The sequence below is a fragment of the Bombyx mori genome, chromosome 22 (genome assembly GCF_030269925.1).
Source record: "Bombyx mori chromosome 22, ASM3026992v2".
In the NCBI taxonomy this organism is placed as follows: Eukaryota; Metazoa; Arthropoda; class Insecta; order Lepidoptera; family Bombycidae; genus Bombyx; species Bombyx mori.
Window position 1 is genome coordinate 8346349 of NC_085128.1, and position 478985 is coordinate 8825333.

Here is a 478985-nt window from a genome sequence, read left to right on the forward strand (position 1 = left end):
AAGACTAAAAAATAGAACTTAAAGCTTATGAAATTTAATAAAAAAAAATTATACGACAAAAATAAGTGAAAAAGAGATGACTTTAACAATTTTAGAATTTGATTTTAAGAAGCATTTGTTTCTTATAAAGAAAACACTGATCGTGTTAATTAATCAAAATGTTTGCTAATAAATTAAGCTGTATGGCAATAAAACTTATTACGGACCATGCTTACGTTGACCTTATCGTTCATATTGGGAATCGCGTCACATTTTGCCATTTATGAAATCATCACTAAGAAATACAGTTTACTGATTCTTTTCAAAGTACATTCGAGTTTGAAATATATTAATTTAAATGGAAAATACCATCAAATATTCATAAACACGTTCTTTATTAATTTATTGGCACGTACAAAAAGATACAAGTTTTAAATTTAAGATTATATGATGATTTACAAAAGGATATGACCTGGCTCGAACCGCCCCGTGAATATCAAAATCCATAGGTAAATAACATTAAAACGGTCGACCGAAAAGTAACTGTAAATACCAGTTTAGTCATAATATTATATTGTTACAAGTTTGTGACAGCTATATGTGTAGCGCTAGATTTTTTTGGGCAATGATCAAAATCTTTACTACAGCTATTGTCTCTAATTCTGTCCTCCACTTTTGAAAATCTATTAAAGATTGCAAATTTAGTGTGTGTTTTACTGTGCTTAATATATTTAGGTAATGACACGGCATGGTGACTGCTCGTTGAAATCACTGCTTTACATGACACCGAAACTTTTGTGTCGCCGCATTATGCTCTCTATTGTCTTTACAGAAATGGCAAAATATGATTATAATATTTAGTATGGCTGCGAAACATACTTCATAATTGCAAGTTATTGCATGAACAGTATAATTCCTTTTCAACACATAGAACGTAAAACTAAACATTTTACGAAGGTACTAAGTAATAAAGTTTATGTTTTAGCATATATTTGGATTTTCGACAAAATATTTACTATTATTAAATCTTATTTTGCCTACAAATACAACTCTGATTTCAAAAGGATACTTGACAAGTAAACATTAAATTCTGCACGCCTTATCTGGTTTTAAAACTGTCATGAAGAAAACAAATCTAAAAATTGATTTTAGATTTGCCTGGGGGCAAAAAACTCATTAAGTTCGTTTCTCTAAATGGTCAAAATCCTTTAAATGAGACGAAAAATATGCTCCGAAACGGGTTAATAAAATATGTAGACGATTCAGCAGATTTGTGTGTATGGTATGTAAGACGTGGAATTCCTTTACTTAAGAAATATTCTTTTTGAAATTTAAACGCAGTTGAGACTTCGATCTCATGTGTTAAAGGGCACTGCAGAATTCTTGGTATAGCTATATACAACCATGATTTGATTAAAGTAACACACAAATGTCATTGTGTGTAGCTTGATTAAGAAAAAACGTTGAATACGGCACACCTAACTTGGATTCTTTAGTATTCCAAAACAAATAAAAAATATCTGATAATATCTTAGGGTCGGCAATAAAGAGGACATTGGCTCGCAAATGATGCCCAAACATGGGTTTTTAATTGACTAAATATGTTGAGATCTGGTAGGTTGTTGTTCTACTAGTATAAATCATCTAGGGAGTGTTCGAGACCGTTGTCTCTTATCGATGTTAACGGTTTTGTCTGGAAAAAAAGAATTTGTGTTGGCGTAAAGTTAATTTTCACAAGATATGATATAATATAAGATATGAGATATATAGATATAAGAAATTTTGTTATTTATTTCAATGAGTAAGAAATTAAAAAAATGTTGTAAAACAACTCAAATAATTTTAAAACTATCTAATTGATTAATCAGATTTAATACAAAACGCAACATGAGGTTACTCTCTTGCTTGATCAAGTCAATTATGTAGTGACTCATAAACATTACGCATGTCTATTGCACGTAATTTCAATTATAATTTATAAATCTCGTACCCCGGAACCGAGGTAGAATCATCATCATCTTCCACATGAATTATCTTTTCAACGTTTTCGTTAAAGGTTACTACAGATTTTCTTCTGTTCTTTTTATTTTCGCCAAATTCATCGTCATCAGATTCATCCGTTGCATCTTTAAGTTTATCTATTGATTGAATTACTATGGGCAAGCTGGGTTCCATTACAGGTATATCTATTATTGATTCTGTTGGAGGCTCACTCAGTTTTTCTGTCGATGTCGAGGCTTTAACTTCCTCAAGAGGAGGAGCATCTAATATTTCCTGAAGTTTTCGTTCACTTTTTCTTAAATCTTCTATATAAAGTCTCGGCTTTTGTTCTGCTTCCGTTTTCGGTAGCTGACCCAGTGAGTTAGTTCGTGACGCTATGCTATTTTTGTCACTGAATTGTGAATAATGCGGACTTTTTCTTCTGTAACATTAGTTAGAAATGTAGCTTAATATAAATAGTACATAAAACGACCACATTTTTTTATCCACACGTGCTTACCTTTTAAGTATGGACCAGACAACAGCTACAACTATTATTATGAAGAGCAGGATACTAAGGAGTATGCACGCGATCAACAAGCCGGTATCACGTTCCGCAATGACGCATATCTCTCGACCTTCTAGATGATCTTCAAGAGATATGGCATTCGCCACGATGTCCACGATAATTGCAATGTTATTTATGTCACTGAAACCAGTAAAATATTTGATTGTTACCATTGGCAAGAATGAAAGAGGAATTAAGCATTAACGTTGTGTTAATCTCACGTTATTAGTCTTTTCACTGAAACCGGTTGCCGTTCGTTTAATCCATAAATATAGAGCTGCATGGTAGTTCCAGCCACACCCGCATCACGTTCCTTCCTTGTGTCGTCGCTAGGTTGGGCGGCATCTGATATTATATCGGACCTCAGTGCTTTAACTTCGTATCCAACACCGGTGCTTAGTTGTGAAATAATTTTTATTTCATCATCTAGGAATGAATTCTGAACTGTAACAACCGCTATGTTGTTCACATTCAGTAATTTCACCTGCAATTACATTTTCAACTATGAACTTGAAATGAATTTGTGTAAATGCATGTTAAGATAAATAAATACTGTTATCCAAATATCTATGGTTCGTATTATTGACAAATTAATACGCGAAAGAAACGTGATTCGGTAATGAAGGTTAAAGTAATTGATTAACATGCCTTAAGCTGTTGTTGTAGATGATTGTAAATATCTTTTAATTAAGTTTAAATTGTTCACTGATTTTTGAGAGGCCAGAACAAATCTTTATATTAGCAGGAAATAATCCCGTCCGGCATTATTGATTTCATCTTGTTCAATTCTAATTAATGCAATCTAATCCAATTAAATCTGAGTCTTGTTTCAAAATTCTAATTACATCCTGAGCAAACATGAATGCAAAAAATTTCCTTTTCCTATACAAATATTGGGTACCCACTTTATTTATTTATTTGAGGTCATTTATTTCGAATCTAAACGGGCGTCCACGTTTACTGCTAAAGGAAATCATAAATATTACCTATCATTTGATTCAGTGTGTTAGTTTCGGTTCAATGTTCTAATTAATTCAAACATTGCGATGCTAACTGCTGCAAATTACAGGAAATATAAAAAAAGGAACCCGGTCTTGTTTTTAAGGAAAAAACTATATAGCGACAACTCAAATGACTTCATATTGTGTGGGTTTAAAAGACACTTTACGCCAAAAAACATTGTGTACCTGAATGAAATCTTTTTTTATTTAACAACGAACTTGGGAGGATTGATTTGAAAACATACAATGACGTTATCTACGAGTATTTAATGAATAATATCATTCTCAATTTAAATACACACTTGATACGAAATACGTGGTTATGGTTTTTTATACATTGCGGCGTGTTATATTCGGAGTAATATTTTTAGGTTTTTATTTTAAACTTTAATTTAGTGTTATTTTGAACTCTTTTTTCTTTCTTTTGAAAGTCGTATTAAAGTATTTACGTAAATAATTATCATAACGTAAAGCGAATTAATTTCATTTGGGTTGCGTAGCGTTTTCGGGTACCTACTCATTGTTCGAAAACTAATAAATGAACTAATAAACTAATAAACAGAACTTTTTTTTTATTGCTTGCATGGTTGGACGAGCTCACAGCCCACTTGGTGTTAAGTGGTTACTGGAGCCCATAGACATCTATAACGTAAATGCGCCACCCACCTTGAGATATAAGTTCTAAGGTCTCAGTATAGTTACAACGGCTGCCCCACCCTTCAAACCAAAACGCAATACTGCTTCACGGCAGAAATAGGCAGGGTCGTGGTACCTACCCATGCGGACTCACAAGACGTCCTACCACTAGTAATTACACAAATTATAATTTTGCGGGTTTGATTTTTATTACACGATGTTATTCCGTCACCGTGGAAGTCAATCAAGTACATATTTCGTTAGAAAAATTGATAACCGCCTGCGGGATTCGAACACCGTTGCATCGCTAGATACGAATGCACCGAACGTCTTATCCTTTAGGCCACGATAACTATCGGCCTAAACGATAACCTATAAATAATGGTCTAAAGACCTGACTTATAATTTCAATCGCCTTATGATTTTCATCTCGGGAATCAACAGCTCGTTTCACTTACAGGAACGATTCCAATAGGTAATATAATATACGAGTGCATCTCGTTTTTCTTTCCTACCTATGCTGATAGCCTTGAGAAGCTATTTTAGCTTTACCCTGGCGTGTGGTGAGCTCTCGGGGCTCAAGCTGGAGGTATTGCTAACACTGGCCTTAGCAAGAGCAGTGCTTCCCAGAATCTATATAATCGGATCGGAAACGCGACCCACTGAGAAGATCCGGCGAGAAACTCAGTGGGTAATATCTGGTATTTATGCGTCTATACGTACAAGTAGTTTTATATGTCCGGTGAGTCCTTCTCCGTTTCTGTCTGTAGCGTGCACTGTAAACTCTTTGTTATCATGTAGGCGAGCTCCGGAGCGTACGTGAACGAATCCTGTTGTAGGAGAAACCACCACCGCGGGTTCATGGCTCCAGTAACGAAGGACTGCATTCTCGCCTATATCTGCGTCCGAGGCCTAGAAATTAAAGAGCATTTTTTACAGGTCCCCTATTATAGCTACGCTTGAGCTGTAACAAAAGTTTTTTCGAGAGCAATTTTGCAAAAATAATGCACACAATTACAAGAGCTTCTTAAAGAAAATAAACAGTTTGACCGATAATTTTTTTCTTTTCTATATAACAAATGCAAAACACATTCCTTAGCATTCGATATGATAATTTTAGTTCTGAGATTGATTCACGGATAAGATATGATTAATATTATCTTTGTTATTAATTAAGATTAGGTACTGATATGTATCACAGTTAAAATGTTATTAAATATTTGTATGAAATCTATCCGAAAAGTTGTACAGTGGTTTTTTACAAAAAAACTATTAAAACACGCCTCTGAATGATACGAATTATAAATATATATTCACATCACGCATGTCTAAATAGTTCTTTGATAGGAATGAGTCAACATTTACTTTTTTAGCTTCATGTAATATATTCACATGACATAAACTAGAAATGTGCAAAAGTGTGGTTTTATGTGAAATTAATGAATGTCCGAAATCGTCAGTCAATTCATCATTGTGAAATATTAGCACTTAAAAATGGAATTTATTAATATAATATGTAGTTTAATAACTCAAAAAATACACCGAAATAATTGAATCAGATATTATAATAATATAATAAACCTAAATAGCAATTAAATCCATCTTTTTTTAAACTTATTAATACTGGTCAGGACACTATAGCGAAGTAACAAAATAATTGTAGTGTTATCAATCGTTGATGCGTGTGGAAAATTTCAAGTTATTCGTCTTGAACTCAATGAAAATGATGTTCAAAAATTCTGTTATAGACAAACAAGCACACATACATATCAAGTTAATAAAGCCCTGTTAAAAAGGAAGCGCAATCTGCCTAGGACTACTCCCCTAACTACATTTGCCGCGAATCCTTCAAGCTGTTTGAGTGGTAAAATGCCACCAAGCACCTTACGAAAAAGTTCTAAACTCTAAGTTATAACAAGTACAGTGGTTGCGCTATTCTTCAAACCGAAACGCAACTGCTTTATGGCAGAAATAGGCAGGGTCTTGGTACTTACAAGACGTTCTACCACCAGTAATTACGCAAAACGTACTTTTGCGCGTTTAATTTTTATTACACGATGTTATTCATCCGCCGTGGAAGTCGTAAACATTTGTCAAGTACGTAATTCATTAGACAAATCGGTACCTATCTGCCTGCCGGATTCAAACCGGTTGTATCGCTTGATACGAATGCACCGGGCGTCTTATCCTTTAGGCCACGACGATCTCAAACTTTTTTGTTGCCCTTGTAGGCAGACGAGCATACCCACCTAATGGTGAGTGGTAACCGACGCCCATGGACTTCAGCAATGCCAAGGACCGAGTCAAGCCCTGCCTACCGTTAAGGGTATTAGAGTAAATTATTAAAATTAAATTAAATTTAAATTATAGCATGCCTAATTATACAAATTCTAATTGGCACAGACGGGAAGTATTGGGAGGATTTAACGAATATGCCGTTCAATCGGATTAACCAAAATAATTCAAATTAAAACAAAGTTTTTGGGTATCACCTACATATGTATGTTAGTTTGTAATATTGTGATTTAAAATAATATTGCAAAATGTCGAAAATCCCTCTTATACATATTTAGTGTTTTCGTGTGAAAGAGAAAAATATAAAATATATAGGGGGGATTAACAACATTACCTTTAACTCGGCCAAAGAGCGTGGTAGCAAGACTTCTTCTAAATCGGAGATCGGGTAGCCCACAGCGATCGGTTCATTTTCCTTTCCAACAAACACGGGTGCGTTGTCATTTATATCATTCACGATCAAATTCACAAAACTACGCCTAGAGTTGTATAGGATCGAATCTGTTAGTATCCAATGCTTAGACCCATAATCGGCAATTGAATTTGTCTTTTGGTCAATAGATCGCTTCGATCGGACCTTATCGTTCGCGCAATGAAGGATAAGTTCAACTTGTACTTGTGATACTTTCATGAACGCTATAGATTCATGTTCTCTGTCGATGGCTCTTGTGTGTAGTCCTGTATCATCAACATATAGCCAAGTTTGGTCGACCGGCCACCGGTTTGTTAAGGTGTAACGACATCCTTCGTGTTTCTCTGGGTTTAAAGCAACTAAATCGCGGTGAGGTGATTCTTCATCTCTGTCTATAACTAAAAGAGGCGGCATAACAAGATCATCACCGCATATCGTTGCTGCATCAACTGTCAAATGTACCTGAAAGTAATTTCGCGTAATGTATTACCTTTAATGACATCTTATACATATATTAGGGATTTTTTTTCCCTGTCTAAGCTGATAGTCTTGAGAGGCTATTTCAGCGTAACCTTAACTAGTAGGTGAGCTCACGGGGTTCAAACCTGACGAAGTTGCTAACACGAACCCTAGCAAGAGCCGTGCTTCGCAGAATCTACAACCGGATCGGAAACGCGACCCACTAAGAAGATCCGGCGAAAAACTCAGTGGGCTGTGTCTGTGGGTTAATTTACTCGTTAAGCCCTTCGTCGCAAGCGACAGGTTCGACGAGAACGATGACCGGTTAGGGAATACTGATATTTAATTAGATTCTTTTTCTTTTAGACTTTTGTTGATTGTAACTTGTATATGTTTCTTAAATGTTGCACACATCTGTAGTCGTCGTGGCCTAAAGTATAAGACGTCCGGTGTATTCGTATCTAGCGATGCATCGGTGTTCGAATCCCGCTAGCAAGTACTAATATTTCTAATGAAATACGTACTTAACTAATGCTCACGATTAACTTCCATGGTAAAGGAATCGCATCGAATAGTAAAAATCAAACCCGAATTATAATTTGCATAATTACTGGTGGTTGGACCTCTTGTCAGTCCGCACGGGTAGGTACCACTACTCTACCTATTTCTACCGTGAAGCAGTAAAGCGTTTCTATTTGAAGGGTGGGGCAGCCGTTGTAACTAATATTGAGACCTTAGAACTTATATCTCAAGGTAGGAGGCCGCATTTACGTTGTAGATGTCTATGGCCTCCGGTTACTACTTAACACCAGGTAGGCCGTGTGCTCATCCACCCATCTAAGTTTAAAAAATAACCACACATTTATTACACAAAAACATTTTGTAGAAAGGTAATGGGATATCGATTGTTTAATAAAAGTAATAAATTACTATAGCAAGAGCTGAAGCCCGTGTGAAGACTGTAGTAGCGACGACTTCGAAAGTGTAAACCCCGGAGCTAGCGGGTGCGGACAGATGCAATTCACCGTCGTTGTTCACTGACAAACGATCCACCAAGTGAACTGTGAAAAAAAAACGTACAAACAAACTAAGAAACTAATTAACCGAATATTGTTATTTAAAATACTGTCAACAAACAATAAATTCATACATTTTTGACGTGATAACGTTGTTTAAATCGATAGACACCGGCTGCACGCACGAAAAAGTGTCACGTTCCGTCTGAGCTTTAGCGTGCAAGTGAGAGCGCAGAACGAGCAATAGAGAGGCACGATCGGCCCAAGCGTTGGCTTGTGAAACATTTATCTCTACTCGCGTGACGTCAGAACTAGCAGTTCGAATAGTTCTGCTAGTGACGTTATCACGTAAAACTATTTACTTTACAGACAACCAATTTTTTTGTACACGTTAATCTAGTGAAACATAAAAGAAATTAATACTCATACATACAAATTTTGTAATAAATATTGAATGAATGAATTCTCGCTCATCACTAACTTTTCTCAGGTTCAGTGAGCAAACCGACGCGACGTTTGACAAATGAAGTTCATATCTATTCGTTGTTTCAACATACTCACATGTACAAAATATTATTGTTTATCATATTATTATACTCTACGTATCTCGTTAATAAATAACTTTTCTCTTATGACCTTCGATTGTTTTCATAGAACACTATTTCATTGGTCGCTATAACGAATAAAGGAAAGTAATAACAAACAGTCGTTTTGATTTTCACGATGATGTCGAAATCAACAAAACAATAAAACAATTATTGTCGTTCATCTATTTTAGGCGAAGGGTAGGCGTATCGGTCATATTCATTCCGACCTAATAATTAATTTGAGCAACAACATCAATACTATCAAAAATATGAAATTGCTAATACTAAAAGTTCAGGCGTTCCGAGTCTTCATTCTCAACTCAACAATAACTTATGAACAAATCATGTAGTACATATAATTGTATAATTATATTTTCTTTTTTTTTTTTAAGGGATTTTATGACCTGGTTACTGAGACCTTTAAGTCATGCCTTATTTTAATTTATATTCATATTTCTATGAAAAATTATTATTATGAAGTGAAATGAAATGATGATTAATTTGAGACATTAATCAACTGGGATGAAATTAAATGAGATGAAATGGGATGAAATATAATCTCAGTAAAATGGTAGTCATTTACTAAGATTTTTTCAATGGACTTTTTGGAGGGTCCCGAGAAGTTACGTCCAGCGGCATTGTTTTATTTTCCCACATTTGTGCACTTTCACACATATTAAACAGTTAAGAAATCACCATTATTATACATTTAAACCCGAAGAAACACTAAATAGACAAAATAAAACAAATCACACAATTGCACTCCTCGCGTTCCCGCCAAAAAGTCCATTATATTTTCTTAATAGTTTTCAGTAAAATACCCTCTAAAAAGTATTGTAACAGCTTAGTTCTAAATACGGCTTTTTCTTCTTTGTTTTAGTAGATCCTTGAGAGGAATTACAGTGCAAATTCACGTATTTACAGTATTAAGAAACTTTTTAATTAAGAGAGAAAAAAAGAGAAGTTCCAGTAAACAGTTAGTGTTAGTGCTTAGCGAGTCTGAAATTTATTAATACCTAAGTATAATAACCGAATTCGTGTGTAATTATTTAATTATAATTAAGGAAGCCAGCGTGCGACGAAATTATAATAAATTGCGATAAACGTCTAAATTTAAGCTGAAAGGGTTCTTAATTTATTCGTAAGCTTCACAAATTACCTAATTTAGTCGTATCCCTATACCTACAGGGTTATATTATTTGTATTATATTATACCCTGTGCCTATGCTAGCGCCATTCTGGAGGATTTTTGAACTGTTATTTAGTGCTGAAAGTGGGATACTTTTTCAAGCTTCTCCCATATGAGACGGTTTTCCTTATCTCTACCCTCCATAGACTAAAGTCAAAAGAAACATTTCGGCAATATCAAGAAGATTTTGATTTTTTGAAACCTTATATAATATATTTATAATTTAAATAACTAAAATAATAATAAATCATTTGTACGTAAATTGGCCTTAAATGCTTTTTTCGGTAATCAATAGGTCAATGTCGTTATTAAGAGAACCTACAGCACTTTCCTACAGAGTATTGGTTTTATTCTAATAATTTTGTATGCTGCCTTATTACATTACACTCTATACCAGTGATTCTCAACCTTTTATTTGTTGCGGCAAATATTTAACGTTTTCAAAATTTGGCGGCACACAAAAAAAAAAGATAAAAATAATTATTTACTTATTACAACACATTGCATAAATAGTTTATCAAAAAAATTTAATATACGAAATAAACTAAAATATACTATAATTTTTTTTTGTGGATTTAAATATATATTCATGTTAAAATATTTTTCTTTTAAAATTATATTATTTAATAATATTAACGTTATTATATATTCGCAAAATTTGGCGGCACACTTTTGAAATTTGGCGGCACACAAAAGTGCCGCGGAACAGCGGTTGAGAATCACTACTCTATACCTACTTGGTACGATTTAAACTAATACCATCGTTTCGATCTTGTGTACCCATACTGAGATTATTCCTTCTCTGAGTGACGTTAACGGTAATCCCGATTATCCTAAATTAAATAGGTTATGAATTAACGCTCTCTTAACATTTATATGCCGAAACAGAGTTTAATTCGTTAAGTGTATATTATGTAGGCTTTCGTTTTGTATTCTGAAAAACCAATATTTTTTTAGTCATTGGCGTAGTTAGACAGCAACATAGATGCCTCATCTTGAGATAAAAGAATTTTACTGGTGGTAAGACCTCTTGTGAGTCCGCGCAGGTACGTATCACCATCCTGCCGTGAAGGAGTAATGCGTTTCGGTTTGAAAGGCGGGGCAGCCGTTGTAACTATACTTGAGACCTTAGAACTTATATCTCAAAGTGGGTGGCGCATTTATGTCGTAGATGTTTATGGGCTCCAGTAACCACTTAACACCAGGTGGGCTGTGAGCCCGTCCACATTTCTAAGCAATAAAAAAAAAATTAGCCCGCAATTTAGCACGGTGACAGCTATCTACAAACTGTCAGCTGTCATCACCTTCTGCATCCTGTTGAGATTGTTATAAGGCGGGGTATATAACACAAAACAAAAATAATAGTTTAAAAAAACTAAAAAAAATACGCTTTTATAGAAAATCCAACTAAAAAATAGAAAATAAATTTTAATAAATTTGAATTAAAAATAGTGTAAAAAAAAGATTTTATTGTAAAAAAACTTAAAATATTGTATTGTTGTCGGTTCTTAATAAGTTTGGCAAATTTCAAGTTAATCCGATGTTTTGAAGGGGGTCAAAATCATGTTCAGAGATTCCGTTACATACTAACATACATACGTATGAAGCTAATAAAAACGTATTAAAAGAGCACTGACTACATTAGTAGTGTAGAGGTTATCTGAATATCCTCGGGTTTCGGGAACGACTGCAATACAGGATGTGGGTAATAGTCATTTTAAGTTTAAGGTTTAAGTTAAGTACAATACTTACCGTTTTCAGTTCGGAGCGAATAGGTGACCGCTTCTCCATTATCGGCGCTTGCGTGAACACGACCGATGAGACCGGTCCGTGTAATTTCGACGCGCAGAGCATAGGACGACGACCCGAAAACAACCAGAGGCGGATTCGGGTTTTCTGATGAATTTATATGAAAGTTTTAACACGAGATTCCGTTTAGTATGAATGCACGTCCGGATTTTTAAAACGCAATTGAGATAAGAAATGATAACTTTTAATTTAATCCGAAAAAAAAACAGTTGGATTTAATGATACTTAATATGCTTTAGATAATAATGTCGTTAAATTTCATCGGAAAGTTAGTTCGGTAATAATTTGAAATTATTTATGAAGATAGCGACTTCTGTATCTACGAGTAAATATCAACTACAAATACTTTCATCGATACAAATTATTCGTGGTTAGTATTTTTATTAAACTAGAGATATTTGAATGTTGAAAATAACTAGTGATTCCATATTCTTTATGTTCAAAATTTGATAGATAGCTTGGAAATTAAATTAAATTTACTTGACATATAAATGCAAATTATGTAATTATTTAAAAAAATTGGTGTTCTCTTTTTTTTAAACGAGATGTTCACAATAAACGAGGGAACCGCTGATCATATTTTCATACGATATTTTACAGTAATACCGTTTGATAATGTTCAAAACGGCGTATTAATCATTTTAAAATTAGAATAGTGCGCCAATCCTGGACGAGTAAGGCACTTCTTTTGTCATTTTTTATAGTTCATCTTAACGTACAGTATTAGTATAGACAGTTTTTGATGGCCGCAGTATGTACATATACAGACGCTTACATTGAGACATGAGTTGGAAACATAGAAATACTTGATTATTGATACTGTGATTGGAACATTCAAATGCATTTGAATTGTCGCTATTACGTAAACTAAAAACCGGAACCCATTATTATTTCACCATAGAAATAGTACCCGCCCTTGCCTGCCCAACCACCAATAATCGCCAGGACTATTTCTTATTCTATCGCATTAAGTATTTCTTTAATGTTCATAATTGCGTATTTCACCTGTAGATTCCACTGTGAGTAGTAGCACTGATCTTGCGCGTAAGGCATGTAGTTCTAGAGCTATGAGTGTAACGTCAGTCGGCACTGGTATCGATCCGGATAACTGAATAGTGATGACACCATTGTTAACGTTCGCGCCGAACAGACTTGCATACTCTGTATAAGGTGAAATAAGATTTACGAATTACCAATCGTCGTCGTCATATTCAGCCAAAATTCCACTAACCATAAGAGGCATATTGTTATCGGTATCATAGACATCATATTGCTATCGGCTTTTTATTATTATTTTTTTGAGGCGAATAGTAACATTAGCATCGACACTCCTAAACTAAAACAAGCAGCCGGCGCGGCGTGTTAGTTCAATTGATACTTTAAATTTAACAAATCTTTGTTTATTTCATTGTTATTAATAGCTTCACAGCTCTCGTTTTAGTGTTAAGCACATTCGTTCATATCATTATCATCATTCTCCTGCCCTTCTCCCAGTCACCTGGGGTCGGGGCAACATGTTTTCTCCTTCCATACTCCTCCATCATAAACCATTTCTTCGCTCACTCCCTTCTTACACATATCGTTTTACACTCTATTTATCCATGCCTGACCAAAGCCAACACAACTAGGCTCAAGGTCAACAAAAGCATTCCCAAGGAGAGTTGAGGTCAGACAACCTCCCGATCCTGTGGACAGAATGGAAAGCAGTCGACGTCGCCCAAAACACGTCATCTCGGATTCTCCCGATCCACTAACGATGCTTTTAGGTACTTCAAGCACCGGTCACCGTTCTCGTCGAACCCGTCGCTTGCGACGAAGGGCTCGACGAGTAAATTAACTCCCAGACACAGCCCACTGAGTTTCTCGCCGGATCTTCTCAGTGGGTCGCGTTTCCGATCCGGTGGTAGATTCTGCGAAGCACGGCTCTCGCTAGGGTTCGTGTTAGCAACGTCATCAGGTTTGAGCCCCGTGAGCTCACGTACAAACGTTAGGGTTACGCTGAAATAGCCTCTCAAGGCTCTCAGCTTAGGTAGGAAAAAAAAAAGGCGGCTCGTCATAAAAAAATTGCCAAAACATAGAGCAATATTCGTTCATAATCAGGCACAAAACATTACGCAAATACTGATTTAATTAATATGTTACTAAGAATTTCTTCGTTTATTTATGACCTCCGCAAAGATATTAGTTTGTATTTTGAGTTGAAGAACTGTTACTAACCTCCAATCAATCGAATGTTCTCTCCGAGAAACCCAAAAAGATTTATCTGCTCGTGCCGCACAATATTTCCCTGAATCAGACCCTCATAAAGAACTTTATCGAAATATTCATTTGATGGTACCTCTTCACCTGAAATATTTCGTACATCATAAAAATCGATTTATATATAGAAACTACCCAAGCCCTAGTACGAAACCGAAAACCACAGTCATTATTAGAAAGAAAAAAAACCCTGAAAAAAAACAATATTATTTAAAAAACAGGTCTGTACAATACAAAAGCTGTAAGTATATAAAACGCTATCTAAGAATTTACTGAAGATAATATCGTTGCATAAGAATCTCAACTGTCGCGATAATTTGGATATGAATATGAAGTGCATGTTATTTTGAGAAGCGTTCCATTTTTATTAATTTCATGACCTCACAATTCCTTTATTGAACATTTTATTGAATTTAGTTTTTATAAAGCGTGTAGTATTTTTATATTTAACATAGCATTACACTTTGTTTATAAATTTGCGAGTTACAAGTGATTTATTTACATTCAGAGGTAGATTTAATAAAAGCATTATGTATTTTTGATCATTAGTTTTCAAATCAAACAACACGTCTTCAACTAAATTCACTGAAAAATATGTAAATTGTTGAGAAGAAACAGATTCATTTACCCTCTAATAATAAAATGATGATTGTGGCCCTCGCGGTGACACTGCCAGGTCTTTGTGCTGCGATATTAAAAATTAGTTTTCGGTTGTTTGCGAGGACCGTTGAGGGTATCGGTATCGCTAATGTTAGGGAAATAATATTCTCTTTTTTTACCAGGTTGAACCATTGCGTATTATCTGAAATTAAACACATTTATTATACTGAAAACCGAATGAACTAAATTACATAAATTCGTTTTTGTTGTTCATACCTCCTTCCAAATAAAAAATAACCATTTCATCATAACCCCGAGATAAAGAGATTGGCGTATCAAACACTAAGCCGTTTATTTCGGTATATGATCCAGTATAATGTGGTGAATCAAAAACAAGATCGTTGACTGGAGCTGTCGAATCCTCATCCCTAGCGATTGTAAGAACGATAGTAGTGTAAGCTGACACGGCTTGTGGGGCTGAAGCTCGGAGCTCTAGGACAATAACTCGGTTAGTAGGAATCAAATCTTCTGGGATGGTCCTATGTAGCCCGATTGTTACAGTCGAACCAGACGCCGTCACGGTGAAGAAATCGACGAGTTCTGAAAGTTTAAGGTAGCTTAGAGTGTCATACAAAATGGTAATTAATGTACCTACATATTGTTGGACACATTACCGCCAAACAAAGTAAAGGAAACGCTGGTTGAGAAGCCTTCCGTCAAAGCTATTGAACCCAGAGCTACAGTGTTATCTTCTATGGATCCCACGTATGTGACCCTCTCGAATCCGAGGAGACTCATTCCATCACTGGGTTCTGAAATATGAAATTTAAATCTTTAAGAAGCTGAACATTCCATTTCCCCATATTAAAAATGTGGTCTGAATAAAATTAAGAGAGTATTGGTTTGTTGAAAGTAAACAAATACTTTTTTACTTACCGTCGATCAGGGAAATGATGATTGTGGTTCTTATCGTGATACTGCCAGGTCTTTGTGCAGCGATAGAGAAAATGAGTTTACGGTTGTTAGCAATAACTGCTGTCGGTATTGGAGTCCTTAATGTCAACGAAACTGAATTTTGATTTTGGATTAGGCTAAACCATTGCGCATTATCTGGAATCAAAAGAATTAGCCATGAGTGGAGGCAAAAAGCTCAACCCATCTTAGTTTATATGATTCTTACCTCCTTCTAATGAAAATTGAACTGCGGTATCGTATCCCTGAGACAAAGAGATGGGAGTTTCGAATACCAAACCACTCATTTCGCTATACGATCCAGTATAATGTGGTGAATCAAAAACAAGATCTTTGACTGGAGCTGCCGAATCCTCATCCCTAGCGGTTGTAAGAACGATAGTAGTGTAAGCTGACACGGCTTGTGGGGCTGAAGCTCGGAGCTCTAGGACAATAACTCGGTTAGTAGGGATCAAATCTTCTGGGATGGTCCTATGGAGCTCGATTGTTACAGTCGAACCAGACGCCGTCACGGTGAAGAAATCGACGAGTTCTGAAAATTTAACGTAGTTTAGAGTGTCATACAAAATGGTAATTAATGTACCTACATATTGATGGACACATTACCGCCAAACAAAGTAAAGGAAACGCTGGTTGAGAAGCCTTCCGTCAAAGCTATTGAGTCCAGAGCTACAGTGTTGTCTTCTATGGATCCCACGTATGTGACCCTCTCAAATCCGAGGAGACTCATTCCATCACTGGGTTCTGAAATATGAAATTTAAATCTTTAAGAAGCTGAACATTCAATTTCACCATATTAAAAATGTGGTCTGAATAAAATTAAGAGAGTATTGATTTGTTTATAGTAAACAAATACTTTTTTACTTACCGTCGATCAGGGAAATGATGATTGTAGTTCTTATCGTGATACTGCCAGGTCTTTGTGCAGCGACAGAGAAAATTAGTTTACGGTTGTTAGCAATAACTGCTGTCGGTATTGGAGTCCTTAATGTCAACGAAACTGAATTTTGATTTTGGATCAGGTTAAACCATTGCGCATTATCTGGAATCAAAAGAATTAGCCATGAGTGGAGGCAAAAAGCTCAACATTATCTTGGTTTATATGATTCTTACCTCCTTCTAATGAAAATTGAACTGCGGTATCGTATCCCTGAGACAAAGAGATGGGAGTTTCGAATACCAAACCACTCATTTCGCTATACGATCCAGTATAATGTGGTGAAGCAAAAACAAGATCGTTGACTGGAGCTGCCGAATCCTCATCCCTAGCGATTGTAAGAACGATAGTAGTGTAAGCTGACACAGCTTGTGGGGCTGAAGCTCGGAGCTCTAGGACAATAACTCGGTTAGCGGGGATCAAATCTTTTGGGATGGTCCTATGGAGCCCGATTGTTAGAGTCGAACCAGACGCCGTCACGGTGAAGAAATCGACGAGTTCTGAAAGTTTAACGTAGCTTAGAGTGTCATACAAAATGGTAATTAATGTACCTACATATTGTTGGACACATTACCGCCAAACAAAGTAAAGGAAACGCTGGTTGAGAAGCCTTCCGTCAAAGCTATTGAGTCCAGAGCTACAGTGTTGTCTTCTATGGATCCCACGTATGTGACCCTCTCAAATCCGAGGAGACTCATTCCATCACTGGGTTCTGAAATATGAAATTTAAATCTTTAAGAAGCTGAACATTCAATTTCACCATATTAAAAATGTGGTCTGAATAAAATTAAGAGAGTATTGATTTGTTTAAAGTAAACAAATACTTTTTTACTTACCGTCGATCAGGGAAATGATGATTGTGGTTCTTATCGTGATACTGCCAGGTCTTTGTGCAGCGACAGAGAAAATGAGTTTACGGTTGTTAGCAATAACTGCTGTCGGTATTGGAGTCCTTAATGTCAACGAAACTGAATTTTGATTTTGGATTAGGCTAAACCATTGCGCATTATCTGGAATCAAAAGAATTAGCCATGAGTGGAGGCAAAAAGCTCAACCCATCTTAGTTTATATGATTCTTACCTCCTTCTAATGAAAATTGAACTGCGGTATCGTATCCCTGAGACAAAGAGATGGGAGTTTCGAATACCAAACCACTCATTTCGCTATACGATCCAGTATAATGTGGTGAAGCAAAAACAAGATCGTTGACTGGAGCTGCCGAATCCTCATCCCTAGCGATTGTAAGAACGATAGTAGTGTAAGCTGACACAGCTTGTGGGGCTGAAGCTCGGAGCTCTAGGACAATAACTCGGTTAGCGGGGATCAAATCTTCTGGGATGGTCCTATGGAGCCCAACTGTTACAGTCGAACCAGACGCCGTCACGGTGAAGAAATCGACGAGTTCTGAAAGTTTAACGTAGCTTAGAGTGTCATACAAAATGGTAATTAATGTACATACATATTGATGGACGCATTACCGCCAAACAAAGTAAAGGAAACGCTGGTTGAGAACCCTTCCGTCAAAGCTATTGAGCCCAGAGCTACAGTGTTATCTTCTATGGATCCCACGTATGTGACCCTCTCAAATCCGAGGAGACTCATTCCATCACTGGGTTCTGAAATATGAAATTTAAATCTTTAAGAAGCTGAACATTCCATTCCCCCATATTAAAAACGATTTTTAAAGTTCTGAGAACTTTTATAAATAAATAAAAAATTTTTTTTAAATCTGTAGACGTCATATAAATTTTGTTATATTATTATTATAAAATTCTAAAATTTATCTTTAAAAACTGGTAGCGATAATATCATTTATTTAGAAAATGTATGCTTAATTTTCTTAATAAAATTAACTTTGTTATCACGTATACTATCAATACAATCCTAAAATAAATACATAAAAACAAAACTTTATAAATCAATTATCTTTCTTTAAAAATATACATGACGTCTTCTAATAACATAAATATAGAAAAACTTATCGAAATTTAATCAGTAGATAAATTGATTCATAATACAACATGATTAAATACAGTAATAAAAATAATGAAAGGTAAATTACCTTCAGGAAGATTGATTACAATCGCTGCATTCGCTCCAACAGTTCTTGGTTTAGTTGCTTCTAATGAGAGAATTAAATTCGATCGGCTATGTATTTCTACTGGCAACGCTGAAGAAGTAATCTTTATGATAGCACCGTCTCTTTCTACTTCAAACAGTTCAGAGGAATCTACAATAAATGAATATAATATGAATATTTAATCAAATTATTTGTACGAAGCACTGGTGGTAGGACCTCTTGTGAGTCCTCACGGGTAGGTACCACCACCCTGCCTATTCCTGCCGTGATGCACTAATGTGTTTCGGTTTGAAGGGTGGGGCAGCCGTCGTAACTATACTGAGACCTTAGAACTTATATCTCAAAGTGGGTGGCGCATTTACGTCGTAGATGTCTATGGGCTCCAGTAACCACTTAACACCAGGTGGGCTGTGAGCTCGTCCACCCACCTAAGCAATAAAAAATTAAAAAAACAAAACGTGTAGTTTTCGTAATGTACATATGAACAAAATATATTATTATTATTATAGATATATGAATATTTTTTCTAAATTGCGAAGTTGTTGTTTACTATTTTCAAACTATGATTTCAAAATTACCTCCATCTAATTTTAAGGATACTGAATCATCATATCCTTGGACGAAATATATAGGCTCTATGTTTAGTCCATTGACGACGTCATAATTTCCCGTGTAAATTTTACTACTAAAAACTGGTGTTGTATTATCATCCTTAATAATTTCTAATGTAACAACTGCAGAGCCTAAGCCACGCTCTGCGGAAACTATGACTTCTAAATAAATAAAGTTGTTGTCTCGAATAATATTTTCTGTTAGAGGGGCCATTGTTATTGTCACAGAATTTCCTTGTACTGTAACGCTAAAGTATGATGCGTGTTCTGTAAAATGAAAGAAAAGAAAAAATTGATATAAAGTAAAGGATGAATTAGCATGAATTCTCAGCTATTCTATTAGATATAGTTAATTTATATGAATAAGCGTAATTTTTATAATGCGATCATTATAATATTTTTTGTTAGGAAATTATTAATTTTTATATTCGATGCATGATTAGAAATCCGCAAAATTCAAATGTCGAATATTGATGTGTTTACTTAACTCACCGCCAATAATTCGAGCGGAAATTGACCCTTCAAAGCCTTGTATTAGTGTCAGCTGTGACAGCCGTAAGATGTTGTTCTCGATCTGTCCACTATAGTGAGCCCTTTCAAATTCCAAATTCACTTCTGTAAAGTATTAATGATGTAACTTTTCATATTTCTTCGAGTAAATTTAACAGTTAACCAGTAAAGCATTGTTAAAAGTTTCGGTAAAACTTTAAGTGACAGAAGTGTAAGGTATTATCTGTGGTTTCCACGATTCGTAGCTATCATTTGGGAAAACAATTCGGGGCCGCATTTATGACGTTTAGAATGCTTTAGAACTTAAATTTTTCTAACATCCGTGATCACAAAGAAGATTTAAATTGTAAAGCACTAGGTACTCATTTAGTTTGTACAATAAACATTTAAATATCTGAAATAAAAACGTAAAGTAAAGACGCGTAAAAGTAATGACTAGAAATTAAATTAAAAATGGCATATACATCGTGATCTATAATTACCTATTTCATATAGTGTTTTCCAATTACAATCTGACTGCAGGCTTATCGATAACATTTGTTTTTTTTTTTGTTTGAGCTATCCATTACATTTTCATTAAAATTATGTATTTATATATTTCAAAACAATGATGTATATTTTATATTTATAGTTTCCACTCATTATATCTTTTAATTTATATAATTTTTTCTTTGTTTGTAAATTATAATTCAGTAGCAAAAACTAGTTCGAGACGAACCCAACGGTTAGTTTCCTGAGTTTTGTCAGCTTATTGAAAGATTCCTTTTTAATATTATTAATGAATTAAAACTGAAATCTTAATAAATTCTTAGGATTTGATTTTATTAAAACCAAATAAAAATAATGTTTCACACTCATTCTTTTGAGAGTTGATATTATAATTTATGCTCGGCGCGTTCATTTCGAAAATTGTCATTTCTGCCTCTCTTATTGCCTTTTTGAAGACGTTCATACCAATTAAATACTAAGATGATGTTCAAAATAGTTATTTTTTGTGGTGCTAACGAGCTCCACTCGCCAATAATTGTACCAGATGGGTCTTAAAATCGCTTGTCTAGAACCGTGATCAAAATGTATTTATTATAAGAATATACTACTAACCATATCTTTACGTATTGATGTTATCTTTGTTAATATGATAGATATTGAAAAGAGAGGCTTCCTAGTATTTTACGATTCACACGTTTAGCCAATAAGTATGTAATTCAATACTCCAAAATAGTATTCATATTAGTATTCATATTTAATACAAGATTTTCAAAAGTGAAATAGAAAAAAAGGGGTAAAATATTATCATTTAACAGTTAATATTATAAAATAAATATTATTTTACCTTCAGGTAATTGCACTATGACCGTGGCTGATGCTCCGCTCGTATATTCCCTTTCGGCTTTGACAATCAGTAAAATTTGACTCACGTCTATATTAGATAGTGGTGTTCTAACAGTTAAAGTTATTTGGTTACCGTTTTGGTTCAATTGGAAATTAGTTGCGTAATCTAAAAAATAAGGAGCAAAGATACGAATAATTTTATTTTAATCATTAGAAAATAATAATAGTAATAATAAATAAATATTTACTAACAATCACGCCACGTTAACTGGTCCCGTGATAAGTTCGTAAAGAACTTGTGTTACAGGTACCAGATAACGGATATAAATGTAAGATTTTTATTATACACATACATATATTTAATATACATCCATAACCCTGGAAAATACATTTATATTTATCATACAAATATCTTCCCTTGGCGAGATTCGAACCCGCGACCCCCTTGTGTAGTGACCATGTCACTTACCACTACACCAGACGGCTGTTTAAAAATACATAGTACGTTCCAAAAATATATATTAAAAAAAAAGAAATGAAAATGTACATTATGTCAACTTGAACATGCCCACGACTTTCATGTAATTTGGTTTGCAAGAACTAAATTAAGGCAGTTCGAATAAATCTCTCAACACATACTTTGCGTTAAGTAGAAAAATGAACTCATTCCACAGAAAGAACATTTTCCTCGCTGAAAAGGTCAAAAATATGTGTCCAAAGTAAGTTTAATTTTAACTTGCCTTGTGTTTTGATAAAGATTATATGCTTTGGGGTAACCAAAATAGATTCTCGAGGTGGATTTTGTGGCCCAGCTTCTACTATGTATGTATCATAAACATGAAAGCTTGTGAGGATGGATGGAATATCTTTTACTGATTAGCGAAAAACAGATTTAGATGGAATTACGCATTAAGATAGTTTATGACTTGGATAGATCCATAGAATACTTTAACACCGTAAATGATATGATCCGGACAGCGAGGGTAAATCTGCTATACGACGGCGCGTTCACTTGTTCGCGATTTTAGTACCAAAAGAATCCACAAACAGACTAGTGGTTTATGGACCATAAAGTGACGCAAACAACTCTTTATTCCGAGAAAATGCGAGGTGGTTTTTTTCATACATTCTTCGTCTAGTTTGAAATAGAGCGTTAATTCAATTTAAACTCACCACCGTCTAGGGAAAACTGGACTTGGTCATCGAAACCTTGTCTCAAAGATATAGCATCATGTGTAATTTTCCCTTCATCGTAATTCGCCAAATAAAATGCTCGAGAGAATACCGGTTCCTCAGGGAATTCGAATTCTGGATCACTCTTGATATGCACCGTGGCGTATGTTGTTCTGGGAGGGTCTCCAGTCAAATCTACGTCCTGTGAATTATTTAAATAACATTTTATTTGCCATACTCTGGCTATTTATAGATTGGGCGCTGCGAGCAGATAGCTCATGTTTTTTATTTATTTTTTATTGCTTATATGGATGGACGAGCTCACAGCCCACCTGGTTGTTAAGTGGTTACTGGAGCCCATAGACATCTACTGCGTAAATGCGCCACCCACCTTGAGATATTAGTTCTAAAGGCTCAGTATAGTTACAACGGCAGCCCCACCCTTCAAACCGAAACGCATTACTGCTTCACGGCAGAAATAGGCAGGGTGGTGGTACCTACCCGTGCGGAATCACAAGAGGTCCTACCACCAGTAAAGCTCACACGAGCTCGTGTGAGCTCACAGTTTTTGGCCTCTCTAAGTAAGTAAATAATCTGTTATTGTGAATGCATCTACGACACTTTCTGTACATATGTCTTTCCTTTATAAAAAAATTATAAAACGATACAGGCAATGTCTCATTTGTCTACTTGCAATAAAAAATGAAGCCTTATTTATTGGCCGTTTCGGTCAAATGGTTTCCTAGTAAGATATATTATTATTAAAACATATTACGAGAACTGAATTCGAATCCCGGTCGGTTTCAGTCCCTTTACGAAAGATATTCCATGAAATCGATAAAAGGTATTTGGGGTTTTGTTTCTTTTCTTCATAATAAAGAAGACGGGTAGACGTTCTAATCTTTTCACTATTGCTAATCTTTTAAACATTAAGATTTTATTTAAATTCCATAATATTAGAAATGTATTCAAAACAAGTCAAATAAACTTTGATTGACATAGTTGTTATCCAATTCGTTTGTGTTCAAAAATCCGTAGACCCATTATTACGAAGATTACATAAATTATTACGGGATAGTATATTTCTTGGTCAATGTCACGACTATGATTGAACGTTGATGAATATTTAAACAGATCAGGATAACATTTCTTTTCTTTTGTAGCAAGGTAAGTAATAGTTTCGTTACTACGAACAATAGGAAATTTTAATATAGTTTAAGGGGAATGTGTTTCTTTTAACAACCTTCCCACAAAGTTTTCTTTGATGATTTTTTGATAGGCTATCCGTTTTTTCGTGTTTGAAATACTTCCGAGAAATACCTCTGAATACCTCTGTTAAGTGTTCAATAAAGCCCGAAAATTGAAAAAAAAACACTTGTTATTGTTTTTGTTCTACTTTCGGCTTAATAAAAAAAGACAAAATCTTAAATCTAGTTTTTGCTTTTAGTTGAAAATTGGCTTTTAAAAAAATATAAATAGAACACTCACCGTTGCGCTAATTTTAAGTGTGAGAAGTTCAGGTATCGTTCTAATGAAGGTTTTAGTTCTTAGAACGGCCTTAAATTCTTTTGGTGTTGTGGAAAGCGAGGAATCATATGCGATGTCAATATATGGATTTTCTTCGATTCCGAAATCTATTCTTTGCGTTGTAAGGTCTATGTCTCTGACGACAATGTTATTGAAGCAGCCCGTTACAAGGAAGCCGGGAGCGAGAGGTGTCGTTATAACGTATTCAAATATGTCATTTGGCCTGAACTGTGGTGCATTGTTATTAGTATCGATCACGTTTATCAAAAACACCTGTAAATGGATTATCGTCAATAAGTTTTACGAGGGTCGATAATACTAATAATAATTACAAGTGTTTTATGTAGATTCAATCGATATTTTACATATGTACTATAATACAGACATATCGGTTTTAATTAAACTATACCCTATATATAGGGTCGTGAGGTCTTTCAATTATTTTTTAAAGGAATTTAAATTTTAAATACCTACAGTAAAAGCTCATTATTCGCGCCTCCTCCAGTCATGTTTTCACTATTCACGGTTTTTGTATTCGCAACATATAAGGAACATAATATATACCCAGCGAATAAAGAGCTTTTACTGTATTCAAACGTCGCGTTTGTTGTCGTTTGATTTCATTGAATTTGACGCATTGGTCATTCAAGACCACTAAAACTGTAAAATATCCGAAAGCTCGGAAGTAATATAATGAAAATTAAAAAAACCACGTGACTATGTTTCGTGAAAACCGTAAATCTTTATTATTGCCTAGATTGATGGAAGAGCTCATCAACAACGTAACTTTCACCACCCACTTCGTGACGTGAGTTTTTAAGCCTCCGTTTTTATAGTACAGCGGCTGCCAGACTCTTCAATACGAAGCCCATTACTGTTTCCCAGAAGAAATATTCAGGGTAGTGGTACCTACCCGTGCGGGCTCACAAGAAGCCCAATACAATATAGATAATAATAATTTATTTATCCAAATTATAATTACGAACCAGAGTATTGGTTGTGCCTCCGGTACATCTGAATGTCACGGTCATTGACATTGACTGGGCGACTTCGTTCTCCTCGTAGTTTCTATAAGCATCGTTAACCCACATTTGGAATCGGTTCTGAGCGTGGGAAACTTCTAAGTAGGGTCCAGCGTTTAAGCCCTCGCCGTACCTTATTGTGGTGATGTCTTGAACAAAATTGCGTCGTAAAACATTGAGACAATAAATAAACAGTTTCATATTACGTGCTTAATTAAAACATTGTTGCTGTCGGTAGCGTTTATTAGTAGTTCGCATCGCAAGTGTCATCCTCCTGTCTATTTTTCCCGCAGACTAGGCCTACATATCGATTTGAAGGCTAGGATAGTCGTTGTAGAAATTAATACATGTTTTTAGGTCGGTTTCTGATGTCTATGGGTCTCGACAGCCTTTTATACCAGAAGGGCTATAACCACCAAGCCAGTAACACAAAAAGGTTAGGACATGCTGTGAGTCCGTACACGTTGTTACTATTGGAATAGTCGTTTCTACAGTAAAATGATCACATTCTAAGGAGAAGCAAAAGGGACTTCGATTTCAAATTTTATAGTAGGCACTGGTTTTCGACTAGCCATAAAATTATTTAACAATTTATTGAAATTATAAAAAAAAATATTACTCGATAAATTTAATTTTAAAATTTAAAGTATTCCTTTGGTGATTTTCTTCAACTTCATTCTGTTAATTTTGTGTCACGGTGCGCGCGCATCGTAAAATTTCACTCTCATCAATTTTTCATAGCGCGCCTAAAGAAGTATAACTTCAAAAAACTAAACGATACTCAATAAAATCTGGTGACCAATCAAAGTGAATTTAGTAGGACCTGACACAAATTAAAATGAACTTACATTATCGTTAGTTATTTACCTTCGATGTCAGTTGTGCCTCTGTCGAGCACGTATCCAGTGTGTGTATCTAAGATACTTTCAGACACTGGAATCGGCCACATAATAACTCCATCCATTTGACATCCTAAAATTGAAATAATTTTAAACTAATGTAATAACTAGCACTGACTCTATGTGAAATTGATTAAACATTTGTAAAACCTAAAGAGTATGATACTTTATTTATAAATTTCTAATCGCTCTTTGAGATTTCTGAGACCTTATTGTATTTGTTTCAATAATATCACAAAATATTTTTAATATTACCACTTAAATGGAACAACGTACATATATGCTGTAATTTTTCAAGCCACACACAAACCAGAGATAAAAATTTCGGCTTTACGTGTATTGTAGGTTTTTTGAACGGGCAATTTCTACGAAAATATTGCATAAACCTATTTCTTCCGTGCATATTGTTTAAAAAGTAGTACACCGTAAGAAAATATTTTACTGCTTTACGCGTGTATCAAATTTGTTAAAAAAAAAAACAAATGTTAACTTTTTTATTTTATTTTTGTTGCTTAGATGGGTGGATGAGCTCACAGCCCACCTGGTGTTAAGTAGTTACTGGAGCCCATAGACATTCACAATGTAAATTGGCCACCCACTTTGAGATATAAGTTTTAAGGTCTCAGTATAGTTACAACGGCTACCCCACCCTTCGAACCGAAACGCATTCTATTGCACGGCAGAACTATATAGGCAAGGGTGGTGGCACCTACTCGCGCGGACTCACAAGAGGTCCTACCACCAGTTCGCATGTATCCAGTTTGTTTAAAAAAAACAAATGCTAACTTGTAAAAGAAAGTAAATGCTTAAAGTATTATCCTCATTATCTGTTTTAGTGCACTAAACTACATTACCGTTCAATTATCAAAGCCATTCATAGTTGATAACAATGAATTTATCTAACATTCGCTTATCAGATGATTGCTCGTCCTTTCTCTTATAAAACTGAACAGAAATTGTGTTTTGACGAGTTTTACATTCTATTAATATGTCTGCGAAAAGTTTTACTTCTCTTAATTTAAAATAAAATACCTATAATTTAGGTATTAACACATTCTTTGAAATTCGAAATTGAATTGTTTAGATATAAGCTTATTCTTTAATACTAATGCAAAAGGCCGTGGAAATTATAATCGAAATATATTCTAAAATGTTCAAGCAATTGGATGTGATGCAAAACTAAATAACTACATATGAATTGACTGTCTCTTGGGCTAAGTACTGTATCCGGGCTTAACTGATATAGTATTAGGTATAGTTGGTTGTCTGGTTCGTGTTTCTTGTAAAAAATAAAATAAAAAAAAACCCACAACGCAGGAAACAATCTTAGCGCGGGGCCTTTAAATTTAAAACGTTTTTATGCTATTACTAGCTGACCCGGCAGACTTCGTAGTGCCTCAATCGATAAATAAAAGACCTAAACTTTTGTATAAAATAAGCTTAAAACAAACAAAAGGAATCCGGCCGACGGGGGACACATCAAAGGAAAAACAAAACTGTTATTTTTATTGAATTCCGAGTATTTTCATATTTATCTACCTTTTAAACCTTCTCTGGACTTCCACAAATAATTCAAGACCAAAATAAGCCAAATCGGTCCAGCCATTCTCGAGTTTTAGCGAGACTAACGAGCAGCAATTCATTTTTAATAATAGTATGTATATATAATACTATTATTAAATTAATAAACATAATAAATCCGGATATACATACAAAACCGAAGTCATGAGCTCATTACAATGACGTAGTGTGTGATAATAGCGCTTATCAAAAATATTTAGGTAATATTTTTTCAATAACTGCTTCACAGGAAGTATCGCTTCCTTGTTTTCCTATCGTTTCACTGAGATTAAATTAGTTTGAAAATTCCTTCAATTAAATAGTAAGACTTTATGAAGAAAAAAAACCTCAATTTCAAAACAATTTCAAACTTCAGTTTCGAATATTAAAAAATAGGTTCAAATAAACATTAGTTGGTCTTACCATGGGTTGTTTTAATTGATGAAGCAATTGTCAATACAAAGAGAAAGTACATCCACCAAATATATTCACTCGTTTTTCGAACCATTGTTTCGTATTCACATCCCTAAAATGCAACGAAGCAATGAATTTCGATTTGTATGTCGTATATTGATATCACATTCCAATGAACTTACCTACAACAATTACAGTTTAACCAAAACATATAATTCGAACTAAAATATTTATAATACAATCCTAATGCCGAATTAAGCTTAACAATTAAAAAAAATGGATTGAAATTCGACAAAACACGTCGAATTCAAAAAAATACGTACACAAAACTGTGAATATCGCCGAAATTCGTAAAGATTAACATACACATATCTATCGATTGATATCTTTGCGAGGAAATATTGTGATACTATTATCTTATAACTGATAAAATTTCAGACGTTGCTCAAAATAATAATATATATTTCCGCTAAGCATGATTAATTTGGAAAAGTCCTTTACGAGGTTCCGTTCTATGTTTGAACTATAGTAGTACTTGACTATGAATATTGAGCTAACTTCTAAACATCAAAGTTTATGAGACACGTGGGCTTAATGTTATATCAACAGTGTTAAGTACACGTCTGGCTTGCGTCAACTTCACCAAACTTCTCTTGTGTTTCATTAATTTTCGCTATGGAATTAATTTGCTGAAATTATTGAAAAGGTATTCAGAAATAGAACTTAATATTAATTCTAATTGAATAATAAACTAATTAATTTTTAAGATGCGACTTCCTATTTTTTAAACATTCAGTTTCGTTATTTTTTTACTTAAGCCTCATGTTTCAGAGTCATTCACGATGTGTGTTTATAGACTTCAGAAACCGCTTAAAACCACATGTGCTCTGAGTTCGTTTACCCATCTACGCAATAAATAAACAAAAAATAGCTATCCGGCCACTTTGGTTGTAAACAATATTGACAGAAAGTGAATAAAAGTGAAAATGTAAAAGTAGTAAAAGTGAAGAAACCCTTTTTTTATGTGATACATCTATAGCCGCACGTAAAACCGATTTCTGGCGTGGCGACGCATGCCGTGGCTACGCGTCGCCATGTGCAATCGACTGTGCGATTCTCCCCCACTCGATCCGGCGTTAAGCCATCTCTCTCGCTACACTGAGCTCGGATACCTATAGTGTATACTCCGTAGTGTATACAGTGCTGTTTACTACAGTACACATAACCTGTGTTTTACTTGAAAACAAATTATTTTTTCGTAATATTTTATTTTATCATTATGACATATTTAGTTCCTATCACAATCTGTTCTTTTCTGCATATTACTTTTACAAAATAATGTCGATGTTTCACATCTGCCAGGCGTCCCGTGACGGCTCACGTTTTTTTGTTTTTTGAATTGTTTCCAAATTTTGAAATAGCCTAATCGCGAATTCGAATCTTCTGTAAATTTTCCTAGATATCATTACAAATTCTAGGCCTCCTCACATGAACTGGGAAACTCGAAGAAGTAAGAATTTTCAGGATTTTCAATTCAATTTACAAAATTTTTCTATTAAATATTCAAAAAGCATGAACTTGCAACTATTAAGAAATTTAAAAACACAAACTTTTCGAGTATTTTACTCTTCTTCATGTGCCTATCGATGTATTATTGTCTACAGTTATTATTACATCGATTATTCAGAGCCAAGTGTTTTAGGGACTTTTTGTTTCGTTTATGACCTAATTTAATGATAAATGAAGAAATTATTGACTTAAAAGAGATAATAACAAGATCCCTCCCTGTGCGTCAGATTAGAATTTTAAGTACTTTGGATTCGTGCAATCGGAATGTTGCGAGAAAAATTTTAGGTAGGACGTTCGGGGGTTGTATAAACTATTTAATGTTTAATTCATTTTGGAATAGAATAAACAAAATAGAGTTATAGAAAAAGGATATTCTTGTTGAAAAAGTGAAAGGACGTATGTTTTTTTTTTAATTTAAAAATAGTGTATTTTTTACTTAAAACGCAGCTACGCTTGTATCCCGAAGCTACTGCGTGTTATATTGTGGTCCAAAAACAAACCATTGATCAACTAATTTTTTGGGATTCTTAAAAAGGTTTATCGGAGTCATTCCAAGTGATAGCAGTATTTTCGAATTCAAATGTATCAAAGCTAATGCCAGTTTCGGTGATGGTTCGTAATAGTTCGAACAATGTTATTACTTCACAAAATCGTAAGCACAAGTTCACGATTAATTACTCGTAAGTTTAATTTTTTTTTTCCGTTCTATTTCGAGGTAGTCTATTCATTAGAAAATTATCATGATTCGGTCTGGTCGTTTCAATTAGAAAAGTTGAAGGAGTAAAATTCAATTCTGAAATAAGTTCATCTTTTGAATTACAATTTTTTTGTTTACGCAAAGTTATGGAACAAATTTTCCCTTTCAAAATGTATTTTTCTTTTTCGGAACGGAAGAACCACAAAAACGGGTATTCGATTAAATGAACGAGGGCTACAAAATGAAACAAAACCACTATGTAATGCGTGTAAACTTAGTTTTTGTTTATTGTATTAATGTTTTTTCTTTTTTAGTTTATTGGCTTAATGCCAGGTATCGACGGTTGTATAATCATGATTCTGCTCCATACTGTCTTGAGGCTTACGATTTACTGATACGTTTAAAGCCAGAAGCTGTTGTATAGGAAGGCGTGGCGAAAGGTTCACCATACTGGCCCACTGCCCGGCGCAAAGTTCTGGAAATTTTAACTTTTTCAGGAAATGCCCTTCCAAATACCAGGGCGATACACACGTTGGGGAGTAATCCCAGATCTTCATTTCATTCAAACGAACCCACCTGCAACGAGAACAAATGAGCTTCGTTAGGATGACAAAGATTATGGCTAGATTAATCAAACGATTGTGATGAACGTTTTATTTGGACTCGCAAAATTATAATTTGCGTAATCACTGGTGGTAGGACCTCTTGTGAGTCCGCACGGGTAGAACTTATATCTCAAGGTGGGTGGCGTATTTACGTTGTAGATGTCTATGGGCTCCAGTAACCACTTAGCACCAGGTGGGCTGTGAGCTCGTCCACCCATCTAAGCAATAAAAAAAAAGGTTCGTTTTCTTTGAATCGAAAGGTAAACTAAAGCCTACTAAATATATGAAAATTACAAAAAGATATGTATTCATGTTCATAACGCAATTTCATTATGCGTTTGTTGAGGTTGAGACTATTTGATAATTTTTTACATGACATTAGAGGCAGTATGTTTTTTTTGTTATTTGCTCCTTTAAAAATTCCTTTACAATATAATAAGTTAAATAATGTTCGAACGAAAATGAGGAACAATTGATTACGTCTGAAACAGCGACTTAAATTCTAGGCCAAAGTAAATGTCCGTCCTATTTACTTTGAGGATAATAAAAGGTGACAAGTTGTACTTTTAATATCCTCAAAGTAGCTGCTTCTTTACGCGCTTACTATGGAAATTGTTTAAGGGCAAGTATCAATCAAACAGCAAACGGATACAATTGCGTAATAAAATAATTAAAGTATTGAAACATATTTCGATTTACGTCTTGTCAATATATCTTAGGTATATATGTATATCCCACAATTAGTTAAAATTTCGTAATTTAATTACTTGCCAAATAAATTCACAAAGAAATATTTTCTGTGAACGGGTATTTTATAATTTTTCTATTATCGAATTTAGGTCTAAGTTTCTGTATATCAGTGTTATTTGAAGAGAAACCTACGCTGAAATATAGAGAGCATGGCAGTCGCAGTGCCAAGGATTTCCAGATAATTTTACGATCGTAAGCTTCGGCATGTAATCCAGGGTGCGAGATGGCAGCGAAGGAAACATATTACCATCCAAGTATCTAAAATGTAAAAAGAAACATTATTGGCATTATTACATTTTCGTTTCAATGTATTAGCTAAATAAATAACAATTCTTGATAGCTTCACGGCTGAAGTATCTAGTAATTATTTGATTGAGATTTAAAGTCTTAGTATCTATTCAAATTTTATTCTGATATCTTAACGCCATGATTACATCTGACGTCATAGCTCGTTTATGAAGCCGTTAAAAATAGGTAAGGTTTTGGCATCTCTAAAATAAAATAAATGTTTGACTAACTCACAATGTTGTCAGATTCTTCAGCATAGAAAACGCTTTGAAATGTACTTCATATAATTTGTTTTCGGATAAAAGTAGCGTAGTAAGATTTTCTAGACCGTAAAAAGCAGTTATATTTATAAAGCGTAGTTTATTTTTAGATAAATCAAGTTTCTCCAAGTTGAAACAGTCAGAAAATGTGTTGTCAGGTATTTGGCTTAGAGCGTTTTCCTTCAAATCTAAATTACGTAATAATTTCAGGCTTTCAAATTCAACCCCAGCCAACTGAAATGTATAAAACAAGACGTGAATATTAATGAGACTTACAATAATAATGATTTTACTATTCACACTTACACTCATCAAATTATTATTGGACAGATCTAGGAAAATCAAACATTTCAGATTATTAAATAATTGTGTCGGAATATTCTTTAATTTATTCCGATCTAATAATAAAGTTTCCAAGGACAATAAGTTCTCAAAGGCGTTGTCACTAATGTTGTTTATCTTATTGTCCGACAGTTTCAAGATCTGGAGGTTCTTCAGCGAAAACGTTCCGTTTTGGATATTTTGTATTTTGTTTTTCGATAAATCGAGTATTTGTAGAGAATACAATCCTAAGAAACTATCTGATGGAACGTATACAACACGGTTATTTGAGATATCGATGGTTTCAAGAAATGTATTGTTGGCAAATAGCTTTTCTGGTAGTGTATACAAATAATTGTTGGACAAATCCACGTGGAAAAGTTTTTTTGTTGACGTAAACGCTTCGCTATCAATTTCTTCTAAATAATTCCTCTGTAGACGCCTAAAAAAAATAAATGGGAATTTTATTTACTGACAAAACATTCTGTTTATCACTATCTTTAACTTATATTGAAACTCAATGTATTTTTGACACTTACAGGGTTTTCAAGTTCACAAGAGATTCGAATATTCCTCCCGGCAAATATTCGACGTGATTGTCGAACATATCTAGTTCAGTTAGCGCACGCATTCCTTTAAATGTGGTCTTGTGTAGGGTGCGTAGCTTATTTGACCCCAAATCTCTGAAATGTTTTAATACTGCCAATGCTAACCAAAATACTTGTGTTGGTTATATTCAAATTTTCATAAGAATACACATTATAATAGATAGCTTTCGTATGAGATAATAAAAACCAAGGAAATTGAGATTACTCTTGTCTGTCCAACAAAAAAAATATTTCGGAGGTCACGAAAATATTTGTTTTGGCAAATCGTTGTAAGAGCATTAATTATAATGGAAGTTAGCCAACCACGTACAATTTCGACTTAGCACTAAAAGTAACAAAACAAAGAGATCGTAAAATATCAAACAATATAGTATAAACGTGGTGAATTTCAAGATCAAAATTTAATGCGTTCAGTTGGGGTGGTGTAAGATAAATACATATTTTATTACTCAATGAAAACCAAAGAGTAATCTGCAAACCGATTTTTGCGGTTTCGTGAATGAGAATATTAAAATTGAATATCCTATAGAATTACTCAACAAAATAAAAACACACACACACACAACAACTCTAGCATTACGATTCGTCTTAAAATCTTAAGCCCAGACCTAGATGTTTCGGCATGGCATTCGATTATCTAAATAACTTGAAAATAGAACGTAAACATTGTAATAAAAACTAATGACATGCAAATTTAATAGAATGATGTTGAAACTGACATGGTGAGAAGATCAGCGGGCGCGGTCAAGTCCCCAGTGAGTGCAGTCAGGCCGGCCCTCCAACAGTTGAGTGACCGTCGGGCCGCGTCGCATCTACACATACTTTTAGCGCATTGGCGCCATCGTGACTGTCCGAAACTCACTGTCCATGCTGTAAAGTTTGTTAAGAAGTTTTATTAAGTTATAAAGATTATTATTTACCAATGGAGCTGTACGGTTACCGGGAGCAGAGACGTCATAGAAGGTGAGCACTGTCCACAATATTTCCATCAAATAGACGATTGAAACCGGACCGCGTTCACGGGTCCTACTACAAAATTTATAGCATCCATTTATTTTAATAAACCTCCACCTCCACGCCATTTTTCGTATGTCGATGGTAATACGTATAAGCAAAATTTTCCTCGATGGACCCACAATAATAATTTTGAAGTTTCAACTCAATTGGATATATGATATGCCAGCGTGTATATAACAAACAAACCCACAAATATTTTTATATTTCAGACTAGATAACAAATAATTTGATTGCATAGACAAGGCATTAGAATATTTGAGTCGTCTATTATCAAAGGTGGCAATCTGTACATTTGGACAAAAAATTTTTATTGATATGTCAATACAGATTTATTTGAATATAATCGTCTCCTTCAAAGAATACGGTTCAAAACCTGCATTAAATAAAGGTTAATAGTTAACCTGTTATTTATCTAAGATGTCGTTCCGAAGAGTTTTGTTACTGCCAATGGAATACAAAGTCAATAATTCGTTTTTCTGATTTACCAATCATTGTCTAAAAGTCAGATTGCCGCCTTTGATAATAGTCGACTCATTTATCAGCGCGATAAATCTTACGTCATTACATATCGTAATGAACAAACAATATAACTAGATTTAGATTTTCGTCGAATTTTTTTAACATCCAGTAGCTATTTCGAATACCAATGTAATCAGTTATTCTAAGAGCTCAATTAAAGTGTTTATGGCACAATAAAGAAAGAAATGTTTACTATACAGTCGTTGATGTCGGTATTTTAATGTTTCTCCTGCTAAAAATGTTGTAGCAAAACATTCTTCTTTACTTTATAAATAAAACAAGAGATTGTTTGCTTGTAGCTTTTTTACTTTTGTTGCAACACTACAGGATCTACATACATGTAGGAACAGTATTATAAATATCTTTTGTAAATTTACTGAACTAGTTTTCTATAAGAAATTAAGAGAGGTCATCGGTTAAAAAAAATTCGTCTTGAAGTTGGTGAAAACTACTTTAAAAGATTGTGTTATCTGAAATATCTTTGTAGACACCGGTTAAGCTTCTAAATGCGTGTTAAAAATGTTATATTAGTACGTAGAAAGTGCATAAAAAAATACATTTTCGCAATTTAATCTACTGTAGTAAAATACTTTTCCGCTTACTTGATTGTTCAATGGCGCGGAGTCGTCTATCTAGTTGTCGCCAGTGAATGTCAGTAGTGCATCCCGGTACGTGCGGCTCATTACCGGCTTGACGCCCGTGTGTCAAAATATCGAAAATCTCACATGCATTCAATGAGCATTGGTCATCCGTTGTTGAAATACCTGCAAAATACTAAATATGAGTAGAATTGCGAATAAGCTATTGTAGGTAGTAGGTAGTGGAAGTAGTGGTAGATCTGCAGTCGAGTTTAAACGCCCAAACGGTTTGAAAAAGTTACCGGTTCCTATAAATACCACGAAACGTATAGGTACGCGCTAATTGAGATAGATAGTAAAAGTTCTTTGTTTAATTATGCATTGATGTTATTAGTAAGTTAGATGCAAATGTAGAGAAGTCACTAGACACGATGAGAAGAGGTATAATTACTAAAAAACAAAGGAAAGGTAGGAATTAGCACCTTATTAAAAGTCAGATATTCCAACTTACTTAAACATTCCAAATTCACGACCTACAAACTAAAACTAACCTTGTATTATTGGTATATTAAGCTATCAAACTATACTAATATATATGCTCTAACAAAAAATATAATTACACAACGCAATACATATTTTGGAACGAAGTTCCTTACGGGACGATGCGGAGGGGTACCCTAACCGGGAAAAAACGTCCGTAACGTAAGATTTTTATTAATAATGCACACAGTGTATGACTTAGCTTTGTAATAACGTACAAAAAATAACATATTTTTATTATATATATTTATAAATCATTGTGAATAAAATAAAGTTGATAACTTTGTAAAGTAGTTTTTTTTATCAATAAAAAATCATAATAAAAAATGTATACCAGAATAATTATATTCTTTATACCTCGAATAGAACCACCACACATTTTTTATTTTAAAAAATGACTCGTCGGTAAACAACATGATTAATTCAACATAAAAATTATGTTTATTTCCCTGAAAACATAATTGTTTTTAAGGAATTTTTTTTTAGCTTTACCGATATTTATTGAGCACTAGCTGACCCGGCAGACTTCGTAGTGCCTTAATCGATAAAGGAAAGACCAATTTTTGTATAAAATAAACTAAAAAACACAAAAGGAATCCGTCCGACGGGGGACACATCAAAGGGAAAACAAAATTGTTATTTTTATTTAATTCCGAGCATTTTCATATTTATTTACCTTTTAAAACTTCTCTGGACTTCCACTAATCATTCAAGACCAAAATTAGCCAAATCGATCCAGCCGTTCTCGAACTTTAGCGAGACTAACGAACAGCAATTCATTTTTATATAAATAGATTGCGTGATTATGATGCACACACACTGACTTTGCTGTTCATATTCTTGGCTTGGCAGTTTTTACTGGGACTTATTTCCGTTTCGAATGATCTATCAGAAAAGTAATTTATCATTTTCACTGTATTCCCCCGGAAAACATTTCTCTAAATACAGTCGCTTCATCCTGACGGCTGGAGTAAACGGCCATGCTGCATATTGTGCGAACAATTTGCCACAAATCTCGCTCCAACTTCGACGATTAAGTTAGAATAAAGCGATTTATTTCGGACCAGCTTTATTTATCACAAGTACAGGCCTCAAAGTATGCGTCTCTCGTGAATTAGAAATAATTTCATTTCTAGGGTATACTTAAATGTTTTGTGCTTTAATTAATACTAGAGGTCCCGCAGTAGTCGAAATTCGACTATAATTAATTGGAATTGTAAGTTTATACACTATTATGATTGTATTTTATACTTCTATAATCACGAATTTCGCCAAGGCTAGACTATAAAAAATATTAATAAAGACAAACAAAAGTTTGACAATAAATAGTATGCATGCGTGTGTGCGTCAAATACATGGTATGTAGTGTGTGTAATGTTTTCTTTATTGATTTAATGTATCTTTTATGCATTATTTTAAAAAATATTAGCCTTGTGCACTTCTTCTCTATATTCTCTATAAGTGTAGGAAATTTCAACTCCTCCGTCCGCGCAATTTTCGTAAAAAGGGATACAAAGTTTTTGCTTCACCTATTAATATATAGATTTATAACAACAGCGTAAAATTCTGATTTATACTAATTCAACTAATATAGAAACCAAACCAAGATTAATGATTTAACACAGGATATCAAATTCTCATCCAGTACCACTCTGGGTATTTCACTTAGTAATAACTCAATATATATTCTTCATTATGAAGCCAAATGATCCCCAGTCGACAATGAAGCCATCCTTGCTTGGGTCCGTAATTAGCACTATCATGCTGAAATTGCGGACGAGAATAGATGACGTCGAAAGATACTATAGCTATATATAGTATAGCTATGGTATATGGTTAGCATCTGTTTACTACTTGAATACAATGAACTCGAAGGATAAACTGCTTCTAGCTGATATAATCTAATCATACTAGTACTCTTAAATAACATAATTTGAATAGTATAGGTCTAAATTCATATGGACAAAGCCCTAACCGGATGGATGATCCAGTGATGGTATTTCATCTTCTTGACATTTCTGGCCCACATCTATCTATATAGGTATATATAAAAATGAATTGCTGTTCGTTAGTCTCGCTAAAACTCGAGAACGGCTGGACGGATTTGGCTAATTTTGTTCTTAAATTATTTGTGGAAGTCTAGAGAAGGTTTAAAAGGTAGATAAATATAAAAATTCTCGCAATTAAATAAAAATAACAATTTTGTTTTTCCTTTATGTGTCCTCCGTCGGACGGATTCCTTTTGTTTGTTTTAAGTTTATTTTATGCAAAAGATAAGGTCTTTTATTTATCGATTGAGGCACTACGAAGTCTACCGGGTCAGTTAGTGTTTGTATAAAATATTATTTATTTTTAAGTTAGTTACATAATTGTTCTCCCTCCAATCCGCCTGAATGCTCATGAAAAATAAACACGTATAAAAGTTTTCCGAGGCTTTATTAAGAAATCAGCCCTAAAAATCAGTTCAGCGCTCTCAAATTCCAATTCTACAATCTGATCCGGCGAATTTAAACGCACGATTGCTTCGAAGCACAAGTAAACTAACTAGACGGTGGTATAAACGTTCGTTTATTGATTTGTTCCGTTTATAATTACTGCTCCCTCTAGGTATACACTTTGAATACGGACATCAAAAGGCTCACATAAATAATTTAAGCTACAAACAATTTTTATTTCCTAATAAACAACGAAAAATCATACACGGATGTATCATATGTGTACTTTGTGAGCTCATCCACCCATCTAAGCAATAAAAAATAAAAAGATCCACTTGCAGAGCTCCTCAGGGATTCCGAAAGATGGTATTTTCAACAGAAGTGCCTTATGCCATCTGACGAATCCTTAAAAGATATATTTATGTCTTTTAAAATGTTAATATACGGGTTTAAATTACGATGCATATTGTTAATGTTAGGACCAAACTCAGACTTGCGGTACCTACTCTATCTGTGCCGTCCCACAATCCACCGGTAGGAAAAAAAAATAAAGTGTCACCCATAGGATACCGTATTTTTATTTTGTGCAATATTTTAGTAACTCCATTAACCGTGTACGCCGGATATTGAATTTCCGTGGCAGTTTTATACGTAAGAGCTCTAATGTACAGAGGGTATTTCTAACGTTTTCAAAAACGAAGAGAAACTGTAGAATTCGTGATAAAGAGCAGTAAAGTAAAGACATTACCTGCGCAATTTTACATTTCATATATATATATATATATATTTTTTATTGCTTAGATGTGTGGACGAGCTCACAGCCTACCTGGTGTTAAGTGGTTACTGGAGCCCATAGACGTATACAACGTAAATGCGCCACACACCTTGAGATATAAGTTCTAAGTCTCAGTATAGTTACAACGGCTGCCCCACCCTTCAAACCGAACGCATTACTGCTTCACGGCAGAAATAGACGGGGCGGTGGTACCTACCCGTGCGGACTCAGAAGAGGTCCTACCACCAGTAATTACGCAAATTATAATTTTGCGGGTTTGATTTTTATTACACGATGTTATTCCTTCACCGTGGAAGTCAATCGTGAACATTTGTTAAGTACATATTTCATTAGAAAAATTGGTACCCGCCTGCGGGATTCGAACACCGGTGCATCGCTAGATACGAATGCACCGGACGTCTTATCCTTTAGGCCACGATGACTTCAAAATATTATGTTGTTGGACTATACTTAATGCACTATCGATTAAAAAATGCATGGTTCTTACGTCCATTTAAAGGCGGGCTCATTAAATATTACGATATTTGAAAAAAGTATTTAAGCGTTGTTTACGTAATTCCAGTATTCCATTTTATACTAGTAATTTAAGGGGTTCAGCTTCGGGAATTATGTTTCAACACCCTGTATGTTACAGGTAAAGTAGATATGTATTTTTGGGATAAAAATATAGTAAAAAAACGTTAGTTCATTGAGCATTTATGTAATACTAGTGGTCCTCCGGTAGTCGAAATTCGATTATAATTAATTGAAATTATAAGTTTGTACACTATCATGATTCTCTTGTCAGAGACTACTTCTATAATCACAGATTTCGCCAAGACTATACTTCAGACAAATATTAATAAAGACAAATATTATTATATAGATACTATAATGAGAACCACAAAATTTTCAATTAGAATTCTCCGCACTAATTGTACTGTTATTTACTTACTCAGGTGTAGTTCAAACATATATTTTTTATACAATATGAAATTGTCGCTTCATCACGCAAAATTTACCAACTTATTGAAAAGACTTATAAGGCAAAAGGTGTTCAATCTCATTGCATTTTTGAAACTAGACTTTGTTGCTTTATTTAATTAACATCTCCTATTTTATTTACGAACTAGCTAACCCGGCAGACTTCGTAGTGCCTCAATCGATAAATAAAAGACCGACCGGGGACACATCAAAGGAAAAACAAAATTGTTATTTTTATTTAATTCCGAGCATTTTCTTATCTACCTTTTAAACCTTTTCTGGACTTCCACAAGTAATTCAAGACCAAAATTAGCCAAATCGGTCCAGCCGTTCTCGAGTTTTAGCGAGACTAACGAACAGCAATTCATTTTAAATATTATATATAGATTATTACGTACTGTACCCAACTTCGACTACAACAACTACTACGTCTGCAAAGCGGAAATCTGCTTATTTTCGGCTATATTATATTATGGCAATAATACAGAAAATTTTTAGTATACATAGTACTGTGGATTTTCAACAACTATGTGTTTATATAAATAAATAATAAAACGTTATTTAAAATTACAGACATTCATTTGTACTATATAACATTTTTGTGGACGGACTTAACTTCGTTTTCATTTCGTTAATAAGTTTAGCCCGCATTTCTAATCCAGTGGTAATCTATTTATTGGTTTAAATTAATTTGGTTTTACTCCGATCTCACAAAGCTTATCGGAATGAGCTGGAAATTTGAGAGGTCTAGAAATATTAGTTTTTTCGAATGAACACAAACCTTTTCCTTCCAGATGAATGACCTTTAGCAATATTTACTTTCAACAAACAATGTAGGCGTATTTTTTTCACGTCTTTATGGACTTTATTTTTCTTTTATTTTTCTATCTATATATTTTTCGAAAACGCTATTTAATAACTCAACAACGAGTCCCTTAAATTCCTCAACATTTATTGAAACCCATATTAAATGTTGAGGATTGCGTCGCGGGAACTCGTTTCGAATTATTCAATAATTTGATTCAGAGTTTAGTTTAATATAGAAAAAAACACGTTATAACAAATTGAAAACAATTACTATATTTCAAATTATTGATAAAGACGTTATGGTCAAAGCTTCTATTAAAGTTAAGTCAAAACATCGCACCTTTAGAATTATAAAGACCCAACTCAAAAAATGTGTTTTTTGGAAAACATAGATTAAAGTTCTCAAACCGAAGAAACGTAGAGGAAGGGGACGGAGTGAAAGAGACCGATATATAGCTTTGTCCCTTTATAAGCTACTTATGGTCATATGATTACTAAAAGTCGCTGAAAAGGATCGTTTTAGGTACATTTTTTAATTAAAGACGAAATCCAAATATTTCAAAAAGAGTCTATATCATTTTAAAGGCGCGACATGTGCATTGTGTGACATTTAAATTGGAATAGTTTGCTGGACGAAGACGAAATGAAATAACATTAACTTGAAGCGAATCAGGTTTTATTGGATGAATTGAATAATATTGCACTTACCTTTAATTTGATAGAATGAAAAAACGAGAAGCTGAATAATTTTCATGATAAGATAACTTAGAACAACTGCTTTGTCCGTACGCTACGTACTTTCTGAAAGTCTTTGTTTTATTAACAACAGTTTCGCAGCGGAGCGATGTTGTAAACCATAAAACACAATTCAATTTTAAGATTTAAAATACTATGAATCTCCTATACTTTTATATAATAAGAATTTTGTGTAGACCTTCAATCGGCAACAGGGGCAACATATATTAAAAAATAATAGACATTTCCCTATAAAATTGCCGATTTACAATACTGGCCATTTGAAACATAATTTATATATTGCCGTAAACACTTAACACCAGATGGGGCGTCAGCTCGTCCTTCTACCCAGTAGGTTTGGCCTCACAATAGAGTAAACTCTTTAGCCCAGCAAAAAAGCAAAAAAAAAGAACACGGTACAAACACAATTAGAACACAAAAGAGACCTTGTTATTTACTAAAACCGAGCTCTTCCAAACAACCATTAAAAGAAACCAGAATATAAATATTTAGACACAAGAAAAAACTATGTAGATTGTAATGTATCTAGAGACTAATTTTGAACACTCACTAGATTGTAATGTGTCTAGAGACTAATTTTGAACACTCTACTAGTACTTGTACTTGGGACATATTTACATATTTTAGTACAATAGTACATTGTGCACCAAGGGAGAAAAGTTGGACATTTCCTACAAACACGCGGGAGGAAATGAGATGTCTTACTTTTTTCCCGCGGTGCACATACTTTTTTTTCCTACCAGGCCGAAAGTTCGACATTGTAAACAACTTAGCACCCGTGGAGTACCGAGCCGGGGTCCAGGGGCGAAGCCCTGGCCGGTGGTAGGGGGGCGGAGCTCCGCCCCCCACTAAACATAAAAAAACAATTTAACTGTTTTTTTATTTTTAAATAAGCTACTACTAATTGAATAAGAACTGTCTGATGAACTCATCTTTGTTTAATACTTCACTATTAAATTTTATTGCCTTTTATTTATTTCACTTTTATACTAAACACAATATTGCAAATTATCCGAACACAACAATGGCGGAGAATTTTAGGTGCGTGAGAGCAGACGTAGATACTAACGCGCATGCGCACTTGTCAGTACTCAGGTAGGAAAAGTTAGATTTTCTTCCCTGTACAGCGGGAGGAAACTTTCGGCGTAGGTAGGAGAAAAAAGCATTTGTAAATGGTATCCTTTCCAGGGTCTAATAAATTGCTTTTTAAAAACTGAACACATGTTGTATTATTTGACCTACTGCTTTCCTATTGTCATACAATTAACCGTTTAACTAAATTGATTACGTCCGTTACGAACTGCCTGTACGTTGTTGGACTTTTAAATACGACTAGTTGGATCAAAACTAACATATGAATTAAATTTTCCCCTTTATTTTATTTATGAAAATTAGCCGGTAGTTGCACTTCTGATATTACATCATAACGTTCATATTGCAGCCTTCGTACTGACCCGTACGGCTTACAACCCGCCAAAGACAACACGGAGGAGAGTTGGGTTGTTAAATATATTTATTTGGTGATTCTTGCGGATAATTATGGAAGTAGTTGTGTCAACTGGATAAACTGCGACACTAGAAAACGGCAGTTACATTTGCAAACATTCTTAAAAACCATTGTCTTTAGAATCTGAAAGGAAACAAAGCTAGTGCCAATTACTAGTAGTAAAAAGTAGATAGATTCGGCTTAAAAGTTATGGGGCATATAGGAAAAGTTTCTGAGAAATTGAATATTTCTATTAGGGGAAAATTAAAGGCGCGCAGACGATAGTAATGTAATCTCAAATAATCCTGTCATTTACTTAATAATATTATAATACAATCACATCTCAATGGGGCGCTGTTGTCTATGTAATATATAGCTTAGGAGACCGACGACCGCTTACGAAAGAATGAAAAATTGACATAATATTATTTCGAAATACATTAATCATGTTCAAAGCTACTGAGATCCAGAGGATTATTCCTTCTTTTTGTATTGTTACAGCGAATCATAATTTGTGACGTGAAGTTGTGACGAAAGACGTAAAAATGAGTCGGCGAAGTCATTTCGCTTTTAAATTTTGTGGGCTTGATTTTACTTACAATACGGACATAATGTTTGATCTGACTGTGTATCTACAACACCGCTGGTGGCCAAGCCCGGTCTTTGACATTCAAAATAAATATTTTATTTATAGGGGCGTAAACACATTTGGTGTGTGTTTCAAATCAAACAAATCGATGTTAAACAGCTTCCGTTACATGTTTTGGCTGGTTACTGTAAATAGGTTAAATTGATTTAGCGTTTTCTTCCTGATTCGTGTCTCTCGTGTTTTAAAAATTCATGTCTTTGAAAAAAAAAACCGTCGAGCAAGATAAAACTTTTATGAGCATATAAATAAATTTTAGAAATACCATTAAATAATAAATAAGAGTACACATTTTATGAAAATTATATTTCGTTTAAAAGGTTTATAGTTGTTGTTAACATGTTTATAGATGTTAAATATATTTAATATGAAATAATGAGCAATTTAGTTATTTTAAAATGATGATATTTCACTACAATATGATAAAGAACATTCTCCTTTACTTAGGTAATTTCATTGATACTATGTATATTTATCTAAAAACTAGACGTACCCCGCGGCTTAACTCGCGATTAATTTTTAACAAATGAAACACGTTGCATTTTCCCGGGATAAAGAGAGTAGTTTGTCACATTCCGGTTTATAAACTGCCGTCAGCTTGCGGATTCATTGGTGCGTATAATAACGAAAGAAATACTGAGCACTCTGCCGTATTTATTGTAGCAGATATACGCGGCGTTTCCTGGATCAAATGTTATTTACCATAATGAAAAATATATTTTTTAATTTAATCAATAAACGACCAAAAATAAACAAAATTTTTAGTAGAAGTTCATAAAAAGGCAGCCGTTTCAAGTTTCCTCTTCTGTTATTGATGATGTTCGTAAGCTACAGCAACCACTAACCATCAGATGGGCCTTATGCTCGTTGGGCTACAAAAGTATTAAAAATAAAGTTTTATGCATATAAAAATAAGAATTTCTTTTTAATGTATGTAGGTAGATATTATTTTAGATTTTCATTAGATTATGTTAGCTTTTCACTACTTTACTTTGAAAAATATTGAAATTCAATAGTAGTATTAATTAAATAGGCTATTTTTGTTATAAATCCAGCAGATCCAACTTATTAATCAATTGGTGCTTAGAGACCTGAGACTATAAATATCACAACACAAATAAGCCCGAACTAGAGACGAAAACTTTTGAAATGTAGTAACTTTGCTATTATGTGACGGCCCGCGTGCCCTCTGTGAATGATAATTAATAAGTTTATAGTGAAAAGTCGACAAATAATATCACAAGGACTGCTAGTAGCGCTGTAGACAGGGGTTGTAGAGCGTCGAGAGTCAACTACAGCCATTCGACTCCGACAACGCGACGCGGCGAACCGCTTCCGCGCGTTCTGCGCCTGAAAACTTTCCTCCGTGAATTCACCGACAAAGCCAGAATACTGCGAACATAAACAATTATTAATTCAAGTAATATGTGTTTAAAAATAATACATATTTCTCTAAAATACGATAAAAGTAATTTTAAAATTCGTCATTGTAAAGTTATTTAAAATTTAGAATAATAGTCTGTGTAGAAATTCACGTAAAATATTTACGGATAGTTAAAGTTATTTAGTGAAAGTAAATTATATATTTGTCTAGAATTTAAATTATTCTGAAACAACATCGCGTGAATTGTGAATGTGCAGAGAATACGAAAATAAATAATAATTGTGTTCTGCGAGTACAAATATGTCGCTCAAAGTGAAGTGATACAACAAAATATCAGCTGAAGTTTACTGTAGTCATTTCTATACGAAGGTTAAACATCAGTAAGTGCGCAATGTCAACTTTGGAAGCGGAGACAAGCTTGCTAATCGTTCTGCAAACAAGCTGCAAAGAGGCGGCGAGCTGTGTATGCTCTTGTGTGGCGTATGAGTTAGCATACTGAGCTAAGGAGGTCTGTGTGAATACAGAAGAACAAAGACAAATAGGTAGTTTTTATAAAACTTCATCATTCTGCTCCAATACGCAACCTCCGCTTTCTTCAACATGGATGGAAGGCAAGTGTTTATTTTACAACATATTTTAACTACCTTATATGTTTATTTACCATAATTTCCTTCTCCTTATTTTTATAAAAAGTAAATAAAAATTAGCGACTTTTGAGTTGCTACAAGTCGAACGAAGAGTAAATATTTATCAATAAGTGCCAATTATAAATTAGATTTATTAAGTAAGACTTACTTAGAAATCGTTTCCGGGTAAAGTTAATGTGCTGGAAATTTATAGTATTTTGTAGACCAGTAAAGTTTCCGTCCGATAAAGGAAACGTGGTGTTTTAAAATCGTAGTATAACTAATATAAGTGCTCTGAAAGTGGTGGTCTTCTTCAACTTCCATGGTAGGTTAAATGCAATAACTATTGAATAGAACAAGACCCGAGTACGGCCTTACCAAATAGATTTTCGTAAGTTTACATATTTTCTATAAAATACGAAATAGGAATTTAACCTCCTTTTACAAATTTAGAAAACAATGAATTTTCATGTAGCTACCTGAACAATAAAGTAATAGATGTCATGAAATATATTCCAAAGTCGGTACAGTTTTATTTTAATGTCTCTTGTAATCAGTTGAAAATACTAAAAAAATATATAATCTAAAACCAAATATTGCGAATATGATGAAAATGCATTAATTAGTTTAAGTAAAATTAAATTTAACTAAAAATTTAGTAATTTTTTCCAGACAACCACTAATTCTAATTTTAAGATTAACAACAGGAAAGTGGTTGCTTAAAAAATGATTTTAACCACTACTAATATTTATATACAAAGATTTTCTTCGCGCAGATTTTAAAAATTAAAAATTAAGCGATTTACAGAGACTGAGAGTAAAATATCTATCAATAAATGTTAATTATAAAGATATACATATATAGATATACATATATTTATTGCAAAACAAAATCACCTACATTTACAGTTACACTCAGAAATCGTTTTCTTTTTAAATTAATTAATTAAGTAAAATTTGTTATAAATGAAAGCTAAATAAACTTTTCAAGAAATTCCTAACAATGATTCTAAAATTAAGAATGCATTGTTTAACATCACTAGCTAGGGTTACTTAGTTAATTAGTGCCATTACGAAATTATTTTCAAAGTAAATGTTAGAGAAACAATTTCGCTAAGCTATTTGGTCCAGCAGACGAGTTCATGACCCATGTGATATTCGCTGAATATCGCAACTCATAGACACTATATATTTAATACGATATTAAGATACAATGAATTGGGTAAACGAATTAAAGCAGTGAAATAATTGAAGAAATAAAAGTAAAAACGTTGATGAATCAGTAATAAAAAAAATCTTGACCTCCAACCTTTGCGAATGGAAACTTTATGATATCTACAAAGCATTTCGTATATTGATTTAATACGTAACGTGTGTAGTTTCCTTATTTCCTTGAGATCTCGATCTTTTGATTTAAAGAAAAAATATCTTTAGTGTGTTTAATATACTAGTGGAATCTAATCACGCTCCACTGTATCGCTAATTGTATGGAGAGCATCGATTTCGTCCAATTATTCACACGCTACATATCTTACATTGATGGTACTATTATATAACAGAAGCCTTCCCAAAGAATACCGAATATAACATACCAGGTTTTCCGGCAATTAGATGAATGGCTTAGGAAAGCGTGTTGGACAAATATTCGTGTTTTATTTAGATCTGTTGGAGCCAATTATGATTTGAGAAGTTGATCTAGAAAAATTGAAATTATGAATATCAGTGGCGACTTTATTTCTTAAGTGTCAAGACATGTATGCATTAAAGCAGCAACAGTAAATTTGTTAAGAATTTTAAATTCTATAGAATACGTCTTTTAAACAACTACTACCTACATACTCGTACATAATACATGTACGAGGGAACCTCAATAATGTTTTGTACAATCAATATGCTTCTATCGAATTCGAATTGAAGAAAAAACTTGTATGAATTTGCGAAATATATAGAATAATATTTTTCTTCGGTTCTTACCCTTTTCACTGTTTATTAAATAAAGCCTTTCTCCAGCAGAAGATAAAATAAAACGAGCGCAAAGCGATTTTAAATCCTCAAATTCCAGTCTTAAGAAATAGACATTTTTCGTTGAAAGAAAAGATAAGTGACGTCAGAAATGACTGAGTATTTCAGGAATAATTTCATTTCGCTTTTGTACTCTGTCGTTTTAGTAAATCTATATATATAAAAATGAATTGCTGTTCGTTAGTCTCGCTAAAACTCGAGAACGGCCGGACCGATTTGGCTAATTTTGGTTTTGAATTACTTGTGGAAGTCCAGAGAAGGTTTAAAAGGCAGATAAATATGAAAATGCTCGGAATGAAATAAAAATAACAATTTTGTTTTTCATTTGATGTGTCCCCCATCGGACGGATTCCTTTTGTTTGTTTTAAGTTTATTTTACACAAAAGTTTAAGTCTTTTATTTACCGATTGAGGCACTACGAAGTCTGCCGGGTCAGCTAGTTGCTAATAAAATTTGTGTTTCCTTTTCTTAAAATAAAATTCCTTGTAAAATTGTTTGATCAGTATTATTATTTATGTTGGACGAACCGCAATTCCTGAGAGGTTCTTACAATTTTCGACGTAGCTATTTGGATTTGACTTTCATGTTTGCAATTAGGATATGGTAAAAAGCTTCATTTCGTTAATAATAGATTTATATGAAAATGAAACATGTTTGATGTTACGGGCTACCAAAAGTAATTTCTTCGGCAATTTAGTGTAATAGTTACTACTCATTGTATTTATAAAGTTTAAGTGGCTATGTAAGTTTTTCAAAAAAATTGATAAGTTTAATAGAATAAAAAATACAAGATTAGGTTGATTTAAGATTGAGTAGGTATACAATTGAGATTTCCGCTTCATTTCTTAAGATGGTGACGGTGGTGATAGATAGGTGGTGACATTCACATATATAATTTCCGTCAACCACTGACCATAAGTAAGGATAGGTCATTAAAATAAGAAAAAAATGTTGTCCCTGTACGAATAACGCACGACAGGTGGCTCTCGAGTAGTTTTAGCTAATGAGTGTATTTCACAAGATTAGCGTAATGCAGTACGCTATGAAACTCAGTAGTGCCCTACAAAATGTGTTTTTGTGACTTTTATGCTTTTTTATCTGCCCATAGTCTTTTTTTTTTTTTTTTTGAGTGACCTTTGAGGATTATTTTCGGACTGTATAAATTCTGTACTTTTAGCGATAGTGACAACGAACCGTCATTGAGACATAAGGTTGGAATCTCAATTACATAGGAAAACATCAAAGCGATACGCACGATTCTCTGGAGACAGATACAAACAGTATACTACTTTCTTTCCTTACGAGTCCTCAGCACGCCCTGTCAATAAGACACAAAATAAGGTTTAGAAATCTGTTACTACTACTGACAGACGATAGATAATTGATTGTAAGATACATGTAAGTCCAAACGTTTTAAATTAACTATAATTATGTTTAATTACATATTTGTTAATCAATTTAGTCTATGTTTATTTATTTGGGAATTTCAATATTTTTTATTCATTTTATCACGTCATTACTTTGTCCATGATTAAAGTAAATCGACACTGTTAGTATAGTATGGTTAAGGTATTTATTTTATTTGTTTATTCCATTTAGTGATCTTATGGTATTCTGAAAGAGATGGGTTTCGCACAGTTTGTTCCTAGTTTTTTTGTGACAGTCATCTAAGTCTGTCTAAGTCTGTCTGTCTAAGTTTTTAAGTCGTCGTAGCCTAAAGGATGAGACGTGCATTCGTGTTGAGTGATGCACCGGTGTTCGAATCCCAGGCGGGTACCAATTTTTCTAATGAAATACCTAATCAACAAATGTTCACGATTGACTTCCACGGTAAAGGAATAACATCATGTAATAAAAATCAAACTTGCAAAATTATAATTTGCGTAATTACAGGTGGTACGACCTCTTGTGAGTCCGTGCGGGTAGGTACCACCACCCTGCCTATTTCCGCCGTGAAGCAGTAATGCGTTTTGATTTGAAGGGTGGGGCAGCCATTGTAACTATATAAGTACTTGAGACCTTAGAACTTATATCTCAAGGTGGGTGGCGCATTTACGTTGTATATGTCTATGGGCACCAGTAACCACTTAACACCAGGTGAGCTGTGAGCTCATCCACCCAACTAAGCAAAAAATAAAATAAAATTAATTCTCCTTACCCTATTCGTTTTTGGGATGTCCTTTTTTAAACGAAATTAAACAAAACCTGTTGGGCTGGTAATCCAGGCGTCAACGATGTCCATGAGTTTCACACACCATCAAGGTGGCCGTATGTTCATATCTAACCATATTGTATCGTCTATTTTAGATCTTTAATATATAATGTATAAATATAATAATGTATATTATATTTTTTAGATAATGTAGATTGTATTTTTATATATGGCCTAAAATATACATTACGTACGAGTACATGCTACAGAAAGACTTCATTCATTTACACATCAATAGTAATGATGGATAACGAAGCTCCCAAATCTTAAAAGTTTCTAAATAGTTTTTCTCGCGAAAATCATAATCCTACAGAGAATTTAGAAAAACATAATATGATAAGTACTTTATTATGTTCCAAACGTTCTATTACTGTTTTTGTGAAGGCGGTATTTTTCTGGAACATTTATAGTGTTTATTACGAGAACTACAAAGAGTGAATTAATAATAAATTGTGATATATCACAGCACATGATTCGTGGTAGAGCGTGATGAAAAAAAAGTAGAAATAGTAGAATAATTAAATCATCCTTTTTAAATTTTTAAAGTTAATAGAATACGTGAAATAAAAGTAATGACAAAACAATGCATTTGCCGTTATCAACACGGTGGTTCAATGTTTTTCGTGTAACCATGCGATAACCACTGCAAACAGACAGACTGCCCATCTGATCCTAATTTAAATACGACTGTACTTGGTGCTATGTTTATTTAATACTAGCGATCCGCCCTCGCTTCGCTTCGGAAACATTAAAACACACATGAAACCAAAAAATAAAATAAAAAAGTAGCCTATGTTCATCAGGGACAATGTCGGCTTCTAATGGCAAAAGAATTTTTCAAATCGGTCCAGTAGTTTCGGAGCCTATTCGAAACAAACAAACAAACAAATCTATCCTCTTTATAATATTAGTATAGATGTGCCGGTAGTTTTTCAGTATGCAAGGCTATTACCGTGTAAAAAAATACAAATGTTGACAATAAAATTGGATACTCACGAGCCGGTAAATTTATGGTGAACTCTTTGTGCTGTAACGCATTTTACACGATTAACATGAGATTTCAATTCAACTGGGTGTCCTAAACAAATGTAGATGTTAAGTATTACAATAAAATACAACTCTACGCAGACAATATATTTCAAATTCTTAGTTTTTTTTCTTCATTGTTCTCTTATAAATTTCATCACAACATACCAAGTAATAATAGATAATAGAACACCGTTCACTGTAACGCTTAATAGTCCTTTAGTAATCGTGCTACACCAATGCAGTCAGCTGGTTTGTAGCGAAGTGTAATTATCTAAATTGAAACAATTTTTGGTATCTGAAAAATACAAATAAGGTGATAAATACGTGTTAGACAAAGATAAATATAAAATTTTATCTGGAACAATGCACGTATGTCATTCACAAAATGTGACGCCATTCAACATTTGAAAATACTTTTTTTTTTATTTATTGCTTAGATGGATGGACGAGCTCACAGTCCACCTGATGTTAAGTGGTTACTGGAGCCCATAGACATCTACAACGTAAATGCGCCACCCACCTCGAGATATAAGTTCTAAGGTCTCAGTATAGTTACACACTATTGATTTCTCATTTTAGAATAGCACTGTTCAGCTGTAGAAAACTTGGTTTTATATCCTCTCACTGAGTTCCAAACTAAACAACAATATAAAGATCTTTTCAAGAGTAACGAGCGGAATGTTTAAACAAATAAATGAATAAATGGTTTATGAACGTTTTAGTTTACATGCGAAACTATCTCGTTTACTTAAAAATAAAATCAACAACACAATTTGATTAATGATTTGGATCTGAATATTGCTCTTTCAATTATTTTTGGAATCGTAATTACTTTTATAAATACCATCAAAGTTTTTTTTATTTTTATTGTTGAACACATTAACGTTGTTCGACCCGTAAACCTATTTAAATTTCGTTTATGTAGTGAAATACAATCTTTGTCATTAAAAAGTAATAAAAACGAAGATAAGACTTAAGTTGGAAAATGTTTCAACGGGGAAAATGAGAAATGTTCACACTTAACAGTCTTGTTAATCCGGAAAGTCATCAATTTTGGTTTTACGAAGATTTATTGAGAGTAGAATTGCTTGTTTGTTTTTTTAATTTTTATTACAACCTGTGCTGAGATTTAAAAAATATTTTTTTATCTAAATTCTGTGGCTTTGGAAATTGTGAAATTTCAGTACCAGCACTATTAAATCTGACATTTAATTTACAATGAGTCTGTGAAGTTTCCCTGGGCAAATTTAATTAAAACACTAACTTTTATGAGCGGTCTACTTATTTTGTATTAAATATATTGAGTACTAAATTTCACGGTTCACTTAGTTAAATATAAGTATATATTTAACTTTTTCATTTTGCTTTTGAGTGATATAAAAAAGTCCTCATGGCCTAAACCATGTTTACTACGACTATTAAAATGTCCTACCACTAGCCAATAAATTGATAGAGGTGAGTTGATTCCTCAGCAAATTCTTCTTAAACATTAAATGTACAATTTTAAGTTTTTAATTGGGCACTTTGGTAGGTCCTAATTTGCACACTTAATAAACCCATTATCACTTAGTCACAATTCATTACCATCAAATATATTGTTTTTTTTTCTGAGACGATTACATCATCTATTTATTTATACTTATGTATTTATATAAATGTTTATATGTATGTATGTTCTCTACAAATTTCGATACGATTTCATTCGATTTCGATGGCATTTTCACGAAGTTTTCATATTGGCCCAGCGTGTGATCTAGTAGAGTATGGTAACGATGTAATTTTAGTGAAATCAAAGATCGCCCGGTAGAGAGGCCCGTATTTTACTAGTACTTTGTGAACAATAATAGATGCTTCTAGATTTCTTAATTTCATATAACGTTGCCACGAATTATATCTTCAAGTCGAAACACGTGTTTCATGTGTCAGGTGTTTAGTGAAACAGTGGGCGGTACTGGCGTTGTGCGTGAAATATGTAATTGTTTTGAAGTACATATCAGCTAGTTCTATTTTTTGTGATATGTGGGTGCTTAACGCTTCGAGTAAGAGAATAATTAATTAATTTGACGCAGAATAAGTTCAGCGAAATCTATCAAACTCCTAGACTAACATAGAACAAAAATAAAAGTTCTGAAAATTAAATTCTATTTTCTTCAAGGTAGTTAATAATTTACATTTATTTTCTATTTCAATATTACCTTACGTAGTTTTATAGTTGACATATAATTAAAACACAGTGCAGTAAAGCAATATCTGATATTCACAACTAAAACATGCGGCCACCTCATTGCTAGTAACGTTTTATTGCAAGTTTTGTTAAGATAGAAAAGATTATTGCAGTACAGTACCCGGCGATAAATATTGCGCATCGACCATGGGAAAGAGACGGTTGATTTTTGCATCGTAGAGCATTATATCTGTCGCACATTACCTAATTAACATTCAGTCTCCATAGATACCGGATCGTTAGCGTTTCATCGCACACATGTAACGCTCTACAACAAAAACAAAATTAGAGGACTGTCTCTTTCTAAATATCGATATGCAATATTTATTGCCTGGTACTGTAGAATATCTATATATTAATGCGTGAAGCAAAAACTTTGTATCCCTTTTTACGAAAATTGCGCGGACGGAGGAGTATGAAATTTCCCACACTTATAGAGAATATAGAGAAGAAGTGCACAATGCTAATATAATTTTTTATTAATGCATAAACGATACATTAAATCAATAAAGAGAACATTACACACACTACATACCATGTATTTGACGCACACACGCATGCATACTATTTATTGTCAAACTTTTGTTCTTGACGTCTGTGGTCAAATTGAGAATAGATTAAATATTGTTTGTCTTTATTAATATTTTTCTATAGTGTAGTCTTGGCGTTGAAAATACAATCATATAGTGTACAAACTTACAATTCCAATTATAGTCGAATTTCGACTACTGCGGGACCTTTAGTTGAATGTAATTAGGGTAAGTAAGGGTTGTTAGCTTTTAAACATAAAACGATACATATCTTACAACAACGAGCATATTAATTTGACTGATCCAAACAAATGATTATATGTTTATGAAATACTAGCGACCCGCCCTCGCTTCGCTTCGGAAACATTAAAACACACAAGAAACAAAAAAAAAAATAAAAAAAAAGTAGCCTATGTTCATCAGGGACAATGTCGGCTTCTAATGGAAAAAGAATTTTTCAAATCGGTCCAGTAGTTTTGGAGCCTATTCGAAACAAACAAACAAACAAATCTTTCCTCTTTATAATATTATAGTATAGATGTTTGTATGATATTATTGCAATAATATTCAACAAACATACTATAATTATTTTGTTTTGATTAGTAGTAAAGTAATGTTTTCGGTTTAAGATTTTTTTTGTTATTTTTAACTTATGTGGATGAACGAACTCATGGCCTACCTAGTGTTAAGTGATAACTGGAGTACATAGAGAGTATTATTGCCACCCATATTGAGTGATGAAGCAAAACTACCATCTTTGAAACCGAAATGCATGGCTGCTTCACGGCGAATGGTGGTACCTACAAGCTGATAATATGCGTATACCTACCAGTAAAGCTGGTAATTTATTCTTGTTTCGGCTTCACCAACGTTATTTTTGTAATACAATCTGTATTAATTGTAGTCTACGATTATTTATGGTCTAAACTGTAAGACCTGTTTACTGGGGTAGGACCTCTTTTGAGTCCGCACGGGTAGGTACCACCACCCTGACTATTTCTGCCGTGAAGCAGTGATGCGTCTCGGTTTGAAGGGTGGGGCAGCCGTTGTAACTATACTGAGACCTTAGAACTCATATCTCATGTTGAGTGGCGGCATTTACGTTGTAGATGTCTATGGGCTCCGGTAACCACTTAACACCAGGTGGGCTGTGAGCCCGTACACCCATCTATGCAATAAAAAATTAAAAAAAAGAGACTTTTTGGTTCAAAAACAAAACTGTCACTGAATTTATTTCAGTTGGAATAAATCTGTGTCGATTTTTCCTTTCGAAATATGCGCAATATACAATTCCCATAGACACAGCCCACTGAGTTTCTCGCCGAATCTTCTCAGTGGGTCGCGTTTCCGATCCGGCGGTAGATTCTGCGAAGCACTGCTCTTGCTAGGGACAATGCTAGCAACGCCTCCTGGTTTGAACCCTGAGAGCTCACCTACACCTTAGGGTTACGCTGACATAGCCTCTCTAGGCTATCAGCTTGGGTAGAAAAAAAAAACAATCTAATTATTTTAGCAGTTCCTTAAAATAGCAAGTTATAATAATGATACTGAACAATGATTACTTATGGTAAATATACAAGCGACTAAAGAGCTTAGTTTTGATACCTTCCAGATAGGTGATCGAACGATTTTTAATGCGAGAACATGTGCGGATGTGCGTAATAATGTTTAGTATCCGTCTATAAATAACTGATACTTTTGATATTACTCTAGTGGGTGTACAAGCTCACGGACCATCTGCTGATAAGTGGTTACTGGAGCCTATCTTCGTCGTTCCCTGAGGATCGCGACCACATGTATGTAAGTCTCTGTCATGTCGTCATGAAAATCGGTCAGCTATGAAGCGGACCGCGTGTTGCATGTTGCCTTCAACTGACCTCTTTGTAGTATCCGATTTTGTTGGTGTCCTTCACAAAAAGCATGCTTCCATGAGGTCAAAGTCTCATTAGTATTTAAATCTTTTTGTAGCTTGGATTCACCGTCCACCTAGTGTTTAATGTCATAGGCCCTATACATCACAACGATCATACCACAACCTTGAAACAACAGGTCGTAGCTTAGATTGTAAATATTGCACTACGACTGTTCCTTTAGATTGGATACATGATTGGTTCACAATGCAAGTTTGTTAGTTTTCGGTTTTTTATTTTCACACCATAACCCTGGTTCATTGTGGCAGCTGTTGATGATAATATGTTAAGAGTTTAGCACTTAAAAAAAGTACATATACTTGCTAACGATTAGATCATTGTTATTGGTTATTGTCAGGTTACTCCATACGAGAACATGGTATAATAAATAAGTTATCAAGGATGAAAACTTACTTATGCTCTTATTGTATTACGCGGTTTCAATCTTAGATTTACGTGTAAACATAATTAGCTCATGTGAAACGATCCGGTCGATCGGATCTGACACGTGGAAGGAAATTTCCTTGTTTCTTGGTTGTAGATAACATAAATATAGCTTTAAATTAATTCGGTCGGTTCGCTGAAGTTACAAGATATGCTTAAGTTGTTATTCCACAGAATATGATGAACTTACAAGCAGCTAATACGATAATAAGATTTTTAAAAAGATGTTTAAAAAATCATGAAGATGTACTTCAACGTATAGCAAAGAAGATAAGTATACTCGAAGTAGAAGTGTAACCACCTGTCCTGGTAAGACTGGAAAGGCCGTCGAGCCACCAATAGTATGTCCTTTCTTATTTTACTGCCCTTGTGGGCGGTAGCGCATACGGCCTTATGATGGTAAATGTTTATCGTCGCCCATGGACTTCAGTAATAAAAGGGCCAGAGACAAGCCGCTGTCTATCGTTTCTAAAAAAATAAAATAAAAGCAGAAGTGTAACCTTCCGAAGAATATGTTCGTCTCTTTTTAGTGCTCTGTGGCATTTTTTAAACACATTAGCAACGTAAATGCCTCCATCCGTCTTGGGACACGATTCCTAAGTCTATAGTAGTCTATATAGTGTTTTAAAATACAATTACTGCCTACCCTTCAAACTGAAAGGCATTACTGCTTCACATCAGAAATAGGAAATGTATCGGTGCTTGTAGGCGCTGGTTCGCAAAATTAACTTCCACCTGTATCAATCGTAAAATTAGAATAGCACTACACAACCACAGTGGTATACAAGAAGTTTTCACTTCAAAAAATAAGTATGGCTTGATTTTAATAATAAAATTGTAATCTAGGAATAATTACAACGCATTTATTTAATAACATGCGCTACGATAAGGAAAATATGTAGGTAGTATACCCTCATCACGGTCTATGTATTATTAATTTAAAAAACAAAGGTTTCAATGAAAACACCATTAAGAAAATCTTAAAACGTTTATCGTAAAATTCTCCTGAACAGCACTCAATGTTTTTGACGTTAACAAAATAAGAATAAAGATTTGATAAAAAATATTTTGTTAAGCATTTAGCTTGACGTTTTTTAATGTCTTCATTTATTTTTGTTTTAGCGCGAACACATCACAGGACGATGAAGCCGACTGGCCAGGGAATTCAACGCTGGACGAATACATCGCGCAAAACAGTACTAGCGATGTATACGGTATGTTATTTGGGTAATTAGCGCGTCGTAAAACGTAGATTAATGTAATAAAAATAACAACAGGGTGTGACTGTTTAATTGATGGAGGTTTTTGTATTGTGAATATGTATTAAGATTGATGATGAAGTACATCCCGTGGATGGAAGGTACCAATTTTCAAATTTTAGTTTCAGAAACATAATGATTTAGAGAAAAAATCAATGCCTTTCATATTTTATATATATTTTTTATCAGATGGATCTATGAGTTTACGATCAAATGTTATGTGATTACGAGAGTTTTTTTTTATTGCTTAGATGGGTGGACGAGCGGACGAGCTCACAGCCCACCCGGTGCCAAGTGGTTACTGGAGCCCATAGACATCTACGACGTAAATACGCCACCCACCTTGAGATACCAGTTCTAAAGTCTCAGTATAGTTACAACGACTGCCCCGCCCTTCAAACCGAAACGCATTACTGCTTCACGGCAGAAATAAGCAGGGCGGTGGTACCTACCCGCGCGGACTCACGAGAGGTCCTACCACCAGGCACTACAATAGGCACCACAATGTAAATGCTGTTCATCTTGATAGATAAATTCGAAGTTCTAAATATATTAAAAGAAATCATGGTGTTAGTTCTGATCGGCACAGGCTCACAACACAGCCTAAAGTCAATTTGGCATTATTTTTATCACACGATGCAACTCCTTAACTGTAGCAGTCTTGAATGAAATACCTATGCTTTAAACATCGATAAACATCTTTATCTTTGGGATCTTATCTCTTATTCAGTTTGTTGTGAAACACATAAAAGGGACTCCAAAACTTAGGGGAAAAGTACTTTTTTTTTTTGTTTCAGATACTTTATATGATGTCCCAACGGGTGTAATAGTACTGCTGTCTTTCTTGTACGGCTCCATATCAGTGCTGGCAGTCGTCGGTAACTTCCTTGTGATGTGGGTTGTCGCCACGTCGCGTCGAATGCAAAGTGTCACAAACTGCTATATAGCTAACTTAGCACTAGCTGACATCGTAATAGGATTATTTGCCATACCATTCCAAGTAAGTGCCCATAAATACTTATCTCGTTAACGTAAAAGGCGATACGTTTAAGGGAACTGCGAACTGTATAAGTTTTCGGTCGGCCGACTTCTTATCAACATTTCTCTTATCACCTTACCCCAGGCACAGAACGAATTTCTTTAACACCCGATTTCGTGTGTTTGTTTTTGTTTCGTTTTATTACAATAAACGCTGAGCTAGTCGTAAATCAGCGGATGAAATTTGTATAAGCCCTAATTCACATTCTCAAATAATTCACGTTGAAATTCTTGTGTTATACATAAATCACTCTACTCCGTTTTACGCATGAACTCTAAGCCATTTTATGCTACATTGAAAAAAACATCGTATGATCTCCAGTTCGCCGGATCGGAAATCCGATCGACTGTTATATGTGAAGTTGGTTTTTAAATTGCTTTTCACCTCCAGTTTTAGGAACATAAATTTAGTTTCAGACATTTTTACGTGGGCGTCTGAATAAACGTTAGCTTTTAAAAGCTCACGAACATCTTATTAAATTAACGATATTAAAGTATTAAACGAACTTCAAAATTAATTAAAGATTATAAACTTTTTGTCCCGGTAAATATATTTAAGTTAGAGTTAAAACGATCGATCTGGAATTTTAAAAATGATTGTGCAAATCTGAGAGATCTATATTAGTTTTTAGTGTAAACCATCAGAATTATTCTTTGAAATCAAAGTGATCAAGTTAGTCAAACTGCTCAGTAAGCGACTGTATTACAAACATGGGATATTCAAACATCGTTTCGTCCAAATATATTTTAGACCGATAAGTCGGTCATCAATTGTGATTCTTATCTGCGTAAATTATTTGTCCTAAACATTACTATTGCCATTCTCGATATTACTTCGGTTTTAGCGTAATAACGTTTATATAATTTGTCAACATGGTTAAATGTGATTTTATTGTGGTCTTTATGTTAAACGTTATAGTGACTATAACAACATATACTTTTGAATTTGCACAAACTATTCGGGCACGGTAAACGAGAATGAGAAATTCACAGAATCACCTCGTGATCACAACTTTTGCGTATTTTGTTTTATGACTTTCAATAAAGTTTAATATGAAGCATTACATAGATAATAGGAAACATGAAATTTATTACTTTTTAATCAATTTGAATATTTTAATCTAAATTGTATAGAGTTTTCAATAGGGACGCTCGATGTTTTACAGCTCATAGCGGCCATCTTGGTAAAGCGATAGCTGTCAAATTTGGCATGAACACATATTTAGTCGTGACATTTCACCATGAAACGCTACACGCTTGTCCGGCGTTATATCGGCCATTATTTCTTCGAAAACGCGGAAGCATCCGCTTTTTTTTTCCTACCTCTGCTGATAGGCTTGAGAGGCTATTTCAGCGTAACCTTAGCTAGTAGGTGAGCTCACGGGGCTCAAACCGGAAGTGTTGCTAACACTGGCCCTAGCAAGAGCAGTGCTTCGCAGAATCTACCACCGGATCGGAAATGCGACCCGTTGAGAAGATCCGGCAAGAAACTCAGTGGGCTGTGTCTGTGGGCTAATTCGCTCGTGGAGCCCTTCGTCGCGAGCGGCGGGTTCGACGAGGACGGTGACCGGTGCTTGTGGTACCTAAAAGTACCGTTAATGGATCGGAAGGATCCATAATGACGTGTTTTGGGTGACTTCGACTATTTACCATTCAGTCTACAGGTTCGGGTATGTAATTTCCAGCGGCCACAACAAAAGGGTTCTCATGTCGTGCCTTGTCAAAATGGCGCAAAAGATTCGCGCTCACCGTCAGTGGCGACCGATATCGAAAGATGATAACAAACTTTTTGTGGCCTAGGATAGATGGTATGGATCTCACAAACTTGTGGTTCTAACAAAAAGGCCCCACTTGCCATACATCATGGGAAACATTAAATTTATTGGATGAGAGATGATAAGAAGAGATGAGGATGATGAGAGAGATGGTTCAGCAGGATCCCAACTAAAGCGAAGTCGCGGCGGCCATTTGGCTGAAATTATATTCTATACATAATGTCTATTACTAAAATCGTGAACTTACGAAAAAAGTAGTATTGTTTTCTTTTTCGAAAACAGAAAACAATTTGAAATCAATGAATAATGAATAATTCTTACTAAAACTTCTAAGAGTAAGCCGCCTTTTTAGCTTTTAAAAGGTCGTTTAACTCCATTATATGTATAACGAGTATTTAAGTAATATTATTTCTTTTTAATTTGTTCGTATTAGGGCCGGACAAAACTTTGAATGAACTTATGAAAAAAACTCCTTGTAAAAGTTCTAGGTGTACAGTTTTTCAGTATTGTACGACGATTTAAAAATTTCGTCTTCACATGTTTCGGTTTTAAAACAGTCGTCATATAATTTTATGACACCTAGGAGCCTTTGTTTGATTCTACTATGAGAATGATTTTGAGCAAAACGATTAATCACTGACGCACGTTAATGTTAGTATAAGTTGAAAAACAAACTCAGGACGGCGGTAACGATGACTTTATAATAATCTCAAAATGTTCTTCCATGTTTGAGAAACAAACATAATACTGTTGTTATATAGCTGATATACTGATGCGATAGTGTATTCATGTAAAATTTGTGCTAAAGTTTTTTTTTACCAACTTTCGCGTTACTATGTATTCATAAATTTTTCAAATGATCCCGCATTAGAATAAAAATGTATAAAGTGTATGAAATATATACGGAGACAACACATATTAATTAAATGTTACTACAGATAGTAACTTTCAAGTTTCATAGAATCTAAAATAGATTAAATATAAAATATTGAGGTTTTCACGTTATGCTGATATTTCGGTAGACTCATTTAGTAACTTATCTTAATCTTTTGCTGTCTACCTCGACCTGTATATGTCTATATATAAATATTTAACGTAATTTTCATCAACTTCAAGGCGTGCGATCAGATTTATTTGCATACGTAGCAACGATCGATCACAATACAATAAAATTGTTAATTCGCCCTAATAATCAGGAAATCCACGAAAAGTAAGTTTTTTATTTATTGTAATTAATGCAATTGTTTATAATATTTTTTTAGTAATATTAAATATTATAATGACTTAATGAATTTATTATAGTATAATAGAATATAGTATAATAGAAGACAATCTAGAGGTCGGAGCCGAAAAATATGAAGTAACCCAGTGTCCGAGCATCTGGACGCGAGACTGAGCCACGCATTTCACTGTGCCACTGACCGACATAACTGGCTACAAATAACAACTTTTCACTGGTGGTAGGACCACTTATGAGTCCGCGCGGGCAGGTACCATCACCCCACCTATTTCTGTCGTAAAGCAGTAATGCGTTTCGGTTTGAAGGGTGAGGCAGTCGTTGTAACTATACTTGAGACCTTAGAACTTATATCTCAAGGTGGGTGGCGCATTTACGTTGTAGATGTCTATGGGCTCCAGTAATCATTTAACACCAGATGGACTGTGAGCTCGTTCACCGATCTAAGTAATAAAAAAAAACTTTGATTTTTTTAAGTTGAAACATTTTTTGTGATCATGAATGAACGAGTGGCTCTATGAGCTCCTGTAATCATTTAGCATCATGTGATCTCACAAGAGGTCTTACCGCCAGTAATTACGCAAATTATAATTTTACGGGTTTGATTTTTATTACACGATGCTATTCCTTCACCGTGGAAGTCAATCGTGAACATTTGTTGAGTACGTATTTCATTAGAAAAATTGGTACCCGCTTGGGATTCGAACATCGGTGCATCGCTCAACACGAATGCACCGGACGTCTTATCCTTTAGGCCACGACGACTTCAAATCATATTATTAGTATATATTAGTGTAGATTACATATTGACTTTTGTTCACAGTTTCAAGCGGCTTTGCTGCAGCGATGGATGCTTCCACACTTTATGTGTGCGTTCTGTCCGTTCGTCCAAGCACTAAGCGTGAATGTCAGCGTATTTACGCTAACGGCAATAGCTGTTGACAGACACCGGGCTATTATCACGCCTCTCAGGTAATTCAATATTATTGTATTGTACGAGGTTGACCAGACACGAATACCAAAAATTTCTAAGCAAAATAAACCTTTTTTTTTTAATTAATCAGAGATTTTGTCATTAAACCAACATCAAAGAAACGTGTTTTAATTACAAGTGAACAACATCAAATGACTTTCTGTAAAACAAGGTACTCGTATATAAAATATTAAGCTGATATAAGTGTTTATCAGACTGTCAAAATGAACGAAACAAGCACGAGAAACGATATCTCTAAAATATTGAGGGATCCAAGCATTTTAATTAAGGTTGATATTAAAGATAAAATCATTCTCAGAATATTAAAAAATTCATTATGTTTTTGTTCAAATAATAAGTTAAAAAGGTTTTATCGTACTATGTAGTTGAAAAAAGATTTTAGTTGACTTATTTTTCAATTTTGGAATACGTTGATACTGATATATAGCTATGTAGTTTATTTTGTAGTGACAGTATTTAAATAAATTTATGTGTTTAAATAATTTATTCAGCCTACAAGAGTTGAAGAGATTTTTTTTCTTAGAAAAAATATGTAAATACAAATTTGAAACTTTGCAAATTATTTCGTTACTACTGGACGGATAAAGATAAATGCCAGTAGTTCAAAATGATATATCTATAAAATATATAAGTCATACATATCAAATCACGTGTTGAGCTTAAAAACCAAGACATCGTTATTTGTACATGCATGTCATTTACGATGTAAATATGGCCTTAAATATATATAGATATATTAAATAGCATTCGTGAGTGCTCACGCCACATGAGTATTCTTAAGTAACAATAATGACTTCCAGAACAGAGGAAATGCCGTGGAATATGCCTAGTTTATACCTTAGCAGCATGTACATGTGAAATTTCTAGGCAACGAGTGAATTAAATACCTTATAAACATTACAATAATAAGATACTTAAAGTGTCTGCGTGAAGTACGGTAATATTTTAACGAAGCTGTGAAATAGCTTCTGAGAGCGTTCAGCGCTAAGCTTGTTTTGTCGAAGCTTATCGTCGAAATGTAAATTGTGTTTATATTTAGGACCACGAGAAACATGGATATACCTAAATGTAATTCATTTCTTAATTTTTTAACGTTGTTTTTAATAAGGGTTCATCAACACACAGAAACGTCAGTAGGTATGTGGAATATGCTTAAAAGTAAGCAAAAATATTTATTGTTAGCTTTTATTAAAACTAAATGTTATTAGTGATTGTGCGGATTTTAACAAATGTACTTAATTTTTTTTTTCATAAAATAATTATCTTAATATGCAAAACAACACAAAGACATGACACTAAAAAAAAAAATTTAGTAATAATTTCTAGTGTTTAAAGCTCATCGCTTACTCTTACAGCAAGTAACAGAAAAATAAACTCATTATGTATTCAAAATCTTAATTTAAATTTCTGAGAAGGCAGAAATATGCTTTCAAGCCGTCCCAGCAAATGAACAAAGCATTGTCTTATTCCATTGTGTTTCTTGTAAGCCATCAGCCGCTTAAATTTGAAATTCAATAAAGCACCCTATTATGAAATTAATTATAACAAATTGTGCTCGTTATCCAATTTCGTTGAATTTACATGTTACCATTTCTTATAACCGCTTGTAATTGAAACTGTTTGGCTGTTTAAAGCATTAAATACACAATGATCTAAAGCACTCCCTAGCCAAACTATTTTTTAAGCTTGAGTGATTTCGGTTTAAGATTCCTATTCACGCTGTTTTCTGAGCGCGATGACATGTCCTTCTTCATAAGAGTTACACGAAAACAATAAACAGATAGTGGCTCAGGTATGCTCATGTAATTATTGATGTCCAGAAGTATCTATGACCATATACAGTGATCGGTATACTAATTAGCCTTGTTATGCCGACATTATATATTCTACATAATTTATAATGCTTTTACGGTTTAATCTCGCGTGTACCATTTTCAGTTTATCATTTCCTACGTTTACCTAATTTGATGGTGGTGTATACATTTTAAAAATTAAGACGATTAACACTTAGTCGTTTGTGACCAAGAAAACTGTAATGAACTCGATACGTCCGTAATAATAAAAACGAGATTACGCCGTAAATGTACTTTTAATAATGAATACGAATCGCGACAACTGAATAAAATATTATTGTACATGTCTAATTTAGACCTGTACCTAAAAAAATTTTTTAAAAATCTATGGAACTGCTTCGAAAACCAAGTACGTGTGTTTCAGAAGAAATCGGTGGTAATTCATCAATTTACGATATTTTTAATCTATTGTTATAAAATTATCGATGTGCCAATTGGTTCGAAAAGTATTTTATCTTATCTTATACCTTTAAACGAGCAATTCTTGTATATTAATACATATATAATCTGAATCTCGGAAACGGCTACAACGATTTTCATAAAATTTAGTATACAGGGGATTTCGGGGGCGAAAAATCGATCTAGCTACGTTTTATTTTCAGAAAATGTTGTTTTATTCGTGTTTTCAATAATCAACTCTTCCCGACATCTATTGGCTAATAATAATACTATTTTTCTTAATTGAGGGCAACTAACCAAGCTGGCGTTATCAAAAAAAAAAACAGAGCAAAGCTCGGTCATCATCTATTAAAGTAATATTCGTTATGATGATAGGCCTTTTCAAAGCCACGTACATACATGAATTGATTAACTGTTAAAATAATGAATGTTAGTTCAGAATTAGATTACTCGAAGAACGAGAGGGGTTGTTTCAATCAAATGGATTTCCATATTAATACCGACCGGCAACTCAAAGGAGGCTAAGGCCGCTACCATTCGATGTATCATATAGAATGATACCTATAATAATATAAGGATGTAACAATATTTGTTTTGACATCAATTGATAAACTTTTCAAAGTTCATCTAACGATAAACATCAAGACAATACATCTTGTGGCAGTTGAAAAAAATAGTTTTAACACCCCTGAATCAGTCAAGGGTTGATTGAGCGAATAGTATAGGCACGTGGGCTACACTAAAATATCTTCCGGAACTGAGAACCCTAACCTTCGATAATTCCGCGAAGGGCTGTGGGAGAATCTATCGCAATCTTTCGTGGTCCTCCGGGATGTGAGGTTTATTCTTCGGTAAACACGATCGAATGCCTTCCTGACCTTTCCACATATTTTACGTAGTTTAAATGATAAGATATAAAAGATAAATCCACTACTATCACAATACAACAAGACTTTGACCTCATGTGTAAGGTGAATGATACTCTCATTTTTATTTCAAGTAAAAAGTAAACAAGCTTTAGGAAAATTTTAAGCCTTTTCTTAAACAAACCGACAATTTGGAACAACAAACGTGTTTCAAGATCAAGAAACAAGATTAAAACTTAAATTGGCTTTTACTATAATCAATAAATACCGCAGTCTGCGGATTAGGTATGTGTAACTTGATTTTTTATTTTTTTATTGCTTAGATGGGTGGACGAGCTCACAGCCCACCTGGTGTTAAGTGGTTACTGGAGCCCATAGACATCCACAACGTAAATGCGCCACCCACCTTGAGATACAAGTTCTAAGATCTCAAGTATAGTTACAACGGCTGCCCCACCCTTCAAACCGAAACGCATTACTGCTTCACGGCAGAAATAGGCAGGGTGGTGGTACCCACCCGCGCGGACTCACAAGAGGTCCTACCACCAGTAATTACGCAAATTCTAATTTTGCGGGTTTCATTTTTATTACACGATGTTATTCCTTCACCGTGGAAGTCAATCGTGAACATTTGTTGAGTACGTATTTCATTAGAAAAATTGGTACTGCGGGATTCGAACACCGGTGCATCGCTTCAACACGAATGCACCGGACGTCTTATCCGTTAGGCCACGAGGACTTCAAAACTTGACGACTTGATTTCTAAGAATCGTAAATTAAATTTTTTTTCACGCATCAGATTAAAGACATTAATAAATTTTGATAGCAATTACTTTCATATATCAAACACTAATTAATTTGTTTAAGGAGCTGCAAAGGACTTAGCCAAAGTAAGGTGACTATGATTCCACAATAAGATTTATTGTTGATATTTCGGTTGACTAAGAAAATAAGAGCTGTGAATAGTGTGAGCTAGTGAATAATATTTGCGAGCGTCGCGTGTTAGGTGTGATCTAAAAATGTGTACGGTACGCTTAAATGTATTTCATTACATTTACTTGAAATTTCATACATTTTACATAAATAATCAAAAAACCGCCGTGAAACCGCCATAATCAATATATTGTTGATATTTATATATTTATAAATAGACATAGAGAATACTCCAAAATGAATTAAGATTAAAAGACTTATTGCATTTTCTGTAATTTAATAAGAGAAAAACATTTAAGCCCTTAATCTCTTTTTAAACTAATATTTTAAACAGCATTATTATAGGATGCAAAACTGAACTACTCTCTACACTGAATGACGGACAGGTGAGTGATTCTGTCCAAGAAAAATCTTTTTTTTAAACTAAAAAGTCTTATTTATTTTATTTTATTTATTTATTTATGTACACACAGAAAACAAGACACAGTACAGAGTAATAGGAAAATTATGTACAAAGGCACTGCTTATTTCTTTGAGAAATCTCTTCCAGCAGACCTGCGAGAGGATAATGAGAATAATAATAAAAAGTGATAAGTGTGTGTAGAACAAATAACACATAACTAAAATAACAAATACAACATGAGAATTATAGCACATACACATAGCAAATATTATAAGTAACACAGTAACACTCGTATATGCGAAGAGTATAGAACCATGATCATTCGGTTGATGAGAGATAAAATTGTTTGACCTTGTATTTAAAAACAGAAACAGACTTGCAAACTCGAATGTCAGCCGGCAACGATTTCCACAGCCTGACCGCGTGCACAGTAATGGAGTGAGAATAGAAATTGGTTTTGTGGGAAGGGAATAACAAAACAGAACCTTTGTTGGACCTGCAGGGAGCATCAGGAGAACGAATGAAAGAGAATCGCTCACGTAAATATAAGGGAGAAGTGGCTTAATAGTTTTTCTTTACATATATATGTATTACATATATGTTATTGTTTCAATCTATAATTACACCGCGGCAATTTCTCTTCTGAAATGATTCTTGCCCCCCTGATGGCTGTCTGCGATAGATCGCTGTTAGCGATAAGACCACCCATTGTACTTTTGTATTTAATTAAATGCAAAAATTTGTGTTTATTTTGGCGTTTATTAAAGCATACTCTACTCTATTCTACTCTGGCACTCAATTTGAGAGTTAAAGACTTAAACTCAAAGGAATTGAGACCAATAGCTAAAATCTGTCCCGTATTTCAAACTGCGTTCCTAGGCATTTCGTCTTCACGGCAGAAACGGGCAGAGTAGGATGATTAACCATAGCGCGCAAGATGACCTGCCGCCAATATTACATAATTGCAATAGTACAATCTTGAAAATGAAAATTAAGGGGGAAAAAAAACACCGCTATATACAAGTAAATATAGTAAAGTTAGAAACGGTGCCTCACAAACCGACAACAAATTCGCATTAGAGTTGAGAGGGAGTACTATAAAGAGTTGCCTTCTTATTTACGAAGGCAGAAACAAAATATAACCTATCTTGTAAGACAATATCAAACATGACAAGAAGACATTTCAATATTTTGAGGTTTTAATTGCTTCTGTTAAATCGTTAGCTGAAAAAACCGAAATTGGCTTAAGATATACATATATTTTTAGGATTTATCTTGTCAGTAAAGTATCTTGTCGGTAGTTTTCTAAGTGTTTTGTTACCCTGCAGGCCTTTACGCTCTTGCTAGCTTTCGACAGTTTATATATACAGCATGCAGTGTGAACAGAACTATCGAAAATATCTTACATAATTCATGTGTAGCTATTAAATAAAATGAAGTATGTCAAGGGTAAACATTTGCTTCAAGAATGTTATCATAAATTTTCATGTTTAGTTTCGGCAAAGTTTGATTAAAGTCGGCAAGCTCTATTGTTTCTAAAGTGAATCGTCGGACGGCTTAGACTTAGACCAAAATACCAATAATTCGTACAGAGCATGTTTGTGTTGGCCGGACTTAAGTTATTTAATGTACTTACTTAGCCAAAGATAATTTCGAACAGAACGTGGCGTGTTCTAGCTGTGTGCTTACTAAGATTTAGTTGGTTCTTATTAGATTACTAGCCGTACTCGCCCGCTTCGCTGCGCATTTAAAATTAACATTATTTATTATTAATTGTCATTATTATTACAGAGTCAAACACTCATAAATATTAGCCTATCCATTAAGTACATGTATTTTCTACACGGATACCAAGTTTCAAGTCAATCGGATGCACGGTTCAGTAGTTAGTTATAACGGAAAATCCGTAAAAATCACTGTAGATTTATATATTAGTTTTTTTTTTTTTTTATGATTGAAGGATTACTGGTGGCCCGGAGGCCTTTCCAGTTTCACCAGGACAGGTGGGCGAGCAAAGGCTCAGCCAGGAGGGGTGGGATTTGCTAACAGCTACCCGAGCGCCTCCGAAGGAGACCTAACAACTCAAGAGTAGCTGCTTCGCGAATGAATCTACTACCGGATCGGAATCGCGACCCGCTGAGAAGATCCGGCGAGAAACTCAGCGAGCTGATTCATGGGTTAGGTTGCACGGCGAACTCTTTGTCGAGTTCGACGAGTACGGTTACCGAGGTCCCTAAGCCTGCTCCTAGAGCTGAAGGCGTCTAGTGCAAAGGTTATTGGATCTGATGGATCCGTAAGGACGTGTCTAGGGCGTCGACGGTGACTGGCTCCTGCATGATCAGGATTCGGGGAGTAGTCAGCGGCGACAACGATAAGGCGATTATCATGACGCATAGCCTTATCGAAGTATCGTTCCGACGCTGACTTCATGTATTTCCGAATTGATTCGAGGCCCAGGTCGTCGTGTAGGTCAACGTTCCTCACGAACCACGGAGCCCCGACAGCTAACCTGCAAAAGCGGGATTGTAGGGATTGGAGGGTGTCTATGTGTGTGCGGGCCGCGTGAGCGAACACCACACTCGCGTAAGTCATGACGGGCCTTATGCAAGTTTTGTAAAGTGTCACCTTGTTCCGAAGGGACATTTTACTCCGCTTACAGATCATGGGGTAGAGTCTACCGAGAATAAACGCGGCACGGTCACGGACTGATTTTATATGCGGGCGGAATGTCATCGATGCATCCAGGGTAACGCCCAGGTACTTGACCTTCCTGGCCCAGGGTATGGATTGACTAAAGAGAGTAATCGGGGGTGTGAGATTCCTCCTCCTAATACGGGAGGAAATCCGTGTGGAGCTTCCCCTCTGAAATAGCACCGCAGTACTTTTCGCTGGGTTGATGTCTATGCGCCATTTTCGGAACCACTGTCCTAGGGCTAGGGCTGCGCTCTGAAGCTTCTTCGCGATTAGGGACTTGTTTCTACTGGAATAGTAAACAGTCGTGTCGTCGGCGAATAAAGCTAAATGGGTCGGCGGCGACCGGGGAATATCGTTAACGAATAAGCTAAATAGGAGGGGTGAGAGGACAGAGCCTTGCGGGACTCCAGCTGTAAGAGGTCGTGGGGAGGAGCGGGTTCCCTCGACTCGATATCGAAAAGAGCGGTTCGACAAGAAGTCCCGTATGATGAGCACGAGACTATCCGGCACACCCATGTTGAATAGTTTGAAAATCAAACCGTTGTGCCAGACTTTGTCGAACGCTTTTGCGACGTCGAAGAAGAGAGCTCCCGTGTATAACGGTTTTGGTCGATTAAGCCCTACAAGAATGTGCTCCGTGAGGCGGTGCACCTGTTGAACGCATGAGTGATTTGTACGGAATCCGAATTGTTCATCGATGAGAATGCCCTTGGATGAGACGAAGTCTTTGAGGCGTTTGTAGAGCAGACGCTCATACAGTTTGCCTAGAGACATGAGGAGGCTGATCGGGCGGTAGCTCGTCGGATGATTTTTTGGTTTACCGGGTTTATGTATGCCGATAACGTCCGCTTCTTTCCACACCGCGGGAAAGATACAGTTCGCCATAGCGGCATTGAAAATAGATGCCAACATCACGATGAGTTGGACGGGTAGAAGTTTAATAACGCGGTTGGATATACCGTCGGAACCGGGAGCCTTGCGAGGACGTAGGTCTTTGATCAAGTCTTTAACTTCCATCGGGGTGACGGGTGGTAACGCATCCGAGGGTGGCAAGGAGGCTCTGCGTTCTACCTCACTGTCTACTAATTCTACATGAACAGGGTCCACGGATTGAGTGCTGGGCGTACACTGGGTTTGCAATGTATCGGCCAGCAGCTCTGCTTTTTCGTCATCATCGAACGCCGTGAGTCGGCCTGAGGGGCCTACGAGGGGGGGCATAGTTACTACTGTATCCGATTTGAGAGTACGAGCTAAGCGGTAGTAAGACCTTTGGGAGGGCGCGAGTCCTTCTAAGAAATCAGACCATCTAGCATCTCGGACTTCGGCGATGCGAGACTTTACGTCGCGTTGTAGGGCACGCATTCGAATACGATTTTCCGCGGTAGGATACCTGTCGTAGGCGCGTATCGAAGCGTTCTTAGCTCTAAGGAGTTCCCTAATATCGTCGGACAATTTGAAGCGGTGAAGGAAGTCCTCCGCTACAACTTATTTCGATGATCTATCTAATGTCGAGGTGATGTGTGACGTTAAGATGTCTATGGCTTCAGCGGTATCCTGAGGAGACGGGGTAGAGTCCGGGTTAAACGGGAGCGATGGTGGATCAGATTCAGCCAGGCTAATGCCCAGCGTGTGCCAATCAACCACAGTCCTCGTGACGGGAACGGAATCGGGAGCGCGACCGAGCTTCATAACGACGGGACGGTGGTCTGAATCTAACTCTGAAACTACTTCGATCGAGTGTAAGCGCAGAGTTACGTTTTTTAATAACGCTATGTCGAGTATATCCGGGCGATGCGCGATATTTAGCGTGTAGTGAGTCGGTGTTAGCGGAGCGACGATATCGAAGGCGAGATCATCGACTAACGCGTCAAGCCGCCTGCCATTCGGGGTTGTGGTGTGTGAGTTCCACCTGATGTGTTTACAATTTAGGTCGCCCGCCAGAATGAGAGAGCTTCCCATGCCGAGCAGCGCCTCGATATCACTGCTTAGAACGATCTTATCCGGTGGAAGATAAACGGACGCGATAACGATCGGCGCGTGTCCCGTCAGTGAGATTCGGCACACTGATGCTTCGATAATAGCGAGCGCGGGAGGATCGAGCGGGACGCAATGCAGGGCTCTTCTATAGTAAATGACGGTACCACCACCACGAGCAGAGAGCCTGTCGTTCCTGACCATGTTATAGTTCGCGATTTTAGGGTCACGGCGCGCGGGCTTAAGTAGGGTCTCCTGCACTAAAAAGATATCAATTTGATGGTCACGCAAAAAGTCAGAAACCTGATCACGTTGATTTGCGAGACCGTAAGCGTTAAAAAATCCTATCGTTACGGATAGGGGCTTTATTCTACTTATATACGCCATTGATTACCGGCGGAGTGAGGGGAGGACGTACGTATTTATTGACGCGTATACGTCGGCGTATTCTTGCACAACGGCGATAAAGTGTTGTGCAGTGGAGGCAGCGCGAATGGCGTCGCCCAAAGCGTTAACGCGCTCAAAGTTGATCGACTGAAAGAAGTCGATCGCTAAAGCGAGATTGTCGGACGCGGTCGGAGGGCAAGTCGCGGGAGAGGGACGAGTCGCGGGGGCGGGACGAATCGCGGAGGAGGGAGTTGTAGCCGTGTTCGTGTACGGCAGCGGTTTTGCCCAGGCCGAGACACTGGGCACCGCCGCCGGAACGAACGCTGGCTTAGCCTGCGACGCAGAGGGTGCCGAGGCTTTGATGTCTGGGCCGGAAGCTCGGAGGCGGTTTTGGCGGGCGACGCGGCGATTTATTTTAGGGACTCGGGGGCAACCACGGTAATTCGCGGGGTGACCCTGTGTTCGACACAGGACGCAGCTAGGCGGTTCCGCCGCGGTTTTTTGGTCACGAGCGCAGAGGGCCGTGGCGTGATCGCCCAAACACTTAACACATCGGGGGCGCGCGTGACAGTTACGGGAAGAGTGCCCGTACAATTGACAGTTATGGCACTGGCTAGGAGTGCCTTTTTTATGGGGGGCTTCGATGGCGATACCGGAGAGCCTACAGACGGTCTGTGTGTTGAAGATTTTCTTACCCTCGGGGGTAGGCTGGAGGGTGACTAGAACCATATTATATGGCTCCCTACCGCGACCGGTGTGCATACGGTGCACAGAATTCACTGGAAAGCCCTGTTCTAACAGATCGGCCTTGACGAGCTCTACATCTAACTCTTTAGGGATTCCGCGTATTACAACGCGGAGTTCGCGCTCCTCCTGGAGCGTATAAGTATGGAAACTTATACGTTCCTTACGGAGGTAAGAAGAGAGGGCCCTATGGTCGTCGGGTGTTCTAACCTTAATTTGAATGCCGTTCGCGAGGTTACGGGCATTCGTGAAATTGATATTTTTGGCCTTAAGGGCCAGGGAAACTCGTTCCCAAGCTGCCTTCTCTTGAAGGATTACCGGGGGAGGGGTCTGGGTTTTATTTTGTGCCACCGGACGCGGCGACGGAGTGGCACGGGCTGGAGGCGCAACGGGAGTCTGAGGGTGGGGGCGCGACGCGTTCGCGGCTTTGCTAATTTTAGCGGCCGCGGGAGCTCGAGACTCCGCGGCACGCTTCTTACCCTTTTGCACCAGGGTGAATCCATCCGTCGATGAGACGGGGGCAAGGTCGACCTCCATCTCCGAGTCAGAGTCGGAGGACGAGCAGGCGGGCGCAGGTGACCTACGAGTAGGTGTTTTGGAGGGCGCGACGGAGGCCGCGGATGATCGCGCTGCTGGAATGGTGACCACGGCGGACGACGCAGCAGTTTTACTCGCCAGTATAGGCGACGCGGGAACGGCAGGCACGACGGAGGCTGCGGTGCTCGATGCAGAAGCTTTGCACGCAGGTACAGGCGACGCAGGAGCAGCGAGCTCGGCGGAGTCCACGAGAGGGCTCGCGGTGTGATCGGCCTTGAAGGCCTGAAACTCGGAAGTGAGCTTTGGGTAGCGAAGCCGGAGAAATTCCGCAAATACAGCGTCCATGATGTCTACGTGCCCAGGTGGGGCTACCCTGGGTCTTAGAAAACACTCGCCTTGCGGCGAGGCCCCAACTTCTCGGACCTGAGCGGTTCTATTGAACACAGGTGGCGATGCGGCACGATTACTACAGGACAAAGAAAAAACACAACAAAACGGAAATAACAAAAAGAAACAAAACAATTAAGCACTTCCAGGAAGACAGTTTGTCGGCAGATGTACCACGAACACAGAAATAACAAAAGGAAACAAAACAAATAAAAACTTCCAGGAAAAACACTTGGTCGGCAGATGTACCACGAACACTGGCCGCGCGAACAATGGCCGGGCTAACAAAAGCCGGGCGAACAAAGGCCGGGCGATCGAGTGGTCGATGAGCACGTCCGCGCGTGACGGGTGCCTCTATCGAAATGGTTATATATTAGTATAGATAATATTAAGCATGTATAAACGAAGAACATAACTAAACCCAAGTATATGACAAGCGCAGTGTGTCCTACCATACGGAACCACGATCTAGTGAAAATCGCTGGGTCACGTTGGATGCAGGTAACAACGAACCGGTCGCACTGGAGATCAATTGAAGAAACCTATGTTCAGCAGTGGATACCTATAAGCTGAGATGATGATGATGATGAAGATGATGATGACACATTTTGGAATGCTATAGAGAATCAAACTATAAACTCAAATCACAAGCCAAGGGAACTTTTTAAATTGACCATTATGATTCAGGGCATAATCTTAGAATAATACCAATAACTTTGTTGAAGAAAACTGAAAAATCTGACAATAAAATTTTGTCGAATAAATTCTAGTACAGAGGAATATACTATTAATACAACTCAGAAAATAGCGTTGATGTGAAAACTCTTAATTACGCTCGTACAGTTAACATACGAGTTACATGTACATTTAATAGCACACCGTATTTATTCATTTAACCGTGTTGTTAATGATACTAATACATTCTCGTAAACGTCCCCGCAAATCGTTGGCGAAGTTAAACAAGGAAACCGGAAAACAATGTTATTTATTCAATCACATTTCAGTTGAGTAGATCTAGACGAGGAGCTTGATTATTAATTTACTTTAATCAAATATTTCCAAGCTTTGGGAAGAATATAAATAGCTCGTTTCTTATCTACATTTGTTCGTTCATTTGTATGGATTAAATTAATAGTTTCAAAATGGCCTATGCTTTTGAAATAGTGACATTGATCTGTGAAATGTCGTTTAACCCATTATAACATTGATGTGACCTCGTATGCTCGATTCGATCATTAGCGTCATTTGTTTTCATATTAGTATATATACCTATATGTATATAAGAGGCTCTGTTTCCATAATACAGGTAACCCTAGTTTAGGACCGTATGATTTATTTATTGATTAAATATGATTATGAACATTATGATAACATTAACTTTCATTACTTATTGCGTCATTCAGTGTAATTGCTAGCAGGGCCTGTTTTGACCTCACTGTGGGTTTCACCGTCCTGTTTGTGCTGCAAAGTAGTGTTCGCTCTATTTGTATGGCTAGGAATATCATTTAACAATATTGACAAAAGTTCGATCTCATATCTTAAGGTGGATGGCGGTGGTCAAAATCACAATGGCTTCAAACGTTGCCCTCGGTATGCGTTTAACGGTACGATAAAAATACAACCAAAGGCATCACCGTTCGTTCACCAGTGTGCACTTTTATGCTGATCATCGCCACTAAAAGATTTAAGGATCACGTGACGTAGTGTGCCAATAACGAGCACTCAATAAAGTCTGCTTTCCGAAACTTTAGTTAATGTAATAAATCTATCTGTTTTACGAACAGTTTGATGGGTCTATTGCTATTAAATACGTGTGAATAGCTGTGAATTTGAATTATTGAAGCGATTTGTTGGCCATTACATTTCGAATCTTCTATATCTTGATGAATGGGTTTTTGTAGATAAATAGAGCACCATGAAAGAATTTAAGGCCAGAGAATGTATGTCGCGGTGTTGATCCACGAGCTAAGGTCACTACTGTCTCGTATCATTTGTCCATAGAATGTTACCATTATTCTGTCGCAAAGCAATTTTTAGTTCGGGATTGAATGTCGAACAATGGCCGTGATTCCGATAAAAATATAAATAGAATTTCATGTCTGAAGGAGACGGCATTTACGATCACAAAACATAGTATGATGTGAGATAATTTTCACGACAATAGTTGTTTTAATAGCTAGGTATTTTTGCGGTCAATAATTAAACAGAATATAAGCTGCTAGTATGGATTTTTGATTGTTCGCCTTAACTGTAAACTAATTTCATAAAGTATTATAATTAATATGTTTTAATACTTTCAGCAGATTAGGATATAAGACGTTTTGGAAAGGAGGAAATAATTTTACTATAGTATTTTTTTTTCTGTTTGATCAACATACTTGAGACATTTAATACGTTGACTGTCCGACACAAATTCCTCTCATGTGACGATCAGTTGTTTTTTTTATTATTATATTAAAGGTAGTTTTGATCACTCTAAATTAAATAAGTATATAGGTACTTTAAGTGTTACTGTATAAGTATAACAAAATAATAATAAAGTATAACAGAAAATAAAAACATTTTAACTTCAACAGCGGTACACGTAGGTACATGGTTTTCATATTTACTTATCCTACCTAAAAGCCGATTAGATAAAGGGAACCTTTACCATGACACTCATACAAATGGTTTTAATTTGTTTGCGTGGCTCATGTGAACCATTGAATTATGCTGACGAAAATAGCTTAGGATTGATAAGGATACAAATAAAAATTATATATTTTTGTGTTTTTACTATTTCTATAGTGGCTTTCATTGGCATGAAACAACAACAAGTAGTAGGAGATCGAAGTCGTAAAGCGTCTGACGAACCGAAAAGTGATATTCAATACCGTAAAAAAAAAAAAATTTAATGGCTTACCATCATTAGAAAACCATACATATGTTAGGCCTAGACCGTGTCGACGAATTAGCTAATGCCGGAAAAGGAGTAACTAAGTCAAACATAGATATACCTGATTATGAAGTTACCTGAAGGTACCTGAAGTTTAGGCTACATTATGCTTTGTTACCTATTCTAACGTTTCTAGAGTGTTTTATTTTAAATCTACAAACAGGGAAATGGTAGTGACTGAAAGTTTTGTGGAACCTCGTTGATAAGGTGCCCACAATCCTCCCGAAAGAGCTATTTACTTTGTTACATCGGGCGGCCGGTAATGAGTATTGGTTCGGAAAACCAATAGTATCAAGTGGACTGTGAAACTAGCTACCCTACTACGGAAAAACTACACGTACATAAAAGTCAACAGCATCCCTGAAATACTTTGTGTACTATACCTACGAATCAAATATTTTTGACCTATTAAACAAAGGGAATATACTTTTTATATTTATTAATTTCAGTATTTTCTTACAGTGCTCACACGTCGAAACGAGTGGCCAAAGTGATCATTGTATTTATATGGCTTCTAGCCTTCACATTGGCCGCACCAATGGAAATGTCGTGGGAGGTTGTCATGGAAGATGAAATAGACCCAGGTGATTAAGTAGTAACTTATGTGTTTTATTTTAATCTTTTCTTGTTATAGAATTTACATATAAAGCAGGAGAGATAGGAGTAAAATGTACTCCATTCAATATTAAAATTTTGATCATAAACATTAACAAAAAAATATAAATACTCGTATATACGAAAACTCCATACTTAAATATTGTTCTATAAAAATAAAAGAATGGACAACGGCTTTGACATTGTAACGTTTAACGGACTGGGGCACTAGTTAACATTAAATGGATTCCAAGTACGTTGGACAATTTAATCTAAAAATAATTTAAAAAAACACCCTCTTTTGCGTGGTAACCAATATCCAAAGACCAATATCCAATATTCAAAGTAAACCAATATACAAAAACCAGTCACAATGTTTAATTTTTATTATTAAATAAATAAACATGTGAATATTAACAGTCCTGTTAGGCATGCGTACGTCAACTATGATCCACTAAATGTTATCTGGAGAGAGCAAAGTTGGAATTACTTTTGAAACCATTATAAAGACATTCCCGAAGTTATAAAAGTAATGGCGAGTAATATTGCAAATCCTTGTTCCGACTCAGTTTCTCTCTATAAAAACTTTGTTTGCAGGCACTAAGTTGGTTTACAAAAAACCATTTTGCACTGCCAGTGAATTCGGATCCAATTCACTGGCAATATATAGGTTGCTACTGTACATATTTCAGGTGAGTTTTCAATATCATGCTTCAATTAGCGGTAGCTTTTTCTTTGTGGAATTCAAGCAAAGAGAACCGCACTCTATGAATTTAATTTTTAAATATACAAATGCAATATCTATCAAAATCATACAATCTTTCGAACCAATAAATAACACATTCGGTTTTAATCAGCTAAATACTTAATGTTGACTTATGTTCTGTAAACAGTACAGGCTCAGACCGTTTACATTCGTAGTTCGGGGTCAAAGTCAAATGAAATTTGGGTTCCAAAACGCTATATTGTGGGTAGTAACTTTGGGGCCGTTGATTAGTGTTAGTAGAAACACCACAAACTTTTGTGTTTGATTAATTAGTCTCGCAATATCTTTAGGGAGCGTGTTCCATTTGCTAGGGGTACGACCACAAGAATTCTCAGATTGACTGACGTAGACAACGACAACCCTTTTGAAGTGCTTCGTCTATTAAATCGAAAGTCTTAACGTTTATATAATTTCAATCGCTGGATATTCCGATTTATCTAATCGAACATGAATTTATGAAATGTAATATTTTTTCTTTTTTATTGCTTAGATGGGTGGACGAGCTCCAGCTGGTGTTAAGTGGTTACTGGGGCCCATAGACATCTACAACGTAAATGTGCTATCCACCTCGAGATATAAGTTCTAAGGTCTCAGTAAAGTTACAACGGCTGCTCCACCCTTCAAACCGAAACGCATTACTGCTTCACCGCAGAAATAGGCAGGGCGGTGGTACCTATCCGTGCGGACTCACAAGAGGTCCTGCCACTAGTAACAAGACAATTTAAATTTAGGACAATTTTCGAAAATTCCAAATTTTTCTGTTTTTAAGAGTAACTTGTTTGTTTCTCGAAATCAAGCAATTGTTATTATTATTCCGATCGTGTCGCTTCGTCTTCTTTTGAAGATACTGGTAGATGTACATAATTTTATTTCCTGTCTCCCCTTAGTATGTGATTCCTTTGTGCGTGATAACATTCGCCTACGTACACATGGCGATGAAGCTTTGGGGAGCACGTGCGCCGGGTAACGCGCAAGAGACCCGAGATGCAAACCATATGAAGAATAAAAAGAAGGTAAAATATTACATAACTAATGTTTTATCAGAGAATTTTTGGGTGTCAGACATATAAATTACACTGACTAACTTTATTCACACTTCGATTTATTCTACCAATTTTACATTGATGCGTCTTATTCAACTACTGTGCTCAGACCGTCTGCATTCTCTTTTAAATATGTCTCAGCCGGCCATCCCCTCTTGACTGGGCTAACGTGACTAAGCCACGTGACTTTAAAAGTAGTCAATTGAGCAACTAATAAACAATAATATTTAAATGTTTTGCAATACAAACCTCATATTTAATAATAATTCTTAATATCTATAGGACTTTATATAATCATATTAATATAAATAATCATAAACCTTATAGAATAGTATTAAAATTTTAGTAGAATTATACGTGTCTACTGTTTGTTATCACTGACTTTTTTGTAATGAACTGACGACAGACGATTTCAAGTGTTAACTGGAGCCATTGATATCACGACCTGAATACCGTCACCCATTTTGCGACAAAAGATTGAAGTTTCAATTGTTTTATAAAATAGATGTCGTATATTCCGAACTAAAGTCATGAGTACTCTGAGTAATGTTTCAGTGGTTCGAAAAGAATTTCATTTCATGTTTTTATGGTACCTAATTCACATTTTACTACCGTTTTTTTTATGTTTATGATCTCTTGTTTCATACCTATACGGTTTGTCTAACTGATTATACGATTAAAATGCGTTTTCATATTTTAATATGTAATAACTTTAAAAAATTTAAATGCGAAGTATGAAAGCGTGTATTGAGTTAGCAGGTGTGATTATAAAACACGTAGATTTACGATCAAAAGAGTAAAATAAAAGCAAATCGAATAGTCGAGTTACTGATCAATAACAAATATTTCACGCGCTGGTGCTTATACTCCCACTCATAAAAGCTGTTTGTTTAACCTAATGCTAAAATTATTTCGTTATATAGTAAATCATTTTGCTTATTGAGTTTTCAATGACATTTTCTTTTGGCTTTTGGCTTTTCTGATCTTGAACCTATCCAAAATATGAATGTGTTGGTCCGCTTTAAAAAAAAACTTTAGATATCAAACTAGTAAAAAAAAAAAATTATCTGATCTGTGACTAATTATGATTATTGTCTTTGTTTCTGTTCACGCCGCCAAAGGTATCAGAACTCAACGGATACGCAAGCGTAATGCATTTTTAGTTAATGTCCAACATACTGCCGGTGATTATAAAAAACGAGGTCAATAAACTAAGGGATACTATAAGTTGTATTTCATTAATGCTTCCGACATTTAATACTTACGTACAAAAGAGCTTCCTATCAGCTGGCTTTGTTACTATTCAATTAATAATATTAATAAAAATAAAAAGTCTTTTATTTCTTACATTTAAAAAAAGTGACATTACAAAACTTATAAAAATTGTTGATAATACATTAATAATAATAGATACTAATTATGATAGAATTCTTAATATAACGTGTATAATATTAGTCGGATCGCTTAAGTTCATAAAATTATAATAAAAGATATAAAAAAGGTTATATTAATTTAGCGTGCAGGCATGGAAGAACCCCTCTTATGTGAGGGTGAAGGCCTCCTCCAGACTTTTCCATTTGTCTTTATTTTTGGCAATTGCCTTCCAGTTTTTACCAGCGATTTTTATTATATACTATTCAATAAGTATGAACTTAATAGTTTCAGTCAGTGATGATAGTGCGTTTGCTTGCAAATCGGATGATTTGAAGGTTTTATAGCTAAATAGGCTTTTACGTGTTTTATTTACGAGCAAGATTCACCTTCCAAATGAAACTAGCAGAAAGACAGCAATATCTTTTGAGCTAAGCATACAAATTACATGAATTTGCGTTTGAGGGATTTTGTGGTTTCACGTTAGTATTGCGGGCGTCCTAAAAATGCTTGGATGGACTGTATCCAAGAGGATATATGCGAGAGAATGGTGTGAGTGCAGAGATGACGTATTATAATAGGCCGGAATGAAAAAAGTAGACACGCTGCGCCGACCCCACATAGTGTGAGATAACGACTAGAAGAAGAAAAATATCTTAGCATTATTTCATTTTTATAAGTGGACAAAACCACTCCCTTGATACATAAGTTCAAAATTTCCCATGTATTGTATAACATCTGTCACACCCTCGATAACCGCTACATGGCAGAATTGAACTGGTTGACGATAAATTTCGGGAGGACAATAAGGTCTACTAGAACACCAGAACTTTTATCCTAGATCCAGTAGAGGCATGTACATCAGATATTTAAGTAGATACAACCCAGTAATATATAAGTAAGAGTAATAATAATTTTGTCTGAAAGCATTGCGATCTGCACTAGAAATGTGTATTCATGAAATGGGTCGCGCGCTCACTACGGCATGAGCATCTTTTATTCAACATATTTACATAATTTGTTTTTATTTATTGTATATCCGAGTACTAAGAAGCCAACTAACTTGAACTTGTGGCATAGCTTGGGCAAGAATGTTCCAAATTGAAATTGGAATATTGGAGGAACATTCTTTATCAACGATATAAAAAGTTAGTTCCTACCGTGGATACCTTTTCTAAATTTTATATACTTCTGTGTGATGTGAAACTCAATACATTTTGAATTTCTGAAATCGATAGCCCCAACGTAATACAAGGATACTTCGTCATCGAATACAGAAATGAACTAAAGTCAATTTAATTAAATTAACTTAAGCAATTATTGAAGGGCATAAAGTGCCGTTTATTTTCAATAAAAGAACTTGGTGAAAATATAAAAAAAAAAAGTTTTTGTGGAGCAAAGATGCAGAAAATCTGCATTCTCTCGGATTTCAGTCTCATTAAGAGATTTGAGGAGCGCTGCTTTGTAGTTTTAAATATAAACAAGACAAAGGTAGCATTTTAATATTAAAATACATTTTCATTTTAAATAGCGTCTTGCACAATGATTTCATTAAGGATAGAAGGATATAATTACCTTTACCTAAGTTGATTCATCTTCTTAACTACGTACTTTATTCTTTGAATTTAAACAAAATGCTTATCCGTTTGCGTCTTTATTGTTTCGTTTCTACTTGATGCCAACATCTAATAATAACAGATCATCCAATAAGAAGAAAGTATTTTCATTCTGCTTTGAGGTTAATTGCATTGCAAAACAAGCTTTTCGAACAATTCAAACGCAATACACGACAAGTCTCCGACAGAAATAATAGGTATCTGGCGCCAGTAATATAAAAAAAAAATCATATAAATTTCTAAAAAATCGTTTAGCTAAATTTCTAAAGCGTAATATTGAAAGTAATCAACATTTTTGCGTTGTTCCAGTTTCTACGATAATATTTTTACTGCAATTTTTCTGTTCGCAGGTCATAAAAATGCTCGTACTCGTAGTGGCACTCTTCGCACTTTGCTGGCTTCCCCTTCAGAGTTATTTACTACTGCAGTCCTTCTTCCCCTCCATAAATGAGTAAGCAACGTTCTCACGACAAAACAAAATCTAGTATGTATGTATGTGTATAGCGTTATTACGTTTCTACATATTTTATGGTACCTTACTCTCAACGTGCGTATACGTGGCTGTTTCTACGACCTATTTTCGTTTATATTTTGTTTTATATTACAGAATTAAAATATACACTCTTTGCGTTTATTTTCTCAATGGAAGAAGCATTAAATATATAATATTTGACGCTATGCTGTAGCAGTGCATAGTGTACTGAGATCGGACTACACGCGATCGTAAATCGTGAAATAAATTCACACCATCATATTATGCATTTGTGTAGATGAAAAAAAAGGACTTAGTCCACCTGTGTTAAGCGGAGTCCATAGATATAATTACGGGGATGTAACATGATTGTTGTAGTTTGTGAAATAAGTACCACAAGTACTTTCTCAGGTGGAGTCAAAATACGCTTTACCACAAGGACATAATATATAGCGTTGAATTGAGCATAGTAAATTTATATATACATACCGGAGTAAATTTCTGACTTTTCTGTAACAATATATACGGATTTCAGATACATGTTTATGTTTATGTAAACAAGATATTTATACATTTTCGCGAGAATGGATTAACAAAGTTAAAAGTCTGTGTTAAAAGAAGATATACGAGTTTTTCAAAATACTAAACGCATCTTTATTTTTAGGTACAGATACATAAACGTGATCTTCTTCTGTTTCGACTGGCTCGCCATGAGTAATTCCTGCTATAATCCGTTCATCTACGCCATATACAACGTGAGTGAATCGTTTTTATTTATTCAAAACTCTCTTTCAAAACAAAAAACGCTTATTGTTGATACGGTTGAAATTTTATTTCAAATCGTCGTCAGTTGCCTCACTGAAGTTTTAATAATAATAATAAGCCCGTTTTATTTCCAAAAAAAGAAAACACCTTAGCAAGTAAAAATTACAAATATAAAACTTATGTTATTGGAACCCCACTTCGGGTATAGGCCTCCTCCACCTTTCTCCATTCTTAGCTTGGTTTCTCCATTTACTAAAGTATTAAAATAGGTAAATAACAATTTTTATAACTTCGTAATCACAATAATTGGTTTTCGTATTAGCCCTTTCTAAGATAACATCTACGATTACAATATTTACCATTAACGTAGTACCAAATTTAACACCGAATTGTGTAGCTCCATAACTTTCTTGTTTCAATACACGCGATCAAAAACTGCTATTATATAACTATTATTTATGTTTTGACTTTTTTTATTGTTTAGAGGGGTGGACGAGCTCTCAGCTTGTTCCGTGGAACCTTTAACCATTTAAACTGAAATGTAGGACAACTTTGCGGCACACGTAGAATCTTGTGAGTTTCTCGCCGGATCTTCTCAGTGGCTCGCGTTTCCGATCCGGTGGTAGATTCTGCGAAGCACTGCTCTTGCTAAGGCTAGTGTTAGCAAAACTCCGGTTTAAGCCCCGTGAGCTCACCTACACGTCAAGGAGAGGCTAAAATAGCCTCTCAAGGTTATCAGCATAGGTAGGAAAAAAACCAGGTGGGCTCTTCCATCCGTCCAAGCAAAAAAGGAGGATGGTAGCATAAACCCGTGCGGGATTACACAATACGCCCCACCTCTATTATTATACGATCGTGGTATATTTATAAAAGCATAAATGTCAGCTGTCAGACAAACTTTTGCACAGCACGGTCCAAATGCCCAACCATTAAATAACAAGTTGCGTCAGATTTCCCACTTGGGTCACTTTTCTTATAAAAAGCGCTTCTCAGAGGAAAATTCACATACATTCTTTTGATAGCCTCGGACGGGAGGATGGCGGGATGTGCGCACAGAAAAGGACGCTTGAATCTTTTTTGAAGTATCTTCATGCAATTTTAAAAGCGCGCCTCTCTTTGACTTTAGTAATTAAAAGTTTGTTACAGGAAAAATTCAAGAAGGAATTTAAACAACGATTCACCTTTGGGAAAAAACCCAATAGATTCGCCAATGACAGTTATGAGGTATGGATTTTAATGTAATAATTTAAGAGTGATCAAAACACTTTAGTTCCTAATTAGATAAGATCAAATGCTTGTAAAATAAACCATATGTTGTCCATTTAATATATTGTAAGGTTTTTGCAAAGGTCGATGAAGATTATACTTTTTCTAATATAGTGAAATCCGCTTAGAACCGTTTATTTTATTTTCTCTTTGTCCTGCCTATTTCTACCGTCTAGCAATCAACAGTCTCGTTGGAACAGCGGCGAATTGCGTGCAGATCTGTTTTTTGTTTTTTCAACGAGAGCCCCCGGTCCCAATGTTTATACGCCAAACGTTATTGGAGATATGAGAGCAGAAGTACAGAGCCGTTCGCAGGGTGTGGAGTTAGGCGGACTTGTGTCTTGGGGACCCACAGTAAAAAATTCAATTCAATTAGTATTCGAACTCAATATGTCAGGTTGGCTATTTACCGGTAAGCAGCGGCTTGGCTCTACTCCTGGCATTGCTGACGTCCATGAGCGACGGTTACCACTCACCATCAGGTGGGCCGTGTGCTCATCTGCCTACAAGGGCAATAAAATAACAATGAGTATGGGTAGTTACAATTTAGATAACTCATTAAACGAAATTAATATCAAATTTATTTCAGGACGGCCAATCCTATAGGACTCGGATTCTGTCTTTCCGCTCAACCAACGACCGATGTTTATACTCAACAAGAAAATCGATTAACATTACACCCGACGATTCTCTTAGGTTGTCGACACATAGCTCTGTCCAATACACGAACAACCAGAGCCGTGAGAACGGCTGTGAATGTACTAAAACCGAAGAAGCACAAGCCCGCATCACAGCAAGGAGGTACGCCAACATGAGAATGGGATGCCGACACCCAAACGCAAGAAAATGCTTCTCGAAGACCAATGAAACTGACGAGATGCCAATAGGCGACGAGAGAGTTAGCGAACTATAATCTTTCCCAATAGTAACATTGTTGAATTCCGAGACATATCATACGATGACAAAGTGTAAATACGTTAAAATTCCATACTTTATTTAAGATACGTTTAATAAATTTGTGATGTGATAGATAAAATGTGTATAAATAAATTTAAATAAAAATTTTAAGTTCGATTTGAAGTTCTTTTTATCTAATTTCGATTTTCGTAATGGGATTCCTAAATCATATTGACTTTGTTAAAAGCAATTCCGAAAATGTACACTTACAATCCACAAGTAGCCCTTAATCGATGGTCTGAGGGCTTGGAACATTGCCATTAAATCTTATCGTTCCTGATGACGGTTCAGAATTCTGTTTCTCCTTTATTAAAATCACGTAGCTCCGCTATAACATCGTGCCGTTTGCGGAAAAAATATTAAACGTGCAAAGAATGAACACGACTATACGAAAATAAGAGTTTCAATAGCGTTATTTGTAGTTATGTTAGTGTTTTGAAATTTAAGTAATAAAATCGTAAAATTCTCGAAAGTAAGTCAAAAAATCATAATCATACCATTAAACAAACAGTTATTATGAGTTTTTCTATTTCAGCTCCGTGTTTTCAGTCGACCTGTGTAAGAAACAACTGAAAAAATAGTTTTTTTTTATATACTCAAAGGTATAAATGTTTTATAATAGGTATGTTTTTTTTTATTTTTTTTATTGCTTAGATGGATGGACGAGCTCACAGCCCACCTGGTGTTAAGTGGTTACTGGAGCCCATAGACATCTACAACGTAAATGCGCCACCCACCTCGAGATATAAGTTCTAAGATCTCAGTATAGTTACAACGGCTATCCCACCCTTCGAACCGAAACGCATTACTGCTTCACGGCGGAAATAGGCGGGGTGGTGGTACCTACCCGTGCGGACTCCCAAGAGGTCCTACCACCAGTGGTATGTCGACCATTAACGTTGGCGTTGACGGAAAATCATCCTTGTGTTTTAAAACCCAATACCATTTGCATCGTTCTATTTGAAACCAAACAAAACTTCACAGTGAATGTCATTTCACGTAATTAAAAAAGTTCAACAAATTAGCGCACGTATGTTGACATTCATTTAAAAAGCATTTACTTTCATTAAAATGACAGTGAATAGTAAAATAGTTTTTTTTTATTTTCATGTTTATTTTTAGCAAGCTTAAGCCTTGTTTCTTTGAATGAATTTCGTGAAGCGATCACTCATCAAAAATACAAGTTTTGAGCATAATTGATATGATGCGGTACGGGTCTGCGTTAGCTGCGGGTCGCCTATCTTCTAGATAGCCCCGCTTGTCCTCGGAAACTTGCCGAGGTATCCTGACGCAACAACTCCGATTAGCCACACCTGGAACCAGACGTATAAAATTACCCCTAAGTTAACGTAATGAAACTCGGCGTACCTACCCAAGAAATTACCTTCATATTATAAATTAATCGTTTTCACATAGCGTATTTAAGTATTTGCTTAGGCTTTAACTGATTAGCTTTCATTCGACATGATCAAAAGAACTTATTTAATCTCGAGCTTTTGTTGGTGGTCTCGATATCCGACTTTTCATATTATTAACTTACGGCACTAAAATTAAAGAAGACCGTAAAATGGGAAATAATTTACGACGCGAAAACTTAGATACTCGACGACTTTTCACGTCGTTAATCTCATACAAAATTAATGTCGTTCAAAATTATTATTATAACAACTTTTTAAAATACGATATGCTCTCTAATAAAATTTAATATATTCATAAAAATTCAATAAATTTTGTTAAATATCAATAAAACCAGCGGTAAGTTAAAAATTATTATTACCACAAAGCGATAAGGTATTTAGTTTCACAAAAGAATGCGAATATCTGGCGAGCTCGGGATCGCCTCCAACAGTTTTCCAATATGACGTGATTTTTTTCTCTAAAGGACACGAGTGAACAATTTTGTTCGGAACGTCTGAATATGAAATCATATTAAGAGCTCTTTTTTTTTTTTTTTTTTTTTTTTATTGCCTTTGTAGGCAGACGAGCATACGGCCCACCTGATGGTAAGTGGTCACCGTCGCTCATGGACGTCAGCAATGCCAGGGGCAGAGCCAAGCCGCTGCCTACCATAAAGAACTCTCCGCAAGCCTCGTTTGAAGAAGGACATGTCATAGCGCTCGGAAAACACCGTGGAGGGGAGTTCATTCCAGAGGGAGAGCTCGATTGATACCAAAGTATTTTACATAAATGTTGAAAATCGTGTTGGAATTTTATTAAAATTCTAATGGAAAAGAACATTTCGTCTGAAATACTTCAACAGAATGAAAATTTGTTCACTCATTTGGGTCGCTTCTTGCGGATTTGGAGGACTTTGAGGATTTTTCCAACCCAGTAAGGTATTGTACATAAAATTCAATGATATTGTTGTATCATAAAGTAAAAATGCTATATATTAATGTAAAAGTTTCGAACTTTTAAAATGTCTTTTAAAAGACGTTTAAATAATAACTTGTAACACATATAAATTAAATTATATTGCAGAAATACCATAATATTATATATGTATTTCAATATTCTTATATTTTTATGAACTTGTGAACTGTTATTTAATGAGACAGAAATCACTTCCATTATGTTTCATCCACAACTTTTGACTTTTAATTGAATCAATTGTTTTGGAATTGAAAACAATTTGTTTGCTTTTAATAAACTAAGGTTTAAAATTTGTTTTTCCTTTTGGGCGAGTCGAAATAATTTACTTTTTGGAATACAGTACAGTTGAACTGTAGCTTGTTTTTCGTTTTTCGTCTATAGAAATGTCCGTGATACATCAGTCTATGATACATCAGACTATAAATACTCATATGAAATGCGTCGAAACACTACGCATTTTTTAAACAAGCATTTTCTGGGAACAATAAGATCGACGTATCAAAACGATCTTAAAACATTAAAATAATGTCTACAAGGATGAACGAATTGATTTTTTTTCCGTTGATTAGTGGACGTGGTTTTGTAAATACTGACTGGGACTCATAGACATTTCAACGTTAATGTCGCCATCCACGTTGAGGTATAGAGTCAAACTCAATTATATAAGGGCTGTTCCACCCTTGAAACGGGAATGGGTAAGAGCTTCACATCATAGATTAAGCGATGGTACCAATCCGTGCGGACAAACATAATGCCCTACTATGGGCTCCATTAACCATTTAACACAGGATGGACTGCGAAAGAATTTATCTATGGTATAAAGATTAAGTTATGAATAACGATCCGTGCAAAACCGCGGTTCGATGCAATGTAGGGTTAATACGCATACAATATACATCACTCTAGTGATTTGTGACATGCGATACCGCTCCTGTAAAGACAATATTGAAAGCTATCAATTTGTAACGCTCGCACGCTGAAATATAAGTCCTGAATCGATTGGCGCGTACCCTAAGTGAACGTGCATCATGACAAAATACTAACATGCATCATAGGTTTGAGGAATTATATCACTTTATCAATAGTTTGATGCTGTAGAGTTGTTGTTAACTTTAGCATCGTAAACATACCACAGCGAGAATACTGTTACGCGTAGAGACATCGAAACGTAGCATTAAAGTATCAAATTTATTGTAATAACGGCTACTCTATTTGCCCCTTAAGAGAAATAGGCAGTATGGTTGTCCTACCCATACGGGCTCATAGTATGTCCGAACATTATATATAACGCAAATAAAAAATCTGCTGATTTGATTTTTATCATACAATCTTATATTATTACTTGTCCTTTTAATACCTATTGATTTTGAGAGATATTCGTCGTCGTGTTAATAGGTAACTACGTGTTTTTTTTAGAAAAAAATTGGCGAACTCTAGATTTTCACACCGGCAGGGTCATCATCAATGTCTGCACGGAAGGTGTACTTATTACTAGGTATATGAGCAGAGGAGCTCATGACCCTCCAAAGTTAAACATTTTCCCGGCAAAAGCCCACAATCACTCATTATTTTAATTTAATTTGTTACTTTTGGTATTCGTTCCTTTGTACATTTATGTGAAAAATAAGAGGTAATATTATAATAGTATTAGAGATAGACATCTACATTATTTTGTACGTTTTTGCATTTAATTAACATGGTGATTTTTGTTTGTACAGCAAAGACATCTGTGAAACATTTTTTTTACTTATAATTTTATCTAATTCTTAGTTAACAATCACTTTTATTTTTAGGTTTGGTAGTAACGCTTTGTTATTATTTTGTCTATAAATAAATAAAAACAAAACAATGGCGGACGACTATCACGAACATCGCAAGCTTGACGACGCTTCGAATTCCCCGCTTCATTTAAACATAAAAGAAGCAATCAGGTTAATGTAAAAAATATGTCACCTGCAGTGAAATCCCTGATGTGTGGCATTCCATTTTTTCCGACGAGCCTTCGCACGTTGTCAGCCCCATTGTTAGCGTCGTACTCATTGATGTGGGCACCGTGTCGACGCGCCAACTTATCTATAGCCCGCTCGATCACTCTGACGAAAGCCAATAAGTGGCCATTCAAGATATTGCACAATCCCTTCAAACTACATACATCTAGGTACATTTTTCGGACCACCTCTATGAACTTAATAATAATTGGATCTTATTGTTCCTTACTATTGAAACGTATTCCATTTTAATTATAATTTATGACTACTGGTGGTAGGACGTCCTGTGGGTCCAAACGGGTAGGCACCACCACCCTGCCTATTTCTGCCGTGAAGTAGTAATGCGTTTTGTTTTGAAGGTTTTGCGCAGCCGCTATAACTATACTGAGACCTTAGAACTCATATCTCAAGATGGGTGGCGGTATTTACGGTGTAGATGTTACGGGCTCCGGTAACCATTTAACATCAGGTGGGCTGTGAGCTCGTCCACCCACCTAAGCAATAAAAAACAAGTTTGACATTTTGAATTTCATTAATTATAAAACATTAAAGAAACTTAGTATCTTATTGGATTTCACGAGTCGTAGACGTAATTAAAACTGTCGCCGGCCGGTGACTGTGAAAAGTCATCAAAAAGCCAGAAATAATATTATACTATAACAAAAAAATATATATTAATATGAGATTAAATTGTAAAAGAACTTTTAGTGAGAAAAAACTTATTTAAGGTTGATACATTTTCTTCTTACAAATAAACCTTTTGGGTAGTTTAACAATGGATTGATATTGTGATATTTATGGGCTCTAGTAAACATTTAGTACTGTGCGTAAGCCGTGAGTTCATCTTTGTTTTTGTTTTATTGCCCTTGTAGGCACACCGTCATATGGCCCACCTGATGGTGAGTGGTTACCGTCGCCCATGGACTTAAGCAATGCCAGGAAGCCGCTGCCTACAAAATCTGCCCTTCTTGATACCTTTTTCTAAATGGAGTCTATGCATAAACTTGGAGAAAAATAATTAATATTTTACCAATCCAATTGAAAGCCAAAAAACTATAGGTATATTCAAATTATAATACATACTAGTTATTTTACGTACAGTCACCAATCTCACTAATAGCCATATAGTTCAAGTAATTCTTCATAATTTGTCTTACGACTAAAGTATTTACGTCTAAAGGGTAACAAAAGTTCAGGTGAAAGTAAATAATTACAAGTTCGCGTGAATCAACCCACCGGATCCGGGGCTGGGTGGGTCGTCCTGGTCACGTAAAACAATAAATTTCGTTACGTAGCCTATTAAAGCTACCGTAATTGTTCATGAGCTTCGTATTCTTAAATACGTACTTATATGTTTTTCGGTCTGGAGTTAGTTTGTAAGAGACTTCACCCAAGCCCTGACTAACAGAGATCCACACACCAAAATCGCGAAATAAACAACCTCATCGATTACTTGATTTATGTAAAAACTTATTTCGGATTCATTTTAAATAGTTTTATATTATAATATTATACTTCACATATGTCTTAATGTAACTGTATCCTATATTATATATTATTATGTAACTATTATAAGCTGTTTCATACAACTATTGAAGTTAATCAAAACAGTTTTTGCTATTTTATAATTTGTAATTATTATTTAACTGGTTGGGTATCAGCTAAGACTTATCTACTAAGTCTATTTATCACAATACCTTTTTAGTGTATTATTCGTAGGATTAGCGTGAACACTACCATCTAACTGGAGGCACGAAGATCGTCAAGTCACAATTTTATTTAAATTAGAACACATTATCTGCTTTGCGGCAGAAACAGGCAAGACCGTGGTATGTACCAGTCTGAGCTAACATTATCAATTTACTAAGCAATAATTATGAATAAGTTTATCACATTTTTAAGGTGTATAAACAAAGAGCTGTCTTATTTATTCAAAATAATAAATGCGAAAAATAGTTCTCGAGTGATTTGCATTTTTGGTGGGACATTACTTATTTCAACTACAAGGACACAAAAAAATAAACAAGCCATGACTGAGCAGATAGCAAGCCGTACACGTTCGTTTGACAGTTAGATGATTTATGAACGCGCACAGTATTTTGAGCTAGTTCTTTTTTGGCGAGACCCGCTAAGAATCACGAATGAGGAAAAAAATACACGCAAGTGCTCACAATATGCCGTCATCTTCTCTCATGTCCTTGGTGGAAAAGTACACAAAGGTACCGTTTCCCGGCCAATCCGCTGTGGGCTGTGGTTCGAAGGAGGCCACCGTGCCGTACTCCTCGGCGAGTCGTGATAAAATGTACCGAGCCATCCATAAATCATCCGCTCCACGAATACCAGGACTTGGACCGACCTACGGAATTTCCTACATTACAAAATAATGACTTTTTACTTTAGCTTTCGACGAAACTCGCGGCTCACCTAAGTGGAACTTATAGACTTCACGCGCCCGAAAACCGCCATCCATGATACCCAGTCAAAATGGCCCCCCATGAGAGTTTCGCGGCACTAATATGCAGCTTGCTCATGCCAATATGGTGGTAGTAAGCAGTATTCATAATTCGATATTACAACGCATGAAGCGGTTAATTTGTTGAAGGCTATATATGATACCAAAACGCATAATTATCTTTTTACGTAAGCATCAACATGTACGTAAGCAGAATAAGAGCAATTATTTTATTCAGTCCTCAGTGATAGAAATCCGACTTTTTAAAATCGATTGGTACGTAAAATAAATTTGATCACAAATAATTTCGTTAACTTTTACCTGGAAGTTCCACTGGGAGGGCACCGTTCCCGGATTTATTCCATTTAACTGAACTCCAGCGTATAAACAGCACCTTTAATTAAAGACAGTAAATATTTCCAAAGTAACAGCATACAACGTTATTTACTTTTATATAGGTACTTGAGATTGATAGAGAGAGAGAGAGAGAAGAGAGAATACACTTTATTGCACACCAACACAATTTACATTTTAAATAAACAAACAGTCAAAAAGCACATATGTACAATAGGCGGTCTTATCGCTAAAAGCGATCTCTTCCAGACAACCATTTAATTTACAGAAATTCTGTAAAATATAAAAAATATAGCAGGTGCGGTGTACCATATACAATACATTATTATAGAAAATATATACATATAATAAACAAATATATACCGTTTACATAATATAATATATACCAATATACATACTTACATACAATACATACTAATATACTTACACACAAACAATAAATCAACAGTATGGAAATTATAAATGATAATGATGCAACAAACAGCACTAAGCAGATAAGTAGTGTTCCTTCACCATTCTTTTAAAACAGTTAGTATTATACATTGATAGTATTATACATTGTAGGTAGTATTGTACAGTATGCATGTATTTGTGTTTATACGGTATATCCTTCTACTCGCATCGTCTTCCTCATTACTGAGGGTCGTGATTCCCCCGATGAGAGATTAATTTTCTATTTAATGATTCTCCTTTAGCTGTGTCTGTTCTTGGCAACGGAGATCATCATGCAACTTGATATTGAGAATCGAGTGAATTCGATCAAACCATCTGATTGGACTGCGGCCGCTTGGTCTTCGTCTATTGATCTTGCCAGTAACCATCAGCTGCTTGAAGCTCTGTCCGTTTTTGATATTGTTTAAAAAAATCCCGGATCCTTCGGATGCAGATGGTAGGGAATCTTTATTTAACATAATAATATATAGATTTATGTATTTATAGATTACAATATGTGTATAATTTTATGTGTGGATATATGTTAAGTTTATTTACAAAATGCACTTACCACATTTTTATGCATAAATTTTAATTGGCTGGTAGAGAATGGTATTAAAGCCTCCAATATATCAAAAAAAGAAGAAAATGTACTAAATAAATAATACATTCCAAAAACATAATAAAACCTTAGATACCGCTACAAACCTAAACGAAATAAATCGTGTTTGAATACGACCGAATTTATTGAAATATACAGTTCCTGCTGTAAAATAAAGTAAAAAGTTTTGAATTGGAGTTCTAGGGTCGGTGGCGGCAATTCACCCAGAGAAGTTTCGGTTATCCCTTTAACACCAGTTTGACATAAACTAGTAGACGTACATTTTTTTTAAAGTTGTGGAGCAACCAACAAAGTAGCTTCAACACGGCCGTGTAATAAGTACGTTTTTATTTATATAATACGTATAATATATATTATCTAATTTGGTCATTATAAAATTGAGCCTTAAAATAAATACTACAGAAAAGCATAAAAGAATAATTTCTTCAGTTTGACACTTTAGGGAGACAATATCATTCGTAAGGCGATCCTTCAAGTGAAATTACACTTTAAATTTGTGTTTCGATATTGAGTACTGTATTACACGATGAGATTTCGATACAAGTACGATAGTCACGTTCAAACATGTTACATCAGATAATTCACAACGGACAGGTATGTACCGTTCAAAAGACTACTTATTTTTATTTTCACGAAGAATTTTCGTAGCGCCTCAACGTAGCGCTGTCAAACTTAATACTTTATTCTCAACAGCTTCTTTGAAAAACGTAGCATTGAATTATTCGAGATCTGAACGACAAAGCTCTGCGTGGATTTAATCCTTTTCCAATAGTCATGAGCTAACACGAATAGTAATAAAATTTAGCCTCGTTGAAGAATTTCACTAGAAGATGACCGAGCTTTGCTCGGTATTTTTTATTATTATATAATATAAATAAACAATTCATATTCTTGGTCTAACTTTAAACCAAACACTCATTGGCTTCGGGTGGCTCAACAACGCCATCTGCTGAAATAATAATAATCTCATAATAACGCCATTTGGTGTTATTGTGTCTTTAAAGCAGTTAGTTGCTCTCAATTATGAAAAATAGTATTATTATTCGCGAATAGATGTCGGGAAGAGTCATAAAGTTGATAATCGATAAAGTTAATTATTGAAAAAAACGAATAAAACAACAATTTCTGAAAATAAATCGTAGCTAGATCGATTTATCGCCCCCGAAATCCCGTGTATACTAAATTTTATGAAAATCGTTGGAGCCGTTTCCGAGATTCAGCCTATTCATATATATATATATACAAGAATTGCTCGTTTAAAGGTATAAGATAAGATAAGAAAGATAAGATTACGCTTATAGGTGTTTAAATTACTTTAAGCCTATTTGTGAGTAGACCAGAAGGAAGTATGAACAAAAATTTTGGTACAAGGAGCTTCTTTGAATGAGCTGTCCAACTTGATAAGTTAGAAAAAGTTCTTTGGTGCATTAAATAACAAAATCACGCCCGTTAGAAAGTACTGCGATACTTTTTCAAGAGAGACAAACAAAGAGGTAGTCTCAACCAAGGCGAGTTCACTAGAAAACCTACCACCAGTGGTGAAAATCAAAATTAAGGATAGAGGTAAAGGAAATTAGAAAATGAACTTATGATACTACTACTACGGACGGATGATGGGAATCAGTAGCAAAGGCTTGAAAAGTCCTATCTTTTGATTAATAGCCAGACAAACAATTATAATGTGGATGAATATAATGTGTGTGTGAATATAACGTGGAGTGTGGATAATAAAGGATCTCTTTAAAACTATGTTGACGAGAGCTCATTATTGTCAGCGTGCTGGTAATTTGCATTTTTATTTACATTGTTGACAGCGTAGGTGTCGCTTACGCTTAAGCCAGGTGCTCCTTTGAGAGTCTTAACGAAGAATAATAGCAAGAAAAATTGAAGTCACCTGTAAAAGGCTTCCATAAGATCTCTCGCAACTATTTTATCCGACCCTATGGCGCAGTAATAAGGCCCGGGAGGCGCGGGAAATCCACCAACGGGCCAACCTAGGGGACGTCCATCAGACGATGTCAAGATGAATTCTTGATTAAAGCCAAACCAGGGCTCCTCCACTTCACCCTTCTCGCATATTATCGTACAGTTTTTCCGGTGATTTGACGCTGTTGAAAGAAAAGAAAAAAACACCGGTAACATTGTGCTGGCTGAAGTTAGCTTTTCATGCATGTAGTAAGGTTGCAATTTATCGAGCCATTACGAATTAAGACAGTCGCTCATAGCTCGTCAAGTAATACAGTACACTAAATATTGTCTAATAACCTCGTAAATCAGTGCTCAACTAAGTCTACAGTATCTTATATACAAAACATATAGTATTTTATATAAAAAGATAATAACGAAAACCCAAATATGCTAAAATATTTTTAATAACTAGATAATCTTAGATATCACTCATTTATTTTTGGCTCATCGTAAATTCCGTCACCCGCCTTGAGACAAGAAGTCAAATCTTATTCTATTAGAGTTGCTCCATTGTTCAAACCAGCAACACTCAAAACTAGTGAGTAACCAGTGAAAAGCTAGGCTTACCTGTGCAGACTCTCACATCATATTTCTGGCATACATAAATAATTAGATAAACGCTAAATACTGTGAGTAAAATTATGACATATAAACTATATTCTATAGAAAGGTTACTAGCAGATAACGTGTTTTATTATGTGTGTTGCTAATGACATAAAATTGGTTAGTATGTCCCTAGAAGATACGGTGCATCATCATTACCTCGTACTTCGAAAAGTTAATAATACTAATTTTCAAAAAGCACTCTCAAATCTACATCTTTAATTTTTCGCTTTCTTACATTAAATTCTGTCTACCCGTTTGCGAGAGCACACTTATTTTAATGACAGAAAATACAAAACGCGGAGTTCATGAAAAGGGCCATTACAAAATGCGCACAACGAATAAAAAAACGTTACATCGAGGACATCTCAACAGAATTCCTGTTAATTCTAATTTAGCTGGCAATTTCAGTTCGCAGATGTGACTGCCTTTCTTTTGCCCATCTAATAATAGCCGACAATAGTACAATGACGACTTGAAAATTTCAACTTCAACTTATAAGGATTTTGTTACGATTCCATACCGTTGGAGAATTTAAATCGTGGTTTGTCATAGATTATATGCTTCATTTTTCACTAGCTGACCCGGCATACTTCGTAGTGCCTCAATCGATAAATAAAAGACCGACGGGGGACACATCAAAGGAAAAGCAAAATTATTATTTTTATTTAATTCCGAGCATTTCATATTTATCTACCTTTTAAACCTTCTCTGGACTTGCACAAATAATTCAAGACCAAAATTAGCCAAATCGGTTCAGCCGTTCTCGAGTTTTAGCGAGACTAACGAACAGCAATTCATTTTTATGTATCGAGATAATTAAAAATGCTTTTACGGTTTAATCTTTTCTTTTTATTATCATAACAATATATCCAACGTTTTGAATACTTTACAATTATCGTGGTCACGGTGGTCGTCCGTAAAACCGAATTGAACTGAAAAGCAAAATTGTATATGCTTTGTTGCTTTTAATACTAGTCCTCGAGAAGTAATAGTATAGTAATAGTAAGAATACTAGAACGTGTTAGTCAGCACGGGTTGATACTATAATCCTAGCTTTTCCTGTTTTGATAATCGTAAATTTAATTCAATTTAGACTTTACGACGTAAAATGACCCGTGGCATTCACATTCCGAGGACTGTGGACTTGATAGCAAAAAAAAGCTATATTATAGACATAATATACAAAAATAAACAATATGGGAAGCTGTTTTATTAGTCCAGCTGATATTAGCAAATCAAAGGGCTTAAACATGGAAATCATTGAACTACCAACAGAACAGACTGAATTATTTAGTCCGTCAATTCAGTCAGTTAAAGCGCTATTGAAAGTTCGAATCTATCTTCGAGGCATATTCTGGGTGCCACAAACTGTTACTCGAAGTTGTCAAGTCATTTTGCTATTTCAATTAGTGAGTGAAGTGAATGCTATAAAAGTTTTCTTCAAATTTTCTTTTTTATTGTTATAAACACCATCGATGTTGGTATCCCTAGGGTCGACATAAAGAAAAACTGATTTTGGGGCTCGATCTAAAAATCAACCGTCAAGTTTTAATATTAAAATTTTCAAGATACTGTATAAGTTATTTTACGTGTAGGTACCAACCTTTTATAAGAATAATTAATATTTTAGTACGATAGGAAGCATCATTGTTGTACGTTTAAAAATCTCAACAAGCTTCAGTGTTGTTATAGAAATTTTGACAAAACAAATGGACCGGTTGAAAATAAACGAACGCTCAACGAAAATCAGCATCCGAAGAAAAAAATACCAGGTTTATCCCGTTACATTGTGTATTACATTTCAGAAAACAATGTAACGGGATAAACCTGGTATTTTTTTCTTCGGATGCTGATTTTCGTTGAGGTATATTGATAATAAAAAAAACTTAATAAAAATATTAAGTTTTTTTTTATTATCATAGCGACTTAAATGTTCTTCTCAAAAAATTATAAACTAAATACTTACATATTTTTATGTAAATTATATTGATAATTATTCATAACACTTGATATTTACTGAGTTTTACATCTATTTACTTTGTTAAATTTTGATGGAAAAGATGATGTCAAATTTACTCATTTAACCAAATAAATTTTTTATATTGATCGGTAATGTAGCGAGTAGGCCATTACTCGCACACTACTCTACCTAGTTCCACATCGTATGAGGCTTACATTATATCGCCTGATGCTTAAACTAGCCAATGACGACCATTATTATTATTATTTACTAGCCGTACTCGCCCGCTTCGCTGCGCATTTAAAATTAGCATTATTATTTATTGTCATTATTATTAGGGAGTCCAACACTCATATAAATATTAGGCTATTGTATTTTCTACATGGATATCAAGTTTCAAGTCAAGCGGATGCATAGTTCAGTAGTTATAACGGCGCATCCGTAAAAACCACGGTAGATTTATATAATACTATAGACAATAGATTGGTTTCTTGAATATATAATAAGTTTGTGTTGTTGTGTTGTGTTTTCATTATTGCCCTTTGTAAAATTGACCTGATGAATACAAGCAATAAAACACGATATTGTTTATCTTCCGTGCACTATTTCACGTCAGATATGTTTAGAGTATTAAACTCAAAACGGTAAACTGCAAGTGGCTGAAGGCCTAGTACAGCCAGCTACTTCAGTAGGTTTTTATATTAACAGGAAAAACACAAAAAATAGGATTATATATATTTGCTACATCTGTTATATGTTATATTCTATGCCCAAATAGTTTGGAAATCCCTGCTTTAGAGGAACCGGCATGGTCCGTTGACAGTTAAATAGCTATCGGCGCTTATCACATATGAACGGGCGACCCAACTCGAGACATGAAATCGTCTCAATTGTATTCTTTTTTTATTCTTTATTTATTAACATTTATTTATTGGGCTTACAATTCACATCACAAGCTAAAGAGATACATAAAAAACACAAGTAAAAAGAAACAAAATCTAGCTTGCAACATAAGTTATGTGCGCACGACAAAACAAGACATAGTCCTGAATTTGTACAACAACGTTCCTTACAATTATACGACAAAACAACACGATAACGAAAACTAATCTAACTTATAATCATCATTATCCTGCCCTTCGCCCAGTCACCTGGAGTCGGCGTAACATGTTTTCTCCTTCCATACTATTCTACCATATACCATTTCTTCGCTTACTCCCGTCTTTCACGCAATCCGTCCATTTCTTCTTAGGTCTACCTCTTCCTCTATATCCTTCCACATTCATAGTTAACACATTCTTACCAACATCATTTTCATTTCGTCTCATCACATGTACCACATGTACATCACATACCATCCCAAACGCGCACTTCTCAGCTTCTCTGTCACAAGTGCCATTTTCAGACTTCCTCTAACATATTCATTCCGTATTCTATCCATTCTTGTTCGCATTTCTGCTGCATGCAATCGCCTTTCATCCACCATTTTTGTTGTCCAACAAACTGATCCATACAAGATGGCAGGCCTTATTAAGGTCTTTTATATAACTTAAAATGTAAGGAAATAATTTTATTCACAATATACAATTAAACAATTACACTACTAACCTATTACTATTCGGCTGGTTGACCCTTCCTCCGGAATAAATGACTGTTTCTGGACTCTAATAGTTAAGTTAAAATAAAGTTAAATATTTTTCTACGTGCCATAATTACTAATTTCTACTTATTATTGTTTTTTCAGCGACTGCTTAATACAAAAGTTTTAATTAACAAAGCTATTAAAATTCATTGATCATTCAACAAAAATATCCGTTCAGAATACAAATAAAAACCGGGCATTTACGTCCCTACCTAAAACGCTAAAGAGTATAAGTATAGTTGGTATTCTTTCGACGTAAGTAAGAATTTAACGTTTTTTTGTACAACCCTTAACATGTCGCCGTTTCAAAATCGCGAATTTGCCTCATTTGTTGCACAAGCTTGACCGGGACCCTAATACTTGAAATGCACAAATTTCACCAAACAAGCTGCCCCACCCTTCGAACCGAAACGCATTACTGCTTCACGGCGGAAATAGGCGGGGTGGTGGTACCCACCCGTGCGGACTCCCAAGAGGTCCTACCACCAGTGATTACGCAAATTATAATTTTGCGGGTTTCATTTTTATTACACGATGTTATTCCTTCACCGTGGAAGTCAATCGTGAACATTTGTTGAGTACGTATTTCATTAGAAAGCTGACTGTGAAGTGTCAGCTTAAAATAACACCACCACATCCCTTCCCGTTGTTATCGTAAAACGCTAGGGGATTCGCCATGGAATGGGCAGAAACGTTCTCTAAGTATTATTATACCAGCGTACTGTAATTGCCAACCAAGGCTACAAGTTGCAGGCGTATGGTAAGTAAGCATGGGTATGTACTAGACCAACCTGTCTATTACGGACGTGCAACAGTTACACATTCTGGTTTGAAAGACGGGACAGCCAATATAATTGATCCTTCGAGCTCATATCCCAAAGTGGGGGTGGCATTGATGTTGTGATGTTTTTTGTAAAACAACTGACATGCAGAATATGCGGAAGGAAAAGTGGGACATTTCTACAAGCTAGCTTTTGGTAATCGCAACAAGACAAAAGTAGAAATAATAAAAACGACGGCTCCTTGATATTATGTTTGAATACACGGTTATTTACAGATCAATAAAATTCAAAGATATTTTCCAACTATCCACCTTTAACAGTAATGATCAAACAAGACTAATAAGCTCACGGAAGGAAGTAATCACGCGGATGTTTGCCACTTGGATACTGAACATAAATAAAAAATAGGCAATTTCTTAAACAAGATTACATAAAGAATTTTGAATAACTTATTATCTTTTATCGCTCTCATCTTGATCGCCGAAACATTAATAAAAATATTAAACGCTTTTCAACCGTCCTTCACAAAAACCCTTCCTTTCATTCGATTCTTTAGAAAATCTCCGGGAGTACAGCTCATTTGTTTAGCTGAAAAAGTATGAAGCAATATCTTAAACGTACAAGTCGTGATCCGTTTACGTGAGTGAACCTTTTAGGTCCAAATAAAATTGAAAGATACATAAAAATGTAATACCATTTTTACATTACATTACAACGTTGATTAAGAGGAAAATAGGATTCCACTTTATTACAAGAATCATGGATCAAAGAATTTATTGAATCGTTACAATAGACCGGGCATATCGAAATGGATAATTTATATTCAAAAGAAATTCTTATGATTCGATTAATTTTAATAAATATTTTGGCAACAATAAATTTAATTACCGAATTATTTAAACCATTTAAATTTTCATAAAGCTTTCAATGATTAACGAAATTGACAACTAAATTTCATTTCTACGCTACGTTTAATACGAATCACTATCAGTGGAATATTAGTAATAAAAACACAATTAAATCTAGATAAACTCACATGTGGGCTGATAATTGAACTGGTACGTGTCGGCTAACACTAATATGTGGTTTCCACGTCTAAACGGGTCGTGGTAAATCACTTCGGGGAATATAAACGTGTCGGAATTGTCCGGGTTAGCTTGCGCAGTATTGCTGCCATCAAAGTACCAGATCGGTAAATCTACAATACAACAGTCAATAAAACATCAGAATTTATGTTCTGAACAAACGCTCATTTGGTAACAATGTTATTCAATGTTCCAGGGTTATTGGTTTTCTCAAACATCTTTTTTTTAAATACACATTTTCGATGATTATTGTATCCAAAAGTGATATAGTAAACGAAAATATTTTGAATGAAAAGACGAAATTCCGGCAAACATCACAATGGAAAAAAACAGCTTGAAGTTGTTGTGAGAAACGATTCTGAATTTGATATAACTATAGGAATATTTACTTTTATACAACACCTATTAACAAGTAAGGTAGGTAGTTATAATTGCTACAAAACTTCACGATCTATTTATGGCATGTTGGTGTGTGTGTGTAGTTACGTTGCTGAATTATCGGAGCAGGTATTTTGGTAGATAGTGAATGGTCTACGCCCTTGGCATTGTGGGCGTCCATGAGCGAAGATAACCACTCAAAATCGGGTAGGCACTCTGATTCTCGGCCTAGAAAGGCTACAAAATCAGGCTAGTGTACCGATAATTTATCACGAATATTCCTCTATACTTGCTTTCTGCAGAAGCTTCGCTCGCATTTACTAAATTTTCCAATATGATTTTGCCAGTCTTAGCCTCAGAAATAATGTCGTCTTTTTACTTGTTTGTCTTTGAAATGTTTACTAATTTTGTCTCAATACTATATTTTTTATTATGTGGCAGATTGTTGTTCCATAAATTGGAATTACAAAATCTTCATTGCATAAAAACCTTTATGATCCTTAGGTATGAAGTCAAAGGTTCTGTCCTTTGACCGGAGGTTAATTCCAGTACCATCCAACCACACGTAACTTGCCAAAATAGCATCGCAGGGCACCTCCAGATCTTCATATTTGCGCATCGCCGCTTTGTTCAAAGCAATCGGTGTGGAATTCATGGTCAAACCTAATTCAAAGGTAAATTTTTATGATCCTATAAAACATTTACGACTTAATTCCTTTTAATGAGAATACCAATGTGAAACTGTACGGACGGTACGCACGCTTTGATAATTAAAGACTCAACAGTTGATAGTTAAGACGAAATTTGCCATCAACGCGATTTTGGTAACTGACACCTTTTAGTTGTCGTGGCCTAAAGGATAAGACGTCCGGTGCATTCGTATCTAGCGATACATCGGTGTCCGAACCATAAAGTAATAAACATTGTATAATAAAAATCAAACCCTCAGAATTATAATTTGTGTAATTACCAGTGGTAGGACCTCTTTTGAGTCCGCAAGCGTAGGTATCACCGCTTGCCTGTTTTCTGCCGTGAAGCAGTAATATGTTTCGGTTTGAAGGGTGGGGCAGCCGTTGTAACTGTACTGAGACCTTAGAACTCATATCTCAAGATGGGTGGTGGCTTAACACCAGGTGCGCTATGAGCTCGTCCACCCATCTAAGCAATAAAATAAAACTGAAAACTATAATTCATCCATATTATATTTTCTTCCAATTCAAAGAATTTATGTGAGATTCAGGAATTTACCATTCCAGGTATTTCATATTCAAAGTTTGTATGTGTAACAAAATCACGTAATCATTCAACCATAACCACAAAGTAATATTCTTATTTTCTTGGAACAGACGAACTAAAATTTACTCGGGGCTTTTTAATATATTCTATCACTCTATTGAGAAAAATACGTCGTATTAAACTACACGATTTAGCTAGAAGAATATAGAATAGAAATAGAATCACGTACTTAACGCATATTCATAAACGACTTTCACGGTGAATGAATAGTATCGTGGAATGTAATTCAAAGTCACAAAAATCGTAAGGCTTAATTACTGATGGTAGGACGCATATTAAGACCGGATGATTAGGTGTCACCATCTTGCCTATTTACGCCACGCCGCCGTCACGCGTTATGATACGAAGAGTGGGAGTGGACGTTATATTTGAATCTCGAACTTAGGTTTTTTTATTACCTTTGCAGATACACAAGCATACGGCTCACCTGATGGTGAGTGGTTGCCGTCGCCCGTGGACTACAGCAATGACAGGGGCAGAGCCAAGCCGCTAACCATCGGTAGCCACTCACCATCAGATGGGCCGTGTGCTCGTCTGCCTACAAGGGCAATAAAAAAATTTAAAAAAAAAACACGAAATCGAGTTAAGTAATTTATTTAAATACGCCATAACAAGCAAACAGTTACAGGGGCTTCGAAGTTTATTAATATTAGACCAAATTTTTTTTTATGTTTCGTTAAATAAAAATGAAAAACAGGAAAATGTCTTACAGTGAAACTTTTAACAATTTATTTTTCCTGATGATGGCGGCGACTTGAAGGCGGAACGCAGAATGTTTCTTCAACCTAAAATTATAATATTGTTGTAATTGTAACTGAAATTTATTGATTTAATACCAAATTAGGTTAAATGAAAAAAAATATTACATGACTGTCAAATGACCAAAGAGAATATAATGAAATATTGAGGTTTTTTTCATAGAGGTTATATATTATCACTAAGCACAGAGTATACTAATATTCTCTTTAATAACAACGTGAACGTTGCATTAACATTTTTTATTACTGACTGTCGGGTGAACTGTGAAATGCGAGCTCGTTTGCCCGCCTAGAGCAATGGCAAACAAGTCTGAGTTTAATGGTATTTTTAATGAGTATGTATGCTTTGATGAAAAGATTTTAATTACATACAGTAAGTAACAAACGTCATTTTGCAATGAATGCACCAAAGTTGACAGAATGATGGAATATTGATTTGAAAATAAAATAAAAACCGTTAAATATTATTCGCGTAGCCATGACAGTATTATTTTTTGTTTCACAAATCAGGACGTTGTTGTAAAATAGTTTTCGTATAGATTTAATCGCACGAGGACAAGGATGCATGTAACCTGAAAGTGAAGATGCAAATAGCGCGAAAAGTTTATCAGATAATTTGAAACGATTACTGGAGTCTATACTGTAGCCAACTTGATATAAAAAATGCGTCGAAATACGGTCTGAGTGTATGTGGGTCATAAAACGCCCACTTTTGTTGTGGCCTAAAAGATAAGACGTCCGATCTATTCGTTTCCAGCGATGCACCGGTGTTCGAATCCCGCTGGCAAGTACATTTTTTTTAAATGAAATAGGTATTTAATGTTCACGATTGATTTCCACGATGAAGGAATAACATACTGTAGTAAAAATCAAACCCGCAAAATTATAATTTGTGTAAAGACTGGTGGTAGGACGTCTTGTGAGTCCGCAGGGGAGGTACCACCGCCCTGCCTGTTTCTGCCGTGAAGCAGTAATGCGTTTCGATTTGAAGGGCGGGAAGCCGTTGTAACTATACAGACCTTAGAACTTATATCTCAAGGTAGGTGGCAGCATTTACGTTGTAGATGTCTATGGGCTCCGGTAGCCGTTTAACACCAGGCGAGCCGTGAGCTCGTCCACACAACTAAGCAACAAAGAAATTAAAAAATAAACTTACTAGTATACACTAGTAGACACGTTCTTACGGATCCATCAAATTCAATAACTCTTGCATTAGTCGTCCTTAGCTCTAATACTAGAAGTAGGGCCCCGGTAGCCGTACTCATCAATATGGCAAAGAGTTCGACGTGCAACTTAACCCATGCATCAATCAGCTCGCTGAGTTTTTTACCGGATCTTCTCGGCTTCTACATGAGCTCGTGCTCGTCCACTTCTTCTGATGAGACTAGAAAGGCCTACGAGCCACTAGTACCCGTAATCCGTTGTGCCCAAAAAAGCCTGACATTTGATTAAGGCCTTTCTAAGCAGCAAAGAGCATTTTATTCTTTACATGAGTGAGCTAGCTCACGCCAACTAGGTGCTTAATGGTTACCAGTGCCCATAGACCCATCAACAACGTAAATAGCGCCATTTACCTTGAGACATGAGATCTAAGGTCTCAGCTTTACAGTACAACGGGTGTTGCAATGTTCAGTACGAGTACACCAGGTGTCTCATTATTTACGTCACGACAACTTCAAATCTGGAATTGAACATCAAATTTTAAATTACCTCTATTATTATATAACCTTAGTAATGTTTTTCTCTTAGAGGATAAGTGCCATTGATAGCAGAGTAGTTTAAACTAAGATGTCATTGAAACGAATGTCATTCAATAGTTGTAGAAATGACAATGACAAAAAATATTTCGAAATTCAGCACAAAACAGGGAAACACTGAAATTTGAAATTCAAGTAGTTTATTATTATTTACTATTAAAATTAGAATAAAATGCTTCACACAATTTGTACTGGATAAAAATAATGATGAATATAAGCATAGTTAAATTAATTTATATTGACCGTTTACTTTTATTTATACTTACATTGTTTAGCGTAACTAATTCTATGTCGGATGAATTATCAAATTATAGCGCCAGGGGCTTAATAACGAATGTCCCATATTTTTCAAGTGTGACCATAAGCGGAATGAAACAAAATATTACAACATCTCCAATTACAAAATATTTAAATAAAGTCAACCGAAAACAGTATGAGATTATAAACATGCTTTGGAGGAAAACTAAAATATTCGTCGACATAGAAAATAACACGAGTAAATACAAATCCCAAAAAGTCAACTCGACTGAAAAAACAAAACAATATTTTTTACGAAAAAACCTGCAAATTCCTCGTCCTTTTCCTGGTTTTCAAACTTCTACACCAAGTTTTATAGAATTTTATTACTTGCATGAAATTGATGAGTCGAATAAGGGTAATATGTTACATACAGATTCACATAAATTGGTTGATGTGAAAACAAAAATTGATAATGTTAGACATAATTCTTTAAGATCAGTTAATGCTTTTTATTTATTCGATCGATTCTTCAAAACACCACAGGAAAATTTATACAAAAGTTTCAAGACTTCCGGTAGAACAAGCTCGAATAAGCAAATTATTCTAAATGAAACTTCCTTATTTACACTAAGCACTGACCAATATTCAGAAAAAAACGAGAACATAACTCAACTTGATAAGTTGAACAAATCTATTTCATCGAAAATATTTCATGTTGATCCACGCTTTCTGCCTGACAAGAACAAAAAAAGAAAAGGTGTACATAATTCGACAGCAAACAAGAGAATAACTCAAGCTGAAAACTCAACATCAAAAGTTTTTCAGTACAGAAATGTTGATGTGCAGCATACCACCACAAACGACAAAGTAAAATTTTTTGAAATTTACGATAGTCAACTAGGATTTGACCACAAAGAAAGCATTGATTACATAAAAATCAAAACTGAAAACAAAGAAGAAAAAAAATTACTGTTAGAGCATCTTGATTTTGATGCAGTACAAAACAATGCCGATACAAAACTAAAGCATAGAAAAAAACATATTATCGAAACAAATCGTAATGGGTTTCAGATTCAAGAATCTCATAATAGCGTGACAACGTTGAATACCTCAACTAAAGAAATGAAGACTAGCAGTGGACGAATGAGAGATATCTCATTTCGTTATGAATTTGTTCCTTGGTTGAATTATCCTTTTATGGCTGTTTATGTTTACGAGCCATTACAGGTAATAGTAGTTTAAATATTTTAAGAAAAAAAATACTTTAATAATAATATAATATATATATAATATATAATAATCCTACTTAGTCAAAACCCAAAATAATATAGGTATATTGCGACTCTGCCAGTATCAGTCAACATTGGCTTATAGCTTCTGCCTCTTGTTTGTCTCGGCATCACGAAAATCCAGGCGGATACGGTCAATCAGCTTTCGTAACTTATTGTGGAGATAATTGGCGGCAGCTGGAGAGAATTGCCTATGTAAAATACAGCATTATCCATCCGAAATTCCGCTCTCATGATAGAGTGCGACAGCAGCTTTATAATATTGGTAAGTTACTTCAAAGTATTAAAAATAAAATATCTACCTGTAATGAATGAAAAGTGAAAATAATTCAGTTTACTCGCACAGTAAATTTAGCTGTTTAGCTCGGTGTGAATTGTAGCAATTCTATTGTAAATAATTTCTCCATCAAAATGATTGAATAACTATTTCTTACTATACACACCTTAAGTCCATAAAAGGCTGACAAAATAGTCATACATTGCCACTAAGCTTTATATCGAAAACCAAATTACAGTAAAACCCGAGCCGAAAATTGAATACAAACGTTTTGTAGGGAACGAATAACACCTCGTAACCTTCAGCTTCATATTGGAATACAATAAATCGGAGCAACATCCTTTCTGGGTTCTTTGTACGATGACATGACCGATGTAAAGGAATTTCTTCACTTGAACTATTTGAAATCATTAGATTAACTTCACGTTGAATATAACTTGAGTCTTTAGGAAGTTTAATGTTACCATAATGGAACAAAAAAGGCGCGTGGACAGCCAAACGTTATCGTTTGAACTTTTGGGTATCATAAAGACCACATCTGAGGATTTTTTTCTTTAATTTAACCACGCGATAATAGATCGTTCTAGAAAACGAAAAAGAAAACATAATTAAGTTGTAATGGAGATGACTCCTGATAGGATAGTGACTAAAAGTAGTTTTCAATAAAAATAATGCAACTTGCCACATAACAAACTATGCTCCTATTATTATTGTAAATGACATGTGAAACATGTAGAAATGAACCAAATTTAAATAATAATAAAAACAGAAAAACGTCGTATTAAATACAAGTTTGTTTCTGAACAGATTTAAAAGCAATTACATTCCTTCATTATGTATATTATTCACCGTTATCACCTATTTCAGGGCTTATTCGAGTTATAAACTCTATGACTTCATCGTGTCCGGATTGGGGACCAATATCTCTGATGTCGCATAAATTTCATGCAAATCAGAACGGGTCTAAGGCTATCGCTATCGGATGGGGCCTAGATAGGTAATAGTAATGTTTTTTTACATCCTGTGCCGAACCCTATTTTACCCATATACGTTACAAAGCTCCTAGTCAAATTCTAGCGAAGTGCCGCTTTATAACACTCATTTAATTATATTCAGGCGAACTATTTTTACTGAAATTCACCGAGTAAAATGAAAAGAAAAGTAAAGTAAGAATTTTCAAAAAATAAAGTATGGTTCAAATTTTACACTCATAGACCTTAGTTTGTCTAATTGTGCATATCATCATATACTAGTAGTTGTATAATTTTCGTACCTCAATCTCAGATTTCATGTAAAATCAACACCCTATATGTATTTACCGCAAGATAATGGAATCGCACACAAACCACACCTATTGTCGCGTATTGGTCCAGTTTTATTACATTAACTGTTTCGGTGACGCAGTACTTAACGTCTTTGACTGCGGGGCTGGGCGTCGCGAATTCGATTCCTACACTAGGCAAGTTTGTTGGCTCCTTATTTGGGTAATATATATATTTAATGGAGCGTATATAAGTATAATATTTCTGCTTCTCACAGTACAAGGAACCCTGGTAAGGAGCTAGATCGTGCCTTATTTGTCCCCGATTATTTATTCTTATTTTAATCTAATTGAAACAAGTTCGCTATAAAGGAGCCCGAAAAGACAATGGAATTTGTATAAAATATTCCAACACATTTATTAAATTTAGGCATTCACTACATTGTATTTGAAATTCACGATTCCTAGACAATTTTAAGAAATTTAAATAAAAACTTGACGTTGAGGCATTTACGGAATTTGCATTAAGTTAGGATCAAGAAAATTCTAAACTGCTTCATACTCGAGGGAACTAAAAGTTTAATATTTAAATAATTTTAGATATGATTCAAGATATTCTTCTTCAAAGATGCCGAAGCAAGCTCTCTCCGTGTACGAAGCCCTTCTATATTCCAATGATTGTCCAGGGAACGTTGGGTACAGGTAAAAAATATCATAATATTTTTCTCGTATTAAAGTATATAATTTCGTAAGTATATAATTTCATTTTCGACAATAGACATAACCGTTTAGAAAATATAGTTTCCTAACTGAACTGATATTGAAAATGAAGTCCAGATTCGCGACAGACGATTAATTATTCAGGCATTGATCTGCACTAATCTGTTTATTCATTACGGTAATTTATATCATGAATCATCGTTAATGAACGTAAAATATTACTTGAATTAATAGCCGGGTGCTATCTGTACTATAAACACAGTATGCCATAGAAAATGGTATTAACTCGCGCCGTGTCGACGGTTTCCATTTATGGATTTCCATTTTTACTGATGATAGGGCGTATTGTTAGAATTCACATGTAGGTACCAAATATCCCGTTTCTTCGTCGATATTTTTAGGATAATACAATTGAAACTTTGATCACATGTCTCGAAGTGAGAGTCAAAATTCATCTTATGATGTCTATGCGCTCTGACATCATTTCGGAATACCAATGCCATCGTTCAGACCACGACGAACTTCGCTGCAGAAATATATTTCAGTATCTTATCAAAGTGGTCACTGGAATCCATAGACATCTACAATGTTAATGCCGCCACCCACCTTGAGATATGAGTTCTAAGGTCTCAGTACAGTTACAACGGCTGCCCCACTCTGCAAACCGAAACGCATTACATCTTCACTGCAGAAATATTGTAGGCAGGGTGGTCGTACCTACCCGTGCAGAATCACAAGAGGTCCTACCACCAGTAATTACGCAAATTATAATATTGCGTGTTTTTAATTTTTATTACACGATGATATTCCTTCACCGTGAAAGTCAATCGTAAACATTTGTTAAGTACGTATTTCATGAGAAAAATTGGTACCCGCCTGGGATTCGAACACCGGTGCATCGCTCAACACGAATGTACCAGACGTCTTCTTCTTTAGGCCACGACGACTAATATAACATGTAATTGTAATAATTTGCAGAAATTCAAAAAAACAATTCGGAGACACTGGCACTAATAACATTTACTGCTTATCTCTGCCACGTTACTTTGGAGAAGAAAACGACCCGCAACACGGAAGTCTTCTACTTATCGGTGGGAAATTGATTGGTTTATATCTACAGGTAACTTTCCATTTTTATTCATACTATGCGAGTATGAAATCAATACAAAAATCTGTCTGTATATTAAAAATTAAAAATAATATTATATATTGTTGAAAAGTCCAAGCTTTGGATCCATCCCATAGCTAGCTGGCTTCGATGAATGAGTTTGTATTTAAATTACTACTACGTAATTATCTCGTTGAAATGATATAAGCTAGAGATATATAAGAAGACTACATTAAACTGTCTACGTTTTACATTACGTTGTGTAATAAATACAATAATATTATACCATCATTTTTCTTCACTTTTAGAACATAAATAAAATGAGTTGAAACAAAATTCCATCATTTATTCCCGGTCACCGTCCTCGTCGAACCCGTCGCTTGCGACGAAGGGCTCGACGAGCGAATTAACCCACAGACACAGCCCACTGAGTTTCTCGCCGGATCTTCTCAGTGGGTCGCGTTTCCGATCCGGTGGTAGATTCTGTGAAGCACTGCTCTTGCTAGGGTCATTGTTAGCAACTCTCCGGTTGAGCCCCGTGAGCTCACCTACAAACGTTTTTTTTTTTTTTTTTTTTTCTCAGGAGGAAATCGCCGGACTTCCACCCTTCACTGGGGATGGAGGGCGGGGCATGTCGGAGTCGAACCGACTAAAACCTCCTGTCTCTCAACAACCAACGTCCAAACCTCGCATGAGACAAAACTCATGAAAAGGCAAGGGGGGGAAAGTGAAGCGTTTAGTGCGGAGCACATCTCTCCCATCACCCTCCCCCTCGGGACGCCGGACTGGCGGTCGTCGGCGCCACGACCACCAGCCCTCTCGGTCGGCAGGCTATCCGAAGCCCGCCTAGATGGCACCGGTTAGAATGGTCTATCCTACGGAATACCCCGCTGGGTCAGAACCAGCGTGGGTTGAGGATAGCCGGCCTTCCATCACCCGGATGCTCATGCATAAAACGCGTGCAGAGCAGCTTGCACGTCGTCTTCTTAGGCCCCCTTCGCCGGTCCCCAGGCCGACATGTGAGGGAGACCCGAAACACTTAGAGGGCCAGGGCTTGGGCGAGATCCGCCTCCCTGGCCCCCGCTCGACGGCGGCGGGCCTGTGCGTCTCTCACGCGCCCCGCCGCCTCCTTCTGCGAGATGGTGCACTCGCAGAAGTCGAGCATCGCCTTCCACGACTCGTCGTCACCGAGCATCGATGCCACAACACTCGGCAACGACAAGTCGTTTCCTATTTTTGCGACGAGGACACGGCGCCACCCCTCCCATGCGGGGCAGGCGACGAGCGTGTGCTCCGCCGTGTCCAAGTCGCAACCACAATGGTGGCACTCTGCCGTCGGCTCGGCTCCGATCCGGTGCAGGAACTCACCGAAGCAACCATGCCCAGTGAGCACCTGCGTGAGCCGGAAAGTGAGGCGTCCTCTGTCACGATTCACCCAGTTCACAAGAACCGGGCGAATCGCCTCGACGGTCCTACGACCAGCCGAAGGATCGGCCAGCCGTCTGGACCATGACTCCAGCACGGACCGCCGAGATTGGGCCCTCCGCGCTCTGACCACACTGGGGCTGGGACGTGCCATGCCCCGGGCACGAAGGTCAGCCCGCCACTGATAGTCAGTGGCGAGCGCCTCCGCCTCCAGGACCCAAGGCGGCGTCCCAGCCAGTACACACGCCGCCTCGAAGGAGATGGTGCGATAGCCACGGATGACCCTGACCGCGATGGTGCGTTGCGGCCGTTGCAGCAGCTTCGCTACCCCCACGGCCAGGGACTGGCCCCACACGGGCGCCCCGTATAGGGCCATTGATCGCACCACCCCCGTATAGAGACGGCGCGTCACCTGGTCAGGCCCCCCCACGTTGGGCAGAAGCCGGCTTAACGCGCCGGCCACCCCCAACAAACGAGGGACCAGGTTCTGAAAGTGAGCACGGAAGGTCCAACGACTGTCCAGAATGAGGCCGAGATACTTCAACTGCACCCCGACCTCGATACGGACGCCTCCAACCATGATATGGGCATCGACAGGTGGCACTCTCCGGGGCCTGTGGAACCACATGGCCTCGGATTTACTGAGCGCCACGTCGAGGCCCAATCTCCTGATTTTGCCGACGACATGCGCCACCCCAGCGGTGGCAAGACGAGCAGACTCAGCAAAACTCCCCCCCCGGGCCACGACCAGCGTGTCGTCTGCGTAACAGATTACGCTTAGGCCCGGGAGGAGGGCACCCCTCAGTACCCAGTCATACCCGATATTCCACAAAAGGGGGCCAAGCACCGACCCCTGTGGAACACCGCGCACGACCGGGAACCTGTGTACGATCCCACCGTGTCCGGTACACGTGACCGATCTGTCCTCCAAGTAGGAACCCACCAGCCGGCGAAGGTAGAGAGGCACTCCGTGTCTTTCCAGTGCCCCCCCTATCACGGACCAGGGCAGGGTGTTAAACGCATTGGCGATGTCGAGCGACACCGCCAAGGCCACCCCACCCCTGGAGACGGCTTCTTCCGAGAGAGCCCGTACGCGAAGGATCGCGTCCACCGTTGAGCGGCCCTCTCGAAAGCCATACTGCTCCGCCGACAGATCGGGTCCCACCCCGACCAGATGCTGAATGATGCGGGCCGCCAGAATGCGTTCCAGCAGCTTGCCCACCTCATCCAGCAACACGATGGGACGGTACCCGGCGGCAGTATCCGCCGGGCGCCCCTCCTTTCTCAACAGCACGAGTCTGCCCGTCCTCCACGATGAAGGAAACCGTCCCGACTCGAGGCAGGAGTTGTAAAGCCTCAAGAGTCGGTCCCCCAGGGCACCAAGAGCCAAGGCCCAAACCCGGCCATGGACGCCGTCCGGGCCGGGCGCAGTGTCCTTCGCGCACATTTTACGCACGGCCACATGGAGCTCCGCCCCCGTTATGTGGGGCACCTCAGCAGGGGCGTCGCCGCCGTTTTCCGACGGGACGTCCATAGCGGGAGCGACAAATCCCTCCCGCTCCTGCGGGAACAGCGCCGAGACGATGTCCCGCAACTGCTGAGGCTGGAGACGCTCCGTGATTGGGGGGGCCCATGGGCGCATTTTATTGCGCACCATATGATAGGGTCGCCCCCACGGATCCTCATCCAGCGTCTCCAAGAGACCCTCCATGTGTTGGTTCTTGGCTCTTCTGATGGCCAGCTGCAAAGCCCTCTGCGCGACGCGAAATGTGCCGTACAGCCGGGCCTCCACCACCGCGAACGCAACCGGATCGTTGCGCCGCGGCAAGCGACGGCGGCGATGCCTGGCGCACTCGCGCCTCGCCCGAACGCACTCCACGCGGAGTTGCGCGATTTCGGGCGACCACCAGTACACCTGGCGATTGGGAGGCCGAGGGCTGATCCGGGGCATCGATACGTCGCAGATGCGTCGCATCGTGTCCCGGAACCACCCCGCTTCGCACCTACAAACGTTAGGGCGAAGCTGAAATAGCCTTCTCAAGGCTATCAGCATAGGTAGGATAAAAAAAAAAACATTTATTCCAAGGGTAGTTCGTGCAAAACCACAAAGCTACTTAAATATTTATCTGAAGATTAAATTTATAATTATGAAAATAGAAAACCAAATTTAATGTTCAGGCTAAATTAATTAGAAACATTCCTTTAATCTTTCATCCGTGGTAAGCTTTTCAACTATATCGTGGTGTATTTCAAGATTGTTAAGAGGTAGTATGCCACCAAACGTTAAAAAAAATGCTACACATTTTCAGGATATAGAATAGATTTGTATACTACTCAACTCGCTAAATGCATTTGAATGTTTACTTCATTTCGTTTAAATTCTAAGTCAAATAAATGAAGTGAATGTTAGATAATAAAATGCAATAAATGTAGTGCGTAAGTCTACGCACTATTCACATTATTCTACATAAACTTTTAGCCAAAAAAATTATTAATGAATTTACGAAATAAAAGTGACAAGAACTCGACGTATATAATAAAAAAAATACATTTGCAAATTTTCAGCTTTTGTAAATTGAAACTAAAGTAGCTAGATTTTGTTGTAGCCCCATTTGATCCACATCATATGATAACATATTCAATGGCTAAATTCAAAGATACCGAGACGGATTATGTAACAAAGTCGTTAGTAACTAGATTATGTTGCAGCTCCGTCTCGGATATATGTACATATTTGTAACTGCAGATTAATTAGTACTGAAATCGAAAGGGGACTGAGAATTTAGTTGAAGTAGATTCTCAAGTTAAACTAGATTTACCTCATCCATATTCTCATAAAAACTTTCTCGAAGATTTTTCTCCAAAACAAGCAAGTCCTTATATTCAAATTCAAATTCAAAATCATTTATTTCAACTTAGATGTCAGTATAACACACTTGTTGAATGTCAAAATATAAATAACAACGTTAACTCTACCACTACCTACTACCTCTATATATTTTGTAGCATGCCTAACAAGGTAATGCCGAATGGTAAATATACAATTTCATAGTCACTTCATCTCTCACGTCAAAAAGAAATAGTTAATGGTATCTTAACGCGATTTGTTTTAAGTAAAGCTGATAAGCTTTCACGAAAAAGTGATAAATAGGCACCAGCCAGCTTATTTAATTATGCCTAAGTCACATGAAAATATAAGGAAAACAAATAGCAGATTGACTTAAATTAATATAAGTAGAATATTTAACTGTTAAGTGAGTGTAAGTTAAGCGTCGGAAATAGGAAATTCAAAATATGTATAAACGCAAGATCTAGCTGAAAAATTATAAAATATCAATGCCAAAATCTACAAAATAATCAAAGATTAAAAGTAATAAACAATCAAACAAATGGCTTAAAAGAATTCTAGATTGAAATCAAGGTTTTTATCCAAATAGTCCTTCACAAGCGCTTTTGGACTATAATGATTATACTACGGATTTGAAATTCAGTTTCACCATTCAGGAGAATCAGGAAGAAACTCAGTATTTGCCATTTCCTAAATATGAATATCCCATAAAATCAATAAATCGAAAAATGTCTGCGTAGCGGAACTCTGGAAGATTTGTTGGTTCAAAATCAATAAAATAAAGACGTGGTTAAATCGTGAAACTGTTTTGTTTATTATGGACTGTTTCTTTCATAGGAAGAGCGTCGTAGTTGGGGCGAACAATCAGCGCAGTACACCGGCACTTGGCGACTGGTCCCGTGGGTGCTCGACGTGGCACGGGAGCCTGACGAGGCGGACAATTTCAACGTTGACATTTAATTTCTGTCGCACCATTTTCCTCCGTAATTACACTCGACAAGTCGGCTCGATTTGCTTACGTTAACAAAACGCAGCGTAGGCGTTTTTAATTCGTATACAATTTTTTGTAATTCCGTTTTTTGTTTTATTGTTTGAATTTGATTTTGAGCTTTTTCAATATCATACCTTTTGTGAAACGTTTGTTTTTGTTTATTTAAATAAATTGTTTAAACAGAAATTTCATGTCTTTCTCATTTTCATGGTTGAGTGACCATTTTTGGTTTCTTCTTCTTCTCAGTCATGTCACTTTTGATAGAGTAGTCGTGATCGTTATGTAGTGTTGGAGGGGGCAAACTTGATGCATCTCACGATGTCCCGGCATCTTTAATTCTGGCTTCCGCTGACATCAATACTGTCATAGAATTTTAAATTTCGTTTCCCAGCAAAAGTGTAAAAGCTTTAATCCGTTTTAAGCTTTGAAATTGTATTGAAATCAATTTAATCTTAATTTACAATGCACTGACAAAATGAATTTTGTTTCAAAATTTGAGTAAATTATTATCTTCATAATAATTTCGATTCTCAATTATTACATACTCCGTGGTCTACCACATAGGGCTCACGCGTTCAAACGATGACCCGTTATTCTGATTAAATTAACCTCACAATCGCTTATTGTTTTGCATATGGATTACGGTAACTGTTTACCATTTGGTGGGCTGGGCATTTATTTAAGCAGAACTGAAAAACCACGTACGTGCAAAATTCATTCATATACCTGAAAAGCAAAGTAATCCAAGTCCGGAAAACGTGAAATCTGAAAACAAGAACAGGGTTCAAAGTAAAACTCTGTTTAAAAAACGTAGAGAGATTTTATTTGTCACGTATAATGTACATACATAGCTTAACATGCACAGAAACGATACAGATTTTGATGTGAAAAAGTAAATTTTGAAAATAAAAGAATAATAAATAATATTTACATTTTTAACATCAATAATACGAAGCGTATTTATTAAGAGTGCGTTAATTTATTGCTACCTCCAAACGATTGGTATGTGATCAATGTATCAAGATAACGGTCGCTACAGACTGCGCAGTCTTTATCGCCTGGGTACACTACCAGCAGGACTATCGGCATATGATGCCGTAACATGACACGGCAAAAGTGATTGTGATACATTACGCATCATCAGTACTGAAATATCACGAGTCAATTGCAGCTTATGCTATAGGCGTTATTCTATGCTAACCAAGCATAAAAAGTTTACTTGCCATTACTACCATCTTCTGAGTCGAAACGCAGAAGCAGTTAACGACTCCTTACTATAATACTAATGGACCGGAGAATGGTTGCTGATATCTTCACCATTAGGTGTTGCGTCTTAACTTTTATTAGCCTCGCTACTAGATGCCAAATGAATAACATGATGTATAATGCAGTGCAATACTGAAATGTAACTAATAAGTAAAAAGTATGATACAGTACCTAGTGATAAATATTACACATAGTTTTTGGGAAAGCAACAAACTGTCTATCACACACTACCTATGTGACGTTTACAGGTTTTGTTCTATTGCGGTCTTAATAGACACCGGACTATTAGTGTTGTGTACGGTAGAGAAAATGCTCTACAAAGTCGAATTTAACAAATTGTTTCTTTTCAAAGGTCGATATGGAATATCTATCGCCGAGTACTGTAACAGTAAATGGAATGTAAATTTAAAGAGTAGTATTAAATTAGTTAAATGAATCGTGTTTATATAAATCGGAGACCGGAAATATATTCACAAACTTCTCAAACTGAACAAACACATCATCGATAAATACATATAAATAAAGGAATAGTTTCGATCCTTGAGGATGGTTGTGGGTGGGATTTATACACTCGTGTAACTCTACGAAATAGCTGTCGATAATCATCGATATCTTATACAGTGTCGAAATAGCTTTATATCAAATACGAAAGAAAATGACAAAGCTTACAAGCCCAGCATTTCGACTTTATTATTCGTGTAAACTTTAAAGTTAGTTCCACACTAACCTCTTGGGTTTTAAAATGTAACTTCGTTTAAAGTATAAACATGCGTAAATAGAAAAAATCGATTTCAAACCACCAATAATTTATAATGCATTCCAAACGCAGTGTACAAACAGTCATCGACTAGACGTTATGTTTAGTGCCTTTCTAATATAATGTTATTGTTTACATTATCGTCCATTGGCGGTCGAGAATTGCTCTCGCCGGATTTTCTTATTTGGTCGCGATTCCGATCCGGTAGTAGATTTTGCGAAGCACTGCTCTTGCTAGAGCTAGTGAAATACGTACTTAACAAATGTTCACGATTTACTTCTACGGTGAAGGAATAACATCGTGTAATAAAAATGAAACCCGCAAAATTATAATTTGCATTATTACTTGTGGTAAGACCTCTTGTGAGTCCGCACGGGTAGGTACCACCACCCTACTTATTTCTGCTGTGAAGCAGTAATGTGTTTCGGTTTGAAGGGTGGGGCAGCTGTTATTACTATACTGAGACCTTAGAACTTATATCTCAAGGTGGGTGGCGGCATTTACGTTGTAGATGTCTATGGGCTCCGATAACCGCTTAACACCAGGTGGGCTGTGAGTTCGTCCAACCGCATAAGCAATAAAAAAATTAAAAAAAAAACTTTAAGCGCTTGTAAACCACTTTCTCTGTGGAAAATGAGATTCTCAGCTGCCAATCGAATATCATCACTGCTATAGCATCAGTTACAATTTATAGATAAAATAGTGTTTTATCCACATCATATAATAGCATATTCTATGGCTATATTCAAAGATACCGACGCGGATTAGGTAACAAAGTCATTAGTAACAAGATTCTGTTGCAGCCTCGTCTCGGATAGGTATACGTATTTGTAACTAGAGATTAATTAGTACTGAAATGGAAATCGCACTGAGAATATTACGACCCCAAATTAAATTAGATATAATATACATTTTCGTTAAAACTTTCCCGAATCTGAAACACTTAAACCAAAACAAGCGTGTCCTTAAATATTTTATAGTGTGCCTAATTAGGCAATGCCGAATGGTGAGTATACCACTTCATAGTCACGTTATCTCTCAAAGCAAAAAGACTATCTTCAGATCGATTTCAATCGAAGTATTTGCTATTCATTACGTCTTTAATCCAAGTGACGTAACCAGCAGTTCTCGTGTATATGCCGTACTTCCCACGCTTCCCGCATCCGTCTCCGAAACTGGTAATGCCCTGTAAATAAAAGTATATATTTACTCAAAGAACAAAGTACATAGGCTTACTATTGTTATTTCCTTTGGAGGCAGGCGTGAACACCGTCCGTCTTGTGCTGAGTGGTCACCGTCTGTCATAAACGTCAGCAAAGCCAAACTGCTGCATACTGGGCTAAATATTCTCTTGAAGCGTAGTTCAAAGAGGAACATGTCATAGTACTTTTGAATATTTTTTTCGTACATGTAAACTTGAGGAAACTACATAAATGTATGTATTAACTTGAATTATATGCAATTTTACACCTTTGTGGTAACCTATCAGAATGCATTTTAGAATATTTAAATACACAATTATTTGACGCATCAAGCATCAAGCATCAAGCATTAATCACTGTTGATTATTGAATCGATCTGTGCTATTCATTTGTACTATTTATAAATAAAAACATATTAAATAACAAATAGGCAGATTCGTGAATATTGACTCGTTTAATATTAGACGTATCAGAAAAAAATAAGCCTAGAAATAGAAATGAACATACGTCGATCCATTACGTAATCTACACTGATTAATGTTTGAGGTGTCAAATAACATTTGCGGTTAGCGCCGGCGGCTTTGAGGCAAACGAATCCCGATAGATTCATACTTAATCATAACTTCGATGCTAGAAGTTTGTGTTATAGAGATATTATCAATGAGTTGAAAGCATATATGGTATGTTCGTTCTATTAAAATAAATAAAACAATTTCAAAAGATGCAGCTAAATATTGTTAATATAGAAACGGTGCCCTAGTGAAGTGAAGTGAAGCTATGTGGTCTTACTCTAGAACACCACTGCATCTATTTCCGTGGGGTTCGAAAAAGTCGGCTTCGAATAAGAAATCCAACGATTGATTTTATCAGCGTAGTGCAATCGCCAACTGGTATCTACTAATTGGTAGATTAGTAGCAATTGGTAGATCGCATTATAAGCTCCAACGGGTAAGCACCTCTATCCTGTATAATTCTGGCCGCGAAGCAGTCATGGGTTCGAGTTTGAAAGATGAAAGAAATCATTGACCAATTAAATTAAGAATTCAACCTCACACCTTAAGTTATCACAGAGTGGTGGCAATATCGTTGTGATATTGATTGGCTTTAGTAACCGCTTTATACTAGGTGGGTCATGACTTAGTTCATCGCTATGGTAATAAAAAAGCTTACAGATAAGCTGCACCAAATTGTTTGGATGTTTTCAGTTCCATTCTGTGTATTGGCGTAGTCGGACAGAAAAGTTCATCAGGTATTTTGCTGTTTTTGGGATATTACTGGAGCTTGTTACCTTAAATACCCTTCTACTAATACTCGAGATGGGAATTAGGAGAATATGATAATTTAAGTTCAATGAGAGCCCATCTCGGTATATTTTTGTTCAAACCTATCAAGCTATTGTCGCCTTAATCTCTGTTAAATTTTCTTAGAAAATTAAGCCACACAAAAGTAAGATTCCAAAGGTAATTCAAAATTCAAAAACTTTATGACGATAAAATCGTTCAAAATAACTCCAAGAAGGTACAAAGTCACGGCGAACGCAATATGGTTTGTATTATACGTCAGATACTATACGGTATATTGTTCAAATATCGTGACGGTCGCATTTTTGGCTAATGTGCGACAGCTTTGCAAGTTCGATGACAAATGTTCGGCCAACCGTTTGTGGCTGAACAAGAGACCTAACAAATTATTATGATAAATGTATCGCAAAACAATAAGCACCCCTACAAACATGGTAAGGTTAATGTTTGTAGCGTAGAAGCCTTGTAGTTTGATATTATGATGAATATTTTAGTATCCTGTATTAATTTTATTTCTTAGGTACTAGGTTAATTAGTTTTTCTCTGTTCTTGAAGTTTGTTTAGAGCGTATGATGACAAGCAATAACTTCTGCCACAGACTTTACTGAAACGCACAATCGATAATCACCACTGATAATTTATATTAATGTTACTTTATTACAGAAAAAGTATTTATTTTTATTTTTATTGCCGTATAGGCAGACGAGCATACGGCCCACCTGATGGGGAGTGGTTACCGTCGCTCATGGACGTCAGCAATGCCAGGGGCAGAGCCAAGCCACTGCCTACCAAAATTTTAATTGCCTTTTTTAATTGCTTATATGGGTGAATTCACGGCCCAGCTGGCGTTAAGTGGTTATTATCGTAGCCCATAGACATCAACAACGTTAATTCTGCCGCCTATCTTCTTAGTCTCAGTTTAATAGTACAACGTTTTTTTTTTTTTTCTGTTAGAGAGCCAAACCTCCTACGAGGTCCCCGCGCCTAGGGGGCGCGCGGGGTATGTGAGACTCAACGATCTGCAGGTGTTGAGAGCAGATCGCGGGCCCAAGGATTTTAGGGTCCACCCACTAAACGACTCCCCTTTAGGTCGCCCTGTGACCATCACCGGTAGGAGACTGCCTCCTCATAGGGACAACGGTTGCCTTAGCCTTCAAACTTGATAGTCTGAACAGATATCCTGACACATAAAGGTTTCTAATGACTTCTAAATTTATTTCTAAGGTATGTACTGAACGGCTTTTATCTGTTAGTTTAGGCAACATTTGTTAAATGTAAGAAAAACACCCATTAGTTGAAAGTACTATTCGCATGGAACTGTGCGACAACCTTTCCTAAGATGTCAACAACGACCTATACAAAATTTCAACGCAAACAACTCGTCGCGTAATAATATTGAACATAAGATAAACAAACAAATCAAATTTACAAATATTTTTATATTTAACAGTTTTCACAATTACAGTTATCATCATTGGACGAAGTTTCCTTGATGTATTATGATTGCTCTCTGCAAATCGCTCATGTAAATTTATTGTTAAAATTACTACAGGAATATAATGAATAGGTGTACGCGTTAATTAAACTTGCAAATCTACCTACACAATTCAACATTTGCATTGCTTTGTGCTCTTGTAAATTATTAAATAGAGCTTAGGCATCCAAATGGTACAAGCGGAAACTATTGTTCATTATACTGCACAATACATTGTTGAAAATTACAGTAATAATCCACTGTGCATTACTCTGCAAAATATCATTGTGTAAAATAAAAATATACGATAATTTCAAAGAACAATGGTGCAATATTATTTCTAAATAATGTAATATGTAATATAAATGTATGTAATAAATAAGAAAAAAAAAACAGTTTACGAGATTTTTTTAAGATTAGTAGTAATATATGCTTTTTCAATAGGAACGCACGAACTTTGACAGCTCATAGCGGCCATCTTGGTAAAGCGATAGCTGTCAAATTTGTCATGAACACTTAATTATTCGTGACATTTCACCATGGAACGCTACACGCTTGTCTGGCGTTGTCATTGGCTCTTATTTCTACGAAGATGCGGAAAGAGTCGCGCTCACTGTCAATGCGACCGATATCGGACGATGATAACAAACTTTTTTTGGCCTAGGATAGATGACATGGATCTTACAAACATGTGGTTCCAACAGGAAGGCTCTACTTGCCATATAGCACGAGAAGCATTAAATTTATTTAATGAGAAATTCGAAGGCTTCGTCATCTCGCGTGGTGGCGACATCAACTGGCCATCGAGATCGTGTGACTTAACACCGCTCGACTATTTCTAAGTACTACTAAGTGAAATATAAAACGAACTAAACTAAAGCAATGTAACTGAATCTTATAAAACAATCTTTCAAATTGAAATTTCCTACTGAAATTTCTTATGGAAATTTACCCTTTATGGGACAGCCGGATTAAGGGTCGTAAAATCAGCGCTAGAAGCTATAACGAACTTAACATTATAACCGGTAATAAACAAATACTCAAAATGGCAGTTAAATTCTATTTATATAACGCAGATTAAAAAATTATTCCGAATTACGTTCTCGACGCAATCGTCGAGGTATATTTCGCATTATGTCACACTTAGGAAAGATAAATTTATGATCGGTCGGCACTCCAAGTCGGATTCGATTCTCGGTTTGATATTGATTTAAGTTATCAGAGTCCCTTTCAAGTTTGTGTCACGTCCGAGTGACCTTCGTCCAAATAGTCGACATTTCCGCCGCTAGTCATGGAACAGACATTTCGGCTCGGAGTAATTAAACAGGTGTCTAAATGTGTTCTGGGCTTATTGTTGAATGTTTTACGCCCATTACGCCGTATCAAGCTGATGAGTTAATATAAATGCTGAAAGAAGCGAGAGAAATAAAATATGTTTTTTTTTTGTTCCCGCAGGCAGGTGCCGATTTTTCTAATGAAATACCTACTTAAGAAATGTTCATGAACGATTTTCACGGTGAAGGAATAATGCGACCGACTCGCGCGACTTACTGCTTAGTGTGCTTAGTATGAATTTATATGGAACTCTAAACACCGCGAGCCTCTGCTGCACTGGAGCAGTGCCGCCGCGCGACCCGTCCACGTTGCACGTCAATATGGCGTTATTTTCCAAACATGATGACAAATTATTAATAGAAGACAAACAAAATGAGTGTATCATTCTTCTTCTTCTAATAAATTCTGTATAGCTATTTTCCTAGTTGCGGATAAATTGTCCGATATAATTATACTGAGTACTAGAACATAACTGTATACAATAAAAACTGCGGGCAGACTGCCGTCGATCGCAGTCGCTGACATCGGAATGCTACCTTTAGTGTTCTAAAATTAAGGAGAGATTTGAGAGATCTGTGTCGTGACCTTTTGAAATGCGAATGCTATACATACACATATTCATTTGACCTTACTTCTTCCCTAAAAATATTGTTTATTGTTTTAGTAACTGTCACTCAAAAAAAGCCCACTGTATTCTCATTTTGAGAAACAATATTTCCTTTCTTATATAAATATTTCCCAACAAAACCAAAGGTTTTTGTATCAAACATACAGATATAATTTTTTTCATAATACATTTTGATTTAATTAGGTACTTAATTGGACAAAAATTTACATTCTGTCCATCGATCAGCTAAAAGGTTTTAAAAAAGTTACCAAAATAGAAAGAGGACTTTTCAGAATTAATCTGAATAATTTAGGATGTTTTTACCGCTTGTTGATATTTTTAACAACGAAAAGTTAAGTTAATTAAAGGTTCTGGTATTTTAATTATCATCACGCGACTTTTGGTATGCCAGACTTTAAGATATAAAATATACATAATAATATATAGGTTGTATAAATATAAAATGTAAGGTTTCAAGATAAGATTGCATGTTTTTTTTTTTCCTACCTATGCTGATAGCCTTGAGAGGTTATTTCAGTTTCACCCTAACGTGTCTAGGTTAGCTCACGGGGCTCAAACCGGAGTGTTGCTAACACTGACCCTAGCAAGAGCAGTGTTTTGCAGAATCTACCACCGGATCGGAAACGCGACTCACTGAGAAGATCCTGCGAGAAACTCAGTGGGCTGTGTCTATGGGTTAATTTGCTCGTCGAGCCCTTCGTCGCAAGCCACGTGTTCGGCGAGGACGGTGCTTGTGGTGGCTAAAAGCACCGTTAATGGATCGGGAGGATCCGTAATGACGCATTGCATGTTAGGCGATGAAAGCTGTTGTATCCTTACGAATTACCTGTAAGACGTATCTATTGGAGCGGTCCCGACAAAGCAGCGGTCCGCCGGAGTCCCCTGCGCACGAATCACGCCGCCCGCGTCCCGCACACACCATGTCGTCTGTGATGGCGTATTGCCAGTACGAGCGACGACATACGCCTTGCTGTATTGTCGAAACCTAAACAAACCAACACATATATATATATATTATGTAAATTGAATTGCTGTTCGTTAGTCTCGCTAAAACTCGAGAACGACTGGACCGATTTGGCTAATTTTGGTCTTGAATTATTTGTGGAAGTCCAGAGAAGGCTTAAAAAGATAAATATGAAAATGCTCGGAATTAAATAAAAATAAAAATTTTGTTTTTCCTTTGATGTGTCCCCCGGCGTACGGATTCCTCTTGTTTGTTTTAAGTTTATTTTATACAAAAGTATAGGTCTTTTATTTATCGATTAAGGCACTACGAAGTCTGCCAGGTCAGCTAGTTTCTTTATAAAATGTTATCATTATAGATAATTCTATTTGCAGCAGAGAATATTCTGATCCATAGAGGCACAAAAATTTGGTGACTATGGCGAATGATTAATAACGGTCTTAGTCATGTTGCTTTTTATTTTTTTTTATTGCTATATGAGTGGACGAGCTCACAGCTCACATGGTTGTTAAGTGTGGTTACTGGAGCCCATAGACATCTACAACGTAAATGCACCACACACTTAGAGATATAAGTTCTAAGGTCTCAGTGTAGTTACAGCGGCTACACACCCTTCAAACCGAAACGCATTACTGCTTCACGACAGAAATAGGCAGGGCGGTGGTACCTACCCGCGCGGACTCACAAGGGGTCCTACCACCAGTAATTACGCAAATTATAATTTTGCGGGTTTGATTTTTATTACACGATATTATTCCTTCACCGTGGAAGTCAATCGTGAACATTTGTTAAGTACGTATTTCATTAGAAAAAGTGGTACCCGCCTGCGGAATTCGAACACCGGTGCATCGCTAGATTCGAACGCACCGGACGTCTTATCCTTTAGGCCACGACGACTTCACGTGGTCGATGATAATTGCTTTTTTTAGTTCGCTGTAGGGTCCAAATGAACTCATGGCCTAGCTGATGTACTGACCTCAGGTAAGGTGCAGTACTAGTTCTTTGTAACACATACGTACTGAAAGAATGTATGTAAGTTCCAAATATGATTCTATTAAGTTTCTTCATTGCACCTCCCTTAGCGTAATTCACAAACATTTGTAGCAGTAGGGTATGCAGGCATAAGGGTAGGCACCAATATCTCATCTATTTCTATGATGAAGCAATAATGCGCTCAAATTGGAAGGAAAGAACTGTTGAGACAAACAGAACAATGTGGTACGTTGTCTTTGGAACCAATAACCACATAATACAAGGACCGTAACACTCATCCACCATAACAACAAATAAAAACGAAGCTTATAGATTAATTCAAATTCATGATATAAATTTTCCGCACAAACTATACTTAACAAAATAAGAAGTTTACTTCTAAACAAACTTAATTAAGGTTTTGTGTTTATTCATTAGCACATTGTCTCGTTTGTGTTCATTAACAATGAATCCAGTGAAGTCCATTAAATTCTAAATTTAATTTAAGTTTTTAAATGATTTTGAAAACTCCGGGAATTATCATAATTTCGCATTCGGTATTTCATTTTGTAAATAGTGAGCTATTCGATCGCGACGATTCTCAAGATCTTAACAGTTCTTTCTCTATACTTTATATGATAGAATTCGAGTCAATCCTGATAATAACATTTTCTACATTTATTATTTAAATATTTTTTTCGTTGAACGTATGTTTCTCGTTTTTATTCGGTGATTTCAGTAGCCCTTAAAATTTTATAACGGTCATCTCAAATATCGTAAAGGAAATACTGATATCGAAACTAAAATAAATGAAAATTAAACATTTTCCTTTAGAAAATTCACAAATTTTTCACCGTTGAAGCTTTATTTTATGTGACTCGCTATTTATTCGTGTCAACCTTATCTAATGTCAACCTAATCTTTCACCATATTAACGTCAGCTTGTTCCATGGGTACTTAGACTATATATTGAAAATGAAAATCCTACTTAATTTAGACAAAATTCCCTTTGTTTCCCTCTTCTCTGGCTTTGCTATTACAATAACCTTTTTATCTCAAGAATATGCTTTGAATAATATTTTTCTACTAATATGTCGATTTTATTTTACATTTGAATACAGCCTGTAATTAAAACTTTCCCTTTTCAAGTCTTTGTGCTATTTTAAACTCTGTATGCTTTATTAATTTCTTGTTGTTCTCACCCAAATGTGTGCAAACAAACCACTTCCAAAGATCTTTTGTGCCACGTACCATTCAGCTTTGAAATATACTTTCCCCTACGATGTTTCTTGAGCACTTCGCCATGTTTTAAAAGACGTTTGATGAAAGTACTCGGTGGCTTTCGTATGCTTTTTTTTTTTTTTTTTTTTATTGCTTAGATGGGTGGACGAGCTCACAGCCCACCTGGTGTTAAGTGGTTACTGGAACCCATAGACATCTACAACGTAAATGCGCCACTCACCTTGAGAAATAAGTTGTAAAGTCTCAGTATAGTTACAGCGGCTGCCCCACCCTTCAAACCGAAACGCATTACTGCTTCACGGCAGAAATAGGCAGGGCGGTGGTACCTACCCGCGCGGACTCACAACAGGTCCTACCACCAGTAATTACGCAAATTATAATTTTGCGGGTTTCACTTTTATTACACGATGTTATTCCTTCACCGTGGAAGTCAATCGTAAACATTTGTTGAGTACGTATTTCATTAGAAAAATTGGTACCCGCCTGCGGGATTCGAACACCGGTGCATCGCTTCAACACGAATGCACCGGACGTCTTATCTTTTAGGCCACGACGACTTCCGTATACGCTATACGTATACGCTCGTAATGCCCCCGGCATTACGAGCGTATACATGAGCGACAGTGAACACTCACATACTAACAGTTGCTTTTTTACGCAAAATCAACACTATATGGTTTCAAAATGTGATATTTGTAATATTGAAACATATACATTAACTAGAGACCCGCCTTCGCTTCGCTTCGGAAACATTAAATTTTATTATTGATGATAGCTCGCTTCGCTTCGGAAACATTAAATTTTATTATTGACAGCTGAGTCCTGCGATGTAGCCTGCGGTTATTGTCGTACCGCCGGTGACGCCTCGAGACGAAGCTAGTCTAAAAAAAGTAGCCTAAGTTACTCCTTATATCATCAGCTACCTATCAGTGAAAGTCCCGTCAAAATCGGTCCAGCTATTCCAGAGATTAGCCGGAACAAACAGACAGACAGACAGATAGACAAAAATTGTAAAAAATGTTATTTTGGTGTATGTACCGTATATATATATTCATATGCATGTAGTAAAAAGCAGCTATTTCAATATTACAAACAGACACTCCAATTTTATTTGTATGTATAGATGACAAAGACTCCAAAACCCTACGGGTCTTAACTATTAGCTTTGTTTACTTACAACAAATAAAATAAATCAACATTCAAATCGAAGGTCCCTATTCTGAAGGGATTCGATTGTAAAGGCTCGCTCCATAAGTGGGTAACGTTATGTTTACGCACCTGCGCTTCGTGCAACACCCTCGTACCGTGGACATCTGTGGGCCGCTTCTTACCCCACCCGAGTATTATGCAGGATGTATGCGGAGGGAGAGACTGGTGTGGATTCGGAAGGCAAGCTATCCCGTGACCAAGGTCGGGGCGGGCGGACGTCGGTAATCTGTTTAAAATTTATTACAAAATATATAATTTTATATTTAATTTGATTTCAACAACAAAAGACCAATAGGTAGCATATTATTATTTTTTAAAGATTTTAATTTTATTTAAATTTTTAAAGAGGTAGCTTAATTGTACTCTCTAATGGTTTCGAATAGAAATGATGAAGAACGTTATTACTTTTAATGAACTGACGTTGATTTTCTATTGTTAACAAATGCCAGGTTACTATATAGTTAACGTGATATTGAAATTAAATATTCAGGAAAATATTACATCATCTTTGTCTTCCATGAGGTTAAGAGCCGGGAACGTGGAATTTACGTTTTTAAAAAGTTTATACAAAAAGCGCAAAAGTGTTTCTAATAAATTGCATAAGCCGTAAACGATAATTTTGTATCCCAAGATTAGTTATTTTAACATCCTAATACCGTATTGTTCCTCTTTAAATTTAAGTTTTCTTTTCTTGGTAACCTTAGCTTTTCTTCTTGGTTACATAAATACATATTTTGTATTGTATTATTTTTTTTATTGCTTATTCGTAATAGTGTTAATTTTTCTTTAAAATGGCTTTGTTTTGAAATAATTCTATTAAAGTCTTGCTTAGATACACTGCAATTAAAATAAATTCAGAAAATTTGAAAAAAAAATTACTGAAATCTATTTGTTTTATCACGGTACATTATCTAAAGTTGTAACGATTACTATAATTCGTTTTTAGTTATGCGCACGAATTGTTGCTGTTTGCAACGCATATAAAAACGTGATTACGTACTGAAAATCCTGATTTGTGATTCTATCAAACCCTTATATTTATTAAGAAACATTTGATAAACTTTATGACCAAATTTATCAAAGTCGGAATGCCCGAAGTCGCCCGATTTCCCCCGTGAATAGGCTGCTTCTGGCAAATTAGTCTAGATTTGAGTATTACAAGGCTTAGAGTATATTTTTTCTGATTTATTTCAGAACTAGCTACGGGATCGTATTTTTATTTCTGCTGACAAAAATATAAGGAAGATCGAGGCTTTGAGATAAATACGCTTTTACATTCAATATGACAATCAAAGGTGCCAAATATAAATTATGAATAGATAAAAGTGGTCCGAGGGCCGCGCTTGTAAGAAGAGTTATTATTATTAGACGATGAGAAATATTCAATAAAAATGCTGAATTAATACTTTTATTTTACCTCAACTTGAAATGATATATAGGGTTCAACCTACCATGACATAGATTTAATGTCGCGCTTGTAAGAAGAGATATTATTATTAGAGAATGAGAAATATTCTTTAATAATGCTGAATTAACCCTTTTAATTATATGTAGGGTTCAACCTATCGTGACAGATTTAATATGTTAAGAATTTAATATATATTCATACTGAGACGAGAGAAGACTTCTTTACTACCTGTTTCTAGAGCTAATATCGGACTAATTAGGAGAAAGCATAGTTTCCAAATCAGAATTGGCAATTTCAATAACAATTTCAGTTCATCAAAAGATATCAAAATCATCTATCGGAGATAATATCTGTACGTATCTTTATGAAAATCAATTTCGTTACGAAGGAAATTATTAACATTACTCAGATGAATTGTATCGAAATTATATCTGTATTGGTTCTAGTTGGTCTTGATAAAATTGGCTAAATTACTACTCTTAAATTATTAGTGCACAAACAATAAAATAAAAAAATATAAATAAAAATTCGGGTTATTGAATATAATAAGCTTGTGGGCTGGATATACTCGAAGATCGTACAACGCTCTCCGTGTTCAATATAATAACGCGTTTAGGGTGCTGGCGGTGCTGCCCCGCTTTTGTAGCGCATCAGGGATGTTTGCAGACGCGCACATAGATTGTTTTTACGCTACCATGCGTAAGAGGTGTGCATCTCTGGTAAGCAGAGTGAGGGCCAGCTCCAACAGTAACCTGAGCATGATCGCAAGCAGGTTGGACTGTGTATACATGGGTCGCTGTGGTGCCATCTCCCATGGGATGTTACGACAGTAATTCATTGTGATGTAAATATAACTACTAACATAGGTCTAACAATTTATATGAGTCATGGTTACTTGCAATAAAACATTATTATTATTATTATTATAAAAAAACATAATTGCAGAAACAAACATCAATCGTTTAGAAAGCCTCTTTCAATCCACATTGATAAATCGAGTGAACTCAACGAGGAAGCTCCATTGTGTATAAGGAAAATTGCCCTGACACATTTTGGGCTACACTGACTATGCGTCACATAAATCTGCAGTAAAAGATGTGACTGATGGATTTATCATATAACGCTATCTATCTCACACGTCATGATCGCATAGATAGCGAAGTGTGAAGTATATTATGTCATATCTACATCTTAATAACTGGTTTCTCAATATTTTAAAAATCGAATTGTCGTTATTAACGGAACCGGTATATTTGTACTGAGTGTTACTATGTTACAAATCGAATAAAAACACATCACTAAAAATCCTAATTAGTTCAGCCTGATGAGTTTTAATGAATTTAACATAATAACTAATCTGTGCCATGCAAGCCACCACTAGCTAGACTTTTCTTGTCTTATAAGTGTTAAAAAAATACAAGACAAAGTGTACTTTGTACCTAGAATCCGAATGCTAAAATATTTAATATGCTGAATCTTTACTCACAAGACCGACGAAGCGATCAAAATCAGTCTCTAGTTCAAAGATCAAAGCTAGACCCTCCTAATAACTATCTATAGCATTCATAGCTTCGTTTCTGTGTAATATCAGCGCCTAACGAGTGACCCACATATTATTTAGACATGACAAAAACCTCACCCATTTATTTATCTCTAAACATGCGGCACAAGATCTATGTGTGCTTTTTGATATTACATCCGTAATATAAAATCTTACATAAATTAGTATTTCAGATCTAACTGACGAGAGATTTAATAAAAATGGAATATGCTCAAAAGTAATTTAAAATAAATTCTATATTTGTTTGAGGTGGATTGTGTTTTCTACAAATTGCAACAACGCTGAAAATATAAAAATACGATTGGCTAATAGAACAAATATTATTTATATGTTAGATAATTAGCTGCGGCAACGGCTCGCCGGCAACAATATGGAATTTTAACTTAAAAGGGAAAAGCTATAAGATGATTCAGAAATCTACTGAAGATAATTTACACACATACATTCTCTTCTATACTATAATATTATAAAGCTGAAGAGTTTGTTTGTTTGAACGCGCTAATCTCAGGAACTACTGGTCCGATTTGCAAAATTCTTTCAGTATTAGATAGCCCATTTATCGAGGAAGGCTATACTATATAACATCGCGCTAAGACCAATGCAAGCGGAGCAACAATAAAGAATGTATCAAAATCGGGGTTTTAATCTTTTTTAAGAGCTTCCACTGCATGCGCTGCAGAAACAGTTAAAGTTTCGCTAAAATAATGTATAAGAGTCTTCTCTGTATCTGTATCTGTATCATGTATGAGTCTCTTTTGAAGTCGGTTAAAAAGCATGATTTTGGTACCTTAAATAACTCTTTAACATTCTATTATTCAAAAATATTTTCACTCTCTACGTAAACGAAGAGGCGGGTAAAATTTAGCGTTATGCCAAAGTAACTATTCCACGCGGACGAAGTCGCGGGCAAAAGCTAGTATTTATATATAGATAGATAGATATCAGTAATATACCGGAGCATGGCGACATCGTTGATGACCGTGTCAGGGTCGTATCGAGGATGTACGACTGCTTCGGTGACCTTCATCTCCAGTTCCCCGTAGTTCCGCAGGAGCAGGTCGTGCTCACCCAAGCGCACGTAAAGCCGTCGCCGCACGCAATGAGCTGCTGTCACCACCCAGCGAAGCGAAACGAGGGTCCCGCCACAAAACGCCTCCTGGAGTACGTTATATGTTTGTTTAGTAGCAATTAATAGCGTTTTTAGATTTAATTCAAATAAAAATATATATATGTGTGTGTGTGTGTGTGTATTTGTATGTATATGTATTGTTCTGTATCTTGTAATATGTATATATTATTATACGTAATGTTTACTGTATGCACTAGGTTTGTGTTCCTAATTCTTTTTTTTCCTTTTGCGGGCCTACTGGAAGAGATTTTAACATGAAATAAGTAGTGCCTTTGTACTCTGTATCCTTATTGTCGTGTTTTTTTTAACAGCTGTGTGTACAAAGTATATTAAAAAAATATATAATAATTTTTTTGTTGATGGATTATCTTATCTTATACCTTTAAACGAGCAATTCTTGTATATAAATATATATATAATCTAAATCTCGGAAACGGCTCCAACGATTTTCATAAAATTTAGTATACAGGGGATTTCAGGGGCGATAAATCGATCTAGCTAAGATTTATTTTCAGTAAATGTTGTTTTATTCGTGTTTTCAATAATCAACTTTATCGATAATTTTGATCTTTTTCTTTAAATTACCAGTTCATGTTTTTTTTTTATTCTGTCGGTAAATCGAAAAATATTATTCATATTTCATCATTTTACCAATATGTAATTCGTCGTTAAATAAAATTTTTAAAAAACACAATTTATCAACAAAAAAAAAACCGAGCAAAGCTCATCCAGCGGTCATCCAGGTACTTTCTCAATAAAAGAACAAAAATACGTATTGTTAAAAATTTAATAATAAGTGTATCTAACACTGATACTGTATCTAACACATATTTTAGTATTACATAGATTTCTTGATAGACTCGATAGTCGTATCTCTGGATCTACTGAGCACAGCAACCGCTGTGAAATTCCAGATATTAATTCTAAGTCGTGTCGCATATCTCTGAACTTTATTCTACGAGAATTCAGAATAAAGAGCTATGATATCAAACTCAATGTCTATTTCTTAATATTTATTATACCAAACTTATATTCTACGAAAAGGTGACATTTTTTTTTACTAATATGAAAACTTAATTCTATGACAAGGAAATTAACAAAGTAATTAAAAAAGAAAAAAAATAATTAACCAACTTGCACATTTTATAAAGATAATTAATAACTATTGACTAACTTTATAAGGATTACGTACGGCATTCAGACCAAAAAATGATTACTGATATTCTCGAGCAAAATATTTTGTGTTATACCGTCTTATTAACGTATGTTGTACGATGAGTAATAACGGAATGATGCATGTTTTAATAAATTTGAAATTTGATAAATTAACAACTACTAATTTTAAAATTTACTGAAGTATATATGTCGCGAATAAACTAATGCTGTCTAACCATAAAGTAGTTCGTGTCACTAAAAATAAATAATTCGGAAGTTTATTTGAGAAAAGATGCCCGAACAAAAACCATAAATTAAAAAAATATCGCGAGTACAATATGTGTCGAAACTTTAATGGAGAATGCTTTACTTAAAATTTCAACGTGCTAAACACATTTCAACTAACTCTAAATAGATGTGGCGTTCATGTGTACTAATGCGAAAGGAGAACTATCCTCTGGGAATGTGTTTGTACTCAGCGAGCGACAGTCCAACATATTTCATAATTTAAAATATGCTACTTCTACTAAAATTGCTTTATAGAGCTGCATATTAAAATCGCTTTGTTTGTTTAGTTGACTGACTTAGAACAGTACAGTAGTTGGCGCTCTGGACTGTTGCGCCGAGGGTCGTTCTTCAATTCCAATTCGAAGCAAACATTGTGTGATGAAGAGGTTTTTTGGCTCTTGATCTGGGTGTGTATTATCTATATTTACACATATCGACGCTTGAAAGGCACACGTGACTAAGCGACAATGCGTGAACTTAACAGTAGACTAATTTAAAGTTGAAATACCTAAAAAAAAATCTATTTTAACGAATCTAGCTGTAGGATTGAAATGATTTTAACAGACCTAGAAATATATTTTTTTTGCGCATCGAATATGGTTATTGTCTATCATTTATGTATAAACTAGTTATTGTCGCTTAGTCACGTTTGCCTTTCAAGCGTCGATATATAGTTATAAGTTTGGTTATCAGTTTTTAGTACCCTTCTTATTGACCCACAGACGTCCACTGTTTGACATAAGCCTCCTCCTAGCCTCGCCACAAAGACCGGTCCTACGTTGCTTGTATGCTCAATAGGTTGTCGGTACATCTTATGGGAGGTCTACCCACGCTACGTCTTCCGATACTAGTACTCTAGTACTCATAACACAGGAAATCCTAAACACGGACCGGATGACCATGCGTGATTTGTCCCCAGTTATTATTATAATTACTAGATGATTTTTTTGATAACGCCATCTTATTGTGTCTTTAAAGCGGTTATTTGCCCTCAATTAAGAAAAACAGTATCATTATTCGCGAATAGATGTTGGGAAGATTTGATTATTGAAAACACGAATAAAACAGAATTTTTTGAAAATAAATCGTATCTAGACCGTTTTTTTTTTTTATACTAAATTTTATGAAAATCGTTGGAGCGGTTTCCGAGATTCAGATTATATACATATATATTAATATACAAGAATTGCTCGTTTAAAGGTATAAGAAAGATTAATTTAGAAATGAAATTTATTAAATGAGTGCACGAGACTTTCAATTTACACCAGTATTTATGTTTAGTTTTTTTTTTTTATTGCTTTAATGTGTGGACGAGCTCACAGCCTACCTGGTGTTAAGTGGTTACTGACATCTACATCGACACATAGACATCTACAACGTAAATGCCGTCACTCATCTTAAAATATAATTCTAAGTTCTCGGTATAGTTACAACGGCTGCTCCACCCTTCAAACCGAAACGCATTACTGCTTCACGGCAGAAGTAAACAGGGCGATGGTACCTACCCATGCGGACTAAATTTCCTACCACCAGTAAGTAGATAAGTAATTAGTAAGTAGTAAGTAGATAAGTAATTACGTAACGTAAATAACGCCTAATGCGAGACTCTCTGATGTTGGTCTCTATAGTAAATACGTGAAATAATATTATACGAGAACCTACTAATGTTAATTAGTCAAAATCGATAAACAAAAGGAACATTTACTTGTACGGAATTAATGGCGCACCAGTTAAAGGACTTAAGTTGGACAAGTTGGCTAATAGATAAACCGTTTTGAAACTACATATGAATAATATACATAGTTTATGATTTATTCAAGAATGCGCTAAAAGCATAGTTTGGTTTCTATATTCGTAATGAATTTGATTCCTACGGAGTTTATTTTGAGATATTTATATATTTTATTTTCTTACTGGGTAGACAAGTGCTCGGCCCATCAATTGGTGAGTGGTCATCGATACTCATGGACATTAGTAATGCACAGCTGTACCACTGCCTACCGATGTGCCTACCGACACCTATGGTCTCTTAACATCAGGTGGGTCGTGAGCCTGTCTAACCATCTAATGTATTAAAAGAAAATACACATATTCCTCGTTCTTTAAAACTTGACTATTTAGAAGATTTTTATGATCGTATTTTCGCCAGTTTTTACTAGTTATAAACGGAATTAAAACTATGGACGACTACGGTAGTCATAAGGTCTAAGTTCCGTGACTACGAAAACTGTAAAGTATTCGTAACCTCAGAAATGATGTAATAACAATTAAAAAATGGTGACATAAAATCGTAAAAGAAGTTTTAATACGATATTTATGATGTTTAATTTATTTATACAATTTTTGCATTTATATTTCCAAATATTTAAGACAACGTGTGTGTGTATGTGACACCAAAATGTTTGACCGTATTTGCTTTAATTATACTAGATGATGACCGGTCGGTTTTTTTTTTGATAACGCCATCTTGTTGTGTCTTTAAAGCGGTTAGTTGCCCTCAATTAAGAAAAATAGTATTATTATTCGCCAATAGATGTCGGGAAGAGTTGATTATTGAAAATACGAATAAAACAAAATTTTTCTGAAAATAAATCGTAGCTAGATCGATTTATCGCCCCCGAAATCCCCTGTATACTAAATTTTATAAAAATCGTTGGAGCCGTTTCCGAGATTCAGATTATATATATAAATATACAAGAATTGCTCATTTAAAGGTATAAGATTGGTGATGCTTATAATTGTAATGACTAGTATAATTAAAATAAATTTAATGGTTGATACTAGAATTGTGAAGAAAAAAAAAACACTGCTATGCGATTCACAATTGCCACGTTTTTATTATATTATCCATCTCATAAACGGTATTCTTTGTTAAAACAAAATTTTGTAAATCTTTACGAAAACGAATAGATGAACTGAAGATCAGAACTCATCAGCAGTTTCAACAGAGTTTAGCAATTTTTGGTAAACCGTACGTACCTATACGCACTATAGTAATATAAATCTAAAGTTCTTAAACTAATAATATTCTATAGAGCTGAATGCCAGTGAAACTAGCAGCAAATATTGCATTTTCTTCATTACTGATAGAAGTTTATTAATGTGTGCAGCCAAGTTCTTTTGATTATAATTTTATTACTCCAGACTCAAGCGTGCTCTGCATTAAATTGGTGCATTTTGCAATTTTATAGTTACCATTAACTTTGAACTATTTCTCGGGTAATGCTCTCAGAAATTCAGTGGCTCATACGGTTCATTGTTCTAACATTGGTTTTTATATGGTAAAAAATAAAGAATAAAATACTAAAGCATATTAGATTACACGACAGCGTAATTATTAGGAAGCTTTTACTTTTAATGGATCCTCTTAGTAGGTGAGGTATCAAATATCATATAATAACAATATGGAATAGCGTATCAATAGATCAAAAGATCTTAATTAGATTAATTTTTCCTCTTATAAAAGAGATATTAGATTTTCTATCTGTTCTTATTTTCTTTAAATGAACTCACGACCTGTATGATATAAAGTCGTCATCGAAAATCATTGGCATTACTACCTTGTATGTCACTGTATACATATATGCATGTATTATTTTATATCAGCTCTATACGAACAGGTTGGTGATACTCGGGAATACTATATACCTTCAGTAAAATCTCCTTAATTCTTATTCTTAAACTAACTCAAATTATCGTTATCGTGTATCAAAGATATTTCTGATAAATATATCGAAGGTCTTTAGAGAGTACGTTTCTATCGCACTCATTATTATTTACAGCAAAGATGTACTTCAAGTAATAATTAACTGTAATTTGTAGCCAAGTTCGATATATAAGTATGTATATAAATATGGAACAGCTACACTGACTAGTATTTTTTTTAACTCCAGATCCATGTCTCGCAGCGAGATAAAATATCAAGATCATGAATTCTTAAGACACATACTTTAAAACAAAAAATAGCACAATGGAGAGAATATTTTACTTATGCATAATCAAACACAAATAAACTATGAATTACAGCCAGCCCTACCTATACATAGGTCAATGTCACTTCTGATTAAATAGAGTATATAGTAGAGTATACTTTTGATATAATAGAAAATATTGGATAGATTTTAGTAGGCAACGGATTAATTGTACCACTTGCATTGATTACTTTTATGAGCCACAATAGCCCCTCACCATCAGGTCAAATGCTTGTCTACAAGAGACAATAAAAAATATATCATTATATTATTGTCCCTGAACACTGGCAAAATGTTGTACAAAAGCGGCTGATAAATTCGAAAATTGTCTCTTGAGAATAAACAAATGCATGAAATGGAGTCCACACGGGCAGGTACCACCACCCTGCCTATTTCTGCCGTGAAGCAGTAATACGTTTCGGTTTGAAGGGCGGGGCAGCCATTGTAACTACATATACTGAGAACTTAGAACTTATATCTCAAGGTGGGTGGCGCGTTTAGGTTCTAGATGTCTATGGGCTCCAGTAAGCACTTAACACCAGTTAGGCTGTGCAAAAAAAAAAAACTTAGGACCAAATGACTATTACCTTAAATCGATTTAGAACGGCAACCTGCCACGGCCATTTACCAGGCGGCGCCGGCCTTCCTCCGATGATCCGGATCATGTCTCTCATACGTCCCCTGTACCTCGCGGCTACAGAGCCTCGATACCGTCCTAGTCGACCACAGGAGTGGGCAGTCGGAGCCATTCGGTAATCTTCGTGATGTATCGCCGGAGCCGGTGGAGGCATGGCTTGTAATACTGCACGCCCTAATACGGAAACAATCTAATTGACATACATTTCAATACATAAACGTCTTCATCGTTTTTATTTTACGAATCATTCGGGACTTGGTTTTTTCTTCATTGTAGTTTTAAAATGCGAAATCAATACTACGATTAAAGCAAATTAGATTGTTAGAATAAGAATAGGACTATATTAAAAATATAGTGTTGCAATATTTCATCGTTTTAATTGTTTTACAATAGGCAAAGAATGATGAATTAAGGTTACATTGTCGATTGGACAATTATTGTTAACAAATTACTTCTATGGATATAATATAATTTAAAATATTATTTTATAATATTTAGGCTGATTCGACAACCTCGTAGCGGTCTGTTGTGAAACGTTATTCCAAACCACACTAAAACGTGAATACAAGATGTTCAGACATCCCGTATGGCAAGCAGGGTAAGAAATCCAAAAATTTAAATTTATATAATCAGTACTTTCGCCGACGACAGGCAACATTTAAGTAATCGATCACGCGCTTACCATGATAAAATTAAGTTATTATTTTTTACGGTTTAAGTGTTATTTATTAATAAATACCAAATCAAAATAATTTAATATAAATTAATTCACACAGTAGAACAAATCTTCCAATGCGCTTGAAGGAGGCACAGTTCCCAAGATACTGGCTGCGTTACCTCGTTGGACAGCCAGACTCACTCTATGCAAAGTACCAGCCAGCCTTAGCATCACGTGTAGCCTCCTTCAAGCGTTTGGAGATTTCAGATAAACATTTCTTTGCTTCAGAGCCCCAAAGGCCCATCGTCTATAGTTATTAATTAATCTGTAAAGTTTATAATTTAGCACCAATATAATTTAATCGGTATGTAACTTCAGGGCTATGGAAAAAGCTAAATTAGTATCAAATACGAATTTAGTATTATTAATGAAAATTTTGTTAGTACCTATGCTCTAGATCACCTGGGTCCTGCCGCTTCTGCATTCTGTTTCGTATCCACGTGTGACAGAAACTCCCTTCCAAATAGCAGTACGCCGAGTGCTTTACAATTTTACGACCGCAAATTGACCGTTTCATGCATCGCCTGTGAAACGACTTTACATATTTGAGAGAAAGAAAGAGAGAGAGTATGTTTTGTTGTACACTAAAATAAATAGGCAGCGGCTTGGCTCTGCCCCTGGCATTGCTGAAGTCCATGGGCGACGGTAACCACTCACCATCAGGTGGGCCGTATGCTCGTCTGCCTACAAGGGCAATAAAAAAAAAAAAAAAAAAAAAAATACAAATGCAAAATGCAATACAATGAGCGGCCTTATCGCTAATAGCGATTTTTCCTAAACAACCATCAGGTGGAAAAGAATCACTTCAGGAAACAAATGAATCGCGGTGTAATAATACTTATCTATTGAGACAAAAAAAAACATAAATATGAATAATATGGTTACTATTTATTTTAGTATTTAAAACTAAGGGTCAACTCATGCGATTTGCATAAACGAAGATAATTTGGCGCGGATTTTTTTTTAAATAATATTAATTGCATGTTTATTAAGAGTTAAATTTGACTTGAAACCAATTATTAATAAGTAAGCATACAATTTTAAAAGACGCACATACAATATTAAGGTATAGTAATATATTTTCTTTGAATTCATTTCTGGTTGTGCCCATTTTTTTAATTGACTTTCATGGATAGACGAGTTCATGCCTCGCTTTTTCATTAAGGGACCCTCTGACCTAATCTCTACAAGAGCGGATCCAATTTAAAGTTATTATTGCTATGAAAGAAGCTTTGCCCAACATTTAGCATGTTTGATATATTCGCAACAGTAAATGCAAAATACTAGTAGCTATGATACAAAATGAACCATGTAAAATAGAAATCCAAAAGTGTATGCTTCTGGATACAATAAAACATATTTTATACAAGATATAAAAAATTACCAATATATTTGTCGAATGATTATTTAATGTGATATTATTTTGGCGATTTTTCACTTATTTATTGCCGAACCGCGAATTGTCTAAGGTAATTTAAGATGGCAGGTACATGCTCGTGTAACACTTCAACAATTATTTCAGATTACTGATTATTATAATGTTTTGCTCTTTACGCTTTGATTCGATTTTACAACATAAAACAATGAATTGTACGAACCTTCTTCTTACAGTTGTACATTTGCGAGAACAATTAGTCCATGAGCTCCACTGCGAGAATCCACGGAATCGTTTCTGCACATCTTCGGAATCTAACTGACGTCTTTGAGGCTGTCGATTAGAAATATTATAAATTAAATATAGTTCAAGTAACATTCCCATACTTCACACCTGATCACATAAGTACTTACGCTCTGCAAAACTAAAAACCCAGAAACGGGCCATGAGGATTACGGAATAATTTACACTTGTATCATTTGAAACCCCTACAAAGATCTGAAGTTCGTTCGATCAATTTATGAGCAGTATTTTGAATAATTATTTGGAATTATTACATCACTTTTTCCTGTAAACGCACGACCAAACATATTTATTGTTAATAATTTACTGTTCGTAAGCAGCAGGATAGCAGGTTCTAATTAAAATGTAAGGCTATGACAAAATGTAATTGAAACTGTCGATGATTGATGAAAATATATGTATCGATATATTTTTTTAATAGATAAAAGATTATTATTGCATGGATTTCATTTTTTTTCCTTCTATAACACAATTTTTTTATTACCCGACTATGTATTAGTTTACACAGTCTGATAATGAATAACTGGTACAAAAAACAAAAAAAATAGATTAAAGTTGAAATTGAATTTGGAACCTGTCATTCTCATTTGAATATTCATTGTGTTTTCTCATTTTCGCGCCAAACTTTGTTAAATATTGTGATGTTAAAATATAATACGTAATAGGAAAAGAGAATCAAATTGCTGTGATAGCATTACAGAATGCTACATGTGGAGCTAAGTTCTTTGAAAGTTTTTACCCGAATCTTTGTGTACCGGGTTATTGACAGATAAAACTAAACATCCTTTGTTTGTGACTTAGAATAATACAGCGATAGTTCTATACCTATAGTAGTACTTCATATGATAAAAGTGGGCTGCCACCTATAAAGCTGGTCCCTAATATTAACTGTTAACTATTTTCTTACTTTGAATTGTCAACCATACGCGTATTTTTGTAGTAGTTTTATGAAATCTACCGTAAAGGCGTGAGTGAGAAAGATTGAGAACACTATGTACTACGTCTTAAGGCTTCCACACAAAACCGCGATGCGATGCAATACGATTTTATACGGCAAACCGTTGATTAGGGTACCTTCAACAGTAGTCAGTCGTATTGGACGTGTTTTAGAAAGCGTAAGATGGAACACAAAAAGATTGTTGCACTGCTGTTATTGTTAAATAGATATAAAAGAAAAAGATGATTTTGGATTTATCCATTTATTACGATTATGAACGCTGATATTTTACTCGAAAGTACTATGGGTTGAGAACAGAAGAAGATAGGTTTTTCAATTATTGTAGAATGAGCATATATTCATTTGAAGAGCTTTTGAGCTTATTATCACCATGCCTACAAAAAACGGTCGTAGAAGGGAAGAATTATCTAGATTAGATACATTATCTTGCTACGAATGTAAAAAATATAAAACCAGCCATCAAAAATAATGTCAATTCCTCTGAGTAAATTGCAGCAAATGCATACATATCCAATCTATTTATAATTTAACTTGCTACGAACAAGACACTGAAACGACGTGATTTAAAACAAATACTCATACAGATTTAAATGAAACAGACTTAAACCTAGTTTATGTTTTCTAACGATTCTTCAAAAGATTATTTCGAGAGTAACCACAACGCGAAAACCTTGATCTTTATAATTTTACCGTCATAAATAGAACTAGACATATCATATCATGTAATAATAATTATTTGTCTAGGAATTCTTCATCAATCAACAACTCTGAAAGAATGCCTCCAAGAGACATCTTCCCTTAAGTAGCTCACTTCATTAGCTGTGTAAACAAATCCGTCACAATCGTCAACCACTCCACACGCCCTTAGATGTTTATGCTATGAATAAATCAAAATTATAAACAATACGCCTGATCAAATTCTGAGAAGAAAAACTTTGATAAAAGAAAAACTGGTGCTGATAGTCTATTGTATTATTACTTAGGGTAAAGGTATGAGACTTGGTCTTCTTAGAGATACGACTAATATTACCTACTTTCCTTTCAAATCGGTAGCAGTCAATTCTACCTCATTTAACTGTTATAAAACACGTAAACACGTACATACCTATTATGTATACAAATATACATTCATACTAGAGTAGACTCATGAGCTATCAAGTATTAGCTATACTGCCTAACTCTGCTGCAAAATATTTTAGTGTAGAGGGCAGGATAGCTATGATTCCGATGTATCTAAGACTTAATCTTATTGTCTAGAGGTACGCACTGCCAAGTTTTTGCATCTATGCACTCGACTTACTTCAACAAGAAGCTATTGTTTGCTCATATACGCAAAACAAATCTGTTTGAAACTGTCACTAATAAGTGTTTAACTTCGTTATCTTCTTTTTCTATCTTCTATATATAAAAATGAATTGATGTTCGTTAGTCTCGCTAAAACTCGAGAACGGCTGGACCGATTTGGCTATTTTTTTTCTTGAATTATTTGTGCAAGTCCAGAGAAGGTTTAAAAGGTAGATAAATATGAGAATGCTTGGAATTAAATAAAAATACCAATTTTCTTTTCCCTTTGACGTGTCCCCCGTCGGACGGATTACTTTTGTTTTTTTTAAGTTTATTTTACACAAAACTTTAGATCTTTTATTTATCGATTGAGGCTCTACCAAGTCTGCCGGGTCAGCTAGTAATTAAATAAAAATTTAATTGTTAGAAAATAGCTTACTATAATCATGTAATTTCCGAACTTTGTGTTTTGTGTCATCTTCTTTCGACCCCTGTTGCGTTGTCTACATCTGCGAACAAATGAACTCAAAAAATATATTCACACGACTACGACATAATAATTAGCTTAGTTCGAATGGACGAGTCCATAGATTTGACGGTCGCATGCTGTATCCGAAACTATGAATAATATCTCAACCATAACAACATAAATTATTTACAAACATCGTTCATCTTTACATGACTCAAACGGACTTCAATTATTAACAAAATATGTGTATTGATATAATATATTATGAAAATCCTTAATGAGCATCGTTTTGATATCGTAGTGGTCTAAAGGATAAGACGTCCCGTGCATTTGTATGTAGCGATGCATCGGTCCACGAACCCTACCGGAGGTACCAATTTTTCCAATGAAATACATACTTAACAAATGTTCACGATTGATTTCCACGGTAAAGGAATAGCATCGTGTAAAAAAATGAAAACCGCAAAATTACATTTTTAATAATACTGGTAATTACGGGCAGATGCCACCGCTCTGCCGTGAAGCAGAAATGCGTTTCGTCTTGAAGGGCGGGAAGCCGTTGTATTGTTAAAAGTGGCGGTGGCATGTAGATATCTATGGGCTCCGGTCATCACTTAACACCAGGTGGGCCGTGAGCTAGTCCACCCATTTTAGCTTAAAATTATGAACTCAAATACGCGGTATATTGAAAAAGCCTATTTTTTCCACATAAAATCACTAATACAAAATATAAGATGCATAGGATTATGCCCCTAATAATACCGTTTTCAAATATTTTTATCATTGAATATAAGATAATAATATTTTAAAAACCTCAGTATCAGAGTAACATGGTATAAATATGCGACAGCTACACTTGCTTTTTACACATGGGGCTAAAAAAATATGAACTCTTAAGCAACAAGTATTCCATGCTGACTTTGGTAAATTAAAGTTGTTGTTTTTCGTTACGACATTACTGTTCTGCCGGCATCGCGAAAGATTCCTTCATACCATGTATTAAATGAAACCACAATCAAACTACTACCCGCTGAGTCCCTTGCAAGATCTCCCCAGTGGGTCGCTATCGCTATTCCGGTCCGGTAGTAGAATCAGCGAAGCACTGCTCTTGCTAGGGCTAGTGTTAGCAAGTCCTCCCAGGTTAAGCCCCGTGAGCTAACCTACCAACCTGCCCGTAGTTGTAATAACGTCTAAGGCTACCAAAGATTAGGTAGGAGAAAAATAAGTAAAATATTCAAATAGAATTTACCTTGAAACTTGAACGCGTAAGGAGTCCCCACACACTCTTTTAAGTACACAATGTCGCCTCCGGGTCTTACGACCTTCTTGGCATACACTCCATCGAGTCCACGGCGAATATGAAGGTCGATTTAAATGAATTCCTAAAAACGAAAACACAAAAAAAACATAATGATTTTAATACTTTGTTACTTGCAAATTCCAATAATTAGTTGTTTAATATTTAGTTACCTTTTTTTGGTTCCATCAATCTAATATTTTGATACTTTTTAGATGTTTTCATGTCAAATAAATTCGCATGCCCCTCGGTCGATATCGGATCGTTTTCTATCTGTAATTCAAATGACAATATGTCATATTCAACAATAGGTACATAATAGCACTTACTAGCAATCAGTTACCCTGTGGATAACTAGGTCAATCCTTTCAAAATCTATAGATCCCGTACAATAGTTGCATTCATTCGATCAAGCAAGACATATTTCAATTTGGCTAGACGCCAGACCTTTTTGTGAACGATATGCATTGTCGTTTGCAATTTTGGCGATAGTAGCTGGAACCTTTTGTGCAATACTTAAGCCTTTTTAGTTTCATTTCAAATTCGCCCCGAATAAAATTTCATTCACCCAATACTACTTTTCAACGACATTGAAGCAAGAATGTTTTGTAATTGATTGATAAATAATACATACACATACTTACATAATTAGTTAAAGAAAATTCGATGGTGATTAAATTTAAAATGATTGCAGGTCGTATCCACATCGTACTCTTAATTTCTTGTTTTTAGAACTCCATTAGAAACCAGCATCTGATATTTAAAACAAAACAATTTATCTGTATTAGCGCTTTCAAAATTTATAAGTACACTCACATTTCAGAAATTGAATGCTGCACTAGCAATGAAGCGAAAGTCAGTGACCCAAGTTAGAGAGACTTATAAAAATTGTATTTCCGCCGTGAAGCAGTAATGCGTTTCGGTTTGAAGGGCGGGGCAGCCGTTGTAACTATACTGAGAACTTAGAACTTATATCTCAAGGTGGGTGGCGCATGTACGTTGTAGATGTCTATGGGCTCCAGTAACCACTTAACACCGGGTGCGCTGTGAGCTCGTATACCCATCTAATCAATAGAAAGAAAAAAATGTTTACTTTTCTTCTTGACGTTAATATGGTGCTTTTTGTTAAAACTTTTCCCAAATCCAACTAAACCAAGGAAGATTCGAACTAAAAACCAAGATTTGTGATAAATCGTTCCTATGAAGTTTTATATGAAAAGGCGTTCGTATTCTTGGAGACAGTTTTTTTTTTCCATAAAAATGTTAATTAGTTTTTAAAAATCGAACTAAATCAAAGATAACACTATTTTTTTTAAAACGTATCTAATGGAATTTCAAAAGACTAAGGGTTACTACTACACAATTCTGGAAATTGACTATTTTTCTAACAACATATTTGATAATTATGTTATTTACCCTCATTATTTTACTGTAATGTGGGATTCCTTAATAAATATAATAAGTAAGCCGTTGTTAAAACATTCCCTTATGTGGAACGTTAATTTGGTTCAATATTATAAATACAAAAAAAATACTAAGCCCTCTATTATACATATTTACGCACCACGTGTCTTTTGTGTGGAGAGCAAGAGGTACTTGACCTGATTCTACGCTTAGCAAATATACAGCTAATGAAATAAATTAAAAAAACTTTGTAAAAGTTCGGCAACTGTTTATTCCTATCATGCTAAGTAAAATCTTGAAGTTATAAAGTTAGGTGCAATTAAAAAACATTATTCCTATCTCAACCATTTATAGTTTCACGATATTTATATAGTGCGACTTCAATGGCAATAGCAGTATTTATATGGATAGACAATAGTTCAAAACACTGCAATTTGAAACCATCCTAAGAGAATTTATCTAACACATTCATCTACGCGCCTTATTCAGAGCCGCTGCAGTTAATGACTACATTGTTTTTTAAAACTTTGGTCAATCCTTGTATAGACACAGGTCAAGAGCATTTGACTTACTTTTTTTTGGTAACATAAGTAAAAAAGTGCATCAATTGACAAAATAGCTCACTTATGAGATATTTCAAACGTATCCCGCAAACAGTCAAGTTCCTATTTCAAGATTAGTTTCAAACTATTCAAATTTAGTGTTTTAATTATCAAATTAGATATTATTGATTACTTATAAGTAATGAAACAATATACTTGCACAGTTATTTGATGTGTGATCATGGTTTGCAACCGTTGTTGCCATTATTAATAGGGATTCGCTTAATACTTCGAAAATGCATTTCAAAAGTAGGGCTTATTTACGTTAGAAAGTATTTTTTGAGTTAAACGATAAACAAAGATAGACTGAGAGCTTGAAAAACAAAATACGCTATTGTATACATGTTCCATATTTCTGTGTCAAATCGATCAAAACGTTTTTCAAATATCCATTGTATTTGATTAATTATCATGGTCTAGACTTTTATACTTTAAACAAGCCCACGCATAGTAATAAACGATAAAAAGTATGTTACTCTACGCAATATATTATGTTATTAGTTTCTAAGTTTGTTTTTTTGTACAGATTTTAAGTTTAGTAAAGTGTGTTTTATATACATACAAAAATCCTTAATCAATTTTGGATAACCCTTCTTTGATTACAGATCCGAGGTGTACCAAGTTGACACCATAGCCTAAGTACATAGTATACACCCATAAATAGTCAGCGGCTTTCAAGAGAGGACATTCTATCGAAATAAATCTGGAACCAAAAATTTTATCACTTTGCCTAGTAATAAACGACTTGGACTGGATTTCGATAGCCACAATGACCATGGCTTTCTTGCTAGACCAAAAGTCCGAGTTTTTGATTAAAAAAATGCCATACGAGATCTGTGTCTACTTATATCATGTCTATGTTTCCGACACCCACAACATAGCAGCGAACTCTAACTTATGGTTGTCAAGTACAAACAGAATTGGAAATGTTTTCTTAGAAAACTTCAATAATTTATTTGTTAAACAATCTTAAAGTGTTTACTTTTAAGACGCAAGAATGAACATACCAGTGCTAAATAAGGGACAGGAGATAACCCTAAGAGTAAATATAATGTAACATATCTTGCTTAACAACGTCAATCAATTTGTATAAAACGAAAAAAAAAGATACTTTGTTACGTTATATCTCTACAATAACAGAAACTATTTTCTTTATAGTGGTAAGCTATATGCAAAATTCAGCCAATAACTTCCAAATTATGTGAAATATTTACAATATCAATAAAATACATCAATACAAACCATTATGAAGGTACATTCGAAAAAGAAATAGGGTTTTATTGGCGACTTCCCACTCTACATTTAATGTGGATTTCAGCTATGTTATAGGGGCTTATGCCCATAGGAACCTTGACGCCGTACACCACCATCTTGAGACGGCGCAGTCTACCTTACTTTTTCTAACGGAGACGCAGATATTTGCTCTGGATGATGCCTCGTACCTTGAATACCCCGGCTACGTATTGGAGCACAACTGCCTGCGTAAAGCCGGCGTGTGCGTATTTGTCCGGGTCATGTCTGTTGTCGTGGTCTTCAGGGCCTCGACCAACGGGACCTGCCCCTCTCTTGACTACGCGTTGATCGTTTTTTGTTTTATTTTACCTGTACAGGTCCCACAACCGTGATGCGTGGTCAACTCTGTTTGAGCATGTACAAGAGGGAACTGACCGCGTGCTTGAGCAGTACTAATCTGCGGAGGTGGTGATACTGGGAGACTTTAACGCTCACCACCAAGAGTGGTTGGGTCCAGAACCACTGACCTCCCGTGTCGGGCTGTCTACGATTTCACCTTGGCCTACGGATTCTCCCAGCTGGTGACACAGCAACCCGTGTCACAGATATTGAGGGGCAAGAACCTTTCCTGTTGGACCTTCTGCTCACCCGGACAGCCGGATACAGTGTGGTGGTTGACGCTCCACTTGGCCCGTTTGATCACTGCCTTATCCGTGCTGCCATATCACTCTCCCTGGTTGTCGGACGACGACGGGGTATCGAAGAGTTTGGCGGTATATGTCAGCAGATTGGGATGGATAACGTGAAATTTCTACCCATGGGGGCGTTTCTGCTTTTCCTCATGGTGCCGTAATTCCAAGGAGTATCTCTGCAACCTTCCAAGAGTATTGGGATACTTGGGGTCGACATTTAGAGCACATTGCATCGCAGCAAGTCATTTGGAGAACAAAAAAGAAAAACCACGGCGTTCATCCACAGTGCGTTTCCACAGATCTTTTTTCACGTACCATCTGCCTTTGGAATGAGCTCCCCTCCACGTTGTTTCCCGAGCGCTATTACAAGTCCTTCTCAAACGAGGCTTATGAAGAGTACTAAGCGGTATGCAGCGGCTTAGCTTTGCCCCTGGCATTGCTGACGTCCATGAGCGACGGTAACCACTCACCATCACCACGGTATACCGGGTCTGCCTAGACGGGCAATAAAATCTTAATTATTACTTAAAATTAAAATAGCGATTCATGCAATGGATTTTAAAAAAGGAAATAATTATTTATGTTTTTTTTTTTAGTTTTAGGAGCATTTGCTACGATAACCACCTCACACATGCACTGTTTGACCTCAGCTCCCATCAATGAGAGTGAAATTCGAAAATAAAACCCATATATTTCCAACTGCTAATGCTCATAATGAAAGGTATAAATAGAACAAGAATAATAAACAAAACATTATTGGTTTATCTTTTCCCTTCCCACACGAAGCCTAATGATCCTAGTTCAATTTAATGATTGCTTTCGTACATTTTATGCCACACCCTCTTTCTATCTCGTCTCTCCAAGTCAAAGCAGACTCAATTAATTACGATAAAAACCTTTCACCACCCCGCGTCGCTTCAAACGATTTTGTGTTTATTCTCTCTTGAAATATACTTATGTTTAAATATGGCTGAAATTTAAAAAAACCTCCCTCCTTTTTTATTCCCATTATACGTAGACGAAGCTTACGTCCCCTTTGATGATAGGTATGTAGACACCGTCGTTTATTGGCTTCAGCAATTCTATAGGCATAGGCAACCTGCGGCATACGGCGGAAGATTGTCCACACACCTCGTTTGAAAAAAAGAATGTCATAGCGCTCGGAAAACACCATAGAGATGTAGGAGTTCGTACCAAAACTGTATGTACTTGGCAAAATTATAATTTGCGTAATTACTGGTGGTAGGACCTCTTGTGAGTCCGCACGGGTAGGTACCACCGCCCCGCTTATTTCTGCCGTGAAGCAGTAATGCGTTTCGGTTTGGGGCAGCCGTTGTAACTATACTGAGACCTTACAACTTATATCTCAAGGTGTGTGGCGCATTTACGTTGTAGATGTCTATGGGCTCCAGTAGCCACTTAACACCAGGTGGGCTGTGAGCTCGTCCACACATCAAAGCAATAAAAAAAATTAAAAAAAGCTCTTGTAACGAGCTGTGGATGAACTCTGTTTCGGTAGCGGGCGGTGCGAAGGTAAAAAAAAAATTATAGGAACAACAATTCCCAAGAGCACTAGTGAGTGCTACACATGACTGTGAAATACATTGAACAGATCGTTATTCGTTTGTTTGAATTATGAATCAGAATAACGGCAATCAAATTAAATATATTTTGTATGGACAAGCGCTTTATGGGTCATAAGTTATTGAAGTCACTGAACAGACACGAGCACAATATGAAATCGTGTGTTTTATGTCCCATCTGCGTGGGAAAACAGATTTCCTTCGATTGTTATTGGACAACAAAAAACCACGTATTATTAATTTTTACTCTTCGAAGTTTTTCCTCTAATCGATAATAAAGTTAAAATGTTTTTTTTGTATTCCAAACAAACACGTAAGCATTGAAATTTATCTTTAATAATTCTAGGTTATCGCCTACTATTTTCTACGTTTACTTTCTCTTTTGTCTATTCGTTTATTTTTTTATCTATTTAGTCATAGCCAGAGTGATCTATTCTGTTTATCATACAGTAGTCCAAAGACTAATGGAAATAAATATTATTATCATTGTCTTCGATTAATCTTATACGATATTGATGGTCTAAATGGCATACTCAAAAGACACTGATTTACGACCGCGGTCTAGTTACTCTACCTACACCTACTATCAACAACTTGCTGTATAATTTCTCAATAATATTTTCTTTTTTTTGGATTCTAGAATACTGTTCTCATAGCCGTTTGATGGGACTGATATTTCAAAGTTGGTGTTTGTAGGCCCCTAACAGCATTCCAGGAGGCTCGAATGTATATCGTGGCCCCAGTAATGTAACTGGAATTGGTAGAAGCGCTATTGACTCCGCACACTAGTTATTTATTGAGCGTCTTACACTTCTTTATAATTAAGGCCGTCTGCGCAAAAGTGGCCTAAGCTTACCATAGTTGTTATGGAGCAATGAGGTTTAATTTTTCATGAATTTGAATTTAAAAAAACAATAAACCCAAAAATAATGTTTACAAATCCGTCTGTTATCTATGAGTGAAACTATGAATAGGCCGGTTTTGCATTAAAATTGATTATAATATTTTAAATAAATTGAAATATACATATAAGCATGATTATGAAATATTGTGGGTTAGGCCGCTTATGCGCTGACGGCCTCAATTAATTGTACAAATATTGCTTATTAATAATCACATACATACATTGAATTTTACTAAGCCTCAGGGATCAAAGCCTGTTTAACTCATTAATTAATTTTCTTCCAACAAACACAAAACACAAGCAACAGATGAGAGAGAAGAAAGTTTACAAATGGACATCGGCAATTATAAATGCAGAGCCAAGTCGTTGCCTACCGCAAACATATGTATGCAGCTATTCACCCTTCGAAAGCACTGCTGAATCGCAGCAGAAATAGGCCGGATAGCAGTACCTACGCAGACCTAACTGCCTTCTACTATAACTAAACATATACTAGAAATCATTGGTGTTATCACCTGTACACTTTTTCAAGAACACTTTCAATGCACTTCGTGTAGGCTATGATTTATTGATTTCACCTACTAAATTTACTGTTAAAGTCTAACCTAAAAAGCGGTAAAGCGAGAAATTGTTGTTGATTTAAATCAAAGGCTAGGATTTCAACAGATATTTGTGGTCGAAATAACTTCGGAAACGACGTAAAGGAATTTGTTGCAAACGAGTTAAACTATGTAATAGTTGCTTAAGTTGTATTCGTACTGTGTACTTTCGATATTATATTTACGTTAACAATGTTAGAAGCGATAATAGATAATTATTTGGTAACATAAATACAAATAATTAGTTTACTGGTGGTAGGACATCTTGTGAGTCCGCGCGGGTAAGTACCACCACCCTGTCTATTTCTACAGTGAAGCAGTAATGCGTTTCGGCTTGAAGGGTGGGGCAGCCGTTGTAACTATACTTGAGACCTTAGAACTTATATCTCAAGGTGGTTGGCGAATTTACGTTGTAGATGTCTATGGGCTCCAGTAACCCCTTAACACCAGGTGGCCTGTGAGCTCGTCCACCCATCTAAGCAATAAAAACCAAAAAAATGTGAGCCGTCACGGGACGCCTGGCAGATGTGAAACATCGACATTATTTTGTAAAAGTAATATGCAGAAAAGAACAGATTGTGATAGGAACTAAATATGTCATAATGATAAAATAAAATATTACGAAAAAATAATTTGCTATCAAGTAAAACACAGGTTATGTGTACTGTAGTAAACAACACTGTATACACTACGGAGTGTACACTATAGGCTCAGTGTAGCGAGAGAGATGGCTTAACGCCGGATCGAGTGGGAGAGAATCGCACAGTCGATTGCGCATGGCGGCGCGTCGCCACACCGTACACACTACTGCATATAGACTGTATATATATATCATCATATAGCGTGGCGACGCGTCGCCACGGCATGCGTCGCCACGCCAGAAATCGGTTTTACGTGCGGCTATAGATGTTTCACATCAAAAAAAGAAATAAAACATTACATATCCCATAGAGGTTCTAATACTGGAACAGTTTAAATTGTTGGAGTGCGAGATTTCAATCCGCGGCGTTATAATTAACAATGATAGCACATTGCCTCGTACCAGCGGACATATCGCCTTGACTTTCATTCGAAGTTCACCAACCCAAATCTGAGATACCGCAAATGGGCCTCGTTATATCATTATATCAATAAACACGACGTTTGTAACCAAAGAATTATTATATCAAAGTTAACAGGCGAATTATTCTCCGGATCTGTTTCGTGTTGATTCATAGATTAAAAATAAACGAGCACGAGTTATACCTATAGTGAGTGTTTTAACAAGTCTTGTTGAGTATTCTTTTAATTTTCGCTAACCAATATACGTTTTATGGCAATTAAACTCAAAAATGTTACTCGTTACAGATCTATATTTATATTACATAAAATCAAAAATCATATTTTACATCAGTTATTTAATATTGAAGATCAATTAAATGGCACCGAGTTAGATTTGTCGAATGTTAAATAAATTTAAGTTATTTAGTTAAAGGACCTGTTTTGTGTAGCCTGACAAACAAATAGGTACGTTAATTAATTAAAGTGACAATTTGCTTTCAAGAATTTCACCCGTTTCGTAAAGGTGAATAAATTGGTTTGTTTTTTAAACTTGATCATCATATCTGTGTTTCGGCTTGCGGTCTCAACCCGAAGTTTCATACGTGGCCTTGGAATCAAAAGAGAGGTGATTCGAGACTAGGCCCGTCTCGTTTTTTAAAAGGTGGACTTGAAAATCGAATGGACAAAACTAAATACACTAAAAAAAATCAGGCACTGTCAGAGCTAGTCCTGAAATGCCCCAATTCCTTTCCAGATCTATGGTTCTATACAAAACCATTTAATAGTCATCTTAAGAATTTAGTTTACTTTTTTGTATTAGCCAAAGTTGAGGAGATGCGTTCACCAGGCGTAGGTTAGTAACAAATGTCATTTTTTTCGGGCCACTTTTACGGATGGTAGAATGTCTTGTGTGTCCGCACGGGTAGATGCCACCATCCCGTTTATTTCTGCCGTGAAGCAGTTATGCGTTTCGGTTTGAAAGGTGAGGCAGCCGTTGTACTGTTAAAACAGAGACCTTACAACTCTTGTCTCGAGGTGGGTGGCGGCATTTACGTTGTAAATTTCTATGGGCTTCGGTAACCACTTATCGAATTTGAGTTAACTTTTACGCTATCGAGAACGTTAAGAAACTCGCACTCAGTACACAGGCGAGCCGTGAGTTCGCTCACCAATTTAAGCAATGCAAATTAAAAAATATGCGCAATTAGTATTGCGTAAATCCAGTGTCCCTTATGTATACTGTCAAATATTTTTTTTGTTGAGCTACTTCTTCATATCAAGTCCTAACCATATGGATTTATGTTAATGTAGCCCCCAAAACAACTGTATGAAATATGTGAAAAAGTTGAGGGCGCGGTAGATCGGTAGAGCAATAACAATAAATTACAGACACTTGCCGGAAGCAGCATGTCAGTCGGCCCATGCCCTGTGAAAAAGGTCGTGGATCATCGAACACAGACCTACGCCCTTAGCCGTTCAGCTTAAGCTCCGAACCAAAAAATATTTAGATGCTTACGATGACTATAAATCAATGTGTTGCGTTGTTTTTATAACGAGTGATTTTTTTTCTTAAATCAGGCGGCGTAATTCGTTCTTTTCGTAGCGTGGAACATTATACTTGAAGTTGTCCTCATCAAGGACGCCTAGTAACCAAATACTTGGTTTTTGGAAGAAAGGAAATTCGAACAAGAGCTTTATAGACCATGGAAGAAACGATAATTTAAAAACGGCTCTTGTGAACATACATATACTTTAATTATTGTAAATGAAATCGGATGGGTAGACAGACGAACTACTCTGCTATTTTATTTAGAAGAAACATTGCGTCAGAACAAATTACCGCAGCTCATTCATTTCCTTTGCCAAAAAATTCGGAATTAAATTCAATTCGTATAACGAAGATTATTTACAAAGCTGAATATAAAACCGGTTTAAATATTTTGTAGTCAATGCATTTCACTATACATGTATGTATATCTTTTTCATTTTCTTAGAAGATCAACAAGCTGCCAGTTACGAATAAACCGTATTATTTTTGCTAAGCTTATTTTCTTAGTTGAATATTACGAGTATAACACTACGTAATTTAAGCAATTATTTATTTAGATCGATTAATACGCAAATAAATAAAATTAGATTCACGGTGTGAGTATTGTGTGTATTATTTTTATTTTATTACATTCAGTCAAAAAAGTATCAGGAATGAATGATTTGTTATGTTATATTATGTGCAATTGTAGTTAACATCGCAAAAGTGAACAAAATATTAACTGAAAATTGTCATTTAAGTTTGAGAGGGATGGCCGCCGAACTTTTTGCGTTCCACGAGTCGATCCGTATCATTTCATATAATCGTTTGGGTATGAAACATTTTGCCTCTCCACCTGCCTCTAGTCCCAAAAGATCAGAATTTTCTCCAAACCTCAATCGCATAAGAGTCTCTGAGGGCAGGCTAGAACAAGTTTATTTCGTCCCAAAATTCATGAATCATTGTTACTGGTGACTAGACGTGGGTTTGGGAGTTTGACATTCAAACTTCCGAAGAAACCACGCACAAGTCGATCAAAAGCAAAATTTACGTTGACTATTTTCTTTGACTATCGCGGTATTGTGCGCTCAGAATTCTCGCTGAAAGGTCAAAAGGTAAATAAATAATATTATTTGAGTGTTATGTGACGTTTGAGAGAAGAAATTCGACGAAAAAGGCCGGATTTGTGGAAAAGGAAATTCGTACATTTTGCACCAGACCAACATTGTTAACGAATTTTTGACCAAAAACTCCAAAATACCATCGAGCAATCACATCAATTTACCACTTTGTGGCACTCGTTTTCATTCTGTAGAAGACATACAGGAAAATTCGTGACGAGAATTGAACTCAATTCCGGAAAAAGGTTTTTTTTTTAAATAAGAATTTGGCTCCAACGCCTTTGGCTTTGATTTTGCTAATGTCAAAGTATGTACAAAAATGACAGGTGCTTAGAGAGAAAAAAATACTAAATACAAATTAATTTGACCAGTTTTTCCCTACGCGAATCTTTGATTTTAAGAGCGGCACAAACAAATATATGTTAGACTAACTACTTTAAAGATAAATATTATTAGCAGATAAAAATTTACACAGAATATTTACATGTTTAGAATAGACTAAAGTTAATAAAGAATTAATATTGATATCCGCAATCCTAATATCGTATTCCATAAATTGTGCTTCCGCCTGTCGGAGCGGTTTTACTAAATGGGCCGCATTATGAAATTTCTTGGTTCCCATTTTTCGGACCCACTATAAAAAAAAATTGGTTGCGAGTGACACAAACCATTTATTTCTCAGGACACTCCGCCCTCGCTTACGCCATTGAGCGAGCTTCACTTAAAAATAGGGTTATGCTTCGATCTACAAATCGGTAACGGGTTATGTAAGAAACGAAATCTCAAAAAAGCCTCAAACTCTTATAGCGTACTTTAAACATTACCTATTTCTGAAACAAACCATTTTTTTTTCACTTTACATTCCTTCTTTCAGCGGCCACGTGTTAGATGTACCTATTAACATAGCAACGCAAAACAACATTATACATAAAATGCAATCATTTAATTTTAAAAGTTTACAGACCGCGTTAAAGCTTACTACGCGAAAAATGTTGTACAGCTATGATCGTAAATAGACAAATTTATATCGTTGAATGCGTAATACTATAATGAACCATAAATTGAATTGCCGCAAATGTCTTTGAACCTTGAATCTGAAATGTCATTGTCTCTCATATGCCTTAGTCATAAATTAATTGGTTGTATACTTAAACGATGTATAACAAGCAAAAATTAATTTATGTTTCATAAAATTGGTCTCTATCATCCGCTTAGATCATACGCGAGATTTTTTTTTCTTCGTTTGACAATTAATCAATGGGCTTGGCCAACATCATTAAGAAATAAATGTTTACTTTTTAATTGGGGCAGCCGTTGTAACTATACTGAGACCTTAGAACTTGTATCTCAAGGTGGGTGGCGCGTCTACGTTTTAGATGTCTATGGGCTCCAGTAACCACTTAACACCAGGTGGGCTGTGAGCTCGTCCACCCATCTAAGCAAAAAAAAAATATATATGATATTTCCTCAGTTTAATGATATTTTAATTGTTAAACAATGATATCTTTATACAAAAATATATAAGCGCTCATATCTCAGCAATATATGAGTACCTACGTGTTTCACATGCGAGAAGTCACAGGAAATGGACACAAACCAGTGTGTTTTCAATCTTATAAGTTATTTATACAATTTATGTGTTTACGGATGGCTTTTTGTAAGAAATGCATTGATAATACCAATACTGTAAGGACTTAAGGTGTATACATATACCTGGTGATTTTAATACCTAATTAGGTCACCTAATAACTAATTAGATAATATATTAAAAATAAAATACCAAGCTTGTTACTAATAGTTAAAGGATTTTTTTAAACTATTTAATTTTATTTATTCACCTTATTAATTTAAAAATATGTACACATCCTATATCTTAAATATTTTCCAACAGTATGAGTTAAAAAATATTACTGCATGCGTGCACATTGCTACATTCCTACTAATTTATGTACGTCTTTATTGTTAGCTATCTTTCATTAGCCACACTGTGTAAATTTAAAAATTTCGACATATATAGCATCGCCAATCGATGTGCCAAATAGCTGTAAGATTATGTGAAACGTGAGAAAATAAAACATTAGATAGAAATGTTTAAATTACTGCTATACGATTTGACAACTACTGTAACAACTATTATTGTTTTTTTTATTACTTAGATGGGTGGACAAGCTCACAGCCCACCTGGTGTTAAGTGGTCACTGGAGCCCATAGACATCTATAATGTAAAATGCGCCACCCACCTTGAGATACAAGCTCTAAGCTCTCAGCATAGTTACATAAATAGAAATATGCTTAGGCTAACCATTATAACCTGTATTTTATTTTTGTTTTTGCAGGTATAGGTATTGTTGGTGTTATGAATTAAGCAGACTCTCGTGGTGAAATACTTAAATTCTCATAAATTATATGGTATTGTTATGTTCAGTGAAACCGTATTACACTGAAATTCAATTAAATGTAGTAAGTTCAAAAACGAAACCAAGCCTCTCCCAATATTATCACAAAGACCCAGTTTTTTACTGTTCTTTTAGTTCAGAGGTTATCAAACTAAATATAATTGATTTTAAAATGTTATTTATTAGTATAAATTCGGCAAGAATTTTACTTAACTCTGGTACTTATTATCTAAATTGCTTTAACATTGTATACCGGTTTTTTACTGGTGGTAGGACCGCTTGTGAGCCCGCGCGGGTACGTACTACCGCCTTGCCTATTTCTGCCGTGAAGCAGTGATGCGTTTCGGTTTGAAGGGTGGGGCAGCCGTTGTAAGTATACTGAGACCTTAGAACTTAAATCTTAAGGTGGGTGGCGCATTTACATTGTAGATGTCCATGGGCTCCAGTAACCACTTAACATCAGGTGGGCTGTGAGCTCGTCCAACCTTCTAAGCTATAAAAAAAAAATATACCGAATTACTTTTGTTTACGTTTTAGCTACATACTTGTCTTTAATTTTGCAATCTTAAATTGTCCGGATTATTGGTCGTTATTCGTAGACATCCTAAGTAATTATGAGAAGATGTATGTACCTACATACGTTAATACGTAAGCGTAACTAAACACTCCAGACAGTCTGCTATAACTGAATACGCCGGTGCAGACATTATTGTATAAACGTTTACGCTAAGGTAATTCCGACAGTAATATTTTCGGAGACGGTTTGCACAGCCGTGAACTTGCGTGATCTATGGCAAACTAATATTATTATTCACATTTTTTCGTTCAGACGAATAGATTTACAAGAAAGACTTATAAGATTTAAATGGACGCCGACTTTCAAGTTCACACTTAAAGTCAAAGTGAGTTTTGTTATTGTTAAAATTTTAATTATCATCTCGAAAAGAACACAAGTTAAATACATTACAATTACTATTCATAGTTTCGAAACAAACAAATCAGTTTTGTCAATTGATTTGTGAGACACCTCAGATAAAGCTAAAGATAACGTTAATGTTAAAATTTGAAAGAAAACAAATGAATTGTATTTGGACACACAAAGCACTGTAAATACAAATGGACTTCACTGTTTCATGTAACGATTTTGAAGCAAACAAATCAGTTTTGTCAATTGATTTGTGAGACACCTCAGATAAAGCTAAAGATAACGTTAATGTTAAAATTTGAAAGAAAACAAATGAATTGTATTTGGACACACAAAGCACTGTAAATACAAATGGACTTCACTGTTTCATGTAACGATTTTGAAGCAAACAAATCAGTTTTGTCAATTGATTTGTGAGACACCTCAGATAAAGCTAAAGATATCGTTTATGTTAAAATTTGAAAAAAAAAATTATGTATTTGGACACACGAAGCACTGTAAATACGAATGGACTTCACTGTTCTATATAACGGCAAACTCCATTAACATTTTATGACAGTTAAATTAAAACGTAAAACTCCAGCTAATCCCAAATGCGATTAACGATAAAATTTAAGGTTAAAATATTTTTACATAACGAAAGCGAAACAGAAAACACGCAAAATATTAGGAACAGATATAAACAAATCCCAAAATACTATTTTACAAGATAGCAACATTACAATAGCTAATTCAGATTCTAGGCATCCTGAACAAACTGTCTGTGAAACGTAATACAACGTAAATCCAAGGTGAGGTTATGTTTCGGTTAATTTCTGAACCATTATTTTACATCTACAACGAGTTCTCACGGACCTTTCGATTGGCGAATTTAATTTCTCACGACTTCACTCGATCAAAATGTAATGAACGCTCTATTCGCCAGGAAACAATAAAAAACATTCTACGAGTAGGTATACGGACGTCGGATGTGTGGTTTTGTTAAATAATTGGTTTTAGATTCGCTTTCTAAATGATGAACGTAAATAGGTACGTAGCGAAGTCTTTGAAACATTCATTAATAATTAATGGAATCTTAATGAAACAAATGTTTATTCTTTTACTTTGAAACAGTTAGCTTTGACTTGGTTAGTGACGCTTTGAACCAAAAGATTTTACTCTTAGTTAGGCACTAAATGTTACGTATATTTTGAACATAACAGTGTCAAACTAGGTCTATGTCTCAAAACTTACTTAATAAAAATTAATCATTATTAATTACTTCACTAAATAGTTTAAAATAACTGTTAATAATCTTTCAGTAGGTTAAATCCATTCAAAACAATATGTTCTAAAATGTATATTTGTTTGTTTGAATGACCGTGTTCTATACGTTCGGACGTTGATCACAAAAGTTGAAACATGGAGCTGTTCAAATATTGTTAGAATTTCTGGGTATGCTTATGTATATAGTAGGTCGTGCGCGAGTAGTTTCCACAAATGTGTATTTCATTATTTTAATCACATCAGAATCGACCGAACTCACTAGTTTCATAAAAAAGTTATTTAGTTTGTATTTGTCTGCGCTTGAGAATGAATTTGTGAATAATAAGTTAAATTTATAATTTCGGTCGAAAGTTCTAAAGTCAGCTTTTTTATCTGTTTCCTCCCCGCAGATGAAGTCAGAGTTGTGAGACAATTTTTTACGACTTCAGAAGCTCATATCCCACGGATTACCCGATATAAAAATGATAAGTTTTAATCCGATACCAACAATCGACTACATGATTATTTATAGTCATAATTTTTTTCCATTCCGGTCATACTGTTCTTATTTTTTGTAATACCGACTCTCTACTTTACTCTTTTAAGATATTTACAGAATACATTACATCTAGAAGCACAGACATCGTCTACAATAGGAAAGTATTAAGAGTTTCCGACCAAAAAGCCTGTGACAAATGATGCAACAGACCGGACAAAATGATTAGAATTCCGTTTTTTACAATTTAGCCACGGAACCTAAAAACTGATGAAAAAATCTTTGTCTGCAAATTATATTCCATTTTTTACTGTATTAACCGTTCCAAAAAGTTAATGTTCTATTATGTAACGTTTGTTGGTTTAAGGGAATGATTACATTCTTAGGAGTAGTTATTAAATCACTTATGACTGTGTTTAGGCCCTAATAAACCTTATTTTATTTCAATTGCTTATTTCATCGTCATTTATTATTTATTGCCACTATAATAATAATAATATTAATAACTATGTATAATAAATAAATAAATATTTACTAACAATCACGCCACGTTAACTGGTCCCGTGATGAGTTCGTAAAGAACTTGTGTTACAGGTACCAGATGACGGAAATAAATGTAAGATTTTTATTATACGCATATATATATTTAATATACATCCATAACCCTGGAAAAGACATTTATATTTATCACACAAATATCTTCCCTTGGCGGGATTCGAACCCGCGACCGCCTTATGTAGAGTGACCATGTCACTTACTACTACACCAGACGGCCGTTCAAATATCAATTATACAAGGCGAAAAGTACATATTTATGGAAAACCTTTGCCGTTTTCGTGCTACGATTTAAACGAATGATGATTAAAAGTTGTGTTTCGTGTATTGATTTTGTTACCAAAAAAAAAAGAAGATTATTTGGCGACAAAATGAATACATATATATGGGAAAGTGATGTTTGCTCTAATTAAAATATAATAATAAATTAAAAGCATCAACGTTTAACCATCAACCCTTGCACATTGATTTAAATTACAGTATAAAATTCAAATGCTTTTTATCGTATTTGTTATAAGCATAATGATGATTAACACTGACTTGACTTGAATTTTTTTGCTTTTATAAAAGTGAGAAGTCAGAGAGTTTAAAAGTAATTTCAACCTAGAATATTGCGCCCAACAATAATTTACAATAATTTATTTCTGCTTTTTTAATTAAAACAAAAGACTGAGATATTTAAGAGAGCTTAGAAAACATAACAAAATATCGGAAGCTCTTCCTTGAAGTCAGTTCATAAACAATTCATAAGTACTTTGAAAGATTTAAGGTAATCACACTTAATACCTATAAATTACCATTAATTAAACAACTTTTACTTTGATTCATCTAATTAGGAACATGTTTCGAATTATGCGATACTTGATTCAAATGAAAAACTGTTTATTGTGTAGAAGTTTCTCTTAATTAGATATTCCGTGAATTTACAAAATTATTATACTTTATATCGACTCCTATCCGAATAAAATTTAGCTTGTTCGTTATATGCAGCGACACTTTCTTAGTAGCATCAATTTAATTAAACTTTGTACAAATGAAATCTTCTAAAACTGCTTCTGCAGATTTCGGAGCGGTTCCAACTAAATTTTCGAGAATTTTATTGAAATGGACTTACCTCAGAGAAGTGGCTTTATATTTAGGAGGTACAACATGAGTTCAGTGATAACGATTTCGATTTACGAAGTTTTACAGATAGCAGCGACTCGCGTACCACCGTGGAGAGTGCGCGCGCGCCGACTGACAACCGCGCGATACACGCTATCCTATACACGCCGAGATAGTTATCAGCACAGCGTTACGTTAACGACGTTCTATTAAAGTTCATTGTTACCGATTCGGAGCCGGTCGAATTTATAAGAAATAAATCATTTTATTAAACAATTAGCAATCGATATTTCGCTGAGACTATCCACATTAACACGACACGCGAGTAGCCGATAAAAACATTGGTTTACAAAACAAGAACACTGCTGCGAGGGAACGCGCCGCTGAATTATTTATCCCGATTATTTTTGAATAAAATATGAAGAAAGGTAATACAATAAAACTAGCCTAGTATGTTTAAATGAAACGCTAGGATTATATACACTAACAGATATGGGAAATGATAAACGCGGGCTCAGTGAACGCACAATCAATATTTGTACAGCTTCCTTTTGGAGTTCACGGCAATCGAACCATGCTTTCTGCTTGAATAACATCATTCTTCAATGAAAAAAATATGTTGCTAAGCCGAATCAAAGTTTTTAATTTTAATTGTTCATTTCGTTTAAATAGATATTTAAATCATTTAATTTAACCAAAAAAATATGCTGATTTGATATTACTTTGCGCTATTTATGAAAACCATTAAAATTTTTGTTAACCATTTGCCAAATAATTCCAATGAGCTATTTTCTTTTTATTCAGTATCAAAAATAATCAAAATTATTCATCTATTATCTCATTAGAAATATTTAGCATACGGTTAATTAAATAATTCATGGATTTGATAAAAAAAAAATTCATTTAGATGGGTGGACGAAGACGATGGTTTTCAACCTTCTCCGACTAGCTGGCGACCATCCTCCAACTAGGGTCCGCCGCCAAATAACCTCTGTTCCGGTGTGCGAGTTAGAGAGTCAGTTCTATTCTTTTCCTTTCCTCCTCCTTACATATTTAATATGAACGATTTCGTGCATTTTATTACTCTGGATTAGGTCCTAAGTCCTAGTGCAATGCGGTTTCCGCAGCCTATATATATTACATTCATCAATCTTGGAGTCATCATATCTTAATGCGGTGTTGCATTCACGTCGGAATCTCAATAATATTGTAAATCTACTTTCCTACCCCTCAAACTATCATTTATTACGGCCTTAAAACTTATAAATTTTGCGTGTTTCGTTTTTATGGGAAGACATGAATCCGTCATCGTGGAAGTCGATCGTGAACAAACATTAATTACGTGTGTCTAGGCTTACAACGTTAATTTGCATCGGTCGAAATGATTGCGAATACATCAGGCGTCTTATTTTTGGGGTCACGGATGGGCCATTAGGTCGTCTACCCATACGCGCCAATAAATCTGACTGAGGAAAACTAAAAACATGGTGGTATAAGTAATCATTTTCAAACCTGGCTTGGAAAGGCACCTATCTGAACCATGAGCGTGTCCAGATATGAGACTTTATAAGGTGAATTATTGTTTGGAGTTGGCCCGTAAATCGTGTGATTTAAGGCAGCTGCGTTTTTGCTCCATCATCATCAAGACCCGTGTTTTTGAAGAGTTATTATCCTCACCCAAGCAATAAGCTTCAGATAATTTTCACTTTGTCATAGGATCGTCGAAGCTAGCATTCATACCACATTTCCCTGCCATAATGAGAATAAAGAAGAACGCAATGTACAAAACACAAACGAAGTCATTACTTTTTTTGGAACTGTTCCCCAAAATCGAATACAATATTTGACTTACTGCTTGACTTGATACTTACTACCGTATCCGATTTAAGAGTACGAGCTAAGCGGTAGTAAGACAGTTGGGAGGGCGCAAGTCTTTCTAAAAAATTAGACCATCTAGCATCTCGGACTTCGGCAATGCGAGATTTTACATCACGTTTTAGGGCACGCATTCGAATACGATTTCTTCACTAGGATATCTATCGTAGGTGCGGATCGAGACGTTCTTGGCTCTAAGCGGTGAAGGATGTCGACCGCTACAACTTGCTTCGATGACCTATCTAATGCCGAGGTGATATGTGACGTTACGATGTCTATGGCTTCAGCGGCATCTTAAGGGTATCTTGAAGTGATTTGGGTGTTTTTTGTTATTCTTTTTATTTTCCGTCACGGCGCACCGGCCGGCCGGCGCCTTGTACATAATAATTGCGCGCTTGAACAATATTTTGCGGCGATATTATTTTAAAACTACGATATCTTCTATGATACTCATTGAAATCAAATGATGTAAAAGGAACATTTGTTTTAAATTAAATACTTATAATGAATAACGTATTTATTTGTATAAGGATTAATATCATCTTTATAAAAACACCTTCACAAAGAATGCTTATTTTAGAACAAATTTGATTATTATAAAAAGATTAGAGTAAGCCAACCTTGTAATATAGACATATGATACCACGGACTTTTTTTAGAACTTTTAAAGGAGAACAATTCTTATTTTATAAAATTATTTTGTTGAAACCTTATCCGTTTCCGCAGCGCACGCAACGGAAGCTCTCAAAATGGAAAAAAAAAACGATTTTGAAACATAATTTATTAGTGCTCTGCTCGTATTGGTCTTAACGTGATGTTACCACCACCCTGTCTATTTCTGCCGTGAAGCAGTAATGCGTTTCGGTATGAAGGGTAGGGCTGGGGGTAAAAACTGAGACCATAGAATTTATGTCTCGGGGTGGGTGACGGCACTTACGTTGTAGATGTATATATGTACAGTGTGCTAAGTGCAAGTTTTTTAACATTTGTCTGTGTTTGCCTCTAGAGGCGCTGTTCCAACTGCATACAAATTCAAGTTAACTTTTACGCCATCGAGAACGTTAAAAAACTCTCACTAACCTCTCATGTGGGCCATGAGCTCGTCAGCTCATCAAAGGAATAAAATAAATTAAAAATATCGGTTATATACATTAATTCGAGAAAAAATCAAGCCACAACAATAAAGGCTCATTTTAAACTAGCTTAGTCTCGCGATGCTACCCGCGGTTATTGTCGTGACGCGAGTGACGCTGCGGGGCAAAGCTAGTCTAATAAATTAGGCTAAGTTATTCCTTATACCATCACCTATCAGTATCCCCTATCAGTGAAAGTCCCGTCAAAATCGGTCCAGCCGTTCCAGAGATTAGCCGGAACAAACAGACAGACAAAAATTGTAAAAAATGTTATTTTGGTGTATGTACCGTATTTATTATATATTCATAAGCATGTAGTAAAAAGCGGTTACTTCAATATTACAAACAGGCACTCCAATTTTATTTATATGTATAGATTTACTGCTTCTATGTTATTCATAAGTTGGTATCAGAATAACTTATTGTGTTTCAGTATTGAAGTTTCCGGTAAAGTTTGAATGATAAAAGAATTGAGTTGAAAGGGGTTGATAAAATTATTAAGATTCTTTGCCCTTTCAGAGTCGAGAATTTAGAAGTTCCTCCAATTCTCAAGTTTCAAAGTCTATCGTTTTAGGTTGTGAATACCTTATTAGCCAGTAAGTCATAGCATTGTTTCACAGGTGTGTATTAAGCATATTTTAGAACATGATAAACAGAAATTAATCTAATATATAAAATTCTCATGTCACAATGTTCGTTCCCATACTCCTCCGAAACCGCTTAACCGATTCTCATGAAATTTTTTATGCATACTCAGTAAGCCTGAGAATCGGCTACTATCTATTTTTCATACCCTTAAGTGATAAGGGTTGTCCACCCCTAAAATATATTTTTTATTTTTTGGACAATTTTTGGAGTTTACTCCTTTAGAATCGATTTACATATATAGGCCCGGGGTATGAAAATTATGGGGACCAAAATCGTACTAGCATGTCACACGAAATGCGTTATGCGCCTGATTGCGCATGTCACACGAAATGCGTTATCGCAGGTGACGCCGGGCTGCTGCGCCGGCAGTCCGCCACAAAGCCTCGTACTGATCGCGCGTTTCTCTCATTATTGTATTTTCATATATTTGTTAGTCGTTTGTTTTGTGTCTCGTTAATTTGTTAATAATCTGTAGTGTATCGTGTTGTCGTAATATAGAACTATTTCTCGTATTGTTTCGTTTAATTTTTTATATCCAGTAAACTCCAGTCGTGCGTCGGAGCGGACACACACACTTTTTTTTTTCTTTGTTATAATGAGACATTATGTGGTTGAATGCGGTATTGTTATTTTTATATTCCTTCATCGTTCACAGCGCTACATGCCTCTTTCACTCATCTACCACATCCTTACACACTTACAATAAGTTTTTTTCTACACTAGAAATTCCCTAGAAATCTTATATATGGCAAAACAACGTTTGCCGGGTCAGCTAGTAATTAAATAAGGTAGTATGAGACTGTATAGAAAGTAATCAGCTTCTAAGGCGAACTCTTCCCTCGTATCGTATCGCTTGCAATTTGCCCAAGTCCAAATTTAGTTTAATATTTTACCAGCAATTTACAGCGTCATTTCACACAGTCGCCTTAACAACGCTATTAATTAAAGCCAATTACTTCATTCATAATTTCGTTCGTACGCGAACCGTTCCTGAAAGACATAAAAAATAATGAAATTGCGAAAATTATTTTATTACATTGCCGTTAGTGATTTACGCTTTGATTTTTACATTCGTAACATATATATTGTTATTAGTAAATATAACAAAATTAACAGTTTCACGTATCTGATATCTGAATCTTAATCTTTCTATGGCTGTACCTATATAGAAAAAATACGTTTTTACATTAAACATCTTACTTTTAATATACAAATAGTGTCACATTTAAATTAGAAAGACTAATTGGCAAACTTAATATATTATGTTAGAGAAAGATTTTATTTTATTATGCACTAAAATGCAATTCACATTGAAAAGCAGTCAACAGGCAGAGATATAATGATTTAATAGGCGATCTTATCGCTAAAAGTGATCTCTTCGGGACAACTGTTTTTATCTAATGAAATTCTGAAAAACATACAGCAGGCACGTTGTAGTTTACAAATATTAACAATTTTTATTTTTATTTTTAATTATTTATATATTGTTCGAAAATCAAACCAACAAACATTTATATCTAGTATTAATAATATCTACATTGCATTGTAGTTTTTAGTGCATCTTATAACTTAAGGCACTGAAATTCAGGAAATCATTACAGCAATGTACCTAACTGTGGCAGTTAAAATTAATATTTGAATATTTTACCACACCAGATTGTATTTTTCGTAGCTCATAACACGGTAGGTTGAAGAAGAAGAAGAAGTTGATTATAAATATTTTAGCTGGAGATTCAACAATAAAAATACTTTTAACCATACTACCATATCTCTCGTGAAAACCACCTGCTAATATAATAAAGAAATAAACGCAGTTATGATGTTACGCGCTGGGATTCGGGATAAATAAAAAATTATACCGAAGTACAAATTAAAACTGTATTAGCACTTAGATTATTACTTAGTGTACAGCGCGCTGCATGACGCCGTGGACAGGGGAAAGTGGAAAAAGATCCTAAAAGTGAAGCTCATGGGTGATGGTGGTCACGACCCTCAGACATGAGGAACACGACTCGAGGAGGAGGAGGAGCACTTAGAACATTTAAAACACGTCACAAACATTTTAAAATTCTCAATACGCTTCTTCCGCTTCGCTTCAGGTGATCAGTTCGCTTCGAGTAGTTCCGATTACTGAATGAGTGCATGCGATCTCTGCAACGCTTTTATAGTCGAAACGAAATCCGTAGAATCGTTAAGAATGTTCCACAAAAGTCGAGTATTGTGTGTTTCCGCTATCTGACAATAGATATCGTTGTACTTCTCGAGCGTTCTAGATGCTACTAGATCCTTCGCTATTCATTCGACCATTCGGCGATAGATGGCGTCACTCTTACCGGCGTAACAATAATAAATTTTGGGGTATTTGTATGCCTTACACTCATTACAGTGACGATTCAAAGATATTTAGTATAGGAATTAGATTCTCATAGCTAACTTTTTTTTTATTGCTTCGATTGATGGACGAGCTCACAGCCCACTTGGTGCTAAGTGGTTACGGGAGCCCATGGACATCTACAACATAAATGCGCCACCCATCTTGAGATATAAGTTCTAAGGTCTCAGTGTAGTTATAACGGCTGCCCCGCCCTTCAAATCGAAACGCATTACTGCTTCACGACAGAAATAGGTGGTGGTACGGGGTGGTGGTACCTACCCGTGCGGACTCACAAGAAGACCTACTACCAGTAACTAGATTGAAACAAAGAAATTCGATATTTTTATCTTTAGTAACAATAAAGCTGAATAATTATTATCTTTTAGTGCCCATTCTAGGAGGAAAACGAAAGGTTGTGTAAAATTCCTGCCTAATTAAATCAGAACATTTTTTTTAAATCCAAAAGCGTTTGCCTCTTTATCTTGAAATATACTACAAACGACTTTTTTTTTATTACTGAGATGGGGAACGAGCTCATAGCTCACCTGAAGTTTAGTGGTCAACCGAGCCCAATGACATGAACAACGTAAATTTAACTGCCCATCTTGAGACATGAGTTCTAAGGCTCAATTTAATAGTAGGTACAACGGCTGCCCCACCCTTTAAATCGGAACGCATTACTGTTTCGCAGTAAATTGGGAGGCTCTGTTACGCTTGCGGGTTACTACCAGTAAAAATAAGCGCATTTAGTTATGCCTTTCTTATAATTTATAAGTATCAACTATGATTATGAGAATAATGTAATTTTATACACAGTATGTAACACTGACTGAATAAATTACGAAATGAACGAAATTATAACAAAGCTATGAAAATCCATAAGGCGTTTGATGCATGGACCGGAATATTATCTATCTGCGCACGGTTTTGACATCTGACATTTCCATTATGTTTTGACATATGACATTACGTTTCCTTGCTATTATTAGCATCGATAAATTAATACCGATTCGCTTTGTCTTAACGCAACCGTCAACTATGCTATTGACAACGTTACATTGAGAAAAATAAATTCAACAATAACATTGAGAAAAATAAAATATCAAAAGCGGGCCCGTCTTAATTCCGCAACAATGATAACGATTTTAATAAAAATCAATGCAAATTGAATTGAACGAGAAATTTATCACAAGTAGGTACTCAGCTAACATAAAAAAGAGGGTTGAGCTCTGTCTTAAATAGGAAAATTACTAAGAGAAGCACTTTGAACTTGTAAAAATGTTAAATCACTTTTGCACTTGATAGGATCACATCAATCAATTGTTCGACCCAGTGATTGAAAATCTTCGAAAGTTCTCCCTCGCGTTATTATTTTATAGAAAACTTTTTTAAGAAGGTTTTATTATTGGTGGCACGGAAGCCTTCCCAGTTTCACCAGGATAGGTGGGCGAGCACGGGATCAACCAGGAGGGGTGAGATTTTCTAAGAACTGTCCGAAAGGAGACCTAACAGGTCAAAGACAGCTGCTTCGGTGTTTTTTTATGGATTTGAGGCCCCGATTTTCGTAGACGTCGACATTCTTCATGAAACACGGTGCCTCGACGGCTATCCTTTAAAACCGTAATTGGAAAGAGGGTGTACACGTATGTGCGTGCGAGGCACGTGAGCGAATACCACACTCGTAAAGTTCGTCGAATGTTTGGTAAAACGTTACCCTATTACGAAGGGATATTTTACTCAGAATTTTGATTTGTATATAACAAGCCCGCTCGTACCGATATTTAGAAAGATGGTTAAGTTAAGTTACTGTGCACTGAAACGACGAAAACAAAAATCAAATGTAAATTTTGGAAAAAAATAACGATAATTATATAACCTAAAACGCATTGATGGCATGATTTTTGACGACACAGAAATAATTTTTAAAATGAAGTATAAACGTAGTTAAATTATTACATAAAAAACTTTTAAAATTTTTTAATACCTACTACATACCTACCAGATATCACGCACGTCATTACGGGTCCTTTCGATCCATTAACGGTGCTTTTAGTTACTTAAAGCACTGGTCGCCGTCCTTGCCTACCCGTCGCTTGCGACGAAGGGCTCAAAGAGTAAATTAACCCTTAGACACAGCCCACTGAGTTTCTCGTCGGATCTTCCCAGTGGGTCACGTTTCCGATCCGGTGGTAGATTCTGCGAAGCACTGATCTTGCTAGGGCCAGTGTTAGCAACACTTGCGGTTTACACGCTAGGGTAAGGCTGAAATAGCCTTTCAAGCCTATCAGCATAGGTAAGAAAGAAAAAAACATACCACTGCACACAGCTTAAGAAATTATTGTTTAAATAAAATTCTGTTTGTCGATTAATAAACCAAAGTCGAACATTTCGTAGAATTAAGCATTCTGTAAATGTTTAGTTCAGCACCTAGAACTAATTAATGTTAAGCGAATACGGAATAGTTACAATATTTCGAGGTAGTTTGCAAGGAATGTATATTTAATTCATACGGACTGTTCGGATTTAAATTAATGAAACATTTACATTGGTTTCAATTTGCTTATCGATAGTCTAGACATGTGGCTTAATTTTATTTCGATTAACTTACCTGCAAATGGATCCAGAAATTAATTACACTATCAACCAATTTGATTTAGTAGGTTCAAACATTTAATAGCATATGTATTAAAATATTTTGTTTTATATTTTATGGTATTTAATTCGTGGATTCGGAATTGTATTATTATTGATGAAGACGTTAAGTCAAATCGATTTAAACATTGTTTTATAATTCAAACGATGAAATTATATCGATATTTTTGGCACTACATTAACACTGAAAGAGTTTTGGCTTAAATACCCCAAGGAGTTATTTGTTCTTATTCGTATTCTTATTCTTCGTTCGTATTCTTATTGTTCTAGTTCGTACACACTCATGTCAACGTAACGAAAAGTAATGATAATTATAGAGTTTTGGATTTTAAAAAAAAGGGCTCATAGCGTTGATCGGACAATCTGTAATTACGTAAATAACTGCTTCATTAAATAACAAAAATCTGACTTAAATTCGTTACAATTTACAGCTTAATTTGCACAACATACGTCAAGATTAACGAGTATCGCATAAATTGTTCACATTTTACACAGCCTGTCGCAAATTTAACTGACGTTTTGAATATTTATCTTTAATGTAAATGTATTTACTCGTTGTAATTTATGCAGATACTGATAAGTCCATAATAGCGTTACGCCGGTAAGAGTAACGACATCTATCGCCAAATAGCTGAACGAATATCGAAGGATCTAGTAACATCCAGAACGCTCGCGGATTACAACAGCATCTATTGTCAGATAGCGGAAAAACACGTCGAAGGTACTCAACTTGTGAGGAATGTTCTCGACCCTTCTAGGGATGTGGTATCGGCTATAAAAGCGTTGCAGAGATGGCACGCAGTTAGACTACTCAAAGCGAAACAGCGAAAGGATCACCTGAAGCGAAATGGAAGAAGCGAATTGAAAAATTTTAAGTGTTCTGTGTGTGTTCTAAGTGATAAATACAGTTTTAAGTTGTACTTTGGTGGAACATTTATTTATTCCGAACCCCAGCGCGTAACAATTTGTTATTTTCAAGATATTGTGGTCAGTTTCATCATAAGTCACAAAAATTCTATACCCAAGTAAATCAAGTAAACGACCTTGGATTGCAAAGCTTTTACTCGGTTTACAATACACAAAGACGCTACATATTTTCTTTCGCAAACTCAAACATTTATTCTGACAAAACACTCAACGATTTACCCGATAAAAGCTTATCGTACTTTCGTTCAAATAATGTGTAAAGTATTATCAAACGACCTTGAGTATGTGCCAGGATATTATATGTCGTTAATGATCTCACTGAAGCGATCAAGGGATTCCTAAAAACCGTGATCTTCAGATCAATGATCAAAGTATTTATACCTAATCTAATCGAGTACAGTGTGCTTAGTGCGAGTTTCTTAACGTTCTCGATAGCGTAAAAGTTAAGCCAATTTTGTATGCACACAGATCATAATAAATTACGCTGATGTCAACGTTGATGAACAGTTACGATACCTAGACTTTTATAAAAAATGTTTTATTTGTAAAAAACAAAAAACCATTAGAAACATACAAACATCTTATTGCATAAATTATTATCAATTCAAAGTGCCATGATTGAGTCTGGTCCAAAATAATTGCATTTTAAAGGTATCGATATTAGACTGTCGTAAATTTCGCAATCTACCTTCTTCTAGATATTGTACCTATCTTTTCTACCGTGGTGTTCAAGTTGCAATGATTTTAGAAAATTACTGGCCCCTGTCTAAAGTTAGTTCTTCTTAGGAATAATAGTTTTGAGATTGTCAAATTAGGATAAAAGTTAAGAGGATTTAAGGTGACTAAAGGATTGTGAATTGACACGGGTAAATTGCACAATCTAGGCTATTTCTGTTTTTTTTTCATTGCTTAGTTGGGTGGACGAGCTCACAGCCTACCTGATGTTAAGTGGTTACTGAAGCCCATAGACATCTACAACGAAAATGTGCTACCCACCTTGAGATATGAGTTCTAAGGTCTATTAGTTACAACGGCTGCCCCACCCTTTAAACCGAAACGTTTTACTGCTTCACGGCAGAAATAGGTAGGGCGGTGGTACCTATCCGTGCGGACTCACAAGAGGTCCTACCACCAGTACACAGTGCGCAGCAATTATGTGTTCTAGTTTAAAACATATTATGATAGTCGTTACACGATGCAACCGAGACTTCGATCTCATGTCTAAAGCTACCTTCACATTGTGGTTATATTTACACTGATGTGGCTGTGGATTCTAGTATTTTATCCTGGTAGACCGCGACCTCGTCTGCATACGACGGCAACAAACAAGCCACAATCATAAAAAAAATTATTGGGCACAAACCACACGCGGTCACCTGACCCCCACTGTAGGGTTCCCTGTACTCTGAAAATCAGACTGACAGAATGTACTGGTAATATACCTATGATATATGCCCTTCCGAGCAACGCCATCTGTTGTCATACAGCATGAACAGATATCGAAATAACTAGAAACGTCCCTCAAATGTTCCAGTTGTACCGAGAATGTTCTAAAGTGTCTAGAGTGTACTCGACGTAGATGAGTTTTTTTTTTATTGCCCTTGTAGGCAGACGAGCATACGGCCCACCTGATGGTGAGTGGTTACCGTCGCACATGCACTTCAGCAATGCCAGGGGCAGAGCCAAGCCGCTGCCTACGAGTCTAGAACACTCTCCAATGTTGTGAAAAAGTGTAGAGATAGTCGACATAAACGCGTGGAATAGGCGACTTAAAGGCATTCTATTCAAACCAAAGCAACGAAACACCTGAATCGAAGCGAAATAAGTGCATTACCAGAATTGAAGTATGTACATTTTATGCAAAGTAATAATTAAATAGAGTTTTAATTACTACTAGAGGTCCCGCAGTAATCAAAATTCGACTATAATTAATTGGAATTGTAAGTTTGTACACTATTATGATTGTATTTTATACCTCTATAATCAAATTTCGCCAAGACTACACTATAAAAAATATTAACAAAGACAAACGATATTTAATCTTAATTTGACAACAGACGTCAAGAACAAAAGTTTGACAATAATTCGAATTTGCCGCATGCGGAGCTTATCAACCAATTTCCTCATAGTTTCTGAGAAAATCCTGTAATCTAATCGAGCATTGACATGAAATATTGAAAAATATGAAACGTTTATAAATTGCGGCAAGAGTGATCAAACTGAAAACGTTGGTGACAGACAAAAAACCTTCGCAACATATTTTATTTTATTTACATGAATAAACGAGCATCAGCAGCGTTTCCCGTGCGAATACAGTCAGTGTCTTTATCTAGCGAAGTCATAGCTTATTTTTAATATTTTACAGTTTATATTCTTATTGCTGTAACAGGTTCGAGTTGTATGTTTTTTAGTTTCACGTAAATTTGCACTTCAAATAAAGTTCATAAGAGTAGAAACTCGATTTTTTAAAACCACAATATTCATACTTACTAAACAGATATTATTGGATCAAATACCAAAGCTGTGATGCCTAATGAGAACTTATGACTAATTATTACTAGGTAGACCTAGAACTCACTTTAGCATTACTACCGCTAAATAAATGTAAGTTATTCGCTTTCGATCTAATATTTTTACAGAAGCTTTCAGGTATTTTTTAAGTACTTTTTGTTTGATTTCTATGCGTCTCGTGCGTTTAACATAAAGGCGCTTCTTGTCCACAGCTTGTCTCAAGTCAGTTCAGTCTTCAACACCAACGCGTTGGCGAAATCTTGTGATTTCCTCCTAACGCAAATACATTATAAAGCATATTCTTAAAGATCATATTCTTCATAAATCTTATTTATCACAGCGAAATCGAAGGGTTAAAATTAAATATCACCTTGCTTAGTAGGTATATTAATTCTCATCTCTTTATATACGTCAGCGTTCCTCATAGAATCATCCTTCGATTGATGATATTACGCCTCGTCTGTAGCGTTATTTAGAGCATCACGAAGCCGAAAAAGTCCCTTTCTACGGTCATTACGTCTAAAGGCCTATGAACTCTACGTCGCTTGCGTCTATCGCATACCCGACGAATTTTAAACATCAATACTTAATGTTCGCCTTTTTTGGCATATAAGTCATCGAGACTTTAATTGAAATTTAGGATAGTTTTTGATATTTCAAGACAAGTTTTTGTCATAGTACCGTCAACGTGCGATAGATGGCGCGCGACTATTGACATCTATCGGTTCGTTCTTTACATTTAGAGATAATCATCCCGTCCGTGAGAAGCTGGAATAGACCCGCAGGCTACCAGCGAATAGGTATGGGAAAAAAGGCAATCACGCTGGAGCGTAGTCGGATTTCACTTATATACTATAAATATATAGGTATTGTGAAGTCGTCGTGGCCTAAAAGATAAGACGTCCGGTGCATTCGTGTGGAGCGATGCACTGGTGTTCGAATCCCAGGTGGGTACCAATTTTTCTAATGAAAAACGTACTCAACAAATGTTCACGATTGACTTCCACGGTGTAGGAATAACATCGCGTAATAAAAATGGAGTAGGAAAAAGGAGTAATAGAACGTAAGCCCGTTAGAATTACTTTGTATGTCTATTCTGTCTCTCAGTTTGTTTGTTTTCGCACATCCTCGGAATGTAGTGGTACTTTTTATTAGTAGTAGTAATTTTTGATGCAGTAGCTATTCACAGTTAGATTAATTTGCAGCAGAATACAGGGAAATTAAATAGGATGTTGCGAAAAAAGTTATCGTCATTTAAAGGTTTTTGGAATTTACTTTTATTGTGTTATAATTTATATAGCAATTAATATCGAATCCTTGGAAAGAACTTCACAATCCAGTAATGAAACCGGGTCTCCGGCCCCATGACATATAGACGGAGATCTAGAACTCAATAATTTGTTTTCACACCTAATCTTTGGTAAACTTTTTTTTTTATTGCTTAGATGGGTGGACGAGCTCACAGCCCACCTGGTGTTAAGTGGTTACTGGAGCACATAGAGATCTACGGCGTAAATGCGACACCCACCTTGAGATATAAGTTCTAAGGTCTCAAGTATAGTTACAACGGCTACCCTACCCTTCAAACCGAAACGCATGACGGCTTCACGGCAGAAATAGGCAGGGTGGTGGTATCTACCCGCGCGGACGCACAAGAGGTCCTACCACCAGTAAAAAACCATTTTTTTTTTTTTTGGGCCGGGGGCCGAACCTTTTTTTTTTTTTTTTTATTGCCCTTGTAGGCAGACGAGCATACGGCCCACCTGATGGTGAGTGGTTACCGTCGCCCATGGACTTCAGCAATGCCAGGGGCAGAGCCAAGCCGCTGCCTATCGCTTAATACTCTCCACAAGCCTCTTTTAAAGAAGGACATGTCATAGCGCTCGGGAAACACCGTGGAGGGGAGCTCATTCCATAGCCGGATGGTACGTGGCAGAAAAGACCTCTGGAAACGCACTGTCGATGCCCGCAGTGGCTCCAGGTAGTATGGATGAACTCTACTCCGGTGGCGGGCGGTGCGATGGTAAAAACGAGATGCCGGTATCATCTCGAACAATTCCTCAGAGCACTCCGCATGGAACATTCGGTACAAAATACAGAGGGAACCGAAGTCCCTCCGCAGACCCAAAGGTTTGGAACCTCCTACGAGGTACCCGCGCCTAGGGGGCACGCGGGGTATGTGAGACTCAACGATCTGCAGGTGTTGAGAGCAGATCGCGGGTCCAAGGATTTTAGAACCCACCCACTAAACGACTCTTACACCCGACATCCGATCTCCGTCCGGGGTCAGAACCCGGTCAGAGTAGGGGGGTTCCCGCGGTCAACACTACAACCAGACACGCGGCGCCCACCCCGAGGACGCCCGACCGACGGGTCGTCGAGGCGATAGTCGACGACCAACGAAGTCGGTCTCCGCGGTACGGCGGCCCTACCAGGCCGCCCGAGCGGTGCCGCTGGTGTTCCGGGATACCCCGCTTTGCAGAACCAGCCTGCCGGGTCGGAACGCGATACACCGCCGACCGGGTTGCTCTTCAACAGTATGTTCGGCGACGACAGCGACGACGAAAATTCGTCGCTGCCGAGCATCGTAGCCACGACGGTCGGAAGCGACAAGTCCGGTCCTATTTTTGCAACGAGGACGCGGCGCTGCGCCGCGAAAGCGGGGCAGTATGCGAGCGTGTGCTCCGCCGTGTCCTCGTTGCAGCCACTGCAGTGGTGGCACTTCGGCGTCAGCTCCCTCCGGGCGACGAGGTGCAGGTAGCGACCGAAACAGCCGTGTCCCGTGAGCACCTGCGTCGCTCGGAAGGTGAGACGTCCTCAGTCACGATTCACCCAGTCCGAGAGGACCGGGCGGATCGCCTCGACGGTTCGTCGCAGTAGGTGGGGTCCGCCAGGCGGCGAGACCACGCCTCGAGCACGGCACGCCGAGATTGAAGCTTCCGCGCTTGAACTTCGGCCGCGCCGGGACGCGGTCCCCCCTGGAGCGGAGATCGCATCGTCACGCGTAATCCGCAGCGAGCGCCTCCGCTTCCAGGTCCCAGGGAAGCGTCCCGGCGAGCACGCACGCCGCCTCGAAGGAGACGGTGCGGTACCCGCGAACCGCCCTGGCCGCAATCGCCCGCTGCGGACGTCGCAACGCCGCGACGTTATCGCGGGTCATGGCGTGGCACCATACGGGAGCCCCGTACAGTGCCATCGACCGCACCACCCCCGTGTAGTGGCGGCGCACCACCATGTCGAGACCACCGACGTTCGGCAACAGCCGACTCAGTGAGCCGGCGGCCGACATCAGTCGGGGCCCCAATCTTTCGAAGTGAGCCCGGAAGCTCCAACGACCGTCCAGTACGAGACCGAGGTACCGCAAGCCGGTCGCCTCGATCTCGACGCGAACGCCTCCGATCACGAGGTGGGCCCCCTGAGGCGGCGCAGTGCTTCGTTGAAGCTACCACCGTATCAAAATCGCGACCCACTGCGACGATCTAGTGAGAAACTCAATGAGTTGTGTCCATGGGTTAAATTGCACATCGAACTTTTCCACGAGATCAGTGGTGGTACAAGGTAAAGTGCCTGGACTGGATCGAGAGAATGAGGATACTCAGAGCTTATTAATATATTATTAAATAATTCTAAATTGAAACAGAAAAGAAAAGAATGGAGTGCATTTGAAGAGATCCACACTCGTATTGGGGTGGACACGGGTTGAAGATTGAAGAGAGAATTAAAACAGTTATATTAGCATTGTTGTGAATTAATTTAATCTTCCAATATATTATTTTATTAGTAAAACGTGCGAAGTTAAATTAATTTGTCATTTTTTCATTCAAAATTAAATTTACGTCACAATTATAAAAATATTAATATCAACAAATAACAAATAAAAGACAATGTAACTATCAAATAAGGAACTGAATTGTGTCGCGTTATTGAAATTGGACCCAGAACGTTTTCGGTATGCCCGGTTCCTTCAAACATTGCGTCCACGTTTCAGAATATGCAGACTGAGCGTGTATTGTCGCCTTTCCGAGTATTTCCTTCTTCGCCATTTTCGTTTTGCATCCTAAGCTTATATAAATGCTGACTTGATCGAGGCTCGCTTTGAAAACCGATAGCCTCACTGTCGCGGATTTAGGGTCCCATCTGGCGGATATCGTTGGGACGAATCTGTCGCTCTTCCAGAAGCACTCGGCTTTGTTCGCCTCCAATATAGTCGCTTTCAGGTACAGAGGTGCTGGAAATTGAATATTTATTACCTTTAAAATAAGATCGAATTCAGGAAAATGTTTAAAAAAATTGACATCAAGTATTCCGCATATTAATTTTTACATGATGTTGAAGAGGAAGAATATTGAAAAAATTATAATTTCAATCTATTTTATTATCCCTAGAAATATTATATTTAATTACGTTTAAAAACGGTTTTTTCGTGTTCTTGTACAAGTAATTCTTATTGAAGAATAGACTTATTATAAAGTATTAACCCGAAGCACTGAGAGCTATAAAACGCGGGTTGGAATTAATTAAAATGAAATGCTATTTAGTTTTTATTAAATGCGCTAGCTGCGTTGGCGTACATACAGATTGATGTTAAGTGGCTGCGAAAGCCCATAGACACCAACGTGAGTGACCCACTATTCAAACCGGATTACATATAGGCTTAGTGGCAGAAATCGGCAGGATAGCAGTGCCTATCCGTATGGGTTTACAACACTACTACTTTCTAGAAAATATATAAGTATTGATTGTAAGATTTTAAATGCCATTATCAAACCAACCAAAAATGAGCGTTAGTGAGTAAAACATAAAATCCAATAAACCAATCATTCAGACGGCATATTTTTCGTTGTTTCTTTTAGCACGTCCCGAATGAAATTGTGACATCTGTATTAATGAATGAACGGATGTTTAAAGAATTCCGTGTTCGTACGAAACGACTGCCTATTCACTACCGTCTTGCACCCCGCTCGAATAACGACATATACCTACATATATGTATCAACAATTTATGCCGTAAAATAATGGTGACAATTATTTTTGCATGAAAAATAGGACAGGAAGAAAATAAAAAACGTGTGGCACTCGGGAACTGCCGCGGTAAAGCTATTGCATAGCATGTTTTATCAACTTATGCAATTATAATTAGACAATGATAATTTAATATTAAAACAATAATAAAACAAGACCACGCTATATTAAACATTATTAAAAGCAAAACCTTAACTGTCCCCTTCCCACTCATAAGCGAGACCGCGCGAGAGAGAGATGGGCAGACTTTTCATGATGCGCATGCAGTGTGACGTCACGCCACGCGCTTATTCACAAACACTACACAAGCGCAACGTGTGAAGGTGTTGAACGCGAGCTACATGGTAGGCGGAGTGAGGGGTGTAAGGTTTTTTTCGTTACGGAATTTCATGATTCGGTCGCCGCGCTCAAGGCCCGCGATAAAAGCTATGCAATAGCTTAAAAAGAGGTTGGTTATTACATTAGAGAAGAGTATTTAAGGGATGAACCCAATATTTACGCTCTATTTTTCTTTCTGCTTCTAATGCCTCATAAATGGCTATCACTTCTAACGGATCGCTTACGACCACAGCGTAGAAACCATAGTATTCGACTGATAATCTGCCGCTGAATATTCAATATGACTGCAATGTATAGTAACGAGTTGACTGCCGCGAAAATTCGGCTTCGGAATATCCGTCAAGTGTAGCGCTGGCCTAAAGGTTCGTCCAAAGTTTAATATAGACATACATTTTTCCTAAGCTTTTATTTGCGAAGGTAAATATTAAACATACTATATACTGTATTTTTTACCTTAAAAAATTCAATTTGAGTAAAAATCTAAATTTCATTGAAAAACAGTACTAATAAATAAAACATTGGACATTTATACCTAAGAAAAAAGAAGGAGAGCGTCTTAAAAAAAACAGTACTGTCCTGCCAAAAACAGAACGAATGGTCACCATACGTACATCATAATTCAAAGTTCACAGACAAATTTTCTTAACTCACGTTAACTCTATTGAAACTTTTCTCAACTGTGTTTATGTACATATAAAGCAGTATTCGACACTGAAAAGTTTTAGAGTTCGCATTATGATTCAACACACGTAGCTACTGCTGTTAAAACCGCTCTCGCTTTCTAAATAAGCAAAGCGAAATCTTGTCAATATTAACGGCGTGATATTTTTGTCGATTCCAAGTTTAAAATGAAGTCGCACAAGAAAATCGACGATATGGATATAGTATAAATAATAGGCAATAGGTACTAAATAAATAATAGGTATATAAATAATAGGTACTGGTGTTAGGACGTCTTATGAGTCCGCATGGTTAGGTACCACCACCCTGCCTATTTCTGCCGTAAACCAGTAATGCGTTTCGGTTTGAAGAGTTGGGCAGTCGTTATACTGTTAAAATTGAGATTGAACTCGTGTATCAATCAAGGTGGGTGACGGTGTTTACGTTGTAGTCTCTATTGTCTCATAGTCTATTGGCTCTGTAACCACTTAACACCAGGTGGACCGTGAACTCGCCCACCCATCTAAGCAATAAAAAAATGTTCTTATTTTAATTTGATTATTTTGCTTTGACCGTTGTATGATCTCATGAACCACCTGTGTTACAATACTTCATTACGTCGTTATTTAGCTACCCAGAATACTTTACAGCTGCTGTAATTCTATTTTTTTTTCTTCTTTTTTTTTCTTACCTAAGCTGAGATCCTAGAGGCTATATCAGCGTAACCTTAACTAGTACGTGAGCTCACAGGGCTCAAACCTGACGACGTTGCTAACACGAACCCTAGCAAGAGCCGTGCTTCGCAGAACCTACCACTGGATCGGAAACGCGACTCACTAAGAAGATCCGGCGAGAAACTCAGTGGGCTGTGTCTGAGGGTTAATTTACTCGTCGAGCCCTTCGTCGCAAGCGACGGGTTCGACGAGAACGATGACCGGTTCTACCGCGAAGCAGTCCTGTATTACGGTTTGAAGGCCGGAGCAGCGTTTATGCAATACAGTTATGACTTCTACAATATGGCTCAATGTGGGTGGCGGCATTATTATTGTAATGTCTATAAGCTCCGATAGCACTTAACACCAGTGTGCTTAGTGCGAGTTTTGCCTACGTTTGCCGCTAGGGGCGCTGTTCCAACTCCATACAAATTTGAGTTAACTTTTACGCTATCGAGAACGTTAAAAAACTCGCACTAAGCACGCTCGTGTGCCGTGAGCCCGTTCACTTAACACTAAGAAAGTAGGCAAGCCGTTCCTTTATTGTATTGAGATTTTCACCTCACGTCGCAAAGTGGGCAGTACTCATAGCAGTCATATCTGCAATACCTGGTAACCGCTAAACCGACTGGTCTTCATATCAAGAATCTTTAAGTCTAATCTCCAGGTGGTCAATGATTTGCGCGTTTATATTTCAAGACATTAAAAAAGTGTTCTTAGTGCGAGTTTTGCCTACGTTTGCCGCTAGGGGCGCTGTTCCAACTCCATACAAAATTAAATATGAGTTAACTTTTACGCTATCGAGAAAGTTAAAAAACTCGCACTAAGCACACTGGTGTGCCGTGAATCCGTTCACTTAACACTAAGAATGTAGGCAAGCCGTTCCTTTATTGTAATTGAGATTTTCACCTCACGTCACAAACTGGGCAGTACTCGCAGCAGTCGTATCTGCAGTACCTAGTACCCGCTAAACCGGCTTGTCTTCATATCAAGAAGTATAATATCACTATAAGTCTAATATTCAGGTGCTATGATCGGCGCGTTTATATTTCAAGGCATTAAAATAAAACTATAAAACACGTAAATCCTGAAAGAGCAACAACACATTGAGTAAGATCCGATCGATACCACGTGGCATTGAACGTTTCGACTTGTATGTGCGAAATTCGCATAAGATATTAAGTAATTACACGTAAGCTAGGCAGGTAGTTAAGCTACCTTACTTACGAGTATTTGCTGGTGCAAATGTGTGCAATATGTGCAAGTTTGGAGCACGTTTCTAAACTATCTGCTAGATCTGCCGCGAGGTAGCTGTGGTTTTCCTTTCGTGATTTGAGATCGACGTTCTAGCAATACAATCAATACTTCAATGCTCAGGCTTCAATTTCTATAGTACTTTTTTTTTATTGCCGTATAGGCAGACGAGCATACGGCCCACCTGATGGTGAGTGGTCACCGTCGCTCATGGACGTCAGCAATGCCAGGGGCAGAGCCAAGCCGCTGCCTACCGTTTAATACTCCCCACAAGCCTCGTTTGAAGGAGGACATGTCACAGCGCTCGGGAAACACTGGAGGGGAGCTCATTCCATAGCCGGATGGTACGTGGCAAAAAAGATCTCTGGAAACGCACTGTGGATGAACATAGTGGCTCCAGGTCCATACTGATCCCGGATAACTGTTTAATATTAGATAACCCATGACCTCGACTACCAATCTTGCCGTACAAAAGAACTGGGCTAAGTTTAAATATACTAAGCTCAACTAAGGTCGCAACTAAGACGTATTTTATAAAATCATCCTCCTCCTCGCGTCGTTTCCTCACTGCTGAGGGTCGTGACCATTATAATTCGACATGATTTTACTCCTTGTGATGTCCCGCCAGCGCCTCCGATCATTGGCCGCATGAAGGGCGTCGTGGAATGGGATCTCTAGTGTGGTGCGGATTTGGTCGAACCACCTTGTCGGACTGCGCCCGCGCGGTCTCTTTCCCTCGATCTTCCCTGACACGAATAGTCTTTACTTGCATTTAATCGATAAGTTTGAATAGAATATAGCCGTGTCTAAAGTAAACACCACGTTTCTGGTCGCACGCAATCGCTCGTTAAAACTTAATATTCTCACCTTTATATTTCTCGTGTTCCTGCATTGTGTGGACGCTGCAACGTAATCTGTTTACTGTCAACTGAACCACATCGTTCAGACCGTCTTCGCTCGCCGTGTACAAAAGGGTCACCTCCAGTTGGCCTTTAGTGTTTTCACCCTGAAGTTTTTTTTACAATTTAAACGATCGATTATTTACAAAGCATTTTTTTTAGAGGAATGTAGTACGTGATATTTTCTACATTCGTCCTATTACTAAAACAATCCTAACTCTAAAACCCCCATGGTTTTGCCCCATGTGTCAAGATGGATCACGGTATTAGGGTTTTGATATCTATCTGCTCCGGTAACAATATAATACTGTAATATGTAGGTCGGAGCTTCAATTCACAAACACAGAAAATAAATATAGCTTAAGAACTAAAAAAATATGCAAGGCAGACTAAAAGTTGATAAAAAATTATCTGTGTATATTATATGCAGATAATGCATATTTAATCAAAGTATTTAATCAATTATTGCATTATCATCCGACCTTAAAATTTTCAAGTTTATCAGGAGTGTGGAAGTTAAATAGGATAGACAGATAGACCAGAAGAGACTAAGAAAAGCGTAAAACTTAAAACTTTGTTTGCGTCGTCGAAGAATACCATATAGTTAGTCTTCTAGTACATAAAAACTTGTAAAATTGATGTGAGTTTTTGTTTAAACTTTATACATCACGTTTTTGTTGCCCACAGATATCTCGAATGTCGGAAAATTCCAATACCGGTCAATGACACAAGCAATGCCAAATATACTGAAAATGCCACAAATATTTATTTTTATATTATTATCTAAGAGCTAATGAAAAGACTTGGGGATCTGTATCGATCTAATCTTGATCTATCTTGAAGTTTCTGGACAGCATTTGAACAAAATAGCTTGAAGTTACTTCTTAAAACAGTTAACATGTAAGGTAATGTGGATAGCCCATAAGACAAATTATAGTGTAGAAAATATATTAGTATTCAACTCAACTCCTCCCATTCCACGTCAGCCCTGATGTCAAGTTAGTCAAGGTAACTATCGATTGGGTACTAATAGACAATTTTAAGAAAAAGTAATTTAAAAAAAGGTGTAGATGGCATCCAACAGTAAACAATATATTTCAGAAAATTCTACAGCGGCGAGGAACAAAAATATCTGCCTGAACTACCACCGATTTTTAATTTGCTTAAAAAAACTTTTAAAGCTCTTCTTAATATCTTACAAATAATCATATTGCAATTCATCATCAATATAAAAATTATAATTCCTCATTCTTCCAAATATTTTTGTTATTGCAATAATACCAGAATAGCTAGTTAATTTTAAAATGGAATAGAAACAATGTGGAACTCTGTTATTTGGAATAAAGGTAGATGTGTAGTATCTTTTTTTAAGGAGTGACTTTTAATTATACCTACAATGCTTGTAATTTATTAGTTTTTAAATTTATTAGTGCAAAAAATTTAAAAGCTAGACCATCTTTAACCACTATATTTTATTTTACAGGCAATCTTCTCTAATAGGTACTATTCACGTGATCATGGACGATATAACAAATTTTAGAATCTGAAATATTGCCAGCACAGTATTTATTTTATTTGTCGAAACAGACACTTGGATATGTGAAACGCACAGAGTTCGGATGGCTCGAGGTCGCAACTATTTTTTTGTAGACTGTATTATAAGGCCGAATCAAGATTCACACGAAATGACTCACTCATACGAGACTACGAGTTAATTTAATGACAAATCAGCCTCTGTACGTCTATATTTCTATAATTTGTTCTAAATAATCAAGATAAAACTTTAGAGAAAGCAAAATCAGAGTTAACTCATGTCCTAAATACAACAGTCAGTCATTCACGAGAATAGCGAATTTAATTGAGAATATTTCTCTTTCGTTTCATTATCTCCGCATTTACCTATGAGAGTGAGTCGATTTTTTTTTAATATGATAAAAAAAAGTTGAGATGTCACGAATTGCTCGTAATATGTAATATGACATAATGTGTGACATAATATTTTTGTACGAATCTACGTAACTCATGCGTACGTACGATATTTATTAATAATTCAATAATAACTACATACCCGTTTTTCACTTGCGGTAATTCCACTTGCAATCGCATTTATGGGCCTCCATATGTCTGGAGTTCCAATCAAACCGTTCTTCAAATCATTTTGAAATAATTTAGAGTCAAAATTCCAAGTGGCTGCCCCTACGGTCCGTCGTTTTTCCAAAATAGATTTTTGTGCTATCGCTTCAGCTTTTGTCGCTTTGAAACTACTGAATGTTTTCTCCAGAAAACCTGTTTTAGCTTTGGGTTCCTCTTGATCTCCTACTTTTGCATTTTTAGTATCTATTGTCTTACTGTTTTTACGTTTGTCGGCTTCTTGTTTTGGCGGCTCTAATATAGCATAAATTGTAAGTGATAAAAAATGACCGGATACTAAATTCTGAAGGTCAATTTTGTCCGACGACTTCTTCGCTTCTTTTTGCTTTAATTGAAATTTGAAATCTTCGTTCCATACCGGCCATGAATTCTCTTGTAGCGTCGTTTCGTATTTACTTTCGCCGGGAAATACTTTTACCTGTAAAATACGGATATGATTTAATTTCGTCGACCTTTTCTAATTTATTTACCAAAACTGAATTACATTATTGGGCTGTATGTACACAGAGAAGCTATTGCTCTTAAATTAAATTTAGGAAATTAGTCATAACAAATGTGAGAAAATCGTTCAAAAAAAACCTTTGCGCAATAGTAACACTAAATTGTTTCATATTCATAAATAAAAGTTAACAATGGCTATCAGTAATTTTGTTGTATAGGCAGATAAGAAAACGATTTAAAAAAATGCATACACATAGATCGAGATAACGTCCCGAACACTGATAACAGTGATAAAGTCGCGAACAATATCATATTGGGTGTGATGTAATGGCGACAATTGAAAAATACACGAGCACTTGTATCTCAGTTGGTAAATATTTTCGTACATTTACGCTGTACACTAGTTAACTCTAGTTAATTCCAAAAAAATAAGCTCCTTTTTATACATTTAGGAAGTTAGTAAATACGCCACTTAGCACATTATGCGGCATTCGTCAGACGCGTTCATTATATAAATAAGTAATAAAAACCCTCAAATTCAATGGAATTTTTTTTATTGCTTAGATGGGTGGACGATCTGACAGCCCCCCTGGTTGTTAAGTGGTTACTGGAGCCCATAGACATCTACAACGTAAATGCGCCACCCACCTTGAGATATAAGTCCGAAGGTCTCACTTTTTACAGTATAACGGCTGCCCCGTCCTTAAAACCGAAACGCATTACTGCTTCACGGCTTTCACGGCTTCATGACGGGTTCTCCCGTCATGGATATCGGAAAGACGAGTCAAAAACATGTAGAACCCAGATTCCGAATACCAATTAGTATTTCAGCAGACTGTTTCCGAACAGGAACAAAATGAACTAGCTAGCACCACCTCGCACCGCAAAGTGTTTACTAACCAATTAATATGCATACGAAATAATATTATGCAGACGAAAGTAATTGTCTGTCTGTTTCATTATTATGCCCAAGCGACTAATACATTTCTTACAAAATGTTGTATGGAATTAGTTTGAGCTCTGGGAAAGTTTATGGGCTAACTTTCATCTGACTGGTGGACATGGGTCCCCACTCACGCGATATTAAGCGTAGTTCACGCAAGCGAAATTGCACATGGAAAGATTTTTCGTTGAACCCGTGGCTTGCGTGAAGGGTTTGTCGAGTGAATTAACACAGCCCACTGAGTTTCTCGCCGGATCATCTCAATGGGTCGCGATTCCGATCCGGTAGTAGATTCTGCGAAGCACTGCTCTTGCTAGAGCTAGTGTTAGAAACATCGTCAAGTCAGAGCTGCGTGAGCTCACCTACTTGCTCGGTTACGCTGGAATACTCCTAAAAGCTACCAGCTTAGGTATGGCAAAAAATGGAAAGACATTAAGTAATAAGCATGAACTACAAATATGTTATTAAATTCATGTTATCATTTATTATTTTTAGTACTTCTCATTTCGAGTTTATTGTATGACTATTACATTTGCATTCAATCGTCATCAAATAAATGTAATGCAGGAAAGTATTAATTCAGTTTACGATAAAACGAAAACAAAGATAAAACGCACATGTATTTTATGTGATTAAAAATGGCATTGTAGTGCGTCTACTACTCTTTTTTTCTCATTAACTCTTAAGCAAAAAAAAACTTTAAGTATTCTAAAATACCCGCTACGATGACAATATTGTTTAAAAGTCCGTTTGGAGGTATCGGACCTATACACGATTTTGTACCTTAATCCATGAGAAATGCACTTTTTTTTTCGGCCGGGGCCGAATCTCCTAGTGCTGAGCCGTATGCTGATCTGCCTATACGGGCAATAAAAAAAAAATAAAAAAAATATTTTAGGTACTAACTTCATGGAAACAGTCGCAGCTACTTTTGTGTAATGCTTAACCGAACAATAAGACAATAACCAATATTAAAGAAATTAATCGAACGACTGCTTAACTACAAAGCGCGAGGGTCGTAACTAAACACGAGTATATAAATAGCAAATAGAAAAATCGAAAATGATTAGTATTTAAAATGTTTGTTTAAAATCATGTAAGCGCTCACCGACATTTGACATCGGGGCTGTAAGTAAATTATATATTTAAGCTGCTCTTATATGAGTGTGGGTGGTAGAAATCGTGTTAGCACTATTCCAGCTTCTCAATCTACCCCCAGCTGGTCTTGGGTCGCTGACCGCCTCGGATAAGGTCGCTTACCCGCGGATTACTAACTTTACCTCATTGACTTCACATAATTAAATCGCCTTCTCCACTGTCTAATCTTCCGCAGTTCTTGGGTTTATTTAATTAATTTATTTTTTAGGTATTAAAATCACTTTAGCATAGCTTCATATAATTTTTTTTATATTTAAGTAGGTACATTATTTTCATGAAAATCTGTATTCAAGATAAAAGCAGAATTTATTACACGGAACGCTGAAATGACTATAAAATGAAGCTATAAAGTCTATACACTGCTGTTCCGTAATAATTTTTATATGTACGGACGTAATAAACACCACATTATGATTACTTGGATTACACACAAAAAGATTTACATTCTTTAAACCGGTAGTATGATAGTCGCGATGAGCAACCAATCACTATACAGCTGGGTCTATTGTGGATACATCTAAATGTAATCCGTCTTAATACATGCCAGGATCTAGCATTCACTGGACTATTTGGTATCATTGAGTAACATAATGTGCAGTATTAGAATGAAGACGTTTTATTGCCTTAACCGCATCATTAGAGACCAGTACAACTTCTGTATAATACAATTGTCAGCGTATTCGTCTTAAAAGGCCAATACTGTACTATAAAAACGGAGACTTTAGAACTCATGTCTCAAACTGGCTGTTGATGCCTATGAGCTTCGGTAACAGGCAGGCAACAGGTTTCGGCAGGTGGTCCTTGAGCTCGTCAACCCATCTAAGCATTCAAAAAATGTCTACAAATAAACGACTAAACCGTGAAAGCCGCAAATGAAAATTATAGTGCCATTATTGCCTTTACGAATTAGATCCATTTCAACTTAAGCAGTAGGTTTAATTGTCACTAACATTTTTTATAGCTGAAACTACGAGTATTTCTGTGCCTACAGACAACGGTGTTTCCCGAGCGCTATGACATGTCCTTCTTCAAACGAGGCTTGTGGAGAGTATTCAGCGGTAGGCAGCGGCTTGGCTCTGCCCCTGGCACTGCTGAAGTCCATGGGCGACGGTAACCACTCACCATCAGGTGGGGGCCGTATGCTCGTCTGCCTTCAAGAGCAATAAAAAAAAATGAATATGTTATTGAAAAAATATTAACAGTAATTAAGCAACACACAGTTTTATTTTTTATGTCAGAGGATCGCCAAATTTGCCTCAATTAGACAAAATAAATTTGTCAATAGTGTTAGTATAAAGCACGGTTTCTACGTGTCACCGAATGTAATCCAATTTAACCTGATTTAATTTAGCTGTAGCGAATGAAGTACACTTGTTAAATGAAATAGATCCAATTGCACATATTGAACGTACCCGAATTAAAACCCGACAAATAACGTATCTCAGAATCAATTCTTTGTGAGACTAATTCGTTCAATTTATATTGCGCAGGACACGCCCTTCACCATTCGGCAAAATTGTTTTAAACTTTATGACTTCACCGAATATAAGCCGGGATCTGAATAGACTATTATTTGATAGTTATGGATTTTTAAATGGATTATTTGAGCAAACGAGTGCCCAGTCCGCATGAAGTTTATAACTTGTTGGAGCAACCAAACGGCAGTGTTGTCACCGATTTCCAAGATTTGAGATCGGAAAGCATGAATCCTTTCCTATTAACATAGGTAACATAGAGTGGTGGTTTATGTTTACATGTTCACAACACATTGGATCATCAATAACGAATTTCGCTGATTGATGTTTTTTTAGTATTATACATTTAGAAAACGAGATCATTTGTCTTCCAAAGCTCCTGTGGTAGATTTTGCTTAGCTTTTGCTCTTGCTAAGGCTAGTGTTTTTTTTTTATTGCTCAGATGGGTGGACGAGCTCACCGCCCAGCTGGTGTTAAGTGGTTACTAGAGCCCATGGACATCTACAACGTAAATGCGCCACCCACCTTGAGATATAAGTTCTAAGGTCTCAGTATGGTTACAACGGCTTTCACACCCTTCAAACCGAAACGCATTACTGCTTCACGGCAGAAATAGGCAGGGTGGTGGTACCTACCCGTGCGGACTCACAAGAGGTCCTACCATCAGTTCACAAGAGGTCACAGATTTTCCTAAACTAAAGTTTAATTTATGTTAAATTAACTCTCAATGTATTTTTGATAGAATCATCTGAATTGTTTAACAAGAGATTTCGTTATCTTTCCTGGTTAATTCTCTTGTTTGTCCATGGTAAATCTATCCTCTTGTTCAGATGTCCCAATTATCACATCCATAGATTTAGAAAAAAAATAAGATAAAATAAACTAAAGATGAAATTCCGAAAATTAACCTATATAACCTACTCCTTGACCTGCTACCTAATATTGTCCTTGATTTGCGTAAATAAATTGAATGTGACGTCTAGTTTCGCAATGCTTTATCTCCATTTTATTGCACGCCTAGAATGAGTTTTAAAAACATGACTAACATTCAAGTTTCAACTCAACACCTACGATTTGTTACCTCAGCGATATACACAATACAATAATTACACAATGGATAACGATGCATCTAATATTGCCTCATGCTTGTCATGATCGTTTGTAAATCACTAGTATGGAGACTATAGTTGAGGACAGTGGCGGATTTACCCAAAGGCCCGGTAGGCTCGTGCCTAGGGCGGCCAGATTTAGGGGCGGGCCCAATCGTATCAAAAAAACTTATTATAACGTATGGCGGGCGGAATGCACTGCATGGTGCAATTTATACCGCATAAAACTATTTTTTTTTCCTAGATTTCTAAATCTATTTAGATACAACTTGGCATAAAGTAATTTCATTATATAGTCTATAGGGTGGATGCTGATAAAGGGGCGGCTGATGACTTGGGGCCTAGGGCGACCGAGACTGCAAATCCGCCCCTGGTTGAGGAGCGTGTGACTCCTATCAGTAATTAGTACTTTTGACGAAAGATGAACCCGCAAGTTAAGTGGCTGTCGCTTATGGACATCGGCAATTTAAACATTTTGACAGTCGTCGTGGCCTAAAGGATAAGACGTCCGGTGCATTCGTATCGAGCGATGCACTGGTGTTCGAATCTCGCTGGCGGGTACCAATTTTTCTAATGAAATACGTACTCAACAAATGTTCACGATTGACTTCCACGGTGAAGGAATAACATCGTGCAATAAAAATCAAACCCGCAAAATTTTAATTTGCGTAATTACTGGTGGTAGGACCTCTTGTGAGTCCGCACGGGTAGGTACCACCGCCCCGCCTATTTCTGCCGTGAAGCAGTAATGCGTTTCGGTTTGAAGGGTGGGGCAGCCGTTGTGACTATACTGAGACCTTAGAACTATATCTCAAGGTGTGTGGCGCATTTACGTTGTAGATGTCTATGGGCTCCAGTAACCACTTAACACCAGGTGGGCTGTGAGCTCGTCCACACATTTAAGCAAAAAAAAAAAAAATTAAAAAAAAAAAAAAAAAATTATGTGTCGTAACACACATATTGTTAAGTAATTTAAACTATAGGTCTACTTATTTCTAAAGAAAGAAATACCCAAAAAAGCCGATAATTAATAAAATTACGCCAGAAACAGTGAATCTCGATTTATTTTAATATCCTTTCAAATCTATTATGTATATATTCTGGAAAAAAGGAAAAACGATGATAGGTAATCGTGCCGCTTCAGTGATATACCCTGCCTCCGGATTTAAAGTATTTCCTTATTTTAGGCTCTGCTGAGTCTTTAGATACTACAAATGTTTTTGGTCCAAAATAATTTGTTCAGAATTTACTTAGATTTTCGCGAGTCGTAAACATTAATGAAGTTACTTTTGTATAAGATTTGTTTTGTGTAAGATTTGTTATTTTTATTTCACAATTTCAAATACTTTAATCTTCGTGAACGACAAAGATGCTCCTTTTTTTGTTATGTTGAATTACATCCGTGTTTAGCCATGGATTTAGTGCCGCTGATGATGATGAATGAAATAAAATAAAAAAAATGATTTAAACACTAGTTTTAAACTCCACACAAATTGAAATTTCGACAGTTTTCGTCAATCATACTTGCTAACACCAATTTGTGTGTCTCGCTTAGATAGCGCTTCGTAGCGTCGAGCTGGCCTCAATTAGGAAAACAATTATACGGATGTTAAATACCTGGGCGGTAGCGCACTGTACCCGTATCACGTAGACTCATCACAATGGCTATTGTACGTGAATCTGATAAATTCATTGCAGGTTACCGACAACAATGTATTTTAACAAGCCATTAGATGACAATTCCAGAACATTTTTACATCTTTAAATGAATACTTCACAATACAAGCAGTGCGATTATGGAATTCTCTCCCTCAACCTATTCGTGCTAGTTCCTCTCTAGAAGTTTTTAAGAGTCAAATGAAGAAACATTTCCTGTCACTTTAATCGTATTTAAGTTATTGTTTTATGTATTTTTATTTATATGTATTTTTCATTTAATATTAGATTTTTTTTTGCTTAGTTTAAAAATCATGCTTTAATAGCTCTTATATTGTACACTATTCCCCTCTTATACATCGTATTTCTCTCTGCTAATGGTTCGCTGGAAGAAAACTCATGAATGAGTTAAGCTCGCCTTTGTACATAGTATTTAGACATTCTTTAAATCTGTTTTTATTGTATTTTCTTTTGGTATACAATAAATAAATAAATAAACAAATACTTGGTTAATTATTATATACGAGTGTTTATGATATTTTATAATGCTTAAGTGCGTACGAAGCACAAGTAACGGTACATTAAAATGAACATCACTAACACAAAATACCCCTATTTTGTTCCAAAACTATGAGTTTAGTCTTGTTATTATTGACTAAAACTAGGGACGTGGAGTTATTAATTCCCAACGAGTTCTCACCTCCCGATATACCTATATCAGAGCAACATAATGCTGTTAATACATTTTCTATACGAAATTATGATTTTCTAGCAAATAATTTAGTAATCACACCTCACAATTCATTAATAAATAATAATAATAAATAAATATTTACTAACAATTACGCCACGTTAACCGGCCCCGTGATAAGTTCGTAAAGAACTTGTGTTACAGGTACCAGATAACGGATATAAATGTAAGATTTTTATTATACACATACATATATTTAATATACATCCATAACCCTGGAAAAGACATTTATATTTATCATACAAATATCTTCCCTTGGCGGGATTCGAACCCGCGACCACCTTGTGTAGTGACCATGTCACTTACCACTACACCAGACGGCCGTTAATGCTGAATTAGCCGATTTTAGAATTTGGTAATAGCTATTTCTGTTTAAATAAATATGAATGTGTGTTTCCAATTGTTCCTAGATTATTCATCGACTGTGATAAAACTTAGTACGTTTGTTATTTACTTTAGGGAATAGTATGACCAAGGCCCCATAAGGACCAACATGTACCTCAACAAAAATGTATTTGCGTATACAATATATAATATACATTTAAAAACACAGCGGATCGTATCAGAGTTTCTTGTAGAAAATATTTCTTGATCTTTTAGAGGTCAGTGTCTCGGAGGTAAGAATCTAAAATGAAACTATTTTCTTTTGATAGCTAGTTTCCTTCGTGAAATCAATATTGGACATCAACATCACAATAGATACTTTCCATTTGGGTCTTCCGATTTATAATATCAAAAGTATTTTAATAACAGCCAAATGTATAAGAAAGAGGTCCAGTATAAATAGTGCGGAAGTAATTCCACTAAACTGAAACGGGTTTTAATGAGTGATATATATTATTGTGACAGAAAAGCTGAGGAGTGCGCGTTTGGGATGGTATGGACATGTGATGAGACGAAATGAAAATGAGGTTGGTAAGAGAGTGTTAACTATGAATGTGGAAGGATATAAAGGAAGAGGTAGACCTAAGAAGAAATGGATGGATTGTGTGAAAGACGATATGTGTAAGAGGGGAGTGAGCGAAGAAATGGTATATGATAGAAGAGTATGGAAGGAGAAAACATGTTGTGCCGACCCCAGGTGACTGGGAGAAGGACAGAATAATGATGATGATGATGATATATATTATTGATTAGAAAACGGACATCGACGTTACGTACTTATTTTAAAATTTATCTAACTACTGTTAAGATCAAACCTTATAGTGTGCGTAGTCAAAACGCTAGATAAATCATAATCAGACCATATGTTCGGACCCGATAGAGGCACCCGTCACGTGCGGACGTGCTCATCGTCCACTCGATCGCCCGGTCTTTGTTCGCCCGGCTTTTGTTAGCCCGGCCATTGTTCGCGCGGCCTGTGTTTGTGGTACATCTGCCGACTAAGTGCTCTTTCTGGAAGTTTTTATTTGTTTTGTTTCCTTTTGTTGTTTCTGTGTTCGTGGTACATCTGCCGACAAAGTGGTTTCCTGCAAGTATTTATTTGTTTTGTTTCTTTTCGTAATTTCTGTTTTGTTGTGCTTTTTCTTTGTCCTGTAGTAATCGCGCCGCATTGCCACCTGTGTTCAATAGAACCGCTCAGGTCCGAGAAGTTGGGGCCTCGCCGCAAGGCGAGTGTTTTCAAGACCCGGGGCCGCCCCACCTGGGTACTCAGCGATCATGGACGCTGTATTCGCGGAATTCCTCCGACTTCGCCACCCACAGCTCGCCTCGGAGTTTTTGGCCTTCAAGGCCAATCACACTGCGAGCCCTCTCGAGGACTCCGCCGCGCTCGCTGCTCCTGCGTCGCCTGTACCTGCGTGCAGAGCTTCTGCATTGAGCACCGCAGCCTCTGTCGTGCCTGCCGCTCCCGTGTCGCCTATACTGGCGAGAAAAGCTGCTGCGTCGTCCGCCGTGACCATCGTTTCAGCTGAGCGATCATCCGCGGCCTCCGTCGCGCCCTCTAAAACACCTACACTTGCTCGTAGGTCGCCTGCACCCGCCTCCTCGTGCTCCGACTCTGACTCGGACATGGAGGTCGACCTCGCCCCCGCCTCATCGACGGATGGATTCACCCTGGTACAGAAGGGTAAGAAGCGTGCCGCGGAGTCTCGAGCTCCCGCGGCCGCTAAAATTAGCAAAGCCGTGAACGCGTCGCGCCCCCGCCCTCAGACTCCCGTTGCGCCCCCAGCCCGTGCCACTCCGTCGCCGCGTCCGGTGGCACAAAATAAAACCCAGACCCCTCCCCCGGTTATCCTTCAGGAGAAGGCAGCTTGGGATCGAGTTTGCCTGGCCCTTAAGGCCAAAAATATAAATTTCACGAATGCCCGTAACCTCGCGAACGGCATTCAAATTAAGGTTCAAACACCCGACGACCATAGGGCCCTCTCTTCTTACCTCCGTAAGGAGCGTATAAGTTTCCATACGTATACGCTCCAGGAGGAGCGCGAACTCCGCGTTGTAATACGCGGAATCCCTAAAGAGTTAGATGTAGAGCTCGTAAAAGCCGACCTGTTAGAACAAGGCCTACCAGTGAATTCTGTGCACCGTATGCACACCGGTCGCGGTAGGGAGCCATATAATATGGTTCTAGTCGCTCTCCAGCCTACCCCCGAGGGTAAGAAAATCTTTAACACACAGACCGTCTGTAGGCTCTCTGGTATCGCTGTCGAAGCCCCCCATAAAAAAGGCACTCCTAGCCAGTGCCATAACTGTCAATTGTACGGGCACTCTTCCCGTAACTGTCACGCGCGCCCCCGATGTGTTAAGTGTTTGGGCGATCACGCCACGGCCCTCTGCGCTCGCGACCAAAAAACCGCGGCGGAACCGCCTAGCTGCGTCCTGTGTCGAACACAGGGTCACCCCGCGAATTACCGTGGTTGCCCCCGAGCCCCTAAAATAAATCGCCGCGTCGCCCGCCAAAACCGCCTCCGAGCTTCCGGCCCAGACATCAAAGCCTCGGCACCCTCTGCGTCGCAGGCTAAGCCAGCGTTCGTTCCGGCGGCGGTGCCCAGTGTCTCGGCCTGGGCAAAACCGCTGCCGTACACGAACACGGCTACAACTCCCTCCTCCGCGATTCGTCCCGCCCCCGCGACTCGTCCCTCTCCCGCGACTTGCCCTCCGACCGCGTCCGACAATCTCGCTTTAGCGATCGACTTCTTTCAGTCGATCAACTTTGAGCGCGTTAACGCTTTGGGCGACGCCATTCGCGCTGCCTCCACTGCACAACACTTTATCGCCGTTGTGCAGGAATACGCCGACGTATACGCGTCATTAAATACGTACGTCCTCCCCTCACTCCGCCGGTAATCAATGGCGTATATAAGTAGAATAAAGCCCCTATCCGTAACGATAGGATTTTTTAACGCTTACGGTCTCGCAAATCAACGTGATCAGGTTTCTGACTTTTTGCGTGACCACCAAATTGATATCTTTTTAGTGCAGGAGACCCTACTTAAGCCCGCGCGCCGTGACCCTAAAATCGCGAACTATAACATGGTCAGGAACGACAGGCTCTCTGCCCGTGGTGGTGGTACCGTCATTTACTATAGAAGAGCCCTGCATTGCGTCCCGCTCGATCCTCCCGCGCTCGCTAATATCGAAGCATCAGTGTGCCGAATCTCACTGACGGGACACGCGCCGATCGTTATCGCGTCCGTTTATCTTCCACCGGATAAGATCGTTCTAAGCAGTGATATCGAGGCGCTGCTCGGTATGGGGAGCTCTGTCATTCTGGCGGGCGACCTAAATTGTAAACACATCAGGTGGAACTCACACACCACAACCCCGAATGGCAGGCGGCTTGACGCGTTAGTCGATGATCTCGCCTTCGATATCGTCGCTCCGCTAACCCCGACTCACTACCCGCTAAATATCGCGCATCGCCCGGATATACTCGACATAGCGTTATTAAAAAACGTAACTCTGCGCTTACACTCGATCGAAGTAGTTTCAGAGTTAGATTCAGACCACCGTCCCGTCGTTATGAAGCTCGGTCGCGCTCCCGATTCCGTTCCCGTCACGAGGACTGTGGTGGATTGGCACACGCTGGGCATCAGCCTGGCTGAATCTGATCCACCATCGCTCCCGTTTAACCCGGACTCTATCCCGTCTCCTCAGGATACCGCTGAAGCCATAGACATCTTAACGTCACACATCACCTCGACATTAGATAGGTCATCGAAACAAGTTGTAGCGGAGGACTTCCTTCACCGCTTCAAATTGTCCGACGATATTAGGGAACTTCTTAGAGCTAAGAACGCCTCGATACGCGCCTACGACAGGTATCCTACCGCGGAAAATCGTATTCGAATGCGTGCCCTACAACGCGACGTAAAGTCTCGCATCGCGGAAGTCCGAGATGCCAGATGGTCTGATTTCTTAGAAGGACTCGCGCCCTCCCAAAGGTCTTACTACCGCTTAGCTCGTACTCTCAAATCGGATACGGTAGTAACTATGCCCCCCCTCGTAGGCCCCTCAGGCCGACTCGCGGCGTTCGATGATGACGAAAAAGCAGAGCTGCTGGCCGATACATTGCAAACCCAGTGCACGCCCAGCACTCAATCCGTGGACCCTGTTCATGTAGAATTAGTAGACAGTGAGGTAGAACGCAGAGCCTCCTTGCCACCCTCTGATGCGTTACCACCCGTCACCCCGATGGAAGTTAAAGACTTGATCAAAGACCTACGTCCTCGCAAGGCTCCCGGTTCCGACGGTATATCCAACCGCGTTATTAAACTTCTACCCGTCCAACTCATCGTGATGTTGGCATCTATTTTCAATGCCGCTATGGCGAACTGTATCTTTCCCGCGGTGTGGAAAGAAGCGGACGTTATCGGCATACATAAACCCGGTAAACCAAAAAATGATCCGACGAGCTACCGCCCGATTAGCCTCCTCATGTCTCTAGGCAAACTGTATGAGCGTCTGCTCTACAAACGCCTCAGAGACTTCGTCTCATCCAAGGGCATTCTTATCTATGAACAATTCGGATTCCGTACAAATCACTCATGCGTTCAACAGGTGCACCGCCTCACGGAGCACATTCTTGTGGGGCTTAATCGACCAAAACCGTTATACACGGGAGCTCTCTTCTTCGACGTCGCAAAAGCGTTCGACAAAGTCTGGCACAATGGTTTGATTTTCAAACTATTCAACATGGGCGTGCCGGATAGTCTCGTGCTCATCATACGGGACTTCTTGTCGAACCGCTCTTTTCGATATCGAGTCGAGGGAACCCGCTCCTCCCCACGACCTCTCACAGCTGGAGTCCCGCAAGGCTCTGTCCTCTCACCCCTCCTATTTAGCTTATTCGTCAACGATATTCCCCGGTCGCCGCCGACCCATTTAGCTTTATTCGCCGACGACACGACGGTTTACTATTCTAGTAGAAATAAGTCCCTAATCGCGAAGAAGCTTCAGAGCGCAGCCCTAGCCCTAGGACAGTGGTTCCGAAAATGGCGCATAGACATCAACCCAGCGAAAAGTACTGCGGTGCTATTTCAGAGGGGAAGCTCCACACGGATTTCCTCCCGGATTAGGAGGAGGAATCTCACACCCCCGATTACTCTCTTTAGACAACCCATACCCTGGGCCAGGAAGGTCAAGTACCTGGGCGTTACCCTGGATGCATCGATGACATTCCGCCCGCATATAAAATCAGTCCGTGACCGTGCCGCGTTTATTCTCGGTAGACTCTACCCCATGATCTGTAAGCGGAGTAAAATGTCCCTTCGGAACAAGGTGACACTTTACAAAACTTGCATAAGGCCCGTCATGACTTACGCGAGTGTGGTGTTCGCTCACGCGGCCCGCACACACATAGACACCCTCCAATCCCTACAATCCCGCTTTTGCAGGTTAGCTGTCGGGGCTCCGTGGTTCGTGAGGAACGTTGACCTACACGACGACCTGGGCCTCGAATCAATTCGGAAATACATGAAGTCAGCGTCGGAACGATACTTCGATAAGGCTATGCGTCATGATAATCGCCTTATCGTTGCCGCCGCTGACTACTCCCCGAATCCTGATCATGCAGGAGCCAGTCACCGTCGACGCCCTAGACACGTCCTTACGGATCCATCAGATCCAATAACCTTTGCATTAGATGCCTTCAGCTCTAATACTAGGGGCAGGCTTAGGGACCCCGGTAACCGTACTCGTCGAACTCGACAAAGAGGTCGACGTGCAACCTAACCCATGCATCAGCCCGCTGAGTTTCTCGCCGGATCTTCTCAGCGGGTCGCGATTCCGATCCGGTAGTAGATTCATTCGCGAAACAATTGCTCTTGAGTTGTTAGGTCTCCTTCGGAGGCGCTCGGGCAGTTGTTAGCAAATCCCACCCCTCTTGGCTGAGCCTTTGCTCGCCCACCTGTCCTGGTGAAACTGGAAAGGCCTTCGGGCCACCAGTAAACTTTCAATCATAAAAAAAAAAAAAAAAAAAAAAAAAACCATATGTTACCCAAGATGTATTACGGGTTACGAGGTGTTAAAAACTCAAATTCTGCAATTAGTCTTGTCTAAATTATATATACAAAATATGCAATGTACCGATCATCTATATTAATAGATCTTTCTAACAATGTTTCCTAGCTACGCCGAATGTTTGTTTGGCGTAATTTATCGAATTTAAAATGAAATATCACGGCCAGCTGAAAATTATATTTGACTGTTTGAAAATACTCTATGGGCACTTTTTGAATTTTTGAGTCTCTGTCAGTCTCTAAGTTTGAAAAGGAATGGCACGTATATCTATATATTTGGTGTGTGTTATTCCCTTGTTTTTCACAGATGGCAGTCAGTTACTAGAACAGTCGATAATCTGTCTATTGGTGAAAAAAAATTAACGTATCGGATTAAAAGAATTCGATTCTTTTTCCAATGCAATTAATACTTCAACCACGTATCTCAAATTTATGACGCACGCATTGATGTTCTCATATCCGTCTGCTATTCAGGTCTTCGTATTTACGCCAAAAAAAGAAATGTGTTATCGGATTACAGCCAGTGACAGCAGTTCGGATGACAGTAGTTCGAAGTTAAGCATTAAAATACATTTTATTGTAATTAATTCATTAAACTTTATCTCTAAGAAAAGCGTTATAAAAAATATCAATGAATTTAATATTGATTTAAAACAACCTGTATTTTTTTAGTAAACTTAAATAATTTTACTGGTGGTAGGACCTCTTGTGAGTCCGCGCGGGTAGGTACCACCGCCCTGCCTATTTCTGCCGTGAAGCAGTAATGCGTTTCGTTCTAAAGGGTAGGACAGCCGTTGCAACTATACTGAGATCTTACAACTGATATCTCAAGGTGGGTGGCGCATTTACGTTGTAGATGTCTATGGGCTCCAGTAACCACTTAACACCAGGAGGGCTATGAGATCATCCATCCATCTAAGCAATAAAAATAAAAAAAATGTAGTCTACAAAAAATTTAAGGGACACATAGTATCGTGTGAGCAGCTTTCGATCAATATTGACAGTAATGGTACATATCAATCACTAATTAGTATCGATATAAATATTATATACATAATGCGATAGGGACAACGGCTCGAGTATGTCCCTGACATCTTCAACGACATATAGTTACGGCGATCACTTATATTGAAGATGAAGAATATGCTCATAAATCCAAAGAAAACTACAAGACCACGCAAATCACCAGAATCTTGACGGACCGTTCAACGCCGAATGTTTATTTTTATTTTTAGTGTTAAACTAGGGCGACCTCACCCACCAGCTGGTGTCGAGCGGTGCTCGCAGCTCATAGACATCAACCACGTCAATGCCACCGCTCATCTTGAGACACGAGTCCTAAGCCTCAGTTTCGTACAGTATAACGGCTGCCCAACCCTTCAAACCGACCGTGCGGACTCACATGAGGTCCTACCACCATTCGGAATTGCACCAGTGCGGTTCCGAATACCAATTAGTGCTTCAGTAGACTGATTCCGAACAGGAACAAAGCGAACTAGCTAGCACCACCTCGCACCGCAATGCGTCTTCTAGCTGTCAGGTTTAGTTGAAGACTATTTTGCCTTGCCGTTCCGAAAAGTTCCCGACGCAGAATGAAAGCATCCTGATAACTCATTAAATACCTACTGTACTAGACTTTGGAGTCTGAACAGGATTTGTCGGGTGTGAGTTGTGACTTTTAAGGTCGAGTGCAGAGTATGCTAATGAGTCAAAACTTTAGTTTGTCAATACTGCACCAATAAATATTACACAATTATTAATAGTTGTTGTAAGTAAAAATAGGTTACTCTGCCCTAGTTTTTCTAGCATCCGTTTTCAGCGATGACTTACCATCGGGTGAGCTGCACATAATGTAAAATAAATATATACATCCATACACCAGCTGCCGTCTTACTTCGAGGCAATAAACTTTTTTTTCGGTAAGTAGTTACATTAACAGTTAGTGAACGCTAAAAAAATAATAATAATTGGAGTTACCTTAACAAGGTATCCATGGGCGCGACTCAATCCAAACAAGGAAGGGAGGTGCCGGGCGCCAATAACTGTCACATATAAATTCTTTGTAATTGGGTGTAAGGCCAACTTGAAACCAATTTCTGGTTCTAAGCTTCCACTCCCAGCTAACTGGGCTTCTTTATTTGAATTCAAAATATTTTTCAATTTATTTAGTGAAAATGCCATTGCACATAATACTTGTCTGCATCGGTTCAAGATTTGCAAATTAAATAAGTCGCATATAGAAACCGGTTCTTTGAATAATTGAACACGCTAGGCGCTTGTGTAGGTTCATTAATTGTGATGATCCTTCACTACAGATGTTCCTTCACATGTTCTATAGATACTAAATAGCACTAACTCCACATAACACAAAAATTTCATAGAATAACCATTTTTGTTGGTAACATTTTTAAGCCCAACATTATTAATCAAAACACACTCAAGTTACTACACTACTCGTCTATAACATACACAAAACACAACTAAATGAAAACATACTATTTACAACAAAGCACTACATACACAAAATTAAATAACATTCCCGTTCCGCTATCAGTTGATATGACTATGAATTAAATGCTTATCAAACAATATATTATCTCTTTCCCACCTGTAGGTTTTGGTATCTTTGCGATTCCAAGAATCTAATACAACGACATTTTATTTTTGTAGTATTATGCAGCGTACTTCAGCTCCATCTATTGAAGCCCACTAAAAAGTTTCAAAATATATCAATAGATGGCGTATTTACTATTGATTCCACCCTTTTTTTTTTTCGGATAGAGGGCCGAACCTCCTACGAGGTCCCCGCGCAAAAGACGCGCGCGGGGTATGTGAGACTCAATGGTCTGCATGGTGTTGTGAGCAGACCGCGGGCCCAAGGATTTTAGGACCCACCCACTAAACGACTCCCCTGCACTCTTACACCCGACGTCGGATCCCCTCCGAGGTCAGAACCTGGATGAGGTAGGGGGGCTACCGCGGTCAACACTACAACCAGACGGCGCGGCTCACCCCAAGGACAATTGATTCCACTCTAGCAATCGAGTCTGAGCTTATTAAATGAGCTTTAGACCTTGTGCTCCGAAAATCCTGTAAATGTGTTTCCCATATTTTCACGCTCTTGCAGACACCATGATCACTGTAAGACTTATAATAGTGTTTGACCTGCCTATTTCTACTGCGAAGCAATTATGGCTCCGAGGATAGGACAGCTATTGTAAACTTGAATTTTATATCTCAAGCTACGAATTCACGTCGCTGTTTGTGGGCTCTTTAACCGTTTAACATGTGAGCCAAGACCTTGTTCAAGTTAGTTATGAAAAGGTTTTTATTAAAAAATTCTGACCATGTCAAAATTGACTAAATTTCAGTACGAACAAGTTCATACTAAATGCTAAACACCAAAAAAAGCTCCTCTTCGCACTTTTGAAAATAATTAATGCATCGTTATTAAAAAAAGAAAACTAGTTTAGAAGTCATTTATTTATAAAATACATTTCAAAACATTATTTGTACACCATATAAATATGAATAATATATTTCGTAACCATATTCGTATATAAATAATTATTTTTACTCATTATGAAAAGAACAACACACCTTACACATGAAAAAAAAAACAAGTCTTTTAATGCTTTAACAATAACAACATCTTTACTTTCAGGATTTAGGAAAGATTTTACTCAACACTTGAATTATACCATCGTAATAATGAATTATAATAGAAACAAGGAGTACGAGCATGGCAAAACAAAGTCCCGTAATATACATGAACTGGCTCGCTTCCTGTGGCGTTGCCAACAATTCCTCACTACTTGCATCTCGATCTAGGGCGTCAAACTCGGAAGTATCTGAAATATAAATGTTGCACAAATTAAGGAAGAGTATTTTTTTTAAATAGTATTGTACTATTTGATTCAATCATCCGTTTACAACGTTTCATAATCAGATTTTTTAATGAATGACACTTAAATTTACTACAACATATAAATGAGAACCACACAATTATTTTCAGTACTTTCTGAAAGTCGCATATGCCTAGAAAGATCAAGCCTAAGTTGCTTACTTTTCTGACAACGTAAGCTAATATATTAGCATAATCTATACTAATATATATAAATCTACAGTGGTTTTTACGGATGTTCCGTTATAACTACTGAACCATGCATCCGATTGACTTGAAACTTGGTATCCATGTAGAAGATACATGTACTTAATGGATAGGCTAATATTTATATGAGTGTTGGACTCCCTAATAATAATTACAATAAATAATAATGTTAATTTTAAATGCCCAGCGAAACGGATGAGTACGGCTAGTTATTTTATAATATTATGTCCTTGAAAATTGTTTATACAAGGAATATGTGATATGATTCAATAAAATTATCTCAAGAAATACGAAGATTTGTGCACCTGCAGGTGTTTCAACATCGCATATAACATCAGTTTCTGTTATTTTTAGATCCAATAGTTCCCGAACAGAAAGTAAAGCTTCGGCCGGTGCTTCTCCAGGGAATAAGTAATCACAGAGATAAAGGGATCCCACTGGAACTAACACCCGGCGTGGCGGCTCATTGAAACAAATCTTTTCTGGAAAAAATATATCATAATCGTTAAATTAACTTTTAGATAATATATTAATATAAATCAATGGTCCTGTTTTTTATTTACAATATTCAAGATAAAAAACAATATTTTCGTTGCTATTATTTTATAAGTTGGGTAACGATTTAAAATCAACTGAGCCGCTGGCTCGTCTGCTTATAACTAGTCAGGTCATAAGTATTGTCACACAGTAAAAACTTTTCTTTTAGAATGCTGGCCACAAAAAGTTTATTGAATTCGAATTTCGAATTGTTCATGAAAATAAAAATGTATACTTTTAGAATTTTCACTCATTTTTAAATATGGAGTGGACGCTTAAAGAAGACCGTCTTGCAATTATTGCGTTACATCGTTGCGGTTACCCGCCAATTCAAATTTTTAACATACTGAAAAATTTGAATATAACCAAAAGATTCGTTTATCGTACCATCAAACGATACAATGAAGACTCTAGTGTAGATGACAGGTCAAGAAGTGGTCGCCCTCGGTCTGTTAGGACTCCAGCAGTGATAAAAGCTGTGAAGGCGCGAATTCAAAGAAATCCCAAACGTAAGCAGAAACTGTTGGCCCTTCAGCTGGGGCTAAGCAGAACCATGGTGGAAATGGTGTTAAATGAAGACTTAGGGCTTCGGGCATATCGAAGAAAAACAGGACATCGTTTGAATGCTCGTCTAATGGACCTAAGACTGAAGAGATGCCGCGCATTGTTGAAGCGGTACGCGGGAAAAAAATATCGGGAAATTATTTTTTCGGATGAAAAAATTTTTACCGTAGAAGAAAGCTACAACAAACAAAATGATAAGGTGTACGCACACAGTAGTGAAGAAACGAGCAATCGTATTCCGCGTGTCCAACGAGGTCATTTTCCATCCTCGCTCATGGTATGGTTGGGAGTTTCTTATTGGGGCTTAACAGAGGTACATTTTTGTGAGAAAGGTGTAAAAACGAATGCAATTGTGTATCAAAATACAGTCCTGACGAACCTTGTGGAACCTGTTTCTCATACCATGTTCAATAACAGGCACTGGGTATTCCAACAAGATTCGGCGCCAGCTCATAGAGCGAAGAGCACACAAGACTGGCTGGCGGCGCGTGAAATCGACTTCATCCGGCACGAAGACTGGCCCTCCTCCAGTCCAGATTTGAATCCGTTAGATTACAAGATATGGCAACACTTGGAGGAATAGGCGTGCTCAAAGCCTCATCCCAATTTGGAGTCACTCAAGACATCCTTGATTAAGGCAGCCGCCGATATTAACATGGACCTCGTTCGTGCTGCGATAGACGACTGGCCGCGCAGATTGAAGGCCTGTATTCAAAATCACGGAAGCCATTTTGAATAAACTTTAGTGTCATAAGAATCTATGTTTTGTTAAGTTCATTTTGGTATATGAATGGTTACATAATGAATAAACTTGTTTCAATTATTTTACATTAAACATGTGACAGAATTTATGACCTGACTAAGTATATGTATGGTAATGTTAATTTGGAGTGAGTTTTTTTTTTGGCTCGCAAGGGTACAATGCGCAATTAGATTCTCACAATCGTTCCCCGAGGGCTCAAAATTATGGTTGCCACCCGTACTTTTGATAAATTATTGTAAGTTATTTCAGGAAATTGTACTCTATACTTTATGAGAACAATAAAGTACACGAAAATACTTTATTTGGCATGATATGGTGTCTTTGCGGTTTTGAAAAGTTTAGTCATAAGTATTTTTTTCTGAAGCGAAATACATCGATGTCGCCACTCTCTAATGCCCATCAGTCACGCACTCATTTTTTTTATAAATATTTCTGAAATTAGCCTGAAATGTCAACAATGTCACTGTCATTAATTGTCACAATTTAATGTTTATTTTATTCAGTTGTACTAAAAGATATGTATATAAACAAAAGAAAAGATTAATTGTACTTTATTTTAATGCGATGTATTTTTTTCCTACCTATAATGTCCAATGTACTTTATCTGCAAAAAAAAAGGTGGCAGGCAACCCTTACTCAAGATACGCATTGACTACATACATTACCATTTTAATTATTAATTTATATCATGTCTTTGGTTAAAGTTAAATTATAGCATTCACGCTGTGATGTCTATGGTCTTTGTTACTACCTTGTTCATCCATCAACACAATAAAAAATATAAAAAAGAAATTAACGCTAAGCCCACAGCCGAGTTACTACAAACAATCACTCACAATTGAGTCGACTATTATCAAAGCCGGCAATGTGACTTTTGGACAATTATTGGTAAATCAGAAAAACGAATTATTGACTTTGTATTCCATTGGCAGTCACAAAACTCTTCTGAACGACATCTTAGATAAATAACAGGTTAAGTATTAACCTTTATTTAATGCAGGTTTTGAACCGTATTCTTTGAAGGAGACGATTATATCTACAAATCAATCTGTATTGACATATCAATAACATTTTTTTGTTCAAATGCACAGATTGCCACCTTTGATAATAGATGACTCAATTGTCACATTCCTTAAAAAAAATATTTGTGTTTTACCTTCCGGGAGAAGGTTGTCATCAATTAATGCATCACAATGCATTGTGAATCTTGAAGCAAGTGAACGAACAATATCTTGCTTGACTGCGGCGATCGCCTCTTTTACTGTCGCCTTTGGGTATATAAAAACGCTTGACGATACTACACCGCTAAAATGTATGCTGCCTTCGCATTCTAAATACTCGACTGTTTCAGGAAGCGTGTTTTCCTGAAAAACATATTTGATTATTCTATTCACACCATTTTATACTAAAATGACTTAAATATAGATAAGCATAAATCATAATATACAACATTTTGATCTTTCTCACCAATTTATAGTCCTTTCATCAAGGACATTGGGTAAGCTTTAAAATTGCTTTTTTATTTTTTCATAGACTGATTAATTCATAGTCGAGTCGTAAAGTATATCAAAATGAATATTACCTAACATAATCTTAATATATAAAATAATTGTTTCTCATTGTTCGTTTTAGAGTTGTTCACCTCAAAAGGTTGAACAAGTTGAATGAAAAGATCCCTTTGAAGTATGTCCCAACCATTTGACTGTTTGAAGCCCTTTTCGTGGGCAAATTCTCAGTAGAATGACAAAATATTCAGATACAATTTAAGTTGGAATAATGAACTACTGGACACCAACATGGACTTTTCTATTATACAAAAAAAAAAGTGTACAAGTATTTTATTGTTTATATTATGTCCATATCCATTTACTTTCATGGCTGTGATATTTTTATTTCTATTTATCTGTATATTTATTTATTATTATTATTATTTCCTCATATACATATTTTTACTATGAACAGCAGCTTGGCTGTGCATCTGTCATTTCTGCATGACTGTAACCACTCACCATCAGAAGGCCATTTGCTTGACGGCCTAAAATAACAGTAGAAAAATATAACAATTATAAACTTACATAAGGTACAAATAGTGAAACATGCATAGATTTTGGTGCTTCATTCTGTGTCAATTTAGTATTTGTTTTAGTTTTCTTCTTCTTTATGAGTTGATCCAATGATTCTGAACCATCTTTCAGCTCACCATCAATAAACATCACACTTGATTCAATTATTTTGTGTGCAGACTCCAGAATTTGCTAAAAATTTATAACATATCATGGAAGTTATAATAATTTAGGTTAGTACATTTCTATAGTACAAGCAATACACCTGTTTGTATCCCAAATAAAAAAAAGTAAAGAGAAGGATATCATTCACTAACCAACATTGAAAAACTATGGCTTATGAAATTTTAAAATCATAATGGTAATTTTACCTGAAATTGATTCTTTACTGAGACACCACTGTTCTTAACAATAACAGGATAAATTTCATCAAACTCATAATAGCAGTCCAGCCTTTGCCAACTCAATGCTTTAGGTGAAAATTTCCATTCAACAGGTTTTAAAGTTGTGTTTTTATTCAAACCTCCGACTTCTAAGCTTTTGCATGTAAGTACTTTAGTACTTGTAGACATGTGAAGGATCAGCCTTTCATTAGAGTAAGGACAGTTTCCAAACATATACTCATTGATACTTAAGCCTTTATATATGTGGTTAAGGGTTGATCGTAATTTACTAAAGCAATTAGGATCTTCAAAGACATCTTCATCGCTAGTTACAAATATGCCTGTAACAGATTGAAGTTTTTTTATTAAATTATGTGTAGATATAGGTAGTACAAATAAGACTGAAATATATTTCATAGCTGGAATACAGCTGGATTTCTTCAATTCAGTAGTATTTAATTTCTATTTGTATGATAGTTTTGGCTGTGTATTTGTTGTTTTGAAACAGCAGAAGCAACTTCAGATGTCAAGATTGGAGATAAACACTCCGTAAAAGAGTTTAACAAAACTGTTGCCTTCCACAAAATAAATATTAAATTTATATGTATGATAAATATGATGGAGACATTTGAAATTGGTGGTTGTGATAATAATTACAGATTTCGACAATACCTTGAACAAACATTCCACCAGGGAGCATTCTAGTTACATGTCGCGCATGGTCAGCAATCCATGCTTCAGATACACTACTTAAATTCTTTGCTATCTCTGATTTATCTAGGCCATAATTTGATTCTATACCAATCTCTGATCCTTTTTCTTCTGGTGTGCGAGCCAGATGGATTACATTCTCTCTAGCATCGGTCATCTGCAAAAATATGAGATTTTCAATTTTTCAATTTGCAATAGAACACAGCCTGTTGAAAAAGATTTATATACTAATTCCTTTTAAAAAAATATGTTGATTAAAAACGACTTCAAGTAAACCTATTCGCAACTAATTTAAACTAAATTTATTACATACCTGACCGAGGATTAGCCCTATAGCAAATATTTCTTTGGAGGCATATTGTTCCAAATATTGAAGGCAGTGCTCGGGTGAATACACTGTTCTGGGCATTGTTTAATTTATATTATTTTACAAATATCAAAATGAAAATAGCCTTAATTTTATAAATTGGCTAGCGTTAAGCGTATTTAACTAACTAAATAGATAGAAAGGTTCTCAAATTCTTGATGAATGTATTTTAGAAGCATAGATACGAGATTATGTTTACTGTTTTACTATCAAACTATCAAATGTTGCTGATGCTATACTACCTATCTGTCAGCCGTCAGCCGTCAGCGCAAGTGAATGTCAATTTGACTGCTATGAAAAGGAAAAAGGAAAGTCGAAAACTGTGGATAAGGATTCTGTTAGAATAAGTAATCTTTTCGAAAAAGATTTCCAAGTAAATCCACCGAATACCACCGGATCGGAATTGCAACCCATTTATAAGATCGGGCGAGAAACTCAATGGACTGTTTATAGACACATAGGGGTTAGTTCACTCGTCGTATTCGACGAGTACGGTGACCGATGCTTAAGGGGCCTAAACCACCGAGAGTGGATCCGTGGGATCTGAAAATAACATTTTCTTAATGTTTAAAAAAAAACGTATTTTTTAGTACTTTACTTAAGGTACAAAATTAAAATCAACGGCTTATAAGGGAACACAGGGGAAAACCGCCTAGTGCCTTTACTTCAAATTGTTGCTTACCAAATAAAGTAAACAAGTACCTATTTAGGTAAAGAATAATGTTCAATATTTTTACTGTATTTTATATAAATTCTGTTTTTGTCACTGAAGTAGGAAGCCTATGGAAATGAAACGTCAACAAAAAATTCGTGCCACTGTGACGTCATCTGGCCACAAAACATGGCGGTTTTAGTGCTGCCCAGAAGATTTTAATGTTAGTAGGTTTTATCGATAAACGTTCTTGGCTTATTTTATTTTAAATATTGTTGAGTATGAATGTATTTGTAGAATTTATACTTTAATAGGAAGTAAGTATATTGTTATGTGCAAAGATGATGTGATTTAGATATTATGTGAAATCTAAGACGAGTTCGTGCTTAAAATTTTCCAAGTAAACGATATGACGATTTTTAAAATTTGCTACACTGATTTTATAAAGTTGTCGTTTGCCGCAAAACATAAAGATATGGCATAGTACAGTGCCATCAGCCTATTTCTAGCATGCTGAATGTTATCGTATTTTGAGTACGTGTTTTTCTTAGACTATTACAATCTATTTTAATTGTTTTGCTGACCTAAAGTCCGTAACACACTACCGTAGTGCACCTCAAGGAAGGTGCACCGCACTACCGCACCGCACGCAAATTTTAAGCTTATCAAGGGACCGCCTGATAAAAAAAAACACTTACAGAACATTTATTCGTTAATGAAATTACAAACGTCATTCCTTGTGACTTCCTCTCTAAAATCACTTAATTAATAAATATTTAACGAATTTACAATAGTGTTTTACTACTCACTGCGGAATAAAACTATTTTATTTAAATAGTTGCGAAGAGATTTTGTCGGTAGCCTTTTTCCCGAAATATCTAAACAGAATGTCTAAATATGTTTTGATGACATATTTTAAAGAGGTATTTATGATTAGTGTCATGATGAATAGATTCCGACCGAAAAATGGTGTCCGATATTTCGGATTCAAATATATTAAGTGTATAATTTATGTTTCGGATGAGGGCTCCTTAATGAATTTAAATATATATAGATAATAGTTTTGGGGCATTGACTTTATTGAGATCCTATAAAATATGTTTTAATTATTATTTTTGTATGTTTTAAGCATGATAAAATTAGAAACTTTATATAAGCAATCATATTAAATCGATATCAAAGTCAATAAATAATGTACAACCCAAAACAGATGGCCGAACTGGCGTGACAATGACATTTGGCGCGCTAAACATGGCGGATTTTCGGCCTCATTAGACGGAGACGGAGACTTTTACGTATATTCATGTTTCATTTTATGTACGTACTGAAATACTGTTATATTGTTTTCCTGCGAGTTAAAGTGCTGAGTAAGAACGAGATAGATATATGTTTATGTGTGTGCCTTCAAAATGGGTGCTATTTATATAAGCAATTGTACGTATAGAACAATATGTCGTGTCCCTACTATATAGGTCTATGGTTTTTGTAGACGATTCTTTATACTCAGTATGGCCGCTATTATCATTCATTAGTCAAGTAGTTAGTGGCATTGACTAATGTATCAGTGGATCTATGTTCGTTTTGTACACTCTTTCACCGCAGGAAGTCGTCGTGGCCTAATTAAGACGTTCGGTGCATTCTTTTTTTTTTATTACTTCTGTGGGCGGACGAGCTCGCAGCCCACCTGGTGTTAAGTGGTTACTGAAGCCCATAGACACAACTAAAGTCTCAATATGGTTACAACGGCTGCCCCACCCTACAAACCGAAACGCATTACTGCTTCACGGCAGAACTAGACGGGGTGGTGGTACCTACCCGTGCGGATTCACAAGAGGTGCATCGGTCTTCGAATCCCAGGCGGCTACCAATTTATCTAATGAAATACGTACTCAACAAATGTTCACGATTGACTTCCACGGTGAAGGAATAACATCGTATAATAAAAATCAAACCCGCAAAATTATAATTTGCGTAATTACTGGTGGTAGGACCTCTTGTCCGCGCGGGTGAGTACCACCACCCTGCCTATTCTGCCGTATTGCGTTTCGGTTTGAAGGGTGGGGCAGCCGTTGTACTGTTCAAACTGTGACCTTACAACCCATGTCTCGAGGTGGTGGTGGCATTTACGTTGTAAATGTCTATGGGCTCCGGTTACCACTTGATACCAAGCAGGCCGTGATCTCGTCCACCCACCTACGCTATAAAAAAAAGATGTTAAAGGCCTACCCACCAAGCGATTCTCCTGCACTTTCAGACGACGCCCAATCCTCAGCTGCGACAACGGGTCAACACAACGACTCTTTTTTTTTTGTTTTTTCGGGCCGGGGCCGAACCTCCTACGAGGACCCGTGCCTAGGGGGCGAGCGGGGCATGTGGGACTTGACGATCTGCAAGGTGTTGAGAGCAGACCGCGGGCGCAAATCATTTTAGGGCCCTACCCTCTAAACGACTCCCCTGCACTCTTCGCCCAAGCGTCCGATCCCCTCCGAGGTCAGAACCCGGATGAGGTAGGGGGGTTACCGCGGTCAACACTGCAACCAGACAGTGCAGCTCGCCCCAAGGACGTCCGGCCGACGGAGCCTTCGAGGCGAATCGAAGGCTCCGAAACGTCAACCCGTCAGGCCGCCCAGACGGTGTTGCTGGTGTCCCGGAATAGCCCGCTGGACCAGAACCATAGTCGACGACTCTACGTTCAGTGATTTTTTTTATGCTCTACGTCGGATGTCGTGATATGGAATATCCTGCTGAACCTTGTTTCTTTGTTTGCAATTTCATCCCAATAGATTACAAATTCAAATAAATGAAGTCCATTTTTCATTCAAAGTATTTGTATAATAATTGCAGCTTTTATAAACACGACACTGGTAACAATGACATCGCAAGCCCATTGCCATACAGAAAAATTAAAGATCACGTATGTATAGTACCGGTAAAATGGGGCGATTAGGGATTGAAAGGCGAATCGGGAAAAAACCGGGAAAATCTTTCGACGCTCAATATAAGTTTTATATTCGTTGCAAAATCTTCCATTTTTTGTAGTTTAATAGTAGAATGTTGAAAGTTCACAAAACAACTCTGAATATGCATGATAATAGCTGCTAACTTATAAAAAATCGCGTTTCAAATTAACTTCCTGTGGTGGTAATTATTTTAGTGCTAGAAACTTTGCTCTCTTTTATTTATTTGATAATAATAGAAGACGACTATGATTTATAAACGTTATTTAGTGTTTGAACCAGCATATATATTAAAGGTAAGTCTCAGTTGTTATTGGTTTTAATGTATTTGATTAAATAAAAATACATGTAAAAATCTGTTGTTTTTGGGGATATTGGGGACGTCTTAGGTACAAATAACAACGAAAAAGGGGTCAATTGGGATGAGAATACGTGAAATGGAAACGACCTAAGTATAAATAGGTACAGGTTTGTAGGGTTGTCTATGTAGTTATAATAATATTTTTTAAATTTGTTGGTAAAAATCTGGTTTATTCGACGAGAAATTGGGAATAAGTCTTTAGTTGAAATAGATAAGCAATTTAATATAAGTAAGTCCATTTTGCAGAGACATGTAACAAGATCAATGAAATCTCAAGGTGGACAAAAGTGTCTAAGTAATACATAATAAAATATTTAATATTTGTTCAGAGTGGGGGTATTCATCTGATTAATCCATGGAATAACCGACACACCTAATCTCTTAACCCAGATAAAAATATCAGCACTGTCGATTGCACCTATAATTGAGGTGATGTCTGCCATGTACTTTTGTCAGTTTTTCAATTTTTTTTATTGATGATCACTTTGTTGGTGCAACTAAATAAATAAATAAATTAAAACTATATATAAAAATAAAAGTAGTGCCAACCCTAGCAAATTTCTCATTTCGTCCCAATTAACCGCAATTTTCGGGTAAATAGGGATTACACCTATTTTTGCATTCTTTGCTTAAACTGGAATGCTAGTTGCATAATTTTAAATTAGACAACAAAGATGCCCCCAAGACTCAATCATTTTGATCCTGATATAGCATTATATACATCAACAACTACCTTAAAATTGCTCATAAAGTTGGAATTTGTCCCTAATCGCCCCATTTTACGGTACTCGCTAATCTTTATGGCCGCTCTGAATGTAGCCGTCGATACGAACTTGCGCATGGTACAGTCGGGTGGACATTTCATATCCAAGAATATTTTTTTGTAATTAATAACGATAGCAACGAGAACCAAATAACAAAGTAACAATATGAAACTATTCTGAACGCGACGATAACAGGTCAGAGCTCAGAGAGCACGTGATTGGTGTACGAACGTAGCACCCACACTAACGTGCGGGAGGCGAGGACGCTTCCGGGTGGAAGACAGCGCGCGCGGGCGTGCCCTGCCTTCACGCCCCGCGTACGTGCCGCTGATACCTGACTTTGTGTTCTGCGCAGCGCAATGCGGCTAGGTTCGGAGCAGCCATAAAGTTTGGCGAGTACTATACATGAGAAGAAAAAAAAGAGGAGTTGCTTAAACGTAAAATTTATTTAAACACAAATGTTTAATATTACAGCAGTAATACATTTATAGCTGGTTTTGTATTTCAAGTGTTATTTTTCGTAATTATAGCTTTTTACGTAAAGTACATCACTATTTCCACTCGCAAAGAATATGTTGAAACAGCTACAGCAATGGATATATAATGTAACGGGTGGTTAAGTATACTTTAAATTATATTTATTAAGACTTTAGTTGAATTTGCATTTGGAGAAGTCCATCTCTGGATGCTGTTCCATGAATCTGTGGAAAAGAATACATAATATTATATTTCTCTGAATTTTTAAATCAAATCAAATTGCAAATGCAAGTAATTAAGCACTTGATAAAATTACTAGCTGCACTAAAATATCTGTTCAAGTAGTGCAACATTGATCTAGGGTGCCAGGTGGGTGGTGCCATTAACGCTGATGTCTATGGACACTGGTAGCCGCTTAGTAGCAGTCGCGCTAATACCTCAGACAGACATATAAAAAAGTTGTCAACTAGTCACACCGCTAAGAATAACTGTAGAATAATACAGATTAATTTTATGTAACATAAAATAATTTAATAGTGTGTGATATGATTTTATTCATTAGGTATGTACGTATGATTGATATTTTTGATATGGCAAACTTAATAATACGTACTTCTTGAGTACTTCTTGTTTCTTTTGTTCATCACTTGTAGGTAGTCCCATTTCTTTCTGTCTCTGATCGTACATCATCTTTTCAACTAGACCACGTGTTTCACCATCAAGATCCGACAGCTTCGATGGTTCTGGAAATGAATGAAGACGAAAGACATGAGCTTTTTTTGTACTGGTAACATTACGGAGCAAAAAAAAAACCTTACATTAAGACATTCACAACTGTGAAATAAGGTAAATCTCCACTAGTTAATCGCTCCTTACTTACAAATTGTGAAATAAACGAATCCTTCAAACGTTCAAAACGCACAGGCGCGATGTATCCATCGAATACAAAAGTATTCATATGACGGTCTTTTATATAAACACAATCAGTAAACGTGTTTCTGATCTATTTTTATTTAGATTTAACATTGACAAGTTTGTTAATTAACATTTTATTTTTTTACTTTTTAGTGATCGAATTTTGTTGATTTTTGGAATTTGGGGGAGTTGGGGGGAGTACAACCAGTAAGCATAATTACCAGTAAAACCAGTAATGAATAATTTTTAAAAATGTTATAAAATTAAGTATTTAAAAGACAGTCAAACAGTAAATACATTTCAAGAATTAAAAACTACAAAATCCATATATAATTTACTAGTGGTCTTCAAAACTATAAATTACATTCAATTGCATCTAGTTTCTTGTTTATAGTAGTTGAATGACCATTGCGCAAATTGCAGGATTCTAATACTCGAGTATTTGCATACAGCTTGAATAAATTATTGAATAACGGCGATTTAAAACATTAAGATATGTTTTGACATCATAATTTTTAATTTGGTTTCATATTATCTATTTATTCATGTACTTAAAACTTATAATTTAAAATGCTATCACAGCAATGAATGTATGTATAAATATGTCGAAATAGCAGAATTATTGTTTATGCAATTTATCCTATTAAGTATTATAAAATTCGAATAATATATGGATTCCATATTATATTACAGTTCCATATTATGGAACTGTTGGAAGGAAGTGAATATTAAATTTGATAGTGTCGGTCCGGCTCCCATTAATAAAAATATATTAAAGCATTGCTCCTTTAGAACCTTTTTTATTCGTCCACTAAAAACGTCACTTGAAATTTAGATTGTTTTACAAACTCGAATATCAACTAGCTCGAATATTTTAGACGATTGTTCAACACCGAAAATACACTTTATAAAGTTACAATCTCTTACTTTACCTAGATTTTTGAATTATATGTACAGAAATTGAATGTTAGCTAGAATTCTTGACAGGCAAGTAATTATTACCTGGATTAATTTTCCTTGTAGATATTTCTGGGTCCGTTGTAACAAGCCGACCCCACCAGTTCATTTTGTTCACCTGCAATAACAACAGACTTATCATTACGCCCAAATTGCCGCGTACGAATGCACACTTAATTTCGAGCGATAATGAAGATATACGTTTAAAATAATTGCACAAAACAACTTTAGAAGTGTTACAAGGTTCGTATGACATTTTATGAATCTCTTTGTGTACATCAAATAATCCGTAGATTTACCATTGATCACTGACCACTTAATTACTTGTACTATAAGTGGAAGTGAACGTCTAAGAACTAAAGATCCGAAGTAGCTATTCTGCTCCAAGCTAAAACATTTTTTTTTTAATTCTCGAATGTTCCTACGTACGGTCTTCGTACTTAGCGTCACAGTTTACGAACGACTTGAACTATTAAGAAAGATTATACAGAAAGACATATGCCTGCAGGATTTGAACCTTGGCCTAGTTATATCACAGGACACGATTATACCAGGCATTTCATCTTTTTTTTATTGCCCTTGTAGGCAGACGAGCATACGGCCCACCTAATAGTGTGTGGTTACCATCGCCCATGGACTTCAGCAATGCCAGGGTCAGAGCCAAGCCCCTGCCTACCGTTAAGTACTCTCTACAAGCCTCGTTTGAAGAAGGATATGTCATAGCGCTCGGGAAACACCGTGGAGGGGAGCTCATTCCAAAGCCGGATGGTATGTGGCAAAAAAGATCTCTGGAAACGCACTGTGGATGAACGCAGTGGCTCTAGGTAGTATGGACGAACTCTACTCCGGTGGCGGGCGGTGCGATGGTAAAAACGATATGATGGTATCATCACAAACAATTCCTCAGAACGCTCCTTATTATAAGCCATGGCGATTATTAGCGTGGCGTGTAAACTAATTACACTGACTTCTGTTGACGCTATCTGCCCGGATCGGCCTAGTGTCACGTGCATTCCCGGAATACACTAATTTCGATCAAGGATTGTTAACACCCTATAAAGTAACGATACTTAGTTTTGTTAGGACTCCTTCGGTGAGTGATTGAGAATATGAAATTCTGTACGTTCAGAAAGATTGGTAACACACAATTTATTCAATGGCTTAGTAACGGATAACTAACTTATCACCAGTAATCACGAAAACTAGAAAGAACTATTCGAGATCTCGGAAATTATAATATTATACGCGAAATAAGCGCCAAATTAAGCCGTGAAGGTGTTTTTAATCGTGGGTAACCAATTAGATTTTATTATTAATTAATGTACTTACTGTTTATTTTATTTTTAATATAGAATTAGTAATTACAACCAGGAACTAAGTTTTTTCTAGTCAATAACGTAACAAATTTAATTTTACTCAAACGTATCACTGTTCAACAGAACATCATACTTATATAAACCTATTAAATAATATTTACAAACACTTGGCACTAATCATTAGTCAAGCTTTACCTTTTCTAAGTTGATAAGTAGATTGCGTCCATCCTGCAACACCCACGTGGACTCCTCAATCTTGACGTCGGCATCTAGCTCGCCGTCGATTATAAGAGGTTGACCTTTGATGCCAACCTTGAGGTGTTTCTTATTGATGACCACTGTCAGATCGCGTGGCCGCAGAATCTGTCGCAGCGGCACTCGAATCTGTAAGCCCAAGTTTAGTAAGCTCATTACGTTAATCAAAGCAATTGCGAAGCTTTATTCGTAGGCTTGTTTATTGCTACTTTAATAGGCATTCATTGAATCAGTTCTTGGAATAAACATAATAATTTGATGGGAAAATGATCCGAGATGAATTTATTGATGTAATTGTAGCAAGCTTTAATTAAATGCAGTAGGCATATCGTGATTTGTATCTGTCGTCAAACTGGATTGGTATGTACACGGATGTGATGTAAAACGAGCAAGGTCTGTTATCGCGGAGTAGAAAGTGAAAAGGTCATAACATTTATAATTCGCCAATTTCACAAATAAATAATAGTTAATTGAACTTAATTAACATTACGTCACGTTAAGCACTTAACTAAAAATCATTGAGGACTTTGATAAGCTGTCACAAATGAGTGGACCGTTATCGGTAGTCAATTCATGTTCGTTGAAGACTATCATCGATCTTGGTATAACTGCAGTAACTCCAGGTAAATTTAACTCGAAGCGAATGATTGACATCACGTCGTCATGCTTTGAATACAAAATACGTTTAAAAACGTCGATAATTGTGTTGCACAAGAGGGCTGCACCAAAATGCTGTCTTCAAACGAACGCGTGATGACCTCGCATTCCTGACAAGGACGATGCGTATGACTATATCGGCGGATCGGATTATTGGTAGTTAAAAACAACATGCCTCATAAATAAACTGGTATTCTGATGTCGAAATACTTGTATGTGTGTGTTGACATTAAAAACACGATGATAACAAAACAAATCTAATGATGGTACGACTCATCGCTTCTGAGAGTCGACGGAGGTAAATTAAGCGGTTTTTTTTTAATAAACGTCTCTTCTTTAAAGGACGATGAACTGTTACTGTTGATTAAACAGAAGAGCACTCGTAATTAAGGTATAAATTTTATTTATTTTCGATTATATTTATTTGTTACTTATATAGTATTAACATTATTAATTAATGTGCATATTTACGGCGGCAGAACCTTGACCTCGCGTGTTGAATAAAAATCAACGTAAATCGTCAATTAATAATGTAATCCACTAATATTATTAAGAACTAAGAATAAACATTTCTGGTTAACCGTGGTAGTAAATCAAGACGCTGCATAACAAATTATTACTATTCAATACGAAAATACTACGACAGTGATAATGTTTGGGTATAGTATAATTGACAGGTGTCGTAATTTCATACAATTTTAGAACAGTAAGTAAACATTAACAGTAATGTATTGTCAATAGTACACCGCAACATACTTGCTATATTTTTATATTTTCTAGAATTTCTGTCAATTAAACGGTTGTCTGGAAGAGATCGCTTTTAGCGATGAGACCGCCTTTTGTACAAACGTACCTGCTTTTTGACTGTTTTTGAATGTAAATTGTGTTTTGGTGTGCAATAAAGTTGTAAATCTCTAAAACGAGGACAACATCTGACTCGCTCTTCGTGTAATTTTTATCGGTAACTGAATGTTGCTAAAGTTGTAATATAATTTTATCATAGTCACGACACTTTCGCTGACGCTATGTCTCGACACAATATATTAGGAAACGGAAATTACCGATGAGGATTAATTTTAATAAAATACCTCTTATTCGACTATCGGAGAACGCAGCTACTGTACGGTATCAGCACAATATATTCCAATTCGTTGTTTTTTAAGTTAAAATTTATTAAGAATACAGAAATTAATCTGTATTAAAATAAATTTCTTTTCCGTCTAGTAAGTTCATATTACTGGTGGTAGGACCTCTTGTGAGTCCGCACGGGTAGGTACCACCACCCTGTCTAATTTCTGCCGTGAAGCAGTAATGCGTTTCGGTTTGAAGGGTGGGGCAGCCGTTGTAACTATACGTTACGTTGTAGATTTCATCTCATTTTTACCATTGCACCGCCCACCACCGGAGTAGAGTTCATCCATACTACCTGGAGCCACTGCGGTCATCCACAGTGCGTTTCCAGAGATTTTTTTGCTACGTACCATCCGGCTATGGAATGAGCTCCCCTCCACGGTGTTTCCCGAGCGCTACAACATGTCCTTCTTCAAACGAGGCTTGGGAAGACCATTAAACGGTAGGCAACGGCCTGGCTCTGCCCCTGGCATTGCTGAAGTCCATGGGCGACGGTAATCACTCACCATCAGGTGGGCCGTGTGCTCGTCTGCCTACAAGAGCAATAAAAAATGTCTATGGGCTCCGGTAACCATTTAACACCAGGTGAGCTGTGAGCTCGTTCAGCCATTAATATGCAATAAAAAATAATAAACAAATATTTGTATGTTAGTGCTATCGAGATGATGTATATCGATACTTAAATAGCATTGTAAATATTTTTCTCTACTGAGGCTATTGAAAATGGTTAGAGAGCTGTGCTTGGCAACAATTTAGCGACTTTTCAATGTTGCGTTTGGCGTTGTCATTATCGGCATAGTATAAGAGCCTCAGAGGTCAAGGTTGTGAAAAAAGTTGAAATAGCAAGGGCTCAGAGATCTGTTGAAGAAATTTTACAAATTGAGGTTCATTAGAATGGTAGACGATCGTTCCGTTGCGTGGTATGCCACTAACACAGTCGAGTTTAAGTCATCAAACCGTGATAGGAATACGTTTTATGAAAATAACTGAAGGACTCACTATGCTCGGACTAACTTTTATGATATGTATACCTAATTAAGGTAATTTTGAGTTCTTTAAGTATCGATGTATATTTTATTACAAATTTACTTTGTAGCTAGTGTCTTCTCTGCTAATAACCACTATCAACACTATTAATTTTACTCAGATTAATTTCAAACAGAGAAACAACTTTACTTAAAATATTGGAATTTACGAATTAATAATTTCGATCAGAAATCTTTTTCTATTTAAATATCTGTGTTTATTTATGATCTATGCTAAATTAAAAAAGTTATGATTGTTTATTTATGTGAAAAAATATTGAAATTATTTTATGATAAAATCAATACATTTTATTTTAAATTTCAAAATAATTCACTGTCAAATATATATTTTTTAAACTTTATCATATTTTTTCAATAATTATTAAATTAAAATTTCAAGTTACTTAGCAGCACATTCTTTTAAAGAATTATCGTCAGTTTATGGTACGTCTTGTATAATTTTGACAATGAGTGTTAACAGTTCCAAACACATGGCCAGACAATTAGTCGTGTCACTCAACATATCAGATTGTTTTAGTCTTAAATTTGTTTGCGGTATGACGTGGACCACGTCGGAGTGGGCGGCGTTTCAATCTGACTGATGATAATGATATGGCAAAGTTGATGTTGTGATTGCCTGCCAATTAAGCCAGAATCGTGCGTGCGACTGAGAAATTAAGCAAGCATACAAACTTTTGTTGCTACAACGAATAAGTTCTTATAAGAACCTTGCAATAACCGCACTCAATAGCGTGGTGTTATAATACCTTCACACGATTACGCGTCAACTACGGCCCCGTTCCAATGGAAACAGAACTAGTCGGGATATCTTGTAACTACATTTTAATACGTAGCTTATAAATAAAATTTGTAAATAAAAAATCTGTTTAGCATTTTTTATTGTGACAACTTCTCTTGTTGAATATTTTCAGCGTTATTCTAAGACTTAAATTCCTCTAACCGTCCAGTAAATTCTAGTGTGAATCTTTGTAAATTAAAAGCTATAGACAGCCGCCGCTCCAATACTATGATTTCAGCAAACGGGAACCCGCATGAGTTAATACCACTATCCTCTCTAATTCTATCGCAAAGCAGTCATGAGTACCGGTTTTAAAGGTGCCGTAGTGAAATTAAAATACATTTAAGACTTTGATTTCATGTTTATTGGCTCCTCTGACCACTAAATGGGGTATGAGCCTGCCAGTCTGCCAATCTAGTCATCAAAAACGCCTATTAGAGTAACTTCTGGAATGTTGTTCCACGATAGACGATTTATATTTATGTAACTAAGATGGATCTCAATTTAAATCCGTTCGATTCAATCAATGGAAGATAAAGCTTTGCGGAGCGCCATTTATCATATCGAGATTTTTGAGGTCCTTAGATGAGCCAAGCGCTATTTTAGGTGTTCAAAGATGCTACTGAAGAAACAAAAGTTTGGCTATGCATCGAGTGCTGCTCTTGTACATGAATCCTATACAGAAGGATAATTGAAATTTTCAATAATACTGTCCTCACGAACCGTATAGTCCCCCTACTGAGTGCTCTAATTCTATAGAGCGCCTTTAATTCTCTATGTATTCATAAACCGTGTGCCATTAGGTTTTTGAGGAATAATTTAAGATAATTTTCTCATTTATAATACTTTCAACCATATATGAGTCGACTATTATCAAAGGCGGCAATCTGACTTTTGGACAATGATTGGTAAATCAGAAAAACGAATTATTGACTTTGTATTCCATTGGCAGTCACAAAACTCTTCGGAACGACATCTTAGATAAATAACAGGTTAACTATTAACCTTTGTTTAATGCAAGTTTTGAACCGTATTCTTTGAAGGAGACGATTATATTCAAATAAATCTGTATTGACATATCAATAAAGAATTTTTGTCCAAATGTACAGATTGCCGCCTTTGATAATAGACGACTCATATCTCGTCATCGGACAAAAAATTTCACCTCTGTTCATATATTAATCTCTACTCAGTCTACATGGAGAACCACTAAGAGCTATCATCAAGCTATGGAATAAACTCTCATCCTCGGTGTTTTTCAAGCCATATAAACTTTTAAACGAAATTAAAAAAGAGTCCTTAACATTTAGCTTGACTGCAGGCCTCACACTATCGACTTCAATGAACAATGGTAGTAACCACTTGAGATCTCATATGGATGCCTCAGATGCTCGTCTGGTCTTCGGTGGCAATAAAAAAATTTGTAAAAGGCAACTATAACATACTATTGTACTAGTATAGTTTAATAAAGTAGTATAGTTTAAAGATATAGTTTAAAGTAGTATAGTTTAAAGATATAGTTTAAAGTACTATTATATCAAATCAATTGAAGAACTTTTACAAAAATGTTCACAGTTACGAATCATAAAATAATCGAATATTTTTTTAAAGTTTAGAGTAACCATCAGCCACGATCTCGGCAAGCCAAACTAATGGAATGAATCATAAATAAATATTCTGTTAAATTTTCGAGGTGAAGACGTCAAAGGTATTATAGATACCTACTATAAAATTATTTGATACGCGCATACACTCCAAGAAATTAATTTTAATCAACACACAATTTATTTCATACTTTGTAATGGAAAACTAACAAATGATGAAACATTTAAATCTATACAGCAATATCGTGTGATCATGGTAATTAAGTACCAAGTTATCCGAATTGTACGTGGTTTCCTACAAAATTACAATTCAGGTAGCAACAAATGCCATTGACACGTACGACTTATTTCGATCAATGTTCACAATTTTTATTTTTTATTTTTAACATATGCAGCATCTTCAAATTAAGAATCAAGTGCATTAAAAATAAGTATGTTTAGCCTTGAGCTTGACTCACAAATATTTGTTGCAAGGCCAAGGAGACGTGCACCAACGTAGCTAGATTTCTTTTTGAGAAGTCAAATCAGCTGTTTAGAATCACAAAAAGGCATTTTATATTGCAATCACGTCTTGACGTCCGGTTAATATCGTCATTTGGTGAATTCCAAGTTTCAAGGCGCCGCATCAGTATCCGAGTCCTGTAATGCAATTCTTCGAGAGGCCGATTCAAGTCGTCCTCGCGAACTGTTGCGCAACCCAACAAAGGGACGTCAGAGAGACCGTCTCTCACTCATGTGTAACGTGACACAGCTGTCGAATAGCTAGCTTACTTAATGCTTTAACATTTTCCTGTGTCAGATATAATGTGCATTACATTCAGTCTACACAATTTCGAATAAATAAATTCAGGTTATTTTCAATATTCTTTAAGATAGTTCCGATAATTCCTGAACAAAGCAAATTGAAAACTGACTGGACTATAAATCGATTAAGCTGTCAGTTTTTAAACAAAAAGTAAAAAAAATTATTGAATTATAAAATGTACTTACATACCTTTTTTTTTTTAAATAAAATACTTTTATAGCGTAAATAGCTTTTTCTTACAATGCCTTTTTATTCTGCACCAAAATTAGCAATTATTGTTTGTAGAATAGCGACGTGCAATCTCATATATAAACCTTGGCGATGGTTGCAACACTCTCAGTACGACTCTAGTCGCTTTGCCGCTTGGAGCAGGCGCGTTTGACGTCGCCGGCCACACGGAGAGGGCGAGAGAGGTTCAATTCGAAGCAGCTGAAGAGCCAAGCGTATCATAGACATGTGGACCGAGTGAATGCAGTGTATAGTGACGTAATAAGTGTACAATCTCTTACGAAAACAGCAACGCAACGTGCTGGTGACAAAACGTAAACAATGGATACGAAAAGCTCGGTGAGTGATAAATGACTACCATTAAGCGCTTCTTTTCAATAAGCTACTTCTTTTAAATACTATTAGACCTTTTCATACTATCCTATAGATTTGCACATTACTTTTTATCTTTTATACAAAACTGTGAACTAATACAAAATATTACATAACATTTTCATTGAGATGTTTAATTTATTAGATGTTCCTAAAAATATATATATGATATTATTGCATAATTCATCAACAAGCTGGTCATAGAAGGTGATTTCCTCATCATCGATTCCTTGAACTGAGCTCCATTGATAAGTTATTTAGACACGATCTACAATTGTGGGTACAATTTATTTATTTATTTATCGCTTAGACGTGTGGACGGGCTCAAAGCGCACCTGGTGTTAAGTGTTTACTGGAACCCATAGACACCTATAACGTAAGCCACCAGTAATTATGCAAATTATAATTTTTCGGGTTTTTATTTATTTTATTATTACACAATGTTATTCCTTCACCGTGGAAGTCAATCGTGAACATTATTTGTTAAGTACGTATTTCATTAGAAAAATTTGTACCCGCCTGCGGGATTCGAACACCGGTGCATCGCTAGATACGAATACACCGGACGTCTTATCCTTTAGGCCACGACGATTTCATTATAAATATTTGTAATAAGCAGTTGTTGTTAGGCATCCTAGATTCTGGCGGAGACTTGTTTTACTGGCTTAATGTGCAGACGATCCATCTGTCCGGTGATTACCGGAGCCTATCCAAGCACCGTAAAAGATGACGTAGTTGTATTGGAATAACGGCTATTTTAAAATACACTACGACAAGCCTGACTGCTACGTAACAGAAAAACCTAGACTGCATAGTGGCTTAAGCTCTTATGGGCTCACAACCGTCACATGACCTGCCGCCAGTATTTACGCAAATTCATACATTTCGCAAGATTGGTTTTTTGTACAAGATATTTTTCCTTAATCATGGCTAATCTGTAGGGAGCATGTTATGTTATTCGTTATTGTTTGTTATATAAATAAGTGCACACTAAGAATAATATATATAAGAATATAAGCCTTGCGTGTTTTGTTAGTGTTTTTTCGTACTAGCTTTAGCCATATTTAAATAAATATCGGGTCATTTTAAGACATTTTCTTTGTATTTAATTTCTATGTATGATTGTATAGCTCATTGAATCACTTATCTTTCAAATTTCTTCGATACAAATCTGAACCATACGAGTTACTGTAGCTATCGACTCATTAAAGGAAAAATACATCAAACTTTGTTACATACATCAAACGAACTGACTGTTTTCACGTGTTTCATTGTCGTTGCGATTAATATCGTGTACTTACATTAAGGCCACGGTTGTTCCACAGACACTAATTGCTTAGTAATTACTAGTTAATGTAAGCGTATGGGTTGGTACCACTACCCCCGTTATTTCAGATCATTCATACATTTCAGTCGGAAAGATCGGATTTTTCTTATAATAAGTACAAATAGCGGAATTGATATTGTTTCTATGGACACCGTCATCGCATAGCTCCAGTCTGACTGTGAGCTCATCTACCCGTCTTAGTAATACGTAAAGAATAATGACATAATTAAACACTACTTTTACGGTTTATTATCTATATATATTAATACGTGAAGCAAAAACTTTGTATCCCTTTTTACGAAAATTGCGCGGACGGAGGAGTATGAAATTTTCCACACTTATAGAGAATATAGAGAAGAAGTGCACAATGCTAATTTTTTTTTTTAAATAATGCATAAAAGATACATTAAATCAATAAAGAAAACATTACACACATTACATACCATGTATTTGATGCACACACGCATGCATTCTATTTATTGTCAAACTTTTGTTCTTGACGTCTGTTGTCAAATTGTGAATAGTTTAAATATTGTTTGTCTTTGTTAATATTTTTTATAGTGTAGTCTTGGCGAAATTTGTGATTATAGAAGTATAAAATATAATCATAATAGGGTAAAAACTTACAATTCCAATTAATTATAGTCGAATTTCGACTACTGCGGGACCTCTAGTTTTCATTTATTATTTCCGTCAGCACAACTTTCTTGGTCACGGACGACTTAGACGTTATTCGTTGATATTTGAATTGGTGAGATTAAGCCGATAAAGTAATTTTAATTATGTCTACGATTCTTGGAAACCGAAGAAAACATTAATTGCAAGGTTATTAAAAAATCCAAATGGTACGACGAATCTACAAGAAAAAACGGTAAATCATAACTGATTTTATACAGTTCGCAACACAGAATCCTAAACTGCGTGGAATGTAGTCCAAACATAGCATTTCGGAGTCAGTAAACTTGATTAGATCCGCTTATATCCTATATCCGCCTATATCCTATATTAAGGAATTCAAAACCATTTTTTGTTCGAGACTTTTACTGTTTTGAGTCACGGTTTATGAAACAAATTACAAAACTTTATCATTTAGTAGAATTTTACAAGTACTTTTAAAAAATTAAAAATTATGTAACCGTAAGGATGTTGGAGGATTTTATTTAAATCGTGACATTGATTTAAACCTTGTCTAACTGGTTGCAGGTCATGTGATATCAATGACTTCATTAAATATAATAATATAATCGATTTTTTTTCGATTTTCTCGACTCATCCACACAATTAAAAATTATTATTGCGGTACAATTAAAAACGATACATGCGAAATCAATAATTCGATGTGTATTAAGTTTATGTCGTTTTCGTGTTATTAAATCGTGCAGTCGTAAAGCTACATTAATTATATCTTGTACCTATTGAACATTGTATAGTTGTTTCTTAAAAAAAAAAGAATGTAGAGAAATGTCATTGACACCTTTTCATATATTACACTACGGTAATGATAAAAGCGACCTCGTTTTGAAAGAAAAGAATAAAAATTGAAAGCAGTTACTGTTAACGAAGCCAGCGATATTGGACCGAGGTAAATTGCACAGGGACCGACAACTAAAATTGCCCTCGACGATCGACCTTCACATTTCACAACACCCGGACTTAGCGGGCATCCAGTCCGCTCTGCATTCATTCAGATCAAACCATTGACGCGACAGACACAATAAAAATTAAACAGCTACACCGTCACCAGTGGCATAAAGTCGGATACACGACATTAAAACATTAACATTGAACTTTCCAAATTGTAATTTGTTTTTGTGAACTATCTAAGCGATCATTTTCACGTTTCACAATTCATCTTGAAAAACATTGCAGTTATCCTAAGTAAAGACAATAAAAACTAGATGCGAAAAAAGTTCAATCTCAATTTTTGCTAAAATCAAATCGGACCTAATGGTTCCCAGCAAATTTGAAAATAGTTACATAACTGTGATTAGGCGAGCGCTTTGTCTGAAGTACCTACCCGAATGATTTTCGGAAATGTTAAGGATAAACTCGCTAATCTACACCTAACTACCTACAATAAAACATTTGGTATTTTGTATTCGAAAACGTTTTTATTTGCAGCGATTAACATAAAGCATAATGGATACCGATATTTCCGTTATGTAAATTTTTATACATAATCTTTTGAACATCAGTGTCAAATTATAGAAAAACACAGGAGTATTACGTACATAGTTCACGGCCAGCTATTTCACAACAGCATTGAGAATGTTCGTTGATAATTCGTTTTCCATTTTTAATGCTATAATCGAATTTGCTGACTATAAAAAGCATTCAATTTAATGAACATTTTCGTAAAGCATATTCAATATATGTGTGATCCAATATACTTTCCGTTAATAACATTAGTCGTAGCGTTGTTGTTTAATCACGACACAAAGTTAGGAACATCCAAGTTTAATGTCCCTCGCACAATGTTAAACAAGTTAACGTAACCCCAATCTAAGATCCTAAAAGCAACATGCACGATCTCCGCTTTTGGATTTTCCATTTGCAAACGGATCTGCAGAACAAAACTTACAAATGATGTAACGTGACAAATGTTAACACGAATGTTTACATAAAAAAAAAAAACTGTGATGAAAACACCAAAGGTATTCATTCATTGCCATAATTGTGGTCATTAGGTCTTAGCACACTTCGTATTTCGGGAAAGGTGACGAGATCGAATTCTAAACAAGTTTTGATTATGAAATTATTGGTAAACAAATTTCTCGCCACCGCATGAGATAGCAATAAAGGTCAGCATTCCGTAATTCAATGATAAATACTTTTCACATTTTAAAGGCAACTCATTAATCGGTGTGTTAAAGAATAATATACACCTTGCAAATGATTTCTAAATTGTACTTAAAAACCGGTAAATTGCTGACTAATTCAAAACACTTTTACAATAGCCGCAGCATGCCCAAATTGTCATAAGATCGAGGACAGTTCAAGAAAAAATAAGAAAAAAAAACGTCAAGAACTTTACAGTGCACCGGTGCACCAACAGACCCGGCTTTCAAAATAAGGTAACCTACTGAACCACATGAGATTAGAAAACGATTATAATAATAAAACATAATATATGCATACTATAATCAAAATCAAAATGAATTATATGCCTATAACTTTTCATTTAAATTACTCATAATATGACGTTTTAGTTTTAGTGACCTCATTCACAATTGACACTTAAGTGGACCATCTAGTATTTGTCGTCTAGTTAACAAGACAGCCAGGAAGCGCTACAGCTTGTGTACTGTTTATTTCAAAAGACGCACTAGACATCAAGGTGATGTACTTTTGTACGTATTACGTATGGACAACGAGAACAATAATTTAGGCAAGCAGTCGTATATTACATTCTCCATTGTTCCTAGCTTAACCTCATGTAATTATCAAGTTAATTATTTCCACGATCAGAGATTTGTGCGATTTAAATAAGTGTATAACAATAAAAGTCTACTGGGCAACTCCATTCCGATATTCTTTGTTCGATCTCATCATTGTAGCGTTACTCATTTCTCGGTTGATTGTATTTAAGTGCATACTATAATCGTAGTTTTAATGATACACACAAAGCATTTTTTTTGTGTAATTAACGTAACATAACCGCACATCTTAGACGTAAGCAAATGATGTCATCGTATCGTAAACGGAGAGAAGAATCCGGCTAACCAACCCATCTCACGGTCACTTTTTCTAATGTTATACATCCCACTTCACGGACGTGTAAACAATATTATGAAGCTTTAATCGGTGTTCGGAATTTAATGATGACCGCATCGTACAGGAAAGGATCAATATACGTGGATTTCAAATCATCGCAAACGAATTCCGGAAAAAAACATTACCGAGCCAGATTCCGAACAACCGGATTCTGTAATTGGCTCTGATCAATTTCATTACTAATATAAAAATCAATATTTGATTATTAAATTAAGCATACAAATTTCAATACTAATATGAATTATTATTACAAAAGTATTCCCCTGGTTTCCATGACCGGAGTGCAGTGTTAAAGTATAAAACATGATATATCTTTGTGGTTTGCAAGTCAGTTTTTTTTTTGTTCAAAAATTTTATTATTACTTGATGGCAAATAGCTCATTAATTTGAAAGTTTTATAAAATCCAACATAGTTTATGAGTAAAGCGAATTAAAAAGGAAACCTAAAAGCTGTTTTATTTTTGTAAAAGAACAAGATAATATAAAAGGTCAGTTTAAACTTTAAGAGGAATGCACTCAGTACGAGCTACAGTTGTCGGTTTTTTTTCTCTATTAGGGTTGATTTCAAGAAGCTGACAAAGATGTAAATTTTAAATATAACATACATGTTATCTATACTAATATTATAAAGCTCAAGAGTTTGTTTGTTTGAACGCGCTAATCTCAGGAAGTACTGGTCCGATTTGAAAAAATTCTTTCAGTGTTAGATAGCCCATTTATTGAGGAAGGCTATAGGCTATATAACATCACTTGGTACCTTAAATAGTTCCTAAACATTCTATTATTCAAAAATATTTTCACTTTCTACGTAAATGAAGTCGCGGGTAAAATTTAGCGTTATGCCAAAGTAACTATTCCACGCGGAAGAAGTCGCGGGCAAAAGCTAGTATTTTAATAAAATTCTCCCTAAAATTTCGTGGCAACCGTGTTTCTCTCTAAAATATATTTAAAAAGTACTTAAACCGTATATCGTGTTCAATATAATCTGTCAATTGTCAGTGTCCATGGCGATTTGCATTGACACGAATCCCTTTGGTTTAAATACAAAACGATTCAGTTCAAGGACTAACATAAGCATCATGTCATCGTCTGTGACCAGCTTGAACAATGAGCGACGCGGCGTTGCGTTGTGTCCTCATGCAGTCGCATATAAAATATGATAATTGGATGCTCAATAACATGACCCGATGTTGTAAGTTGCGAAGTACATATTTACGTTTTTTTTATTTTTTTTTTATTTGCTTAGATGGGTGGACGAGCTCACAGCCCACCTGGTGTTAAGTGGTTACTGGAGCCCATAGACATCCACAACGTAAATGCGCCACCCACCTTGAGATATAAGTTCTATAGTCTCAAGTATAGTTATAACGGCTGCCCCACCCTTCAAACCGAAACGCATTACTGCTTCACGGCAGAAATAGGCAGGATGGTGGCACCTACCCGCGCGGACTCACAAGAGGTCCTACCACCAGTAAAAAACATACAACCTGAAACGTTGAAACTGCCATGTACATTTAAAACTTTTTATTCGACTTTATCGTGGCATGACATTTGCTTCTACGAATGTATTCCAAGAAGAGGTTCGGATCAGGAACGAACGCTTTCTCTTCTAAAGGAGAACAGTCCAGTAAGTTAACTGATTATCATAATAAATGTAGCGGCCATTGTTTGAGATTATGAAAGTTGTACAAAAATGTCTTCCGAAGCGAGAGTGGCGTATTGAAATTTTAACTTAGGAAGTTAGGGCATTTGTTGTTGTAACCTAAATATTTCGAAACGCTAATTAGTATTTTACTTTTGTGAAATTATATAACGCAAGTGACAATTTTCAGTTCTTGTTCACGTTTGAAGTTTGTTACGAGAAGTTTTGATTCCGCGGTAACACAATTAACCGTTATAAGCACGCATGACGAAGCGCACGCATTGACTTTTTATACGAAAGATTACCGTTCTTGCATAACTAGACCGTCTCGTTGAACCAAACATGTTTCACAACTGAACACCTGTCTATAGTTATTGCACGGACGGGTTCGTCACCGTTACAAATGTCGAATTATTTTAAAAAGCCTACTTAATAACGACACTTAAGACTTTTGAAATATTCTTATGAAAAAATAATACATAATTTTCTACTTTGCTTTGAAGTAGGAATCAATTTGATTTATTAGCGCGTAAATGAAGTCATCTGTTTACATTGTGTAAAACGCGAAGCGGTTGGGTTTTTGTTGTATGTATTGGTAGCGGCCCTAAATTAAATCGTTACTCTGTACACAAATACAGTTTAAATGTATATTAACAGTATAGTAATAAGGCATTACATGTTCTGAAATGTCCACTAGAGATCTAAAAGGCCTAATAAATTAAGACTTTTTCTCGTGGAATCTGCGAAATAGTTCTCACCTCGTGTAATTTACAATCAATTCCGAATCGTGCCCGTATATCCATATACCAACACGTGCTTAACAATTATGCAACACTCTAGTATCTAGTATATAATATTGAATATTTCTGGCTTTTAACAAGCTTTTAATAGATATATGTGAAGGATGTTTCATGTTAATTTAAAGCAACATCAAAAAGGTCCGATTAACTAGAAAATTTGCACGCGTATCAAGGAATTATGACAACCCTATAATGTTTTTATTTTAATACCCAGGCCACGATCACGGGGATAAAAGACAATTGTATTTTCTATTTATTTATTAAAAATGATAAAGGACCTTTTTATAAACTAAACATCGTGTGACTTCGTGTTTTAAGCGTGTTTACAATGAAACACTTGAAAAGTTTGACTATCTAGGAGAGGTTCCGACATTGTACCACCAATTGGCGGCGCAGGTGTAACTAACAAATATATTATTTATTCGTAGGTTTCATGTACATTAATCTTTAATCGGAATTAAGACAAATCGGGTACTATTTGAATCACTCAATCACTCACTACTAGATCTAAATATCGCTTGATAGATAGCTTGATAAAAAAATAATCTGTTAAAATTAATTACGTATAATTATAAAATATATCGTGGGGGTGAAAGGCTGTGGTTTAAGCGACATTTCTCTTAATATGCGACATTTATCTATGTAATTAAAGGTGCGTTTTATTTGGAATTAGCATCAACAGTTTGATGTTTTTAATTGAACTACAATTAAGTTTACTTCATTCAAACACTTGAAGAAGTTTTTTGTTATATTTTTTCCAAATTTTAAACTTTAAATGACTCTTCTGTAAGGTTGCAAAAATGTCGCTTAAACCAAAAAGCCTTTCACTCCTCGATATATAATAAATTAGGGGATTTTAAGTAGAAAAGCAGACCCTGTCACTAGACCGGGAAAACGCTAGAAATAAGAAGAAAATTAATTACGTTAAAACTGTGATTATACTGGAAAATGCTTTTGTTATCTGAAATGATATAAATATGATAGAAGAAATAATGATAGAAATAATTTTTCTTAAATCTTAACATGTACCGGCGCAAACCATACTCAAATTTTGGCAATTGCCAACAAATCTATATATATAAAAATGAATTGGTGTTCGTTAGTCTCGCTATAACTCGAGGTCGGCTGGACCGATTTGGCTAATTTTGGTCTTGAATTATTTGTGGAAGTCCAGAGAAGGTTTAAAAGGCAGATAAATATGAAAATATCGGAATGAAATAAAAATAACAATTTTGTTTTCCCTATGATGTGTCCCCCGTCGGACCGATTCCTTTTGTTTATTTTAAGTTTATTTTATACAAAAGCTTAGGTCTTTTATTTATCGATTGAGGCACTACGAAGTCTGCCGGGTCATCCAGTATTAAATATAATTAAATAATTTATACAAAAAAAAAACCTCAATTATCTTATAAAAATGTGATAAATAATGAAAGTATTAGCATATATTGCGGGCACACGACGCTGTCAAGGCATTACTTACTCCAAGCAGCAATGCGAACCCCGGAACCGGTTCTTTGCACTCGCCGAAACATTTCGCAATGTATGCCATGTTAGGACGTTGTACCGATTGCATTATTTATATACTGTCCCCCAGCATCCAGCGTGTCCGTAAAATAATACCAGCATAGGTCAACGCAAACTCGGAACGTATTAAATAAATTAAAATTCAACCTTGCGATTCGTATTTCGTAATTCTCGTAACGGCATCGTCTAAAACAAAATATCAAATTGACCTCGCGGCGCTACTATAAAAGTAAAATGCATTAATGATACCGACTGCCTAAAACGCTTATCCATCGCGTTATCAAAGTAACAAAGAGGACCATGAAGCCGAAAGCAAAGCTAAGATTTATTGCATCAGAGGCCGACGAAACGAGACCGCAAATAAAGAGAACACGAACCTTGAGCACCGTATCTGACAAAATCGATCGGACTCCGAACAAAACTTGACCTAAAACGTCATTGATGTAACTGAAACGTGTTCCCTATTAATTTATAAATTTCCCTTAAAAAGAATGTATGGAAAAACTAAGAGTTTTTTTATAAAATTCATTTATTTTAATTCTATCGCCATGAATCACAACGGCGATAGATCACGTTGGTTGCATAAAAGTGACTGTGTTGAAATTGAAAGGGAGACAAGACGACACGGAACGGCGGCATCTCTGCAAATTAAAGAGCCGACAAGGAAGAGGTTTAACACGATTTCCGTGCAAAATTTCTAACATTTACATGAATTTTGCATTTCCTAATAATATGTACCCTATTTAAATTTACAGATTCCTTAGTCGGTTTCCCAAAAAGCGTTAAAGCAATCGTAACCCTAACGAACATACAAATAAAAACAATTTCCATCAAAGCCTAATTTTTTTAAACGGTAATTACGTAAACAATCAAAGAATCAACGTAATTGTACAATCGAGTATAAAACAAAGACTGACAAAGACATACTAGACGCATAGCAATTAATTGTAAAAGGATTGAATGCGTATGACTCGCGATCTATCAACAAAGCGATCGAAATTTTTAGCTTCACTAAAACAACAATAAAGGGAGGCCTTTCAAGGCCAAGGCTTAAATTGGAACACTTTCCAAATTATTATTAAAAAAATACCCATATATACTCGTATATATATGTACTTGTATTTGTGTGCATGTTTAACTGATTTTTATCATTAAAATCTTAAGAGCTAGATTTAAGGTACGCGTCTTCGATATGACGAATAGAAAGTGGGTTAAACCACGAGACGAGACAATCAACACGTCCAATGCAACTTTTATTTAATCAATCAATGTACCTACTACTTTTTTGAGGAGGACGATTGAAAGTGTTTTGTTATCTACAACACAGTGCTTGGCTTATTTTCTATTATTTTTTTGGGGATAAGTTTTGAATACCTTTGTTCAATAAGTCCTGTTACGAGCCTGCAATTTCTAGTACAACTATATTTATTTCTGCATGAAACCCATTTTGCGTAAATAGTTATTTAAATATAATTGAGAGTGAGATAATTACTTTACCGTTTGATTTCAGATGAGCCATAAGCTCATCCACGCGAATTCAAACTAAACATGTTTATTTGGCATTATCTCGATTTTCTTTTGCTTAAATAGCGAATTAAATCTAAATAACGAAAACTTATTTTGGTTAAATACAAGAAACTTGTATGTATGGTTAAACATGACCTGTAAATAATATATTGTGCGTTAAGTCAGTTGGAAATTAATACAATATTGTTACAGATTCCGTCGACGCATGAATGGCATATTCCTCGCCCCTCTTTATCGAGCAGTAGCGGATCCGGTAGCATCAACGATTCACGATCTCGTGGCGGCTCCGCCTCCAGCCAAGGCTCTTCTAGCAACCATAGCACCCACGTAAGATGACCTTTTGATTTGTGCGTCACAAAAATAATAGGCATCTATATACGTTTCCGCTTTAATTAATGCATCGTAGTAACATTACTGGTTAAATACATTAGGACACTACGTAAATTAGCCGGATCCAGCATTTGATCAAAAAACATACAATAAACTTTTTTGTTGTACAAGATTTATTGGTTATAGGCAAAAAGTGAACTTCGCTCCGCCCAAGTTGATGTAAATTTGGTGCTTGATTGACTTTGCAAATGACGTCCTCTAATTGATTAATTTAATACATAATTGTAGTTTTTTTGTTTGTATCATTTTGAATAGTTTTTGTCATAGTATTCGTTAATTTTCTTAATTGACGAGATCAATGAACTGACTGGTATTACAGAGTCCGGTTCAGGATTCACATGGATGTTCACGACACAATCCAGTACAGATACAATACTGTCATTTGCATGCATAAACCCATTCTTTTACTAACGCGATTTTTTAGGCATTTCCGATTCTTTTTATTTAAGGTGCAAAAATTTAGGCACATTCGAACTAGTGAGGTGGTCGAACCAAGTTACCGTCTCAGGTCATAAATTTAATGTCAATTTATAAATTATATATATTTTTTATTGTAAAATTTTTAGCCTCTTAAAAGTCCTCCTCTACTAATAAATAACATGTGGCCTTTAGGTATCATTTGAAAATTACTTGCACTGTTTCAGAGCGTTTCGTCGGGTTCATTGTTACTCAGCGCGGCTCACTTGGCACGCATGAGTGGACGGAGCAGCAACACTGAGGAGCTGGGTCCGTATCATAGCAAGTTCGGCGGCTATGAACGCAAGTACGCTCTTCCAGAAGCAGTGGTCGCGATTCCCGAGGAGCCACACGATCACAACGAATCCATTTGGAGTGGCGTGAAGACGGAATGCTCGCGCGACCAAGACGCCACTTCTATAGCTAGTTCAACTCACTTCACAGTTGTAAATGGTTATACGAAGCAATGTCCGAACAAGGAGAACAAATCCTGCTGTTGTAATCACTCGCACCAGATAACCGTCCTTGTGATAACGATGACTATATTGTTCTCTGCGTGTATACTGGCAGCGATATGCTTTGTCGAAAGTGAGTATTATTAAATAAAAACTATTTTCTATAAACTCATTTTCAGTAATGCAAATTAACTTTAATGTCTTGTTTTTTTTTTCAGTGCGAATGCGCAAGGAGACCGGCATGTACAAATATTCATAAGTTTCAAAGAAGACCAGAACTTTGAAGTTTTTACCAGCTTATTAGTTACTATTTGGTCGTAGTTTAACAGCAAATGTTTAGATAATTTTGATACACGATGTTTTAAATTGAAAAAAAAAATTTCGTTATATTGTGAACTATATTCTTTCAGAATTTCAACAAGCTGTTTTGTTTTATATAAGCAACTACGTATATTTCATGAATTAGTGCAATAAAAATCCAGTTTACTGGAATTTAGGTAAATAAAATTAGAAAAAGCCTATTATTTATTGTAACTTAAAGTTTAGTTGTTTTTTTTTTCATTAATTTAATCTTAGTCTAAACTTTGATGTACACGGTATTTTATTATTAGTGTAAATTGTTAGAAGTTTATTTTATTCATATTGACGATTAGTCTAATTGTATCTCAAATTCAAGCTATTTTAATATACCACAATAGTTTTTAAGCAATAAGTAATTTTAGTAACGACACTGCATTTGCATCAATGTTCTGAAAAATAAAATTTGCATTTTTTCGTAATTTTCATGAAAAACTGCAACTTTGATGTAATTTTCGCCAGCGAATGTAGTAATTTTATGTAATATTAATTGATATTCAAGTGAACAACGATTACAATGAAACACGAATTTGTTACATATTTTGAACTGTGATAATGAAACAAAATAAACTATTATTCAAACTAATTTGTTTTTTTAAGTAGCAGATAATGGTTCTTACCTCTTGTGAGGACCACTTTTGAGTCCGCCCGAGTAGGTACCACCACCCTGCCTATTTCTTCCGTGAAGCAGTAATGCGTTTCGGTTTGAAGGGTGAGGCAGCCGTTGTAACTACGCTGAGTCCTTAGAACTCATATCTCTAGGTGGGTGGCGGCATTTACGTTGTGGATGTCTATGGGCTCCAGTAACCACTTAACACCAGGTGAGTTGTGAGCTCGTCGACCAATCTAAGCGATGAAAAAAAATTTTTTTTTTTTCTAGATGAGATAAATATCAATGTGGCTGGTTTAGTATTTATTTGTTGCCTTTGGGGGATTTCAAGGCTCGTCTGGTTCACCAAGCCCATAGATATCACAACCCAAACGGCACCGCCCGAGACCCACAGACACACAGCAGTGTGCTTAGTGCGAGTTTTTTAACTTCTCGATCGAGTAAAAGTTAACTCAAATTTGTATGGAGTTTGAACAGAGCCCCTACGTTTGCCGATAGGTTGAGCACACAGCTGTCCCAGCCATCACACTACAAAACGTGACAAATTTTCGTAGTAATACTCCAGAGATACCTGTGCCAGCTAACAATTTCGATTTTTATGACTCAATTTTCTTCATCATGAAAAGAAATTTGTGATAATATATGTTATACCTTTAAACGAGTAATTCTTGTATATTAATATATTATTATATATAATCTGAATCTCGGAAACGGCTCCAACGATTTTCATAAGATTTAGTATACAGGGGATTTCGGGGGCGATAAATCGATCTAGCTACGATTTATTTTCAGAAAATGTTGTTTTATTCGTGTTTTCAATAATCAACTCTTCCCGACATCTGTCGGCGAATAATAATACTATTTTTTTTTATTGTGGGCAAATAACCGCTTTATAGACACAACAAGATGGCGTTATCAAAAAAAAAAGTCGAGCAAAGCTCGGTCATCATCTAGTTTTTATTAAATATGTGGTATATTCGAATTCGATACGAGTACAACGTACGACTTACCCGTCAGGGCGTGAGTAGTTCGTAAATTATTTAGGGTGTAGTCTATTCTAAAGCAATTGAGATTTCAAGGTTGTCGATGAAGTAGCTAAAGACGTTTCGGTAAACAAACGTGTTGTATGATCAAAAGTAAAGGAGAAAGCTGTTGTATTCTTCTATTGTACACTATACAAATTTGTCTTTGATTTGAACTATGTAAAGAAAAAGTAGTGTACTCTGCTGTGTCTCCGCTGTAGTTTTCGACTAGTATCTTTAGAAAGCACAGCAGTGTATTAAGTATTTTGGTACCTAATTAGATAATAAGATAAATTAGGTATTCAATACAATTAAGATTTAGAAATCATGTCTCAAAAGTGGCGGTCACATGAAATTTTCAATTCATTTCATTGCAGTAAACGTTTAACACCAACTTGAACTAACACAGCACACAAAACTAGGTTTTTTGTGTTGCAAATATCTACGGCTCTCAATAGAAAGACCGCACGTTAGACAGTGTGCATGTATCAACAGCTATTAGTTTATACAGAGTTATGCATGTACAGCGAAGCATGTAATGTTTATTCACCATTGAGTCTCTTAAAAATATAATAAGCATTTTACTAGATCGATGCCTCCAATGAACACTACGCTAACTCCAAATTCGTAGATTTACAGGAGGAGCGTTTAAACGAAAAAAGTTGATAAAATCTTTATTATTGCAGATATATTTATGGTTTTTTTGTGTAGCTAGCTGATTTACTCTTGCTTCGAACCCCATTAATAATGATTAATTGCAATACTTTTAACATAGTGAAGCGATTTGCGTGAAAAACGAAAATTTCAAATTTTTGAGTTAGAGTAGTGTTCTTTGGAGGCATCCGGATATTTAAGTAGAGAATGGATAATAACTGAATAAACTCTATGGTACTGAATTTAATACCAATGACTCACCTCTACTTCTTCCAACGTCTGTGTCCATTTGTAGTGCTCCAGATCACATCCATTTCCAGCATTAGGTTTCAACTTCCCCTTTTCTTTGGGATCGTCATCTTCTTCGGGCGTTGCAGGCTCAGTAACATCACTGCTATCACCACTGCCAACTTCTGCATCTGCATATATGAAGGAAATATACTGATGTGGTGTCATTATATTTATGCCTAGGAGTGTGATGGTGCTTGCTCTAGTCAATATGTTACAAATAAAGTCCTTTTAAGACCACTTATAAACATGAGCATAATCAAAATCCAAACAGAAATGATAATCTAAAATGATAGAAATTTAAGTTTAATAATTTAGGGACTTGATATTTCTCATATTTTATCTCAGGTTTTTTCTACAAAGTTTATTCAATTTGATTTTAACCGATATCTTATTGTGTATTCTGTATTCCTGCAGGTATACTTAAAGAATCAGTTCGTTTTTTATGTCAAAGATGGTTGTAAGCAGTGCAAACAGTCTAATATCAATAGAAGAAACTGAGTGCTGAGAGTCCTTTAGGTAACATACTTATAATCAATGCATATCTAGTCAGGTCATAAATTCTGTCACATGTTTAATGTAAAATAATTGAAGCAAGCATAAATTGACTTTACTATTGTTGAATTACTATTAAAATCTGATTTTACAAAAAAAGCTATTATCATAATTTAAAAATGAACTTGGGAGAGAATATACTCTCTTTCATCCTACTTCTGTTCCTGGGTATGTGCCTAAACAAATTAAATTATAGATAACGCAGGTGAAGCTTTGGGTGGAAAAATAATATAAATACAACTATTAATAAAAAGAAATCATACTCTTTTCATTTTTGTCCTTTTCAATATCTTCCTTTAACTTCTCTGCTTCCTGATCAGTGAGTTCAGTTACAGTAGCAGGTTCAAAATCATTTGCAAGTCTCTCTTGTTCTTTTCTTTGTTGAATCTCTTTTAATCTCTTGTCTGCTTCTTCTTTTTCTTTTTTAATCCTATTAGCTTCATCACATGCTTTTTTAGCATGGGTGTAGAAAGTATCTTTGACTACCTGAAAAAACAAAACTGTACATTGGAGATTTATCCAAAATCAAGTTTCAATTATTGACCCAAGAGGGATTACTAATAGCATAGTATAGCTGCTGCCTAATTAAATTAATGCATCTTATCCACAAATTTATTTATGATATATGAAAATTTATTAAGTTTTAATGTCTTTTATAGACTATTTGCCTAAGCAAAGTTATCAATGATTTTATTTTAATATATATATACAGTCAAAATCTGTTATAACGACATCGAAGGGACTGCTCATATTCAGTCGTAAAAACCGATAGTCGTAACAAACGGTGATGTTTAATGTGTATCGTGCAAGTACAAACAAATAGATAGAGAATTATTGGAAAACTATATTTATTCAACTATGTACATTATGTTTATTACACATAAGTACAATGCATATTATTTTTCTGTAAAATTATTGTCATAAAGCGTTTGAGTTTTTTCTCGCTCTTTCCAAATGGTTGAAATATGTCGAGTGTCCCACTCACACCACTACACCATATTCCTTTGCTAAGTCTTTGTTTGAAATTCCGTTCTCTAGCTTGGATATAATACGCGATTTTTCTTCAATACTGTTTTTTTTTTTTTCGCGACATTTTCAAAGTTTCACGAATAACTCCACAAAGTTTTGGTGCGTCTTGTGTATAGATAAGTAACAAACTAACTGAAAAGATATGAAGAAGCGGGCTTTGACTCTACGGCATGCACATGTTTTGTTTCTAAGAATTAGAAAAGACCCTACACTAAACTAAATCCTATTGCTTCCTTTCCTGATTTTAATACAAATGTGGATACCTATTCAAATTGTTTACAATACAGCTTAGCCAGTCGTTCTAACAGATCTAATTCTCCGAAATATTATGTCGTTTTATGAGGTATGTCGTTATTAGCAATGTCGTATAAAGCAATGTTTTTAATACAGCGGTCATATAGCATTCAGCCGGGACCTTTGTTTTAGGTTATTATAACCGGCATGTTGTTCTAAACTATGTCGCAGTAAACAGTTTTGACTGTATATATTGTTTTTATCTAAAATACTAGTAAGATTATTTTTAAGCAATATATACCTGCTCCCATTCCCCTTCACGGCCACCAGTGAAAAAGTCAGTTTTTCTAGACAAAAAGCTAACTATTGTGTTCAGCAGCTGGAAACAACAAAAAAATAATTAAACTTTTCATCTTTAAAATCTACCAGTGGTAGACCACATTGCAAGAGCTCACAGATGCAACTGCGCCCCTTGCAGCAGACATAGGGAAACATTCCAACTCCCAACAAATTTGATTTAACTTTTACACAATTGAAAACATTAAAAAGTCAAACTATGCACACTGCCCTGCCTATTTTTGTCACAAAATCATGCATTCTGCAATCGAAACTACCAATACAATTGAAACTTTCACCTTATATCTGAACACCTCAAATTATAACACTTAAGACCAAATGAGCTGTGAGATCATTCAGCCTATAGAATAAATAAAGAAATAATAATGTAGTTGTTGATGAATTTCATTACATTAGAAATATATAATTTATTAAATTATTATCAAACACATAACAGTATAAAATGCTCATCATATTTAAGATCAATAACTATGATGAATATAATATGAATACTATGATGAATATAATAATGAATTTGAAATTCAAAATGCAATGAATTAAAGAAAATGTTCCAATTATATACTTTGTCCTAACATTAGTAGAAATAATACTGTTGTCCCTTTCTTTGTGCTTTTGAATGTAATTGTTCAAATTAGTGGATTATGTGTCTGATATTTAAGTAATGAGCTTGTAACTTACTTATTTCTAAAAGTCAACAAAACTACGAACAAAAGTATTAGGGACATCAAGGCTTTAAAAGTAGGTATCTTCCACTAGTAACCTCCCAAGTTTCTAGAATGTGTTGTTATGACAACACGTGCAAGCGATCAATGATATTCAATTTAACGAGAAACAACTAAGCGCTTTGATAAAGACATAATAAAAGTATATTGTTTAGTGTCATGATTTATATCTGTTATATTATTGTGAACAAAGCAAAAATAATAATTTACTCTTACATCTTTTACGCCGCCTTCGTGCTGTTGTGCCATAGCTAGGAGCATGGAATCAAATCTTTCAGGATCGTTTGCCATATTTACTTTAGTATTAAGACGGTAAGTCACAGGTACTTGTTTTTAAAATTACGTAGGTAATACTTTAGTTTTTCAATTATTGCAGCTAGAGTCGAAAAACCGCAACTCAATCTCAGCCAAACAAACGATTTGTTGACACTTATTATATGACAACGTCAACTTGACACGTTACGGTTATGTTTCCATTTGAGGGTACCGTAGAGATGAAATTATTAGAGGTAATTATGACTTTATTGCACTACATGGTTACAAAAAGTATGAATAGAAAAATAAAAATCGAGAAAGCTTTAATTTCCTCGTGAAGATATCGACCGGAATAAGTAAATTATCCGTAACTAAACTTTATAATAAACCGTGTTCAGTGATTACAAAATACCAACCAACATTCTTATTTTCTTTTATTTTCATTTTACACACTATTTTGTGTTTATTGCTCACAAGGAGATAACCAACGATTCTTCATAGCTAATTTGTTGTAATATAAAATAATATATAAAGTATATTCATACTTCATTCGTGGAAAAAAATCCTTTAAAAGTTTTCCTTACTAAATATACTAAAACGTTTAAAAATTCCTTTAAAAGGTTTTAATTTTATTTTAAATTAATAATGTTCATCTATCTCTAAGAACAAGTTGAATGATACATCAAATCATTGGACATATTACTTTGCAGAGAGAAAATAGTTGCCGACACGACAAAACACTATTTTTATTATTAAAGTGAACGAATAGACCCGTAGTCCGTAAGCGCAAGACTTTCAATAGGCAGCAGCTTAGCTCGCCAATTGAGAGTTCTGGTGGTTATGACGTCGACAATCGGAATGACGTTAAGTGGGAGTAAGGTGGTGAAGAGTGAGTTTTCGGGGAATATGTCACCTTTCCCCCCAACATTTATTGACATCTGTCTTAGTCGTATTAGCGATATGGCCTGTTGAGCCACCGGAGATTATAATAGTCAGCTTAACTCTGGCATGCCCCACGGTACGTTTCTAGCATGTAGGTGGAACTCCAGCTATTATGAGAGTTGTTAATTATAGCTTAAAATATGTCTGTTTTCATCAACTATAAATTGTAGTAGCATTTTTGATTTAGTAAAGGGATATACATTATACTCTGAGGTCTATCACTAATCCATCACTTCAAGCATAGAATAAAGACCAAAAAGATACGCAAAATCCATAGACAAAGGAAAGTGAAAGAAAAAGTCAGTGTCAAATCAATGGAGGTCATTGCATTTTTGTGCATTTTCTAAAAAAATAGAGAAGATTTGAATACGTTTTCACAGAAATTGAATGTTTTATTAAAATGTAATTTACTTTACGGAACAAGTTTGTGAGTAATTAATAATACAATTGTTTTTTCTTTCCTTCGATGTCATGTGTCAAAATGAAGTCAGCGAAATATTTTTCTTTTGCAGATATAAATTGAAACCTTAAGAATGGCCGACCAATTTTGTTTACGCTGGAACAATTTTCAATCGAATATTGTGAGTGCATTGGATTCCTTAAAATGTTCTGAAGATTTAGTTGATGTGACGCTTACTTGTGAAGGTAGAAATATCAAGGCCCACAAAGTCATTTTGTCAGCGTGCAGTCCGTACTTCAGGAATGTGTTCAAGGTAAATGACTTAGGACATTAATAACCTTCATATTCATTTACAAGTAAATATGTTATGGTATATGCAATGTCATGCGAATACCAACAATATACCTACTTACTACTAAATGTATGCTATGTTCGTTTATGCACATATTAAAAGGATTTTATTTTCAATACTTTTTTAATGATGGTTCTACAAAATTATATTTTACTTTTTTTTATTTTTTTTTATTACAGAAAAATGTAATATTTTGTAAAAATGTAATATAATGTAATATACTTTAATATTTTGTTAAGTAAACCTAATGGTTCTATTGAATTTTATCAATGAAAATTTGTGTTTATCTCAGGAAAACCCATGTCAGCATCCAGTGATCATTTTGAAAGATGTGTCTGCAGATGATATTGTGAGCTTGTTGTCATACATGTACCAAGGTGAAGTTTTCATTGAAGAGAGTAAATTGTCTTCATTTCTTCACACTGCTGCCTTATTGCAAGTGAAAGGACTGACTGGAGTAACTCAACAGGTGATGAAAGTTCTACGTTTATTACATTTGAAATACTATAGAAATGAAAAACAGATTCCAATATACCATAGATAACTTTTATTGATGTTGTGACCAACAACTACAGTAAAAAACCAAAACAAAATCTGTTGATGCTTCCATTAGCAGATTTTATGGATAAATTGGAAGGGGTAATAATGATAATCTCACTTTAATAAGTTATAACATTACTAAAAAAAATTGCTATTTGTTGTTTTTTTTTTTGAGTAAGCCTTACTGAACTTTAATTAAATGCTCATATTCATTTAAAGATCATTCAAAGTATTCTTGCTTTGATGGTGGTACAGTTTTAAATTTATTTATTTTACAGAAAGAAAACTTTACATCACCTAATACATCAAACAAACTATACACTCAGTTAACAATTTCATCAAGACCACACCACAATGCCTCCCACAAGGATGCAAAGTTACCAGGACTAAAGAAACGCAGAAGCAGCACTTCAGACAAGCCAAATGATGTGTCAGTCGGTGACAGTTACAAAAAAACCAAGGTCCTGGATACATGTGATATTCCTAGATTAAACAATTTTTCACAATCTTCCAAAATTGACAATGTGCTTCCTGTTGAAAACAATGTTGACAAGAAATGTGATGGAAAAAATGACTCTCCACTAATAACTGCCAATGGGAAAAGTACATCATCTCAGGTTTGAACTTATTTCCACTAGCATTAATTTCATTTCAGAAAAGACATAATTTAATATTCTATATTGTTTCCAGGTGCATGATTGTTCAATACCAATGAAAACCGAAGTGCTTGATGATAATTCAACTGAATTATCAACTGCCATTCTATCAGAACAAGATGACAGCCTTCCAGATTATGAAAACAGCATGCTTGCAAGGTCCTTGTTATCAGGTAAAGAAAAAGATTGTATTATCATGTTGAATAATTGACCACCTGCCCCTTATTATTTCAAAATTGCCATGCTAGCTTTAAAATAAGGCAGAATGAAACTTAATTGTGTATACTTTCGTAACTTAATGAAACACCTTAGGGCCATATTAATCATTTACTTGCCAAAAGTGGATCAAAAATGAATATACAATTAACCACATATTACAACTTATTTAAAATAGAAAATAATACTGTTTTACAAACATTGAACAAACAATAATTAAATATTTTAATTTTTCTTATTCTGGCATGGTGGCATTGAGAAAAAAGTTGTTTTTACAAAATTAACGCTAAGATGTACATTGATAGTGAGCATACATGGTCTGAGATCATAATCCATTTGATGTTAATTGGAAAATGTTATGCACCTTGAGACAGATCAAAATTGAATTTAGCAAAAATTAAATTTGCTGCTATTCTAAAACTTCAAGGTTTAAATAAATTTCTCACTTCCTAAGTATTTGCTTTTTTGCCTTCCTGAGTTTTTGCTGATACATTAGGAAGTTTTTATTTATTTATTTTTTATTGCTTAGATGTGTGGACGTGCTCACAGTTCAACACGAATGCACCGGACATCTTATCCTTTAGGCTACGACGGCTTCTGACGGAAGTTTTATTTATTTGGTATAAAATGAGTATTGTATTGTATTTTCAGGAATTAATCCTTCAAAAAGTGACAGTGCCAGTAATTTATCAGGAAAAAAACCAGTTAATATTGGAGAAATAGGTCCCAGTAGATCAAAAGATTCAAACACTGAAACTGTTTCACACAATAATTCATCTAGGAGTCCAATAAAAAACACATCTGATGAAGTACAAGTAAAACCAGAAAGACAGTCACCAAAATCTGATGTGGAGTATGAACCAGAAGTACTTCTCTCTGAACATCAAGATGGTGATACAGAGAACACATATAATCAAGAACAATCGCAGGCTTTATTACTACTTGCTGGCATGTCCACTGTACCAGGTTTGGGAGGTGGAGCTTCAACATCGCAAATAATGTCCCACCAACAATCTAACCATGCTGCTATTTGTGGGGATTGCCCGCATTGTGGAATGAAATATTCTAATCAGTCAGCACTCAAATATCATGTAAGGTTAATGCATTCAGATTTAACGAATAGATTGTGTTGCTATTTGTGTCCAAGATCGTTCACAATGCGTGAAACTTTTAAGGAGCACATGTGGACAAGTCATGGTCAAAGAAACTAATTATTTAAATTATTATGGTCTTATATTACGTGCCTTAGCCTCAGTCCCTTGTCAATTAGGACAAGCCACTATATAAGTAAAATATTTTTAAAATGTGCCTTGTTAATAAAGTATTGGCAATGAAATCATAGTGATTGTTGTCAATTTGTGTCAATCATCAAGTGTTTTCGGCCATCTAATGTTAACTAGAAAGAAAACACCTTTAAAATGAGGAACGATATTTATAGGTAAATTGCTGAGTACAGGAATGTTCGAGTATTTTTATATACCACAATGGACCCTTAGGAATTAAAATTATTTATAACATATACTTTTCAGTGATTCTGAAAGACAATTTATTTGACATGAAAATGTGTATGAGTGAGTTAATTTACTTATGTTATATATGCTGGAGATGGTTCCTTACGAGTATGGTTTTAATTAAAAAAATAAGCAAGAGGAAATTTGTTGGGTCTCTAGTATGTCCGTGTCGAAATTCAAACATAGTTCTTATAAAGATAAAATTGATCCGTCTAATACAATTTTGTACTAAAGTGAATTAAATATTTTAATTGAATTGATGTAAGTAGAGACTGACGTTAAACTCTGCAGTGTTTTAATGTAAGAAAAGATCAGTTGCTTTTTTTCTATTTGATATAAAATTATTTTTACACTGTAAGTAAATTTGTTTTTGAGATTTTGAGAAAAAAATATTTGGTGCAAAACTAATGTGATTGGTGCTAATATATTTGGTGTTCTAAAATTTCACAGTTAATTTTATAGATTATTAGAATCCTTTTAGTTATAATTATGAGCAAGCTCATATTTTATAGTTTTTAAATGGTTATTTTTTTCTCAATAATGTACGTGTAATGAATAGTTATGTAGTGAGTCGTCTATTATCAAAGGTGGCAATCTGTGCATTTGGACAAAAAAATGTTATTCATATGTCAATACAGATTGATTTGAATATAATCGTCTCCTTCAAAGAATACGGTTCAAAACCTGCATTAAATAAAGGTTAATAGTTAAAATATTTTTTGTGTATCTCAGGAATGTGGACAAGATAGGACTATTATAACAAATTACATTATTATTTTAGCAACGTTTCGGTCTTTTATTAGACCTTCATCAGACATCTGAAAATTACACATAATTGATAACCTACAATACAAAAAACAACAATTGTCTAAACTACCATATTTACCATAATATGAATTTAAATAATCCCTATCACACACTGCACAATTGTTGCTAAAATAATAATGTAATTTGTTATAATAGTCCTATCTTGTCCACATTCCTGAGATACACAAAAAATATTTTATAATAATTATGGACGACAATATTGATAATAGTTAATAGTTAACCTGTTATTTATCTAAGATGTCGTTCCGAAGAGTTTTGTGACTGCCAATGGAATACAAAGTCAATAATTCGTTTTTCTGATTTACCAATAATTGTCCAAAAGTCAGATTGCCGGCTTTGATAATAGTCGACTCTAGTATCCAATATTTTTCTTTATAGAAATTCATATAATTTTTATTTCTTAACATTTTAAATGTAATGTTGGTTACCGCCAGCATAAGAAAAGTGCTATGTTTTGTTTCCATCTATATTTTTATTTAATTTGTTCCTAGTTCAAGTCTTGATGTTACAGGTTTAAGACACCAAATAATTTGAGAATATTTATTGACTTACATTGAATGCTGTTTAGTTATTTATTTTTTATGGAAAATTTATACATGTGTGCTGACCGACGGAGCTTAACATACAGTTATGTAAAGAAGGGAATCAATTAAAAAGTTAATATAAAGTTTCTGTCTCTGCTACTGTTCGCGCAATAATCGAAATTCGACTATAATACCGCAAGATTTAGACTAATTTTGTGTACCACATGTCCCCTTTTGCTTTGTTCCTAACATTTTGAGAAAGAAACTTTAATTAATACTGTTATATATTATTATATTACATTTATAAGATGTTTTTAATTAATAACAGTACAAAAAATAAATCGGACGGCAAACAAAGGAGAAAATGTACCAATTTTTATTTATCTAAAAATGATGAAATCAGTACTGTGTCCATGATTTTGTTACAAAATCAGTCACTTAAACAACGAGCTGTAATACTAAGGGAATATTTAATTAATTTTCGCTTCAATTCTACACCACGTATCCTGTTTGGTTAAATATTATTTTGTTTGGTTAAATGTGCCAAAACAGTTTATAAAATACGAACCGATATTGAAAAGTTTCAATGTTATTTTTAAGTTACCTGTAGTAGTATATTGAGTAGATTGTTTAGTTTACGTAAACATTTAAATGAACTCTTATATTAATATATTTAATTTTGTTATCTCAACAATGTATTTGTAAGAAAAATTATATCGACTCGATGCGCCCAACGTATCGGATGCCATTAGTGAAAATTTGTTAAATAATGATTAGGGATTAAGATAGATTATGAACGTACATTATATTATAATATTATGTACCAATTTAGTATATTAATAGTTTTAATGGAGATATTATTTACATTGTGTAATGTAGTATTGTTGAATATTTTATTCAGAATTTTACAAGATTTATTATTATGTTATGAATAAAGATTTTATGCTTCGTAAAAATGTGTTTTAAGTCTTTTGGAAAAAAACACCTACCAAGCTACCTTGAATATGAGATACCTATTATACGAGAGCTGCACTAAAAGTATCGGGAATGGAATATTTCCACTGTTCCTGTCATATTAAAATCTTTTTAATTGAAAACTCCTTGGTTTTAAAAATCGAATACCATTTATTTATTTAAAAAAAGATTCTCGGTCTTGTCACGAAGTTTTGTCAAACTTGTTTAGTCGTTGAGAAAATGGAATTGACTCGAGAAAATTCAAGAGCGATGATTTATTATGATTTTCGAAGTGGTTTAACACAAAAACAGTGTGTTGACCGGATGATTTCTGCATTTGGTGATGAAGCCTCATCCAAAACCACAATTTATCGCTGGTTTGCTGAGTTTCAACGTGGACGTGTCAAGCTCAGTGATGATCCCCGTCAAGGTCGTCCAAAAACTGCAGTCACCCAAGAAAACGTTGATGCCGTGCGTAAGCTGATTGAGGAAGATCGACATGTGACATGCCGCGAAATTCAGGCAACTTTAGACATTGGCATGAGTCAAATACAAATAATCTTGCATGAACAATTAGGTGTAAAAAAGTTGTTTTCCCGATGGTCTGTGAAGAGCAAAAAGCGGCTCGCGTTACTTGGTGCGTCAGAACTCTCGAAAGATTCCACGCAGGATCCTCAAATGCTGTATACAACATTGTATCAGGTGACGAATCCTGGATATATGCGTACGAACCCGAAACAAAAAACCAGTCACGAGTTTGGGTGTTCGAAAATGAGTTAAAGCCAACAAAAATTGTTCGTTCACGGAGTGTTGCAAAAAAAATGGTGGCCACGTTTGTCTCCAAAACCGGCCATGTTACGACTATTCCTCTTGAGGGACAAAGAACGGTTAATGCAGAATGGTATGCTAGCATTTGTTTGCCACAGGTCGTTTCTGAACTCCGTAAAGAGAACTGCAACCGCCGCATCATCCTCCATCACGACAATGCGAGTTCTCACACCGCGCACAGAACAAAAGAGTTTTTAGAGCAAGAAAACATAGAATTATTAGACCATCCGCCGTACAGCCCCGACCTAAGCCCTAATGATTTCTATACTTTCCCTAAAATAAAGAATAAATTGCGTGGACAGAGATTTTCATCACCTGAAGAAGCTGTGGACGCCTACAAAACGGCCATTTTGGAGACCCCAACTTCCGAATGGAATGGTTGCTTCAATGATTGGTTCCATCGTATGGAAAAATGTGTCAAATTTCGCGGAGAATACTCCGAAAAGCAATAAATACATTTTTAAATAGTAATGTTGTGTCACTTCGTTAATTCCCGAAATTTTCAGTGCCGCTTATGTAACTGGCCCTACTCTCGTGCTGCGTGGAGCCTGTTTTTAATTAAAAATGTAATGTAAGGTTTTCACCCTACGATTTTTTTTGTTATTGCTTGGATGGATGGACGAGCTCACAGCCCACCTGGTGTTAAGTGGTTACTGGAGCCCAATGACATCTACAACGTAATTGCGCCACCCACCTCGAGATATAAGTTCTAAGATCTCAGTATAGTTACAACGGCTACCCCACCCTTCGAACCGAAACGCATTACTGCTTCACGGCGGAAATAGGCGGAGTGGTGGTAGGTAACCTACTCGTGCGGACTCCCAAGAGGTCCTGCCACCAGTGAAGGTGTATAGCGGCATTCTGGCTACTACGGCATTCGGTTAAACTTTTGAATAGTCTGGATGAATACACCTGATCCGCTGATGTTTGACGCTACTAAGTCTAAGCTTGGCAACCACAAAGGTAAGTCTCTCGGAGGAGTTTGGGTGGTTAGTAAGCCCTAGGGTCCGCCCTTAAGTTCGTTCAACCCTCTTGGTGAAATTCGAAGGCCAATTAAATCACAAAAAAAGATTCTGTAGAAATAAATTTATTAGGCTCTAAGCGATAAGACCGCTCATTGTCATTTTTGTGTTTAATATTTTACATTTGTTTTGATTTAATAATGGTATTAAGTAAAGTTTACTTTACTCTACATGTACATCTAAAATGATAATTTGCAAAATTAAAAAATTGTTACATATTGTAAATAACAGTTACACGGACGTTTCATATTTTAAGTCACTCTGGTTTCTATAAAATTTCCTTTTATAAAGCCATTTTATTAAGTACATTTTATACTGCCACTGATCCCAAACTCCATTGCAATACAGCTCAAATTCAATTATTTACATTTCTCGTCTTATTTTTTCACCAGGAAACCCACAAACTCTTACTATTAGTTATAAGCCTCTCGGCTGGCTTTTTCATTGGTTATAATTGTATAAATTCAACGAAAATTATTCTTTCATTTATGGTACGAAGAATATACCTACTCGCTTTCAGATTCCGTCACAGAAAACCTAACAACTTAATTGTTTCTCCAGTAAACAGTTAAGGAATATATAAATATATATTTTTATAAAAATTAAAGTTTTTTATGGATTTATGCCAATTGTTAATTATACAATTGTCAATTTTTTTCTGTCTGTGTCCGACCTCAAAGCTGTATCGAGCATTAAGATAAACAATTTAACTAGATATCTTTCAATTATGTAATAATTTTATTTTATCCTACTGACTTTTTACGTTCAAGCGGTAAAAAATCGCCATAGATTCTTATCGCCGGAGCCTCTTAGGTGGAATAGACTTCTGTCGACTGCAAAGTACGCGCTGCTTCTTCATTGTGCCATTTTCAGAAAGGTACACGGTAACAATAGCTGCCAAAGTAGCACTCCCTGTTATCACGATGATTTGGTGTTTTATCGATTGTTAGTCTTAAATTTTTAGAACGTTTTTCTAAAAACTCATTTTACGTTTATCAGCCACTGCAGATTATTTTATTGAATGCTGAGAAACGGTTAATGAAATGTTTATGACGTAATTGTTTTTTGAAATTAAGCTTGCTTAATCTTCAGAGATGGAAGCCACGTAAGAGCAATCTCGAGTCGAGTCTGTTGGCCTACAACTATTGGTTTATTACGAATTTATTAAGTAATCAAAGTTAAAATTATCTACAATAAGCGCGATACTCGCACTTTTTTCTTCTATTTAATTGCTGGTAGTAACCTAAGGCGCAATTTCAACTACGTACAGTTTTGTAGGTGAGCTCACTGTGCTCATTCTGAAAGTCTCTCTCGTATCGGCCCTGGGAATAGCAGTGCTTCCCTTAATCTATCACCGAATCGGAATCGAGACATACTGAGAAGCTCGTCTTGCCCATTAATGCAAAAAGAAATGAAGAAATAGATTTTGTACGTTCGTAAATAAGGTAAGAACTGCGAGATTGTATTATAATATGTTTCATTCGTAGGAAGATAAAATTATATTATAATATTCTTAACAATTTTTCTAATTAAATACGTACATAACAAATGTTCAGGTATGACTCCCATGACGATGAAGAAATAACTCCTTGTAATAAAAATAAAATTTGCAAAAATTATAATTACTGGTGGTAAGGGTGGTATTGCGCGTTCTTTTTAAAAACAAATTATTGTACCTGTAGGCAGACGACGAGCATACGGCCCATCTGATGGTTAGTGGTAACCGTCGCTCATGGACGTCAGCAATGCCAGGGGCAAAACTAAGCCGCTGCCTACCATAAAAGTCCATTAAGGTAGGTAACCACAGAAGCAGTAATGCGCTTCGGTTTGAAGGGCAGGGCAGCCATTTTACTATAAAGACTGAGACTTAGAATTCAAGTCTCAAGCTGGGTGGCGACATTAATGTGGTTTATATTTATGGGCTATCTATAACACCAGGTGGACTCTGAGTTTGTTACTTTCATAATAACAATAAAAAAAATCTCGCAAATATTCAGGGCTGTTTTCTAGAAACTGAAAAAGTGCAAATTTTAAGTAATAATTATGCAATAGGTATATTATTGTTACCTGAGAAGAATTAGTTAATAAAAAAACTCATCTTCTGAACTTCACCTAAAACAACGCTGAAAATGTGAGACAACTTTAGTAAGTACTGGAAGTTAAATCACAGCTTTCAAATATAAAACGAACGATCCTAAATAATACGCACAGGGAATATGCAATATATTTAAAAGAACACGTTCGAAAATTTTGTTACACAAATCACACACCGGCTTACGCTAGTTTTGCTCATTGTTGAAAATTCATTTTATTTAATACTTCATTTACATATAGAACTACATTTTTAACAAACAAAAACATGTAGATCTTAGCTAAACAATATGAAATGAGAAATTGTTATATATAATATAACTATTATGAGCATTTGCCTCCATTATTGCATCCACTCACATACTCTCAGTTCATTTTCCATATGATAGGTACATTCCAATAATGTGGTTATACAAAGTGCTCTGCCTCCCGGACGCTTCCACTATCGAATTATAACGTCAATATGCCTCTACCAACGTCCAATATTTCATTACCAATTTACTGACATCAGACTGAAACGTTCTTGTCCCAAAGTAAAAGTTTTTATCAAACGATATTAATATATCGTTGTTTTCATTATTTTCGATAACTTAACACAAAAAGTAAGAAAAAAAAACCTAATTAAAATAAATTTAATTTGAAGATGATAAGGTTTATCGAAAACATTTAACGATATATTCTAGTTTATTTTACAACTATAATTTGTCTGGCACTAAAATAGTGTCTAGCATAAGCAGCGCTGAAACGCGTCATAATGTACGACCTGTAGGTTGTGGGTAAAGGCGCTCGAGGAAGCCCCTTAATGCGGAGACAGCTCCACTGGGACGATATTGATCGTCATCCGCTGTCAGTGGCCGAGCGCCCCTATTGATTCGCGGCAATCTGCATGATAACCCGCGCCTGGCTTCTCTACCGACACTCCACATATACTGGAACATACTCAGCGCGTTTGTATATGATGATCTTGTAAATCGTTATGTCAACGCTTATACGCTTTTATTAGCTTCAGACGTATGTATGTATGTTTGTAACGGAATCTTTGAACATGATTTTGAGTCCCTTCGAAACGACGGATTAACTCGAAATTTGGTATACTTATTAAGGACCGACGACAATTCAATATTTAAAATTGAAAAAAATGAAATTCCCACTTAGTTCACTTCTATAGAAAATCCAACTAAAAATAGAAAATAAATTTTAATAAATTAGAATTAAAAATAGTCTAAGCAAAAATGATTTTATTGTAAAAAAGCGTGGGGTGCATGGTATCAGTAGTTATAAATATTTTATGAACAGATATAGTAGAACAGTAGAAGAGTTATTTTGATAGTATTCTGGTTTTTTTTTTAAACTATTATATATGTTAGATATATGATAATATTCTGATTAAAGTACAAACAGTACAACGGAACTGTAGCAACCGATGCGTAGGTATAGGTACATTTCATATAATTTACTTATCCGTTGGATAACGGACGTAATATTTAAAAGTTCGATGTTCGTAGCACGTGAACTGGATCAGAAACAAGAAATGGACTTATGAAGAGATTATTGCTGTTATAAATGAGGAATACGGTAGGTTTTTGAAAGTGAAAATCCTTTAGTAACGGATTATTGAACTGGAACCGTCGCGTCGCAAAGTACGTGTTCGCTGGAAGCCGGTGGGCGGCTCGCATCAATGAGCCAGCCTTCGTATAACTTCGTGCTCCTTCGGTTCGTTGTTTGGTTGCATCGCAGTCTGCTCCTCTTCGCTCCTCATACTCACAGCACTTAAAACTACTCATCTGTTTAGAACGAACAGTGAAAACAATTTGACGTCTCACATTTATGGTAGTGCAAGTGTATTTACATTGGCATTACCCCGTAAAATGTACTACGTTAATGATTAAAGCCCTGTATGGTATTTTTTTTTATTATTATTGCTTAGATGGGTGGACGAGCTCACAGCCCACCTGGTGTTAAGTGGTTACTGGAGCCCATAGACATCTACAACGTAAATGCGCCACCCATCTTGAGTTATAAGTTCTAAGGTTTCAAGTATAGTTACTACGTCTGCCCTACCCTTCAAACCGAAACGCATTACTGCTTCACGGCAGAAATAGGCAGGGTAGTGGTGTTAATTATAGAAAATAAAACGAGGTACTTTAAGTGTTAATTAATTAATCGAATCATGTGAAATAATAACATTACTGCAAGGCTGTAATCTCAATCGTTATTATTCATTTTCATAGTTATTCGTCCGAATGTTACTTTGTATCGGCAGTGCGACATGAGATCTCATTTATCGTGATTGTTGCCAACTTCCGATTCGCCTCACGTCACCAACAACTGTCGATGTCTTAAATAAGTCCTTTCAGTGCCCTTGGTCGCTAGCAACCAAAGCACAAGTCACCGCACACGTCGTATTTGCCGAAGATTTCAACTAAAATGAAGAATTCGACATAAATGCCTGAGTTTTTCGCGGGGTCTTCTCAGGGGGTCTGATCCGGTGGCAAGGGCACTCGTAAAGCAGCTGTTTTTGAACTGTTAGGTCGTTTTGGGGGTGCTCGGGCACTTGCTACCAACCCATCTGTTCTGGCTAAACAGCAAGTCTCTGGATGTATTGCAATTTTTCGACACAAACAAAATATAATAAAATTCACCCGAACGAAGTCGTTATTTTAATGAAGTTGAAAAGGCTTCCGGGTAATCAAAATAGGCGCGCGTATATATAGTTTGTAATAGAAGAATTCATCGTGATAACGCTTAGTCCTCAAATCTGAACGCATGATTGCTCATTGGATACAATATCCAAGGCCGTGGTACTAACTAATAATAACTAAGCTCAAGATCTCAAGTAACACGAAGCAAAAAGTATTGACTTTACAATTTTGTGAAGCTCTATTGAATATGAGATCCAACCCATAGTTAATGGTCACCGTTACTCATAAGTGTACACAATTCCGAGTACACAACCAAGCCGACCAATCTGTTAAAGGTACGCAGCGGTTTGACTGTGTCCTGATTGTCTTGAGCAATACTGGATCGTCTATCTACAGAGGCAAAGAAAATCAAACACTACTCTCGCCTTAGATGATACTTGCTTGAAAGTTGCTTGACAGATATCGTTCTTATAAATAAGAGCTCTTATAGTATTTTTTGTGTTTAATGTTTAGTATAAAAGTCTTAAGCCATAAACACATTATCATCGAACCTAAAAGAGAACAAATTAATTACTTTTAAAGTAAACCGGCAAAGAGTTATTGTACACAGAAACTGGATTGTACCGTTGTATTGTTTCATGAAATATAGCTGAGCAGTTAACGAAGTTCACTTAACTTACGGATACTTGTAGGGTCTCATGAGATCTTACAGTCGCAAATTGGGTTTTTGAAACGTGTTTTAACGCCAAGCAGTTAAGCACAAGTTAGTGTTATGACGGCTAGATTACGTGACGATTACAGTAATAATTATGTCCTTGTTCGATCCTAGGCTACATCTGTTTTTACGCGACATGACCATTTCACGAAAGTTACTTTTACACATTTTTTATGATGATTATATTATTTCCGACTATTTTCAAATACTTTACAGTTTCTGTATTTATCTTGTAAGTATTTAAAGTTAGTTTTAATTGCGTCTACGACTCGCGAAGATAATGAATTCTAGATAATATATCGAACTAGTTCCTCGCACTAAGCACATGGTAGAAGCCCAGAGCCGTCACTGTGGATACGGCAACGTCGTATATTCCTTATGCTTCAATAGAATTTACAGTTAATTGGTACGCAAGTGAACTGTTATACCGGAAATTTACCGTCTATATTGACGTACCGTACAGTGACGGAATCGAACCGTGGTGATGCGGACAGACTCGTGGGGCATGTTTTAAGTCGCAGGTTCGGTACTGTTGTTCCTCATTTAAGTCACGAAGTAACCGTGCGTTTCACTTTCTAGGGTTAATTAGCCCTTATTCCAATCATGTTCAGATTTGGACCTCACGTTACTAGACGGACGCTTTAGTATCATGTGTACTACTGTAGTTACTTATTACCAGCAAGACCATTAACTCGATTGCACATCTTGAATTTATCAGTAAATGAAACAACCCTTGATCTTGCAATTATTTTATTTTCAATATTAAATCAATGGAGCTGAATTGCGTTTGAAAATAGTTGCGACGAAACAATCGGCGTCTGTTTAAAAAGTTTTCAACCATTCGAAACGGTAAATATAAAAGTTTACGTGAATCTGTGGAGCGGGCGAAGGACGAGGGCGCGGGTGATGCGTCGCAAGTCTATCGTCGATGTGGGTCACTGCCGCCTACGCGCAATTCGATAAAACTTTATAAGTATCAACCACCTGGAAACAGGGCGCGAATTCCTCAACTTCACTAACGAATATGAAAGTAAATAAAAACTAGGCCTTATTTAAGCGTCCCCCTCATACGATTATATCTTAATAAAAACAAATTAATTTAAATTGAAGACGCCGCCTTTAAATTTAATAAAACTGATCATGATGAGGTCACAAGCGATTCGTTATCAGGCAGAGATGCTGCAGTTTCCAGTTCTGAATTTTGGAATAATGCTGTAATATTGTTAGTACTAGCTAAGCGAAAGTGTTATGGTTTGTAATTAATAGTGCAAAGTATCGATCAATCGTTTCACCATGGTTCTAAATATAAAATTCCGTCGGGGAAGACAAAGTTCGCGCGCAATACGGGCGCAGGCAGGTAGTGCGGGAGGGCGGGCGGCGTCGGCCGTGTATCGATTCCGCGGCGCCTTCAGTCGGCGTCCGTCGAGCGCCGCGTTGCGCCGAGCCGCCGGCGAGCGGGCGTCGCCCCTCCCTCGCGGCCCGCGCCCCGCCGTACCGCCCGCCTCCTCCAATCTCGAGCACTTGCCGGCAAACTCGAACGACCTCTTTTCGCTAACTAACGTCGCACCGTGTCTGATTCCCGCCGCGAAACTGCGCTCGATTTCTACGCTACCGTACGACATACGAGATTTTACTGAAAACAAAAAAAAAAATCAATTGATTGCAATTATTGAAAATTATCAACAGTTTTTGAAGTTACAAAACTTTTTTTTTCCAAAATAAACTATTAAAACTTGGTAAAAGTTAGGTCCTCGTAATGTTTTGGAAAAAATACATGGTTGTTTATTGAGTTGAAAGTAGAGGAAAGAGTAATAGCATGGTGATGTTGGTGCGCGCGCGGCGAGGATGGTCGGGCTCGGTAGATGCGAGAGCGCCGGCGGGCGCGTAGGTTACCGGAGCCATGGATTGCTGCAACTACAGCGAGTACCGCGCGCACGGACAATACGGCGCGGGCGCCGGCTGGGAGGGCTACGTCGGCTACGCGCCCGTGCCATACGCGCCCTATGCGCATGGCTACTATGCACCGCATGCGCATGATCCATACGCACGGTACTATCGATATGACTATCCTGGACATCATATGCATCATGCTGAACATGTCATGCCTATGGGTGGGTATTTTATATTTATTATACAACTTCTTATTTACAAATATTTCAACAATGAATTCTAAAATTAGTCATAAGGGATTAAATAATTAAATCAGATACTTAATAAACTTTCTTTAATAATAAATTGAAAAATGTTTGGTCGCCGATCGTTATATTACATCTAGAGCAAAAAGAATAACAACGAAATTGCAGCTATCAATAACAGTAATTATTAACTCAAAAAGATTATGATAATTGCACATTGTTACAATAGTTTTTAAATGAAAGATACAGCTAAACTGGTATTTATTGCTTGCAAATCAAGGCCCAATTGAGGAGTTACGTTTATAATTGGTATAAAAGAATAAGGAATTGAAGTTTTTCGTTAAAACGTTACATTATAAACTAGTTATGACTTCAGATTCAATGGACTTTGGTTAAATGATCACGAGATATAAAAAACAATGTAAGCGATACTAATATTGTTTAGTTTACAAAAAAGTCAACATTTATTGTTATTAGTTGTTATACTTGTCTAAAATTAGTTTTTTAAAATATTCAATTGACGAAACTGCTTAACAAAGTATCGTCAAATCTAATATATAAAATTCTCGTGTCACAGTTTTCGTTGCCATACTCCTCCGAAACGGCTTGACCGATTTTGATGAAATTTTTTGTGCTTATCCAGTATCTATGAGAATCGGCCATGATCTATTTTTCATCTCCCTAAATGTTAGGGGTAGTCCACCCCTAAATTTTTATTTTTATTTTTTAGACAAAATTTTTAATTTCTATTTTTTTTATGATACAGCGTACAAAAATACATACAACCCTAAATTTTCACCCCTCTACGATCATCCCTTATTTTTTATTTGCTATTTAAAAACTTTAAATTTTTTTGCGAGAATTTTGTTTGTTTTTATTTTGTAGAATAGACGTAGAATAAAAAAAATCATATTACTCTGAAATTTTACCCCTCTACGATCAACCCCTATTTTTTATTTGTTAATTATAAACTTTAATTTTTTTGGCAAGATTTTCATTTTTATTTTTATTTTGTCATGAATTAAAATAAAAAATCTGATGTTACTCTAAATTTTTCATCCCTCTATGATCAACCCCTATTTTTTATTTGTTAATTATAAACTTTAATTTTTTCGCAAGTTTTTTATTTTATTTTGTCATGACTTACAATAAAAAAATCATATTACTCTCAATTTTCACTCTTATACGATCAACCCCTATTTTTCCATCCGATTTATATTTTTTTCTATGCACAGATCTGCAATAAGGTTGCAAGATGGCAATCAAATATTATAATTGTAGTACGATAAATTCTTTATAATTTCAAGTTCCTTTAATTATGATTTTTTTTAAATTGAATTTGATCTCCCGGACTCGCCGGTCGACTATTGATCAACTATCAATCGATCAGCTTTCCCCGCCAGGTGTCACCACTCATTCAGCAAACATCACGTAGTAGGGATGAGAACGAAGCCGGTCTCCTGTCTTACTTACTCACTATACATCATAGATTTAATATATTTGAGAGCTATACAATACTATACATTTTTCAGCTATATTTTTTTGGTTTTATTTGTGTATCAATAGTATGTTCAGTAGGTCTGAGAATCGGCTACTATCTATTTTTCATACCCCTAAGTGAAAAGGGTTGTCCACCCCAAACATTTATTTTTTATTTTAATTTTTTGGATATTTTTTATTTATTTATAATGAGGTATTATGTGGTTAAATGAGTTTTTTTTTTCTACAGTAGAATTTCCCTAGATATCTTATTTAAGGCAACACAACGTTTGCCGGGTCAGCTAGTAATATATGTGGGATGGTATGGCGAAATCTAGTGGATATTTAGTTTAACAACAAAATCTTTTATTCTTTCAAAAAATACTACATACACATTCGTAACATCGTTCTGTCCAACTTATATCTGTCATTTATATTTTCTTCTTTTAAAAATAAAACTCGTGTGCCAGTGTGAATTAACCAAAAAGTACCGATATCCCACTCGGCCATTCCTACCCATTCGTCTGCCTCAGACGAATCAGTTCATAGCTTAATAAAATTAGCAAGGCTAGTCGTATGTATCGGACCTCCTCCATTCCCAATCTTCAACTTTTAGTCGTCCTCTTCTATGATTCTCTCTTATAATTTCTTTTTCCATCTTCTTTGGTACAGCGATAAAACTACTTCCATTCTTCTCTTTATACAGTATTCTATTTTGTGTCAAATGATTCTGGTAAGGTACTTTAACCAACTTCTTGCAGTCTTCTTTCTCTAACTTCTTATAATCTTCTTTCTCTAACTTCTTGTAATCTTCTTTTCTTAATTTTAATTTCTTGTAGTCTTCTTTGACCTCGTCCTTCTCAACAACAATAGCACAAAGTGGTATCTTCTCCATTATAATTCCATTTCTTGTAAACTTAACTTCGAATTCACGCAGTATGGGGTTGCCAATGATCAGCTTTACAGGTATTATATCATCTTCCACAATGTAAAATTTGATATCCGTAACAGCATCATCAATCTGTAGCTGAGTAGTAAAAACACCTTTGATAAGTACTTCTTTGTTAGCAATACCCGTAAGACGAACTTCTGAATTCTTGTCATAATGTTGGATATAATTTTCAATTTTTTCAAATTCTGATTGTATAATAAGGTTCGCGTCACTACCTGTATCGATAAAAGCCACCATCTCTGTTCCATTCAATAACACTTTCTTGTAAGGGATTTTTTCTTCTTCGTTTTTCTTCTGAATAATTAAAGACTTTTTATCATCATTCTTACATTCGTTTCCCTTGTGACCGAATTCATTACACTTAAAGCATTTAATGCCCTTTGTACAGCCGGGGGATTGATGGTCTAAATCACCACAGTTGTAGCATCTTTTAAAGTGCGGTTTTCTTGATGACGATGTGCCTGGCTCTACATTTACTTGCGGAACTGCCTGGTGATATGATAGTGTACTCTTTTTCTTTTGAAAATCGCTATAAACGTCCAGCTTCTTTCGAAAATCACTGTAGATGTCTAGCTTCTTTCTAAAATCTTTCAAATCTGTAGCTCCATATAAAATTGCTTTGTTAGAATCAGGATCATTGATACCATCTATAACGTATTCCATTAAAGCAGCATCATCTACTCTTCCATGCAGTGCTATTTCTTTCATAACTAAAAAGTATTGTTGTATAGTTTCATCATTTTTTATCTTTCGTGAAATAAGCTTCTTGTGAATCTTAGCACTATTAACCTTAGGGCCAAATTCTTCAATAAGGGCTTCCTTCAAAGTAGGATAGTCTTTAACTCTACCAATAGATCTTAAAAATAGCTTTGCTGTTCCACCCAAAAGTTTCTTTGCATAGATCAATCTTTCCACTTTAGTCCACTTCATCAAATCAGCAACATCTTCAAATTCATCAAAAAACTCCAAAATCGGGTAGGTATCATCTCCGGTGAAAGGTGACATGGACTGCTCCAAATCACGAAACGAGATATGCACCTCAACGTCTTCTCTTTCGTCATTATCATTATTCTTCTTAGGAGGCATTTTTTACTTTAGGATTTTTATGCAAAAAAAAAGATAATAGTCTCGTTGAACTCGTAAATAAATAGTCGTAGTAGTCGTTAATAACAATTTTCAAAATCAGTCTTCTTCTTAAGTAGGTAATCTTCAGTAAATAATCTTATGTAATCTTCATAATAAGTCTGCATAAAATAATGTTACACGAAACTTCATCAATAATCTTCATCATAAAATCGTTATTTTTACACGTCTCCAAGTCTTGGATGCACAATGAAAATGCACTATAGCAGTCAACTTATCTCTGTAAAAATTCGTCAATCCACTGTGATTTATCACCGAACGACATCCTGAACAGTATCGCGGACGAGCCCCCAAAAAGATGTGGGATGGTATGGCGAAATCTAGTGGATATTTAGTTTAACAACAAAATCTTTTATTCTTTCAAAAAATACTACATACACATTCGTAACATCGTTCTGTCCAACTTATATCTGTCATTTATATTTTCTTCTTTTAAAAATAAAACTCGTGTGCCAGTGTGAATTAACCAAAAAGTACCGATATCCCACTTATATATATTAGAGTGAAACATAAAAACAACTGTAATTCTTTGTGTCACGCGTGTAGTACATCGTCGATGCCAGGCCTAATTCCATGAACCTAATTGAATTACAAACATTGTACTCGTTCCATATTATTATGAGTGTAGCCGGGTATATTTAACGGTTCGATTAGCTTGTGGCTTGTACCGCTACATCAGACGGATCGGTAACGCGTTCAGAGAGCCGACTCCGTACTTATTTACCAACATAGGTCGGAATCCGAGTGTGGCGCGAAGCGACATTCTGCACAATGAAGAATGAAACAAGAATTAATGTTTACGTTTGGGCAAATTTCTCGACGGCTACGTCACGTGTCGATGCGAGGGGCGCGGGGAGGAGCGCTACAGGTGGTCGCCTCTGCCTCCCCTCGCCGCGTCGCAACGCGATTGATCGCCTGCACACCACAGCCGGCAGCCACTCTACATATTGACCGGAGTACTGACGCCCGTGTCCTGCTCCTACTTGGCTGCAGACTTCCTATATATGCTACGTCGAGCATGTTATAATGTCCTTGCCGTTCCCTTAGGGCTTTCCCACATGTTTCATTTTGGCGTAGCATGAGTTTTTCGCAAACTCTTCTATTTAGAAAAAAAGCAGAACGTTAAACAATCTCTGAATGAAGCTCTTAAGCAACAACATAAGTATAAGATGTTAACATAAAATGCTAAGTAAATTTTATGTTAATATCATTGTGCAGTAAAAAACAAGTTGTCGTTTCCTAGACAAAACTCGTTAGAAACTTTTATTGTAAATATTTTTGTCTGACAAAGAATGAGGAATGATAGTAGGGGATATAACATTTCCTCCTCCTTGCGTTGTATTTCTAAACGCTGAGGACCGCCCTTCGGTAACACTTTCTTACGCACGATCTTTCTCCGTCTGTTTCTATCTCTGGCGGTGTGGAGGGCATTGTGAAATGTGAAATCAAGAGCGGTGCGGATCTGGTCGAAACAACGTATTGGGCGCACCTCCGAGCCCTTTTTCCATCTACTTTATTGGTCACGATGAGCCTCTCAAGGTTGTTTCCATCTTTCCTTGTAACGTGACCGAAGTATTCGAGGACTCTGCGAAGACACTCGGTTGACAGCCGCGAGGAGATTTTGAGTTCTCGCAAAATTGAGGCGTTAATCTGGAATGCGGTCTACGGAATACGGAGCATCTTTCTCCAGCTCCACATCTCAAAGGTGCTAATGCATTTACGGTCTGCCGCTTTCAAAGCCTCAGCGCCATATGAAAAAATCGAGAAGACCAGGGTCCGTACTATTTTGGTTTTGGTCTTTACGGAAATATTTAGTTTTCTCCAGTTTTTTTCCTAGCTGAGTCATGGTAGTCTTGGCCATGTCAATTCTCCTGTGCACTTCCTTCTGCACGAGCCATTGTTGCTGATGTAGAAAGCCAGGTAGTTAAAGTTGTCCCCTATTTCTAGGTCTGGAGATTTTTACGTTGGCGTGCCAAGGCTTTTACCCAAACGGGGTCCATACATTAAATAATTAGGTAACGGATAATTAAAACAAATAATAATTAAATTAATTACAAAATATAATTTATAATTAGAAACCAAATTCATCTAAGTGCAATAAATGTAATTGAATTATGGGTTAATAATAATTAATAATTGTTATCATTTAATGTGTACTATGCATGGAATTAAATAAAGCTTTATTATTATTATTATTGTTCAATATAACAACAATCGTTTGCTATTTGATATTAATATAACTACTATGATAAACATATTTTATTAATTTTGATATAGTAAAGTTTTGATTTACACCTAGTGTAATAACAACACTGAGTGCTTACTATACAAATGTACCTATAATTAAATTTGAATAGAGTCAGTATGTTAGTTTTTAGTACCATTATTTAATTTAAAACCAAATAAAACAAGTCGCGGAGATTGCTCGATATTTATGTTCGGAGGGTGCGATTTGATTGTGGTATAGGCATTGCGGTTAAACACTTAAAACTTCGCTTCTCCAGGTGGTTTTCACATAAAAGTCAATAAACACCGGGGTTGATAGCTTATTTGCTTATATCTACAAATCATATATTTGGGAAAAGATAAAAATACATTTCTATATTTCCCAGAAAGTGAAACCGTGACTACGGTAACAAAATTATTACCTACTGGTTCTTTATCTGAGTGTACAAAAGAGCGCGTTTATATCTATTTCAGGAAAAGTAACAATGAATGCGTTCACTCTTTAAACAAAATTTGAGAGTCAATTAAAAATATATTTTAAAGACAGTTCACAAAGTAACCCGTGTTCGTATACAGCTTTTAAAATAACATTCTGGTTTCTGACAATTATTTTATAATCTAACAATTCAAACGTAATGATAAATCCATTATTAGAACTTGGAAATATCGCGAAGAAGACCGCCTAAGAAGACCGATTCCGTTCAAGTTTCCAAAATTTAAAACGCCTATAAGAGAAACCGTCTCTGTTAAACTGTATGGTATTATAATAAACACGTTTGCTATGTAACATCTTTGCTGTGTGAATGAATGAAAAATTAACTCTTACTTTCTCATATTATTTTGAACAGCTTTGGTTTAATTTTAACATGTTTAATGTTAACTGCCTTACACACAATCGTAAAATAATTGAAATTTACGATTGACCAAACAAAATTGTCTATTAATAACTCACATTTAAAATAAGGGTTATATTTTTACATACCACAGGCTAGTTAAGCTATTTCACTACATAGTATAAAACAAAGTCGCTTTCTCTGTCCCTATATCCCTTTTTTTGCTTAAATAATTAAAACTACGCAACGGATTTTGATGCGGTTTTTTTAATAGATAGAGTGATTAAAGAGGAAGGTTTATATGTATAATAACATTCATTAAATAGTGGAGAAATTAATAATAAATTACATTTCCGAAGCGAAGCGAGGGCGGGTCGCTAGTATAGAGTAGTTATAAGTAAATTTTAGTATAAATCGATTGTACGTTTTACAAAAAGGAAACCAAGGGATTACTATATTCAGTAATGCCTTGGTTTCTATTACTTGTCTAAAAGAATATATCATCGACTGAGATATAATTGCAAAGATTCGGATCATTTTAAATGTTACATCAGCTGTTGGTAAGATAAATGCACATTACGTATTCTGTAACAAATAAGAAATGAATGCATAGAGTTATAAACATATGATTATTTTTAATATATTATGATGGACTTTTATTAAATAAATATGTGTTCGCAGTTTATTTGTTTTTTTTTTGTAAACTGGCTCACAGTTCACTCTGTGTAAGTAGCTTTACTATTAAATTAATCACAATCAATTATAATCTCATTTGTAATACAAAGCTTAGAAAAAAATTTATGGATCAATTTGTTCATCAGATGAAATTTGTCCATTGCATTCCGGAAATAAATATGCAAGAATAAAAAATGAAAAGTTTAAAAACTACATCCGATATTTAAGTTTTATAATTGAATTCGAAAAGATCAAATGTAAAGTCAGTTACTGTCTCAGTTACTGCAATAACTGTTCGTTGGACAATGCGATTAAACCGCTGATGATTGAACAGTAAAACACACAAGAAATGAATATTCTGAATGTGATTCAAAACGGTATTAAATTCACAGATTATGGTGTGTACGCATCGAAAGAGGCACGCGTGCGACGTGCTTTAGCGCGACGAGAGCAACGCGCCGTCGCTCATACAACGCATATGCCGCTCACATCAGCTGTAAGTTTGTTTTATATTTATTAACTAGATGACCCGGCAGACTTCGTAGTACCTCAATCGATAAATAAAAGACCTAAACTTTTGTATAAAATAAACTTAAAACAAACAAAAGGAATCCGTCCGACGGGGGACACATCAAAGGGAAAATAAAATTGTTATTTTTATTTAACTCCGAGCATATTCATATTACCACACCAAAATTAGCCAAATCGGTCTAGCTGTTCTCGAATTTTCGCGAGACTAACGAACAGCAATTCGTTTTTATATAATAAGTAGATCAGAACACAGAACACCTGATTACAGGAGCCTATAGTCACCACGCTATATGTAAACCAGCTTATTTGAGACACGATGCAAATCTCAATTGAATTGTTTAAGTTTTTAAAATCGGAACACTTATTACCGTGACAATTAACGGCAATAATGGCGTTTAAGTTTTGAAAACTGGAAAACTTGTTTAATGCGACAATTAATAGAAATAGGCAAGTTTGTCGGTTCGTACCATAGTATCTAAAAGTGTTTCTGAAGATTTGGTAACAAAAACCATTTTTATGTAGTCCTATATATCTGCTCTAATCGTGCTCTTCATGTCTGAGGGTTGTGATCTATAATAACTTTCGTCTTCATGATGTTGTGCCCTTTCATCCTGTCTTCGTCTATTTGGAGAGCATCGTAGACGGTGGTATCAAGGGTGGTGCGGATTTTTTCAAGATTGCCTCCCCCTTTTATCGCTGTGTATCCGAAGTACATTACAATTGGCTTGAAGCATATGCTAGAAAACCTTGTTTTAATATTGATGTTCGCGAGTATAGTAGTCCTATACAGGGTCTTTTGTGTTATATAGAAAACCAGAAAGTTGCTTAATATTAGCTTATCGAACGAACTCTCAACTGTGCTTTATTCGATCAGAATTTTAAAGTCGATTTTTGGTGCATTAATATATTATAAGATAGATAAGCGGACAAATTGACATTACGCAAATACACGATGCATTGATTTAGTGTAAAATATTAACGATTACAAATAAAATTTATTAATATGCATCACTGTAAACATGATTATTTAGGGGACAACACAAAAACAACAAAAATATATTTATTGCATTAATTGCACGTAATCATCTGGAGGGATTGTGTTCTTCTGCATTTACAGTAAGACATGCTGTTAATATTGCATGTTAATAAATCCAACTACTGTAATCTGTATTTATATATAAAAATGAATTGCTGTTCGTTAGTCTCGCTAAAATTCGAGAACGGCTGGACCGATTTGGCTAATTTTGGTCTTGAATTATTTGTGGAAGTCCAGAGAAGGTTTAAAAGGCTTAGATAAATATGAAAATGCTTAAAATTAAATCAAAATAACAATTTTGTTTTTCCTTTGATGTGTCCCCCGTCCGACGGATTCCTTTTGTTTGTTTTAAGTTTATTTTATTCCAAAATTTAGGTCTTTTATTTAACGATTGAGGCACTACGAAGTCTGCCAGGTCAGCTAGTAGTAGATAAAAACGAGATGAGCTAAGTGCTCTTTAAAAAATAGATTGATGACGAGAAGATTACCGTCCCTGCTAACAATATAAATATATAAACCGAACCCATCAGTGTCAGAAAACATTAAACCCACACAAGTAGAAGTACAAAATGTATTTTTTATTCGGTATAGAAGGTCGTATATAAATTCAGGACGGTACGACATTTACTCACACGTGACACTGAGCACGTATACCTGTTTGTAAACAAAAACGTTTAAATGAAAAATAAATATCATACGGACAATAAAGTTTACAAACAAACTTTTGCATACAGAGTGCTCCCATAAAAAGACAATCCATTAATTTACAGAAAATAATAAAGTTGCTAAGCAAACGGGACGTGGATAATCGTATGCAAACGACCGAATAAATGCTGAACGATTTAACTAGAAGGATAGACTCATCTTAGTGAAATTAATATAAAAAACTTTTCGAAGAAACAAATCTTGACAAATAAAATGTCCTTTAATTTACTTAGTATAAGATTAGTGAAAATCTATTTCGAAAGTCGTCAATGACTCGACATTATATGAAATCTTCAATAGAAAATCCACAACTTTTATTCCATCATGAATAAGCTATCGCAATACGAAAAGATCAGCTAAAATTATGTAGGTCAGTGTCAAAGGACCGAGGAATTTCTGCTTGCCTTATCATTCCTTAAACACACAATTTTCAAGTCTCTTCCTTATGGTACTCCGCATAAAGCTTTTATTTCATTGTATATAGAAAATACGAGAAATTCAAAACATTTATCGAGTGAACGATTCGTAAACGTTAGAACATTTGAACTCTTTGTGAGCCACGTTTTCATTCGAAATCAGATATCGTTTACAAAACAAATTCAAATGAATTCTTATCAGTGCAATGAACTGTAACTTTAACTAAAACATTTTACATAAAGTATTTTTTGTTCAATTGTTAAATGAGAAACATCATACATGTTATTCGTAATATTACCGTACATTTTATTTATTTATTTCAAATCAAATGAACGTATTTTTTTTTTCTATTCATGAAACACTCATATAATTAAGTTTTTTTTTAATAACAATGTAAACAAAGTTAGCAGTGTCGCACTCGACGTAAACACGTTAGATGAGTGAGGTATTTAACAAAAGCAAGCATTAACAAATAATCCGGTCGAAAGTGGTATCATTACGGCGTCATATTACGAGACAAGTGAGCGTCACAAAGGCGCTAATGAGGGCGGGGATGGCGCAGGGCGTGCGGGTGTGCCCGAGAGGTGGAGGTGGCCTATGAAAGCTGTCAGCGGTTGATTTTTCCGAGTGTCGTGGGCGCCGCGCTGATCGATAAGTCACGTGGTCCTCGCGCGCTTGCCCTAGCCGCTCGATAGTTAGTTAGCCTTTGCAGATTTCTCGCTACTACACCCAGCTACCATCCGAGTGAAGTATTCGTTTATTACAAATTGTACGCGCTTTAACAAGCCCGATGACTTTTGATGGTTTTTTTTTTAAAGTATTTTTCTTTTACTATGTTTATTCATAAACGCGGTTATGTCCTCAACTTAATATTAGATTTATTACAATTTGACAAAAAGTATTGTAATAATATTGTAAGCATTTGTATTTACGTTAGCGAAACTTTAAAAAACCACGTATAAAAGTTTTAAAAAGTTACAATGTGCTGTAGCTACGAAGGCGCCGGCGTAGCAATCGTAGCGCCATCGCACTACGAATTTTAAAACATTTGTAACTTTCATTTATTTGCATACTTAAAAACTTTTCGTCATTCGTTCTGGTAAAGTAAACATTCAGAAAACAACCATAAATACACAGGTCGCGTTTCTGATCATGAAATCGCTTAAAAAAATCAACTGGAATATCGTTTTTTTTTTATTATTATTATTTGTGTTTAATAAAGGTTAATAGGTTAATATTAATAATGTAAAGTAAAGCGTACAAATATTAGTTGTAAGTATAATCTACATAAAAGTATTAAACTTAAATTATAATTATTTAACTCTATTCTACTTTATCATCTAAATTATCTAATGTTATCGTCTAAATATTCTGACATAGTATAGTAAGCCTTATCTAATAAAAATACTTGCAATTTTCGCTTAAAATCTTGTAAATCTACCGTCTTCAAAATTTTTATAGGTAGTTTATTAAATATTCTTGTTGACATACTAAAAAAAACTCTTGTCATAAAGGGCAGTTCTATCAAAATCGTGAACAATATTTAAAAAAATGTTCAGTTGTCTTATGTTAGCATGTTGTACTATGCAGTTGGTGCAATGCAATAGTGCAAGGGGAGTTACGGACATCGATCGCCGGCGGGGGAGGGAGCGCTCTGAGTTTCACCCGCTCCTCGCTACGCTAAACATTATCTCGCTCAGAACTTTCCAAAATCTTGAATATTACTCTTAAGCAATTTAAATACCCTAATAATTAAATATAAGTGTAGATAAATTATTAAAAAGACTCCGTCTGAGTAATTTTGTAACAAATGAATTTGGTTTTAATACGTTTTTATTAGCTTCAGACGTATGTATGTTTGTAACGAAATCTTTGAATATGATTTTGACCCCCTTCAAAACGTCGGATTAACTCTAAATGTGGTATACTTATTTTCATATTGACCTTTATCACTATCTATAAAATTTGTAAGACAAATGCTATTCTGTATTCTTTAATGCAATAATTTTACTAATATAACGTCATTGGTCGAATGTTATAATTACATAGAATCAAAACAAACAAAACCAATTAGGTACGATCAATTTGAGACTTAGACCTCATGTCGCAAAGTGGGCAGCACTCAGCACACACGTTGTGATGACCAGAGGCTCATTAAGCCATCCAGCTACGAAATAAAATAAATTACTATAGGGCATTCGTAGGCTACACAAGTAGTGCCACAACCCTGCCTATTTTTGCTACGAACCAATAAAAGATTCCTTTTTGTAATGGTATAGTATAAGTGTAAGTAAGGTGTAAGTGTTTTGAAATGCTATAGAAACTTTGAACGTTGAACACAGACATTATGTCTCATGGGAGATGCCGTCATTTACGTTGTACAATGTCTGTGAATAAATAGTAAACATTCAACGGCCTTAAGTCGTGGTATTTTCCTTTCTAATAGAGCTATCACAAACTCACAGACATTCGAGACAAGAACATTTACAGTCAGTAGACGTATGCCGAATATTTTAAGAAACTACTGATTTTAACCGAGAATCGATGACTAACCATTGGACAAATCAAATATCTTGCAGCACTCCGTGAGTTTTGATGAGCGCTTTAAACTGGGGGTCTGATATTTCGTCTATTATTATATACCCTTAGAGCTTTGAACTCACTAAATCTCTATTTACTTAGAAAATGAATCGAAAATTGTCTAATTATTTTCATGTATTTATTTAAATTTACTAGCAATGTTTTTTTTTTATTGCTTAGATGGATGTATGAGCTCACAGCCCACCTGGTGTTAAGTGGTTACTGGAGCCCATATACATCTACAACGTAAATGCGCCACCCATCTTGAGATATAAGTTCTAAGATCTCAGTATAGTTACAACGGCTGCCCTACCCTTCAGACCGAAACGCATTACTGCTTCACGGCAGAAATAGGCAGGTCGGTGGTACCTACCTACGCGGACTTACAAGAGGTCCTACCACCAGTGTAAAGTAAGTAAGTTTGTCACAGGATTTAAAAAAAATAGAATTATGACCCTTACTGAAATTATGATTCTAGTATCTTTATTTTGTAAATAGGACGTACGGTCCAAACGTGAGGTGAACCTTCAATTCAATTCAAATGCATTTTATATTTACAGCCCTCTTCAGAATGCGGTATGAACAACCGAGGTTCCGCATATTGCGAACCGCATATGTGGACTCCATATCAGGTTAGTGAAATTTATAGCTCGCTGCTCTTTTTTATTTTTATTTATTGCTTAGATGGGTGGGCGAGCTCACAGTCCATTTGGTGTTGAGTGGTTACCGGAGCCAAAATAAATCAACTACTTAAAAGCCGCCATCCACCTTGAGACATGAGTTCCAAACTCTCTGTTTTTTTTAATACGCTTTTATTAGCTTCAGACGTATGTATGTTAGTATGTAACGGAATCTTTGAACATGATTTTGACGCCCTTTAAAACGTCGGATTAACTCGAAATTTGGCATACTTATTAAGGACCGATGATAATTAAATATTTAAAGAAAAAAATGAAAAATTTGAAATTCAACTAAAGCTGAAAAATAAATAATAGTTCAAAAAAACTAAACATATTTATTTATAACTACTGATACCATCCACCCCGCGCTTTTTTACAATAAAATCATTTTTTCTTACACTATTTTTAATTCAAATTTATTTTCTATTTTTTAGTTGGATTTTCTATAAAAGCGTTTTTTTTGTTGTTTTTTTAAACTATTATTTATTTTTAGAGTACGTGTTTATATTAATGTTTATTTTGATTAAATTTGGTAGACTGGCTTCAGTGCTGGAGGGTGGAACGGCACTAGTGCAGTTAACGGAGGACTGTGGCCATCTCGAGGATCCTGTTCGCGTGACGTCATGCGCTATACACCAGACTGCAGGCCAGTTAAGGTGACCCTTAAAGGCTAATAGTTCGCATTAGTTGTTGATTAACATGATTTTCATAGATATTCCCAATTAGTTTTTAATATTATAATAGTATGTCTTATAATATACTACGACTAAAACCTAACTACCTAAAGATAAACTACCTAAAGGCCTAAAGGATAAGACGTCCGATGCATTCGTATCTTGAGATACACCAGTGTTCGAATCCCGCTGGCGGGTACCAATTTTGCTAATGAAATACGTACTTAACAAATGTTCACTATTGACTTCCACGGTGAAGGAATAACATCGTGTAATAAAAATCAAACCCGCAAAATTATAATTTGTATTGTAATTATTAGTGGTAGGATCTCTTGTGAGTCCGCATTGGTAGATACCACCACCCTGCCTATTTCTGCCGTGAAGCAGTAATGCTTTTCGGTTTGAAGGGTGGGGCGGCCGTTGCAACTATATTATTATATACTGAGACCTTAGAACTTATATCTCAAGGTATGTGCGGCATTTACATTGTAGATGTCTAAGGGCTCCGGTAACCACCTAACATCAGGTGGGCCGTGAGTTTGTCCAACCATCTAAGCAATAAAAAAAAGTATTAATGTTGTGTTTTCGACAAGATTCCCGTTGTATATGAAATAGAATAGATTAACTCTTTATTCGAATACCGAAATAAATAAACTCAGTTAGAGATTAAAATCGATATAAATGTTTGTAATAATAGGCAGTACGTATTTGTTTCTAAAGTGATGCATATCGCATATCTTATTCGTACAATGTAGAAAATATATACTATCAAATTTAAGTCAAATTTACAATGTCGTTTATTGGATTTTTCAGGGTCCTCATATGAATGTTCAAAACTACTTATCCCAGGATGGTCGATCGGCGACGCCTTACCCTATGTATGGCGACTCTTCGTTTAATGGAGAAAGCGGTGCTAGACATGGAAACTCAACAGAGTACACCGTGTCTGAGTCGCGTGCAGAAATGGTTCGGTCAGAACGCGAACGCTTGCACACTGAGACAAGGCGATCTCCCCCAGAAGAGAAACGTCCACCGCTGGTACCATTACCGGCATTTCAACAAGCATTTGGCTCCACCGAAATAGGAAAGTTTGCCGAGGCATTTAGTCGTGCTGAAATCGCACTGGACGATGTTCCCGGTGATAACTTTTCTTACGATTCATTTCAAGAGTGGGATGGCCCGCTGGAGCCCCACTGGTCTTCTCAACCAACCTCACGCGAGATTAAATGTGAAGAAAATTATTAAATCGTCGTCTTCGTCCTAGCAAAATTTTAGAAATATTTGCCCGTTAGTTAATTAGACAATTTTAGTTCCACCACGTTGTTGCCAAAAAATGTAGGGAGGAAGATTTCGGAATAGGTTTTAAAGATGGGAGCTAATGAATTTTACAAGAAATGATCAATCTAATAGTGGTGTGACGTATCTAAGTTAATACATGCCTATTTATAATTCATAATATAAAAGTAGAAAAAAATATTTAAGAATTCCCTTTAACTAGTTTTAGGTTGAATTAATGATAACAAAAATCGTTGGGGACGTTAAAGAGAAGTGCTAAGTACTGCATAATATAATATTATAATGTTAGTTTAACATAGTAAATCATGACTCAATGTGCCTTTATTCGGAAATACCTACCGGAAATCGCGCGGCACTCCGCCCTTCTCTGATTGCAAATTGATATCTAGCGAAAATCCAATAGCAATTATAGGGACCAACGTTTAGAAAATTATACACGATTCTCTCACATATTCGAATGCATAAAGGTCGGTTTTTGCTTAACCAAAACTACTTTTAAGGTTTAATCTCACGTTTTTTTATTGTCATCGTATTATTTCCGACGTTTTGAATACCACAATATTATCTATCTTACAGTTTTCGTGGTCACGGAAGACCTATGGACTGGGAACTAATATAATGACAATAAAAAACGTCAAATTAAAACTTAAAGTACTTTTATATATACGGACTCAAGAAAACAGAAGAAAACACTTTTTTTTTACATTTAGAATAATATACCAGCACGAATATAGTAGAACAGCTCTAAAAGTAACACAAGCAAACAACATAAATTTGGGGGAAACTATAGTTGTACAATATAACAAGCTGATTTGTGAACACAAGAAATACCTTGGAAGCGCTATGATACTTTCATTACCATTTTTCAGTACAGAGGGAGACTTTTCGCTCAAAGCGACAATTAAACTTTCATGTCTACGTCATTGAGTGCATAATGGGGTAAGAGGTGCCGCGCAATACTAAAATATATCGATAATAATATTAACATTCGAAAATTTTCAGGAACTAATTGAGACAGTCATGTAAGTAGGTGTTAGATAGTTAAATTTGATAAACATTTTAAAGAGATTACTTATTGATAAAAATGCTTTTTAATATAAAATTTAGGGTCCAACAGTATAAATGATGATTTTAATTGTTTGTTACAATTAACATAAAAACTGGAATAAAGGGTGTGGAACCTTTAACAGATTTATCAAATATATGACCCTTTTCTTTTCCAAGAATATTTTACAAACTGAAAATAAACACGTAAAATGTTTATTTACTGCGTTTCTTGTATGTTACGTCTTAAGATAGAAAGGTACATGAATTTTTATTATTTTGGGTTGTAATTGAGCTTTGAGAACTTATACCTAATACGACAAATATGAAAATGGCCTTGTCGAAATAATAAATCTATAGTAAAATAAAATATATTTGATTGAATTTTGAAAATATGATGTTAAAGTACAAATAAGTAGATAAATTAAATCTGATTAAAAAGATTATCTCAGATGCCTACTTCACAATGCACTTGTTTCAATATTTCTAGTTAGGAGCACACCCTTGAATAATTTTTGATATTTATTTCCAATGAACATTTTAATACACCACTCTCACGTTTATGGTCTGATAGAGCAGATTGAACATTTTTTGCTATTAAAATAAAGCGGTGCAATAATAATAACAATAACTTCCAGTCGTCTTCGTTTTAATATAGAAAAGAACTATCATGCATCTATATTTACAGCTTCTTTCGAAAAGCCAGCAAAAAAATTGGAGTGCCTTACGTATTTAATATGATATGAAATTAGGATGGATGAATTTTATTCTAGTATAATTCAATGAAACACCATATAATTGTAGCATAATTGAAAACTCTTTTCAATGAAATTCATTGTTTAGGTACGGTAATGATTAGAACGAAGGTAATTTAATCATGATTATGTCTATATTACAAAAAAATATATAAATGAAAATAAGATATACATCGCTTTATCAGTGTGTTAATTACGTAAATGCACTATTAATTGATATTTGGAAATTAATATCACGTTTTACGAAATTAAATGTCCATTGGGTAAATGAATGTACCTACTAAATTGAGCAAGTTTGAAATTGTGTTGTAAGAAATAACTTTATGTTATATGTTATAATTTTTTTTATAGAAAGAAAAGTAAAACTTAAGAAGAATTCCATAATATGTAAATTTACTGCATTTGAGTATGTTTGTCGATGTTGGTAATACATAACAAATGTAGTCTGTGCCACATAATTATGTATATACAATATACATCTAATTAGATAGAACTATTGTTATAGTATTATGATGGTAATAAATTTTACTGTAGACGGATGAATATCCATAATTAATATTTACATAAACAATTTAGGTGTTCACATATAGAGCTTCCCGAAATAACCCTCCTATTATTTGTCTACCACTCAGTAATCGAAACAAAAAACAATAAGTAAATTGTTCCACGGCAATCAATGTGAAGATAATTTTTCAATTTTTTAAACTTTATCTCTTTTAAGCAATTTTATTATCTTCATTATCGTAACAATGAATTTGTAGATTTTATGTAAGCGAAAAATCGAGCGTTTTTTAAATAGTGGGCATCTGGCCACTATTCTCTTATATTTTAGTATAAGTTAAGAGGATTGTTCTCTTTAAAATTAATTAATGTACTATGAGTGAATAGTTTTTTTTTTTTCTAGAAATGAGTTCCCAATTTAGATTTGTTAAATAAATATTTGGCCAACAAAATTTAGTGTATAAGTTATTAATTAAAATTGTTGAACCGATAAATTATTAAATTAACTAATTGAAACTTATTATGTACCTATCTAGTTCTAATTAATTAATTATTAGTAAACCTGTAAATACATAATATATTTTGAATGTTTCACTCATATCAATCTAGAGAAACTGTCTTATTAGCAAATTGTAAGATTTGAATCCGAAACACTGAAATGTTTGGTTTATTCAAATGAATGTACGATTTAATTAAATACATGGTACCTAATAAGCTATTACTTTCATTTCTGAACTGGTACATACCACAATTTACCACTTAAGAGTAGCGACTTTTTCCTTCACCTTGTTTCTGGCTTAATAAAGGCTTAAGCCCAGGCTTTGTAGGCAGCGGCTTGGCTCTGCCCCTGGCATTGCTGAAGTCCATGAGCGACGGTAACCACTCACCATCAGGTGGGCCGTATGCTCGTCTGCCTACAAGGGCAATAAAAAAAAAGCGCAAAATTTCTTGTAAAATTGGTTTATAGAAAAGTATGAAAAATACATTAAATCCACTCATAAAATTATTCTTTATCGTGGCATATTTATTTTATAAGGTAACTTAAGATTTATTGACGAGAAAAAGATCAATGTAATTACTGTAAAAAAATCTATATCGATATTTAATATTATATTTTTTGGTTAAATTTTAAAGGGCTTGCCAAATCTCTTTTTAAATGATATTTTGCCATAAACAGGGCCAATAAAGGCTATGAATTGTCGAAATTACTTACTGCAATAATCGCAATCCATCAATACTATCGTCGTCGTATCAAGTCGTCGTAGCCTAAAGGATAAGATGTCGAATCTCAGGCGGGTACCAATTTTTCTAATGAAATACGTACCTACTCAACAAATGTTCACGATTGACTTCCACGGTGAAGGAATAACATCGTGTAATGAAAATCAAACCCGCAAAATTATAATTTGTATTGTAATTATTGGTGGTAGGACCTCTTGTGAGTCCGCGCGGGTAGATACCCTGCCTATTTCTGCCGTGAAGCAGTAATGCGTTTCGGTTTGAAGGGTGGGGCAGCCGTTGTAAGTATACTGAGACCTTAGAATTTATATCTCAAAGTGGGCGGCGCATTTACGTTGTAGATGTCTATGGGCTCCAGTAACCACTTAACACCAGGTGGGCTGTGAGCTCGTCCACCCATCTAAACAATAAAAAAAAAACTGTTGTCTTGTTAACGTACTAACGTTAGTTTCGGTTTAATCATGTTTATTTTTTTCTTGAATTTTGGAAATCACTGAAGTTTGAAGAAAACTCGAACACTGAAGAAAACATTTTTTTACTTTATGTAACGTAACACTTTACATGAAGTAAAAAAAATGTTATTACGTTCGTTGTAGTTGGGCCGTTGGATGAGTTCTCAGCGGTTTCTGGAGCCCATAGACACCAATCACGATTTAAATCTAGAGTTCGAGTATTGAGAAATAAAAAGACTTATGGTTTAAAAAAGGAGTATGCGGCGGAACAAAATAAAAACAACTTATTAATAGTTATGGTTTTATTTTATTTTATTTTATAAGCAATAAAAATTAATTCCCATACGTGTAACAAACGAACCGTATTTATGAATTACATAAAATTTATTGTAATAAATAGCAATAAGGATAAAAATTATATCGTCGTCGTTGGAAGTGACAATGAACTCAACGCAAAACAATTATACGTGCTATAACGTCCACCGACAGACTGCTTCGCAAGTCAATTCTACTTTTACCAATAATAACACTTCGATACACTACATACTAAAACATGAAGGCACTTTTAATTTAGGTTTTTAAAGAAACAGTCATCGGTAACGAAGAGGTATATAATAATGCAAAGGTTTAATTAATAGGATTTCAGTACGTTCATAATTATTAATAATATTGAGTTTACTTACGTTTGGTGGATATGAAAATAAAATTTTAAATGAAACTTATCGGATTGTCCGTTGGAGTACTTGTCAGGTTTGTAAAACGCAATGTGTCTATTTTTTTTGAGATATGAACTGTGTAGTGTATGAAAGTGTTTCAAATCTTATTGTGAAATCCGTTCAAATAATGTGAAGCAGTCCGACCATGCTTTCTTTGGTAAGACAGGATTAAATTTAAAAAACAAATAACGTTTAAGATAATTTTATAATTAAAGTGAATGAATGCGACGTAAATCAAAAGTGTAATACTTACGATACATAAATTTAATTATTTTCGTATTTATTCAAGAAGTCTTTCTAAATATTCATTCATTTCCCTACGTTTTATTTCAACGTCATTGAAGTACGAAATGTCGTTCGCCAAGAATGAGCGCACTCTCCATTTCAATCTTCACACGAATTTGTTATATTCATTTCATTAATTATAATTTCTTAGTATAACATTATCTATAAGGGGTGTATAAGTTCATAATTATTAAATTCGAATATTTTAATTTAACATATGTATATTAATAAACAGATTTTTATTTCGTTCAATAAAATAATTGAAATTAATTTCTATTTCACTGATAACATAAACTGTAGTCACGATTCTCAACACATCTATTACATTATTGTAGTACTATAAATACATAATTACATTATTTAATAGATAACTGTAAATTATTGAAAAAACATTAAGATTATTAGGATTCAACAGAGACAACTCGAACGACGTGAAAACGATGGTAACTGATGATATGTGCCAATATAACATTTGTTACAATAAACTTAAGGAACAATTTTGGTTGATGTTAAACATTTAAATAAAACATTCTGAAGATTCAAGTGAACGCAATGACTGACAAAATACAAGAAGAACGTCACAATCAACTGCATCAACGAAAACATAAAATATTTTAAATAATGACTCACGCCGTTCACAATAATGTTTTATGCAACATTAAGAAAAAACATTAACATTATTCATCTATTTTATTATCAACGTAATGACAACACATGAATAGATATATTTTTATTCGATAAAACTATAAAAAATCAAAGAGGTAAATTTCGAGTGTCATTTACCTAGCCTATGATAAACCTTTCGAAGTGGAACTCGCGACGAGAAACAATTTACCGAAACTACATAGTGAGTGCATTCCAAACTATGCGAGTGCGGCTTCGACGCTGTGATCGATTGTCACCGCCGCCCGTCACTGTGGCGCGTCAGTCCGCGTCACAATGGCGCGTCACAGAGACGCGTTACAGTGGCGCGTCACAGTGATGCGTCACAGTCACTCATCACAGTCGCGCGTCACTACTCCACGATATGCCTATCGGGAGACGCGCCGATCATTTATTATATTAAGCGAAGGAATTATATAGTAGATAGATTTGGCACAGAGCTCCGAAGGGGAAACGTTTTATACAAATATCTTCTATTGAGTTATACGAAAAAGTGATACAAAGTCATCTTGTGTATCTTTGTTATGGGCGTCGAACACAAAGCTTAGTGCTATTCGATCTAATATTCAACTATTTGTCTATTGTATATAAGATAATTTTTTTTGTTAACATAGCTGTAATATTTATGATTATTTTTACTTTTTATTTAACACAGCCATTAATCACTGTTTGATGATAAAGTTACATATTGTTTAACTAAGGTTGCTCACTGATTTCTATTAATTTGAGCTTCAATTTTGTTTAATCAGATTTTTTATCCGAAATATCGATTAATTTACCATATTATATAACGAAACAGGTGTTGATCGCCACCTGTTTCGTTATATAATATGATTGCGCACGCATTGATCGAGACATGTCTTGCAAAAATTAACAGGACTAACCGTCTTAAAGAAAAATTTATTGTTCTAAATAAATTATCAATTAATTTAATAATAACAATAAAATTACATACTTCACTCTTGTTATGTGCATAATTTGATTGAGAGTACGAAAAGTGTAGACTGATGTCATCATTTGGTGAATGATCCAATATGCTTACATGATATTAAACCTAATATTTACTATCATATTTTTTATTTATTTGTGATTTAACTAAAACAATACAAAAACAAAGAAGAACGAATTAATACACAAATCCCGTTTCATACATCTCTAACAATAGGTGCTTCAAATATTTATTACATACAATTAAAATAGAAAATTTGCCCAAAAAATATTAGCAAAGAAAGAAAATATTTATTGATTTCATATAAAACTGCGTCCTATTGTAGATAATTATAGATGTTGGCGTTTCAATTTTCCATAGTGAGCCCAGGTAGAGATGTCAGTGCGGAATCAGCAGCTAGTGCTATTTAATCACGATAATGAGTATCAGACAAATCCAAATGGGCGTGGCTCAACGATGTTTTTATCGAAACAATCACCGTTCGTCATCAGTGAGCGCGCTAGCAACGAGGGGCGCGGGAACCATCGCGAAATATGCTAGAAGTTCGATGTAAAATGCAGAGACTGACCGCGTTCAAACGATCGGTGGCGGCGGCGGGCGCCTAGTGCCGGTGGTCGGGGGCGAGCGACTTGCGGCTGGCGGAGAGGTGAGGGGCGCGCGGGGCGGGGCGCTGCGGGCGCGGGAGCGTGCTGGCCGCGGCGCCTTCGCTCAACACGTCGCGCGGTTTCCACACGGGCGACCCTACAACACACCAAACACCGAACTCTTTATAACTCGTCTGTTGTCGACGACGGACGGACGGACGACCTCATCTACGGAATTTGGACATTTCGTTTCGAATAGATCGCCAGGTGTTCGCGGGAAAGAGTTGAATGTTTGATGAATGTTGTCGTAGGTTCCCCGCCCGAGCAGAAAGCGCGCGGCTGGACCCGCTCGAATGCGTTGGCTCGCGATCGCGGTATTGAAATGAAAAGGCTGAGCGTCCGGAGGGTCGTCTACGCCGGTCAACATTCTCATCGAACATTCAAGCGGAAGCGGCAAACTCTTCACAATTCATTGACTGAGTTTAACGTTCAAAACCAATACAGCTATTTCAAAAATGCTAATAATTTGACAAACACTGATTTTTAGTGAAAACTATTCTTGATGAATCGTCCAATTTCAGTTAATTAGGTCACTACCGATGCACTTTGTCACCTATGAAAATACCTAAACAGTAAAATATGTTATATTATGTTAATAAGCTCCTAATTAGGAAACTACGGGGTTTATTCTATGGAAGGGAAGCAACACCAATTCTACGTTGTATTCATAATTTGATACTTGAAAATTGAATTCGTTAATCTTAATCTACCCTACTGTATAACTTTGCTTGTCAATGTTGATTACATTACAATAGTTAAATTATGATTAATATTTGAGATAAGGATAACATGCATTTTCCATAGTATAATATGATTATTATTATTATAAATAACGGTGCATAGATAAACATTGCGCTACCCACTATATTTAATAGCTGTAATATTAATACATTAGTTGAATTAATTAGAAACATATCATGCGTGGGCTGCAATAAGACAGTCCGGATAAGAACTGGAAAATGTTTTTGTGGACCGAAAAAATAAATTAAATACTTGACAAGGTCACTATTTGAGAGGAAGACTTCGGCAATAGCAGAGGAGATGACCGACGTTAGTAAAATTTTCGTAAATTATATATAAATCTCAGTCTAATAGGAATTAACAATAAAAACTAACTTAAATTGACAAGAATACTATGAGTAAGTTTCATTTAAAAAAAATCAAACAGTACAATACCACAGCCATATTAATAACTTGCTTAGCGCTTGCTAGAAATAATTATAGTTGATAAATTTTAATTTAATAATTTAACGTTTTAAAATCCAACTACGCGTACTTCTACTATAAGAGTTGTGAGACCGTTAACATTCTAACAACTACTCTACGAGCCAGTGTCTGGGTAGATAGTAACGTATGAAACTTCCAGCGGAAACTTCAAGTATACGTGTTATGTCAAATCCAGTTTATTAATTTGTTTACCTATTAACTTAGTAGTGTATATTTGTGACCGTAAATATGTCCTAAAATAAACTAAAATAAATCACAGATTGAAGATAAACAATATGTACTCACGTAATAATACCGTTAAACCTAATAAAGCTGTTTTAATAATACATACATACGTTTTGCTTAAATAACATCAATTCCATTTAAAGTTAAAAATAATAGGCACATAATTTAAGTACTTTAAAGTTGTAAAGAACCTAATAGAAAGACACGAGTCGGTGTAAAAATTTATACATGAATTTGATCGAAGTCGTTTGCGTCACAATGGCGCCGGCCCGAGCCCGCGCCGTCTACCGTCTCGATACTGCTGCGGTTCGAACAAGTCAGTATTGATTGGGGGGTCATTGACCTCCGCCGTGTTTTGGGGGACTTCCCCTTCCCCTTATGCTAGGAACTTTTACTCTGCCTTTTCCCAGAGAGGTAGCACTGCACGCAGGTCGTGTGCTCGATCGCCTTGGCGATGGACTCTGTAGACTTCGACACCACGATGCCCATTTTCATCGCTTTATCTTCGACCTTCGCGAGTTGCGAGTAGTGCGTCGCTCTGTCGAGCGAGTTGGTTCCCAGACGCGCCAGCTTCTCGCCGCCGGACTTAGACGAGCGGCGGCTCGCGCCCGGCGACTTGCAGGGGGACCTATCGAAGCTGGCCTGCGGTGTGCGCATTATGCCCTTCTTGGGGGCCGGCTTGGGGGAGCGAGATCTATCAACGCTGTTCTCGCGGGACTTCATGATGCTACCGCGCGGGGACCTGGAGCCGTCGAAGCTTTGCTGCGGTGACTTGGACTTGTCGATGGAGCCTCGGGGAGATCTGGACTGGTCGAAGCTCCCACGGGGAGATCGGTGTAGCGTTTTAGTTTGTTTTAGGCTAGATTTATTCGGAGATTTGCACACGATAACCTTCGTTACGCGGTCGCGGTCCGGGGAGGCGCGGTCGAGAGAGCGGTTCGGGGATCTGTCTCTGTTAATGCTGCTGCCGCTGCACGATCGGATCACTTTTATCTTCTTTTCGGATGATTTCTTCTCGGGCGAAGACTTCAACGAAAGAGATTCTTGCTTACCTAGCTCCTTGACCATGACGGGTTGGTAATGGGTCGGCTGGTGGGAGGACTGGATGAGTCTGGCCTGGCTGCCTGTACTTCCAGCGCTCAGAGTCGATGTCGTGCTGAAATATTTGAAATTGTACATATGTTGTTTTGTACACCATTCGAAGTTGTTATTGGCGGAAACATGATTTTCATGCATATTACGAAATTTCCGTGAAGTCAGACCTGCAGCTTCTGACATAGTAGCAAGATAATTGACTAATATTTTACTCTACTTATAGGTTTTTATAGGAAATAAGATGGATAGATATGTGCATGTGTAACAAACATACATGTGGTACCTTAGCGTGAGATGGTTGGGGGTTCGTCCTAGGCTGCGTTTGACGGGAGGCGGCGGGGGTTCGTCCTCGCCCTCGGAGCGCGACCCCGCCGGCTCCTTGTCGGACTCCACCGGCGCGGCGGCCGACGACGCCACGCGCTTGCCTCCGTTCTCTGTCAGCACACAAATATTAATTACGTCGCTATCGTGCGTACTGCACATTATAACTGTACAATGATCCGGTCATCGTCCTCGTCGAACCCATCGCTTGTGACGAAGGGCTCGACGAGTAAATTAACCCACAGACACAGCATACTGAGTTTCTCGCCGGATCTTCTCAGTGGGTCGCGTTTCCGATCCGGAGGTAGATTCTGCGAAGCACGGCTCTTGCTAGGGTTCGTGTTAGCAACGTCATCAGGTTTGAGCCCCGTGCGCTCACCTAGTAGTTTAGGTTACGCTGAAATAGCCTCTCAAGGCTATCAGCTTAGGTAGGAAATAAAAAAAAAGCACAATGAACGCAACCTTCACTACAACGACCAGTAGAATCGGCAGATGTGAACTTAGTAATTTTCCAATTTTAAGCCAATAATAATCGTATTGGAAAGTAGATAAGAACCAGATGCGTAAACACGGCTATTGAATGTACGGTAGTTGACCTTAGAATTGGGTACGGTTCGTATTGCGGGTTTGCGAAATGTTAAGCTACCTAAATTTTAGACAAAGATTGTTCTTATTAGGAGGTTAAATCTATACTCAGATTCACTATGTGTTTTAATCATTTGCAAAGATTATTGTCATTTTACATTTAATTTGGCTTAGAACTTTTTAGGTGTTTTAAATAAAACATAATCTATTATGTTCTGATTGTTAGTGGTCATCCGGACTATCTTAGATGCATAGCCACATTTAGTTATTCGAAACTTCTGAAAGTCGACGTCAAGGGCTGCACCAACATCGAGAACTAAAAAGGGATTATGAACAATACGAAGGGAGCTCTCTCTCTCTCTCACTCTCTCCTATGCGAAGTACAAGTAGCTATTATTTGGGATCTTCAGTGCGAAAAGGCGAGCTCATTAGGCGAGAGCGGTCCTCTGCATTTCGAAGCTAGAAAATTCAGTTACTTTACGCAGATTCTAAAATTCTTACCCACAACATCGCCTATGGTTTTACTTCGCTGCCTGAAGGGTTCTTCGGGGCCAGAGTCTTGGGTTTCTTCTGCATCCTGGGAATTCTCACGAGATATGTTTCCAACCTGAAAACGTATTGAACGCTAATTAAAACAGAGTCACAAGTAACATAATATTTTGTAAGTGAGTAATTTTTACGTACTTCGATGTTTCCAGCCGAGAGACGTTGGCCGGTGGTTTTTGGTTTCTTCGTTTTACCAAGAGTTTGGGATCCCTGCATCACATGCACCTAGTGGTTCACAGAGTAAATGTAAGAACAGATAACAACGCAAACGTGTGAATGATACAAGTGCATACGAGCTTAGTAAGTATAGTGCGACATATGAACTCAAGAATCTAGCGTAGTACAGTGCAGTACTGTGTGAATGTTTGCTGCGGTATTCTTTTATGAGCGCGTTGCATGGTAATGACACTTTTAAGCCAAATCTTATATTTTCTTCTTACATTCTTTTAAAATTTGAAATCGATTACAAGCGAAATGAGTTGAAGTTGATTAATTTCAGATTTAAATCGATTGGGATGAAATTAAACGAAACGAGATATGATGGAATCATTAAAATGGCGTTTATTTAATTCGATTTTTTCTGTGGACTTGTTGGAAGAACCCGAGAAGCTAAGTCCATCTGCTTTTTTTTATTTTCCCACATTTGAGCATTTTCATAGATGCTAGACATTTAATGAACCACCGTTATACACATTTAAAAGCAAAGAAACACTAAATGGATCAAATAAAACAATTCACACAGTCTCGCGTTCCCGCCAAGAAATCTTTATAATTTGTTTTTACTCTTTTTTTTTACAAATCGCTTACAGTTAGTCCCTAAATTAGGATTCCCCGTGCTATGGGTACCAGAGACTGACATACATATTTATATACGTCTAAAACTACTACCTTGGGCGCAGCGGTCAGCGGCGCTAACTACGCGCTTTTTTTTTTCTGCATTTGCTGATAGCTTTGAGAGGCTATTTCAGCTTCTCCTTGACGTGTAGGTGAGCTCACGGGGCTCAAGCTGGAGTGTTGCTAACACTGGCCCTAGCAAGAACAGTGCTTCGCAGAGTCTACCACCGGATCGGAAACGCGACCCACTGAGAAGATCCAGCGAGAAACTCAGTGAGCTTGTCAGTATGGTGTGACGAAACAAAGTGTACTATTTGGTGTGGTTCACGAGTGTCCTTTTTTCTTTTCTTTCCCTACCAATGCTGATAGCCTTGAGAGGCTTAACCTAACGTGTAGGTGAGCTCACGGGGCTCAAACCGGAACGAGTGTCCTGTACCTGGTGCTTGGGGCGGTCGAGGGTGTGCGGGGCGCGCGGGGGGAGCGGCGCGGGCCGAGCGCTCGGCAGCGACATGTTGCGCACCGACTCGCGGATGATCTGACGGATCGTCTTCAAGAAGGCGTTGCGGAAGTCGGCAGTGCTGTTTCACAACAACACCGAACCAAATTGAACAAGATGCGAAGATGCGTGCGCTTATGATTAGATCTCTAATAAATACTTTTACTGGTGGTAGGACCTCTTAGGAGTCCGCACGGGTAGGTACCACCACCCTGTTTATTTCTGCCGTGAAGCAGTAATGCGTTTCGGTTTGAAGGGCGGAGCACCCGTTGTAACTATACTTGGGACCTTAGAGCTTATATCGTAAGATGAGTGGCAGCATTTCCGCTGTAGTTGTCTATGGGTTCCGGTAACCACTTAACACCAGGTGGGTTGTGAGCTCGTCCATCCACCTAAGCAATATAAAAGAAAACGTTAATTCCTCAAAACTATATCTTTTTGGATCTGAATGATAATACAATATCAAAAAGATCGTCACTCAAACTGCGTTAAACTTCCGAACGAGCGTGAAACAACTTCGTACAACTTGTCCGTACCGTGAACTGGGTTAAGCATTACGTCAAAACGTCAAAACTTCGCTATACTACGAGTACATAGTTCCGCAAACATTTTTAAAGCACGAACAACTTCCATTAGAAGTATCGAATAGGTTTAGTTCTTTGTTCCGAAGACGAGATTCAAAGTTAATTCTAATTTACATAACAACATTTTTTAATATTTGTACTATGCAGAGCCCGATATCTTCATCTCGCATTAAAACTGTATAATCTCAAAACTTACTAATTTTACAGGAGAGTGTTTTAAAGATTTAACATGTGAAATTTTAGTAAATTTTTTTTTTTTTTTACCAGTTACGTTGTCTGTCTGTTAAAGTAAGATAAAATTATGAATTAATTTTTTTAAGAGTAGTCAAAACATCAGTAAACTAAAACAAAAATAAAAACTAAACTACGCTCTTTTGACAGTATTTATGAGAAAAATACTGGTGATTCCAAATGTTTACGCATATTAACCCAATTTCGAATATTTAGGATATTGTTCGCTTTTAATGCATCACATCACATCATCACATCATCAGCCTTTATCTGCCCACTGCTGGACATAGGCCTTCCCCAATGCCTTCCACAGAATGCGGTCCTCCGCCTTCCGCATCCAACGACTTCCCGCCTTGGCCATGCGCACTAAGTCGTCGGCCCACCTGGTTGGAGGACGCCCCGCGCTCCTGGTACCAATGCGAAAAGACGATATGTCAACTAAATTAGAAACACAAAATTTGATAAATCGGTATAACACCTGTTCGAGAGGACGTAGACTTTCTCAGAGCGCCGTTGGAGCTGGCTGCGGAGATGAATGAGCTCCCAGAGGAAGTGACTGTCCATGTCCTTAGCGGATGAAGCCCGCACTTGCACTTCGGTGACCGGAATCAATACTTGGTATCTAATTATCTCTACTTCGTTTGAATTATTTTTCGAAGAAACCCCCTGAAATTTGTGATCTAAATTTGTATTCGGTGTACATATGTATATTTTAAAGAATATAAGTTAGGTTTGTTTTATTTATAGTCAAGGATGTACAATTTGCTGATTAACTTTGCCTGTAAATGAAAAACTAAAATTTAAATGTGAATAAGCAATGGAAGAAACAATTGCAGATAAATATTATACGGAAGATACTGAACATGACACTCACCATCAATTTCTTCTTTTGTCTCAGTCTTTCTTTACAGAGGAAGACAACGGCGGATTTAAACACGAAGCACATCGCATGCAGCTCTAAGCCCTTTTTTATTTTACCTAAAAAGTCTGATATATTCAGCCATTCAACGCCGCCGTAATACAACAGGTCGCCTAAAACAAAAACAATTTCAAAATGAGATTTGATGTGAACAATCTCAAAAATCGACTGAACGATGTAATTATCTGTTTACCGGGACTGAGATCGATTGGCTGTTTGCAAGACTTTTGATGTTGCCTAAACAAGTGATCGAATATAGCACCGTACTCTTCGTGGATTCTTTGCATCTCGTTGATGTGTTCTGCGACTTTCTCCATGCCCTTGAGAGACTCTGTAACACGTTATAATTTATTTATAAAACATTACCGGTTGGTCGGATATTTTGTTAGTTGGGCACCCGTTATTATTATGTAAAACCTGAGACTAATAACTAATGTTATTGATGTCTATGGGTTCCGGTAACACTTATCTATGCAATAAAAAACACTGAGTTTCTCGTCGGATCTTCTTAGTTGTTCGCTATTCCGATCCGGTAGTAAATTTAACGAAGCACTGCTCTCGCTAGGGCTAGTGTTAGCAATACCTTCATTCAGGTTGAGCCCGCGAGCTAACCTACCGGTTCGCGCGTAGTTGGAATAGCCCTTCCGGCTAATGATTAGGGAAGTTTTTTTTTTTAATAAATCGTATTTTCAATTGCACCTGAATAAATATTATCTTATCAAAACTGCTGCCCTATGAAGCAAAAATTAATTATCAAAGATACATTAATAAGTGGCTCACCAACTAAATGAAGGTGTTCCTCAGAGTTCACGTCGGTTAAATTCCTAAGCTGTTGCAACAACAACGGGTACTTAAGTATTCTCTGTATCGGCTTAATCAAATACGACTCCAACGTCGATGAATGTTGCTGTTTCGGATTCCTTGCCGACAAAAATTCTTGAAGAGCTTGATTACCCTCATCTAGTAACAAGACAATAAAACAAATATAAAAAAAAACTGGCTACCGAAAATATATCGTTCATAAAAAAAAAACTACTCACTTGGATGAAGAACTTTCTGTGCCTTACTGTGACTGGCGCAGAAGGAGCTGTACAACTTGAAATGATTGACGTAGTAAAGGAAAGCGTTCCCGACGGCGAAGAGCACGTTCTACGAAAACACACAGAGACACATTTATCGAACTGCAAATTCGTGTACTGTCATGTTGTAGTCAATACGAACTCAGAATAACAATCCACGTAGTAACACAAAGGGACGTGTACCTTGAATTGATTCGAGAATTCAAAGTGGTTGAAGTTAGGTTCAGCCTCGAGCGCTTCCTCTAAGTTCTGCAGGAACTGTCTTTGGAAAGTCACTATCTCCTGAATGTTCCCAAACAAAGCATTGATCTCGGCATTTGATAAAAAAGTTTCCTTCTTCAGCGGCTCCAAATAGTTCTCCAGCAAGTTGTTCAAGTGCTGGAAGTTAACGACGTAATTAAACATTTAAAATGTAGCCGTAGACTTGTTGAACATTTTCCTATTCATGTTTAATTTGTAACCTTCGATCGACGCCTGATCTAATTTCGGAACAGTTAATCTTTCGTTTCTAAATGTACTCCTTGTACATTTTCAGATTTAAGCATTGTTGTCGCGAAATTACTTTACTAAATTCTGAGGAGGCGTACCCATTTATCAATAGCTGTAAATTAATGTAATTTGTTTTATGGTCTCTGCGGATTAATTGTAATAGCTTGAAAGTAAAGTTCGAGTTTACTTTCAATTAAAATAGCCATTTATCCCGAATTCGGTCGAAACAGAAAACGACCCAGGTGTTTCATGCTTTCTTAAATCATCAAACTTTACTCTATGAATATTTCATCAAAAACAACATTTTCTCTTTAACTTTTTTCAATTACATTGAAATTACAAAGAAACCTCTCAATCTTTCTATATTTAATCAATTTTCAATAAAAATTAACATTCTTGAATGTAAATGATTCACAAAAGCTACAAAATTAACTTGTAAATTTTTACATTCCTCTAATAAGCCAACGTCATTCGAAAATTCACAAACTAAGTCGGAAGTTTTCCGATATTCAGTCCCGAAGTGTTGCCTGCAAACTATTGGTAATTGTTAGAAATTCGTCGTTCGTTAGCGGATAGTTATCTAGTCGCAAAATTGGCTAAACTAGGTTTACGATGTCACGAACCAGGAGTCGGTCGATACAATATCTACCTAATATATTGTATATTATTTAGGCGTCTGTGAAGTGTGTTCTCGCTTAAATTGCTACCGGCATATAGACGGTATAGTGTGCACTGTGTGTCATGTATGATGTCATTTGCACAAGACTTTGGTGAGTTTACATATTTCTCATTAAATTTTAACGATAAATACTACAAAACGAAAACGTATTTACGAAGGCGTAATATATTATTTTAGTATTCAATTTGTCGTTTACAATATGAGATGTGGAGCTTAAATTAATTTTTATCAGAAAATCTTAATGTAGCTTTATACTATTTACTTTTTTATAGTTCCATATTGAAATTCATGAAAGACATTAAAAATGTTAATGTACAAAGCACATAGTGCCAGTCTCTTCTTGTTGCATATTCAGTGTTTCTTGCATATTCATACAATATGTACGGTAGTTTGACTGCTTGCAAGTGTAATTCGGATATATTAACTTTAAGTATTGTTAAGTTAAATGAGTTATTATATAAAATATAATACTAACTCATATAACTTAACATAATCATAAGATAACGCAATTCTCTGAAAAACGCGTTCTGGTCGCGCTTTAAAAGTGTGCAAACTACTACTTTGATTTAAAACATCTGTTCAACTCAAATATTATGAAGCACACTTGTTGAATGTCTACATAGATATCCCTAAAATCAGTCCTTAAAAGAAAAATATTCTTAAGAAGAATCGACAAATCTAGCTCAATTTCCGGTTTCATACGAGGATTTATATTTCACACAACTTTTAAGTGCCAGTTTTAGTTACGTTAATTAAATCTAAAAGTAGTAATTAATAAAATAAATATCAATAGAGAAATGGCCAAGCACTAAGATCGCACAAGTAAGATAAGCCAAAAACTGAGAAAAAGTTCTTATTACATGTAATTTAATACTGCATTACATATAAAAAAATATTTAAATACATACAATGTGTATATATTTTTTTGTGACAGTTTTATAAAGGTAGACAATTAGTTGGAAAGTAGTGAAATGCAACATTTGCAATAAACGTATATTGCACTATTGATGGATCAGTTAAAGTAGTTTTATTGGAGATGAAAGCAAATATGTGATTAAAAAAATCAATGTGTATAAAGTTACAATCCCAATTAATTATCATATTACTTTAACATTTTAGTAATTTCATAACATGAGTTCTTTATGCATCAATTGAAGTCATTACGTATATAAAATTCTGTAGATTTTTTTGTTAAATCAACTAAGTTCAAATATTACTTTATATGATATGTAACAATAAATCTAAATTTAGATATGAAGAATATAAGTCTCACCTTGACGTAGGCACGTTCAGTGTCGACCACTTCGAGCAGCACCTTCCTGAGCTTGTCGGCGTCGGAGAGGTGTCGCGAGGGAGTCCCGGCGGCGGCGCTGGCCACGCTCCCGGTGGGACTCCCGCGCCGCGTCTCGGCGGGCGAGCGGCACCACCCCGTCACCTGCTCCGCGCTCTGCGCACGCACACACCCACGTTTTTATTTTCCTACCTAAGCTGATAGCCTTGAGAGGCTACCTCAGCGTAACCGGGCAAGTAGATGCACTCACGGGCCTCAAACCTGACGTTGCTAACACGATGACCGGTGCTTGAGGTACCTAAAAGGAGCGTTAGTGGATCGAGAGGATCCGAAATGACGTGTTTTAGGCAACCACGCCACGCATGCAACACACACGTCGAAGGTCCTATACGAATAGCACCGCTTGCACCGGTCACTGTCCTCGTCGAACCCATCGCTTGCGGTGCAGGGCTCGCCGAGTAAATTAACCCACTGAGTTTCTCGCTGGATCTTCTCAGTGAGTCGCGTTCCTGATCCGGTGGTAAATTCTGCGAAGCACTGCTCTTGCTAGGGTTCGTATTAACTCTCTCAGGTTGAGCCCGTGAGCCCACTTACTCGTCCATGACGATCTAGTACTTATAGCTCCTTAGGCTACTAGCTATTGGGTAAAGCAAAACAGGTATCACTTAACTCAGGATTTTAATATGCAAATACATTCAGGTCACTTGTACCACAAACAGATCAAACAGAAATGGTACATTTTCCACCAGTTGCGACGTTGAAATTAACAGACATACATTTCAAAGCAATCATTCTATGTAAAATGAGTCACTAAACAAGAACAATGAGCCATGAAGTATGAATTTGGCCGGTATTGAGCCACCACGGTTCAGAGTTATCTGATAGGTACTATCGAAATGTCCTTTATCTCAATGTAATTTACATTTAGATTTCCTAACAATAAGGGATGTTTTCGTTGGATCCTGAAAATATTACACTTACGTGGTTCAATAGTCACTTAGCATGGCGCACTGGCGGAATTTATGAATTCACTTGTACAGTTATAATATTGAGAGCTACACGATTTAAAGTATAAGGAATAATAACTTTCATAAATAAATATAATCAACGGAATTTAAAGCTGACTTTTTTTTCAGTGTTCGAAGAAGAAAAGCACGACGATTCCGACTAGTTTAACAAAAGTTGAGGGGTGCTGCTCATTTTAAGAACACCAACGTTACAAAGAAATGACAGGTTTGATAGAATCTAATCATTTCATAAACTTGAAGGAGCAAAAGTTTTAAATTTCAGAATTTATTAGTATTCGACAGCATCACAATGGTCGTGAAAGTTTCGAGATTTTTTTTATATTTTGATAAAGATACTCATCACATCTTTACTTTAAAAATTCATAAATACGAAATACAACTTTATTCGCTTTACAGATTCTATACATTCGAGTTAGTTAATATTCAGTTAAATGTACTTCGAAAATTTTGTAAAATATTCTGCATAGTTTCACTAAAAGCTTTGTAACGTTCAGGATATCCGGGTTTAAGCTAAAGTTACGCTAACTCTATATTATGTATATTGTTACTCTCCGATGCTCTCTTGTACCTTTGACTTCCAATTCAAAGAGAATTAACGGTATATTTAATGTTATAATTTAAATTAATATAGCTCAGTTGAGCTTTGGCCTTCCGTCTCCGGGTCGGAGAGCATTCTCTTTGTGATTTTTATAGGCTCCGACAACTACCTAATACCAGGTGGAAATTAAGTTCATTTTCTCAGTTTAAGCAAAATAAAAACCTTAATTTCGTTTTAACAAAACCTTTTAAAAAATGTTTATTATTTGTAGCACAATATCATTTCACATGTTCATACTGTATACTAATAATACTTAGTAGTACAATTTATTATTCTCAGAACCGGCAGTAATCACACTGACCTCTTTGATAAATAAATGGAAATATTAATATAATAATCATAAAAGGGAAATTAATTATTCTTATGTAGATCTAATATAAGAAAGCACTCGTCTCCAGATAGTCCCTTCCATAAGAAGGTGTATTATAAAGGAGTTCGTGCCCAGGAGACTTATTATGCGAGAGAGACATTACCATGATATCTCAGCGCGAGTGCGACGTAACGAAATAAATGAGGTAAGTCTTCGGAGATTGATAATTGAATCGGGATCGCACGAAGCCATGTGTTAAGGTCAGACGCGCTATGTGATGTTCGTGATGTGTAGTTTACCTTTAAAAGATTTTCAATTTCGAAGGAGTTAGTTCGCGAGCTAACTTTGGGCGGGCCGGTGTTGACCGAGTCCCCACCGTGCGCCTCTGCCTCCGGGCTGTACAACTCCTTACCTAAACGAAATAAAAGGGTAATATTATAATATAACTTTAAGCATACAAGTTGAAAAGATGTATAAACGGCTTTCGATCAATTTTCCCAAGCATACATATTTCGGATTCCATACGTATGTACACACAGGAACTCGTTTCAAAGGGTCGGGAAAAACTGTAATACTTTGATGAATCTTCATGAACAATTTTTCATGATATTCTATCTAATCCGACAATATTGTGTCCTTTAAGCCTTTAATATCTCCACCATTTTGAGGCCTTAGAGGCCTTGCCTATTTCTGCCGTGAAGCAGTAATGCTTTTCGGCTTCAAGAATGTGGCAGGGATGTACTGAAAACTGAGACAAAGAACTCATATCTCATGAGATCGTACACGAATCTTAGAAATAAGAAAAATGCCGTCTCCGTCGTCTAACAGGTAAGATGCCCGATGCTGTTACAATAGTTGAATCGGAAGAAAAAGATAATTGTTATTTTATCGGATCAATCAAGGATTACAAGAAATATTCACACTACAAACACAAGGCTGAACTCGAAAGCCACGTCACGAATGATCACGTCTAAAATTCAACATACAATATTCGGGGCGCGTGAAATAGATTCATATTAGGGCACGGCGCGGTTGCGGTGCGCCGAGCCGGAGATGACCGGTCGACCTCGTCGCCGCCGTGCTCGTGAATTGCTCGGAAGTTGTGCATCCAGCGCATGTCCTAATATCCAACGAGCATAACTAACACGCCCGATTTTGGGTCTCGGCAATTGATCGATGACCAAAACAAAGAACATATTATTACGTGTCAGGGTGTAGTCTTCAAGAGCAGGTATTTCAACTCTACTGATTTAGATAATACATCCATTTCATGTATACATATATTATATATGTTACGACTGAGAGTGACGTATATTGTTCAAGTTAATTTATGAAAACCACACAAAAGCTTACAGCTTTAGTATGATTTTTGCAGTGTTTATGTAAAAGCGAGATTTTCTTTTAAAGCAAAAATAAGTATCAGTATTTGTTTCGCAAAACCACTGCAACAGTTAAATGATGAACATTTAAATTTTAAAATAAAATATATTTAAACAAAACTCGAAGTAGAAAAGAGTTTTAGAATTCCAATTCAGATACAAGATAAATACTGAGTTAATTATATTGTTCCAATATCAGAACGTGGAATCCAGTTTAATGAATTTTTTAATTAAATTTACGGTGCGAATGTTAATTGACGCTATATTCGACGGTATCGATGATGATAGCATTGTTCGTTCATTGCTTCAATACATATTCATTTGATAGTTTTATTTTTATGTAATGAAACAGTGTAATTTAACAAATCGTAGATATTGCGAAACGCATTACTGCTTCACGGCAGAATAGGCGGGGTGGTGGTACCTACCCGTGCGAATTACAAGAACTGGTGGTAGGACCACTTGTGAGTCCGCGCGGGTAGGTACCACCACCCTGCCTATTTCTGCTGTGAAGCAATAATGCGTTTCGGTTTGAAGGGTGGGGCAGCCGTTGTAACTATACTGAGATCTTAGAACTTATATCTCAAGGTGAGTGGCGCATTTACGTTGTAGATGTCTATGGGCTCCAGTAGCCACTTAACACCAGGTGAGCTGTGAGCTCGTCCACCCATCTAAGCAATAAATAAAAAAAAAAGTCCTATGTAAAAGTAACTCAAGTAACTATAGCAACTCAACCTTTAAGTGGGGACGTATTACTACTTGACAGAAATAAGTAAGTTTACAATCTTAAATTTATCAAATACAAAAACGAAACATAGATCCTTGGAAGTAATAGACAATAGTCGTACAATATAAAGTATGACTCTAATGTCATTATTCAGAGAGAAAACTGAAGATACGTCCATTATTGCAAAATTGCATCTAACTTGCATATCTAATCTATCTCTTCTATGAATCAATGTCGTCGGAACTGGGTGACCTTTATCTATGATTTTATCTTGACCTAGGCCGCCTAATCGAGTTCTTCTCCGTGAGACCTGATTTCATCGTTCCAACATATTGAACTGCTTCGATCGTTTTTCCTTCACTTACAACAATGTCACTTAATAATTTTGTTAGCTAAAATTCGAATATGTAATTGCAGCGTGGCTGTTTGTGAAAACATTTTTGATAAGATGTCACACAATCAGTTTTTTCGACGCGCTGTGACAACATTGGGGACATGCAAATAGCCGGGAGTGAGGTCACGGCCTTTATGTTCTGCATAAAGCTACACACCTTTGTTTTGAAATTCTGACAATATTTTGTGCAGTATTTCTGTGTAAAATGTAACATTTATGCTACAGTTAATCCAGATGCAACATATTTTGTTTTATATTAATGTAATAGAATAATAATAATAGTTTCTAAAGTAATTTTATGTGTGTTTTTTTAAGTTTGGAATGAAATTGGTATTATATCTGTAATGGTGTATAAAATAAATGTATGGGTATAAAAGTAATAATAATATGTAAAATGTTTATATAGTTAGATCTAAGTAGAGAGGGGGAAGAGGTCGACCGAAGAAGACATGGATGGAGTGTGTGAATGACGATATGAGAGTGAGAGGAGTGAGTGTTGAGATGACGGCTGATAGAAGAGAATGGAAAAGAAAAATAGCTGAGCTGAGCCCACCTAGTGGGATAAGGTGGAGAAAAAGAAGAAAAAGTGTATTTTAGATCTCGCGAAGATATTACGCAGGTATTACGATAAGTTAAGAAGAGAACGAAATTAATATTTTCTACTGACACTGATAAAAAGATATATACATATTATTGATAATAAAACACTAGTGTAGGTTTCTTAGGAATTAATTATTGACATATAATTACTTGTTTCTTCACACGATTCAGTAGATTTATTATCAAATATTAATTTCTCTAACTAGTGCAAATAAAACAAAATATCTTTTTTTTCATTTATTGAAAAGATATAAGTAGAAAAAAAAAACAGTATCATTAGGTCAGAATGTGAGAACAAATAATGTGGTTCTTTACAGAGTGACTTCCATTGTTTTCTCCACCCACACTAAAGCTTCCCGTCCCGTGAAGTCGCGCACCGATACTTATATGGTTGTCATAAAACGAATAACAACTACGCATCGGCTCAACATGTCGTAATAATTGCCTCTTGTGTTGCTGATACGTGAACATTCTAGTAAATTACATACTCTAATCTGATGTCAAAATTTTAATCGCTTTAACTATGTTTGTTAGGATTTACATCACCGAGCCACCTCGATTACTATTTTATTTCAGAAGCAAAACTGAAAATTTTTCAGTATAGGGATGTAAAACTTTAACAATGAAAGCTACAGTTTTTCACTGCATTATAGACACTTCTATTAAATATATTAAGTCCTCGTAGCATAAAGCATTTAAAAACAAATCGTTCTCTCAATATGAGGATGAAACTTTTTTTAATTCAGTACCTAGTTTAAAAGTTTAAAGGAATATTATATGAGTCTATTGAAAGAAGCACTTCCTTTAAGGAAGAAAACAGAGATTTGTTTGAGATAAAATTAACATATCAAAAGGTAAACTAAACTTTTTTATTAATTAAAATGTAAGGTCTGTAAGTATTGGATAAAATGTATAGTCGGAGACTAGAGAATTTAGGCACCATAACAGCATAGAGTCTGTCCAGCTATTAATCAGAAGATAACGGTAATGCGATCCCGACCTTCTCGAGCTGCTACTACATCCCAATCATCCGTCCGTAGCATCCTAATCATATTTACCTACCCAACCCTATCTTCCTTCGGATAATTCCTAAAGTGATTACTAGCCTCGGGCGCCTTGTGCGCTCTGAAATAGCGTTTGCATCAAAGCTCCGTTCATCTCTGAATCGAGGCAATCATGCTCTTCGGTTGAACGAATGCGATAGCCGCATATTCAATGTTATCGGGACATCGACTTAACGTCTCACAGCAGTTTACGGAATTCGAAGTCGAAGCCCCAGTTGTATTGTATAAAACATGCTCCACCCTTCAAATGAGCGCGCATGACTGCTTCGCGACAGAAATAGAATAGCATCTACCCGTGCATGCTATAATACGTCCTACCACAATCGAGTAAATGTCAGTTGGCGGTCGCAGTACGCTGATATAATATTCAGAGAACGCTGTGGCCCATTCTCCGATTAATACCTTGGTCGACCTTACGACATCCTCGGGAAATGACGGATGGTCATATTCTAGCCCAACATTATATAGTTACAATCGGATCACAGATGTGGTGTTTATGAGTTTAAAGGCTTAACACCAGACGGACCGTGAGCTTGTAGTCACGTTTCAGTGTGAATACACATTAGTAAATTATACGATGTTTTACCTATCCTATCTACTTCATGATGAAAATTACCACAAGCAGTAACACCGAACAAATTTGATATGACAAATAAAAAAATAATTATAAAACAATCTACTCAAAAAAACAAATCGATTTACCGAAATGAAATAACTTATAGAGATTCAAGACATTTCACTCTTCAAATGATAGTTCGATGTTAAAATCAGAAACGAATTTTTAAGGTTTCTATTATGAAAATAAATATCGTTTTCGATTCCGTGATCCTGTATTATATTACAATTTAACGACATGCCTGAACTACTTTTAACAAAATAATGACTTTGTCGTTAACAGAGCGATGTATTAATTAGGAATAAAACAAAAGCGTTTTAGGTACGATAGAAATGGTTTAATTGATGACAATGACAGCGCGCATTTATAAATCGCGAGCGAGCCATTTTGTATTCGTTACCGGTCTGACTGTTTCTCCAGCGGAAATGATGACACATTTTACATAAAGCAAATTTCCATATAGATTATATCAACGATGCAGTTAAGCTAACATCTAATATTTATTTTTGCTAATGTCAGCATTTGAATATCCGATTGAAACTTGATACGGGGTTTTTATCTTAGTATTTCTAACGTATTTTGAATATATTACGTATTTTGAAGTCGTCGTGGCCTAAAGGATAAGACGTCCGGTGCATTCGTATCTAGCGATGCAACGGTTATCGAATCCCGCAGGTGGGTACCAATTTTTCTAACATACTTAACAAATTTTAATGTTACACGGTGAAGGAATAACATCGTGTAATAAAAATCAAACCCGCAAAATTATAACTTGCGTAATTACTGGCGGTAGGACGTCTTGTGAATCCGCACGGGTAGGTAACACCGCCCTGCCTATTTTCGTCGTGAAGCAGTAATGCGTTTCGGTTTGAAGGGTAGGGCACCCGTTGTAACTATACTGAGACCTTAGAGCTTATATCTCAAGGTGGGTGGTGCATTTACGTTGTAGATGTCTATGGGCTCCAGTAACCACTTAACAACAGGTGGGTTGTGAGCTCGTCCACCCATCTAAGCAATAAAAAAAAAGAAAAAGTATATGTAGCATGTAAATATTTTTAACAAATTTATGTATTCCATATATTTTGCCTGGATGGTCCTCGACCGGATATCATGGGTTGGTTATAAAAATGTCCGATGGAGATATAAATTGTATTCCGTAGAATGTTATTTGTAAAATCGTTACGATCCGGCTGTGTGCAGTCGACAGCTGGGGGCGTACATCTATTGATCGTGCCCACTGCCTGTTGCCTAGGATAACGTCTATTTAGTTATTGAAGTTACAACGACGCTTTGCAATTTAGTTTCATATTAAATTGACATAGCTGGTTTTCGAATTAGTGTTCTGTTCATGATACTCTGTTATAAAGTTGTGCGTTGGTTTTTTTTTAAACGATGAATTTTACTTCTTGATTTCTAATAACAGAGCATAAATTCAATGTAATAAAAATACGAGTTGTATGTGTTTTGTTATTATTGCATGTTTCCATTTCATTCATATACAATATGCTTAAGTATATTGTATATGGATGCAAAATATGATCCTTCCGGCTCGAAGGACCATGTGTTGCATTGTGGTAAATGAGAGTGGCCTGTATTTATTGGTTTTGATATCTTTATTAGTCCTTATGTGACAAATTAAAGATATAATATGAATATATGAAATATGAAATCGATGCGTCGCCCTTGGCGGCTGGAATTGAAAAGGGAAAAGTGTCATAGCGGACGTCGCTCGTTGACACTTTTGACGTTCCGAAATCGAACAATATGGGCAAAGAACAAAAAACAGTTCAGTATCTTTATCTCCTCTAGTTTGTCAGCTAATCTTTTGATTGAGTTTAGTAGATAGCTACTAAGCGTTAACCATAACAAAAGAAACAATAAGGTTCTCTCTTTTTCAAAAGAAAAATTTCATTGACAAAAAAAGTATTATAGAACACGTAAATGAATCTAAATCATGAGAAACGCATTAGTGGGCAACTTAGTGGCGTTTCAGTCAAAATCTAAGAGTTGGGAACAATCAATACCAATACAATACAAAAATATAACAAATATTATATGATTTTTCTTTTACACGTGTATACTTTTTAATTCTGTAGTTAAGTAAATTGCACTTATTCTAAGTAAACTTGAGTATAATACAAAGTAGTAACAATGATATTATACGTGACAAAAATAAGTAAAAGGATAGTTTGTTTTCTCTTGAGTTTTCCAAGGTAAAAAAATAATATTCCTAATATCTAAAAATACAAGAATCTTATTTGTTACCAAAAAACATGCTGTAATTAAGTAACAGTCTGGATGTTACCTATTTGATATGATGGGGACAACATAACAATAACATTTTTTGTCAGATATTTTGTCCTTCTTCAAACGAGGCTTGTGGAGAGTATTAAACTGTAGGCAGCGGCTTGGCTCTGCCCCTGGCATTGCTGAAGTCCATGGGCGACGGTAACCACTCACCATCAGATGGGCCGTATGCTCGTCTATCTACACGGTCAATAACAAAAAAGTCGTCTTTTAAATACTTGCCAAGCTAGCACTTAAAATAGGCAAAACAGAGTCGTTTGTTGAAAGCCACTCGTCTCAATTGTCAAAAACCATTTTCGACAAGTTGGAGGTGTAAATTACGTATTAGCCTTTCCGGAATCCGAAATGGCTAAGTCACTTTATAAAATAGTTTTGGTGAACTTTCAGAGACGATAACAGTTTCCTTTATTTTTTTTATATAATTATTTTGTTACTCTCCTTTGTTGCGCAATGGAGTGGCATATTTTCACTAGGTCAGCGGTCGGGGAACCGGTGTAAATTACCCCAAATGGGGTAAAAAGAAAATTTTGGGGGTAAACATGAAACTTTTGTGAGTAAAAAGTATTGTATATTCAAGTGAAACTTCTTTAGAATCGTTAAATTTTTAGTTAATGTTTTCTTTTCAAAATTATCATGGGGGCTATAATATGAAAGATACTAAAAAGAAGCGATTTCGTTTTTTTTTGTTCTTGGCCATGAGGTAGTATCCACTTACACAAAAATATTTTGGTGTAATAATTAAAAAAGTTCCCCGACCGCTGCACTAGGTGAATAATCTCCTTAAATAAAGATTTAAATAAACCTATAAATGATAATAAACAGTACGAGTGTTAGTTTGAATGCGTGTGCGGTACTCACTCCAGGCAGGCGCGGGTACGATGAGTCCGGAGATCATGTCGTCGGAGATGACGGGCGGGTCGGTGGGGGGCGGGGGGCACACCAGCGAGTCGATGATGTCGTCGGTGGCGCCGCGCAGCACGCCCGACACCTCCGGCGGCTCCGTGCGCGACGACCTGTGCGGCAACGAACAGTCTCGCGACGCTGCTAGCTACTGGTGGTAGGACCTCTTGTGAGTCCGCACGGGTAGGTACCACCGCCTTGCCTATTTCTACCGTGAAGCAGCAATGCGTTTCGGTTTGAAGGGTGGGGTAGCCGTTGTAACTATACTGAGACCTCAGAACTATATTTCAAGATGGGTGGCGCATTTACGTTGTAGATGTCTATGGGCTCCAGTGACTATTCAACACAGGGTGGGCTGTGAGCTCGTCCACCCACCTAAGCAATAAAAAAAAGCTACTCCTCCACTTATCGTCAACAGTTGCATCCGTCCGTTATTTGCTATACACTCCTAGCTTGAACACCGATACGGTGGTTTGTATAACTAGCTGCGCGTTTTGACACCATCACCCCCCTTCCCCCTATTTCCGTCACGAAACAATCAGTTTTTAATATATTCGTTACTGTCATACAATTATGTCTTAAAGTAGCGCGTATGTGCGTGCCCCTGCGGCCGCTTGACATGTAGATAATGAAAACATAACGATTCATACGAACGTCAAAATATATATTTTTTTGTTTTGTATTTATGAAAATGTTGACTGTCTATTATTTTAGCGGGATTTTATTAAATCGAAACGTAAAAGCCTTTCTTCGTATTCTCCGTGTAAACTGTCGCTTGATTATTTCTTCCAGTTGTATATCTGCATAGCTACGGAATTACTGCTCAACTAACTCACTCATTTAAAACATTTACAGGCCGAACACGAAGCTAAGAGCTACAATACTTTACATGATCTGAATTTAAATTTAGCAAACAACAAGTTGTTTCAGGATTAACGTTTTAAAGCTGACGCATCGCATCGCGGCCCTCGACCCGCGGCTACGAACAGTTATTACGAATATAAAAGCGGATAAGCTTCAGAACGGAATTACTATGGTACCTTTCCATTTTATTCACGATAAATTAAATTAGATATACTATATTTAATACATTGGAGACACTCTCGGCACTTACGGTTCAATTGTAGTATTATTATGCAGCAAAGTTTTAGTACGGGTAAGCATATTTTGGAAACTCATGATTATCATCCACTCACATCTCTCTCGCCCGGGAATATGTATGAGTCATGTATCGTATAGGGCACGCGCGCATTCACATCAGCACTTTTACATCGCTTTACTCAAATCGTAGTATAAAGCGGCAGTACACGTTCAGGACTCATATACAGCGGTAATCACCACATCAACATAGATAGAACTAGTTACTTGTTAGCGAAGTATATAATAAACGGACATTCTTTGACTATCAGCGATTTCTTCCTATCTAAATCTCAAGTTGTGTACGCCACATTCGGCAGCGCGTACAGTTTCTGAGTTGAAACGGTTTTACGTTTTACAAGAGCAATAACATCGCATTTGTCATTTGTCCGGGGATATTATTGGAGGTTGGATTGCGGGCGCCAACAATGGGCGGCGGACATGCAGCGGGGCGCGCATGTAGGTCGCAGCGAGCGCCTCAATAAACTTGTCGCGGTCGCAAAAGGTCAGGTGTATGAGGACGGGAAATGCCGTAGAGCGGCCTCGCCTGCCTCGAGCCGGCACCGAGCGCACTTTAACTTCCGTTTTATTAGGTGCCAGGCGCCCGCCTTCCTGTTCCATCGGGGCGCTGCGAAACGGGGACGACCCACTACGCTCTCTGCTCGGTGAAGATTTACGATTTTTTTTATTTGCAGCTCTATTTGTTCTCCATGTAAACGAACGCGCAGCGCGGATCGGCTGATTAATATCGACGGTAACCAGGCAACACCGGCGGTCGGTGAGTTTTCATTAACTGGCAAGTTTATGTTTTTTTTAGTTTCGCAAATTAGCTTTGCGATTGAATTTCTAAACCATTAACATTAGAAACGAACGTTTGTTTTGTTTTCGAACTTATTAATTTACTAAATTTGTTGATGAAAACGTGAAACAGTTTACATTATTTAGTATGTTTGAACCACCTAATGAAGATCATTAACACTATTACCGTAAGCACAATCATTTTATAAATGTTTACCGGGTAAATGATTAGACCTATTTCTCTTTAAAAAAACATTTTTTTATTTAAAAACAAGCTGTAATAATTACCTATTCCAAGATTAATTATGTTAATTAATTATGTCTAAATACCTTTAAATAGTTAAATAAATACCTCATCATCATGACCAGGGAGAGTTCCTCTTGCAATACGCTTTCCAAGTACATCATGTCGAGGTCGGATACGATCGCTCCGTTGATCACCATTATTTCGTCGCCTTTGATGATACCTAACGCAGAGAACAGCTGCAGTGAACTCGCTCATTTAGCTTTTTGATTTCAAGATTACAAAATAAGAACGGAAATGAAATGTTCGAGCTTTATTCAGACACGGTATCAGGATATTGGTTTAGGCGTGAGGTGAATAAAAAATAAACATATTTTTTTTCAAATTGACAACAAAAAACAGGAAAGTTGTTTGTAAATTTCACAAAGGCGTAGGAGGCTACGGAACAAAAGAATTTAAACAATGGTGTGTGGTAGGTGTACATATAGGATTCTTTGAACGAGAAGTTTGTTCACAATGGAAAACTGAGTTAAAAGTTTCTAAGTATCTCTATGTAAATATAACGTAATGCCAAACATTTCCCTCAGTTACAACAACAAATTAAGATACAAAGACAATAAACTTTACCTTGAGTACGTATGAAATTTTCGACAAAATCTTCAAATGTTTATGTTTCAAGTTTTATTTCTTGGAATTTCGTTTTTTGCATATCTTATATAGATAGTACTCTCACGTGTTCGTGGTTTTAGAACAAGCGTTGGCATAAATATTTTTTAGAGTAATTTATCTGCCGACCGCGCTATACCGTTTGTGACAGTTAGAAATTACATTTATTTTATCATAATATGATGTTCGCAGATTTTCCTGTCAGGTAAATATTCAAATTGAGCATTCGTATTCGTTGTTTTACGATACTTTTCCTGTTGCTTTAAGGGTGCTTCAAATTCTAAACTGTTAAAAGTGTATTTATGTTCTACTTGCTGATGGTAGCACCTCTTGTAAGTCCGCACGAGTAGTTACCATTATGCCTATTTCTGCCGTGAAGCAGTAATGCGTTTCGGTTTGATGGCTGGGGCGGCCGTTGTAACTATACTGAGACCTTAGAATTCATATCTCAAGGTGGGATGTTGTAGATGTCTATGAGCTCCGGTAACCACTTAGCACCTAGGCTGTGAGCTCGTCCAACCGACTATGCAATAAAAAAAACTTCCAATAGCAAAATTAAAGGACATACTGTACGCGTTTATTGATGGTCAGTACACGGCTTACCGTTTTGCATGGCGACGCTCTTGTCCTCGACCCGACTTACGTAGCAGCACAGTTCGTCTTGACGTTCGGCGTTCTCAATAAGCTCTGCCTCAACACTGAAGCCCCACATTTGCTCGAGAGTATTACGTTGCAGCTCTACTTGGTACAGGATTTTAGCACAAACTTCGACAACTTCGTGTGTGTGCAGCTAGATCGGAATTAAAAGGTCTTTTAATACGACACGTGAAGCGCAAAGCGACTTCTACGCTACATTTATTGGAGCAAAAATGGGTCATTTGGATACATTTGCACTCGATTTTGAAATGTTTTTTTTTGTCCTACATATTAATCAAAATGTAGGGTATATTGATATATTTTTGAAATATTGTTGATCATGTGTAAAGACAACCAACTTATCGGATACATTTATCGAACTAATAATGCGATTTGAATGCACTGACGAAAGTTTACGCATGTTCATTGCATATTTGCATTCATCTTGAACGAACGTATATGAAATTGAAAGAAAGCATTTCAGGACGACAACAAACGCTGCTTACGCTTGCAGAAATGCGATCGATTTTCGGGTCGTAGCATACGAACTCACGACACACCTAGCATTCACTGCAAGTGGTAGTGTATCTTCAGACATGTACTCGAAGTTGAAGTGTATAGGTGTCATAGTAAAAGGTAAAAGACTAGTGTCCTAGCTTTAACGTTCTCTTGTTGCCAGCGGCGAGCACTCGCGAAATCACATTACGTATTATTTTCTGAAAGAGCACTGAAAATACATCGTTGCCTGCCCAATATCAAATTTGTGATATTCGGTTAAGATAAGGCAACCACTAGTGCGATAATGTAGTAAGTAAAATTCCCGACTATGAATTAACAATATATCAGGTGAATTTCTTCCGAAACGTTAATTAATTTTAACTTGTCTACACTTTGGGAACTATGACTAAATTAATTATTACAATCGAGTCGACTTTGGTTTCGGAAGCCTAGTTCGGCTTTCAAATTTTCATCAACGTTACATAATTACTGTATGTGTTGCGTTATGGTAATTAAGCATGGACTGTATTTTTTGTATGATATATTTATTAAAACTTTATGTTACAAATTAAGGACTTAAGATCAGAAAACTATAAAATTGATGCGTTGCTCTTGGCGGCTGGATTTGAAAGAGGATTGGTGTAATGGCGGACATCGCTCGCTGACATTTTTCCATTCAGAAACTGAACAGTATGTAATTGAAGAAATGACAGCATAAACCAGGCTTTAAAAGAATAAACCGTCACTCTGTTTTCCTATCAAAGTCGTTTTGATGTTTTATTTTTTAGTTTATTTTGAATGAAAAATAAAAGAAAACATGAAACTTGAAGCTGAGTCGCCTGTCGATTCGTAACGTGGTTTTGTTCCACGATGTTTATCTTAAAAAATATTGATATTTATTAGCTCAGTTAATAATATATTTTATTTATTAATATGTATTAGAATCAAGCGCAAACGTGCGCTTACAATGAAACATCATATAAAAAGACGGAAAAAGTAGGGCCTATTTTGAATCTAATTTCAGTTAAAATATTCAGACTCGGTGAATTTATTAAATGTTTTAACTTTAGGCTTTAACCACGCATATCATTAACAACTGTCGTAATCATGATTATGAATTCGTCATAAATATTTAAAGATGTTCAAACAGTTTTATTCCCAGAATCTACGTAAGCAATAGGATCTTGTAGGATTTCCTTTCGGTTACATATTTAAACCCATTAAATAATTTACTGTCCTGAAATTACTGTCAAATAGATAGAACAGTAAATCAGAGCTGCGTAAGCAGAGCGAGTTCTATATCCTTAGTTTTAGTTGGATTTTGTTACTTAAACTATTACTTTTGACTTTTACTTATTTAATTCCCATTTAACTATTTTTACAAAAAATTCAACAATAACAATTCCCCTAGATTTTCCAGATATTAATAGTTATAAAAAGCGCTAAGTAGTATCTTAAAAAGAAGCTTCAATGTCAAACCAATTCTTGTTATAGACTGAAAGCTGGATTTTAATCCGTTTCCTGTCGGACCTCAATCAACGCAAATCGTACACGATTCAGACAAATGCATTTGGATATTAAAATACAATTAGATTGACTATCCATTTCGTTCTTTATTTTATTTACTACCTGGTTTTGAAATGATTTTATATATTATAGAATTTTTCCTTATTACAATTAAAATTTTTCAATTGACACAGTAATTTAAATTACTAATAGAGGACTTGTAGTCAGCATACGTCCGATGATGTTTTTGAAAAATAGTGTTTTCTATAAATGTTAAATTTCATGTTAATTTTCAGCTTTTATTATACAACTTATACACTACGTTATTGTGGTTCAAATTGAATGTAATATAACTTTTTGAGGACCGCATGTTGTGCAAGTCTGCGGTGGAACGGGCGCTGTCAAACCCTACTCAAGACGCGTCTCGGTGACAAAACATTTATACATCTTTATATTCCTTCACTGATATGAACACATGAAGGGGGAATTCTGGTCAAAAACGAAATCCTTGTTCTACTTAGAATTTTGACATTTTAGGAAAAATGTACGTGAAAAATCTTTTTCCTTATTGGTGCGGATTATTTAGACCTTTTCTGGGTATGTGGACATATCCGTATCCAATACTGTGGGTTAACGTGTATAAGGATCGGTTCAATAATATCTGTCGTGAAAAAATGTCGATCCTGAAATACGCACCGATTTTTCTTTTACTAAAACGCTAAACCTTTTCATGTACCCATATCAGATGTCGCGAAGCCAGAACCCCTATTGGTACTCAATACTTACGTAAGTTTCTATGAGATCGCTTCTGTGCGGCACAAAGTAGTTGTGATCCTCCATGTCGCGTCGTTTCTTGACCCTCACGAAATGTTCCAGAGGGTTGAGCGAGCGGCGGACGCAGGCCGCGGCCAGGAACTCCTCGACCGACATGCCCTCGCGGACCCCCACCGTCGCGGTCGTGCCCTCCGGGAGCGACACACGCACGGCCGCCTCCCCATCCTCGCGGGACATCTAGCGGTTTATGTAACATTTTCACAAATTGATTTTTGAAGTGAAACTTCTAATGCGACTTCCAACAAGGTTGCGTTAAACGTTTAACGCTACCATATTAGAAAGAGACAGAACGAGGCACTCGAACGCATGCGCGTAGTATACCTGTTACAGGCCAGCGCGAGCATTAATAACGAGTAGCGTCCAATATTTTAATGAAGTATTATATATATAAATGTCGAAGATGATGCATCTCATATACACAACTTTCTTTATTACAAGAGCAATCTGATTTAAGGATGAAAAATGAAGAAAATCACAATACTACACATCGAAAAAGAAGTTTCACTTCATTCACGTTCAGCAAGTTGTACGCGCAGCGTTTTTTTTTCGGAATGCGTGTTTTGCAATGAATGAACGTGTGAATTTTATTATGTCCTTGTTCAAATGTCATCAATTGTAGCAATAGCATTCATTAAAGGTGCTTTCAAATTAATGAAAATGTTGAATGTTGGTTAATTCGTAATATATTTGGATTATTAGTATTTTTACTACTATTGTGTCAACATCAATTTAACTTCTTGACCGATCCCAAAAACAAGGTATGGTTTTATTACGGGTTTCGTTTCTGGTTATGGTTCATGTAGTGTATATATGCTGAGACAAATAATATGTTATGGTAAATATCCACTGAATAAATTCAAATGGTATCCGAACACACATTTTTTATTGCTTTATGAATAAAAAAATATTTGTCGGAGATTTCCAAAATCTATGAAATATTTTAGTATGCAAAAACAACAAACCAGTTTTGATAAAACCCAAATAGCTATTAATTTATTCATTGAGAACAATATCAAACAAAACGAGAAAGTTTATCTTTAGAAGGTTGGATTTACATAAAATAAATATCGAAACACATCGCCTTTTCGCATTAGAAGTGTACAATTTCCAAAAATATTCTAAATTGAGTTAATATGCGTAAAGATTTGGTATCACCAGTTTTTTTTTCTCATAAATACTGTCAAAAGAGCGTAGTTTAAATTTAGTTTTTTTTTACTTTACCTATGTTTTGACTACGATTAACAAAATTAATACATAATTTTATCTTACTTTAAAAGACAGTTAATGTAACTGGTAAAAAATAAAAAATTAATGTTGCAAATATGATTAATATTAAAAATATTACATATTAAACCTTTAAAACACTCTCCTGTAAAACTAAAAGTTTTGAGATTATACAGTTTTAATGCGAGAAGACGACATAATGCAAACACAATTTTATCGAACACAACAGTTTTTTCTAAGCGTGCTTCATTTTAATAGCAAAATGTCGTACGTAATGTACACGTGATACGTTGACATAAGTGAATGTAAAATGGAAATTTAAAATGCTCGCTGACGAGGCGAACGACGAGTTGGGCTAAAATTGAATCCCAATAACAAATCATACTCGTCTGTGTTGCTCGCGCAGCTTGGGGTGTTCGTCTCTTTCAATATTTACCTTTATACACATTTATTCCCTTTTTTTTCGGAAAAAATAACATTCTATTTTTAGCAGTTTTTGCTTAGTCATGACTACATAGTATAAAACAAACTCGCTTTCTCTGTGCCTATGTATGCTTAAATCTTTAAAACTACGCAACGGATTTTGAAGCGGTTTTTTTTAATAGATAGAGTGATTGAAGAGGAAAGTTTATATGTATAATAACATCCATTACCTACTGGAGAAATTTATAATAAATTACAGTTTCCGAAGCGAAGCGAGGGCGGGTCGTTAGTTCTTTATAAAAATATACGGGATGAATTACCAAAAAGAACACGTACGTTCAGAAGTAAAAGGAAATACTTATGACGTACATAAATAAAAGGTATTGAAAACCTTTCTGACACATAATATTTAGAAACGAAAGCTAAAAGCAAATATAAACGAATTCGATCGGAGCCGGTACAAATTCAATGCGTCCCTTTATACGACCTCACGGTAAATTCGGAATTAAAAGGATTATCTGCACAGAAGTTAACGATAATTTACCGATTTACTTGTAATGAGCTTAGCCGTAATTCATCGCGGAAACAATGCCGTTTAATGACGAGCAGTCAGCCACAACCGTCAGCGGCTAATGGTCGCTTCTCGTGCCCTAACCTATTTATCCTTTAACAAAACGAACAGTTCTAATGCCGTAAAAATCCCTTAAATATCAATTACCTTTCAAATTCGATTTATTTATAGTGTTTGTAAAAATGAGATTGTACATCAGATAAAAACAATTAATACAATTTTATCTTTTTGAGGGTAGTTATAATTTTATTATTTATACTCGTAATTACCGACGATCCTGTAGCGATTCGTCGTCAAACGTTTACCTTATAACATGTGACGTCTCATTAAATTTAATAGCAACCATCAACGCAATTTATGAGTTAAGTGACGAGTCGTTAACGACTTTGTTTAATATAATCCGTAGATTTTGATGTGATAAAACGATTTTTTTTATGATTGAATGAATGCTTGTGGGCCGGAGGCCTTTCAGTTTCACCAGAACAGGTGGGCGAGCAATATATTTTTTTAAGGGATTTTATGACCTGGTAACGTAGACCTTTAAGTCATGTCTTATTGTAATTTATATTCTTATTTTTATGAAAAATCATAATATGGAGTGAAATTAAATAAGATGAGATGATATGAGATGAAATATAATCTCAGTAAATTAAAATGATGGTCATTTACTGAGATTTTTTCAGTGGACTCTTTAGAGGATCCCGAGAAGCTACGTCCAGCGGCTTTTGTCTAATTTTCCCACATTTGTACACTTTCACATATATTAAACAGTTAATAAACTACCTTTATTACACATTTAAACCTGAAGCAACACTAAATAAACAAAATAAAACAAATCACACAACTTCACTCCTCGCGTTCCCGCCAAAAAGTCCGTGGGCGAGCAAAGGCTCAGCCAGAACACGGCTTAATATGAGACGTTTTTACTGGAAGTCTGACCTGCATGGAGCGCCTGCTGGAGGCCGAATTGGAGCGCGAGAGGTTGGGCGGGCGCCGCTTGGTAGCGCCGCGGCCCGCCAGCAGGTTGTTGAGAAGCGACGGCGAGCGCGCGCAGATGAACGCGTGGAAGGACGACACCGTGAACACGCCCAGCTTGTTCAGCGTGCTCTTCGTGCCGCGGGACACGTGCGTCAACAGGGACTATGACAATATTTCAACATTCTTATGTGTCGGTTTATTTTTACAGATCGTATACGTATGTTTTGTAGTAATTTTAGTAGAATTATCTGAAGTCGTCGTGGCCTAAAGGATAAGACGTCCGGTACATTCGTATCGAGCGATACACCGGAGTTCGAATCCCGCAGGCGGGTACCAATTTATCTAATGAAATAAGTACTTAACAAATGTTTACGATTGACTTTCACCCGCAAAATTATAATTTGCGTAATTACTGGTGGTAGGACCTCTTGTCAGTCCGCATGGGTAGGTACCACTACCCCGCCTATTTCTGCCGTGAAGCAGTAATGCGTTTAGGTTTGAAGGGTGGGACAGTCGTTGTAACTATACTGAGACCTTAGAACTTATATCTCAAGGTGGGTGGCGCATTTACGTTGTAGAAATGTATGGGCTCCAGTAACCACTTAAAATCAGGTGGGCTGTGAGCTCGACCACACATGCAACATATATATTTTTTTTTAATTTTTATATTTTCTTTACTTTGATAATGTGGCAGCCAAGCGTATTTACAAAATTGAAATTTTAAAATAGCTTATTCATTTTAAATATGCTTTGAATGATATATGTTTTTTTCTTACATGCGTGGCCGAGCTCGCGGTCCATCTGGTGTTAAGTGGTTGCAGGAGCCCATTGACATCTACAACGTAAGATCCGCCACTTGCTTTGATACGTAAGTTCTAAGGTCTCAGATTTTACAGTACAACGACTGCCTCACCCTTCAAATCGAAACGCATTACTACATCACGGCAGAAATAGACAGGGTGATGATACCTTACCCGTACGGAGTCACAAGCACGAGTCCTACCATCAGTAAAAAATAAATTTTGTTTAGGGTATTTTATATCAGTCAGGTTATCAGAATTATTAAGATACTTATTCGAGATTTTAGAGCAGAAAAGCTCAAGGGAGTTTTTGATGATAATTATTTTCATTTGTGAAAACGGAAATACTTTTATTATTCTCGATTCGGGGAGATCGTATGACATGTCGTGACATGGGTCGTGTCGTAACAGATTCCAACCCCAGCAACCCGGTCAACGAAGCTGTCAATTTGATAAAGAAGCCGACAAATATCTCTGTCAACTGATAATATTTCAACACCTCTGGTCTAATTTATTATTTAGGCCTCCATTGTGCTTATAAAAATCGTATTGTACTTCTCAAACATTATGACTGAACACAAATTGTTTCTAATAAAATGTACATCTCATAAACCCAAAATACTCTGTTAACAAATAATCAATGAAAATTCGTAGAGTTGTTGTAACTTTTTGCTTATAGCAAACGCTTGATGTATGAAAAGTATCTGAAAACAATTGAAATATTAATTTGATTGAGTTCATTTGTTACAAGTTATTTAGATACCTTTGGATTGGGTAGTTCACCGCTCTGGAGGCTCGCCATATAGCAGCGTAGACGGAACTGCTCGCAGTGTAAGCGTTCAAGATTTTCATCCCACTGAAGCATCTGGGCTGCTAGTTGATCTCGAGTTTCCGGATCCGAAACAACAGACTGCTGTAGGTCTGCCATGTGCTTCAATTTGTGATCCTGTTTTAGAAGCTACGATGAATTGTGAATTCAAACGCAAAACAAAACAATAAATCATAGATTAAAAAAATTAACAAAATACGTTTTATAGAAAATCCAGCTAAAAAATAGAAAATAAATTTTAATAGGTAAATTTGAATTTAAAATAGTGTAAGATAAAAATATTTTATTGTAAAAAGACGTGGGGTGCTTTTCAGGATATTATCAAAATAATCCTTCTACTCATATCTGTTCATAAAATATTTATAACTACTGATACCATGCATTTTCTATTTTTTAGTTGGATTTTCTATAAAAGCGTATTTTGTTAGTTTTTTTAAACTATTATTTATTTTTCATTTTTTAGTTGAATTTCAATTTTTTCAATTTCCTTTTTTCAATTTTTTTTATATATTGAATTGTCATTGGTCCTTAATAAGTATACCAAATTTCGAGTTAATCTGACGTTTTGAAGGGGGTCAAAATCATTTTCAAAGATTCCGTTACATACTAACATACATACGTCAGAAACAAATAAGAGCGTATTAAAAAAAGTAAATCGTGTTTTCCCAGATAGTGACTTGATGTATAAGATTGTAATATGTTTGAATAATGTCCCCGAGCGGTCCATGAACCGTAGCCGCGGGTGACGTGTGCCATGAATATTAATAAGCGCGCTTCGACTTGCATGTGATAACTATCATCGTGACGAAAGGGATCATTTCCAACAACAATATGTACCCTACCCTTAATTAGAGTTTATACTATCAACACTTTAGACTCGTCCAAGTAATTTTCTAATTTATGAACCAGCTAAAGGTTCTTTATTCCATGACAAAAATTACCTCGAAATCAGATAATGCAAACAAGATTACAGTTATGATTTTAAGATTGTCAATGGTGACAGACGAGGTGAATAAATAGATTTCAATGTGCTCCATTTCCTTTATTTACTTTATACGAGGGTTAATCGTAAACACGTCCGTTGGAGCATACATTCCCAGTGCGGTCAACATGTACTAATGTGACGCGGCCACAAAGGCTTTGATGCTTACTGCGGTCGGCCGGTGCGGGTCAGAAATTGCTACGATTTACACTACGAACGGCGCAAACCGCATGCCACCGCTCACAGCTTCACACTAATCAGAAATTAATCTATTGCTCTTCCTTTATTATCCATCAGATCCTACAAAGTATTCTTTTTCATTTTCAATTAAAAAAAAAGTTTTGTTCATTGGATCCAAAATATAATTTAGACTCTAAAAAGAACCAAAAAGAGTTATTGTATCATGATACACATTCTATTTTAAAATTCTTATTTGTTGTGATTCTTATTTTAAAATACAAATCAAGCCTTCATTCTGTTATTTTCGGCTTTTTTTTTTACTTTGTTATATTTTAGAATGTAAACGTTAATCTGAGTGCTAAAAGACATTGCTGATATCGTTAAATCGAAGGTAGTGAAAACTGTAGAACGATTACCTTATTACTTACAGATTCAATGGCTTTCTCGAGACGGTAAATTTCTTCCTGCAGTAAATGGAGGGTGCCGGTTTTGCCGCGGTGACGAGCGAAAGCCGCGGCGCAAGCACTGTGTATACTATTCACCCAGTTTTCGAGCTCAATCTGATCAAAAACACCCGAAAGAACACATTTATATCCATAAAAACATAAACATTCGGAATATTATTATCATTGCGTGATATTGTCTCTTGAGTTTTAAATTCAATTTACGTAAGAACAAAGTTATATCCTTGAAGGAGAATTGTTTGCAACTATGAATACTGTCAAACTTTCTTAGCCATAACATCGTTTTATTCAAGGAGATACTTTGTGAATAATTTTTGTTTGATCTAATAAGAAAACTTACTTGGCACGGAGCTTGGAATAAGTATGCGTCTCCAAAAGCAGTACTGAGACAAAATATATAATCTCGCTTCGGATGTTCTGGTATGGGCTGCATAATGGCGCCGTCGACTATTATGAGATGCTTAGGAGCAGCCTCTACTGATCGTCCTTCTCGCGAATCACACGGGTAAAAGAGTAAAGTAGTGCCTTTGAGGCACACCCAGTAACCCTTCCAACCACGTTTGCGTGCTAGCTCTATCTGATGTTTTTTACGAAGAAGCCATTTCTTAACGCTTAGGAATCTGCAATAAAAAAAATGTGTCACAAAATAATCATGTTAAACTATTATGTTTATGTTATGTTAAATATTATTATTATTATATTATGTTAAACTATTTGGCAAATAACCCTTAATTTTATTATAAAATGTTAATAGATTCCTGAAGTCTGATGGCCGTAGGCGAGTTTCAATGTTTGTATTAATTTCGAAAGGTTAAAAGCAAGTTTAACGCTCAAATAAATTTTGCAGTAGTTTTATAAACTAAATTAAAATAAGAAAACAATATAATATACAATCAATTTCCCACCTATATTTTTAGATATTAGATAATCAGCGAAGATGTTTGATTGTGTTTATTCAAAAACCATTTTTGAGAAAGTCATAATTGGTTATGTTTGGCTAATGGCCTATGTAGGGGAGAAGCGGCCCGAAAGGGACACGTATTAAAAGGTACACGAAGTATCGGTAAATTAAGAATTATCTCGAGAAGACATTTTCTATGTGACGACCCTAAGGCACCTTCATTCGCAGCTAATGTTTTACTCCTGTTTCTTTTAAGATACCGGTGTACGAATGTTTGTAATTTAGAAAAGTTTTTTTAAATATCTTTTAGAAATGCTCTAAATTGATAAGCTATTTGTTTACAATTATTAGTGATCAACTAGACATAGATCAACTAGATAAAGAACCAGAAAAAAAGGCCAGCAAACTTTAACTTATTGACAGTCGGTCTTATTGTTAAGAACATTTGAAAATATTTCATTAGCAAGAACTACAAGTTTCAGCAGACACTGTGTCCAAAACCTTTTCAATAACTTGGAGAAATATTATCTTAAGCAGAATCAAACTACAATAAGAAGTTTAATTTTGTTTCAATAGTAGTATAAATATAGGTTTCTCAATCAGTTTCAACCAGGTCAAAATCATGTTTCGATCATTTATTAGAGTCCCTACAAAAAAATAACCTCTTTATGACATCTCTTCCTTTCTCCAACACCATTGTGCCTCTAAAATATAAATATCCATGAGCAGTGATGACCTTTTATCTTGCGGTAAGCCGTAGTCTACCATTGATTGGCAATAAATGAAAAATATTTTGTTTTTTCGTTTTTTATAAATTTAAGATGTAAATTAATTTCATCAAGTCAAGCACTTTAAATGTTTTTTTTTTGTGTCCGCTTGCACTGCCACTATTTACAAGTAGGTATTTACAGTATCTGAAGTCGTCCTGGCGTTAAAGAGAAGACGCCCAGTACATTTGTATTGAGCGATACGACTGTGTCGATGTACAAATCCCGCAGGCCAGTACCATTATTTTTAATGAACTACGTACTTATAACATGCTCATGAACGATTTTAACGATGAAGGAATAACATCGTGTAATACAAGTCAAGCTCGTATAAATTACATTTTACGTAATTACTGACAGTAGACGTCTTGTGTGTCTGCACAGGTAGTTACCATCAGCCTGCCTGTTTCTGCCATCAAGCATTAATACGTTCCGGTTTGAAGGGTGGGGCAGCCAATTAGACTTCATGTTTTAAAGTGACTAGCGGCAGTTACGTTGTTTATGTTCATAGGCTCTGGTGACCACTTAACACCAGGTGGGCAATAAACTCATATACTCACCTAAGCAATAAAAAAGGATGCTCATACCATAGGTGTCTCACAAATAATTATGGTTACTGGAGACGAGTAGGAAAGATAGGCATAGAGATAAGAAATGGTTTATTCTACAATAATTGTGGTTAGATTTTTTCATTATGCTGTATGATTCATTTCAAGACTAAGACAAAAAATATGTGGTTAAATGGCAAATATAAAACAACAACGTAAAATATTCCTATAAACAGAAAATTGGCGAGATTTGGTTTACTTTTTAAGAGATCAGGAACATGTTTTAAGGTAAAAGGTAAAGTAATATTAGAAAAGTAACACAATATTTTGTATGGTTTAGTAATACAAAGGAAAAAGTTGAGTTTTCATCATTTTGCGGATTCCTGTTGATGTTTAAAAAACAAGCGAAATCACAGGAAGGGGAGGAGAAGTTTCATTTTGTCAGGATTCACCGTACATTTTTACAACGACGTTGAATGGGTCACGGCTAAGATTTCCCTCCGGTCATTTGGGATTCATGGAAGAGGAATTGTAGCCGCAAGCAACATAAAGGACGCCGTAGGCTTTTTCTAATAGAAAGTGCCACGTAAGGCAGGCGACGTGCTTCGTAGTCTTTTATAAGCTTTTTTGTTTGACTAAGTAACTGTCTTAGAGTTGAAGATTGTTACTTATCCTAACAATCTTCGTTTAAACTTCATTGCTAATAAAATATATACTGTACGAATCCAAATATGCCGAAAGGTTTTAATAATGTAGATGGGGACGAGTTCGCGATTCAATTGCCGCTAATAGACAACGGGGCTCGTAAATACCAAATCTTATCTCATCCACACCATATTGTCACTCAACTACTTCGAGATAGCGGCCGCCGTACCCATGGCACCAATTCATATGGGTCCAGACACATTCTATACCCAGTACGTACTATTGGCAAAAACGAACGCCCATTTTTTACCCGCCGTAATGGTGGGTAGCCTATGGGGCTATTCCAAATACAGCGGACCGATTAGTGAGCTCAGGGGCTCAACCCGAGAGAATTGCTAACACTAGCCCTAGTAATAGTAGTGCTTCGCTAAATCTACTATCGGAACGGAATCGCGACCAACTGAGAAGATCCGGCGAGAAACTCAGCGGGTTGTGTCTGTAGGCTAGTTCGCACGTCAAACTCTTCGTCAGAGTCGACGAGTTCGACGAGGACGGTGACCGGTCTTTGAACAGCCTAAAAACACCCAGAATGAATCTGGGAGATCAGTCAAGACATGTTTTGGACGACGGTGGCTTTGCTTTGCCCCGCTGCCTGGGTCGACGAACACCTAAGTTAATATTAAATACGTTCATTTGAAACTACCACATACTACGAATGAACGAAACATATTAATAGTCAGACTACAATTGAGAACCAGTTAAATACGATGTAAACTTGCATCTCGAATAAATGTTTGTCTGAGTACATTATGTATGGGAATGTGCTACTTGCAAAGAGCTATTCATAAAGCATCTATAGTAAGGATTTTTGACTTCAGTATTTGTATTTACTGAACCTTAATAAATTCGTTTCCATAACCTATGTGAATATAATTTAAAAGAGAATACGGATATGAGTTGAGGCCTCCACGAGCTACTACTGCTACTGATCACTCAGCAGTAAAATCAGTAGCATATAGAATTTGCGTAATTACTGGGTGTATCCAGTTCGTTCATTCAACCATGAAAAATAATTGCAATATTTGGTTAAGTACGATTTATAACTTTGAATTGGTGATTGATATGAATTGAAGCCGAGATGAGCTACGAAATGTCTTAAACAGATTAACCTATTCATACTTTGAAAAAACAATTATAATTTAAAACTAAAGTTCAAGCTAATGTAGTAAAATAAAGAGTAAAATAAGCACATACATACGTACATAATCTCGTTTTCAATAACATTACGGCAACTTTACCTGTCTGTATTACAGGTGAATATAATTTGAAGAACAAAGGAACGGAGATGCGATTGGAGCTTTTGCTCCCAGTGGAAAAAAAGATTGATGTGATTCGTGTTTTAAAATAGATTCAACGTGCTACGTAAATTATTGGGAGTGCTCTGGTATTCAATACGTTATATACCTATAGCATCGTGGACAAATTTGAGCACAGGGCATTCCCTGGACATTTCTTATTATCTTATAACTAGCTAGCGACTCGCCATCGCTTCGCTTCGGAAACTGTAATTTATTATTGATTTCTCCACTATTTAATGGATGTTATTATACATATAAACCTTTCCTCTTCAATCATTTTATCTATTAAAAAAAACCGCGTCAAAATTCGTTGGGTAGTTTTAAAGATTTAAGCATACATAGGGATATAGGGACAGAGAAAGCGACTTTGTTTTATACTATGTAGTGATTTCTCTTCATTAACTTATTAATTTGATGTTATAATGATGGACCCCAAAATTGGCTGGTTTCAAAAGATACTCATTAACAGTTTATTTAATAATTAGTAATTTTTTGGCTAGTTTAGTTATTAGTGACCTTTAATAATGTACCAATTGGTTCAGATTCGATAGTATGAGAGCTTAACCATCTAGATTGTTAGTAGATTGATTGTTATAGTACCAACAAGAATAAATACTTACCCTGCCTTCCTGACTGCGCCGGTGCAGTTGAAAGATGCTGCGGCTGCACCAGTCTGCTTGCCTTTGTAAGGAGAATTCATTGCGCTTTCACCAGGATCTTCTTCATCCGACACCGCCGTCGTCAATGACATTCGATCATCATCAGATATCTGTATGTATTTACAAATACCTCAATAATTTTATTTTTAAATTTTCACGACATAGATGAGTTAACGACTCCACGACCCACCTAAAGTTTAGTGGTTACTGGAGCCCATAGACATCAAAACGTGAATGTGGTCTCCAATTATAACCCAACATGTGTAGGTACCACAACTCTCCCAATTTCAGTCATAAATTAGTCATGGGTTCCGGTGGGAAAGATGAGGTAATAATTATCCAATACGATTGAAACTTCAACCTTAACTCTCTCAAGGTGGATGACGGAATGGACGTTATAAATGTGATGTCTGTGGGCTTTTGTAACTACAGTATTTAATACCCGTTGCGTTATGAACTGATATATATCTAGACACACGTAAAATATATATTTTTTTTAAATATCTAATCACTAACATTGTTACTTCGTAAAGAGACTATATGCTTACATATAATGTAATATCAGTACGAATAGCCTGTTATGTTGCAGGTATGTATTATGTAATTACTCCACCGTACGCCCTCCTTTTCACGTCTGAAATTGTAGCTTCGCCTCTTTATTTATAGTTGGATGTGTAAACTATGGCTATGTGTATTAGATGAATGCGTTTTATGATATTAAAACGATTTTTTTTCGAAAACAACTAACACAAGTTTTGCAGTTATTGCTTGTAATACTGTTCATGTAACTTAATTATTTATTAACAGAAAAGCATTAGAATCACGCTATCAAAAGTTAACTTAAAACTACGGTTATGATCGTCGAGCTATGAAAATAAGAATTTGACTTAATTCCTATACAATATATTATTATGTATATAACCAGTCCGTGGTAGTAGAAGTACGTCTTTGCTGTAAGGCTTTTGGGTTCTTATACAATATAGCGACTGGCGACAGTACAAAAATGCTTTGAGGCACATGCGGAAAGCACCATGGTAGCGTGCACTCGGCTCGATGGCCCTTGTAGCTGCTGCGTTCTCGCCCCTGCTTTTTACGCGAAAAATAATAGACTCAAATTTTCTTTAACATATTTTAGAAAACGAATAAAGAAGAGAAAGATAATTTTTTCATAATGAATATTATGTATCTATTTATTACAGATATTATTATCTGATATTTTTTATGTCGTCTTGACTTAAAAGATGAGACAATCAGTATACTTGTATTAATCCACGCAACGATCCCGGTTTTTTTTATTGCTTAGATGAGTGGTCGAACTCACAGCCCACCTGGTGTTAAGTGGTTACTGGAGTCCATAGACATCTACAACGTAAATGCGCCACCCATCTTGAGATATAAGTTCTAAGATCTCAGTATAGTTACAACGGCTGCCCCACCCTTCAAACCGAAACGCATTACTGCTTCACGGCAGAAAAAGGCAGGGTGGTGGTACCTACCCGCACGAACTCACAAGAGGTCCTACCACTGGTGTTCAAATACTTCAGGTAGATATAAAATTTTCTAAGAAAATGCTTACTTAACACAGGTTCCATTTACCGCAATGATGGAATAACATTTTGTACTAAAAATCAAACATGAAAAATGTATAATTCGCACAGTTATTATATGTACACTGTTATATGTACAACTGCCCTGCTCATTTCGGTTGCAAAGACAAACAAACGGACCGAAAAACAATCACCCTCATTTAATAGTGATTTTAGAATACAGATATAACAGTAGTATTAACAAGTAATAATTTGAAAATAACAATTATAAGAGAAATTTTCAAGAGCATCTTTAACTATTACAGTTAAACAATAAAATATACTTTCTTTTACAACGCGTAGTCAACTTGTCTATTACGATTGGATTTTGGTTTAATACATATTTATAAAACAATATTCTGCTCTAAATCCAACTGAAAATTTGTGTTAAGGCTTAGACTTTGAAAGGACTTAGAATTTGTACTGCAAAATTCAAATTGGATTAACTTCAATTCCTTTTACTCGCTTGCTCGTTGCGTATGATTTTTTTATTTATTGCTTAGATAGGTGGTCGAGCTCACAGCCCACTTGGTGTTAAGTGGTTACTGGAGCCCATAGACACCCATAACGTAAATGCGCCACCCACCTTGAGATATAAGTTCTAAGGTCTCAGTATAGTTATAACGGCTGCCCCACCCTTCAAACCGAAACGCATTACTGCTTCACGGCAGATATGGCAATAGGCCGGGTGGTGGTACTTACCCGTGCGGACTCACAAGTGGTCCTACCACCAGTAATTACGCAAATTATAATTTTGCGGGTTTGATTTTTATTACACGATGTTATTCCTTCACCGTGAAAGCCAATCTTGAACATTCGTGAACATTTGTTGGGTACGTATTTCATTACAAAAATTGGTACCTGCCTGGGATTCGAACACCGGTGCTCGCTCAACACGAATGCACCAGACGTCTTATCCTTTAGGCCACGACGACTTGATGTTATATTATGTAGTATGTAACATTAACTCAGAAACAGAGCTAGTAATGATATTTTTCAAAGTCGAAGTAAGTTTTCCTTCAAGAAGATTAAATTCGGTGTCCCGTTAAGCATGTCCAAAGGTACACTGCGGATAAAGTACGGTTTTAGGGTCGCAGCTTAATCAGTGCGTGACAAATTTAAACTTGAAGACAAATTAGTATTTTTTCAGTAGGATTTTAAGTAATAAAGTTTAACGATAAAGTAAAACTTGACAACTTTTTGTGGAATAAATTCCAGTTTGCTTCAATACTAATTAATTTGTACTAAATGTGATGCGTTTTAAAGACCAACAACATTGGCAAGGCAATCAACAGTATCCATTATGCATTGGTTGTATTCATTATGTATGATGAATAAATAGGTAAATAGAATATCAAAAGCTGATGAGTCTCTCAAAGCAACAATTCAGTCCAAATAAGGTAGAAAAATAAAAGCCTTCATTAGCAAAGACGAAATTGCACTTCCCATAAGGAGTTAGTTACAATAAAGTCGAAGGTTTAAGTGGACGTCTTATTAATTGCTTTTTCTCTTTATTTGGTGTGTTTACTGATAATTTTGAATTACTGTAACATTAAAACATGAAAGTAGTTTGTAAAGATAAATAGTATAGTTTGATGATAATGAAGAACATTTGATAACTGAACTGAAAAAAAATTTTTTTTAATTAACAAAACAGTTTATCATGCCTTTTTTCTTTTTTTCTTTTTCTTTGATCGTGAGGCGAATTTCATTGATCGTAAACTTTTTTGTCATTTAAAGTAATGAAAAATAAAATTAAAAGAGAGGTAGCCAAATTACAATCGTTAAAGTTAAAGTAAATGTCTAAAGTTTTCAATTACTTTTAGGATTGTATTGAATGCCGTATTTTAATTTTCGATTTACTGAACTTTTTATATATCTTTTTTCTGTAATTCATTCCGTATTCCTTCACTATGTTTAATTTACAAAAAATGTCGTTATATTGAAATGTCCTTTTCTGGAACTAATATTTTGTGTGATTTCAAGCAGGCAAAAATTAGATGATAAAAATATTTATGCATTCGCATATTTTCTTTTAAAAGCTTAGTTTATATTTTTTGCTGTAAGCTTGGTTATGAGTCATAGTGCTAGATTTGAAATTTGATCTCTTGACGACACCATTAAGGAGATATGGTGGATGAATTGTCTATATATGTATGTAGTTAGATGTCCAGACGATTTCATAGTCTTAAGCAGTTACCAGACCTAGTAAACCATAATTTTAATGTCGCTACCCACCTAAGACATCATGTCAGTCTTTAATGTATTAAAACAAGAGCTATTCCTTTAAAACGGTCATTCACTATCGATTTGCGGCAGAATAAAATGTTTTTCGAGATATTTATTATTATTTTTGACGTCTTTTGAAATGCAATTTATTACTTTTGTTTGTTGCTAACCACATATCTATGTATAATAGGGAAAGAAAAATCACTTAACTACCATTTCCCCCTATAATTAATAATGGATTTATAAATTTAGTAGCTATTATTACTTAGTGTCATTAATAAAAAAGTTTTGGAAATTTATCTACTTTCTTTAAATAGTTAGTGAAAAAACAAAATATAATACGTATAATAAATCTAGATTCTGAGGTGCCAGCTTAGATTATTGGGTAAACACTAGTTTTTATAATATATAATAGAAATGTGTTCATTGACAACAGAGCTACATAAGCTAAAATACAATCGATTCTCACCTTTCGTAGAAACGTTTCATTGCATGACTGCGCAGTGCCTTTCCAGTGATAATGCCGGTATCTAACGTTTCCAAGCAACTTTGTTCCCCGTAAAATTGAAACATCATACACGATCCGTCGTATATTCAGTATGTCTGTACGTTTCTTATATTTAATTAGTTTACGTCTTCGGACTATACGTTCATCGGGCTCTGAATATTCTCCCGTACTGGTAAGACCCTCTTCGGCAGCCCATGCGCTTAAGACGCTTTCAATGAAACTAAATAACTGTTGCACATTGGGCTCTAACTTACTAGGTATGTAGAGGTATGGCGAAACAGTTTTTTTGGGAATAATTGCTTTCTCGTCGGGTTCATCTTCTGGTGGAGGTACAGCATCGTGGTAAGGACAGCTGTGTATTTTATGGTGGTGATGATGGTGATGATGATGATGCTTTGATTTCCGTTTTGGTTCCTTATTCGCTGAACCGCTACTACTCTCTCCTCTACTTCCTTCAGCTGCTTCGCCGCCACTCGAATGTGAGTCGGCACTACGTTCTCTTCTTGGCTTCGGCCGCCCATTTGATGTTAGTGCTACAAGTGCTCCAGCAGCTAAACAACAGTGATGAGCAACACAACAGAAGCGAGCATCACCTTGTCGAAGACCAGTGCGTGCCTTATGACAAAAAGAGATGTCGGGTATACGCGCTCCTAACGCCGCTAAGTGGGCTCTGTCGGCGCAGACTTGCATAAGCAGATTTTCCCCGAAGTGCACAGTCTTGTGTCGCCGCCTGCGCAAATGCATCATGGTCCCGCTGCCGGCTAGAGAAGGCGGTGCCGAGGCTGAAGCAGGCTTGACCCGTGACTCTGGCGCACGCGCACATCTGGGTGGCGGCGCACGATGCGTCTCCACCATCATTGGCAAGGAGCGGCGTCAGCGGCCGTCGCGCGTACGTCACCTCATCACGCACAATGCCTCTTTATACGTCACACTTCTCCACACACCATAATTGAAACATTGCGTTTTTGAGAGTCAAGTCATGTTGGCTGTCATATTTATTAAATTTATTTCACTAATCACTAGTATTTAGTTCAAAAACTTCTAGTCTAAGTCAAAGGATTCCTAAATTAAGAGTAATATTAAATAGGTAATTTAAAGACATTAATGAAAATGTGAAGTTGACATTTTCCTGTATGTCACATACTGGTTAAATGGTTTCTAACGGAAACTCAGTCTTTTCTGCATTCTCATTTTTACTTAAAAATTTATGTGATATTTGGGTGCATACCACAAAGTTTATTTAAATTGTAAAACTTTAATTCTCACGATATAATAAAAGAATTAAACTGAATGTTTCTTTGACGAAGAAATACCAACAATCCTTAAAGTCTAAGAATAGTTTCTTGGTTTTTATTCATCTTTTGTGTTGGTGCAGTTTTATAATTAATCCATGAGTTGGATACGTATGTGTTATGAGGAAAATGTATCTTTTCTCCTAGTTTCGTAGCGTTTTAATTACGCTAATAGCCGGTGCAAACTTTTGCCTGCGAAGTAGGGCGTGATGCACCGCAGCAAAGCGACATCGCACGCGGATGCAAAAGCAGTGTTAACTTGTTTAACATTTCAATGAAAGATAAAAAATAATTTATCAATCACCAAATCCAACTACTACATAATTACATAGCTAATAGTGATAAAGAATATCCGACCGATCCTTTCGTATGAGCATAAAATTCTTCGTACGAACATAAGTTTCCTCATTTTTTCGAGTGTGATTATTTAGCAGGCAGTGAATTAGTTTTCAATTGAATTAAGTTGTAATTTCATTAAATAAAATTTATGTCTTTAATTTGTTTTGACTTTAATATACTATAAATTAAACCTCACAGACCCGCTTTTAATGAAGCGGAGGTTCAAACTAGGGGTTCAATTATTCAGTCTTCTAAAAAAAACTCCGTAATAGCTGAAATTTACATCGTTATAAAATATTGCAGCGAAAGTAAGACGTAAGCAATTATGGATTCCGAATAAATCACCGCATCAGCATGGACGATTCCGTTCAGACACCCTGCATTGCGCCATTCACATTCGTTTATCTTATTTGTTCTTTTTAATTGGAGCAACAACTACAAGGTGACAACCCGCTATTGAATTTCCAAGTTTGTTTTAATTGCTTATGGAAATAAAGTTGTGCTTCTTTCAATGCGCGTTCACATGCAAAAAAGATAGCAGATTTACTAAAAAACAATCATCGAATCGTTCGTTTAACGTACAGTGATCAATTAAATAAATTTGTGACTAAATTTAGATAGACAATCTATAATGATTCTTAATCTCTATACTAATCTCTAACACTGATTGATACATTTATCACGTTATCATCGAGTACAAACATTATAATTGCATTTTTGGAGAAAAAATAAACCTATCCCGAACCGCGCTAACGCTAGGCGTACACATCACTTATACACGTTGTACTATTGGAGATATCTGTGGTGTTATCTGTTCGAGAAAAAATTCCCGGGTATTGCCGTCGATACATGTTTAAAAGGCGCGATTTGTGATAATAAATAAATAAATAAGTTTTTTTTAGTTACATAACCGAGCACTAGTAACACAATTAAGCAGTCCAACGCCCGGGCGGTCCTCGCTGCGACTGGACCAGCACGCGTCGTCGAAGGGTGGTTGAGATCGTCGAACTTCGTTACGATTCGGAACGGAACGATCGTAAGTCCTCGGGCGCTTTCGGAGCAAGCGCGCGTGCGGGCGGGCGGGCGGCGCCCGTGTGCCCTACTCTCCCACCTACTGCACACTACAACAACCTACGTTTCAAATTTATTTATTGATAAAACTAGTTAGTTGCGGATGACTATTTCGAATATTTTACGTCAGCATTTACTTTCATAATCAAATCAAGGTGATCTAAATGAAATCAAATTGTTACACTCTAAATTAGTTGTAGCCTCGTAATAAATGCTTAAGAGTTGTATAGCAAAAACAGGCCAATAAAATTTTAATATTTGAACATTTTGAATTTAAGGATCATTGGTTATCCTTTACTTACTTATTAATATCTAATATTCAATCATTTTTATTAACTTAACATAGTTAGTTAACTTTGACATAGTTTCACTTGAAATAAACATTTTTTATGCTATTTGATGACTTATGCCTATTTATTTAGAAAAAATACAATTTTTTCATAAGCTATCACCTACGAAAAACCTTTAGAAAATACCTTTTTCGTTTAATAAATCAATAAACCTCTGCAGATGTAGAACATTTTGATTTACAATTAATTCAATAGTAATAATTAACTACTACTTTAATGCGTTTATATTTTAAACCTGTAATAAAGTTTTAATCCATAAAATGTTATCAATGATTCAAATTCGCAGTCAGGTTTATTATGAGACTTAAATCGTACTTATTTTTATCGGGAAGCAAAGCGTACTTATTGGAAGGAGGGACAGCAATTATACAATTCAATTGAGACTTCAATTTGATGTTTCAAAGGTTAGCATTCACGTCTTGACTCTAGGATTCAGCAATCAATTAACACGAGAGAGGAGTAGTGAGCTCTTCGACCCATCTACATTAGTAAAAAGGAATTTTAAATTAAAAAATAACTGGACTAAACAAAAGTTAAGGAAAGAGAGCTTTGCTTAGTGCAGACTTAATCTAATTAGAGTACAACGTTACAGAACGTTATCGCGCCACCCGTCACGCCTCGCTCCCAAGTTTTTCCAAGCGGAAAATATTCTTGCCGTCTTCTTCGTGCTATGACGAAGTAAAAAGAGGTCATAAAATCTTCGTCTTATATGTGTTCCCGACGGGGTGAATGCACTTGCAGACTTATTTATTTTATGATTTGTTACTAAGGTAAACTCAGTAAGGTGCCTTATAACAGAAAAAAATGATATAAGAAGTTAATATTGTAATCTATCAATTGGCCGCTTTATTCTTATATCCTTGTCTTTATCTCATTTTTTTTTTAACTGAGTCAGCTGTTGTCGTTTGTCATTTTTATTATCAAAGTTCTGCCATACAAAGTAATAAATATGAGAAATACTGCCTATATAAATGTATTTTATCAACTTAAATTATAATATTACAAATACAATATTTTCTTGCTAGGATTGCTTTGCCTATAAAAGTCAAGATTTACGTATTATACTCGTAGTGGGGGTAATACCTATTCTAGGTAAACACGTAACCTTACACATGTTCACGAAAAACTTCTCCGAATGTTTTTTTACTAAGTTTTTTACTACTATTATACTTATCTGTCACTAAGTAGACATGGGCTTCTATTTAATGGATGGAAGAACTTCAACTCTGTGTTTCAAAGTAGCCTGATCGATTCTGATATCTATGCACTTAACACGACATAGGTTACGATCTCATCGTTTTCATTGCGATACGCATACTTACGGCCCGTTGCAATATGCCCCTATAGCAATAACGAGAAAAACTGCGGCAGTTTAACCGGAGTTAAATTTATAATTCGAAATCATTACCCGGGATAAGAATGTGCCATTAGAAAAATTAGACATTCCGTTTCTCCTTTGCGGCGTTAAATAATCACAGCAACAACACTTTCGCGTTTATAAAACAGTTATTAAAATTGTTGTTACTACTTATATCTGTAAATCGTTATTATTCTTCTGCAAGCCGGAAGAGGTGCTTATAGTTCAGTTCATGAGCGACAGTGACCAAACACCTTGAGGGAGGGGGACCGGCCGACGGAAATGGCAAAAAAGCATTAGATTTTGGTTTCTTGTATGAAACATAAAATTATTCTATTATAATAAAATATTCATTATATCAATAATATGATTCTTACTGTTTATGATTAAACGAAAACAATCATAACTTTCTTACTTCTAAATAGATTTAAATTTTGTTTTTGTTTATCAGTTTCAATCAAAATTTGTTTATGTCGATCTTATTTGATTTGCTTTTCCTAGAATTCTTTAGACCCGATTTTCGATTTACGTAAGAATAACCTATAGATAAAACTAAATTGTAAATCCTGCTAATTTACTAATACAACAGCTTTGTCTCATGAAAAAGAAGACACGCTTTTAAACATCTAGCTATCAATTCTTAGCTTAAGCCAGCATTTTGCAATGCTCAATCATGGATATACTTTACTCAAGCCTATAGTAGATATTAATTATGACTTTTGGACTTGAATGCCAATGCGGTTTACTTAATAATTTTATCAGTTGAATTTGAAAGATGATCTAATATATTTTTTAACAACATTAAACAGCTGCGAACCTTTTTTTTTCGTTATTACAACGGATAATTTTTTGTTAATGAGTCTTTGGGTTCCATAATTAAACAATGTAAAAAGGCAAGTTGCTTTTTTATATTTGACGTTCGTAGCACGCCGTATTAGTTGTTATATTAATTGGAAAGGTAAATTAAATTTCCTTTGTTTAGTTTAAAAGCAATTGAAAAGAGGTATTTTGTTGCCCTGATTAAGCCGGTTCTTATTTAAGGTTTAGAGCAAACCCAATTTCAACACTTCATTTTCAATATGCTCACGATCCTTATTTATGTATGTGGATTTTCTTGGGCAAGGCTACGGAATATTGCGGGACTTGCTGAATACACTTATTTATTCAAAGGTATTAAGTATTGTTTTGGGTTGAAGAGGGTATCGTCCCAATGATTAAAGCTAAGCCCGTTTATTTTCATTACCTACCAAGTTTAAATGATTAATGCTAACACTTAAAACTGGCCAAATTCAAAATTATCACTATTAGCTTCTTTTTTTTTTTTGTCAGGAGGAAATCGCCGGACTTCCGCCCTTCACTGGGGATGGAGGGCGGGGCATGTCGGAGTCGAACCGACTAAAACCTCCTGTCTCTCAACAACCAACGTCCAAACCTCGCATGAGACAAAACTCATGAAAAGGCAAAGGGGGGAAAGTGAAGCGTTTAGTGCGGAGCACATCTCTCCCATCACCCTCCCCCTCGGGACGCCGGACTGGCGGTCGTCGGCGCCACGACCACCAGCCCTCTCGGTCGGCAGGCTATCCGAAGCCCGCCTAGATGGCGCCGGTTAGAATGGTCTATCCTACGGAATACCCCGCTGGGTCAGAACCAGCGTGGGTTGAGGATAGCCGGCCTTCCATCACCCGGATGATCACTATTAGCTACCCTTATGTTATTTCGACGTAGGTTTAATATCTCGTCGATTAAACTTTAACTTTTCAAAGACGATTCCAAATCTAAAAATAGAACATCCAATACAATCATCCCTCATATTTCGCAATTTCACGAGCGATCAATCAATTGGCAAACAAAATGTCATTAGCCGACCATCCTGATGCCGGACCTCTGATCTCCCTCGTGTCCCTGTTTTATAACGGCCCCAATTTATTGTGTTAACCTACATATGGACTTCGTTATTTATTTTTTATTTATATTTGAGTGTCTGTTTTTGTAATATTTTTTTCATTTACTTTTAAACCATCTTTTTTATTTAGCTTCCTCTTGTCTCTTATTTTTCCGAAAGTTACCAAAAGCAAATGATGCGAAAAGAACGTGGCAGTGATTTATTTGCTTACATCATCTCACAAGAGGCTAACGAGGTCGCTAAAAATGCGTGGTAAGCAGACAAAGTTAATGAATGAATCATAAATTATCATCGCTTTTCTGCCTGAACAGCACAATCAATTTAATTAAGTTTTACCTTTCTATATATAATTAGTCGTTGTATAAAAAGTTTTATGCCTTAAAATCCACAGCACTTTCTTCAGCATTATCAAGTGCATTTTTTTATACTTGAGTCGACGTTTATCACAGTAATCTCGTTAAATGTTCATTAACTACCTAGAAGTAAGATAAACATTGTCCAAAAACGATTATATTAACTACAATGTTGAGTGCTGGTTGCTATTAAAAAAAGTCACAAACAAACAGACAACCACGACCAAAAAACCAAGAGCCTAGAGTTTAATTCGCTAGTTTTCCCAGAAATGTGGCACATTTAGATACCGGGAAAAGAGAACAGTTTTTTTTTATTCAACTATAATATTGTTTTATCAATTGCCTATTGTAATAAATTGACTGTGAATTTGAATTGAAAATCAACAAAAAGGGATAAAAATTATATTATATTGAATTTGATTTGTTGGTCAACTTGTCGAACAAAATCCCATTAGAAGTAAGAGCTTTGTTGCTTGAATGCGTTAAAGATAATTGACCGAGCAAACGAACCGAGAGTACGTTACAAGAGAATAATAATATGGTTGGGAGGGACGGCGCAGACGCGAAGCTTTCACGGGACCCCGCGCCCAACAGGCGCCCTCCGCACTCCGTCGCCGCGACTGCACACTACAGATAGAGGAGCAGAGCCAGATGTGGCATCGATACGAGTGACAGAGCAGCACTGGTCCCCGCAATACATACAATGCTGACGTATTCGTAGGCTGACGTGACAGAACCTAGTATAATACGTGTTTTAAATCTAGTACCACCGATTTAATTCGACATTCAACTACAGATCAAACAGAGTGCACCAAACCCGACTGTTGTTGCATCACTAGCTTAATACAATATCTTATTTCATAATGTTGTAAGCCTACTAAAGAAAATTTTACGAGCACTCATTAAATTGAACTTTGTTTTGTGTTTTATATTTTATGTTTTCCTAAGATTATCAAGCAAATTAGTAACACGTAACTACGCCAAGCCAAATCTTATAATCTTTCTCTTCAATAAAGAGATTATTAATATCTTTATTTTATTTTTATCATTATTAATATCATAATCTTACATCGAAAAAATTACTGCGAATATTTTATATTCATGAGGGACACGGGTTCCTTATATCAACCACGTATTGATGATCAACAGCCTATTTTAGTCCACTGTTAGACATAGGCCGAAGTTTATGATCACACAGTTACGTTTTACTACGCTACGAGGACAAGAGCTGGAAATGTATTAATAAAACTACATTTCTCTTCAGCCAAGTGCAATTAATATAAGGAAATCTTGTATTTCAAGTACGTTTATGGGCATTTATAAAAATCGGTACTTTATTCTTCTAGTTTTTTTCTCGTTGTATTATCCGGAATCGAAAACATGGTTCAATTTATTTTATTTACTACTTCGGACATTCTAAAGATTACATTTCCTTATTAAGGATGACATGTTTAAAATTGGAAAAATAATGTAACTGTTTTGCAAATTTTTTTTCTTCACATAATCGTTCACTATTTTCCATTCGATCTAATCTTGACGTAGTATTTTTTAAGTATTTTTTTCGATTTTCGCGAGTCGTAAACAATGTCGATTATATGTATTATTCGATTATATTACCATGACGGTGACCATGAAAACTATTAAGTATTCGAAACGTTGGAAATAATAATAATATAATGATAATAAACTCGAAAATACACCGTAAAAGTTGTTTTTAAGGAGATTTTTTTTGCACGAAACCTTCTGCGAAAATTAAATGTGTAAATGAGTCGTAAAAGTGTTTAAAATGTTTCCTATACCCCACAACTATTACTTTGAAACAGAATTTAGTAAAAAGTTGTAGGTAAGCCCAAAATTAATCAGCAAGACGACATAGGTTGTTACAGTATATTCAACGTTGCACGAAAGCAATCCCGTGTTTTAAGAGTAATCTTGACATTCTACAGAAGCAGTTGTTACTTCAATTTTAAAGTTGATCTTATGAATTTAGGTGTACAGTAGCGTTAGCGTTTTTTTCAAGTTATCGTCGAACATTGACAATTTTAAGGATATAAATAAATAAATTGTGAATGTGATTACTCCCTCCCGCGTCAAGCGAAGTAACTTCACCCTCCTCACTTCTGATCCACTCTTCGGCCAAATAATATTGTTACGCCGGTAAAAGTAACGCCATCTATCGCGAATAGTCGAACGAATATCGAAGGATCTCGTAGCATCTAGAACGCTAGAAAAGTACAACGCCATCTGTTGTCAGATAGCGGAAACACATAACACTAGACTTTTGTGGAATATTCTAGATGATTCTAGGAATTTCGTCTCGACTATAACAGTGTTGCAGAGGATGGTACGCAGTCAGTTAGTAATCGGAACTACTCGAAGCGAAACAGCGAACGGAGCACCTGAAGTGAAGCGGAATAAGCGAATTGAGAATTTTAAAGTGTTCTGTGTGTGTTCTAAGTGTTGAATATAGTTTTAAGTTATACTTCGGTGGAATTTTATTTATCCCGAACCCCAGCGCGTAACAATGTCTTAGGTCAGGATAGACAACTATCTAGAAGTCATCCTGGATATTTCAATGACTTTCCGCCTTGACACGTATGGTCTGTCCGCCACCGCGCAGCGTCTATCCTCAGCCAAGTTACCCTATGATCTGGACTACGGATTTTACGACAATCGAGTTCTCGAACCTTTTTTTTTTTTTTTTTTTTTTTTTTTTTTTTTTTTTTTTTTTTTTTTTTTTTTTTTTTTTTCGGGCCGGGGGCCGAACCTCCTACGAGGTCCCCGCGCCTAGGGGGCGCGCGGGGTATGTGAGACTCAACGATCTGCAGGTGTTGAGAGCAGATCGCGGGCCCAAGGATTTTAGGGCCCACCCACTAAACGACTCCCCTGCACTCTTACACCCGACGTCCGATCTCCGTCCGGGGTCAGAACCCGTTCAGAGTAGGGGGGTTCCCGCGGTCAACACTACAACCAGACACGCGGCGCCACCCCGAGGACGCCCGACCGACGGGTCGTCGAGGCGATAGTCGACGACCAACGACGTCGGTCTCCGCGGTACGGCGGCCCTACCAGGCCGCCCGGGCGGTGCCGCTGGTGTTCCAGGATACCCCGCTGGGCCAGAACCAGCCTGCCGGGTCGGAACGCGATACACCGCCGACCGGGTTGCTCTTCAACAGTATGTTCGGCGACGACAGCGACGACGAAAATGCGGACCGCATCGCAGTCCGCAGCCGCCGACGCGCCGTCCCGTCCTCCTGGTGCCAGCGCGCTAGAGTGACGGTAGCGTGCGGCGCAGCCTCAACCCCCTTAGGTCGCCCCGTGACCATCACCGGGAGGAGACTGCCTCCTCATAGGGGCTGGAGCTGGACAAACGCCCTCCTCCGAACCCCGGCTCGACGGCGGCGGCACGGCGCCGAGAGGGAAGAAGAGCTCTCCCTCTCCCGTTCCGCCGCCTCCTTCTGCGAGATGGTGGACTCGCAGAAGTCGAGCATCGCCTGCCAGGACTCGTCGCTGCCGAGCATCGTAGCCACGACGGTCGGAAGCGACAAGTCCGGTCCTATTTTTGCAACGAGGACGCGGCGCTGCTCCGCGAAAGCGGTGCAGTACGCGAGCGTGTGCTCCGCCGTGTCCTCGTTGCAGCCACTGCAGTGGTGGCACTTCGGCGTCGGCTCCCTCCGGGCGACGAGGTGCAGGTAGCGACCGAAACAGCCGTGTCCCGTGAGCACCTGCGTCGCTCGGAAGGTGAGACGTCCTCGGTCGCGATTCACCCAGTCCGAGAGGACCGGGCGGATCGCCTCGACAGTCCGTCGCCCGTAGGCGGGGTCCGCCAGGCGGCGAGACCACGCCTCGAGCACGGCACGCCGAGATTGAAGTTTCCGCGCTCGAACTTCCGCCGCGCCGGGACGCGGCTCCCCCCTGGAGCGGAGATCGCATCGCCACGCGTAATCCGCAGCGAGCGCCTCCGCTTCTAGGTCCCAGGGAGGCGTCCCAGCTAGCACGCACGCCGCCTCAAACGAGACGGTGCGGTATCCACGAACCGCCCTGACCGCAATCGCGCGCTGCGGACGTCGCAACGCCGCAACGTTGTCACGGGTCAGGGCGTGGCACCACACGGGAGCCCCGTACAGTGCCATCGACCGCACCACCCCCGTGTAGAGGCGGCGCACTACCACGTCAGGCCCCCCGACGTTCGGCAACAGCCGACTCAGCGAGCCGGCAGCCGCCATCAGTCGGGGACCTAATCTTTCAAAGTGAGCGCGGAAGCTCCAACGACCGTCCAGTACGAGACCGAGGTACCGCAACCCGGTTGCCTCGATCTCGACGCGAACGCCTCCGATCACGAGGTGGGCCCCCTGAGGCGGCGCTCTCCGGGCCCCGTGAAACAACAGGGCCTGGGATTTATCAAGCGCCACCTCCAGACCCAACCGTCGGATCCTGCCGATGACGAAGGCCACCCCCGCGCAGGAAAGACGAGCAGACTCGCGCAAATCCTTCCCCCGGGCCACGACCAAAGTGTCGTCCGCGTAGCAAACTATGCTTAGACCCGGGAGAGGAGCGCTAAGGGCGCTCCGCAGGACCCAATCATAGCCGATGTTCCACAAGAGAGGGCATAGTTCTCGAACCTAGGTTAACACTATTGTATAAAAACAGCGTCGGGGCTGAGCGCACTTTCATTCGGCAGCGCAACACGAAAGTCCATTATTTATAGTTCGGCCACCAACTACACCTCCGACTCGGCTTATGCAACAGCCAATCACCATCGATTTCGTCGCAGATCCTTCTGACCCACCCTCAGTGATTTTGGACGCTACTAGTAGCTTAGATGTGTGGACGAGCTCACAGCCCACAGTGTACTAGTTACTAGAGCCCATAGACGTTTACAACGTAAATGCCGCCACCCGCCTTGAGATATGAGTTCTAAGGTCTCAGTTTATACAGGCAATGAGTGCCCTACCCGTCAAACTGAAACGCATTACCGCTTCACGGCAGAAATAGGTGAGGTGGTAATACCTACCCGTGCGGACTCACAAGAAGTCCTATCACCAGTAATTACGCAAATCATAATTTGCGGGTTTTATTTTTATTACACGATGTTATTCCTTCACCGTGAAAGTCAATCGTGAACATTTGTTCAGTACGGATTTCATTACAAAAATTGGGGTACTGCGGGATTTCAGCACCAGTGCATCACTAGATACGAATGCACTAGACGTCTTATCCTTTAAGCCACGACGACTTTACGCATACGCAAATTTAATTGTTAAGTCTCCTCTGGGGGCATTCAAACGGTAATTAAAAAACCTCTCACTCCTTGCCAAGCCCTTGAGTTCACTCATCCGTCCGAGCAAAACGGTGAGGTATTTGGACCATCTGCGACCTAACCAATCCAAAAAAAAAGAGAAAAAAGCAACTCTTCAAACGTTGTGGTTGCTATAGATTTCGATAACAACTTTAGGGGTCGTGAGCTCGGCTGCTCACTATAGCACATAAAAACACAATTTTTATTACTTTGTTATTGATGTTTAACGACTCTTTTGATATGTTGCTTTATAAAACAGATTATAGAATACCCGTTAATAGAAAGAAATCAGATCATGCAAAAAGTATATGTAGGTATACTCCATAATTTCAGTATAAGTTAAACTTGAACCTTCCTACACATACCTAGCATACCTATTACGCAAACTTACTTAATACGTGAAATCAAATATCAAATCGATGCCTCCAATGAACAGTACTCTAACTCAAAATTTTGAAATTTTCGTTTTTCATACAAATCGCTTCACTATTTTAAAAGTATTACAAATTAATTATTGATGGGGTTCGAAGCAAGAGTAAATCAGTTAGTTACACAAGAAAAAACCATAAATATATCTGCAATAACAATGATTTTATCAACTTTTTTCATTTAAACGCTCCTCCTGTAAACCTACGAATTTGGAGTTAGCGTAGTGTTCATTGGAGGCAACGAAATATTTTAAAAAATGCAACATAAATTTATAGCAATATCTGACGTAATGCGAATACATATAATAGTACCTGTACTTAATTAAAAATGGTAAACCCAGATGCTAGAATATCATCAAAGTTTGCTCGTTCCCTTGTGTATTTATTTCCGTTGAGCAAAGTTTTGATAGCATACGAGAACGGTTCTCCTCAAAGGGTGCTTGTTCACCGCGCTTGCGGTTAATGTGTTAATTTTCGAGTAATTATATAATCGCTTAACTTTTAGACAATACGTGTGGGTTGTTTCACGTTTTACAATATCGTCAGGGTTGGTTGTATTTCTTAGCCTACTAATGAAACCAATTACATTCATACGAGGAAAATAGAAAGCTGTTAATTTTGATAGTACCTTAAAATTACAAATATTAAGAAAATTACGTACGTGCTTTTCCTTAAAGAAGCAGAAATTAGTATAGCAGATTTATGAAAATGTATTTCTTACCTGTAACAAAAAATAGATTATTTTAATATTAATGAAATAACATAACATTTTTTAAATACACAAATTTACTAAAAAAAATTAATTAGCCGCGGAAGTAAATATAATAACGATAAATATTTACAAAATTACTCCAGTGAAAGATAGAGAGGGCTAGGCTACGATAAAATATATTATCTTAAACAATATTTATATTCCCATAAAACTAGAACTAGTCGTCAAATAGAACAAATGTGAAGTAAGGTATTTCGCTTTAAGACAATACTAAAAGCCTATTATTTTTAATATGTGTTGGCGCTATGTTTGCTTCGAGGAAATAAGTTGTTAGTTTATAGCCGTCTCTAAAAGCTTTCTCTGAAAGCGGCGTTTACATTAGCTACGATATATAACCTGTCTTCCACGTATAACATGTTTTCTACGGAAAATATATCATTCTAGCCGTTTCCCCAACAATTTATATAACGATGAATGAAAACTTTCATCTATCTTGAATGTTCGAGAATATCACAATTGCTTTAAAATTTAATCTGTAAGTAGTGTATAATGAGTTAGTAATATACATCATATTTTTCAGAAACGTTATATTATAAGGAATTTACTCGTTTTTCATTATGAAAGCTGAACTGATCTAAGTATTACTCTTGGTAGGAGATGTGTGAGTCTGTGAAGTATTAATGTGTTTCGAATTGACGGATGGGTCAATCGTTCCCTGTGTAAGCTGAAACCTCAAACACATGGCTCAAAGTGGATGATAGCATTTATTTTGTTGATGTCTATGGGCTTTTTTAACCACTTAACACCAGATAGGTCGTCTACTCATCTAAGCAATAAAAGTTTTTGAAGTCGTCGTGGCCTAACGGATAAGACGTCCGGTGCATTCGTGTTGAGCCATGTACCGGTGTTCGAATCCCGCAGGCGGGTACCAAACTTTTCTAATGAATACGTACTCAACAAATGTTCACGATTGATTTCCACGGTGAAGGAATAACATCGTGTAATAAAAATGAAACCCGCAAAATTATAATTTGCGTAATTACTGATGGTAGGACCTCTCGTGAGTCCGCGCGGGTGGGTACCACCACCCTGCCTATTTCTGCCGTGAAGCAGTAATGCGTTTCGGTTTGAAGGGTGGGGCAGGCGTTGTAACTATACTTGAGACCTTAGAACTTATATCTCAAAGGTCGGTGGCGCATTTACGTTGTAGATGTCTATGGGCTCCAGTAACCACTTAACACCAGGTGGGTTGTGAGCTCGTCCACCCAACAAAGCAATAAATAAAAAAAGTATAACATTTTTTCAAATAATCCCTTTCACTGAAATTTGTTTAATTTATATTTCATTCTTGCAGATTTCAACTCCAGCTTCTGGGCTAGCTTCTAACGACTAATTAACGGATTTTTGTACGTTAACTATGACAAGGTAAACGAGTTTACGGCGTATTCAGGTGTTAAGTTGTTACCAGAAACAATAGATATTTTGATGCGAACGCCGCTGACGCAACGTAAGGTAATTTTCTCAATGGTATAATAACAGGGCTTTACTACCTTTTAAATCGGAACAAATATCTTCTTCGAAAAAAGTAATCATTATAGAGGTACCAACTTGTGTGGGTTTATCATTAGGCCTACCGTTAATAATAGTTCGTCCTAACCATAAGTAATATCTGGTAGATCTTTTATGTCATGCTTTATGCATGCAATATAGCCAATTTTTGCTATGAACGCACGCATGTTGATATCCCATTAACATAAATGAGCAGTATTTTAGCGGAAACAGTATTTTTCTGCTTTTGACTTACTCGTACTTGGCACTAAAACCGCATTTTCGTCTGCTTTCCAATTAGGTAATAGACAGTTTTTATCGGAATACCTACTAGAATTATTGCAAAAAACCAATTTAGATTCTAAAATTGCATCAATTGATTGTAGTAAATTTTATTTAAACTCATTTTTAGTTGGTCGAATCCCATTCAACAGCTAAACTAGATTAAAACTTGAAATTTGAAATTCGCTAAATCGAAAATTATTAAAAGTTGGACTGTGATGTGCTCCGATTAAGTTTAAATTAATCTCAATTGAGATTTAATGAATTCGTGCAAGCCCTCAGAGCGAAAAAAACTAAAACAACAAGCTTCACTCCCAACCTAGACAGATTATTGCCATAATAATATTTAAAAAAAAAAGATAAATTACTTGCTATCGTAATTAACTAGTGTTACATCACAAAGGTTTTAGATCATTCAGATGCCCAAAACGATTCCAAAGAAACAATGATTTTTTTTCTCAGGTGTGTGGATGAGCTCACAGTCCACCTGGTGTTAAGCGGTTACCGGAGCCCATAGACATCTGCAATGTAAATGCTGCGACTTACCTTGAGATATAAGTTCTAAGGTCTATAGTTACAACGATTGCCCCACCCTTCAAACCGAAACGCATTACTGCTTCATGGCAGAAATACGCACGCAGGGTGGTGCTACCTATCCGTGCGGACTCACAAGAGGTCCTACCACCAGTAAAGACATACATATGTACTCTTACATGCAAATAAGTGTGTCAAGCAAGCGTGTAATATATCAAACTCGCACATAATGAGAGTAGATTTTTTTGCCTAGGTGAGTGGACGAGCTCGCGGATCACTGATATTAAGTAATTACCGGAGCCCATAGACCTTCTCAAAGTAAAACTCGCCACCCACCTTGAAACATGAGCTCTAAGTCTCAGTTTCAACTGTACAAAGACTCTCCCACCCTTCAAATCGAAACGCATTACTGCTGCACGGCTGAAATAGACAGGGTGGCAGTACATACCATTAGGAGCACACAATACGCCCAGTATCATGAACAATAAAACATCTAAACAAAAATTTCGCCATTTTCCAGTTCGTAGCAGCATTCGCCTACGCTTGAACCTTAGTTAGAGACTTTTTTTTTTTTATTGCTTTGATGTGTGGACGAGCTCACAGCCCACCTGCTGTTAAGTGGTTACTGGAGCCCATAGACATCTACAACGTAACCTACCACCCACCCACTTTGCCACCCACCTTGCCACCCACCTTGAGATATAAGTTGTAAGGTCTCAGTATAGTTACAACGGCTGCCCCACCCTTCAAACCGAAACGCATTACTGCTTCACGGCAGAAATAGGCAGGGCGGTGGTACCTACCCGCGCGGACTCACAACAGGTCCTACCACTAGTAATTACGCAAATTATAATTTTGCGGGTTTTACTTTTATTACACGATGTTATTCCTTCACCGTGGAAGTCAATCGTAAACATTTGTTGAGTACGTATTTCATCAGAAAAATTGGTACCCGCCTGCGGGATTCGAACACCGGTGCATCGCTTCAACACGAATGCACCGGACGTCTTATCTTTTAGGCCACGACGACTTCAAGACTGTGGCCAGGGGTTACAATTTTGAGATTGAGACTAGAGATATTGTTTGCCAATCAATCTAAACTGATTCTGTATAGAATCAGCCCCAGACCAGAGGTGAGAGCGGTACTCCACGCAAGGTCGGATGCTTTGTGAAACAAAGTCTTTGTCCAAGCGTGAAGTATCGCTTCGGTCTCTTGAGGACTCCCAGCAGTTTTGACGCCAACTTGGCTTTGTCCTTCAAATAACTAGGATTTAACTCGAAACGTCAACGGTAAATTCCCAATACTCGCAAAAAGTTGCAGGGATATTCCTTAGAATTACTGGCACTATTCTTGTGTGTACGTATGTGTTCCCAATATTCGTTATATGGGTAAAACGGGTATTATCTTATTTGATAAATATCAGATTTAATTAGATTTTCAAAATCAAAATTAACGGCGTTTTTTTTTTCAGTTAATAATGAAGTTTTATCTACGTGTATAAATACGTAATTAACAAATTTTCACGATAGACTTCCACGGCGAAAGAATAACATCGTGTAATAATAATCAAACTCGCAAAATTATAAATTGCGCAATTACTGATGGTAGGATATCTTGTGTGAATCCGCACGCGTAGGTCCCACCACCCTGCCTATTTCTGCCGTGAAGCAGTAAGTTCGGTTTGAAGGGCACAGCATCCGTTGTACTGTTAAAAGTGAGACCTTACAACTCATATCTCAAGGTGGATGGCGGCATTTACGTTGTAGATGTCTATGGGCTCCGGAAACAACTTAACATCAGATGGGCTTGAGCTCGTTCACCCTCTGAAGCAATAAAAAAAAACGTACAACCGATGATTGTGGCCAATAAATTATTTTAACAATTATATAAATATTGGCATTAGAAGCATACAATATAAAAGCCGCATATATTATATTTTAATTTTAAACTTTCGAATTGCTATTGATAATCAGCTTACTTCTACTTCGGGATCGTTTTCAGGTCACTCTAGCCACAATGACAACCTATTGGGCCCATTCCAATTTCCACGACCTTCATCACGGGTTGTCGGTCCACCGTGTGAAAGGCCTACACATATTAATTACGTCTTACGACAATAATTGATTCTATTCAATTATAAATATTAGAAACTAATTTAACATAGCTTTTAATTGAATACTACAGTTGAAATTTGAGTCGAGCTTAGAGGTAAAGACTCGAAAGAAAATACAACACAAAAATCTATATAAAACGAATTACAGCGAAAAGAGAAAATTCAAGCTAATTTTGACGTTGAAATAGTATTTTTTGTATTAATTTTATGTATGTTTTGTATTAAAGCTTTAATGTCATTACTAATGGCGTGAACATCGTCGGTAAATTAGTTCAAAACTCATCTATTGTATGACCTAACTTAATGAAGTGGAGATACAATAAGAATGTATCACTTATCCGACCGCAACGCAAAGCCGCCATCACCAGAAACGTCTTGTCCGATTCTCCGAATTCACTCACGGTGCTTTTAGGTACCTCAAGAACCGGTCACCGTCCGATGCGGTTCGGTCCGGACGAAGAGCTCGACGAGCGAACTAACCCATAGACACAGCACACTGAGTTTCTCACCAGATCTTCACAGAGGTTCGCGATTCCGATCCGGTGGTAGATTCTGCGATGCACTGATTTTGCTTGGACTAGTGTTAAAAAAACTTAAAAAAAAAAAAAAGACTAGTGTTAGCAAATTCTCTCAGGTTGAGCCAGTAAGCTCACCTAGCCGTCCGGGCGTAGCTGGAATGGCCTCTTAGGCTACCAGGAAAATAAAAGTATCACCGCATGAAAAAATGTGCTCACGACTGGAAGTGTTGATTGGAACTCAAATACTCCGATTTGTTAATTCGGCGATCCAACACGAAATCAAAGTGTAGCATATTTTTACTAATTTTTATTAATTGTTACCTGTCTCCGGTATTTGATCGAGCACATAGTTGTATTCCTTAATACGAGGACACCGACCGTCTTTTAAAGTATTAAGTTAAGTAAAAGTCACTGTCAAGTTCTAATATTCTCTAGTAGAATTCATTAATGTTTAACAACAAATTATGGAGCCAATACGACCTCAATGTAAAGCTAGTAAAGAGAAGAAGAGCTTTTATTCAATAACAGGTGATTTTATTTCAGCTTTAATCAAATTCAAGCTATTGTGGTTCATCGAGACAGCTGGGGTTTTCACCTCCGATCTGTATGTAAAATCTTAATCGTCTTTCAAATACAGACAATTGGATCAATCAAATCAACGATCTAATGATAGTAGCAAATAACTTAAGATTTAAACGAGTCTGGCGCTTTTTTTAGTAAATTGATCGCGTCAATAATGTCACTGTGATTTTGTTTCATTCAATCAAGATAAACATAATACAGCTGAATTGTTTTGTTATTATTTAGGTAATGTTGTTTGGGATTTGATTGAAAGTGTACAAATGAACGTCTGCAATCCGGAAAACATATGAGACGGGTCGGCACTCCCAGAGAAAGAAAGGGATCAATAGAGACTCGACCCTGACACAGTTTAGAGCGGCCGTGCCTTCGTACTTGCGGTTCGCGGCCTTATTCAAGAATAAACATTAGACCTTCAGTCTTACATTAACTAGAGGGTGCCGCCAAACAAACAAGTCAACTGATTTCCATACTAAAACGGGGAGCGGAGTAAAACGATGGAATGTTTAGCAGAACAATTGGAAATCAATCGATTGGATAGTATCTAATGCTAGCAACAATTCTTTTTATGAAACCTGGTTTTATAATTAATAAAAAAAAAATTACTACGCGTTTAGATGTTAAAAACATTATTTATGAACTTAAAATGTTTTATCTTGATTAAAGTATAGTAGTTATTGCACAAAAACAAAATGCAAGCAACAAATCCTTTTAAACAACTAATTAAAGCACCTAATTGAGTTCGACAGAAATGAAGCTATCTTTTGATTAAGTAAGAAGAAGAAATGAAGTAGATGAAAAGGAGAACATAACAAAATGAAACAGAACCATGACTGCTTTTAGACATAGATATAGGCATAGACTGTTTGTTTACTTCAATTTATTCGTAAATATGGTTTTGAGTTTCATTATTCTAATTAAAAAATATATATTGATTGTTCTAAAATACTTCACTGCGAAATATAAAATAATCATTTTAATTTATATAGGATTTAAGTATTATTTATTCCTTTTCTACAAACATTCACTTTATCTATCTCATTAAAAGCTTAAGGGACTGTAAATTACGGAAATACATTCAATGAAACATTTAATGTATTGTTTACGATCTACAGTCTAATCCTAATAAAATTATCAAATGGATAGATAAATAATTTTTACGAAATTGAAGAATTAATGAAAAAATATTAATTTATATATATACCTTTGCTAATACTGGATTTTTTGATGTGATGGCCCCCATACAAATTATAAAATAGTCATACTAACGTATCAGCCGCTTTCTTAAAATTCTTAAAACAATGTGCGTCACAGTATGCGTTTCGTTACAATTTAATTAACAATAATTTACGTTTGAACGCTTATAAGGAATTTAATATCACTAAAGGCATTTAAGAAGTAACATTGTAAAATTTTTTTTTTTTTTTTTTTTTTTATTGCCTTTGTAGGCAGACGGGCATACGGCCCACCTGATGGTGAGTGGTTACCGTCGCCCATGGACTTCAGCAATGCCAGGGGCAGAGCCAAGCCGCTGCCTACCGCTTAATACTCTCCACAAGCCTCGTTTGAAGAAGGACATGTCATAGCGCTCGGGAAACACCGCGGAGGGGAGCTCATTCCATAGCCGGATGGTACGTGGCAAAAAAGATCTCTGGAAACGCACTGTGGATGACCGCAGCGGCTCCAGGTAGTATGGATGAACTCTACTCCGGTGGCGGGCGGTGCGATGGTAAAAACGAGATGCTGGTATCATCTCGAACAATTCCTCAGAGCACTCCCCATGGAACATACGGTATAAAATACAGAGGGAACCGAAGTCCCTCCGCAAACCCAGAGGCTCCAAACGATCCGAGAGAATGGGATTATCGACAATCCGAACGGCCCTCCTCTGTATGGAGTCAAATGGAAGAAGCTGGTATTTGGGAGCCCCGGCCCAGAGATGAGAGCAGTACTCCACGCGAGGCCGGACTTGTGCTTTATAAAGCAAAAGTCTTTGTCCAGGCGTGAAGTACCGCTTCGCTCTGTTGAGGACTCCCAGCATTTTGGACGCCAACTTGGCTTTGCCTTCCAAATGACTCCGAAACTGGACATCGCTCGAAATGTCGACCCCAAGTATCCCGATACTCTCGGAAGGTTGCAGGGATACTCCTTGGAATTGCGGCGCCATGACAAAGGGGTCCTTCTTCGCAGTGAACGCGCAAACTTGTGTCTTTATCGGGTTGAATTGAACCAAGTTCAATTCACCCCATTCGGAGACTCGCCCCAGAGAGTTCTCCACTTCAGACACAAGTTTTGATCGTCTCTCTTGCACCACGCTCCGAGAGAGACTCTGATGGCCGATATATCGCGCATCCCCCGTGCTATCATCTGCATAGCAATGCATGCCATCAATAGACAGCATGTCATTGATATACAGGATGAAAAGCGTGGGGGAGAGCACCGAACCTTGTGGAACGCCAGCGTTAATGGTCATGGTATCAGAACAGTCACCGTCTACAACGACCGTGATGCTCCGCCCATCCAAAAAGCTAGCGATCCACTTGCAGAGACCCTCGGGGATTCCGTAAGATGGTAACTTCGATAGAAGTGCCCTATGCCAGACCCTGTCGAAGGCCTTCGCGATATCAAGGCTCACAGCGAGAGCCTCGCCCTTGCTCTCCAAGGCTTCAGCCCACCTGTGAGTAAGGTATACAAGAAGATCGCCAGCTGAGCGACCGTGACGGAAACCGTACTGTCGGTCACTGATCAGCTGGCGATCTTCAAGATACTTCAGGAGTTGTGTATTTATAATTCGCTCCATCACCTTGGAAAGCAAGGAAGTTATCGCGATAGGCCTGTAGCTCGATGGGTCCGACCGGTCACCCTTCTTGGGGATAGGGTGGACATGAGCAGTCTTCCATGAAGACGGAACCTTGTTAGTGCAATAAGAGAGGCGATACAAACGCGTTAGCGCAGGTGTCAGCTCAGGGGCGCACGTTTTCAAAACCACTGCGGGGATGCCGTCTGGCCCACTCGACTTATGAACGTCCAGGAGTCGGAGCTCCCGCCTGACTGCACACTGTGTGAAGCAGATATCCGGCAGGGAGCTATCACACCAGGGGATGCTCGGTGGTGTGGCACCCCCGTCGTCCATAGTCGAGTTCGAGGCGAAGAGTTTGACCAGAAGGTCAGCCTTCTCTTTCGCGCTGTGGGCCAGATTGTCATCGGACTTGCGCAGTGGTGGGAGACTAGACCTGCAAAAGTTTCCTTCTGCAGCTTTGGCGAGCGACCAAAAAGCACGGCTCCCGGAGGGATAGCTCTTCAATCGCTCGCCAACTCTAGCAACGTGCTCCGACTTCGCCTTGGCAATTACCTTCTTGTAGGACCTGGAAGCGGCGTTATATTTCCGCCTTTCCCCTGAGATGTTAGGATCCCGACGTCTCCTGGCATTATCCCATGCCACGTATGCGGACCGCTTGAGGTGTGCAGCATCCCTGCTGGCATTGTTATACCAGGGTCTGCTGCGACCCCCAACGGGCACTTCAGAGGAGGGAATAAACAATTCCATCCCCTGGAGCACCACGTCTTTAAGTCGGTCCGCACAGACGTCAGGATCAGCAGAGGAAAAGCAGAACCGCTCCCATGGGTAGGATGCGTAAAATTCACGCAATCCATCCCAATCTGCTGACATATACCGCCAAACTCTTCGATACCCGGTCGTCGTTCGACGATCAGGACGAGAGAGTGGTACGGCAGCACGAATAAGGCAGTGATCAGACGATCCAAGTGGAGCGTCGACCACCACACTGTATCCGGCCGGATCTGTGGTCAGCAGAAGGTCCAACAAAGAAGGCTCGTGCCCCTCGATATCTGGGACACGGGTGGGCTGTGTCACCAGCTGGGAGAAGCCGTAGGCCAAGGCGAAATCGTAGGCAGTCCGACCCGGGAGGTCAGTGGTTCTGGACCCCAACCACTCTTGGTGGTGAACGTTAAAGTCTCCAAGAACCACCACCTCCGCAGATGGGTACTGCTCAAGCACGCGGTTAGTCCCCTCTTGCACATGCTCAAACAGAGCTGAACCTGCATCACTGCTGTGGGACCTGTACAGGCACGCGTAGATTCGGCTACGGCCCCCGTGATCTACGCGCAGCCACAAGAGGGACAGGTCCCGTTGTTCGAGGCCCCGAAGACGGCGACAACAGACATCAGCCCGGACGAATACGCATACCCCGGCTTTACGCAGGAAGTTGTGCTCCAATACGTAGCCGGGATACTCAAGGTATGAGGTATCATCCGGAGCAGATATCTGCGTCTCCGTTAAAAAAAGCAGGGCAGGCTGCGCCGTCTCAAGGTGGTGGTGTACGGCGTCAAGGTTGCTATGTAGGCCCCTGACATTGCTGAAATCCACATTAAATGTGGAATGGGGAACCGCCTGTGAAACCCTTTTCTTTTTTTTTGGCGACTTCATAGTTGTAAAATTTTCGGAGAGTAGGATTAGGAGAGGTAGGATGTTGGAGGTGAGATCGAGGCAACACCTGAATGAAGCGCGGAACATAGTACGTGCTCGACCACGGATTGCGTGAGAGACTGACGCAGGGCATGGAAGGGCCCCCAGTCCACTCTGCGTGCGATCGCCGGGATCCACTCCGGTCTCCGACTCCGGCACGACGACCGCACGACAGGATTTTACACCGGTTGGCGGGACAGCTTCCCGGGGCGGAGTTTAGTAGAGACACCCGGGTTCAGGTCCCCTACTGACCGGCGGGCGGCAGCGGGTACCGTTTCACTGGGTCTCCCTATACCCCCGTCAAACAATCACGCCCCGCGAGTTCGCACGCACGTCTGCTCCGCAAGTTCCAGGCGTCACCAAGACTCACCCCCAACAAGGAAGGGGAAAAGGAAGGGATAGAACTGGCTCTCCAACCCACACGCCGGAACACAGCTAGGCTATTTGGCGGCGGACTCTAGTTGGAGGGTGGTCGCCAGCCAGTCGGACTAGGTCCTACCACCGGTTATGTTTTCGGCTCCCGTTTAGCACCACCCAGGGGTCACTTGTAGGGAATCGCGGGTTAAACCTACGGAAGCGGGAAGCACCAACCCCCAAAATTATATGAATATGAACACTCTTAGAGTAGTAAATAACATTGGCAACTTTTGAGATACACAATGGATAACATTCAACACGATAAAGTATCACAGGTAAGCGGTAATCAGGCAGGAACTCTACTTTATTAATTTGAGTTAAGTATTTTATATTAACGAAATAACAGTAACACGATACCAACACATCACTACAAAAAGGCCCTATGAATTGACACTACTACAACACAGATATGCTTCTTTGAAAATATTTTGTTTAACAACAATTTTAATTTAAAACTGTATTTATTATAATAACAATGGTATAATTTTAAAAGGATTAGATGAAACAAGGCGCCACAAGAATCTTCTTTGTCCGTGCACTTGACAATAGAAGCTTAGTATTTACACAAACAAAACGTCTCAACTTTCTGTTCAAAGTTCTCTTTCGCGACATTCGAATCGCCACTGCCTAATGAAGTGAGGGCATTTTGAATTCACGGCAGGTTGCAGTTATACGAGTGTATACTGATTTTGCTATTGGAACTTAACCTCAAAATAATGTTTTAATGCTAGCTTCAGGATACGATTGTTGCAGGTCGGGGCGCAGCTGCGTCGTGCCCCGCGCAGACTCCACCGATCGCTCCCGATTTTCCACGAACCGTTCCCGACCCTGTTCGCTGGGGCTAGCTAGTAGCTACATTGTTTTGCTCATTTTGCATAATATAATCCGCATATAAAGTACATTTTGTATGTCTATTACGCCGCATTAGGCGTATACAATGGAATGTTTAAATGAGATATGATTAAAGTATTCGTCGTCTCCGTTTGAAAACCCTTTCGGTTGTATATATTCAGCGTTGGTTTATATTTACTAATGTTTTTTTTTAATACACTCGTACATACACATTTATGTGTACATACAAACTTTGAGATTTGAGGTCGAAATTGGAATTTATACTGTAAACTAAAACTTATGTACCTTTAAATACAATAATACGTAAACGTGTTATTCCGCACTTGTAATATATTTCTACAATACATTGAAGATAAAGGTATTTGCTTTGGGTTATAATCGAACGTTCCGGATGCCTGCCTCAGTTACGGGGATTATCGAGGGCTCCCGAGATCCTCAATTAGTCCTGTAATTAGATCAATACGTTGGGAAACGTTCTCGGTGCATGTACGTCCTTTACAGGATTCTGATATCGACCTAGACCATTAATTAGTTTCATCTTCTATTCCTTTGTTGATTTACTTCCTACCGAATTAAATACTTTTATTGTAATTTCTCGAGTTAATTCAATAAACTAACCAACTTTTCTTTACTCACGTTACTTATGTTATTGTATGTGAGTAGCCTATAGCCACTTTACTATAAGTCCAAAAATATCAGAACATGAATACAATTACGTATCTTGAGCCACGATGTCAAAATCTCGACGTAGTCATCGTGGCCTGAAGAATAAGACGTCCGGTGCATTCGTATCGAACGATGCAACGGTGTTCGAATCCCGCAGGCGGGTACAAATTTTTGTAATGAAATACGTACTTAACAAATGTTCACGATTGAATTCCACGGTGAAGGAATAACATCGTGTAATAATAAATCAAACCCGCAAAATTATAATTTGCGTAATTACTGGTGGTAGGACCTCTTGTGAGTCCGCACGGGTAGGTACCACCACCCCGCCTATTTCTGCCGTGAAGCAGTAATGCGTTTCGGTTTGAAGGGTGGACCAGTCGTTGTAACTATACTGAGACCTTAGAACTTATATCTTAAGGTGGATGGCGCATTTACATTGTAGATGTCTATGGGCTCCAGTAACCACTTAACACCAGGTAGGCTGTGAGCTCGTCCACCCATCTAAGTAATAAAAATGTCAATTAGCCCTACTGATACTTATCATTTATAAATTGGTAAATTTTAGCCTTAACTTAATATTTACATTCTATCTACTGATTAATATGAGAAACTAAACTATTTTTTCATTTATATTTAATTTTTAAATTTGATTCGATATTTTACGACGTAATAATTAAAACTTAGTTTCGTTTCGTAGTATATTGTAATCCTATGAATAAATCACAGTGGCCTCCCGGGCTACAGGTGGGATCTGGTCAGGGTCGATTTGAGTTAATAAATTACTTGTCAAAACATTTTTATCCTTCACGAAAATGGGGAAACTTAAGCCAGTGGGGTATTTATTTATACATAATTGTACTGTTTACTTTTTAGTGCTAAGATTGTATGAAAATTTTAGTTCTATGGAAACCTATTATAAAATTCTATGTATAGAGGACTGAAATGTACATATATACAAGGTAACTTACAAAGTGTATATCAAAGTAAGAAACTGTAGATGGTGTTCTACTAGAATAAACGACTAGGTATACGGAAAATTTTTTATTCCAAAGTACATTGTTTCGGAATAAAGAGTTCTTGAATATAAACAAACAAACTATTCTCATGCCAACCCTTGAATTACGTTTTACGCAAGGTACAGTAATATGATTCGTAGTAAAAGATAAGGCTGGTCGCAAATCAAAAGATGCGAGTTTGTGTATTATTACTGCTTAGATGGATTGGACAAGCTCATGGTACACCTGATATTAAGTGGTTATCAGAAATCATAGACATCAACAACGTAAACGCCAAATGTTAAGACATGAGTCTTAAGTCTAAGTTTTTATAATACAACAAATGCCCCACCCTTCGAACCCATACACATTAATTCTTCGCGGCAGAAATAGGTATGGTGGTGATACATACCACCAGTCAGTATCACCAGGAAGTAAACGTAAACATACTAGTTGGACAAATTGAGAGCGCACACGGAATAAGTTTTTCTCCGCCAAATAGGAGCGTCCCTGTGATATCGCTTTCATTAGCCCTCCCCGGCACGAAATGAACAATCTGTATTTATAGGTCGAGGTTGCGTAAGTGATAGCTTGAATCATTTTTGTTTCACATAGATTAAAGGCCGTAAAGTTCAACGCACAAGAGAGTAAAAATTATTGTAAAAATCCCAAGAACTTCGGATTGCTTTCCGAAGTCAGAAGCTGTGAGGCCAACCTAATCGCACCGTTTCTTCGAAATCAAAAAGATCTACGTCACATCAGTTGATCGAAACACATACATAAACTCTGACGTCACACACAGTTCGCACACTTAATCTCTTGCTAGTCTTAGACGCTTTGCTAACGTCTGCCACGTTAGCAAAGCGTCTAAGACCGAGCCCCGTGAGCTCGCCTACACGTTCGGTCAAGCCAGAATAACTCCTTCGAGGCTACTAGCAATAAATAGAGGAAAAAAGGACGCTTAAGGTTCATCTCGCATGTTGTCTATTTAATTAATTGACTCCACTAATCTAACTCCAATCGGAGTAGCTGATATACCTACTTGTGTCAAGTGATTGGTACTTGTTTCAAACATAGAATATGCGACTGTAGACTCTATAGACTTGTGTTTTACAGTAGGTGGGGCTATCGACATTATAATATCTATGATTTCCGATAGGATAGCCTCTTAACCAGGTAAAAAAAAAACTAATATTTCAATTTTTTTTTATCTAATATTAAAAAAAAAAAAAAGACGTTCCCGCTGAGTTTCTTGCCAGTTCTTCTCAGGACGGAAGCTAATTCTTGTGAACTGGCGGTAGTTCTTTTGACATTCAACAAGTATGTACTTTCATTTATGTTGAATAAAACTTTTTTGATTTGATTTGTATTGATTTGGTAAGCCGTATGTATGCTCATCAACTAATGTAAATCAAATAATAATAATAATTCTAGTTCCGGTACATACATTTTGTAAAAGGCTCGGCCTTTGAGAGACACCGCTGTTGCTGCTAGGCAACTCCGACTGTAACCGTATTTCAAACAGCTTCTTTTGTTTTTGCAATAAAGGTGAAGTTTAGTAACATTGGCCGTAATACGGTTGAAATTTGCAGGTTCCTAGTAATTTGGCTAGTTTTTGTCTTATTTTTGGTCAGGAGGAAATCGCCGGACTTGCATGTCAGAGTCAAACTGACTAAAACCTCCTGTCGCTCAACAACCAACGTCCAAACCTCGCATGAGACAGAACTCATGAAAAGGCAAAGGGGGGAAAGTGAAGCGTTTAGTGCAGAGCACATCTCTCCCATCACCCTCCCCCTCGGGACGCCGGACCGGCGGTCGTCGGCGCCGCGACCGCCAGCCCTCTCGGTCGGCAGGCTGTCCAAAGCCCGCCTAGATGGCGCCGGTTAGAGTGAGTTACCATACGGAATACCCCGCTGGGCCAGTACCAGCGTGGGTCGAGGATAGCCGGCCTTCCCTCACCCGGATGCTCTTGCGTAAAACGAGTGCAGAGCAGCTTGCACGTCGTCTTCTTAGGCCCCCTTCGCCGGTCCCCAGACCGACATGTGAGGGGGACCCGAAACACTTAAAGGGCCAGGGCTTGGGCGAGATCCGCCTCCCTGGCCCCCGCTAGACGGCGGCGGGATTGTGCGTCTCTCACGCGCCCCGCCGCTTCCTTCTGCGAGATGGTGCACTCGCAGAAGTCGAGCATCGCCTTCCACGACTCGTCGTCGCCGAGCATCGATACCACAACACTCGGCAACGACAAGTCGTTTCCCATTTTTGCGACGAGGACACGGCGCCACCCCTCCCATGCAGGGCAGGCGACGAGCGTATGCTCTGCTGTGCCATGTCGCAACCACAATGGTGGCACTCTGCCGTCGGCTCGGCTGTGATCCGGTGAACTCACCGAAACAACCATGCCCAGTGAGCACCTGCGTGAGCCGAAAAGTGAGGCGCCCTCTGTCACGATTCATCCAATCCACAAGGACCGGGCGAATCGCCTCGACGGTCCTACGACCAGCCGAAGGATCAGCCAGCCGTCTGGACCATGACTCCAGCACGGACCGCCGAGATTGGGCCCTCCGCGCTCTGACCTAACGACCTAACGGATTTTTTTTGGTAGAAATTGAGGGTTGTCATCGAAATGTTGAAACAATTAAAAAATTAGTTATATTGTGAAATTAGAAACTACAGTATTTTTAACATTTTTATCGTAATCTACATTGTTGAAACTATGTCCATGTTTCTGATTGATATGCCCACTTTGTATACCGTGAATCTCTTTATTATTTGTTAATTTTATTTATTTGCAAATTTGTCTTTTTTATATATAATCTGAAAATTCATTCTCGTCATCCTGTTCGTCTGTCACATCTACATTTTACTCTACTACTACTGTCGAATATTCTGATGCTCAAATGACGCAGGTAGGTACCATTTGTATATTAAAATTTATTACTAGTGGTAGTAGATTCCACCATCCTCGAAGTATTAATGTGGCAGGGCTGGACATACTTTATACGGTAACTTTGAGAGTTAAACCACATATTTACAGCTACATACAATATGTAGGTTGCGATGAATAGCATATTAGTTACACGTATTTCTTTTGATCTCGTCTTAATCTTACTTGAGAAAGATTTGTGCTATGTAAAAATATCCGATACTGATCGGTAAAGATTTCGAAATTATATAAAATCCAATATAATTTGTATAGTCCAAAAAAGACCCAAAAAGTAATGCCACTACGAACTTGGTCAAAAAAGTGTTTATGAACCCCCTCAAAAGTATTAACTTATTTTCATGATTCGATTCACTGTGAATTCATTATTCAAATGCTTTATGAATAATTGACGTAATATTTAACATGGCTTACCTCGCTCGATGTCAAGTAGCAGATCCTAGAGTCGGTACTGTCGATGGAAGCTTGTTGCACGATCCCGTAGCGCGAAGACTCCCGGTCACTTGTGTATTCGGAGCGCACACTGTCTTGCCGATCAAACACACCCCTAGAATACAATTCAATTATTTACTTTTGCCAAATCAACAAAAGTGATACCTATTTTAAATTGCCAATTGTGCTTTTCAATTTTCTATTGATATGTATGAATGAATGAACAGCCTACGTGCTAGTAAGTGGTCACTGGAGTTCATAGTTATCACAATTTTTCGGATTAACTTAGTTATATTATGTTTTTGCTTGTTTTTGTTTTCGCTTTCACAAACTATCGAATAATAAGCAAAATTCTAAAGAATAAACTTAGCTATCACAAATATCCATGATATTTTATTTTCTAGGGACACAGGTTGTTATGTAAACAAAATTGTGCGTAACATGCGGCTGCGCTCGCAAGCACCGTTGCTTATTACTTTTTAAGTTTAGTCGCGAATAAACTTTCCGATTAACCAGTTGTGTTATTTAATTATCTCATTTCCGATAACGCCCTGAATCATTATTGACCATTACCAAAATAACTCCTAAATTTCATACACTTTATTTTGCATTGTCAACTCAAACCTCAAACTTGTCTGTGAGTGTTAATATAAAATTAATTACCTTTAATCAAACAAATTTTAAAGGTAATTAATTTTTCTTGAAAGAAAGGCACTATGCAATACATTAATTTTTATCCAATCGAACAATATTGTTCATAGGGATAATTATGCAACAAATTCTACGTTGTTTCCCATTTTAATAAATTATTAGTTTTTAATCGCGTTAATGCGAGCAAACAATTTATCTTTATTATTTATTCTTGTTATTTAACTTCATGATGATCGGTTGACTATCTGAGACGGAAAAATGTAACAAAAAAATAAACTTATTTTCGTATTCATAACATCAGTATGGAAGTATGGATGTAATAAGTTAACGTAATATTAAATATAATTCTGTCAATTGTAATCATAAACGTTCGTTCCATTTCGAATGATGGAAATCTGATAGACGGCTAGTAATGAGAACTTCATTTGGACTCGGAGTTCAGTGCCAATTCAGTCCGCGCCACACCTCGTGTCAACTCGAATTGCAAATGAAAATCGATTTTCAGATCCCTCGAATACTGAATTAAATCGAGCGCAAACATTAGTTTCTGTTACTTAGTACTTTGAAGTGAAAATACCATGTTTTATTAATATCAGTTTAATAACACACGAATTTAAAAATAAACTTGCGACTGATGACAAATCGTCTTTTCGCATTAAAAGTGTACAATCCCCAAAAATATTCGAAATTGAGTTAATATGCGGAATAATTTGGTATCAACCAGTATTTTTCTCATAAATACTGTCAAAAGAGCGTAGTTTAGTTTTAGTTTTTTTTTTTTTTGTTTACCTATGTTTTTACGAATATTAACAAAATTAATAGGTACATAATTATATCTTACTTTAAAAGACAGTTAATGCAATTGGTAAAAAATAAAAAATAAATGTTGCAAAGATGATTAATATTAAAAATAACATATATTAAACCTTTAAAACACTCTTCTGTAAAATTAGTAAGTTTTGAAATTATACAGTTTTAATGCGAGAAGACGAAATGTGAAAAAATTACTAGTACAAACGTAGTGTTGTCTAAACCGTGTAGCTGGTGTAGTGGTGTTGTTTGTCGAATTACCTTTGTTCGAAGCTGTCCGCTCTGTTGCTCCTATAGCCGGAGTCGTTGAGACTGCCCTCGTGTCGGAGACTGGGCAGTGAGTCCCAGGGCGAGCGGCGGGGGCCCGGCGGTGCAGCGCCGCGCCAGCCGTCCGAGTGTCTATACCAGGCCGCGCGGGCCGACTCGCCAATACACGACGCGCACCGAGATGTACTCACGAAGCTGTTTAGATTTATTTATATTACTGTATTGGTCATTTGAAATCTGTTGATGAAGAATACGGTGTTAACTCTGGACGCTTGAGTTCTAGCGTACCGAGATGAGCTTACGAAGCTGTTTAGATTAAATTATATTAATGTATTGGTCATTTGAAATCTTTTGATGAAGAATATGGTGTTAACTCTGAACGCTTGAGTTGTAGTGCACAGAGATGAGCTTACGAAGCCTGTTAGATTTAATTATGTATTGGTCATTTCAAATCTGTTGATGAAGAATACGGTGTTAACTCTGAACGCTTGAGTTCCAGTGCACCGAGATGACCTTACGAAGCCTTTTAGATTTAATTGTATTACTGTATTGGTCATTTCAAATATGTGGATGAAGAATACGGTGTTAGCTCTGAGCGCTTGAGTTCCAGCGCACCGAGATGAGCTTACGAAGCTGTTTAGATTTAATTATATTAATGTATTGGTCATTTGGAATCTACTGATAAAGAATACGGTGTTAACTCTGAACGCTTGAGTTCTATATTCTATAAGACATTTTAAATTTATATAATAATATATATTATATTATTCTAAAATATCGCTTATTTAGGTTAGGTTTAGGTTTGGTACCCTTAACCGAGGAGAAAAACAAGTACAGTCCGGGAATCGAACTTTAATCAGTAGTATAGGGATCGCAGTTACAATCTATTGAAAAAATGAATGAAATTTTATTATTAGTGACCGTGCTTTCCGGGTTGAAGGGGTTGGTGCTAGAAAACTTTTAAGGATTAAACTAGTCTCAATTAGTTCTGCCAGTGTAGATATAAACGTGTACAAACGAACAAAAGTCTATGCACGGTTTTATGGAGTTATATTAAATGTAACAAACTTCTTCAAAAATATTAAAGCAGTTAGAAGATGAGTTCACGGCTCTCTTTGTGTACGGCGCTTACGAAGAGCTCACACTATAAATAATATAAATGCCATTTCCCGACTAAAAATATAAAACTAAAATTGTTCTATAATACTATGTATTACTCGTATAAAATTATAAAACAATTTTTGTGTTCCAATATTTAGTACATCTATACAAAACAATTCACACAAAGCAAATTGGAAATAAAATAGGCCATCCAAACGATAAACTAATTTCAAACAGACATTCTCGGCTATCCCCGAGGAATACAATTGTTCCGCGCCAGATTAACTGGGTTTAACACATTACCTGCATGATTAATGGAACAAGAAAATTTATATTTAAAATAAATTAGAGTGCTTAATGTTTTACTGTTACTAGAGTACTCATAATACTTATTCGACTTAATTTTAAATCGATTTAACTTATTTCTTTTTTACTTATTAATTCTCAATCGGTCCTAGCTATGAACACAAGGAAAAATCAGAGATATAAAAATGTTAAATGCTATTATTTCTGCCAATTATTTCTTAATACAATATTTTTTAATTTATTATTGATAGAAGTTTGATGGAATACTTGCAATTGGCATTATTTTTGTATCTACTTTGCCACTAATACTAAACTAAATAACTACTGCTATATTACATTTTATAAAAGCTAAGAATGGCCAATAACCAACAATATATTTTATTTTATCCGTTGAAATTGACTAATCGGTTTTAATGAATTCCTTATATATATATATAGGCTTACAAGCTCAACAGTTTGTGGCTTACAGAATATTTTTTTATTCGAAACTTTTAATCGACCCATTTTGACATTTAAATGACAAACAAATCTACATGTTTCAGATTCCGTTACGTAATAGATTATGCACCTGGTGTGCTCGTACTCATGCCATAGTTCGATAATGGGACACGTTTCAATCACGTCCGATACATTATGATCATTAACGACTTTCGTGAAGAAGCATCGTATAGCAATTAGTATATATATGTATGTATATATAACGAGCGCAATTATAGCTTTTCGTAGAGTACGACGCGCGGGTCCCTACCACCCGCCCTACCTGTGTGCTACGAAGCATTCAATTTAGTTTTCGACTTTATATCTAAATATGCGTTGCGACATCTGCGCTGTACTAACTCTAGGCCTTGGTAATCACTTTGGCGTATATTTTTGCCAATATGATCATTATAAATTTCGATTGTTAAATATCAATATAAGTAATCAGTTTTCCTAAAACTTAAAGTCGTATAAAACATAATTATGATTTCAAAGGCTGCTTTTCACTATTTTCGTAATAGTATTTTTCTCGAGTAGAAACAAAATCAAGGCGGTCCTGGTGAAATTTTAAACAAAACTTAAATTTGAACTAATTTTGTTTCAATACAAATTTTAACTAATGTTTGCAGAATAGTTACCTACAGCATTAGAAATTAAGCCTATTTTTACGTTCCTCTAAACTTGCTCGTGTATGTGCTAACTAAATTGCTTTGTATCGAAGAAGCAATAACTCTTGGTTTTTAATTTATAAATTACAATTCTAATCCCTATATTTACATTACCATAAATTACGTACCCAGCCAATATACGGACCGCAAAGTGCGGGATTATGGATCCGAGCATATTATGTAGTATTAATAATGACATATTGTGGAGCTACGTAAGTAGGTACCTCTTCAGAAATTGTTATAACTATACGAATGGTTAATTCTATCCCAAGGGTGGACCCAAGGATCCCTGCGCAAAAAAGCGATACTTACGAAAATATCTCCGGCCTCCGATCGATAACCACTCTTAAACAGAATACATTAGAAGACCTTCTTAAATGTATCAGTTAAAATAAGGTCTTTGTCGAGCAAGACAAAGGCTTCATCAAGGTGGCTAAGAGGCAATTCTGGTTATGTTTCTTAATCCCTGCTTTGTGTCTTCAAAGTCGGGGCGATTTGTATTTTTTTAAAGCGAATTGAAAGTAACATTTTTGTTACGATTATTTGATATGCTTCAACATAGTTTGTTTTATTCTAAAATGTATTTTTGGGATATTTTATAACAGCAAAATAATGTACAATATTCGTAATTTAAAAAACTGCTATATTTTTCTTATAGCCCGTGCAGGCTGACGAGCATGCGGCCCGCCTGATGGCAAGTGCTTTCCGTCGCTGATGGACGTCAGCAATTCCAGAAGCACAGTCAAGTCCCTGCCTACCGCTGAGTACTCTACATAAGCCTTGTTTGGAGAAGGACCTGTCGTAGTGCTCAGGAAATACCGTAGAGCGCATTCCAAAGCCGGATGGTACGTGGCAGAAAATATTTAGGGAAACCCACTGTGGATGAACGCAGTGGTTCTAGGTAGCATGGATGAACTCTTCTCCGATGACGATTGTAAAAACGAAACGATGGGATTATTTCAAAAAATTCCTAATAGTAATTGCTAATAAATATTTCAGGGAAAAGATATGAAAGGATTATGTGGAACGTATCGTACCTTTTTCAAGGGGTTCTCATCACAAAATTTACCTATTGCCTTGGACAAATACCTCTTTTATGACGAATTATTAGAACTTGGGTTCAATGTACGTCGATGTTCACTACATTATTATGCCTTTCATATCAAAGTAATAACGTCCTCTATTTATTCTGAGTTTTTCGTAGTAACATCGATATACTGAAAGTTAAATCAATATATAGAGATATTGAGAGAGACTTGATATTTTGATAGCCCCTTATTAATTATCATTTATACGTTCATGAATTAGTAGCAAAAATGGTCGATGACACTTGAAAAGGCTCAAGTTGGAGTATCTAATAGACTTTACAAGTAAAATAATGGGAAAATCGTGCAGTAAATTTGTATTGAATGATCGGGTTTAAATCCTGTAGGTACCTACCAATTTTGTTAGTAAAATTTGTAAGCAAACCTACCACGTTTTTATAAACTATACATTTAATCTATAAACACTATCACGTAAGCTGCAAAAACGTGAGCACATTAAAAACATTTGACACACTTCTGCGGCAAAACAGTTATACGCTTCGAATTGAAGGATGGGCAGTCATCACAAAATACAATTTGACATCAAGGCTTTGTGTATTAAGCACTGAAGTATGTAACCTAAAAAAAGGTATAAAGGTCTATGGTATTAAGATGAGAATGACATTCACGCTGTGTTGTCTATGGGCGATCCATAGCTGTTTGATGATGTTTTTACTGGTGGTAGGACCTCTTGTGAGTCCGCGCAGGTAGGTACCGAGTTTAATCACCTACGCCCACTTGGTTACCATGCCTGGTTACTTCAATACGACTATTCTTTTAAGAACTATAGTTCTATGAGCTTCTAAGTACAGTGCAATGTTTATTTTATTAATATTTTCACTTTCAGTTAGTTAGTTTTCAGTATTTAAATAAAAATCAATAAATTTTTATTAAAAAAATTTGTTGCCTCGAAGGTTGACTGTTTTATAGTCCATCTAGGTTATGACCCGAGTGATCCCCATCACTGATAGTCATCGTCTGTATATCATCATATGTCAGTCACCGATATTGATTATAAATATATTATAAATTGCGTACAAATGTATAAATATTACCTAGATTGATGGTCGCTGAGGTACCCTTGATCACGATCCCGCACTCTGTCCCTGAAATAAACACTTACTTTAGCTTTCGTGTCTTTTTAATTTTATAAATATTATAGAGACGTAGCCCACGGCATCATCTGAGTTAAATTAAAAAAAAACACATTGCGTTTTGCCCGAGATTGGGAATATGGAAACATTTGGGAAATTTCTTTTGTCACTCTCTATTTCATAAACTACCAAGCGATTTAAAGATTCGCTGGTTACGTTTTCGTTAAGTTGGTGCGGTACAAACTTATCACGTTTTTTTACTTTGCAAATTTGACGCAATATTATTTTGATGCTAACGTTGATAGCTGCTGCTAACTCAGCGGTAGATTGAGTATCGTCAGCTTCCACTATCACCTTTAATTCGACGTTTTCGGGCGACCACTGGGTTCATTTTTAGAACAAATTTTCCATGTCGGTTGGTTATTATATTGTTACACCGGTAAGAATAGGGCCATCTATCGCCTAATAGCAGAAATGAATATCAAAGCAAGTAGTAACAACGAGAAAACTCGAGAAGTACAACACCACCTATTGTCAGATAGCGGAAACACACATTGAAGCTACTTGACTTGCCCAGGATATTCTCGATAAATCTAGGGATGTCATATCGGCTATAAAAGCGTTGTAGAGATGGCACGAAGGCACGAAGGCAGAGACTCTCACAAGGATTAAGCCCCTTCAAATACTTTTATAGGGAATTTCTACTTAAGCAACAAAGTGCGGAGGCAGGGATTTTGTGGATTATACCACATATTTAAATTTAGGTATTATTAGATTATTTTTTTATAGATTACTTTATATTATTTTAGTTTTAGTAGTTTAGTTTATTATTTTATAGATTAGATTAGCTTATAGATTAAAATTATAGGCAGTGGCAGAATAGCAGCGATAGTTTCAGATATCACAAAGCTGAGCCGCGACCTTTTTACCTCCACTGTCAGAATAATCAATATATTGTATTATTGTTTAGATTGAATTAGAAATTTATGTCATATTAATTGAAAAGCTATTTGTATTGTGGAGTAAATAAATGTAATAATTATTATTACTATTAGTTAGAAATCTGTTCTACTCGAAGCGGAACAGCGAACGGATCACTTAAAGCGAAGCAGAAGAAGCGAATTGAGAATTTTAAAGTTTTCGTTAAGTGTTCTAAGTGTTAATACAGTTTCAATTTGTACTTCGATAGTTTTTATTTATCGCAGCCGAACCCCAGCGCGTAACAATATTATCATATTATATTTTCAATATAGATTATAAGTTACACCTTAACATATTTGAAGTAATTAGTTCCGGTTTTGGATCTTTACAAAACCCGAGAAATAGCCGAAATGCCTTCCATCAGAATTTACCTTGTATAATCTATGACTACCTAGCAGTTATCAAAAAAAGAATGTCATAGCACTCAGGAAATACTGGCGTGATAATAATTATATCTGGAAACGTCAGAAAACTCCTCCACGTGATATTTCTGTATGGCCAAAACTTGTACAGGAAAAATCTAATGTAAATAGTCGATCAATTCATAACTATCTAATACTATTTTTATTTTTCTCGTTTCGGTCTCCTCAATACTGAGGATCGTGACCACCTCCTCGCAACAAGAGCTTATTCCGGATCATTCCACGCCATTTGCCTCTATCTGCCGCCGAGTATAGAGCATCGTGAACTGCGGTGTCGAGGGTAGTGCGGATCTGGTCAGTCCAAAGTTGCGGGCCTCTACCTCGTGGTCTTCTTCCGTCCACCTTTCCAGTCACCATTAGCTTCTCCAAGCTGCCGTTATCCTTTCTTGCAATGTGGCCAAAGTATTCCAGAACTCTACGTAGGCAATGCTAGAAAGCTATAGTAGAAAGCCTCGTCTTTATCTGGAGTTCTTGGAGGATCGACATGTTGGTGCGACGTGCTGTCATTAAGTAATCACTTATTACGCAACAACAACCTACCTCGTATTGTGGTCACTGAGGTATCCCCTGTCGCGCTCACGCTCCCTCTCGCGCATGAGTTCATTGCGATCGCTAAAAAGAGAGCTAAATTAACACTGTGGTTTTCAAACCAAAATAAACAACACAAGATTGTTTTAATCAAATAAATTTAACAAAAAATCTCCATTACCACGTTTAGTTTGTTTATTCGAAACAGTTTCACCTAGTAATCATATTATATTTAAATTTAAAATCAAACAGTGAAACTCATATTCAGGATGGTCAGTAAGAATTTTGTTATCAATTTATTTATCACCAGCAAAATGAAAATGATTCGTATTAATTAATCTGTACCTATTCTGAGATTCAGTTATCTATGAGTGTTAATCAAAGTTTGTGCGACATTTAATTTTAACAGAAAGTGGATATGAATTGTTATTAACGAATTTTGTATCACTAAGGGAAATTTAGAAGCTCAGGAGACAGCACGAGGTTGGGTGGGGCCGTTACATGGGTGGATGACTCACATGTGGTGCTCTAACTCTGGCATTTCCGGGATTCCATCAGGCGCCCGCGGGCTGCTTGAAAACACCAGATGAATGAATCGTTATCAACTAATTTTGAACAACTAGCTGGATATCGGCCCCTTGAATAATGATAACTCATTGAACCCAACCCCCACCACCCTGGGATAATGTAACTTAACCAATCACTTTCGCAATGAATACCCGAATCAAACATTGCTTTTAATTAATGCAATAGATTTTCTGAATTCCAGGGTAATGTTTATCGTTTTACCACATCATATAAATTACCACGTGTTTTTTATCGATTTCGGTAATAATTTACGTATTTAATTCTTCTGACAAAATCGACGTGCCGAAAAGGAAGTTTGTAGAAATCATAACTAATTTTCTCGCAATTTATTCTGTTTTCGTAACTAATCGTTTAAAATTGGAAACCTCATGAAAGCTAAAGGTACCTATTGCGTTTTAAAAAAAAAATGGAAACGAATATGATATTATGGATGCTGACGTTGTAAGGCGGACGAATGAGTGAGCGGTACATACCTGTAGTATCCGTCGCGATCGGAGCGGGCGCTGTGCTGACGTTCGACCCCGAGCCGGTGCGGGAGGGGCAGGGTCGACGACCGACTGCCGCCCCCAGAACATTGTGACGATGGACCTGAGATATTATTTCATGTCGGCACTTTCCAAAATATCTAATGTGTTCCTTTCGCTAAACAAAAACGCTTACAAGATTACAAGAGTAAATTATCACAACGTTTCAACACCTAAATGTTGCTTCTAAATTCTTTAACTGATCTCTTAAGAGTAGAAATATCTCCTTAATTACTAAAAGTCTTTCCCAAAGTGTTCCTAGCGGCAAGAAAATCCCAGATATCCCACTAATTTTACTGATGACAGGCTAGGTTCTAAGCCCACATGTGTGCATAATACCTATTTCTGACGCAAAGCATGCACGCATTCCAGTAAAGAATAGGACATAATTTGTATTTCAATGCTTCTATCGTATGTTTTTAGGCAACATTCATTCATTACAAGAATATTTTTAAATATAAACTATTATTCCTTTCAAATATAGAATTTTGACATCATAGTGATGATTAATTTAAGTGATAGGGGTTTAGAAACGAGTATGCTTTTAAAAGGTCATAAAGTACGGTCAAATACAAATACTGGTGTAAACAAGAAATGAGACTCTCATAATAATAAAAAGTGTGAAGTTATTTGGGGCTATCTCAATAACTACAATTTTAGAAATACCTTTTAAAAATACTACTTTAAAGACAACAATTGGCAGTCACTGATTTTTATTCAGACAATATTACAGTGGTAATTAATTCTGAGGCTAATTTTGAACATAACATTTTCTTCACAGCTTAAATGCTATGTTTTGTTACGAATTGTTTCGATCTTTTGTGGTTATCCTTTTTACAAATATATGTCACTTTTTTATTTATTGAGTAGGAATATTTCATTGCTGTAGCAAAGACTAAGATTACGCACAGAGCGACAGACGTTAGTAGAAGCTTTAACAGCTTCTTAAATAAGAATATTTTTCATTCTAAACTTCTATTATCCATTCCAAGCTTTCATTTTGAATTCTTGTCTATATCTGTTTACCCTATTGATTTATACATAGATTTTGAAACTACCGGGTGTATTTTTATCTCAAAAATTCACGAATTAAAAGTCTCAGAAGATTAATTTTCCTAAAGCTAATATGTACTATTAAGATAACATAAGCCCAATCCATATTTTCACAACCTATATTTGTATGTGACCATATTATGATTGAAATGCTATTAATTTAAGTGATGCAGTTGGATGTATTTATTGGTTGTGTTAATTTTCTAGTTATTCATACAAAATAAAAATAATTGGTGTACCAATTAACATATTATTGTAAGAGAATACGCAATTATTAAAATAAATTACAATTCAAATAAAAATAATCTTGAACAGATCAGCATGCAAGATATTTAACCGAAAATCTTATTCATTCAAATTAACATGAATGACACCAATCACCGCACATAATAAAGTTATATCGTCACCTCGCTCCCTTATTGCAGCTTCCTTGAGGTGTCTCAAAGATTGTAGAATGGATTCTTGGGTCGGCCCTCAAGAAAACAAAAAAGGGGTACAAATTAAAAAGGTCACATGAATTGAGTGCATAAAATTAATTTATGTTGCATTTAATTTTAAATTGTTTGTTATTTTATTTCAGAGTTAAATAAAATTTAAAATCTGTGAGAAATTCGGAATTAATAGTAAAGTTTATTTGTACTACTTGTATACTTACGTCGACGTGAGGGGTATGGACTGCGTTGGTTCGAAGACGGCATTTTGTCATTCATTTCTAGAAAAAAAAAAGGTCGGCTTTATGATATGCCCGATATATTTTAGTAGGTACGCAGTATGAGTGAGACTGTTAGCAACCTAAGTCCTCCATGCTCTGGCTCAACAAGGCCTCGAACGTGTGCAGACTGTAGCTCTCGGCGTCCATGCCCTTGGCGAGGGTGTTGCGGAGATGCATCTCGTACTCGAGCAAGAGGCGCGAGGTGGGCGAGCCGGGCGCGGGCGTCGCGCTCGACTGCGACGCCTGGCGACTGAGGCACGGCTTCTACAACAACACGTCACGTCATCACGATTACCGTTCCGTTTCGGCTTAAGGAATAATCTGTTCAAAGAATAATCGACCGCTTAGAAAAGGCAATACTATCGGAATTCATTTGTTCGAATTCGTTATCTTACGTATCATGTGCGTGCAGCGAACGCGAACAGTAATGAACTTACATTTTGATATTTGAAAATTTTAAATTCACAATATTACAACAAGGGGACCGATTCGGATATTTGATATTTATCTCGTAACTGTGTTCCGAAAATTGCGCGGACGGAGGAGTATTTTCCATACTTATAGAGAATATAGAGAAGAAGTGCACAACGCTAACATTTTTTTTAAATAATGCATAAAAGATAAATTAAATCAATAAAGAAAACATTACACACACTACCATGTATTTGACACATACACATGTATATATACTCTTTGTTTATTGTCAAACTTTTATTATTGCTTAAAGTCTAGTCAAATTGAGAATAGGTATAAATATCTTTAATATTACGAGTATTTGGCGAAATCTTGGCGAAATCTGTAACAATAGGACCATAATAATGTTGAAACTGATAATTTCAATTAATTATAGTCGAATTTCGACTACTGCGGGGCCACCATTAAGGTTAAAGACTTAATTGGTTGTAACTCAATAGAATAACGGTATTTTTATCCTTTTATTATAACAAATGATTACTTCGCAGCAGATACTGAACTAAGGGATACTTGAGAAACGGATTCAGTTTAAATATTAAAATTAATGGGTAATCACAAATAAAACGTACCGGATGATGATGTTGCCTGGGGTCCCGACGTTGACACGGCTCCTGGTCGGAGTTGCCGTTGGAGGAAGACGGCGTGGTGGCGTAGCACTGGTTATCGAACATGACGTTGTCGGAGGGCGGGGAGAGGTCGCGCTCTCCGCCGCCCAGCTCGAGGTACAGTCCGCGCCCCGGGTACCCGCTCGGAGCGGCGCCCACGCCCACGCCGCGTCTGCACCACACACAGGCACTGTAGGCGGACGGGCTCCGACGTCACAACAACAATTACGCCATATGAGGCTCTAATGAATTGGTATAACGGCCATCCTATCTTTCAAACAAGAATTGTTGCTGAGTGTAATAATTAACCAAAAATTAAAAAAAAATACAAAGAATAATATAGTATGTCTCGTAATGTGCACGGTTACTGAGCAGGCGACCTACGGTTCTCTGTCCAAGCTTCGTTTAAAGAACTACATGTGGGGGGTGAAATGCTATTCGGTTCAAGCGACATTTCGCTTAATACGCGACGGCTATCTTTGTAATTAAAGGTGTGTTTTGTTTGGTATCAGCATCAACAGTTCGATGTTTTTAATTTAACTTCAATTAAGCTTACTCCATTTAAATAGCTAAAGAAGTTGTTTTTGTTATTATATTTTTTTCCAATTTTAAACTTTAAATGGTTCCCCTCTAAAGTTGCAAAAAATGTCGCTTAAACTAAATATTTCAGCCCTCGATATTATAATTTATTTTGCAATTAAAAGCCCAATGCTGTCCATATTTGCTATGTGATTTAGGTATATAATAATTACATATTTTTAAATGTAAAATCTTATAGCACACGGGCGAGTTCATTCTGAATGTGAGAGCTTAACATGAATATTGAATTAAGTGTATAGTGCATTTTTTTTCCTACTTATGCTGATAGCCTTGAGAGGCTATTTCAGGTCCTCCTTGACGTGTAGGTGAGCTCATGGGGCTCAAACGGGAGTGTTGCTAACAGTTACTTTATTACTGATGGTAGGACCTCTTTGAGCCCGCACGGGTAGGTACCACCCTGCCAATTTCAGCCGTGAAGCAGTAATGCGTTTCGGTTTGAAGGGTAGGGCAACCGTTGTAACTATACTGAGATCTTAGAACTTATATCTCAAGGTGGGTGGCACATTTACGTTGTAAATGTCTATGGGGTTCAGTAACCACTTAACACCAGGTGGACCGTGAGCTCGTCCACCCATCTAAGCAATAAAAATAAAATCTACCGCCGGATCGGAAACGCGACCCACTGAGAAGATCCGGCGAGACACTCAGTGGGCTGTGTCTAGGGCATTGCGTACCTCTGTGAACTCTGGCGGCTATTGTTGTTCACGACGTGCGCGTAGTGTCCGTGGTGCAGGTGCGGCGGGCGGTGTCCGTGCGCGCCGCACGCCGGTGGACACGGGCCCGCGCCCCCGTACCGCCGCCGACCCATCTCGGGAGAGGTCACCGGACTCTCCGTCGACGGCATCGGCTTCAGCATGCGCTTTAGTGTACTCGAATCTAATAAAAACATCAAATTTGTCCATTTAAAAATAACAATTAATTTATTAATTATTAATCTATACAACATGTAACATAATTAACGCACACCCTGAAAGTAATTTGTTCAGAATCGGAATCTGGATCGATTTTGATTGTTTTTTATGTACCAATTTTTTTTTCTAAAATTTAGTTAAAACTAAGTAAATTACAGTCACCCTACACAGCTAGCTAAACAATTCATAGAAACGAAAATGGAACGTAAGTCAGGGTATTAAGACTTTTTAAAATGAAATATCTAATTAGTAAAAAAAATTATTATTTAATTAAATAAATCTGATACTTATTTCAAGGCTAATAGTCTATTACAAAATAAAATACCTACGCACACAATACCAACAGCGACCGCCGGCACACAGCAACACTACAATACATAAAAGAAAACCACGTAATACAAAAATAATTACTATCCCTTTCTTTCGTCGGCTTAATATTCTTACAATAAACGGCAGGCTAATCCCGATGCGACGCGGTTGCGTCGGCGGTGATCAAAGAAAAATATAAACAACGAAGTCAACAAAATATTTTTGACAAGTCAGTCACGGCGCGTCCACCTTATCGATAAGAGGTCAAGTGATAGTGCAAATAAAATATCTCCCGTATTTCGCTATGTCTTTTCGGTCAGTGACCTCCTAGATCAGCTGATTTGACGCCTCTCGACTTTTTTTGTGGGGGCGAATTAAATCGCTAGTTTATAACACACAGACAATAAGTGCCGAAGAACTAAAGAATAAGATAATAACCGCCTTTGATAAAGTGAAAAGTGACATTGCAGTATTATCTAAAATAAAACAACAAATACGAAAACGGTCATTAAAGTGCATTGAACAAGGGGCGCGGCGCGGCGGCGAGTGTGTACATGTGTCTGTGTGTGCGTGCGCAGCGGAGTGTGAATCGGTGACCATTTTATTTCCACGAAATTGGAATAACTAATTTCACAAATAATCAATGTTAACGCACATATAAATAATATTTGGTGTATGCATAGCGTTTATACTAATAAAGTCTAATTGGGGTGTTTGAGGGTGTGCGTTAAATATGTTACATGTTGTATATATAAAAATGAATTGCTGTTCGTTAGTCTCTTTAAAACTCGAGAACGGCTGGACCGATTTGGCTAATTTTGGTCTTGAATTATTTGTGGAAGTCCAATGAAGGTTTAAAGGGTAGATAAATATCAAAATGCTCGGAATTAAATAAAAATAACAATTTTGTTTTTCCTTTGATGTGTCCCCCGTCGGACGGATTCCTTTTGTTTGTTTTAAGTTTATTTTATACAAAAGTTTAGGTCTTTTATTAATCGATTGAGGCACTATGAAGTCTGGTGGGTCAGCTAGTTAGTTATATATATTATAGTATATTTGTATATAAACCAAATAGTTATTTCATATTATATGTAAACGGTATATATCTATTTATTGTATATATATATTTTTTCTATAATAATGTATTGCGAATGGTACACCACAACATACCTACTATATTTTTATATTTTCCTGAATTTCTTTAAATTTAAGCGCTTGTCTTAAAGAGATCGCTTTTAGCGATAAGACCGCCTATTGTACAAAAATATCTGTTTTTGACTGTTTTTGAATGTAAATTGTTTTGGTGTGCAATAAAGTGTATTCTCTTTCTCTATCTTTCTCTTTCTCTCTCTCTATAATATTTTTTATTGCTTAGATGAGCGGACGAGTTCACAGCCCACCTGGTGTTCAGTGGCTACCGGAGCCTTCTAGACCTCTAAAACGTAAATGCCGCCACCCACCTTGAGACATGAGTTCTAAGGTCTCACCTATAACAGTACAACGGCTGTCCTACCTTTCAAACCGAAACGCATTACTGCTTCACGGGAGAAATAGGTAGGGTGGTGGTACTTACCCGTGCGGACTCACAAGAGGTCCTACCACCAGTAATTACGCAAATTATAATTTTGTGGGTTTGATTTTTTTATTACACAATGTTATTCCTTCACCGTGGAAGTCAATCGTGAGTCATTTGTTAAGTATGCACTTCATTAGAAAATTTGCTACCCGCCTGCGGGATTTGAACACCGATGCGTCGCTCGATACGAATGCACCGGACTTCTTATCCCTTAGGCCACAACGACTTCGACTGAAGCGAGAGCTTACCCATATTCATATCCTCAGTGCTCTTCGATTTTGTACGACGCGAACCAGACGTGTTGTTATTAACCACGTTGTGGTTGTGATGATGCGCGGCATGACGCTCTGACTCACGGGACTGGAAATTAATATTTTAATATTAAACAGAGCTTTCAATAACTTGAAACTCCTAAGTTTCTTAGAATTTTTTCTTGTCCAATATCATTTGTACAAGCTGTGAGGTCTTAATTATTTTGAGGTGAGGTGAGGTTCGATGGTAGTGGTAAAGTTTTGTTTATGTTTTATATTCTCTCGACTATTTTTTATTCTCTACGTGACTAATATTGCGCGGACTGGATAGTGTCTTGTTTTGGTCACTAAAAAATAAAGAATAAATTGTTTGACGCCAAAATATCTCATCACTGTCATCTCATTCAATTACATAAAATAATATGTATTGTGCTAAAAGAAACCTGTTGAAACTGGAGGTTACAGTAACCAAACACCAGAATGTGAATAATGCAGTTCTCTTTTAGCTCGAAGTCGAAATTTCAGATGAAATGCAATAAAGGCAAGTAAACCATTCATATGGTTTGATATTCATCACGTTGACTTTCTTCGTGTATATTATTTTTAAACATCTAATGTCCTATAAATTATTTTTTTGTTTATTTTTTTACAACCCCAGATGTACCTAGTGTTCTATTTAAGTAGATTAAGTTATAGATAAATACATAGTATTAGTAATGGTTATAGTCATTGTAATAGATTAAGACTTCTATTTAAATACAACACAGACTTAGGGTATATTTTATAATAAACTCAAAAAAATGGTACGATAAATTAACAATAATTTATAACGAAAATTTTTATGGTTTAATCTTACATTTATTTATTTGAAAACTCTACTTTTTTACTTACAGTTTTCGTGGTCATAATGACAATAATAAAAGCAAGGTTAAACCGTAAAACTAGTTTTAATTATATGTATTTTATGTTCACGAAAACTCAAGAAAATGCTTTACTATATTAGTGCCCAGCCCGTTTATTATTAATTTATCTAAAACCTTTAGGAAACGGAAAATAAAATATGTCTAACTTACTAAAAATTACATAACATACCGATTCATTCCCGTCACCATAGTCGATGCTCTTTGGCATGTGCTGCAAGGAACATTCCTTCCCAGAGCGAGTCGAAGTTGCAGAAGATTTGGATGAGGTAAGGGTTCCTCCAGCCTGCACACCTTCAGACTTTAAATCTTGACCATGTTGAGTCGAACCCGCTGTTGCTTGTGATTCCTCAGAAGTCTATATAATGAAAAACATTTTTGAATACCAAAAAGTTGCCTTCAAATTCTTCAAAGGTAACATAAAGGTAAAATGTTCCCATTTTTATCTCGTGCAACTTGTATTTTTGTGAATAATAAAATGGTGCTACTATGTGATATCAGGAAAAATTTCTTAACACATGATAGTAATGTGTTTCTTTTTGTGTGCGACTCTTTTTAATTTCTTCATGAGTCATAAGGCGCGGACTTGATTGTCTCTTATTTTGGTTAGCAAAAAATAAGAATTTAAATTGTTTGACGCCAAAATACCTCATCACTATCATCTCATTTAGTTGCGAGGTGTCTTCCGCTGTGTGATGTCGGCTTAGAAAAGCAAAAGCCCGCCTCTTCCCATGGATTATATTTAAGGTGATTAAGGGCTTGATCAGAGAATGACCAATAGTGTTCTCTAGGTATTAACAAGCGTACTGTGATCATTAACCTACATTTACTAATGTTAGAGTCTATAGCAAGTCCGCATGGGTATACCGCAGATACAAACATCTTGCTTATTTCTACCGCAAAACAGTCAAGTGTTCCGTTTTTAAGGATTGTTTAACAGCCGTTTACGATAAAATTTAGACCTCGACCGCATGTCTCACTGAGGGGGACAGCATTCGTGTCATGATGTCCAAGAGCTCTATTTTATATCGAGTTCGTTCAACCGGAACAAATGAAGAAAACCAGCCTTTTAAGCTTAATAAGGTAAACAACAGAGAATGCTACACAATACCTTCAGGTCTATATTCTTCCAATATATTTCTTGCTGTACAGAATTAATAAGCAATACAAAAAGTTTAATAATAGCCTATGATAAAAATAATTATTTAAATTCGCATTTGACAGCTCACGGATTTCTTTTTTTCGTTCCTTTTCTCTATTATTCCCGCCATTTATTTTAATTCTAAATTCAAATTTCGAATCTCGATACAACCAGTAACTACTGATATTATTATAGTTGTTTATCTTTTTTTTGTTTAAACTCTTTCGATTTTTTTTCAAATTTAGAGCACCCATCCACATGAATCAGAGTTTTAATGATATTTATCAGATTTTTTTTATTATTCAGGAATATTGCTCAGTATTTTTCGTCTAGTAGAATATAAATAAGTACTTTATGAATCAAATTCAATAATGAACATAGTATTTACTTCATTTCGGTACAGCATAATAAATTGAACCGGTCTGTTTACTTAGTCAAGTTAATTGGTAATTTTTAAACTTAAATAAAATAAAAATATCTTTAATTGCAAGAGCATTGGAAGATAAATGGGCGGTGTTCAGCAATAGCCGTAGTCAATTGGCTATAAGGGGCGCTTCCTTTTGTCTATACCACGTTACTCGAATAAGTTCTTACAATAGGGATTTAAATTTTTTATCCAGAACGTGTGATTACTTTGCTTTACCGACAGTAGTGCTATGACGACTTAGCGTGTGTAATGTGGCGCTAATGTTAGCTCGTACAATACATTTTTGTTACTCTTTTTATTCCCATAAATGAGCAATAATCGCAAACCATCGACATAAACAACAATATCGTGAATCATTCCGATAGAGGCACCCGTCACGCGCGGACGTGCTCATCGACCACTCGATCGCCCGGCCTTTGTTCGCCCGGCTTTTGTTAGCCCGGCCATTGTTCGCGCGGCCTGTGTTCGTCGTACATCTGCCGACTAAGTGCTCTTCCTGGAAGTTTTTATTTGTTTTGTTTCCTTTTGTTATTTCTGTGTTCGTGGTACATCTGCCGACAAACTGTCTTCCTGGAAGTGTTTAATTGTTTTGTTTCTTTTTGTTATTTCCGTTTTGTTGTGATTTTTCTTTGTCCTGCAGTAATCGTGCCGCATCGCCACCTGTGTTCAATAGAACCGCTCAGGTCCGAGAAGTTGGGGCCTCGCCGCAAGGCGAGTGTTTTCTAAGACCCAGGGTAGCCCCACCTGGGCACGTAGACATCATGGACGCTGTATTTGCGGAATTTCTCCGGCTTCGCTACCCAAAGCTCACTTCCGAGTTTCAGGCCTTCAAGGCCGATCACACTGCGAGCCCTCTCGTGGACTCCACCGAGCTCGCTGCTCCTGCGTCGCCTGTACCTGCGTGCAAAGCTTCTGCATCGAGCACCGCAGCCTCCGTCGTGCCTGCCGTTCCCGCGTCGCCTATACTGGCGAGTAAAACTGCTGCGTCGTCCGCCGTGGTCACCGTTCCAGCAGCGCGATCATCCGCGGCCTCCGTCGCGCCGTCCAAAACACCTACTCGTAGGTCACCTGCGCCCGCCTCCTCGTCCTCCGACTCTGACTCGGAGATGGAGGTCGACCTCGCTCCCGCCTCATCGACGGATGGATTCACCCTGGTGCAAAAGGGTAAGAAGCGTGCCGCGGAGTCTCGAGCTCCCGCGGCCGCTAAAATTAGCAAAGCCGCGAACGCGTCGCGCCCCCGCCCTCAGACTCCCGTTGCGCCTCCAGCCCGTGCCACTCCGTCGCCGCGTCCGGTGGCACAAAATAAAGCCCAGACCCCTCCCCCGGTAATCCTTCAAGAGAAGGCAGCTTGGGAACGAGTTTCTCTGGCCCTTAAGGCCAAAAATATCAATTTTACGAATGCCCGTAACCTCGCGAACGGCATTCAAATTAAGGTTCGAACATCCGACGACCATAGGGCCCTCTCTTCTTACCTCCGTAAGGAGCGTATAAGTTTCCACACATATACGCTCCAGGAGGAGCGCGAACTCCGTGCCGTTATACGTGGCATCCCTAAAGAGTTGGATGCCGAGCTCGTCAAGGCCGACCTTCTCGAACAAGGCCTACCGGTTAACTCCGTACACCGCATGCACACAGGCCGCGGAAGGGAGCCATATAATATGGTTCTCGTCGCCCTCCAGCCTACCCCCGAGGGTAAGCAAATATTCAACATCCGAACGGTCTGTAGCCTTTCCGGAATCGCAGTCGAAACCCCACACAAGAAAGGCACACCTAGCCAGTGCCATAACTGCCAATTATACGGGCATTCTTCCCGTAACTGTCACGCGCGCCCCCGATGCGTCAAGTGCTTAGGCGATCACGCCACGGCCCTATGCACTCGCGATCAAAAAACCGCGAAAGAACCGCCTAGCTGCGTCCTGTGTCGAACACAGGGTCACCCCGCAAATTACCGCGGATGCCCCCGAGCCCCGAAAATAAATCGCCGCGTCGCCCGCCAAAACCGCCTCCGAGCTTCCGGCCCAGACATCAAAGCCTCGGCACCCTCTGTGTCGCAGGCTAAGCCAGCGTTCGTTCCGGCGCCGGTGCCCAGTGTCTCGGCCTGGGCGAAACCGCTGCCGTACATGAACACGGCTACAACTCCCTCCTCCGCGATTCGTCCCGCCCCCGCGACTCGTCCCTCTCCCGCGACTTGCCCTCCGACCGCGTCCGACAATCTCGCTTTAGCGATCGACTTCTTTCAGTCGATCAACTTTGAGCGCGTTAACGCCTTGGGCGACGCCATTCGCTCTGCCTCCACTGCACAACACTTTATCGCCGTTGTGCAAGAATACGCCGACGTATACGCGTCATTAAATACGTACGTCCTCCCCTCACTCCGCCGGTAATCAATGGCGTATATAAGTAGAATAAAGCCCCTATCCGTAACGATAGGATTTTTTAACGCTTACGGTCTCGCAAATCAGCGTGATCAGGTTTCTGACTTTTTGCGTGACCATCAAATTGATATCTTTTTAGTGCAGGAGACCCTACTTAAGCCCGCGCGCCGTGACCCTAAAATCGCGAACTATAACATGGTCAGGAACGACAGGCTCTCTGCTCGTGGTGGTGGTACCGTCATTTACTATAGAAGAGCCCTGCATTGCGTCCCACTCGATCCTCCCGCGCTCGCTAATATCGAAGCATCAGTGTGCCGAATCTCACTGACGGGACACGCGCCGATCGTTATCGCGTCCGTTTATCTTCCACCGGATAAGATCGTTCTAAGCAGTGATATCGAGGCGCTGCTCGGCATGGGGAGCTCTGTCATTCTGGCGGGCGACCTAAATTGTAAACACATTAGGTGGAACTCACACACCACAACCCCGAATGGCAGGCGGCTTGACGCGTTAGTCGATAATCTCGCCTTCGATATCGTCGCTCCGCTAATCCCGACTCACTACCCGCTAAATATCGCGCATCGCCCGGATATACTCGACATAGCGTTATTAAAAAACGTAACTCTGCGCTTACACTCGATCGAAGTAGTTTCAGAGTTAGATTCAGACCACCGTCCCGTCGTTATGAAGCTCGGTCGCGCTCCCGATTCCGTTCCCGTCACGAGGACTGTGGTGGATTGGCACACGCTGGGCATCAGCCTGGCTGAATCTGATCCACCATCGCTACCGTTTAGCCCGGACTCTACCCCGTCTCCTCAGGATACCGCTGAAGCCATAGACATCTTAACGTCACACATCACCTCGACATTAGATAGGTCATCGAAACAAGTTGTAGCGGAGGACTTCCTTCACCGCTTCAAATTGTCCGACGATATTAGGGAACTCCTTAGAGCTAAGAACGCCTCGATACGCGCCTACGACAGGTATCCTACCGCGGAAAATCGTATTCGAATGCGTGCCCTACAACGCGACGTAAAGTCTCGCATCGCCGAAGTCCGAGATGCCAGATGGTCTGATTTCTTAGAAGGACTCGCGCCCTCCCAAAGGTCTTACTACCGCTTAGCTCGTACTCTCAAATCGGATACGGTAGTAACTATGCCCCCCCTCGTAGGCCCCTCAGGCCGACTCACGGCGTTCGATGATGACGAAAAAGCAGAGCTGCTGGCCGATACATTGCAAACCCAGTGCACGCCCAGCACTCAATCCGTGGACCCTGTGCATGTAGAATTAGTAGACAGTGAGGTAGAACGCAGAGCCTCCTTGCCACCCTCTGATGTGTTACCACCCGTCACCCTGATGGAAGTTAAAGACTTGATCAAAGACCTACGTCCTCGCAAGGCTCCCGGTTCCGACGGTATATCCAACCGCGTTATTAAACTTCTACCCGTCCAACTCATCGTGATGTTGGCATCTATTTTCAATGCCGCTATGGCGAACTGTATCTTTCCCGCGGTGTGGAAAGAAGCGGACGTTATCGGCATACATAAACCCGGTAAACCAAAAAATCATCCGACGAGCTACCGCCCGATTAGCCTCCTCATGTCTCTAGGCAAACTGTATGAGCGTCTGCTCTACAAACGCCTCAGAGACTTCGTCTCATCCAAGGGCATTCTCATCGATGAACAATTCGGATTCCGTACAAATCACTCATGCGTTCAACAGGTGCACCGCCTCACGGAGCACATTCTTGTGGGGCTTAATCGACCAAAACCGTTATACACGGGAGCTCTCTTCTTCGACGTCGCAAAAGCGTTCGACAAAGTCTGGCACAACGGTTTGATTTTCAAACTATTCAACATGGGTGTGCCGGATAGTCTCGTGCTCATCATACGGGACTTCTTGTCGAACCGCTCTTTTCGATATCGAGTCGAGGGAACCCGCTCCTCCCCACGACCTCTCACAGCTGGTGTCCCGCAAGGCTCTGTCCTCTCACCCCTCCTATTTAGCTTATTCGTTAACGATATTCCCCGGTCGCCGCCGACCCATTTAGCTTTATTCGCCGACGACACGACTGTTTACTATTCCAGTAGAAACAAGTCCCTAATCGCGAAGAAGCTTCAGAGCGCAGCCCTAGCCCTAGGACAGTGGTTCCGAAAATGGCGCATAGACATCAACCCAGCGAAAAGTACTGCGGTGCTCTTTCAGAGGGGAAGCTCCACACGGATTTCCTCCCGTATTAGGAGGAGGAATCTCACACCCCCGATTACTCTCTTTAGTCAATCCATACCCTGGGCCAGGAAGGTCAAGTACCTGGGCGTTACCCTGGATGCATCGATGACATTCCGCCCGCATATAAAATCAGTCCGTGACCGTGCCGCGTTTATTCTCGGTAGACTCTACCCCATGATTTGTAAGCGGAGTAAAATGTCCCTTCGGAACAAGGTGACACTTTACAAAACTTGCATAAGGCCCGTCATGACTTACGCGAGTGTGGTGTTCGCTCACGCGGCCCGCACGCACATAGACACCCTTCAATCTCTACAATCCCGCTTTTGCAGGTTAGCCGTCGGAGCTCCGTGGTTCGTGAGGAACGTTGACCTACACGACGACCTGGGCCTCGAATCTATACAGAAATACATGAAGTCAGCGTCGGAACGGTACTTCGATAAGGCTATGCGTCATGATAATCGCCTTATCGTAGCCGCCGCTGACTACTCCCCGAATCCTGATCATGCAGGAGCCAGTCACCGTCGACGCCCTAGACACGTCCTTACGGATCCATCAGATCCAATAACCTTCGCACTAGACGCCTTCAGCTCTAGGAGCAGGCTTAGGGACCTCGGTAACCGTACTCGTCGAACTCGACAAAGAGTTCGCCGTGCAACCTAACCCATGAATCAGCTCGCTGAGTTTCTCGCCGGATCTTCTCAGCGGGTCGCGATTCCGATCCGGTAGTAGATTCATTCGCGAAGCAGCTGCTCTTGAGCTGTTAGGTCTCCTTCGGAGGCGCTCGGGTAGCTGTTAGCAAATCCCACCCCTCCTGGCTGAGCCTTTGCTCGCCCACCTGTCCTGGTGAAACTGGAAAGGCCTCCGGGCCACCAGTAATCATTCAATCATAAAAAAAAAAAAAAAAAAAAAATATCGTGAATGCCGTCACCTTTTAACATGCTTTTAACACATGAACCATTTTCTCACATTAACATGCTGATTGTCAATATGCTCTGGTAATTATTAACTTATTAAATTATTTAATGATTTAAACGTGTACACAATTCTTGATTTAAATAAAGTTTTTACTTTCATGATACATAATTATTGTTTATGTTAAATGATTGTGATATTTTTTATTTATTGCATAAATGGGTGGACGAGCTCACAGCTCACTTGGTGTTAAGTGGTTACTGGAGCCCATAGACATCTACAACGTAAATGCCGCCACCCACCTTGAGATATGAGTTCTAAGGTCTCAGTATTGTTACAACGGCTGCCCCACCCTTCAAACCAAAACGCATTACTGCCTTACGGCAGAAATAAGCAGGGTGGTGGTACCTACCAGTGTGGACTCACAAGAGGTCCCACCCCACTACCAGTGTAAAATCAACAATGTATAAATCGTACTTACATTAGTTCCATGTGTGCCAACAGATGCGGTTACGGTTTTGGGCGCAGTAGAAGTATTAGTTGTCATTGTAGATGTCTCCTGAGATTTCGGAGGTCTCGATGGTGGCTGAGATTCCGATTGACGCGCGACCGCTATTTTGTAACAATAATTAGTCAATTCAACTTATTATTTGAATATTCTTATTTTTGCATTAGACAGAATTGCTATAATAAAATATAGATTTGAGCCCGATTTTATATTGCCGTTCGTATTTACTATATTTGTTGGATGTGTATATATTTTTGTAAGGCCTCTTAAAAATAAAATAGTTTTACGAAATAAAAAATAAAAATTGCGTTCGTGTTACAATGCCGTTTTTAAATTTATACCATTATACATACCATCCAACCCCAAATGGAGGGCCGTTTTGGATTCTAATAACGAAGAAATACGCACACTCTTGATCGAAGTAATTGTAGGGTTTACATTTTAAATAAACTTAACAAGAACTCTTTAAAAAATGTGATTTCAAATATCTAATGCATATTTATTGGATGTAAGACCGCATTTACTGCACAAGGAAATTATTTCAACATCAAACTACGTGGTTAAATCGTTTGTGCTCAAGCTTTGCTGTTTATGGGATAATCTAATTGCTGTTTAAGGGACATATACAGTAATTAGTCTTACTAATATAATTAGTTCCACCAACTTTAAATTTTAAAAAAAGCTAAGTAACGTTTCACAGGGTTACTGCCACGCTTTACTGGACATACAAATGAGTTGTCTACTTTATGTAATCGAAAGAAATTTACAAAAAAAAAAAAACTTTTATTTGTGATATAGTACAATTTTACCGTGAGGTGTGGCAAAAGTATTAAGCATCTTACGTTTCGGTGGCGGTTGATGTGTGGCCTGTGAATTTGTGACATTGTCGTACAAGGAAGTGGAAGATGTGGCAGCAGCGACTTTGTCAGAACGGGCTGCATTAGTAGCGGCGGCCGCAGCGGCCTCTGTTTCTATAGCGCGAGTTGTAGTTCTTGGCAGAGTTGATGACCCTGTATAAATTCGTGTTTTTACAGCTTTACTATTTTGAACATTGAAAAACAATTGAAAACTAGTAAAAAACTAGCATGTTTTATACATTTTCAAAATTAACGGCACAACGTTTGAGAGCTTTGAGGCGTACTCACTGTATCTTGGGTCTTGAGCTCTTAATCGAGCATATTGTTCTTGAGTCATACAAGTACATTGTGCTTCACGGCCATAGGTTAAGCTGTAACAGTAAGGGCAAATATGCATATAAATTAAAAAAAAAGAAATCATTTAATTATTAATATTATAACTATATATTACCTAGATCGATTAGGACTTGCTGGTGTAGACACGGGTTTCCTTTTAGCCTTAAACTTTTGCTTACTTCCAGGAGGTTCCAATTTTAAACTATAACTCGACGAAGCTTTGCGGGAAAATTTGAAAGATGGGGACTAAAATAAAAATGCAACATGCAATCACAAAATAAGGATTAATATTCGTATGTATGTATCTTTTTAATTTCCTGAAGTTACTCACACAACACTCTCTAAATTGTTTGGCATCTATTGGGGAAGTAAAATTTAGTCCCCAAGTGTCGTTAGTCATTGGATCCTTCCAGTACACAAAACATTCCGAGGCTTGACCAATACGAGTACCTGCGATAGTCAAACAGTGCATTTAATCCAAATCGTTTCAAACTGTATGTGTAATATCAACTCTCGACCTACATTAATATAATGTATCTATACTAATATTATAAAGAGGAAATATTTGTTTGTTTGTATTGAATAGGCTCCGAAATTACTGAACCGATTAGAAAAATTCTTTCACTGTTTGGAAGCTACATTATTCCCGAGTGACATAGGCTATAATCTTTTTTGAGAAAAAATAGGGATCCTTACTAAAACTTTAATAATGTAACCCAAGGTATAAAAAAATACCTAAATATTCTTTACATCGCGTGCCTTGCGAAAACTATTAATGATAGAACAAAATAATGTACTACGACTTTGTAGATCACATTATTATTTACAAAAAGTGTTGCGACAGCATATATCTAACTATTATAGTTATGCCGTAATAAATGTTCTTCTATATAAAAAAATACAACGTCAGATATCGTTGAAATTTTTGTTAAAGTCCCGAGCGGAGCCGGAGCGGGTCGCTTGTATTTTATAATGTGACTTCAACACTATCAATCTCTGAAGATCAGATATACTTAAATATATTGGGAACTTAATTACATTTTCTTATTTTATTTTTAAAAAGCCTTTAAATTACATATGTATATCCTTTTTTCATTGAATTGAAAAGAATACTAAATGCGTTCTAATTTAAATTATAAAATTCTAAATATTTAATACATTATTTAAGTGTGAATCCAAGTTTAATACAAATTTTAGGATTGTGAATTATAATTGAAATAAAAGAAAGTATTTAATATAAGAAACTTGGGAGAATAGTTAACAGTTTATTCAACAATAAGAAGTAATCATTTGAGTAAGTTAAGCGTCGAATTACTGAATTTCGAATACGAGTAATTACTAAATCATCGAGTGTAAATTTAAAACTAGGTTACAGTCGCTGTTGGCTTGTTTTCCACCGTTATAAACTCTTTTGTAGCCAGCCATATATTGGCTAACATTGTATCTGTGTCAAAAATGTTAAACTGATAAAAGAGAACATTCGAATTTATTCCTAGCGCACATAAATATTAAATGCAGTAAATTGAGAAGACGTTCCTGGACTGTGACCTATTTAATTTGCTTGTTGTGTAATGTTGCCTGTCTGTAAACGTGAACACACACTTCTGTTATATTTGATTTTTCGTCATTGAATAAGATCTTTTTTTTATTACTTAGATGTGTGGACGAGCTTACAGCCCACCTGGTGTTAAGTGGTTACTGGAGCCCACAGACATCAGATCAGACAGATATAAGTTCTAAGGTCTCAGTATAGTTACAACGGCTGCCCCACCCTTCAAACCGAAACGCATTACTGCTTCACGGCAGAAATAGGCGGGGCGGTGGTACCTACCCGTGCGGACTCACAAGAGGTCCTACCACCAGTAAAAAATATTTTGTAGAATACTTTCAAAATATTAGCACTCAATTTACGTAGAGTTAATTTGAGAGCATTTGAAGTGATATTTTAATAGGCTAACCTGGTTGAAGTAGTCTCACATCTAGTATTTTATCAACTTGAGAATTGTACGCCGTGATATGAAATACGCATTCCGGAGAATCTTGAATGCATGTGATATTGACCGGTACCAGATCTTCGGATACCTGCTGCCATTTCACTGTACCAGCGCCACTAGCTGACACATGGAATACTTCAGCCCATAATCTGAAATAGATTTTGGATAAATATAGGATCGATTTCTTCTGGCAATTTTAGGTCAGAATGCATATAGCATCACCGCAAAAATACGCAGGATGATGGACTCTGAAAGTGTGGACTTACGTCGCCGAGACCTCGATCGATTAGTCTTTACTAATACACATATATATTTAAGGTGATTTAAGGTTATTTCTTACTTTCATATAATATTACAATTCTGTGTAAAAAAAGAAGCTAATAAATAAGTGTTGAAAGTGTTATTTACTTGATTTAAAGAGATCACAGAGATCAGACAGCAGTTTAAGAAGTTTGATTATTTGTAATCACAACTATCATTTTACAAGTACTAGTGGGCCCGCACTGCGGTAGACGAAATTCGACTATAATTAATTCAAATTATAAGTTTGAACATTATTATGGTTCTATTGTCAAAGACTATTATTATACTTCTACTAGCTGACCCGGCAAACTTTGTTTTGCTATATATAAGATTTCTAGGGAATTTCTAGTGTAGAAAAAAAACTAACTTATTGTAAGTGTGTAAAGATGTGGTAAATGAGTGAAAGAGGTTTGTGGCGCTGTGAACGATGAGGGAATATAAAAATAACAAAACCCCATTCAACCACAATATTGCCTAATTATAACAAAAAAAAAATTGTCCAACAAATTAAAAATGTTAGGGGTGGACAACCCTTATCACTTAGGGGTATGAAAAATAGATAGTAGCCGATTCTCAGACCTACTGAACATGCACATAAAATTACACAAAAAAACCGTTTCAGAGGATTATGGTACCTAACATTGTGACACGTGAATTTTATGTACCTATCCTATATAATTTTATATACCTATAGTATTATGATTTTTTTTATTCTAAGTCATGACAAAATAAAAACAAAATTCTTGCAAAAAAAATTAAAGTTTTGAATTAGCAAATAAAAAATAAGGATTGATCGTAGAGGGGTGAAAATTTAAGGTTGTATGTATTTTTGTATGCTGTATCATAAAAACAAAACTTTTTGTCTAAAAAATAAATTAAAGAAATTACGGGTGGACCCTTAACATTTAGAGGGATGAAAAATGGATGTTGTCCGATTCGCCACCCTGGCCAATATGCACGCTAAGATTCACCAAAATCGGTCAAGCCGCTTCGGACGAGTTCAATCACGCACAGCGTGACACGAGAATTTTATATACATATTAGAGATATCACAGATTTCGGCAAGACTACACTATAGACTTATAATTATTAAGCAATAACAAAAGTTTGACAGTAAACAAAGAGTATCTATATATATATGTTTGTCTCAAATACATGGTATGGTGTGTAATGTTTTTTATTGATTTAATGTATTATTATCGCATAATTTAAATAAAAATGCATTCTGCACTCCTTCTCTGTATTCTCCATGAGTGTGGGAAATTTCATACTTCTCCGTTCGCGCAATTTTCATAAGAAGGGGTACAAAGTTTTGCTTCACTTATTAATATATATATTTTTACATTTAACAACTGAACGTTGAAAATTAAAGTACATGCATCAAATTAATAGATGGAGAATTAAAGTTTTATAATATATATTTTAATCGGTGTAACATTGAGAACATGTATGAAATATAATCTTAGATCTTTTGCTGGAATGAAAGCATAGAGGCCACGAACGAGGGTTCAAAAAGATAAAGATATCACGTACAGATCCACAGAAAATACCCTTTCTGGTTCTATCAATTGTGAGAGGGACTAAATGCATTACATGGTTCCTGTTCAACTTCAAAATGAGAAAGTACAATTCACCTTTGTAATCCCAAATTTAATTCGAAGCGACATTTTGCATGTTTTCTTGTTAAATTCTGTACATTTTAAGATAAAAGAACAAAATAATAGAATAAATGTTTTTATTATTGACTGTTGTAAACTATTTTCATTGAATACAATTTCGGGTAGAAAAAACTTCAAGTTTAATTTTTTCGAAGACATGTTAAGAGCAATGAGCGGTTCTTATGAACTTAGACAGGACAAGCATAGAATATTTAATTAAATAGACAGTAAGAAATACGCAGACGCACACTTTATATAATGTCAGGGTAGGGTTCCAGTAGTAATCCCCAAAAACAAACTAAAAAGAGTTTAATATTTAGAGTGTGGATAGCCGCGAAAGTTTAAACCTACTCGAAATGTAATTCAAGTTATATTAAGCCATCTTGGATACAGATTACGAATGACAAAAATATTACGTTACGGTATGTAGTTTCATTCGGTATTCATTAAAATTACAAAATGACAAGACATATCTTTCTTTAAACCAGAAATCCCATAGTAATCTTAGCCGTCTGTAAGTAATGAATATCTCAACATAGTTGCACCGAAACGCAAATAAGCGAATGCAGCTGTTTTTTATGTAAACTAATTTTGTTATGCTGCTGCATAGAACAGATAAGTTATTCAAACAACGAAAAACACAATATTGATCATGGAAAATAACAAGAAACAGATCAGTTTGATACTTAAATACATTGGAAATGTTTAGTTAAAGCCAAATTAAAAGCTCCGTTGATGTAGCAATAAATCTTTAAAATTTTTAAACTGAAAAAGCATAATCCTTCTCTTATATTCGTAGAAATTATCACTGCAAAGTCATAACTTACATCGAAAAATAATAAGTAGTTTTTTGCCATTTCACATTCAGAAGGTAATGTTAAATAGGCTGTTTATAGTGCCCATGATCAAAAACCATTTTACCTCAATAAGTGACCATCACGGCGGCGAGAGTTCTGCCACGGGCTGTCTTCATAGCGGTACGCCTTGCGCAGTATGGGCGCGCAAGAACAAGATGAGAGCTTATTGCCCATCCCGCGCGAGCCACACTCGGCGCACTGCACTATGCTGCCTGAAATAGAAATAATTTCATAACACTAATCAACTGGGAAACCTAAGAAGACTGTATGACTATCAAGGGCATACTGGTTGACGCTTGTGAATTATGTGCCCACTGAGAGTCTCGCCGGATCTTCTCAGTGGGTCGCGTTTCCGATCCGGTGGTAGATTCTGCGAAGCACTGCTCTTGCTAGAGCCAGTGTTAGCAACACCCCGGTTTGAGCACCGTGAGCTCATCTACACATCAAGGAGAAGCTGAAATAGCCTCTCAAGGCTATCAGTATAGGCAGGGAAAAAAATTGAATTAATTTCTGCCTAAATTATCCAATGAAACTTCAAGTTTGATGTAAAATAATGTTAAAGTATTTAAATTCTCAAAAATTTTTTTAACTATAAGAATAATTTTTACAAAGAAATATCGGAAGTTTTTGTTGTTCAATTATTCTGATTCGTCTGTTTATGTGGGTAGACTCATAGATAGATCCATTTCAAAGGCCCTTTTTTCCTTCACGTTGTACCTGCCTAAACACTAAGCACTGGTTTTTAGATTTTCCTCATTTTTTCATCAGTGAACGTTTTATTCGCCGTTTCTTCATCGATTTCCGTAGACCCCCATTTATATACATGTCATTAATACCCCGTTACGTTTTTGGTAAACTCACTACGGAGACCATTGCCTAAATAAAAAACTTTGGGATGCACTATTTAGGACTACAAATGTATTGAAAAAATGTATTGCAGTCTATCATTGAATTAATAATTGTATGTAAGAGTCCAGGAGAGTTTCTTACTGAATAACATGATTTGAAAATATCATCTTATTAAATATATTCAAGTCCAGGTTTCATTAATGTACTTTTTTTATAAAATCAAATGATTTTTTTTATCCATTAGTTATACCATTAATCAGTTAACCCCAGGTGGACATTTGATCGAGTATCGTGCAAAAAAGTTACAAGTACACTGTATTGGTTTGAGGTAGAAAAAAAGCAGGGTAATATTACCTACATATTATGTATATTATTATACGATCCTATAAAACGCCCTTACATTAGCTAGCAATGATAATTTTATTACTACGTACGTATATGCAAGTTTATGAATTTTCGCAGGTTTCTTTTTATTACACGATCGTAAATACTATTTCATTTTAGATATTTTTATATAGCTGCTATTTGGCAGACGGCCCACTTGATGTTAAGCCGTTATTGAAGCCGTTATTGAAGCCGAAGCGTTCATCCTGGGACATTAGGAGAAATATAGGATGTAGGTGTGATGCATTGAAATAATGTCTACAACGACCCACGGTCTCGAACATTTCCATCCATTGCTCCGGACTAATAATATAATTGACAATACAAGCCTTTAAGGCACCACGATTGCCCGACAGAAGAAACTAGACCGCAAGACATAAGATAGAAAGTTCGAGCAATACATACGCCATGCGCTTTTGTTTTCATTAATAGTCATCATATTATGTAGAATTACACTTCTACTACACACCTGTCCTGGTGAAACTGGAAAGGACTTCGGGTCACTAGTAATCATTTCTTCCTAATAAAAAAAAGACTTCCATTTCACGTCTCAAGATGGGCATCGTCTTTCAGTTTTACAGAACAGATAATGTAGACAGAGAAAAAAACATGTGTGTAGTTCACACACAGTAGAACTAAAGCCTTCAGAAGTATTTAATTGCTAGTCATATGCTAATAATAAGGCTAAATCCTCTCAATGTATACTCGTACATATTTTGTCTATTTTACGTAAGTATTTTTCGTTTAATCAAGTTTCAATTCGCAATGGAACTTTTTAGTTCGAAAATAATTAAATCTTGAAGTAGGTAGTATGCTTTTCTTAAAGATAATATTTCTAAATTCGAAAGACCTCAACTGGGCATGTCACAAAAATTGGTTAAGCCGTACGTTGAGACACAGCTTCAGTAGTGTACACAAATCACTGAATTATTAATATTCGTTAAGGTTGCTGAGAATAAAATACATATTTAAATTGATTATGTAGATGATTCTTACCCGCGGTCCCGTGATGTCACCAGGTTCCATCGGTGCGAGATAAAGAGTGTGCGCGGTTGAGACTTTGGGACCTCTGCGTTCCGTGTCTGTATGAATGTTTCACGACGCCATGCTGAAACATCGCAATGGTAACCGAGAGCTCAATTAAAAATTTAAATTTATTATCTAATTTCGTGATCCATAACAATTCAATTCAAATCTCAACGTTAACACCAAAGGAAAACGTTGAGTTGTATAATTATTTCACACAACATTTATTGATTTATTTATACAAAAAAATATGTTTAAAAGTTTTAAATGAATTCATTTCAAAATGCATGCAAGCATTTATTTTATTGATTATTATTTTATGTAATGATTAATGTCCCATGATTTAGTGACACATCGAAATCACACGAAGCAGAGTAGCATGCAGGCTCGCATTATATACTTGTTTACGCAATGCTATCAGTTGAGTTAACGTTTACAAATTTATTTACAAAGTAACGTGGTTATTTGGTTGACTAAATGGCATTGACATATTTTTCCATGTTTGTGTAGTCACTTAGACGCATAATTATGAGTTCAGACATACATACGTAGCCTGACGTGTTTTCGTCAGTATTGCAGCCTTGAATTCTAAAACTTTCAGAAAAATCTTTTTTTTTTATATCATTTTCAGTGTAATGAAGTAATGATTGAGGATATAATTATTTACATCTTAACGTACATACATATATATTTTAATTTTGTTTAAAAGTCTCAAATTTGTGTAACTTTGTCATTTTAAAATAAAATCATGATCACGAAAATAATTATCTAGATACTAATCAAGTGAGAAGCCCCGCAACACGGTAACTTCATACTCACACCATCTCTAATTCCGCTGCTACCACCGGTCGTTTTAATATTTAGGACAACGAACTTCATTACGCAAAAAACTTAACATTTAATTAAAGATACCATTACTTTGTCCAATAAACGCCTTAGAGGTTTAATGAAACCTTTATTAATTTAATAAGTATAGTCTTACTGAGAGATTTGAGCTTTCCTTTTAGAAAACTAAAAATAGCTAATCATTATCACTGATATTTTTATTCGTGTTTAAACCTATCACTTACCACTACGTTAACAAATTGATAGTGAAATTAAGAAGTTGCCTTGTGATAAATTTCTATCTGAAGGTAATTAAAATTTTAGAGCTACATTTCAATCCCCAAGTTGGTAGACGGGGCCTTCAATCATACTAGATTAGTCTAACCGTATGTGGGTCAGCTCAGCTTTGGCTTCGTATTTTAAAATTTTTACTGAAATATGCAGGTACTTTTGACGTTAATTCGACATCTGGGGCAGAGCTGTGCATCTGATTATTATTCAGCTCACCACAACTAATATTTTAATTGTTTCTCATTGTGCTTCGGTTAGAATTAAGAATGATATTGTCTTTTCAAAGTTAGTTCTTTGTTAATGTAAGAATTTCATACCGAAATTGAAATCATATTTAACAGTTTTGTACAACACGAACGATAAAAAATCTGACATTTAAATAAGCACGGCAAAGATTGTTTGTATTAAATAGCCTGTTATTATACGATAGTTACACATACGCTGCTACTCTTATTGGAGAAATAAAATACTATATATGTAATGAAATAGACTTGGTGCATTATTCATAGAAAATATCATCTTCAAAGGTATTTATTAAGACGCGGTGGCATTGGTTTTATCTAGCGTGACCTTAGTACACACATTTTATATTTAAATAAATATTTGGATTTAAGCGAAAAATATACGTGATCGTGTTAAATTATGTCTGTAAAGGTGAAATATAAACTTAAACAAGTCTCCCATTAGTTATGTCATGATCACAACCTTTCTTATTTGAATTATGTGTATGCTCAATTTATCGTAATTTTTTTAATAATTGTATGTGACCATGCATAAACTAATTGGTTGAAATATTTTAAGGTGCAGAAAATAGGTGTAGGTTTATGTATTGGTATTTCAGCAGTTAGTTATTATCGCAAAATTTTCTTATTTATTGGACATTCACGAACGGGGTAGGGAATACAAACACTCCATGTGCAAATTATTTTAAAGGTGCTACGAACCTCAAGATTGTTCCAATTATGCGCTGAAAATTTAGCAGCTTCCACGCTCTCTTTAGCACCCATTTTAGCGAACTTGTGAAATCACTCGAAAAAACTAGGTATGACAATTCGTTTTATATGTGTATGCTCTGAGCTCGTAATGATAATGTGCACTATGACCAGTCTCTTTGGATACAAGTCGATTTTAATAATATTTTAAGTACCTCGATCTTCGGTCGTTCGCTAAGTTAAAAATTCACAGCGCTGAATAGTAAATGAAGGGTGGTGTATGTTGCAGCGAGCGAGAGGGAACACGGCAGCAGCTCGAGATGCAGGCGCGGCGCGACACGAGTCGCGTGTAAACACCGCCAGCTGCTGGCTGCGGACAGCTCTGGGCTGCTCGGTTGACCACCCACACCGCCGACACACACACAGACACACTCTCGTACAATCGACAGGTACCTTGGCGTCTAATCCACCACTCAGGATTCGGTACACCTTCGATTATTTAGTATTTTCTAAGTGCGCAGAATGTTGTGTGCGGAGGTATAGTTGATCGAGCTTTGTGGTAAAGCGACACCGGCGGCTCCTCTAAACGTCAGAGCAGACTGGGTCGCGAATCAAGCGTGCGTGGCGGCGCTATGTGCGCACAGACTAGTCGGCCGCCACCGCGCAACGACCGTCCGCCGAAAGCCGAGACGCAGCGACGCCCAAACCTAGCAAAATTACGGCTACAGCGCCCTCAATCTCGGAGATGTAACCACAAACTCGTTTCAATACTTAATACACTAAACGTTAAATCCAATCGAGATCCAGAATTAACGTTTAATTCGACTTTAATAATAATTCTTTAAATTAATTAAGCTGATATTGATATATTTTGAAATTAAGAAGATTATCAATGGACGTAGAGAGCGGTGCGACGGGAGACGGGAGATGCGCGCGCAGTCTCCCCGAGACAACATTCGATTTTGGTCCATGGCTGTTGGATGCTAACTGAGGCCCACTGAAAGCTTTAATAGTTCATTCTGGACTATGAACAAGTAACTTGTTCTATTATCAAAAATATTTCATTTGATTTTTTTTTGGTCATTTTAAAAATGATCAGAAACAAGTATGAAAAACAGATTAATTGGTTCACCAACTCCGTAATTTATTACATTTGTTAATGACGGGAACTACTAATGTAACAGCCGCAGTAACAACACATTTTATCTTTTATGAGAACATAGTTAGACCACAGACCAGACAACGTTTCCATTAGGTGAAGTGAATTAAAATGTCTTTAAACTTCTTGAACCATTGGTAAAAATATAATTAAATGTAATTATCAAACAATTATATGTAAATAAAAAGTACAATGTCGAACAGAATCTAAACTCTATCTGTAGGAAATGAGTATAATACTTTAACTGATAATTTTTTTTATTGCTTAGACGGTTGAACGAGCTCACAGCCCACCTGGTGTTAAGTGGTTACTGGAGCCCATAGACATCTGTAACGTAAATGCGCCACCCACCTTGAGATATAAGTTCTAAGGTCTCAATATAGTTACAACGGCTGCCCCACCCTTCAAACCGAAACGCATTACTGCTTCACGGCAGAAACAGGCGGGGCGGTGATACCTACCCGTGCGGACTCACAAGAGGTCCTACCATCAGTAAAGAAAATTAAAGTTCTGCGCACCTACTAAAATATATCGGGCATATCATAACCAACCTTTTTTTTTCTTTCTAGAAATGAATGCGGACTCACAAGAACTCCTACCACCAGTATTAAACTACCAGCATTGAAGAAAATGAGAAATTAGATTTGTACTTATTGAACTGATGATAAACAATTGATTCTTGCGTCTCTTATTCCATTCTTGTCCCTTAACCCATATCATCTGTATTTGGAACCGGGTCTGCTCTTATATTTACGCTATAGAGCTTAGCCTCGGTTGGTGTACGGGTTCGTATATTATCCGCTTTCTAGTTAAACTATTCGTTAGTCAAACTATTAATTTTATCATATTTGGAAGCCACTTTCAATACTCTTCGTCTGTGAAAGCTTCCATTTCATCTAATCTTTTACTCAACCCAGCCAACATAGTATTTTGATTATTTTGCCATGTACCTTGTTGTTATTCAAATTTTAATTAACATACAAAAGCCAAAACCGTATATATAATAATAAAAAGGCAATTACAGTGAAAAAGGTTTTTATGTATAAATAAAACTTTGCCTCTGTTAGTAATACTATCGGACCCGACCGACTTTGTCCTATTCATAGGTCTTAAATCTGAAGATTTCAAACTTTTTTGAATAATTAGTATTATTTTTCAAAGTGGTTTCAAAAGTAGTATTTTTCAAAGTTTTGAATAAGAATAAACAATCTGTTCTGGTGATTTTTTTAATAAAAAAAGTTAATTTATCGAATTGTAAATCTAAGCAATTCTCGAATCCACTAGAACACACAAAAAAAAATCGTCAAAGTTTGTCCTACCCTTTAGGACGAGTTCAGTTACGTACAAACGCACAGAAGAAATATATATATAAAGTAAATTTAATTTATAATAGTAAGTTTTCCAGCACAAATGTTTCTATATTCTGGAACTTCTGTATAGATGGTACAATTACAATTATACGTAGACTTCCTCGGAATGTCTTTGTTAAATATATTGATAAAAAACATCCTAAAATGCTTCCTTTTTTACATAATTGAGCTGTTGGTAGTGCAAGCTTACTCCTAGTATTTAAATTGTCAGATAAAACCGTAAATCTACGGAACTTTAGAAATGTTTTTCTTTCGCGTTCAATAAATAAATATTTGGATGCTAAAGTGAAAGTTACACTGCATGTCTTGCTTGTTAAGCTTCACTCATAACTAATTGGTAATTGCAATAAGTACGAATGGCCACAAGACAGGTATTTATAGCATTTTCGTCAGTACGCATCAAGATAGTCTTTGGCAAGCGTTTTAGTCAAATTTCCCTTTTTCGTCTTAAGGTATATTTTAATGGATGGTAACAAAATTAAGAGTGTGATTTTATCCATGGGCTCCGGTAACTACTTAATATCGATTAGGCCTCGATCTTCTTCAAAACACATTGACTGCAGTAAAATAAAATGAAAGCATAACTTCCAGCAGATTTTGCATATATACAAGTCCCAAACAACCAAATACGGCCGGTATTCATTCCGCCGACCTAAAACATCAGTGTTGAAGTTATAGGTTTAATTATGATTATTTTAGTATTAAAAATGAAAAACGTGTGGTTTGTGTACGCCTTTCTATGACACTGTCAAAAATATATTTTAAAATAATAAAAAATATGACAGAGGCTAGCTGTAAAATTTCATAATGTAAACAGCATTAAAAGCATATTATGCAAGAAAAATTAAACAACTAGTTTATTGGAAAAACAAAAAGGTGTAGAACAAGAATATAAAAAACTTGGTTTATCAATAGAAAATAGCTATACCTATCTACGAAAATCTATAATTTAGGTTTCATTTTTGCATGTTTATATCCTACTGTAGAGTAGGATATAAGCATGCAAAAATCCAAAATGTATATGTAATTACTTCGCTCCAAAAATAGACAGAATCTTAGTATCTACCGTGGCAGCTCAGAGGTCACAATATACCTATATATAACCCTAAAATACTGCATCTATGTATATATGTATTATATACAGTCAAATTCAAACAAGAATGTTATCTACTTGCGAATGTCGAACCCTTGTTCAAAATATTTGGCAATTTGACTCTGAAAATATATTCATTTATTTACTCATATATAATTATAACACCGTGCTTACTTTGACAACAATACCTTAATAACTTAGCTATACTCGAAAAGTTCTGAACAGTATTTAAACACAAGGCAGTATACGTCACTAAGCATGCATTAGCTCTTATTATTAAAAGCTAATTATTAAAAGTCAAGTCATTTTAAATTTAAAATCAGTTTTTAAGTTTAAAATCAGTTACCAAAAGTTTGCAAATTATGTGTGGAACATATGTATAACGAAGTTAAACCTACATATGTGCAATTTGTTCAACTTCACTGTGCGACATCCAGTCACCTGCTTATCTCCACAATGCACAAAGCGGTATATACCCTTTTGTTTTACCATACTCCCGTCGCCTAATATATTTACAAGTTTGCGTTGTGCGCATGCTAATAAACTTCAGTAGGTCAAATTCAAAGTTATAATAGCTGCAGAAGTCATATACATAAATACGTTAATAAAATTATAGTTGGTTAATTTATTTAAAGTTTGTTACTAGATGATAATAGTGATCAACTCAATACAAATTCATGAATATTTTTTATTACTAACTGTTTCCAGCGGCATCGTCTGCGTATTCAAGGAAAAGTCTCCGATGAATGAGTTGTTTTTTGGGAATAAAAGGTAGCCTGCGCCATACTCTTCTACCAATTTAAAAAGTTATGTTCATTCATTGCTTTATTTCGACGTGAAAGAAGGACAAACAAGCAAGCACACTTTTACATTTGTAATATTAAAAAGCATATATTTCATTAAAAAGTATAAAATTAAAATCCAATCCAATTACTTTTAGTGACCGGGCATACTGTAAGCCCGCACAAGTAATTACCACCACCCTATTCTGTTTCTGTCGCGAAGAAGCCATGAATTCCAATTTAAAGTGTTTGTCTATGGTTTCCGATAACCACTTAACTCTAGGTGGACCATTCGTTCACTTGTCTATACATACATACATACAAAAACTAAAATTTTGAAGTCGTCGTGGCCTAAAGGATAAGACGTCCGGTGCATTCGTATGTAGCGATGCACCGGTGTTCGAATCCCGCAGGCGGGTACCAATTTTTCTAATGAAATACGTACTCAACAAATTGTTCACGATTGGTTTCCACGGTGAAGGAATAACATCGTGTAATAAAAATCAAACCCGCAAAATTATAATTTGCGTAATCACTGGTGGTAGGACCTCTTGGGAGTCCGCACGGGTAAGTACCACCACCCCGCCTATTTCCACCGTGAACAACTGTGATGCGTTTCGGTTCGAAGGGTGAAGTATCCGTTGTAACTATACTTGAGACCTTAGAATTTGTATCTCGAGGTGGGTGGCGCATTTACGTTGTAGATGTCTGTGGGCTCCAGTAACCACTTAACACCAGGTGCGCTGTGAGCTCGTCCATCTATCTAAGCAATAAAAAATAAATAAATAAAAAACATAATAATGTGTTTTTATATATATCAGGATAAATGAGGCTATTTCTAAAAGTATTGCAAATTAAAATACAACTGGTGAATCTAATATATACTAATACTAGATGACCCGGCGAACTTTATTCCGCCTTACAATGGTCATGGTCAATTTTTTATTTGGATAATTAATATAACTTAAAATAGCAAGTATTTTAATGATACTTTATTGGCCATGTATTTTAGCTGTTATTATTATTGTATTTTCTTGTTCTTCTTCAGTCCTTTCACTCGCAATGTTTCGAATCCTAGTTGCATTACGGCTTCGTCGGGAAAGATTTGATCGTGCCGGTCGCGAAATTACTTTCTTAATGATTACGTATCTCGGCACAAATAAATAGAAATGCGAAATTCAACTTCAAAAGTCAACTTCAAAATTCTACTATAATTAACCATAGACTACATTACGTTTAGCTGTCAGCTGCACTTTGTTATTCCATATCAGTTGCGTTTTGTTATACCACGTTTTATGTCACGCCCACGGGAACGTGATAAAAATTACGTATCCTATGTCCTTCTCCTGGTTCTAAGCTACCTCCCCACCAATTTTCAGCCAAATCAGTTCAGCCGTTCTTGAGTTATAAATAGTGTAACTAACACAACTTTCTTTTATATATAACTAGTCAGGTCATAAGTATTGTCACACAGTAAAAACTTTTCTTTTAGAATGCTGGCCACAAAAAAGTTTATTGAATTCGAATTTCGAATTATTCATGAAAATAAAAATGTATAACTTTTAGAATTTTACTCATTTTTAAATATGGAGTGGACGCTTAAAGAAGACCGTGTTGCAGTTATTGCGTTGCATCGTTGCGGTTACGCGCCAATTCAAATTTTTAACATACTGAAAAATTTGAATATAACCAAAAGATTCGTTTATCGTACCATCAAACGATACAATGAAGACTCTAGTGTAGATGACAGGTCAAGAAGTGGTCGCCCTCGGTCTGTTAGGACTCCAGCAGTGATAAAAGCTGTGAAGGCGCGAATTCAAAGAAATCCCAAACGTAAGCAGAAACTGTTGGCCCTTCAGATGGGGTTAAGCAGAACCACGGTGAAAAGGGTGTTAAATGAAGACTTAGGGCTTCGGGCATATCGAAGAAAAACAGGACATCGTTTGAATGCTCGTCTAATGGACCTGAGACTGAAGAGAAGCCGCGCTTTGTTGAAGCGGTACGCGGGAAAAAAATATCGGGAAATTCTTTTTTCGGATGAAAAAATTTTTACCGTAGAAGAGAGCTACAACAAACAAAATGATAAGGTGTACGCACACAGTAGTGAAGAAGCGAGCAACCTTATTCCGCATGTCCAACGAGGTCATTTTCCATCCTCGCTCATGATATGGTTGGGAGTTTCTTATTGGGGCTTAATAGAGGTACATTTTTGTGAGAAAGGTGTAAAAACGAATGCAGTTGTGTATCAAAATACAGTCCTGACGAACCTTGTGGAACTTGTTTCTCATACCATGTTCAATAACAGGCACTGGGTATTCCAACAAGATTCGGCGCCAGCTCATAGAGCGAAGAGCACACAAGACTGGCTGGCGGCGCGTGAAATCGACTTCATCCGGCACGAAGACTCGCCCTCCTCCAGTCCAGATTTGAATTAGTTAGATTACAAGATATGGCAACACTTGGAGGAAAAGGCGTGCTCAAAGCCTCATCCCAATTTGGAGTCACTCAAGACATCCTTGATTAAGGCAGCCGCCGATATTGATATGGACCTCGTTCGTGCTGCGATAGACGACTGGCCGCGCAGATTGAAGGCCTGTATTCAAAATCACGGAAGTCATTTTGAATAAACTTTAGTGTCATAAGAATCTATGTTTTGTTAAGTTCATTTTGGTATATGAATGGTTACATAATGAATAAACTTGTTTCAATTATTTTACATTAAGCATGTGACAGAATTTATGACCTGACTAGGTATATATAGATTTTAAAGCTGAAGAGTTTGTTTGTTTAGTTGAACGCCCGAAATCTCAGGAACTACTGGTCCGATTTGAAAAATTATTTCAGTGTTAGATAGCCCATTTATTGAGGAAGGTTATAGGTTATATAGCATAACCATAAGAGCAATACTAGCGGAGCATTAATAAATAATGTTTCAAAATCGGGTTCTTTTTTCCTTTTGAGAGAAATCCGCTGCGTACGCTGCGGAAACGGTTAAAGTTTCACTAAAATAATGTACGAGTATGACAGAATGCTTAAAAGTTCTGAAAAAAGTCCGCGACAGCATATATGTCTATATTTTAAGGTTGGCTCACTATATGTAACCATTCTATGCTAACCAAATTTATTCTAAATAAACCGTTATTTGTGAAGGTGTTTTTATAAAAATGATATTAATCCTTATCCAAATAAAAACGTTATTCATTCCAAGTATTTAATTTAAAAGAAATTTGCTCTGACATTATTTCATTTCAATGAGTATCTTAGAAGATATCGCAGTTTTAAATTAACATCGCAGCAAAATAATGATCAAGCGCGTAATAATGATGTACAAGCCGTCAGCCGGCCGGTGTGCGGCGGCATATAATAAGAAGAATAACAAGAAATACCCAAATCAATTCAAGATAGGCTTTGAAAATTGTAGATTTTTCTCGACTTCCCCAGAATCCCTATCATCAGATCCCGATCCTGATGATTACAGGCCCATTCGAAAAGTCTACCCTTTCGAACAAAAAAAATAGAAAAAAGAATTATTAGAATCAGTTCAAGCATTGTTGAGAAATCTATGAACATACATAGAAAAAAATTGTGGTCGAATTGATAGCCTCCTCTTTTGAAGTCGGTTAAAAAATGTGATTTTTGGTACCTTAAATAGGTCCTTAATATTCTATTATTCAGAAATATTTTCACCTTCTACGTAAATGAAGTCGCGGGTAAAATTTGGCGTTATCCCAAAGTAACTATTCCACGCGGACGAAGTCGCGGGCAAAAGCTATAAAGTATATGCCGTACGAATGAACGAAACAAAAAGCTGCCGCATGATGACTGCTTAAAAATTATTTTAAGCGAATGTTTTAAAAGACAAGGATTAATTTAATTTAATTTTAGAACACTTATTACGGACTGATGACAATACAATAATTTAATAAGTTTTTCACATTATCGTAACCAGTCTTCAGAGTTGGCGTTTTCTTCATTTCTAAAGAAAAGGTAGTAATCGTGGCCTAAAGGATAAAACGTCCGGTGCATTCGTGTTGAGCGATGCACCGATGTTCGAATCCCAGGCGGGTACCAATTTTTCTAATGAAATACGTACTCAACAAATATTCACGATCGACTTCCACGGTGAAGGAATAACATCGTGTAATAAAAATCAAACCCGCAAAATTATAATTTGCGTAATTACTGGTGGTAGGACCTCTTGTGAGTCCGCTCTGGTAGGTACCACCACCATGCCTATTCTTGCCGTGAAACAGTAATGCCTTTCGGTTTGAAGGGTGGGGCAGCCGTTGTAACTAATATATACTGAGACCTTAGAACTTATATCTCAAGGTGGGGGGCGCATTTACATTGCAGATGTCTATGGGCTCCAGTAACCACTTAACACCAGGTGGGCTGTGAACTCGTCCAGCCATTAAAGCAATAAAAAAAATAAAAAGTGTCTTGCGCTAAGTACACGTTTGAAGTGCGCACTAAGACATGCTTGGCTTAATTTTCCAGACAAGCATATTATTATGACAACTGGCAGAGTCAACAAGGGGCTTAGAACATTTAGAATCACATAAACAATTCAAAACATGAAAAACATAATCAGCAATTCATTAATAATAAATTCAAACCCGTTTTGCTTAGTTTGTAAGCGGCATTCGGTAGAAGTAGAGATGTCTATTAGTTCCGGCGGCCACTGCCAACCATCCCATTCAAATATTATACGAAGTCCGATTCGCTATTCTACTGTAGATCGGCTATCCCAAGCCGGAACGAACGACTGTAGAATTCGCAGCACAAATGTGGTGAGATATGTCCTTTAAGCCTTACAAAACCCTCTAACGCCACTAAATTATTTATTACCAGTTGTTACGCGCGGCTTTGCCCGCGAGTTCAAGGACAATTGCAAGTAATTGAAATTGAAAAAGTGTCAATTAATTTTTCTAAAGTATCACGTAATTTTTCCAAAGATCATAAAACAATTTCCCGTGGTAATGAGATGTGTTTCGGGATAAACGGTAGCCTGGGTATGGCACCCCCTGACATAAAACTCTCATTTTAAAAAAGTAATGTAAATACGTTGCTTCGTTTCAACTGTAGGCAGGGGCTTGGCTCTGCCCCTGGCATTGCTGAAGTCCATGGGCGACGGTAACCACTCACCATCAGGTGGGCCGTATGCTCGTCTGCCTACAAGGGCAAAAAATAAATAAAATAAAAAAACTTTAATGAAAAATAAATAAACATTTAAACAAACAAATGTCCTTTCATATTTATAAAATTAAAAAGTATGGATTAAATTATTTTACAATGATATCTACTTGTCCTAAATCTAGCAAAAGTATGAAGGGAAAACGTAATTTCAATGAAACATATTTAATTCTCCGGAGATGTAGGTACAGTCAATAATGATTGTACTACTTAATACCGTATCAGCGGATTCACGGAGCGTAATCAACTGCAGAACGATTTCACTTCACGGATCGAGACTTGATAAATGAGTTTTTCCAAGTATAAACCTTAATGTGAAATCAATTATCCAAACACAGATTAAATTTCCAACACCACTGTGATATCAGTGCTGATAGTTAATGCTGACAGTCGCTTCGAAATATCTTTTTTGATTTAAAACCATGCAATATTGTTACGCGCTTGGGTTCGGGATTAATAAAAAATCTACCAAAGTACAGATTAAAACTCTGTGTAACACTTAGACCACTCACTGAACACTTTACAATTCGTAATGCACTTCTTCCGCTTCGCTTCCGGTGCGGATAGGTGATTCATTCGCTATTTCACTTCGAGCAGATCCGATTATTATTCATATCATCTTTGCAACGTTTTTATAGTCGATACGACAACTGTAGAGTTATCGAGAACGTTCCTGACAGGTCGAGTAGTTTCGATTTGTGTTTCCGCTATTTGATAATAGGTGGCGTTGTACTTCTCAACTTTACTAGTTCTTTTGATATTCGTTTCTGCTATTCAACGACAGATGGCGTTGTTGTTACCGGCGTAACAATATTATAACTATAGGCATTATACCTATAGCGCGATGCCACTATGACGAACTGCATCTTTCCCGCGGGGTTGGAAGGCGCAGATATTATCGGTATACATAAGCCGGGCAAACCGAAAAACGAACTCGCGAGCTGCAGACCCATCAGTCTCCTCCCAGCGATAGGCAAACTATACGAACGACTGCCTTCGTAAGCGCCTTTGGGACTTCATTACAGAGAAAAATATATTAGTCGACGAGGTTTGGATTCTGCGCCAAACACTCGTGCATCCATTAAGTGCACCACGTCCCGCAGCATATCTTAATAGGGCTGAAGAGGCGGAAACCTATCCCGACTCGAGCGTTTTTCTTCGATATCGCGAAGGCATTCGTCAAAGTCTGGCACAACGGCTTGATCTACAAACTGTATAACATGGGAGTGCCAGAAAGGTTCGTGTTATCATACGAGACTTCTGGTCGAACCTTTTGTTTCGATGTCGAATAGAGGGAACTCGCTCTCGCCCCCATCATCTGACGGCCGGAGCTCCGCAAGGCTCCGCGCTCTCCCCTTTATTGTTTAGTTTGTATATCAATAATATACCCCGATCTCCGGAGGTCCATCTAACGCTCTTCGCCGATGACATGTCTATCTACTACTCGTGTAGGAAGAAGTCGTTAATGCATCGATGACTCCAGACCGTAGCAGCCATTATGGGGTAGTGGTTCCGGAAGTGGCACAATGACATCAATCCTACGAAAAGCATAGCGGTGCTCTTCAAAAGGTGTCGCCCTCCGAATACCACTTCGAGCAGCCCACTCCCTAAAAAGCACGCTAATACCTCCGCCATTCGCCCCATTACCCTTATCGGCCAGCCCATGCCGTGGGCCTCGAAGGTCAAATATCTAGGCATCATCCTCGACAGAGGGATGACATTCCGTCCCCACATAAAAACGCTACGCGACCGTGCTGCGTTCATAGGTACTACGACGCCTCTATCGGATGATTTTCAAGCGAAGTAAATTGTCCCTTCGTAATAAGGTGACACTACAAAACTTGCATAAGCCCGGTCATGACCTATGCAAGTGTAGTGTTCGCTCCCGTGGCCTGCACTAATTTGAAATCCCTTCAAATCATCCAATAGCGTTTTTGCAGGATAGTCAGAAACGTAGATCTCCACGACGATCTGGAACTTAACCCCATCAGTAAATATTTTCAGTCGAAATCATTTGTCAGTCACTCATTTGTGGGTAATTTCGAGAAGGCGGCACGATACGAAAACCCTCTCGTCATGGCCGCCGGTAGCTACATAGCCGATCCTGCGGACCGAATGGCAAACAGTCGACGTCACCCTAAGCACGTTATTTCGGATCCTCCTGATCCACTGACGATGCTCTTAAGTATCTCAAGCACCGGTTACCGTTCTTATCATCATTACATTAAACCATAGACACAGCTCACAGACCTTCTCGCCGGATCTTCTCAGTTGGTCGCGTTTCCAATCTGGTGGCAGATTCTGCGAAGCACTGGTCTTGCTAGAGTTAGTGTTAGCAAATTATCTCAGGTTGAGCCCGTGAGCTCACCTACCCGCCCAGGCGTAGCTGAAATAACCTCTTAGGCTACCAGCGAATAGGAAGGGGAAAAATGGTAGCAGTTAGGCTACTAGATGAAATTTACAAAATAATCGAATATTTATTGGTAGTCAAATAGCTATAGAACCACCAATACTATGTTATACTGAACACGAAATCTTCATATCGAATAATTCAGTAAAGAACCAAATACCTGTCACTTCAAATTCGTGTGGTCAGGGATACATTAATATAGGAAAGGATTTTTTTCATAGTAAGCAAAATAATGTTTATTTCCTGTGGAATTAGTGGAACTGAATATGTAATTTATCTACGGCTGGGAATAATATATAAATTCAAATGAATGTCATTTTCAAAATATGGAAGTCTATTTTCAATTTCAGTCACTACGTTTGTGTTTTTTTCATCAAAGAATGGACTATGGAATTCCATTGAGAACACGATGAGAAATACTAGTAATTATGGAATATGAGTTCCGTCGCGGTAGTAGTACTGCACAAAGAGCTCACAACATTAACGACGTGTGCAAAGTAAACAATACAAACGACCGTACGACTTGTTATTGGTTTGAACGCTCCCGACTCGGAATTTTGATTTCAAAATGAACCCCGTGGTCGCCCGAAAACTAAAGTCAATAACGTCGAATTAAAGGCGATAGTGGCGAAGCTGACGATACTCAATCTACCGCTAAGTTAGCAGCAGCTTTCAACGTTAGCATTAAAATAATACTGGTCCATTTGCGTCAAAACGGCATGGTAGAAAAACTTGATAAACGGGTGCCGCACGAACTGAACGATCGCCAGCGCGACGAACGCGTTAAGGTATGTTTTGTATTGCTTAACAGAAACAGAAACGAAGAGTTTTTGAACAGCATTGTCACTTGCGATGAAAAATGGACTCTTGAAATTGTAAGGGATCATCATGTTGGTTAGACGCTAGTTCAGCATCAGGTCGAAGCTCGAAACGAAAACTTAACACGTGAAAAACATGGTCACTATTTGGTGATCTAGTGCCGGTATAGTCCAGAGCTTCTTAATAAAAGGCATGAGTATTAGGTATTGCAAATTTTTACTCTGAAGTACTAAATTCAATGATGGAGAAGTTGGCAAATCTCTGGCCAGCTTAAGTTCATCGCTCACCTCCGCTGCACCTAGACGACAACGTTCGACAACCGACGGCTCAACAAACGATCTCTGGGCCACAAGAGCTAGGGTTAGAAGTTTTGCGTCATACACCGCACCCACCATAACCTGCGCCGACAGACTCTGTACGTTTCCCGAGGTTTGGACAACTTCTTAGCAGGGAAATAATTCAATACCCGAGAAGCTGTACAAACAGATTTTGAAGAACTTGAGAAGGCTTCCCGTACACTTTGATTCATGAAGAAGGTTAAAAACCACCACGACGCTGGTAGAAATGCATCGATACCATATGTTAATAATTTGATTGAAAGAAATAAAAAATATTCATAAAAATACTCTTATGTATATCAAACGGCAAGGTAAAGGACCTAATATTTTTCTGTACGTAACGTAAACTGCAAAAATGTCTTTAAACGTTAAAAGTGACTTTTTTAAATGTTATACGTATTAAATTAATCCAATTTTCAGATGTTTCCCTTTACTTCTGCTACAAGACCTGGCCCCTTGCAATAATTGATAATTCTTTGTCAACTGGTGCTTTAGGGCTTGATGAGCCACAAAACATAGCTATATCTTTTGATTGCCTTGACTGTTAACTTGAGACTTTTAACAACACTTCCTTCCGCCGTTGATCTTAGTATTTGGATTACGATCTAATGTGTCGGGCAAACATTGAGACGGACAACTCTCCTGGCTGAACCCATGCTCGCCCACTTGTCCTGGTGAAACTGGAAAATTCTCGGAGACAACTAGTAATCCTTGCTTCCCAGAAAAATAAAAAACGGACAACAAAGTACTGCTATAAGGGTTCTTTTGAATACTCGAACCCTAATAGGCTGAAACATGGAATACACAACGCAGATTTTGAATGGCGCGACTTTCATCTGCTAATTGGTAAATTAATAAATCGTAACGATTCGCTTAAAGTAAGACACTGATTTTTCCATAACTAGCCAATTGATGATTTTTAAAAACGAAAATAACATATTTTTGCTTCCTTAATATTTTGGCCAAAGATAAAAACAGCCTATTATTGTTTTCTAATTGACTAGGAATTTATCCTTTACAATATTATCTGTAGTTATTTGTTAAGGAGTTTTTTGTTACGAACATCCAAAAGATTGAATAAAAAATTCAGTTTAAAAGAACCTTTAGCCCATAATCTGCCACATAGTGTGTCTGTGTCTTGTAAAGCCTTATCCTGATACAAAATGAACAGTTCCTCTGTACGCCTTATCGAAACATGATTGTCGTTATTGTGTGAAATTTAAGTGTTCGGTTTTACTTTAATTTTTAACTTTTTACCTTTATTAAAATAGAAATTCAGTCTGCATAGAAGTTGAGTCGCTAAATAAATCAAAAGTTTGGTGAACCAATCGGAATTCTACGATTTTTTATGTTGTTTATTACAGCTAATTTTTGATTACGCTTTCAGGGTAAATCTCTAGCATCAGCTCCAGCTCCAATTTTAGACCGGTGCATTTATATGCTGATCGTATGGCTAAAACGCGAAACGAATAGCGGACGAAATTATTTTAAATATCAACGTAACAATAATTTTCTGTTAACATTAAAACTAGAATGTGAATGTATTTTTGCATGATAATCAATACTGGAAAGACGTAATTCTAACTTTAGGACCACTTCAAATAACTGTACTTTATACTACGATGCGAATGGATGATGAGAATTTCGATATCGGCCGCCAAAAGACCTTGTCTGAGAAGCTCCAAGATATTTGATGGAATAATAATGATGCTTCTAATCACTAAAAGCTTTAAATGTTCACACTACGTTGTTCATGATCATTCATATCTAACTTACCGTTTAGTAATAACGTCAATTACAATCCAATTTTAATTAATGTTTGGAGCTGATTTTTTGTCTGTTTTGTCACAATTTATCTAAAAACACAACCGCAAGGAATTAATGAATGCAAAACATTTTTCTAATTATTATTTTTGTCAAACCTAATTATTTTACAGTAAAAAGAAAAACGTTCATTGTTCATAATATCATCTACACTCTACAATAACTGTGAATTTAAATTTTAGAAAAATACGGTATAATGCCCATGTGATTACCTAACTCCCTGTAAATAGACATATCTACTACGAATTAATACATTATTCTATTTGCTGTTTCGGGATTTTCATTGAAAAGTCAATGAATAAGTAATAATTGATACACAGGAGCAACAAGATAATAAGACAAACTGAAGAACTCGTGAATTGACTAGCGAATGACACCGTTGCATCTGGCCTCTAAGGGCGGTGTCTATTACCAAGCGGTCATATGAATCGGGAAATCTGTTTGTCACAGAACATAATCGGATGTGTTAGGTCGTCATGCACCTTATTCACTTATTAAGCTCAGGAACAGAGAAGAAATTTTAGAAACGTGAAATTATTTGCACGGTTAGTGTGCAGGGCGCGGCGTGCGTGTTAGCCCGGTCGGAGCGCGGCGCGGCACACACTAGGGCGGGCGGTGGACTCGGCAGCGTTACGTCAGCGCGGGGTGAGGCGCGCGGGGAGCCCCGCACTACTGCATCCTCCGAGCACCCATCTTCGCTCAGCCCCCGTGAAAAACGTGACAACTCTACGCCGACCTTATGATACCGCATCTGTTTTGTAATACACTCTTATCGTTTACCTGAAGCTGTTCGTAATGAACCAGAATTTTTACTCATATATTTATTTATTTAAACTGGAATGTTTTATGGAACAAAAATCAAGATGTAATTTTTTTCACTAATGCTCTCAATATTGAGTGCTAAAACAAAATCGAAGAAATAGTCTATACATGTTTCTCACGTCTTCGTCACAAGTCTTTTTAGTTTGTTAGTTAAGTAGTTCTGAGATTTTGTTTGTGACTAACAAGAACATGCATCTTATCATTATTATCATTTAACACTAATTGGATATTCTCCATTTAATGTTAAAAATATTTCAATAATTGAACAAATTTGTCTTCCTTTATACTAATTTTACAGGCAGTACCTTATAATAACCAGTAGGGAAGACTCCGTTAAGGTATTTTTATAGGCTCTAAATGTGCTAGTCTGTTCACGGCCCACCTGATTTTAAGTGGTAGTGTGAGTCAGTAGACAATCAAATCATAAATTCCAGGGACGATGCCACACGTTTTACGACATGAAACCGAAATCTGCATTGTATTGGCTGTCCCATTCTGGAATTGCTGCATGGCAGAAATAGGAGGTGGAAGGGAGGAAATTATATCTCTCCGGGCGTGCTCACACCACGTTCTATTAATTAAATTAACTGGCTTAAAATTGAGGACATGCTTCAATAATTGGCGTATATTTTTGTTATGCTACGAGAACATTTTCAATAAAAATTGTTAACGTTGTGTTCTCCAAAAAACAAGCATTCTTTTTTTGTAGTAATTGGATGTAAATGACGTTTAAATTATTTAGGCACTGCTGGTCAATGTTCACAGCTATACAATAGTAAAAACAAACGATATTAGTTGATATTTATTGGAGATACTGTCAAAAATGAACATAAGGGAGAAATTCCCAAAAAAAAAGTATTAAAATCGGTAAAAAGGTTATGTCTGTTAAATCAACCACTTTAGTAGGGCTTTTTCTCGATAATTTTACGGATACTTTCATATTTTTCCGGGCAGTCACATATCGGTGGAAGGTGTTGTATAGTGTCTAATAATGGCCATTGAACATAAGCTATTTTTCATTATTATAGCTAACAATATAGACATCGCGTTTAAAAAAATCTTTTACTTACAGACACGCTCATACACTCTATTTGAAAATCAGATTTTAACATAAGAGCTTTTCTATTAATGTACATGTCCAGTGATAAAAGATATATTGAATATAGGTATATTTTACCTATGAAGTTGATTATGACGGCGTATGATTAGATGGCGCCATCTAGTTACGCTTCGGAGAACCAGCCGGCCGAGAGGCTTGACGTTCGTCCTGTAAGGAAAAGTGGCGGAAAGAGATGCCTATCGCGATAAACCTTACCTCCATTGTCGATCCACATCCAGAATATGACTGCGTGTCTGACTTTTACCTCTAAGCAAGAGAAATATATTGATAAAAATAAAATATGAAATATCTGTCTATCTCGTCATTGCATTGGAATTCCAGAATTCCGTAGTTACTATTAAATATTAGACCTAAAGGAAAAAAGGTAGTGAAAAGAAAAACATTTTTAGTTTATTGTGTATTTTCTTTGATTAATAAAAGGAAAACAAAATTTAAACTCTAAGAAATGTGTGAAATTCGTCCTTCAGTAAAGATGGAAATATAATTGCTAAAAATCTATAATGTAAATTTACTTATCGATTAATTCTAAATTTAACCACATAAAGTTTGAGGTAGATGTTTTCATATAGTCTTTCTCTTAAATATTACATAAAATTACATAACTACGTATAAAATGAACATAAAGACCCGTAAAGTTTTAAATCTAAATTATGTTAAAGTATTACGAAACTGCCTTTTTATTATGGGATTCTTAAATTATATGAAGAAACATTCCTTCGTTACTCGATGAACATTTTATTGTTGTACAGAAACCTCATGATTTAATATTTAAAAATGAAAAACAATTGTTAAAGAATACATAGACAAATTAACTGAATCTTGTATATGTATTACGTGATTTCATGATCAAATGGCTGGAAACTCCCGATTGCAACTTTTGTAACTACAACAATATAGTTAGTCTATGTTAAAATGTTGTTTGTGCGTCTTTCTTTCACTCAACCACGCAATTATGAATGGACATGATTTTTCACAAAGAGATACTTTTGAACTATATGACACAAGATAATTTTTTTACTATGGGAAAATGGACAATGTTCCACTATTTTACAATAACGAATTCAAAGCTGATGAAACCGCGAGGCATTAGTGAATATTAGCTATTGCATCCTATCTTTATAGCACAAAAACAGTGGGCTGGATTACTTACATGGCTACTAATGAAGCTACGAGGGCTTATCGGTGGTAAGTTTAACATCTATTTGTTACGAACACGATAATATTCTTAACTTAAATGTCTACGTAAGATTAACGCTATTTGAGGTAGATTAACACTAACATGTACCTTAACATGTGATTCAATTCTGGTATAAACTACTATAATAATATTATGCGTAAAAACGGTGAGGGATAATATTAAAACCGACATTTTTAACATTGATATGGTGTACATACCTAAGTATTACGTAAATGGTTCTAGACAAAAACTTATATTTAACATTTTTAAATTAAAATTAAAAAGAAAAACAAAATAAGCGCTTGCTCAGTCTCCAAATATTTAGTAAGCAATAACTTAAAGGTAAAATCTTTCTATCGTTTTAAAATGTATTATTTAATCCTCTTTTCTAAATGTATCAAACCTGTTCTAAATGTATCAAATTTCGAGACAGAATTTGTATGCACGATGATATCTTTGGATAATCTTGCACCCATTATAATTTTGAATTTATAAGAGTATGCTGAACACTAAACTTAGGTAAGTTTCAAATATAATAAAGTGAGTTTCAAACATTTCACTGTAGGTCGTAAGTACCTACTCGATCGAAACACTTATGATAAAGCTTTGAGCAATTGGAAGTTACTGTGCACTGGTAATAAAACGAAGATTCATCTCGATTAAGCAAGACTTAAAACTATTTGTAAAAGTATTCGAACATGATGCTTAAGGCGGCAAGTCAATATTCTAAATTTATGACGTTTTTTTGAACTAGACTTAAACAAATTTACATAAATATACTTTAGTAGTATTGCATCAACATTGATTTTACTTTGGCACATTAACACACAAAAATTGTGATAACACAATGAATTGAAACATCCACAGTATCCAAAGAATGTTTGTTAGTTTCATGTGTACGCACACTGTTTACAAGAACCTTCAAAACGGATATATCGGTTGGCAATCGTTATAAATGGCATCCATTGCTTGAAATATTTAAGCTTCTCCTATTCCATCATAGCCAGCTTTAATACTTTTCACTAAACTATGATTATAAACTAAAACATTACATAAAGTTTATTAAAATAGAATGTGGCAACAACGATAATATAAACACACACTTAACTTTGGGTATATACCAAATATATGTAAAATAATTAAGACATTCACACTCGAACACATAAGATTTGTACTTTAACGTTACATTTTTGCAAACTTAGCTCATAATGCTACTAACATTAAAATTATTAGGTAGGTATAATAAGTAGTTAAACTTGTTCTATACTATGGATTTGTACTGATCAGTCTTCTGTTTTGTCATATTTAGCACTGAAAGCAGAATGAGGTAGGTGAGTTCGGAGATTGCACAAAAAATATAATTTGAGACTGAATGTTTAACAAAATTTAAACCAATATACAGTGATCGCGTAATATTTAAACACAAATTCATCACAAATCCACTGAGCAGTTATTGTTTTTGTAATCTAACTGTAGTAAAATTCTGCTGTGTGATTCTGTTCGTAACATAAATTTCAGATAACAATTCAATATTGTTTTATTTGTTTATCTCAGACTAAAGCAGATAGATATTTTTGATGAATTTGTGTTTGTAGACAATAAAAGTAGATATGAAATTTAGTGTAATTTAGTTCTCAAATTATTCAACAAAAATTCTATAACATAAATGCCGCTCATAAAGCTAATTTGTAAGTATTTGCGTCTTTGCGTATAGGTGGTGGTGCTTCGAAATTTCAGAAAGTTACGCTTGTTGTTGTGGGCTTCCTCCTTGGGAGCTGCCCGGAGCCATTTGTTGTTCATCCTTTTTCTTTTCGACCTTGCAACATAACAAAATATAATACGCTCCATTTTAGGAATTACAAAGTGTAAATTATAATTTACTAACGAACAAAATACAATATGGATAGTTAGAAATTAATTAGAATTTTTTTTATTTAGTCATTTATGTTTTTTGCCTCGTGTATAATATTTATCAAAACTGTAATCTATGTAAAGTTTGATGTTGTTTATCCACGTTCGTGCATTATTTATTCGATTTTGTACTTCTTTCTATATTTGGCACTTCAGGGCAGGAGTCTAGTCAATGTACAATGGACAAATTTGACGTACATATGCAACGACCGTTGCATATGTACGTCAAATAAATGTGGTCTTAGTATTTCCCGGTACCATTCAGACATGGTGATAGTACCGAACCGATTTCCGCTGGAAATCTTTGGTTCATTACGGAAAATTAACGGCTACTGTTAATAGTTTTAAAATGCAAAAAAAGCATATATACAAATAATTATAATACTATTTAATTATTATTTCCATTTGATAATTTTGATAATTTTCCTAATAACTATTTATGTACTAAATGAAACCTAACCCAATCAGCTTAATAGCGATGTGTTAATTTTCTTATAGTTTTTTGTTAGTATATAAAACATAAATAATTTAAATTATCGACTACCTAGTTGAAAAAAGGAATCAGAGACTACTGAATCAACCTTCAGATTAATTAGTTATCATTTACGTTAGTGTTTTCCATTACTGTTAAATTTATTGAATATCCATTTACTCACCTTTATCGGGCAGTCAGCAACGAGGTGGTCTTCGCTTTTGCAGTTGTGACATCTCTTTGGTTGTGGCCCAATGCTACACTTTGCCGCTATGTGATTAGCGAACTCCCCACAGTTGTAGCAACTGCAAATTATAATGTTGTTTGTTACTGATCTTTTACTTTCTGCTGCTTTCTAATTGATTTGGTCGGCACAATTTATATCCAATCTCTGGAGACTACCCTCAAATGAGGGAGTACCGGATACTTGAAAATTTCAGAGACATATCCTTTTTCACAAATTCAATCAACCCTTCAATCTCCTACGTGACATAACACCACAATTTCTATACTTTATCTTTCTAATTAACTTTACGTAAACAATGAAAAATTTGTTAGAGGGTACGAATATAAAAGTTAATGTTAATATTATTCCTATAATTACGTTTCCTGCGCCTAGTTCAAGCGATAACCTTTGTTCTACTATGATGACATGGCTTCCTACGACTTATTTTTTTTATAGTAAACCAAACGCCTCACAATGATGATTAAATATTTCATGGTATTTTTCTAATCAATTCTAATTTATGAGAAATAGTTTCGAGTCATATTCATTTAACATTTAGTTAATCATTTGCATACACGAGTTTCGTTTCCGCTACAAACTCCCTTCCTCTTCAACGTGATATGCAACTTACGTGTAAAATAATAAATATAAATAGAAACTTTCTGCATTGCTATATCATAATTCATGCCTCATTTGTAGAGTAGAGAGGAATCGGTGAATACAAGACCGTGGACAGCTTATTCGCGTGTATTCAGTACTTGGCACTAGTTTGTTCTCTTTTTTTTATTTTCATTGGTGAGTGGTTACTGTCGTCCATGGACTTCAGCAATGCCAGGGACAGCGCCAAGCCGTTGTATGGTGTCGGTTTTTTGACCCGTATCACAAGAGTATTGGTTTGTATTCTAGCGCAGTCTTTACATATTCATCTTTATTCAGTTACCTCACGTTACTTCGTCAGGTCTTTACGCGGTCGCATTCATGCATGATTTATTCGGCTAGTTATTAACCTAATTGTTCGCGGATAATCTAAGTGAGACATTAAATACAAAATCAAATACAAATTCTCATACTTTTAATTTATGACAAACGCTCGTGGCACAATGCGACAGTATCAATCAATACAGCCCCTTAAGAGGAAGTGTAGAAATTTTTGAAAAAGGGATTTTGACACATTATTTGCGATTTCCTCGCTTGACTTTCAAGGATTCAGCACTTAAAGGGCCGCTGAAGGTAGGACTAAAAAACTAATATAAAAAGAGGCAACATTTCGAAAACTGGGCCCATTTTACATATATTTTTAATTCAAGAAATAAATTTTGGCTATGTCGAAGTTTTTAAACCTAAAATCTAAAAATTGCGGATAAATAGGCAATTTCGTCATCATACAAAGATCCTACTGATTCTTCTAATATGAAATAATAAAAAAATAAGAATTTGGGAACACAGTTACAATTTTTTTTAGATTTTAAAAAGCTGGTTGTACGATTAGCTGATAAAGGATCCGATAAAGCTTCCTTTCATTTAATTATTGCTGTAGTTACTTGTCATTATAGTTACAATTATCTAAGATGTCAATATAATGCAAGTCTAATTTATATTCTACTGTTAATTTGGTTGGCAATATTTAATCAAATATCGATCTTTTTTTTTTCCTATATAATAAAGAATTTCAACGTAATTACCGTATCTTCCTGAATCTGATCTTAGACAAGGGTCGTCGATCGGAACCATGACAATCGGTTCCATTGGGACCTGTAACACGTGTCGCTTCCAGGCCCTTATCTGACTCCTTGCACTCAAACTCTACTTCCTCATCACCAAGAGACCTGAACCCTGGCATTTGTAGCACACTCTGAAAGTATAAGATAAGTTATTTATTGAAACTATACTTGAGACCTTATAACTTATACTCAAGGTGGGTGGCGCATTTACGTTGTGGATGTCTATGGGCTCCAGTAACTACTTAAGACCAGGTGGGCTGTCAGCTCGTCCACCCATCTAAGCAATAAAAAAAAACTATCTTTGTATTGTTTTGTAGCGGGAAATACCGTATTGATATAAAAAAAAAACATATGTGGGAAAATCTGAACTCGGGTGGACCACTAGTCCAATTAGCACTGGTCAATTAGACAAATTATATTCTTTGGGAGTTTGATTAAAAATCAAATTTACACGACATTTTACCTTCTTATTCTCATTCGCCGTCTTATTGTTTAGGCAACGAAGATTAATTATTGTACTCGTAATTCTAATATTACTATTTTATGTGAGTAAAATCAAATTAAACAATTTTCTTGAGAAAACGTGCTAGCGTAAAATTGAATAACGTTTAAAAGGAGACAACAGGAATCGAATATCCCTGTTTACTTCATCCGTATTTGACTAAGCACCAAACTATCGATTCAATTTATATTTTCGAGGCCGTATCCCTTCATATACATAAAAGAGCTCCTTATCTTTAGTCGGAAAAAAATCTACGCTATCGCATATCCAGTAACGTAGTCTTGACCTAATATAAATTTTACCGCTAGTGTCGCTGCAACCGAACGAAGTACCAGTGTGGTGGCGCAAATGTATAGAAAAAACATCCGGCCTTGATAAGCCGAACAAACAAATAAGCACACTATCGGGTCAACCGCTAGATACGCCACAATATTTCGTGAATGGATTTATCTATCCACTTTAACTATTGTAGAGTTCACTAGGGAACGACATTTGAAATGTCGTAACTGTAATTTAAATTCAGATAAGTTTCGTTTCTCGTTTAAAATGTGTGTCTACTGTCTCAATAAATTTTCTAACTGGAACAATATTTACAATTATAACGTACGAGTTAATAAGCTCCCAAAAATATTCACCTGGTGAACGAAAACATCTTGGCCGCCGTCGTCGGGGGTAATGAACCCCCATCCCTTCGCCACGTTGAACCACTTGCATCGCCCGCGCCGCTTCACCCCTGTCACGCCGCTGCCGCTGCCGCTTGCGCCCTCGACACCTGCAATAAATACGTTACCTTTGAATAACTAACTTTGACCAACGGCTCGACTACGTTGCACGCACAAGCTTAATTAAAACTTCATTCTTTATACCACATTATCACCAAACACATCAAGAGCATCAATTAGTACCAAAATGTAGATACTTACTTAAAATGTAAATGTTTAAAATGACAATTGTTTATTTTTCATCAAAATGTTTACATTCTATATACAATTACATAAATAAAAACTACTAAACTAACTTCATTATCTATAAAATCTTTAACGTTATAAATTTGTAAAGTAATTATAATCGTCACCGAATGAAAAAAATACGACAAGATTCCTGCGTAAAACAAAATTAATTCAATAATAGTTCAAGTGCATTAAGCGAGTGGCATTCCCTACTTTCTAATGCATGCACAGACATTCAAACGTTCGAAAATCTATTAGCAATAAATAAAAGCCCACGATCGTTTATTGGACTAAGAAAGGGTATGCTATTCCCCTTATCGCGCTGCTACAAAAAATAACGTGGGAACGAAATGAAATAAAAGCAATTCTTTTTATACTACCGTAGCTATTAAACCTGAATGTAATTTAAACATATTAAGTTTCATCTTTAAATTATATGTAAACGTGAATAATTCATTGAAGGCTCATATCAAAACCTATCGGACTTGAATCATTGCGATGACTAACGAACCGCTAAGAAAAACAATATGACTAATGTGGCGACATGTAAATACTATTTCCGGATATATCGGAAATAGTCCAGATGAATGGTCGATGAGTACTACTCGATAGTATTTGGTCACAATCAACTGTTCGTGATCACGAATATGCCTTTTTTTCAGTTTTTTATGGGTCGTTAGATACCCTTCACGTGCGCACCTGCGCATCCGAGCGACTTCCCTAAGTTGAAATATGTTTATTAGATCAACATTATTCTTTACGCGTCAAAACAATAAATACTTGCATTTACAACTTCAACGAAAAACGAATTTTAAACAAGGGCTTAATGTTCGATGTTCTTTTTTTTACTTTTAGTTAAGCAACTATTTGGAGATGAGATTTCCATAAAAAAGGATGTATAGTCGAAAACCCGTGAATAAAACAATCAAAAAAAAACTACACACGTATCCACTTAAAAGCTATTTTTGCAAACAGCAAATTCGTTACCTAATTTAATTCAAATTTTCAAAGTACACAATACTATACTTGAGACCTTAGAACTTATATCTCAAGGTGGGTGGCGCATTTACGTTGTAGATGTCTATGGGCTCCAGTAACCACTTAACACCAGGTGGGCTATGAGCTCGTATACCCATCTAAGCAATAAAAAAAACTGTAATTAATTGAAAAATTTTTTTTAGCGTCATCAAAACTAAATAAGTTGTTCGATACTACGGAAATTGTAAATTGAAAATAACAAATGCGACATTAAATCTTCTAATCTACGACACGAGAAAACATATAAGTACTAAATTATACTGATACATTCATTTAAACTAAAGTAATAGAATTACATGGATTTATTTCGACAATCTTTCACAAAAGAAATTTGTTTTTTTAATAAGTACATATTCATTATAATATTACATAGTGAAATAAAGTTTTTCTAAGTCACTTCTTAAAATAATAAAATAGTAATGTATTTTATTAAAACTTATTATTACTAAGATGCATTTCCAAAAACACAATAGTAGATAGGTAGGTTAGAGTGGGCTCGCTAATTCCATGTACATTTCCATGTGTTGGTATGTAGCTAAGCATATTATTTCGGGCGGCAGCGGTAAAAGCGAGCTAGCAGGCACACGTGGCGACGACGGGGACTGGAAGAATGTTCGGTATTTAGGTTGCGTTTCGGGTACCTTTTTCATTCATTGCCGTAACACTGCACCTCGGTCTCGTGGCGGAGTTACTTCTTTAACTTCTCGAGTCAGTTCGATGGGTACATACATAGGTTGGAGAAAAGTTTCTTCGCATTTTTTAAGAAAATTCACAACATTTTTTAATATAGTTTATTTAAATTTAACTAAAGTATGTAGGTACCATTTTGTTCGATAGCTTTTTGCTATCTTGTAGGTGGCAAGAAGGGACATGAAGTAGGGACATGAAGCCAGATACAAATAGTATAGCCAAAGAGATTTTATTACAAGTTCATACATACTATAATGCAAAAAGACTTTTTCTCCGACCTATTACATAGTTTCATTGACATTTCGTGTATATCAGTTTAACATTACAAAATACGAAATAACTTTAATTGAATAAGTGTGGACGTCAAATATTAAAAAAACAGTCCCGAAAAGCTTTATGTAATTGAAATTATTGAAGAACTAGGTACATCAGACAAACACATGTAAAAACATACACAAATTCTAAATAAATAAAAAAGTACAAAACAAACATGAACAATCAACAATTTTAATAAACTGTTACAAGACTAGGTACCTACGGAGTGTTAGTAGTTGTCCTGTTATCAAGCACTCGCATTGACACAATAAACGCGGTTGAACTCTATTTGTATTAAACATTCCGACTGTTTCGTTTCGACTACATTCTCTCATTAATTGTGTGAGATGACATATTTTCACTTCTAAAACTCAGGTGTGGCCGAGCCGTCAAATTAGTCGGAAAGGAATGTAGCCCTAGAAATTTTCACTGTAAAAAGAAAGTTCCACGGGTAAGTTTGCACGTGTTTAAGTTTAAAGGTGTTCATTCAAGTTATAGTGAAAATGCAAAGCGTTTTTACATTGATTTCATTGAGTCTTTACGAATACCCTTTCGTAAGGTAAAAATACTGTCAGATATAATTAAGTTCATCACTTTATGGAATCGGTTTTGTTTCCACAGCCGCCTCGAACTATCGGTTAGTGTTTAATAAAGGTATGTCGTAACGCTTGTGCAAGCAGTTTATTTTAATCTGTAGCAATAATGCGAGCAGACGGTAGCATGTATGCGTGGATGTTCATACGAGGTAAGGAGGCAGCACTCTGGACGCATCCGAGTCGTGCATGTATGTATGTGCGATGTGCCTGTTTTGTGGTTTTGTTTACTCAGCATGCGCGTGAGCGACCGCCCGCCCCACTGCCGCCACGATACTCCACTACGCACATTCCTGCATACACCGCTACTCTCCTATTTTACATCATTCCGTTTTCGTCTTTTTACGCGTCAACAAATGTTTTTATGAGCCCGAGAAAAGATATTATGCAACGATAGATTATCATAATTAATTTTATTTACGTAAACTATATAAATAACACGGAAAATGTTAACGCCGAGACACAGCCATACATAACAACTGTCTTACGCCAGAAAACGTGACATTTCTGTTTTATTGTTATTTCCTAAAGCGATTAGGCGTGCTATTTTTAAATTGAAGCTTAATTTAGGCTCGTGTTATTTTAAAAGCAGGAAGGGGAAATTCTAAGCGTTCTTCGGTAAGAGCGCTCTCTCTCCCCTACGCCCCACTCTAAGCTGCTTCATAAATTCTTCATGATTTCAACAAAATCAAAACATTACTTTCTCATCAAAGCTTTATCTATACAAAATTATGAAAATAATTCTATAGGTAAATACTTTCTTTTACTGAAAATTTGTCATGTCATTTATTATATGTATTGTGTAAATAAACTGCTTAGAAATATGTATAAATCAAATTATTAATGAAAGTCTTCTTCGCCTAGATAGATTGCATCTGTTTATGTTTCCAGCTTTAACTAACATTAGCATGCATTGCCCTACGTCCGGTATTGGAAATGTTAAATTATTTCGGTACCTTTAAAAACATCAAAGCGAATCATTATCATTTAATCTACAAGTTCCCTTTGAAATTGTTCTTTCGATGAGCACCTGCCTCGCCACCTTTTCCTACATTGGCTCCGAGCTGGCCTGGTGTCATCGACCCACGTGACAGCCGCCATCCAATGCATGTGAATATAATTTCCTAGTATTACCTTGTTGTACCCGACGTAGATGCCGTAAGCTCGATGCGGGTCGATGATTCGTATCAAATGTTTGAGAACACGACAATGCGTGAGTTTCGTAGTGACAGAGTGGGTGTGGCTTTTTCAAAATAAACGCATATAGGTACGTATTCTAAACAAAAAAATATATGCAAGATTATATTTATCTTTGCCAATGATTTTTGGAATCTACTAAACATAGTAATTTTTAATAGTAATTCAGTAAGTGACTAGTATTTTTTTTATCCTTTCTATAATGATTTTTCTTTCGTTACCAAATTAGGCATCGCTAGATGGAGTGGTATTTAAAAAACATTTTTTGAAAATACTAGTTTGACAAATGAGTATGAAGGACAGCGCACACTACGATATGTTTTGAAGTTATTTGTAAAGCGTTCTGTTTAGTAAACAAACCACATACCGTATAAGAATCTGAGATGCATGTCCAGCAAACTAATGTAATGACCTAAAACGCTCTGCCATTCACTATTTTTTTTTTGCTGTTATCAATCGTAAGTATGGAATTTGAACGTGAATCATCGTCAAGTGGCGCTTACGCTTCGGGATCTTGAACTGAGAGTGAAAGAGACGGATGAACGTACCACCATTCAGATTTAATTGACTGGTTACGAACTCGGACCCTGCTGTAGGGACGTCACGTTACTTAGCATCGACTTTCTAAAAATTCCGAATTGTATTTCAATAGTCACTGCCCTATAACTCTGATACAGTATTCAACTCAAACTTGGTAATTATTTAACAAAATTCTCCAATGATGTGTAATAAATTATTCTAGAAACAGATTTCAAGTAATTATACAATTCTTTTAAAGTAAACAATACATTTACTAAGCGGAAAAAAATAATATGGCAATGAACTTTCTAATTAGCGTAAATCTACCCCATTAGAATTTATTTATTTGGCATTAAGTAACATAAAGCAACAAACGTAAAATTAAGATCCTCTCAAAACGTACGCAGTTTACCCAAACATACCAGAGCTTTATCACTCACATTGCGTAGAATAAAAATCCCATTGAAATATGCATCTTAGCACAACTTCATAAAGTATAAAATAGCATTAGTGTAACATTGCATTCGAACAACATGCATACCAGCTACTAAAGCGGTATCGTAGGAATAGTAAACAATTAACTGCTAGATGCATAGACCGTGTTTGATAAAACATTCACGTCACATGTTTTCAATTCAATACTTGACATACTTAAGCTAGTAGGGCCACAAGTACACTACGAAAGAGCCAAATTGACATGTGAATTTGTTCATACTTAAGTCAACCTCAAGCCAAGGAAATAAGTTCGTTTTCAAATTAATCTTTTAAGCATTAAAACAGAATATTAAAAATGTTAAAATACTGCGTAGGTAAAGCATGACGTCATGTCATATAAGACATTCTCTAATTGGGAAGTACGTAGATATTTATAATTAGTGTATCTTGTTGTTGATCAACGTTATACCAAGTAAACATGGTACACATATGTGCGACATCAGTGGAACGAGACTCTATTAACCTCAATTTGAATAAATTCAATGGTGTTATAAACAACTGTTTATGATTGCCTTCCCGGGTACAGCGTATACAGTACATCCGCTCGATAAGGGCCGCACTAAAAGTTCCAATAAACTGAATTGCTTCAGCCACTACTTTAACGTTCGATAACACACCTATTTTTTTTTATATTTCTAAATTTAGTGAATAAAATAAATTTTAGATTAATATTTCAATCGTTATTACTTACTGGAAGAGGGAACTGCATTTCCGCCTTCCCTCCCGCTCATTGTAACTGAAATTTTTTTAACAGGCACCACAAATATCACCGCTTCGTATAATACATCCTCTGCATGAATAAAAGGCACTTCGTTAACGGATTGATCGATCGTTAAAAATATAAATATTTAAAAAAACATTAATCAAGCATATAAATTTTTAGGATGCATGAGAGCGAACGCGCGCGCGCGCGAAGCGACTTCCGACGCGTACGCAGGTCGACTGCATCAAAAATGAGTGACAGTGGTGTAGAGTCGACGCCGCGGTGATGCGGTCGTCCCTTCCCGGATATCGTCGAGCAAGTCTTAGTAGTTTTTAAAATAGAGAAGTTAACGGAACGTGTGCACCGCCCGAAAGCGCCAGTCGCTTTACCCCAACCCGAAATGTGTCACTTGTTGTTAACGCGGCGTGGTATTCGTTCGTTCCTAGCAGATTTCAACAGAAACGGGCACGCCACAGGGTGAACGGCACCAACCGACTACCTACCTACCACACACTGCCTACAAACAACCAACAATATCCAAACCTCACAAAAAATATTCTCAATAGAAGCCGCATAGCACCGCGCAGACCTCTACCGAAGATGTCCAACTTCAAACCTCTTTTGTTTTTTATGTTTATCTGATCTGGAAATGTTTTTGTTTTTATTTGTCTCGATATATGTTTATAGTTACTATTGAATACTAACAACCAATTAAATTAATTATGTACTTGAAATTGTTACAAGTAAAATAGGTACCTGTTTAATATTGAAAAATCTGAAATTTATTTTGTTTCGTATTGAATTTTTTTTTGGAACCACTATTGACAGGTCCGAAAAAAATGTAGGCTTGCGTAAAATCTGATTCATCGTAATAAAAGATACGATACATTTTTTTTACTTACCATGATATGTTTAAATTATACCAAGAACCATACACACATTTCCTTGAAGTGTATATATATTTATGTGTAGGTCGTTTTAGTATTGCGCAGTTTGGTATATTATTTAAAAACAACACGTAATATCGAACATAAAACTAATATTACCTAAAGAAAAAAATGTACCACTATTTAATATAATTGAATAGTATTCTTGTAGTGAAATGTCGCATTCTATTATTTGAAATTATGAAAGAAGTCAGTTATTCAGATACGAATTTGTCTTGTAAATAATTTTACCTTGAAATAAGTTTTCTTTTTCTATCAAAAGAACCGATATTTGTTTAATCAACGTATATGGTATAAATTACGTATGTATATATTATGTTGTGATATACATTATATTTGTTTATATGTATTTCATTTTTGAACGATCTCGAATTGAGACTATTAATGTCGTCCCAACATCAAAGTACTCCCCTTCCGAGATGTCAGTTAGTGACGAGCTGACCATCGACTTCTATTGTTAGAGGTCTAACACAAGCATGATTGTATAATAACTCATACTACGACAATAGAATATTCACAAAAAGGACGAGTTTTCACAATAACTCAAATGCCCCCGATACTATGTAGTATACATGTGTAAACTTTCTCTCATCTTCTCGCCCCAGGAACCAGCTAGTTAATATTATATCTATGATTTACAAAATTCAAATTGGCTTGATTATAGCTATTGTGAATTTAATTCAATAAAAATTTCAGTTATTCGTCACAATAGAAGCTAATGTCGTAGATCGGTTGGCTGGCAATTATGACATTTTCACTTTGTCCCGATCCAAATAATTTTCGGACCATTTAAATGTGTTTTTGCACTGAGTGATCTAGTAGATATCTAAAATTTTAAGTGATATAATGGGCTATGGAGCTGTAACTACATATTTAGCTATGTATAAATTGAAACATCACAATCGTATTATAATAATAATATATTTACATTTCAAGCATTTGTTAAAAGAAGAGAAGAAATCATAAATTACTACAATACTTATGATATGACATATTAGTGTAGCCTGGGTACGTTCGACTGTGACCGTCGCTAATTGCGCGAGAAATAGCGACAATCCCTCGTAGGTTTTCCAAATTCAAATGTTTTTGGTACGAACCTTTACCTGTCAATTACAAACGAGAAATAAGAAATCAGGAAAATCGATCGACACAATCCGAAGTGATGCTCCATCATACTTGTGGCTATTGATTTTCTTCATATAGATTCAAGAATATCTCACATGCGATCTGCCGCATTGTACGATCTTGAAGCTGAAGTACAGCTGTCAATTTGAAATGCGGCTCAATCCAAGGTACTCCGTTTTACACGAGAAAAGTATGGATGCCAGCGCAGAGAAAAAACTGCACCCAGTTCAGGCTTACTATACACTTGTCCCAACGATTCAACGATATTTTTTTTGCAACTTTAGCATCTTAACCCTGAAGGCTTATCTCTGTGCTGGGATTTACCGCTTTTGTGTTTACGCTTATTTTGATGTTACAGGGCTTTTAAGAAAAATATTTTCATATTTAAGCTGGAATTGACTTTAAAAGACAATTATTATATTGATCTTTGAAAGGCAGTGAGACAAGAGATTCTAGTAGCAATTACATTTTTCCATCAACACAAAAATCTTGAACGATTAGATTAGAAAGTAAAAAAAACACTACAAACAAATCTAAATTTGTTCAAAATATGTTTACTTTTTAATTTTAAGATAGTGACATCTACCCGAGTGCTATTTAACTAACTATTATCAAAACGGTAACATTCCAACAAGACAAGAACAGAAATAAGTGAAAGTTTTAATGTAATCCCATAGATGGCAATAATGTCGAAAAATAATAAAGTTCTAAAATAAGCGCCATCTGCTGAAAAACTTAAAAACTACAATCCCAAAGTACAGTATCGACGAGCTTCAAACTTTCAACCCTCGAAACATGATGACTATTGTATTTTCAATAGAGGCGTTCCCTTCAAGGGGTGTTTCCCATTGTAGCCCCCGTACAAAGTAGGTATTTTAGCTTCATGGTGAATATTTTACATTACGCAAGCTTTGAAAAATAAAACTTGGAAAACATTACGTTCGGAAATATAATTATATTATCTACTGAAACGATTTTTCTACTAAGAACCATGCTATTGAATTGCAACTTATAAGAGATGTGCAAATAAAGATCAGATTATAATTTAAAACGTGTAGAATAAAGAAAGTAAAAGAAGTCCCATAGCCGTAAACCAAAAAAACGTTGAGAAATTAAAAGTATTGCACTCATACGAATCGAGCAACATTACAAGCGAGCTTATCGTCAACGCATTACAAAGCCACTGACCAATTATATAATAAGTTACAACGTTTGAATTCTTCAGTTTCAATGATATTTTAATGGGATATCACTAATTAATTAAAATTTAAAAATAATTATTTAATGGGAATAAAAACTTCTTTTTCTTATTGGAAAGTACGAATTTCGTAGTTTATTATGGTTACATCGTCTTGTCTCAAACATCCAGTTCGATTATGGATTATGGTTGAAGTTGTTTTTAGGGCTTAATATATTTTTTCCTCCCTATGCTGATAGCCTTGAGAAACTATATCAGCGTTGCCCTAGCGTGTAGGTGAGCTCTCGGGGCTCAAACCGGAGTGTTGCCAACACTGGCCCTAGCAAGAGCAGTGCTTCGTAGAATCTACCACCGGAACCAAAACGCGACCCATTGAGAAGATCCGGCGAGAAACTCACCGGGCTATGTCTGTGACTGCATACAACAAATACGAAACATGTTCATTAAGTTTCTTAGTTCCGAAATACCCACTTAAAGTTGTAGCATTAAATTCAAATCATTCAGTAGTTTTGTGCTGGGTGAAATGAAAAAGTCTAAAACAATAATAACCTTCAATGAAATTTTCTTTCAATTAATTAAAATTTCAACATACGTTACAATCACTGTTAAAGTTTGAAAATAATACATATGCTCGAAAGATGTGGATACGATAAATAGGGAATTAAGGTGACGCTTTTTTATCGACAACAACTTTAAATAAATTGTGAAATCTCATTCTTCTACCTTCATTTATGTATATAACTTAATATATTAAGATGGAATAATAAAACTCGTAACAGTTGTCACTTGTTTTCGACCTGATGAAACTGAGTACCCTGCATCGTCGTTTTTGGGCTGACATTGCTGTTGATGTAGGGGTGAATGTGAATTAAGAATTGCTACATTCTCAAGTACTTACAATTGTATTCAATGGTTCCATTATATTCTGAGGGACTACTATTAGCTGTCCCATTAGTGAGAGCAACAGGAACGGGGAGGGCCTTCGCGACATCCGGTACGTGAGCCGGTGTCCATTGCGTCGAGGCAGCCGCTGCAGCCGCTGTTGCAGCCGCTGTTGCAGCCGCCGCCGCTGCCGCCGCTGCACACACGCGACAATCTACGATAAAAGAAAACACTTTGAAGTCGTCGTGGCCTAAAGGATAAGACGTCCGGTACATTCGTATGTAGCGATGCACCGATGTTCGAATCCCGCAGGCGGGTACCAATTTTTCTAATGAAATACGTACTCAACAAATGTTCACGATTAACTTCCACGGTGAAGGAATAACATCGTGTAATAAAAATCAAACCCACAAAATTATAATTTGCGTAATCACTGGTGGTATGACCTCTCGTGAGTCCACACGGGTAGGTACCACCACCCCGCCTATTTCTGCCGTGAAGCAGTAATGCGTTTCGGTTTGAAGGATGGGGTAGCCGTTGTAACTACTGAGGCCTTAGAACTTATATCTTAAGGTGGGTGGCGCATTTACGGTGTAGATGTCTATGGGCTCCAGTAACCGTTTAACACCAGGTGGGCTATGAGCTCGTCTACCCATATAAACATCATCATCATCATGCTTTCCTATTACCCTCTGCTGGGGTGTAGGGCTCGAATCAAATTTTTCCATTTATATCGGTCTTGGGCAGTCTGTTCCAGCTCCTCCCACGTCATGCCCAAGACCCCTAGCTCCTGCTCCACCGAGCGACGCCAAGTTGTTCTGGGGCGGCCTCTCTTCCTTTTACCAGACATTTTCCAGGTCAGTGCTCTCTTTGATAGACCCATATAAACAATAAAAAAAAAATAGCGTTCAGGAAAGAACAATAAATGTTAGTGCTGTGGTATTATCAGCAGATATATTTCACACAACATCATTGTCATGATAAAACATTGTCGAGCATCACTCGTAAATAAATAATTCTAGTTATTCAAAAATGCAAAATTTGAATTTAATAACTTAATAAAATTCCCAACTTTACTGTATAATAAACTTTATTTCTTTTATATATTTACTTTATAATATAGGATAAACATGACAATATTATTATGGTAGTTATTATTTTATTCTACCTGTATTTTTTTAGAATAAATCATGAAAATTAAGTTCGCTCACTGTTGCGTTTTTCATTGCTATAGACGGAACAAGAAGCTTATAGCTCGTCTCATAGTAAATGGTTACGAATCCATGGATATCGCAACTTGGATGCAGCTTTGTACATTAGGATATGAGGTCTCAATTACATACTACATATAACGACTGGTTCTTCAAACCAAAATGCCTGCTTGCAAAAATGTTGGTACCTTTTTTATTTTTTTTTATTGCTTAGATGTGTGGACGAGCTCACAGCCCACCTGGTGTTAAGAGGTTACTGGAGCCCATAGACATTTACAACGTAAATGCGCCACCCACCTTAAGATATAAGTTGTAAGGTCTCAGTATAGTTACAACGGCTGCCCCACCCTTCAAGCCGAAACGCATTACTACTTCACGGCAGAAATAGGCGCGGTGGTGGTACCTACCCGTGCGGACTCACGTGAGGTCCTACCACCAGTAAAAACCTACCTACGTACCCACGTGGCCACCCAGTACCTACCTGCGTGCGGGTAGAACACACTACGTTCGCATATCTTTAAAATGCTTTACATTTCTGCTGTACAATAAAGAACATAAACTATTATTGAAAGAGTTGTAAATCCAACAAAAAAAACGCCATGGTTGTACCTGATAACATCGGCATAATAATGGCACATACTACCATAAATAACATTATAGATAATAATATAGTTTAGTAAAACGATTGTGTTTATTAAACCGATATCTAGACAATTATATGACGTAAAGGTGAGTTCAATTTCATCATAAATAAATAAATTTATATGTATTTTCTTTGAATGTTTTCATAATAAAATATTATGAAACTGTCGATGAAATGTCATTTTTACATTATTTTTTACACGATATATGGTAGATGATAGGATGATAAGCTTAGTAAATTTTCGTGATCACGGAGTATCTATATATTAATACGTGAAGCAAAAACTTTGTATCCCTTTTTACGAAAATTGCGCGGACGGAGTATTATGAAATTTTCTACACTTATAGAGAATACAGAGAAGTGCACAATGCTAATTTTTTTTTTAAATAATGCATAAAAGATACATTAAATCAATAAAGAAAACATTACACACACTACATAACATGTATTTGACGCACACACGCATGTATACTATTTATTGATGATTTATTGTCAAACTTTTGTTCTTGACGTCTGTGGTCAAATTGAGAATAGATTAAATATTGTTTGTGTTTATTAATATTTTTTTTATAGTGTAGCCTTGGCGAAATTTGTGATTATACAAGTATAAAATACAATCATAATAGTGTACAAAGATACAATTCCAATTAATTATAGTCGAATTTCGACTACTGCGGGACCTCTAGTCTTTAAAAATATTTTGATAGTGTATACAACTAGTCAAAATATTAGAAAAACAGGCATATTTAATTATTAATAAGTAGTTCTAATACGATTGAATACTCAATGGTTTTGTAGTAATTGCGGGGATTTTTTGAACATAATCATTTCATAAAATGGTATAATACTATTTATTTAAATTTTGTTAATTAATTTTTGTACTAACTATATTACTTGTTTTAATTTCATATTACAAATGCAACAAAATAGACCATAGACTTAAACGTGTGCGCTTACATCGTTGAACTGTGTGCACAGAATAAATTCTAGACTATCTAGACTATATTTTCTTTATTTTAAGAAATTATTAGAAAAATAAAAATAAAACCCTTCAATTTCCAATTAATTGTGGATTTAATGTGATTAATCGTGTTCCTGTATAAATTAATTAATAAAATACGCCAGGCAACAATTTCATTGCTACAACTTGCTTGCTTTGATTGCTTCATTCATTAAATTTTGAAATGAAAACTAAAAGAAAGACATCGTATTTGCTATATATTATTCATAAATTTTAGTAAACGATTAATTAAATTTAACCAGATATTAAATCCTAAGAAATGTCATTTTGATAATTATGTTTATTTTATTAAATTAAAAAAAAAAGTACATATAACACATCAAGGTCTTTAAAAATCTCACCCTTCATCTATGTATTAGAAGTAGTCCTTCTTCAGAAACTCGTTAATCGCTTCGGCTTATACAAAACCTCAAAAATAAAAGACATCTACACTAATTCAATAGTGTATTTACACAATGGTTTTTTTTTTTACAATAAGGTACATCATAGTGCGCAAATTGTACAGAAGCACTTTACACTCGCGTTCCGGTAATGAAAGCCAACGCGACACATACTAATTTTTTCTTCTCAAATTTTATTCATGAACTGAATGGATTTTTTATTAGGTTTTTTACAATTTCGTGTTGTTAAATAGTCAGTATACATGATCGAGAAGCGGCTAGTGTGACGATTACCGGAGAACTGCGTGGTGTGTTTTGCGTTAGGGTGACGCGCATGGTTGGGGGATGCCGACTACATATTTTACTACAAGTAAATAAAATGGCTGTAGTTTTATAGTGACCTTATTTACAAATATCATAAAGACCTTATTTAAAATTGTACCAAGAAAATCCTATCAAACATATCTTCACGAATGTTTTAGATTTAATATATACATATTTATTTTAAGTCTATAAATTTTACATAGACCTTATAAATTTTTATATACTCTATTAAAATAATAAAAATAAACATTACATTAAATATCTGATGGACATCAAAATATTGTTGCATTTTACTGATGTGAAATGTATATTAAGTGATCAAACTTTTTTGAGATTGAGCGAATTCACGGCAACGCACGATTCTCGCTCTGATATTGATATTTATTATTATTTTTTATCCAATACAAATAAAAGAAGGCAATACAAAGTGCTAGTCAAAAGTTTTTATCTATACATCAATGATAACCATATAAAAAATGCTTTATCTGAATATTAACACACAAAAGATATGTCAGAAAGTCAGTTAACGATTTTAATGCACCAATATGCAGAGATTTAATATCTTTCTATGATTATTTTGTAATATTTAAAAAAATGTTTTAAATTACAATTTTTTTCGAAACGTGATATTGCTCTACAAATAATACAAGCACGTAATATACCTCAAAAATCTAAGTAAAATGTATACCTTTAAAAGTAAAAATGATCTTACTCATCAATTAACTTATTTTTCCTACTATACGAGTAATATTTTTCAGTATCTTAATATGGTCATTGATTGTCTAGAGATCGTTGTCAGTGAACTCCTCACACCTATGTTTGACGGTGTTCCAATAGATTTGCAATAAATTTCCATGTACATTAAATAATTCGGTTCGGTATTTTAATTTTTATAATGTTTTCCGTAAATAATGATTCCCTTTACTGACCACTATCAAAATCATAAATAAAATAGTGCTTTCTGTGATTCAATATAAATGCTATTTAGCCGGACTTACATAGTTCTTAACATTTAATACATAAAGCAAAAATGGTATCCTTTTAATTTCAGAAATAAATAAGTGTTTAATATTTATAAACTCATCCTTTTGCCAAATTTAAATTTAAAATCTTGCGCGGATGGTATACTACAAAAACAAAACACGATTTTCAAGAAGAATAATTATGTTAGAATTAATAGTAGTCAACATTTTGGAGTTAAAAAAATGCTCTAGACACGTCCGTATGGATCTATCAGATCCAATAACCCTTGTGTTAGACGCATTTAGCTCTAACACTAGCTTAGAGACTACGGTTACCGTTTTTACCTACAACCTAACCTAAACATCAGCCCGCTGAGTTTCTCGCCGGATCTTCTCAGCGGGTTGCGATCCAGTAGTAGATTCATTCGCGAAGTAGCAACTCTTGAGTTGTTAGGTCTCCTTTGGAGGCGCTCAGATAGCTGTTAGCAAATCCATCCCCTCCTAGCTGAGCCTTTGCTCGCCCACCTGTCCTGGTGAAACTGGAAAGGCCTCCGGGCCACCAGTAATCCATCAATTGTAAAAAAGAAATTAAAAAAATATGAATGATATAGCTGCTCTAAAAGGCAGGTTTATTGAACCTATCAGTTTTATTTACACCAGAAATCTTCATAAGCCATTTAACCAAGAAGTGAGGAATAAACCAAATACCAAATTTTATTATAATTATTTTTTGCGGCCATATTTAGGAGATTTCTGGCGACGCGCGCATGCGCTCTCTGAGTGAATACAAACAATCAGCCGTTCGCACATCTGCTGGTCAGTTCGTGGACACAATACCCGCTATTGCCACCATTCTTTCTGTATTTGTCGGAAAATATTATTTGAATTAAATTTATTTAAAAATGATTTCCCTAAGACAAAGTTTAACAAATCATATAAAGTCATATAGGTACTTTTAAAGCCCGTTCCATATCCTTTCATTTATGGAAGTCGAAATTTGGGTGTGTAAGTTTTCGTGATTCAATAAAAGGATTATATTGAAAGGGGATTGCCCACTCTCCATAGTGTGCTAGGCCCAAGGTGGACATTAAATATTACTATAAAAATGGACTGATTCAAATTCTTAAATGTATTAGATATCTAAAAAATATATTGAAATTGACGCCACTATTATAAAAAATATAATAAAAATAAAAAACACGTTTTCTATATAAATACCTCAAGAACTTTTCTTTTTTTAATGTTTAAGATGTTCCTAATGTATTTTTATCCAATTGTAGTTATTAGGGTATAAAAAACACACATACTTCTTTACATATCTATATTATTCTATATTTTCTTCATCTTCATACACAATTAGTAAATCATCTAAAAATAGCACAGGAGAGCATATACACGGTTTTAAATCTCGGTCAGGTTAAAACCACAATTCACACAATGGTTTTCAGCCGTAGTATGAAACGTTATTGATAAAAGCAAAATAAATCGAAGAAAAATCAAAACACATCCATTTTGAACGCAAGCACAAGCAGCAAGCGAAGTGTCAGTCAGTCAGATTAAAATCAGTGCTGTCAGTATAAAGAAAAATAATTACATGAAATTCATATATCGATAATTTTTTTAAATAACCGATATTGGATTTATTTCTTAATCTTTTTTTACGAGTACACATTATATTTTATTTTTTATGTTTTTGTTTTAGTTGTACATATTTAAATAACAATACAAGTTAAGTTTTTTTTTATTGCTTAGATGGGTGGACGATCTCACAGCCACCCTGGTGTTAAGTAGTTACTGGAGCCCACAAACATCCACAACGTAAATGCGCCACCCACCTTGAGATATAAGTTCTAAGGTCTCAAGTATAGTAACAAGTTAAAGTCCAATGGGTATGTCTTTGATGTTATTTTATGTGCTTAAAATCGATTAAAATCGATTGATTAATGATAATATTTAAAATGATTTATTTATATGTTTTTTTATATACTTAAAATGTTTACTTAATACGTAAAAGGTTTTGAAGTTGGCAATATTTTTCGCGCAAAAATAAAATTCTTGTTTTTTTCAATAGAGTTACTTTTTTTAAACTACTTATTGTAAGCTGTAGTGGCGCTTATTTGGAAGAAAGTAAATGCATATTTATTTATGACAAAATTAATGCACTAAGTATTTTTTCTCTAATCTATTGTCCGCTTTGGGCCTGAAATGGGCCGTCCCCTTTCGCTTTTTCAATGAGTTTAGTTTTTTGTATTAAAAACCTATTTAAACAATCTTGTCAAATTTTACTCCTAAACAATTCCAAGGATTTTTTATCTATTTGAAGTCACCCTACAATTACCTGACCCACCCTACAACTATATAGTAGTGCGTTACGATAACGTTCTACTCCCATTATAGTTCTAAAATTTTTGAGATTTACCACAGATCAAAACTTAAATCTAAACTTCAGAATTATGTGATCTAATGTAATTTAAAAAAAAAACATATACCGTTTGTTTGTCGTGTGTTTGTCAACCGAGTTTAGTTTTGTTCAGTATCTGTTGATTAGTAGCATTAGTATTTATAACCAAATTATTTGAGAAACGGGCAGCTTTTTTTCAAGGTATCAATAACGAAACAAAAGAAAAAATAAATCTTAATGTGTCTGTTATTATGGTCAAATGTTGAAGATTTAGACTTAAATTTTGTGCTAAAAATGTTAGAAGAAAGTGCTAATATCGAGATACAGTTTTGTTAAAAATAATTTAGCAATCCTGAGAATAACTGCACAAAAAAAAGCAAAACAGAAGGTTACCCGTTTTCAGAATTCAGAACGTAACCTTAACACTTGGATTCCATTCATTACAAAAAAATATAACTTGTATTAACAACTAAAATAAGGCTAAAAAACGCAGTTTGAAAAATTTGTAAAACGCTTTCAAAAGTTAGAGCTATTTTGCAATACTTCAAAGGTATCAGATCAGATTTTTTTTATCCAAGATAATGTTTCGTGAAATATTTACTTTTAATAAGTGTTCGGATCAAAGGTCCCTGCTGGTTTGCAAATAGGGGACTTTTTATGAATCTGGAATAAAAAAATACATCAGTAGCAAGAGAAAAAAAAAACTCACAAAAAACGAAAATCGAACGCGTGCCGTGGACATCGCAGTGGACATTAGGGTCGTATGCTGATTAACGAAATTTAGATAAAACTGCGCAATCAGTTCTTATATTTTTCGTCATGCGCACCATTCAAAAAGCAATTTTGTTTTTAGTCCAAACATGTATCTTTACTACTTTGTGAAACTATAAATCAACGATTTATTCTTTTTCTTTATTGCTTTGGACGGTAGGTGGTAGGTGGACGACCTCACGGCCCACCTGTTGTTAAGTGGTTACCGGAGCCCATAGACATCTACAACGTAAATGCCGCCACCCACCTTTAGGTTTGGATTCTAAGGTCTCAGGTATCAGTATAGTTACAACGGCTGCCCCACCCTTCAAACCGAAACGCAATAATGCTTCACGACAGAAATAAGCAGGGTGGTGGTGCCTATCCGTGCGGACTCGTAAGAGGTCCTATCACCAATAATTACCCAAATTATAATTTTGCTGGTTTAATTTGTTATTCCTTCACCATGGAATTCAATCGTGAACATCTATTAAGTAGGTACGTATTTCATTAGAAAAATTAGTGCCCGCCTGCGGGATTCGAGCACCGGTGCATCGCTAGATACGAATACACTGGAAGTCTTATCCTTTAGGCCACGACTTCGATCAACAATTATTGTTGATCGGATGACCACGACGACTTTATTTTCTTAGACTGTGATCTTCAGCATCCAACTGAGGACGCGAGAGTACACCTGCATGCCAAAATATGTATAGTTATAAAAATTAAGAATCTCTTTTGTGAGATCTAGTTTAGTTATTTTGATCCACATCCAGATGGCAATTTGCCAATGACCGTTGTCTGTCAATCAATCACAACGAGGGGTAAATCCGAAATACACAAAAAACTGACCCCTCGTTGACCACGCATAAAAGCATAAATAAAAAAATTAACAATGCTCCCAAAAAACCAATATGGGCATTGCGAATAAAGCCCGAAATTAATGGAAAGTCCATTCATGATTTTTGGTCACGTGCCTTCCCTAAATGTATCAGCAAAAAATTGTACTTGTTTGGCAAATTAACTAGGTGTATCCCATGGTTTCAGTCCAGCGATAAATATAAGTTATTTTAAAATCGGAAAACATATCATTTTTTCTTGCACTACAATGACATGTTCGTTCGATGACAATGATGAGTTCTCGGTTTAACACAGATTTATTTTGAAATAATCACCGAGTTTAGCCCCATTGTTGCATTAAAGAAAGAGAAACCAATAATATGTAATAACATTTCCACAGCCATACTGTTAACTAAATTGGTTTCAAATCGAATTTTTTTTACTCGACTATAAAGGAGGAAGTCTTAACACGCTGACTGCGTTATGTGGTTTAAAAAGCCCCATGCGCGACTGTCATCACTGATGTGGCAGTCAAAACCGCGTTCTTTCGCTCGCTGCGGGAATCGACTTTGTCCACATTTTTATGGCTATGGGTGTATTCGAAAACGGACTTGTACGAGGCTATTGGGTCTCATAAACAAGTCCAATCTTATCTCGCAAATACCGCACTCGTTGAAAATCCCTCAAAAATAGTCCCGCAGTCAACACGTTAATCGACTATAGTTGAAAGGCTTCTTCAAAATCCCCAAAGGAAAAATTAAAGATAAGTATAATAATAAATTGGCGAAAAGTGCCTATTTGGTATTAAATGAGATATATTTTCATCTGTCTGTGATACCACAAACAAAAGAAGTTTCTGATGGATTTATTTCAAGTTTAGATTCCCTGTTAACGGTCTTTAGTAATAAATAGGCTTTAGTAATAAAAATGAAGGCACTTTATTTTTAATATATAAATAATAAATAAATAAATTAAATTGTGGTAGGTAACAATAATTAATTATCATTCTATTATATTAGCCTATTATACAACAACAATAACTCAAGTATTCGACTTAATTCAAACTTTAAAATAATTTATCAAATATGTTTGAAACATAATGATTAATTTAAACCAATGTTTCGTAAATGGACGTGATAAATATAAAAATTGCAACAAAATTTTGCATTTCATTTAATTGAAATTTAAAATTTTGGTAATTTCAAATCGTCACCTAAATGGAAGGAAAGTGAACGTCGATGCAGACAATACATCTTCTTCTTCTATATATTAATACGTGAAGCAAATACTTTATATCCCTTTTTACGAAAATTGCGCGGACGGAGGAGTATGAAATTTTCCACACTTATAGAGAATATAGAGTAGAAATGCACAATACTAATATTTTTTTTAAATAATGCATAAAAGATACATTAAATCAATAAAGAAAACATTACACACACTACATACCATGTATTTGACGCACACACGCATGCACACTATTTAGGTATTGTCAAACTTTTGTTCTTGACGTCTGTGGTCAAATTGAGAATAGATTAAATATTGTTTGTCTTTATTAATATTTTTTTATAGTGTAACCTTAATTTGTGATTATAGAAGTATAAAATACAATTATAATAGTGTACAAACTTACAATTCCAATTAATTATAGTCGAATTTCGACTACTGCGGGACCTCTAGTATATAATAAAACGCAAAATCATCGTTTTATTTCAATAAATCGTGCTTATGTTTCGCCTGCAAATGTTCGAATCGTTTGTCTGAGGGGGCGGTTGCACCCTCGCATAAATTGACAACTTTTTGCCGAACTTCAATGCTCTTCAATCATTGACTCACGTCCACCGTTCACATCCACGCAAAACATGTTCATTCAAATTTGACGATTTTGTGTCATCCTCGTGATGATTTTGTTTATTTTGAGAGCTAGGCAATCATGTTTTGAAGGCAACTTGGGGCGCGTTGTTGTTGTGAAGTGAGCTTATTCGACTTACAAAATTAAGTCAATAGGTACTTTTATATTGCTATTTGCCTAAATATTTATTATTTGACTATAGAAATATGATTATTAGCTGTATTCGTTTCGAATCTAGGTTAATACATGCAAGTTGGAAAACATAACAAACAACAACAAAAATAAGCTTAGCACTGTTAATTACAGATTTTGTGCCTGAAAAAATGTTGGCGTCATACAGCATACATTGGACAGAAAAGTATAAGTCAAAAACAAACAGGTAAAGAACTATAATTTTTAGTTCATTGTTTCCGGCGTTTCGATACTAGTTTCCCGAATCGAAGATGACTTAGTTGTGACAATAATAAATACAATATTAAACAGTAAAAGTAGTTTTAATTGTTTTTGTGCCAATTTAAAACTGAATAAAAAAGTAGATCCTTTAAATAAATAAAAATATATTTCGTTCGTTGAGTCTTTTCTTATTAAGTACAGCGAGTTTTCATATTCATTTGTCATTAGGCTTACAATATAATTAGTTGTTGGGGCCTTTAGGATATAGGAGAATCAAATCAGAAAATAAGGTAAAGGTATTACTAAAAAAGGACTGGTAATGGCTCAAACAGAGAAAAGTCACACACCAGTATCTGGCTTCATTGATAGTTGGACAGATTTGAAAGAAAATAGCCTCTATTATTTAATAACACAAACTACTACAAATAGCCAATATATACACAGTATACATATTTAAGGCGGTCGTATCTTTCTACTAAGGTCTAAATTCATGGCCTCGTATCCATCGAAACATGTTGCACTGCTACACCCTGTTATATGGCCACACATTTCATAATTACCACTAACAATATGATTTAAATTTTAAATTTAGCTTGAAATTGGTTTGTGTTCGGTTTTTTTTTCTTCTAATTAGTAAATTTTATATTTAGGAACGGTCAACGAAGTACGAAACGAAATTATCTTAATAAAATGTGTACCTACATAAATAGAATTTTATACTTTGTATTAAATAAAACTTTGAAAAAAAAAAATGTGTGCGTGTACTAGTGTACACACGTAAGAAGTGAAACTTCTTTATGGCCTTATTTTTCGAAAAATGATCTACATGCAACTTTCTAGAAATTGGTTAAATAAAGTTAAATTAGATAAAGTTTAAACAAAAGGATTTTATTATCATAGACATGAATACAAAAAAGTTAAATTAGATAAAGTTTAAACAAAAGGATTTTATTATCATAGACATGAATACAAAACAGATGGCGCGTAACGGAAAAACAATCTATTATTCTGTATCTATAAAGTAATAATTTAGTATTTAATTTAATAAAAATAGCTGTATATTTTTGTTATAATGATTTAGAACAGACACGTATTGGATAGTTGCAATCGATACAGACTTTGCAAAAATTTCATATAACTGTAAACTATTTTTGTAATCATAAATTATTTCATTCCAAATGGATTTATTTTCCTGTTCCTCATTCTATTTTAGTAGAAAGGGCGAGGACCCTCGAAGGGTAGCGGGACGCTATTGGTTGATCCGCGGAGGGACCCTGCGCGTTGCCACGAGGGTAGTGCGTGTGTTCGCGCAGCCAATCAATTCACATATTTTTTAAATAAAGAACGAAACGATAAAAAACTGGGCATGTTTTTTACGCGCACTTACTTACCCCTATGTAACAATGAATGATTGCATATGTTGTTACAAGTTCTGCTATATATACCTAACAACAATAATGACGAACGAAAGTACAAAATAAGCGATAGTACATATTATATTTATTACTTATGAAATAGAGGATTCGTATATTTTATTTTATTATAATTTGTTACAAGACCAGGATGAGATAAACAATAAAAAGTGTCATAACATAATAAAAAGCTTAAAATCAGTTTAGTGTTTGAAACGAATTACAAAGATTTTTGAAAATGCACCACATATTATCATACAATATAAATTAAAATTGTAATGAACAAATGTACTGTATTCAATGAGCTGCTTTTTTGTACTATACATCGTCAATTGTTGTTACGTTCTTTTCCTAATTATTTTCTCATTCCTCTATCCACGCCATCTGTTGAGTCTCCAAGAGAAACTATACGCCTAATGAACAAAAAAAAAATGGCGTTAAAAAAACTAAAAACACGGCAGTGAAAAGTAACCAAATACTAAAAGGGGATGGCCCATTTTAGGCCCAAAGCGGACAATATATTATAGAAAAAATACTTAGTGCATTAATTTTGTCATAAATAAATATGCATTTACTTTCTTGCAAATAAGCGCCACTATAGTTTACAATAAGTACCGTACAATGGGGTAAATAGGGACAAAATCGACCTTCAGATTGAATTTTAAAATAGTTCCAATTATATAGTCACTGCTCAACCAAATAAATAAGTTGAGTCTTGAACGTACCTAGGTGATAGAAACCGTTACATTATTTTAATTATTCATTTTAAAGAAATAATCGGTAAAATAATGGCCGTCCCAATTTACCCAGCGTCCGGGGTAAATTGACACGGTTAAGGGTTAAATTGGGATATTTGTAAGGGTTGTCAACTCGCAGTACTGCGATATATAGGTAGGTGCCATATAATTATTTATATGGACCGAAATGATGAATACAATCCATAATTTAAGCACAATACACAACATAGTGTAAATTAAGCTGGTTTCTATTCCGAAGCGATGTGACGTGAATGATAACCAACAATACATCATGATTCGACGCGTGAATAGATTCTGAAATAACAAAAGTTTTGATTCGTTTGAGTTCTTTTAACTTTTAATCTTTTTTATTGCTATAAAGAACATACGACCGGGCAGATATTACAAGGTAAATGTCGCGAAAAAAAGTAATTATATATATACTTTTCTTTTACCTATAATACTTACATAAACTAACTGATAAACACATTAACCTTCTTTACATCACGCAATTAAGTGATAGTATAGGCTAAAAAATCTATTATAAGATATCAGTGACAACCCTAACAAGCCATCCCTATTTTGTCTATTGGCGTTCCAATTTTGTGTTTTCTCGTCCCTAATTTTTCCAGTCTCATTCCAAATTACCCTACATACGTCCCAATTTTCCCCAAAAAGAAAGGAAAAAATATACATTTTTTATTTTGTCGAAATATTGTATTTAAAATAAGAATATTGCAACTTACCGTTTGTTGTGGTATTTCCAGGTGTATTAAAAACTTATATAAAATGTGATCTTATTGAAAAAACAACGATAATATTACTTTTTTTAAAAGTTCTTTAAGCTGTTTTAAAACGCACTTTTCAACCACTATTTTAAATTTAATTTGACGAATTTTTGGGACCAACTAAACTCATGTTTAGTACTTCCATAGTTAACTTGGTTTTTCTTCTATACCTTGATAAATATTACCTTAAAGAAAATTAGGTAGATTCCGTGCTACGAGTACTTTGAGAATCTTCCGCAGGTTTGTCCCAATTTACCCCAGAATCCCAATTTACCCCATGTCATGGTAGTTTAAAAAAAGTAACTCTATTGAAAAAACAAGGATTTTTATTTTTGCGGGAAAAATATTGCCAGCTTCAAATCCTTTTACGTATGAAGTAAATATTTTGAGTATATAAATAAAACATATAAATAAATCATTTTAAGTATTATCATTAATCAAACGATTTTAATGGATTTTATGCACATAAAATAACATCGAAGACATACCCATTGGACTTTAACTTGTTACTATACTTGAGACCTTAGAACTTATATCTCAAGGTGGGTGGCGCATTTACGTTGTAGATGTATGTGGGCTCGAGTAACCACTTAGCAACACCAGGGTGGCTGTGAGCTCGCCCACCCATCTAAGCAATAAAAAAAACTTTACTAGTATTGTTATTTAAATATGTACAACTAAAACAAAAACATAAAAAATAATGTGTACTCGTAAAAAAAAAATTAAGATATAAATCAATTATCGGTTATTTAAAAAAATAATCGATATATGAATTTCATGTAATTATTTTTCTTTATACTGACAACACTGAATTTAATCTGACTGACTGACACTTCGCTTGCTGCTTGTGGTGTTGTGCTTGCGTACAAAATGGATGTGTCTTGATTTTTCTTCGATTTATTTTACTTTTATCAATAACGTTTCATACTACGACTAAAAAACATTGTGTGAATTGTGGTTTCACCCTGACCAAGATTTAAAACCGTGTATATGCTCTCCTTTGCTATTTTTAGATGATACTAATTGTGTATGAAGATGAAGAAAATATAGATATTTAAAGAATTAAGTGTGTTTTTATACCCTATTGGATAAAAATACATTAGGAACATCTTAAACATTAAGAAAAGAAAAGTTCTTGAAGTATCTCACATTCCGACACTTATTTATATAGAAAATTAACCTCAAAACGAGTTTTTATTTTTATTATATTTTTTATAATAGTGGCGTCAATTTCAATATATTTTTTAGATATCCAATACATTTAAGAATTTGAATCAGTACATTTTTATAGTAATATTTGATGTCCATCTTGGGCCTAGCACACTATGGAGAGTGGGCAATCCCCTTTATGAATCTCGTTCATCAATATGCTTAGAAATCTCTAGAGAGTGTGATAAGAAGAATGTGATAGGAAAAGTGCATCCAATTTCAACTACATTAAACCGTGTGCTTAGTGCGAGTTTATTAACGTTCTCGATAGCGTAAAAGTTAGGCCGCACAGCGATATTTCACCGCGCGATTTTTTTCTCGTAATTCTGTAACACATTTAATATTATAGGAGCATCCGCACTGGCGGTTGAAAAATCGCGCGGGAAAAAAATCTGCGACTTGATGCAAATTAAACGCGAAGCGGTGCGATTTATTTCCGCGCGAATATTTTGTACCGTATAAAGTAAGTACGGCTATGCACTGTGGAATAAAATTTCATAAAAATCGCGCGCTTCGCTCAGTCGTCGAACTAACCCATAGACACAGCCCTCTAAGTTTCTCACCGGATCTTCTCAGTGGGTCGCGTTTCCGATCCGGTGGTAGATTCTGCGAAGCACTGCTCTTGCTAGGGTCAGTGTTAGCAACTCTCCGGTTGAGCCCCACGAGCTCACCTACAGACGTTAGGGCGAAACTGAAATAGCCTCTCAAGGCTATCAACATAAGTAGGAAAAAAAAAACAGTCGTACAACGTCGCTATTGAAAAGATGTCGCGCGCTTCTTTTCCGGCCCGATCGGCGGCCGTATAAGAAAATGATGAGATTGCTGAGGAGCAACTAACTTTTTGCTGTATTTTCGCAACTCTTGATATTTTATATAGAAAAATCCTTTCATGGGTCTCAATGCCGTAAGTGGGTGAATCCAATGCTCATGACATCTTTTGATACGTCTGTTACGCCGCCTTAGCATTAGATATATTTGAAATTTTTGTTCGGTTGTCCATTTTAGACGTGCGTCTCAGCCGAGAACTGAATTAAACTGACGAAAATAGTACGAAATTTTATTCGCAGTGCGTACTAGGTATAATTCCGATCGCGGATTTAATACGCGCGAATAAAAACCTCGCGGTGAAATATCGCTGTGCGGACAAGCCCTTAGCTCATATTTGTATGGAACGTTTGCGTACGTTTGTCGCTAGGGGCGCTGTTCCAACTGCACATAAAACTGGGTTAACTTTTACGCTATCGATAACGTTAAGAAACTCACACTAAGCACACTGAACTCTGCCGGATAAGCTATTACCCACTACGTTGTTTTGTAAGCAGTTTGAGCTCCTAATATACGAGTACTTAGTTACTATTCTAATGTTCATGGTCATAAATAAACGAAGTAAAGAACAAGATAACTATAACAGTAACAAAGTTATCAAATGGCTTTTTTTAATAAACTAAAGTACCTACTATGACCATTGCAACTTTACAACTTTTACATTTTTTTTAATTCGTATCATTTTATTGTATTGAATTGTATCTAAATAAAATGAAACAGTACATACCTCGTCCTAATTATTTAATTCTCACATGTACATCAATTTTAAATGCATGGATGAATTAACCGATGTACCTATTAGCTATGAAGGAGTGTCTGAGCCATACTTTTGTGAAAAAGGTATCAAAACATCGGCACAAGTGTATCAAGATACCATTCCTGAGAGGGTAGTGAAGCCCCTTAACAACACCATGTTCAATAATCAAGAATGGTCCTTCCAGCAAGACTCGGCGCCAGGTCATAAAGCTCGGTCTACGTAGTCTTGGTTGGAAACGAACGTTTCGGACTTCATCCGAGCTGAAGACTAGCCGTAGTCTTGTCCCGATCTTAATCCTCTGGATTATGATTTATGGTCAGTTTTAGAGAGTACGGCTTGCTCTATACGCCATGATAATTTGGAGCCCCTAAAACAATCCGTACGATTGGCAGTGAAAATTTTTCCCATGGATAGAGTGCGTGCTTCTATTGATAACTGGCCTCAACATTTAAAGGACTGTATTGCAGCCAATGGAGACCACTTCGAATAAGCTTTTTATACTTTAAATTGTTTTATATTTATGTATTAAACTAACACACTGTAAAAGTAATAAATGTTATTTGCAATAGATTTTTTTTCCTTTGTCTCAGTATTTATGGCAAGACTAGGTAGCATACGATCAGCAAACCATACAAATAAGAAAATGAATCTTTTAAACATAAAAAAAAACTTCAGAGGTGTCAAGGGACACCCGGATGGAACGAAGTTCCTTTCGATTAATTAGTGAAGGAATTGTAATTTTTTTTTAAGTTATAATAATAAATTACCGCATTATGAAGAAGAAAAAAACAATACTATGAACAAAATTACTATTGTTGAAACGCTATCTCGAGAAACTGTACTCATTACGCGGACCAATCGGATACGAGCAATGTCACGCGATAAGCGCCTACACGTTGATTGGTCAGAATGACGGATCTAAAAAGTGTCGTGACAACTTCTCGTAAGAATTTTTTTCCGTCTAGCCCCCTTTCACAACGCGCGATAAGGAACTTCGTCCCAACAAATCTAAAACTTATACGGCTTAATCTCGCGTTTTTATTGTCTTTTAAAGTTGAAAATAGGACTTTTGGAGTATTTTACATTTTTCGTGGTCACGGACGACCAAACTGTTATCGTGGACATCTACATAGATATTTTGTGTGCTTTCACAAATATGAAACACAAAAGCCTAAAAATATTCCTCATCGAAAAAGTAGTAAAAAGTAGTTAACGTCGTAAAAATACTTTTCATTATGTCTAAGAACGACTCGTGAAAAGTGAATAAAATTCATAAAACATTTTAGTAACATGCTTGTTAATCGCGGAGAAATGATAATTTAAGATATATACATATTATGTCACTCAATAAATATCTTAGTAGTGAAAAATAGAAACTATTGCTTTGGATTTTAATAAATCCAAAAGGCCGTGTTTCTTTCGTCTGAAATTAAAACCATAATATCTACAAATTTATTATTATTATATTTATATTCCAGCTCAATCGTATTATGAAATAACATTTTGCCTGCCTGCGGAATTCCAAATCCGCACCGAGAAACCCGAGAAATAAAAAAAATATGTAACAGCCCCATCTATTGTAAAACAGCGAAACTAGTCACCCTACTTTCTCAAATTTAAGAATGAAATCACTTGTACTGGCGACAAGAGCTTATTGCATTATCCGTAAGAGGGCGGTAGTAACTTAACTATCGATACAACTCTTTAGGGTACAAAACTAATATAAAATAAAACAACGCTCTACGAATAACGTTCGTTTCACTTTTCTTTTTTTAGCTTTTATTTTATTTTCAAAATTCGTAATAAAATACTGAAATGAATAAATCAAATTAACCGAAACCTAAGTAAATTCTTGACTTATTAGCTAAGATACAAATATATACTGCTTTAAATTCCGGCAAAAATAAATTAAACCATGCATGCGCGCCTGTCTAACTTCTATATAAATTAAAAAAAAATATACAAAATCCATGACGGAGCATCACTTGAGAACGGCTCCACCGATATCGCTGATTTATTTTTCTTTACGATCATAATGTGAGGATTTTAAAACTAGTGGTCTCTTAGTGGTCGATATTCGACCATAATTAATTTAAATTATAAGTTTGAACATGTTTATGGTTCTATTGTCAAAGACTACAATTCTTTAATCACAGGTTTGGCTAAGGCTACGCTATAGACAAATAATATTAAAGACAAACAATATTAATCTATTCTCAATTTAACCACAGACTTTAACAATAAACAAAAGAGAATATGTATATGCGTATGCATGTAAAATACATGGTAGTGTGTAGCATTCTTATCCGACAGCGAAGGGGCAACGCAAAGCCGCCTTGGCCAGAAACACTTCATCACTGGTGGTAGGACCTCTTGGGAGTCCGCACGGGTAGGTACCACCACCCCGCCCATTTTCACCGTGAAGCAGTAATGCGTTTCGGTTTGAAGGGTGGGGGTAGCCGTTGTAACTATACTGAGACCTTAGAACTTATATCTCGAGGTGGGTGGCGCATTTACGTTTTAGATGTCTATGGGCTCCAGTAACCACTTAACACCAGGTGGGCTGTGAGCTCGTCAATCCATCTAAGCAATAAAAAAATAAAATAAAAAACATATCTTGTCGAATACCCCGGATTCACTCTCAGTGCTTTTAGGCTTCTCAAGCACTGGTCACTGTCCTCGTCGAACTCGTCGACTATGACGAAGAGTTTGACGAGCGAACTAACCCATAGACACAGCCCACTGTGTTTCTCGCCGGACCTTCTCAGTGGGTCGCGATTCCGATCCAGTGGTAGATCCTGCGAAGCACTGCTCTTGCTAGGGCTAGTTCACCTATTCTTCCGGGCGTAGCTGAAATAGCCCCTTAGGCTACCAGCGAATAGGTAAGCAAAAATGTGTAATGTTTTTATTGATTTAATAATGCATAAAAGATACTTTAAATCAATAAAGAAAACATTACACACACTACCATGTATTTGACACAACACATAAGTACATAAAAATATACTTTGTTTACTGTCAATTGGGAAAATTTTGTTATTATTTAAAGTCTGTGGTCGAATTGAAAATATATTAATATTGTTTGTCTTTATTATTATTGATCTATAGTGCAGTTTTGGCGAATACTGTGATTATATTATCGAAATATAATAGTGTTTGACAATAGAACCATAATAATGTTTAAACTTATAATTTCAATTAATTATAGTCGAATCTCGACTACTGCGGGGCCACTAGTAAATCTTAATAAATCACAACTGTCACGTCAGCTAGTATTCTCTTCTAGTATCATTTAAATGAATAAAACGTTTCTATGTATATTTTCTCCTCATGCGCCAGGGAAGATTCTTATTTCTTGTTATAATACTATCAAATTACGAACGAAAGGTGGCGCGCGAGTAGATTGAAGAGATCTGTGTATTTCACTTAGCAATAATTAGAACGGGATGTGGCCCAATAACATTAAATAAAAATCACTGTATTTTAAATAATATTTTATGATTTTTTGTTACTTTTCAACCTTTGTATGTCATAGCATTAATGAGAGGTGATTATCGCCGGACAAGCGTCTATGATGCGAGGAACATATTAAACCCGCGGCCTACTGTGAAGTACCCTTCATTGAAGACCTTATTTGAAGAAGGCTATGTCAGGGAAGATTACAGAGGGCGGGAAGTTTAGCTTAATCGCAAGGCGTACGAGAGAAAATTGATCTCAGGAATCTAGTGTATTTTCGTAAACAAATTTACACTGTCTGTTTATATGTCTATGACCTTGGAATAATCTTTCTTTTTTTCTTTCTTTGACTCCAACTATCTTGTAGTAGTCGAATCGATTGAACGCAATCCACTCAAATTACGCAGTATACTGAATCTGCCTTTGACAATATATTCTATGGTAAGTACTCACTATGGCGGTAAGTAGCGTTTCATTAATTTAAATCCATCCATCCATCCATCCAAATCCAACCATTAATTCGCCCATCAATTCGAGACGAGCAATCTTTTCCTCCACTGACGCATTGTACATTCAATCGAATATATCAATCAAAAGATAGTGTCACCCGGAGGTTCTTAGATCTGTGGTTATGAGCAAGCATCTGTCTATTAATGTAAGATATAATAATGCAACAATAAACAAATTCAGATTGTGCAGCTGCTGTTTGCCAGCTGAAAAGTACCGCACGGTACTAGCGAATCACGACCAAAAAATTAGTAATGAGTGCATGCAACGTTGTATTGAATTATGTGAACCACAGTGGCAAATACAAATAAATTGTCTAACATATTGAACGTACATATAACGGAGCGCGGGATGTGATTTACCACGATTATCCCGGAGTGGTTAGGGCGAGGGCCAACTAACGGGACCGAATGTTTCGATTTCGTAGAGTATTTCTCCGTGTGATACCGTTACTCGGCCGAAAGTACTTTTGTTGGCTGCTCGCAGTGCGCCCGCGCTCGCTCATACGCCGAGCCAAACGTCGGCCTCAGGAGTTCACTGAATCGAGAACACGCCGCTTATTTAGTTGCCATTATGTCTTAGTTCAAAACAAAGAAGACATTTACACAAAAACGTTCAGCCACATCACAACCGTTCAGCTATTAACGTACAGTTATACGTGTACAAAGGATTTGTTTAATCCGTTAAATAAATACCCTTTGGCTCGATACGATTGCGTAAAGATAAAATTATGTCTTTGTAAATTGAAAAAATAAATTCTTCGATCAGAAGGAAGTCGATAAAATTTACTGGTAAGTTGTGTAAGCGAATGGCCTTGTAGGCTGCGCGGGTCGATGACTGCGGCGTCGCTTGTCGGATGATGTTTACCTTATCGACAGAGCGAGCGTAGCCAACGAAAGTTTTGATGCCAAACCTTAATTTTTAATGCTATCACGTTATTTCTCTGATACATTGTAGCTACACGCGTCGTAGCGGGCTACGGCAGCCTACGATCAATTCTTAGTTAAAAGAAATAATTTAAACGTATTAAAAAAAACATAAGTTTGTTGAACTTGTTGTCGCGCTTTTTATCGTCCGCTTTTGATGGAATAAAACAACGAATACCTTAAGTAACTACATATTATTTATTAGTATCTTGTACTTCTAAAATAAATATTGTATATCGAAAACGGTAATCACTATATTGGCAAAACATTTGGCATACATATATTTTACCCGTGCAAAATTTTAACGTATAAGAATCAGATCAAAGCATGTGTAGATTTTGATAGATCTTTGTATCAAAATTTCAAATTTATACCATGCATATCATGCATTCAAAGTTATACTGATATCTATCGATTCTTCTAGATTTTTAATTGCTTTTTTTACTATCGATGGTCTGTGCAGTTCATGAACAAGGAAGAGACACTACGAAATCTCAATTTTATAGCATTAAATTATTGTTGTTGTCCCCATCCTTCGAAGCGAACGAATATTTGCTTCGCGAAAGAACCAGGCAGGATTGTATGTACCCATGCGAGCTCACAGTACATTCTTATATCAATTTATTTTATTTTATTTTGATGGCTTATATCGGTGGATGAGACCGCACTCCATTTGATGCTATGTGATTACTGGATTCCACCGATATCGAATTAACACTAGGCGGCCGTGAGCTCGTTAACCCAACAACGGAAAGAGAAAATAAATAAATAAATTCAATAACTCTACTGCACGTTCTGCGGTGAATCTCTTTTTCGTCTCTTACGATGTCCAGGGAAAGAGATGGTGGTTTGGGCTTTACGAAGTCGACATCACACACCTAGACACCTTAGTCTTAAGTTAAATAAATAACACAGAGGAATCGATTTGTGATATTTTAAAACCACAATTTAATATTCTACAGTTTGTTTCATATAAGTGCCACTCACACGCCTAATTTTTTTCATTTCTTTACCAGCAAAAAACGAAACGTAAAATAGTTAGGTAGCTTATTGGGCGGCAAAAAAGTGGCCATGAAACACGTAATGAGAGTCGTTCTTATTACGAACCCTTTTGCAAAAAGCAAGTAATACTTGTGTAAAAAATGTAACCATGGAATATTCCATGGTGATTTTTGTCAGTCGTTAAGGCTCCCATCACAATGTGTGCGAGTAAATAAATTAAAAGCTTTAAAAAAAACGGTAAAGACAAAATATTCAATTGTTTTTATTGCTTAGTACCTAACTTGGGGTAAATTTATGATTTTATCTTCTTAGAAGTAATGACTTTGTTAAGCTTTAGCTCTAAGTACATCTCGTTACTATGCATTTCGACTTTCCTTCAAAGTACTACTGTTACTCAAATTCATTGTTTAAGGGTCATGAGGCATCATTATACCTACTAATAAGTGAATTTCGAATCAAACGCGATCACTATTAATATTATCTACATATAAATCTAACATAAAATACTCATTTGTTAAAACCGAATTGGGCACAGTCTATTGTTATTTGAAGTCAGTAGACACACAAGTCAGAAACGAACGCGGAAGTGTTTACGATAACTGTACAATATTTCAAATTGATGCTCATAGGACAAACGATGCGCGAACAAACACTAGGAGCGAATGTGTACGCAAAATGAAACAAACACTTTTTTTTAAATTATGTCTAACATTCGTCTATCAATTTTACGAATTTTAATAATTATGAGATTAAATATTCGTTTTAGTTTTAGACTTTATAGTAATCATCGCTTTTTCTCAATCAAGAAACGAATTTGAATAATTATCAATTCACGATTATGCAACTAATAGTAAAATCATTGATATATAATTTTACATCCATTGCTTTATGCTTCCCTAAACCTTTATTACATAGGTATGTGTAAACTACCTACATTACGGCACCTTCCAATCAGCATTTCCAATCATCGCTAAGCATGTCCTATCTACAACTAGACTTGAAAGGAGCCCTCCTAGTATTGCTGATGTCCATGAGTGACGGTGAACCTTAGCCATCAAACAGGCTTTCATTAGCAGACACTCAAAAAACGGTTCAATAATTTCTTCCTTCCGAATGTGTTTATTTTACACATAATCTTACAGTTGTATCTTGATACCGATAAATCGAATTATTTCCCTAATAAAAATATCCATTTTTTAGTTTTGAAACGATTCTGGTATTGGATCTGGATTCTGGTAACGATATACTGGTGGTAGGACCTCTTGTGAGTCCGCGTGGGTAGGTACCACCACCCCGCCTATTTCTGCCGTGAAGCAGTAATGCGTTTCGGCTGGAAGGGCGGGGCAGCCTTTGTGACTATACTGAGACCTTAGAACTCATATCTCAAGGTGGGTGGCGCATTTACATTGTAGATGTCTACGGGCTCCAGTAACCACTTAACACAAGGGCTGTGAGCTCGTCCACCAATTAAGCAATAAAAAAAAAGATTCATAATTGCTAAAATAATTAAAAGCTATTCAAAATCTATATTTTCGCATTGGGTTCGCAACACGTGTGTCGGTTCGCGGGCGGGAACGCGCCGCGACGTGGCGATCGGAGCGCTGATGGCGGGGAGGTTGCGCGGGTGACGTAATCCGCGCGGTTCGATACTCTCGAAAGGCTGCGAGGTCGACGGCCGCTAGACGCGGAACCGCAGCCTACACGACCGCTCAATTAAACATACAGCATTCGCCGAACAATATAATACAACGTTTTGCTTTCTGGTGTTACGCTTTAATTGTAACTACGGTCTCAAACTTATATCTCAAGGTGGGTGGCGCATTTACGTTGTGGATGTCTATGGGCTCCAGTAACCACTTAACACCAGGTGGGCTGTGAGCTCGTCCACCCATCTAAGCAATAAAAAAAAATGTTTATCCATTTATTTATTTTTAACTTTCTATACTTGACAGTATAAAGGCGGACTTAATGCCATAGGCATTTTCTGACAGTCTACCTTTAGGGGAGTGTAGAGATGAACCTTTGGTAGGTGTAGTGTGATAGTGATACACATAATATTACTTGTACTGGCAAATATTTTCTTAAGTGCCGTTTCAATTAACTTCATAAATAATCAACTTAACATTATTCACGGCAAACCATTTTAGCTTTAGTGTCAGACCTTAAGTGCTTCCAAATTTGAAATAAATGCCTAAAACTAAGCTAGAAGAAGTTTTAGAAAAATCATCGTCTCTCAGTTTCTAGAGCAAGTTAGAGCATGTGAGAAAAGTAAGCAAAGTTAGTGCAATAATGAGTCCAAGTGAGAGGCAAACGAGAAGGGCCGCCGAGAGCGAGTTACACAAGAAGGGTTACAAAACTATGGCAATGAACCCGAGTGAACCTGAACCTTGCGAACCGCTAGCCGCCGATGGCAACAGAAGTCGTAAACATCGTTGAATGCATTCGATTTTATTAAAAACCCGAATCGCATAACTTTTGCATTGCTCATTACTATTAACAAAACAACTTTTATTCTACCGGCTCACTTTTTTTTTAATTACACTTGCGAGTTTATTAAATAGTTAAATAATTTTCAACAATTTCAGCTTGCCGTAATAGATCTGATCATTAGCCGCATGAATCCCAACCCAGCTTTGTTGTGACTACCAGAAAATTTCGTATACATTATACATACACAAAATGCATTTGATGAAACGCAACATATGTTTTTGGTACTCTACCTACAACCGGCCTACCTACAAGCGATGCAACGGTACCAATTTTTCTAATGAAATACGTACTTAGCAAATTTTCACGATTGACTTCCACGGTGAAGGAATAACATCGTGTAATAAAAATCAAAGCCGCAAAATTATAATTGGCGTAATTACTGGTGGTAGGACCTCTTGTGAGTCCGCACGGACAGATACCACCACCCTGCCTATTTCTACCGTGAAGCAGTAATGCGTTTCGGTTTGAAGGGTGGGAGAGCTGCTGTAACTATACTTGACACCTTAAAACTTATATCTCAAGTTGGGTGGTGAATTACGTTGTAGATGTCTATGGGCTCCAGTAAGCACTTAACACCAGGTGGGCTGTGAGCTCGTCCACCCATCTAAGCAATAAAAAAAACCTTCACGCAAGTGTAAACAATCAACATTGAACACCAATAAATGATTAATAAATGATAAATGAATATTGGCAACGCATAAGATCGCTGGAGTCATGGTCCAGACGGCTGGCCGATCCTTCGGCTGGTCGTAGGACCGTCGAGGCGATTCGCCCGGTTCTTGTGAATTAGGTGAATCGTGACAGAGGACGCCTCACTTTCCGGCTCACGCAGGTGGTCACTGGGCATGGTTGCTTCGGTGAGTTCCTGCACCGGATCGGAGCCGAGCCGACGGCAGAGTGCCACCATTGTGGTTGCGACTTGGACACGGCGGAGCACACGCTCGTCGCCTGCCCCGCATGGGAGGGGTGGCGCCGTGTCCTCGTCGCAAAAATAGGAAACGACTTGTCGTTGCCGAGTGTTGTGGCATCGATGCTCGGCCACGACGAGTCGTGGAAGGCGATGCTCAACTTCTGCGAATGCACCGTCTCGCAGAAGGAGGCGGCGGAGCGCGTGTGAGACGCGCAAGCCCGCCGCCGCGGCGCCGTCGAGCGGGGGCCAGGGAGGCGGATTTCGCCCAAGCCCTGGACCTCTAAGTGTTTCGGGTCCCCTTCATTTGTCGGTCTGGGGACCGGCGAAGGGGGCCTAAGAAGACGACGTGCAAGCTGCTCTGCACGCATTTTACGCAAGAGCATCCGGGTGATGGAAGGCCGGCTATCCTCGACCCACGCTGGTTCTGACCCAGCGGGGTATTCCGTAGGATAACCCATTCTAACCGGCGCCATCTAGGCGGGCTCCGGATAGCCTGCCGACCGAGAGGGCTGGTGGTCGTGGCGCCGACGACTGCTGGTCAGGCGTCCCGAGGGGGAGGGTGATGGGAGAGATGTGCACTAAACGCTTCACTTTCCCCCCTTTGCCTTTTCATGGGTTCTGTCTCATTCGAGGTTCGGACGCGGGTTGTTGAGCGACAGGAGGTTTTAGTCAGTTCGACTCCGACATGCCCCGCCCTCCATCCCCAGGGGAGGGCGGAAGTAAGGCGATTTCCTCCTGACCAAAAAAAAAAAAAAAATAGATTTTAGTTATATGTACATAGAACGAGGATTCAAATGTATATTCAAGTGTAAATATGAATTCTATTGATGGGCGTTAAAAACAAAAAATTAATGGTAAAACTTCGTATGTATATTTATTACTTTGTCTTTTTTAGACAGTAAATAGTTTATAAGATACCCAAAAATGGTATATGTTTCATTATATGATTAAAATTACAAATTTAAAATACATGAATCCGTAAGAGTATTTCAAATTTATTACAATAATTTTGATACAGTAAAAAATGAACTGTATAAATTTTACAAGATTCAAATGAACCAACAGTTAATTGTAATCAACTTTGAACGAAAAGTAAAATAATAATAATAATATGATTGCTCAAACAAACGATCATTTGCGAAGTTCAGGTTAGACACTATTAACATACTCTAAAGTGTCATATTTTAAAGGCAGCGAAAGCTTAACCTGCCCTTAATATCTCTTAAAATTATATAATTTGTATATTAAAAATCATAAACGACAAAATGTTGAACACATCTGTAGTTCGTGTTGCAACGGCCGTGGAAATAGTACCTGCAGGCTGCATCGTAGCGGTGCGCGATCCCTGCGCCAAGCTGCGTCCCGCGCAATGCGGAAACTAACATTTGCTGCCACAATCGAAATAATACACAGAAGTCTCACAAAACAATAGTGAATCTCATTAATTATACTTTCAACACTAACACGATCCGATATCATAATCAAAGATAATATATAGGCTTTAAGGACGTATCTTTCACCGTGAACTAGTATTTTATGTAGTTTTAAGGCCTTAGTTAAATGGAATATAATGCAAGCGATAATTATTACCATAAAGAACGAGACTGTACTTATTCATAACAACTGAGACATGGACAAATGTAATTCATGTTGTGATTTGTATAAGCTCTAGTCCATGTATTGATCAACTATAGTACAAATGAAAAAGAAGTACATTTACACCAAATTAATACCACTGTGAAAAGACAAAAAAATATACCTTCTGCATATCATGGTTTGTGATCACACACTGCGCTATCAACCACCGTTCGCACAGCTAGATAAACTCACTCGCATTGTTATTTTATGAATTTATCTAGTCAATTATTATGATAATCACATCTCGTTATTGCGAAGCGTGGAAAGTGGGCGTGAACCGTGAATGAACACATAATTAAATCTAAATGTTTACGGTTTAAGCAATTGCCATCTAAGTTATATTCTTACGGCCCATGTTACACTGAATACCCTCTTCTATAATTGCTATTCTCAGTGAACTGTTGTTGAAGAACAAAGAGTGGATCAATAGAACTTAAGCGTTCAATTTCAATATGGACAACGCTGTTCATTTTGTGCTTGGGCTTCTGTTTCGGTTGTAGATAAAAGTTGTTTAAGCACTCATTTTTATTATTATTAAATTTTCTTCCTATTCTAGTGATTTCGAGGGGTTATACTAAATTCACTGGGCGAGTAAGTGAGCTCACAGAGCTCTAATCTGTGGACGTTGTTTTTTTTTCCTACCTATGCTGATGGCCCTGAGAGGCTATTTCAGCTTCTCCTTGACGTGTAGGTGAGCTCACGGAGCTCATATTTGGTAAGTTGCTAGTACTGGCTCTAGCAAGGGCAGTGCTTCGCAGAATCTACCACTGGATCGGAAACGCGACCCACTGAGAAGATCCGGCGAGAAACTCAGTGGGCTGTGTCTATGGGTTAATTTACTCGTCGAGCCCTTCGTCGCAAGCGACGGGTTCGACGAGGACGGTGACCGGTGGACGTTGCTAACACTAGCCTTAGCAAGAACAATGCTTCGCAGAATCTACCACGGGATTGGAAACGCGGCTCGCGTGAAAACTGAGAAGATCCAACGAGAAACTCAGTGGGCATCACTAATGATAGAACGTAATGCAATCCCGCACGGGTATGTCACCAGGTATAACATCGTTACATCAATTTCTATCGTGAAGCCTTGCGTTTCGATTTGAAGGGTGGTACAGTCTTTGTGTTATAAAGTTGGTACTACGCGACTCAAGGTGGGTGGCGATATTCGCCTTGTAGGTAATATCGTTAAGATTCAATAGAAGAGAATACCAGAGCTATCAACTCATTTATCCGTCTATGACGTAATCGATTCTATTAAAAACAGTATTATTGTCTTACCACATCAAAATTTTTAAAACCCACTTTTAGCATTGTCTAGAAAGTGTCTACAATTTTGTTATTGTTGATAAAATATTGACAATATCAATCGAACGGACAACTAATGAGTTCGTTGACCTTGCGTGGGAATGTTTTATTTCGAATAATTCGCAAGTTTTGTAAGTTCTTACCTCTCTGGTTATAATTGATAAAATTCAATTTTATTTTATTCCTTACGACCTCTAATACTAAAAGATCTTTTAAAAAAATCAATACGTCAATTCAAAAGACATCAACGTGCGCTAAAACGTTTGCCATGCGCTTGATTGCCTCCGCGAACAACATCGTTAAACAGGGAATTCACAATCTTATTTCAAAGTGATAAGATCTAAATTAACTTAAAGTTACTAGAACTAGTTTTAGAACAAACATTTTCATGAAGCGTCGTTCTTGACCTTATCCTGAATTTAAGATTATATTAGGAAAAAAACACGCAATAGCTTTTCTAAATTATTTTCTTAACGTATCTACGTTGAAGATTATATTTGTTTTTTTTTAATATAATGAGCGAAACGAGTTCACAGACTACCCAGTTCTGAACGACTATCAGAGCCAATATACACAGAATACTCACTTTGACAACTTGATTGAAATAACAGTAACAATTATAAGCTCCTCAATATCTTACCATACACGTATCCCATTAATAGAGAGACTCTGGTAGGTAGACTTCTAAGGATAAATGATATACAAACAGAACCGTCACATCTCATATTTAATATGACCTTTGTATAAATGAAGGAAGTCTAAGGGTCAACTGTATATGAAGACGGCTGTGTTATCCTTCTAGATGAAACGGCTAACTGCTTTGCTACAGAAATAGGCAAAAAGGTAGTAGTACCTAATCATGCCGGCTAACAATACACAATATTATCAGTAAAATTAACGATTATTATCTAGCTAGACAGCGTAACAGGAGCGCTCTGAGGAATTATTCGAAATGTTGCGATCATCTCGTTTTTACCACCGCACCGCCCGCCACCGGAGTAGAGTTCATCCATACTACCTGGAGTCACTGCGATCATCCACAGTGCGTTTCCAGAGGTATTTTTTACCACGTACCATCCGGCTATGGAATAAGCTCTCCTCTACGGTATTTCCCGAGCGCTATGACATGTCCTTCTTCAAACGAGGCTTGTGGAGAGTATTAAGCGGTAGGCAGTGGCTTGGGTCTGCCCCTGGCATTGCTAAAGTCCATGGGCGACGGTAACCACTCACCATCAGGCCGCTCGTCTGCCTACAAGGGCAATAAAAAAAATACTATAGTATTATTATGGTAGTAAAACTCTAAAATCATAATGAAGTTCAGTAAAAGTTAAGTTAATCAATTATGTTACACGGAATATTATTGACGTATAAACATAGAATGCGCGTTCGCAAACTAGTGGAATACCGCCAAACGCGAACACGGGTAAGGTCGATGAACCCAGTACACCCGAACACTCGGTAAAAGTAAAAACTTATATTACTTGGTATAAAATTAAATAACAAAATCACTTTAATTCTGTCTACATCTGTTTTTGGCAATAAAATGAATTTTTTATTTTATTTTTCTGATATTTATAATAAAATTATACGAGATTTCTGTTTACTTCGTTTTATTTTTTCACGAGGTTAGCGACCTTTGCCAATGAGTTTTAATTATTGTTTAATATTATAAAATTCAAGTTGGTATTCTGTTGACTTTAATTCACAAGTATATTCCGATTTGTTATGCTAATTTGTATTTCTCGATTGGATTGTATTTTTTGACGAAATAACTTATTATTAAACATAGCTTATTAGCGTTTCAGAATATTTTTTGTTGAACATAATCAAATTATAAATTATATAAGTGCAAATCTCCGCGTCCTATTATGTAATAAACACGAAATAAAAAATACCGAAACTTGATTTTAAACACACCTCAAAATGGCGTTTGCTTAATCTAGAAAAAAGTGAGTTTTCATTTCACTATACAAAAATAAATAAGTTTATCCATAACAGAGTGAATGTTGATGAAAAGTGAATCAACCTGACTTTTGGTTCCGCGGCCATCGGCGTTCGTTCACCTCACAAATTTTCGTTTCGTTGGTCGTTTCGATGTGTGCGTGACCCCCTTCCACCCGTGGACCCCCCATTCCGCCAGCTTAGATCACGACTAGGCACAAATACAGCATTGTTCAAACATCGACAAAAAATCAATGTAGCTCCACACTAAAGGATTATCCGAAGCGTTTTTCAAATGCCAAACTTACTCATATTACACTGAAGTATGTAATTCCATCTTTAATAAAAATAATTTGACATCGCAAATCATTCGTACAATGCGTTATTAATATCATTATAGTGTTATAATAAAGAAAAATATTTGCGAAGGTCGGAAGCGGATGTGTTAAAAATAAAACGGATTCACAGCAACTAAGCGAAAACAAAGAGGTTCATTTGACGTTTACTCTATAAAATTACAAAAGACGGCAAAACAACTGTTAGCCCTCAACGACTTTTCAGCAATTAAAAGACAGTGATGGATAGAAAAAAAAATCATTCTACATTCATTTTCAACTGCAAATTATATCATCTTGACATTAAAATCCCAGATATATCCACTGCAAGGAAACTAGTTGGACGAGATGAACGCGAATGACCACTTGAATAGACAAAAGCCGATGTTGATTCAAATGGAACGACGTTGATGCAAGCCAGGCCTTGTCAATGACCTCTATTTCGCCACAAAATATAACGAACAACTAAATTCATTGCCGCAAATTATATTCTATAGCTCCGGTAGACGCGTGGTTTGTTGGCATTTTAAATGGCTTCTTAGTGTCTGATTATTTTAAATTTCAATCACATTCATGCTATAAGATAGAGAAAACTATCATCTAAAATAAATTATTTTTGTTTTCCATGTAAAAACCATCTTATTTTAACCACTTCTTGATGTGAAATAGTGAATGATGCTAAAAGATAATATGATCTAAGCTATTCCCAAATTAAGACAAGTCGCAGCCGAGCCGATTTGAGGTGGAGGCCGTACTACCGATCGAAAATTATTGAAAATTGTATTACCATAACTTTTTTTTAATTTTTTTCCAGAAAACTGGGAGAAAGGTTCTTTCCGGTCATTCAATTCAGCAAGTTCAAGATGAACAACAAATACATGCTAAAAAATTCCGCTTAATATTTTATACAAACATATTTAGATCTGGTCTTAATACGCTGTACTTTCCTGCTCACATACGTAACACGGTATCCAGTTGACGTATGTTTATTTGTTAGGCATCTATATACATATATAGTATATACAATTAGAACACCAAACAATAAAATTTAAAAAAAGCATCTATCTACAAATGCGAAACAACGAAAGAAAAAAAAAGCAACGGTAAGTCCACGATTAAACTTTAACATTGCGAATGTTGGTACCCTTCAGATGGTGAAGATAAAGTCATGGTGACGGATTGATAGAATGACAATTTGGTGAGTAGGCCAGGTACTGTGTAAGACACCGGTCGCGGTTCACCATGGTTCAACGTGACACTTTCAGACGTCATAAACAACTTTCCTACTAGCAATGTGCTCAGCGAGCGACCACAGCGCCGCGCATTAATAATGTTTATTTGTGTTAGTGTAAATATAATGTTTTAGTGTTATAATGGTTTAGTAAATAACAATCAAAATTGTGTTATTGAAATCGTTAAGGTTATATATAGTTCGGGCCTATATTGTTTTATTGTTCAGGAGATATTTCGATGATGATTTTAGTTTTGGTTATGTAAATAGCCCTCTACCTCCTTTGCCTTCCTATCTGCCAGTAGCCTCAAGATGCTATAATGGCGTTACGTTGACCGATGGGTGAGCTCACAAAACTCAGCCTGAAAGAGTAGCTAACATTTGCCCCAGCAAGAACAAACCTTCGTTGAATCTACCTAGAAAGGACATGTCTAGGGTGAGCAGTTGCCCCGTCGTCTGGATCGGGAATTTAATTTTTTTTTTCTCCTACCTATGCTGATAGCCTTGAGAGGCTACTTGAGAGGCACTTCGCCCTAACGTGTGTAGGTGAGCTCACGGGGCTCAAGCCGGAGTGTTGCTAACACTGACCCTAGCAAGAACAGTGCTTCGCAGAATCTACCACCGGATCGGAAACGCGACCCACTGAGAAGATTCGGCGAGAAACTCAGTGGCTGTGTCTATGGGTTAATTCGCTCGTCGAGCCCTTCGTCGCAAGCGATGGGTTCGATGAAGACGGTGACCGGAGGAATTTAACTTGCGACGGTTACGTTAAGAGGGTTATTGTGCCGCGCCGCTTTCTCGAAGAAGCGTTCTGACGCTGTATTCAGATACTTGATGATCGGTTCTAACACCAAGTCAACGTGAAGAATTACATTTCTCACAAACTGTGAAGCTCCGACGGCTATCCTGCAAAAGCTGTAACTAAACTGTATCACTCATAGGGTATGGTACCGTATGCGTGAGTAAACACATCTTCCTTTTACCTTTATTAATGCTCTTTGATTTCTTAACCAATTAACTAATTATAACATGTAATTGTAATTTAACGTGTTTATTACATTTCAAGTTTCACTCAATTGAACGTTAAACTGATGTTTGAATCAATGCAATTTAAACCAATCTGATTTAGATTAGAATTTTTTCTAATATCCCAAAACAATTTTTATACAAAACATAAAAAATGAGTCGAGTGGTGGTGCCTACCCATGTGAGCTCAAAATATACTCTAATTTAATATTGTTTAATTTGAGTACAAATGAACAAAACTTCAATATTTTGAACATTTAATTATTTTAGGTTCAAAATGTGAATTAAAACATTAAAAAAACTTAACTGAAATTGACGCAAATCAATAGAAATGATACAAAAGTGTTTTTTTTTCTTACCTAAGCTGATAGCCTTGAGAGGCTAATTCAGCGTAACCTTAACTAGTGGGTGAGCTCACGGGGCTCAAACCGGAGTGATGGTAGCACTGACCCTAGCAAGACCAGTGCTTCGCAGAATCTACCACCGGATCGGAAACGCGACCCACTGAGAAGATCCGGCGAGAAACTCAGTGGGCTGTCTGTGTCTATGGGTACAAAAGTGAAAAATCATATCATTACTTGAAGAGATTAAGGAGACGGCGACTCGAAGTAATATACATAGCAATGGTATGTTTGTCGAAACGAAACATCTATCCTAGTTGTCAGTACATTCATAGTCACGCCGCAGGGAACCGGGAATGTAACGGGACTTTAAGTTTCTTTTTTTGTGTTTTTTTTAACCTCGGCCCGTTTAAGGCATTCGGTCTCTGTTAATGACGCTTCACTTTTTCGGGTCTGTGCTTCTATTCCAATTAAATTACATGTGAAGTTTTGGCGTCAATATAAACTTTATGTATAAGCGATGTGTAACGCTGCGAATCATACAAATAGAGAAAGATAAAACTGCCCAAAGATAAAATAGCACAGTACTTATTTCTTCTCTGATAACTTTTTTTTGTTTATTATATTAATGTTATATCAATAGATAAATAAAACATAATAATATATTAGTATTATTTTGTATGATTTCTGAAGTTTATCAAACAAATACATATATATTATCAAGCCAAGCCAAGCCAAGATAATGATAAGATAGAGATTTAAATTGCATTAATGTATGGTTATTTAATTTAGAGCCGGGTTGCTTTAACTTAATTTATTAAATATATTATTATTAAAATTATTATTAATTTATATTTTAAGTTGCTAAGATAGAAAGACAATCTTACGGTCCACTTAATGTTAAAATAAAAGCCTAGCGTAACCATAGACACAACGAAATCACAAATCGTGAAATAAAATTATATAAAAAACAATTATTTATTTAAGAAATGTACGTATCAAGGACAAGTACTTTTGATAGATTTCCGTTATTGTTCATATAACCTTTTATAACTTTATTCGTTAATTTGTTGTTCATTCATTCAGTCGCTTACAAAACTGACTATTGATTTATAGTGCTAAAACCAAAACAATGCATATTGGGCAGCTACTTTGTGGTCGAAACGAGGCTCTTGTTTACTGGTCCTTTGTGTAGATAACGGGAGCCGGCGACGTTGTGTTACGTTGCTTTGTGACGTCACGACGATGCTGCACTTTTTAAACTAAAATGCACTTTTCCTGTCACGCTGAGTCCGCTATTTGTAACAGTTGACGTTGTAAACCGGGATCTATAGTAAGTACCTTCCGAGAACGAACGGACCCTCAAACAATGCGTTCAGAAGATTTATGACTAGCCGTTTCACTTCGAACCGTAATCAATTTAAATTTGAAAAACTGTGCCGCTAAATGTCCACGTACTTTGTTTGTATTTACCAACAAGTAGCTCTTGCAATACAATTACATGAATAGGAATTTTGCTAAAACAACATTTCTAAGAAAACGGATTTTGAATTTAATAAGCCTATGTGTTTTTTGACGTCATAATCATTTAGTCACAAATAGGTTCACACGGTCAAAATCAGCTATTAAATACTACTAGAGGTCCCGCAGTAGTCGAAATTCGACTATAATTAATTGGAATTGTAAGTTTGTACACTATTATGATTGTATTCTCAACGCCAAGACTACACTATAGAAAAATATTAATAAGGACTAACAATATTTAATCTATTCTCAATTTGACCACAGACGTCAAGAACAAAAGGTTGACAATAAATAAATTGTATGCATGCGTGTGTGTGTCAAATACATTGTAGTATGTTTAATGTTTTTTTTTATTGATTTAATGTATCTTTAATGCATTATTTTAAAAAAATATTAGCATTCTGCACTTCTTCTCTATATTCTCTATAAGTGTGGAAAATTTCATACTCCTCTGTCCGCGCAATTTTCGTAAAAAGGGATACAAAGTTTTTGCTTCACGTATTATTACTGTAATAATAAATAATAAGGATATATTAAGACACAGAAATAAAGAATTTGAGTACATTACGTTTCTTAGTGTAAATATACTGCTGTAATTATTCCATAACGTTTTGACAGGTAATCAAAATGAACATTATAGCAACTTCCGTGCTCGTATACTGGTAACACGAAACTGAACAACAAAACAACTTAAAAGTGTTTAAAAATACTGTTAGATCTCTTGATGACCCAGCTACAGGTCATACGTAACTGTTGCAAATAAATTAAAAGCAACGTTTACACCAAGAAGAAAATAATCGTTACGAAATAAGAAAATAATTGAATTTAAGAAGAGAACGGAATAGAAAAAAGAAAAAAAAAAAGACAGTTCAACTGACGTTCTAGAAACTCGGATGATGTCAATTGTAAGCAATTTAATTAACACACCGCTCGTGTTTGCAAATGGTCGGATTTTTTATGTAAAATGTACTGTTAGGACGCTTTTGAAGAAAAGGGGTTTTGATATGGATCGCGCAAAAAAGCCTGTGATTACCAAACTATATCCGGTGGATATTTGGGTCGTTCGAGGCATATGGGCCGGTAACCCTTTGCCCCGGTTTGTTAGACAACAGTTGCGCTATTATTATAATAGCTTTACCTTTTTTTAACTAACGCAATACATACGCACCAGGTGATACTACGTTTTTTTGATAGATTTTAAAGTCGAATTGATTTCATATGCTTTAGAAAATATTTCCATAGAATAACGGTGCTACTGCATCTATGACTTATAAGTGTAACGATGGATCAAAATCATACGACTATATGTAAGCTAAGTAAACATATAAATTCGTGCTGTAGGTATGGAACTGTAACCTCCTCGACTATATAGTACTTCTTTCTATCACTTTATACTGGTGGTAGGACCTCTTGTGAGTCCGCACGGGTAAGTACCACCACGCTGCCTATTTCTGCCGTGAAGCAGTAATGCGTTTCGGTTTGAAGGGTAGGGCAGCCGTTGTAACTATACTTGAGACCTTAGAACTTTATATCTCAAGGTGGGTGGCGTATTTAACGTTGTAGATGTCTATGGGCTCCAGTAACCACTTAACACCAGGTGGGCTGTGAGCTCGTCCACCCATCAAAGCAAGAAAAGAATATAAAAAAAATTGACTTTTTATTGCCTAGCAGGTCCATGCTCGTACTGCCCACTCGATACTAAGTGGACACTGTTTCATATAAACATCAACAGGGGCAGGGGTACTGCCAAGCGGATGCCTATCGTTGAAGACCCTCTTGAAGACTCTTGGTCACACACATTGCAGGGCTCACCGAAGCAGCAAGCTCAATCCAAAACCGGATAAAAACATACGTCTTCTCAAGGAATTTCAAAAAGCACTTTAAATTTCTCAAAAAGAAGAATATGAATAAAGATGGTACTAACAGCATTGAAGGCCCAGAATGGACACCTAAAGTGACGGTTTCCCAAATTTTCTGTTGCAGACGACCACGGAACCATATCATCCAACCCTACCGCAAATTTCATGCAAACTATATTTGGGGTAATGTAGGAAGCTCCTAATTGAAAATAAAAATAATTTAAGGATAAAAATAACAGATGATTTTTTTCGCCAAATCCATCAAATTCTCAAATTTAAGAAGCCTACTATTACCATCACCTTTTTAAATATTCTTAGAAAAAGAAATCATGCGATCCACTTTGAAGCATACAAAATCATTATGGCAACACGATCAAGATTTCAACGTCAGGATTCAAGCTGATCAGTGGTGCCTAAAGTTGATGGGTGGGCGTATATGGGAGCCCACATAGACAGTTCCGTTTTGCTTATTTCTGGAGAAAATCAAAGAGACAACCGTTATACAATACATTTGATACATCGACCTATCCTAAGGTAGCATTCACTACGTGATATCTATAGACTCTCGATAATCACTTAACACCAGATGAAGAGTGAACTGGTCAGTCGAATAACACTGTTAAAAACGGAAGATATGTGTTACGATGTAATGGTAGTTAGAAGTTATTTTCACTTTTCGCCTTATCGGTCGTGAAGCGAGAGAGCTGAGTCTGACAGACGGCATATCACCGATTCCGGGAATCACACGCTTTCCACGACGCTGGAGTGAACCGCATCTTCCCGAGGAAACGCAGGCGGGTTCGTTGCGCTTGCAAACTCATAACCCCCTTTCTAAAGCGCCGATCCAATTAAGTGCACTTTCGCAAGCCGCTACTGTCACTCGCCTAGATACGGATAGGAAACTCGACGCGATGCGCTTGCGCACCCACCTGCCGATCCGACCCTATGCAACGTCACCGCTCTTCGTCCGTATCAATGGTCTGTGCTCGTTCATACTCGAAGCTGTGTTACGTAATGGATGCACTTTAATTTAAAAAGGAGTAAATCGCGATGGACATTCATAGTTGAGCGTTTTAATCCTTGAGTTTTAATCGTTAAGCCTTTGCCATCGCACTCAGTTATTACTTTATTATACAAATTGACTCAAAACCTTATTTAAATACATTATGAGGTCACCAAGAAACCTTGGCATAGAACGGTTCTTTGATGGCACGGCATATCTCTTCTATGACATTTTTATATGTACGTATGTTTAATTTTAAAAGAAAAATAGAATAATTTGCATGCACCAAGGGAAATAACAACACTTATCTCACATATGTGTAATTTCTGGGTCAATTTGACCTCATATCGCAATTCTTTTTCTTCTCAGTCGGACGCTCTTGTCAGAGAGCTCGTGGTTGCGCTGACGATGTATATGCAGAAGCACCTGTTAGGTCGCCCATGCTCCCGAGAACCGCCTCCGGGCAATGCGCTTCCAGGTCTGGCGGTTCAAAGCGTTTCGAGTACATTCGACCGTAGTGAACTCAGTTGTCTTCTTTATTACGTCAGTCCAGCGGGCTGGTGATCGGCCGCGTGATGTCCTGCCTTCCATCTGGCCCTGAACTACCAGTCTCTCCATCTGTCCATCACATGGGCAACCTTCCACACACAAGCAAAAATATCCTTCCAAATGCCAACGAAAATAAAAAAATAAACTTCTAGTTTCCACACGGGTAAACCAGAGTTTTAACGAGAAATACACAAAGGGGAATGCCCACTCTCCATAGTGTGCTGGGCCCAAGGTGGACATCAAATATTACTATAAAAAGGGACTGATTCAAATTCTTAAATGTATTGGATATCTAAAGTCGTCTTTTGAAGTCGTCGTGGCCTAAAGGATAAGACGTCCGGTGCATTCGTATCGAGTGATGCACCGGTGTTCGAATCCCGCTGGCGGGTACCAATTTTTCTAATGAAATACGTACTCAACAAATGTTCACGATTGACTTCCACGGTGAAGGAATAACATCGTGCAATAAAAATCAAACCCGCAAAATTATAATTTGCGTAATTACTGGTGGTAGGACCTCTTGTGAGTCCGCACGGGTAGGTACCACCGCCCCGCCTATTTCTGCCGTGAAGCAGTAATGCAATTCAGTTTGAAGGGTGGGGCAACCGTTGTGAATATACTGAGACCTTAGAACTATATCCCAAGGTGTGTGGCGCATTTACGTTGTAGATGTCTAAGGGCTCCAGTAACCACTTAACACCAGGTGGGCTGTGAGCTCGTCCACACATCAAAGCAATAAAAAAATAAAATAAAAATGTTGACACTATTAATAAAAATAAAAACTCGTTTTGAGGTTAATTTTCTATATAAATACTTCAAGAACTTTTCTTTTTTAATGTTTAAGATGTTCCTAATGTATTTTTATCCAATTGTAGTTATTATGGTATAAAAAACCGCACATACTTCTTTAAATATGTATATTTTCTTCATCTTCATAGTAAATCATCTAAAAATAGCACAGGAGAGCATATACACGGTTTTAAATCTCGGTCAGGTTAAAACCACGATTCACACAATGTTTTTCAGTCGTAGTATGAAACGTTATTGATAAAAGCAAAATAAATCGAAGAACAATTACTGAAAAAATAAGAAGCAATGCTCGTGCACCAATAGATAGGTACAAGTTTTGTGAACTCCGCGGATATCGGCTCAACTTATTCTTTACGTGGATTTGTTTATGAAAACTCAGGCATGTAACATGTGTTCATAGATAATTTCCTTAATACAATACACTGCTTTATGTAAGTACTAATGACGCAGCTTTCGCTCTCAGATCAGCGGATAATATCAAAACCCTTAAGCGACACCATAAAGGTATTTGCTTCAAACAAACATTAATTATAATAGGTGCCACTAGTACCAAGAGCATAAACCGTATATATTAAATTACACCATACTTACCGCCAAAGATCATGTACCCATAAACATCTGGCTGTGTCAAATTGAATATTATGAATATGTCTTAATATTGTTTACTAATTATCCAAAGAAATTTAATTCTTGAATTTAATATTCTGATGTGTTAACAAAAATAAATAATTTATTTTATTATTCAGACTACTCAATGAATTTCAAAACAAAATTTGGCCTTCGGATTAACGAAATTAGATTTAAATATTTTAAAAGCTTATATACCTATAAGTACAGAAATGAATAAAATTCTTTTATTCAGTAATCAGCTTCATAATTCGAAACAACGCATTCGATGAATTCTTGCGGCATTTAAACACGTGTGCGATGTACTATGAAAGTTTTTCAGCCGTAATCAATGTTCGTTGCACACGCCAATGAAAACGAGACGGGGCATCGAACTGCTGTCGTCGCGTGTTTTAATGCTCATAATTTCATACGTTTAATGTACGACTAGTAAAATAATTATGTTGCGTCTCTTTATCGCTTTAATAATCATAGTAATCTATACTAATATTATACAGAGGAAATATTTGTTTGTTTGTTAGTATTGTTGGCAACCCAACAAATTGGTATAAAACCTTTTTTATTGTTGTGGTGGTGGTTTTTGACATTACTTTTGAATTTTGAATTTTGGAATGTCTTAGATTTGTCATTCTCTTTTTTCCGTGTTATTGTACGCGAATTATAAAATTTCCAAAAATATAACTTTTATACGTGCAATCCTCGCGAGTTTATTTATTAAGTTCCTTGCCCATCCTAATCCTACAGTCCACTACAAGTATTGAATAGGCGCCGAAACTACTGAACTGATTTGAAAAACTCTTTCAGTTTGGAAGCTACACTATTCCCGAGTAACATAGGCTATAACCTTTTTTGAAAAAAATTACGGATCCTTACTAAAACTCCAATAATGTAACCCAGGGTGTAAAAAAAATTCCTAAAATATTCTTTACATCGCATGCCCTCCGAAAACTATTGACGATATAATACAATAATGTAGTACGACTTTGTAGAACACATTATTATTTACAAAAAGTGTCGCGACAGTATGTCTAAATAACTAACTATTATATAACTATTATAGTACTATTATACTATTATAGTATAAGTATAACTATTATAGTTATGCCGCAATAAGTGTTCTTTTATTTTAAAAAATAAAACAACGGCAAATATCGCTGAAATTTTTGTTAAAGACCCGAGCGGAGCCGGAGCGGGCCGCTTGTGTATAATATATCGACAGTGAGTTGTTCATTAATCAAAACGAAGGCCACTGCGACATTTTTTACGTTGCCACTTAAATCCTTAAAGGTACTGCTAGTAAGTACTTATAAGCCAGCTTACAATTAAAACGGGACTCAATTGTGCCTCAAACTCGATCTGTCTATTCGTGACTATGGACCACGACCGATTCATTGCGACCGAAAGAAAAAGATATTCACTAAAATAAATGTTTCGTATCATTGTAGAGAGGGCTTAAGTTCCACACACAAAACGCAATTTTATTTTTTTTAAACCATATATACGTTGAACCAGTACTATGAAAATAAATTTGTAAATAAAAATTTAAGCTGGAATAACTTGAAAAATATTCAAATTAAGTTACTAGGTAACGATTAGCTAATTTTGTTTTCTCTAAGTTGTAAAACAGCAAATATCTTTCGTCCTTGACCTTCTTCTGATAAGATTAAGTAAAAGGTGTTGAAAGTGTGACAATACAATTATGACGTTGCAAATAGGAGAGGCGATTAGAGTGCATTGACATACTTACCTACTGTATACTGCATTTGCGAAATGCAACGACGCCGCGTCGTAATTTCTGCGGATATACGACGCGACAACCAAGATCATAAGACCTGTCGTGTTGTGCTGCGCATTCATAGACGCAGTCAGCAGAAGGGAAATCTAATGTAAGCATAGGGTTCATAAATAATTGGTCGTGTAATAAATCACCAACGGCTCGGAAAAGTGGAATGACGTCCGTGCGACCATTCGATTTCCACTTACCAACACGAACTTTAAGAGAAATGGAAAAACATGTCAATTTCATGTAAACTACGTGAACCACTTTTAAAGGTTGTAATTTTTACTATTTTAGGAAACATTTTATTGCATATTTAGCATTTTTAATAGATTATGATTAGCCCTTTCGGTTTCAATTTTATATTACTGTCCATAATTACCGATAACCATTATTTAACTACAAACCGAGGAACATAGATTGACCTGCCTTCCAAAACAACGTGTGTGGTTGGAGGACGTCCTTCGCTGTGCGATGTTGGCAGGGTGTCACGTTCCGATCCGGTGAGCTGGTTCAGATCCAGCGGGATATCCCAGAACAATAGCAGCACCGTATGGGCAACCTGCTGTACCGAGACGGCCTGCGATTCGCCTTAAAGGGTCGCCACAACGTTTAGCAACTTTGTTTTAAAAACTTGGAACCCCCACCCCTAGGAGTATTTTTGGAGATGAAAAATCGATTAGCCTCTGGAGATATCAACTGATGCCTCGCTTCCTGGATGTGCCTTTTTTTTTATTGCTAGATGGGTGGACTATCTCACAGCCCACCTGGTGTTAAGTGGTTACTGGAGCCCATAGACATCTACAACGTAGACGCGCCACCCACCTTGAGATACAAGTTCTAAGGTCTCAGTATAGTAACAATGGCTGCCCTACCCTTCAAACCGAAACGCATTGCTGCTTCACGACAGAACTATAGGCAGGGCGGTGGTACCTACCCGCGCGGACTCACAATAGGTCCTACCACCAGTAAGAAAGGCCTCTGATATCTGAAACGTATTTTCTTCTTGATCGAAGATTAACCTTACCAGGAATAATTTGATAACCGTAAAATCTCATCTGCCCCCGAATCCTACAAAAACCATACCAACCAACTAATTAATCCAACAATAAAAATGAAGCCAATATATAAATCTGAAAAAATTATAACACTGCAAGAAAAAGTAAAAAAAACTAAGTCATAAAAACAATACCATCTTTACAATTCATAAATTGACATAATTATATTGAGTGCATAAGTATTATTTACATTTGCAATGTTAAATTTAGATCAATAATGAGTTGCAATGTCAATGCAAATTGCACTTGACACCGCGACGAGGTCAATGGCAGCGTCATCGTAGCAGCTCGTAGCAACAGTTGCGCCATTGTTACCTTGCTCGTCTCTCAATTCTGTAACGCTACGTAGATGACCTCTCTTCGAGATTGTTTAAAAGATATAATGTGTTTTTTGTCACCGACTCAAAAGATCCCGAGAAGCGATAAGCAAAAATATTACCGCCATGGAAAAATCACATAACGACTCTTTGTTATTTAGACGCAATCTAAAACGGTACTTTTGAGTAATTTGTAGATTCAAATAATAGATTTAAATTATTCTGAGTTAACTTATAATGCACAATGAGAAAAAGCCGGTCAGTCCCTGATGTTGCCGATGGACTTATGCGGCAGCAGCAACTTACAATCAGGTTACGTTTCTTGGCTGTCTTCGATGACATCAATCAATCAAGTTATTGTGTTTAAAGCAATGTTCGATTAAAAGTAAACAGTACTGTTCTAAGTACAGCTGTAGTTCTTATAACAACTATCCTGAAAATAAACATTTTGAATCTTTCCAATTTTTATCTGTGACTAACTAGTCTGCACCTTGTAAATTTATGCCTCATATATCAGATCACTAGTCGATACAAATCTGCTGTTTTTGTGAGAAAATTTTATGTGTAGTTCCAATCAAAAGACGAAGCTAGCTTTTGCCATCGTGGGAGGACAAAGTCGCACAGTCTGTGTTAGTACTATCCTACTATTTTTACCACGAATAATAGCATAGAATGAAAACCAATTATAGGTATTTCAGCAGACAAAATTGATCTCATTATTCAGTGTCCCGAGTAACTGAACATTTAGCGGGTTTAATTGTTTGGCCGGCTTTAATCAGTCACAAGCAGAGGCAGTGTGTAACGCATTGTGAGGTGACAATGAAAGTACGCTGCGCGTTTCTCGCTTGCGATAGTTCGCCGGAATAAGGCCAGCAGCGTTCATCGGCCTCGATCGCGCCGTTAGCGAGTAGCGCCTGCTTCGGCGACGCCCGCGCCTACACTTACAGCGATTTTCTTACTATCATCGCCATTTCACTTACAACTAAAACACGCATTGTTGCATAAAATACAACAAAGATGCAAGACAAAAAGCTTTCACTAGGCTTTCTTGAAGGCCTAATTTAGTTAGAGGCTATGAGCTAAAAACATAATTTCTCACTATATCATTTAAATAGAAAAACAACAACTATTAAAAAATATAACTTGTAAATTTAAACTCAAAATTTTAAAATGCTAAGCTTTATAAAAAAAAGTTAGGAAAATGTTAGGAAAAACTTTAAGCTTAAATCGGTATAAATATTGTAGTTGTAGAAAGTAATAACGGTGATGGCGAATACGTGTTGTGCGTGAGCGCATGATTCACGAAACTTCACCGGTCGCTTTGTGACATAATAAACAAAATTAACATAATGCCGAGGGTTTTTTTTTACTAAAACTCCTTTCTTTTCCGTCATTCTTACTCATTTTTTCCTGTAAGACAATATAATACGTGAGTAATACGAATTTGTGAAATATCATTTTGGATATGAAGTTCATTGCCACCATTCATTGATTGTTTTACAAATTTACAAGTTTTCCTCTACGAATAAAATATTTTAAAAATTTTAGTTACTTAAATGATAAATATGCAACCAATTTGAACAAAACTGTTCTTTAAATTGAATTTCATAATGCGATTTTCATACAGGAAGAATAGGATAGGATACTGCTTAATTGAAACTTCTAGTTCATGTCCCTAAAACAGGTGATGGCATTCACGTTTTGACATCTATAGACTTTGGTAACCACCTAACATAAGATGGACCATCAGCTCGTACGCCCATACGCAGCGTATACTACATATATGCTTCCTTTACAGAGCTCATATCAGAATTGACATGCTATGTTGAGCGATCGATATCGCGATCTTGCAAGTGATTGCAACTGCTTTCCGGTAATGTAACCGTCGTGTATGGCTGCAAGAATTCTGCTGTAGGTTCGTTGAACTTTCGCGAGTGCAGAACGCAGCAGTAGGGTGGGGGAGCCACACTAGGTCAAACCCGGCCGTCGACACACTTACCTTGACTCGACGCACACCGCGCCACCGTCACAGCCACTCTCGTCATCGCCGTACTTTTTTACGTCGACGCATAGAAAACTAGGCAATAACCCGGCTAATGCTTTTCCGCGATCACTTTTACAAATCATCTGTATTATGAGTCGACTATTATCAAAGGCGGCAATCTGACTTTTGGACAATGATTGGTAAATCAGAAAAACGAATTATTTACTTTGTATTCCATCGGCAGTTACAAAACTCTTCGGAACGACATCTTAGATAAATAACAGGTTAACTATTAACCTTTATTTAATGCAGGTTTTGAACCGTATTCTTTGAAGGAGACGATTATATTCAAATCAATCTGTATTGACATATCAATAAAATTTTGTTGTCCAAATGCACAGATTGCCACCTTTGATAATAGACGACTCTTATGTACATTAATCGCTTGTTAAAGCAAAACTTGTCAACGCAGAGGAACCTCAGTTAATTACATTTTGTATTATCGTAATTCCGGAATGTGAAGATTACATTAATGATTGTTCTGCAGGTCATTAAATCGCAACATTCACGTTCTGTTTTTAATATGCTGATAATAACAAATCTCACTATAGTTTAAATTTGCCAGAGATTATGCCAATGCCATGATTCTTCAATTACGAAATCGAAATATGCAACCCAATTCAGAACTGTTTACAACAACTATTTCAAACATTGGTTGACTTTATTACTCAGTGTGACCCATCATAAGAAAAACACAGGATGCTTAAAACAAATTCAATATTTTAATAAGAAACTACGTGTTAGATGAATAAGAACGTTTTCTTAATGTCATTAGAGCGAATCAACATTCAAATTCACTTTTCTAAAACGTCCTCTTCTCTCTAGCTTGACTGAGTAGTGCCAGTTTACTACCAACTATACCAAAAGTATACAACTGAAACATTTAGTTCGGGCTGTGAAAGCTCTGAGATAACTTAAAATAAACAATACATATTATAAGCCAACCCGAAAATCAAACCCACAAAATTATAATTTGCGTAATTACTGGTGGTAGGACCTATTGTGAGTCCACGCGGGTAGGTACCACCACCCTACCTATTTCGGCCGTGAAGCAGTAATGCGTTTCGGTTTGAAGGGTAGGGCAGCCGTTGTAACTATACTTGAGACCTTAGAACTTATATCTCAAGGTGAGTGGCGGCATTTACGTTGTAGATGTCTATGGGCTCCAGTAACCACTTAACACCAGGTGGGCTGTGAGCTCGTCCATCCATACAAGCAATAAAAAAAAAAACAAAAAAAAATTGTTGACTAGGGCTTCGACCGTAATTTTGACAGATTGGCTTTCTGGTGTTTTTTATTTAACTTCATCAAACACAAACTTTACGCTTTTCTTCACACGCTTTATTTTACATAAGAACCTTTTTAGGATAAATTGAAAAGTGTTTTCTTTACATAGTACTTTCAAATCATCTCAAAAGTCTTCTTAAATAATAGGTTTTGAACTATTAAGTTACCGTTTTACAAAACTGGCCATTTAAAACGCAATTTATGGCAATAAATTCTAAATTCATATATACATTTTATTTAAAAAATATGGAATTCTGTTTTCAAATTCAGTCATCTGTTTATTGATTAGTGTTTTGTTTTCAGTACATTTGCATATTTTTCATCAACGCGGACAAGATAAAAATACGAATAATTATGGAATACGGGTTCCGTCGTGGTAGCAATCCCGTACAAATGACTCACAACATTAATGACGTCTACAAGGGGACACTACAAACGGACGCATAACTCGTTTTAGGCTTTACCATTTCCGACACGGAAACTATGATCTAAAAATGAACCCCTTGGTGTCGCTTGAAAACAAAAGTCCACAACAACGAATTAAAGGCGACAGCCGAAACTGACAAAACTCAATCTATCGATGTAGTTAGCAGCAGCTACCAACTTTGATATCAAAATAGTAATTGGAATGGCAAAAAAAACATGATAAGTGGGTGCCGCACAAACTGAACGATCGCCAGCGCGACGAATGCGTTAAGACTTTTTTTATTGCTTGGCTTTGCTTTTTTTATGGGTGGACGAGCTCACGGCCCACTTGGTGTTAAGTGATCACCAGAGCCCATAGACACCTAGAACGTGAATGCTGCCACCTACCTTGATATATGAGTTATAAGGTCTCAGTATTTTTTAAAGTACAGCCCACCCTTCAAACCCAAACGCATTACTGCTTTACGGCAGCAATAAGCAGGATTGTTGTACCTACCCGTGCAGACTCACAAGACTTCCTACCATCAGTAATTACGTAAATTATAATTTGCATCACCAGATACGAATGTACCTAACGTCTTATGGTTTATGCCACGACTTCAAATGCTTCAAATACTTCGTACTTTCCGTTGCTTAATACACACAGAATTCGCTTGCGACGAAGGGATCGACGAGTAAATTAAGCCATAGACTGAGTTTCCCACTGAGTTTCTCGCCGGATCTTCTCAGTGGGTTGCGTTTCCGATCCGGTGGTAGATTCTGCGAAGCACGGCTCTTGGTAAAGTCAGTTTTAGCAAGGTTTGAGCCCCGTGAGCTCACCTACACGTTAGGGTAAAGCTGAAATAGCCTCTCAAGGCTATGAGCATAGGTAGGGAAAAAAATTTGCTTTGCGACAGGAATGAAGAGTCTGACGGTAGCAGCGGGTTGTCGTGAATCGTCCAAAATTTCATAATTATATAATATATTTTTGAGTCAATCAGCGCAAAAGTGGCCTAAGCTTACTATAGTTAGTACGGAAATAATGAGTTTTTCAATTTTTTACACTGCTTCATAAGCAAAAACTACACGCAAAAATAATATTTACAAAGCCATCTATCTGTAAACCATGGGTGGAACTAGGGATAGGCCGGTTTTGTATCAACATTTATTATGTTTTAAATAAATTGCAATATACTTAGTCTGGCCATAAATACTGTTACAAAGGAAAACAAAAAAAATCTATGGCAAATAACATTTATTATTTTTACAGTGTGTTAGTTTAATACATAAATATAAAATAAATTAAAGTATAAAAAGCTTATTCGAAGTGGTCTCCATTGGCTGCAATACACTCCTTTAAACGTTGAGGCCAGTTATCAATAGAAGCACGCACTCTTTCCATGGGAAAATTTTTCACTGCCAATCGTACGGATTGTTTTAGGGACTCCAAATTATCATGGCGTTTAGAGCAAGCCGTACTCTCTAAAACTGACCATAAATTATAATCCAGCGGATTAAGATCGGGACTAGACGACGGCCAGTCTTCAGCTCTGATGAAGTCCGAAACGTTCATTTCCAACCAAGACTGCGTAGACCGAGCTTTATGACCTGGCGCCGAGTTCTGCTGGAAGGACCATTCTTGATTATTGAACATGGTGTTGTTAAGGGGCTTCACTACCTTCTCAAGAATGGTATCTTGATACACTTGTGCCGATGTTTTGATACCTTTTTCACAAAAGTATGGCCCAGTCACTCCTTCATAGCTAATACCCCACCAAACCATCACTGAAGTCGGATAGTGCCCACGTTGCACTCTGTCGACTAATTGGGAAGCTTCCTTAGAGCTTTGAGCATAAATACGGTCATTTTGTTTGTTAAAATGTTGCACAATTGTAAAAAATTTCTCATCCTTAAACAATTTTTTTTCTATGACCTCCCTTTGCGTACCGCTTCAGTAGTTCTTTCGATTTTACCACCCTATTCTCTTTTAAATTATCAGTTAAGAAATGACCAGTACGTCTCTTACAGGCTGCAAGTCCTAAGTCATCTTTTAAAATACGCGACATGGTTCTAGGTGCTATCTTCATCTCTCGAGATAAAATCTTTTGCTTTCGGACAGGATTTCTTCGAATTCTTTCCCTTACTGCTTTGACCACCTTTTTCGTACGAACACTACGTGGACGGCCAGATTTTTTTCTGTCACAAACAGAGGAGGTCTCATTGCACCTTTTAATAGTCCGGTACACAAACATTTTACTAATACCAAGCGTATGGAGAGTTTTAAAAATTGCATTTGGCTCCATACATACTTTGTGTAATGCAATCACAGCGATTCGGTTCTCTTTATCACCTCACTCCATTTTAATATCGCAAAATATTGTACAATGTATTGGCGCCAAAATGAGGAAACTCAATGAGCAATCATATAAAAATGACAGATTTCAAATTCAAATGTAATATTTTGTTTATTTTTAATTGTAACAGTATTTATGGCCAGACTAAGTATAAGCACGAATATGAAAAGTTGTGGGTTAGGCCACTTTTGCGCTGATGGCCTCATTTGTATGACAGTACTGTCATTATGATATTTAATGGACATAGCTCTATCATATTTAGCTGGTTTATTAATGAACGTATCGACTATCGTTTATAACGCTTCTACAAACACTCATTACTTTCAATGAAGAGAACTTTCAAAGGATTACTATTTCTTACAATTTCTGTGTGTACCTAAATTAAAAAAAACACAATATTAAGCATTCAACAGAATGCTTAAAAATTAAAACAGTTGTGAGGAAGTTTTCTGTAATGACTGCCACCGAAGCTCATGAACTCATATGCGATAAGTAATCCTCTGCCTACTGCTTAGAACTCATTTAAAAACTCCTCTTGGAGAAGGAATAGTCGTAGCGTTCAAGAAAAGGTTCATTTCAGAAGCGGCATGTCGTGGCCTAAAGGACAAGATACCAGCAGTACTTATATCCAGCGTTATAACAGCACCAGCATTCAAATGCCTCAAGTAAGTTTTTAAAGGAAATACGTATTTATTTCGTCTATATGAGTGACACACACAACGATGTGTAATAAAAATAAAATACATAATTTTTGTGATTAATGTCGGTAGAACATAGAGTAAGCCTGAACGGGCAGATACCGCCATCCTACCCAATCCTCCGATATCATTTCAAAGAGTCAATGTTAAAAATCGTTCCACATTGCTTTATAAAGACGAAAATAATTTTAATACGGTTTGTCGAGTATATATTATCTAATTGTCTCGTTTCTTTGTTTCACAGATGTCAAGAACCTTCACTCATGCGGGTTTTATTCGGTTATCGATACGTAAAGTATTACAGCTGTTGAACGTTTAAATATTTGCAAAAAAAATATATCCCAGAAATTAAATTCTCGACACTTATACAGTGTGATTCTTTATAATGTGCACATATCGAAATAAGGGAATCTATGCTTAATTTTATCGAAGGAAAAATATTTAAAAATACTAAATATGTTTTTTTTATACTAAATATATTTTTGAATTTTTTAATTTTTGTTCACTACTGTAACTCCGGTGTAAACAAAACGGTGTAACTTTTGAACTAAATGATCTATCGCGGTTAAACAAATTTAGGCACCATGGAAAACCCAAATTTTCCAACAACCATACTATGGATGGACGAAGCGACATTCACTAGAGACGACATTACTAACTGTCGAAATTTACACAAATATTGTCATGCAGGTGAAAACCCGAAATTGAAATGTTCATCGTCCTTTCAAGTAAGATTTCGATGAATTTTAATTCACGCGGCTTTGTGCCTACAACAAAGAGGTGGACATTTTGAGAACCTCATCATTAAATTTCGTGTAAAATAATAAATGGTTTTAATTGAATTCTTTTGTATTAATATCATCCCAAATAAACCATCCTTAAGAAAACAATAAATGGCACATTTGGAGTTCCATCTTTTAACACTTAATAAAAAATGGTATGTTTGAGTTATAAACATGAAATTTTTACTAATGGGCTAGTAGCTAATACGATGTAGAATAACTTTAAGTTATAAAAAAGTAGGTAAAGGGGGCGTCTTTTTGAGAAATTTAAGGATTGTTGTAAAAATTGATGAAAAAATAACAGATTTATGTTAAAAAAACATGTTTATTTCGATTTTTCATTTTATGAGGAGGCCTAAATACTACCAATCGTTATGCATTTTTTAACCGCGATAGATGATTTAGTTCAAAAGTTACACAGTTTTGTTTACAACGGAGTCACAGTAGTGAAAAAAAAATTAAAAATTCCACAAACAATTAAAAAAAAATATTTAGCATTTTTTAAATATTTTTCCCTCGATAAAATTAAGCATAGATTGCTTCATTTCGATATGTGCACATTATAAGGAATCACACTGTAGTGTTTGCATGGAGATATTTTTACGATTCAAGTATGGCTTAGTCATCACCATTTCACGCGAAAAATATACTTGCAGTTACTATTTCTGAAAATTCTAAGCTACGTAAGTCAATGACACAAAAATCTATAAAGCGCTCTAAAGCATTTGAGTTCAAAAATCGCTTCTGGCATTACCACCAGTAAAGTCTCCATTGAAATAGATTCCATTCAGAATAGATCTCACATTGTTATAATTTTTAAGACTTAGGTCATAATTTAATTATTTTTCAAACTGCATTAGCTCATGCATATTTATACGTAGTCGAACATGGTGAAAACCGCTTTTTTGGATATAGCAAGTAGCCACATTCTATGCATTTTGTATTTGGTTATAAATAAACGTAATCTAAACGTCGTAAGCCTGTCATATAAATTGGCTAATAGCAGACATTGACTCCTCGGCAGTCAAAAGAGTTCAACGCTCGTTGATTTCAGCTAGCTAGTGGCACGATTCTTCACACAATGGCTTTTTTGTGCATTCCACATTTTGCTTATGACATCATCTTGAGGGGCAACGCAAATAGATGTTAAGTTACGCGGCAAGTTTTCATAATTTCGAACATTCTTTTTTATATTATCTTATCGCTTATAACAAATAAATTACGCAAATTTCATAAAATGTTTCCTAAGTAAGTACCTATAATCTAATTTGAATGTAAATTTTCTTATTGAAGTAAAACTTTGTTTTTACATTTTTTTTGTGTATGAACAACATCTCTTTGTTTCGTCGATTTTTGAAAAGCAAAACCGTTACCCAAAACGACATTCATCTTTAGTGAATACTTTTGAATTGTACTGTTTTCGTTGTTTTTTAGCTCTGGAGCAATTCAAACGCACCATTGTCGTATTCAAAATGTATTTTTTTGCATGTTTTTTATCACTTTCTCAAAATGAAATTTAGAGAAAAACTGGACTTAATGGACGTTAACGAAAAATTGCCTGTAGATATAAATTAATCTTTTTTAATTTATTTTTTATTTGATAGATAGGTGGACGAGCTCACAGCCCACCTGGTTAGTGGTTACCGGAACCCATAGACACCTACAACGCAAATGCACCACCCACCTTGTGATATAAGTTTTAAGGTCTCAAGTATAGTTCCATAATAATCTTATCAATATAATCTTATATAATCTTACATAATTTATTAATTTCATGAAATATCAACAAAAACTTGTTTGTAACTAAGTTATTTTGGCCTCGTAAGCCTTTAACGCTTAATCTCATCTTTTCTTCATATTACATTTCTTCAGTTCTGGTATTATATCACCAATACTTCAAAGGGTTTTGTGATCACATAAAAGATATATGATCCATGTGATTTATTCTTAAAATCGATATTAGTACGAAAGCAATTAAACCAAACCGCACAGAATCTTCGTTACGCGTAATCTATCCGATGCCTTAAGTTGTGATCTGTATTTACTGCTATATATTTTAACTGTGTCGATATTGTGTCGAATTCTGGGAATACTCTCTGATACTGAGATGTCATATGTAATGTCAATGTATTAAGTTGAAAAATAGCTGAAATAGTCGTCGTGGCCTAAAGGATAAGACGTCCGGTGCATTCGTATCGAGCGATGCATCGGTGTTCGAATCCCGCAGGCGGGTACCAATTTTTCTAATGAAATACGTACTTAACAAGTGTTCACGATTGACTTCCACGGTGAAGGAATAACATCGTGTATAAAAATCAAACCCGCAAAATTATAATTTGCGTAATTACTGGTGGTAGGAACTCTTGTGAGTCCGCACGGGTAGGTACCACCACCCCGCCTATTTCTGCCGTGAAGCAGTAATGCGTTTCGGTTTGAAGGGTGGGGCAGCCGTTGTAACTATACTGAGACCTTAGAACTTATATCTCAAGGTGGGTGGCGCATTTACGTCGTAGATGTCTATGAGCTCCAGTAACCACTTAACACCAGGTGGGCTGTGAGCTCGTCCACTCATCTAAGCAATAAAAAAAAAAAAAAAAAATCTAAATTTGAAGTTGTAATGGATTAAAAGGTAAACCACCCGGTACATTTGTATTAGCGCTGCAACGGTGTTCGAATGCCGCAGGTAGGTACCAATATTTCTAATTAAATACGTACTTAACAAATCTTTACGATTAACTTCCACGGTGAAAGAATAACATCATGAAATAAAGATCAAACCCGTAAAATTATAATTTGCGGAATTACTGATGTAAGGACGTCTTGTGAAAAAAAAGAAAATCGTATAATGACATAAAATTTGGTTCAATAAAGTTGCAGTAAAGATACTAACTAATCTTGGACCGTACAGGCTTACTTTTAATTCAAAGGACGATTTAATTTAATACTAACACGACAACTTCATAGTTCCATTTCCATTGGTTTTGAACAAAATTGTGAGGCATGATAAAAAAACCAATTCTTTACTAAAATTACAAGTCAAAAAATCAATACTGATCCCACATCAAATACCGAGAAAATGTCGAAAAGCGAAGCTCATCTATACATAAATTACTTTAAATATTTTTTGTTCTCTTCACGAGGTAATTAAGTATAGCTTTTGCCCTAAACGCGTCATTACGGATCCTCCCGATCCATTAACGGTGCTTTTAGGTACCTCGTGCACCGATCACCGTCCCCATCGAACCCGTCGCTTGCGAAGAAGGGCTCGACGAGTAAATTAACACATAGACACAGCTCACTAAGTTTCTCGCGGGATCTTCTCAGTGGGTCACGTTTCCGACCCGGTGGTAGATTCTGCAAAGCACTGCTCGTGCTAGGGCCAGTGTTAGCAACACTCCGGTTTAAGCCCCGAGAGCTCACCTACACGTCAAGGAAACCCTGAAATAGCCTCTCAAGGCTATCAATATAGGTATAAAGAAAAAAAATAGCTTTTTGAGATCCAATGCCTCATGGATGACAAAGCTCCCAAGAAATAACACCGAGTCGGCAAACTGAGCCCCAACTTTTTTTTTCGCCGTTCGGTCAATTTTCATTGATGAATATTTACAGATTTTGTAAAACCCCAATCTACAGAGCTGCATTGTAAATACATAGAGATATGTTTTCAAGAGTGTACATATGTAGAAATGCTTATAGCTAGTCTGGCCGTAAATACTGTTGCTTAAAAACTTTTCTTTTTTTCAACTATTTAATTATTTTGAACTAGCTGACCCGGCAGACTTCGTAGTGCCTCAATCGATAAATAAAAGACCTAAACTTTTGTGTAAAATAAACTTAAAACAAACAAAAGGAATCCGTCCGACGGGGGATACATCAAAGGAAAAACAAAATTATATTTATTTAATTTCGAGCATTTTCATATTTATTTACATTTTAAACCTTCTCTGAACTTCTATAAATAATTCAAGATCAAAATGAGCCAAATCGGTCCAGCCGTTCTCGAGTTTTAGCGAGACTAACGAACAGCAATTCATTTTTATATATGTATATAGATTTCGAACACCTATACTATTTTAAAAACTTCTTTCGATTTTACGTCATTTCACATATTTTTTGCGCTATTTTGCGCCATTTCACATGTTCATTATCAAGTTACAATATGGAATAGGGTGTTAAAGAAAATATGATTGCAATGATCGCCTTGCACAAAGTCGGTATGGAGCCGTCGGTCATATTCCAGACACTTCAAAAGTTTGGTATCAGTCGTATGTTCGTATATCGTACTATCAACAGATACAACAACACTTCGTATGTCAAAAACCAGAAAAGATCGGGTTGGCCGCGTTCTGTTAGAACTATAAAGGCTGTTAATGCTGTTAAAGCCAGAATTCGTCGAAACCCCATTAGGAAGCAAAAAATCTTATCGCGAGCAATGAAGATTCCCGCTAGGACTCTGTCGCGTATAATAAACAAGACTTGATGCTCATCGTCGATATACATGACATGCTCAAAATCAATATTAACAATTAAAGAAGGTGAATCGATCAAAACGCCTTCTGTCGCGATACGCAGGTGAAAGGCACAGAAATATCCTCTTTACCGATGAAAGAATTGTCACGAATGAAGAACACTACAATAAGCAGAATGATATAGTGTACGCTCACAGTCCTAAAGAAGCTGCTGAAGTGGCCGGATAGGTACAACGTGGTCATAATCCTGTGTCGGTGATTGTTTGGTGGGGCGTGTCTTAACAAGGAGTCACAAAACCAACAAAACTAAATTAATAGCACAAAATAAAAAAAACCGAAAATCGTACGCCAATATTTTGACAGAAGTAACTTTTTTAAAACTACTTTTCCTGAGGTTCAGGTCGCTTAAATGACTTTTGCTAGAAGATGTCACGCGAAAAAGACACCAGACGGCGATTTTAAATTTCAATCTCTAATTTAAATTGTCATGTTTAATTCAGATTTGTTTTTCATTACAAAAACTATCGATTGACACCACATAGTGCAATAAGAGTAAATTAATTCGTGAAGGTAAACTTTTCCCCCTTTTCACGAAAATTGCGCGGACGGAGGAATATGAAATTTCCCATACTTATAGAGAATATAGATAGTGCAGAATACTATTTTTTTTTAAACTATGCATTAAAAATATATTAAATTAATAAATAAAAAGATTACACGCACTACCATATATTTGACATAAACGCATAAATATTTTAAGTATATATTCTTTGTTTATTGTCGAACTTTTGCTATTGCTTAGTCTGTGGTCAAATTGAGAATAAGCTAATATTGTTTATCTTTAATATTATTTGTCTATATTGCAGCCTTGGCGTAATCTGTGATTATAGAAATATAATAGTCTTTGACAATAGAATCATAATAATGCTTAAACTTATGATTTCAATTAATTATAGTCGAATTTCGACTACTGCGGGACCATTAATAAGAGTAAATTTTCAATTTTCGTCGATTCCTCGAGCTTTTTTTAAATTTAGTATTAAGTTTTTCAAAAATCGATTATTAAAACTAAAAATGGTATTTTGTTCAATTTCATTATTATACACACAACACTATAATAATATATTCTAATATAATTTCGAATTAACCACCGTAAATTGATACCGGGCTTTTTTTTATTTTGGTGTGCGATGGCGTCATCCAGTTCTCACTTAGCATTTATTTATGTACCTGCACAGTACTTTCATGTGAGCACACAAATTTAACGTCATTTCCAAATACCCAGTAGCCTTAAAAAGACTAAGATAATATAAATAGTATCACTTAATTAATTTCGGAATGTCTAAATCATCGTTATGTCAGTGATTTTTACATATCAACTCACTTGCGGTCATTAACTAACCATGTGGTTTGTCACCACAAAGCAACAAACAGTCTATAAAAATGCCAAGGACAAAAATCAAAAAGTATTTATCGTATGAATTATAAAAAAAGACATTCCACTGAATATAATTGACAAAAATATTTAATATCAGTTTCTTAAACTTAAATATTAAAGACTGGGTTTACTTCGGCGAGACGTGCAAAAACTTAGGATTAATTTGGTAGATGAAGCTTCGGGCCCTCAAGCAGTGGCGGTTACGTAAGTTCATCTAGTTTCAAGGTCGAGGACGTTGCTCCCAAATCGCTGATCGCGTCCTGCCGGTAGAGGGGCGACTCCAACAGGCCAGTTTGGGCGCTTACTTTTTTATACAAGTATATATCTACGTAATAAAATTTACGAATTGCGTCTTTCTCTTCACCTAACTAAACTTAGAATGTTAATGATACTTAAGTATGGTTAAAACCAGCTTTACGAAGAAATATCTAATGACATTTTTAGCTTATTTACATAACAATATGTGTTACATTGAGTGACATCAAGAAACAAAGACAGCTACCGTTAACATAAATCAATGAGAAAGTCGTGAAACTGTTTATAACCTGATTCTCCACCCCGGGGGTGGTCAGGCAATAAATAATACAAGAAAGAATGAGAAAGTCAAAAGACCCGCCCCTGTCTTTTATAATCCTGCTACTGAGTTATAAAACTCTTTCTTAAATGAAAGAAAAGGTAATGATGGCATACGGGTGTATTACAAACTAAACTAAAACTAAATTTTTTTTTACCCGAAAACTTGTGTCGTATCCCAAAATATGTATCATTACGTTAATCTTAAAGTATTTTTGACTATACAGTATTTAACTTTTTGAAATACAACACTCAAGTTCTTTCCTGTGGTTTCCCTCATAAAAATAATATACAGTTTGTTACTGTCGCAGGAAACATAATAGTAATGTCATTGTTTTTTTTTTCACCATAGCAATGTGTATTTGGGCATGGGTACCGTTAGCTTTTTTACATGTGTGTTATAACGGCTACCCTTTCAAGAAAAAACCCGGGGTAAGGCAGGTAGAGTAAATCCTTCGATCGAACGCAGTGATTATGATCGCGATTGGTCTTACACAATACAAGTTTTTGTTGTTCAGATGTTCCACATTTTTGCCCTTTTGTAACTGTAAAATCGCTTTTTTCTTTCATCCTTAATATTAATGCCTTGATTTTGATATTAATATACAACAAGTATTTGACCTAGTTTATGA

The 478985-nt window shown here is 36.4% G+C and overlaps 14 protein-coding genes and 8 long non-coding RNA genes across 41 annotated transcripts; 11 read left to right on the plus strand and 11 right to left on the minus strand.

The window, feature by feature from the left end:
• Nucleotides 1-355: 355 nt before the first annotated feature.
• LOC101739891 (uncharacterized) lies at nucleotides 356-28206 on the minus strand. Of its 3 annotated transcripts, XM_038018885.2 has the most exons (32): nucleotides 28010-28206; nucleotides 27837-27939; nucleotides 25822-25926; nucleotides 24919-25103; nucleotides 23894-24205; nucleotides 22406-22607; nucleotides 21234-21398; nucleotides 19883-20005; nucleotides 19358-19657; nucleotides 18762-18929; nucleotides 18178-18315; nucleotides 17780-18103; nucleotides 17536-17709; nucleotides 17274-17411; nucleotides 16876-17199; nucleotides 16631-16804; nucleotides 16369-16506; nucleotides 15971-16294; nucleotides 15727-15900; nucleotides 15465-15602; nucleotides 15067-15390; nucleotides 14819-14992; nucleotides 14149-14277; nucleotides 12937-13092; nucleotides 11875-12018; nucleotides 8261-8391; nucleotides 6794-7333; nucleotides 4888-5076; nucleotides 2749-3011; nucleotides 2480-2668; nucleotides 1970-2401; nucleotides 356-1672 (listed from the first exon to the last, which is right to left on the minus strand). In XM_038018885.2, the coding sequence occupies exons 2-32, from the start codon at nucleotides 27919-27921 to the stop codon at nucleotides 1660-1662; spliced, it is 6375 nt and encodes a 2124-aa protein (XP_037874813.1). In that variant the 5' UTR covers nucleotides 27922-27939; nucleotides 28010-28206; the 3' UTR covers nucleotides 356-1659. The 3 variants fall into 3 exon arrangements, with proteins under 3 accessions (XP_037874813.1, XP_037874812.1, XP_062530927.1); XM_038018884.2 differs by lacking the exon at nucleotides 356-1672 and having other exon boundaries at nucleotides 1817-2401; XM_062674943.1 differs by lacking the exon at nucleotides 356-1672 and having other exon boundaries at nucleotides 1817-2401; nucleotides 27837-28009; nucleotides 28151-28174.
• Nucleotides 28207-30353: 2147 nt separating this feature from the next.
• On the minus strand, nucleotides 30354-41392 carry LOC101739755 (carboxypeptidase N subunit 2). Its single transcript, XM_012695333.4, has 8 exons — nucleotides 41289-41392; nucleotides 35064-35225; nucleotides 33645-33795; nucleotides 32857-33000; nucleotides 32303-32759; nucleotides 31971-32230; nucleotides 31581-31706; nucleotides 30354-30669 (listed from the first exon to the last, which is right to left on the minus strand). Exons 1-8 carry the CDS (start codon nucleotides 41332-41334, stop codon nucleotides 30417-30419), a joined length of 1599 nt encoding a protein of 532 aa, XP_012550787.2. The 5' UTR covers nucleotides 41335-41392; the 3' UTR covers nucleotides 30354-30416.
• A 2365-nt stretch (nucleotides 41393-43757) lies between these two features.
• Nucleotides 43758-47575, minus strand: LOC134200981 (uncharacterized). Its single transcript, XR_009976120.1, has 3 exons — nucleotides 47453-47575; nucleotides 47071-47173; nucleotides 43758-44860 (listed from the first exon to the last, which is right to left on the minus strand). It is a non-coding gene; the product is annotated as an uncharacterized LOC134200981 (long non-coding RNA).
• Nucleotides 45230-85229, plus strand: NGR-A23 (neuropeptide receptor A23). The gene is given in 12 exon segments (NM_001134249.1): nucleotides 45230-45463; nucleotides 56972-57063; nucleotides 57906-58108; nucleotides 61982-62130; nucleotides 76727-76848; nucleotides 77456-77550; nucleotides 78512-78637; nucleotides 82005-82105; nucleotides 82791-82881; nucleotides 84038-84115; nucleotides 84747-85067; nucleotides 85070-85229. Coding segments are annotated over 12 exon segments (1449 nt in total). The 5' UTR covers nucleotides 45230-45452; the 3' UTR covers nucleotides 85130-85229.
• Nucleotides 85230-86196: 967 nt separating this feature from the next.
• On the minus strand, nucleotides 86197-103927 carry LOC101735436 (glutamine synthetase 2 cytoplasmic). 2 transcript variants are annotated; one of them, XM_004931850.4, is made up of 8 exons: nucleotides 103763-103927; nucleotides 102246-102419; nucleotides 101330-101491; nucleotides 95230-95443; nucleotides 92249-92321; nucleotides 91647-91831; nucleotides 89441-89580; nucleotides 86197-86427 (listed from the first exon to the last, which is right to left on the minus strand). In XM_004931850.4, exons 2-8 carry the CDS (start codon nucleotides 102409-102411, stop codon nucleotides 86279-86281), a joined length of 1089 nt encoding a protein of 362 aa, XP_004931907.1. In that variant the 5' UTR covers nucleotides 102412-102419; nucleotides 103763-103927; the 3' UTR covers nucleotides 86197-86278. The 2 variants fall into 2 exon arrangements, with proteins under 2 accessions (XP_004931907.1, XP_037874999.1); XM_038019071.2 differs by lacking the exons at nucleotides 102246-102419; nucleotides 103763-103927 and adding exons at nucleotides 99478-99533; nucleotides 100743-100881 and having other exon boundaries at nucleotides 101330-101469.
• A 1671-nt stretch (nucleotides 103928-105598) lies between these two features.
• LOC101747142 (uncharacterized) lies at nucleotides 105599-115912 on the plus strand. Of its 4 annotated transcripts, XM_021351821.3 has the most exons (7): nucleotides 105601-106674; nucleotides 106879-107034; nucleotides 107139-107361; nucleotides 108241-108370; nucleotides 109235-109336; nucleotides 110333-110474; nucleotides 115573-115912. In XM_021351821.3, the coding sequence occupies exons 1-7, from the start codon at nucleotides 105772-105774 to the stop codon at nucleotides 115693-115695; spliced, it is 1779 nt and encodes a 592-aa protein (XP_021207496.1). In that variant the 5' UTR covers nucleotides 105601-105771; the 3' UTR covers nucleotides 115696-115912. The 4 variants fall into 4 exon arrangements, 3 of the variants coding, with proteins under 3 accessions (XP_062530936.1, XP_021207496.1, XP_021207495.1); XM_062674952.1 differs by having other exon boundaries at nucleotides 105599-107034; nucleotides 107159-107361; XM_021351820.3 differs by having other exon boundaries at nucleotides 105602-107034.
• On the minus strand, nucleotides 115778-162402 carry LOC101739613 (trypsin-3). The gene is made up of 12 exons (XM_038018748.2): nucleotides 162068-162402; nucleotides 145274-145382; nucleotides 144803-144902; nucleotides 144582-144714; nucleotides 143303-143372; nucleotides 140542-140651; nucleotides 139346-139467; nucleotides 138176-138399; nucleotides 131999-132201; nucleotides 128146-128302; nucleotides 124516-124674; nucleotides 115778-118935 (listed from the first exon to the last, which is right to left on the minus strand). The coding sequence occupies exons 2-12, from the start codon at nucleotides 145334-145336 to the stop codon at nucleotides 118819-118821; spliced, it is 1458 nt and encodes a 485-aa protein (XP_037874676.1). The 5' UTR covers nucleotides 145337-145382; nucleotides 162068-162402; the 3' UTR covers nucleotides 115778-118818.
• LOC101747050 (uncharacterized) lies at nucleotides 153196-154836 on the plus strand. Its single transcript, XR_210020.3, has 2 exons — nucleotides 153196-153540; nucleotides 154266-154836. It is a non-coding gene; the product is annotated as an uncharacterized LOC101747050 (long non-coding RNA).
• Nucleotides 162403-177909: 15507 nt separating the features above from the next.
• LOC101746816 (uncharacterized) lies at nucleotides 177910-201785 on the minus strand. The gene is made up of 4 exons (XM_004931846.5): nucleotides 201187-201785; nucleotides 185133-185633; nucleotides 183033-183171; nucleotides 177910-178405 (listed from the first exon to the last, which is right to left on the minus strand). The coding sequence occupies exons 1-4, from the start codon at nucleotides 201388-201390 to the stop codon at nucleotides 178098-178100; spliced, it is 1152 nt and encodes a 383-aa protein (XP_004931903.1). The 5' UTR covers nucleotides 201391-201785; the 3' UTR covers nucleotides 177910-178097.
• Nucleotides 201786-202674: 889 nt separating this feature from the next.
• Nucleotides 202675-208965, minus strand: LOC101746677 (protein odr-4 homolog). Of its 2 annotated transcripts, none has more exons than XM_004931845.5 (7): nucleotides 208655-208965; nucleotides 208303-208498; nucleotides 207619-207971; nucleotides 207260-207439; nucleotides 206341-206548; nucleotides 203626-203802; nucleotides 202675-203060 (listed from the first exon to the last, which is right to left on the minus strand). In XM_004931845.5, the coding sequence occupies exons 1-7, from the start codon at nucleotides 208748-208750 to the stop codon at nucleotides 202870-202872; spliced, it is 1401 nt and encodes a 466-aa protein (XP_004931902.2). In that variant the 5' UTR covers nucleotides 208751-208965; the 3' UTR covers nucleotides 202675-202869. The 2 variants fall into 2 exon arrangements, with proteins under 2 accessions (XP_004931902.2, XP_062530938.1); XM_062674954.1 differs by having other exon boundaries at nucleotides 202675-203310; nucleotides 203524-203802.
• LOC134200979 (uncharacterized) lies at nucleotides 206561-207017 on the plus strand. The gene is made up of 2 exons (XR_009976118.1): nucleotides 206561-206682; nucleotides 206817-207017. It is a non-coding gene; the product is annotated as an uncharacterized LOC134200979 (long non-coding RNA).
• A 4904-nt stretch (nucleotides 208966-213869) lies between the features above and the next one.
• Nucleotides 213870-242182, minus strand: LOC692957 (nuclear migration protein nudC). 2 transcript variants are annotated; one of them, NM_001046797.1, is given in 10 exon segments: nucleotides 213870-214143; nucleotides 214533-214662; nucleotides 215837-215909; nucleotides 217303-217491; nucleotides 238783-238857; nucleotides 238860-238938; nucleotides 239623-239628; nucleotides 239630-239850; nucleotides 240929-241006; nucleotides 241923-242113. In NM_001046797.1, coding segments are annotated over 10 exon segments (978 nt in total). In that variant the 5' UTR covers nucleotides 241998-242113; the 3' UTR covers nucleotides 213870-214091.
• LOC101746542 (uncharacterized) lies at nucleotides 223373-236817 on the plus strand. The gene is made up of 4 exons (XM_004931844.5): nucleotides 223373-223950; nucleotides 234770-234904; nucleotides 235612-236011; nucleotides 236097-236817. The coding sequence occupies exons 1-4, from the start codon at nucleotides 223933-223935 to the stop codon at nucleotides 236135-236137; spliced, it is 594 nt and encodes a 197-aa protein (XP_004931901.1). The 5' UTR covers nucleotides 223373-223932; the 3' UTR covers nucleotides 236138-236817.
• A 991-nt stretch (nucleotides 242183-243173) lies between the features above and the next one.
• On the plus strand, nucleotides 243174-248886 carry LOC101746404 (broad-complex core protein isoforms 1/2/3/4/5). Its single transcript, XM_004931843.5, has 6 exons — nucleotides 243174-243330; nucleotides 243416-243616; nucleotides 243948-244124; nucleotides 244474-244812; nucleotides 244886-245024; nucleotides 245719-248886. Exons 2-6 carry the CDS (start codon nucleotides 243437-243439, stop codon nucleotides 246276-246278), a joined length of 1395 nt encoding a protein of 464 aa, XP_004931900.1. The 5' UTR covers nucleotides 243174-243330; nucleotides 243416-243436; the 3' UTR covers nucleotides 246279-248886.
• An 8616-nt stretch (nucleotides 248887-257502) lies between these two features.
• Nucleotides 257503-276558, plus strand: LOC105842407 (uncharacterized). The gene is made up of 5 exons (XM_012695268.4): nucleotides 257503-258293; nucleotides 266018-266121; nucleotides 271455-271526; nucleotides 272111-272230; nucleotides 273062-276558. The coding sequence occupies exons 1-5, from the start codon at nucleotides 258083-258085 to the stop codon at nucleotides 273491-273493; spliced, it is 939 nt and encodes a 312-aa protein (XP_012550722.1). The 5' UTR covers nucleotides 257503-258082; the 3' UTR covers nucleotides 273494-276558.
• A 1261-nt stretch (nucleotides 276559-277819) lies between these two features.
• Nucleotides 277820-403184, minus strand: LOC101739475 (protein still life, isoform SIF type 1). Of its 11 annotated transcripts, none has more exons than XM_062674940.1 (45): nucleotides 387588-387871; nucleotides 385498-385609; nucleotides 383333-383480; nucleotides 380415-380599; nucleotides 378788-378906; nucleotides 378572-378702; nucleotides 378409-378491; nucleotides 378106-378273; nucleotides 377237-377367; nucleotides 369844-370029; nucleotides 368749-368860; nucleotides 366379-366580; nucleotides 365069-365276; nucleotides 364106-364289; nucleotides 363969-364025; nucleotides 363721-363786; nucleotides 362210-362324; nucleotides 361667-361717; nucleotides 361161-361232; nucleotides 359179-359229; nucleotides 354481-354681; nucleotides 352741-352873; nucleotides 318926-319074; nucleotides 314427-314706; nucleotides 314039-314182; nucleotides 312395-312577; nucleotides 310793-310993; nucleotides 307588-307812; nucleotides 304765-304951; nucleotides 303604-303718; nucleotides 301275-301429; nucleotides 293629-293741; nucleotides 291376-291549; nucleotides 289118-289312; nucleotides 288896-289004; nucleotides 288636-288815; nucleotides 288049-288186; nucleotides 287811-287968; nucleotides 287415-287602; nucleotides 286062-286203; nucleotides 284930-285016; nucleotides 284747-284852; nucleotides 283623-283773; nucleotides 283297-283400; nucleotides 277820-280889 (listed from the first exon to the last, which is right to left on the minus strand). In XM_062674940.1, the coding sequence occupies exons 3-45, from the start codon at nucleotides 383440-383442 to the stop codon at nucleotides 280750-280752; spliced, it is 6189 nt and encodes a 2062-aa protein (XP_062530924.1). In that variant the 5' UTR covers nucleotides 383443-383480; nucleotides 385498-385609; nucleotides 387588-387871; the 3' UTR covers nucleotides 277820-280749. The 11 variants fall into 11 exon arrangements, with proteins under 11 accessions (XP_062530924.1, XP_062530923.1, XP_037874770.2 ...); XM_062674939.1 differs by having other exon boundaries at nucleotides 283614-283773; XM_062674933.1 differs by lacking the exon at nucleotides 387588-387871 and adding exons at nucleotides 402516-402595; nucleotides 403046-403184 and having other exon boundaries at nucleotides 280857-283400; nucleotides 283614-283773.
• Nucleotides 386803-389416, plus strand: LOC134200978 (uncharacterized). Its single transcript, XR_009976117.1, has 3 exons — nucleotides 386803-386928; nucleotides 387865-388024; nucleotides 389304-389416. It is a non-coding gene; the product is annotated as an uncharacterized LOC134200978 (long non-coding RNA).
• A 1703-nt stretch (nucleotides 403185-404887) lies between the features above and the next one.
• On the minus strand, nucleotides 404888-417532 carry LOC101746159 (protein lin-28 homolog). Its single transcript, XM_004931842.4, has 5 exons — nucleotides 417003-417532; nucleotides 411150-411286; nucleotides 409974-410143; nucleotides 408250-408370; nucleotides 404888-407498 (listed from the first exon to the last, which is right to left on the minus strand). Exons 1-5 carry the CDS (start codon nucleotides 417040-417042, stop codon nucleotides 407424-407426), a joined length of 543 nt encoding a protein of 180 aa, XP_004931899.3. The 5' UTR covers nucleotides 417043-417532; the 3' UTR covers nucleotides 404888-407423.
• LOC105842429 (uncharacterized) lies at nucleotides 412704-417788 on the plus strand. Its single transcript, XR_001140071.4, has 2 exons — nucleotides 412704-413958; nucleotides 417195-417788. It is a non-coding gene; the product is annotated as an uncharacterized LOC105842429 (long non-coding RNA).
• Nucleotides 417789-418863: 1075 nt separating this feature from the next.
• On the minus strand, nucleotides 418864-421374 carry LOC134200983 (uncharacterized). Its single transcript, XR_009976122.1, has 2 exons — nucleotides 421183-421374; nucleotides 418864-419064 (listed from the first exon to the last, which is right to left on the minus strand). It is a non-coding gene; the product is annotated as an uncharacterized LOC134200983 (long non-coding RNA).
• A 6859-nt stretch (nucleotides 421375-428233) lies between these two features.
• On the plus strand, nucleotides 428234-432038 carry LOC134200980 (uncharacterized). The gene is made up of 2 exons (XR_009976119.1): nucleotides 428234-428658; nucleotides 431857-432038. It is a non-coding gene; the product is annotated as an uncharacterized LOC134200980 (long non-coding RNA).
• A 38632-nt stretch (nucleotides 432039-470670) lies between these two features.
• LOC105842411 (uncharacterized) lies at nucleotides 470671-471933 on the plus strand. 2 transcript variants are annotated; one of them, XR_009976179.1, is made up of 3 exons: nucleotides 470671-470885; nucleotides 470974-471058; nucleotides 471336-471933. It is a non-coding gene; the product is annotated as an uncharacterized LOC105842411 (long non-coding RNA). The 2 variants fall into 2 exon arrangements; XR_009976178.1 differs by having other exon boundaries at nucleotides 470671-471058.
• Nucleotides 471934-478985: the final 7052 nt, after the last annotated feature.

What these genes read in the sequence shown, in the direction of transcription:
- LOC101735436 (XM_004931850.4), bottom strand. Translation starts at nt 102,411, where the DNA reads ATGAATTCCACACCGATTGCTTTGAACAAAGCGGCGATGCGCAAATAT. An exon ending in CATACCTAAGGATCATAAAG is followed by an intron (nt 101,492 to 102,245) that starts GTTTTTATGCAA and finishes GTTGTATTGTAG; the next exon opens with ATTTACCGATCTGGTACTTT. An exon ending in CTTATGGAAGCCTTTTACAG is followed by an intron (nt 92,322 to 95,229) that starts GTGACTTCAATT and finishes CTTTAATTAAAG; the next exon opens with GTGCTGTTTATACGCTGGAG.
- LOC101746404 (XM_004931843.5), top strand. Translation starts at nt 243,437, where the DNA reads ATGGCCGACCAATTTTGTTTACGCTGGAACAATTTTCAATCGAATATT. An exon ending in TGACTGGAGTAACTCAACAG is followed by an intron (nt 244,125 to 244,473) that starts GTGATGAAAGTT and finishes TTTATTTTACAG; the next exon opens with AAAGAAAACTTTACATCACC. An exon ending in GGAAAAGTACATCATCTCAG is followed by an intron (nt 244,813 to 244,885) that starts GTTTGAACTTAT and finishes TATTGTTTCCAG; the next exon opens with GTGCATGATTGTTCAATACC.
- LOC101747142 (XM_021351820.3), top strand. Translation starts at nt 105,772, where the DNA reads ATGATGAATATAAGCATAGTTAAATTAATTTATATTGACCGTTTACTT. An exon ending in ACAGCAGCTTTATAATATTG is followed by an intron (nt 107,362 to 108,240) that starts GTAAGTTACTTC and finishes CACCTATTTCAG; the next exon opens with GGCTTATTCGAGTTATAAAC. An exon ending in CCAGGGAACGTTGGGTACAG is followed by an intron (nt 109,337 to 110,332) that starts GTAAAAAATATC and finishes AATAATTTGCAG; the next exon opens with AAATTCAAAAAAACAATTCG.
- LOC101739755 (XM_012695333.4), bottom strand. Translation starts at nt 41,334, where the DNA reads ATGAAAATTATTCAGCTTCTCGTTTTTTCATTCTATCAAATTAAAG. An exon ending in CCGCGCCATTGAACAATCAA is followed by an intron (nt 33,796 to 35,063) that starts GTAAGCGGAAAA and finishes CAAACTTTACAG; the next exon opens with CATGGACAGTGAGTTTCGGA. An exon ending in CATGCTCTCTATATTTCAGC is followed by an intron (nt 30,670 to 31,580) that starts GTAGGTTTCTCT and finishes TTCTCGTTGCAG; the next exon opens with GTGGGTTCGTTTGAATGAAA.
- LOC101746677 (XM_004931845.5), bottom strand. Translation starts at nt 208,750, where the DNA reads ATGCCCAGAACAGTGTATTCACCCGAGCACTGCCTTCAATATTTGGAA. An exon ending in TGACAACCTTCTCCCGGAAG is followed by an intron (nt 203,803 to 206,340) that starts GTAAAACACAAA and finishes TATTTTTTCCAG; the next exon opens with AAAAGATTTGTTTCAATGAG. An exon ending in CGATGTTGAAACACCTGCAG is followed by an intron (nt 203,061 to 203,625) that starts GTGCACAAATCT and finishes TTTATATTTCAG; the next exon opens with ATACTTCCGAGTTTGACGCC.
- LOC101746816 (XM_004931846.5), bottom strand. Translation starts at nt 201,390, where the DNA reads ATGGCATTTTCACTAAATAAATTGAAAAATATTTTGAATTCAAATAAA. An exon ending in TTACCGCAAGTGAAAAACGG is followed by an intron (nt 183,172 to 185,132) that starts GTATGTAGTTAT and finishes AAAAAACTTCAG; the next exon opens with GGTGAAAACACTAAAGGCCA. An exon ending in GGAACACGAGAAATATAAAG is followed by an intron (nt 178,406 to 183,032) that starts GTGAGAATATTA and finishes TTCAATTTCCAG; the next exon opens with CACCTCTGTACCTGAAAGCG.
- LOC105842407 (XM_012695268.4), top strand. Translation starts at nt 258,083, where the DNA reads ATGGATTGCTGCAACTACAGCGAGTACCGCGCGCACGGACAATACGGC. An exon ending in TGAACATGTCATGCCTATGG is followed by an intron (nt 258,294 to 266,017) that starts GTGGGTATTTTA and finishes TTAAATTCACAG; the next exon opens with ATTATGGTGTGTACGCATCG. An exon ending in CAGACTGCAGGCCAGTTAAG is followed by an intron (nt 272,231 to 273,061) that starts GTGACCCTTAAA and finishes TGGATTTTTCAG; the next exon opens with GGTCCTCATATGAATGTTCA.
- LOC692957 (XM_012695259.4), bottom strand. Translation starts at nt 241,997, where the DNA reads ATGGCAAACGATCCTGAAAGATTTGATTCCATGCTCCTAGCTATGGCA. An exon ending in GTGAAGGGGAATGGGAGCAG is followed by an intron (nt 239,851 to 240,928) that starts GTATATATTGCT and finishes TTGTTTTTTCAG; the next exon opens with GTAGTCAAAGATACTTTCTA. An exon ending in TACAAGGAAAATTAATCCAG is followed by an intron (nt 214,663 to 215,836) that starts GTAATAATTACT and finishes ATTCATTTCCAG; the next exon opens with AACCATCGAAGCTGTCGGAT.
- LOC101746159 (XM_004931842.4), bottom strand. Translation starts at nt 417,042, where the DNA reads ATGAGCGGGAGGGAAGGCGGAAATGCAGTTCCCTCTTCCA. An exon ending in ATCAGATTCAGGAAGATACG is followed by an intron (nt 408,371 to 409,973) that starts GTAATTACGTTG and finishes TATAATTTGCAG; the next exon opens with TTGCTACAACTGTGGGGAGT. An exon ending in TTGCTGACTGCCCGATAAAG is followed by an intron (nt 407,499 to 408,249) that starts GTGAGTAAATGG and finishes TTATGTTGCAAG; the next exon opens with GTCGAAAAGAAAAAGGATGA.
- LOC101739475 (XM_062674933.1), bottom strand. Translation starts at nt 383,442, where the DNA reads ATGGGCAATAAGCTCTCATCTTGTTCTTGCGCGCCCATACTGCGCAAG. An exon ending in TGTGAGACTACTTCAACCAG is followed by an intron (nt 378,907 to 380,414) that starts GTTAGCCTATTA and finishes TGACTATCGCAG; the next exon opens with GTACTCGTATTGGTCAAGCC. An exon ending in TTGGCACACATGGAACTAAT is followed by an intron (nt 370,030 to 377,236) that starts GTAAGTACGATT and finishes TTCATTATATAG; the next exon opens with ACTTCTGAGGAATCACAAGC.
- LOC101739613 (XM_038018748.2), bottom strand. Translation starts at nt 145,336, where the DNA reads ATGTGGATACGACCTGCAATCATTTTAAATTTAATCACCATCGAATTT. An exon ending in TCGGAAATTACATGATTATA is followed by an intron (nt 140,652 to 143,302) that starts GTAAGCTATTTT and finishes TCTAATCGACAG; the next exon opens with CCTCAAAGACGTCAGTTAGA. An exon ending in GCAGAAGCGGCAGGACCCAG is followed by an intron (nt 138,400 to 139,345) that starts GTGATCTAGAGC and finishes TTTCCGTATTAG; the next exon opens with GGCGTGCAGTATTACAAGCC.
- LOC101746542 (XM_004931844.5), top strand. An exon ending in CTAGCAACCATAGCACCCAC is followed by an intron (nt 234,905 to 235,611) that starts GTAAGATGACCT and finishes GCACTGTTTCAG; the next exon opens with AGCGTTTCGTCGGGTTCATT. An exon ending in AGCGATATGCTTTGTCGAAA is followed by an intron (nt 236,012 to 236,096) that starts GTGAGTATTATT and finishes TTTTTTTTTCAG; the next exon opens with TGCGAATGCGCAAGGAGACC.
- LOC101739891 (XM_038018884.2), bottom strand. Translation starts at nt 27,921, where the DNA reads ATGGTTCGAAAAACGAGTGAATATATTTGGTGGATGTACTTTCTCTTT. An exon ending in AGGCACAACTGACATCGAAG is followed by an intron (nt 25,104 to 25,821) that starts GTAAATAACTAA and finishes ATTTTGTTCAAG; the next exon opens with ACATCACCACAATAAGGTAC. An exon ending in TCAATTTTCATTAGAAGGAG is followed by an intron (nt 15,901 to 15,970) that starts GTAAGAATCATA and finishes TTTTGATTCCAG; the next exon opens with ATAATGCGCAATGGTTTAGC.